General features: G+C 45.4%; 6 protein-coding genes, 1 long non-coding RNA gene and 1 pseudogene across 31 annotated transcripts; 5 read left to right on the forward strand and 3 right to left on the reverse strand.

Annotated features, from left to right (window-relative positions):
• Window positions 1-7,494: 7,494 nt before the first annotated feature.
• Window positions 7,495-31,659, reverse strand: IKBKE (inhibitor of nuclear factor kappa B kinase subunit epsilon). 10 transcript variants are annotated; one of them, XM_025277750.3, is made up of 22 exons: window positions 31,484-31,658; window positions 30,832-30,906; window positions 29,015-29,134; window positions 28,232-28,372; window positions 27,760-27,889; window positions 26,048-26,229; window positions 25,064-25,224; window positions 24,162-24,272; window positions 23,676-23,855; window positions 22,833-23,029; window positions 21,570-21,634; window positions 21,396-21,481; window positions 21,181-21,267; window positions 17,984-18,053; window positions 17,756-17,868; window positions 15,935-16,011; window positions 13,550-13,589; window positions 12,728-12,829; window positions 10,958-11,054; window positions 10,145-10,257; window positions 9,876-9,947; window positions 7,495-8,281 (listed from the first exon to the last, which is right to left on the reverse strand). In XM_025277750.3, exons 3-22 carry the CDS (start codon window positions 29,099-29,101, stop codon window positions 8,248-8,250), a joined length of 2,145 nt encoding a protein of 714 aa, XP_025133535.1. In that variant the 5' UTR covers window positions 29,102-29,134; window positions 30,832-30,906; window positions 31,484-31,658; the 3' UTR covers window positions 7,495-8,247. The 10 variants fall into 10 exon arrangements, 7 of the variants coding, with proteins under 7 accessions (XP_025133535.1, XP_006052860.1, XP_006052859.1 ...); XM_006052798.4 differs by having other exon boundaries at window positions 17,984-18,059; XM_006052797.4 differs by having other exon boundaries at window positions 21,390-21,481.
• Window positions 31,660-36,987: 5,328 nt separating this feature from the next.
• Window positions 36,988-291,053, reverse strand: SRGAP2 (SLIT-ROBO Rho GTPase activating protein 2). 12 transcript variants are annotated; one of them, XM_006052792.4, is made up of 24 exons: window positions 290,901-291,053; window positions 288,474-289,082; window positions 188,181-188,373; window positions 159,541-159,703; window positions 115,980-116,042; window positions 108,665-108,880; window positions 107,979-108,107; window positions 100,557-100,778; window positions 96,630-96,731; window positions 95,433-95,630; window positions 84,877-84,961; window positions 82,135-82,162; window positions 80,437-80,461; window positions 74,851-74,911; window positions 66,034-66,111; window positions 64,970-65,104; window positions 63,242-63,347; window positions 54,309-54,533; window positions 50,743-50,822; window positions 48,528-48,708; window positions 46,939-47,085; window positions 43,195-43,233; window positions 42,662-42,986; window positions 36,988-40,316 (listed from the first exon to the last, which is right to left on the reverse strand). In XM_006052792.4, exons 2-24 carry the CDS (start codon window positions 288,538-288,540, stop codon window positions 39,933-39,935), a joined length of 3,252 nt encoding a protein of 1,083 aa, XP_006052854.1. In that variant the 5' UTR covers window positions 288,541-289,082; window positions 290,901-291,053; the 3' UTR covers window positions 36,988-39,932. The 12 variants fall into 12 exon arrangements, 11 of the variants coding, with proteins under 11 accessions (XP_006052854.1, XP_006052853.1, XP_025133537.1 ...); XM_006052791.4 differs by having other exon boundaries at window positions 100,557-100,781; XM_025277752.3 differs by lacking the exon at window positions 290,901-291,053 and adding an exon at window positions 290,322-290,860 and having other exon boundaries at window positions 100,557-100,781.
• A 597-nt stretch (window positions 291,054-291,650) lies between these two features.
• Window positions 291,651-304,380, forward strand: FAM72A (family with sequence similarity 72 member A). Its single transcript, XM_006052795.3, has 4 exons — window positions 291,651-292,638; window positions 294,863-294,940; window positions 298,223-298,347; window positions 303,201-304,380. Exons 1-4 carry the CDS (start codon window positions 292,487-292,489, stop codon window positions 303,293-303,295), a joined length of 450 nt encoding a protein of 149 aa, XP_006052857.1. The 5' UTR covers window positions 291,651-292,486; the 3' UTR covers window positions 303,296-304,380.
• A 34,776-nt stretch (window positions 304,381-339,156) lies between these two features.
• Window positions 339,157-349,953, forward strand: LOC123465838 (annotated as a pseudogene).
• Window positions 349,954-370,804: 20,851 nt separating this feature from the next.
• LOC123333580 lies at window positions 370,805-375,676 on the forward strand. The gene is made up of 2 exons (XR_006550958.1): window positions 370,805-370,859; window positions 375,585-375,676. It is a non-coding gene; the product is annotated as an uncharacterized LOC123333580 (long non-coding RNA).
• A 22,838-nt stretch (window positions 375,677-398,514) lies between these two features.
• AVPR1B (arginine vasopressin receptor 1B) lies at window positions 398,515-404,733 on the forward strand. Its single transcript, XM_044943273.1, has 2 exons — window positions 398,515-399,966; window positions 404,365-404,733. Exons 1-2 carry the CDS (start codon window positions 399,027-399,029, stop codon window positions 404,691-404,693), a joined length of 1,269 nt encoding a protein of 422 aa, XP_044799208.1. The 5' UTR covers window positions 398,515-399,026; the 3' UTR covers window positions 404,694-404,733.
• A 25,754-nt stretch (window positions 404,734-430,487) lies between these two features.
• RHEX (regulator of hemoglobinization and erythroid cell expansion) lies at window positions 430,488-456,331 on the reverse strand. Of its 2 annotated transcripts, none has more exons than XM_006065669.4 (7): window positions 456,184-456,331; window positions 453,748-453,838; window positions 434,688-434,811; window positions 434,296-434,396; window positions 432,842-432,985; window positions 431,514-431,578; window positions 430,488-431,051 (listed from the first exon to the last, which is right to left on the reverse strand). In XM_006065669.4, the coding sequence occupies exons 4-7, from the start codon at window positions 434,390-434,392 to the stop codon at window positions 430,851-430,853; spliced, it is 507 nt and encodes a 168-aa protein (XP_006065731.1). In that variant the 5' UTR covers window positions 434,393-434,396; window positions 434,688-434,811; window positions 453,748-453,838; window positions 456,184-456,331; the 3' UTR covers window positions 430,488-430,850. The 2 variants fall into 2 exon arrangements, with proteins under 2 accessions (XP_006065731.1, XP_025133458.1); XM_025277673.3 differs by having other exon boundaries at window positions 434,618-434,811.
• A 70,222-nt stretch (window positions 456,332-526,553) lies between these two features.
• On the forward strand, window positions 526,554-553,291 carry RAB7B (RAB7B, member RAS oncogene family). 4 transcript variants are annotated; one of them, XM_044943274.2, is made up of 7 exons: window positions 526,554-526,851; window positions 535,514-535,582; window positions 536,081-536,207; window positions 536,935-537,150; window positions 540,095-540,163; window positions 544,736-544,861; window positions 547,304-547,579. In XM_044943274.2, the coding sequence occupies exons 2-7, from the start codon at window positions 535,530-535,532 to the stop codon at window positions 547,427-547,429; spliced, it is 717 nt and encodes a 238-aa protein (XP_044799209.1). In that variant the 5' UTR covers window positions 526,554-526,851; window positions 535,514-535,529; the 3' UTR covers window positions 547,430-547,579. The 4 variants fall into 4 exon arrangements, with proteins under 4 accessions (XP_044799209.1, XP_025133432.2, XP_044799210.1 ...); XM_025277647.3 differs by lacking the exon at window positions 547,304-547,579 and adding an exon at window positions 551,315-553,291 and having other exon boundaries at window positions 526,566-526,851; XM_044943275.2 differs by lacking the exon at window positions 540,095-540,163 and having other exon boundaries at window positions 526,566-526,851.
• Window positions 553,292-576,716: the final 23,425 nt, after the last annotated feature.

The following is a 576,716-nucleotide window of genomic DNA, read 5'->3' on the forward strand; positions in this document are numbered from 1 at the left end:
GGGTCCTTTGATCCCTGGGTGTCACCAAAGGTTCTCACCTCATGAGGCCGCTTCTGAGTGTGTGGCAAGAATGTGGCCAAGAGCACAGAGCTATGAAGCAGAAGGTGTGAGATGGGGGCCTGTGAGCCACAGCCACCCCGCTCTACTCCCCTCCTGCCCCTCTCCTCTCCCCTGTCTGAACCTCGCTTTCTCTACATCACTGGTTTTCAAATGCTGCCATGCATCACCATCACCTGGAGGGCTTGTTGAATTACAGATTACCGAGCTCCACCCCCTGAGTTTCTGAGTCAGTTTGGGCCTGGGGTTTGGGATTTTGTCTATTTTTTTCTTTTCCATTATGGTTTATCACAGGAGATTGACTGTAGTTCCCTGTGCTGCGCAGTAGAACCTTGTTGCTTACCCATCCTGTGTGTACCAGTTTGAGATTTTGCATTTTAAACAAGTTCCCAGGCCGTGTTGATGCTGCTGGTCTATTGCTTTAGATCGAAGGTGGCAAGAAGAAAATAGGATTCTCTGCTCTTTGCCCCGCAGAGCAGGTGAAGTTCAGTGGGAAGCGACTGAGAAAAACACAGTGGGGGCTAATTCTGCAATGTTTTCTGGCAGATGTTGACCCAGAAAAGACCAATTTGCCTCTGTGGGCTTTTTTCCCCATCTCTCTCACTTCTTCTGCAAGCAGTTCTCCAGAGGCCGTTGCAGAAGCCTATACGTTTGCTCGAATCCACCCTGTATTATCCACCTCTGGCCACAGGCATGAGACTTGTTTGAAGATCACTTCCTCCAACTTTGGGAGAGCAGAGGGCTGGGAGAGGCCCAGGGTGTGGGCCAAGCTCAAGCTCTGCTGATAGTCTGATGTGGCAAGGAGAAGGGACCTGGTGGAGAGTGCGTCACCAAGGAGCCAGTTTTGAAATGCCATTTGTGAAATTGCCAACAATGGCCATTTCTGTCCTTCATCACCCTTCCCTCAGCATGCGTTTGGGCAACCCAGCCCAGATTCCTGGGATGGAGAGGCTCACGGGATGAGTGTCTCCTCTGGTCCTGGGAAACTGAGGACTCTCTGGAATACTCAGGCATAAACCCCTTTGCCCAGGTTCCTGAGCTGGGCAGAAACGTGCTCTCGTTTAGTTGTCCTGCCTTAGCTCTGATCTGGAGGAGTGCAGGGAGACAGCGCTCCAGCAGGGCCAGAGCCCGGCATGTGGCTTCAGGGACGGAAGGGAGATAAAAGTGAAGATAACATAATTCCATGTGACCAACTCCAAAAGTGTATCAAGTTTATCTCCCAGTTCATCTCCCTGAGCTAGAGACTGAGGTCAGGCGAGGCTGCTGCCTCTCCTGAACCGCCAGCAGGAGGCTCTCTGCCGGGAACTTGCCTCTTCTGATGTCATCTTTCCCAGCCCAGTCTCCTTCTTCCCCAGAAGAGCATCCTCTCCCATCACACACACACACACACACACACACACACACATACACACACGCACACACGCAGCCCATTTTCCTTCATCAGGAAAGTACTAAGTAAACTCCAAGCTCATGGTAGGGTCAGGACCTGGGGTAATGTCTGATGCTTGAACTTCGGAACTGCTCGGGTTGGTCTTCGGTCATGCCAACCACAAGGGCAAGACCACAGCATCTGCTGAGATACCTCTGCTGAGAGTTTTCTCCCCTTGTTAGCAGATCCTCTTGGCTCGGAGCCACTGACTTTTTTCTGCTTGTGACTCACTCCCAGAAGAGTGGGTGTGCTGTTTTTCCCTTTGACCAAAGGGAAGGATGCTGACAGTGAGTTTGAGTGTGTGAGGTCACTTCAGAGGTGGTCTCTTGGTTCCCCCAGTGGGTTTCAAGGTTATCTCCTAACACCCCGACCCCACCCACCAGGGAGCTTCCTAGGAGGAAGGAAAAGAGGAGGAGAGAATGTGGCCTGACTTTCTGAAGGGGAAGTTTCTGGGTTTGTCTGGCTTGGAGGCATTCGAAGTCGCCTGAAACCCCCAAAGGGACTTAGGGACCTCCCAGTGATTGTGGCAGTACAGCTGTCTGCTTGGGGTCACTGGACCTGTCAGGACAGGTCAGGCTACGCGGCAGTAAACAACCCCCCACGCCCCAGTGCCTTGCACCCAGAGACTGCCTTCTCACTCACATCACATGCCCCCTTGCCTGTTGGTGGGGAGACTCTGTTCCTCAGAGTCAGGGATCCAGGCTGATGGAGGCGTCATGTAGCATGTTGCCCAGCAGCAAACCAGAGGGACGCAGAGATCCCCGAGGCTCCGATAGCAGCACACAAAAGCTCCAGCTACTTCTGCTCGCTCCTCGTTGGCTAGAATTAGTTCTAAAGCCCACCCTCCACAAGGAGGGCAGGAAGTGCATTCCTTCCTTGTGCTCAGGATGGCAAAAGAGCTGGAAGTACTTGGTCAACAGCACAAATGAGCCCTCCCTGCCGTCCTTAAGAGCACAGAGCAATTACTCATTTAACAAGGGATCACCTAATATCCGCTGTATCTCAGGTGCTGTTTTAGGCATTAAAGATGCAACAGTGAAATGGCCATGTTCCTAAAGCTAATAGAAGTTTAGGCGGAGAGTCAGCTACTAGACACCTCAACCCGAGTGTAACAGAGCCTCAGGTCATGCGCAGTTGATGGCAAACAAAGCCCAGTGAGGGACAGAGAGCAGCGGGGGCTGTCGGATTGGACTGGAGGCAAGAAGCACCTCTCTGAGGGGCAGATGTTTAAACACAGCCTTGAGTGGGGCCAGCCCTTTGTCTATCTGAGCAAGGAAGGTCCAGGCTGAAGGAGCGGCAGGCTTCCCCTAACCCTCCCAGACTTTGTGAGCATGAGTTTCTTCCAAATGTGGATTGCAGACCCTTCCCTGCAGAGATCAGTTCCCTAAGTCTGGACATTGGCTTGTATCTTATGTGAGTTTGGTGAATATGACTCAGAGACCACATTCAGTAGATGTCTGAGGAAAAGCGCTGTTACCTTGAGAAACTGCTGGAGGATGCCTCTTCCTCACGGCTTCCTTCCCCTCCCGGCTGCTTCTGCACACAGAGCTCAGCCTCCTCAGAGAGTGGGGAGCACCTTTCATTGCTAGACTGTGAGCAGGAGCCATGACAACACATTGTTGGGGAATTAAAGTGTTTGTGACGGTCCTTTGTAAAGTGCAGTGCGTTATACATATTTACGCTAGAAACATGCATTGAATACCTGCTCTATGGCAAGCACCCTTGGCTTGAATGACCTCTTCACAGCAACTCTGTGAAGTGGCTGGCATGCCTACTTTACAGATGAGAGAACTGAGGGTCAGAGAAGGCATGTGACTGGCCCCCAAAGGTGTCACCGGTTGGATTGAGATCTCTGATTTTGCCTTGGCACTGCCCAGCTGGTGTGGTACAAATGGCAGCGTTTAAAACCTCTGATCTCAGTTTGTAGGTGCTGTTTGAAGAAAATCTTTCCCCATTTTTCTCTCTCTGTTGCAATCTTGTTCAACTTGCAAAGTCTAGTCCAGATAGCAGGCCCTCCGCAGGGTCTTCCCAGAGTCCCCCAGCCCTAACTCATCATTTCTCCTGCAGCCACGTCATCCTAACATGGGTCACAATTAGGTTTGCACATTCTTGCCTCCCTCACTTGTCAGTCTTTCTGCCACTGTGCAGGGCAAAGAGGAGGTGCTCGTTAAATGTTTAGAGAAATGAACTCAGCTGTAGGCTCCCAACCTGTACCTAAGAGAGAGTTTATTTCTTAGTATCCCTTCAAGCCATTGCCCCTGCACCCAGGGAGGGGAAGATGAAGGAACTGTCTGGTCTAAGGAGACCAGAAGGCCCCCCAGGACCTGTGGGAGCCAGGAGAAAGTTGCTGGTCACGGGGTGGATTCTCTGCCTTCATGTGCTAGTAACTGACCAGGGGTTGGGGCTCAGGGCACCACCGCCCTTCTCAAGGGCTTGGGCTTTGTGTGTAACACCAGTGCTCCTGGGGGATCCTCTAGGTCCTTGACACTGCCTGGTGACCAGAGGGGCAAACTGGGCTGGCAGTGTGAGCAGGAACACGAGGGCTCCTGGGGCGGCGTCACTGTGTGGGATGCGAGGCGGTGGGGCTGGCTTTCCAGCAGCGTGGGGGCGCCTCCTCCATCTGTGCCTCAGTCACGGAACTCTCCCGTCCCCAGCCGCTCTGCCAGGCTCACGATAAGGCTGGTTTCCGTGTGGATGTTTCTTCTCTCCGTGTTGGAAAAAACTCAGATATTCCAGGCCCATTTGTCAGCAGCTTTTGCCCTCAGCCAGGGGGGTGGGGTGCCGAGTCACAGCCACTGATGTTCCAGGACTAAGCCATCGCCGTGGCCAGGGCAGGGGCAGAGGGGCCTGGGCCGCTTCCCACTGGAAGCGTGTGTGCGTGTGAGCACACGCACACACACACGCCTGTCCCTCCTCTGGTTCCTCTCATTTCTGCCCCCTCTCCCCTCTGTCTCTCCCTCTCCACCCCTCTCGCTCTCCTTCCTCCCCATCCTTCCCTCCCCATCCTTCCCTCCCCATCCTTCCCTCCTTCCCTCACTCCCACTCTTCTTCTTCCTCCTCTCTCGGCCTCACGAAGGCTCCAGGGGAAGGACGGGACTGCGTCAAGTGCCCGCAGTGATTCTGAGCTTCCAAGAATACACTCAAGCTACTTCAGGTCACGCTGGCTCCTTCCTCACCACCTCCCATTGGGGTTGCTGGATTACAGAGGTTTTTTTTTTTTTTTGCGTGTGCATGTGTGAGATGAAGCAAAAAGCAGCCAGGAATCCCATGCTTTGCAAAATCACTGAAGCAGTGTGGGAGTGAGCCCCACACGACCGGCTGTGGGAATCCTCCGGGGCTGTCCCTGCTGCAGGGAGGTGGCCTCAGAGAGCACGTGCTGGCCCAGGAGGAGGGAGGCCACACCGCTGTCCCTGAGACTGGCCTCGCCAGCCTCAGCCAGCAGGTTGTGGGCTGGGGCCTGGTCTGGTGTCCACTGCTGCCCACGGGCCCATACTGGGCGTCCATACAGCCTCTACTTGAGGCTGCAAACTGCCTCGGTGTCCTTGAACTTTAGAGCTTGTGGGAGAATCTCTGGGGAAATGTCCACAAGGCAGGCTCCAGGGCCACACCCTTACAGGTGGGAATCAGGAGGTGGGGAGGGTCCCAGAATCTGGGTTTTGAACCAGAATGCCTGTCTGTACAGAGGAAACTGCACAGATTCCGAGAGTTGCAAAAATTATCGCCCTGAGGCCCCAGGGCTCAGAAGGAGGCACCAGGGCCCCGGCCCATCTCTGCTGCTTCCTTCCAGGTGCCCCTTGAACCAAGTGGCCTGTTTTAACAGCATGTTCACCATCAATCCGAATGCTATGGGGCCTCTTCCCCAAGGTTTGTGATGAACCTGAGCCACTGATGGGCCAATCGGAGACAAGGGCTCCGGTTTTCTCACCCAGCCTGCGTGGTGGCCTCAGCCACGGGAGGTGGAGCTGGAAGGGTGTGCAGAGACCCCAGGGAGTGTTTCAGACCCCTTGTGGAAACACAGAATCTGTCCCTACCCACAGCTTTGAAAGATGCTGTCTCCATCTTACAAATGAGGACCATAGGCATGGAGTTTCAGTCCATCCTCCACACAGGCACAAGTGTCTTTAAAATACCAGTTGGGCTTGACCTAAAAAAACCTGTTTCCACGGCTCCCCGAGGTGAAGCCCGCGTTCCCTCATGTGGGCAAGGTGCAGCTTCTGGGTCTGGCTCCACCCGGTGCTCAACGCCCACTCCCCGCTTCAGCGTGCTCTGTAGCAACACTCATACCTGCCGTTCCTCCCACGCCGAGGTGGGTGTCGGTCCCCCTGCCAGGGATGCCTCCCATGCCTTCTCTGCCGGGCAACCCTGCTCACCTGCCAAGACCCCAATCTGGAGCCGCCTGCTCCCCGAGTCCTTTCCTGACCCCTGCCCTCTGGCGGTGGTGACACAGGCCGCCCCCTGAGCTGTGCCTTCCTGTCTGCCCGCTCCCGTGGTGCTGAAGGGCCCTTCCCCATCAGGGTGAGCTCCCCAAGGGCGGGCACAGCACCCAAGTCGCCATGTAGCCCTGGCTCCCCTCCCAGGGCCTGGCACCCAGCAGGTGACCAATTGACATCTCAGCAGCTGAATAGGCACTGCATTTGAAGTGTTGTGTTAGGAATCACTAGAGAGAAGAGGTCATCAGACACCTGGTAGGGGGCGGGGTGTCTTACCAGGTTCTGGAAGAACTGGACAAGGTCATGGGCCTGGGTCCAGTTCCGTGCTCCCCGCGGAGAGGGCATCAGAAACCTTGCTGGGCTGGGGGCTGTGGGCACCCATGTCAGGGGCTCTGCAGCATAGAATCACACTGAAGCTTTTGCAGGTTCCCTGCTGGCCTTTGCTCATGAGCTCATAGAGCCTGGATAGTATCATTCCCCCAAATCTGCACTTGGCTTTCAGGGATCCCGTGGCTCCACCCAGCATACAGGGTCTTAGAAGCAGGCACAGCTGCCAGGGAAAATCTGCCATGGGACGTACCCGGCAGGGCTGCTGAGGAGCCAGGAGTGTCGGCCTGCACTTCCCGTGGGCGGGGTGGACCAGAGGGGGCCTGGTGCCCAGGGTCATTGGGGTAACGGCTGGCTCCTGGGAACCCAGGACCTGAGCCCGCCCAGCCCGAGTGACCCAGGGCCTGAGGTCCGGATGGCACCCAGGAAGCCTGAGGCAAGCACACCCAGCAGCCCTCCCCGGGTCTTTACAGGGCACTGGTCTTCCCATGGAGGACCGGCCCAGACAACATCGGACTCCAGGACCCAGCCTTCCTCAGTGCCGCCCTGTGGGGCCGTCAGGCAGAACAGCCGCTGAGGACGCAGAAGCTCCCGAAAGACAGGCAGGAAGGATTCCCGCGTCTTCATGCTTCAAAGCGCCAAGTAGGGCTCCTCACTCTTTCCCGCCCCTGCTGGAGCCACTTTATTGCACACCCTTCCCCTCCCCTAGGCCAGCGGGGTAGTCAGCTCTGGTGAAGGGAAAGGGAGGTACCCTGCAAGGGAAAGACTAGACATGCACAAATCTGAATGCCACACCCTGGCACCATCCAGCTTCTGGGCAAAAAGAGGGGATGTACAAAACGGCCCATAGGACTGCTCTCAACCGATATTTAGGACCAGCTGAACAGTGGTAGGGGGTGCGTGGAAAGGAATAGGCACTTGGATGGAGATTTGGAGGTTAAAAAACCCAAACAGACCCTCCCTGCCAGTTCTAGGCCCTTACCCAGCTCCTCAAGTGACAGGGAGCCAGAAAAGAGAGACCCCAGCAGGAGGCCAGCCTCCCTGGGCGCCTCCCTGAAACCAGGCTCCCATTCAGGGAAAGGTAGTGAGCTGTCCTGCCTCCATCTCCTAGTCCTGCTCACAGATTCCCAGGCACACGCAGCCTAGAGCCCTCCCTGATCCCCGAGCACACGCAGCCTAGAGCCAAGCACACGCAGCCTAGAGCCAAGCACATGCAGCCTAGAGCCCTCCTTGCCTCCCGAAACAGCCCAGTGACAGCCACCCAGAAAAGGGTCCTGTTTATTTCATTTCTGAAAGCTGCAGGCCTTGACTTCCTCGGGGCTCCGGCCTCATGGGCCTGTGCTAACCGGCACAGCTCCTGTCGACGCCGCTGGCTGCGAACCCCCAAACTGGTGGGCCCCAGAGGGAGGGGGAAGGTCCCCGAGACACGGCCCCGGCCTTGACCACCCTGTTCTTCAGCTTTAGGCTCGGTCTGACTGGAGGGAATGGGAAATCGGGCGGTCATGCCTGATTCCTCGACGGGTGACCCTCAGCAGCCATGGGAGACGGGGGAGGTCTGTTTGTTCAACATCAATCACCTGAAGAGGAAGGAAGAGGGGGATGGAGTCGTCTGCCCCGGCCCCCTGGGGAGCCCCCGGGAGGCCCCCTCTTCTGTTCCCTGAGGAGTGAAGCCCTGCACACTGGGGCAGGCGGGGGGAGGGCGTTTGGGAGCCTTGGCCCCACCGTCCGGCAGGTTTGCTGCACGGCGAGGAAGACAGGGGGGCTGGCCCCGGGCTCGTGCAGGGGTGCAGGTCAGCCCGGGATCCGGCCGGTGCTCCCGGGCCTGCTGCGCTGCCCCCCAGAAAGGCAGCAGAAGGTAATGCTGGAGACTCCCGGCTGTCAGCCAGGAAGGAGGTAGGCTGGTGAGGTGAACCCGGCACCGTCCTTTTGGGTCCCTGGTGCCGGCAGCCGGGCAGTGCTTGAACAACTGTAATGCTTCAGGATGCCGCGGGCACATCCCCAAGCTCAGATGTCAGGAGCCAGTGGGATCCTGCTTAGCCTGTAAAGAAAGGCCGCGGTTAGTGTCTCCTGCCCAGGTGGAGAGGCCAGAACCCCGGCCAGGGACCCGCACCGTCAGCTTTCAGGGGCAGCGGGCTGGTCAGGCCCCCCACTCTCCTCCCGGAGCGCCTGTGTCTCCTGACAAGAACGCTATTCTCATCCCTGGCTACACCTTAGAATCATTGGGAAAGCTTATGAAAATCCCCAACTCCAAGCAGCAGTCAGAGCCTCTGAGGCCAAGACCCAGGCATCTGTTCCTTTTAAAAGCTCCCCTGGGGATTCCACTGCAGCCACAGGTTAAGAGGAGGGGAAACGGAATTCAGGTGGTTTCTTTAGGCTCTTTGGTTACAGCTCTGAATCAGGAAGTAAAAATCCACTAAAATAAAAATGTGAGCTCTCTGTAAATAGACTACATATCACAGCAAGGAAAATTTATGTCGGCACTAAAATTAGAACTTCCTGCCCCTAAGGGTTGTTTCGGGAAATCTTTCTAAGAAGCTGTCAAATTGTCTCCCTGTGGGTATTTAGGAGGATGGGTTCTCCTCTTGTCGGAATGCGACATGGGATACCTCCTCAACCCAGAGACCCTCTGAAACTCTAGGAATAGCCGTGAGCTCTGCTCCCAGCTTCCCTACCTCCTGCGGACCTCAGGGGACACCTGTCATTTAGTGAATCCCGGCTCTGTGCACCCTTCCCTCCCAGCAGAGTGGGTCTCTCATCCCATTTAATCCCTTCATTAGCACCAGGAGGTGGAATCTCTGGGAATGTGGTCGAGCTCAGAGCCAAAGAAACTTCCCAGGGCCGCACGGTGAGTGAGGAGCAGGCAGGGTCACACTCGGTAGGAATCTCTGCAGACTCTTTGGTTCCCAGATGGGGAAGTGACAGACATAAGGATGATGGGGAAGACGTGGGAGGTGCGTGCATGCACATGTGAGTGTGTATATGTGTAAACAGGACCACCCCTGCTTCTGAGATTCTGTCCTTCCTTCTCTTTGGTGTTCAAACGCACCTTCGAAAGTGAGACTTCTAGATGGCAGGGCTTTTTTCCCTTCCAATGGTGCTTACTTGGTAATATGAGAAGCCAGTCACTCTGTTATTCTCCAGCTTTCTTTTGTGAATTTTACACAAAATCCAAAGGCTGAGCCCCGCTGCATCTGCCAGTATCCCCCCGACTTCCACCCTCCCCGAGCCCAGGAGTGGACTCCCGTCCGACGATGACGCAGAGCCTCTAACAGGGGCCTGCAGGCCGGGCCAGTTCTCCCAGCTCTGCTCTGTGTTTCCTGGGTCATCGCCACTCTGAGGACGGTTGTATGGTTAAAGGAGCTGGTCTGGGCGTCAGGCAGAGGCCACGTTCATGCAGAGCTGGACACGGCCACAAATCCACGTGGCCGCCCTGAGGCCCACCCGCATCCTCCAGAGCACAGTGAAAGCCTCCACCTGGTCAGCACAGCGACTAACCTGGGGGCAAGGTCAAAGCCCTGGACTGTGGACCCCTGTCATCACACCTGCCTGGCCAGGCACGGGGCCTGTGCCCCTGGGGCAAGGACTGCTTGAGGACCCGGCCTCCCTACCCCTGCACAGCGGGCACTCCTCACCCTTCAATGATGCGGTTGTTGTCCTGGAGGTCAGACGCCAGCACCTTCATCTCCCCATGGAGCTCTTGCATGCTGTTCAAGGCCAAGCAAGAGAGGCAGTGGTGGCTAAGGACCAAGGCAAGCCTCCGCCTAGACCTTTCCTGGGAGCCCCCCTTCCCCCACAGCCCCACCGAGCCTCGTTCCTGCCTACCGGGCCTGGCAAGGGGCAAAGCCCCTAACACACACACACACACATGCTCACACGCTCACACCCCCTCTCTGGCACTTACTGGAGAACTAGGTCCTTCAGCACAGGGCTGGGATAAGGAGCTGTCGGGGGTGGGGAGGCCTGAGCCCCCTGTGTTCTCTCCTGCAGGAGCTGGTGAGATAGTCGGTCAAGGATCTGAAAGAGCCACGCTTTAGTCAGAAGGGATAAACCAGCTCAGGTGCTGGGCGCAGTGGAGGTGTGGGGAGGCATAAGAAATGCGTAACAAAATTATCCCCAGGCAACATCCCTGGAGTGTCAGGAATTTCCTGCAAGCCCCCCCTTCTTATCCTGGGAGCATGGGGCTCCCCTGTCAGGCTCCCCTCTGTGTCTGACCTGTACCTGTCAGGACACAGTTGAGTCAGAAGATGCAGAGAAGGTGTGGGGGCAGCCCAGCACCGTCTCTGAAAGAATGTGTCCAGTGCTGGGGAGAGGAGGAGCTGTGTGGACCTTACTCCTTGAAGAACAGCCCCTCTCTGTCCCTGCTGGCAAGGCAAGTGGCCTCTCAGAGTTGCTTGAGTTGGTCTTTTGAGCAGAACAGATCAGAAGACCAAGGAGTGTTCAGGTCACCTCCCTCGGGGAGCCTCCCAGGTTGCACAGGGCCCAGAAGATGCCCCAGGGTTTGGGAGCCTCTGCCCTGTTAGCGAGCATGCTTGTTCTGAGAACGCTGGGCACTGCCTTCTATCCTGGCGGGTCAGAGACCCTCCACGCCACACCAGAGTGCTCAGACGTGGTCAAGCACGGCTCTGCCCTGAGGCAGGGGAATGGCCTGGATGCCTCCCAGGCATCCGACTGGCGCGGCCATGCTTGGCACGGCTAGGGCCCCGAAGCGGCCCACCTTGCTGAGACTCTCCTGGGCTCCCTGGGCTTCCGTGTTGCAGGCGGCCACGGAGCAGCCCACCAGGCGCAGGTGGCTCCTGGTCTCGTGCACCAGCCTGGAGAGGGCAGAGAGGCGTCAGGGCCCGGCCCACCGCCGGCCAGCACAGACACAGAGAGGCTTCCTACGCAGAGGCTGGGGCGCTGGCCGCCCACCCTGCCCCTGCCTTTCCAGGAGCCCTCAGCCCACACCTGCCCCAGGTAAGGGTGCTGACGAGGGTCCTGGAGAACCAGCACTGTGGGGGCTGCACTCCCCTCCCGGGCTGGGGTGCACAAGCCAGTAAGCACAAGCCTCGCTTAGTAAGCGAGGGCCTGAGTCAGGCTCCGAAGAGGCCAGACGCCTGCTCTGGGGTGCTCAAACCGGGGCCTGCTGACGCCCCCATCTCCAGAGCAATATATATTATCATATGTGAGACAGATTGCCAGTCCAGGTTCGATGCATGAGACAGGGCGCTCAGGGCCAGTGCACTGGGATTACCCAGAGGGATGGGATAGGGTGGGAGGTGGGAGAGGGGTTCAGGATGGGGGACACGTGTATACCCGTGGCTGAGTCATTTCAATGTATGGCAAAAACCACCACAATACTATAAAGTAATTAGCCTCCAATTAAAATAAAATAATTAATTTTAAAAAGACTCTTAAGAATTCTCTCTCTAAGCAGAGGGAGTGAGCAAGGACACTGCCCCGCAACATTAAAAGGACGCCAGCTCCCAGAGGCTTCAGCCATTACTCGACTCTCAGCCCTGTGACGCATCAGAGTCTCTGCTGCTGCTGCTGCTGAGTCGCTTCAGTCGTGTCCAACTCTGTGCGACCCCATAGACGGCAGCCCACCAGGCTCCCCCGTCCCTGGGATTCTCCAGGCAAGAACACTGGAGTGGGTTGCCATTTCCTTCTCCAATGCATGAAAGTGAAAAGTGAAAGTGAACTCGCTCAGTCGTGTCTGACTCTTAGCGACCCCATGGACTGCAGCCTACCAGGCTCCTCCGTCCATGGGATTTTCCAGGCAAGAGTACTGGAGTGGGGTGCCATTGCCTTCTCTGTAGAATCACTGAGCAGCATTCAAAGGCCACTGGCCAAACCCAACTCCAGACCATTAGGTCAGAATGGGGGGTGGCCTCCGGCAGGGGAGGCGGAAGCAGTCTTCTAAGGTGAGTCTCCTCTCCATCCACAGAACCCGCCGCTCCTGGGAAGCGGCCCTCTCGTCTCAGGGAGGGGCTTGTCTGAGGGGCAGAGACCAAACACTCCCACAGGGGACAGCGTGGAGGGGGCTCCACATGGGGGCCCGCCTGCCCCTGCTTCCCAGGCCACGTGTCCCCATCTCAGTCCCCAGAGAGGGGGCTTCTGAACACAACCACCTGGGACGATGGAGAGAATCTAGATTTTAGACGCAGTCATACCCATATGCTAGTCCTGGGTCTGCTATTTACTAGTGGTGTGGTATTAAAGCAGCAGCTGTTGTGTGAGCCTCAGTTTCCTCATCTGTGAAATGGGGTGATAGTATCCACTGCAGAGGGCAGACCTTGTGAGATTAAGTGAGTTAACAGAAATCACCCAGCAGACTGCCTGGTCCACCCAGGGCCACAGAACCACCTTTCTTTGTTGTTGCTTTTGTTCCTCTAGTACCACCTCCCTCTCAGCTGGGGCTCTGCAAAGCCCAGGGCTGTCTGAGGCCAGGAAGGGCCAGGCCTGGAGGGCCCTGGGAACCGAGTTCAGAAGGGAGGGCCAGTGTTACCTCATTCGCTTGCCATGTGTGACCAGGGATGCCTGGTACTTCTGCACGCATTCCTCCTGGAACACCTGCAGGAGCCTTTTGGCTAAATGACTAAAATTCACCCTGAAAAGATAGAAACCGAGGCACAGAGATGAGCAGCCAGAGCCACCTGAGCACAAGCCTAGACTCCCGGCGCCTCCAGCGCCCAAGTGTCCATCCCCTTGGTCTAGAGCAGGGCCACCTCCCCAAAGGAGGTGACGGTGCTCGCTCACATGCATGGTGATGGTCAGAGTGGTCAGCACACAGCACACCCCAGCAGAGGGATGTGCGAGAAGGATCAGGGGTCTCAGGAAACACACACACACTTGAGCTCAGCCCCCAGAGAGAAGGAGAGATGGTCATGTGTGTGTGTGTGTGGTCAGGGGTGAGGGAATGTAACTGGCAGAGTGAGTCCTCAAATAAGTATGAAGTCAGGGAGGCTTCCTGGAAGAAGAGAGTGTCCAGGTGACAGAGAAGCAGAGGGACATCCAAAGGAGAGCCTGGGTTAGAGCAGAAAGAGCCCAGAGCAGAAAGTAGTACATGGTTAATCAGCGAGGGCAACAGGAAAGGAAAACCCTCACACAATTGTGTTCATACCAGGCGTCAATCCAGTCCCATCAAGACTGCTGCTGAGAAACGCGCCCCGTCCCCAGCCCCAGAGTTAGTGCCCCCCAGCTTTCCTCCTGCCCGGCTGGGGCCTGGGGCCAGGGCCCTTTACCACCTCGTGTCTGGCACAGAGACTCACAGTCCCCTGGCAACACCCACCCCCCGGCTCACCCGCCTGCTGGGGCACAGGCCACTCACTTATCCAGCTTGTGAATCTGCTCCTCGTTGTAGCCCAGCCCTGAAGGAGACAGACAGGGCCGAGGTCACGCATGCGATCGGTCAGCAGAGCAGACGGCGCGAGGGCCGGGCGAGCTGCAAGGGTGAAGGCAGAAGCCTGGGCCCTGCCCGATGCTCCCAGCCCTGCAGAGCCAGAAGGACAGGCCGAGGGAGACTAGCACCCAAGACCCTGCATTATGAGCAGGCAGAGGCCCACGTGGACCAGGCAAGCCCACGCATCAGGGGTGGCGGGACGGGCGCCCAGGGACCGCTCCAGGTAGGCACCGGCGGATGAGACGGGCCTTGAAGGATGTGACCTGACCCCTCATCCAGTCCTCCTCCCCGCAAGGTAGATGCTAACAGCTGGCGGACTCCATCCCTGAATATTCAGGCTGCAGACAGCTGGGCTCTGCAGCAAGGGGTTGCCCAAGCCAGGCCACCACCACTGACCTTCCCTTCTCAGCCCAGCACCGTTGCCAGCAGGGCTGAGCTTCTCACTGCCTTGGCTGCGGCCTAATGCTCTCTGCACTGGGGAGGTGCTGCCCTCTCCTGGACTCCAGGGGAATGGCCTCTGGTTAGCGGCAGAAACATGAGGTGATAAGGCGGTTCCTGCCGCTGGGGGTCGCCTCCCTCCCTGGCCTCTGTCCTGGGCCCTGCGCTCAGCTGACTGTGAGGTCCAGGTGATCCAGGACAAGGCCCGGGTCTGCCTCCTTCCTGTTATCATAGCAGGGTGCTGTAGGCAATTGATTTTTGCCTTATCCGTCCCTTGTAGCACATAGGATGGGAGTGAAGGGAAAGGGAGAAAGTGCCCTGAAAATGACGGGGCATTTTCCACAATGCCATCTTTCCCCAGGTGTTGGCAGTGAACTGTTATTTGTCCTGGTTCTTTATACACTTGAATAAAGGACTCTTACAGACTGATCCAAGTGAAATTCTTTTTTAGGCTGTAAAATGGGGTGGCTCAAAGCAGCTGGACCCAGGTTGCTCGGGCTACTTAACTTTCCTGTGTCTCAGTTTCCTTATCTATAAAATGGGGAGGTTAATAGTGTCTTACGATTTTTATGAGCATCACATAATTTTTAAAAATATACCCACTGTCCATAGAACAGTGCCCAGCACACAGGAGGTGCTCAGAGTGCAGTGGTCACAGGATGGCGGGATTCCAGTGCTGGAGGCAGAGAAACCTCCGGAAGTCTCCTAACGTCACAGCAAAGGTGGTCAGCTGGGTGTCAGGCCAGGCTTCTTGAGCCCATGGCCCCCTGGCCTCAGGGACCAGGGCAGTCTTGGTTTTCCCATCTCCTGAGCTGTGCTCCCTCCAAGGTCATCAGACCCAGAGGCAGGACTGAGGCTCCCAAGGAGAGACCACCATCTTTCAGAAACTGCATGTCCAACACGGCGGCCGTGTGGCTGCTTTGAACTTGGAGGGTGGCCAGTGCAGCTAATATGACAGAGAACCTGAATTTTTGTTTTAACGAATTCAATTATATTTAAAAACTAAAGCAGTGTGCAATGTTTTTTCCCTATCAAACACAGCTTTATTGTTTTGGTAAAAGTACATGTAATTCTGTTAAAGAAATCAGCTTCTGAATAGAGATGCCCAGTAAGTGTAAAATACACGTGGGTCTGCGAAGACTTAGCACAGAATAAGACTGGAAAATATCTCTTTAATAATTGTTTCTATTGATTACATGCTGAAATGACAATTTGAATATATTGGGTGAAATAAAATACATTATTAAAGTAAATTTCACCTGTTTCTACTTTTTACATTTTGGCTACTAGCTAACTTAAAATTACAAATGTGCCTGGCATTATATTTCTATGGGACAGTACTTTTTAGATAATCTTAGGGGTGGAAGAGAGCTTTGCAATCAAGTCCAAGCCCTCAAATGTCGATTTCCTGCACATGAGGAAATGCTAGGGGCACGTGGGCAAGAGGGTCAGTTCCTGGAATGTGTTACCTCCCGAACCCCCCGAGTCAGCTGGGGCCTCCCCAGGCTCCCCGTCCTGCACCAGCGACGCTAACTGGTGTTTCCCCCCATCCTCCCCTTTCTGGAAAGCTTGACGACCTTAGTGAGCCACAGACACACGGACAGGGAAGCACTTCTTAAACCATAAAGTGCTCTGAGAAGATGGGGGTCTCGGTCAGGCCACCTTTCCTATAGCACCCAGGTCTCAGCGGAGCCCCCAGGTGGCAATGGGTGCAGGAAAGGCTCAGGCCCCTCAGTGGTCTGCAGGGAGTCCCCCACCCCTCCCCACCTCCCGTACCCCAGGCCAGCTGCACCACCCGATGCTGCTGCGGTATTAGGAACAGCCAGCTAACTGGAGGGAAGGGGGGGGGGGCGGTTTGCTCTCCCTGCGGCTCACCTGGCCTCATTCTGGATTTCTTGAACTGTTTGTAGGTGAGGTACATCTTGTCCAAACAGCACTGAATCTGCTGGATGCTGTGGGCAGGAGACAGAAGAATCGAACCGCACGGGTCAAGGTGAGGGAGGCAGGGACGGCTGTGGGAGAAGGAGGCTGTCTCCCTGCAGGAGGAGCCTCGTTTTGGGGGGCCACAGTTCTAGGAGCCAGTCTGGGAGTGGGGTAACTCTTCTGTTTGAGGCATCTTCTGCTTAGCTAGTCATTTCTCATTCCTGTGTTTATTCTCTCTCTCTCTCACACACAGACACACAGACACACACACACACACACACACACACACACGAAAGAAGCCAGGCAGGACACGTGGCAGGAAGGTGGTCTTTGCTGCCCAACAGGGCTTGAGAAGAGGTTCTGGGAAGGAGCCCTGGGGCCTGGAACAGGAGAGGTGGTGGCATCTGCGTGCCAGAGCCCAGGAGGAACTTCTGTCCCCTGGCAAAAGCAAAAGTCGTGTTTTCTGCGCACGGAGAAAGAACTTAAAGAAGCAACAACCCTTGTTTGAAATGAGGATGACTCCAGGTCCTTGGTCCTGCCTGTAGACGGGGAGCTCAGGAGATGACCTCTCTACCCTCTCAGCCTGGGCTCTAAGGTCGTGACTGTTTCGTCCTTTTCTTTTCCAGGATACACCCTGTTTGAGATGTTGGGGTGTGTGAGGGCAGTTCTTCCCCACCCCCCGTCCTGTTTGGCTTCACTTCCTCCATGCAGCTCCCCCCAGGACCCCGTCTCTGCTATTTCTGGAGAGCCCACACTTGTTCCCAGGATCCTGCAGACCCCAGGACCCTCCCCAGCCTGGGATCTGGAGTAGACAAGATCCTAGGTTCAGTCTTTATCCAAAATAATGGAGCCAGAAGTGTTTCAAATTCAGAACCACCCTCTGATTTGAGAAAGATGGGTCAGCACGCACACACTGTATGATGGACGGCCCTGGGGAGTCTAGGCAGCACCCCGTCATCACACACCTTCAACCTTCAGGATCATAAGAACAGTCACGTAAGTGGGATAAAGAAAGACCAGGAAGAGCCTCGTGTCAGTTAGCGCCAAGTTCTGCAGCTAAGACAGTGAAGAATCAGCTCCGAGGTGTTCAGAGCTTTCTGAATTCAGAATTGGGGACAGGGGCGTGTGGCTCCATGCGGACACTGACTGTGGGGGCTGGAGGAGCGGCCACGCCCTGGTCAAGGCCCAGGAGGCAGGCAGGGGCTCCGCACACAGGCCGTGGGGGAAGCGGTGATGGGGATTTTCCTGTTTGTCTGAACGAAGTCTGGGGATTCAGAGGGGTAAATCCCTGGTGTAGGCCAACCACACAGGCTCTGGCAGCAGGCAGACCTGACCTAGGGCCCTATCCTTTGTCATTTCTTGGCTGTGTCTCGGGGCAGATGAAGCCCCGTTATCTATAAAAGGAGCACAAGAGTAGTAGCATCATTACTGATTTGAAGATGACCTGAGATGATAGAAGTAGGAGGACCCAGTCCAGGGTCTGACCAGAGCAAGGCTTCCGAAGAGGTGGGAACGCGATGTTTCTTCCATTAGAATTACTGCACCTCTAAGACTCGTAATTCACTAACTCCCAGCTGGGGCGGGACCCCAGATCCTTGCCTCCTCTGGGCAGTCTCACGGGAGGGCCTTGGGTTCCCCACCGTGATCCGCAGACCCCGGCATCCTTGCCAAGAGAAGAGGGGAGGCAGGCTGACTCCTAACGGGGCCACCCGGCCCTTTGCGGCCTCCACCCTTGCCCCACCTCCAGCCCGCCAAGAAGAAAATCCCACAGACCTTCTGTCCTCATGTACCTGATCCCGGTTCTTCACCAGCTCAGAACGCAGGTCGCTCAGGGTCTTCTGAGTTTCTGTGATATTGTGGGAGCATCTGGAGAGGACCTCAGCCAACTGGGGGACATGAAGGCAGACCCCGCGGGGTCCTCAGCGAGGCTCGGATGGGAGCCTGGCCAGACCCCTGCTCTCAGCTCTGCTCCTGGCCGCCCATCAGCCCAGCCTCACTCACATTCCGCAGCCTGGACCTCAGCTCTGCAGTCCTCTTCAGGTCCTGGAGCTCAGGCACCCCGGCCACACCGCTAAACCTCGAGGGAAGGGTGAAAACAGATGTAAGGATCGGGCTCAGTGGCAAAGAATCCGCCCGCCAAGCTAGAGACGCGGGTTCGATCCCTGGGTCAGAAAGTTCGCCCGGGGAAGGACATGGAACCCACTCCGGTGTTCTCACCTGGGAAATCCCAGGCACAGAGAAGCCTGGTGGCTGCAGTCCATGGGGTCACAAAGAGTCAGACACATCTTAGTGACTCAACAACAACAGTAAAAGAACACAACGACCAGACGCCAAGCGCGGTCTCGGATGGGATCCTGGTTTGGGGTGAAACCAGCCAGAAAAGAACACTTGGGGGATAACTAGGGAAATCTGAACATGGACACGCCCTATAGATGAAATGTACTGACCTGGAGGAGCATAAGCTTAGAAAAGCAGGTTATAAAATAGCAGGCACAGGGAAATGCCATGTTGGTTAACACACACAGGTAACAGAAAACCACAGATATAGGCAGACATCATGTCTCTTCCGTGGCAGGATATAGCATTTTAATTTCATTTTTGCTGGTCTGTATTTTCTAACTTAGTACAATTAGCATACCATATTATGCTGTTTTTATACCATAATAATTAAGGAAGGAGAACCCTGTGTGTTTTGGCATGGGAATGGGAGGGCGGGGGTGGGGAGGAAGGAGGATTGGAGAGAATCAGGCAGGAAGCGGTGGGGGCTCCCGGAAGGCAGGGCAGGTCTACTCACCACACCTGCAGTGTCTAAGACAGTGCTCGCACCAGCAGGCGCCCCACACAGAGTGCCGAATGGACTATTCAGCACAGGGACGGATTTCAGGGCATGGGATACTTGTGCAGAAGAGGATGAGGCTGCCCAGCCCAGCTGGACCAGGAGTCGGGAGGGGCAGGTCAGAGTCCTAGCCCCGGCTGCCACACCCCTGTCTGCAGGATCTGGGTAATCACTTTATCTTCCAAGCCTCAGGCTCTTCACCCATATAATGGGGACACAAACCTCCTTCCTGCCCCCATAAAAGGTGATTGTGGGATCAAAGAACACATTCACACAAACACAGTCTTTTTGGGGGTGGGGAAGCCCTGGGAGTCCCCATGTCAGTCAGTCCTGGGGCCTGAGTGGGGCCTGCGGATGGCAGGGGGGCTTCGGGACAAAGGCCAGGGTACCAGGGCATCTCGGGCGCCCACGCCTGGGGGTGAGGCGAGGCTCCAGGTCGGGAGGACAGCCCCTTAGTGCCACATGCCTGGGCTCTTCTGATGTGCGATTTGGTCATAATACTGTTTCGGGTTCTCTGTGGGAGGCAGCTAGTGTCATCAGACCTCAGAAGAGCCTGCCGGCCTGAGCATGTCCCGCAAAGAACAGGACTGGGAGGCTCTGGGGCTGGGAGGCCCTGAGGTCAGTCAGTCCTCTCAGTTTGAAAAGGAGGAAACAGGGGCCCAGGTAGGGAAGGCACCAGGTGGTGGACACCAGCTGCGGGTCAGTGATGAGCCTGGGCCAGCGCCCTCCTTCTTGGGGGGCCGAAACCGGCCCCAGAGCAGGCACTCTCCTGGCCCTGCACTCTCCTGGCCCTGAACTCTCCACGCCCACCACGCCTCAGGAGAGACCCTGGAGCCCAACAGGGAGAAACTGCACCAGCAGACCCTGCGACTCCAGCCCTGGGGCTACCTGGGGCCCCACACTCTCAGCCCAGGGAAGACGGGCAAACACCCAAGTGCTCTCTCTGCACGTTTCCTTCCCACTCCAGAACCTTACTGGTCATTTTACTGGGTCCTGGGGCTGCAAGCATTCTCCCCTCCCCTCTGTCCCTCTCCAGCTCCTCAGCAGGACATCTTCCATCATGACCATGGCTTCAGCAAACCTCACAGCACCTCCCCACCCCTCCAGTCACCGCCCCCTTCTCTCTCCCCGCACAGGGCCTTCAGCTATTCACTCACATTCTGGCCTTAAAAAGTCTCACTTCTTCCAGGAAGACCTCCCTGGTTTCTTCTACCCATCTCTAGTCTCCCTTCACCCAACCGTCCGGCCGCCTGCACGTGCCAGGGAAGGGCTGTCTCCTCCAGGAAAGTGGGGGCCCTCTGCAGGCCTGGGGCCACGTCACCCCTGGAGGCCTGCTCTGTGCCCTAGCAGAGCCCTGCTCAGAGGAGCTTCACCAGAGCACACCAGCCGACCCCGCCCTCTGCAGCCCTTTGTCTCTGCCACCATCTGGTGGGGGTTCGGCCATGCCGGGACTCATCTGGAGACCCCCGCCTCCCCCTCGGTGCATAGCCAGCGCCCTGTCTGTCCACTGTCAGAGCTGCCGCCGACCGGTGCCAGGAGGAAGGCAGGTCTGCAGTGCTGACCTGCTTCTGGGGAACTCCCAGGACTTCCTGAGGACAGGGGCTGTGGGGCGAGGGGCAGGGGGGCCAGGCCTGTCCGGCACAGCCTCTGCTCTCTGTCACCGCTCGTCACCAGGAACGGCTCCAGCTGCCCTCGGGTTCCCTGGGCCGCAGGGCCCCCTCTCCCAGCTGCACCGCAGCGCGGGCACCTGCCCAGCAGTGCGCTGGCCACCAGACTCTTCCTGCGGCTCGTTTCCTGCAGCTTGGTTTCTTCCTCCCCAGTCTCTCCCTTTTCCAAATCCATCACCCTGAACTGGCCCAAGTCAGAGGGTGGAGGGTGTGCAGCTCCCAGGACTGGGGCAGGGAGTCCTTGGAGGTGAGGACGCAGAGGCCCAGGGGAGGCGGGAGGAGTATACTGGGGATGAGCCTGCCTGCACCTCCGTCCTGCAGGCCCAGGGGCCCGTGTGGGTGTGGGTGTTTCTCCCAGAGCCCTGCCCCAGGGCCCGGGGCAGCTGAGGGTCTCACTTTTCAGAGAGCGGATGGGGAGGCCAGAAGCCCCTTCTCCTGGAGGCAGGGGGGCTGCCTCGGAGCCTGAGGGGCAGGGCCCTCACAGGCCCACAGCCCAGAGGGACTGGAAAGCGGGGGAGGTGAGTGCGGCCAGCTGGCGGTGGGGGGCATGCCCTCTCCGCTCAGCCTGCCAGGGAGGTCGGCAGCTCTGAACTGGAGGAGGCAAAGGGCACTGTTGGAAAGCCCGGGAGAGGAACACACAGAGAGGAGGGGCCGGCCCCACGCCCGCTGCGGCCCCGTCCCGGGAGGACACCCACCTCTCAGGACCAAGGCTGCTGCTGAGGAAGAGGAGAGCCATCCTCGCGAGCTCCAGCGTCCGCCTGCACGTGGCCTGGAGCATCTCCCTGCCGAAGGGAGCCCGATCAGAGCCGCCTCCTTCTGGAACCGAGGGCCCAGCCCCAGGGCGGTGCTGAAGGGGGCCTGGGCTGCCTCTCCTGCCCACCCACCCAGCCCTCAGGGCACTCACACGAACCAGTGCAGCCCCCGAACGGTCAGCTCCTGCCCCCCTAGCAGAGTCCGTGCCAGCCGCAGGGCCTGGTAGCCGGCACCCAAGATGCCCTGAAACACACAGCGGGGCAGGGTGACGTCCTGCTCCCTGACCCCTGCAGGAACCCTCCTCCCTGCCAGCCGGCGGCCGCCCCCTCACCTTAGCTGTGCTGTAATCTGCCTGCAGGTCCACTTTGGGGACAAACTTGGGAACGTCCAGAGCGGCTGCGGATGAAGACTGGGTCAGAGAGGGACGCCCGTCTGGCCCTGGGCGAGGTCTGAGCACATCTTCCCCAGCCCCAGCTCACAGTCGGCCCGCACCGCCTATCGGCCGCCTCCAGCTTCCCGGCTTGCCTGGAGCCCCACCTCCTAAGCCTTAAATGCCCTGAATGTGCTTCTTTATGTTTTCCCTGGTGGCTCAGCGGGTAAAGAATCTGCCCACAATGCAGGTAGACCTGGGTTCAATCCCTGGATTGGTTCAGTCCTCTGGTAGAAGGGAAAGGCTACCCACTCCAGTGTTCTGGCCTGGAGAATCCAAGGACTGTATAGTCCAGGGTTAGGGTTAGACACGACTGAGTCAAGGGCAATCACAGCGCTTCTTTTACAGTTGCAGTCCCTCACTGCCCCCTTGTGCCCACTTTGAAGAATGACAGCCAAGGCAGCAGAAAAGAGACTCAAACCACTCCTCCCAGCCCGGGGGGGTCACCGAGTTCCACAGGACTGAGCAAACTGGGGCTTCCCTCATGGCTCAGACGGTAAAGAATCCACCTGCAATGCAGGAGACCCCGGTTCACTCCCTGGGTGGGAAAGATCCCCTGGAGAAGGGAATGGCAACACATTCCAGTATTCTTGCCTGGAGAATTCCATGGGCAGAGGAGCCTGGAGGGCTACAGTCCACAGGGTCCCAAAGAGTGGGACACAATTGAGTGACTAACACTCCTCACACTCGGGGGTTTTAAGGTGAATTCCCCTCCCAGCCTTGGGGACCCTGAGAAGGAGGAAGAAATTGGCATCATTCAAACAAGGAGTGATTTTTTGCTAGAACTTGCAGAACAGAGTTCTGGGCCCCTGACCGCCTGCCCTTCTCTCCAGCAGCTTGGGCCCCTGCTTCCTCCAACACAAACTCAGAGGTTTCCCATCAGGCATGGACTGAAGGCAGCAGGTGAAATCCAGCCCTCCCTGTTTCCCTTGGAGTTTCTATCACAGATCTCTGGATGCCGTGACGCAGGTTGGTCCAGCCACCGGCCCGAGTCCCATGGCATTTCAGAGGCGTTTACGGAATTAGAACCCAGAGATGCCTCCACACCCCGGGGGCCCAAAGACATACCCACAAAGCAAATGAACCAATATCCTGGATTATAAGCCTCTGGCCCTTGGAAGAGAAAGTGAGGAGAAAAGGTCCAGCCTGGGTGGCCCTACTCACGGTCCCTGAAGGCCAGCCCCTTGGGGGGCTCGCTGGCTGTGCTGAACAGGGTCAGGGGGCTGCTCGCCGTGGTGTGGGCGATGTGCTGAGCAGAGAGGCCGGGCTCGAGGACACACAGGTGACCCTCAAAGAGGTACTCCTGGTGCTGGGGGGCCACGCCGGTCTGCTCGTACACGGCCTCCAGGAAGATGGCTATCCTAGAAAACCAGGAACAGAGGCAGGAGAGGAGGAGGCAAGGGGGCGTCAACAGGCAGGAATCGGCGTCAACAGGCAGGAATCAGCGTCAGGGTGACCTACACACAGCCAAGACTTGGGCTCCGCTTTTCAGCGGGAGGGACTGGGTGATTTTTCTCTCCAGGGTTGGGAGACAAAGGGTAGAGTTGGTGTCCTGTGGCGGAAGCAGACAAAGTCCAGTGTCCAGCCTCTGCCTTCACGGCCTCTCCTGCCACGCTCCCTAGAGGCACCTAGGGGGCCTCGTCCCCTTGGGTCACCCAGGACTAGGACTCACCTAGTCCCCAAGCAAGCTCCAGAAATAAAGGGTTCTACCAGCAATCCACTGGGGAGTGCACTGGCGGTGAGCATGTGCTTGCACACACACACCCCCCTCAAGAGGTTTCTGATGCACGTCAGCTTTGTAAAGGTTGCTGAATCTCTCAGGTTCCCAGCAAGGAACAGTGGTTAACTTGATGGAACTAGTACTTCCACAACCTGAGGTTGGACCCAGAAGCTTCTGTATCTGAGCGCCCCACAGAGCCCGGCAGGACAGGCCCCTGGGCCCGGGGCGGGGCTGGGGGGCGTGGGGGGCGGGACGGAGAGGAGGGGCCCCGCGCTTGCGCCGCTCACGTGTTGTGCGCGTGGACGTAGACACGGTGCAGGACGGCCTGGGGCAGGGAGAACACGTGGATCACGCCTCGCTGCAGGATGTCGCTGGTCTCCGCGAAGAACTGGTCGAAGCCCCAGCACTTGGCCTGCTCCACCTCCAGGATGTTGGCCAGGATGGGCACCAGCTGGCTCTGCAGACCCCTGCCCCCGGGACATGGAGACAGTCAGGGGCTGGGGGCCCAGACTTAACCTCCCGGAGGAGGTAATGGGGGCGTCGGGTGAGAAAGCCCTGGAGAGCAAGGATCGAGGGGGTGCGGCAGGGTGGGGTGGGGAGGAAAAGCCAGAAGGGTCTTCCAGCTCCAGGGGGAGAAACTGGGGCCGGGAAGGGAGGGGGGGAACCCAAGCCAGTGGCACAGTGGGGGCTCCCACTGGGCCAGGCCTCTGCGGAGAGGAGGACCCAGGGCTGGGCTGGGGTCCGCATCCCCCCTCCTGCGGGCTCTCACTCACATGGACAGCTGACAGGTGATGGGCAGGGTGTAGCTCCACTCCAGGGGCCCATTCTCCCGCCTCTGGGTGCCCGCAATGGCCCCGGCTGGCTTCTCCGTAGTGATGCGGTACCTGGGGGCGGGGAGTGGGCAGGACCAAGTCACCAGGAACCCCCGCCCTGCCCATGATGCTTCCAAGGGAGGACAGACTCGGCCTGGAGGCTCAGAGACTTGCTGGCTCCTCTGTCTGTTTCATTGGTCCCTCACCGCTCATCCGTGCCCTCCTGCCTCCCCCCACTTGCCCGTGCTGTGCTTGGTCCCTCCCCTCCCCTGCACCCCACAGTCCACCCTCCCCTCCTCTAAAGTCCAGCTACTCTGCCAGCCCCCACCCAAGGCAGACTTCTTCCCCTTTCCCTAACTTAACACGGGTTCCGCCCGGCTTGACCCCTGAGCTGAAGGAGAACCAACCTTCCTGCAAATCCACCTGAAACCTCTTTTCTCTGGTGGTGCCCTCAGTGGGAGCAGCCACAGCCTCTGGATGAGACAGCAGGAAACCCCGAGGGACCTGAGATCATGAGGCTGGATTCTTGCCCCTACCCCCGCCCCGTCCTTTGCCCTGGCAGGCTTTGTGACCTTGGGCGGATTGCTTTGGAAACCTCAGCTGAGATGTGGTCAGCCCAAACGGGGTTGGGGTGGGGCTCAAGGGAAGCACTGGACTGGGATGTGGTCTCCCATCATCCAGGGACAAGGCTTGGCTTCTTGTCTGATGGACCAACATCCAAGCATCTAAAGGGATTGTGCGGGCACCCCAGGTCCTCCGGGCCAGCTGTCCGAGGCCAAATGGGGGACCCAGCGGGGACCAGTGGGATGCCCAGGCCCGCCCCCTGCCCTGTGGTCCCCGTGGGTCCCCATGGGTCGCCGTACATGATCTCCTTGTTGCGCCGGGGCCCGCCAAACGGGACGAAGGGCAGGCTGCCGGTGGCTGCGTGGTACAGGGTCACCCCGATGCTCCAAAGATCCACGGTCACCCCAAAAGCTTTCTGCTGGGGCTTGCGAAGCACTGCCCGCTCGTACATGTCAGGGTGCTGCCGCCGGGGAACCAGAGAGCAGTCAGGGAGGGGGAGGGGGCAAGGGCCTGAGCACCCCTGGACCCCCGCCCGCCCCCCCATTCAGAGTCCCTTCTCCCACCTCCAGGAGGAAGGAGAACTGTCAAAATACATCTCCTGGGTCATCTCCAAAGTGAGTGTGCCACAGGCTTATCAGCCTCTGCTCTGGGGAAAGTGGTGAGCAGCAAGCTCCATCCTCCACAAGGATCTGATCAAGGGCTTGATTGAACAAGGGAGGCCTGGCCCGGGGCCTGGCAGGGGGTCTATGCAGGGGGCCTGGGCAGGGGGTCTCTGCAGGGGGCCTGGGCAGGAGGTCTATGCAGGGGGTCTGGCAAGGGGCCTTGGCAAGGGGTCTATGTGGGGGGGCCTGGGCAGGGGGTCTCTGCAGGGGGCCTGGCAGGGGGTCTCTGCAGGGGGCCTGGCAGGGCGTCTCTGCAGGGGGCCTTGGCAGGGCGTCTCTGCAGGGGGTCTGGGCAGAGGGTTTGGGCAGGGGACCTGGCAGGGGGTCTATGCAGGGGGCCTCTGCAGGGGGCCTGGGCAGGGGGTCTGGGTAGGGGGTCTATTCAGGGGGTTTGGGCAGGGATCTGGGCAGGGGGTCTGGGCAGGGGGCCTGGGCAGGGGGCCTGGAAAGGAGTCTGGGCAGGCCTCAGCACTGACCTTTTGGCCTTGGAGAAGAGAATGAATTATTCTGGGGTTAGGGTTAGGGGTGAGGGATGACCCTCCTGGACCCAGGGGGATTGGATGGGGCCCCCAGAGGGGCGCCAAGAGTCCCAGGGCGCGGGCCGGCCCCCACGCCGCTCACCAGGTACTCCTCGGTGCCGTAGACCGAGACGAACTTCTCGTCGTCGTCCAGCTCGCGGGCGGCCCCGAAGTCGGTCAGCTTGTAGATGCTCTGGCCCTCCTCGCCCAGCAGGCGCATGATGTTCCCGGGCTTGATGTCGCGGTGCACGATGCCGTTCTCCCGCAGGTGGTTCATGCCGGCCGCTGCCACGGACGCGGGGCTGCTAGTGGCTCCAGCTGGGGCCGGCCCAGCGGCGGGGCCCGTCCCGGGGAGGAGCCACGGACAGAGGGTGACACCCAGGGGTCCCCAGGGGCCTCGGGAACAGCAGGAGGACAGAGATGGACATGGGGCAAGGGACAGGGGTCTCGAGTGTGTGGAGCGTCAGGGTAGCCTGTGGTTCCCTGGAAACCCGAGAGGATGGTGGCCCTGCTTCCCAGCGGAGGGCGCTCAGCTACTCCCCATCTTTTTTTTTTTAAATTGTGGTAAACTGTACCTAACAATGGAGAAGGCAATGGCACCCCACTCCAGTATCCTTGCCTGGAAAATCCCATGGACAGAGGAGCCTGGTGGGCTGCAGTCCATGGGGTTGCAAAGAGTCGGGCGACTGAGCGACTAACATTAACTACCTAACAAAATTTACATTTTAACCATTTTTAAGTGTACGCATCAGTGGCATTAAATACATTGACATGGCTGTGCAGCATCACCGCGTGTCTCCAGACCTCTGTCAGTGTCCCAGACAGGAATTCCACCCGTTAAGCACTCACTCTCCACCCCGTCACCCTCAGGCGCTGGCAATCACATTCTACTTATTGCTGCCATGGACTGAATCTCTCTGCTGCTGCTGCTGCTAAGTCGCTTCAGTCGTGTCCGACTCTGTGCGACCCCATAGACGGAAGCTCACCAGGCTCCCCCGTCCCTGGGATTCTCCAGGCAAGAACACTGGAATGGGCTGCCCCAGCGGCAGTAGGTTGCCATTTCCTTCTCCAATGCATGGAAGTGAAAAGTGAAAGTGAAGTCGCTCAGTTGTGTCTGACCCTCAGCGACCCCATGGACTGCAGCCTACCAGGCTCCTCCCATGGGATTTTCCAGGCAAGAGTACTGGAGTGGGGTGCCTCTAGATTCCTCATATAATAAGGATCATATAGTAGTTGTCCTTGTGTGGCTGGCTTTTTTCACTCAGCACAGTGTCTTCCAGGTTCATCCAAGTGTCGGAATTTCCTTCTTTTTTAAGACTAACTAGTTAATCCATCACTTGCGTGTTGCACACTTTGTTTATCCGTTCACTTGTCTGACCTGTGGATTGTTTTTGCCCTTTGGCTATTACTGTTCCTCATAGCCAAGAGGCAAGAACAATAGCCAAGAGGAGATGGTGAGGCAGTCCATGGGGGTCACTGACAGTCGGACATGACTGAGCAGCTGAACAGCAACAGCATTATGAATCACAACAGCATCATGAATCGAGCCGTCATGAACAACGGTGTTTTTAATTGTACTCTGGAACTGGAGTTGTAAACTGCCAGTCTGCAGGAAGCAGACCCTGGGTTCTGTCCGCTCACTAGCGTCTGTCCCAGGTCTGTGCACGGGGCGCCTCTTAGGTGCCAGCGTTCTTGTGTCTGGATGCTTCTTCCAGAAACTGCACACCCCCTGGGACTCTGCCTGCCGCTGAGGGCGGGGTCTGAGGCTGGCCTGGGCAGGGGAGGGGACGCCCGGGGCGTCAGGGAGGGGCTCACCCACGCAGCGCAGCACCACCAGGAACTCATCCTCGGGCAGCCCGAAGGCGTTCTCGGGGCTCTCCAGCACGCTCAGCAGGCTCCCGCTCGAGCAGTACTCCATGACCAGCACCTTCTGCCGGCCGGCCCCCTGTGGGAGAGGGACGGGGTCTTGGGGAGGGCACTTCTCCCCTTTCCAGAGCCGCAGTGGCTCGGCCACGGGCCCAGAGCCCCCATTTTATAGGTTTCCACTTCTGGCTGGCCTTCCCTCCTCTGACCTCAAACTGAGCCCAAGGTCACCTTTTCCAGGAAGACTTCCTTGATTAGGCCCCACTCCACAGCCTGATTTTCCTATGCAGTGCCCCCAGCCCCTTGGCAGCCTTTCCTCCTCTCTAGGTGACCCACTTATGGGCGTGTGCCGGGTCTCTATTATTCCGTGACCTGACTGGGTCAAAGACAAGACCGCGCTCCTCTGACCGAGCACTGGACCCACCGTCTCCTCCACCGCGAAGAGCTTGATGATGTTCTGATGGTTCAGCTTCCGCAGGACCTCAAACTCCCTCACCTGCACCTCGCGGGGCCTCAGGTAGCTGGCCGTGTTGAAGACCTTCACAGCAACCAGCTCCCCGGATTTCTGCCGTGGGGGTAACAGAAGTGGCACCCCTGCCCTGGGAAGCACACCCCGACTCCCAGTTTCCGTTCAGACTCGGAAGAGCTAACCCCAGGGATGAGCCAGGGTAGCCTGGTTGGGGATGGGGGCTCCCACCCTGAGCTCCTTCCCCTCCCCAGGGGCCCCACGGCCGGGCCTGCCCGCAGCACGGGGAGATGGCAGGACCCTGGCACACCTGATAGCCGGGAGGGGACGGTTTGTGTTACTGCTGTTGTTGCTACTGGCAGTAACTACGGGGTGTTAGCAGCACCGTCCTGTCTGGCTTCAGCGCTTGAGTCCAAGACCGTGCGGCGCGTCTCGTGTATCCAGTACAGCCGTCAAGGCGATAAAGGCCGGATAAACCCAAACGGGTCCTGCTGCCCCCCTGCTGTTCCTAGATTTGCCGCCAGCTCCCCTGGACGTTGGCTCGCGTCTTTGTCCCTCTCTCTCCAGCCGCAAAGCGTGCCCAATGGGCATCACCCCAGAAGCCCTTTTCAGACCCCCGCGCCCCTGCCCTGCCTCAGACAATGCGGATCAGAGGAGCCTGCCCAGACACGCCCCAGCCCCAAGGCCCGCTGGGGACCGCCTTCCCGGGTGCGGGGCGGGGTGGGCCGGGTGGGCTCCCACCTTGTTGCGGGCCTTGTACACGCTGGCCGTGGCCCCCTGCCCCAGCAGGTCATCCGTGTGCCACAGGTAGTTGACAGTGCTCTGCATGTCCCGCTTCCGGCCGGCCGGCCGCCTTCCGCCCTAAAGAGCACACTCGTGTCCAGGGCGGCCCCTGACCCGGGATGGACACTGGGGACCCGGCCGGTAGCTATGCCTGAGACCACCCTGCTGAGGGGCTCCACACAGTCTCTCCGGAGGCCAGGGGGCAGGGGCAGAAATGGAAAGCACAGGAAGATTAAGTAACTTCCCCCAAAAGTAGCCCCGCCGCCAGGCCCTCAGCACACAGCCTGGCCCGGTCCCCTCGCAGGGCTTTGTCCTCTCCCGACCCCGCACGCCCTTGTCGTCCCCGCCCCAGGCAGGCCACTCTGCAGGGACAAGCCCGTTTCTCTGCCACCTCTCCTCGGCACTGGGAGTTCTGGGTTTTGGCATCCAGGCCTGGATTGTCCCAGAAAGCAGAAAGTGCTTGAAGGAACGGCTCCAGGTCAGACAGCGTCACCCACATCACCACAAATCTCCAGGATTGCAACACGAGCCGGGGCCTTCCCCAGTGCTCCCGGGGCCACCACTTCCTGCTGCTGTCAGCCACGGCCAGCAAGCCGGCCTGGCTAGGTCAGCGCTGCTCGGGGAGGTGTGTGTGAGCGAGCATGTGTGCATGAGTGTGTGTGTGTGTGTGAGAGTGAGCATGTATGCACGGGTGTGTGTGTGTGTGAGTGAGCATGTGTGCACGGGTGTGTGTATGAGCGAGCATGTGTGCACGGGTGTGTGTGTGTGTGAGTGAGCATGTATGCACAGGTGTGTGTGTGTGTGTGTGTGTGGAGGGTTAGGGGAGGCAGGAGACCATCACATCCAGAAGCTCTGGCGGCCTCTGGAGGATCTGAAACCCCTCTGCGGCTCTATTCCCCGTATTTGCCCCCACGCCCTTCTCCCCAAAAGCCAGTTCCTCTCAATCAACTGACTGCAGAGCAAGCAACCTCAGGAGTTACATTCAGGGCTGCTCTGAAGAGCGGGGCCAGGGCTGGTCTTCATGAGAGGGGCCCCCACCCACTAGATACTCTCGGATGAGGCCGGACTAGCCAGGGCTGCTTCCTGTTCTACCATCTCAAAGGTGGTCAACCCTATGGTCACCATGCCTGGAATCCCACGGCTCCTTAGCTTCGAGCCTTCTCTAAGTTTTTTTTTTTTTTTTTAAATGGGAATCTTAAGGTCAATCCCTTGAGCCAGAGGCCGCTTGGAGAGATCAGGGGTCAATTCCAGTTTCAGAAGACGGATTGGTGTTTGCATTTTATAGAAGCTGTGAAGGGATGAGTCTCTCTGAAGACAAGGTAATAGCTCAGCAGAAATGAGCTGGTGAGGTTTTCCCCTCCAAGGCTGTGGAGGAATCAGCCTGCGGGCCTGGGGCTGAGGAACCAGGTAAGATATCCTGAAATCAAGGCCAAAGGTCCAGCCAGGGGAGGCATCAGCTCGTCCAGAGTCCTCCCCAGGGTTGGTGCTGGGGCCTCGCGTAGCTGTAGGTGCAAGGGAAGGGCAGCTGGCGCAGAGAGCAGAGTCCCACAGGGCTGGTGTGCCTTGGGCTCTCCTGGTCCCGCCAGGGCTGTGCCCAGGGTCCGACAGCAACACATCTGATCAGGTGTGCGTGCTCCGCGGCCCCCAGCACAGCAGCTGGTGCCCAGAAGGGTGGTGCTGGGACGGATGAGGGTGGTGGGCGGCGGAGCCACGAACCAGCTGCTCCACCCCCTCCCCCTCCGTCTCCAGGTGCTACAACGGCCAGAAGCACTTACCCTGCGGATCAGGCAGAGACTCTCCCCGGCAAGAGTGTGCTATGCTTTCTGTCTGTGGCCAGTCCAGGAGCTGAGCTGCACCGGAAAGAGGAGGGCGGATGAGAGGCAGCCCTGGGCGCTGTTCACTCTCAGCCTCCATCAGAGGCCTCCTGGCCCCAGCCCTTTAACCCCTTCCTGTTTGTCAACCTCCCCCACAGAGCCGGGGGTTTCCAGCCTAGACCGATCCCGCTCCAGGAGACTGTCCTCGCCACTCCCACCCTCCAGGGGCTCGGGCCAGTGAGCGGGACCCTAGGAGAGGTAAGAGTCAGCCCCAGAAGCGAGGCAGAAAAGGAAATTACAGAGGCAGCGCTGGAGGCTGGCATCCGACGCTTGGACTGGAGTGTCTGAGTTCTCTGCGCCGTAAGAAACCCTCCCCGCCTCTCAGGGCTTCCAAGCCGTCCTTTGCAAGGGTGCCCATCTGAGATGGCGCACAGGGCACCTCGGGGTGGGGGGCAGCAGCCTCAGAGAGATACGCGGCAGGGGCAGGAGCCCGCAGAGCCAACCCTGGCCGGCCAGCACCCTGGCACTTCACTGATTGCTGTCCTGCAGCCGCCTGGCTCCCAGACACCCCCATTCAACCCTCCTCCCCCCAGCGTGGACTCTGCACACTCACCCCATCTCAGCTGTGGGACAGGCAGGCTGTGGGACTGCGAGGCACCCCCAGACTTTCAGGGCTTGCTGCCCTGCACGGGCCGCATCCGTAGCATCCTGGTGGCCATGGGTCTCGGAGACCTGAAGAAACTCAGCCCTCGGCTCTCCACTCTCCCACTTCCTGATTTCGTTCCTTCTCTCTCTTAAAGAGACAGAGGCAGCCGGCGGCTGCCACCAGCCTGGCAGGAAGGAGAAAGAGGATGCTCTGAGTTCCCAAGTGCAGGCGACAGAACCTGATCTGAGCCACGAAAGAGGCCGGGCACTGAGGCTGGGCGGCTGTGGTGGGCTGCGGGGTGCTATTTCTGTATCTCCCTGTGGTTCACCCAAGCAGGGAAGTTTGGAACTCAGCCCACAGTCTACAGAGCAGGTTGGGCCAGTTAACCAAGTGAAGAACTGCCTGGGAAAGCCAACTTCCCACACCCAGGAGCCCCAGGGAGGACCAGGACATCCAGCCAGCCACTTCTAGGAGTTTGGTCTGACTCATCTTTCCAGGGAGCCTGCAGAGGTCTTAGAGGAAGCGCCGGAGCCCAGGTTATGCCCTCCTGGATGACCTCGAGCACAGCACACGACCCCTGCCAGACGGTCTTCTCACCCAAGGCCCGAGGACGGTCACATTTACCCCACTGGGTGTGAGGGTGACATGGCAGAGCCCACTTGGGAACACCTGGGAAACTGCACAGTGCTTTACAGACAGGCACTGAGGTCAATGAGGTTCACACACTTTCAGGAATTTGCCCACAATCTTCAGAGGCCAGCTGAGGCTGGAACCCAGGGGTGCCAACTGCCCAGTCAGGACTCCAGATCTGCAGATCAAGTTCCTGAGAAGGCTGGAGAGGCCTGCCCAGCTCCGGTCAGCTCCCAGATGGCAGTGGATAAGAAACGGTTAAAGCCAGGAAATTCCATGTTTCAATAGAAAGCTGGAGGGACTTTCCCAAGGCCACACCTGGTGGTTTCCTCTGGCAGCCCCACCCCCAGCACAGTGGCACCAGAACAGGAGCCCATGCTCTCGGAGGTGCGCCCTGCCGCCACCCCCACAGGCGTGACCCAGAGGGGCTGCCCTGCCGGCTCCTGCAGCAGGACCAGGAGAAACGTCCCTCAGACCTTGTGTTCTGCACTCAGAATTCCCAGCTTTCCCCGTCTGCTATACGGTAGAATTGTACTTCCTTGAGACCTCTGATTTGGCAGGGCCATGTGATTTCTATTTTTTAAATTTACTTTATTTTTTCCTTTAAAAAAAATCCTTTTGCTGTCATTTCTTTTTCTTTTTTTTCTGCATTGGGTATTTGTTGCTTTGCATAGACTTTCTCTCGTTGCAGCAAACAGAGGCTACTCCTGGTTGCTGTGAGGTGGCTTCTTTTGTGGCAGAGCACAGGCGCTAGGTGCGCGGGCCTCAGCAGTTGCAGCCCGTAGAGCTCAGGTTCAGCAGTCGTGGCTCACAGGCTTAGTTGCTTCTGTAGCACATGGAATCTTCCTGGGCCAGGGATCTAACCTGTGTCTCCTGCATTGGAGATTCTTATGCACAGCGCTGCCAGGGAGGTCCCCACGTGTGTTTTCTTAACCAAAGCATTTAATTGCTGATGTAGAACACAACCCCCCCCCCCCCCCCCGCCCCCGGCCCCCGCCAGCCCCTGTGACAGTGTGACTCTGTTAGATGTGGTGATCAGTTTGGGTCCCTGAGTGACTATGGAACAGAGACCCCCACCCCCACCCCCCACTGGCCCACAAGGAAAGGATGTTTTAAGTCACTGAGATTTGTAACTTAGCCAGCTTATGGCTCAAGCTCGACTCATTTGCCCCCAGTGACCCTGTCTGGTCCTCACCAGCACCCTTGCTCTTGGGGGCAATGACTGTGTGTCTGGCATCTACCAGGAAGCTGGCCCTGTGGGTGCTGGGTGCTGAAGACAGAAGGGGAGACCTAGGCACCCCCAACCCCACTGCCAGGAGTGTGGTGAAGGCCGTGAGAAAGAGGCTTCAGCAGGGAGTGACTTTGTGAACTTGGCGGAGGGGGGCTGCAGGGAGGTGGGACGGCTAATGACCGAGAAGGGTTTGTGAGAAGAAAAGATACTGAACCAGACTCTGGAGGGAGGAGGCCTGGGCAGAGTGGAGGGGGTTGGAGGTTCGGCGGTGCAGGCTGCAGGAGAACATGCAGAGGCGCAGGGGTGTGCGGTGGGCGGCGCTGGGGACTCTGAGCCTTGCCGGCATCCTCTGGGAGGCCACACCCTCCCTGTGGACAGAATGAGCGGGTATCTGGCCTGTGGTTTGCAGCCGCTGGTCCCAGCTGGGCAGCCTGGCCCTTGTTTAATCTGAGGACACTGGGGAGCTTCTGAGGGGAAGAGGGAGCCTGTGAGAGGCCTCATCACATTCTCCTGAGTGGCTCTGAGGAGTTGTCAACGTAGAAGTGGCAATTCAGAGGAAGCAAAAGGACCCGGGGTGGGGTGTTGGGGGTCTCTGATAGCAGCTCTCCGGGAGAAAGCGCACGTCTGCTGCTCCAGAGGGAGGCCACGTGGGGTTGCAGGAAGGGCAGGGCTTTGCCGTCTGGGGTTTGAGTTGCGACCTCACTTGCCTTGAGCAGGTCCTTTGACCGTTCTCATCCATTCGGTGTGGAAACAAAACGAGGTTCAGGGCTCACTACTCGGGAGGGCCTGAATGGATGCTGGCTGCCTTTTCTGCCCCGAAGTGGCTCGAGCTGTTTGTCAGCTGCCTCACCTGCCTCGCGCCTTAGAGCAGAGGAGAGGCAGGCGAGGGCGGGGGTTTGTGGAAGGGCAGCAGGGTGTCTGTCCTCAGACATGCTGCAGGGCTGTGCGAGCAGGTCTCTGGGTGGAGGAAGGAAGGACAGACCTGCCGTCAGGGCCGGGCTGCTGGTGGCCGGAGAAGGTGTGGTGGGGGCTCACCAGGCCACCGTGCATGGTCATCCTTGGTGTGGAAAAGTGGGTGCTTCACTCATCCTCCTAACTGTGCAGACCTCCTCTTCGCCATCCCCTCCCACGCGCTCAGCTAGAGGCTTTGCCTCTAACTTTGCTGCAAATAAAGAAGTTATGGACAGGCAACGCCCTCCTCTTTCCAGCCCACCTGCCCTCCCCTGAGATGGACGAAGTGCCTCTTCTCTGGCCCGGGCGGCCCTTCCATCTGTGCTCTGTAATTTCACTCTCATGCTACTGAATCCTGCCCTTGAGCAAACCTGCCCCCATACTGTCCATTTTAAAAAGAAAAACCTGGGCCCTTGACCCCTTTTGATGCGCCCCCATTCAAAGCAACCTAGAGAAGGAAATGGCAAGCCACTCCTGGATTCTCTCCTGGAGAATCCCCATGGACAGGGGAGCCTGGCGGGCTACAGTCCCTGGGGGCGCAAAGAGTCGGACACGACTGAGTGGCTAGGCATTCAAAACAAAGCCTTGAATGAACTGCCAGGACCTTGACTCTCCCGTCCTGACCCTTCTCCTGTGCTGCCAGCTGACTCTGGTCAGCTTGTTTCCCCTCTAAGGCAGGTGCTATCGACAAGCATGACCTTTCTTCACTGGCCTCGTCTACAGCTGATCCTTGTTGCAGCACGTCTCCCCCCAGGATTTCTGTGACTCCCCAGCCACCTGCCTCTGTCACTCACCCCCACTGCCCTCTCTGCTGGCTCCTTCTTCTCCGCTGGATCTCTAATTATTGGGACCTTCTCTTTCCCCCCATTTGTGTGTTCTTCCCGGGAATCTCCTAGTTTGAATACGTCTATACCATAATAGCTTCTACATTTGTGTTCAGGTATGATCTGTATCTAAATCTCCATATCCAAGAGTTATGTGATCTTTCCACCTGGATGCCTAATAGTAATTTCAGTTTGACCAAGCCAAGCAGAATTCTTGAGTAATTTTCTACTTCTTTTCCCTAAAATAAGATAGGCACTCACTATCTTATTTTTAGAGTAACACTTATTTTGCTTATTTCTCTGTCCTCCCTGAAACCAGAAAGCTCTATTATCTATCTCTCCTGTTCAATACTGTATCACAGTGCTTAGTGCACTGTGAGGCTTAACTGACTAGCGAGTCTTTGGCATGTGTAATACACAGTGTTTCTGACTCCTGAGTGAAAGGGAGCTTCATATGCCTATGGGTATACACATTTAAGTTAGATCATCATAAAGACTATTTCCTCAATTTAGACCCACCTGGTCTTCTTTTTTGGTTTCTATTTAGATCAAAGGAGTGTTTTTTGACTGTGTTCATCGTCACCAGTTTCTATCATGCTCCTGTCAGAATATGGGAGATAAGGGGACCCCAAAAGGATTACCTGCCTATGCCTTGCTGCTGCTGCTGCTAAGTCGCGTCAGTCGTGTCTGACTCTGTGCGCCCCATAGGCGGCAGCCCGCCAGGCTCCTCCGTCCCTGGGATTCTCCAGGCAAGAGCACTGGAGTGGGTCGCCAGTGCCTTCTCCAGCCTATGCCTTAGGACTCCCTGAAAAGGCTTTTGGGGCCTCTGCTCACAGCTTAAGCGCGAGCTCCATCTCACAGCTTGTAACCTGCTATCAGGAGTGATAACTCATCCACAGCGCAGGGAGGCAGAACAGCTTCAACTCTGACTTAACCAAGACCAAGAACCCAGCAAGAGAGGGTCAAGCTGGAGCTTTACGATAAAACGAGGGAGAAGAGATGGCATGTTAGAACAGCACGAGAAAGCTGAACAGAAAATATACCAAAAGCAGGTGGCAGCGGCAAACCTGAGAGAGGATGGAGCGTGTCTGGGATAGGATACCTTGTGTGACCCTTGAACACGGTATGAGATCTGACCCGCCCCAGGGGCCTCTAGCATTAGAGTAAGCTCACTAAACACAAGTGTGGGCCCGAGGGGCCTCAGGATGCATTTCGAATGATTTCCTTTGAATAACGTCATCCTTGAATTTATGATCTGCTAGAGTCAGAATCTAAGGGAGGGAAAGCATTGCCTCCCATCCCTCGCCAGCAGCACAAACATGTGCGTCAGCCCTTCTTGCAGAGGCAGGGGGCTGCCAAGGGCAGAATGACCCAGGGCTTTGATTATGGAAGAAATAAAGCCTTCAGTCAACCTCGGTTGTGGCTGGTAAAGCTTCCAAGCAACTTTGCAGGCTCCACTCCTGCAAGTGGGGAAATCTGACTAGAGAAAGCAATGAGACCAGTCCTCACTGAAAACAGCAGAGGTGGATTCTGTGAAGGAACAGTTCTCATGGCAACAGACTGCCCAATGGAGAGGCTGGAAGACTTGCTACACAGTCTCTTAGCTTCCACTCATGGGCTAGATGAAAATGCTGGGGAAAAAAATCCACACTCCAGACGCACCTCTGCTGTGTCTTGCTGGGGAAGGGAGGAGACGGTTGGCTCCCGAGGTCACCCCATCTCTCCTGTTGCCAGGCAGAGCTCTATTAACCGCAGACGAATCAAAATCCCTCCCGGGCAGTGGGAGTCCTGGATTGGAGATGTCAAGGAGTGGAGAAGGGATAGAAACTGCAGCATCGAAACCTAAAAATGTATTTTATTTCGAAGTTGTGCTTTGGATTTTCCCCAATCCAACATCTGTTGAGTGACAGTCTTAGGTTCACACAAAGCATCTCCAAGCATACATACAATATTCCAGTTATCAACACTATTTTAAAGAATATACTGTTTTACACAAACGTGACATACAAGTCAGACGTCACAACATTGCAATTCCCTGGAAGATCTAACTTCTCTTCTGAACACGAAGTACATATACACCAGCCCTTCCAGTGGTCTGTTCATCCTGTTGCTGGCGTCATCTCTCCTCATCTCTTTGGGGAGAAACCAGGGCGCCCTGAGGAGGTTGGCTGAGACCAGTGTTTCCAGTTTACAGGCTGCTGGCTGCAAACTCCTCTCTTTTCCAAACTGGGATGCTGGTAGCTCTACCCCACCTCTGTGTCCCAAAGACTGACCCATCAGAGTCCACACCAGGAAAAGGATCCAGGCCTCCAGGGGCAGAGTGGGGCTCTTTGAAGCATCATGCTGGTTTAGGAAGCTAATCTGAGGAAGACTGGTCTCCCGAGACCCTGGGTGGCCAGCTCTGCTTGGCTTTTCGGTGTAAAAATCACAGTGTGTAACCTCGATTCCAGTTGATCGCCATGAGCTCTGCTGAGAAGGACTCTCCTCCTGGGGTTCCTAGTCCTCAGGGCAGGACCATCTCATCGGTGTCAGGAGCACCAGAGAGGGGAAGACAACTCAGTGCCCAGAGAGGGGGTAGCAGATGAGCACTCACACACCGTCCAGTCTGTGATGCAGATCAGCAGATGGACCCTGACCACGGGGATGGTGAACGCACGTCAGGTACAGGGCTGAAAGAGACCTAAGGCAGGAGCAACAGAACAGGTCCAAGGTGTTGTCATTAAGGAAGTTTTGCCTTTTCTTTCTTAAGAGAAGGACGTGCCAGGAAAAGAGGAAAAGGGCAGGTGTGGGCACCAATTTTGGCCAGTCAGATCAGAAGGAATGTCGAGTGAAGGGCGGGGTTTCACTTTCAGCAAGGAGACAGATCCTTGGCTATGAAAGCCCTCTGTTGGCTCAGGGCCTGCGTAAGTTCTGGTGACAGACAAGGACAGGCCACCACACAGAGCGAAGAAGCTGAGGATCCAGAAGACTGTGGGTTCCTCTCACAGGCCGACACACTCACTGAAGGAGCACTCTGTCTTCCCATCCTGGCCTGCGGGATGATTTTCCTGATGCCGCAGGCTACTTTTCTAACTGGCAACTTTCCATAGAGCTCCTCTTTTCCTTCACGCTGAAGGAGGAAAATCCTACCACTTTCCATAGAGATGACTACCAGCTTCCAAATGTTAATTTGAAAAGAATCTTTTAGGCCAAAGTTAAGACAATTTAGATTTTCCTATCTGAATGGCAACCCACTATCTTTCCCATACTGTGAAAAACAAGGCAAAAAGCGCAGTTTTAAACACCAGAAAACAGAGAAGAGGAATGGGTTTCAGCTTTAACTCAAGTAGTCGTCTGAGACCCGTGAGCCTGGGGTGTGCCCATCCCTAGCTCTGGTCTCCCTGGGACAGCATGATGCTGGGAAAGTTGGGGGAGCTGGGACTGTGGGCACCAGATCTGGAGAGTGATTAAAGCAGACAAGATTTTTGCTTTTTGGAGGAGAACCATAAAGGCCAAAGGGAGTCCAAGAGTCAGCATCCAATTTTTGATTTTCTTAGATTCAGGCCTTGGAAAGACTTTAAAGCCCTTGGGGCCAGAGTTCTCTTAGTTGTCCTTGTCCAGATAAACAGAGATCAGTTTTAAAGGGCTCTGTCTCTCTTTAATCTAACTAGGGCTCCCCAAGCCCCATTGGTCCCTGAAGAGAGACCTCGTAGAATGACCCAACTAGGGGGTAAACTTAGAATAAATTTTCATTTGGGAATGATTTTACGATTAGCAAAGCTGAATTTAATTTTTAATAGGATAATAAATCTTATGTCTTAAGTACCCAAAAAAGTGGGAGGAAGGACCCATTTCTTACCTTTTCCAAACCTGCCACAAATACAATAAAACTGTCTTAAGACTCTTTACCCTAAAAGGAACCAACTATAAAACTGTCTTATACAGGAAAATGTCTTAAATGGAAAATGGTCCATCAGAGACAAAGATAGGACCCCGAGAAATGTCTATACATTCAGAAAAACTTTAGAAGTTCCATAAGATTGGGTTGTAGTTCCAGAGAATGGAGGAGAGCAAAAGCAAACACCAATGACCAATTCACACCAATAGAAAGAAGACAGAGAGAAACTGCCAAGCCCAGACAGTTTACAGGATCGAGTCCCATCCTGCTCAATTTCGTATGATGGAGAGATTGCAAAGGCTAGATTCTCTGGCCCAAACAGAATGAGATTTGTAACGGAAACAGAGACCCCTGGTGGCTCCTGTGTGAACTGCCACAATAACTTACAAAGAGACGGTCTATCTAGAACCAGGGGAGGCTACACATGCCAGAGACTAGAAAAATCTACGTGTGTGTGTGTGTGTGTGTGTGTGTGTAAAACGGAGCATGGACTGTATATGATCCTCTATAACCAGTACCCAAAACAAGACGCCACTGAGAGCCGCTGTTGGCGGCCAGCCGTCTGGTTAGGCGCCCCGTGTGTCTGCGGGGGCTGAGCCGCTAGCCCAGGGCCCCTGACTTGCGTTACCGGACTTCACAGTGACCGACGGCGGACAGATCCATCTCCGGCTAACCTAAGGACTGCATGTACTGTAGCTGGCTGGGTTACCGCGACTGGGGGCAGCAGGGGGCCGGGGGCAGGGCGATAATGAGGGCTTCATTCTCAAGGTTTTGGGTGACGGGAAGGCAAGAACAACTTAGAACCTAAGTTTCAACTGAAGTCCCCAAGCTAGTTAAATAGGAAGGTTTTTAATAACAGTCAGTCCCTCTAGTCCCCTGTCTAGGATAATTAAATTACGCCCCTCAGACAGTACAAGACTTGTCAGTGGACTGTGCAGAGGCGGAGGAGTTGACGCCGGGGCTGGAGGCGTTCGTTTTGGGGAAGACGGCGGGCTTGGGCCGCGTGGCCGGAGGCTTGACGGGCGCCGCCATCTTGACAGACTTGACGGGCCGGAAGGCGCAGGCGATGTCCCCCGCCGTGCTGGCGCTGCGCTGGAAGGCGGGCTCGGGGTCCTTGAGGAGCTGGGTGTGCAGGGGGCTGGAGGGCTCCGAAGTGGGGGCCACCACGGGGGAGGTCTTGAGGGGCTCCAAGGTGTCCAGAACCACGTCCGGGGTGTGCTTGACGCTGCTCTGCCGCTCCAGCTCCCGCAGCTCATTCAGGGCAGAGTTCATGGTCGCCTCAATATCCTGCGGACGGGAAAGGAGGGCGTGAGGCTCACGGAGAGATAAGCACCCCCCCCCCCCGCCCCCACCCCGCCAAGGTCCTATTTCAACAACGTGGGCTGAATCGTGGAGAAACCACCTGCAAGGAGGTGTCCAGATGATTTTATCCAGCCCAAACCCTTTAACATGTGGTATTCAGATGGGAGGGAAGGACTTTCATTCTCATGAGGTTTTACCCCCTTTAGACAGAGTGGTTGAAATCCTTATTAAACACAGTCCTCAGGTTTTATACACATGCACTGATGTATCTCTGGATGTTTTGTTGTTGTTGTTGATTTGCTATCATGTCTGACTCTTTTGCAACCCCATGGACTAGAGCCCAGCAGGGCCCTCTGTCCCTGGAATTTCCCAGGCAAGAATATTGAAGTGGGCTGCCATTTCTTTCTCCAGGGGGTCTTCCCGACCCAAGGATCGAACCCACATCTCTTTCTTGGCAGGCAGATTCTTTGCCATTGAGCCACCTGGATGAGATGACATGTAATCCAGCAGGGAGAGGAAAGGTGGATGAATTAGGAGTGGCCACGAGTTTGGTCATGAGTACATGGGATTCACTATCCCTGGGGTGCATATTCTACTTGTGCTTGAAACTGTACATAATAAGAATTAAAAAAAAAAAAAAAAAAACAGTGGTAGAGATGAAGTATGATCTTTGTTATCTTGGACTTTAAAGGCCAAAGGTTGTGAGGGTTAGTCCCTCCTCCTCAAGGGCTGAGGAACAGTTCAAGAGCCCTGGCCCCGAGGATTCATCGGGACACTCCCCCACCCCTCCCTGCCCCACCCGACCCCATAAGAGTGTCCATCTTGATGAAGCCATTTCCTTCCACCCATCACCATGGGAGGGGACCAAGGAGTGACCAGGAGGGGGAGCCAGAGCCCGCACAGGCCAATCTCCATCAGGTCACTACTCCAGATAGTAGGAAATAGCAGCCCTAGCTCAGGGGCTCAAGGCAGAACCAAAGACCCTTTGTATGCAGCCAGCTGCCTCCCAGGAAGACCTCCCAGCTTCCTCCCCTCCTCTCCACACACTGTGTCTGGCACCCCCAAACAACCACACAACTCCTCCTTTGGGATTAAAGTCATATGCAAAAATTGCAAGTTTTAAGCAAAGACCTATAGGGTGATGCATGCTTTCTGTTGACAGTGGTTCAATTTCACTCATTCCTCCGATGCTCTCAAACCTTAAAATTGTTCAGAAAGAACTCTGTCTCCCTCCTTGGTCCTGTTCTGCAGCTAGAGTTATCTATGTAGCTATCCCAGATATGTAGCTATTCTGACATTCCTAACACCTGGCCAAAGAAGGAGCTGGGAGGATTCCTGGAGTGCAAGGCAGAGTGCAGCCAAGAGCTTAAGGGGGACACAGATACAGAAGGCTAGCCAAGCAAGACATCTCAGGCCCATAGCTTAATACTGTGCTTGCCAGGCATACCCTCCCTAAGCAGAGCACCACAATTAAGCCAATAGAGACCACGCCTGGTCTCTATTGCCCCCTGAAAGTTGGGGTGAGGGGACTCTCAACTCGGTTGAGGCAAAAAAGGGCAGCAGTGAGCCCTTAGTTCCTACCTGGTCTAATGAAAGTTAGAGAGTTGGGAGAGACGTCTGAGTGAACTGCTTGGAGTGGCCCCGAGAGACGGATTTTTAGAGGTGGGGCTGGATCTCTAATAATTTCATGGAAAACAGAGATTTGTCAGTGTGATGCATACATGGATGGAAGGCCCTGTAACCAGGGGGCTCATCTCCACTGTCTCTGGAAGCCTGGGCTGGAAACCTTTCTGGTACCCGAGTCCCCAGTGGCAGAGTAATCTGGGTCCTTCACAACCAGGAGCAGATTGTTGGTTGGTCATTGGTCTGTCACCAGGAACAAGAGATGAGCCTCAGGGATGACAAGGCTGGCACACTGATGCGGAAAGGTGGCCAGAACCACCTCTGAGTCCCACCACTCAGGCAATTTCACTGAAATCTACCAGGGTCTCAAGACTCGAAACTTGGGCTGAATGGGCTCCATCAGAAATTCTCCATCTGTAACTACTAGCTTTAAAAATTACAACAAGCTTGCAAATAGCTCATGTATGAGCAAGAAACATGCATTCTTTTATTCTGTCTTTGAGTTCTTTCTGGGGAGAGAGGGGTTGACGAATTTCTTGGAAAGTCCTGTTATCAGGTCTAGGTGTCCAACAGAGCCTGAACTCAGGGTATAATGTACAAGGCGCATTTCTGTCTCAAGTCTCGTCGTCATATGAGCGTGGACGACACTAAGCAGCAGTGGTGAGAGTAGACTCACAATACCCATTTGCCCAAGAGCCCCCAGTTACCTGTGCAATAACCTCAGGGTCCATGGGCCGGTGGTTATTGAAGCTTTTTGACCTTCCTGCTGTCACTGTCTTCCGGATCTGTGGACTGTCCAGCCTATTCTTCAGCGACGAGTGGCGGCTGATGGAGTTGAGGCTTCCATGCCCACTGATGGAACACTTATCCGGCCCTTCCTTGGGGAGGCTCTGGCTCAGGATGGGCTGGGAAGACGGGCGGCAGCTAGCCCCCACCCCCGGGGAGGCAGAATCAGTCAGGGAACTGCTCAGCCCGTGGCCATCGCTCCGAAATGTTTTCCGGATGCTCCCAGATTCTGGCCGCTTCCTTTGCCTTCAATAACAGACAGAGAGGGCAGTGTCATCAGGGAGCCCTGGCTCCGAGGAAGCCAGGATGAGCAACACAGAGGCAGGCGTGGGACCCAGAGACTCCGGGGAGGAGAGGATAAAAAGCGCACCTCTCTCGTTTCACCTTCCCTGGCTTTCTCTGGGTCCGTCCCCCTGCCACCCCCGGCCTGGGCAGAGGAGAGACAGATACTTACTTGGTGGTCATGGGCTTTGAGTTCTTGAGATGTAAGGTGCTGTCAGAAGAAACGTCTGATTAAGTGAAAGTTTCTAATGGGAGGCAGACTTATGAAAAGGCACCCTCTGTTAACTGCTTTGAGTGGAAACCAGGCCCCAGATAGGGGAAAAAAGTCTCATCATTACCAAGGAGACAGAGAACTGATGGCAAAAGGAGAGTTGACTTTCCCAAATTTCAGCATGTTTCTTAGTCCACTGACGAGACTGTAATTATTTGGGGCTTTGGCAAGAGATTGCTGTCACTTACTCTGTAGATATGGAACAGAGTATTTTTCAAGAGGCTGCAATGCTACAGAGCTTGGGCCACATTTGTGCATTTTCTAGGGTGGGAATACATCTATATGACCCTAAGTCATCCAGCACTGGGCTGAACCCAGGCTCTGAGTTAATTTGTTTCAGCCCACTAAGGCTCTCAGACGAAATGGTTTGGCAGAATCCTACTCATACAGGTGCTGCCTGCTGCTGCTAAGCTGCTTCAGTCGTGTCTGACTCTGTGCAGCCCCATAGACGGCAGCCCACTAGGCTCCTCCATCCCTGGGATTCTCCAGGCAAGAATGGAGTGGGTTGCCATTTCCTTCTCCAATGCATGAAAGTGAAAAGTGAAAGTGAAGTCGCTCAGTCGTGTCTGACTCTTAGCGACCCCATGGACTGCAGCCTTCCAGGGTCCTCCGTCCATGGGATTTTCCAGGCAAGAGTACTGGAGTGGGTTGCCATTGCCTTCTCCAAGGTGCTGCCTTGGAGATTACTGCTGAGTAATTTCATTATCTCTTGGAATCAGATTTAAAGGATCTAAAGTAAGAGGCTATGCGATTTTTGGTTTGGGATGGCCACTGGGCAGCTCTGATCTTGAATCTACTAAGGGCCACTGAGGCTGAGGTGGGAGTTGGGGATGGAAGAAGGGAAGGACCAGCATGGTAGGCCCTGAAGATAAGGAGCTAGTCCTTGGGGCAGGACCAGGATTCTAGCCAGTCCTGGTCCTATTCACTGGGGAGGTCTTCCTCGTCATAAATCCCTGGGCCTGGCTGGGATCTGGCACATTGTAGCCACTCGTGAAGCTGCCTGTCTCAGTAGCTTTAACCTTGGGGGTCAGCCACTCTTGAGTGGATAAAGGATGTCCTCAGAGCCTTATAAGGTCCAGTTGAAATGACTTTTCTTCCTCTGCAAAGTCTTCTCTGGCACCCACCCCCACTTATAGGCAGACTTGATCCCTCTCAATTCTGTTCCTTCAGGGCATCTATGGAACCACTTTTTAGTTACCTGTCTGTATGGTGTTCACCTTGCCAGATGGAGAGCTCCGAGGGCAGAAAGAAAGAAAAAGTTTGAAAGTGAAGTCACTTAGTCGTGTCCGACTCTTTGCGACCCCATGAACTGTAGCCTACCACACTCCTCCGTCCATGGGATTTTCCAGGCAAGAGTACTGGAGTGGGTTGCCATTTCCTTCTCCAACCCAGGGATCAAACCTGGGTCTCCCGCATTGTAGGCAGACCCTTTATCATCTGAATGAGGGCAGGGAACATCTTCCTCCTCTCTGAATAACTCAGCACAGCAGCAGGTGCTCAATAAATGTGTGGAGTTGAAATGAAAGGCCACGCCCGAGTAACTCTTTGCTGATTTCCTCTTCCCACTTGAGGAGGGCTGACTCACAAGGCCAAAACTGCTGAGAAGGCAGACATATGGAGCGGCTGGTGTGGGCCAGGCCCCCAGGATGTAAAGAGAGGGATACAGCGTTCCTGGTTTCAAGGGATCTGAGTCCAGCTTGAGTCCTGAGATTGCTTTGGGAATACAGAATAAGGGCACCTAACTCAGCCCTGAGGAATTCAGGGGTGTCAGAAAGGCTTCCCCAAAGAGCTCAATCATCAGACCGAGTCCTGAAGAGGGAGAAGAATCGACCAGGTGAGGAGACAGCAGATGGGAAGGCCCAGGGGTGAGAGAGAACCCAGGGCTCAGGAGAGAACCCAGGGCACTCAGGAGAGAAGGAGCTTGTGGGGAGAGCTGAGTGGGGCGGGAGGCATGGCTGAATCAGTCCGAAGGGCAAAATGCGCCGGGGAACCACTGCTTACCCCGACCAGCAGGTAGTCTGGGCAGACCATGTCCTCCAAGAGCCCATCCTGATACCCCAACCAAGGAGTTCACAGGAGCTCTACCAGATGTTCATTTGTTGACTATTCTGGCTACTACTCTCTACAATTCCTTTGTACAAATGGCAACAAATATATGATGACTTAAAAATATGTACCCGACTAATTAGCTAACTCTCCCTCCACCGACCTTGCCTTGGTTTCTGGGTTAATTATAGGCTTACAACCTTATGATTATAGGCTTATAATTAACACAGACTTGTAAATAAGGAAGAAAATGCGATCTGCCCACAGTTAACATTTTACTAGCTGGCCCTCCCAATGGGTATGAAGCTGGAGGGAAATGAATAAAATCCTCAGTCTTTTTTACCAGTCTGATTTAAATTAGAACTATATTGGCTAAGTGAGCTGAATCAGCTACTTTACTAAGAAGAGGGTGAAAGAGCCACGTGCCCCAAACACTCCCCCTGCTACCGTCTGGTTGGAATAAAGCCAAGAGATCTGGGCGACCTGGTGCAGTTTAAAAACAACAAGCATCTTTTATTCTCCTTCCAGTTTCAGTATCCAGAGGCTACGGTTAACAGGTTTCAATGTGCAAATCATTTCATTCCTCCAAAGCCAGAGGGGAATAAAAGCTGTACATCATCTCCAATCCATATTCATCGGGAGCGCCCTGGGGCTTGTCATCCTGCTGGCACTGGGCCAGGTTTCAGGGTCTGGCGGAAAGAGGTCTGCAGGCTTTGGGACTTGGTGTCTGGCCCCTTGAGATGAGATTAGTTCTCCAATAACCTGAATGTCTCTAGGGGAGGCAGCAGCACACGGGCGTGGAATCCCTCTAGATGGCCAGATCGGGCGCGAGCAGAGTGAAAACCCCAGGATGTTGCTAACAGCCACAATGAGAGCCGGGGGCCAGAGTTACGAGCCTGCTGGACGGAAGTGGGCGTCTGCACAAGGACTAGTAGGGCAGGATCATACACTGGCTGAAGCAGTAGGGGAAAATGGCAAATTGTTTCTTCTGGTGTGAAAGGGCATGAGGAAAGGGAGCTGGGGTTAGACAGTGAATGAAGACCTCAGGACGGAGCTTTCCGTGGGCGGTGGGGAGTGGTCTCCTTTCCTCCAGGGGAGTGAACACAGGATGAGGGAGAAACAGACACAGGGTAAAATAAACCATTGGGGGCAACGCGAACCTGGCTGGAGACACATGAGGCTTTGGATTTTTGAACAGACAGGGCCAAGGAAGACGTCCAAGACTATTATTTGAGTCAAAACTGAAAACGAGAAGGCACCTCTGAGAAACAGCACAAAACTAAGCCGCGTGAAGTGACTGCAGCTTTGGCCAGTTTTCGCAGTCAGACGGCCAGGAAGGTTTGAGCAGACAGCCGCTTCGGGGACAGCGGGGTGCACCTGGCCCTCAGGGTGACGGCCGCGTGCTGGGCCTGCGGATGGGGCCTGTGGACGTCTCCTCAGCCCTGTCTGCCCTGCAGCAGCCGCGGGCACATGCAAGCGGTCAGGTGGGCAGCGGGGGCCCTACGCACAGCACAGGGATGGAGGGGGCGGTTAGGCCAGAGGGTGAGGCTGGGTGTCGCAAGTCATTCAGGGGAGCAGAAAATGAAAAGCAGAGCTTACTTGTTGATGTTTGCAAGATAAATATCGGCTACATGACCCCCACTGGGACAGCTGGCCCCCGCTCTGGCTGTCACCTTTTCTTCAGGTGGCTCAGAAATGACCTCAATCTCAGACTTGGGGCTGGACCTCTCCACGACACCGTCCTCGCTGGGGCAGGAGGGGCAGGCAGGCAGGGAGGAGGGGAAAACAACAACAACACAAAAAGCAGTGTTAAATCGGCAAGATGGCCCCCCCAACACACACGCGACCCCGCAACGGCTCTGAGGCAGCAGCGACACCTGGCTGGGCTCGGGGAGCGGAGGCAAGGGGAGCTACGGGCCTCTGGAGGGTCACTTAAATACAAATAAATAATCCTGCCGAGTCCTGCGGGGTCCTCAGCTCCTCCGGAAAGCTTGGCTAGGGGACACCTGGATTCGCGGCATCTGCCTTCTACCCCTCGCTGCTCTCCTGGGGCCGCGGTGCTGGGGCCACCTCCTGCAGGTTGCGGTTTATGTGCTCAGGTCCCGAGCAGCGCTGGGGAGGGACAGTCAGCTCTGCCGCGGCTCTGGAGGTGCCGGCGTTGAGGCAGGACCCTGCCACACTCTGTCGTAGCGCATCCAGCCCCGCTTAGAGCGTCCAAGCCGGTCCCACTTCTTGCCACTGCTCTCCCGGGCCCTCTGGCTACTGATGACAAAGAAAGCCCCTTCTCCCCCACAATTCATCTTCTCTCAGTCCTGCGGTGAAGTCATAATGCTAAATTTGGGAGGGTCCTGTCCGCGCACAGATGGCCACCAGGTGTGCGATGTTATCAACAGGGAGAGGACTTCCCCGCAGAGCGAGCCGGGGAGAGGCTTGGGAGGGCGCAGACTCATTCAGGATATCAACCTTTAAAAAATAATATTAAGGGGAGGACTAAAAACATTGACAGCATCGCATACAAGGGGAGTCGGGGGCAGAGGTGGGGCGCTTGGCAGGGGGCAGGTCTAGGGGGCCACGGGGAAAAGCCTTCCTGACGGGGGGATACGGCTTCAGAGGGTGGGACTCCACAGACAGCCCACGCAAGGAAGTCTGTCTGCGATTGGCCCACTGCCCTCGGCTCCCTGGCGTTCCTCCCCTTCCTCTCCCCCGTCTTTCCCCACATCAACCTCATTAAATGAGCTGGGTTATTTCCACAAAGCTGCTTACGCTACATTTCTACTAGAAAATGAGCTCAGCATTTTCATTCGCAAGTGGACAAGTGCCATCAGTGACCCAACAGGTTGGGGTGAACACGATTGTTTTAAAAAACAGAAAGAGAAATCAAAACGTTTTCCCAACCTGATCGTTCCAGAAAGGAACTGTAAGTGGTCAAATAATTGGCCCTCATTATCACTCATCAGGTATAAATGTGGATGAGCATGGGGGCTGGGGGAGGCGGAGATGTGACTGGCGGAGGAGTAGAGTGCAGAGATTGAAAACAATTCTCCACTGTGTCTGACTCTGGGCACTCTCGCAGACCGTGTGGGCGCCCCCTAAGGGCTGGTCTCCCTCATCCTCCTGGGCTCCGGAAGTAAGGACTCACTCCCACAGGGCGGCCAGGGGCCCCTAAGGGTGCAGGGCGCCCAACGTACGTGTCTTGGACCACGATGTACTGATGGGGGATGAGACCGTCGATGCCGTTGTGCCGGCCTTCCCACCAGTCGTCGGAAGCCCGCTGGTAAAGCAGCAAAGATGCCCCCTTCTTGAAGGACAGCTCTCGGGCGGTGCGCCCCACGTAGTCAAACTTGGCAATGGCCTCGATGGGCTCACACTCTGAGAGGGGTGGAGAGAAGCAAACAGGCTGCTGGGACTCAGACTCGGCAACTGGGTGGAAGAGCCCAGTTAGCTGAACTCACAGTGGTGGGAAGATAAGCTAGTGTGAGAATAAGTCACGGATGATACACAATAGCCAGCAATTCCTGAGCAGATGGTGCAAACCCCTGAAAGCACTCACATGCCCTTCCTTGCCCTTGCTCCTGCTGTTCCCTCCACCTGGAATCCCTCTTTCTCTCTCACCTGCCTGATGAAACACACTGAATCACAACTCAAACATCACTTGCTTCCTCGAGTAACTTCCTTTGTGTTTCCATAGAGCTTTACGCCAACCCCTATCACTGAACCTGCCATACTGTAGTTGTGAGCATTATTTCCTTTTCCGCTGTAAAATAACTCCATTAATTTAGAACACTTATTATTGCATTTTAAATAATCTATTTAGGTTATCCATTCCCCCTACTAGAACATGAACTTTTAGTCTCTATAAAAAGAAAATAATTTACCCAACCAGCTTTCCAAAGAGCAAAATATGGAAATATATTTTGTGCCCAATACGTGGAAAAATGCACATGGAAGTGATTTGAAGAATTAACAGAGGTTTACGAAGGCAATGTACTTCTACTTTTGTATAAGCTTCAGCTTCCTCGTCTATAAAACGAGGAAAAGAATAGTGCCTTTTTCATGAAGTCGGCACGAGGAGTCAATAAATAACCATTTGTAATGGTGCTCAGAACAGTGAGGGCCCAGAGTAAGCTGCCTGTATCAGTCACGGTTATTACTGTATCATTTTCATGGTCTGCTCTGGGCTGCAGGTAGGGGTTGGACAGCAAAAAAGAGGGATCCCAGAAATCAGGAACTTAGGGTTAAAGTCAGATATTCTGAGTCGTGGAAAGAAACACTGCTCTCAAACAAGACCACACCTAGACAGTCAGGGCTGCTGCGTCTGCTGGAGAATTCGCTGCAGCAGGCCTGTCTAAATGTCCCAGGCTCAGTTCCGTACAGCCTTGGGTTTGTCTCTGGCCTCAGTTTTCTTAACTATTAAATAGCAGCTCTATTGATTTCACTAAGGAGTTAACAGATGAGACATATAAAGCCTCTAGCAGTGCCGGGGAACACTAGGCTCTAATCAAATACAAATTTCCCTAGTTCACTGACAGTCCTCCCATTGTGTGGCAAATTATCATATTGATCCATTTGACCTTAGGAGCCAAATAAGCAATCCTAATTTTTTTTTTCTCCTTTAAAAACTGGCTTAGGATTGCAGAATTCATGGCAAGGCAGGGAGCAGGGAACACTGAAGACTGTGCCATTTCGTTCTCATGCCCAGAAAATTCTGAGGCCCCCTGTCAGCTGCCGAGACTTCCAGAGCCCAGGCGATCCAGAAATGGAGGTGCAGAAGTGTTGGCAAGACAGGGAATGTGCTGGCCGGACAGACCCTAATAAATCATGGGCACCGCCAAGGCCCACGGACAACAGCTGTGCATTCCAGCTCTCGACGCGCACCCGCCAGGCCTCGCAGCGCATGTCTGCGCTTTGGAAAGGGTCAATTTTTCCAGTCGGCAGGCGTGAGAGCATGTGGTTTCTGCATCCTGATTCCCAGCCCCCTCTGGCTTGCTTCTGCTGGGTTCTTGGCATCCAGCTTCACTATTCCCCAGGCTCACTGGTTTTCAAACGAGCGCTCCTTCACTTTGGTCTCCAGCTACCTGGCAGGAGTCTGGGCTGTGACAAGGGACGGACAGTATGCTGGCGAGACAGCCAGATGAGATAGGAGCTGGGAGGTGGGCGAGGGGCAGGGAGCTGGGGCGAGAAGGGCGGAGGGCTGAGGTCCAGCCCTGCACCTCTGGTCTAACACAGAGACTACTCGATCTGAGGGGGTGGGCTGTCCCTCCAAGAAAGGGAAGGAGTGAGCATGGGAACCAGGAGAGCTGGGGGCAGCTCCCGGGAGACTGCAGGGTGGGAGTACAGGATGTGTAACCGCTCCTTTCTGCTTCACGCCCCAGCGGCCCGGTGACCCCACTTGGGGCCTCGTACCGTCATCGCTGGTGGGGTGCTCTGTGGTCACATCCTGGGTTGAGTCTTCAGCCGAGGTAGTCTCTCCATGAGGGCTGTCACTGCAACAGAAGCAAGAGGAACCAAAATTCTTATCTTCTCTTTCACACAGCTTCCTTGGGCATGGAATCTTACACTCTGATCACACACTACAGGCAGATGCTTATCATGAAACACAAGGCTCTGGGAAGTCTCTAGGCTAGCTCCTGCTACAAAAACTACTGGAGACTACATGGAACTTACAAACATCCTTGACACACAGGGAACATCATTTCAACTTGGAAATCTTTTCAAAAATACAGAATGACTCAGCTCCTCAAGGCTCATTTCTTTAGGTGAATTAGTTCCTGGAGGGAGCGAGGTGGAAGGGAAACACTGGGCTTTAGCATCGGATACAACTGCATCTGAAAACCAGCTCTGACACTCAGTAGCTGTGTGACGCTGGGCAATTACTTAATTTCTTAAAGCCTCAGGTACTTAGTCTATAAATTGGGGATAATGGTCTATGTACTTCTATATTTCTCACAGAGGTGTGCAAGGATTCAGTGAAATAAGAAGGGGTGATTAATAGGCAGCGCTCTCTTTCCTTCTTTCTCATTTTGCTTCATGTCTCTGGCTGCTCTGTGGTTTGGTACTGGTGAGAAAGCAGGAGGTGAGTCATAGGAGTGAGTGGGAAACAAAAGCAGGGGAAGAAAGCTGGCTGTGGGCTGGACTCTGCAAAGGGCAGGGCATGTGAGCTGGGTCAAGCTCTTGACAAAATTAGTGGAGCCTAAGGTCATGCGGGGCGGAGAATCGAGAATGAACAGGGAAGTTATTAGGAAAGTTCTTTCTATCCCTGATCTGGACTGCAGAGCACGTGGGGGAGCGGCACAAGGATGCTCTCGCTTCCCGAGAAGCAGAGAAAAGCCTGTTCATGTCCAAGGCTTCTTCCTCTGGTGGCAAAAAGTGAGTCTTCTCAGGCAGTTCCATGGAGACACCACCATCCCTCAACCCCACATCCTGGCTTCAGTGTTCACCTTTGAGCCTCCGTGAGCCTGTGTGCGGGCCAAGTTACAGCCCTCCCTCTTCATGAGATGGGACCCCACCCTGTGTGAAGCGAGCCAGTTTATGGAGGCTCTCCAGACCCCAGAGAGCACTGTGGGAGGACCGCAGAACTCTCTGGGCTTCTGAACAGCAGCCGGGACATCCCTGGTTCTCCAGAAGAGAGAGCACTGTGGGAAAACTTTCTCCTTATCAGAAAATGTGGGTACACTTTCTCACTGTTTGCTGGGCCTAAAGACCCTCTGAAGGAGTTGGGTGACATTTTGGAAACCCTCAGGATTCCTGGGGTGCTCAGGGCCAACAAAGGCTCACCTTCCCCCAGGCCTCTAAGTTCACTTGTGCGGCCACCCACTAAGGCACCAGCTCGATCTTGAGGGAGCCCTGGATGGTGTGTGGGCAACAGACTGCCTCACCCATCTCAGAGTTTCTGATTCACTCGTCTGGGCGCAGCTGGAGCCCTTGTGTTTCTGACCAGCCCACAAGAGGCAGGCGCTGTTGGTCTGTGGACCCCACTTGGAAAACCACTGCCCTGAGGTAGAGGCAAGCTGAGGCTTTATACGGTCCCTTCTAGCCCTAAATGCTATGCTTCTCCTGCCCCACGCGCACCCCAGCTTTGCCACCAGCTGCAGTCTCAAGAGCAGCCCAGCAGGCCACACTGCAGGCAGTCCCGGAAAGCCAGGCCCCCATTTCAGGGGTCCCCCCTGAAAGCCTGGCCCCTGCTTCCCTGGCTGCTCTGTCCCCCAGCCCAGCTCCAGGATCTTGGGTCCATTTCAGCTCACTTTATGGGCACGTCTTGCTCTTCAGATGCAGAGGCTGGAGCCTTCTGAGTGGCTGGGAAGCCAGCGGTCAGACAGCGGCTCCTTCCCAGCATCATCCACTCTTGAACCTGGGGTGCTTCTGGCCTGCCACCCAGTCTGTGGGCGTAACAGCCCCTGACGAATGCTGCGGTTTCCCCAGCGGCTGCCCACAAATGCCGGCTGCACAGCTGAGAGGGCCTGGGAGAAGACCTTGGGCAGACCCGGGAGGCAGGCGCCCTCCCATGTATGCCCGCTGTGCCACCCCTGCCGGGCTGGGCGGGAACTGGGGAGTGACGGAAGGCGGAAGGCTCTGTGCCCTGGAAGCGGTCCAGAGCCTGCTGCTGTGTGATACGCGAGCAGGGAGGTGAGGCAGGAGTTGGGAGCACCACTCCACAGTGTTTCAACACTCAGGTGAGGGAGACCAACTCTCCAAGTCACATACACACGACAGCTGCCCAGAGCCCACCAGCCAGAAGGCTGAGACCTGAACCGCCTCCCTGGTCCCCGCCAAGCCATCTGCAAGTGACCAGAAGCTCCCTCTCTGACCTGGCGAGCCCAGGTTTCTCCAGCTCAGACCCAGAGGCCAGGATCTGCAGGACAGTCAAGACCCGAGCCCGCGACAGTGGCATTTTTATGTTCGCAGACATACGGCTAGCACTCTCCTCACTCCTTAGGCTGGAGGCTCCTTCTGTGAGCGTCAGAGAGAAGCATGGACTGACTGGCCTCTAATGAAGTAAGCCGCCTCCTCTGTCCTCCCCGACCTCAGTCCACAGCAATGGGGCTGGTTGAATTGGTTCCAGATGTTGAATTCAGATGGAATCCGACCGGGGCTGGCCTATGCTTTCAGCCCAGGCTGAAACACTGTTTAGGGGAAGAAGCGAGGGGGAGGAGGAGGAGGTGGTGAGGGATACTGGGCAATTGTCTTCGTGTTTAGTCGGAAAATGACCCTGTAAGTGGCACACGGGGGGCACTGGGGGGCAGTGGGTGGCACTCTGTACTGAGTCAAGCAGTCAGGGCTAGGACCGCCCCCTGCTGGGGTGGCCTCTAGATTGCAGTGACTTAATCTATAAGATGGAAATGGTGATTTGTTATTTGTCTAATGGAAGGGTCTAGTAAAGATACACCCGAAAGATTCCTTTTATATCTCGGTTTCCAGGCAAACTCACAACAAATCTGCTTTAGGGGGAAAGCGGGCCTAACCTGCCGCAAAGGGACCTTACCCCTTTTCTCGTCTGAGATCATTATTAAACTACCACTGTATGAACTCACAGTCAGCAAAGTACGTCTCCTATCTGAACTCTCCCCAATCAGAGAGGAATTCCCTGGACGCAGGACTGTTCCTCCCACAACAGCCAGCCTAGAGCAGGAGCTTGAGACTGCTGCTTGATGAGCGGCAGTTCTGTGTACAACCGGATCAAATTTCCTTTCCTGGAGATTGTTAATGCTCCTGCTATTGTTATTGCATCTTTCAGAATGATCCCTTGCCACGCAGAACACGTGAAGAAGGGAGGCAGTCTAAAGTGGTATTTGCTCCGCGGTTTGGGTCAAGTGGGGCTTGGCCAACAGCACCCCGGGGCCCGGCGGCCTGCCACACCACAGAGGGGGAGGCGGGGAGGAGCGGGGTGCGTCTGTCGGCCTCGCTGGGCCATCTGGTCCCCAGGCCAGTGGGTGCGGGTGGCACCGCCCCTCTTCCAGCCCTGAGCCCCCTACCAGTAGTCCTCCGTGCTCCCTCCTCTGCTGTAGACGGGGCCCTCCAGCTCCCGGGGGCTGGGGAAGACGTTCTCGTGCTGGATGATGATGGTTTTGATCAGCTCGTTCACGTGGGCTTGGCAGGACACCTGGTCGTGGCCCTCAGGCACCGACATGAGCGAGGGCCCGAAGCAGATGGCGAGGTTGTAGGGGTCCATCATGTTCTCCTCGCTGAACTGAGATAAACTGCAGGAGAAGGAGAAGAGCGAAAGCTGAAGCGCACTCGCATGAATGCCCAGGAAACACAATCCCAGGAGGCGCTGCCGGGAGCAAGAACAGACGTGCCACACACAGCCACCTGCTTTTCTGGGTATCAGAGCCCTTCTAGGAAGTTAGTGGGGCGGGAAGGGAATAACCACCAGGACAGGCACTCAGGAGACAAGGAAAGCCCCTCTCTGCAGGTCTCACCCTTCCTGTTTCCCTAGCTCCTAGTTCAAATCCTACTTGCCCCCCAGTTCCTACTCCCACCCAGGACTTTACCCACCAAATCCACCCTGCCTCGAGGACACACTGCTCTGTGGAGTTGGATGCGCTCCCACAGACCAGCTCACTAAGCTGCCCAGAGCAGACGCAGCCCTTGGGCTGCCCTGGTAAAGACATGGTCAGGCGCTGTGCATCGTGTGCCTTCTTAAATAGCAAAACAATCAAATTATTAGGGATATTCCATTCTAAGCTCTAGATTTATTTTAATAAATAGCCAACCAATTAGCCCCTGTATTCCATCAAGCCCATGAATTTCTTTCTGGAACAGCTAATGCAATTGTTTTTCATTTTCAGAATATCCTCCTCTACTGTACATTCAGGATTTATTCAGGAAAAGGTCCGCATGTGGCTTAGCTTCTGCGCAGGCTTCCCCTGGATGCGTTATCATTATCAGGTACCGTCTTCTAGGAACTCCCTCTTTTCAACCAGCAGCTGCTCCAGCCACACCTCCAACCCTGGCCGGGGACCCAAGCCCTTCAGTGATGAGTCCCCACCGGTCTCTATGTGTCCAGACATTGAAGGCTGGGCTACTCTGGATGTACCCCCAACCCCAACAGTCTGCAAACATGTGAGTTCTGCTCAGGGGCTCTGCCTTCCTCATGGGCATCAGCACCAGCTTCTGGTTGATCTTGAGATGATACCAAAGTCCTGGTGTTGAACCAGAGGCCTGGCACTCAGCTGTCTTCATCTGAGTAGCTGCTCTTCAGAATTGGGCAGTTTATTTCTGATGTATCCAGCATTCAGACTCAAACTACCAAGCTGGTCTCTCTCTAACTCGATGCTCCTCTCCTTCACTGAAGATTCAGACATGGGCCCACCCTCTCAGAGTATCACTGCAGGACCTGGAGGTGGGAGAATGCAGCGGGGACAGCAACAAACAACGGCTGTGGCAGAGGACCACTGCTCTCGAGGACCCGGTCAAAGGCAGGGAGGCCTGGGATCTTGGCGGCTGGACTGTGTCACAGAAAGTTTTAAAAATTTAATTTTGTAACCCTTCCCTGGCTCCTAAGTTAAAAGAAAGCAGAGATTCAGAAAAGGCTGGCAGAAGGTTCCAAGTCTACTTCTTGGACAAATAAAAACTTGAGAGAGACAGGAGACATAATTAGCATGGGAACCTCAGCAGGGACAACAGAGGCTTGAGGTGCCGTGAGACTAGAACGGTGGCTCATCCCAGGCTGACTGGCTCCTGCCTCACAGAGGAACAAGGAGGAGGAAGGCCCTGCTTCTTTAGTGTGATCTGACAACGTTTTGAAAGAAAAAACAGTAGTTTCTGGGAAGCCTGGTGGCTAAAGTGAAATAAACGCTAGGCCTGAGCTTCCTAGTTTAAGCTCTGTGAGTGATGAGAAGTCTTTTCCTGTCTTCTAAGAAAACGGTGGCCCAGCTCCTAGGTGGCTATGATGACCAGGGCTGGAGTTCAGTTCAGTTCAGTCGCTCAGTCGTGTCCAACTCTTTGTGACCCCATGGACTGCAGCACGCCAGGCTTCCCTGTCCATCACCAACTCCTGGAGCCTACTCAAACTCATGTCTATCAAGTCGGTGATGCCATCCAATCATCTCATCCTCTGTCATCCCCTTCTCCTGCCTTCAATCTTCCCCAGCATCAGGATCTTTTCCAATGAGTCCGTTCCTCACATCAGGTGGCCAAAGTATTGGAGTTTCAGGTTCAACAACAGTCCTTCCAATGAATATTCAGGACTGATTTCTTTTAGGATTGATTGGTTGGATCTCCTTGTAGTCCAAGGGACTCTAAGGGTTGGAGAGGACATGTCTTTGTGGACTGGGGTCTACTTCTTATGGATCCAGGTCCATTTCTTACTCCCATTAAAATACAGACCAAGATCTTTCTTTCTTTTCCAATCTACAATTGGAACACCTAAGTTTTGGGGGTAAAGTCATAGTTCTTAACTACTCGAGAAACAGCGGCTTCTTGAAGAATTTGACAAAAACTAAGGATTCTTACCCAGAGAAATTCACACACAAGCACATAACAAATGCACACAATTTTGGATATAATACAACAGTTTTAGTAATCCTTGAAGACTATGAAGGTTGTACCTAGTATAAGACTTAAAACACTGGATTTTTATTTTTAAAAGAAATATCTAAAATGGATAATGATGGTAACAGCTCCTTCTTTCTTAAAATTTTTTTTTTTTTTGTATCAGGAAGATCCCCTGGAGAAGGAAACGGCAACCCACTCCAGTATCCTTGCCTGGAGAATGCCATGGACAGAGGAGCCTGGCGGGCTACAGTCCGTGGGGTCGCAAGAGTTGGACACGACTTAGTGACTAAACCACCACCATCGACTTCTATACATGCCATCTCCTCTAAGAGCTGTACTTATTTTCTTTAGTTTCTATCCATAATAGGAGTGAACTCTCCTAATTGATTTAAGCTCATCTTCTTTTGAGCACCTTCAAAAGGTCCACTGTAGTGATTAGGAACAGAAGCTTTTTGGGGGCAATGAGAAAATCAGGATTAGTGTGGGAAGCTTGTTTTTTATCATGCACTTCTCTGGACTTTTTACTTTTAAATGATGCAAATTTGTCTCTCTGATTACATTTATAAAGAAACACAAAACATCCCAGAACTTTAGAATCAAGCACATCTGGTTTTGAGTACTAGCTCCATTGCTTACCATAGTTTTTTCCTAGTTCCCTAATCTTTTCATCATAAAATGGGGCAATTACGTGCTTCCATGATGGGCTGTTGTGAAGATTAAGTGAAGTAATATGTGTAAAGCACTTAGCACTGTGCCTGGCACTGGACTGGAATTGCAGATCCTATGTCAACAAGCAAACTGGACTTGAAAATTACAGAAAATAGTTCTTAAACACCTCCTATTCCAGTCAGGGAAGGGAGAGCAAGGCTGCTAAAGTTTGGCAGTAATTGGTTTACAGGAGTCCACTGTCTTCTCCTCCTGACAGGCATTATCTAACAAGCTGAGGGCTCTGCATCCTCAAACCGAAACCTTAAATCCTCAGGGAGAGCAAGAAGCTTTGAACAGACTGTTTGAAACATATGATATTTCACTTAAAAACCTTCAACTTCACAGGCCCTGGGGGTTTGATTTGGCAACAACCAACAGACTCTGGGTAAGATATTATGCATCAGGATGGATTTCAGGTTTTGAAAGGGATGAAGAGAAACTGTATTCACCACAGCCCCAGGCAAAATGTGGGGCTAAGAAGCCATAAACCCGTGATTTAACAGACTTCCCCAACAGGCTCCTTAAGCGATGAGAAGGGGAAGGGAACATGGCTGACTTTTTCCGATGGCCCTTCAAAGGCAATCCCTCGCTGACCCCTCCTGTAAGGCCACCTGTCCCAGCTTCCATGCTCCCTTGTCTGGTGACTGGCCTGCTTTCTCCCTATGCAGTGAATCCCATCCTCTTTCCCCTCCTTAAGAATATCACTCCAGCAATTCCCTTGCTCTCTCCTCCACCATCATTTCTTCCCTATGGGGCCATCCCCACTAGCATACAAACGTGCATCTTAAAACAAAACTCTCTCTTAACCCCTTATGCACACCGAATTACTTCTCTTTCCTCTATCATACAGTTATTTGAGAGTTGTCTGTTTCTGTTGCCCCTGCTGTTATGGACTGAGTCCCCTCTCGCCCATCCATCTGTTGAAGCCCTAAGCCCCAGTATGACTGCATTTAGGGATGGGGCCTTGAAGGAGACACTACGGGTTAAATGAAGCCATAAGGGTGGGCCCAAACCCTACAGGACTGGTGTCCTCATGAGAAGAGGAAAAGAGACCCGAGTTCTCTCTCCCAGTGGGCTCAGAAGAAAGGCCACGTGAGGACACCGTGCCATGGCCGTGCACACGCCAAGGAGTGTGGCCTCCCCAGAAGCCAGCCTTGCTGGCGCCTTGACCTTGGACTGCTGGGCTCCAGACTGTGAGGAAACCAACTTCCGTGGTTTGAGCCTCTCAGCCTGTGGTACGCCGTCGTGGCGGTCCCAGCAGACTCACTCACCTGCTGTCCCCCTCCCCGTTTATTGTGGTCAAATACACACAACACAAGCGCCACCACTTTAACCTGCTCAAAATTACGTAGCATTTAGCTGAATCCCACCCCACTGCAGGATCCACCGCGTTTCATCCATAGTTAGCGTCCCTTCTCGCTTGAACTGATGCGTCAGAATTCTCCCCTATCCACGATAACACACGTCAAGGTCACCAGCAACAGCCACGCAGCTCAGTCAGTTCTCGGGCCTTTCCTCAGCTGGACTGTCTCGCATTATCTTAGCCTCCTTGAGACATGTGGTGTGTCTTCCGGGACCCCGTTCTCTCTTGGTCCTCCTCCTACAGCACTGCCCGCTGTCGCCTGCTCAGCGAGGCGGCCTGACCACTGCGCACTACAGGGCACACCCTCACACTTTCCAGTTCACTAACTTGCTTAGATTTTCTCCACAGCCCTTATCCCCTGACATACGACACGTGTTATTAGTTTTTCCTGTCTTCCTCCAATTCTATGTGCTACATAGGCTCCATGAGGGCAGAAACTTTGACGGTTTGATGCAATCTTAGATAGCCAGCAAGTGAAACAGGGCTTGGCACACAGTAAATGATTAATAAATACATGTTAAATAAATAAGTGAGTAAACACATGAGTATCTGTGAGCCTCCAAGACAGTCCAGTCACAATTCTACTTGTCCGTTTGCATACAGAGGTTAAAACACTTCCTGTGAAGGTCAGGAGAGCAGCACAGACAGAATCTTCCCAAACCGGGAGGCCCTAGAAATGCTGAAGTTTAGAGGAAGACTCAGCTTTTCTGGAGACCAGCTGAGGCGCCTTAACAATGAGAGAAGCACCATCAATTCCCTTTTCCAGATCATGGAGCAACATTTGAGGATGTAGAACAATGCTTCTCGGACTTTCATGTGCCTATGACTCACCAGGGGATTCTGTCAAAATACAGATTCTGATTCAGAGGCCATGGGGCTGGAGTGGAGGAGGGGCTGAGATTCTGCATTTCTCACAACCTCCCCCTCATAGCTCAGCTGGTAAAGAATGCACCCGCGATGCAGGAGACCCCAGTTCAATTCCTGGGTTGGGAAGATCCCCTGGAGAAGGGATAGGCTACCCACGCCAGTATTCTTGGGCTTCCCTAGTGGCTCAGCTGGTAAAGCATCAGTCTGCAATGTGGGGAGACCTGGGGTTTGATCCCTGGGTTGGGAAGATCCTCTGGAGAAGGCCTGGAGAATTCCATGGACTGTATAGTCCTTGGGGTCACAAAGAGTTGGACATGACTGAGAGACTTAAAAAAAAAAAATCTCCCGAGTGATGCTGCGGCTGCTGGTCTGTGGACCTCACTTGATTAGCAAGAGACTAAAAGAAAGAAGAAATCTGAAGAAATCAGGTTTCAAAAGGAAAGCAGCAGAATCAGCAGCTGAGAGGGGGAGTTACCTGCAGTTTGTTTTAGGGCAAAATCCCACCGGGTGGTACAGCTGCTGAGGCTGGAACCTCTAAAATGAACCCCACGGTCCCTGCTGCTGGCGCGCACAGCCTTGTGTGGTTCTCTCCCTGTGTGTGTGGGCTGGATTTAGTGACTCACTTCTAGTGAATGGAGCTGGCAGAAGGGATGGGCTGTCACTTCTGAGATTAGGTTACAAAGACTGGCTGCTGTCTTGGATGATCTCTCCCTTGCTTGGAGCGAAGCCAGCTGCCAGGTCATGCACAGCTCTGGAGGTGAGGCCATGTGACGAAGAACTGATAGAAGCCTCCGGCCAACAGCCAGCTGGAAAAGGAGGCCCTCAGTCCAACAACCTGCAAGGAACCGAGTCCTGCCAACACCGTGCAAGAGAACTTGGAAGTGGGTCCTTTCCCAGTCGAGCCTTCAGAAGAAACTGCAGCCCTGCCCCCTATACACTCACTGCAACCTCATGAAGCCTGCAGCCGGAGGCCCCAGCTAAGCTGCACCGAGACTCCTGACCCACAGAACCTGGGACTAAACAATAAAGGCCTCTTGTTTGAAGTTGTTAAATTTTAGGGCAATTTGTTACACAGTAATTGAGAGTCAATGCAGATGCTAAGAAAGTATAATGTTAATCATTAGCAAGGCCCACTGGACAGGCGTGTACTCAAGGTTCATGCAGTGGACTGGACACTAGCGACACAGAAACATGTGGAACCCGGTCAAGTCCACAGAGCATTGGTGTACTGTGCAAGGAGTTTCATACCTATCTGTCTGTCTGTCTATCTACCTATCTGTCTCAGTTCTGAGTTCCTTTGGCTAGAGGATTGTACAACCCCAAAAAAGACCATAGCCAGAAATAGAGTACACACACCCTCAGGACACATAACAGCAAAGGAGAGAGGTCCTAAAGTCGGGGCCCAGGCAGAGTCTCCATGGGAACTGTCTGCCAACTTTGGCCACTTGTCACCTGTCACCTTCTCATGCAGGCAGAAATGGCCTTTTCTATCAGCTGTGTCCATTTATCAGTTTTGGAAATATTGTGGCATTAATGTTGCATCTTTTCAATGAAATACTTGGATGAGAATCTTTTTTTAACCATAAAGAGAAGTTAAACACAACAAAAGTCATCAACTGAACTGGTACAATTTTCCACGTTTCCTTCAGCAGTGGCCATCTTCTGCTCTTACGATGCTTACTCTACTGTCTCCCCCGCCCCTCCACTTAGCAGGAAGAAAATGTGGGGAAGAGAGTGGGCGCATTGTGCTTACACACAGAGTCACCCCAAACCCTGCCCACTCCCCTGCCATCCTGCTTCTTGCTCTGGGGAGCAGACCGGGCTCTCTGAGGCCAGGTATCAGTCCACAAGGGGAGACGAGGGTGGCCTGGTGGTCCTGAGGAGACCGACGGGCTCGAGAGTCATTACCAGGGTTTCTATTTCTGTCTGCCTGAAATGGGCAGCCTGTGAAACCCTGCATGAGTCATGAGGGGTTCTCAACTAAAAGAAGTGGCGGCGCCGAGTCAGGGCTCGGCCAGTGAACGGTGCAGACACAGGCGTGGGGAGGCAGCGGGCTGCGGGCCGCAACAGGGCGGAGGCTGGGGCGGCGGCCCCTGACCCGGGTGCCTCTGCAGGCAGGCTGAGGCTCCTGAGATGGCCTGTGAACGTGTATTCCATCGAAGCAGAGACTAACCCACTAGGAAGATTCTTCATTTTCACAAAGAAATAACAGCTAAAACACCCTTAGTCTAAGTTTTATTCCCCCCACCTTTTAAAAAAAAATAGATTTAAAGACCTATAGAAATGTTTCCCCACTATATGAAAAGGCATAAAGCCAGAGAGATGATAATTTCAACTGAATTCAGCCTCAGCACTGGAGGGTATCGGGGAGAAATGGGACTGGTGAACTGGGGTCCCTGGACTACATCCGGGCAGCAGCCCTTACTCCACAGGACACTGCAGCCACATGGCTGTCAGATCCAGTACTGCCAGATCTAATGATTTTCTCAAGAGAAGCCAGAAATCCAGATTTTTTAAAAGTGTAAAATCTCCCAATATTTAAATGCTCCAATGCTTTCAAGACACAGTGGATTTAAAGGGAACACACCTGCGGGCCTTATCCAGCCCTCAAGTTGCTCACTAATACACTCTGGCCTAGCTGCGGGAGGTACTGCGGTGAAAGCAACGGGTAAAGACAGAGGTGCCTGGGGGAGGCAGCTGCCTACTTAGACTCTCTACCTAGAGGGCTAGTAGGTGTCTCAAGTTAACATATCCACATTAGCATATCCACGTCTTGTCTTCCCCAGCTCCACTGCTGCTCATGACAAAAATTCGGAATTTCTCTCTTTCCTCTTTCTACACCCTACCCATCAGCAGGTCCCGTACAGGGGGTGCTCCAAATAGATCCCAAACCTGACCCTTCCCCCACCCTCCACCCTTCCCTCACTGGTCTGAGTAACTTCACTTCACTGCACAGTAACTTCTCCACAAAGCAGCTTTTAAAAATAAATTAGAAAATGAGATCACAACACTCTTCTGCTTAAAACTTTCCAACGGCTTTTTCAAATCCAAACCCACTGTTGCCACGACTTTCGTGAGCCTGATGACCTTGACCCTTGCTCCTTCCTTCCCTTCACTGAGGCTGCTGCTCATACACTGTCTCCCCAGAGAGGCCTTTGCTGACGACCCCTCTGTGCCGGCTCCCCTCCGTCACCCCTGCCCTGACCCTTCACTTGCATTTCTTTATTCTTCTTCTAAGCACCTATCACTACCTCACGTGTCTGTTATTGTCTGTGTCCTCTGCTAGAACATGAGCCAAATGATATCTAGGCTTTTGTCTCTATTTCACAATGCATTTTTACATCTTAAAACCACGCCCAGCACGTGTTCGATAAGTATTTGTTGGTCTGGAGGGACCAACATAGGTCCCCACATAAACATTCACTGGCCGAAGCCAAGGCTGATCAGCTGCTCCCAGGGAAGTCTACTCACTGATTGAGGAAGGCAAAGAGGTATCTCATGATAATCAGAGTGGTTTTGGGGAGGACCAGGAGGACCTTCCGGATGTGCAGAGCTCGCTCCTGCAGGTTGTCCATTGCTGAAAGAAGAAAGCCACGTGTTACCCTCCACTGGGATCCCAGGGACTAGTGGTCAGAAGGCCCTGACTCGCAGCAGGTACAACAGAGAGCGGCTGGTTCCAGCCCACAAAGAACTGGGCCAGTGTGAGGGGCTCCCTGCGGTGGGGATTTGGCGGTGGGGCTCTAGACCCTTCACTGGGGCAGGACTGAAGATGTCTGCTCCTTGGGCACAGAAGGGTTGGGCAAGCTCCCCACAGCATCCGCCACCCCCTTATTACAACACCAAAACAAAGAGCTGCCCAGAAACGGCTGTGACTGTCCCCCAGCCTTGGAGGGCCTGTGTCGGGGGGCGCTGCCCAGGTCTCGTCCTGCCCGCTCCACACGCGCACCCCTCAGCCCCTGGACAAGTCTGGCTTCTCTTCCCCACTTTCTTATCTGCAGCAGGGATGGCAGAAGGTGGCCAGAGGCAAGAACTGGCAGGCCCCCGTGCAAGTAGTGATACTGGGGGAAAACCAGAGAGCTTTCCTGACTCCAGGTATGGCCCAAGGCCCAGACCTCCCCAGGACCCGCTTTCCCGCTTTCGCGCTGTGCCATGTGGATACTGTCATTTCCTATGAGAACCTTTCCGTGAAAACCAAGTGGGAGATACTGGATCAGGAGCACACCTCAAGGGGAGGACTGGGCAGCCTAGGTTCCCTGTACTATCCTGGCAACCCCCATTCTCTTAGGATGTTCCACCCAGGCGCCATCCTGGAAGGAGACATGAAGACGTGAGGGGTGCATCTACTCAGTCACCCACAGAACTCAGGTCCACTAGGACTCCAACAAACAGCGGGTAAGTCAACAAAGCAAGGAGCTGGCTTCCTGAGCTCTCCGGGGAGGTAGCAAATCAAACTGGAAACTGGGGGCGGGAGCGTTGGGGGTGGGGATGAAGACCTTCACTGATCTGGGGGGAGGGCTGTTCTTCATTTCAAAGGAACTGCCTCCTCCAGCCTCTGGAACCATGATCTCAATGGAGTCTGCTCTCAGAACGACCTAATATTAATCCAGGTTTCCATGGACAATAAATGAGAGGTTGTCCCAGTATAATAAATGGCCAGGAGCAGCTTTTCAAGCCCCAAATTTTAGAGTAAGAGGCAGAGAAATTCTAAGATATCTGTTTTATGTAAAGAAACGTAGGGACTCCCTCTCTCTGAGAAAATATCGTATCACTACTTTTAAATCTGCAGAGGGCTTGAATTCCTAGAAGAAAACATATTAACACATCTCACAGATAAGTCATGTCATACTTAAAGCAACAAGCAGGAAATATTTGTAACACATGTATTCTCCCTTTCTATCATGAAAAGCACAAGTACTAATGTACAAGCTTCTAATGGCTGAGAAGGACTGTATTTTCTATATGAACATATTAAGAGAGATAAAGCCCAGCAAAATAAAGCAGTTTAAAGTGAATCAGAAAGAAAAACCAGGAGTTCTGACTTGCGGTCCAGATCCTTCCTGAAAAGTCACTTTTTCCTCCCTTACAACAAGGAAGAGAAACTTCACAGAGGGAAATGAAAAAACTACTGTAAACCCGGAAATTTCCCTGTTGCTACAAGGTGCTCTGGCCCAGAAGTGAGCTTGCGGTTGGGGTACTTACTGACGCAGGCCATCAGGTCGTGGAAGATGTCCTTGGGGAAGAGCGGGTGCTCCAGCCCCCGGAAGTACAGCTTCAGGACGCCGGCTATGGAGTCCATGTCGTGGTCATTCTGGTCCCCAGCCAGGGGGTCCTCTCCTGAGGGTGAGAAACCCCCCAAAAAGGAGAGAGAGTGAGAGCGGTAAAAACACGCAGGATGAAGCAGAGCTGGTAGGGAAGCAGTGCCCTATTCAAGCTTTCACTGAAGTCCCTCAGCTCTCCGCTCAGCATGGTGGCCTTGAGCAGGGCAACCAGGGGCTAGAAAAAGCAAAGGCTGCTCAGGCTCAGGGGCCCTGGGGTCAGAGCAGGGGCACAGGCGACCATTAACGTGAATCTGCGTGTGCCAGACTAGCTCAGGGACGCTTCCTATGGGCCAGGGAAGGGACACGGCAACCGGCTCTCTCCTAAGCATCATGAAAGCGGGCCAGGCCGGGACTGAGCCCGGAGGGGAGGGAGACGAGGCCAGGGAGGCCAGCCCCTCTGACTAGCTCTCCTCCTTCTCGGCCTCCAACTAAGCACACCTCCTTGCAAGAGACCGATCATGCTGGCGCTCCCCATGGAAAATTTCCTATCAGACGTAATTAGATTTAATGGTAGGACCAACCTCAAATTGAAACTATATATTCCATTACAGGCATGGAAATTGCCAAAGCTTGCCCACTACCTTAAGAGCCCACAAGATAATAAATGGGCTACGTCAACAGGCGCGTCTGCTCTGCCACCAAGGTTCCAGGTAGAGCCGCAAACTGCCCAGATATCACGGTTAGCTTCTTGGGTTTGGGTGGACTGTCCGCAGGAGAGAGGAGGGAAGACAGGGGCTGGGAAAGGGGGAACTGGGACGTCCCCGGCATCTCCCTGCACATCTGGGAGGGTGGGTGGGGAGGATGTCTACAGAGGGAAGGGGCTGGGCTGAAGAGGGAGGCAGGCTGGCTTGTTGACTCTGGGTACCTCTCAGGGAAGAAAGGGTGGAGCCACTACCCCAGGGGACTGGCAAATGTCTGGCCTTATCTTTAAGGCTGTTTCCTCACCTCTCTCAAAGGCGTTTTTGATGTCATTCACTTCCACCTGGGATCCTGACACTCGGAAAATTCCTTCATGCTGTAGCCCTAGAAAGACAGGGAACAGTGATCAAGGAGACAAAAAAGCAAATTCACAACAACAGCACCAAGCTTAGCTGAGTGTCCATCTCCCCAGCCAGTGTGTATTTAAGCATCCTGTCTCTTTTCTTCAGGCCAGAGGAGAAAGCCTATACAGGGATGGTGGAGAGGTCACTGCAATGAATACGAGGTACTGGCCATAAGAAAGCACCGAGTCAGAGACTTCAAAGGAAGAGTAGTCTACGCCATTTCTGATTCTGACCAAGTCTGTGCAGCAGGTTCCTTTTCCAGCCTCTGCCTCTCTGTCCCTCCCACAAAGTAGAGAGGTGATTTCTGTCACCTCCTTATCCCCCAGGATCAGGGACGTGATCCAGGAGCATGGCAGGCAAGCCATGAGACACGATCAGAGCTTCCCGAGGTGTGGGACCATAATTAGTACCTCAGCTATCCTAACACTGTTCAGCTGTTCTAGGCCACAGTGCTCTCACTACTTATGAGAAAGGGAAGACATATTGGTACAGCCACAATGGAGAACAGTGCGGAGTTTCCTTAAAAAAACTAAAACTAGAACTACCATACAATCCAGCAATCCCACTCCTGGGCATATATCCCACTCCTGGGCATATATTCCCAAAAAACCATAATTCAAAAAGATACATGCATCTTAATGTTCACTGCAGCACTATGTATAATAGCCAAGACACTGAAGCAACTTAAATGCCCATCAACAGAGGAATGGATAAAGAAGATGTGGTATATATACACAATGGAATATTACTCAGCCATAAAAAGGATGAACTAATGCTATTTTGCAGCAACATGGATAGACCTAGAGGTTATCACACTAAGTTAACTCAGACAGAAAAAGACAATTATCATATGTTATCACTTACATGTGGAGTCTAAAAAACGGACACAAATGAACTTATATATAAAACAGAGACTCACAGACTTCAAAAACAAACTTATGGTTACCAAAGGGGAAGGTGGGGGGAGGGATAAATTAGGAGGTTGGGATTAACATATATACACTGTTAGAGACAGTCAACAAGGACCCACTGTGCAGCATAGGGAACTCTACTCAATATTGTGTAATAACCTACATGGGAAAAGAATCTGAAAAAGAACAGATATATGTGTATATATAACTGAATCACGTTGCTGTATACCTGAAAGCAATACACTGCTGTAAATCAGAGAAGTTAAAAAGACGAGCGATCAGTCCACAGCGAGTATCACAGGCGCTGTGCCAGCTACTGGTCCTTCACTGCAGCCTGACTCTAAAGGCAGCATTCCTGAATACCACACTAGAATAGCGTGCACGAAAACTGTGTCCTTTTGAAGTTTGTTGCAGTAAAACTAATCATGGAAAATTAACGTGTGTGGTGACTGCTCATGTGCTTATAGGCTCACAAGGCAGGGGTTACCAGGAAGCCCATTCTCTAGAATAGAGGACTGAGAAGTGATGACCTGCCTGACTATATAGATGATAAGAACCAGAGTCAGGACACAAAACTAGGCCTTCTGGCTGCAATCAGGTACTCACTCCTTAACACCAGGCTTGTGGGGCCTACTGGAGTGCAAGTGCGGGGGGGGATCTCATTTGTCAGTCTGACTATGGACATGGCTCATCGAGAGCCCCACACATGCAACTCAAAGCTAGAGGGGTGGATCCAGGAAGCATGAGCCCTGGGGCTGCACTGAACTAGCATCTTTCCTCATATCAGCTCTGTCTAGTTTTTCTCACGAGCCCTGTGGCTCAATTTTATTAAAGTCCTGCTCTTACTGCATGATCTACTGAAACTTTCAAATCTCAAACACATTTCTTTTTTGGAAAACAAAAGAGAATAATGTTACATTTTTCCCACTATTTTGGGACTCCCCTCTTGAGGGGAGGTGAATGAATTCTATCTACTTTGAAGTAAACTACACTGGCCAGGATTGAATTCTGAATCCAACTGAAGCAACAGTAAGAAGTAAGCACAGGGAATTTAATTATTTCGTGTGTAATAGGACTGAAGTTGTCTGTTACTGTAGGGGACTTTCCAGACTATCCCTCACAGAATCAGAATGGCAGGCAAAGTCAGGACCCCAAAGTAACAGTACTGTATTACAGTAGTTACCAATGGGGAGTAACAGCCAGATAATGCTGTGTAGACACAGAACATGAACAGTAAGTTTCTGACAGAAACAGTCACATACTCAGTGACTTGTCAAAACCACGGTAAAATATAAGGAACTGTCATCTCAGGGACCAGGCTCTTCAGTGTCACTGGAGGAGCCAACAGCTTGCTGACAGAGGATCGCCTCGGCACGCTTTGATAGATTAGACATCAAGGACAGGCCAGTGTGGTGCACAAGCCCAGGGCCAGAAGAAATCATGGGAGAGCTGAATGAAAACCAGGCAGGAGGCCTGAGACACACTGAGGTTCCTTTCAGTCTGGTTTCCACGTCCCCTTGAGAACCCGGCTTCAGAAGCGCCAATGTGTGTTCCTGCTCAACAGACAGAATCTTCAGATGATGATTCTGAAAGTAGGAACATTAATAAATGGTGGGTTTCCAGAAAGAGAAGGGGAAAAGCAGTTGGCTTTTTATGATAATGCAGGTAAGACCTCACATCCCTCAGCTGACACCTGCATGACCGTTCTCGTTTTTCCTTAGTGCTGACTAACATAAAAGCATAAAGCCAGTCAGACTTGGGTAAGTTACTTGGAAACAGCACAAAACCTTCCATTTTCAGCTGGATCTAGCTGTCGCCAAGAGTTGCTCTCCTAGAGAAGTCTCGAAATGATTGCTACACCAGCTTCTGCTCACGTGACTCTGCTCCCTTCCTCATGAAAACGGTGGGGTTTTCCCATCCTGAGTGAGTCTCAATTGTTCCTCACATCCCTTCCTTTCTTTTAAGTCTTCCTGGATCACCCCGACCTACCACTTACAGGCAAGCCTCAGTTTTCCCATCTATACAATGGGGACTAGAACGAATGTGGCCTTCCCAGGTGGCACTAGTGGTAAAGAACCCACCTGGCAATTGCAGGAGACATAAGAGACGCAGGTTCGATACCTGGGCTGGGAAGATCCCCTGGAGGAGGGCATGACAACCTACTCCCATATTCTTGCCTGGAGAATCCCATGGACAGAGGAACCTAGCGGGCTATGGTCCATAGGGTTACAAAGAGTTGGCATGACTGAAGCAACTTAGCATGCGTGCATGCAGAATATAGTTGATGTTGTTTAGTCACTAAGTTGTTCCGACCCTTTTCCAACCCCATGGACCATGGCCTGCCAGGCTCCTCTGCCCATGGGATTCTCCAGGCAAGAATACGGGAGCGGGTTGCCATGCCCTCCTCCAGGGGATCTTCCTGATCCAGGCACTGAACCCACGTCTCCTGCATTGGCAGGCAGATTCTTTATCACTGAGCCCCCAGGGAAGCTCACTAGCACCTCCCAGGGAACATGAAGATAGTAAGGATGTGCAAATTTTGGCAACTGGTAGACCACAGATGTTTTGGGGGCTAACAAAAATTATGGACCTTATCCCCATTAAATCACATGTACAAATATCACCCATCATGTTTAGGGAGTTCAGTAATACCATAAATCCCTATTTAGGGGGAAATAATTCAATTTTCTGAACAACAGTTATTTTTTGGCTACACCACAAGGCTTTTGGGATTTTAGTTTCTCAACCAGGGATTGAACCTGTGCCCCCTCAAGTGGAAGCGTGGAGTCCCAATCACTGGACCACCAGGGAACTTGTTCCATCTTATAAAATGGCTTCAGAATTGCTAGTTCTAGCTCACTACCCTGTGACAAAAAAAATTACCAACTACTGTGCATTATCTGTTTACAGTTCTTGTTATCAAAATACTGCTTTTCAAAGATACTTATATTATTTTCTTCCTCATCTCCTCAGTGTTATTCATTTGCAACACAGTTAGGTTTGTTTGTTACTGTTTGTATTCCATTTGGGGTTTTACCCACATCCTTGCTTTATATATTTATCTTTTGAGTATGGAAAACACCCATGTAGTTCTAAAAGTCAAAACTGCACAAAAAGCAACAGTCAGAGAAATGTCACTTCAACCCCATGTCCCATCCTCACCCTTTTCCACCCATCTGTGCAGATAATCAGTTAAATATTAGATTTTGGATTTGTCCTTCCTGTATTTCTTCTTGCGGAAGTGAGAAGACACGTTATATTCTTACATCCTCTTCCTTCTCACCTGAAAGGCAACATGCAAGAGATGCTCTTCTGCACTTTGCTTTTTTCGACTTGACAATATATCCTGGCAAGCTCTCCAGGTCATTTCACGGAATTCTTCCTCATTATTGTTATTATTTTTTGTAGCTGCATAGTTTCCCACTGTGTGGATATACCATCAGTTCAGTTCAGTTGCTCAGTCGTGTCCAGCTCTTTGTGGCCCCATGGACTGCAGCATGCCAGGCCTCCCTGCCCATCACCAGTTCATGGAGCCTAATCAAACTCACGTCCATCGCGTTGGTGATGCCATCCAACCATCTTATCCTCTGTTGTCCCCTCCTCCTCCCACCTTCCATCTTTCCCAGCATCAGGTCTTTTCCAATGAGTTGGTTCTTCACATCAGGTGGCCAAAGTATTGGAGTTTCAGCTTCAATATCAGTCCTTCCAATGAATATTCAGGACTGATTTCCTTTAGGATGGACTGGTTGGATTTCCTTGCAGTCCAAGGGACTCTCAAGAGTCTTGTCCAACACCACCAAAAGCATCAATTCTTCAGCACTCAGCTTTCTTTGTAGTCCAACTCTCACATCAATATATGACTACTGTAAAAACCATAGCTTTGACTAGATGGACCTTTGTTGGTAAAGTACTGTCTCTGCTTTTTAATATGCTGTCTAGGTTGGTCAGAGCTTTTCTTCCAAGGAGCATTCATCTTTTAATTTCATGGCTGCAGTCACCATCTGCAGTGATTTTGGAGCCAAGAAAATAAAGTCTTTCACTGTTTCCACTGTTTCCCTATCTATTTGCCATGAAGTGATGAGACCAGATGCCATGATCTTGGTTTTCTGAATATTGAACTTTAAGCCAACTTTTTCACTCTCCTCTTTCACTTTCATCAAGAGAATCTTTAGTTCTTCTTCATTTTCTGCCATAAGGGTGGTGTCATCTGCATATCTGAGGTTGTTGATGTTTCTCCTGGCAATCTTGATTCCAGCTTGTGCTTCATCCAGCCCAGCATTTCTCATGATATACTCTGCATATAAGTTAAATAAGCAGGGTGACAATATACAGCCTTGACGTACTCCTTTTCCTATTTGGAACCAGTCTGTTGTTCCATGTGCAGTTCTAACTATTGTTTCTTGACCTGCATACAGATTTCTCAGGAGGCAGGTCAGGTGGTCTGGTTCGTCTTCCTTTTCTAAATCCAGCTTGAACATTGGAATTCATGGTTCATGTACTGTTGAAGCCTGGCTTGGAGAATTTTGAACATTATTTTGCTAGCATCTGAGATGAGTGCAATTGTGCAGTAGTTTGAACATTCTTTGGCATTGCTTTTCTTTGGGATTGCAATGAAAACTGACCTTTTCCAGTCCTGTGGCCACTGCTGAATTTCCAGATTTGCTGGCCTATTGAGTGCAGCACTTTCACAGCATCATCTTTTAGGATTTGAAATAGCTCAACTGGAATTCCATCACCTCCACTAGCTTTGTTTGTAGTGACGCTTCCTAAGGATCACTTAACTTCTCATTCCAGGATGTCTGGCTCTAGGTGAATGATCACACCATCATGGTTATCTAGATCATGAAGATCTTTTTTGTACAGTTCTTCTGTGTATTCTCTTCTTAATATCATCTGCTTCTGTTAGGTCCATATGATTTCTGTCCTTTATTGTGCTCATCTTTGCATGAAAAGTTCCCTTGGTATCTCTAATTTTCTTGAAGAGATCTCTAGTCTTTCCCATTCTATTGTTTTCCTCTATTTCTTTGCATTGATTGCTGAGGAAGGCTTTCTTATCTCTCCTTGCTATTCTTTGGAACTCTGCATTCAGATGGGTTTATCTTTCCTTTTCTCCTTTGCCTTTAACTTCTCTTCTTTTCTCAGCTATTGGTAAGGCCTCATCAGACAACCATTTTGCCTTTTTGCATTTCTTTTTCTCGGGGATGGTCTTGATCCTTGCCTCCTGTGCAATGTCACGAACCTCCGTCCATGGTTCTTCAGGCACTCTGTCTATCAGATATACTATAGTTTATTCTTTATTCATCCAGTATGGTATTTAGGTTGTTTCTAATATTTTGCAATTACAAACGATACTGCAATAAATAACTTTGTGCCCATGTATTTCCGTATTTTGGAGATGTATCTTCATGGTAAATCCCTAGAAGGACTGTTGGCTCAGAAAACCAGCACACACGTCATTTTGTTTGATGCTGCTGAGTCTCCCCTATAGAAGGGTCGTACTGGTTCTCATTCCCATCAGCAGCATGGGAGCAGGCCTGGTTCTCCAGAGCCTCACCACAGAAATGTGCTAAGTTTTGGCCTCCACATGGACTGTGCCTGTATGGGGGCAGGGACAGTCAAGCCATGGCACCCAGAACCCATCACTTGTCAACAACTCCACAGCTGACGCCCAGGGCGGGTGACCGCCATGTCTTCCCGCTGCAGCAGCCTCCTGTTTCTTCCTATAGTCTTAGCTCCACACAGCCGCCTGTGACCCTTCAGAAAGATCATTCCCCGTTCCTAATTCTCCAACAGCTTCCCAGCTCACTTAGAACAAAACCCAGACAGCTACCTTAGCCGCTGAAACCCTAAGAGTCGGGGCTCTGGCTTCATCTCCTGCCACTCTCCTCTCCACTCACTGCCCCAGCCTCACTGGCATCCTGCGTGCTTGCTTGTATGTGCCAAGGACCTCTGCCTTTGGTGTTCTTTCTCCCCAGATACCCGCGCGGCCCCTCCCTCATTTCCTTCAGGACTGCTCACGTGTCACTCTAGGTGACCTACGGGTTTCCCTGAACAACCCGCCTAGAACAGTATCCCCGCTCCATTCTCCACCTCCTCCCCTTGTTTTACTTTTCTTCAGGACCCTCACCAACACCTGACATATATAAGGCTCAGGAGGACAGGATCTTTTTTTGGTATACAATGAGCAGTCAACAAGTATACAGATGGTCCTTGACATACAACAGTTTGACTCATGACTTTCTGGCTTTCTGATGGTATAAAAGTGATACACTCTCAGTAGAAAACTGACCGATCTTTTCTCGGCTGCTCCTCCGTGGTGCAGGACTCTGTCGTGATGCTGGGCGGTAGTCATGGGCCTCAGCTCCCAGCCATGCGGACACAAGCGTAAACAAGCAGCACACTTACAGTCACCCTGTACCCAGACAGCCATCCTGTTTTTCACTCTCAGTACAGTATTTGATAAATTACATGAGACACTCAACACTTAATTATAAAACTGGCTTGATAAATAGTTGCTGATTGTTCAATAGCTCTACATAATGATGTTGCTGCTGCTGCTGCTAAGTCACTTCAGTCATGTCCGACTCTGTGCAACCCCAGAGATGGCAGCCCACCAGGCTCCCCCGTCCCTGGGATTCTCCAGGCAAGAACACTGGAATGGGTTGCCAGTTCCTTCTCCAGTGCATGAAAGTGAAAAGTGAAGTCGCTCAGTCGTGTCCGACTCTTCGTGACCCTATGGACTGCAGCCTACCAGGCTCCTCTGTCCATGGGATTTTCAAGGCAAGAGTACTTCTAGTGAATGGAGATATGATGAAAAAACTGTAGTGATTAGAATAGGATAAGTCATAAGCATGCTAAAATAATTACTACTCTAAAAACAAACCCAGGCAAGGTCCCAGTTCATTGGGAAAGAGGAAGGGGAGGAAGGGAGAGAGAATGGTTGCTTCTGAATCAAGAGAAGTGATCATCTACATACTTCCTTAGTTCCAAGAAGGTCATTCTGTTAGTGTTCGTATAACTGTCAGCAGAGCATCTGAAAACAACTTCTGATAGCCAGTTCCTAGAAATCTTCATGGCGCTTGCTCAGATATCTGTGCTTTCTAAACACTCTTACACTTGGAAGACTGGTTCTCTGGTAATTCATTTCTTTCCCTAAATCCTGTCCAACCAGCCTAGGAGCTGGTGAGGAATGGAATTTATGAGCCTCAGCTTCGTCCAAGCAGAAGACAGTGTGATCTGACTTAGGCTGAGAAGGAGCCAGCCCCTGCAGACTCTAAATGTTGGCTACAACTTTAGGGGCAGCGACTCACTGAGCTCTGGAGATGTCGTAACCAATAAGACCAAACCAGAACAAAAACTGAATATTACCACGAGTCAATGCAATAGTATAAAAGGAGCTTATTTTCAAAGCAGTCTGCTGCAGAAAGCCAACGTGACATAATGGTCCAGGCAGTGCAGGGGAGATAAGAACACAGGCAAAGACGGTGAGTGATGGCGAAACGAACATGACCACTTCGGGCCAGCTAGACTTACCCACGTGATAGCTATAACTTAAAACTCACTCTCAAGCTGGAAAAGGGAGTGTGTTAGTAGCTAAGGCACCTGGGGGTTAAAAACATATGATACATTTCGCTCAGTGTTTAGGTGTGGCCATTCTGAGGTAGCAAACATTATGTGAACAAATAAGATTTTATTCCTTTTCTGAGAATGTCAGGATGGGAAGTCATTCTCTGTTCTCACTCTGCAAAGAATTCCTGGAAGTTCTTTCCAACTTTGCACAAATATGACAAGGCTGTAATCCTGCTTACCGTGTCTGCTGATAAACCGGATACAGCTTTCTACCACCAGAGGAATTGCCTGGCTGGAATCCTGAAAAGCCAGAGAAACACAGCATTAGAATCTTCAGAGATAGCCCAGGGTCAGGGAAAAAGGACCAAAACTGTGTGGAGCTTGTCTCAGCTGGATGAGAGGCCTGACCACAAGAAGCATCCAGCCTGTGCTCTGAGCCCCGAAGCACACACACAACCACTTGGAATGCTTCACACAGAAGTCTTACATTCAGCACGTCCTGTATGGAACTAGTCATCTTTTATTCCAAACCAGCTCCCTACACCTGGCCATACAATCAATCAATAGATAATATATTCTACTTCCTAAATATCCCTTAAGTCTATTTATTTCCCTCCATCTGTACTGCCACCAACCCAGCCCAGTCCATCAGTATGTCCATTCCTACCGCTGTCATACTACAAATCAGTGTTTCTTCCCTTATACATGGTTAGTGATCTTTAAAAGTGCTGTGTGCTTAGCTGCTCAGTCGTATCCGACTCTTTGTGACCCCATGGTCTGTAGCCCACCAGGCTCCTCTGTCCATGGGATTTCCCAGGCAAGAATCCTGGAGTGGGTTGCCGTGCCCTCCTCCAGTGGATCTTCCCGACCCAGGGATTGAACCTGGGTCTCCCGTATTGCAGGTGCTTTAAAAGTGCACATTTCATCAGTTACTCTCCAGGCTAAACTCTTTCAAAGCCCTCTCATTATTTTCTGTACGCAGCCTTGTGTGTCCAGGGGCGCATCTTATGCAGGTTTGCCCCCTTCTGCTCCTCCCCCAACTCTGTTTCGGCCACACTGGTCCCTCTTCTGCTCCTCAGTAAGTCCTCCTTTGCTCATAGATTTGAGGGAGTCATTCCTGCTGCTGGAAGCTCTCCTCACCCTGGACCCCCACCCACAGGGTCTCAGGGAAAGCATCACCTCCTTAGGAGTGCTTTTCTAGACTCCCCAGACGAGATGAGAGCCCGTCTCTATGGGGCTGTGCTTGGCCCTCTCGGTACCTGTACTTGGCCTTCACCCCTGATGATGACTTGACTGTGTGGGTATAAATGTTTGTTTGCATTTTGCCACCATTACAGTTCGCGCCCCACAGGGCAGCCCCCGTGTCAGTTGTTGGTGTCCAGTGCTGGCTAGGATGCTTTCACACAGCAGGTGTTCAGTTAATATCAGTGGAAGGTAGCAGGATGAATCCACAGGAGCATCAGGATGGGGTTTTGTTTGGAATAAAAGGCAAGAAAAAACCAACTCTTGGACACAGTAGAGACTAATTGGTACTAAACTAAGGCCTCCCAGATGTCCATCTTCGCTCTGCCATTATGCTGGACAACCCTGCCATATATTTAACTTCTCTGGGCCTTAACTTGATATCTACCAACTGGGGAGGGGTTGGTGGTGAGGAGAGTAGTATTTCCTATTGGCACATAAACATAGTACTTTGCATTTACAAAAGAATTTATAGAGGTGTTGGGTCATGTATTAAGTGATTTAGATGGGCGGTTCCTGGTAACAACCCTACTGGGTATGTATTAATATTATCCTCATTTGACAAATGAGGAAATGAAGGCTCAGCAAGGTGAAATAGCTGCTTATGGACACAGCTGGTAAGTACAGACGCCAGGATTCGAATCTGGGCAGTCTCCCCCTGAGACCATACATCTCACTACCACCCATACTGCATCCCGGGAGCTTGGCAAACATAGCCGGGTGTGAATACCAACTATTACTGAAAATCAGTAGGGTTTTCTACTGCCGCTAAATGCATTAATACCTCAGCTCTAAGGAAGAAAGGGATGAGGCAGAATGACTTTAAACCTAGCTATAAAGGGTTTTGGGCCTCCCTGGTGGCTCAGGGAGGCATTCCCCTGCAGGAGACCTGGGTTCGATCCCTGGTCGGGAAGATCCACTGGAGGAGGACACAGCACCCATTCCAGTGTTCTTGCCTGGGAAATCCCATGGACAGAGGAGCCTGGCGGGCTACAGTCCACGAGGTCGAAGGAATCAGACACGAATGAAGGACTAAACAACACAACAGAAAGGGCTTCAGATGTTCAGGACAGAGACTAAGTTCTCCATTGGGGTGGGTCCTGTGACTTCTGTCCATTTAACAGGTTTGTTTGTACCCCTCTTCTGGCTCTGAATTTTCTACTGTAGCCAGGAGTTTGGCTGCAATCAGGGAAGCAACTGGCCCTCATGAAGAAGCCAGGCTGACAGAAGAGCCGCTCCCAAGTGTGCTGGGAGCCCATGATGCTGTCACAGGGAGTGGAGTGAGGCACGCTGCGGCTGCAGTCACGAAGGCCTCAGCGACCCAAACGCTCATCTCACGACCCCAGCCCCGCCTGCTGCCTCCAGCCTTCCGCCTTCAGTAGCCAGCGTCTGCCTTCTTTTTGCCATCACTAATTATACCAGTCAGCCTAGGATGATCTCAGAGGAAGAATTTTCATCAGCTTTTCCATACACCAACGAAGAAAATGGGTTCCACTATAAAAAACTCCCAAACCCCATTTTTTGGAGGTCTTTTCTATCTTTACAAACATTATTATACTTGTCATTTACCAATAGTAGCAGTAGTGATGAGGACAACGATGTGAGCGTATATAAAGTTTTTCTGGCCTTAAGTTTAAACATAATAAAGATCCAGAGGGAGGGAGGTCAGGCAGCACAGGTTCTGGGCTTCAACGAGTTGTGTGAGTGCACAATCCTGCCTAGACTTGTGGGAGAAGGGACATCAATGGTAGTTAAAGGGAAGTGCTCAGGGTTGCAGAAAGCAGAGCACCAAAGATATTAAGCTGCGTGTCCGTGGCTACCAGTGGTACATCAGAAGCAGTTCAGAGGATAACCTCTTGCAGACAAGAGTGCACCAGAGGGGGCCTGTCCTACTGCAGAGGCATATTTCCCCCAGTCCCCACTGCTCCAGTGGAGCCTAAGAGTCCAGTGAAAACAAATACTGGACAAAGTCATGAAGGCTTCAGATGCTCTTCTTGTAATATTTCTGAAGTCTGAGTGAATTCACTCCCCAGGACATGCCCGGTGAGGACTCTCACTTGGCCATCGATCATGCTGCACACAGCTGACTGCGCAGGGTCTCTGTGTGTTCCTGTTCAGTGCCTGTCTCTCCCTTTCTTCCTCTCCGCTTCCCTCCTCCAGTGTTAGAATCCATGTCAGTTTAATTCTTCTGATTATAGTCTTTTTGGTCATATAAGCCCAGGATTGGAAGGGGTCTTGAAGGATAACTGGGTCAAATCTCCATTCAATCAGAAGAAAGGAACTTTAAACCAAAAGTGGAGGGAGAAATGTAGCAAACACAACTTGGGAAAGATGGTAAAGCAGGGGCCCAGTGATTTGCAGGGGAAAACAATCAAGAAGGTGGCCAGAAATTGTCTAAATGTGGCACCGTTTGGCATAACTCCTCGTGCGTGGATTTCTCCAGGTACTGATCTTTGATACACTTGTCAGATTTCCACTTTCACCATGGGAGAAAACACTTGATTAGATGTCGGTAATAAGGAAAAAAAGAGGCATCAGCGTTCACATGTGGGGCTTCAGGGATTGTGAGGAATGGAGGGTCCCCCGTAAGAGAAGGAGAGAAGTAAGGAGAGGCGCTAAGGAACCGAAGATGTGGCTGGAAAGCTGAGGAGACAGACACTGAGGGTCGGGGGGGGCCAACTCAACTCCCGAGCACCAATGTCCTGCCTATTAGTTAGGAGTTGGATACAAAGACTCTGAACAACAGCAATACCGGACAAGTGGACACCTTGGGAAGGAGAGAGGTAGATTCATCTAAGGCAACGCAAGTGACAAGGCAAAGAGTATGGAGGCAAGTCAAAAGAGGGCCAAACCATGGGGCAATGCCTACAACTCGAGAAACAGAGAGATGGGCTGGGAAAGAAGATATGGAAGTAACAGGAAAGAGAAAATTCTGGGCCTGATGGGAGGATGGAAAGCTTAGAAAAAAGCAGTTGAGGATTCTTTTTTTTTAAAGAAAAGTCAGATGGTGGACTTTTGGTGGAGTCAAAAATGACTGGAACCCATTGGGGACCCTCAAAAACAAAAGCTACTGGATTCTTCTTCTTGTTTGGCCGATTTGCCATCAACAACCAAACAAATTATATTTCCTGGTTACTTATATAAGATTATGTCTCTTCCAAGTTACTTACTATTTACCTTCCTGAGTATTTTAGAAAAACACTGACCCACCATTAGATTTGACCTGCTGGGAAAAAAGTGAATGAAACAAGGTCTTTACCTGACTGGGGTTCTGGGTGCACCTTGGAACCGAGTTCTTACACGAGTCTAGTACCAGATAAGTGCGCTAGGCACAGCAGGCTGAAAACCAGATGGGCGCCACTCCTCCCTGATTACAGTCCAACCAGGGACGCATACCGCCAAATTGTGGCCGCTGGCACTCCTCCCACCCAGGCTCCACCTCCTCATAGGAGGCTCAGTTTCAGTCCAGGAAATGAAAGGAACAAACTTCAAGTTCAATCCTATTCTTACTTTTGAAGAAGGGGGCAGCAGGGGGGGATGGGCAGGGCTTGCTCCCTCTTTAAGATATCCACCTATTAATTTTAAATGTAATAAATGGTCTCTGGGAGGCACTTCATTCCTCTCTAGTTTTAAATGAAATGATGAAAGAAAGGGGGAGAAGAAAGAAATAGAGGAACAAGAGGAAAGAGAACTGCAATGACATTTTTATAATTTAAAAAATGTGTAATTGCATCTGATGGTGTTCTCATTAAAAGGAGATACAAAATTGAGAAGGGAAAAAAACCATGACCACAAAGCAAAGTCAAGTGCGGCTGTGTTATCAACTTCCCCAGCTGGACCGCCCAGCCAGCTGAAGCAGTGAGATCGGCTGAAGATCCTGCAGGGGGCTGCCATGGCCACAGAGACCACTACATTCCATTATCTCCCTGTGGCTACAGCCACTGCGAATTACCCAAAATGATTTTTAAAGCCTGGATCAGCTTTCCCTTGAGTAGACACAGAGACATTTCTGAGCTCTCTCTACCCCCTCCCTCTTTCGTGGTCTCCTAGAGAAGGGGCGCAACTTCAAAGACAGTTCTGGCCCAATCTGCCACAGTCAAACCAGATCTCTAGTATATAAGAGAGAGTAAATGGCCAGAGAGGAGAGAACCAGGTCAGAAAGACACCCATCCCTGCCCTACTAAGTCAATGAAGTTGCCGCAACATTAAACAGACTATGTCTAAGGGGCTTCCCAGGTGGCGCTAGTGGTAAAGAACAGGCCTACCAATGTAGGAGACATAAGAGACGTGGGTTCAATCCCTGGGTCGGGAAGATCCCCCAAAGAAGGAAATGGCAACCCACTCCAGTACTCATGCCTGGAGAATTCAATGCAGAGAGGAGTGTGGTGGGCTCCAGTCCATACAGTTGCAAAGAGTTGGACACGACTGAAGCAACTTAGCGTGCATGCATTATGACTAAACTGTACAGTCCAAACGCTAGCATGAAGTCAGGAAAGTGTCTTCCCCATCCACCGTGGAGCTCCATAAATATCTGGGATGTCACCATTTTTACCAGACACACCTGGCTCTTGCAGGGTCCTTACCTGTTTCCTCACAGTTGAGCTACGCCTGTGGTCAATGGGGAGGAAAAAGAGAAAACGGGATTAAAAACAATCTGTGAGGTGGCTAATGAAATAAGTCACATTAATCAGCTCAGGTCCAGAAGTGGCTAAGAGACTTGGTAAGTTACCTTTCAAATAAAGCCCAATCAAGCGCTTTTCACGAAAGCTTAGCGGTTTCTGCTTTTAATGTCTGCCACCATTCAAAAGAAGACTCGGAGGGAACTGGCTCAATTCACAGTAAAATATGTATGGGTCAGACAACAGGAAGACCTCTGTGTGCAAGGAGACACTAATAAACACCAAAGGAAGCTATGGTTTTCTTTCTTTTGAAAATCCTTAGGGAAAAGTTAGGGAGTGATTTTCCTGGAATTTAGAGGGTAGAGGGTCCAGACTGGAAGGAATCTTGGTGATTCCATAGGTCAATGCTTTTCAGGCTGTGTTTAGCCTTGGAAGCCTTTTCTCCAAGGGAATTTGATTCAGACAGCAACATCCCAAGCAAGGAGAGCAGCTCTATCTCTCTGAGCAAAGGTAGGAGGTAGGGACCAGAGTTGGGCTGCTGGGCACCGTCTGCCCCTTCCACTAGGCTGCTCTTAAGGAACTCTCTGGAATCCTAGAGCTTCCTGGATCTAGGTGAATGCTCTCTCTTGTCTTATAGATGAGGAACTGGAGTTCAGAGAGGGGAAGAGAACAGCCCAAAGTCACACAGTGAATAAACACAGCATAAGGAAATTCAGCTCAGCTCTTTTCACTCCGCAGATATGGAACTTCAGGTGAACTCAGACTAAGACTCTATCACCAAGAAGATAGAATCCCATTATCCTGATTCCCTCCAGTCAATGAGACTAGTATATTAATGGGATCTTTATTGTAATCCACAATGACAAAACGATGAAAAGCAAATGAAGGCATTTTTGAATAATGAGCCTATAATTGTAAACAACCTCATGATTATTGTATGTGCTGGCAGATATAAGTGGTTTATATATAATGGGCTAACCCGGGGTCTCTAAGGAGTCCAGCTCATGAAAGCTCTTTCCCCCGTTAAATCGGCACATTTGTAGGCATCTGAGAACCACTGGCTGAATGAAAGCCTTGCTATCTGCCAACTCATGCGTTTTCTCATAGCAGCTCCATGACTGAGAGGGAAAATATTTGGCTGGGGTGGGGGAGGGCGGGGAAGGTGGGGAAAGACTGGGAGGGCTGCATACTTGTACATCAGGCGAGGATTTGTACCAATGCTGTGGGCGAGCAATGCAATGTAATATTTCATTATCCAGCGACACTCACTATTAGAGGCTGTCATCTTTTCCATGTATAAAAAAAATTTTCAGGTCAAAGGCTATCTTCTGATCTTCCTTCCCTGGATCAGAGACTTCCCAAAACCCACATGGTGAAGGCTAGACACTCAGGTGAGGTTTCCAGGGTCCTCCAGCATTGACCATTTCAGGTCACTGGGACTATTTCAGCAAATGGTAATTCCCTTCACTCAGTTCTGCTCAGCAAACCTCATTTCCATTTGAGGCCAGATGGGGTCAGCAAGGCAAAGGGATGGAAGCCACCCCAGCCCTAGGCCACTCCTAGGCCATCCAACGAACGCCCCTAGCTCAGCTCCTTGGCTCCTTACCCACCCAGGAAGGGTCTCTCTCCACCCATCCCAGGGCTGTCCCAGGCCACACCTACCTGGCCAGACTGCAGTCTGTCCGCTGACCTGTTGGAAAGACAGAGGCAAAAAGCACGTGTTGAAGCAAATGAGGTGAAAGGGGAGAGCTGCTCCCAGGAATGACAGTGTCTGCCCTTCTCCCCAGGGAGCCTCTAGCCTCACGCTGTGACTAGACTTCCAGGCGAAAAAGAAGCCAGCACCCAGGGCCTCTTTCTGGGCAAGTGCTGTTCCTGCTGCTTGTTCCCAGCCCAGGGCTGCTGGTGTCCTGAAACACTGGGCTTGCTGAGTCTGCTTCCCAGCGGGAAAACGGGTGGACACAAGGGAAAAATAGTAAGGCGGGTCATACCTCAGAGAACAAATTATTAGAAACCTTCCCAGAGATGAAATTTAGCTTTTCTTCTCTGTGTACTGGTGTGTGTATGGCGGGGAGGGAGGGACAAGCTTGCTTGCCCTTCAGTATATGAACACACACACACACACACACACACACACGTGTGTTTGAGGGTGGAGGGTGGAAGGCGAAGAAGGAAGGAATAGTTATTTGGGGAGAATATGCTCCATATGTGGAAGCTCTCCTTTTAGATACTAAACCCTCAGTATGGTTGGGCTGCATGAGATTTAAAATGCTGATACTGCTATTAGACTGGGGCTCTCGATCCAACAGTGGGCCCTAGTACTAAATTGAAAGGATCACAGCCAGCCTTAAAAAATGAGATTGAAGATCTTAACATTCATCTGAAATATTCTCATGCTTTTAAAAAACTTGGGCCATTATGTAATCTGTGTTGCTTTTTTTGGGTCCACAGTTAACTGAGCTTGGTCTGTATGAGACTGTATTAGATACACCAGGCAAAGTGTAAGCAAGAACTGAGCTGGAGGACAGACCAGCTCCCACGTTCCTGGAAAGGCAACTGCAAGGGCGGGGGGAGGGCAGGGCTCTATCTTGCCTTTAAAGGTTGCTAATTGTTGATTACAGTTCAGCTCATCTAGAACAACACCCTCCCCCACCCCAACAGTCTCTCTTACTAAAGGCTCAGCTTTCATCTGCAAAAATATTATTCCGAGCCATTATTTCCAACATCTGTCCCATTTCCATTCTGGAATATTCATACACATCAATTATCCCTCTGTGGCAAGTACAAGGGGCTCTTGCGTTTTGATGACAAATGCATACAGAAGGCAGGGACATGATGACTTGCACACAGGAAGATCTATTTTTTTCCTTATTGCCAGAACTTGTCATCTCTCGATGAAGGCAATGTGCAGCACTAATGAATGGTTGCCAACCTTCGCTCCCTGTAGTAGCACATTTGGTAATATGCACATGTGTTGCAAACCCATTCTCTCTCTCATACGCACACATACACACAGTCTCTCTCACACTCTGAGGCTGGTTCCCCATCTCACGTATGGGTCATGCTTAGACTATCTTGGCAAAAAGAAATCACAGTTGTAATTTGTTTCAAATAGTTCTGGGCATTCTTTCCTCTGATTCCCCACAGAGCAACCTGCTAACCCAAGAGTAAAGACTTCCTATAAGCAAAGTTTAGACCTGTTCAGCCTGAGTCCCTTGGGTGTGTATGTGGGGTGGGGGATGGGGGGTTGCGGGGAGAAGAAAACAGAAGTTACTTAACAGGCTTTCATCACATAAAAGAAAATGCATTAAAAATCACAAGATCAAAGACATTAGAGATAAAAGAATTAATCACCAGGGGAAATCGTTCAGGGCAGGAGAACAGGATAAGAAGGGTGGGTTAGGAGGCTCTGGAATGGAAAGTGGGGCTCTGATTCCTGGGGCCTTTGAGCCAATGAGCACGGTATACTTGTCTAGATTCTGCACTCAGTCTGAGGAGAGCTCAAGAATTGATTTGAGAACATCCGAGCTCTGTGAGAGCAGCTTTTGCCTTTCGCTGCTGGTACTACCTGTCCCGGCCCCCATCTTTAAGAGAGGAGATCAGTGGGGCAAGGAGGAGGGCGCAGGGCATTCAGAGGCATCCCCGACCTGGGAATCCCATTAATCAGAGGGTGCTGAGAGCTGGGCAGGAGAGCTGGGCAGGGTGCCAAAAATCCCAGGGAAGCTTCTCTTTCAACTTCTGCCTTCTGTTTGACAGCTGAGGATAAAGTCCAGAGTGCCAGTCCAGCCCTCTGCCTTGCTACTTTCCAGGGTCTGATTAAAATCATCTTATGAGACCAGACAGTCCGCTCAGCACCAGAGCCTCCACCTGGCTAAAGCAAGGAGAGGGCTGCTTCTGAGCCCCAGGACCCTTCAAAGCAAGAGAGAAGCACTGCCCACCCTGACGCTACTGAGAGCTGCAGGCTGCCCAGCACCCCACCCTTGGGACGCCTCTCCCCCGCTCAGAGCAGCTGTGTAGCTCACCGCACAGCTCCCCACCCTCTAGATCCAGCCTCCGTCCTGCCACAGAGGAGCTGAGAGTTTGACCAAAGGGCCTGGAGAGGAAAGGACCCATCAGCTCCTTGGCCCGGGTAGCAGCAGAGGAGGCACAGGAGGGGGTAGAGCGCAGGCACGCTCCATTGAAATGAGTAGCTGATGCACACTGGTGCTTCATTAAGCACGGGCCTTGCCCCATTACTCAGGCAGTCAGCTGGGGCGTGTGCTTCCACATCGAACAGGCGAGGAAAAGCAATGCGTTCACATAACCAGATCGGGGCCACTCTACTGAGGAGGGAGGCACGTGCTCAGCACTAGTGCCAGGACCCGGCCTGCCCCTTGCTGCCAAGTCTCCCACAGAGCCCACACTCACTCTCTCCCAGGGTTTTCTGGAGAAGGTCGTGCTTGGCTTGTAGCTTGGTGATGAGGTTCCTGCCCTCCAGGTATTCCTTCATTTTCTGTAAGGCAAGAGGAGGACAGAGAGCATTCAGACTCCAGAAGGGGAGGAAAAAAAAAAATCACAGACGCTCAGCTGTACAATTCCCTTTCTAAGAGGGCTTTTGGTTTCTGACCCAATTTCCACTGGGTTCCTTTTTTATTTTTTTTAAAGGCCCTGAGCATCTGAGCAGCTGCTGATTTTCCTGGTGGATTAGTGTCCTGCTTTATGTCTTCCTAGGAGCTCCACGTCGGCCACTGAAAGAAACTGTCTCCTTGAGTCCGAGCCCCGCATCCATCTTTTTCAGCTCCACTGAAGAGCTGAGGGTGGAGGGACTCATGGAGCCCCGCCTTCCTGGGGAGAGGACACACACCTGCGGCTGGTCAGCTTGTCCCCTCTCCCGGCACCCTCCCCTCCAGGCCCCTCCCAGGATGCATTCCTTCACACCAGCAGCAGTGTCAAGGCTCAGCCCAGCCCAGCACTCAGAGCATCTCTATCTGAGCTGTATTTTAATCGGCCTGCTCCTCTATTCTGCACGGAGTCTCTGCAGAAAGCTTGGGCTTTCTGAGCACACAGAAGGAGGGGCTGCCACACCCCACTTGCATAACACACACTGGAGGTTCCAAACACAGATGAGGTTTATGGAAATGCGATCCCATCTGCTCTGACAGTCGAAATATGAGTGCTGCACTGCGCTTTGTGGCTGACTTCTCTCAACCCTTGTCTGCTCAGTGAGAGACTGTATTTCCCTGGACAATTCAGCCAATCTTCAAAACAACCCTATGAACCATGATAACCATTATCCCCATTTTACGGATGAGGATGCTGAGATTTGGGGAGATTCAGTAAGTGGCTTTAGGTCAAACAATTAGTGAGTGGTGGAGCTAGTCTCCATATACGGAGTTAGGCAATACAATGTGTGCTTTTATTTTTTAATTTATTTTTTGGCCACGCTGCGTGGCATGTGGGATCTTCATTCCTGGACCAGGGATCGAACCTACACCCACTGTAATGGAAGTTTGGAGTCGTAACCAGTGGACTGCCAGGGAAGTCCCCAATGTGTGCTTTTAATCGTTATGATAAAGTGCTTGATTTGCTATGGTGCAGAGCAGAAGGAGAGAAGCAGAATAAAACCAGTTTTTAGAGTACTTTAGCATGCATTTGACTTCCAGGATAACTGCATACAGCCCACAGGGACGACATCATTGTTTCCTTACTGCAGATGAGGACAGACTGGGGTGCTGCTGACAGCTGCAAGCCCAAAAGTGGTTGTGCCAAGCCCGGATCCCAGGCCTCTGGACTCTCATCACGGTGTCTTTCCCACCCCACCCTACTGCTGTTCACGGGCATCTCAGTTTGCCTTGGATGTCTTATGCTGCAATGGTTCATCTGCTGGGTCGTGGTCATCTGCCCACCTCTAAACTCAGAGGCAAAACTGCAGTGTCTCCCCGAGGGTGATTTGTGAATCACTGTTGATCCATAAAGTAGTTGAAGAGGTAAGTGGATATAACACTTAAAATGATAATTGTTCTGCCTTTTTTTAAATGTACGAACCAAAAAGTATAGATCAAGCCTTTGGGGTGAAAGTAGAAAGAAAAGGTGCAAAAACTGTGAGTTACTTTTAATAATCTCTTTACCTTTCTGCGCAGTGTGAACTTTTAACTGAGTGCATATTTCTCTCTCTCCCTTATAAAAACAAAGAAAAATGCAGCTTTCTCTGGGATGCTCATCTTCACCCTCCCACGTTCACCCAGCTGCTCCTGCGTAGACGTTGGCAGATCTCTGACAGCACTTCTCACCCAGCCCTGTCATGGAGGCTTTGTCGCTCCTGTCTCTTTCCCTCCAGATGGTCCCCTCTCTGTGGTTGGAGACCATGGCATTCATTATTCTTCGTGTCCCTGATACTTAGCACTGTGCCCAGCGGACAGCAGACACTCAACAAATCCTTGAAAATTAGTAAATAAATGAACAGTCTCACTTTCCTCTGGCTAGAACCTTCCTCAGCAGTGACAAACCATGCCTTCAAGTATGCCCCTACTCTCTGAATTAAATAGAAGACAAACAAAAAACAAGCCCTACGCCACGTCATTTCTGCTGCTTTCCTCACGACCCATTCCCTCCGCTCCCTGGTGCTTCTGCACGAGAACACCTGCTTAAACACAGGTCTGTTGTCACCTTCCTCATCCCATCTGCTCCAGCTGCCAGCTCACCTGCTGCCAGTCTTCCCGGCGTGACCCCCTCATCCCCAGCCAATGCCAACTGTGAAGCCTGGAACAGTACTTCAGGGCTCAGAGGTGAAACACCTTCAGGAAACATCCACTGTGAACATCTGAACCGCCAGAGGCCCCTCTTTGGAAGTTCATCCCAAGGAGACTCTAAAGGCTTCCTAATGAGGGAAAATTCGCCCATGGTAACCCTTAAAATGAGACCAGAGAGCTCAGAAAACAGCCCGAATTCTGAAAGGAGATGCAAACTCCTTCCTGTCACTCATGTGTATACTTGTGATGTCAGAAACCATTTTTTTCATTCATGTTCACAGTTCGCTGCTTAACTCTGGCTGTCACTCAGTGAACCATTAAAATAAATAACAATCTGATAAAGAGGTATGATGAATTACCTTTTCGGGTTCCACTAAACCCTGAAGGATCAAAAGCTGTGTCAAGCTATGACCTGCATCCCTAATAGTGGAAACAGTGGTAGGAAGTTTTCCATCTGGGCAAGCTGGAGATGCGGAGGTAAAAGCATCCTATTTGCAGGCATATCATTTATCACTTTCCTGTCCCGCCCATAATGCGCTCATCTTTACAAGAGGTCGGCTGGGAGAGTAACCGGCCTTTCCTGGAGGAGTTTGCTTAGCAGCATCGGGTGCTGCTGTCCTGACACACAGCTGAAGACGAGGCAGGAAGGTGGCTTTTCAATGATTTCTGGAGAGCAGGGGCCAAAAGAACTGTTCACGGGTAATTTCAAAATCCTTCCTTGGGCAATGAGAGTCATTTCCTTATCTAAACCATGTCCCAATATTAGGTAATTAATTTTCTTTCATTCCACTTCCTATACCCTGCTCCTCTCTCCAAACCTCTAAAGGTAGAGTGATCACCTGGACCTTTCCTCAGTGGAGAAGAAAGAAAAGGATCACGGTCAATTCCAGATCACCAAAATGAAGTCAAATTCCTAAAACACAGCCTGACTGCCACACCCCGTTAGCTGCTCCCACCCGCCCCACTCCATCATTTAACCCTCAATATTACCCAAACTGAGAATTTCGTCCAAAAGGAGAAAGGGAAGCAAGAGTCTATTGAATGATTTTGGGTTTTGCCATTGTGAACCTTCAATTCAGTTTTTATGATCTCATTAATTTCTTTCTTAATAATTCTTAATTTAGTATTAACAGTCAGTGATGAGTTTTATTCACTGAAAAGGATTAGTATGATACTTTTTCTTTCTGAGCCCACCCTCCCTTACAGACATTTTAACTGTAGTAAGATGAAGAAGGCTAAGTTGGTATACTTGAGTCCTACCACTTGTAACTCTTCTGACCTTGGGCAAGTCACTTAACTCCCAGAACTTAAGTTTCCCCAACTGAAAAATGGGGATAATATCTTTTTTCACAAGGGTGTGCAAGATGAAATAAAGTAACAACCATGACTATGATTGACGCCAACCAGCAGATACTCAAAAGTGTTCCTTATACAGAATCACTTGGTCAACTAACTGAAAAACAGCCCTTCCCTCAATTTCTTTGCTCTATGCTAATACTTGAGAAAGCTTGGCAATTCCCTGGTGGTCCAGTGGTTAGGACTTTCACTGCCAAGGGCCTGGGGTTCAATCTCTGGTTGGGGAGGTGAGATCCTCAAGCCACGTGGTGCCACCAAAAACAAAAACAAAACAAACTCAAAGCAGGTTTCCATCCTTTAAAAAGAAAAAAAGGAGGCACAAGAATGGTTTTCAAATTTAATTTTAAAATGCCTCCTCCCTTTAAATACATTCTTACCATGGTGCTATACAACACATGGACCTTGCCTACCCATTAAATTTAATCTGTGAACCCAAGGTCACAAGTCTCCACCATGATGAGAAAAGGGTGGCTGGGAGGAGTGAGCTGTGCCTAGTCAGCCCTGCGCAGTGCACAGATACACACAGATGTCCTTACGGGGCCTTCTTCCCCACCAGCCAAGCACACTGACATTTCCCCTCCTACCCGTCAATTTTTAAAGCCGGAGACAGCTGTCAGACAGAATACATAATAGAGCAAGCCATTTCCCCTCCTGAATTGCATGGCAGGGGCAGTCATTCATTTATACCTACTTAGTACACATTTATCACCTATCTGTTTATTCTTGGAGAATACCAAGAGAAAAAAGATATTGGACCACACCAAGTCTAGCAGTCTTAGAGCACTGTCTGTTCAATGGCCAAGGAACAGGTTCCTCTACAACTTCTTACCTTACCCAAATCTGTCCCCCCAAATTCAGGCAGCCTAGCTTTGCTTATTTTATAAACAATTCATCCCCATTTCATCCCCCATTCAAGAATCCCATACTCCATTCCTCACACAAGGAAATACCTGTAGGGTTTGACAGTACTTAGCTGGTTACTGCGGAGAAGGCAATGGCACCCCACTCCAGTACTCTTGCCTGGAAAATCCCATGGATGGAGGAGCCTGGAAGGCTGCAGTCCATGGGGTCGCTGAGGGTCGGACATGACTGAGTGACTTCACTTTCACTTTTCACTTTCATGCATTGGAGAAGGAAATGGCAATCCACTCCAGTGTTCTTGCCTGGAGAATCCCAGGGACGGGGGAGCCTGGTGGGCTGCTGTCTATGGGGTCGCACAGAGTCGGACACGACTGAAGCGACTTAGCAGCAGCAGCAGCAGCAGCAGCTGGTTAGTGAGCAGACTAGAGATCTCTTCATAAAATTAGAGATATGGAGGGAACATGTCATGCAAGGATGGGCATGAAAAAGGACACAAACAGTAAGGACCTAACAGAAGCAGAAGAGATTAAGAAGAGGTGGCAAGAATACACAGATGAGCTATACAAAAAAAGTCTTAATGACCTGAATAACTATGATGGTGTGGTCACTCACCTAGAGACAGACATCCTGGAGTGCGAAGTCAGGTGGGCCTTAGGAAGTATTACAACAAACAAAGCTAGTGGAGGTGATGGAGTTCCAGCTGAGCTATTTAAGATCTTAAAAGATGATACTGTTAAAGTGCTGCACTTAATATGTCAGCAAATTTGGAAAACTCAGCAGTGGCTAAAGGACTAGAAAAGGTCAGTTTTCATTCCAATCCTAAAGAAGGGCAATGCCAAAGAATGTTCATACTACTGTACAATTGCGCTCATTCACATGTTAGTAAGGTTATGCTCAAAATCCTTTAAGCTAGACTTCAGCAGTTTGTGAACTGAGAACTTCCAAATGTATAAACGGGATTTAGAAAAGGCAGAGGAACCGGAGTTCAAATTGCCAACATCCATTGGATCATAGAGGAAGCAAGGGAATTCCAGAAAAACATCTATTCTTGCTTCATTGACTAGGCTAAAGCCTTTGACTGCATAGATCACAACAAACTGAAAATTCTTAAAGAGATGGGAATACCAGACCACCTTACCTGTCAAATCTGATGCGGGTCAAGAAGCAACAGTTAGAACCGGACATGGAACAACAGACTAGTTCAAAATTGGGAAAGGAATGTGACAAGGCTGTATATTGTCACCCTGCATATTTAACTTATGTGCAGAGTATACCATGTGAAATACCAGTCTGGATGAATCACAAATTGGAATCAAGCTTGCTGAGAGAAATATCAACAATCTCAGATACGCAGATGATATCCCTCTAATGGCAGAAAGCGAAGAGGAACAAAAGAGCCTCTTGATGATAGTCAAAGAGGGGAGTAAAGCTGGCTTAAAACTCAACATTCAAAAAACTAAGATCATAGTATCTGGTGCCATCACTTCATGGCAAATAGAAGGGGAAAAAGTAGAAGCAGTGACAGATTTTATTTTTGGGGGCTCCAAAATCATTGCTGATGGTGACTGCGGCCATGAAATTAAAAGACATTTGCTTTTTGGAAGAAAAGCTATGACAAATCTAGCTTTTTAAAAAGCTGAGACATCACTTTGTAGACAAAGGTCCATAAAGTCAAAGCTACGGCTTTTCCAGTAGTCATGTACAGACGTGAGAAATGGACCATAAAGAAGGCTGAGCACTGAAGAATTGATGCTTTTGAACTGTGGTGCTGGAGAAGACTCTTTGAAAGTCCCTGGGACTGCAAGGAGATCAAACCTGTCAATCCTAAAGGAAATCAACTCTGAATATTCATTGAAAGGACTGATACTGAAGCTGAAGCTCCAACACTTTGGCCACCTGATGCAAAGAGCTGACTCTTTGGAAAAGATCCTGATGCTGGGAAAGACTGAAGGCAGGAGGAGAAGGGGGCAGCAGAGGATGAGATGGTTAGACAGCATCACTGACTCAAGGGACATGAATCTGAGCAAACTCTGGGAGATAGTGAAGGACAGGGGAGCTTGGCATGCTGCAGTCATGGGGTCGCAAATAGTCAGACACAACTTACTGACTGAACAACAACAACAACAACAACAACAGCCTATGAGAAGGGAACTGGTTAAATGAATGATGTAGCATCTGTCTGTACAAATGAAATTCTGCTCAGCCATTAAAAAAAGAGTTAGATCTTTTTGGAATAAATTGAAGATAATATCCCAAATAAATTAAGTAAAAACAGCAAAGTGAAGAACAGTGTTGATGATACACTTCTATTTGTATTTCTATTTATTTTATTTCCTCATATTTCTAATGTAATAATATTATATTAAAGGGTACATCAGTGGTTGTGTCCATACAGAACACCTTTGGAAGGACACAGAAGAAACTGGTGTCAGTCACTGGCAGGAAGTGTGGGTTAGGAACAGGTAGAGGCTTGACTTCCTTGCTTTTTTGAAATCTTTGCATCTTTTAAAAAAATCTTTAATAGTTACAATAAAATAGGCAATGGGAAAAAAGGCAGACAGTGCAGGATTGCATGTTACAGAAGATAAGTGATGCAAAGCCAAGGAGATCAGAAAACCTCTGTCTTCTCACTTAGAGCAAAAGAGCAGAAAGCTGAGCAGTTCCCAAGCCTTCCCCTGACCTCAGCTTCCTCATCAGGGCAAAGAGGAAAAGCTCGTGTTTTGACACCAGGAGACCAGTACACTAGAGTTCTGGTTTCAGCTCTTGCTGAAGACCTTGAACAAGCTACCCATCCTTTTTGAATTTTTGTTGTTTTTTAGTTCTTGAAAGAAAAATCTTTCAAATGAGAAGATTTGGCTAGATGATTTTAAAAAAACACCTGAAGCTTTAAAATTTCATGATTATTTTCCCGGTACTCTTGCAAATGACCGACCTTTATAGATCATGCTTCAAGTTTCCAATTGCTGTCATCTGGGCAGATCAATCTGATGACAGCCAAGAGCGCTCAGAAAGTATCCCCAGCAGCCCTCTGGGTCACTAGGCACACTACCAGGAATCAAAGCCATGACCAGAGACCTCTTTCTAACTTTCCAAAAGAAGGGAACCCCCAAGAGGAGATACTCTGATGTCTTTGAAGGGCACTGGGAAACACGGGAAACAGAAGGGTAAATGTTTGTAAAGGCCAAGACTAAGGGAAGGACACCTGCAGTTGTCTTGGCTTTGTGGGGTTGGCAAGCACAGGCAGACATCCTGGCGAACATTCACACACCACCTTTTCTTTGCCACCCACCTCCCCAAAGTCCTTTTAACATGAACTGAATTATCTGACGCATTCCAAACACCAATCACAAAAATGGTGAACTCTTTTACAAATCTGTTACTAGAGAAGCCCGGACAAAAAAGCTTTCTGTTAGCCAAGGAAATTTACACACAATTTTGATAAGTAGCATTATGGTCACAAAAGACAGGAAATGAGTTAGTGGACATCAATGCATTCAGACAGAGGTGAAAGGGTGGGCAGGATTTGGGAGATTGCTGGTCTGAATATGGTCATTCCTGCTCTTACTAAAGGTCAATTCTAAATACAAATGTAGCGTCCCTTAAAGCTCAGAAGTAATTTCTGAAGTCTTCAATACAGATTTTTATGTTCAAAATTCTCATTTAATCAAAAAATGGAAATCTTCTGCAATGTAACAAGATTGGGTCATGTAAGTAATGTTATATCTAAGCAGTCCAGACAGAACAGTCAGAGAATCCTATTATTTAAAGCCTCTCGAATATTTAACAACCTCCAGAGATAAAGAAGCTTGGGGAGGTACACAGCCCTCGCTACAGACAAGAAGTTTCTCCCAAGTCTGTCCCAGATTTTTCATGCCTTTACTCTTTTGCACATGCTGCTCTGGTCTCAAAGAATTCTTTTCTCTTCTCGATTCTCTGCCTTATCAGCACAAAGTCACTTTCTGTGTGATGTTTCCCCAACTCCATTCATCATGGTTGCCATTCATACATGTGTGCAAGTATGCCCTTAATATTTTTTACATTTATTTTTTAAATTATCAAAATTAACCTATTGTAATTCTTTAGAAATATATGCAGTAAAAAAGAAGTTCTCCCTTCATAGGCCTAATTCCACCATTCTCTTCATTTGATATTCTTAGCATTCCCAGCTTATATAGCACAGTGTCAGAGTAGATCCTTAATAAATGATCAATGAATAATTTAATAATTTTCAGTGAATAAATTATAGTGATGATAGGGATAATAAATTTTGAGCATTTTTGAGTACTTACTACAAATAGGCAATATGCTATATATTTTACAAAAATGAATGAATGAGCCAAAATATCATTCTATTCTTTCTTTGTATTGATTTTAGCATTTTACTCATAAATATATTTAAAGCATGTTATAATTAAATGGCTTTCACTTAAATTAATCATTTAAGTGAAAACAGCAGATTATAAAACAATATGCACAGCAGTATGCCATTTTTATAATACAATTATAAATATATGTTCATATCCATGTGCATGCATAGAAAAAAGCTTGAAAGAGAATATATTCTAACACTATTATCTGTAGATATTTGGGATTATGGATATTTTTAGTTTCTTCTTTCTTACTTCTAAAGTTTATATAATAAGCATGTTTTATTTTGTATAACAAGAAAAAAAAGTTATTTAAAAAAACAATACTGTTAAATCACACCCTTTCAACAGTCTTCTCTAGGACTTAAAAAAACTTTTGAAGAACTCTTAGTTTAACTACTTGAAAAAACAGATTTCTTCTTTAAAAAAGATAGCAAATCAATAGTGTTCCTAATGGAGAAAGGGCAGTGTTCAAAGAAGAATTAAACAAATGGTTCCAGTTGCAGGAGAAATTCAATTTGCTACTTGCAGACTATGCTTCTTGACTGAGAAACAAGTTAATTCTGCTCATTCAGAATCAGTATGCATATTCACTGGCTATATTTCCTTTCACATCTGCAAACTTAATTTCTTCTTTCTTAGTTGTCAGAAGATTAGGAAATAAATTTTAGCTCAGGCAATAAATCCTACTTGGCAAGCTTGAAATAACTCAATTATTAAAAAGTAGCACCAAAGACTAACCAGCAACCTTCCAAAGGACTGTTAACACTACTTAAAAAAAATGGGTCCATCTGTCTAAAAGAGGACTGGGAGATGCATGAATAACAAAATATAAATATAATGTTTTAGAATTCTCTGCAAACCAACAATGTTGTATATTACCTGTTCCTTTGAGTTTTAGCCATTATTATGAAAAATAATTTTGTATTGCCACAAATTATAAAGTTATCACATCAACTAGAAGAGATAACAGATTTTAACCATAAGGTAACCCTTGGACTGCAAGGAGATCCAACCAGTCCATTCTGAAGGAGATCAGCCCTGGGATTTCTTTGGAAGGAATGATGCTAAAGCTGAAACTCCAGTACTTTGGCCACGTCATGCGAAGACTTGACTCATTGGAAAAGACTCTGATGCTGGGAGGGATTGGGGGCAAGAAGAGAAGGGGACAACAGAGGATGAGATGGCTGGATGGCATCACTGACTCGATGGACGTGAGTCTCAGTGAACTCTGGGAGTTGGTGATGGACAGGGAGGCCTGGCGTGCTGCGATTCATGGGGTCGCAAAGAGTCGGACACGACTGAGTGACTGATCTGATCTGATCTGATGGTGGTCAAAATATCTCAGTGTGGTTCTCAAGAACCAGGAGATGCAGCCCCCTTGGATGACCCCTAAGGATGAGAAGGAAAGTTGTGAACAAAGTCTACTGGCTGGTTAAAAACGTCTTTAAGAAGAAAATATTCTTGGTAGACACACAACTTGTAAATATCTGTGCCTTGAAGTGTATGGATGGTCTCCGAACATGCCCAGATCCCAGTGAAGATATTCAACAACTGCCCTGAAGATGCCTGACAAGGACCCTGGGATCTGAATGGCTCGTGTGTGCTGCAGAGCCTGAAACTGGTCTGTAACGGCCACTGAGCCCCTCACCGTGAAGTAGAACTGCTCTGTCTCCTGCTGGTTGGCTCTCCTCTTGGCGATGCTGGGTTTGCTCATGAAGGTTTCTGAGACCGTGGACTTGACGGATTCCATAGAGTTGCTGTACTGGAAGCAATCAGACACATCGAAATCCTCGACAGTCACAATGTCCTGGATGGTCTGCAGAGTGGCCTCCATTGTCTTCTTTACCTGTCATGATAAGGGCCAACATAATGCATGAGGGGTGGGCTGCAAAACGGTAGGTGATGGAGAAGCTTGGAGAAGTGAGCTGAGGCAGGAGGTGTTAGCGGGCTTGCAGCGCCGCTTCCCATTGAACAGTGCTAAGCGAGTTATAAACATCACAGGGACCCTCTTCTCTTCAGTAAGGACCTAAAACCCACTACCTCCCTCACACTACCTGCTTGGCCTGGCTATTTAATGTTTATTTTTTAAATTTAACATTAGCTCTTGGCTATACTGGACATGCTAAGGGAGAGAGAAGGAAACAAATCCAAACTAACCCCATCATATAAAAAGCAGGTTAAAAATGCGTGATGGGCCTAGTCCCACAGTGCCCCAGGTTCTGTTTCCTGACTTTCCACAAATAATGAACTTGTCTCCCCATTTGTAAACCAAGTGACCCATCCCCAGGCTTTCCTGATCTTACAGGGGAAAGTAAGACTTAGCTGAGATTCCAGGTAAGAAGTCACAAGAGCTCAAAAGAATAAGGAGCTGATAATCAATTGCACTGCCCTTTTGAACTAGTTGTTGAAAGCAAATACGCTGGGCCCAGAAGAAAGTCGCCCTTTTCTAAGAGGACGGAGATGTTTGAAGTGTCAAAGTCAAAGGCCTCTGTTTGTTTGAAAATGCTGGAAAAAGCCAGGCAGGAGGGGGTGGTTTCAGAGACACAATATTGTTCACACAGCTGCCAAGTGCCATTTTGATTAAATGTGTAAAGGCGGGGAAAAAAGCATTTTGCAGAAGGCTCAAAATAGAGCTCAACCTTTGGCAATGCAAGAGCCACTTCCTGGAGTTCAAGGGCAGGATGTAGCAGAAGGGGAAAATCCAAGCCTACATTTGGCTAGGAAATGTTTGCGGCAGCCCGGACATTCCCTGCATGCTCCTTCCACCTGCTCCCGTATGGGGAACAGCAAGAGGTTCGACAGGGAAACTCAGGGTGGCTGTGAATCTCCTGAACAGGAAACTCACCTCTTCATTCTCGATCTTCAGGGTGGATAAGCGAGACTGCAGTTGTTGGCATCTCTGTACCAGCTCACTCTGGACGGGCTGCTGGGCACAGAGCTGGGATGCCTGCCAGAAGAAAGCAACACCAAGTCAGGGAGAGGACACAGATCTTTTGTCAGAGGCCCGTTACTGTTAATAAAACGACTCATAGTCAAGCTGCAAAGCTCACAATTTCTACGTGAAAACAAAATCAAAAGCCAAAGTATGTAGACCTCTGCTAGGACCAAATAGCACAAGAAAAGAAGGAGGAATGGAACCTGTTTGAAAAGTTCTCTCTCTCTCTCTTTGGAGCCCACCTCCAGCCTGGTGCTTGGCAGGGGCAGGTCTATAAAGGGCTGGTGGCTCCCAGGAAGCCAGAGTCGGGGCAGAGAAGAGGGCTTCAGGCAGCGCTGGCTCCAAGCGCACAAGCTTTGGCACAGGGAGGGTTTCCTGCTAGAGGTCCAAGTGGCCACCTCTCTGGCCCCACCTTCGTTCCCTGCCGGGCACCAGAGTGAGAGCCGGAGAGAAGTGGGTCAGGAGGCTAACGTGCTGCTGCTGGAAGCCAGCGTGTGTTTATAAATCTGGGCCACACATGAGAGCTCTGACTCAATGAGAGAAAGTGTGAGGCCAGGAGCAAGTCCACGGGCGCTGCTAGAGGGCCCCAGAGGGCATGGAATCCTGTGGAACTTGGCATTTTCAAGAAGCCATCATTTCACTTCAGGTCGTCACCAGATCTCTGTGGGAGAAAAGTCTGTCTTTCCCCCAAGGACTGCTGTCAATAAGCTTCACCCCGAGTGAGGGGATGGCTGAGCCACTGTCTCCTGGTGAGGCCATGGTGATGGTGTGGGCCTGAGGTCACCCACCATCCCCAGGATGACAGATGAGGAACAGAAGGCTGGCAGACTGCGAGGCAGGACCACGTGCAGGCAGTTTCTGTCACCTTGCCTCCATGTGTCCTTCAGCCTCTCGTCTGAGGAGAGACATCTGGATAGAACCAGCCTCCTCCTTCCCCAGCAACGAGCGGGCACATTCCCAAGCCCACAGACCATTCTCTTGCTTGAAAAGACAAAACCTCTCTTCAGATGGAGGGGGCTGGGACCTGACCTTTTCCTCCATTGGCTTTTAAGCTCTCAACTGACTTGACCTCCTCCCCCAGCTGAGAGGCTGGCCTGAGCCAGCTCTCAGATCTGAAGAGAGCTGACTTCATCCTGGCTCTTGGATAAGCAGACACAATGGAGAAAGCTCGGTGGCCAGGATGGGACGGTGCCAATAGTGAAACTCTCTGGCTGCCTGATGTCACCGGTCAGGCATCCAGAGCCCCACGAGCCTCTGGGGGCACCAAGGGTAGAGCCAAGTGCCTCCTCCTAGTACATCGGAGAGCGCTTGGCGTCAGTCCATGTGCCGAGTGCCCCAGAATGCCAATCAGTGTGGGGCCTTGGCCAATTTCAGGGCTTCCGGTCCGAATGCCACCCGAACTTTGGCCCTAGTTCAAGGACTTCCAGGCAGCTCCCTCTCCTCGCCTCCACAGTCTACACATAGCCCTCACTGACTGGGGATAGATGGCTGCAGGGACCAAGACAGACTGGCCTCTCATCGCTTTTTCTTCTCCACTCACATGAAGGCGAGGCTGGAACGCAAAACCTTTGCATGATCTAGGATTCGCCCTGGCCCCTGCCTGGCTCAGCCACCGATCAGCTAGCATCACACAAAGGGAGGGCCTAGGCAGAAAACTGAACTATCGATTTTTAAAGTAACTTCAATCTAGCAGGCGGGAATCATGGAGGGAAAACCATCTCCACGCTTGTTTCTTTAAGAAGCAGCAGGGCTGCTGATGCATGCTTTGGCAGTGATCCTCTACCGGGGTGCAAGGTAATGCATTCCAGCTGTGCTCCGGAGTATGGGAATGAGGCTCTGACAGGGCGAGGAGGGAGCCTGAGCACCCAGCGTCTGGAATCCCCCTTTATGGAGACAAGCTGCTGGGCTTAGCAGGCAACGCAGTCGACACCAGAAAATAGTATTAATATCACTCCACTCAGCTGGTCCCCAAGTTCCACTGCTTCTTGGGAAGGAATCTCCGTGGCAGCTGGAGAAGGGGTTTGGAAGGCAAGTCTGACCAGAAGACAGAGCAGGTGAGGAATGGGGCTTCCTGGGGCTCGGTGACACCCCACCCCCGTATTCTAGCTGCACATGCTGCCATCTCCCTTCCCCATCTGTTCAACGCTGACATTTCCTGAGCCACAGCAATGGAGACAAAATGGAAACAGTTTGGTTTTCCCAAGAAGGAGAGGAGGGAAGAAATCATCCCCACACTTCTGTTCTTAGCACAGACACGTCCCGCTCTCCATGGTGGCCTACTGATGAGAGCAGATCCGCTGCTGGCGCTGCCACCGCTCTCATTCTGGAGCAGCGTTTGCGAGCATCTGCGTGTTCATCCTAACGGAAGCACTGCTCCCTTGTTGAGAGGACACGGCCGTTTTTCTGTCACCCAGCATTCCTTCTTCCTTCTTCTGGTAACTTCGGCCTGACTGTCCTCTGAGGGGGAAATTTTCACTCACAACTCAGGCTCTGTGCTTTGGACGGGACTTTCCCAGACTTGAGGATGCAGGGTATGGCCTCAGCTGACTGCAGATACCAACCACAGTGATTGGCTCAGGGGTAAGCACATCACCCAATCAGAGCCATGGAGACCAAGGGAGACTCGTGAGGGCTTCCGGGAGGGAAGAAGATACTCTGTTATTCTGGCGGCACCACACAGCTTGTGGTCTGCGGGATCTTAGTTCCGCTGAGCCGGGATCACACCTGGGCATGCAGCAGGGAAACCATGGCGTTCTAACCACTGAACCACCAGGAATTCCCAAGGAAACAGATGTTCTTTCTGTTGGATTTCAATCTACAGGGGGATAAGGCTGCAAATATAGGCTCCTTGCCCCCACAGGATAAAAGCCTATTTGAGAACAGAGCCAAAACACAGGATGTGAAGCAGAAAGAGAAAAACTGAGTCTTCTGATATAATTCCTAGTCCTCAGTTCACCCATGAAGATCTGTATTGAGCTTTTCTATTATGTAAGCTTATATATCCTCCTTCTGATTTAATCCAAAGGTCAAATGGTGGCTCCTAAGCCAGGAACAAGATTCACTTTGATCTATATGAACCACCACCAGAAGTGGAACCTCAACATTCAGAGGTTCTGAAACCAAAGAGCTTCTCTTTCCTCTCACTTCAGGTTATTTAGGCCCTTCTTGTTTTAGCCATCAGAGGTAAAAAGTCAGAAACAAGACCCCTACATTCATGCACTGCTACCTGGACAGCCATTCTTAGGGATGACATCTTAGCTCTTGTCCTTTCTGTAGTATCCATTCTTTTTTGTTCAGTACCTAAGTAAAACTACTCCCTTTATCACAAACTTCTGAACCCATGAGAATAAGCACCTTCAGAACTCTGACAAATGACAGAAGATCACACCATCAGCTTGCTGAGCTCCCGCCCCATCAGAAACCTTGAGTATCTGGCTCCATCTCAGCCCTCACTTCTTTCAGGCTCAGCAGCTGGAGGGCTCCACCTCCCTTTTCCTTTCATCATATGGAACTGTTAGTAGCTTTTAGAGCACACTGGCTGTTTCTCACCTCCCTGATCCTGCCAGTCCCTCTAGGTGCCCCTCTCTATGCATATTTCTGTCAACTCAGTCAACAATAAGCTCCCTGAGGGCTCTAACCCCCAGTGTCTACGGTCAAGCCTTGTGGACAGCAGGCACCCAGGAGCTGTTTGCTGAATGGGTGGAATGAGTTCCACCCACCACATGAAGCCAGCCCCAAGCCTTGCCCTCCCCAGAATACCATGGCCTGAGTGCAGAAACTCTAGACCCAAGTGAGCTCAAGCCCCCTGGGGGTGCGGGAGTGGGAAGAGGGGCTCACCATGTCCCCCATGTGGGGCTGGAACTCAAACTTCATAGGCGGACAGAAGACGTTGTTGTACATCTCCATGAGGCGCTGCTTGTCACTGGTGGCGTCCAGGTTTTCCACGGCATTCTCGATGGCGTCCAGACCCTCGTGCTTTGACTGTTCCAGGTTCAGCTCAGCAGAGAGGAAGGTGCGCAGTGCGCGGTTCAGGCTGGCGTGGTACCCTAAATCACAGCACTGCTGTGGAGCGGAGAAGGCACGTGAGCAAACCAAGGACAGCTGTGAGGCCTGGCAGAGGGGAGGGCGGCCCCCGGGGCAGGTCTGACCAACGAGATCTGTGCCACCGGAAGAAGGCTGGCCCTCCATGATCTAGGTATATTTCTCCATTCTTGACTCCTAGTTCAATATGTAGGATTCCTTAGAGGACTGTGAGGTAGTCAAAAGGAAGAGGACTCATTGGGACAAAATGAAATTATTTAATCATGCTGTTCAGTAAACATGAAAGAGTTGGGGAGAATTTTCTTCTATTTTCAGGTTCTTCTGGGGATACCATTGTAATAAAATTCAACAATGAAAATGTAGCCTGCCACTCCTTCAGGGTTACTGTGATTTCATTATAACATACCGACCAAGTCAGGCTGTTTCAGCATTCAGGACTTAGAAATCAGAGGTGTTGCAAGAGAATTCTACTGAGAGAAATAAAAATAGGGGAGAGGGGCTGACCCTGTCATTATCAACCCCCGCCCCTAGCAAACTCCCAACATTCTAGGACAGGCCATAGTTGTAGATTAGGATTTCTGCACTAAAGCTCTGGCCCAACAGCATTTCTGAGACCAAAAATTTCTAAATATAAGTGTTACTGGGAAAATTCACATCATTTAAGGGATTCTAATTTTTTGAAATAACGTGAAAAAAAAAATGGTATGAAAGATGCAATAGTATTAAAAAAAGCACTGGACAGGAAGTCAAGCAACCTTGGAAAAACTACTCCCCCTCCCTGAACCCATTTCCTCGACTGTGAAATGGAAAGATTTGGCTAGCAGTGGTTTTCAAGCCGTAGCACAGAGCTCTATGGTTCTGGACTCAGGCTGCCCTTAGGAGAGGGCAGCCCAGCTAGTAGGACTTAGAGCCTCCTATCCCCATTTCAACCAAACCAGCTCTGCCCTTTTTTCTATTCAATATATTAGGATTCTATGTAAAGTCTGATTTGAAGAAAGAATTCTTCTGTTAAAGAGTAAGACTGAAAATATCAGTACTTGAACTAAGCATAATCCCTGAGGCCCTCTTCAGCAATGGCAGTCTGTAACTCTATTCCTCATTCCTCCCAAAGGACCCAGAGATCCAAATTCCTCAGTCACCCATTATCCCCTCTGTTGCTCAAACAGTTTTGAGATCCAGAACTTGAGATGAAATATCAGAGAAGAATCCATGGATAGAGTGAGACCATCTGCCTGATTGCCATTTCATTCCATAAGCAGGCATCAAATTAACTCTTCCCCCAGTTTTCCCCCCTCTTCATGATCACACTGGGAACAGCCACTGCTGGGGAAGAAAAAGCACGTGATGCGCCTCTTCCTCGCAGCATTTAACAAGAAGCTCCACGACAGAGTGCTTGTCAGGCTGGGCTCTGGATTCAGTGCCAGCGGGCCCTGGCAGGTGCCTGGCTGTGCGGAAGAACAGCAGTTACAGCTTAACTAGAGGCAGAGGATGGAAAGACATTAAATTCAGTGGGGAGGGAAGCTAGACAAAAGCGACTGATTGGGAGGCTGCACACACAGGGGCCCTTTCTCCTCTGGGAGATGCTGCTGGTCTAGCCAAGCCTCCCTTGAACCTGTAAACCTTCCTGACTAGTTCTGCGTAGACTCCTGCTGATGAATTTCATGCCTGTAAGTCTGATGAACAGGAGTAACAATGCCCACAGGGCTGAGCAAGTGCGTGGTGGAGGTGGGGGGACCTTTTCAGTGCAGAAGAGAATTAGGGGAGGCAGGCTTCATAACCTTTACATATTTTTGGTAACTCCCCTCTCCTCTCCATTCTCACTACCTGTATCCTAATTCATACTCTTATCATCTTACAGTGCTGTCTGCTTCACTGTTCTAAAATACAGCTTTTGTTATACCTACTTCCCTGCTGAAGAACCTATAATAGCTCTCATTTTTTTTCCTAAAGTAACATCCACCTTCCTCAGTAGGGAAATTTAAAAATGCCTCCATTTATTAAGTGTGCTTACTATATGCCAGTGTGCTGAGTGCTTTCTGTATATTTTGCATTTTAATCTGCATAGTAACTCCAGTAAGGTGGGTATTATTTTAACTTTCTAGAGGAGAAAGCTGAGGCTCAGTGAAATTAAGCAAAGTTAATGGTCAGAGCAAAGTGTAATTTGTTTTCTGTCTCACCATCTAACATCATCTGCCTCTATTTTCTTCTTCAGACTCTTCTGTTCTAATCCAATGCCATACTCATTGTTTGGGGTCGAGTATTAGAAAACCACAGGCCTCAAATCAGCTGTATGACTGTTAGCAAGCTACTTAACCTCTCTGAGCCCCAGAGGGGTAGCATCCGCCTTGGAGGTTGTGGTGAAGCTAATACATGTTTACTTATATCTGGCACCATGCAGACCAAATGAACACTGATCACCTGTATCTCCAGATCAACTGACTTTCAGCTCCAGGCATTCTCTCTTCCTGAAATGGTTCTCACTCCTCTCACCTGCTGGAACTGGACCCAGTCTTCAAGATCCAAATCAAATTCTCAGCCTCCAGGAAGCCAGCCATCCCTACAACCCTGGCACATACCGACCCTCCCCTCAGAATGACATCCATTTGCAGCCCTTGGGTGACACAGGACACACTCCCTCATTCTGTAACTTGCCATTTCACATCAGCCTCCAAAGAGGGCTTGGCCAGCGTCTTACTCTTTCTTTGCATCCCTTACTATTAGGCCTTGCTCATAGCAGGCATTTAATAAGTACAGTTGATTGATTGATGCCAGGAGTACAGATTCTAGCCTCTGAGGAAACAATCTACTCAGGCTGAATACTGATCTTAGTCAAGTGGGCAGTTGTGGCCACTGAAGCCTTTTGTTTTGCTCACTCTGGATGGCCTACAGAAGACACAGAGCTTTCTCGGGGCCAGTCCAGTCTTTATTATAATAACTGCTCTGCAGCTTCTCCGTGCCAGTGCGTGGGGGTCTGACTCATGGAGTGCCCTCTGTCTCGTCCATGCCTTCAGCCAACCAGGGAGATTCAGAATAGGTTTTCCAGAGCCTTGGCTACCCACATATCTGAAAGGGCAAGAGCCAGAAACTGAGGCATCAGAAAAGAAGCAATTTCTCGCAAGGCTAGGTAAACAAGATTTGAATATTTCATCCCCGTCCCCTGTAGAATCCCAGTGAGCAGAGGCAGCACATTATTTTGCTCACAATGGGGACAAAGTATGTTTTCTATGGCTTCTGATGAGTTCTGTGGCCATGCTGGGCTCCCCTGGCCATTTCTGGGTTATATAAATGTTTGATGAAAACTCTCTCAGGGGAAATCAAATTTTTATAAGAATTTAATGATAGCCCTTCCAGATGTGTGATGACTTGAACTGACGGTTCATTAACCCTTCACCAGCTGACAGTCTCACCCAGAGACCTAGAGAAGGCCTAGAAAAGTAATACCCACTTCAAGCTCTCATAGAAGCGAGAAATAATTGCCCTTAATAAAATGTCCCATTGAGAAAGCTGGGTTCCCTCCTGTCCGACTTGGGTGCATATGGTGTCACAGATTCTCTGCCCACACACAGCACTCACCACACTCCATGAGGACAATGCCTGGTTCTTCATTCGTCCATCTGCCTCTGGGGGAGAAAAGTACATTCCAAGGAGCCTGCGGTTCTTAGACTATCTCAAGTCACTTCAGAATGTCTTTTTTGGCCTGAAGTCAAGGTTTTCCTGGTGTGTATCAGATGCTTCAAGTGGATTCCTACAATCTGAGATTAAATCTTATACTATACAATGAAAAGAAGTGAAGGGCTAGTCCTTGAATGGACTGGCATCCACAAAAATCACTTCTTTCACTTATCCTCGATGCCTGAGCCCACAATGAGCTTTGACATTGCCAAGAAGGAGGCAGAATGGTGTCCATAACACAGATGGCAACGGACTGGCACAAGATTCATCCCATGTCTCAAAGCAAGTTCTGGATACTGTCAAGATCTCAAAGCCAAGGGATAACCGGGCTCCCCACTTACTTCTGCTCTAACTGTTGGTTCCTGGCCATAGTATCTTTTTGGCCATTTTTATGGCAACAGATGAGCAAGAAAAAGCAGGAAACTACTGATACATATAATAACATGAATGGAGCTCAAAAACATCATGCTAGGCAATTGAAGCCAGATTTTTTAAAAAGTATATACTATATAAAAAGCCCACCTTTGTGAAGTTCTGAAACAGGCAAAACTAATTCATAGTCAAAGAAATCAGAACAGTGGTTGCCTCGGGGTGGAGGACTGACTGGGAAGAGAAAAGAGGAACTTTCTGAGGTGATGGAAACATTTTACATCTTGATAGAGACACAGGTTATAAGGGTATAAGATTCATTACAATTCTTGCAATTTAACACAAGTTCAATCATTGTATGCAAATTAGATCTCAAAACAGTATTGAAAGGCATAAAAAGGAAAAAAATCTTGGCTTAGGAAATCATCTTCTTCCTCCTTCTTCTGTTCTTTCAATGAACAGATTATGTACTCAGCTACTTAGTAAGCCCTGTACTTATTAAGGTAAAGAAGAAACTTGGTTCCTGCCCTCAGGGACTTTACAGAGACTAAAAGACCTTCCTCTGTTCTTTCTGCAGTGGTTCTCAAACTCTTTTTGGCCTCCAACTTACAGTAAGAAATACATCTTATATTATCACACACACACATACACACACACCCACTCACACATACCTCTAACATAATAGTTTTACCAAATAAAACTTAACCTTACTAATGTAATGCACCCTGATGTTTTCTTTCCCATTCTACTCTATCCTAGTCTAGTTTGTTCATTAAAATAAAATAAGCCAAACCTTCATGACTCCTCTAATGGATCATGACCTCGGTTTGAAAACCACAGTCCTACTTCCTGTGCTTAGCTCTGGTGCTGCAATTGGCCAGTTAGATAAAAGATGATCTCTCTGTATGTCTATGAATACCTCTAGGGTAAGAATTATTTTATTCTTTTTGTACCGTGATGCTGCAGGGCATATAGTCTCATCCCAAAGAAATACTTACTGAACATTTGTAGAGCATAATAATGTTATAAAGCTTTCTTTTTCTTTTTTAGAAGACTAATTAATTTCACTCCAGGAAAAACAAAAGCACAAACAAGAAACAAACGAAATAAAGCAAGAGCAGTTTCACACCCATGCGGCCTGGGGCACTGCCAGCCTGGACTCGCTCCTAGTGGCCTAGAGCCATGCCCCGGCTGAATGCTGGTGGCTCTCACTCAGCGTCCTGAGGACCGGCTCCGAACAAGCTTCTTCTTTTAAATGATAATAAGGAGCAAAATAGCCTGCTCCTTGGACTGATTTTAAAACACCGACTCACATCTGAGGGAGGGTCTGCGAACTGTGACTGACTTAGCAGTACCCCTCTCTTCCGCAGAGGTCAGGGTTTTGGTGAAAGGGGAGACAAAGCTACCCTGGGGGCAAAGGAAAGAGAGAAGGAGAGGTGTGGTGGACCGCCCAGGTAAGATTTCTGTTTTTTTTTTTAATCGAATGTGAGATAAACAGCAGAGATGGAACATTAGAAAGAAGTGATTCTCCTCCTCATGCTGAGAACAGGCCTCTTTCCCAACAGTGAGGAGCTGTTCCCGTGAGGAGGAGAAAGGATCCTGTCCAAGGCTCTGACCTCCGTTGAAGGACAGTGTTCAGATCAGCATCAACAAGTAGAGAGAACAAAGCAGGGCCTGAACAGGGATCAGGGCTCCACTTACCCAGTGAACGATGACACTTAGGGCATTAAGAGGCTGATACCTACTGACTCAAAGAGCCCTGGCTGAAGGGAGAGAGAAATCGCTATTTTAGAAACCTCCCCCAAGCAGCTCTGATGTGAGGCCAGATTTAAGTACTCAGTGATTTAGCCCAGTTCTTCAGTTTGCCAGGGGGGTGGACGGGAGACACAGCAGAGTTCCAAACCAGCTCTGTGATAAGCCTCTGGTCAACCAGCTAGTTACACAATGGCCAATCTTAGACCAGAACCACACACAACATGGCGAAATGTGGCAGGTCCATTTGCAGAGAAACCAAGGTAGACAGCCAAGTATGTGAGGTCTGGCCAGAGGCTCACAAAACTCAGTTGCTGCCTGCTGACAGCCAGAGGCACATATCAGACCTCTGCGAGGAAACTGCCAGGCTCCGCCTGAGGCCCTGGAGACTGGGAGGCTGAGGCTAGCTGGATGCTCCAGGCCCCTCACTCTGATACAGGAGGGAGAGGCAGGGGTACTTAAGCAGCTGCAGTCAGGGTTGGCTCAGAACTGGCCCAGACTGGTGTCTGCAGGTGAGAGCCATTGCAAGAGGTAACTATAAGGTGTAAAGAGAAGCAGTGAAGAAGTGAAGTTGCTCAGTCGTGGGCAACTCTATGATCCCATGGACTGCAGCCTACCAGGCTCCTCTGAAGGAGAAGCAGCAGCAGAAACCAAACCAAGGCCGACCCGTAAGGCCAGAGACAAAATCCTTATCCTTGTGTCTGCCCCATGCAATACACATGCACCTAAGATTCTGATCTCTCATCATCTGTGTGTTATGTCAGTGAGTATGAGCCAGAGGTCAGGGGCATCCGGGTGCCTTCCTGACCAGGACTCTGATTTGCAGTTTAACTTTGGGCAGGAACTCTTTCGACCCCCTACCTAGCTTTCCTTATCTACAAATTGGAGATTGTAATATTGACCCAAAAGAGTGACATGACAATCAAATGAGCTAATACTGAGAACCATTAAGAGCTACATAAACTAATAAGTAAGACACGCTAAGCCTTTAGCTCTTGGCACCCAGTTCTATGTCAAGTGGCTGATCTAAGGGAGTATTTCCTGGGACGCACAAGTGCACAGTGGTTTCGAGCCTGGGTTTACTAATCAGACCTAGGTACCAATTTTGCCTCTGTCATTTATTAGCTCACTCTGGGTAAAGTCATCGAAACTCTCTGAATTTAAATATGTAACAATGGAGGTGGTAATGCCTTCCTCCCAGGATTCTAGGGAGGACTGAATGAAAAGAAGTGTAAAGTGCTTCACCTGATACCTGGTACATGGCAAGCCCCAGAGGGGTCATGGCTACCATGTTCATAAGTGTTCTCAAAATGCTCTAAGATGCCCGAGCAACAGAACTGGGGCACTCCTGACCAGATCTTCAAAATCAGGAGAAGGGACCCTTGTGTCCCTCGTCGCCTTGCACCTCTGGCTTTAAGCACTTACATCAATAAGGTCAGACAGGTCGTGGATGTAGTACTTGAAGACAGATGCATTGGTGGCTTCCAAGGCCAGTAAGTACTCATTCCGGGCTTTAATGGCCTTCAGCTTATTCTCCGTATACTTGGCTTGGCGCTGAAAAGAGAACAGAAGTTCATTTTTACTTTTTAATTTTTTTAAGAGGGAAGACTGTTCCCTAAAAGATGAAAAGTACAGTACATTCAAGAGCCACAATTGTGCTGCTGCTCCCTATGCGCGTCTGCCTTAAATTGGGTTCTAATTCTGTGTAATGAGATTCAAGGGCATAATGTAGAACAGCCCAGGAAAGGTTAGTGAGGCTCCTACTTTAGACGTGTGTCCCACTTTGGTTCTGTCTGTGAATTCCGTCCTCCAGCCCCGCACCGCCACCCTGAGGGAGTGTCAGCATACCTGCCGCTGAACGCCGGACTCCTGAAGCCAAACCCTACGTCTACAGTTCCCCTCCCAGGCTTAGGAAAGGCGACTACTGTTTCTCGTTGGTCTGCTACAGATGCCCAGGTTCTTCCAATAACTAGGATTTCTTTCAGGGCAGACTGCAAGGTCACTAGGCGCTGAAGGAACCCAGAACTTCCTCGCTCTGCTCTCCGCAGGGCACACTGGAAATCTCCTTGCGGTCCTGACTTCCACAGTGTTCCTCCCCAGAGCCCACACACCTTCTCCTTCATCTTCTCGATCTTCTTCACCGAGCTCCTCCGGACATGCTTCTCCTCAATGCGGACGTTGGATGTGGAGTCAGGGGAGCGTGGGGCCTGCCGGTCCTCTTGCTTTACAGATTTTCCAATTTGCTTCTCCTCCTGCTTCTCCGCCTCCTTTAGCTTGCTCTGAGCACTGATGCTGTCGGCATTGTACATGTGATATGTCTTCATGACCTGCAAGACACCCCCACCCCCACCCCTAGAGGTCAAGCCAGTGGGGTCAACTCTTTGCTTTACAGGCTAAGAGACTCAGCTGGACCTCTCCTCCATGAGCAATATTCTCATACCCTTAAGGGCAAGATTCATACGTGTGTGGTTCAGCAAGCTTCCCATATTAAAGACCACTCCTAAGCACAGGAAAGCAGTATTTGAACTGAGCCAACGTGTCTTATTGTTTAAATGATTTTATGTCTTCCACCTTAGGATTGTGGAATCCATAGGATTCCATAGGAATCATTTACTCCTATTTATGAACACTCGTGAGCACTTTTACTTTACATGGGTAATTTCCACGACTAGTCATCTCACAAGACCAAGATGGGAAACATCAGCACTCAGACCCTGAGAGCAAAGCTGTCCTGGGCTGGCTGGGACCCTGAAGAGGGCAGTACAGCGCACAGAGCAGCCCACGCTTCGGGGACTTTCAGAAACGAAACGGGGACGCGGAACAGCTCCACACCTGCTTTCTACTGGCCTGTGTCCCAGGGATCTGCCTGGTTCGCTTTATCCAGGTCAAATGCCCTCTCTCACAGCAAGAACAGGGCAGCCACCACTTACTGAGCACTGAGTGTACTTCCCTGACTATGTGCCAAGTGCTACGCATGCATTTTTTCATTCTTGTAGCAATCCTGTGGTCTAGACAACAGCCCCAAGAAGACCGTAAACCTGCAGAAAAATTCAGGGAACAGCCTAAGAAGGAATCCATATCAGGTGAAACTGGAGTTGCCAAAGGAAGGACGTAATATCAAAGGAGAAGATACAACGTTCACATTTTTCATCACAGCAACAGTTTGGAAGTCTAGTCCTTTTTCCTAAAGAGGAGGCTGGGAAGCCTGGGACCTGCCTTCATTTCCTCCCAAACACACCACTTCCAGCCACCAGGTGTCTGTACCTCCCTGCTGGAGCTCTCTGTTTCCACAGAGCGAGCCTCTGCTTCTATCTGGAAATTCAAAACGCTTGATGACAAACCAAGTTCAAGAGTGCTGACATCCTGATGCCACGAGTGGGAGAATCAGAGAGTGTAGGAGCTGGGGTGTATGCGTGTGTGAGAGCAGGGACTGAACAACAGAGGCGGACCAGGCGTAATAATAATAATAATCTCGATCACCTGGTCAATGCTGTGTGTCAGAGGTCTGATGGATGTCACCTCATGTAACGTTCACAACAAGTCTACGAAGGACATGCTATTATTTCCACTTTTAAAGATGAGGAAACTGAGGCTCAAAGAGATTAACTCTCACATCCAAGGTCACACAGCTAGTAAATAAATCAGAATCAGGATTTAAACCCAGGTTTGTCAGGCCACAAATTTCATGTCCTTAGTCACTGAGCATCAGTGTCTCCCTTCTGTATGGGTCACGCTGGATTAGTTGGGAAGAAAGGCTAAACTGAGTCAAGAGAGGCTTAAAAAGAGAATCTGGTTTCCTTATCAATGTTGAGTTAGAGCTGTAGTCTCAAATGGGGGCTAACTTGGCCCCCAGGGCAACAATTCCCAGAGAGGTTTTTCATTGTCACAGTATTACCTGGCCCCAAATGTCCATGATTCCAAAGCTGAGAAATCCTGGGTTAGAGGAATTTTGTGGGTATGTATACTCCTCCCTTTGCTGGAGGTGGAGGAAGGAGGACAGAATATTGGGATACTGACAAAATCAAAGTGCTTCAGACATTAAATGATGTCTCACTTTTGATGGAGATTGTTTAAAATCAGCTCCACCTTATTCTGAACCTGACATTTCCCTTAAGTATAAGATCTACTCTGTATATTCTCTACATAGGGGAAGCAATATTTAGCATCTGACAGCATTAAAAACCTTCCTAAGTAATTTGTCTTCCAGGTTTCCAGATTGACTAAGAAGCAAGAAATAGGCATCTGCTATCCTAGCTGAAGAAGGGTAGATAGGAGGCTCCTTTTTCTCTTTTCATCTGAATGTGACTAAGGGATTCAAAAGTTTGAGTGAACCGTTATGAAAGTGAATTGATTTTAAGAAAGTGACTTTTTATTCCATGAAGATGTGTAATAAATAAAGAGGAAATTCTGTTAATGAACATGAAGGACCAAAACAAAGGGAGGCTGAAAGGAACAGTGCCAACAGGACAACAAATGAAATAATAAGAATTAACAACACATATTACTCCTTTCCCCTAGAGAGCTTAAAGAACTCACTTTACAAGACGAAAACACTACCTCATCTAAGAAACTATAAATTCCGAAGAGTAAGTACCACTTCTTCTTTTGTGTTTTTCTTTCTTTTCCACAGTTAAGAAATATGTTATGTACACAGTGGTAGATTTACAATCAATGTCGCTGCCCAAATGACTGAATCTCTCCTCTGTGCAAATACAGGAGAAGTATAACTAGGGCCCTTCAACTCAAGGGGAAACTAAGGATAAAACTTGAATAATTGATTGTAAAAAAAACCAAAACTGTTGGAGAAATAGGGAACTCAAGATAGGAGTTGGAGAAATATATACAGTGAAGCAAATACAAACTAGGCGGAAAATTCTGAAGTCTAAATTCTCAGTTCTACAAAGGAATTCACTTTACTTTGAAAAACGAAATATTGAATTCATGTCTTTAATTCTGCTCCCTCCCCAAGCCACACCAAAATAACAGAAAAGAGTTTTTATGTTATCTTTTAGTTATAAACTGAGAAAAAGAATGAAAGCAGAAGATGAAAAGTGGAGCGGCAAGAAGCAACCAGACTGAAATCACAGAATCCCTCAGAGGAATCAATGGAAGTGGGATGAAGGTGGGGCTAAGAACAAAAAGTACTGAGCGCCTGAGAACAATCAGACTTCCAGACCTCTCCTGCCCCTCTGCTGGGAAGACTAGAGGTTTATTTTCTTAGGGAGGGTCTATGTCTGGGGACAGCTGGCCCAGCTGAGGATAGGGCTACTGAAACTAAAACAGGAAAATTCTATACTGAATGTTGAGATGGCCAGGCCTCTTCACAGCTCAGACCCTAGATATAGGTAGGAGATCAGAAAAGCCTTATATGGGGAACTGCTCACCTGATACAAAAGACCTACAAATACTGACATCAGGGCTTTCCCAAGGACACAGTCCAATCAGGTCACCCTTCAGTAAAGACCACAGTTGACACAGAACTTTCAAGCACCATTTAGTGTCTCACTTTAAAATATGAGCAGGCAACTGAAGATTACCAGACATTTAAGGAAAATATCTAACGTGAAAGACCAAGACCAGAACAAGCAATTTGGGAGAAAACAGAAAGTATACAGAAAGAAGAAAACTTCAAAATTAATCCATCAATAATATCCTTAGAGAGATCATTAAGAAATGAAAAGACAATAATCACGAAACAAGAGCAGGATGCAACAAAAAAGGAACATTTAGAGAACAATAGAAGAGCCCTTGGCAATTAGAATTTAATTCAGACATCTCTCCAAAGAGCCTGACTTCATGCCCTTCTTCTGTGTATACACATGAAAGATTGATCACCTCACCTTTTTACTTTTTTTACTGCTTTACTTTTCTGTCTCTTATGTTAAAATTAATGCCTCGAGTTCAAGGACATCCCTTACATGTCTTTGTATCCCTAGTGCCAAGTGCTGGGGACTATTAACTGACATTGTTTCAAGGAAGCAGGTGCTAAATTCCGGTCTGAAGTGGCTCTGCAGACAGCTGCCGCACCAAATCAAGGGGATATATATTCATGGGTAGTACAGGAGCTTGAAACCTGTGGGGCGACAACAGCTTCAATGTCCCCACACCTCGTCTTTCTTTCTCAATCCTAGGGCTTTGCTGGCTCTTCCTGCTCAGCCAGTCCACGTGCCTTCCATGCCCCCACCTTCACCCCTTCCTGTGGGAGCTGGTTGGGCTTTTCCAGATACAGCCTCAGAGTATAACCGAGGCAGAGAATTCTGGAGTTCTTTGGGAAGCAGTGTGCTCTGACTTCAAAGGCATTCCTGATTCATCAGTCAGAAAATGAAAACCACTGATACCGTGGCCTACAAACCAGCCAGTCCGTTAGGGGGTAAAGAGCACATGGAGGAGAATGCGCCCTGGGATTGCTCTCTGAGAGCAGCTGTGGCAAGCGGCCTCTGGCACAGAGTGCCAAGTCAGGAAAATCAAAGGCCCTTCAGGCAGAAAAGAGGAAGGTGCAGAAAGGCAGCTGGCCACTGATGGTGAGCATCTGGGCCTGTTGCCCAGAGGTATCTTTATTTGGGAACACCTGGGTCCTGCCCCTTAGATTACCAAGATTCAAAAATATCTAAATTCTCAACCCAAAGGTAATCAGTCTCCCCAAAAGAGGTATTTGTGGGCATTAAGGACAGATACAAGGAAACAGGAGCACTGAATATGCTGGGTTCCTTTACATCCTTGCTTGCAAATAACTTGGACTGCTTTTCCGAAGATCAAACGAGGGCAAAGTTCCTTACAAAAAGTCCTTCCTGGTTTTCTTCTTAACTCCTCTGAGGGGGAGAGAGACAGGCAGAGAGAACGTGTACAACAAGTATCTCCTGGAGCCAGCATACAAAAGCCCCAAGCTCCTGCTTGAAGCCACTGTCATGTAGGTGACAATCACCCTGGCTTACTCAGGACTTGCCTAGGCTCAGCACTGAAAGTCTCATGTCCTGGGAAAGGCTTCAGTCCCAGGCAAACCGGGAGAGTTAGTCACCCTGATGCCATGGTACCTTACTCAGACCAGTCCTATACTTATTCTACGCTCCAGAAGAAAAAACTTATACTTCTATTCTCTGAACTTTCTAACGGCCAACAATCTGCAAACTCATCTGACCCTTAACTACAGTCTGATATTTCATGAAGCATGATTAATGGGAGACACCAGCACATGGACTATGTGGAGATCTGGCTCACAGAGGTCAGGAGTACCCCCTAGGATCATACAGCTGGTGGAGACCAGGTAGGATCTGGGCTGCCTAATTCAGGAGACTCTAGTCATTAGAGCATGGGTTTTCAATCTTGGTACTATTGACCATTTTAGGCCAGACAATTCTTGGTTGTGGGGAGCTGTCCTGCACATTATGAGATTTCAGTTGCATTCTGACTTGCAGCACCTCCTACTCCAGTTGTGGCAATCACAAATGTCTGCAGACATTTCCAAGTGTCCCCTTGCCTGAAAGATCCCCCTGATTGAGAATCACTGCACCAGACTGTTCTGCCTTCTCTGGAACTTTCCATCTCTGCTCATTTCTCTCTTCCTACTGTCTACTGGCCTTAAATAGATTATAAGAGTGTGTACCAACTCACCTAATGGAAGGAGACACCATGCCCAGCCAATTCTTGGTTTGCACACCAGTGGGAGGACCTTATGCTCTGTGTTGACTGTGGCCTCACGGTGGCCAGTGAACACTGGTCAATGTTGGACTGCCTGAAGGACAGCTGGAAGTGCCACCTTGGCCCTCCTCAGACCAGAGCAGTGAGTTCCAAGGTTTTCTTTCTTACACCGATATTATGTCTTTTCACTTATTTATTTAAAAAAAAAATCATGGTACATTAGGAGATCCAGGATGCAGAGTAAAGCTAACAGATCCCTACACACTGCTCCTCCTCTGCTGCCTCCAGGTCCCCTGCAGAAACAGCGTACTGGATTCAAATTGGTTTGGGGCTTGCTGATTATCCACCCTACTCCTCCCTAGAAAGGGCGACAGCAGAGACCCAAGATGCTTACAGGAAAATGAAAGGATTCATATAATGACTACACATGTCATTTTTTATCCTGGTGAATTATCTGCCAGAAGAAAGGAGTAATAGCTCTTCGTCGTGCCTAGAAGATGCTCTAAAAATAAAGAGCAGAAGTAAAGCATTAAAAAGACCAGGGGGTTCAGGAAACTCATCCAGTCTGAACATGGTTCATGAACATGCTTCTATTTTTAAAAAGGCTTAACTTCATTTGAAAGAAATGAAGACTTGGGAACTGAACCAAAGGGAACCATCTATCTACTTGGCTTCAGAGCAAAAGAGTCACAGAGCAGAAACTGCAAACAAACTGAGCGTCACTGGAGACAAAACCGATGACCACTCTATCCTATTTACTTGCTTAACAGTTGCCCTGGCAGCGTGGCCACACCTCGGCTTTTGGATCAAGAACATGGAATTCTCTGATCCCAAATGCCTGTGATACGTGTCGCCACTGCCTGTCTTCCTGTGAATTAAAAAAAGGAAAGAAAAAAAAAACTGTAGTGAATAAGCAAGTAAACACAGGAAATTAATTTTGCCTCCAAAACAGGATGGGGCAACCCTGGAGAAAGACACAAAGGCCTGGCACAGCCCAGCTGGAGAAGGGGCCCTGAAAGGCGTTAGCTGCACAATAGGAATAGTCCCTGTACGGCAGCAGGAATTTCCTTGGTGTGCATGTTTGTTTTAATTATGAAACATGACTAGGACAAAAACAGCCCCACCACCTCCCTGTGCCTGAAGAAACCCGCGTCAGTCACAGATACCATGTGCCTGCAGCACCGGGCACTTCAGAACAGACTGTGTTTTCGCCACCAAAGCCTGGCCCGTCACTGAGGTATGGCCTTTACAAAACCCCAGGGAGTCGATGCAAAGCTCTCTCTGCTTGAACTGGTCCCTTATATGAAGAGCATTGAGGACTCTGCTTCCCTCTAGAGCGCTCGCTCTGGTCTCAAACCAGGAGATAAATCCGAGAACTGACGCAAAACTTTGAACAACAGGTCCTTTCCAACAGGGTGTGTACTATTCAAAGAGCAATAGCAATGTAAACTAAGTTCCTTGCTATTAGCTTCGGGGTCCCTCGTTTGCTATTCATGCGGGTCAGATGTGCTGGTGACCTAGACCTTGGCTGGTCTCTGGTGATTAAGCCCCCAAAGAAGCCAGAGTTAGCCTGCATAACTAAAGAGGGATCCTATTTTGAGAAAGTGTTTTTGGGCTCAATCCAGTTTGAAAATAAGAGTGCAAGAAGAGATGGGTGAAGTCATCCCCAGTGGGGACCATGCACTGTCCTCAACCTCAGCTCAGCTCTGTTGCTGACGTGACTATGGCCACAAGCTGCCAAATGCTGCTTCCCTCTGCCTGTGAAAGGGCCAAGCAACCCAGCTGATTTACCGAGTAGAGCTCATTCAGGACCTTCATCAGATCGTCTTGGAGCTGCTGGCCGACTTCTTTACTCTGCAAAGAAAGAAGAATGAAGGTTAACTGGGAAACAGAAGGGAGGAGGAGACAACAAAGGCAAGAGCAGCACTGACTCCACAAATAACACAGACTCAATTAAGGCCCATTATTTAACCCAGCAAATCAGATAACCACTCCGATCAGGCCAAATTATGGTCGGATTACTCAAAGAGTTTTAATAAAATGAAATGCGCCCCCTTTGAGAGTCTAGCAAAGGCAATCGTGTGGAGGGAAAATGGGTTGTAGACTTTGATTTTTCAATTGGCTGTCAAAGAGAAGGTCTGAAAGCTACAACCTACTTAGCAATAGTTAGGCAGGACAAGCTTTTTTGAATCCTTGTAGTCAGGCATTCCTGACAATTGTGGAGCAAAGTAAGAAGTGAAATAGGATGAGACAGACATGTGTATATAAATAAAATATCCAAGGACTTCAAAGCACCTGACTAAATAGGAACCTCCAAGCAAAAAGAAGTTATACCTCTTAATTGCTTTATTGGTAGAAACACCAGACTCCCAGGGCAGTGGTATGTCAATCATGACTGGTTGCTAATGTTACTTGAGACTGATAATACACATTGAAAGTGAAAGTTGCTTAGTCGTGTCCGACTCTTTGCGACCCCATGGACTGTAGTCCATGGAATTCTCCATGCCAGAATATTGGAGTGGGTAGCCTTTCCCTTCTTCAGGGGATCTTCCCAACCCAGGGATCAAACCCAGGTCTCCTGTATTGCAGGAGGATTCTCTACCAGCTGAGGCACAAGGGAAGTTCATAATACACATTAAGAGTTTCCAACAGGTTAACCTTAAGCAGTGGTAACTCTCAGATTCTTTGCTGCTGCTGCCCAGGGCTGGCATCTAACTATATGGGGAGAAGGGCAGAAATAAAGAATAAGGAAGCAGGAAGGAAATAAGAGCCATGCCTTTGATACTGAATGTTTATGCAAAGCCCCGAGAGCAGAAACATAAAACTGACTGGCATCACCAGGTTATTGAGAGGGAAAGCCCTTGTTTAATCTTCTGCCAGCTCCTAGGTCTTTCCTACTAAAAATTAGATACCAACAACAACCTTCTAATAGGTGGTATAAGACTACTCCCTGGGACACCTCAGCTCCCACGCAAATAAATTCTTGACATCCTCCATGTCAGACACATAATTATTTAAGATTTTGCTTTTTTTCAAGATGTATGGCTTAAAAAAATTTTTTTTCTGATTATAAAAGGAATATATACGTTTATTGCAATAAATAAGAAAACTGTAGAAAATCTCAAAAAAGAAAATGCAACCCTTAATTCCTACTCCTAAGAAATCACCACTTCAGGTTTGTTATACATTTTTCTCTCTACAATGTTTATGGAATTTGGATTGCATTATACACACTGTTAGGGGGCTTCCCTGGTGGCACAGAGGGTGAAGTGTCTGCCTGCAATGCAGGAGACCTGGGTTTGATCCCTGGGTCAGAAAGATCCGATGGAGAAGGAAATGGCAATCCACTCCAGTACTCTTGCCTGGAAAATCCCATGGATGGAGAAGCCTGATAGGCTACAGTCCATGGTGTCGCAGAGTCGGACACGACTGAGCAACTTCACTTTCATACACACTGTAACTTATCCACTTAGACATAAGCTGTGAATATTCCCCTATATATTATTCTTCCATAGCATTATAATAAGATTATATTGATGTAGTTCCTATACTCTTGCACATTAACTTTGCATACAAATTTTTATAATAAAAGATGCTGCATTTAATTACTTTGTATATAATTTACATACACACCTTGATTATTTTCTCCTAGAAGTAACCTTGCTGAGTCAAAGACTGCTAACTTACACCATTAAATTGCCCTTGGGAAAAACTGTACCCATTTAAAATACCACCAGAAGCATATAAGAATGTTCTTTTACTTTTTTTTTGTCTTGAAAACTCTATATGGTATCCTCTTTTAATTTGTAGCCCTTTGATTCTAGTGAGCCTAAACTTTTTTCTTACATGCTTAGCAGTCATTTTCACTTTTCTTTTAGACTTTGCCACTTTTCTATTATGGAATTAATTATGGAATATAACACATGTGTGACCTTTGTTGTGAGCAGACATGAATTTTTACACTTGGTAGTGTGGAGAGGGATAGACGGAGTCCTGAATTAGCAATCATGAGACTCTTCTATTTCTAGCTCCTCCACCATCAAGAAGATAACCTGGACATCTTAGGACATGTCCAAAGACATCTTTGGACATATCCAAAGATAACCTTTGGACAACCTGGTCATCTCTCTCAACTTCTGTTTTTCTTTCCAAAGAATGAAAGTCTTTGGCTTAAACATTCCTAAGTTCTTTTCCAACTTCTGCCATTCTATAATTTTTCACCATCTCTTGCCTGGCTTCTTGAGTCCATATTAGATGCCAACACCAGCCACTTCAGTGGACAGTGGGTTGGCCTTCCTCCATAGAGTAGAAGATAATGAGCAGGTTCTCCTCAGGGACCAAGATGCTTTACAAAATGGATGGCTTCAGGAGTATCTTGCCAACCTTAAATTTACTATCCCCAAATGACTCTCGCTCAATGCCCTCAACCGCTGGAAGAAGCCACAAGAGGAAACGCCTTTCATCTAGGATTCCCATCACGAGCAGAGCTGAGCTCCATGGAAGTAGCAGGGCTCCAAGGAGGTGAAGTGAGGCGAAATGACTCAACCACTAGTCCCAGAGTCAGCAACAAGGCCAGGAAGTGACCACGAGTATCACTGGCAAAGGCCCTGCCCTCCGGCCTCCAGGCCAGCCCCCGCTGCCCACCTCCCAGCCTCCCCTACACCTCCTGGTGTTTCGATGGCAGACGTTCCAGGAGAAGGCTCCCATTCCTCTACCCTGCTGCCGACCCATGACTTAAATAACCTAGCCCTCCACAGGAGATAGGACGGGGAGGGGAGAAAAAGCATGACCAAGAGAACAGCAATTAAGCCCAGGCAGATGTTTCCTTTCCTGTACTGATTAGTTGGAAAAGGACCGACTCAACTGTTATCCCTGTTTATTTGAACAGGCTGCTGAAGTGATCCTGACTTACTCTCCTTCTGGCTGCAGGCTGGGGGGAGAACACATGTGTTGTCAGCCGGGTTACAGTTATGAGAGAGCCCCCCACCATCGGGAGCCACTCTGACTCGAGGGGAGAGGCAGGAAATAGCCTGTACCTCTCCTTTCACAGATGAGAAAAGGCCACCGTTCTCCATTTCCGAAACCTTAGCTGTGTGCCTCTGGGGGCCAGCGTGGCCCCGGCGACCTGAGAAGGGCTTCCGTGCTGGCGTCCGCGGCGGAGCGGTTGTCAGAACGGGGAAGCTCCAAGGGGGCCCCACCCAAAGACAAGGGGGACATTTATTCCTGGGAACAACAGGGCCTGGTGAGGCCGTGACAATGTAGGCTGTGGGGCCTTTCCGTTTCCTATGAAAAACAGCAAGGGGCTCCGAGGCAGGGAAGAGAGAGAGCCTACAGAGCAGGCTTTGTGAGTTATCACACAGCCTGAATCTCTTTTCTTTAAAATTTCTTGGAAGAGAATGAGTCATCTAAACATCGCAGGAAACCAAATAGAAGTCGAGGGAAAAAATGACTTTGGGCAAAGTTTTTCTCTTAAATGTTTGCATAGTAATCTTTGCCTGGAAAAAAAGAGAAGATGCCTAAATTTAGACTAGAGATGTGGCACAGTGAACAATGCTGGTTCTCTGGGGGGAGGGCCCTGGTGTGCCCAGGCGGGGGCTTTTATTTTGACACTCACCACAACTGTTTGGCCGCGTGTTTCCCAGGCCCCCCCATCAGCTGCCTGCCTGCTGCCGGGGCGGGGCTGATCGGAAGGCAGCGAGATTGCAACAGGGCCTGCCAGCTGTGTGCTTACAAAATGGGCAGGGAGTCCTCCAACAGATAACAGCTCTGGACAACAGAACCGAAACACACAGCCTCGTTTCCCCAAGACCAGCAAGTTCTGAAAGCTCCTCACCCACAGCAAGGATACAGCAGCAGAAATATAAGGAAACATGGGCTGGGCTGGTGGGACACTGGTCCCTTAGCTTTGGAGCAATATATGTCCCTTAGCTGGGATGGGCCTTGTGTGAGCACCTCCCAAAGAACACTGATTAGGAAAGGGTTTTCAAACCAGTCCTCATCAGGGAGGTTACCTGACTCTCTATGTACTTACTCAGCACCCACGTGGCTTGGCGAGCTGGGGAGGAGGGGCTGCGGCTTACTGGCTCTCAACCTATACTACAAAGCTCTATTATTTGACAGGCACCAAATTACCCCTTATTTGTATGAAAGAGAAAAAGAGGAAGGCATGTCTCTGCCATGTGGTGAGAGCTAATTTCAGCTCCGTCTCAAGGCTGAGCCTGTCAGCAGGTAGAAACAGTAGGGTCATTTAGTTCTTCGCCGATTAGCTTGTGTCAGCAGATTTCCAAGAAAGAATCGAATTTTCAAGAGCATATAGCTCCCTCCAACAGGGCTACCCTCCTCCCTACCCAAAAGATACTTCTGAGACTGACTGTTAAAAAAATGTGAAACTGAATTTCCATGAACAGATTTCAGAGGAAAGAGACATGAACCCTATACAAAGCTCTGGCAGCAAGAGAAGTGTCACCAGATGGACAGTGACGGTTTCAGGGGCACTGGGGCTCACTACTTCAAAGTGGCCAAATTTCAAGAGCTAGAGCTATGCCTGAAATGTTTTTTGGGGGAGGACCGGGCTAAAAGCAGCGGCAGGGCCAGCGCTGGGTGACAGTGGGCACTGTGTCCAGCCTCGCCCCAACCCGACTCAGCCCATCAAAATCGGTGGTGCAGGATGCAGCCGTGAGCGTGCAGGGTGGGGGGATCTGGTCAGAGCTCAGGAGTGACTTCTAGATTTCCCTGTGGCCACACTACTTGTGGCTGTGCGGCGGGACACTTTCTACCCAGCTTTCACTCGCTGACTAAGATACCACATGGTGGCTGTAGCAAGGCCGTGCTTTGACGATACTCTGGAGAGCCCATGATAGCATAAAAATACAAATAAACTGAATTGCAAGACATATAGAGAGGGAGGCTAGGAGCTGCCGTGAAAGAAACACCTTGAAGTTCTTCTACCTTCTGAAGACAGAGTAGAACAGGATTTCTAAAAATACATTTAAAAAACTGTAATCCAGTATAATATGTGTGTGTCTACAGTAAAAATAGCTTTTTATGTGCAGTGCATTCTGATATTTCCTATTCTTTTCTCTTTTCTTCAAGTTTTTAATGCTAGTCAGAATTTACTAAATTCATCTTACAATTAATCAATGAGTCATTATACACAGGTTTAAAAAGACTAGACCCACAAATTGTGGCATTGATAAAGAAAATAGTGGCAGAAGCCCACCAACCAAGATAAGTGCTATGTAACTTGGCCCTCAAGTTGGCTAGTTACATGCTTTGAAGAAGGTTCAATCACTAGCTGCTGGCAAGGTGGGAAACGTTGGATTTTAAGGAGTGAGCTCTAAGAATCCATTGGCAAATATTTATAGAACATCTATTATGTGTCAAGAACTTGTGGTTTAACTGGAAATATAGCAGTATACTGAGCTTCCCTGGTGGCTCGGTGATAAAAGAATCCGCCTGCCAACGCAGAAGACGCAGGAGACATGGATTTGATCCCTGGGTCAGGAAGATCTCCTGGAGGAGGAAATGGCAACCCACTTCAGTATTCTTGCCTGGAAAATCCCATGGACAGAGGAGCCTGGCATGCTGCAGTCCAGAGGGTCGCAAAGAGTTGGACACGAATGAGCATGCACGCACATAGCAGTATACAAAACACTGTAAAAGTTTACAGTCTATTGAGAAAGATGGACATGAAGCTGACGTCTCAGCCTATGAGAATGCTGCTCTTCCAGTCTCAAAAGCATTACTAGAGATGGAATTCTTATCTTAGTTTTCTAGTTCAAGATGAATTTTTTTTTTCTATCTTAGCCAAGAGGTTTCTACACTTGACCTAACTCCAGAGCAAGTTAGAACCTAGCTTGCTAGAAACAGAAATGTGATTTCAAAAAATCTTGCTACTACATAGCAAAACTTTTCTTTGAATTTGCCTTTCTAAGTTACTAATAGGTATTTCCAGTTGTAAAGATATTGCATCAGTATAAGTGACCCCCAAAGCAGTCACATTTCATTTTTAAAGAATCCCTTGAGTTTCTCAGCATCATACAAACTAAAAATTCACCAGGTTCTCCTTCACTCAGAAGTAGATGAGCATAGTTAAATTCCCTCTGTAACAAGAGTCATATTTTAAAAGAAAATGTCAGAAGCCTGACACAGTCTGAGCCACATTATCCATCTCAGAATTCGCCTTTTGAAATACACCTGGTTTCTCAATTAGATTCCTGTTTATCTAAAGAACTTAATCTTAAGAAAATCCCAAAGCTACTAAAATATGAAACCACCTAAAACTAATGAAAGAGACAGACTCTAACTTTAAACCTGATTTCTGTCTTCCATGGTGCCCAGCCCACTGCTTTGCACACAGTAGCCAGTAAGATAACCAGTTGCTGAATCAATTAGATAAAATTTTAGACTTACACATCATGCTTTCACAGAAGCTACTCCTCAGGCAGGACTGTAGCTAAATCCCTCCAATAGAGAGGCTCTATCAACCACAGGGAAGAAGAATTTTTGGTTTTTCTTATACTGCTGCTGCACAATCTATTCCCCTCCCCAGTTTCACTAATAACAAAAGTAATAATAACTCTGCAAGAAAGAAGCAATTTTCCTACAGGAGAGGAGTAGGTGTTCAGCAAAAAGGAAGAAATCGGTGGGGATGGGGGTCAGTGGCTGTAGAGGCAAAGTAAAAAGGATAGATTTATATTCTATCTCTGTAGGTAGATTACACAGAAAAGATCCTTCTCAGATGTACAACTGTGACTTAGTTCAGTCGGGGTGATAAATTAAATGTCTAAAGGTAGGACAATCCCTGCTGCCTAGGTCAGAGAAGACAAAGAATGCCCACTACTAAATTCTGGTTTAATGAAATCCAAGAGCATTCTCCTCTAGGGCACTTGTTTCTGAAAGCCATTTCCTTAAGGCTTTCCCAGAAGTTCTGGAATGTATGAGTAGTCAGACTTAATAATCCACAGTAACGCTAGTAGGCCCTGGGAGAAAATCCATTCTTTGCTATGACAGTGAACTCTATGGATTCAATTTCTACCTCCCATGGATACTTACTGTGCTCTGTTACAACAGACTGGAGCCTCCTGTCAGGGAAACATCTGATTCAGACAAGGCTGAGTCCCACTGGACTAAGGCAGGGGTAGGGTGGAGGCGGGGGACAGGAGGAGACTGAAGGCCCTCTGCTCTCCCAAGACCTTGGAATGATACAATGTATTCATAAAACACAACCCTATAGCAATCGGAAAGTCCTCCCATGGTTGTTTCAATCTCTTGGAATGGACTATTCTAATACTAAGAAATCAGAATAGTAAGTAAAAATTTAGAATAGTAAGTAATATTAAGCAGAGACATTACTTTGCCAACAAAGGTCCGTCTAGTCAAGGCTATGGTTCTTCCAGTGGTCATGTATGGATGTGAGAGTTGGACTGTGAAGAAAGCTGAGCACTGAAGAACTGATGCTTTTGAACTGTGGTGTTGGAGAAGACTCTTGAGAGTCCCTTGGACTGCAAGGAGATCCAACCAGTCAATCCTAAAGGAAATCAGTCCTAAATATCCATTGGAAGGACTGATGCTGAAGCTGAAGCTCCAATACTTTGGCCACCTGATGTGAAGAACTAACTCATTGGAAAAGACCCTGATGTGGGGAAAGAGTGAAGGCAGCAGGAGAGGGGGATGACAGAGGATGAAATGGTTGGATGGCATCACCAATTCGATGAGTTTGAGCAAGCTCCAGGAGTTGGTGATGGACAGGGAAGCCTGGCCTGCTGCAGTCCGTGGGGTTGCCGAGTTGGACACAACTGAGTGACTGAACTGCACTGAATACTAAGAAAATAAGCTGAAAGTAATATCCCTTAAAAGGAAAGAGACAAGTCTGAGGCTTTGTTTCTTAAACCACCACTGTGATCCTTCTCTTGGCAAATCCCCATCTTTAACTCTTCAGGATAATGATCTGTGGGAGTGGAATGGTGTCTTTAGGTCCTGATCTCCAGTGCTAAAGGACTCCTTGAGGTCATGTTGAAGATGAGTGATCACCCCACCCCCCAGGCAGGACACTAAAGGCATAGAAATGGTGTCTTGATGACCATGGCATCATTGTATAGATCGGTACACAGGGGACAAAACATGCAAAGGCAAACAAGCAACATGAGAACACAAATCTCTCAGCAGCTGTAAAATGAACTCTGGAGGAAAAACAATGGGTTGGAACTCAGCAAGAAGGGGGAGAAAAGCCAGACTGGTAAGTGGATGTAAGCACATGCCTACAATAAGGAATTCCAGGAGCTGGGGGATAGGAAGAATACCCCTGTGGCTCCCAGATGACTGGGAGGAGGTTGGGAGAATAGGGGTTAATAGAGCCCATCTGAAAGTTGGCAGCGTGAACATGGCATGCAGGGCAGCCTGGTAGGAAGCAAAACAGTCAGCAGCACCCTACAGGAAATGCCTGGGGCACTGGGACAATCGCTGATTAGACAATTTAAAGAGGAACCTGGCAGCAAAGTCAGTTCATTGAGGGATCTGTGTAGTTCCCATACTTCTGGAATGGCCTTAGAATCCCACTGTCCAGAGAGTAAAAGGGGAGCAGGGGGTTTCCTTATGAAGAGAGCATCTTCTTGACACTTCAGGTGCCAGAGTTAGACCTGACAGGAGCATAAAGCCAGCTCTGGGAGACAGAGTCCTCACTGGCAGAAGATCAGGAAGCATTTCCTTGGGGCTGGATGGAGCTCTGAGTGAGGACAGGTCTCCTCATTGACAGAAGCAGTCTGCACCCCTTAGTCTATGTCCACACTGTGTCCACACTCACAGCTACACCTGCCAGTTCACAGATAGTTAAAAACATCTACATCCTTGGAGGAAGGCACCCTGCCTCATCCCCAGTGAAAAATCAGTGAATTGTAAGAAAGAGGACGCACAGAGTTTGGAACTGATGATTTCCAATCTCCAGCTCTGATTTCTCACCTAAGCACGTCAGTTTTTCTCTTTACTTCAGGCTTTATAAATTTTCCAGATTTGTCAAAAAGAACATCTATCTGCCTGTGGGTGCTGGGCATAGGGCCCATACATGTCATTTAGGCCCGGTTCGTTCACTGTCTTTTCAAGTCTCCTATATCTTTACTGATTTTTTATGTTTGTTTTTGTCTAGTTACTTGATCTTTCACTAAGTCAGGTGTATTAAACCTCCCACTGGGGTTGATGATTTGTCTGTCTCTCTTTTTGATTCTGTCCATTTTTGATTTATATGTTTTAAGGTTGCCTTATTAAGTATATACTTCTTCCTGGTAACTTGAATCTTTAATTATTACAAAATGTCCTTTTTTATCTTTAATAATTCTTTTTTTGCATTAAAATCTACCTGATCTGATTTTATCACAGCTATCTTTTCCCATCATTTTGCTTTAACTCTTTCTATATCCTTATATCCTTTCTTTTATAAGCAATTATATACTTCAGTTTTGTTTATTTAAAATCTGATTTTTTATTTTGCATGAATCTATTTACACTCATTGTAATTACTGACACATTTAGGCTTAAATCCACCAACCACCTAGATGCTATTTGTTCTCTTTTTCTCATTTTTTTAATCTTCTTTTTTCCTTCCACTGGAAAAAAAAAAAATCAGTAAAAGTCACTCTTTTTGGTTTATCCTAAATTTTTTTACAAGCGTGCAAAATGAGTAACAACTGCCGCAATTAAGACACAGAACAGTTCTATCACTCACCAAAAAATTCATTCTTGCCTCCTCTTTGTGGTCCAGCTCTCCTCCACCCTTCACCCCTGGAGGCCATTGCTATGTTCTGTATGCCTACAGTTTTGCTCTTACCAGAATCTTTCCTATCAATTTTGGGGCTATTTTTTATTTATCTAGTTTTCCCCTCTCTTAGATTGGTAGAGATACTATTTCTTAAGTGATAACCCTAAATTATGACATATATCCTTGACTTGCCAAAGTCTAATATAAATTAATGGGCTTCCCTGGTGGCTCAGGGTAAAGAATCTACCTGCCAACACAGGAGACACACACCCCTGGTTGGGAAGGTCCCTGGAGAAGGCGATGTCACCCCATGAGACACACACCCCTGGTCGGGAAGGCCCCCTGGAGAAGGAAATGGCAACCCACTCCAGTGCTCTTGCCTGGGAAATTCCATGGACAGAGGAGCCTGGTGGGCTGCAGTTCATGGGATTGCAAAAAAGTTGGACACAACCTAGAGACTAAACAACAACAACAAAATAAATTAATACTCTTAACACTTTCTGGACAATTCCTTTAACTCTATCTCCCAATTTCTGCCTAGACACAGATTGCATTGTTTCCATTTACATTAATTTTACATATGTTTAAAACCCTGCAAGAAATTATTTTTTAAAGTCAATATTCATTTAGGTGTATACTCACTCATACATACTTTTTGTTTCTCCTCACTCTTTACTGCATCTCCACGCTTCTATCTGAGAGCATTTTATTTCTGCCTAAAAATATACCATTCAGTATTTCTTTTAGTGCAAGTTCTGCTGGTGAGAAGTTATATGAGGTTTTTGTCTGAAACTGTCTAGTTCCCCTTCCTTTTTGAAAGCTATCTCTTTCAGTATGTCATTCCGCTATCTCTTTTCTTCTATTGTTTCTGTTGAGAAGTCAGCTGCCAGAAGTTCCTTTGAAAGTAATGTTAGTTTTTTTTTCCTTTGCTGTTTTTAAGATTTCTCTATGTCATAGTTTTCAGCAATTTTAATATAATGCACCTAAGTGTAATTTTCTTTGATTTATCTTCCTTGGGGTTCATAATCCTTTATCATATCCCACAAGTCTCTTATGCTCTTTGTTTTGCGGGGGGTGGTGGGCATATTTTCCATCCTTTTCTCATTCTCAGCTTCAGTATGTATTTTTTTCTAACCTATCTTCCAATGCATTAATTCTTTAGTCAGCTTTGTCTAATCTGCTATTTAATTCACACTGAGCTCTTTATTTCAGTTACTGTATTTTTCAATACTCAAATTTCTGTTTGATTCTTTTTTTTTTTTTTAAACACTGAGATAAAACTCATATTCCAAACAATTCAAAGCACCATTATGCTTCCTGGACATGTGCATTCCTTCTTTAGAGAAATGTCTATGTAAGCCTTTTGCCTTTTTAAAGACTGGGCTGTTTCTCTCCTTATTGTTGAGTTGTAGAGTCCTTTATATATTCTGGATACTAGATCCTTATCAGAAATATGATTCAAAAATATTTCCTCCTATTCTATAGGTTGTCTTCATTTTTTTTTTTATTCTGTCCTTTGCAGTACAATAATTTAAAATTTGATGAACTTCAATTTCTGTACGTCTTCCTTTTGGTGCTTGTATTTGGTGCCATACCTAAAAAACTGTCACCTAATCCCAGGTCACAAAGCTTTATGCCTACATTTTCTTCTAAAAGTTTTAGGTCTTAAATTTGTATTTTTGATCCATTTTGAGTTGTTTGATTCTTTTTTATAATTTTCCCATTTTTTGTTATTATTTGACTTCATAAACAGAGTTAATTTAAAGTTGATAACCATTATATGGACCTCCTATAGATCTATTGCTTTTCTTACTAGTGCATATACAAAACAATGAGAGGTATTAGGGCTAGGATGATAGCATCTTCCACTAGAGAGGATTTAAATTTCTTATATAGTCACTAGATATCTTGGATCAACTTAATCCAATGAGAGATTAAGATAATTTGAAGCTAGGTTTCAGTCCCTGTGAGACTACTAAAGTCTATTTCTGGTTCACTGTTACTTCTAAATTGTATTCCTGTGGGGTCCCAAAGCCTGGGGAAGTTTACTAGGGCTCCCTCTTCCTTAGCCTGAATTCCAATTTTTGTCCTGTTAACCCTATAAGGGTATTATTACAAGCTATGCTTGGCTTCTCTTCTAGAATAGCAGGTGCCTCTTAGCAAAAGCAGCTCCAAAGAAGCAGAAGGGTTGGTCTGAATTACCACAATGGCAACCCACTCCAGTACTCTTGCCTGGAAAATCCCATGGACGGAGGAGCCTGGTAGACTGCAGTCCATGGGGTCACTAAGAGTTGGACACGACTGAGTGACTTCACTTTCACTTTTCACTTTCATGCATTGGAGAAGGAAATGGCAACCCACTCCAGTGTTCTTGCCTGGAGAATCCCAGGGACGGGGGAGCCTGGTGGGCTGCCGTCTATGGGGTCGCACAGAGTTGGACACGACTGAAGCGACTTAGCAGCAGCAGCTGTCCTAGTAGCAAATTCAAAGTCTAAACTTGGAAGACAGGCATTACTTCATGTTTATGCGTAGGCTTCATCAGGTCCAGTGCAATGGTGGATATCTAATAAGTATGCTTTGTATGAAAGAAAGAATGACACTGGTGAAAGTGAAGGCTTACCACATTTATGTTTTAAAGTTTTTCATTTCCCAGGACATGGTAACCGACATACTCTGGTAAAATAAGAGAGAAGCAAGCCTGAGGTTTAAAATATGGTCTTCATTACTTCCTTAGGGGCTTTTCAAAAACCACAATCCATCAAAGGATAGGAGAAGGATGAATCTACCTCATATAAAGGGCATAGTAATTAGTTGTAGTAATTGAGACTCCAGATTTAAATCTCAGGCATTCTCTGGTAACCCTAAGTCCACGAAAGGGAGGAACTACCCAAGAAATTCTAAAACTGAGTACATATCAAAGTCTTCTATGGGGCCATTTGGGGCTTGAAGGCTTGGCCATCTAATTCCTGGGCCATATGTGAAAATAGCTCCACCAATTATCCAGCACACTGGCCCTTCTTAACTGACACTAGTTATAAAAACGGAAAAAAGTCATCAGTGACTTCCGATTCTGTCTCCAGTAAGCGGCCACGCGCTGCTGACCCTTCCTTTAGGGTATACGTAACACCTGTCTCCTTTTCATTCCCTCTGCTACTGCTACCACGTAGTGAGAGTGAAAGGCGCTCAGCCATGTCCGACTCTTTGCGACCCCATGCTATATAGTCCATGGAATTCTCCAGGCCAGAATACTGGAGCGGGGAGCCTTTCCCTCCTCCAGGGGATCTTTCCAACCCAGGGATCGAACCCAGGTCTCCTGCATTGCAGGCGGATACTTTACCAGCTGAGCCACAAGGGAAGCCCAAGAATACTGGAGTGGGTAGCCTATCCCTTCTCCAGCGGATCTTCCTGACTCAGAAATCAAACTGGGGTCTCCCGCACTGTAGGCAGATTCTTTACCAACTGAGCTATCAGGGAAGCTACCACATGGGGGCCCTTATTACTCTGCCCCTGGATTAGAGGCTCAGTCTTTCTGAAACAAGAGCTCTGTTATATCATTTTCCTATGAATAAATCTCCCTTCACTCCCACAGACTCTCAGAATGAAGTTCAGATTCCTTGGTCTGGCATTCAGGGCCCTCTTCAGCCTTGTTTCAAGCTCTCTCCTCATAAATACTCTGGTTCAGCTAAACTCTTTCACTCACCACCCTCTGAAGGTGGTGAGCGTGTTTCTATTCTCTCTTTGGTCCTGAAATGTCTTCTTTCCTTTTGGACTGTCCTTCCACTCTAACTTCCCTTCCAAACTCATGAACTCCTTACTTTTCCTTTTCTAGTTAGGAAAGCATTTTCATTCACTAAACACCGAGCTCAAATGTCACCTGTCTACTTACTGTATGTAAAGCATTTACTATATCTGGTACAGGATAAAATCTTCAATATATATACTTTAAAATAAAGTAAGCGTGTGATACAATTTTCAATCAATGGTGAAATGTAAATTGCATGGCAACTTTTCAAAAAATCAAACTGTGTACCTCACATTATATATAAAAAGTGACAGTGGTCCAGTGGCTAATCTCTGTGCTCCCAATGCAGGGTGCCTGCATTTGACCCCTGGTCAGGGAACTAAAGAGTTCCCATGCTGCAACCAAAGATCCCACGTGGCACAACTAAGATCGAAGATCCTACATGCTGCACCCAAGACCTGGCACAGCCAAATAGATAAATGAATTTTAAAAAACTGATTTCGTGGAGATGGCTTAAAGGCTATAAAGTAAAAGATAAAACTGTAGACCATCAGAAGACAATACAATGGGATATCTTAAAGACTGTAGGGCATGAAAGGCTTTCTTAAATATGGCAGTAAAAGCACTAGCCATAGGAAAGCGAATGGAAGTACATTAAAATCGTGAACTTTTATTGGTCAATAGAAAATATGAACAGGAAAAAGTAAAACATAGTGTAGAAGAATATCTACCCATATAACCAATAAAAGGATTAATATTCCTAAAAGGCATTTCATTTAACAATATATCTAAATGGTCAATACAAACTAGAAAAGCCCTCAAACTCATAGTAATCAGATTGTTGCAAATTTGCTGATAATTAATAATCCTATCAGCAAATTAAAACTGATAAGACAATAACTAAAATTAAATGTAAAACTATAGCTCAAATTAAAAATCTGACCATACTAAACATTAGTAAGGTCGCAGAAAAATGAAACTCTTATACATTGCTGGTGGGGGTGAAAATTACTAATAACTACTTTAGTAAAGTCCTAAAGGAAATCAGTCCTGAATATTCATTGGAAGGACTGATGCTGAAGCTGAAGCTCCAATATTTTGGCCACCTGATGCAAAGAACTGACCCACTGGAAAAGACCCTGATGTTGGGAAAGATTGAGGGCAGAAGGAGAAGGGGACGACAGAGGATGAGATGATTGGATGGCATCACCATCCAACTGGATGGACATGAGTTTGAGCAAGTTCTGGGAGATGGTGATGGACAAAGAATCCTGGTGTGCTGCAGTCCATGGGGTCGCAAAGAGTTGGACATGACTGAGGTCCCATCACTTCATGGGAAATAGATGGGGAAACAGTGGAAACACTGTCAGACTTTATTTTTCTGGGCTCCAAAATCACTGCAGATGGTGACTGCAGCCATGAAATTAAAAGACACTTACTCCTTGGAAGGAAAGTTATGACCAACCTAGACAGCATATTCAAAAGCAGAGACACTACTTTGCCAACAAAGGTCCGTCTAGTCAAGGCTATGGTTTTTCCTGTGGTCATGTATGGATGTGAGAGTTGGACTGTGAAGAAGGCTGAGCGCTGAAGAATTGATGCTTTTGGACTGTGGTGTTGGAGAAGACTCTTGAGAGTCCCTTGGACTGCAAGGAGATCCAGCCAGTCCATTCTGAAGGAGATCAGCCCTGGGACTTCTTTGGAGGGAATGATGCTAAAGCTGAAACTCCAGTACTTTGGCCACTTCATGCTAAGAGCTGACTCATTGGAAAAGACTCTGATGCTGGGAGGGATTGGGGGCAGGAGGAGACGGGGACGACAGAGGATGAGATGGCTGGATGGCATCACTGACTCAATGGACATGAGTATGAGTGAACTCCGGGAGTTTGTGATGGACAGGGAGCCTGGCGTGCTGTGATTCATGGGGTTGCAAAGAATTGGACACGACTGAGCGACTGAACTGAACTGAAATGAACTGAGTGACTGAACTGAACTGAACTGACTTTGGGAAATAGTTTGAAAGTGAAAGTGAAGTTGCTCAGTCATGTCCGACTCTTCGCGACCCTGTGGACTGCAGCCTACCATGCTCCTCCAACCATGGGATTTTCCAGGCAAGAGTACTGGAGTGGGTGAGTTTAGCATTATATAAAAAGGAAGATACGCCAATTTTTAAACCAGAAGCTCCTCTATTAGGTACACACCCTAGTAGGCACAAACTTAATTGTTCACTAAATAAAAAAATGCTTACTCCTTGGAAGGAAAGCTATGTCCAACCTAGATAGCATATTCAAAAGCAGAGACATTACTTTGCCAACAAAGGTCCGTCTAGTCAAGGCTATGGTTTTTCCTGTGGTCATGTATGGATGTGAGAGTTGGACTGTGAAGAAGGCTGAGCGCCGAAGAATTGATGCTTTTGAACTGTGGTGTTGGAGAAGACTCTCGAGAGTCCCTTGGACTGCAAGGAGATCCAGCCAGTCCATTTGGAAGGAGATCAGCCCTGGGATTTCTTTGGAAGGAATGATGCTAAAGCTGAAACTCCAGTACTTTGGCCACCTCATGCGAAGACTTGACTCATTGGAAAAGACTCTGATGCTGGGAGGGATTGGGGGCAGGAGGAGAAGGGGACGACAGAGGATGAGATGGCTGAATGGCATCACTGACTCGATGGACGTGAGTCTCAGTGAACTCTGGGAGTTGGTGATGGACAGGGAGGCCTGGCGTGCTGTGATTCATGGAGTTGCAGAGTCGGACATGACTGAGCAACTGACCTGAACTGAACTGATAGTATTGTCTGCATTAGTCCCAACTGAAAACAACCTAAATGCCCAATGACAATGAAATGGATAAACAAATTGTGGTGAATTCATAAAGTGGAACCCTACAGCAGTGAAAATACACAAGGTACAGCTACATGCAACGGCACAGAAGAATCTCACCAACTGTGGCAAACAAAAGAAGCAAGACAGAAAAGGACGCATGTAGTATAGTTTCACTATGTAAAGTTCAGAAACAGGCAAAACGATGCTTTTTACGGTGAACACCTAGAGGCTACAGTTTAACAAAAGCAATGATAATAATTATCATTGTCACAAAGTTAGGATAGTGGGGAGGAATAGAAGGAGCTCTCACTGGGGAAGAGTACAAAGCAGGGACTTCTGAAATGCTGATAAGGTTCTATGTATTGACCTGGGTGGTTATTTACCTTGATGTTTGCTTATAATTACTCACCTATTATACATATATATTTTACCTACTTTTCTATATCAAAACAGCAAATTTTAAAAACTGAAAAACAGAAGAGCCCCAGGTTGATCGGTGATGTCTATCACAAATGCAGGAATGGAGTATGTGCTGATACATGTTGGTTCACAGGTCTTCCTTTAAGAATCAAGCTAAACATGAGCTCCTTCTTCACTGCCTGTCTCACATTCTCTAGCAATTATTATCTATGCCATTTACGGGACACCTCATATCTACAATGCCTTGATTACAGCTGTTTATGTAAATGTCTTCTTCCCTTTCAACTATAGCATAAGTTTCTGAAGGGTCTGGACTGTATCTTGCAATTAGTAGTTAATACAAACAGTTAACTGTAGCTTAATTTGCCCAGTGCTTAGTGTACACTAATCATTTATAGGCATAACCTTATTTAATCTTTGTAGTCATCTATGAGGGGGTATTAATCTATGAGGTATTTATCATTATCTCTATATTTTTGATACTAAATCTTGGAGAAGTTGTTATTTGTCCATGGAAACAGCTGTGAAATAGCAGACTTATAATCTGAACCCACAAACTCCTGTTCAATGCTCTTTTGTCAGATTTGTATTTTCCTCACCTCATACAATGCCTTGAATATAGTAAGTACCCAATAATTATTTATTAAGTGACAGTGAGAGGATGAAGCGCCATGAAATTTTATAGCAAGAAAGAGAGGGATAGTACAAAAGAATATCCCTGATGCATCAGTTTTAAAATCCTTGGGTATATATATAAAAGGTTATGATTCCATCTGTTAAAAAGAGAATCATGTATGTTAGCCATAAAAATAAGCTGCTAGGATATTCCAGTTATAAGGAGGGAATCCAAAACTTAATGTGCTTTAAGTCCACTTGCTGTATTTGGATGGCTGGCAGTTCAAAGGGCAAATGGCAAACGCACCTCTCGTGAAGCACCCTGGCCATTGTGCAGACGGAACCAAGCCAAGGGGTCACTGATTACTGCCTTCCCACCAAGGCAGTGGCTCTGTGAAAGCCCTGAATGGATCATCTGTTCTTCGTCCAGTCTTGGGAATTCAGGATGAACAGGATGAGGATGGGGGTAAATGATAAGGGTGACCACTGTCTTGGGGCACTGCTAAAGAGTTCAGGCAGCAGTCTTCCTGGGGAGCCCCAAGGAAGGGAGTGGAAAGAGGCTTAAGACAATGGGTGCTTTCAGGAGTTCCCTTAGTATCCAGAAGAGAAGAGAGGAGCAGAGGGAAGGTTCAAATATCTGGGGGAAAGGAAAGTACTTATTGATCCATTGCAGAAACAAGGGTTGTGATCAAAGAATCAATTTGCTGAAGTTATAGCAAAAAGAAAGCAACAACGGGCCTTCCCACATTCCTGCCTTTCCATGCCAGGCTGTCCTCTCCCCCCCAACTATCCCCACCCCCCAACTTCTGGGGACAATTGAGCTGTGTCTCTGGCATGTGTGGAGCTGCAGGTCAGAGCCATATTTAACGAGAACATTCATTCTCTACAGGCGCTACAGGGCTCCTCAAAACGCCCTTTGTGTCATTGTGCCTTTCTCTCCACCCGCCTTGACACTAATTTAATCAAGATGTCCTAGCTTGTAGATGCGTGGACTCGTCAGTTCCGCATTCTTCACATTAGGGTTTTGAAGCAAAGTATGTAGGTTAGTCGAGGAGATGGGGTCAGGGTCACCGAGCCAGAGCGTGGCAATCTTTTGTGTAAACCCTAGGCTTAAAGAGCGCACTGGGTTTGTGACACGCTCTTATAATTTTTCATTAACCCTAAATATTCTGGAGAGGTCAAGAAATATTTTCTAAAGTAAATACATGCCTGTATCAGACCCAAAAAAAAAAGAAAGAAAGAAAGAAAGAAAGCCAAACAAAAAACAAACGGGGGAAAAAAGATAGGATTTACTCATCAGTAATGTTTTTAGAACGTAGAACTAAAAAGGAGCAGCTTGTTGCCTGCTATTTCTCTCCTAGTCTCTACTCCACTCACCCATAATTTTGCAAAATCTGAAAACTTCAATTGTCTTACCTACAAATTAGATTTAAATTCAAACATTCCTTTCTTAGCTGCTTCTCTATCTAGACCACAGCCAGAAGTAAATCTCAAAACTGTGGTAGGGAATTAAACTAGTAAGAAAAATAAACAAGGAAACCATCTGGAGCCCTGGGTCCCTGCCCAGGTTACCTGGTTTCTATGCTGTGGTATCTCCTGAAAAGAGCCTCAGTGGTTATCACCACTTTCCTAAGTTGATTTGTGTGATGCCCAGCAGAGCCTCTGAAGCCTGAGTTTTGCAGGCCAGGAGTCAGATTCAAGGAAGCGTGAGGCAGAGCTGGGGAACTTTGATGACCTATCTTAGGAACTAATTTGGGTCTGTGTTGAAATTCCTCTCGTCAACCACAGATCCATTTCATCATGACCTCTTGCCGGGGACATCTAACCCATTCCCTCCATTATCTGCTTGCCAGTTTAATTAACTCACATCACCACGGACAGAAATATAGCCAAAGGAGTACTGTTTCACAACCCACGAAAGGATTTTCAGAAACCCAGTAAGCAGGACTCCAGACTAGAACAGGGTGTGTCCCCTACAGCTTTTGAAGGAAGAAGAATCTTGAGCTCAATTCCATTTCCTCTTGCCTAGATCAAGTCAACAACTGGTCTGGGGCCAGAAACTATCCTAAATGCCTAGGCTAATCCCCAAGTTCTCATGTAATTCTACAAACCCAATTAATCTCCCTGACATGAAAAACTAAAACGATTTTCAGCTCCCTTGCAAAGCTGTGCTAAAAAAACTCGCTGCCCTCAGTCATCTCGCTGCCCCTCTAGCTGCCATCTTCTCCACACTGCATCTTAAGGTAAGAACTGAGCCTTTGCCCTCCATCTCTTTTTTGCTGACTTGCATATTTTCTCTCTTTTTCTGGAAAACTGATAAGAAATGCTTCCTTGATGCTGTCAAATCATGACTATGGCCTATTGGTCTGGGTTTTTTGTTAGGGCAAAGAAAGGATGGGATATTGAGAAGATCACATTTTACCATATTCTGTAACCAAAAGATGACCACATCTGTGTTGGAGATTAGAAATGGCTCTGGGTTAAACAAAAGGTATTTGGTCCAAGAGTTGCCCAAGAGGAGAAACAACAACTTATAAAACTTCATTTAATGAGATCTACAATATATTTAATAAAATCAGCTACTCTAGTTCTTAAAAGAATAACCCAGTGGTTATACAGAGATAATCTAGAGAAAATTATTTTTTTTAATCTCATAATTTTTCTAGGATTTAAGTCTATAGCACAAAATATAAGCCCTGTGCATTCTGATTTCAAATATAGCTGGAATGTCTCCCCCATCTTCTCTTTGCCTCTTCCTACTATCTTAATTTAGGACCCTATCGTTTCTTACATGAACTATCAAGACAGTTTTATTTAACTGTGTTTGCTTTACTAAACTCTCTCACAACCAAAGATTTCAGAGTAATCTTTCCTAAAAGCAAATCTGTCCATGGTACTCCTTTGGTAAAACCCATTACTGTGACTGTTTCAGTTAAGAAGCAGGTATAGATGCTAAAAAGTAGTGGGCAAAGATGAGGAGAAATAGGATATTTGCATTGTCTCAAAAATGCTTTCCACAAGTTATCTGAAGTGCAAGAGAAAGAAAGTAACTTATAATAAAGCAATCTGGCAGACATCTATCTTACCCAGGCAATCAGAATGATCACCACTAGTAACGGGAAAAATCAACCAGAAGTGGCTCCTGATAAAATACACAGCATCACTTATGTGGTGCTCTTGCCAAAACCTGTTTAATCAGATCTAATCACGAGGAAACAGCAGACAAACCAAGACTGAGGGATATTCTACAAGGTAACTGGCCGGAACTATCCACAAGTGTCAGTCATGAAAGACAACGGAAGATAGAGGAAATGTCAGTGATTAGAGGGGATGAGTGGGATGGTGCCACAGGTAATCCTAAACTGGATTCTGAACCAGAAACTGGACATGAGTGGGGCAACTGGTAAAATTTGATTTAGACCAGTAGATTAGGTAATAGCATTGAATCAGTGTTAATTTCCTGATTTTGATCATTGTACTGTGGTCATATGAGATCTTAACATTAGCGGAATTTCAGTTCAGTTCAGTTCAGTCGCTCAGTCGTGTCCGACTCTTTGCGACCCCATGAATTGCAGCACTCCAGGCCTCCCTGTCCATCACCAACTCCTGGAGTTCACTCAGACTCACGTCCATCGAGTCAGTGATGCCATCCAGCCATCTCATCCTCTGTCGTCCCCGTCTCCTCCTGCCCCCAATCCCTCCCAGCATCAGAGTCTTTTCCAATGAGTCAACTCTTCGCATGAGGTGGCCAAAGTACTGGAGTTTCAGCTTTAACATCATTCCTTCCAAAGAAATCCCAGGGCTGATCTCCTTCAGAATGGACTGGTTGGATCTCCTTGCAGTCCAAGAGACTCTCAAGAGTCTTCCTCCAACACCACAGTTCAAAAGCATCAATTCTTCAGTGCTCAGCCTTCTTCACAGTCCAACTCTCACATCTATACATGACCACAGGAAAAACCATAGCCTTGACTAGACGGACCTTTGTTGGCAAAATAATGTCTCTGCTTTTGAATATGCTATCTAGGTTGGTCATAACTTTCCTTCCAAGGAATAAGCGTCTTTTGATTTCATGGCTGCAGTCACCATCTGCAGTGATTTTGGAGCCCAGAAAAATAAAGTCTGACACTGTTTCCACTGTTTCCCCATCTATTTCCCATGAAGTGATGGGACTGGATGCCATGATCTTCGTTTTCTGAATGTCGAGCTTTAAGCCAACTTTTTCACTCTCCTCTTTCACTTTCGTCAAGAGGCTTTTTAGTTCCTCTTCACTTTCTGCCATAAGGGTGGTGTCATCTGCATATCTGAGGTTATTGATATTTCCCTAGGCAATCTTGATTCCAGCTTGTGCTTCTTTCAGTCCAGCATTTCTCATGATATACTCTGCATATAAGTTAAAAAAGCAGGGTGACAATATACAGCCTTGACGTACTCCTTTTCCTATTTGGAACCAGTCTGTTGTTCCATGTCCAGTTCTAACTGTTTCTTCCTGACCTGCATCCACGTTTCTCAAGAGGCAGATCAGGTGGTCTGGTATTCCCATCTCTTTCAGAATTTTCCACAGTTTATTGTGATCCACACAGTCAAAGGCTTTGGCATAGTCAATAAAGCAGAGGTGAAGGGTATATAGGATTTTTTATACTGCTTTTGTAACTTTTTAAGTCTGAAGTCATTTTCCAAATGAAAAGTTAAAAAAAAAAAAAAAAAAAGGCAGAATAACATTACGAGCCTTTCCCTTTGCTGAATTCAGACTGTCAGCTCTGCAGTGAAGCATGTAGGCTCAGCTGCCTCTTCAGCCTCATCACTTGTTATCTTCCATGGGCGTGCTTGCTGTCCTCACCCAGAGCATCTACAGTTCCCGGACACGATTTGCTTGTCTTCTGCAGAGGCTGTTTCATCTCCCAGGAATTTCTGTTCACCACCCTACTCATTTCTCCTTCTCCCCCACTAAGACTCAAAGGACTTCACAAGGCAAACCTCAGCTCACGCTTTTCTCCACGGAAGAATCCATTATTATATCACACTATCATTGCATATCACTACCCATTTTGCCCACTAGACTCTGTGCTCTGAGGTCAGGGTCCTCGCCACGCCATCTTCTCAGTCTCTGGCAACAGGCTACACAGAGTCAGAACTCAAACACTGTCTTCAGTTAAAACCACGATAATACCAAACACTTTTCTAAAAATTCCTGCACTTCATTCCAGGATTTCAGGGAGCAGTCTTGGAAATATGACTCCAAACCTGTAGCTGAACAGATTAGAAAACCAAGTCTTAGATTAAAAAGTGAGGTCACATTGTGAGTCAGTGTTAAAGTGGGGAAGAGACTCTTACTCCCAAATCAGGGTCTTCTTTGATTCGTAAACTACAAAAAAGGCCTCTTTATTCCAAACCAACAAAATACTGCAGCACCTACGCAGGCAGAAATGTCTGGGCCGAGCGTGGCGCTTGGGGAAGCATTTAATAAACGCTTGCTAAAGCGACCTGAATCAGCAGGGAGCAGCAGCACATTGCCTTACTTCATTCAGGGGCACCTGAACAAGGTGTGACTGACTCTCAGGCCCGACCTGCCCAAGACATCTGACTGCTTCCTGCAGTCAGGAAGGTACAGGTGGAATAGGCTAGTCTTCAGTGAGAAGAATGGGTTTTCTACCTAAGAGACCTATCTGGAGAGAGCAGACGCCTGGCTTTCCTCCAGGGCTGGTGGGAGGCTGAGGCAGAGATTCCGCATAGCCCCGAGCTATGTGGTATCAGGCCAGAGGCGACAGGCTCGGATCACATCCTTACATCAACCTGCTGAGGAAGCCCATCCCTTGTGTCAGAAATCATCTGCTCTGATTACAACACCCTTTTTAATCTTCCTGGCCCAGGAGAGGATATGCACTGATAACTTTAATAATGCCAGCAGGTACAATTAATTTCCATTCCTGCTCTTCATAGACTGTTATGTGAAGGGGACTGGAAGGATAAAATTAAACTCCACTGGGGCTTTAGCCTGCAGCTCCAAAACAGACAGACTGTTCAGAACTCAGAACAGAAAAACCTCATCCTGTGTTAGACTGATGCTAGTCTATGAATGCTTGAAAGATCTGTGTGGCCTAGGGGGTAAAGGTCAGTGAAATTAAATCACATTCAAAAGCAGGATTTGATATGATTCTAATGGACCTAGGAATCTAGCAAGATTTAATCCAAATGATAACTGAAATATTTTACGTTGTTTCAAAGAGCAACATCAATTTTATCAATCAGTGTGCTCTGCATTTAATGTATCCCTAATGTAAAGTGTTCTTACACCTTTATCAAGTTTCTTTTTCAAATCAAAAACCTGTTAACATCAACTAGAAAAGGAATCTTGATTTATAGAACATTTCTCTTCCAAAGCAGTTTTAGATCCTTTCCCACTATTATCCTCACAAAGTGGGCAAGAAGGATGCTTGCTCATTCAGTTTACCAAAGGGCATGCAGAAGTCTGGGGTGGTCAAACTTTACGGTAAGATTCATAAGAATGTAACACTAGAGGTGGAACGGAGTTTTTTGAAAACAAATTTCCCTGTCTCCAGCTTATGCTGTTGTATTTCTCCTTACTATTAGTAAAGTGAGGCTAAGAAAAGTACTTAAAACATGAGTGGAGATTCTGTTGAGGACACCACAGTTCAGATCAATTCAGTCGCTCAGTCGTGTCCAACTCTTTGTGACCCCATGGACTGCAGCACACCAGGTTTCTCTGTCCATCACCAACTTCTGGAGCTTGCTCAAATTCATGTTCATCGAGTCGGTGATGCCATCCGGCCATCTCATCCCCTGTCGTCCCCTTCTCCTCCTGCCTTCAATCTTTCCCAGCTTCAGGGTCTTTTCCAGTGACTCACCACAGTCTCCCAAGATTTCAAAGTCCAAATCGAATGACAACTGCTCAGATGCCATTCTTTCCGACCCCTTCAGAGCAACACCACTGCATCCTGCTCTTCTTACTTAGGTTCTGTGAGCCATGCTCTTCTCATTTTCCTTTTACCCCTTTTAATTCACTCTTCTCTCCTCTTTGCTGGCTCCTTTAAATCCTCTCTCTGGGCCTCAACCTCTCCTTCCTCCACTCACTCACTTGCAAGCCTTCCACTGTCAGTTTTATGGGGTTAATTTGCAGATTTCCCGTCCAACCCTAACCCTCCCTGAACTTTCACATCCCCATGCCTAAAACTGAACTCAGGAAGCATGGCATTGGCCTGGTAGGTTGGTCCGACCTCTGCTACTACCTAAGTGGGTGACTTAAGGCAAGTCCCTTCCGCCTGACTCTCAGATTCTCCACTAATTAAAGGGCTGACCTAGAATCAGTGACTCTATCACATGTGTGAAATCAAAGTGTTAGTAGCTCAACTGAGTGTGTCAGACTCTGTGTGACACCATGGACTGTAGTTTGCCAGGCTCTTCTGTCCATGGGATTCTCTAGGCAAGAATACTGGAGTGGGTTGCCATTCCCTTCTCCAGGGCATCTTCCTGACCCAGGGATTGAACCCAGGTCTCCTGCACTGCAGGCAGATTCTTTACTGTCTGAACCACAAGGGAAGCTTCATTCTTTCACACACTTTCCCCCAGTAAATAGCAACTCTAGCTTCCAATTGCTTAGGCCAAAACGCTGGGAATCACATTTGACTCTTTTTTCCCCACACACCACATTTGATTTAGCTGCAAATGCTACTGGCTCCATCTTCAAAACATATCCAACTCTGACCGTATCTCACGATCTCCACATCTATGAACACTGCTGTGTCCCACCATCGCCTCCTGCCTGAACTGCTATAGGGGCCTCCTTAACTGGTCTTTTTGGTCTGCTCCTACCTTATCCCTCCTCCAGTCTTCTCTTAGGACAGCAGCCAGAACAATCCTATTTCAACAGAAGTCGAACTTTATCAATTCTCTGTTCCACCCCAGATCCTCAACCGTATCACCCACCACTCTCCATCTTGCCCACTGTGTGCAAGGCCATCAGGCTGTTGCTTTAATACGAAAAACAGATTCCCATCTCATGCCTTAGACATGTTTCCCCTGCCTGAAATAGTTTCCTCAGAGAGCTAAATAGCAAACTCCCTCATTTCCTCCAAGAATCAAGTCAAATGCCAATTTATCAATGAGGCCTTTCCTGAGCACGCTATATGAAAAAACACTGTCCTGGCACCTCCATCATCTCTACCCTATTTATTTTGACAAAACATTGAAAACTGTGCTTTCAGTGCAGGGGGCATGGGTTTGATCCCTTGTCGAGGAACTAAGATCCTGCATACCAAGAAGCATGGCGAAAAAAAAATCTTGTTCTTTCAGTGCCCATTGCCATTATCCAAAAACTGGTTTCTATTATCCCCTGAAGTACTATAGTGGGCTCTCAAATAGTTTCTCCCACTCTAAACCATACTGAGCCATCAATGCTGCTGGAGACAAAGGTTTTCAATATCTCATTGCCCTACCTAAAATGGCCAATGGCTTTCTTTGACCAGTAGCTTAAACTCCTTGGGTTGGCATTCAAAGCCCTGTACATTCAGGCTCCAAGCTCATCCCACACTGCTGGGGAAACCAAGCCCCTGCAGCTGTCAGCCTGCTCTCATGGGTGGCATCTCTCATGGGGACAAAGAGACAGGAGAGGAAGTTGGCACCAGGTAATATGGAGATAATCAAAAGATATTTCCAGAAGATAAGACATGGATGGTTAATTAAGAATCCTGGCAGATAATTAAAATAACATCAGCTGACTTTGTTTCCCTGTATGAAGCTTGCCTGACTCACCTCTCATAAATCTGTGCCTTTTCCAAACTTCTGTGGGAAGTGAAAGTGCAAGTCCAAGCTTATATAGACAACCATCTATCTGTACCATTCATTAAATTGATGTTTTAAGTTGTAACCTGCTTGTGGAGTCTATGGCCTGTCTATCCAACTGAGAGGTGAGAAATCTAAGATCTTGAACCATGTTTTAAGCTTGTTCTGCAGCTCTTTTATAGTGCCAATTTGATTACCAAGCAATTAAAGAAAATCTAATAGTATTTACTAAACTGAACTCAATGAACTAGTTGATAGCGGTACTCCTGGATTTAAATAAAGCAGTGTGCTCTCTCTCTCTCTTTTTAAAGTGTCCCTGAAAGAAGAATCAGGTGGGCTCTGCAGTTTTCCTGAGAACACAAGAACCCAGAAAAGCCACTGACTCATAAAGATGCAAAAAGAGAAAGCTTTTTTCTACTCTCCACCCTCAAAATGAACATCAAAAGGAAAACAAGGTCATGGGAAGAAGCAAGGCAGGAAAGGATGCGATGCTAATGTGGGCAGAAGGACTGGATTATCTTGGCTTTGGAGAAGAGACGATTAAAGCTAGAGACTGAATCGCCCAGTTTGCCTTCTGTATTTCCTCACTACCCTACATGATAGTGAAAGTGAAGTTGGTCAGTCGTGTCCGACTCTTTGCGACCCCATGGACTGTAGCCTATCAGGCTCCTCTGTCTATGGGATTTTCCAGGCAAGAGTGCTGGAGTGGATTGCCATTTCCTTCTCCAGGGGATCTTCCAGACCCAGGAATCGAACCTGGGTCTCCTGCATTGCAGGCAAACGCTTTACCGTCTGAACCACCAGGGAAGCCCACCCTATATGATAATACAGTGCTAAAAGAGATTAGCTTAGCGAGGCAAGGACTACCCTAGCAGGGAGAAGGCACAAGGGGCACACTCTTCTACATGAATATAACCAAAGCTCTGCAGAGTGCTTTCTTTCTTTCCTTTCTTAACTTTATTGAGGAATAATTAAAAACCAAAATTGTATTTATTTAAAGTCTATAACTTTTCAGTGATCAGTGCAAAGAAATAGAGGAAAACAATAGAATGGGAAGACTAGAGATCTCTTCGAGAAAATTAGAGATACCAAGGGAACATTTCATGCAAAGATGGGCTTGATAAAGGACAGAAATGTTATGGACCTAACAGAAACAGAAGATATTTAGAAGAGGTGGCAAGAATACACAGAAGAACTATAAAAAAGATATTCACGACCCAGATAACCACGATGGTGTGAGTACTCACCTAGAGCCAGACATCCTGGAATGCAAAGTCAAGTGGGCCTTAGGAAGCATCACTACAAACAGAGCTAGTGGAGGTGATGGAATTCCAGTTGAGCCATTTCAAATCCTGAAAGATAATGCTGTGAAAGTGCCACACTCAATATGCCAGCAAATTTGGAAAACACAGCAGTGGCCACAGGACTGGAAAAGGTCAGTTTCCAATCCCAAAGAAAGGCAATGTCAAAGAATGCTCAAACTACTGCACAATTGCACTCATCTTACACACTAGTAAAGTAATGCTCAAAATTCTCCAAGCCAGGCTTCAGCAATACGTGAACCGTGAACTTCCAGATGTTCAAGCTGGTTTTAGAAAAGGTAGAGGAACCAGAGATCAAATTGCCAACATCCGTTGGATCATAGAAAAAGCAAGAGTTCCAGAAAAACATCTATTTCTGCTTTATTGACTATGCCAAAGCCTTTGACTGTATGGATCACAATAAACTGTGGAAAATTCTGAAAGAGATGGGAATACCAGACCACCTGTCCTGCCTCTTGAGAAACCTGGATGCAGGTCAGGAAGCAACAGTTAGAACTGGACGTGGAGCAACAGACTGGTTCCAAATAGGAAAAGGAGTACGTCAAGGCTGTATATTGTCACCCTGCTTATTTAACTTAAATGCAGAGTGCATCATGAGAAATGCTGGGCTGCAGGAAGCACATGCTGGAATCAAGATTTCTGGCAGAAATATCAATAACCTCAGATACACAGATGACACCACCCTTATGGCAGAAAACGAAGAAGAATTAAAGAGCCTCTTGATGAAAGTGAAAGAGGAGAGTGAAAAAGTTGGCTTAAAGCTCAACATTCAGAAAACGAAGATCATGGCATCTGGTCCCATCACTTCATGGGAAATAGATGGGGAAACAGTGGAAACAGTGTCAGACTTTATTTTTTTGGGCTCCAAAATCACTGCAGATGGTGACTGCAGCCATGAAATTAAGATGCTTACCCCTTGGAAGAAAAGTTATGACCAACATAGACAGCATATTCAAAAGCAGAGACATTACTTTGCCAATAAAGGTCTATCTAGCCAAGGCTACAGTTTTTCCAGTAGTCATGTATGGATGTGAGTGTTGGACTATAAAGGAAGCTGAGCACCAAAGAACTGATGCTTTTGAACTGTGGTGTTGGAGAAGACTCTTGAGAGTCCCTTGAACAGCAAGGAGATCCAACCAGTCCATCCTGAAGGAAATCAGTCTTGGATGTTCATTGGAAGAACTGATGTTGAAGCTGAAACTCCAATACTTTGGCCACTTCATGTGAAGAACTGACTCATTAGAAAAGACTCTGGTGCTGGGAAAGATTGAAGGCAGGAGGAGAAGGAGACGACAGAGGATGAGATGGCTGGATGGCATTACCAACTCAATGGACATGAGTTTGAGTAAACTCTGGGAGTTGCTGATGGACAGGGAGGCCTGGCGTGCTGTAGTCCATGGGGTCGCAAACAGTTGGACACAACTGAGCGACTGAACTGAACTGAAAGTCTACAAAGTGATGATCTAATATACATATACATTGTAGAATGACTACCAAGATCAAGATAATTAGCACATCTACCACCTCACATAGTTAACTCTTTGTGTGTGTAATGAGAAGGCTTAAGATCTACTCTCAGCAACTTTCAAGTACACATGCTATATTATTAACTATATGCTTTACTATAGAGCCTCAGAACTTATAATTAAAAATTTGTGCCCTTCAAGCTACGTCACCCCATTTATCCCTCAACCCCTGGCAACCACCATTCTGTTCTCTATGTCTATGAAACTGGCTTTTTAAAAAAGGATTCCATATATAAATGATACCCTACAGCATTTACCTTTATCTGTCTGGCTTATTTCACTTAGCATAATTCCCTCCTCCTTTATCCATGTTGTCACAAATTGGAGGATTTTGTTTTTTTTTAATGGACAAATAATATTCGTGTGTGTGTGTGTGTGTGTGTGTGTGTGCGCACACACACGTGCATGCACCAAGTCGCTTCAGTCCTGTCCGACTCTTTTGCAACCCCATGTACTTTATAGCTCACCAGGCTCCTCTGTCTATGGACTTCTCCAGGCAAGAATACTGGGGTGGGCTGCTATGCCCTCTTCTAGGGGATCTTTCCAACCCAGTGATCAAACCCACATCTCCTGCATTGCGGGCAGATTGTTTACCTCTGAGCCACTGGGGAAGTCCGTGTGCGTGCGCGCATGCGTGTGTGGTGTGTAAACATTCTGGGAAGGAAAAGTGAGCATATGAGTAATATTCTCCAGTGCAAAGATGAGGAAATTGAAACCTAATGTAGTGAAAGAATTCCACTGAGCCAGCCAGCACCCAGGTCAGCCATAGGTCTGAGGTCTAGGCTCCGGGCTGAACTTGGAGATAGAGGAAGACAGAGGAAGAAAAGGGGAAAAAAGAAGAGGGGAAACCCTCTCTCCTTGCCTTATATTACGTGGAAGTAGGGTATTTTCAAATGAAAGTATTCATACAAACAAGTGACTTGCAGGAAGATACAAATAAGACTCTGGATTGCTTCTGGACATACCAGAACATGTTCGAGAAGATAGATAAAACAACATAGCCAAAGAACCATAAAGAATGTAGGAATGAACTGTGGGACAACCAGCAAATAGAATGCTGTCTAATCATTAAAAAACCACATTTTTAAAGAGGATGCAATGACACGGAAAAAATGTTCAGCTAAAATGGTAAATGAAAAAAATTATACAAAATAATATACAATATAATCTTAATTTTTTAAAGAAAAATACACATAGAAAAAAGACTGTAAAGAAATACACCTTACAATGTTAATACTAATTCTAAGTAATCATTATTTTCTTTTTATTATTTTTGTTTTCCCCTCAATGTACTGGAAGAATATGTATTACTTTAACAATTAGGATAAAAAGTAAACTAAGCTAAGGGATTTTTGCTTGCTTCCAAATCAAAGGTGACAGAAAATGCTGCTACTCAGTCTTGTCCCTGGGCTTTAACTATAACTACTTAGCTCAACACAGGATGATTCCAAGAGCTGGTAAGAAATAAGTTCCTATGGACTCTCAAAGACAAGAGTTAGTGCAGACAAAATTAGCCAGTAACTTAAACCTTCATGTTGGCTAAATACTAGGAAAAGCTGGATAGAGACCCTAATGATTTGTGGAGCACAGAGTCAAAGATGGAAAAAGAAAAAAAAGCAAAAAGGCGAAGGGGTGGGCATGATCAGGTAGAAAAACCATCAGATCTGAAAAGCTCAGTATCTTAAAGGAAAGAAGAAGAGAATGGAAAAACGGAAGATGCTATCTCAAAAGAAGGAGAATTTTTTTTTTTCACATTTTAATTAAAAATCATGTTCAGACAAGCAGGAAGAAACTCAAAGGAAAACTCCTGACAAAGACAAACAGGGGACTCAAAAGAAGTCAGTCCAGCAAGGAGGGAGGCTGAAATCAGATATCTATTTTCTCTCCGGACAAGCTGGGCAAGAAGCTGAGTCAGAAGAGCACAAGGGAAATTCTGGCCTGGCAAAAGTACCCAAAGGTATTACTGCAGAATGCCCAAGTCATTAATTCCTTTCACAAGCACCGGCCCTTGAACTTCCCAATATAATGACTGCCGCCTTTCTACATGCGGGGGAGCAGACCACAGTGATGTGAAGAGATGACACAGAGGAAGTGGGCCATGTAGCCACAAATCCCAATTCTGCCACCAATCAGCTGTACGGCCTTGAATAAATTGTTTAACCTCTGCCCATGTTCTTATCTATAAATGGAGATGACAGAACCACTACCCATCTTAAAGGGTTGTTGTGATGATTAAATAGGTTAATACATACAAAGTACTTAGCAGAGTTCTTAGGCATGGTTGCCACTCTTTTAGTATTCAGTAGGGCTTCCCTGGTGGCTCAGAGGGTAAAGTGTCTGCATGCAATGCGGGAGACCCAGGTTCGATCCCTGGGTTGGGAAGATCTTCTCGAGCAGGAACTGGCAGCCCACTCCAGTATTCTTGCCTGCAAAATCCTGTGGATGGAGAAGCCTGGTAGGCTACAGTCCATGGGGTCCCAAAGAGTTGGATATGACTGAGCGACTTCACTTTCTTTCTTTCTTTTCTTTCAGTTCAGTCACTCAGTGTCCGACTCTTTGTGACCCCATGGACTGCAGCACACCAGGCTTCCCTGTCCATCACCAACTCCCAGAGCTTGCTCAAACTCAAGTTCATCGAGTCAGTGATGCCATCCAACCATCTCATCCTCTGTCATCCCCTTCTCCTCCTGCCTTCAATCTTTCCCAGCACCAGGGTCTTTTCCAATGAGTCAGTTCTTCGCATCAGGTGGTCAAAGTATTGGAGCTTCAGCATCAGTCCTTTTAGTATTAGTTATAGTTTTAATTTTTATTATTGTTGTGAGTCTTATAATAAACAATTGATACCTAGCCAGCTTCTACACCATGAGTGTAGTTTCTCCTGGGAGTAATACATTTTTACAAACTGCTATCTATTTTCATGGTGCCTGATGAATTATATTAGTAATCTTTTCTCAGAGCAGCATTTTGTAATCAAATATAAGAAGTACAGAGATTATCAATTGATGTTAAAAAATATCAGATGAACAACTGAACTGGCACCCAAAATATGTATGATAGCACCATAAATAATACCATACAACAGGCTTTTGACTGTGTGAGAAAAAAGCAGCTGCAAAATAGAGGATTCAGACTATCATCGTAATTGGGGCGGGGGGGGGGGGTGGTCAATAGTGGCATCATTACTGGTGGGTTTATTTCCCGATGTGATGCAATATGAAGTATCCAACATCTCCTACTAAATATTCTAGTCGAAAATATATATCATGAATAGGTTTGGCCTATAGAGCCACCTTCCAATTTACAGGAAATACAGGATATGGGAAGAAGTTAAATAACAAAACAAGGAAGCAAGTAGGCAAATCTAGAAGGAGGGAGAATCTGTAGGACACTGGCCTGGTCTGTGCAACAAATCAGCGTCATGGCAAAGAAACAGTACTAGATTAAAGGAGACTTAGGGGACATAAAACCACCGTGCATTAGATACTAGCTTGGGAAAACCAGGTGTCAAGTACACTCGAGAACAATTAGGTAAATGTTTACGTGGTTTGCACGTTAGATGAAATGAAAATTTACTGAAATGGGTAAGTGGAGATTTTGACTAAAATAATAGATTATAAAATAGTATATACAATACAATCTGCTTTTTAGTTATCATATTTTTGCTTCTTGATATTTTCTAATTTCTGCAATGCACAGGTGCTATAAAAATTTAAAAGATTATTCAAAAGAACAGAAAGTAAGAAGGAAGAGAGAGGAAAACAGAGAAGGGGAAAAGGAGAGGCACAGAAGACAGGGACGAGGCCAGGGGAGAGGGAAGGGGAAACAGGGAGAGAGAAGCAGGTTTGATTTCACTGTCATCAAAGCTCAGATCGTGACCAGGCTCAACAATCTGATTTGGTAATAACTATGTTTTAAGGATGCCACCTATAAATCCTGAAACGTGAGTGGCAGGGTGATGCTGTAGAAAGAGCAAGGGATTTCAAATTCCAATGTCACCTCTCCTTGGTCTTACAAAAGAGCATTTTACCAATGTGAGCTTTAGTTTTTTCAACTATACAGTGGGAGGAAAAATAACTTTCCAAAATTATGTGCATAGAAGCATTATTCATAATAGCCTCAAAGTGGAAACTTATCTAAATGTCATCAACAGTAGAATGGAGAAAACTGAAAGTCTCATATCCCAGGAACTGCTTTCTCACCCCCAGGCACTGGGACTGCTGGCCATCCTAGCTGCTGCCACTGTAGGGGAGATGGACTTTGGAGTTCAAAGCCTGACAAGTTAGAGGGCTTGATAAACATCCTGGGCTTTTCATGGGAACCCCAGAAAGGTCATAACTTACATGTATAGAACATGTTTCAGAACTACAGGCAAAACCAAAATAGACCCATTTTAACAAACCTTAAAACCAGTTCCCTACAAGCTTAAGGTGATCAATTTAACTGCCTAGTAGATCAAAACTTAACACTCTGCAGAGGAAGATTAAACACAATTAGAGTCTCAATAATGACATCTACAATGTCCAATACGAAATAAAACGTTAGTAGATGTGAAAAAATAAATGTTATTCATGGTCAAGAGAAAAAAGTCAATAATAAATAGAAAAGAACCACAGATGATATAGATGCTGAAGACAGCAGACAAGAATTTTTTAAATAATTGCCAAATATGTTTTAAAAATAACTGATGAAGAGAAGGGTGCTTTCAGGAGTTCTATGAAAACTGTAAGAAAAAATGAAGACCCAAATGGAAATCATAAAACTAAAAAATATAACAGCTGAAAAAAATACATTGGATGGTATGAATAGCAGATTGGATACAGATTGGATACAACAAGAAAGGATCAGTAAACTTTAGAAATTACCTAAACTGAAGCACACAGGGAAAAAAGAGCTTGGCTCAGTGACCTATGGGCCTGCATCAAGCAGTCCAACAAGTGTGCAATTGGAGTCAAAGCAAGAAGAGAAAGCAGGACAGAAAAAATATTTCCCATATTTTTTCCCAAATTGAGGTAAAACCACTATCTATGGATCCAGGCTATTTAGATATGGTACTTATCCCAGTCAAATTAAAAAAAAAAAAATGAACACCACTCTTAGACTCATTATAGTCAAATTGCTAAAAACCAAAGATAAAAAATAGGATTGCCCTGGTAGTCCAGTGGCTAAGAATCACCTGCCAATGCAGAGTTCACGGGTTTGATCTCTGGTCCGGGAAGATTCCACGTGATGCAGGGACAACTAAGCCTTTGCCCCACAACTAGGGATGCCTGTGCAGCCCAGAGCCCATGCCCGGCAAAGAGAGAAGCCACTGCGGTAAGCCCGCACGCTGCGACTAGAGAGCAGCCTCTGCTCTCCGTAACTAGAGAAAGTCCACGCAGGGCAACAAAGACTCAGCACAGTCAAAAATAAATAAACGTTAAAAAAAGAAGAAATATTAAAAGCAGCCGCCCAATCCCCCAAAACATATCCAGGGGAACAACAATAAGAATCATAGCTGACTTCTCATAATAAACAATAGAAACAAGGGAAGAAAAAAATGCCATAGTTAAATAGCTGAAAAAAAAATAAAATTCCATTTATATAATTTTTTTTTCAAAAACAGCAAATACTTATATTGTGTTAGAAGTCAGGCTAGTGGCTTTCAGAGGATAATGAATGGAAAGGGGCAAAAGAGGGGGCTCATGGGATACTGGGAACATTCTTTTCTTTATCTGGGTAATAATTACACACTTGGTTCCATTTGTAAAAATTCATAGAGCTGTACATTTTACAATACAAGCACTTTCTCTAACAACTTTATACTTATGTAAAAAGCTAAGGGGAAAAAACCTTTCAAAATAGATGGAAAGACTAGAGAAAATATATTTAGGGCCTCCTACAGAGGAGCCTGGTGGGCTGCTGTCTATGGGGTTGCACAGGGTCAGACACGACTGAAGTGACTTAGCAGCAGCAGCACGGTATATAAAGGGCTTCCCTGAGGCTTAGCAGTAAAGAACCCGCCTGTCAATGCAGGAGACGAGGGTTTGATCCCTGGGTTGGGACGATCCCCTGAAGAAGGAAATAACAACCTATTCAGTATTCTTGCCTGGAGAATCCCATGGACAGAGGAGCTTGGTGGGCTACAGTACATGGGGTCGTAAAAGAGTTGGACACGACTGAGTGACTAAACAACAACAATAAAAGTATATAAGCATTTCAAGAAAGCTTGTTATTTATTAGTATTCTTATCATCCTCCTGTAGAAAGTTTTGGGAGCTTTAAATGGACTGAAAAGCCCTAACCCCCCTGGGGGCAAATCTTCCTCCTCAATTTGATTTTAAGTTCTCTTTAGCACTAGCATAATGGCGTGTATATAGTTTTCACTAAAATACTTTGTGACTACATGCTTTCCTAGTTTAGGGTAGTATTCCAATACATACAAGGTGGCACGGAGACATTTTTGTTTTCTGTCCACTGCATCTCTCTTTTCCATAATTTAAAACTGCTCTTCTGATACTCTTAACCACCCCTTGATTTACGAAGATGGAGTACCATTACACAGAGCATCCTGTGCTGTTTCAAAAAAGGCACATATATGCCTGAGGACTGAAGCACCAAAGAGGCAATGTATAAACTAACCTTAGTCAAAGCAGGCATCTTTGATGCGCACATTCCCTCTTAGCTGAATCTTCCTAAGGCCAAAAGAACCCTGGGACACCCAGAGAGAAGCCCCAAGGCGGAGGATGCAGATGCTTCTGACCCAGTGTCACAGAAACCAAAGCTACAATGCCACAAACAGCACTAAGGGCAAAGCTCCCCTCACTGCTGGCTTTGGCAGCAAACCCGACGCCCCCTATCATCGGAGATACCTTTGAAGTAGCTGGCAGCCTTCCATTCCCTACTCAAATAAGCGCAGCTTCACATCCTATTCCTTTTTCCAAAGGGGATCTCTTCATCAGATATGAGAGAATAAAGCTTTTTGCTACCAACAAGATAAATTGGGCAATGGGAACAGCTGTCTGTAAAGCACCACACACTGCTGTTAGTGACCTTGTTAGAACAGGGGGGAAATTTAATCAACAATCGATACTGAGTTCTGTGGAGGAGAAGCTGCAGGGTGGATTGGGGAAGAGAGGGAGGGGTAAGTCAATCATCTACTCCTTCCCCCAGAAATGTCTTTAGGTCAAATCTGTTCTCAAGAAGACAGAACAAAACCTTTGGAAATCTATTGCTCTCTTCATACATTCAATCTATGGTACTGATCAGGGACATTCAACTCTTGCCAGAATCATAGCTCCTTTCTTCTCCTCCCAGTTATGACACCACCACCACCACAGAACATGGTGGGGAATCACCATCCTCTCCCCTCATATATGCCAAACAGCTAGACTCAAAGACTCCATAGGAAGTCCTACCCAAAGGGGATAAACAGGTAGTAGTAGGTAACAAGTACTGCTTTTAGTTTCAAATCGCCTTTTAACTTGTTTTACTGCCAGAGCCATTTCTTTGGCCAGAGAGAATCTGACCGGTCATGGCAATTCTCTTCTGACTGATCTCACGGGAAAAGGACATGTCTAACACCTCAGGGTCCTGGAGAAAATTACTAATTGATCATCTTATGATTCTTCCTCAGCACCCTTCATGCATCTCCTATTTTCAGTGTGACCCCTAAAGCCAGATTCACCCTTTGTCATCCTCCAAGAATAAAGGTAAACTACAATGGGTAGCCTAGACAAACTGACCTAGATGCTTCAACACTCTCTGCAGCAGGGGAAAATATGGCTCCCAGACAGACGGACAGGATCTTACTGCTTCACATATACCTCTATGCTCTTGGGTTTCCCCAGGATGGAAACCAGGGTATCTACAGCAGTGATTCTCAACCCTGATTATATGCAAGGATCAGCTGGGCTTTTTCCTAGAGACCATGATTCAACTGTCCTGAAGCGGGGCCTTGGCATGGTATTCTTTTATTATCTTTTAAAGCAATTTTACTGAGGCATAATTTGAATACAATAAAATGTATACATTTTGAGTATATATGATGACACATTTTGACAAATGCACATGGCCATAATGAAGAGTGTAGGACATTTCCACAACCCCCAGTATTCCTTTGCAGTCGACCCCATCCCCACTCTGGCCCCAAGGCCATCACTGGTTTACTTTCTATCACTATATATTAGAGTTATCTTTTATAAGATTCCATATAAATGGAATCATACAGAATGTGTTCATAATGTCTGGCTTCTTTTTATGAATAGAATGTTTTGTGAGTTCATCTGCATTATTGTATCCAATAGCATTTCATTTCTTTCTATTGCCGACTAGTATTCATACATGGACATATCACAATATGATTTTCTACAATATGCTTATTCATCTCTTGATGGATATTTGAGTTGGTACCAGTTTTGGCTCTAATAAATAAAAGATTAGTTTCCTACAGTGGCCATAACAAATTACTGCAAACCTGGTGGCTTGAAACAGCACACATTTACTCTTGTATACTTTTGGAGATCAGATGTTCAAAACCAGTTTTACTGGGCCAAACGGTATCAGCAGCGAGGCTCTCAATTTCCTTTCCTAGCATCTAGAGCCGAGCTCCTCGGCTCCGTATTCAAAGCCAGTGACCTAGCATCTTCTCTGTGACTTTGCTTCCTTCCCTCCACTTCTCTCACATGGCCTTCCTCTTTTTTGCTTGTAATCTCCCTCCACCTCCCTTTTTTAAGAACACTTAGTGATTGCATTTAGGACCCACTTATGTAAACAAGAATTAAATCCACATCCTAAGATCTTCAAATTCATCATATGTGCAAAGACTTATGGATAAAGTTCAACATCCACAGGTCTAAGGATGAGAACAGGGGCATCTTTGGGGGTGGGATCATTATTCAGCCTACAACAAAAGCTGTTATGAATATTCAGGCACAAGTTTTTGTGTAGATATATACTTTTATTTCTCTTGGATGAACACATAGATATGGAATTGATGGGTCATATGGTTAAGTACATTATTAACTTCATAAGAAACTGCCAAACTATTTTCCAAAACAGTTGTACCTTTTTACATTTTTTACCAGCAACATATGAGAATTCCATCCATTCTAACGGTATTGTCAGTCTTCTTAATTTCAACCATTCTAGTGCATATGTAGCATATCTCTTTATAGTGGTTTTAATTTGCATTTCCCTGATGAGTAACGATATTGGGCACCTTTTCATGAGCTTACTAGCCATTTATATATATCTTCTTTGGTGAATTTGTCTATTAAAACCTTTTACCTGTTTAAAAAAAATTTGGGTATTCCATCTTCTTATTGAGTCTTGTGTATTGCAAATACAGTCTCCCAGTCCTATGGCTTATTTTGCATTTTCTTAACAAAATCTTTCCAAGAATGAAAGTCTAAGAATTGATGAAGTCCATTTTTTCTTTCATAGTTCATGCTTTTGATATCCTAAGAAATCTTTGTCTCTTCAAGGTCGCAAAGATTTTTTTTAAAAAAACTTCCCAAGTGACTCTCTCGAAAAGAAGAAGTTGAGAACTACTGGTCTATTGGGAATCTGACCTAGCTTTCTCAATTTAACCTGACTTTCTGCCATAGAACCTTAGGGTAATAAAGATAAAACAGTTACCTGAAATACCATTAACAGGCAGAATAAAATTCAGTCTTAGGACTGTCTGAACTGACTACCTTCCAAGCCTAAGAGTAAACAGCTGTTAAGGGCTAGAAAGTGTGCCTGGAAAAGCCAAGTTGGAGGTACGTTTAGAGAGTCCCAGCTAAGTGAGTGGGGGAGAGAGAACAGGGTGGTCTTCTCCCCGGTGGGAAAAAGCACATCCAAATTTATTTCAGTTTAAACTAAGACAGTGAGAGAAACGATTTCTCTTCTTGGTGGGATCCTTTAGTAGAACATGCCCCACAAAGAGACGAGATGGAACTGAGAGTCAGAGTTGGTAGAATTTGGCCCCCGTTTTTGAAACCACCGCATTAAACAAATGAAGGTGGCAGCAATAATATTTGCCCAGACCCTGGTTCCAACAGGGGTTAGACAGACCAAGCTTTCATAACATGAAAGGAGATGTCAGGAGCACCAAACGGGCTCAATTTCCCCTGGAGCCTTAGACAAAGTGCGCCTGTTTCTAAGTTGCGGACAGGAGGCTACTTTCTTTACATGTTATATTTAGCTAAAGGAATCTCTACCAGGACTTCAGGCAACATGTGAAATATGTCCCAGAAGACATAACCACAAACCAGAGGGCCAGCAGGGAGCATTCCTTAAGGGGGTTCAGTGCAAAGAGGGGCCAATTGTGCAGCCACCCTGACATGCCCAAATTAGCGGAGTTAGCTTCCAGTCAGGTTTTCGGCCGCTCTTATCTTTAATGAGTCTCTGTTTCCCTCTTACTAGAGATTCTGCCCCTAGGGAGAAAAACGTGCTGCCGTATTTCACTTTCAACATCAGGTGCTTGCCCAGACACCAGGTAGGAGAAACAACCGAATGATCCTTTGAAGGGTTGCATGCTAGAGAAAAGGTTAGTTTAATTCTGTAACTAAGTGAAATATCTGGATTCAATGAAAAAGAGCAAGAAAATCCAGAGTACCCTCTACTCTGCATACAATACCTAGAGAGGCTTAACAGAACACGTAGGTGGAAAACCTTGGGTTCTAGAGCCTGATGGCTGTATTTAAATACCAGCCTCATTTCTTTTCTTGCTTAATCTCTCAAAGCCTCAGTTTCTTCCCCCATAAAATAAGGGTAATAGTAATAACTACCTTATACAAGTGTTGTAAGGATTCAATAAGATAATGCATACAAAGTGCTTAATACTGTACCTAGCACACAAGGGTTCAAAAATTTTGGTTCTGATGATTTATAACCTTTGCCAGAGAATCATTAAGTTTTATAGATCAAAATAAATTTCTTTAAAGGAAGAAAAGCCCTGCTTTTCCCTGTGACAAGCAGAAGATTCAAATTTACGTATATTAAATACTGGTAAATTTTCAGGTGTCCACAGCTGAACCAGAAATAAATGTACATTTTCTTTGTATCTCCAGAGAATGTGGGTTTTTCCTTTTGCTACTGGAACCAAATTTACAGGTAAAATAAGAGGTGTATTTATTCTACATATTTGGATTTCAGTGTGGTATCTCTTGGTTGCTGGCCATTGTAGATAAAAGAATCTGAAACAATACTTCAGTCTTTTAAGAAATGTGGTCTTCCATTGCTTAAGCGAGCCCCTTCTCTATACCCACACGCACTTTTGTCCGTCTTTATCTCAGGGATTGCAGCTTATCTTATCACAGTGTAACAAAGGTCACCCAGCAACCAGAAGGAGCCCCAGTGTAGGGTGTCCCTGTTACCACACAGTTCCAGCGCATTAGATTTCAGAGGCAGAATGAAGGTCCTATGGCTCAGTCTCCTTTAAGCTTGAGAGAACTAAGGCAGAGGAAAAAGAAGGGATTGTCCAGAGTTTCAGAGTTACTGGCTAAGCTGAGCCCAAGAGAAAGAATCTCTTAGGGAAAGGCTCTGCTTTAAGAGCATAAAGCAAGCCCCGAGAAGCGTCACGAAACTGCCAGGGTGGCCAGGGACACTCCTCGGTTCTCTTATTACTATAGCTCAACCTGTGGGATCCTAATTCTTCATGTGCAACACACTCTAAACAAAGGAGACTGAAACTGTGAGGTATGGAGAGAAACTGCTTCTTCGCCCATTACTAGAAAGCAGAGGGGTTCTCATCCAAACGGAATTAATCTATTCTTAGGATCAGCCAAGCTAGCTTCTACCTTAGAGTTCTCTGCCTACATTGGACCCCAGCGGAGAGAGAAAAGAGGTTATTCACCCTGTGGGATGGTAAACATTGGTTATTTGACAATCCTATGGATATCTCTAATCCACTATAATTTAACTGATGAAAAGTTATAAAGATCAAGAGAAAGTCCTATGATCTACAACTACCTACAACAATATGAACAAATCTCACAAATACAATGTTGAATGAGAAAAACCAGACACAAAAGAGTACACACTGCAAGATTCTATTTACATAAAGTATGAAACTGAGCAAAACTAATCTCTGCTGTGAAAAGTCAGGAGTGATGCTATTCTGAGGGACTGGGGACAGCCCTCCCAATCCCTTAGTGACAGGAAAGGAGCATGAGAGGACTTCTGGGGGTACTGAAATATTCTGTTTCTTGAGCTGGAAGCTGGTTACCAGGTGTTTTCAGTTTATACAAATGCATTCAGCTTTAAGCCAAAAATATATTCACTTTTCTTCAATGAAATGTAATATATAAACAATCCAGTGATTAATTAGAAATTCTTCCTTACACCCTCAGCATAGAAATGCATTGCTTAAGGAGGCCAATGCTTAGACAAAGCTCGGAATATAATTCATGAGTGGATGGGGATACATGCCATGTTTTATATACATGCCATGCACTTAGGCCTTTGGTGAAACGTGAATGGCATTTGCGGAACCAGGGACACTTGTGGCTTTGATAACTGACTGCCTTTGGCATAAACATCTCTAAAATATGGAGGGGTTATAAGATTCTCTCAGCTTGGTTCTTCTCTAACCTTATGAAACTGGAGAAAAGGGAGCTGAGAGATGGGGTGAAGTCTAGATAGCTAAACATCTCATAAAAATTTCTTCTCAGATGAACAGAGGAAATAGAGGAGGACACTATCCATCAACCCCTTTTCTTCTCTAGATGCTCTAAGTGTCTGTCAAGATGGTAGAGAAGTGGTATCTGATCACTGGTTCCATCTAAGGTTTAAAAAAAATTTTAATAAAAATTCTATGTATTTCAGGCATATAAAATGATTTAGTATCACATACACAGTGAAATGATTACTACAATCAAGATAATATGTCATCTCATCACATAGTTACCTTTTTTGTGTGTAGGAAAAGAGCCCCTGAAATCTACTCTCTTAGCAGTGTTCCAGTATTGAATACAGTATTATTATTAACTGTAGTCATTAATTTCAGTCACATACAATGTCACCAAATGTTACAGAATAATTCAAGTTAATGACAAGCAAGCTGGAGCAGATGCTAGGAAGCATGAGGACATGGTGAAAAGTATCCTCGCCCCTAAATCAAGTAGGGCCCAACCACAGCACAGCCGGGCCACTAAAAATAGCCAATGAGCTCTGCAAGGAGTTATCTTTCTCTTCCTTCTTTCATTCTCAGATGATTGTACTCTTAATATCCTATCTGGACGACACAGGGAAAGCCCCTTCACAGATGCAATTATGTAGATGGACAATTCTAAAGCAGCTCTTTTTTCATGCTGGTAAAAAAAAGAAGAAATTGGGTTCTAATTCCAGACCTAATGAGATCTGTATACTTTCTAATGTTAAGAATCAGAAAACTGACCAAGAGCTAAGGCTACTATGGACCACAGTCTTATTTACCGAAGTCCATTCTCCCCCAGCCTCAAATTTTAACACTGATTTTGTCAACTGGAAACTGGTGAATTCCCTATGTATGAAACCAATGATACCCCTCTATATAAATATATCCTCTTTTTACATATCACTTGTGGGAAGGTTATTCACCTTATAAAAAATCTTTTGGAAATGTCAGAGCCTGAATGTTAGACATGGTATATAATGTACAATGGTTGGGGTGTTTGCCACCATTTGTAACCAAAAGTTATGAATAAATGATGCCATTAAGAGCTCGGGTTGAGAGCTTAGAAAAGAGCTTCCTGGGTTTCCAAAAGGCTAGTTCGACTATTGACAGGTGGATTTGGCACAAATTTCCTAAGACTATCACGATTAATTTTAAGTTTTTCCTTAGTCAAAATTTTTGACATATACCCAAGGAATTGTGACGAACAATTGAGTTTCAGAAAACATTCAGGGATGGGTTCAAGTTCCACCTGGGAGCACCAAAAACAAAACAAAACAAAAAAACACATTCAGGGACCAAAGACAAAGGTATGTCATGATAAGAATAACCAAATTCATGAGTTTACCTTGGCTAAGACGAGAAGTTGGAAATAGAACTAAACTAAAAACATAAACATACATGGATGTGCTAAATGAACTAGAAGAGGAAATCATAAAGCAACACAGAACATCTCTGAATCTCAATAGCTTCACAAATCACTTAGGAAATTAACCAAATATGGTCATTATTAATATTCACAAATTATGAATTATGCTGCCAGACCTGGGGCTGTACCTTGCAAATAGTTCCTTTCCCAGGGCTGCTATAAAACATCTGAGAAAGGAAGAAAAAGAGCCAATTCAATGTTTTCTCTCCATAAGTACGTTTTTAGGGCAAGACCCATGGAAAGCCTTTTAAGTGGGCCAATAAGATATTCTTTCTCTTATTTACGAGATGGTGTCTGTGGTTAGAAATAGCCTATTTACCTTTTTAAAGAGTCTTCCTGAGTCCTCGCTGACTTGGACAAATCGAGGAATGATATTATTCAGGTAGATGTCGCTCAGCGTGGTATGGTCCCTGCTCTCCCGCTTCACCTGGTTTAAGAGGAGATTCCAGCAGTTGACTGGAGAGAGAACATTCTGATCCTTCCTGCAGAGAAACGGCAAGAAAACAAGTCAGCACTGGTGAACAGGCAGGGTCAACATCTCTGACTACAGTCCATGTTGCAAAATCATAGCAATCAGAGCCAAACCAGAAATAAAGATGTCTTTCCTGAAGCTGCACCTCTAGTTTTTTCTTTTTCTGAAAGCTCAGTGGAGGAAATAGGGAGAAAATAAGAAGAAGGAGAAGGTGGTGATAGGAAGAAGGAAAGAAGAGAAGTAGGATTATCTGTGGAGCATCTGTTATGTTCTAGAAGAGGGCACTAGTGGTAAAGAACCCGCCTGCCAGTGCAGGAGACACAAGAGACACGGGTTCGATCCCTGGGTCGGGAAGATCCCCTGAAAGAGGAAATGGCAACCCACTGCAGTATTCTTGCCTGGAGAATCCCATGGACAGAGGAGCCTGGTGGGCTACAGTCCATGCGGTCGCAGAGTCTGGCACAACTGAAGCGACTTAGCATCCACACCTGTGTGTTCTAGAAACTTGGTAAAAGCTTTATATACGTTACCTCATCTAAGCTCCATCATCTTGTTGTCAGAAAAGAATTACCATTATCTTTATTTCACTGATTAAAAAAAAAACAAAACAACACATACTCAGAGAGTTGTCTCTTGCCCACAGCTAGTAAGGAGTCACAGAGACAGTAAAAGGGAGTCAGGGACCAGACCACAGTTCTGTACTGACCAGAATGATTCCAGGAGGTCTGACTCCAAATTCCATGACCTCAACCACTACAATATTTGGTTTGTGTCTAGGATTACAGGCAAAAGTTAGTCTCTAGACAAAACCTAAGCTATAGACTAAATCCCTCACATTTCTCTCCCACAGGATTCAATGAAGACAATTGTGGACGCATTTGCCATGAAATTAAAGCATCTACCTCAATGCGGGAGACCTGGGTTCGATCCCTGGGTTGGGAAGTTCCCCTGGAGAAGGAAATGGCAACCCACCCCAGTATTCTTGCCTGGAAAATCCCATGGACAGAGGAGCCTGGTGGGCTATAGTCCACGGGGTCGCAAGGAGTTGGGCATGACTGAGCGACCTTACTTTGCCATGAAAAAGTCACTGAAAATTCTTCAGTCCCATAGAACACATCCATGGAGGTTTGATTCTATTGACTGAGCCATTGTCTCATGTCCTGTACAACCAAGAGCATAAACCGTTATCTGAGCCGTGCATTGTGAAGATGTTAACAGCCTGAGCGGAGCAGTAAAGCACTAAACCTAGGTGCTCATTTCTACTGAAAAGGATGTGATCTAAAAAAGTTATTGATCAGATAATCAGCTCCCAGCACTAACTTAAGCAACAGAAAGTTTTGCGTCTGCAATGTGGATTTAAGGAAAGAAACAGAAAGTAGAGCTATTTATCAAGAGCTTACTGTATACTTGGCATATGGCTGGGCCCTATACTCATGTTGTTTAATTTGAACCCTACAAAACCTGACGAACTGGGGGTTATCAACTACATTCAGCAGATGAGGAAAAGTTGGACTAAGAAAGGTTACAATATCTTGTTCAAGTTCATACAGCTAAAAAGTGGCAATGCTGGAATTCAAGAGGAAGCCCTGTAATTGCAAAGAGAATGCTCTTAATCACTGCAAAGTATCGCACCTTGTTTGTTCCCATTTCCCCTCCTGTCTCCCTACAGCCAGACTCAATGCAAAGAAAGAAAGCTGTGAATGGCTTGGTTATCAAGTCTGCACCGCCTCCCTTCTTGCTCCAGGCACCTGTGACTTACTTGTAGGGCAGAATTCAACTTAGAAGAGCTCTTTCAATTCAGACGTAAGGTAACCATTAACAAATAATCACACTGCACCTACTCTGGCTTCTGAACTGCTGCTGCTGCTTCTGCTGCTAAGTTGCTTCAGTCGTGTCCGACTCTGTGCGACCCCATAGACAGCAGCCCACCAGGCTCCCCTATCCCTGGGATTCTCCAGGCAAGAATGGGTTGCCATTTCCTTCTCTAATGCGTGAAAGTGAAATCGCTCAGTCGTGTCCGACTCTTAGCGACCCCATGGACTACAGCCTACCAGGCTCCTCCATCCATGGGATTTTCCAAGCAAGAGTACTGGAGTGGGTTGCCATTGCCTTCTCTGGGCTTCTGAACACACCAGACCATTAAATCAAAATATCTGTCTAAACAGTACCAAGAGGCTGCTCCAAACCAATGAATATTAAGAGTCCAAACTGAAACTGCTTTATCAGTTCAGTCAGTTCAGTCACTCAGTTGCGTCTGACTCTTTGCAACCCCAGGGACTATAGCACACCAGGCTTCCCTGTCCATCACCAACTCCCGGAGCTTGCACTGGAGAAGGGAATGGCAAACCACTTCAGTATTCTTGCCTTGAGAACCCCATGAATGGTATGAAACTACTTTATACCTGCCCTCTACCCTCAGCCCCTGCCCCAGGCGCCATGCTTCTGTGGTCGAAGTCCCCAACACGCATGTGCTGATCACTGTGGTAATAACTGTATCCACTTTCTAGGAAGATTAAAAGATTTCTATGGAAATTAAAAATATATACTAGCTAAGAGAGAGATTACAACTGTGCAGCTTCACTTTCACTTTTCACTTTAATGCATTGGAGAAGGAAATGGCAACCCACTCCAGTGTTCTTGCCTGGAGAATTCCAGGGACGGGGGAGCCTGGTGGGCTGCCGTATATGGGATCGCACAGAGTCAGACACGACTGAAGCAACTTAGCAGCAGCAGCAGCAGCAGCAAGAGAGATACATGTAATTAGTTTACTCCTTTCAAAATTTCTAGCACCTGGGGACAAAAAAGAGGTAAATAGGAAACAATCCTAAATTCAAAACAGTGAGATCAGAGCACAGGCATTCAGCAACATTTGATGTTTCCACTGCAAGAGAACTTTCAAACTGATTCCAAATCAGCCCCCAGTTACAAAATCCTAAATAACCTAATTTTTACTGGGTGACAAGACATCCATGTCCTCAGTAAGCCTGGAATATACCACACAAATACACACACTTTTTAAAGGGGGAGATCTCACGTGACCTTAACTTTACAACTGGTTTCAGTCTGTTTCTGGTGGGTTGGTGGTCCCTCCTTGTTCTTCTCTATGGAAGTCTACACATATAAAAACAACGCTACATTTCAAATTTATGTGTATAAACACTTGCGTTTTAAATGGACAAAGCACAGTAGTAGGGGCTTTTGTGGTTATAAAAGTGATGTTATCACAATACAGCTGGGAGACAAAGACAGACCTATAATACCACAGAAGGTCAGAGGCACAAGGGGCCAGCTAGTTCGCCATGTACTGAATCCATCACAGGTCACAGGCGGAGGCAGGAGAGGCGAAACCCGCCCAGTACCATGGAAAAGGATGCACAGCCTGAGTAAACAAAGATGAATTAAAAAGGATGGGAAGAGGTGGGAATCTTTTAAAATGCCTTATCACTCACCACTCATAAATTTAAACTTATCAGAACTTCTAAGGTGCTGCAAGTATCAGTATCTTACCACATGCATTTATTTCCACTCTTCCAGCACGCGGTGGGACAGCCATTATTAGTTTCAGTGAGGAGGAGCTTTAATAATACGTTCTGAGAAACGTTGGAATTACAGAACATTACATTTCAATGTCAAACAACTGTAATATACCCATTCAAATGAGCAACCTCTATTGAAATACGTAAGGGGCCCAGGACCCAGTTTCCCTGCAGCAGATTCCACCAATGTCTCATGGGCTGCCCAGGCGAGCTTTGTTACATGCGTGTTTTGGAATAAAGAATCAATGTATGGGTCCAGACTGTTGAAAAATATGCTATCGATTAGAATGAATGTTGCTCTGTACAGGTTTAGTTTTTAATTCAACCTACGTGTCTCCGTGGGTAAAGCTGTTCAGATGAGCACACGATTTGACACACAGTGGCCAAGTTCAAGCGCATGCCACAGAAGGCTCGGGGGCCTCTGCGGGGCGCATGGTAGGCCGCGGCTGGGTAACAAGGGTAAACGCACTATCACCTTATTTCATTACCAATGCTGTCAAGGTTATTAAACATTCCCATTTATCCTCTAGGTAATGTCAGTGATTCAAATTTAAAACAAGAACCATCCTTCTTTTTCAAGCACTTAAATCAATTTAAAACTATCTCAAGATTATGACAACTCATCTGTGTGAGTCAGGATTTCTTGATGCCAAACAACACAAACCAGGACCTAAAATAACTATGATGCTGAAACTGATATAAACTTGTAACTCTGATTCATAATCAGGGTTCATAAACCCAGCCTCACTGTTTCCTCTGATTATAAACTGGTACTTCAAAAAAGTAGATTTACACCAATAAAACACTGCTTTAATCTGCTGCATATATGAGAGCTCTGTGTAAAATCTTTGTTTTAAAAAAGGAGTCTGGCCCTAAAACAAAATTATATTAGACTCCGCTGTCTGTTTCTCCCAGGATTTCCCACTCTCTTTTACTATTAATGTAGCTTTCATATAATATTTTTGGTTCTTTGAGTTTGGACTTATTTCTTATTTGAGTTTGGACTTATAAGTTCTTTGGACTTATTTCTCCTTCCAACAGAGGTGTTTTAATTAATTCATTTATTTATTTTGGGACAGTGATGTGGGAGAGGTGTGGGGCATGTGGAAGGAGGGGAACACAACTCTGCTGTAGAGATGATTTTCCCAGCCAACACGAACAAAGGCGGAACACACTTCAAGCTGGAAAACGAGCAAGTCAACGAGACGTGATTTCATAGGGAGCATATTAAGGTTCTGCTAGAGTGGTTTCCTGCTTCAACAGCTTTGCAGCTTGATTTTATTTGGGGCTGCTAGAGCCAAGGGAGCTTCGTTTGGTCAGGAGATTGAAATTTGTCTTTATATCTTTTCCATCTATCACTTGTTTGTACAGTTTCTTTACTTTCCCCGCCCCCGGAGTCTTAGGTTGTGCGATACTTGGGCCTTTAAAGAAAAGGGTCTGAATCCCTTAGGCATGTGCTGAACAGCTGCAAACCTCCTCAAACACTAATCCCTAAAAAGCAGACAAAATATCCAGAAGTATTTTTCTTACTTAAAATTTTTTTCAGGAGGAAGATCAAGAAAATGTAATATTGTAATTGAGAGGGAATGACTCTGGAGTCAAAAAAAAAGAGGGAAAAAAAAAAAAGGAGGCCCAGAAAGTCACAAGCCAACTAAGCATCCACAGACGAGATGATCATTATAAATGCACTGAAAGAGCTAAACCTGTACAGTTGAATCATTAACTTCAAATACATTAGCCCAGTTCTTCTCCTTCAACTTAAACTATTGATGGACATTCAACACATTAGCCACCAAATCCTTAAAGGGATTCCTCTAAAACACTAAGGTGAAGAGCTGACTCAGTCTCCGTCGACCTTGGGAGTACACGTCCCTTTTTTTCTCTATCCCCCTGTCCGGTTTCAGCTGTCTCACCTGTAAAATGGACACATGCCCCGTTGTTGAACATCTAGCTCCCCCAAGATCTCCAAAGCATGATCGCAAACCTGCAAGCTCTCCTGGCTTAAGGTACCATTTAATTAACGATTGCTACGTTCATAGATCTGCAGACAGGCTGCATGATGCAGGCCTGGCATTACTGGGATGGCTTGAGCTTCTGCGGTGCTGTACTGAGATTTGTTTCCCTTTGGGCCAGTGGTCTCTGCGTTGCCCATCTCACAAGGCTGTTGTGTGGCTAAAATGAGATGGAGGGTGCAAAAGAATTACATCAACACTAAAGCACTATCCAAATGTGAAGAAGTATGATTTTTATTTCCAAATACACTAGGATTCAGCATTCATCAATTTCCAACATGCTCCTCACCCGGCCCTGGGCCAGGGCCAAGAGTGCAGCCTGCTGCAAATGCACAGCCCTCGGCAAATAATGGCTGGGATCAGACAGCAGCAACAGGCAATTAACCAAGCAGCTGTAAGTCTCTGGGAAGACGTGAGGGAGATACCAACGGGAGAGCAGAATTTAATCTTCCACTGTCCTTCTCCCAAAGGGCAAGGTGGAGGAGCAGCCCCGCGATCCTCACAGGGAACTGTGCTGAGGGAGACAGGAAGGAAGCCACAGCGAGACCAGATTGCCAGACCCCTGGGTGCTTCTGCGCTTCCACTGGGCCCCCTTTCCCACCATTCCTCTCAAGCCTGCCAGTCTGTACATGAAGATGCAAATATCGATACATCTAAGAAGGTGGTTTCTCACTTTTAAAAACAGACATACATGTGCTGTTAGACAAAAATCCAAATGAGTTAAACAAATACATCTTCCAGTACAGATTATCGAGTACCTAGCTATGAGGAGGATTAAAAAAAAAAAATAATAATAATAATAAACATAATAAAAGGGACCATTTAGTGACAGTTGGACAGGAAACTGGTGGCAAGGAGGAGGCTAGATTTCTATACCTAAATTCCTTCCTGGTGCCTTGATTAAAATGAAATGAACTGAGGCAGCCGAAGAGATTATTTTATTCAGATGAGTGTTATTAGCCTTTTTGGCTTATTTTCTCTATTATGCATTTTGCTGATGCTGACAGAAGCAAACCTGCTGGATAGAGAGGCAAAGCCTCAGCGGATTTATGGCTTGACAGTGCCATGCATAAAATCAGACCCTTGCTGACCCAGATAAGCCAGAGGATGGATGGGATTTGCCGGGGAAGGTGTTAAAAGAAGAAGAAGAAGAAAAAATCACCAAGGTGGGAACTGACTTGAAAAAGATTCTGCCCATAATGGTTGCTGCTGGTTGTGTGACCCAGTAGTACAGCGGGAGCCTGGAGGCATCTTTCAAAGACAGGCAGGCGGGCAGACAGGGAGAGGGCAGGCACACTTCCCTGGGCTTATCACAGCGACAGCTTCAGCTTTGCCAGCAATGAGATCAGAGTAGGAGAGTTCAGAGACAGAAAGAAAAAAGGGCCAAAGGCAGAAAATGTATATTCTACATACGGAGAAATGAGCTCTCCAATTTTCAGGGATAAGTTAATACTACAAATTGTCTTCAGTGGCCTAGACAGATGATTAGAAAGGATTCATGCAGTGGTGTACCCAACTTACTCAAAATAGTCTAAACTGTCCCCTCTAATCACGTGTAGGGGAAGAGCTGTATGGAAATGGAATTCTTGTGGCTTTGGATCAGTTCCAAGGAGTCCAGCCACACCCTTGGGATAATAGCATATTCGAGAGCCGGGAGCTTAGCAATCTTTTTTGAAGTTGAGAACTGGACTAGCACGTGTATGACATCTTAATGACTATTTCCTGAATGACTATAGGACCAAGGTCCCCCTGAGTTAGGTCAGAGAACTGGGAGTGGTTCCCAAACCCGAGCCATTGTATTAATAGATGCTGAATGGAAATGTCTCCATCAATTCATGTGAGGTGAGAGATTTTGCCTTCCCTTCAACCACCCCTACCCCACCCATGTTCGTGGTGGGGAGGGGAGGTTAGAGCTTCACTCAAGACAGCTCTGGGGGTCACAAGAAGAGAACTGGTTGAAGGGTGGCTGACCTAAGATGTGAGTATTTCCCACCCTGGTTTCTTGAAAAGATTTCTTATTGTCCAGCCTCCTTCTCTGAGTCCTTGATCTTGAAAGTCTTCTTATTTCATTCATTGATGCAACAAATACTGATTGAGCGCCTACTATGTACCAGGCACTGTTCTGAGCGTTAAAGGGAGCAAAATTCTTACTTTCGACCAGGTTCTTCCATGTTTGCAGACCTCCTGGATCTAAGACATGACTTTTCTGCTCCTAAACTGTCCATCAGCTTTAGCCCACGTCTTACCCCAGTCTTGATACTTGGCTGACCCATTGTGAAACCCTGATTTGGCTGACTTAGAAGATCTACCTGCCCACCAGACCACACATGACTGCTGTAGACCTGGGTCCTTCCCTTTATTTACATCCCATGTCTTGCCACTAGCATTCTTAGAACTATAGGGAGGCATAATCAAAGAGATTACTAAACCCTCTTAATGCACTCTGGGTACAATCTAAATGCTGGAGAAGAAAAACTACCAATATGATCCAGAGAACTAAGGGCCTATACATTTACTTAAGTATTAACATTTCCCCCTGACAGCTCCCCAAAACAGAGTATAATCATTTAAAGTTCTGAGCTGATTAATTCACTTAATTAAAATAAAATATCATAGCAAAAGTAAAAGACATAACAAAGACATGACTGATAACCAAAGAACAAAAAAAGTCATATATGTTTCTCATTTAAAAAATTTTTATAACCATCTACATTAACAGTTGGACCCACATATTCCATAGAATAATCAGCGAACAACACTACAATTATTTCTTCAGTTTTTTTCTTGTCTGGTTAATCAAGATGTCACCAGAAACCCCATAAGTAATTATAGCACATGACAAACGTACAGAGAAAAAAATACTCGCAGATGTGTTAGCAGATTTTTTAAATGAATGAAATCTTGGGAGATGACTGAGACAGACAGTCTGGCTCACTCCTGGTAGGTCATTGTAGAAAAATAAATACCTGTCTGTGCCAAACTGGAATGATGTCACTCAGAAATCCACACACTTATTTTCAAAGCAGTAACCACTACCTTGGGAGAAGGCATCTCTCCGGCATCAGGCAGAAGTGGAGAAGCTTATCGACAGCCAATAACTCTTCCTGCCTGGCAAATGGTCCTTACACATATCAAGCACCAACAAGCCGCTTGGGAAGAAAGGGTATCCCTAAGATAACCTCCCCCTGCAGAATACCTGTTATTGAGACAATGTGTTTCCTTACTTGGCTCATGATAACAATGAGAAAGGAGAAATACAGCAATATGATTTGGTCCTGTGAAACTATACTTGTTGTCTAGTTTTTGAGTTGTGTCCGACTCTTTTGCAACCCATGGCCTGTAGCCCGCCGGGCTCCTCTAGCCATGGGATTTCTTTTTCAGGCAAGAATACTGGAGTGGGTTGCCATTTCCTTCTCCAAGGATCTTCCCAATCCAGGGATCTGTGAAACTATAGAACTACATATAATGAAGTCTAAATAGTCATCAGATCAGCTGCCTGCATGGTCATCAGTTCTCATGTGTTATTTTGAAATTTATGAAATCTTGCCTTACTGGAAGGAAGTCTCTTGAGGACAGGGGATAGTTTGGAATATTCAATGAATGTCTATCACCAAGAATGGGTGGGTAGTTAATCAGCACTGATTAATGACAGATGTCACAGCCACAGACCTCCACAGTAAGCATGGAGCACAGTAAGACAACTCATTTAAAGAACAGTTAACATCTTTAGCCTCCACCAACCCTGCCTAATCAACGACTGCAGTGTGAATCTGGGTGGCTGTTGAGTGACTGAGTTTGTGCACCCACAGGTTTGTGTGCTCTAAATTACAGCATATTATTAACCAGCCGATACTTTGCTGGCAAAAGTTTAAAGGGCTGGATGGAGTAAGAGATGCCCTGGTCAATTTCCAGATTAGTAGGTTATTGAGTTCTACAGGTCTTTAAGGCATCTGGGTAAACAATGATACCCCATCCCAGCAAGATGGTACTCTGTGGAAAGTACCCTGAAGCATGCTGATGACCTACAGTCTAGTCTTAATTCTGCCACTTGCTGACCAAGTAAACTTGGATACGTCACAGATGCAATCTAGGCCTCAACATTTCTTCATCTGCTTAATAAAATAAATGGGGACAGCAGACCTTCCCTGCCTAACTCACATGGCTATCAAAAAGGTCAAGTCAAAGGTGATGTCCATTAAAAAACTTCATAAACACTAAAGTGTTCTACACCTACAAATCAGTATCATCATGTGTTATTATTGCTGTAACTACTATTATTACATGATAGTTCATACAATGTATTTACATTCACAAAACAAAGTAGCCAGAGTCATGTCTGAAAAGACAAACATGTCCCCAAATTCCCAGGCCTTATTATACAAGTTTGCAATGAACTTGCTTTATAAATTCTGTACCTTGTCCGTGCACTAAATAGGAATACATTCTGTTGTTATTAACTCATCTGGTTCTCTGGCAATTCCCAACCTCAGTGAGTCTCCTGTGGACAGGAGACCTAGGGGAGGCTTTAAAGGGAAGACTTCTTCAGTGTAAAAGGAAGCAGCAGAGGGTACAAAAATAAGAAGAAAAACAAAACAGAATTGTGGAATTTCAGAGGTAGTAGGGACTTTCAAGATGGTCTAAAGTCTAACCAAACTTGTCATTTTATTTTCTAAGTGAGGAAATTGAGGCTCAGGGAGCCTGGGGTCACACATAGTGGCAGAGCAAGGGCAAGGATCCAGGTCTCCTGAGCAGCAATTGCTTTCTTATTTTATTGTGGTTGCTGCTCTGTTTCAACTAAGATGCCCTTAGCAACTATAAAGCACTGGTGCTGAAAGAGTTAATGGACAGTGTCCAGCTGCCCAAGTCCCCAGAGTGCAGAGCTATTCTAAGACAACACATAACAGGAATACCAAGGGTCCGTGAGCCCAGAGGGAGCAAAACTGCTGGTGCCTAACGGCGCCGAAAGCATGTTGACGCGCTGCATGTGGTTACACATGAAAGGCGAGCGAGTAGGAAAAGCAGTCTCCAGTCCCGCCCATTCTAATTTGGGGCTGACTCTGGGCACCTACTGGAGGCTGACCACACCCCGGCCACTCTGTACAATGACCCTTCAGTTCCTTCGCGCCCCGTTCCGTGGCCCCAGTTAACTCCTTTTCTGCCTTCACAGGGGCCATAACAGATCCTGGAAAAAGAGCAAGATCAAAGCACAGCAAGGTCCAGGAGTGAGCGTGGGCAACTGGGGCAACTGTAAAGGGAAGATTCTCAGTTTGGATTCAGAGGATTCCCACTAAGCTCTACCATCTCCAAGCAAGTGTGTGACCTGAAGCCTGGAGCAGCTAAGCTCCAAAGTCCGTTAGGGAGTAATTTCTCCAAGTGTGAGTGTTCAGGACCCCAAATCACCTTACATCAGGATCTCCTGCAGTGCTGGTTTAAAATACGGATTCCTGTGGCCCTCTCGCCAGAGATTCTGATTTGCTACAAGTGCAGAGCTGCTCAAGTCTGCATTTTAAATATTTACACCAGGTAACTTAATGCACGCCAAAATTTTAAGAACCAATGCTCTTAAAGCAATGTTTTTCAAACTGTGGGATACAGCCCATTAGTGGGGTTTAAAAAGTCAACTTAGCAGGTCACCAGTTAGCATTTCTCAGAGAATGAAACAGAAGACAGTGGGACAGAATAACACAGAAAAAGTAGGAAATGCCAGAGCGCATCACACAGAGCAAAGATATCTAGGTATTGCTTAAAAACATGCTGTTTTTGGTTATAACACTGGCATAAAGAACATATATATATGTCTGTGCATGCATTCCAGCTCACAGTATAAGATATTCTGGGGGGTGACTACATACCCCAGACCCTTTTATGAATCTGAGGATTTTCTTCCAAATATTCACCTTCAAAGAAGGGAGGAAAAAAAGAGGGGGGGAGAGCTTACAGGGAGGGAGCAGGGAGGGTCTCATCTGTACACACATCTTAATTTGCACGAGTCAAGAGTTCCTGACCTTCAGAAGCCCATCCCCTGAGGACTTCTCCTGGGACAACTGCGACAGCGTCTAGTACTCTGGCCACAGCAGACACCTAATAATTGCTGGACTATGTCCACAACTTTGTCCTGATGCTCTGTAAATGACTGCCAGTGTTGCAGTGTGCCCTGTAAGAGATGTGGCCCCACCACGCTGATTCCCTTCCTCTTGTGTTCAGGGTGACTAGAAATGTTGAAGTTAAACAATGCTCTCTGAACACTGGGAGAAAGCTGATGGCAAATTCCAAGCATAAGGTTTCTGAAAGCAATGGTGTGGGCCCAATGTCACAGCGATTCGAAGAGCACGCTCCCTGTCCAGAGTGCCCAGGGCAGCTTGCGGCACTGGCATCTTTGCGCACCCCTATGGATTAGTCACGAGAGGGGCATACACTTTAGTCCCGATGTAATGATTTCTCTGACCTACTGATACCCACATTTAAAGACACAGAGACCTAGCCTCACTTTCTCTACATGACTAGGAGGACAGAAATTCCTTAGTCCTTGATGCAAGATTCCAAAAGGGCGCAGCCTGTTAGGAAAAAAAGGAACAACCCAGAATGACTGTCAACACCATCTCATGCCACACCTATCTGTGTGTAGAAAGGATGAGTATGCGGGGTTAAGGTTTTGCCGAATGAGGCACACAGAGGAGAGATGGAAGGTATAACGTGAGAGGGGGCAAGGGGAGATGGGGGAGTGGGCAGGGAGGACCACTGAGAAGACAGAGAGTCAGACCTCAAAACTAATCTAAAATTCCCTGATGCTTTTCAGTAATTTGTTTTCATGTGGTGGATATTGGCACAGCATCTAGAATGCTTTGGGCCCATCTGTTTTTGAACTTAAGCTGCAGGCAAGATTCAGAACAGCTGGAATCAGTGGCACTGACCATGTTACATGCGTCTGGAGGAAGGAGAAAAATAAAATGAGTGTGTGGGAGACAGAGGAGGAGGGTTAAACAGAGCAGAGGAAGGGGAGTCTGGAAGCCATCCCCAGAGAGAGAGGAGAGAATGTCCAGGTCAGAACAGATGCAAAAGAACTACTGGAGAGGCCGGCGCATCTGAGTGAGGAGGCCACAGAGGAGAAGCAAGCGGGCCATCAGGACTGGAAGTCAGCAAACAGGGCCGAAACTTCTGCCAGTCCTGGTGTCCAGGAGCAGGGCCCCAAGGCTCCACCTCTGAGGGACCGGATCAAGCTCCTCCAGAGGCCCTACATCAGCACATTACATGAGCTACATGAGTGCTCACAGTCACAGCCGATAACTGAGACAAAAGCTGGATTCTTGGCTCCCTAAATGCGACGTTAAGTGATCATGAGAATGAGAATGGGACAGGAGTAGTCTTAGGAGAAAGTGGCAAGGGTCCCAGTCTCTAAGAGGGCTTTCCCAGAGTCATGGCAGGCGCAGGGAAGGGAGTGTGGGTCCACAGGATGGTCCTCAATTAATGCTTTCTGGCCCTTTGAACACTGTTTTGGTTCCCAAGGCTAAAAACAGACAAAAACAAGGACCTTCAAGCCAGTATTGAAATCTAATTAGTAGAAGTCAAGCTTTTTCAGAGCATGGGTTAGCGATTCTGAAACTACTTTGTATGTACTCTGCTGCTGCTAAGCCGCTTCAGTCATTTCCGACTCTGTGCAACCCCATAGACAGAAGCTCACCAGGCTCCCCCCTCCCTGGGATTCTCCAGGCAAGAACACTGGAGTGGGGTGCCATTTCCTTCTCCAATGCATGAAAGTGAAAAGTGAAAATGAAGTCGCTCAGTCGTGTCTGGCCCTCAGCGACCCCATGGACTGCAGCCTTCCAGGCTCCTCCGTCCATGGGAGTTTCCAGGCAAGAGTACTGGAGTGGGGTGCCATTGCCTTTTCTGTGTATGTACTCTGCTGCTGCTGCTAAGTCGCATCAGTCGTGTCCGACTCTGTGCGACCCCATAGACGGCAGCCCACCAGGCTTCCCCGTCCCTGGGATTCTCCAGGCAAGAACACTGGAGTGGGTTGCCATTGCCTTCTTCAATGCATGAAAGTGAAAGGTGAAAGTGAAGTCGCTCAGTCATGTCCGACTCTAGCGACCCTGGGCAATTAAATATATATATGGATAATGGGGATCAGGTCTCATGGTGTTCAGGTAACACAGTCACAAATATGGAAAGGGGAGAAAATAGAATAAAACATGCAGTGTTGGATTGAATTGAAGATACTGATGTTTATTCATAGGCTCCAATGTAGATAGATAGACAGAGATATAGAAGCATGTGGGTATGCGTATATGCATACATATAGCTATTCACTATTTCTATCTACTCAGGGGGACTATAAACAATTCTGTTCCAGTAGCAAAGAGCACATCTATCACCCATTGTTTCTAAAAACCATTTCCCACTAAAAGAAACCAAGGCTCTTTGAAGAAACGGCTCCAAAGCGGAAGCAAAGAAATACAAAATGTATCTAGAACCTGTTGCTGTACCAGGAAGTATAAAAAGTACTCAAAGAATGATGGGGGCATGTAAAAAGGACACAGAAGCCAGCCTGAAGGGACTCTATCAGCCAAATGTAGGATAATGTGAGCATTAAAATAAAGACATCAAAGATTTCAAATCTGTTGAATAAAATCAGAATCCATGAATTCACATTGATATAAACAAACAAACACACCACCAAACAAATATGACGGGGGAGAGAAACCTCTTCCTTACAGTAGAGTCCAAGTGATAAGATAAACATAGAAGGGATGATGGAAACTGGAAAAATTACCGCTTGGTAACCATCGTGATAGTAGGTTCAAATAAGAATCATCAATAGATGCTAAAACTAGTGAGTGTACGGTCTGAGGAATAACACACATGGCCTCAAATGGGACAACTCATGAATGATACACTGAAAACAAGAGGATATCCCTTCTATGGTTTTCCTGCCTGAAGCAGATAACCCAAATAAAGAAATGTTAGATATTAACGAAAGAATCAAATTGGAGAATATTCTACAAAATAGCTGGACTGAGTGCTCCCCTCAAATGTCAATGTCATAAAATACAAAGAAAGACCTGGAAATCTTCCCACTATTAAAGGAAACTAGATAAGACAGTTGAATGAAATGAATAATCTTGGACTCTTTTTTGCCAAAAAGGAAATATTTGAAACAAATTATAGATCTGAATATCTGTAGATTACACAATGTTACTGTGTTAATATGTACACTTTGATTTCAATAACTATATTACCATTAGGTCAGAGAACAACCTTATTTTTAGTAAATACACATTGAAGTATGTAGGATTAAAAAGGTATCATGTCCATAACCTATGCTCAGTGTTTCAGAAAAACAAAATATGTATGTACATGAGTTGTGTGTGGAAAGAAAGAGAAATATAAGGCAAGTGTTAATATGTTAATATTTTTGTACAATCTGGGAAATGGTATACAGAAATTCTCTGACTGATTCTTGAAACTTTTCTATAAGTCTAAAATAATGTCCAAAAAAATTTTAAAGATCTCATTCTGGATGAAAAGGAAATCAGTTCTTGCATCTTTCCTTTGGCAGTAAATACACGCTACTTTGTGTTCTCTTGTTCATAAGCCTTCAGTCTTCTGGGAGCAGAGGTTGGGTCCTATCCATCTTGGTGGCCCCGGCATCTGCCAGAAACTGTTGGTCACTGTTGATGATGATGAAGCCAAGTATCTATTACTGAGTCACAATAATACAGGAGCCCAAGAAGGTCACCCAACAATTCTGGCTCCTCAATCTTGAACTCTATACCTTGTCAGAACACACACATTCATAGATGCATATATATAAACCTTAAAATATTTCACCTTAAGTGGTAACCTCTATAAGCTAAAATACTGGCTTCTTCTGTGCATATTTAATTCCTAGAACTGCCCTAGAATAAGTGCTAAATAAATGTTTGCTGAAAGGATAAGTGAACCCCACATGCTAAGATTGGTGTTCACCAAAACTTCCTATGCTAACTCACACCAGGGCCAGGAGTGGGCATAGCATAATGCTATGCCCCCAAAATAATAAGTGAAAAATCTTATCCAAGATTTCCAAGCCAATTCTTTCTGGCTAGAATGGCTCAAAAATAGGTTGAGATCTGACAAATCACTTCTGTCATTTGATTAAAAGGTGAGAACTTTTCTATAGTCTCTTTAATTTGATATCAGGAATGCCTACTAAAAAGATGTATTATATGTATTTTTTCCATATGGCTTCCCCGAACTGTAAATTGTAAAGTGGCTTTCCTAATCAGTCATCATCTGTCTGGATACTCGGTATGTATATCTGGGGGCTGGGAGTTTAGTGAGCTGAGGATTAAAAAAAAAAAAGCAGCATAACTGAATTCTTTACAAGCCACTTTATCTTCATTCACTTCCAATTCCTGATGAAACTGAGACCTGGCAAAACCAACACTTAGAATGCACAAGAATCAGGTTAGCATCCGAGACAAAGCCCCTAACAATACCATTTAATCCACATATTAGAAGCACCAGGAAGTGCTAATGGAACGGTGTGTGGCATGCCTGCCTGAGCGTGCATGTGTGTGTGTGTGGCACTTGGTGGTAGGGAAGGGCACACATTTCTACCCAGGACCAGAGAAAACAGGATCAAGGAGGCGGCTGACAATCTATCCCATGTATAAGAAGGGAGGCAGGGAGAAAGGCAGAAAGTCAATAAACCTAAGAAACCGAACCTTTCTTAATTGTGCCTGCCTTCCTGGGCTTATCTGCCCTCTATTCAGAGTCCACTCAGTGCTTTGTCTTCCAAGGGAAACGTGTGAGGCATCGTTTCCACCTGTACGCTGCAGCATCAATTCTGTACAGCTTCCTCCTTTTGCTAAATCCTCGAGATGCTGCCTGTAAATTCAAAGAATTTCAAGCATCAACAGAAACCCCCACCCCCACCTCCAGAACTTAGTTATGAACATCTGTTGTTTACAAGGGTTCAGGCTGAGAGCTGCCAGACTTGTTCTGCAACCTCTACTTTAACACAGAGGCTGCCAGGGAGGGATGTCTGAATTTCATGCAAGGATGCCCTGTCCCAACTGCTTAAGCAGAAATCGGCAAACACAGCTCAGCATCCTCCCGCTGAAGATAATCCTAGTTTGTTCGATTCATTTTCTAATCCTGGCTCTTTAACCAGCTGCACCCAAAATATGCTAAGAAGCAGAGCTGTGTTCATTGATCTTCCCTGAATTAAAACCTAAGGGGCAATGATCCAACGACCGGTGGAGGTGTATAAAGGCAGGAGATAGTGGAAAGGATTTCAAATCTGAAAAACCAAACCCCTACTTTTTTCTCATTCTCCCTAAATCCTTCATTAACACTGAGCTCTTCCCATATGACTCTGTTTCTTTTCACAGCATGATACTTCAGTGCAGCACAGAAATTAGATATTAAAGTCTTTACTTCAATTAGCTTGGGACCAAATCTAATTGAGAACATAACTGCTATCCTGTACCTCTCCCTGGCTGAGCCAAGCACAGGTACCTCCCAAGCCCTTCACCTTCCCTCCCTCCCGGTGACGACTGAAACCTGCTTTACACAGGCTCCTATTTTTAGATTCGTGTGCCTGCGTGCACATGTGTGCTTATTATTCTCTTCCGACCTGTCTTATTTTTCCCCATTTCAATTATGAGTGTCCTTACAGTAGAGACTGTCTTTTCTTCTTATCTTGCAAACCCTCCCACTTAACACAGCCATCTCCCAATAAAGATGACATGGCTTTTGCCTTTAAAAGAGAACTGGATCAAAGTCAATTCATTTAATTGGCTACGAATTTCTGAGAATGAAAGAACCCACCGCACATTGCTTCCTGCGTCTGCTGTGGAATTGTGGGCTTACAAGAGCCAGGAAAATGAATACTACGAGTTCCTTGTGCCCAGCACTGTTGTTAAGGGACAAGATCACCAGGGTCTGTGCCTGGCAAGCTGAAAGACCAAGGTGTGTCCTGCTGACATCTCAACAGCAGAGCCCACGAGACACAGGAAGTCCCCAGCTTCCAACATCCTCCCAACTGTGCATAAAAGCATGTTTTGCTCCCAACCTGCCCTCTATCATTCCCTGCACTAAAAGAATGATATGAAGTCATTTATGCAGACGCTTGTAAGCTTCTGTTTGGCCTCATGAGACAGATGGCCCCGTAAACCACAGTTTGCTGTGCTCATGACTGAGATTTGGGCTGCCCTGGCCTGCCGGTCCTGCCAGTGGCTGCTGCAGGAGGCTGAACAGGCCTGACTGGTGTTCTTTTATTCACCTGCGGCACAGTTGGGACCTGTGGGCCTCAACACTACACCTTTAATGATTAGGCAATTAGTGCTAACTATTAACTCTGTGAGGGCAGGACATCAGAGGGTGGTTGTAAGACAAATTTCCTCCTCTTGATGATGGTGAGCCTGAATCTAAAAATAACAAGTCAGGGTTAACTACCTGGTTCAAGGCAGTTCATGACGCCTAACGAACAAGACACCTTATCGGACAAAACACACAACTGCTGAGTTCTTATAAGAACGGACGTATAATTACACAGAGTCACTTAATTACATATTTCATCCCAAGGCAGTCGTATCATAAAAATCAAGAAGCAGAAAGCCTGTCATTCGAGAGGGCCCATAGCGGTCACTGAAGTAAATGGAGACTGACATGCTATTACCTAGGGCTAGGCTTAAGAGTGCTTAACTCTGCTTAGGGAATAAATGGTGAATCTGATCTACTATTAGCTATGGTATAGCTATATTTGGTCCCAACTCCTCAGGAGTTGGACAAGAAAACACTGTCACTGATATTTACATTTACTTTGGGTCAAACACTGTCCTAAAGGCTTCACATTCATTTAATCAGCATAACAACTCCATGAGGTATATACTATTATTATCCACGATTTGCAGATGAAAAAAGTGAGCCAGCTAACAACCTTCATGTAAAATCACATAGCTAGTGAGCAGAAAATCCAAGATCAGAGCCTAGAAAATCTGGTTCCAGAACCTGTGATCTTGACAATCAGGCTACATTCCTTCTGTGGTGATGACAATTAGGTCAGCTACCATTTTTTGAGCAGCTAGTAAGTTACTCATTGGAAAAGGCCCTGATGCTGGGAAAGATTGAAGGCAAAAGGAGAAGGGGATGGCAGAGGATGAGATGGTTAGAAAACATCACCAACTCAACGGACATGAATTTGAGCAAACTCTGGGAGATAGTGGAGGACACAGAAGCCTGGCATGCTGCAGTCCATGGAGTTGCAAAGAGTCAGGCATGGCTTATCAACTGAACAACAAAAAGTAAGTTATAGGCACTTGGCTAGTGCTTTACAGATATTGTATCTAATCTTGAGAGCAACTCTTCAAGGTACGCTTTACTCTCCACATATCATGGATGAGAAAACTGAAGCGAAAAGGAGTTAAGTGACTTGGTCAAGGTCACACAGCTATAAGTGAAAGATCCAAATTTCTCTGGATTAAAGCTCTCAGCTTTTTCTGCTAAGTCTTAAAGCCTGCCACAGAGCTTTCAAATGAATTTTTTCTCTATTCAAAAGACAAACCACTACTCCATCTTGCTGATCCCCCACATTGCCTGTGTCTTTTCCATCGTCTTTTATCTACGTGTGAGGAGACCTCCCAACTCCTCCAAAAAGGACCCAATCATACTGAAGGTTCTATATGGACTAGGCTAGTGAAAAACTCACCAACAGATCTTTCATTAGTTTCTAAACCAAGCCAGCTTGAGCCATGGCAAAAGGAAACCAACCCTTGCTCAACACCAGATGCTAATTCTGGGCAAAGTTTCCCTGAAGGAACACACAGCTCCCAAATATGTCCACAGCAAACGAGCGACGCACCAGTCCCAAAGAATACAGGCTCTTCCTTCTGGCAGCTTCAGGCTTTGTCCTACTTCCCTCCTCAAAAGCACGCCGTACTCAAAGAGGAACTTGCTGGCCCTCCACTCTTCTGATTTGCAATCACAGCTATAATATTCTCCATGACCGACTGACTCTATTTCTCAACCCAATGCTGTCCAGGGAGGTTGATGGGCAATTTGGAACTCAGCTCCAGAGGAAAAATCCATTGGCAACAAGTGATATAACTGAAGAGACTGTGCACATTCAAATACTGGGCCCAAGCCCAAGAACATGGACACTACAAGAATTTTTCTTTAATTAATTGTGTGTCTAACCTCCCACTGAAAGGAGTACTGCAGGTAGAACGTCTACCAGATTCCGATCCCCAGTACCTAGCTCAATGCCTGTATATAATTAGTTCCCCAAATGTGAACTGAATGAATACCAAATAAATATATCTTTTTCACTCTTTGCAATCTGAGTACCACCGACAATACACGTTTCCCTTTTTAAACTCCGAACACCTTTACTGTTGTAAGTCAAACATTCCACAGCCTCAACCATCATCTCCCAATGAACACGCCCCAAATCTCTAACAACCCACACATTAGCTCTGAATATAGTCCAGATCTTCAGCCCTGACTAAAGCCATTCATTTTCTGTCAATTACAGAAATTTCAGCTTCAATATCTTTCCGAAGTCTTAAACTTAACAACCCAAAACCAAATTTTGCATATTTCAGCTCTTCAAAAACAGCTCCTTCTCCTAACTTTGGGATTTATATTAAAGGCACCATTAATCTACCAGTCACCCAAGTCCAAGAGAAACTTCACAGCCCTCTTTCTTTTGTACTGCCAAGATTGCCTGAAACCCAAATCCCACCAGTCAGCAGTTCCTGTAGTCTTACGGCACCAGGTGCTCCCTCTGCCTCCAGCCTGGGAGCTCCAGGAGGAGAGAAGAGGGCAGTATCTGTCTGCCTGGCATGCATGGGGCACACGGTAAGAGCACATGTGTGCTAAGTGGACTGAAGGATCAATTTCTATTCTTTTCATCCCTACCATCCCCCGCTAATTTAGATCCTTATTACTTACCATGAAAACCGGTTTCACTGTCTCAACTTCCTTGTCATTTGGCAAGCCATCACCATCAAGGTTAAGGTTAATCATCCTCCAATCCAGTTCACACCTCAGCCTGGACACATGCTGTGCAAACCTTCACTGGTTTCCAGTGTCCACTGTGTAAGGCCGAATCTCTTAGCCAAGAGTCAAGCTTCACCAAGATACGGTCCTATTTACTTTAGCCCAGGACCTCCATAAACACTCATTCCCCCAACCAAACCAGTCTACTTACTATACCCCAAAAGTGCTTTGTACTTTCCTCTTGGCTACATCTTTCCCCTCCCTCGATCTTCATCTGCCAAAATCCTAGCCGTTTTTAAGGCCTGGTTCAAATCCCATTCCCCTCTTGAAAGTTTGCTGACTGACCAACTGTGCACTGTGCCTTCTATAGCACACACTTGGTACTTACCCCATATTGCCCTACACTGAAGGTCTGTGTTATTACATCCAGGCATAATTTGCCCCTGATTAGATTAGAAGGCAATGGCACCCCACTCCAGCACTCTTGCCTGGAAAATCCCATGGACGGAGGAGCCTGGTGGGATGCAGTCCATGGGGTCGCTAAGAGTCAGACACGACTGAGCGACTTCACTTTCACTTTTCACTTTCATGCATTGGAGAAGGAAATGGCACCCCACTCCAGTGTTCTTGCCTGGAGAATCCCAGGGACGGGGGAGCCTGGTGGGCTGCCGTCTATAGGGTCGCACAGAGTTGGACACGACTGAAGAGACTCAGCAGCACCAGCAGCAGATTATAAAGTTAGTTGGCTTCCCCAATGATTCAGCAGGTAAAGAATCTACCTGCAATGCAGGAAACACAGGAGATGTGGGTCAGGAAGATTCCCTGAAGTAGGAAATGGAAACCCATGCCAGTATTCCTGCCTGGGAAATCCCATGGACAGAGGAGCCTGGTGGGCTACAGTTCATGGGGTCGCAGAGGTGGACACAATTGAGCACCGTTGACTTGACCTGAGAGTATAAAGTCATGTGGGAAAGAACCACTGCTTCTACTTTTTTGAATCTCTCTCCTCTAAGAGGCTAGACTAATAACCTTAAAAATGTTCAACAAATATTTGTTGCTGAGGAGAAGGAAAAGCTGGAAAAAGACAAGATATTGGCAGTGGGTTATAAAGAAGCATAAGGTCTCTGTAAGGAACACAGCGGGATAGCAATGTAGGAGTATTCCTCTAAAACTCAATAGAAAAAACAAAAACCCAAACCCATAACCCTACCTCAAAATAAAAGAAAAAACTGAGCTATTAAAAGCAGGAGATCAAAACCAAATGAGCTATAACTGAAAGGTAATTTACAGCAAGTCTATGAAAAAAATAAAAAAGCCAAACAAACAAACGCATTATCAATTAGAGTCCTGCTGGGTAATATTAACACAGATTCCACTTTAAAAAGACAATCAAAGGCTTAGCAACAAATAGGAATACATTTAGACTCTTCAAGGAGTCAAAGAAAATGCAAGAGCATCTTCCCTAGGAAGATTTTCTACCCTCACATAATATCTCCGCTCTTAAATCAGGCAGATAGAATTTTTAAACATTAATAGGGTCCTCCTACAATGCGAAGGGATGAAGGAAGCCACATGACTTATCTTAAACAAAGCAGAATAAGATAGAGGTAATCACTATAGTTCTATCTGTAGGGGGAGGAGAAGAAGAGGGGAACCACAGGGTCAGATTCGGCGATGGAGTCGCAGTCGCCTGAGCTTTAATGAGAGTGTCTGCACTGAGACAGTGTCGGAGAGGACAAAGGTGAGCAGGAGAAAAGCAGAAGAGGAAATCAAGCCAAAGAGAGACAGGGTAATGGCTTCCAAGTAAGAAGCTGTCCAAGAAAAGATGAAAACAGCAGTTCAGCAACATTGGTCCCTAAATGCGGTCACTTAAGACTGTAACAAAACACCTAACCTAACCCAGTATGAGGGGCTGAAATCTAGCCAGCTTGAGAACTGGCCTGGAAAAGGGTGGGACAAATCATGCAGACCAATGTCTGCGCTGGCCAGCCTACCCCATCCCAAGCTGAATAGTTTCCACGTCCCTGAGACGCGTCTGTCCAGGGCTCCCGCTGGCAGCCGCTCTCCTGGCAGCACAAGGAGACAAATTCATGGCATTGCTGGGCCAGCAGCTGCTACAGCTCCGGGGGAGGCGACGAGTGCCCGCTGAGATGCTTTGGGCAGAGAATGAACTATTCTAGGGACCAGTCCTAGAGTCAGCGGAACCGAAGCTACACTTCGCCGGCTGAATGAAAATACAGTACAATTGCCACTCCACAGACTAGGAAAGCCACAGCCCTTCCTCTGTCCCAGCTTCTTTGACTTTAATTGCTTCTTGCCCTCCTGTCTGACCCATTTTTTGTCGAGTTCCCAGGGCACGACTTCAGTATCAGCCCCCACTAACCTGAGGCTCACTGCCATTCCTTCCTAACGCGTTCCCCTCCAGTCTCTCTGCTCCAGCTGATCTTATGCATTGTTGCCATAGTTACCTTTCCAAAGCACAGCCATCTATAAATATGCTCCAGAACTATCAGTGGGTCCCCCATGCTTACAGAATAAAGCCCAACCTTTTGTCACCTGGCATTCACAGACCACTGTGATCTGTGATTCCTATCAACTTTTCAGGCTTATGTCCCTATCCCATTTCTCGCTTCTGTTCTTTCGAAAAACAGATGAGCTACCGACCAGCTCTGTGCCTCTATCAACACTGTTCTTGCTGCCTAAAATGCTTCCTTCTCAATTTTTTTATTCTACTTCTACAACTTCTGCATTGTTTCCATTGAATTAAGCTTATAAAACTAATAACTTGTATTGGCATTTTTATGTTTCCATTTCCCATCCACTGAAGCGCACCTCCATAAAGCCCCATCTTCTCTGTGCATTTACGGCACTTCTCAAAGTGGATGAGTGAAATGCTCTTTCATACGCCTGCCCTCTTGTGAATCACACACAGACAACGTGGCAGAGGCTGCTAACTGTCCCCCACTATGTTCCCCCTCCATTAATAGAGATTCTACTTTCTGGTCTTTAGATTAATAAGTACATTTCCCAGCCTTCCTTGCAGCTCAGTAGCCCCATGAGTCTATGTGAGCTGAAGAGATGTATGTGCCACTTCCAGACTGCACCTTTAAAAGGTAAGGATGTATCTGCCCCTGACCCTTATGCTTTTCTTTCTGGCTGGAATGGGGACATGATGGTCTGAGCCATCTTGGGTCGTGAAGAACCAGGGCAACACTCTAGGGATGGAATAAGGATCCCAACACTGCCCAGGATAGCTAACAACCAGATAATGACAGGAGAGAAAAATCAAGCTCTGCTTGTGAAAGATACTATTACTTGGGTCTATTAGAGCTGCAAAACTTACACCTTAACCAAAACAGATATACCTAAAAAGCCTTTCCTGAGTCCAAAATGCCAATTTTCAGTTGCTAACAAATGTTTCAAGCGTGGTCTGGTGGTGCTGCCTGCCAAGAGTGAGCTCAGTTTCAGCAGCGTGGTTTTCTTTCTACAGCAACGCCTGTACGTGCAAACATCTGAATACCTGGCTGCGTTTTACAAAGCAGAGATGAGTGGGAGGTGGACAAACGCAGGGCCTGCCACCAGCGTTACCCTGAGAAGTAGAGTCTCATCACTGTACGAACAAGACAAGGCTAGAAATCTCCAGCCACCAAGAATCCTCAAATACTCCCCAGATTTAAGCAGGTTCAACTGCTTCAAGCAGTTGCCACGGGTTCAACTGGGGCAAAAAGAAGAAAATGAGAAAAAAAAAAAAAAAGAAAATGAGAGACCCAGCACAAAAGGCTCAAGGTCGTCAGGTGAGGTGTAACTCAGGGTTTCACAGATAAACTTACAGTAACAGAAACCCTCTTCTCCATGGAAGGCCCTGTACGTTTTTAGGAATAATTGTGTAGGAAACGACGCTGCCTGGACCCCCTAACTGAGCTTCCGGCATCCTGCCTGTGTCACATGCCAGTGTGTGTGTCTCATCGCCTCTCCTATTAGGCTAGACCACATGGACTGGCCCCTTTGTGACCTTCTGTGTCTTCCAAAAACCAGCAATCTCATGTTTCAGTCTAATAGGCTGAAAGTTCTTGGGCTTGGGGCTCATTTTAGTCATTTTTGCCTCACAATGCTTATAATGGGAGAATATCAGTAAGAAATTGCTGGGATTGACTTTTACAGGTTTTCTACTTGAAAGCCTGCTAGTTTCATCAGACATACCTACATCCTTTCCATCCTTCTAAGTGCTTAAAAAAATCACCACCCTCTCTCCTTCCTTTGTTTCCTTCCTTCTTCCCTCCCGCATCCTCTCCTGGTAACTTTTACTTCTAATAATTAACACTTCTACTCCCTAAAATTGCGTGTGCCCAAGCCTGGGTCCTGGGTTTAGCTCTTTGTTCCTCTCTTTCTCTTCCCTGAGTTCACATAATTGCATATCTTCCATGATCACTTTTATACCTCAGAGTCTGCTCTCTATTCCTAGTCAAAACCTCTTACCTCAGTGGTACCTCTCCACCAGACAGGCTTCCTACTGCGCCAAACCCGACATGCTCAGAGTAGGCTCGCCATTCAAAACAGCTCTTCCGCCAACACCCCCACATCTAGGATAGATGCTTCAATTCTTCCAGGCCACCATATTAGAGAGCCTGGGTCTCCACGGTTATAGTTCTTTATCCAGTCAGTCACCCAGTCCTCTTAAGTTTCCCAAATACTTATTCCTTCTTCTCTAATCTTGCTTGCTCTCACACTGTACATGGATTATTCCCCCAAACCTCCATTTTGGCCTTCTCTGCCATAAAAATTCATTCATCCTTCTACCATTTTTTGTCATGTCTCCTTTCCCACAGAAGAACCCAGAGGGCTCACTACCATGCTCTGCATCAAATCTTAACTCCCCTGCTTGTCTGTTAAATTATTTGGTGTCTACTTACCTAAACTTAATTTTCCACTGCTTTGGGAAATATGTGTTCTCATAAAATTTTGCTCATACCTCTGTTAAAGCCCCTTTTACATTATATTGTTTACATGTCTCTTTTCCCTGTTAGCCAAGATTCCAGAGCTTATCTCGGTCTGCAAAGGAATCAGCACAGAACACAGTACCCAGCAGGCATTTCAAAGGGGTCTGTTGAATAAGTAGATGGCTCCTCAGGATAAGTTCCGACAGGAAGCTATTAAAGTAACCTACCCATAAAGTGACAGCAAAGGAGTGGCAAAGCCCCCTCGACAAGCGCTTGGAGCTCTTTGTCCTTTTGTTCCGCAACACCTGCCTCAACTCACCTAACTGTGTGATGTGTTCAGTGCCTGTTACCTTATTCTATTAAAAGTGCCAAGTGGAAGACGGTATTTGTTCATTGTTATATCCCAAGGTACAGCGTCTATTTTGAAGGAGCTCAAGGAATGCGCAACAGACATTTGTTGGATGAATGCATTCAAGCCTCCTTTTAGGGAAGCTCCGGGATCTATCCCTCACTCGCCCCTTTAGCCTCTCACCACCGAACACGCCTGCCTCTTCTTTCCTGAATGTGCTATTCTCTCCTACACAAATCTACCTCTAAAGACTAACCTAAATCCCACTCGTTTCATGAGTATGCTCCTGATTATTCCAGATCCTTTATCTGTCTCTGATGATTTATCACTGACCTCTTATCATATCCATATCCTACATATAGCAAGGATCTCTTAATTAGACCATTATTGCTTTATCTCTAATTGCTTCCTATATTAAAAATCTTTTCTCCCCAACCAGATATGGCCCCCTATGGAAACATACAATCAACCTGTTTTATATCTTCCAATACCTGTACAACACAGAGCACATAGCTGGCTCTCAAGAAATATTCACTGATTATTTGGGAAAAACGAAGCCTGGTACCAGCTTTATCAGAAGGGAAATCAATTCTCCCAGCCTTGGAGAAAAAAAACCCTATTTCTTGTATGTAATCTTAATCAGATCAGTTCAGCACATCTGTACCTTAATTTCTAGTAAATATGTCCTTAAGCTAAGAATATAATTTAGTACTAAAAATCAGGCTACTTTAAACTTAGGAGGAGTTATCAAGAGAATAAGTCCAACCTTGAATCATTTTTCTAAAGCAAACAATCCTTCTATCTTCATTTATCATATACTAAAATAACATTTTATTCTCTCAGGACTGCTTATCATAAAGAGATACGACCCTTGGAAGAGACCCTTGGAAAAGACAAGGGTCTCTGAAGATGAAACATCTGGAGGAAACTCTCACTCTGGCTTGTATTGAAAGGTCATATGTTCTCCTTATTCTCAGACTCCACAGTCATTGCTCAGAACTGGCTTGTAAAGAATAAATTATGTCCCAAATTGTCAGGGTGATAAACAAAAACAGAAAATAGAGGGAAATAAGATACATTTGGCATTAATTCTTAAATTCACTCATTCATTTATTCATCCAATAATATTTAGTAAGCATGGATCATATATTACATTAGGCACTGTGGGAGGCTGAATGATGAATCAGAAAAGCTTATACAAGTCCACGAAGGGAAGATAATATAATATAAGATAGATAGTTCTGAATGCCTTAAGGAAAGAACAATGAAAACAATGCTGTAAGAATTTAGAAGAGGGAGAATTCATTCTTCCTTCTGGGAGAATCCAGAAAGATTCTAGAAACAAGTCCCATTTGCATGAGGCCTTAAAACATGGGTATGGCTTTGACACGCAGAGATGTAATGAATGGACACGTAAGTTCAAATCACAGGATGCGCAAAGGCCCAGTGGAGTTAGTGTTCTGTTTGGCTGTGGAATAGCAGAGCAGAAACAGGAAATAAGGTTGGAAAGCTAGTTGGGCCAGATGTAGACAGGCCTGAACACTAGCCAAGGAGTGTACACCTTTGTGAATAGAGCAGGACTTCACAAACTTAACTGTGCATACCAATCACCTGGGGCTCTTGTTACAGCGGATCTGAGGGGGGCAGACCCAAGACTCTGTATTTCCAACCCTTAGGTAGTGCCGATCTTGAAAGACCACATCTTGAGCATCAAGAACACAGACCTCCAGGACCCACTGCACAGAGAAACTGCCTGACCCCCAGGGTATTCCAGGAAGACTAAATCTGTTAACAGTGGATCAGGCAGATTGGGATGGGGAGAAGCTGTTCGTTAGAATCATCTGGGAAGCTTTTACACCACACTGTTACCCAGGCCTTACTCCCAGAGATTCTGATTTAATTGATCTGGAATGTGGCCCAGTTTCAGCATTTTAAAAAAGTTCTCCAGGGAATTCTAATGTGCAGCCAGGATTAAGAACCTCTCCTAAAGATGATACAGTAAGTATTGCAATCAGTCAGGCAAAGATGAAGATGACCTAAACTAGGGCAATGGTAGGGAGAACAGAGTGAAAGGGCCAGTTGTATACAACACTGTAAATATAGAAGGAATAGACCTTAGTCTGTACAGCGACTTAGACTTATGGCTACCTCCATTTCTTCCAGTTAAGGACAGTTCAGTGAAATGGTTAAGAACACAGACTCTAGAGCCAGACTGCCTGGGTCTGGATTCCAGTTCTGCCATTTATTTATTAGGGGTGTGTGTGTGTGTGTGTGTGTGTGTGTGTGTGCCACACACATAGAGGCCATGGGTCATTATTCCTTGAACTCTTTATGACCCAGTTTCCTCATCTGTATGTTGGGGATACAACAAAACTAACATATGGAGTTGTGAAGGTTGAATTAAGCCCTTTGGCACTAAGCTTGGCACACAGGAAGGTGTTTGCTGTTACTATAAGCACGGTTCATGATCTATCCTGATCTCTCCACAATGTTGAACTGCATGCAAGACTGGTCTGGAAATGAAGTCCTGGAGGGCTCTCAGCCCTCAGGCAATTAGAAATCACTAGGCCACCTGCTTCATGAATACAATGGGATGGAGGTGGCATACCCTGCCTCCCTCTCACACCCCTCACTCCCAAGGTCTCTAGAAGTAACAGCGCAGCGTCCCTACTTGAACTGCTGGTCCTTGGTGCTCCTCGTCTTGGCCAGGAAGCGCTCTGCCAGCTTCTCCAGGTTGCGGGAGTAGTCCATCTCGATCTCAGCCTTCTTACGGAAGAAGTCCTGGAGGTCCTGCAACAGCTGTACCCGGAGCTCACACTGCTGGTCCAGGCATTTCATCTGCTCTGTGAGTTGAGCGCGGATCTCTGCAATGAAAGCAAGGTGAGGCAGTCAGACAGACACTTCCGGAAAAAACCATAAAGCCAACATTCACCCCTTCCATCTAGGTGTTCCCTGTGTTCTGGGGAACTTAAAGGCTTTACTTTTAAAAATGTGGTGTGAGGCACCACCACCAACTCACCAACTTTTCAAACCCTTAAAGAACACTGAAACCGAGAATCTGCTAAATCAGTTAAGAAAAACTGCTTATCAGATATATGATATTCAGGGCTGCCATTTAATAAGCAATTTACTGTATACCAGACACAGCATCAAAATGTGGGCTTCCTTCCAGCAGAGAGCTGAATGAATTATCTCCCAAGCAACCTATTAGGTCAGGACTACTTTTATCCCTATTTTAAAGATGGGAAAACTAACTCTTAAAGAAGTTAAGCTATTAAGTGGTGGAGCCAGGATTCAAACTCAAACAGCTCGACTTTAAAGCCCAAACGCCTACTTTTCATACTGTCTTTCCATGTCTTCATGAAGTAGGGGAGGGGTCAAGGTATTTTAAAGGAGATAGGAAGGGCCCTGCCCAAGAATAAATAGTGGCAATCACGAATGAAACAATTACCTAGATCTCTGGGCAAGCAAACCATTCACCGTCAGTCAGATTCCACAGTTTCCAATACCATAGAACGTAATCAATCTTTAAGAAGTTGGTATTTTCACTAAATATTACTCATATCTCTGATCCTTCACCCTCACCAATGCTCAGAGCCTCCGTTGTGTCAAAGCTAGAAATATTTCTGGTTAAGCTCTAGCTTGGCAGCTTTCTGGCTAGCCAGAATCCACATACAGGGCTAGCAAACACTCTCTGAAACTGCAGCAATGGCAGCTCCAGATACAACCAGTTCTGCCTCACATGCAATACTGCATTTGTCACGGACAAGACCTGGCACCCGCGGGAGGCAGCTTGCCAAAATCCGACTGCAAGGCCTGCCATGCACATCTTGCTGAGGTTATGCCCCCATCCCTACCTGAGTCACAGGAGTCACTTCTTTCATCCCCTTCCTCCCCAACGTCCCCCCGGCCCCCGACCCTGCAAGCCTGCTCAGCCCCAGCAGCTCAGGCTGTGACAGTGACTCCAAGCCCAGGGAGAAGAGCACCTGCACTGATAAGCCTTTCCTTCTGCGCGCTCCGAATTCATTCCCCAACAGTGGAGCTGTAACACTGCTTTCAGACTAGGCTCTGTAAAGCAGGGCGTGGGCATGCGGGATCCGAGTTTTCGTCTGAGCTGTAGACAAACGAGAGGCAAATCCAGGAACGAAGCTATGATGTTGAAAAGCCTGCCAACCACTCCTTTTATGAAGCAATAAGGGATGGGCAAATGGTGCATTTGGCTTCGCCTTGGAGTAGCTACAGGTCCACCATCCATCCCCATCTTCATTTTTGGTTGTTTTTACAGATATCAGATGTATCACAAGTATCTGGTCCTTTATGGGTGAGAACCGTAGTTCTCACCCTCTTTATCCCTCTGCCTCCCTCGTGCCAACCACCAATGCCAAACAGGCCTGCAGTAACCTCACCTGAACTGAAACTGAGCCCTGGAGGATTGTTTCAAGCAGACAGAAGGCTGCACAGAAAAGCTGCCTACCTCATCATTCATCAAAGCTCTCTTGTTCTGTGCTTTTTTTGGAGTCTGATTACAAGAATGTTGAGGGGGAAAGATCTGCAGAGGGCATGTCAGGCATTGGTTCTCGCCAGGGTTTTCTGGGTCTCTTAAAGGCAGCAGCCCTGGTTGAGACTATCCTTGAGGCTTCTGTCCCTTTTCCGTCTTTGACAAACAGAAGTAGCAGCTGGCAGTAGAAGCCACTGGGTGGGTAGACTGTGAGCAGAGAGGCTATTCACCACGCTCACTGATATTACTCACAACCCGTCCATTAAATAATAAGAATCAGAGCATCTTAGGGTAAAAAGGCTTTCCAGGTCCCCAGTCAGTAACAGTGCAAGAGGATGTGGCAGGACAGGGGCGCTGTCAGTCCTTCCTGAGCCACTTGGAATTCTTTACCACATTGCCTCAAAAAACTCCCTAACTAGGGGAGCAGAAAGGGGAGCATGGCAAGATGGATGCTGCCCACCTCTGCTGAAAGGAGATGGCTAAGCAAATTCCCACGAAACCCATGAAGTTCCAGAGGTAGACTGCTCCAGGGTTGTCCTGTCCGAGGAACAAGCAGTTCATAGGAAGCCTTTAAGATGTGTGAATTAATCTAGGAAACCCGCATGTGCATCCAGCCAGCATGGAATTCCACCCTGACTTCCTCAGGTGCTTCAACAAATGGGCAGCATTACCCAAAGTGCACCCCACCCTCTGGCATCCCCTCTGGGCCCCTGCAGGAAAAGAAGCACGTGTTTGCTGAACATCTTTGATGGGCCTCTACTCACATCATTTTATTTAATCTTTATTACTAGGCCATAATTGGTAACTCCAATTATCCTGATCACAAGATGAGAAAACTGAAGTATGACTTGTTAAGTAATTTACCAAAGGGTCATACAATTAGGGGCAAGTGGGGTTGAAGCCAAGTTAAGGTTTGCCTTGACTTGTCAAAGAGGTTGACAGTGGGGACGGGAAACGTGAGAAACCAACAAGCGTCTGAAGTCTCGGGGGCATTTTGGGGGGGACATGACAGTTTCTCTGGCTCCAAAACCTGGAACGTCCCCTTCTCTACCTTCCAGCTGCACTGGTGGGTGACTCAGGCCCGAGCCAAGTTTGGAGTAGCCCAGTGACTCACTATCTAGCCCATGTTTTGACTAGTCCACGACCAGGCTGGCTTCCTTCCTACTTCCTAGATCTACAGAGCAGCTTCCTACTCCTACAGAGCAGCTTTGAAGGAAGTGAGAATGGGATGTCCCCACCCCATCCAGCAAAAGAAGAGTCTCTGCTAAGAGATACCACCTGCCACCGTGGTCAACTAGTGATGCCACATTGCTGAGCATCACCCTGGCCCCCGGCCCCACAACCTGCCTGGAAGGAGGCGCTGCCCTGGCCCCCACCCCCAAGAGCCTCTGCACAGGCACTCAAGGAAGATTCCCATCACCCCCATCTCTAGGCCTGCCGCTCCAAGACAGAATGGCTGCTCTGTCCAGGGCAAAATGTGCTACTTCAGGCTTGTACTGCTGCTGCTGCTTCAAAGACAAACAATGGTCCCCAAGAAGGCAGCTGTGCCAGCCCCGGTCCTCTGTCCATGCATACGAGGGGCAGGAACAATGGGCCACTGAAAGCCAGCATGCCTGGCCATACGCCCAGGCTGGAGGCCCCTCTGCACCCTGGCCTACCAATACACTACAAGTGCAGAGAGAAGAAAGGGGCAATTTATAAAAACGTGGAGGAATTTCTCACAGTTCCACCATGTGCTTAGCCCAGTATGCACCTGCACACGTGTATACACACAAAGGCACACTCACACCACCCACACCGTGCTTCATCACACCAACTCAAGATGCCTTTGCCAATCCAGTTTATAGTTGGAGAAGCGTTCCTGGGAGCTGGGGATGATGGGGTCTTCGTAGGTTTTGTCCTTAGAACTACACTGAAGAAGTCAAGTTCTCACTTTCTAGAAGCAGCTGTATCTCAGGGCTATAAATGAAATCAATGGCCATCCAGAAAGCCAAAGTACAAAGGTCACCATGAATGACCTGAAGTGATACATGCCAAAAATGACCTCCCCTGGGCACCTCGCCAAGCCCATTTGTTCAGAAAACCTTTACTGAGCTGCTTCTGTAAGACAGACCCTGTGCTAGGTGATTATGACGGGACAAAACAGGCCCAAGTCCTACCCTACGGAAGTGTGACTTGACAAGAGGAAGGAAAAGACAGGAAAGATTGTCTCATTGCTTTTGCTTCAAATATTCTTTATTATAACATAGCCATGGTAAGAAGCCCCCACCTAAAGACCAAAGATTTAAAACTCATCAGTAGCTGGCAAAGATATTAGGCAACAAGACTAAGAAAATTTCAATGCCCTCTGACTGTTTTTCTATTTTGCTTTATAAAAATGATACTTGAATAAACTACAGCTTCCCTTGCAAAAGGGACCGAAGTTTTAGAGCAAATTTCCTGAAAATCAGAGTTAACCTTTGGTTAATATTTCATTCAAAGATTCCAGTCAAAATTTAACCTCACTATTCTGGGACTAGCCCTGGATGACAGTTGCACAATCTTGTGAATATACTAAAACAAAAACAAACAAAAAATCCCACCAAATAGTACATTTCAAGGGGTAAATTTTATGGTACTTGAACTATTTTTCATTTAAAAAGTTGAACCCCATCAAAACAGCATGTCCTGCTGAGTGCCATCCTGCCGACTAAGCGGAAAATGGCCCCACAAACAGGCACCAAAAGGAGGAAGGCCTTCTCGGTTTCCATTTCTCCACGTGTATGGGCTGAATTTCAGTTCTGCATTGAATATTCTTAAAGCAAATCTTAGAAGCTGTCCCTCCGGACAGCAAACTTGGCCAGGACAAGGAACTCCACTGGCAGATCACCATCCCATCATTTCCAAAGGGTGTCGGATCAAAGCCTGGAAGGGAACGTTTTCATGCATGAGCTCAAATCTAGGATCAGCGCACACATCCCGGAACGCTTCCCCAAAGACATGCTGACTCTTTGTTCAGGCTTGGCCACAGCTGAGGTCCTAACTACACCTGTCCTGGGAGTTAGAAGGAAGTTCATTTTCTTTTTAGGAAGATGCTGAAAGTCACAAAAATGGATGAAATTCATAGAAAAACTAGACCTAATAGGATATTGATTGCTTAACAAAAACAGGGCCCTGCCACAGTGACAATCGTGGAGACTCTAAATTATATAACACCTGCCAATGCAGGTGACACAGTCGTCTAAAAACTGTCCACACTTCAGAGAACCCCAGGAAATTCACCAGTCAGCAGAGTATTGGGGAATTCTGTTCAGCTCATCACTTCCAATCCAAAGATATTAGCCCCATTTGTTCCCTCTTTCTAAATTCATCTCCTTCTTCAGGAATTTTTTCTGATTACGTAATACAGAACCTCTTTCTATGACTCCCACATTTTTGAGGAGAAAATGAGGGTGGGGAGGCAGGCGGGAGGAAGATGTAACCTTCCAGGAGAGTAACCCAGGCATGTCCTTCCTTTCTCCTTGATACGCTGGCATCTGGGGGCAGGAGCTTCCACCCCCGCAGGTGGTGCTCAGAGCCTGCAGGACAGGAGCTCAGCCTGGGTTCCCCACGGGGGGCCAGGCCTGACGCCAGTCTTTTTACACAAAATCTGCCTCGCCTGCTTTTCAGCCCTTCACAAACACATGACGTCACCTCAGCCACCTCAGGAACACGAATTCCTACTACCTTTCAAGCAAGTGTTATGTAAGGAGACAATCGAGGCTTTCACCTCATTTGGAGGCTCTACCCTCCATATCTCTTACCAAGACCTCTTAACACAGCAGTCATCAGCTCCTCTCAAAGCTGTTCCCCGGGAAACAAAATGCTGGAACGCCTTGCCAAGTCTCACTTTTTACCTGCAGATTGCTTTTCTACAGACTCAGTAATGGGAGGCCTATCGAAAATTTTTTTTACGGGAGCCCAGAGAAGGGAAAGGAATTTCTGGGGATCACACAGTCATTTAGCTGCAGATCTAGGCCTGGAACCCAGGCCCCTGGGTTTCCTAAGCCAAAGTTCTTTTTTACTCTACTCTTGTTGCAAATATTTATTTGAGCGCCTTCCAGGTGCTCTGAAAGTACAAAGACAAAAGTCCTCCATCAAAGTTAGCAGAGTAGTCAGGAACTACTGAATTAGGAACTGTAGTCAGGAACTCTAACAAACACAGAGCAATAGTAATATAAATAAATGAGGTATGCACACAGTATTTTGAGAGCAGAGAGAAGTCACATTATCACCCTCAAACCACTTGCTATATATCACATCTTTCAGAGGCTGACTGAAAGTTATTACATATCTCTGAGTAGTTAGTATGCCAAAAAAAAAAAAAAAAAAAAAGCCATCAAGCTACTCTTAGTAAACTAGAAAACAGCAAATATTCTTCCTCACAGAGAGTGATTGATGGCCTTTTTTCTCTTTACTTGACTGAATATGACACAGAAACAAACCTCAGTTAATCCAAACCATCAACCAACAAATAGCTACTAAGCTTCCAGAATATGAGGATTTGACATATTTTTCTTCCTTGCGTCTACATCCTCCCTTAATAAAGTTGATTTCATCTCTGTCCTCTCCAAAGTTAGTGGATGTAACCTCCAGGCCCTGTTTAGGAGCTACAAAACCTGAGACAGCGTCAGTCTGAGAGAGTGCCACCATCTTGCCACCACAAGAGGAAAGCCCTTTTGAGAATGGAGCCGACCTAGCGGAAGCAGAGCTGAGTTATGCAAAAGGGGAACTTGGGCCCTTGAATCAATCATGGCCGGATGCCAGCCCCTATTCCTGTCAGTTTCCATAAGCCAACTCATTCAGTTTTTGCTTAAAATAGTTTGCACTGGGGTTCTGGTATCTTGCAACAAAGGATTCCTACTGAACAAAATAGGAAATTCTCAAGTATTCAGAAGCATGAAAGTCCTTGTCCTCAAGGAACTTGCAATCTAATTATGAAAACATGATTAAAACATATAATACTTTTCCAAAATATATGTGATTATTTACACATTATATAATTATGCAAGATATATAATTAAATATATAAATTTTATGTTATTGTATACTGAAAGAATGAAACTGTGAATAAATATTACAAATACAAATAAAGTACTTGTTTTATTTTCTTGGGCTACAGACTTTATTTTCTTGGGCTATAAAATCACTGCAGATGGTGACTGCAGCCATTAAATTAAAAGACATTTGCTCCTTGGAAGAAAAGCTATGACCAACCTAGACAGCATGTTAAAAAGCAGAAACATCACTTTACCGACAAAGGTCCGTCTAGTCAAAGCTATAATTTTTCCAGTAGTCGTGTATGGATGTGAGAGCTGGATCATAAAGAAAGCTGAGCAACAAATTGATGCTTTTGAACTGTGGTGTTGGAGAAGACTCTTGAGAGTCCCTTGGACTGCAAGGAGATCCCACTAGTCAATCCTAAAGGAAATCAGTCCTGAATATTCATAGGAAGGACTCATGCTGAAACTGAAGCTCCAATACTTTGGCTATCTAATATGAAAAACTGACTCATTGGAAAAGACTCTGATGCCGGGAAAGATTGAAGGTGGGAGGAGAAGGGGATGACAGAGGATGAGATGGTTTGATGGTATCACCGACTCAATGGAGATGAATTTGAGCATGCTCCTAGAGTTGGTGATGGACAGGGAGGCCTGGTGTGCTGCAGTCCATGGGGTTGCAGAGTCAGACACAATTGAGCAACTGAACTGAACAAATTTTAAGAACTCAGAGCAGTGGAAGTAACACTGTTAAAATAAGACTCCTTGAGAAAGACTAAACTCCTTGAGAGGGAGATACTGGACAGAGTAGGGCTCCAAATCTGTGGAAGAAAGGAGAGGCTAAAGAGAGAAAATGCGAACAAAGAGAAGTCTGAATTAGTATTCTGAGAAAAGGTGAAATTTCAACAAATGTAAGAAGACAAGAAGAGAAAGAAGAGAAAACATAAGCTAGGAGATGGGAATGTTTGAGTGCGGCTTCTTTGTAAGACAGGGAGGAGGCTGGCCTCGCCAGAACAAAGGGTAACGGGAGGGCCCAGTCAGAGATAAGGGTGCACAGAGAAGCAGCTCCATCGGCTAACAGGGAAGTTTGGATTTCAAGAGGCCAGAAATGCAGCTAGTGAAAGTTTGTGTCATGATGCAAAAGATCAAGAGTGGAGGAGGTCTTCTGGATGGGTTTCCAGATCTTTGATGGAGTGAGCATTAACTCACAATCCAGGCTGAATAGTACAGAGGTCAAACCAGTAGGAGAATCCCAGGAATGGAAAAGCCCTACACATACTGACACTAGTAATAGTCCATACTTAATAACTGCTGCTGCTGCTGCTGAGTCGCTGCAGTCATGTCCGACTCTGTGCGACCCCATAGACGGCAGCCCACCAGGCTCCCCCGTCCCTGGGATTCTCCAGGCAAGAACACTGGAGTGGGTTGCCATTTCCTTCTCCAATGCAGGAAAGTGAAAGTGAAGCCGCTCAGTCGTGTCCGACTCTTAGCAACCCCATGGACTGCAGCCTTCCAGGCTCTTCTGTCCATGGGATTTTCCAGGCAAGAGTGCTGGAGTAGGGTGCCATCGCCTTCTCCGAATCACACACCTGATCACTAGTAATAGGACACACTTTAGAGCCAGTGATCCTGAAGCTGGTGAGTTCCTACGCTGTAGCGAGCACACTGGACACACGAGAGAGATGCTTGTGTTCGATACGTGTGTGAGTGGCAGGAAGGAGAGGTGGTGTAAACCTGGAGTGCTGGCCTCTCTGGCTTTCCCTTCACTACAGTTCTCTGTGTCGAACTTCACATTTGGCCATCTTCAAAACTGTCTGCCCTGGGCAGTAAATCACCCAAAAGTTATGAAAAAAAGATGCTTTCCTCCCCTTGCATTAACCCCACACTACCTAAGAACAATGCATACAACTTTGGAGACAAAGAGAAACCAGCCAGGGGGAAGGAGGGGGAGAAAAATAGCCTTGAGAGTTTCCAGAGGACTTCGATTCATTAACTTTCGAGCCCCCAAGTGAAGACACAGAAAGCAACCTCATAAAGCCAATGAGATGGGAGGGTGTGAAGGGGAATATCTCAATGAACTTTAATCATCAGGATTGCTCTTGGCAGGCCGCCTTGGTTCTTTCAAGTGACTCAGTAGAAAGTCAAAGACAAAAAGCTCCTAAATGAACAAGCTGCCACACCAAACGCCAAAGTAGTAATTTCAGCTCCTAGGCCTTGCCTGAGATGTTTAAGAAACAGAATTCCTGAGGTCCAAAGTCTAGAATTAACTTGTACTACAAATTATAGATTTGGAATGAGATGACCCACAGCTCCTCTGGCAAATGTCACCTAGTCTGATGCCCCTGATTCATTGCTAGAGGTAAAGTGGAAGTCAATTCCCAAGGATCGTGAAAATTCACCAATAAGCCAGGCAAATATTTCCCTTATACCATCTCTGTGCAAATCTCTGAGTGACAGACAGCTCACTGAGGAAAATATAAAGCATGGTCTTGCTCAAGAAGCTTGTAACCCATTTGGAAAAATGACTAAATGTAAAAGCATTCAACTATATAGGGCTGTGCTAAGTGCCAAAATAATGGCCCCGAATCACACTCAGAGAGGAGATCAGTGTGAACCAGAGTCAGCCTGAGTTAGTATTCAGGCGTTGAATTGGGGAGGATTGGTAAAGAATCAGCCTGCAATGCAGGAGACCTGGGTTTGATCCCCCAATTTGGAAGATCCCCTGGAGAAGGAAATGGCAACCCACTCCAGTATTCTTGCCTGGAGAATTCCATGGACAGAGGAGCCTGCCGGGCTACAGTCTATGGGGTCGCAAAGAGTCAGACACAACTGAGCAACACGTTCAAGGGTGATGGAGGGCTTCCCTGGTGGCTCAGATGGTAAAGAATCTGCCTGCAGTGCAGGGGACCTGGATTTGATCCCTGGGTCAGGAAGATCCCCTGGAGAAGGGAATGGTAATCCACTACAGTATTCTTCCCTGGAGAATTCCATGGACAGAGGAGCCTGGAGGACTTGAGTCCATGGAGTTGCAAAGAGTTGGACAGGACTGAGCACAACACACACACTCACACACACGGGTGACAGAGGAAGGAGGGCTGTGATTACTAGAGCAAAGGTGAGGAGACAGAAATGGGCACATCAAGCCTAGGAGGTGGTGTGAGTATAGCACAGAGTCTTGAAGGTTTACTCACAAGAGTATGGAGAAAAAGAGCAGGGTGGAAAAGCAAGAAAGGGCCCACGTGCTCGACGAGCTGATCCACTGTTCCAAAGGGATCTTTAAACTGTGGACAAAGCAAGGTAGGGGTCTTCAAAAGCAGAAGGTCAGCACAAGGAGAGCCAAAAACCCAGGACTTTCCTACTAATTAACTTCTGAAAAGATGAAGTGTAAATTTCAAACTGTTCTCTACAGTAATGCACAACAGTAAACTATCTGCTGCTCCTGGTTCCAGTACAACTGAATGGAAAACCAACCAGGTCAGTATTAAAATCCAGACCCTAAATTCCTAGAGAGCTGCCTCTGGGGGATTTACTTCATTTTGTGCAAGACCCAGCTTGGCCTATGGTATTTGCACACTGTTTAAGATTTAGTTCCACCGTCAAGGACTAAGTCCCTATTAGCTGTTGGGAAAAGGGACAAAGATGACTACAGAGGATCAGGAGATTCACTTGGCTTTTAAAGTACCTACGGAACTTCCTATTGGAAAATGCAGTTTTGTTTTCCAATCTGGAGTTCTCAGCAGAGGTCAGGTCTGGAAGGAGACATTTGCAAGTCACCACCAGCAAGTAGATGGGAATGTGATGTTAACCATGAAAGCGAATGTGGCTGCCCATAGCAAGCATAGAGAACGAAAGATGCAGGTCTAAGCCTGGGGACATCTCATGGAGGGGGAAAGCAAAAGAAGAGGAGAGAGGAAAGTAGACTGAGAATGGAAACCGATGGATCAAGGTGTCAATAACTGCAAATCACTTAAAGAACACAGCGGGGCAAACAGTTTGTTAACCTGGCAATCATGACTGACAGCCTGCTATGCATCACCACGCAAGACCAAACAATCAGCTCTCACGAAGCTGTCCCAGCCTCTTAAAAGTCCCTTATACCCGCGCTCTCTCCTTCCCTTTCTCCTCATTCATGCTTCCCTGTGATGGCTCTCACAAATCAGGCCGAAGCTTTTGCCTCTATAGCTCTGTTTTCTGGGACAGGGGTCCCCGACCTCCGGGCTGTGGATCAGTACCTCCTGTCAGATCAGTGGTGGCATTAGATTAGAAATAAAGTACACAATAGATGTAATGTACTTGAATCATCCTGAAACCATTCCCTGCCCCTTTGTCCATGGAAAAATTGTCTTCCTGGTGCCAAAAGGCTGGGGACCCCCATTCTAGTGAAGCCAGACTAAGACACTGTTCTAGCCAGATGCTGGATGGATAATCTTTTTCTTGATGAAACTTATTCCCCAATGAAAGTATCTGCTTAGTGATCTTGAGAATAGCTAACATTCATGGACTCAGCATATTTGTGAAGTGATTGGATAAAAACTGATGTAATTGACTACAATTTGTTTTCTGTGCAAAGGTAAACTGACTCTACAAAAGTTACGGGAAGGTATACGATCAGTACTGATCAAAGATGCCATTTATTAAATACTTTCTATGTGACTCATAGAATGTTGAGTCACCATTTAAGTGTAAAAGTATGTTTTCTCATTTAATCCTCAAAACATCCCTGTGGGATAAGTTTGCAGTAAAGCAGAATGGTTAAGAGCCCAGATTTTACACTCAGAAAGACCTGGCTTTCTCTCTAGCTCTGTCACATGCTAGCTGTGTATCCCTGAATAAGACACTTAATCTCTCTAAGTCTGTTTCATTATCCATAAAATGGAGTTTGTAACAACAGCCACACGAGTGGATTATTATAAAGAGTAGAAGAGATAATGTAGACAAAGTGTTTACTATATGCCAAGTATCTAGTATATAGATGAGGAAAAAACAGAAACAGTGGCAGATTTTATTTTCTCGGGCTCCAAAATCACTGTGGCAGAGACTGTAACCATGAAATTAAAAGACGCTTGCTCCTTGGAAGAAAAGCTATGACAAACCTAGACAAGCTTATAAAAAAGCAGAGACATCACTTTTCCAACAAAGGTCCATATAGTCAAAGCTATGGTTTTTCCAGTAGTCATGTATGGATATGAGAATCGGACCATAAAGAAGGCTGAACAGCAACAAATTGATGCTTTTAAACTGTGGTGCTGGAAAAAACTCTTGAGACTCCCTTAGACAGCAAGGAGATCAAACCAGTCAACCCTAAAGGAAATCAACCCTGAATATTCATTGGAAGGATTGATGCTCAAGCTGAACATCTAAAACTTTGGCCACCCAACGTGAAGAGCTGACTCATTGGAAAAGACCTTGATGCTGGGAAAGATTGAAGACAAAAAGAGAAGAGAGAGGCAGAAGATGAAACAGTTAGATAGCTTCACCGACTCAATAGACATGAGTTTGAGCAAACTCCGGGAGATAGTGAAAGACAAAGAAGCCTGGCACGCATGCTCCAGCCCATGGGGTCACAAAGAGTTGGACACGACTGAACAACAAAGTATCTAGTAAGATTCCACTAAAAGTCACCCATGATTCCTCCCAATTCCCAGATGGGACCAGAGAGGCTCAGAGAGATTAGTTAACTGCCTGAGGTCACCAATATAGTTACAGATCAGGACAGGATTGGAACCTAGATGTGTTTTCTCATTTAATCCTCAAAACATCCCTGTGGGATAAGTTTGCAGTAAAGCAGAATGGTTAAGAGCCCAGACTTTACATTCAGAAAGACCTGGCTTTCTCTCTAGCTTTGTCACATGCTAGCTGTGTATCCCTGAATAAGGGATTCTAAAACTGGGGCTCTGGGAAGATCCCCTGGAGAAAGGAACAGACACCCACTCCAGTATTCTTGCTTGGAGAATTCCATAGACAGAGGACCCTGGCAGGCTACAGTCCAAGGGGTCGCAAAGAGTCAGACATGACTGAGTGACTTTCACTTCACTTCACTTCAACCACTCTTCTACATTTTTAAAATTAAAACTGAGATATGGACTCATTTTGTTCCCTTTCATACTGGAATCCTATCATTCTAGTTTGGTTAACAAAAGAGATACCTGAATTTCTTCAGCTTTTCATACAAAAGTCCTCATTCTTATTGCCTTAACTCTGAATGTTTAAGTATTTGGGGTGGAGTGGAAAACACCCTTATATCATTTCTTCTTGAAGGAAATAGTAGCAAAAAGTCCATGCCCACCTAGAGATACCATCAACTGGAGAGGCAGCAGAGTAAAATTTGGGTTACCATTCAACTTCCTATGAGCTTGCTTGGCACATAGAAAGTACTTACTAAGTGGCATCTATGATCACTATTGATTGTATATGACTGGCCTGCCTATAACTGGAAAACAGACAGCTTGTGCTCAAAATGCCAGCTCCATCACTTCATAGCTATGTGACCCTGGGCTAATTACACTTAACTTCTCTGTGCCTCAATGCCTCCATGTGTCAAAGTTCATTAATAACAGAACCTATCTCTTAGAGTTTTCATGAGTTAATATTTGTAAAGTAATTAGAATAGTTTCTGGTACATTTTAAGTACTATCTATGTTTTTGTTAAATATATAAATCAGATCTATCTCATGGGTTCTTTAGAAAGTATACAACGTGATAAGAATTAAATAGAATAAATTGGTGGCTTTCTAATTTTTACAAGCCAACACCTACACCATAACTAGATATCATGAAACAATAAATATGCCATAAAGTCTGATAATTTTTATATTTTAAACACTAGTTGTGGCCCACTAATTTGATCTCCTGACCTAGTACGTCTTGACCTGCAGGTTTAAAAAGCTCTGGAATAAACCACATGGCTACCAAAGGCAGAACTAGAACAGAGTCTTCAAACGACTCATCTCCTTCTTCATGGTTATTATTAAATCAGAAAGGACTCAAGTTTCACTTCTTGCTTGAAAAGAAACTGTAAATTCTGGGTCCTTCTCCTGTCCCTTCCACATTTCACATGAACACTGGAAACTCAGAGAACACCAAGGAACCAACAGATACTTCCTGTCTATACGCCTCCTGTCTCCGCCGTCCCACCCAGCATGTCACTGCTGTGCAGCAGAGAGAATTCCCTGGCCTGTCCTTTGAGTTTCACCTTCCTGATTTTGAGGTCCAGCAACTGTAAATCACTTTGCTGACAAAGGTCCGTCTAGTCAAAGCTATGGTTTTTCCAGTAGTCATGTATGGGTGTGAGAGTTGGACTATAAGGAAAGCTGAGCACTGAAGAATTGATGCTTTTGAACTGTGGTGTTGGAGAAGACTCTTGAGAGTCCCTTGGCCTGCAAGGAGATCCAACCAGTCCATCCTAAAGGAGATTAGTCCTGGGTGTTCATTGGAAGGACTGATGCTGAAGCTGAAACTCCAATACTTTGGCCACCTCATGCGAAGAGTTGACTCACTGGAAAAGACTCTGATGCTGGGAGGGATTGGGGGCAGGAGGAGAAGGGGACGACACAGGATGAGATGGTTGGATGGCATCACCGACTTGATGGGCATGAGTTTGAGTGAGCTCCGGGAGTTGGTGATGGACAGGGAAGCCTGGTGTGATGCTGTCCACGGGGTTGCAAAGAGTCAGACACGACTGAGCAACTGAACTGAACTGAACTGTAAATTGACCATCACACCTTCCAAGCAAAAGAGCTACTGATCTAACTCAACAAGGCAATGTCATGACAGATGGATTATAAACAGAACAGATGAAACTTACTAATGATTAAGTTGGGGAAAAAAGAGTTCTTATCTCCTAGAGATAAATACTGAAATATTCAAGGATGAATAATGTCTGGTATTTGCTTCAAAGTGATGGAGGGGTGGAGTGGTGGTGGCAGCAAGCATACAGATAAAGCAAGACTGGCCATGAACTGAGGATTTTCGAAGCAGGGTGATAGGGATATGAAGTTCATAACACTATTCTCTCTATTTTTGTGTATGTTTGATATGTTTCATAATTAAAGGTTTTTAAGAATCTAATTAATGGCATGTAAAAAAAAAGGCTTAAAAAGACTCATAATAGAGGCAAAAGAAGATCAGCAAAACAGAACAAATACCCAGGGATATTGTACACAGCAATTTCCTTAAAACAAAAGAACTAAATCTGTGAGAGAAAAGGGATATGACACAGCAGGAAATGTACATAAAATAATCAACATTAAGACAGATGCTGTTTAAATTTCTGAACTTCAAGGATAAAGAAAGGATAAATTTAAAAATCAATGGAGATAAGAAACAAATTGTCTAACAAAGTACAGGGGAAAATCAGAGTATCTCAGATTTTTTTCAGATTTTTTTTTCTGGAAAAATCTCAATTTTTCCAGATTGTTCCAGATAACCCTCAAGGCCAGAAGAAAATGGAGCTATGTTCTAAAAGGATTCTAAGGGAGAGCCACAGTGATCCAAGAATATTATGGCAAGCCAAGTCACCTCAAGTTCAGGTGGGAAAAAGGCTCAGACATTTGCCAACTTGAAAGATCTCAGCTTATACAGACCCATGAACCCTGCCTGAGACAGGAATCCTGCACGCAGTAGCTCAATCAAAACAAGACCACAGGAACAAAGAAGTGGCAAAAGAACAGACGGTAGATACGGCTCCAAGACCCTAAAAATGGGGGCACGCAGGTCAGGACATAGAAGGTAGAAACAGTGCCAAGGAAAAGATTCAGATAAGCTATAAAAACTGGGAGACGGGAAAGAGAGGTACAAGGAAGGGCAAGAATGTGAATCACCTAACCCTTCCAGATCAGCCAGTCTGTCAAGAAGTGAAGATTCAGCTTAAAATGTAGTTTAAAATATTAGCAATGACTTCAGCCTCCTAATGATTTTCACAATCATTTTCTTAACCTTAGAGAGAACTTAAGGACTGTGATCTTTTGTGGAAAAGAAACATTTAGCTGAAGTTTCTTTCCTTTCACTTCAGTTTCTTTTTCTTCTGTAAAATGAAATCCAATTGTTTTTATTTTTAAAGCACATATGGCATAATGCCACTCTTTTACAATTATTTCGCTCTTGCCAACCACCATGCTGTTTCTGTGTGTCGAATGTGTGCACTGGAAGGGAAAGTCCACGCGCCTGGCACCAATCTCCCACCCCCACCCTCCCTGTCTCAGCTCCTGGCCTAGGTTCATCTTCCCACCTGCACACTAGAACCCACCCCTCCTTGCTCACCCAAGTCCCTTGCTGCTAAAATTACACACATATTTGTATCATCATTTTCCCCCTCTCTGCTGGATTAAATCCATAAGCAAGCAAACATGCTATGTTCCCCCCATCTAATTGAAAAAACAAACTGTTACTTGATCTCCTCCTTCCTCCCCAGGTACTTTTTTTTATCTTGTCTTGTCTTTACAATAAAATCCAGAATGCTTGTCCATACAAGGGTTGTCTTTAGCTCACTGTAACCAGGCTTTTGCTTCTTTCACTCCCATAGATGATGATCAAAGTTGCTAAGTCGTGTCCAACTCTTTGCGACCCCATGGACTGTAGCCTGCCAGGCTCCTCTGTCCATGGGATTCTCCAGGCAGGAATACTGGAGTGGGTAGCCTTTCCCTTCTCCAGGGGATCTTCCCAACGCAGGGATCGAACCCAGGTCTCCCGCACTGCGGGTGGATTCTTTACCAGCTGAGCCACAAGGGAAGCCCGCCCCACTCGCATGGTGGCAGCGGTGACCTCCACGTTGCCAAATGCAGCCACTTCTCCGGACCCGCTTACTCTACCAGCCCCAGGCCTGGACACAGGGCATTACTCTCCAGCCCTGGGACACCGCCCTCTCTTGGTATGCCCCTGGACTCACATTCTCAATCTCCTCCCCTCCTTCCTCCTCTCTCCCAGCCTTCAACTGCTGACACCCCAGGTTTCAGTCGAGGGCGTCTCTTCCATCTCTACTTGTTTCCCAGCAGACCTCTCCTGGTTCTGCGCCTGATGATTGCCAAATCTGTGTCTCTAGTCTGGACCTCTCCCTGAGTGCCTACCTCCTATAATGGACTGAACATTTCTTCTTGGATGGCTGGCAGGTACTTAGAACTTAACATGCCCAAAGCTGAATTCCTGATACACACCCTGATCTCTGTGTTCCCCGTCTCAGTAATGACACCACCATTTACTTGCCAGGCCTAAAAACTAAAAATGTATTAGTGATTCTTTTCTCTCAAACTCCCAATCCAACTCAAGAGCAAATCCTGTTTGACCTATCTTCAAAACGCAACCAGAATCAAATCACTTCTAATGCCTTCTACCATTCCCAACTGAGTCCAACCCGGCATCACTTTGCCAGTTTCCTGAGTGTTCCTGCCGCCACCACCCTCATTGCCCTATAATCTATTCCCTGCTTATCATCCTCCAACACCTTCACACTGGAGAAAAAAAGCTGTGGGCTTTCTAAAACCTTACATGGCCCAGCCCCCTGCTGTCTCTCCAGTCTCTGTGTTATGTTCACCTTAGACACTAGTCTCCAGCAACACTGGCCTCTTATTCACAGAACGTGCCAAGCATACTCCGACCTTAGGGCCTTTACATACGCTTTCTCTTGGCCTGAAGCACACCCCCCCAACCCCACCCCCAGGCCACATTCACACGGTCAGCTCCCTCACCTCACTCTATTCTTTTTGACCAGGTGTTGGCTTCTTAGAGCAACCATGTGGCCACTCCATTTGCAAGAGCCTCTGACACTCTCTCTCTGTGCCTTTATCTCATTGTATTTTTCTTTATGACACTTATAAATCTATTCAGTTATTTATCATTTCATTCTCCACCAGAACATACACCCATGAGAGCATGGTCTTTGCTCAATACTGATCCCTGGTGCCGCAATGCCTCACACATAGTCAACATTCAATGTCTACTCACTGAATGAATGAATGTAGAACTCTTTTGGTGTAACGGTAGTTGGAACAATTTATTGCTAACTTCTTTGAAGTTTTCAGTTTAGTGTATTTTTAATAAGCATCTTTTATTTTATAAGGACGGCTTATTTTATAAGGAAGCAATATTCCTTTAAAAATTAAAGCAGAAAACCAATCAAAAATCATGCAAAGGAGAGATGCATTATCTAATCAGGTCTGCTATATTTGGATGCGTGTTTTTGCCCCATTATTTATGATAGCCACAGAAGAGTTTACAGTGTAATGCCCTCAGGGCATTTTTCATAATTAATGAAACTTTTTAGGAGGAAACTTTACTGGAACAAAAGTTTTAATTGCCCAGGGCTGACCAAAGAGTGTGAAGACAAGGCTCCTGGTTTTCCTAACTATCTCTTCTCACTATATCATATTGCTGCCATAATCTAGATGCCAGAGTCTGTTAGCACCCTGCAAACCAAAGTATGAGGTCTTCAGTAATACAGAGAAAATATAAGTATCACTTTCGAACAAGCTGACACATCTGAACATGTAATAACCAGGGTCACAGAGTCACAGGGGCCAGTGAGAAGATAAAAAAGGGCCTCTGTGAGCTCCAGTGACACACACACCACCAGGAAAAGTTCTTGTCCCTCCTACCAACCCACAGCAACACCAAGAAATGTCACTCAGCAAACGGAGTGACCTGCTTCTTCCACCTCCAAGAGGTCCCGGGGAAAGTGGACGGCACAAGCCCTCCTCCTTGTCTCTAACAAGTGAGGCCTGAGTGGCACATGAGCTAGGCTGTGTTTCAGTGTCTCTCCCTTACACCCCTCACCTCCAGTATTACCTGCCTCTTCTGCTCTTTCCATGATGAGGAAGGAAGCAGCAATAGCCTGTGGACTAGTGATTAAGCGTCATGGACATACGGTAGAAAGTAGGAGGTGGTGGTTGTTTAGTTGCTCACTGGTGTCTGACTCTTGTGACCCCAGGGACGGTAGCCCGCCAGGCTCCTCTGTCCATGGGATTTCCCAGGCAAGACTACCAGAGTGAGTTGCCCTTTCCTTCTCTAGGTGATCTTCCCAACTCAGAGATTGAACCTGGGTCTCCTGCATTGCAGGCAGTTTCTTTACCAACTGAGCCACCAGGGAAGCCCTACTGCAGAAGTTGAAAGTGAAAGTCGCTCAGTTGTGTCTGACTCTTTGCAACCCCATGGACTATACAGTCCATGGAATTATCCAGGCTAGAGTACTGGAGTGGGTAGCCTTTCCCTTCTCCAGGGAATCTTCCCAACCCAGGGATTGAACCCAGGTCTCCTGCATCGCAGGCAGATTCTTTACAAGCTGAGCCACCAGGGAAGCCCACTGCAGAAGGTACCCATCCCAAATAGGGTTCAAACCTTGGTCTCCTAACACATCCACCTACGTTTTCTAAGGCTGTTGACCAATCAGTAGACTGTGAATCCCAAGTAGTTGACAAATGGGTTCTAGGGTCTTCACATGACTAATGGCAGTCAGAGTAGTGACTTCATTATTTTATATCAATAATTTAATTGTTTTCCCAATTCTTCCTTTAAAATTGGACAGTTTAGAGCCTCCGTATATCACATGACTGTGCATAATGGCTAGTGGTGACAGGTCAGATATCATTAACTAGGTCAAGGTGATTTTTACTTCTATTTCTTTTCAAGGTGATCTTTTTATTGTGGTAAAATATACCACAATATCAAGTTTATCATTTTAGCCATTTTTAAGTGTCAAGTTCTGTGGCATTAAGTACATTCACATTGTGCAACCATCGCCACTGCCCATCTCCAGAACTTCCATCTTCCCAACCACAACTCTATACCCACTAAACACGGACTCCTCATTCTCCCTTCCCCCTAGCCCCTGGCAAGCTCCATTTAGGCCAAGGTGGTTTTGAACACTCTGAATTTTTCTCATTTTTTTAATTCTTCACCACAAAGAATAAAATTTATAAACATAGTGGGCTATGAGTTAAAGACAAGAAGCATAAGAACACTAATGATGAAATACAATTGTCAATTAGTAGAATAAGAACAGTATTAAGTCATCCAATTCACATTAAGATGATCTTCACAACTTACTCTGGAGCATTCATCTGATTCAATCTTATGAAGACAATACTAACAACAGAAGACCTTGGAATAACTATTACCAAACTGACTTTTCAATTGTCAGAAGAAAGGCGTTCCGTGCCTACGGTGTGTTATTTCCTGGAAGAGATGCAGTGGAAACCATCTGTGGTAGTTCACCATTTAGAAACTTTTAAAATTATGTTTAATAATGTCATTTTTTTAGAGTGCAAAATACAAAAATTCTATACATTAGGTCAAGAAATCAGGTTTTTCTTATCTTTAAAAAATAAATTAGTAAGTCAGTAAATTTCCAACTACATTTTAATGAAGTTGGCCCCAAATTAAGCACAATATTTTATCTTTAAATTTATTTTGGCACATTCTTTCTTTCATAATTTATTTAAATAAATATTGCATATCATCTGCTAAATGAGAAAATAAAAATTATTTATCGATATATATATAATGGAGGCTATTAAAACTTTGTCTCTGTTAAAATAAACTACACACTATAATTTTAATAATGTTGATATAAAAGAAAACATTTTATTTAAATTCATTTATTGTAGTTTGTAAAAGTGACAACAAAAAGGAACAAAATTGGGTCATTTGTAGAGATGTGGAATGATCTAAAGACTCATTCAGAGTGAAGAAAGTCAGAAAGAGAAAAACAAACATCACATGTTAATGCATATATGTGGAATCTAGAAAATGGTATAGATCTTATTTGCAAAGCAGAAATAAAGACAAAGACATAGAGATCAGACATATGGATATCAAGGGGAAATAGGCAGGGGGTAAGTTGAATTGGGAGGTTGGGACTGACATATACACACTCTTGATATATTATGTATAAAGTAGACAACTAATGAGAATCTACTGGCTAGCACGGGGAGCTCTACTCAACGCTCGGTGGTGACCTAAGTGGCAAGGAAATCTGAAAAAGAGGGGATATATGTTTATGTATAGATGATTCATTTTGCTGTACCAAAGAAACTAACAAAACATTATAAAGCAATCATACTCAAATAAAAATTAGTTTTAAAAAAGTGTCATTACCTTTTAAATACTTGAGGGGATTCACAAAATTATATTACTCTGAAAGGAGTTCATAAATTCTAAAATGTTACAAAACACGAGTTTAATATAAAAGTCTTTTTGATCACACTCCAGTAATTGTAACCAACTTCTTTCCTCTTGACCCTGGGCCTGCCTTCTCAAGGACACTAATCTATCGGAGAAAGACTATAAAAGTTATCACACTGTGATGAGCCCTGAGTCAGGGGAAAGAGGGTGCTATAGGAATACACAGGAGACAAGCCTAACCTGGTCTTGGGCTCAGCAAGTGGCTCCAGAGGTCTTGGAGAATCAGAGTTAGCCATGCAGGACCAGAAAGAACAGTTATGTTCAAAGGCCCAGAGGCCAGAGAAAAGAAGCCACATGCAAGGAACTGGAAAAAAAAAAAATCTGAGACATTCAGAGTAGCCGAAGCATGGAGTTTAAGTGAGAGAGTGAAATAAATAAATAAATAAATAAGACTGATTAAAAAGAGAGGCAGGGATCAAGCCCTGGAGAGTACTGCAAATAGTCTGAAGAAGAATGGAATTTTTCCTAAGAGCAATGGGAAGCCATTAACACATGGACTAGAAATTAGATAAGCAAACTACAGTGTTTTTAATGACACGAGTGTTCCACTCCAACAGAGAACCAAAGTAGAAGGGAAATGTGAGACTTTTTATTTTCGGAGGATTCAAGGTTTTTAAGACTCCTCTTATAATGTCTCCCTTAATCTGAATATTCCAAATAAAGCAAAATGCAAATACCCCACAAAACACAAAAAGCCTCGTGCTTTTAAATATTAGCTCCCAAATAACCATATGCTCTGATCTTATGAGTAGATCAGTGCCATCATTCAGATATTAGAGGCAGCAGAGGGTATCTACATGAATCAGATTTGGGTCTCTGGGTTTCACTTTACTCTTCTGAGAAATTGTGATAAAGAAGTATTTATCCTGTGCCTACCCACCTCACACTCTTTGAAGGCCACATCTCAAAACAATTAAGTGGAAAGGATTTTACCAGAAACAAGACGTAAATGCTTCAGAATGTACAGTTAAAAGGCTGCCCAATCATTTCACACGTCTGAAAAAACTCTCCACCATTCAAACCCATAGATGGGTGTACTCACAATTTGTCAACGGGAACAAAATTCAGAGCAAATGTCAGCTGATGATTTAAAAAACAGTAAGCTAAACACAATCAAAACTAAAGAAAAGACATTAAAACTCAGCTCTTGATTCAGTCTGGTTCCACAGACTGCCCTATGGGGCAGGCTTGGTCTAAATGCAGCTGAGTAAATTAGCCTGCATTTGGGAGACCTGGGTTCTAGATCTGTGACGTACATAAATTCAACTAATTTGTCAAATTAGTCATGATCTTATATGTCCCCAAAAGTTATTGCTGATTTTAGACATGAAAGAGAAAATAAAAGCAATGTGTTGTGGGTTCCATCAGAGAAAAGCACTCAAGTTCCCACTGTTTTATCAAGATTTTTAAAGGACATTCTAGAAAATAGTTTTAAATTACTTTATGCATCTCTAGACTTTCTGGGCAGAAAGTGAAATGTGAAAGTGAAAGTCGCTCAGTCATGTCTGACTCTTTGCGACCCCATGGACTACACAGTCCATGGAATTCTCCAGGCCAGAATACTGGAGTAGGCAGTATTCAGATCCTTCTCCAGGGGATCTTCCCAACCCAGGGAAGGGATCAATAAAAAAAATTTATTTTAAAAATATATTTTTAAGACATTAAAATATGTTTAGAGTAAATGACATAAAATAGCACAGTAGCCTGAACCCAATGTGCTTAAAAATTTCATTTTCCTTTCCAATAGAGTAACTTCCCCAAATTTTAAGAAAAAAACAAACCAAAAAACCCCTGTTTTAGTTCTTTATTATTAAATGGCACATTTCTCAGAATGAAAGGCTGAGAGCACGGTTCCTCTAATTCATAAGACCATTTCATGCACACTCTGTTATGACACTCGGCACAGTGTGCGGTAATTAGCAATTTACATCTGTCTTCCCTGCCAGGCTAGGAGCGCCACAAGTCCAAGACCATGTCTTATTCATTGTTACATCTTAGCACCTAGCGCACAACTGGCATAATGCTGAGCTGAAATAAATGTAAATGAGCTGCGCTTTCCCTGTCTTCTACCATGAATCTCTGGCAGATTCCAACAAAGCCTCGAGTTAACTCGGTGCAAATCCTGGGTCAGCCAGGCTCACAGTGAAGATTTCTGCCTAACTGCAGTCTTCCTTCCCTTCCCTCTTCACCTCCAGAGGGAGTTCCCGCTGGAAATTGCACAACTCTTGTGCAGAGAGAAACAACCAGCTTAGTTCCTGTTGACCTGAACAGCATCATTTCCTGACATAGTAACTTCTGTATCTTATAGAGGAGTAGCAAACCCAATCTGGGTTGTTTTTCTGGCTAAAAACTGTCATTTCAATTTCTACTTTTATCTCACAGAGCTAGAGCCTTCCTAGGCACTCACTTCTTTTCTGTCCTCACGAGATCCATAATAAGGAATACAACATTTGGACAGGCTAAGACAGTGTTTTACCTTTATCGACTGTGACCCATAATGAGCAGTCCATGTTACACTGTGCCCCAATACCCACACACGTGCAAACACACTTACACACATACATACACACACGTATACACACACATATACACATACACACACATGCATACACACTCCTAAAAATTGGTGCGTTATTTATTCTTTCTATATCCAATACACTTTCCTATTTCTCTACCCTATTTTTAATACTATTATTCTATTCACGTTTTCAAAAAGCTGGTGAGTGGTGGACAAAATGGGTTTCATGACCTGTTTGGCAAAGTCAACTTTTCTACCCGCAGAAAACACTAGTCTGTGTTCAGGGCCCTGGTCAGTGTTTTGAAAATCTGTTTGGCGACTTTAGGCAGTAACACAACAGCTCTTGAAATCAAAACAAATAGAAAATCAGGTCCACACAGTGAAATTCTCATCCTGTGGATCACAACAAACTGGAAAATTCTTAAAGAGATGGGAATGCCAGACCACCTGACCTGTCTTCTAAGAAACCTGGATGCAGGTCAAGAGGCAACAGTTAGAACCCTACACAGAACAACTGACTGGTTCCAAATTGGGAAAGGAGTACTGGTTCCAAATTAGGAAAGGCTGTATATTGTCGCCCTGCTTATGTAACTTATATGCAGACTACATCATGTGAAACGCTGGGCTGGAAGAAGCACAAGCTGGAATCAAGATTGCTGGGAGAAGTATCAACAACCGCAGATATGCAGATGACACCACCCTTATGGCAGAAAGCAAAGAGGAACTGAAGAGCCTCTTAATGAAAGTGAAAGAGGAGAGTGAAAATGCTGGCTTAAAATTCAACATCCAAAAAACAAAGATCACGGCATCTGGTCCCATCATTTCATGGCAAATAGATGGGGGGACAATGGAAACAGTGAGTGACTTTATTTTTGGGGCTCCAAAATCACTGCAAATGGTGACTGCAGCCATGAAATTAAAAGATGCTTACTCCTTGGAAGAAAAGCTATGACTATCCTAGACAGCATATTAAAAAGCAGAAACATTGCCAACAAAGGTCCATCTAGTCAAGGTTACAGTTTTTCCACTAATTATATATGGACATGAGAGTTGGACTATAAATAAAGCTGAATGCTGAAGAATTGATGCTTTTGAATGGTGGTGTTGGAGAAGACTCTTGAGAGCCCCTTGGACTGCAAGGAGATCCAACCAGTCAATCCTAAAGGAAATCAGTCCTGAATATTCATTGGAAGGACTGACACTAAAGCTGAACCTCCAATACTTTGGCCACCTGATGTGACGAACTGACTCACTGGAAAAGATCCTGATGCTGGTTAAAATTGAAGGCAGGAGGAGAAGGGGACAACAGAGGATGAGATGGTTGGATGACATCACTGACTTGATGGACATGAATTTAAGCAAGCTCCAGGAGTTGGTGCTGAACATGGAAGCCTGGCGTGCTGCAGTCCATGGGGTCGCTCAGAGTTGGACACAACTGAGTGACTGAACTGAACTGAATGGCCCCAAGGGTGACACGTGTGTACTTTGGGGGCTGGCTTATGAGACAACAGCTTAGATTTCCAATCGTGAAATTTAACAGGACTCAGCAGCAAATATCTAGCCTCCATGCAATAACAATTCCGGATACTGAGCCTGCTTCTCTGTGGGAAGGGATCACTCTACAAATAAAATAAGGAAAGTTTAAAAAAGCTTCCCCATTGGTCTTCTCCTCCATGTCACTGAGGAGGAGATATTTAGATATATTTCCCACCAGCAAGCTCAGTCCCCAGTCTAACGGAAACCTTCAGGCCACGAGGGGGCAATTTCAGAAGGTTGAGGCCTTAAAACAATTAAAGAGGGAACAGGTTAATCTGTCAGTCAGTCAGTTCAGTTACTCGGTCGTGTCCAACACTTTGTGAGCCCATGGACTGCAGCATGCCAGGCTTTCCTGTCCACCACCAATTCACGGAGCCTACTCAAACTCATGTTCATTGCATCAGTGATGCCAGCCAACCATCCCATCCTCTGTTGTCCCCTTCTCCTGCCTTCAATCTTTCTCAGTGTCAGGGTCTTTTCCAATGAGTCGGCTCTTCACATCAGGTGGCCAAAGTATTGGAGTTTCAGCTTCAGCATCAGTCCTTCCAATGAACATTCAGGACTGATTTCCTTTAGGATGGACTGGTTGGATCTCCTTGCAGTCCAAGGGACTCTCAAGAGTCTTCTCCAACATCACAGTTCAAAAGCATCAATTCTTTGGCACTCAGCTTTCTTTATAGCCCAACTTTCACATCCATACATGAATACTGGAAAAAGCATAGCTTTGACTAGACGGACCTTTGTTGGTAAAGATGTTCAAGCTGGATTTAGAAAAGTTAGCGGAACCAGAGATCAAATTGCCAACATCCGTTGAATCATTGAAAAAGCAAGAGAGTTCCAGAAAAACATCTACACTTGCTTTATTGACTATGCCAAAGCCTTTGATTGTATGGATCATAACAAACTGTGGAAAATTCTTAAAGAGATGGGAATGCCAGACCACCTTACCTGCCTCCTGAGAAATCTTTGTGCAGGTCGGGAAGCAACAGTTAGAACTGGACATGGAACTACAGACTGGTTCCAAATCAGGAAAGGAATACATCAAGGTTGTATATTGTCACCCTGCTTATTTAACCTATATGGAGATTACATCATGCAAAATGCTGGGCTGGATGAATCACAAGTTGGAATCAAGATTGCCGGGAGAAATATCAATAACCTCAGTTATGCAGATGACGTCGCCCTTATGGTAGAAATCGAAGAGGAACTGAAGAGCCTCTTGATGAAAGAGAAAGAGGAGAGTGAAAAAGTTGGCTTAAAATCCAACATTCAGAAAACTAAGATCAAGGCATCCGGTCCCATCACTTCATGGCAAATAGATGGGGAGACAATGGAAACAGTGAGAGACTTTATTTTGGGGGGGGCTCCAAAATCACTGCAGATGGTGACTGCAGCCATGAAATTAAAAGACTCTTGTTCCTTGGAAGCAAAGCTATGACCAACCTAGACAGCATATTAGAAAGCAGAGACATCACTTTACCAACAAAGGTTAATCTGTAGCTGGTCATAATCCATACGTCCAGAGCAGCATCACTGCATAAGGCAATCTCGTATCAGTCACTGGCTTCTCAACCCAGGCAATTTTCTTCACTCTCCCTTCCCGCCCCCACCCCCAACTCCTGAAAAACACATTTTATGAGGAAGGAGAAGTAGGAGGAAGGCTGAGGATTAGATTCCTTACATCTAAGCCCCTCAGGCAACCTGAATTTACTGAAGCCACTCTCCCGGGAGGGGGCATATTGTGACCAAGCTTCCTGCAGTACCTCCTGCCATCTGCAAAATTAAATTAAACGGTCCTTCGCTTCTGAAATCCTGCCACCAGTGTACCAAAGGGAACATCTGAGTACACCAGGCGGGGATGATGGCTTTTCCTCTTTACCAACATACACAAATCATTAGGAGATTAAGTCTCTGAATAGCTAATGTGCATTTTCATAAAGAAGGAGAAGTTAAATGCTCAGTCTAACACCCACATAGAAGGGGTTGAAAGGGGCTGGGACTGTACTTGCTGCTGCCATGGGAAAGTGATTAAAAGCAGGGCAGACAAAAAGCTAATGGCTTTTTAACCTCACTTTCGGCGGGGTGGGGTGGGGTGGTGCAGAGGCAGGGCAAGGGGAATGGACCTGGGAAACCCAGTGCCAAGAGCTAAAGGGCTGCTGTGGGTCTAGAAGGCCCAGCGAAGGCCCCTTAGAGGGGAAGCGTGCCCCCGACCCGAAGGGAGCTGTGCTCTGGACCAAGGACTCGAAGGCCCGCTGTCAACACACTGCAGGTGCGCGCTCAAAGGCCAACTGGGATCGAAGCAAGACCAGGTATTCTTGGCAACTGTGTCCTTTCTGCTCTACCACGGTTTCCACTTTCTGACCCTAAAACCCAGACAAAAGATTCTGACGGTTTTATCAATGAATCTCCCCTACCTTCCCCTGACTGAACAAAGGTATTTTCACACCCATCTAGTCTCAATTCCAGTATGCCTAAATTTGGAACAATGGAAGCAATTGGGTGAAAAGAAACAAAGAAAGAAAAATTCAGGAAATGAAAATATTCAGAGCAGCAACAGATAATCTGAAAAGTAACTCAGACTAAATATAAAATTACACACAACTCATATTTAATTCACAAGACTTCAATCTAACAAATCTTTATCCAGCACTTAGTACTACATTCTGTGGGCAAAGACAGAAAGTGACAGGCCAGAGTCCTGATCAGTGTACAACCCAGCAGGCTCCCGTTCAGACATCAAGAGGAGACTCTGGGGCAAACCTCGCAGAGGCCCTTGGTTAGAGACAGACAAGAAAGAGCTGACACCTGCCCCCAGGTCATTCTGAACAGCTTCTTTGTACCTACTCGCCACCCCACCCCCACAGCGGACAAAGAAAGTCAAGTGGGCAAGGCAGAAGCCGTGAGAATTCAGAGGGTTGCCAGTAACACTTAGGAACACATACATGTTTCTTGATGAGCCATCTGGCAGGAAGGATGGTGGAAAGAACTTTTACATCATACCCTTCTTTGAAAAATCACAATCTTAAAGGGCTGCTGCTGCTGCTGCTAAGTCGCTTCAGTCGTGTCCGACTCTTTGCGACCCCGTGGACGGCAGCCCACCAGGCTTCCCCGTCCCTGGGATTCTCCAGGCAAGAACACTGGAGTGGGTTGCCATTTCCTTCTCCAATGCATGAAAGTGCAGTCATTCATTAAGTAGCTTTTAAACTTCCAAAGTATAAGCCTGTTTCTCTCCCTTTTCCCCTATCCCGTTCTGAACGATACAGAATTTTCAGAGAGAAAATAAAGAAGAGCAGTACCTCTTCAAGGAGCAGTGAGCTGAGCGCCCTGGGCTCCACAGCAGGTTCCCACTGGCTGTCCGCGGTACACGGCGCCACAGGAGGGGGGCGCGGCGCGTGGTAGTGTACACGTGCCAATTGCAGTCTCCCAGTTCACCACTCCCTTCCCCCACTGGATACACACGTCTGTTCTCTACATCTGCTCTTGCCTCCTGCCCTAGAAACACGAACATCTGTCCCATTTTCCTAGATTCCACATCCTTGGATGGGCGGAAAGGTGGGGGTGGAGTGGGAGAGAGGTCCAAGACAGAAGGGATATATGGATACATATAGCTGATTCACGTCATTGTACACCAGAGACTAACACAACATTGTGAAGCACTTATATTCTAATAAAAAGAAAAATTAAAAAGTACTTCTTGATCTGGGATAGAGGAAAAGATACTAGGGTATCAGAATTGACTGGGTGAAAGAGTGAGGAAAAAACATCATAGAAACTGGGAGCAAGGGAATTCTTCAAAGCTCCCTGCTCCACTATGTCTGTCTTCCCAAGCCTGACATCTGGTTGTCGTCATAGAAACACAATATGATATAACACACACAAAATGGCACCAATTGGAACAGCTCATAAATTCCCATCTCTCAATTTCAGAAGGGTTTTTGGAAAATGAAAAGTCTCCCCAGAAGCCTGAACTCGGAGGGTCATTAAAACTAGGACAGTCTCTTTTGAGCCTCAGGAGGGGCTGCTCGAAGGTCTGGGTCAGTCTGCAACTGAAGCGATATCAGCCCTCTTTGCCAATTATGTCTTCTGGTGTTACCCACTAGGAACTGGCCAAAAGCACAAGTCCAAAGCCTTTAGGTAGAAGGATTCTCACTCCAGATGCCAATTACTCTCTGAAAAATTCAACAACATGAATAATCAGTGTTTCACAACAAAGAAGCTCTAAAAATACAAGGACACAGAGGAAGCCAAGGTGACAGAGCTGGAATTCTGGTGAAAACACACATCCCCAGCATCCTCTTCCCCAGTCCAACAGCAGAAGCTGACCATGCATCGGGAGGAAAACCCCTGTACAGTTTAGTACACACCACTCCTTCTGTTCTTCCCAGAAACTATCCTCCTTGGGTGTGTGTGTGTGTGTGTGTGTTACTTGCTCAGTCGTGTCCAACTCTTTGTGACGCCATGAACTATAGCCCTCCAGGCTTCTCTGTCCATGGGATTTTCCAGGGAAGAATACGGGAGTGGGTTGCCGTTCCCTTCTCCAGGGGATCATCCCGACCCAGGGATGAAACCCGGGTCTCCCGCATCGCAGGCAGATTCTTTACCATTTCAGTCACCAGGGAGGTAACCAGAGATAAAGGTCCTCCAAAGAATGTGGTGCCTTCTCCCATTCTGCAAGGCTTTAGAGCAGCCTGGGGCTGCCCGCTGCTTTCAGGAGCCCTTATAACAGACTTAGATAGCATATTAAAAAGCAGAGACATTACTTTATCAACAAAGGTCCGTCTAGTCAAGGCTATGGTTTTTCCAGGAGTCTTGTATGGATATGAGAGTTGGACTATAAAGAAAGCTGAGCGCCAAAGAATGGATGCTTTTGAACTGTGGTGTTGGAGAAGACTTTTGAAAGTCCCTTGGACTGCAAGGAGATCCAACCAGTCCATTCTAAAGGAGATCAGTCTTGGGTGTTCATTGGAAGGACTGATGATGAAGCTGAAACCCCAATACTTGGCCACCTCATGTGAAGAGTTGACTCATTGGAAAAGACGGTGATGCTGGGAAAGATTGAAGGCAGGAGGAGAAGGGGACGACAGAGGATGAGATAGTTGGATGGCATTACCGATTCAATGGACATGGGTTTGGTTGGACTCCAGGAGTTGGTGATGGACAGGGAGGCCTGGTGTGCTGCAATTCATGGGGTCGCAAAGAGTCGGACACGGCTGAGTGACTGAACTGAACTGAATATATAACACAGGGTTCCATATCTGTGACCCTCTGTGTTCCAAATCCCAGGTCCTCAGAGATGTAAAAACTGGAGTGAAGGAGTTTGTGGCTGCAAAGACAGAGAGAAAATGATAGTTTAAAGGAAAAGGTTAGGGCTTCCCTGGTGGCTCAGTGGGTAAAAGAAAAGGTGGGGGGTTTCCCTGGTGGCTCAGTGGTAAAGAATTCGCCAGCCAACGCAGGAGACCTGGGTTTGATCCTTGATCTAGGGAGACCCCGTATGCCTCACAGCAACTAAGCCGGTGCAGCACAACTGCTGAGCCTATGCCCTAGAGCCCGTGATCCGCGACGAGAGAAGACAGTGCAGTGAGAAGCCCGTGTGCCACAACCAGAGAAAAGCCTGGACAGCAACGGAGAGCCAGCACAAACAAGAATAGAGAAATAAAGAAATGTGTTAATAAAGAAAAGGTTAAAGTCTCTCTTGATAATTATTTCCTTCATTTTGCTCTCCTGTGTTTTCCAAATTGTCTATGATAAGCATGTTGCTTTTCTAATTAGAAAAGAGGAATAAAAGTCACTGAAAACGTTTTTGAAAATCAGCACAAGCACTATACAGAAAGTTCTGAGGCAGTCCCTAGGAATGACCCATGGTGGGGGTTGGTGGGGGTTGGCGGGAGCAGGGGATGGGATGTTGAAAGCGAAAGAAGGCCCAGTTTTTTAAAAAAAAAGAAAATCTAGAGGGTTGGGAAAGGGTGGAAATTTCCTATGATTTAGTGTGCACACTTAGAAAAAATTTAATTTATAACAGAAGGCACTTGGTTAGTGTGGTGCCAAAGAAGAGACTCAGCATAAAGGGTCACTATGGCTGGGTGTGTTCTGAGAAGACAGATGTCTACCGTGACCTTTCTACCCCAGGTGTGTCACGCTATAAGACCCTGCTTGACTAAAGACCCCTAAAGGGTTGGGGCTTCTCTAATGTCTCACAAGCTTGCCTTCTGTTTTCAGGAGGGTCAGAAACAGCTCTTGGCCACCGGCAAGCAAATCAGTCAGGAGGACGCTCCCCCTCTGGTGGAGACGGCCCTCGTCCACCACTGTTCTGCTCTCCTCGTGGCTCCAGAAACATTAGGACCTCATAGTTCTTCATCACCTTCTCCTGGGAGAGGTTTCCAATGTTAATTCAGTGCTACTTGGGCCCAGGCGAGGAAGCGCACACCACAGTGAGGGGGGAGAAAGATACCAACTTCCGACAGAAATACCTGTTCCATCTCAGAAAACTCTGTTGGCAGGGAACAGTACAGAAGGATTTTGTAGTTGTTGCAAAAAAGCTAAAAAGCACACTCCAGAAAAACGGCCAATCTTATTGGGATACATCCACTCCTCCATGTCTTTTAAGAGAAGGGAACCAAAGTCCTCCTTCCTGAACCCTTGGCCATTTTCACCAAGGCCTGAGGGCTATGTGAAAGTTGCTCAGTCGTGTCCGACTCTTGTGACCTCACGGACTATACAGCCCATGGAGTTCCCAAGGCCAGAATACTGGAATGGGTAGCCTTTCCCTCCTCCAGGGGATGTTCCCAACCCAGGGATCGAACCCAGGTCTTTACCAGCTGAGCGGGTTCTTTACCAGCTGAGCCACAAGGGAAGTTCAAGAATACTGGAGTGGGTAGCCTATCCCTTCTCCAGCAAATCTTCCTGATCCAGGAATTGACCTGGGGTCTCCTGCACTGCAAGTGGATTCTTTACCAGTTGAGCTATCAGGGAGCCCTCTCCCCGAAAAGATGTAATTCTTCCTAGTTGGAGCTCAATAGTCCAGGTCAACATCTACCGTTACTGGCTAAAAATCTGGAATCATAGAAGGGAAGTTTCCATAGGTTCCTCTCTAGATAAAAATTTACAGCTGCCTGTGACAAGACCCTGCTAGGCCAGCAGAACCTGAGAACTGAGAAACCCTGAAGAGAAGTTAAGACTCTCAACACGAACAGCACCACTAACCCACCCTGCACCCCGGGTGCTCACAGATCTACATGGGCATTTTTCGGTTGCCATGGTGACTGGAGCTGTGCTGCTCACATTCAGTCCAAAGGGACAGAACTATGCCCCAAGTGCCAACAACATCTCTGCTAAGAATTACTGTGGACAGTAGAAGTGGTCTTGTTTTGTTCTGTCTTGTGTTTCCCTAAAGGAGTATAACATTCACACTTCCCAGCGGTAGACACACTTACCCCTGACCCTGCCTTAAAGTTCTATACCTCTAAGGAAAACACTGTTAATATTTTCTTGTATATCTCGAGATATATCTTATGTGTATACAAACATTTGTGAATATGCCCCCCCAACCCCTCTCGAGTTTTTTTCATTTAACAGTATATCCTGGAGACTTTCCACAACAGCATTCCCTGGATGGCTGTGCTTGTGTTTATTCTACTAGTTCCTTTTTGATGGTCCTTGTTATTGCTTTCAAGCTTTGGCCACCATAAACAATGCCGATCTGAATACAGATATGGGAATAACTATAGAATAAAGTCTTAGAAGGGAACTGCTAAGTCAAAGGATAAGCACATTTTAAATTCTTTCGGAAACTGCCCAGTCAACAGGGTATAACTGCCTGCTTCCTTGTACCCAGAGAACACAACGTATTAGCTTATGTTCTTCTCTAATATGTGAAAAATGATTATAGGCTACAGTTATAATTTAATTTGTATTTCCCTATTATGAGTGAGATCTAGGTATCTTTTCCTGCATCATATGTTGCAATGTCTTTGTGGTTTTTTATTTGTTTGAATCAATGGTTCATGCTCTTTGCTCATTTTTTATTTTAGATTCTGAACTTTTTTCATATTTTGCTGACTGTGAGCACTTTATCTATAAAAGAAATTAGCCCTTTGTCATGAGCACCAAATATTTTTTCCAGTTTATTCTTTTGACTTTATATTTAACCATGTAGAACTTTCAAAATTTATCCATCTTTTCTCAAAAAGCTTCTGAATTTTCCGTATCATGCTTAGATTATAGTCCATGGTTTTAAAAAGCCATGTTTTTAGTATTTTTATGGTTTCATTTTTCACATGTATATTTTAATACATCTAAAATTTACTTTCATACAAAGAAGAAGATAGGGATCCAGTAAAATTTACTTTCTAAATGGCTACCGAGTTGCCTCAAAACCAGTTAATCAAAAATCCATTCCTCTCGTCCATCCTACCAATTTGAAAATGCACGTTTACTCTATGCTAAATTTCTGTGTCTATGTAGATCTGCTTCTGAATTCTCTATCCTGTTTTTCTAGACTCTGTTTTTAATCTGGAGATGGCAAAAACAAATATAAGGAGCAAACTTGACATATCATATGGAAAAGGAGATGGCTTCAATGGTCTAGAGACAGTGTGCACATAAGCTGGAATTTAAAATCACTCTCCCCAGTGACTAAGCTCAATATTTCATGAGACTTTACCCTACACTTTGTCTCTTGCTTGTAAACAGTTCATACTTTGAAATGTAGGGCTTTTATGAAAATGCGACATATACATAGAAAAGGATACAACTCTTAAATATCCAGCTTAAAGAGTTTCCAACAAAGGGAACCAAACCACACAAGTGGCACCCTGCTTTCCCACAAGCCCCCCACACTGCTTTCTGGCCATTGCCTTCCCGCAAGGGGACCGTGATCCTGATCACTATCACCATAGATTCCTTCTGCCTGCTTTTAAACTTCACATATCCATGTTACATATGGCACACACATATTGACATATATAAAAACTTCATGTCCCATGTATGAAGTTCATATTACACATGTAATATTATATGTTATGCTGCTGCTAAGTCACTTCAGTTGTGTCCGACTCTGTGCGACCCCATAGACGGCAGCTCACCAGGCTCCCCCGTCCCTGGGATTCTCCAGGCAAGAACACTGGAGTGGGCTGCCATTTCCTTCTCCAATTCATGAAAGTGAAAAGTGAAAGTGAAGTCGCTCAGTCGTGTCCGACTCTTCGCGAGCCCATGGACTGCAGCCCACCAGGCTCCTCCGCCCATGGGATTTTCATGAAAGTTAAAAACAGGCAGAACAAAACCTGTAGTGGTAATAACCATGTATGTCATTGTATTGTATAAATTTATAACTGAAATTTGCTAAGAGAGTAGAATTGAAACATTCTCATCCTCCCACAACACCCCAAAAGGATAAAGATGTGAGGTGATGAATGTGTTAATTAACTAAATAGGGGGGTGGAGGGTGGGTCACAACAGATACTTGTATCAAGCCACCATGATTTAAACCTTAAATATCTTATGAATTTACATGTCAATTATGCCTCAAATCTGAAACAAAAATGGAATGCAAATTTTTAAATGGGATCATATACCGTGTGCTCTTGTTTTGTGCATCTTCTGTTCAATAGCATGATTACAAGATTTATCCTTGTTCCATGTACTTTTATTTCATATATTCTAACTGACAACTGCAGCAGTATTCTGCTGTGTGAATACAACACAGTTTATACTTATCCTCTCTACTTCTGATAGGCATTTTATTGTTGTTTGAGTCTTACAAATAATACTGCTAAGAACATCCTTGTATGTGTCTTTCCGTCATACGTGTCTTTCCGTCATCTTGCTAATTTTAGTCTTTCTGAATCCTTTTGCTTTAAGTACGTCTCTCATATTTAGCAAAGAGTTGTACTTTGCTTAGGAGCCAAACTGAAAATACTTTCCTTTTATTTAGGTGCATTCTGACTCATCTATATCTTTATATCACTGATATTTTCAGTCTCAACCCTGTCATATTGTTTTACACTATTTTTACTGTTTCTACTATGCTACATTCATTTTACAGTCTTTTTTTTTCTGTTTGGGAGAGTAGGTATTTTTGTTCTAGTGATTATCTTTATACTAACCCTTTTTGTCCAGAGCCCCCTTTTCTCGCTTAGTCTCCTTTATTTGGCTTGTCAGTTTTCACCCTTTGTCAAGCTTGTCAACTTCTGAACTTCTACCTGTTAACTTTGTAACAATCATAATGTCTTCTACATCTATGCTTCCCTTCTCTTCATTTTTATTTGCTTTATTTCTATTTGTCAGAATGTATATATATATATATAATTTACATATATTATTCTATTACTACTCAGTTCTTATCTATACCTTTACTTGTCTCTATCTTTAATTATATTCCATGAACACTTTGAAGGTATCAATCCATTTTTTTTCTTTCTCCAATCGAAAATTCAGCGTTCCGTTATTTGGATCCTCTGTGGATGTTTCTATCATCTGTTATTTCTCTTGTTTTCATATCATATTTTCATTTCATTTTATGCATTTACCTATTTTTTTATTGTCTATTGAATATTTTACATGAAAAAATTCTAGAAATAATTTAAGACACAGCCATCTAATCAGGATCCTTAACCCAATTAGCCAGTTAGAGGGTTTGAAGCTGGGCCTCTGTCCTTGGGAGGGCTGGTCAATTTCTAGTTCAAGCTTAGTCCTAAAATTCAGCCATGCAGAGTACCAACCCAAAGCTTGGGGTATTTACTAGAGCCTACTCTCCTTGGCAAGTCCTGAATAGAGTTTTTTACCCCTAGTCCTATAAGTAAAAGTTCTAATGGGTTTCCAGACTCTCCGCTGCATCTTACAGATGCCCCTAGAAGGAAAGTTGCCCCAGGACCACTCTCTGAGTTTTCCTGTTCTCCAGAATCTTGACCCAGTAATGTCTTACTGATTTCAAACAGCTTTTGTAAATTTTGGTCCTATTTGTTGGCTGTTCTATATGGAATTGCCTTGTCCATGATACGCAGAAGTACTCCGGTGAAGAAGCCTGGAACCAAGAAGTGCATAGCTGGTGAAGTAAGCACCCTAATAATGACATCGGGGATGCCTGGCTCCATCTGTTACTCTTCACTGAATTAGCATGGCACTTTGTATCACAAAATGGCAACTAACCTTCTCGGCGTCACACCATATTCAAGCAATAAAAGGCATGGATCAAGAAAGAAACGCTCCACACCAGCCTGGTTTATTTCCCCTTCAATATACTCTTTCTTTTAAATTAATTGCTCAGTTTTGGCCGCGCTGGGTCTTCCTGACCGTGCAGGCCTTTTCTCCGGTTGCGGTGGCTTCCCCTGTGGTAGAGCACGGACTCCAGGGTGCTCGGCTTCGGTGCTGTGACCCCCGGCCTCAGCAGCTGCGCCCGCTGGTCTCTAGGGCTCCGGCTCAGCAGCTGTGCTACAGGGGCCTAGCTGCTCTGTGGCACGTGGGGCCTTCCTGGATCAGGAAGCAAACCTGTGTCTCCTGCACTGGAGGGGGTATTCTTACCACTGAGCCACCAGGGAAGCCCAATTTATTCTTTAATATGTAAGAATTTTTGTCCTTTGAGTTCATTTTGCCCTATTCATAATGTCACTTCTCTTTTGTAATAGGAGACTATGGACAAGTCATATAACCTCTAGAGGCCTTAGTTTCTGTCAAATGAGGGACCTGTATGAGATGATCTCTAAGTTCCTTTCAGCTTGAACATTCTTAGATTCTATTAACTCACTTGTCTTATTAAGAGAAAAGTATAAAAAACCACCAGAATTCACCTATTTAGGAGACAAGAACTAGAGTCTGAAGACACAGAATGTCCAGAGCTTTATCCCCTAGGTAGCAAAAGTCTCAATTTACATTAAAGCAACATACTGACTTCTAGATTTAAAAATTAGGTTGGAGAGAAGGAACTATTTTCACTTTATGAAAAATAATTCCAATCTCCTAGCAGGTCTTATTATAATGTTTTCCTAATACTTCTACATCATTATTTGATTTACAATAATTCAATTTGCTCACAACTTTCAAAAACATCTCTAAGCTCTTTTTGTTCATGCCCAAGGACTGTTATTTTATTATTATTTTCCTGAAACACACCAACACTCCTTGGCTTACGTATCACCAAGAATATCAGACATTCCTTCCTTTTTGGTATTTCTCTGACCACCCTTCTGTGACATTTGGAGCAATTTTTGGAGTGCTTCTCACACCCAACCCAAAACTCCAGCCATTAGTGAGCATTCAAAGGAAACACTTTTAAACTCCCAACTTGAATTTTTATATATTTACTTTTTTAGAGGTGGGCTATTGAGAGATTCTATATATTTGGTTAAAAGAAATATGAAAAGATTCCTTATTTTACCCCATCCTTCCTCACATTCCTTATAACAACCCCCCTGCCAAAAGGGGGTACAATTTGCCTACGTTATGCCAAATATTTCAGCTTTATTTTCACCATGGAAAAACCATTAAACTAGCTGAATTATTCATGAGACCCTAGGTAACATGATAGTTGTTTTTGGCCTTAGGCTTTAATACTTTCAGTCTTCCAACTCATTTTAGAGTTTCTGAATGGGGCTAACAAGGGACTTTGCTATACACATCATTAAATTGTTGGCATGTGTCCTGGCACAGAAATTTACACTGTATCAATGTACCCATATATTTGCAAGGATGCAGAGTAGTTCTTACTTTTACCCATTCTTCCTACTTCTCTGAAGTTTCACCCAGATGGGATTTTTGGAGCATGTGCCAACATGAAATGACTGATACACTCAAGATGGAAAAAAAAAAGTCTGGGCTCCAGCTTAGAGATTCTCAGTCTACCTCTGAGGACCAGCATAAGACTAGTTTGACTGAGGAAGCGCAAGCATCACCATGCCCAACCCTCTATACCCCTTTTCATTGAGATTGCAAGAGCATTTTTCTGAATTTGCTCATAGAATTCAGCAATCCATACTCTTCTAAAGCCCAGAGTTTTTCAATGAGTCGATTCTCCCATTAACTATCATTTAAACAGGCCTCCTCTCCTGACCTTCCTTCATTCTGATTGCTCTGGTTTACCCCAAACAAACCAGAGAAAAGAAAAGCAGACAAAGTTCTCCTTCCCCATTACAACTCCAAGCACCACTTTCCTGACTTCTTCACACCAAAGCAGAATTGGTGTTGCCGACTCTTGAACCAAGAGATTTCTTCCAGTCTTATGGTCACATGAAATAAATCACTGCCAGTTGGCAGAGGAACCAATGTCCCTCAGGACCCAGAACTGAGCTCTATCCCTATGCTTTTGTTCAGAAAAATTACAACCAGTCCTCAAACTTTCACTGGGGACATTTATGGAAATTTTAAATATTCCATCATCCTATTTTCTTTCAAAATTGTATTAGGAAAAATATAAGGATTATGCATCCATCTCTGTTCCACTTCTCCTCAGGATAAGAACCAGGTTAACTGGACCAGTGTCCACCAAGCACCAGATGTCATATGGGACAGTCTGATTGCTGAAGATGGGTGCTTGCCACAAGGGGCTCAACACAACATACAAACAAAACTCAGATTTCATCTCCCAGTAAACCCAGTGGGATATTCATGAATTTCCAAAGATGAAAAGCAAACTGATATCATTGGTTGTCATTTTATTTGGGAATATTCTAGCTATTTAACTTAGTACTATGACATGTTTCTCTCTTACCTTTAGAGTTATTTCTTTCCTAAAGCAAATGAAACTGCTCTGGAAGCACCCAGAGTCTAAAGAATATCAGGAACTAAAAAACACTAACAAGAGCTCTGAGGGGTTCCCATTTCTTTCTCGTGACCTCTCTGCTCTCTGGAGACTTGTCTATCCCATTATTTTGTTCATTTGCTTTCATAATACCTATCTCAATTTATAATTATCTTTATTCATTTGTTTACTTATTTATTATCTATTTCCCTCAGAGAATGTAAGCTCCACGAGGGAAGAGGTTTGTCTGTCTTGTTCACTTATATATCCTAACTTAATCATACCCAGCCTATAGCAAATACTCAAAAAATATGTTAAGTAAATGGTGAAGCAGTGATAATGGGCTGGGTTCTGCTGTGTAACAAACACTCCCCAAATCTCAGTGGCTGGACATGACAAAAGCTCATTTCTTGCTTCTATTGTGTGTCCAACACGAGTTAAAAGGGGGAGAATATGTCCATCGCTGTAGTTCAAGGAGCCAGACTGACAGAGCATCTACCTGGTCACAAATGTTCACATCACTGAGGCATGGAAAAAGAACATTGCTTTGTCTTATACTGACAAGTGTTCTTGCCTACAAGTACCATGCAGAGCCACATCTGCTGGCTGAGCAGGTCACATCTAACTTCGAAGGGATGAGCAGGCGTGAACGTGAGCGCTGGGAGCCTGTGCGCTCACACGGAGCACAGGACGCGTCGAGACCGCTCCCACCTTCGTGGGGACTGATAACTAACTGCAGGAAATGAGTGACGGTTTTTGACGTCATGTTTTCAGATGACCAAAAAACACCAGAAACAAAAACAGAAAAACCTCACGGAAATTCCATTCACAGATCTTCTTTTTTTAATCCAAGTAATACCTGTGAGTAAAAGCAATAAGCTGGCATCAGCATTTAGGGCCACAAAGATACAATTGCCCCTGATTATCACGGAAGGCAGGCACAACATTCTGACCCACATACAGAACTTTCTCTAGAGCCCAATCTCTTGGTATTTCCTGCTGATATAGAGCGTGATTTCATTCCTGCTAGACGGGCCTTTTTTTATCTCCACCAGTCAGGCTCTCACAGTGAGATAACCTCCAGTCACAACTCTGTCTCCAAATGAATTCCCAAGTTGCCATGGTAACTAACACCTTCCTCCCAACTGTCATTATGTTTCCCAATCTTAAAGGCAGCCCTCTTGATTTACTGCCAGAAGTACCAGTCTCCTCATGCAAGACTCCTTCCTTCCCTTCACGTCTATAAAGGAGCCCCTTCAGAAGACTCTCCACTAATAATAGTAGCAGGCCCCACCTAGAAGAGCCTACTTGTGTATATTATCTCATTTAATCATTAAAAAAAAAACTCTGTACATTAGATATCATTCTCTTATTTTATACATTAAAATGATTATAAATTTATTCTACACGTAAAATGATCATTTGGTCAAAGGGCAAACTATGATTTGAACACAAAATTCTCTGACCAGATGGTTTCTGAGGCATTCTCCCCAGGCACAGCCCTTCTCCAGCTCAGGGGAGCACCCTTGCCTGCCTGGTTCTCTCCGCTCTACCCCTGCGACTTTTTCCAAAAGGGCTTTCTAGAGTCCACGACAGCTCAGTTTGCTTTAATATGAACCCTACTCCAAGTCCAGGGGCAGTGTGAGGCTAGTGCTGGTGAACACTGAGAAGGAAAGGCCTCGTTCCTCTGCTCTGGTCTGCTCCAGGGCTTTGGCGGGCAGGAACAGGATAACGGGTGTAAGTGTTTTGTACAGAGAATGAAGGTGGAAGGCCACTACTCTGAAGATGTTAAGGCCTCCACAATGCGACCAGGTGCCAAAGAATGTCCGTAAGGTGCAACTGCAGCCAGGCCTCCTGGCCTTGCCTCCTCGGGTTCCTCTGCAAGCCCCTCTCCCCCATGTGACCCACAGCCCACGCCGCTCCCCTAAACCCAAACTGAAGGACGCACAAAGCAAGCACTGTACTTACTTCTTAACTGATCCATCCCCTCCCCCACGCCCAACACACAGGCGGACTATGTTAGTTTTGTAAATACGAGCGCAACAGTTACCTTCCCACAGTTATTTTTCCAGTCTGCCATTTTTAAACCACTCACCTGGCAGAAAACTCTGCTTCTCCTGGCCAGCAGCTATGTGTAAAATGGGTCTGCGTCCTTATTTTCACACCAAAGATAACTGATTCCTTAGCAGAAAGGGGAATGTTCTAAATAAGACAATTAGCAAGTTGCCTAAAATCTCCACCCACTCCACAGAGGCTCACAAACAAGAGAATTAACTCAATTTGTCGTCTATAATAAACAGGAGCTCTACCCACCACAGGGCCCCACAGGTTGGTACAGAATGACTCATCCCAAGTAGTAATGGCTACTACGATGGCCCAGTGCCCTAGTTTGTAAAGCCGAGCGCTGAAATTCTGAAGACGCTCCTCCCCGACCCCACCTTCCCTTGCATACTTCTGCATGTCAATCCATTAACAATCCGAAGTATAACTGATCTCATTCTCTACTATCCTGTCAAACTGCTCTACAGCTGCCACAGTGGTAATTGCAGTGAGTGATTCAGACTTCTTCAGTACAGGGCCTTAAAGAGGTTTCATTATTAACATTTCCTAAGGTTTCATTATTAAAATAAACCTGAGGTAAAGCAGTATGCTTCCATGGGGCAGTCATACTTCTGATTCTTGAGTTAGGAAGGGATGTTGGTCCCATTACCAATGTCTCACTCATGAATTCTAGTAACTGGGAATTTATCAACCAATAAAAAAAACTGGCATCCTAGGAATAAGGAATTTTAAGTTGCACACGCAGTGCTGTGCCCTCCTTTAAAAAGCTGTCTTTGTTCACTGAGATAGGGCTTGTGACAGCAAATACTGGAAACAATGCAAGTGTCCATACGGAACTAGGAGCGGCCAACCACCCAGGGGAGCTATGCAGCTCTGAGGAAAGAACACGGAAGCTCCCTCTGTACCAGCATGAAAAGATCCCCAAGACAGACTGTTTAGGACGGAAAGCAAGTTATAGAACAGATTATACAACACTTTTCCTTATCATGAAAAAACTCTACAAATAACAAATACTAGAGAGGGTGTGGAAAAAAGGGCACACTCCTACTGTTGGTAGGAATGTAAGCTGATGCAGCCACTATGGAATCAGTATGGAGGCTCTTCAGAAAACTAAAAATAGAATTGCCGAAGGATCCAGCAAGCCCACTTCTGGGCATATATCTAGACAAAACTATAATTCAAAAAGAGCAGCACTATTCACTATTCACAGTAATCAAGACATGGAAACAACCTAAATGTCTATGGACAGATGAATGAATAACGACGTGACACACACACACACACACACACGCGTACACACACACACATACACACACACATGCACACACATACACACACACACAGGAATGCTACTCAGCCACAAAAAAGAATGAAACCACGCCATTTGTAGTAACATGAACGGAACTACAGATTAGCATACTAAGTAAAGTAAGGCAGAAAGAGAAAGACGAATATTACATGATACCACGCATACGTGCAATCTAAAATATTGCACATTTTAGATTTTAGACACAAACCTATCGAAAAAGCAGAAGCAGACACATAGATATAGAGAACAGATTTGTGGTTGCCAAGGTTGGGGGCAGGGGACGGGGCCTGGGGTGAGGAGATGCAGACTATCACGCAGAGAATGGGTGGACACAGTCCTACCATAAAGCACAGGGAACTGTATTCAGTGCTCTGGGTGGGAGAAACCATAATGGCAAGGTATATACAAAATAATGTATATACATGTATAACTGAGTCACCTTCCTGTACAGCAGAAATTAATACAACACTGAAAATCAACTATACTTAAAAAAACACACACGGACACACACACTCAATGACAACAAAGAAAGAACAAAACAAAACAAAACAAAACAAAATAACATGCTGCCTTTTTACAAAAGAGTAATAGGGGAATAAGAATATATCTTCCTATTTGCTTGTGTTTACATAAAGAAATACTGCTGCTGCTAAGTCACTTCAGTCGTGTCCGACTCTTAGCGACCCCATGGACTGCAGCCTACCAGGCTCCTCCGTCCATGGATTTTCCAGGCAAGAGTACTGGAGTGGGGTGCCATTTCCTTCTCCGAAAGAAATACTAGACTGATATTTAAGTCACCACTGTGTGGCATATAATAAGAGGCAGGGGGTCTATTGAGCAGACCAAAGCTGAGATGGAAGTAATTTTTCTCAACATATACATTAAAAAATAATTTTCCATGTTTTTAATTTACCTTTACTACCTACTTCATTCGGTGGTAGTAAGGGTTAGGAGGAGATTCAATTTCCTCCACTTTGGGGTTGAGTGACCAGGTTTCAGACTTCTTATCTGGGATTGCTGGGCATCACTAACCTCAGGACAGTAATAATTTAGGTGAGAAGAACAGGACTATCACTTGACTGTTTCCCTAAGGAAGGAAAAGGTGATAAAACATGAGGGCCCATAAAATTTGAACATTATACTTAAGACTGGGTTACCTCCTCCTAAAATATGCAAACAGCAGAAATGTGATGCCACTAAGAACAGGCGTGAGGGGGGAACCGGGTAGAGGGCAGCCTCCGCATTTTTATAATTCTGATTTTATTCTTGGGTTTTCATAATGGACTTTTGTGAAGAAGGGAGATTTATATCCAAGTGTAGGACTACAACTATCTTAAGGCCACTTTCAATACAAATGCTCTTTTTATAAATCGCTTCTGTGGTTTCCCTTTCCTAGACGAGAAGAAAGAAGGGAGAAGCAGAGGAGCACGTAGGGGTTTATTTAGCTTTGTGGGTTAAGAGGACTGGCACCAAAGTGAATAAAATTAAGCCAACTGTCTAACCCTGGGGTCAGAGAGTTCCTGCTTTAACAAAACACCTAGGATAACTAGGACCTTCCTACCTACCCAGATCCTCAAGGAGATAAATGCAGGCACGATCAACTGCAGAGTTAAAAGGCCACAGATGTTCCATGTTAGCAGGGAGTCTGGGAAGGAAGAGCCCCAGAGCTGCCCCAGTCACCCCACTTAAGAGAAAGAGGTTGGCATCCAAGAGAGTGGGTAAGGCAGGCCCTCATGGGAGCCTGCCAGTCTCCACAGAAAAAATATCCTGTGATCACGAGACAACCAGACTAACGGATGCAAACTGTCCAGACAGCTAGTGTACTTCGCCTCTTCCCTAGATCCAAGTCTGTAGAGGAAATAAATGCCATGAGTTCTAGCCCCACCCTCTTCTCGGGAAAGCCTCTGTCTGCTGACGCTCCAATATGCCTGGCACCACCAGCCCAGGCTCATGCCACTGAGTTCCAGACCTCTTGCAACTCCCTTTTGGACGTCCCTACCTGGGTGTCCCAGGTTCCCCATGGCCTTCTCCCTGGCAACATACATCCTTTCTAGCTCCACTCTCTCTGCCTCAGTTAATGGCACAGCCAGGCACCAAAACACCTAACCCAGGGAGCTGAAGAGCGTCCTCCCGTCCTTCCTCCTTGTCCTGAGTTCTATCCGCCTCATCGATAAGGAGCTGTACTGATTTTTTAACCTCCTAAACATCTCTCAAAGCCTTGCTTCCTTTTCGTATCACTACAATCTCATCATTCATTCAACAAAATTTAAAGATGACAGATAAGAGCTAGGTGCTTTTAAACAGAATAAAAGTAGAATGACCCTGCTTTCTGGTGTTCAACATTTAGTAATTTCTTGTCTCAACTATTCTGATATACTCTTTCTCGAATGTCTTCTCAAACATAAATAGATCATTGAATTCAGAGGTCAGCAAACTTTTTCTATAAAGGGCCAGCCAGTAAATATTTAAGGCTTCTGAACCATATGTTTTCTGTCACAACTACTCAGCTCTGCTCTTGTAAGGTAAAACAGCCATGGGCAATCCGTAAACCAATGGGCACGATTGTGCTCCAACATGCTTTATGAACAAAAATGGGCAGCAGGCCAGCTTTGACCCACGGGCCACAGTTTGCCAATCTCGGACTTAATTAATTGCAGTGCTTTTCACCCCACTGGAATGAATCCAAATTCCTCCCCATGGCGCACAAGGCCCTCCAACCTCACCTCAGCACCACTTGCCCTTCCTCCTATGCTCCACCCAGATCTTCTTTATGGGCCTCAAACACTGCGCCAACACGGCCCGTCTCAGGGTCCCCGCCCTTGCTGCGCATCCCATCAGACCACTCTTCCCCACTTCTTCCTGCAGCTGCCTCAGCTCCAACGTTGATTTCTCAGAGAGGCCTGCGCTAACTACCCCAATAGGTCCGCACCTACCCCAATGCCCAGTCTAACTTCCATTTATTTATCTATTTTCTTCAAATTACTTATCACCATCTGAAAAATATCATTTGTTGCATATATATTGTCTGTCTATCCAATCTCACACCACCTCTAGCATGTGGGCTCCCTGAGGGCAGAGACCATTTGCTTTGTTCACCCCGAGGTTCCCAGTACCTAGAACTGTGCCTAGCACTAAGCAGGGACTTCATAAGCATCTACTGTCTGAACCTTACTGCCGCCAGCTTCCCCCTTCTAAATCACTGGTATCCTCACTGCCACCGTGATCTTTCTAAAATGTAAACTGAGTCACGTCACTTCCCTGCTTAAAATAATCCCATGGTTCCCCACTGGCTTTAGGATACAAATGTTAGGTATGTTTCAAGACTACTATAGCTCTTATCACAACTGATGCTCTCCCGTTAAGACTGCAAGCTCTAGGTGGCAAGGACCATGTCTTGTTCATCTTTTCATTTTAGGTGCCCAGCAGAGTGCCAGGAATTCTGTAGGCCCACCGTGAATGTAGAACAAAATCAATCAACCAAAAAGGGCATAGCAACTACTATAAGGCTAAATTAGAATTCGGTAACTCAATAAATACCACATTTAAAGCCAATAAAGGGGATTCCCTGGTGACTCAGTGGTAAAGAATCCACCAGCCAACGCAGGGTTCATGGGTCCAATCCGTGGTCCAGGAAGATCCAACATGCCCATGGGCCACAGCTACTGAGCCTGCGCTCTAGAGCCCGGGACCCGCAACTACTGAAACCTGAGTGTCCAAGAGCCCATACTCCTCAGTAAGAGAAGGCACCACAATGAGAAGCCACACATCACAACCAGAGAGAAAGTCAGAGCAGCAAGGAAGACCCAGCACAGTCAGATAAAAAATAAAAATCAAAGAAAAAATACACTTAAAGCCAATGAAGCAAAACTGTGTACAAGATTTCTCCTGGTTTTCCTTGGTAAGCAACCTGGGTGGGGGTCATGCTTACAATTCTGAATCTAGCTTTGGATTTTGTCATCCAGATTTTACCTGGCAGGCAGCCAGCCCCTCACCATTTTCTGAAAGAATGGTAGGAGGAGGCAGAGAGAAGCAAAGCCAATCTACCCAGGCTGTTTTCTTGCGAGCAGCTCTGGTAAAAGGGTTAGGAAAGGCAGAAAAACGCCTGAGCCAAAATGCAACTCAGGGAGTCTCCCTCCACGGATTTCAAATGTCCACATTCTCTCTGTCATCTATTAGCAAAGAAAATCCAATGCTGGCTATTTTGCTTTATAAAATAGCCCACGACATCTAGGGAATTTCTGCAGAACTGTCTTACCAATAGAATGGAAATTGTTACTTCTAGAAGAATTTCCATTAGCCCTTTGAAATCCTTCAACATTCATTAAGGCCAAGGAGTTTTCACCTAATTCAATCTGATGGGTGCAAGAACAGGGTCTTTCTAGGGAATACAGACTCCCAAATTGTTCAGCTGGGAAGTAAGGGGAGAATTTATTACTCGAAATCAAAGGGAAATGAAAAGAGGCCAACCCAGACTGTTATTACTCTCTTTCTCAGGTGGGGGATTGAGTTCCAAGTCTTTCTGCTCCCTTCACATGGCCTCCTTACTCAGCATCTAAAAGCTTTGAGTCTTGGGCACACCCAGCTAGGTTCTCTTCTAATGTAATACAATCTGCTTCAGCAAAGCCATCTCCAGACTCCAGAAATGATAGGCTATAAATTACTGAGTCTCCCACTGGATATAATGAAGTGCAAGTTAGTGCCGTCCTGAACGACCACTTCACGTGCTGCTGCTGCTGCTGCTAAGTCACTTCAGTCGTGTCTGACTCTGCGCAACCCCATAGACAGCAGCCCACCAGGCTCCCCCGTCCCTGGGATTTTCCAGGCAAGAGTACTGGAGTGGGGTGCCATTGCCTTCTCCAACTTCACATGCTACTCTGTAGTAAATCTGACCATGGGCTGAAGCAAGCACGAAGCAGAGCTAGATCCAGGCTGACTTTGTTTCGAGCCTAGCTCCTCTCTGTTCACCAACGCATCCAGCTGCAGAACCCAAGGAGGGGAGGAGAGGGAACAAGGCTCTTGGGTTTCTCAATCTTAATGGCTGCCTAAAGAAGCTAAACTAAAATAACAAAATGAGTAAATGTTCTCTTACACAGAGACCCTCCAGAGATCCACAAAACTGCATTCAAGACAGGTAGGTATACAGTCAATCTCGAGGATAACATTGACTTTCCTCTCAAGTTAAGTACAAGCGATCTGTTAGACTTGAGACCATTCAAAATTCCTGTTAAGGATCTGCCAGTATGGGAGCCGAGAACCAATCATTCACTCGGCCCGGCTGCCCAGTCTCTTTACAAGGCCATCTCCTCTTACTGTTCCATTTAACAAAATCGGAGTCCCTTGACTATTCTCAAATCCCTTTGCCAATGGTACAGGGTCAGAATATCCTACTTCCTGGCTGAAAATCAACAGGATAACCTACCAAACACCACTCTGAAGGTACTGAAATTCATGGATTACAAGAGGAAAGAAAAAGTTAAGAATAAGTCAGCCAAGTACATGCTGTACCAACAGCACCCTCTAACCCCCAGCCTACTCTGCCTAATCCTACCTGGGTTGGACTCACCTCATGAGACAGACCTATAGAGTCTCAAAGTAAAATAGGAACAGCTGAGCTGGTTCTTCAACACCCAAGAAGCAGCAGTACATCTTTAAGACAAGATTTTGATGAGAAAGGGAGAGTTTCAGATGAATGAAATGCTGGGAAGTGGTGGAACACAGGGCCCACAGCGGGTAGAAGTTAAGCTGAGTCCAGATAGAATCTTGCTTAACTGGGTATTAGGCATGGGCTCAGGTAACTATTCCATCTTGGGATGTTGGCACACAGAGGCCAGCCAAATTTAGGGTGACGGAAGCAAGAGTGTCAGAACCAGGGGGTAGAACACAAGATTCTCAGAGATGAATGTTACCAGAGGGAGGCAGAACTCCACAGTGGGTGACTATTGATCCACGTTTTCTCAACAAAAACCTCACACTGGCTACAAGCAGGGAGCAAGCTGTAATCCCCAAGGAGGAGGTTGACACATAACAAAAGTCATTCAGTTTTAGAGCTCAGACTGTGTACTCTACTAGAAGAAATCAAAGCCCCCTGAAGGGACAGCTCATTCCACATCTCGGGCAGAGCCTGGAACATCTTGTGCCAGAAACCAAGGAAGCTATCAAAGTTCAATGGGGTCATGTCAAAAGAACATGGGATGGGGCTTCTTTGGTGGCTCAGTAACTGTAAAGAATCTGTCTGCCAATGCAGAAGACACAGGTTTGATCCCTGATCCTGGAAGATCCCACACAGAGCAACTAAGCCGTGCACCCCATCTACTGAGCCTGTGCTTTAGAGCCTGGGAGCTGCAGCTACTTAGCCTACATGCCGCACCTACTGCTTCTGCCTAGAGCTGCCTGCTCAACAAGAGAAGCTATCTTAGTGAGAAGACCGCACACAGCAACAGAGAGCAGGCCCTGCTCGCTACTAGAGCATAGTCCGAATGGCAGTGAAGACCCAGAGCAGCTAGAAACAAATAAAGACAACGTTTTTTAAAAGTTTAAAAGAACATGGGATGAACTTGAAAGGATGTCCACTGACGTAAGACAATGTGAGCGTCCAAAACAACAAATAATGAAGTGATGGATTGAAGCACATCCGTTACATAATAAATCTGTGAGTTCATCATAATATTTTTGAAAAAATCAAAAAAATTGTTGGTCACCATCAGAAATTAATAGTCATTAAATCATTATTCTGAAAAATGATTATAGAAGGTAGACAAGGTGAGGAATTAAGTAATTATTTAGCATTTCCTATATAACGGCAAATGTTTAAGGGATCTGGGGAAGATTAAACCAATTTGGCAAAATGGGAATAACTGTTTTATCTGGGTGCTGGGTAAACAGAGATTCATCATATTTCTTGTGTGTATATTTAAACCCTCTCCCTGCTATGACCAGCACCACCAAAAAAAAGAGCAATTCAGAACTGGAGTCAAGCAGCTGATGGTTTAGGCAAGGCCTCTGCCTCTAAGAGAGACTAGAATTTGAGGGGCAAGTTTAGCCCTGATGGGCTGAGTCAACTTGCAGGATTTGTGCTAAGTTACAGGGGCTTTATGGGGTCCAGCCCTGGATCCAGAACCCCACACCCAGGTCTGGCTGGCAGCACAGTTTACCAGGTGGTAGATCTGAGGCTGCTTATAGAACTGACTTTTTAGTCATAATTGGCTCAGGAACGAAAAAGGAAACTGGTTTTGAAAATGGAGCCCTTAAATAAGTTCAACCAAGGGGAAATCGAGAAATTATAGGCTGAGAAAGGTTGCAACAGCTAGCAGAAAAGTATGCGTAGGATAAGGGTAAAAGTCACATTGACTCTTGTGGTCTGGACTCCTTCACCAACAAAAAAAAACAAAAAAAGACCTATCAGTGCCCAACTCACCCCTCTGCACATCTCAGGAGCCACTCAGCAGCAGCAGAGGCCGCTGACTAAAGATGACGTCCTCACACCCGTCCAGCTGTGAGTGTCCAGACAGGAGACTGGCCTCAGCGGCTCAGTACACCCCGCCCTAACCACCATTCAAGTAACCAGCTGGGAAAGCATTCAGAAAACCCGCATCCTGACACACCACTGCCAAACAACTTAAACAGCAGAGAACAAACCTTCTAAACATCAACGCTGGCTGCCAGGAAAAGTTTTGTGGGGACAATGAGGAGAGAGGAAAAGCAGACCCCTGGGAACCCCTACGACCTGGTCTCTGAGCTTCAGCACTTTCAGACGTGGAATCCGTCTGCCTCTGGGGCCCATGGAGCCCCTCCGGGCAGGTGGGCTCTTTACATCTCCTCCAAGATAAATGAGCAGGTGAGCTGGCCAGAAAGCCACTCAGGGGCATGCCTCTTTAAAGAATCTTTGTAAGGTCAAAGAGGAATGGGTCTACAGGCTGTGTGTATTCCCCACAGATGCTGGGGATGAGGTCAGACTCCCTTTCCAGATGTGTTGAACACCTTGTGGTCACTCGTATTCCTGACACTTGGAGTCAGTGCTGTGCTGGTTTAACTGATCCCAGCTCAGGCTGACCCCAGCCCCCCAGCTCTGGCTACCATCAGCTGAGACTGTCATCTGTACTCTACTCTTTCAGAGTCCTAAAACAGCTCTTCACCTGTTCCTTCAATTCCAGTAATAATGTCTGCCAAAAGAATGGGGGACAGCGGGTGGGGGCAAATGGAGCGGGGGGTGGTAAGTTTGCTAAGGAAAATACAATTAACATACTACCAACAGAGCAAAAAGAAAAGCTGGGAAAAGACCATGTGGGTTCACATTTATTTCCCAGGCTGGGTAAATATCCTTTTGCTTTTGTCTGAATGAGCAACCAATTCCAACTGCTACCGGAGAAACAAAAAGAGAAAGCAAGAAAGAGGCAGGTTCAAATCTCAAAGTATAACTTGTAGCATAGAAAACAAGAATGGATAAGAATTCCATTTCTTGGTTCCGGAACCCACAGGCTGAAGAGCTGTCTCTGCCCCTAAGAATCGGGGCATTCTGTATTTGATGTCAGAATCCAGGACAATCCCGGACAACCCAAGATATCAGAGTGAGTTCCACTAACGTCAAGATTGTTCCTCTAGCTCTCTGGTAAGAAAATGTACAGTAACCAAGATAAGAGACCCTCTCACCACCCCTGTTGTGTGAATTCAACTACTCAAGGTCCATCCTGTCCACATTGAGTGCTCCTGTGAATCACTGCGACCCAGATCTAAGAATCACCCAAGCCCCAGAGGGCTAAATGCAACCTTACAAAATCTGGAGATATAGAAGGGAGAATTCACTGGTGCTCAGAAATTCCATTAGCCCAGCCGGAAAAGAAATAATTTGTAAATAGAGTAATACTTCTGGTTCCTAATTCTAGGTCTTATTGTTTTGCTGAGTGTCTCAGGACACAGATCTAAACTTTCTGGCCTTTATTATTTTGCCCATCTCATGTAAGAAAACCAAGGTAAAATAAATTTTGCAACTGAACCAAACTAAAGCTTTTTAAGGTAATAAACAATAACATAAATAATAATATATTTGATAGGTACAGTCAACGAGGCCACCAAGAGTGGAATTAATATGCTACATTCTTCATATATGATCCAAGTGCTTTCTAAACACCAACCAGGGCACCTTATATCACAAAAACCGATGACAAGAAATTAATAAATTTAAGCTTTTTTTTCTGCCATCCCAATTACAGCTCGGTCAGCTCCCAAACATGCTCTAGCAAATGCTGGAGGAGTTTTTCTCTCTTTGAGGGTCCTCTCTCACTTCACCCTGCTTAACAAAAGACCACACACACACTTAAAAAGAAGATGGAGGCAGGCCAGCTTCAGGACACATGCTACATGGGGGGAACTGACTGTGGCAAAGAGAGGGCTCCACACCCCTCCGACAAGTCCACAATAGGCTGGCTAGACACAAACGCCCGAAATAAGGAAGTCCATCGAGAAAATGAACAGTTGGCGAGATCAAGGCTTATGGCCTAAAGGGCCTGCAGCTGGTCTGGCCATTCATCAAAAACTCTGAATTTAAATGGAAGACACGTTCTGCCTGTGACACGTAATAAAACAACTGGAGCGGCAAAGGATCTCGATTTTGGTTTCCTTTCCACGCTACGCGGCTCCTGCCAATGGAAGAGCGAGCCTGCCTGTGCTGCTCCTGGCACGTCTGGGGTAGTTCCCATTCACACTGGTCAGTGTTTGGGATTTTCCACACATCGCAGGGTCATCATCCATCTACACTAACCAGGAAATCCAGATAAAAGTTCCAGTTTGGAGTCTGGAGAGAAACTGTCAATCTGAAAGTCTGTGAACTCTGTGAGCCAGAGGAGACTAGATGTAGTCAAGACTATGAAATCAGATGTCAGAGGTTTTAGATTGACCCTAACAAGTTTTGACTCTGGGTAATTCACCTCCTCTCTCGAGACTTTTATTCTCACATCAGTAAGAGAGAAGTACACCTAATGGTCTTTCAGATCTCTTTCAATCTTAACATCCTCTGACTTTATATCTGCAAACTGATACTAATAAGGCTAAAGCTGTGGGCTTCCACCAAATAGGAGCCAGTTGGGATGATACTAAACTGAAACTCCCTTCCATATAGACAGAGCCAATCTGACCATGTCCTCCCCACACCAGCCATCAGAGAGATGTGCACCACTGGCCCAAGAGCCCCCTCTACACAGAAAATTCACTGCGTGATTCAGCAACAGGCTGATTCATTCATCCAACCAAATTCACCGAGCACCATCTAGGTATTAGGGCTACGGCCATGAACAAAACACGCAAAATCCCTTCCCTTGTAGAGCTCATATTCTAGTGAAGGGAAAGAGGAATCAGACACTAATTAAACAGGAAGTACAAGGTGAGGGTACATTTAATAGAGAGTGGTCAGGAAAGATCTGTTTTTGAACAGAGATCTAAGGCACTGAGCCATGCAGATCCCAGAGGAAGAATGTTCCAGGCAAAGGGAAAAGCAGAGCCTTAAGACAGGACTAGGTCCAGGATGGCCGACATGTTAAAGCAGACACCATGAACCCAGCACTGATGAGGAGAAGTCAGAGGGGGAGAACAGTAGAAGGCAAGGTCAAGTAGAGAGGGCCCAATCATGTATGGAATGGAAAAAGCACGGGTGGTTTAGAACCAAGGAGTAGCGTGATCTAAACTTCCTTTTTAAAAGATTGCTCTAGCTGTTGCGTTGACAGCAGACTGAAGAAGCAAGAGTGGCAAGCGAGAGGCGGGGAGGCCAGTTGGGGGGTTGCTGAGATCGTCCAGGTGAGAGGCAATAGCAGCTGAGCCCAGGGTAGCACCAACTGGGGGCAGAGGGAAGGGTGGAGGACAGAGGATGACATACTATGAAGTGCTCAGGATACTGGGGCCAGGACTTTGAGACATCTTGGAACTACTGAGAATCTAATGACGCTAAATGACACTACATTCCAACATCTACTGTAAGATCTTGACTTAGGGGTTTATTCATCTCTGTCATCCAGTGTCCCACATGGTACCCAACATAGAATGAGTATACAGAAAATGCTGAAGGAATAATGTGAACTAAATATTTTATGAGGCCAGAAGACCTGCACTTGGATAGGTCATCAGGAAACAAAAAGCATTTGGCATTAGACATATTTTACTAACTGATCCACTAACTAATGGATCCTTTCCCCTGCTTGAACCTATCTCTTTTTGTAAAAAGTTCCCCTTTATAACTTTGCAGTGCTAAGTAGGGAAGCTGACTGAAAACTTCATATAATGTAGCTGAGAATCTGAACAACATGGCTATTTTCCTAAGTGGCCCATATGTAATCACACCCCCTTAGCACCTCCCATCTAAAATATAGGGAGAAATGTTTCATGAGTAATCTCATATATTTTAATGAATACTGAGTCATGAGGGTAACTAGAAATGTATGATTATGAATAACAGCATTATTACAAGATAGAAGAAATCAGTTCAGTTCAGTCGTTCAGTCGTGTCCAATTCTTTGCAACCCCGTGAACTGCAACACGCCAGGCCTCCCTGTCCATCACCAACTCCCAGAACTTATGCAAACTGATGTCCACCAAGTCAGTGATGTCATCCAACCATCTCATCCTGTCGTCCCCTTTTCCTCCCACTTTCAATCTTTCCCAGCATTAGGGTCTTTTCAAATGAGTCAGTTCTTGGCACCAGGTGGCCAAAGTACTGGAGGTTCAGCTTCAGTATTAGTCCTTCCAAAGAATATTCACGACTGATTTCCTTTAGGATGAACTGGTTGGATCTCCTTGCAGTCTAAGGGACTCTCAAGAGTCTTCTCCAACACCACAGTTCAAAAGCATCAATGCTTCTGCACTCAGCTTTCTTTATAGTCCAACTCTCACACCCATACATGACTACTGGAAAAAACCATAGCTTCGACTAGACAGACCTTTGTTGGCAAAGTAATGTCTCTGCTTTTGAATATGCTGTCTAGGTTGGTCATAGCTTTTCTTCCAAGGAACCAGTGTCTTTTAATTTCATGGCTTCAGTCACCATCTGCAGTGATTTTGGAGCCCCTCAAAATAAAATCTCTCACTGTTTCCATTGTTTCCCCATCTATTTGCCATGAAGTGATGGGACCAGATGCCATGATCTTTGTTTTCTGAATGTTGAGTTTTAAGCCAACTTTTCCCCTCTCCTCTTTCACTTTCATCAAGAGGCTCTTTAGTTCTTCTTCACTTTCTGCCATAAGGGTGGTGTCATCTGCATATCTGAGGTTATTGATATTTCTCCTGGCAATCTTGATTCCAGCTTGTGCTTCATTCAGCCCAGCACTTCTCATGACGTACTCTGCATATAAGTTAAATAAGCAGGGTGACAATATACAGCTTTGATGTACTCCTTTCCTGATTTGGAACCAGTCTGTAGTTTCATGTCCAGTTCTAACTGTTGCTTCTTGACCTAAATACAGATTTCTTAGGAAGCAGGTTAGGTGGTCTGGTATTCGCATCTCTTGAAGAATTTTCCACAGTTTGTTGTGATCCACACAGTCAAAGGCTTTGGCATAGTCAATAAAGCAGAAGTAGATGTTTTTCTGGTATTCCCTTGCTTTCTCGATGATCCAACAGATGTTGGCAATTTGATCTCTGGTTCATCTGCCTTTTCTAAATCTGGCTTGAACATCTGGAAATTCATGGTTCACGTACTATTGAATGAAGCCTGGCTTGGAGAATTTTGAGCATTACTTTGCTAGCATGTGAGATGAGTGTAATTGTGTGGCAGTTTGAACATTCTTTGGCATTGCCTTTCTTTGAAACTAGAATGAAAACTGACCTTTTCCAGTCCTGTGGCCACTGCTGAATTTTCCAAATTTGCTGGCATATTGAGTGCAGCACTTTAACAGCATCATCTTTTAGGATCTAAAATAGCTCAACTGGAATTCCATCACCTCCACTAGCTTTGTTCATAGTGATTCTTCCTAAGGCCCACTTGACTTTGCATTCCAGGATGTCTGGCATGTGATCACACCAAAGTAGTTATCTGGGTCATGAAAATCTTTTTTGTATAGTTCTTCTGTTTATTCTTGCCACCTCTTATTATCTTCTGCTTCTGTTAGGTCCATACCATTTCTAACCTTTATTGCACCCATCTTTGCATGAAATGTTCCCTTGGTATCTCTAATTTTCTTGAAGAGATCTCTAGTCTTTCCCATTCTATTGTTTTCCTCTATTTCTTTGCAGTAATCAATGCTTTCTTATCTCTCCTTGCTATTCTTTGGAACTCTGCATTCAAATGGGTATATCTTCCCTTTTCTCCTTTGCCTTTAGCGTCTCTTCTTTTCTCAGCTATTTGTAAGGCCTCCTAAGACAACCATTTTGCTTTTTTGCATTTCTTTCTCTTGGGGATGGTCTTGATCACTGCCTCCTGTACAATATCACGAACCTCAGTCCATAGTTCTTCAGGCACTCTATCAGATCTAACCCCTTGAATCTATTTGTCACTTTCACTGTATAATAGTAACGGGTTTGATTTAGGTCATACCTGAATGGTCTTTGAAAAGACCCTGATGCTGGGAAAGATTGAAGGCAGGAGGAGAAGGGGACGACAGAGGATGAGATGGCTGGATGGCATCACCATAAGTTTGAGTAAACTCTGGGAATCGGTGATGGGCAGAGAGGTCTAGCATGCTGCAGTCCATGGGGTTGCAAAGAGTCGTACATGACTGAGCAACTGAACTGAACTAAACTCAACTGAATGGTCTAGTGGTTTTCCCTACTTTCTTTAATTTAAGTCTAAATTTGGCAATAAGGAGTTCATGATCTGAGCCACAGTCAGCTCCCAGTCTTGTTTTTGCTGACTGTATAGAGCTTCCCCATCTTTGGCTGCAAAGAATATAAACAATCTGATTTCAGAATTGAGTGATGTTCATGTGTAGAGTCTTCTCTTGTGTTGTTGGAAGAGAATGTTTGCTATGACCAGGGCATTCTCTTGCCAAAACCCTGTTAGCCTTTGACCTGCTTCATTTTGTGCTCCAGGGCCAAATTTGCCTGTTACTCCAGGTATCTCTATTACTTCCTACTTTTGCATTCCAGTCCTCTACAATGAAAAGGACATCTTTTTTGGGTGTTAGTTTAGAAGGTCTTATAGGTCTTGATAAAACCATTCAACTTCACCTTCTTCAGCATTACTGGTCGGGGCATAGACTTGTATTACTGTGATATTGAATGGTTTGCCTTGGAAACTAACAGAGATCATTCTGTTATTGAGCTTGCACCCAAGTACTATATTTCGGACTCTTTTTGTTGACTATGATGGCTACTCCATTTCTTCTAAGGGATTCTTGCCCACAGTAGTAGATATAATGGTCATCTGAGTTAAATTCACCCTTTCCAGTCCATTTTAGTTAGCTGATTCCTAAAATGTCACTGTTCACTCTTGCCATCTCCTATTTGACCACTTTCAATTTGCCTTGATTCATGGATCTAACATTCCAGGTTCCTATGCAATAATTGCTTTTTACAGCATTGGACTTTATTTCCATCACCAGTCACATCCACAACTGGGTGTTGTTTTTGCTTTGGCTCTGTCTCTTCATTCTTTCTGGGGTTATTTCTCCACTGATCTCCAGTAGCATAATGGGCACCTACCGACCTGGGGAGTTCATCTTTCAGTATCTTATCTTTTTGCCTTTTCATACTGTTCGTGGGGTTCTCAAGGCAAGAATACTGAAGTGGTTTGCTATTCCTTTCTCCAGTGGACCACATTTTGTCAGAACTCTCCACCATGACCCGTCCATCTTGGGTGGCCCCACACGGCATGGCTTAGTTTCATTGAGTTAGACAAGGCTGTGATCCATGTGGTCAGATTGGTTAGTTTTCTGTGATTGTGGTTTTCATTCTGTCTACCCTCTGATGGCAATGGCAACCCACTGCAGTACTCTTGCCTAGAGAATCCTGTGGATGGAGGAGCCTGGTAGTCTGCAATCCATGGGGTCGCAAAGAGTCGGACACGACTGAGCGATTAAACTTTAAACTTTCAACTTTCACCCCCTGATGGAGAAGGATAAGAGGCTTATGGAAGCTTCTTGATGGGAGAGACTGACTGAGGGGGAAACTGGGTCTTGTTCTGATGGGCGGGGCCATGCTCAGTAAATCTTCAATTTTCTGTTGAAAACACACAGGGCTGTGTTCCCTCCCTGTTGCTTGACGTGAGGCTAAACTATGGTGGCGGTAATGAGGGTAATGGCGACGTCCTTCAGAAGGCGCCATGCAGGCACTGCTGCACTCAGTGCCCCCACCTGCAGCAGGCCACCGCCGACCCTCACCTCGGCCAGAGACTCCTGGACACTCACGGGCAAGAACTTACACAAGCCAAATCTGTGCTAGTCCTTACAGGAAGCAGCCATCTTTGAATGTGCTTGATGCCCTTCCTCTGAGAAGCTGAGGACAGAAATCTCTAGGCCTCCCCCCACCCCGAGTAGCACTGCTGAAAAAGGCGACAATTCCCAACTAGAGAAACTTCTCTGTCAAGGTTACCCTTGAGAGTCCCAAGGTTCTTAACCCACAGAAACTGACAGTGTGAAAAATATAGGAGCAGAAAATTCAGCATCGGGAGAAATTACAATAAAGGTGTGTTTTTATAAACCACATTCTGGCAGCAGTTTTTTTGGTGAAGACATTGATCATCTTGAAGGGCTAAATTAAAATCCATCAGTAATCAGGAAGTAAGCATGAGAAACATCTTATTTACCAAATGAGAAAAAGGAGGAAGAAAGATAAGACAAGTAACGTGGCGGAGACCAAATTACACCGTAAGGGAAGCTGCAACATCCGGGAGACCAAGTCCTAGAAGGACTCATCAGCTCAGCCGAAAATCACCTGCTGTGACCTTGGGCTAATTATTTAACTTCTGTGCCTCTGTCTCCCATCTGTGCCTGAATCTCCCACTCACTATAAGGACAGCAAATGATTTCAGACTCTCCTGTTTTGACAGGGATGTTATAAAGCTGAGATCTTGTCTCTGGAAGCTCCAGGGTTCCTGGAGAAAGACACTCTACAGACAGAGCAATGTCTTTAGTAAGATAATTAAGGGCTTGGCTGCTCTTAGAAACACCCCCATATTATGAAGGATCTCAGCATCATGGCTCTAGAGTTGGAAAATCAACACACTGCATAAATGCCAAAGTCAGGGCCGGGGTCAGCCTCTCACATATGTAATAACTACATTCAGGTGTTTAATGAACATTTAGTGATACTTTTAAATCACCAGGATCTTCCTGACATGACCACACTGTTATCTATCTATCAGGAGAGACGGCGCACAAGGTATGAGATCAAGAACCATCATCAAGAACCCCTGGGCAAGTTCTGACCCTCAATTTCCACCTCTGTATTACGGGGCTAAAAGTAAAGAGGAAAAAAATGAAGAGATGAAATGCTGCTGGCACAGCCCTGGACTCAAAAGGAGCAAAATAAATGCCGAAGCCCTCCTCCCTCGTGGGGCTCTGCTCAATAAATAACAAGTGCTGCTAATCCTTTAATCACAGATCCAGAAAGAAAAAAAAAGAGAGAGAGAGAAACAGGAAAGGGTTCACCCATAAATATCTTATCTGCCTTTATTCTCCTGTGGCCCCTTGACTGGAGCAGAGTAAACAGAGTCAACTTTAATCAGGACCATAATGTGGGATGTCCCAGGTACGCTAGACTCCTAAACTCAGGACAATTAGGAGGAGACTGGTTTTTCATGGACTGCCCCCTACCTGGCCTACTCAACAACAGAAGCAGACCCAGTCCTTTGTTCTAGCTTCCCAAAGAAATCCATTACCAGGCACACGTGGCTCCAGTGGGATGTCGGGTCAGAGGCTTTCTATTCCGGCGATTGTGGTCTAAGAATAGAATTCCCAAGCACGAGGCAAATGGATTCACAAGGATTGTGTTCATCCACTATTCAAGTCACCATCTGAGGACTATTTAAAGCACAAGGCCAGTGAGCCACACTCTGAATGGGAGACAGAGAAGGGGAAATGAGAGGGCATGTTTTTAATACAGTTCTACAACTTGTAGAACCCCAACTTGGGACCCACAATCCATCCTCACCAGTTCAGATTGGTTCAGTTCACTTGGCTCCCCGTCAACCACTGAGTAGGAAATGTCAAGGTCATTTTACAAATGGAAAAGTGGGAAGCATGGAGGGACGGGCATGTGCATTGCTAAGTCCATTGCTAGTAACAGACACAGCTGAAGCTGACGTGTGCTTCCATATGCCAGGCCCTTCCTGGCCATCCACCTTTACTTGCTCTAATCTCACAACCTCCCCACAGGGTAGGCAGTTATTTTAATAGCTCACATTTTATAGTGAGACTACTGAGGTTCTAGGAGATCAAATGATGTGCTCAAAGTGACGCAGCTTATACATGGCACAGCCAGGATCCCAAGCCAGGTCTGTCTGGAGTTTTGTTTGTTTCTAGTTACACCATACTGCCTCTCTTGGTTTCTCTCTGCTAACTTATGAACCCAAGGAACCTATCGTCCAAAACCAAACTAATGTTTAGACACTAGATCTCATGCCTTATTCCTGATGTCATCAATTTGATGAGCAAAGAGAATTAGGCAGTATAAGGCCAATAGCAGCATCTTGAAGGACAGAAACCAGACTATAATTTCAACTAGCTAGACAAAACAGAGAAATTCCACATCAGAGGAACTTCTACCAGGAAACAACAGAAGATCTTCAGCCTCTGAAAAAACTTCATCTCATCATTTCTCCTATCCAGATACCTTTTCACTTCAGCTGGCTTTACATATTGTGATCCACATGGAGTTTATGAAACCAAAAACAAGTTCTTTGGGATGGCATCAATGTAAATATTTTATTTTATTTTGTGAAGCCATTTCCCTATCCAGCCTTCCTGGTACATAGCTCATGTCAGACTTCACATTTCTCAGAACACACCCCAAGTGACAACCTCGGGCCTGACCACGTTCAACAAAACTGATTGCAATTGTTGGATCAGGGGTAAGATCAATTCTCTAGCCTCGTGTTTCTACAGCTCTTAGAGAAAGTTACCTTCATTGGGATTTTTGGTGTCACATAAATCATCAACAGCAGCTAGGGGGAAGAAAGCATGCAAAAAAATTCAATAACAGACATAAGTCAGAAAAGGTAAATGTGACACAATCCAACCAAGTGGGGCGCATTCTCACGATCCCTTGGAAACGGCTTTACCTGAAGGTTTTACCTGACGTTTACTCCTCAAACTCAGCATCAAGATGGTGAGGTCTTGCATTCACAAGGACTCTTGGCAGTAACCTTCACATTTTTTCAAGCCAAGTCTGCAAGGTCTGGTGCTGATGTAGTCACCAACTTCCATGGAGAAGCTTATAATTCTGTTTTCTCCCCTCTTCTTCCCCATCATACAAGTATGCATACTCAGTCGTTCAGTTGTGTCCAACTCTTTGTGACCCCATGGACTGCAGCCTGCCAGGCTCCTCTGTCCAAGGGATTCTCCACGCAAGGATACTGGAGTGGGTAGCCATGCCCTCCTCCAGGGGATCCTCCCAACCCAGGGATCGAACCCAGGTCTCCCTCATTGCAGGCAGATTCTTTACCCAAAACAGTATACCCATACTCAACTTCTTCAGACCTGAATCTCCTGTGTCTCCTGCATTGGCCAGTGGGTTCTTCATCACTGAGACACTTGGGAAGCCCCTTCCTCCCCATCAGATGATGCTAATTGGCATTTGTCTTAACTAAGGAGGCTAATTTGTAGCAGTGATATAGCGTGACAACTGGCAAATATGGGGACCTCACATAGTCTAAGCACAGAGATACCACAAACAGGAACATGCTGTGAACCAGTTGTCAAGTCTATAACTGGTGTTTTCCCTATATTCATTTTGCACAATCTTAATCAGAGCAGGAAAGAGGTAAACGTTGATTCTGAGGTTCCCATGTACCACTCTAAAAGAAGAAAAATTTTTCTAAGAGGGGTGACCTTGCTATAATAACTCTGGGGCTGGCTGAATGGACTATGGGTTCTGAGTAAGAAAGAAAGAAAGAAAGGAAATGATATTTTTTTTTCATTTAGAGAAATGAGGAAGTAAAATAGTTTCTATACAGGCCCTACCCTTTTCAGAGAGTCTATAAATTGTAATGCCACAATTTCAGGCCCTCCTTGAAGAACGCCCATCTAATATTGGATTCTACCTAAAGACACGCTCTTGTAAATGTTGGTTTGGAGCTGTTGTCAGTGTTAGACAATAAGCAAAGATTTCCCTGGTGGTGCAATGGCTAAAGTCTCTGTACTCCTAATGCAGGGGGTCCAGGTTCAATCCCTGGTCAGGGAACTAGATCCCACAAGCTGCAATTAAGAGTTTGCATGCTGCAACTAAAGATCTCACATACCACGAAAATCAAAGATCCCGGCTGCCCCAGCCAAGACCTGGCGCAGCCAACATAAATATGTTTAAAAAATAGACAACAAGCATACAGGGAGGGGACTGAATACATTTACATCACCTCCCCTCGCCCAGTCTAAGTATGTTCATAATAAGGATCAGTAATGGTAATGACAGTGACGATACAGATCCTGGCTAACACTGCTGCTGCTGCTGCTGCTGCTGCTGAGTCGCTTCAGTCGTGTACGACTCTGGGGGACCCCAGAGACGGCAGCCCGCCAGGCTCCCCGTCCCTGGGATTTTCCAGGCAAGAACACTGGAGTGGGTTGCCATTTCCTTCTCCAATGCAGGAAAGTGAAAAGTGAAAGTGAAGTCGCTCAGTCGTGTCTGACTCTTTGTGACCCCATGGACTGCAGCCCACCAGGCTCCTCCATCCATGGGATTTTCCAGGCAGGAGTACTGGAGTGGGGTGCCACTGCCTTCTCCTGGCTAACACTATCACTATCCTAATCCAGGAAAATGCTACCTGGAAACATTCTCCCTATCAATCACACCCTCAGACTGGGAAGCTGGGTGACTGAGTCCAGCCTCCAGACCCTGATAGATTCAAATCAACTGGCAGTCACTGGGCAACTAGAAAGTAGCTGGCATCCACTGTGGCTATAATATACACCAGGCATTTCTAGTCCTGGTCTTACAAAGGAAAATCAGGTTCAATCCCAATGTGAGAGACTAAACAATGAACCAAAGAACACATGTTTCTGAAGAAGGTTGAATCCAGACAGCCAAGGCACCCCTCTCTGTCTCAGAGGCTAAACCACTCAAGAGCGAGAGGAGGAGCTCCACCACGCAAATGCAGATGGTTCCTGTGGAAGAAGCAGGACAGGTTGGAAGCCTACTTCCCAAGCCTTTCTCTTTCTCTCCAGACGCCTTAGCAGAGAAAGCCATCCCCTCCTCCATCTCAGTGTGAGACACACAAGTGTAAAATTTTCTACCAAAAGAGGAAGGTGTGGAGGACACTAGCAGTTACATGAGTTTCTCTGTGACTCAGAGCCCCTGGCTCTAGCCTGGGGCAGCCAGAGTCCACATTCAGAAACATCTTGTCTCCTGTTCTTCTCTAGGTTAAAGTCCCAGCTAAGAATAGCGCCCCATTCATGCCACTGTGTACACATCCTTTTCACTTGCTGTTTTCTCTTATATATGCATGAAACCCTGTTCTTGTATGCTCTCCAAGGTAAACAAAAATATTTTTAAATGGGCACAGAGCAGTGGTTTCATTCCCTGTCCAGTCTACAAAAAGGCACTGCGCTGAGCAGTTCCACTCCAGAGCTGAGTGTCACAGGAACAGCTGGGGCACAGGCTCCCTCTCTGAAGCTCAAATAGAGACCCACACTCAGAGATGGGAAGCTGGTGGCAGTGTCAGGAGGCACTACGCCTGCCCACAACCTCATTTCTATGCATGTCTTAAGCGTTAAGAAGACCAGAAGGCCATAAAACTGGCCTCTTTGTATTGGGTTGAGCCATGTGAAATTACCTACAAAATGATGATTTCATATCATTTAACCTAACAGAATCCTAAAAAGCAAACTGGACATTGCAATAGGCAAGAATGCAAAACCCATTGTTTCCCAGGTGGCTCTACCCAAGACTGTATCCTATTAGTCTTCAGGAGCTACAGCATTTTGCAGGTACATTAAACGCCATGGGGCCCCTTGGTAAATAGACCTGCCATTGGTAACAGACATCCTCTTACTCATCTGTTCCATATCTGAACCATATCCACATTCATATGGATAGCCATTCCTGGCCCTCAAGAACTCAGAGAAAAAAGCAAGTGAACGAGGAAACAGAACACGGGCTAGAACCTGCTATTCTACAGAAAAGCACTAAATCAGAGCTCTAAGTGTAGCTCAGCTGCAACCTCTCTCACACTGGATCTGTCTGGTTGTTTGTATGTGGGCTTCACAATCAGACACTGCATTCGAGGAGGGAAGCGTGTTCTGTCTGGGAACCCCTGGCATCCATCACAGTTCTTACACACAGTCTGTGCTCAATGACGTCTGTCAAGTGACTGAATGACTCGTAGGGGCTGAGTGGCCTCTCTGTAAAATGAGGTGAGTTAGTGTTTCTGTTAAGAACTTCAAGGCTCTTATATCTTAGACCAGACTACTAATTATAGCCCTAGAAGGGTAAGAGCAGACTCCTGATTATAGAACTAGAAAGAAAAGCAGAAGAAAAACGAAGAAGGGTCACTATACTTTGTAATCAAATAAGTCTAAAATTATGAATTAAAAAGCCTGCCTCTAGCTGAGAGTATGGTAGCATCATTTTCTCTCTCAATAATATGTTAATTTCAACTGATTTTCCTTACTTTTTAAGTTTAAGACCATCAACAACAATGGGAGTGAACAGTGTTTTATGAACTAAAGCAAAGGGACAAACCCAAACCACTTTCTATTTGTCTTTCGGAAAGGAGTATTCACTGGTGAGGGGGAGGGGAGTATTATTCCTTCTAGGGGCTAGAATACCTTTCATGAGTTCAGAAAAAGAAAAAGAAATCTAATTCATATTGTGTACCAAAATAGGTAATTAAATGCTGAACTAAAAGATCAAGATGAGGGAAGACATTAGACTGACTGCCAGGTGGTCAGAGCTAAAGGAGATAAAACATGCACATACACACACACACACACACACACAATGTTTGTAAAACTCCTCCCAGACTTAAAAAAGGCACTTGGGTCACCATTTAAACCTACAGAGCAATTATTTCTAAAAAAAACAGCAGGTAGCAAACTAGCCTCAAAAAAATTCATCTTTCAATGTTGAATATTTTGGTGTAGGATCAAGAAGTCTTTCTCTGTCTTCAAATAATCAAAGCTCTGGAAAAAGGGCAGCGCAGAGCTCTTCCCAATATGGAATCTTTCATCTATACATTTTACTTCTAAAGAGGAGAGACTGGTCCGAGCACCACACTGCTTTGGAAGTAAAGGAAGTCTTTATCCTAATGAATTGATCTCATCAATTTAACTGCACATTTGATCCCAAGCCCCTTTGTGGGCCTGATGACCCCAGAGAGGCCCTTAAGTGAAGCTGTCCCCAGGGTGGTGCAGTCCATCACGGCCACCAGCAGACAGGAAAGGGCCACTAGGGAGACTCTAATTTTATTATGTAAATCACAGGAAGCCACGTTCAGCTCCTCTCCTCGGAGCAGCCTCTTTATTTCTACCCAGTGGCCATCAGCCCAGGAAGAGAAAGAAGTCCGTCAGCATAAACGAAAATGACAGGGCTGGCTGCTCCCATCTGACGGCAGGCGTCCCCCACAAGCATCCAGCTGAACACTCACAGTTAGGTTTCTCTTTTCTCTCTCACACCCATTTTAGTTCATTTTTTTCCAAGGAATGTAAGAGGCAACGTAAATGGCAAAGAGGGTTGAGGTCAAGTTCAGAAGTCCTGTGGGAAAAGCATAGACTTTGAGTCAGACTTTGGAATCCTAGATCTCGGTTCCTAGGATTTATATGACCTTGGGCATATTACTTAATTTCTGTGAGCCTCAGCTTCCTGTCTGTAAAATGGGGAGAATGATCCCCAGCTCTCAAGGCCCTTGTAAGGGTCTGACTAGGGGAGCTTTTAAGGCCAGTGGTTTTGTGAGGACTATATGACTTCACTCTGTCTCAGGAAAGCAGAAACTGGATATGAAACTGAAGAAAAGTGATATACAGATATGGCTGAGGCATGAACACATTCTGCTTACATGTACGACCAGGATGCCAGCGTTTCAGGGAACCAGCTCTGCGGGTTTAAGGCCAAACTTGAGAACGCTTCCACGATGACAGGCGCAACACATTTCCACAAACAGGACCCACATTATGCAACATTCTCTCCCTACTCTCAAATTCCTGAGTTGGCCAAGTTTATCCAGTTCAGAAAACCCAAAGACTCCTAAGACCAGTCATCAATGTCTTTCTTGCCAAGGAACATAAAACAATCCAAGTAGGATCTAGAGAATTCATTCTAACATGAAATCAACCTTGCTAATAAATAAAATCACTCTCCTCAATCAAAATCTATACTCTTGTCAAGATAACTGTCAAAGTTTGTAATTGCTGCAGACAAGTAGGGGAAAAAATGGCCACACAGCAGCATAAAAGCTTTTTGGCTGAAAAGTACATCAAGAATCCTTTCTTTTAAGTTCCAGACCAAGGTGTCTTTATATTAAGTTAAAGGTAACCACGAAATCAGCTATAGCTTTTCCTTTGGGAGGGGGGACTAGAGAAAGTGGTCTCTGAATGCTGTCTCCTTCCAGCCTGCAAAAAAGGGACAAGTCTGACATTCAGATGTAGCCTTGACAAGAAATTCTGTTTGCCAGCTCATGGGCATTTGGTTTCTTTGCTGTTCCTGTCTCTGTTCTTCCCCTCCTGACCAACAGCACTTTTAAAGATTCACTTCTGTCTGTGAGTGAATTTGTGAAGACAAGCTTTGTTTTACCTGCATGTATGCTCAGTCGCTTCAGTCGTGTCTGACACTGTGCAACCTTATGGACTGTAACCCTCCAGGATCCTCTGTCCAGGGGATTCTGCAGGCAAGAACACTGGAGTGGGTTGCCATGCCCTCCTCCAGGGGATCTTCCCGACCCAGGGATCGAACCTGTGTCTCCTGCAATACTGGCAGATTCTTTTAACCACTGAGCCTCCGGGGAAGCTCTTGTATTATCTGCCGGGTCCCAAAAGTGCAGACAGACCAAGGAGACTACCTTTCTCTTAAATTCAGCTCAGAACCAATCTCATGCCAACAGCTACGAAAATTATTTCCATGGTCACCTTTCCAAAATGGAGCCCTGCCACCCTCTGCCCAGCTCCCAGCCCAGGCTTCCAGGACCCACACTGATGTTTGTGTTGGTGATTGCAAGCAGCCTGTTCATACACATCCAGACCAGTGAAGCAGGCATTCAGATGGGCCCTCCAAGCAGCGAAAGGCCTGGAGGGAAGTGACGGGCAGGACCCAGTGTTCCGCAGTAGCTTGCACTCACTGCCACCTTGGCCTTTCCTTACCATCTGCCAGGAGCTGTTCAAACACTCTGAGCGATGCGCAGTCACAAGGATGGTTTTCACTCTCCCGGGTCCAGAGAGTGCCCACCCTGGTGCCCGGAAAGCCAAAAGCAAGTACAGCTTCTCCCTCTAGGCCTTCTCTTTAGATTCAAAGACTCCTTTTACCCCACCTAGAGAGACCAAACCCCCCAAACAAGAAGCAGCACTCTGAAAACAAACTACACTCATCATTCAATTGTTCCAAGATGAGGCCTTCCAAAGGTTCCACATCTGTAAGAATAAATAACACAACATGCTTTGTTGTGTCTCCTTTCTAGGTTGTGATAATTAACTGAGATAATATACATTTAGTACAGTGCCTGCCACATAGTAAACAGTAAGTACTAATTATTATTGATATTATTTTTATTATTCTAAGAATGAAGTACAGCTATTATTAAGAAAGACCTTCCTAAAAGATATGTCATTCTAACCCAAGGGCAAACCCATGATAAATTTCAGTCTCTCATGCAAACAGAAGGAACAAGTACAACAAAAAAATCTAAACAATAGATATTCTGAAGGTTCTTATTGGGATTTTGAGTACATTGTGTGCAGTGATATACATATAGATCCATTTATTTAGAGAAAGCTGTCTGGCACCAACTAAGTGTACAGTTCAGTTCAGTTCAGTCACTCAGTGGTATTTGATTCTTAGGGACCTCATGGACCGCAGCACACCAGGCCTCCCTGTCCATCACCAACTCCCAGAGTTTACCCAAAGTCACGTCCATTGAGTTGGAGATGCCATCCAACCATCTTATCCTCTGTCGCCCCCTTCTCTTCCTGCCCTCAATCTTTCCCAGCATCAGGGTCTTTTCAAATGAGTCAGTTCTTTGCATCGGTGGCCAAAATATTGGAGTATCAGCTTCAATATCAGTCCTTCCAATGAATAAACAGAACTGATTTCCTTTAGGATGGGCTGTTTGAATCTCCTTGCAGTCCAAGACTCTTCTCCAACACCACGGTTCCAAAGCATCAATTCTTCAGTGCTCAGCTTTCTTTATACTCCAACTCTCACATCCATACATAACTACTGGAAAAACCATAGCCTTGACTAGAGGGACCTTTGTTGGCAAAGTAATGTCTCTGCTTTTGAATATGCGGTCTAGGTTGGTCATAGTTTTTCTTCCAAGGAACAAGCATCTTTTAATTTCATGGCTGCAGTCACCATCTGCAATAATTTTGGAGCCCAAGAAGTGTAAATTTTCTTATTGATTCTATGTGTGTGTGTATGTGTATATACACATGCATATTTAGTATAGTACCATACACAAAGCCCGAAACCTTTTGACTGTGTGGATCACAACAAACTGGAAAATTCTGAAAGAGATGGGAATACCAGACCACCTGACCTGCCTCTTGAGAAATCTGGATGCAGGTCAGGAAGCAACAGTTAGAACTGGACATGGAACAACAGACTGGTTCCAAATAGGAAAAGAAGTACTTCAAGGCTGTATATTGTCACCCTGCTTATTTAACTTATATGCAGAATACATCATGAGAAATGCTAGGCTGGATGAAGCACAAGCTGGGACCAAGATTGCTGAGAGAAATATCAATAACCTCAGATATGCATATGACACCATCCTTATGGCAGAAAGTGAAGAACTAAAGAGCATCTTGATGAAAGTGAAAGAGGAGAGTGAAAAAGTTGGCTTAAAGCTCAACATTCAGAAAACCGAGATCATGGCTTCTAGTCCCACTTCATGGCAAATAGATGGGGAAACAGTGGAAGACTTTGTTTTTGGGGGGCTCCAAAATCACTGCAGATGGTGAGTGCAGACATGAAATTAAAAGACGCTTACTTCTGGAAGAAAAGTTATGACCAACCTAGACAGCATATTCAAAAGCAGAGACATTACTTTGCCAACAAAAGTCCACCTAGTCAAAGATATGGTTCTTCCAGTAGTCATGTATGGATTTGAGAGTTTGACTATAAAGAAAGCTGAGCACCAAAGAACTGATGCTTTGGAACTGTGGTGTTGGAAAAGATTCTTGAGAGTCCCTTAGACTGGAAGGAGATTAAACCAGTCAATCCTAAAGGAAATCAGTCCTGAATATTCATTGGAAGGACTGATGCTAAAGCTGAAACTCCAATACTTTGGCCACCTGATGAGAAGAACTGACTCATTGGAAATGATCCTGATGCTGAGAAGGATTGAAGGCAGGAGGAGAAGGGGATGACAGAGTATGAGATGGTTGGATGGCATCACCGACTCGATGGACATGAATTTGAGCAAGCTCCAGGAGTTGGTGATGGACAGGAAAGCCTGGCAAGCTGCAGACCATGGGGTCGCAAAGAGCTGGACATGACTGAGCAACTGAACTGAGCTGATAGGTCAGGCACTATATTAGGCAACTCGAGATACAATGATAAATAAGACATGGGCCTTGTTCTCCCTAAACTTAGGGAGAGGAATTACAATTATAGCTGCTAAGGTAAAATTTCATATACAAGCACTGGATGCAAAAAGGAGAGATATACACAGATGATGCTGTCTTAATTAACTTGCCAGCTTATGCGACATACTTCAATTGCTCTCTACATTACACTAGCTGGGTTGTTAGTAGCGGCCTTTTTCTTTAGTATCTGCTCCGTTCTGTCCCATCCGCCAGGCTTCCTTAGGGTCAGTAGTCTGTTCACAATAGGTACACTTATTACTTTAGTTAAGTATTATATAAAGTGACTAAACATGAAAAAAAAAGGTGTTTCCATGAAAAATGAATTGAATGCTTTGGAAAGACTTAATGAAGGCAGACTGCTAAAAGAAATTGCTGATGAATTAGGTATGGGCAAGACAACAGTAAAAAACTGTTTTGGTGGGACTAAAAAATCTAGAAACATTATGCATTTTATAACATTATGCATTTATCTCAAGAGTATTAAAGAACTCATTTTACTTAAAGAGACAATTTGGAAATCACAGATGATGTGTTAAAGGTGCAGTTTATGAAAGAAAGTCAGCAGAACTCTACTCAGAAGACCATCACTAAGAAAAAGCCCTGGTCCACATCAAAAGATTTGTGAATGTATGTGTATTTATTTACAAATTTAAATAAGATGCTTAGGGATTGTGTCTTTTTTTCTTTTTTAAGAATCTCTGCTGTAACTGACTTCTGGGGCTGACTGACCAGCTACTGGTCCAATTACCACAGGTAAGAACGCGTCTCCACTATACTTGCCTGTTTCTCTTAGGCTGATGGCAAAATGGGTTTATATCCCCTTGGTCCAAACTAACCGGGTAGCAGAGAAGGCTGACCTGGGGTTTTATAAAATATGTCTCTCAAACAAAATGCAGGTGAAATTTTAGCCATACTTCCAGAGACGGAGATGCTAACCTTTGTAAGCATGAGCTGCACTCTGACTACTCATAGCCTGAAGCATGGGCCAAGAGATAAAGTATGCCCCAGAGGCCAGGCCAGCCTTGGTCACAGCTCTGGACACAGCTTGTTCGTTGACTCAAGTATCTCACGTTCCAGCCTGGCATGTGAGGTCATCTCTGCAAGGAGAAATGTCTCAGATGATGTTTTATTGAGAAAAGTCCTAAGTATCAAGGAGGAGCGAGATCCATTCCCAGAACCCCTTGATAGTCAGTCTAATACACTTCTGTTAATTTGCATAGAATGCTGGATTTCTGTCCCACATAACAAGATACCAGGCACTGAAACTGAACCAACATCATTAACTTCCCACCAGCGCTTTATGCCATCAAGATGCGATCTGTCAAGGGAGGCAGCACGGCGCCTCATGTCAAGAGAAGTCTGCGGGAACAGAAAACCGAGGGAAAAGGGAGGCTTCAGCAGAGTTTCAGCCTCCTGACAATATTTTTAAAAGACTTATTTAACATACAGAGGATCTCATTGATGGAGGAGAGAAAAGTATCAACCCTTTTTTTTTCCTTTAAAGACAAAGGAATGGTTCAAGAGGAGGGAAAAGAACTGGGAAAGCCTTTGTATATTGAGAGCTGAGTTTATTTTTATTTTCTTTGCCAACAGAGGCAAGGTAATTCTATAAGCATCATTTAACTTTCTCACTAGAAACAAAATAGAGTAAGGCAGTTAATGCCTTGTATTCTACATCTCCCATTCCCACTCCAGAATCACTGCTTTCCCCCAGAAAATTAAATTGATTCTCACACAACGGCACCCAAATGTGTGCTTTCAAAGGCATTTCCCAAAACTAATGGGATCATCAATGAGAGGATGAGTAGCTATTTCCCATTTCAATTTGGAGTCAGAAAATCTGTGGGTCTCTAATTTCCTTCATTAGGGGTGGGCCCTGATGACCTCAAGGATCCCTCTTTTTCCAAAGGAATAAAAGGAAATGAGTTTCAATGACAGCTGTTAAATTTTAAGCCAGGTATCAGCAAGAAATTCTTAATCTGAGGGCTGTCAATCAATGGAACAGGTTTCAAAATAGGTTGTGGAATCTTCTTCCCTGGAGACAGATAAAAATAGGCTAGGCTGCCGCCATCTGTCTTGGTAGGGTGCAGCCCTTCCAAGAGGCGGGTGAACAAACCCTGCTTCCCTCCGAGGGAGTCTACAAAGAAGCGATTGGGTTGTTGAGGGAAAAAGGAGAGAGGGTGCAGTCCGTCCGGGCCTAGTTGTAAAGCTGGGGGTTAGGTAGCTGAGAATCCCTATGGAAAGGGAAGATTTAAACTGAAAAGAGGAAGCTATGAGGGCAAAAAGACAGGAAATAACTGCACAGCTCTGAGCTCTTTGGGGAGAGCTGAACCAATCTGCTTCTCAGCCACAGCAGCTCCATTTGGTCCTGGGGATGGTGAGTTCAGCCGCAGATCCTTGGGGAGGGTATTATTCCCCTCTCTAGCTCCCAAACGAGCGTATACATGAAGCCTAAGAGAAGATGGGAACTGTCAAATAAATCCAACATCTCCCAGGTGACCAGCAGCACCCACAGAGCATTTCCAAAAAATTTTCCTTTAAAAGGCACTCTTTTCTTTGCCTGGCCACCTGAAATCCTACCCACTTCCTGCATTTCCTTCATTGCTATGGAAAGCTCTCTTGGGGCATGAAAAGGAATGAAACCTTCACAGACCTTTAGAAACCTAACTCCAGTGGGAAATGCAAGAAACAGCATCACTGTGGCCTGGAACCTCTGCAGAACTGGAGTTGTCCCTCTCTCTGCAGACGTGAGCCAACCTTTGACCCCATCTCTGTGCAACCACATCAAATACGCAGACTTGGGGCTCTCAACTAAGTCTTTGTTCTGACACTGTCTTCCCACAGCACACTGGAGTCAGCCACGTGGCGTTGTCACAGGGGCCTTTGGGTACCCCACTTTGCTGGTAGACACAACACAGGATGCCCACTGTTTTCTCAGCCCATATAGTACAAGAGGCCCCTGCAGGAGAGCAGTGAGGTCAACGAGTCAACACCAGGGACTCACTGAGCTGAGGTCCTCAGCAAACTAGCGATGGAGGTGAGGGATGGTCACCAGCTGTTGAGAGCTAGACAGTTAGGGGCGCGCAAGGTAAAACCAGTGCCCAAGGCTCAGTTCTTAAAAGAAGAATTTTTTCTGGTGGGGGTTGCCAGCTAAGGAGAAACCTGAAGCTCAAGCATGCAGCCTAGTGACTTTTTCCCCTTTCAGCAAAGCCAAAGAAATTTGCAAAGATAACTAGGAGAAAATCAATACTGCAGAGCCCCAGATTTAAGAGGAGCCTTTGCAGAGGAGAAATCTGAGTCTGTTCTGTCCTTCCCACTGTCCTAGTCAGATGAGATGGTGCTTTTACCCTCACAGAAGATAACTAGACTTACCGAGAAGAACGAGGAGACAATGGATAGAAAAGTGCCCTATAAACCCACGCATCCCAAAGCAAATGAAAGAATAAGACTGTCATCGTTGCTAACACACACGGGCTGTCCCCCAAATGGGTGGTGAAACGTCACCTCAGAAAAGCGAGACTGCGTTCTGAGTCACCTCTGCAGACCCTCTACGGGTTCTGCGAGGTAGGACATCACCTTCTATCTTGTTGGTCTGGGGGCAATGCCAGCTATGGAAAGGGGCAAGCACCTTCCCTTCCTTTGCTGGGCACCACACATCAGCCTGGCCAGACATCCGAACCCTCTGGAATGTGCCAGACACTCCGGTCAAAATCCAGGACTTAGGATCTGCATTTCTGCAAGTGTCTCTCCTCAGAACCCAGCTCAGGGGCAAAGGGAGAGTGCTCTCCCAGACCCGCCCTGCAGAACTATGAAAACTCAGGGCTTGCTCATTTTTCAGAGCTGGGATCGTCAACACGTTGGGGATTCATTCATGAGACATGGGGATTGCTGGAGGCCTTGGGGAACTGCAGCTAAGCAGCAGCGAGCTGGTTCCCATGGAGGAGACTGAGCAGGCAATGCAGGAGTCGGGCGTCCTCCAGAGGCAGTCTCCTCCACCACGCAGCACCTCCGGCTCCCCCCCGCAGGCTACAGGGAAACCAGTACAGATGGGTGAGTGACGTCCTGTTCTGCAAGCTCTACTAAGAAGGAGAACCTACTTGAACTTTCTGTAGACTGGAGCTGGAAAAAGAAGGGAAGGAGGCAACAACAATGGAGTAACCAATCCACCAGCTTCCCATTCACTCAACTCAACACGATAAGGCTGGCAGGCTGCCAGCCTGTATTCTCTGCAGCAGGATAAAGCTGAAAAGGCTGTGAAATCAGAGTGTGGGACAGTGGAGAGAGCACTGGATTAGACATCAAAAGATCTTAGAGGGGGGATTAGTTAATGCAAACGAGCCAGAGGGAATCTGGGGGGATATAGAAATCCTCAATATGTTGAGCATGATTGTGGTTACACAAGTGTGTACACTTGTCAAACCACCACACTCTAGGTTTTAAGCACGTGAATTTTCTAGTATATAAATCACACCTTAATAAAATCTTTTTTTTTTAATCTGCATTCTAAAATTCTGAAAGTGAAAGTGAAAGCCGCTCAATCGTGTCCAACTCTTTGCGACCCCTCTATCCATGGAATTTTCTAGACCAGAATACTGGTGTGGGTAGCTCTTCCCTTCTCCAGGGGATCTTCCCAACCCAGGGATCGAACCCAAGTCTCCCAAATTGCAGGTGGATTCTTTACTGTCTGAGCCACCAGGGAAGCCCAAAAATACTGGAGTGGGTAGCCTATCCCTTCTACAGGTAATCTGCCTGACCCAGCAATTGAACTGGGGTCTCTTGCATTGCAGGTGGATTCTTTACCAGCTGAGCTACCAGAAATTCTAGTTCACTCTTATTAATTGTGGGACCTTGGACAAGACACTTACCTACCTACTGCTTCTCTTTCCCCATCTATTAAATGGTTTTAATAATTTCTGCCCTGCTTACCTGACAGAATTTTAAGGTCACATGACATCATATATGTGACTCAGTTTCAAAAAGCACAAAATGCTCAGCTGTTATGAGGTAACTACAATCATGTTTGCTCCCTGACTCTTGGGATCTCCTTACGATATATTTCCTGACGATCTGCAGGTGTGGAGGGAAATTCTGTTCTATTTAATAGCTGATGGCTTCAAAAATCTTCCCTCTGGAAAACTGTGACCTGAGTATTCTTTCCATTTTCCCACCTCTTCACCATGTAAAGGTCATTTACTGCGAGAGTGGGGGCCCTCCTGGTTCCCACAGATAAGCGCCCAACATGGAGCACGGCCACCCAGCCAGAACGCAGACACCATGGCAGATACCATTCTGGAAGCACGCACCCTCCTCTTCCTGGGGAAACTAGTGCGCTGGCATCTTACACGTGCCCACAGGGCACTCTCAGGCAGGGGAAAAGGAAAGAAAATGCAAGATCTTCTCACAGAAGGACAAAAGGGGGAAAACTTGGAAGTCTGTGAGGTTAGGTACAAACCCACTCAGCTAAAATTAGCTAAAAGAGACTGAGATCATCAGATCCAACTCCATCATTATGAAAATTAGAAAACTAATTCTCTCAGAAGGCAAGAGTTCAAGGCTAAGCAAAACTGACACGTAGGCTCAGCCGCAGGCGCTTCCACCTCCTCACTCTGGCTGTATGTGCGTGGGACTTTTCCCTGAGATGCTCCGCTTCCCTACTTTGGCATCTAGCAGACCTGGGCCCTTATCAAAACCTCTTACAGGAAACAAACACAGTCTCACTTTCAAGTACAAACAAATTACATTTTCAAGTAAGGGAAGGACAGAGACCATAAACCTATTTTTGTGACAGGTAAAGCCAAGACTGGGAAGAGACACCTTCAGCCCACTCCCCCCCACAGCGGACCTTGACAACAGCCCCCAATCACACCCAGTAGCCAGTTTTATGCCCAGCCTCAGGCAAATGGAGAACTAAAGCTTGAAACCGCTCCAGATAAGTTCAAGTGGCTTTACAAAGAAGTTCAAGAGGGCCTGCAGAGATGTGGGTCTTATCTGCAGGCCTGCCATATCATCTTGCAGAGCGTGGGCTGTAAGTAGCAACACTGCCCCACAGAAAGGTGTATTATCCATCCTGAATTAATGGGACTCAGAGATCCACGTACAGTCCTCCCACTCATCCTTGCAAATGCTCCTTTTTAATCCATCTTGAGAATACCATTCATTCTGGGATAAAGAAGACGTGGTATATCTATCTATATAATGGAATATTACTCAGCCATAAAAAAGAATAAGAGAATGCCATCTGCAACAACATGGATTAACCTAGAGATTATTATACTAAGTAAAGTAAGTTAGAAAGAGAAAGACAAATACCATATGATTATCACTTATATGTGAAATCTAAAAAATAGTGCAAATGAACTTATTTACAAAACAGAGACAGACTCACAGACACAGAAAGCATGGAACCACCCGTTTTCCACCCAGCAAGTAGCATGAGCTTAAAAACAGATAAATAAATCAGACACGCCAGTCCCCTGAGATGCCCTCTATGGCCTCCCATTGCACCCACGGGAATCAATGCAGAGCCCTCTCTAGGCCAGCCACGTGGTCTGACTCTGCGTGCCTTGTCGGCCTACTCCATAGCCCTCTCCCACCTGCTCTCTACCTCTGGCTGCATAGACCCCGCCTCTGTTCCTCAAACATACACAGCTCTGTGGACCTTCAGATCCTGGCAGCCTTGCTCCCTCGCCCCCAGATCTGCCCTTACAAGGTCAGCTTGGGAGTCATATCCAAGAGGCCTTCCTTGACCACACATGGGTTAAGTAAGCTCCACCCACACCAGTCCCTGCCAGCCACTCGTGAACCTGTTACCTGATTTCTCTTATTTTTTGGTGGGGAGTGGGTGGGGAGAGCACACCACAGAGCTTGCAAGATCTGTTCCCCAACTAGGGATTGAACCTGGGACACAGCACTGAGAACCTGAAATCCCAACCACTAGACCACCAGGGAACCCCGACACCACCCGATTTTTATTTCCTTCAGAACACTTGACTACCTTTCATTATGCTACTAATAGATCCATTTATCTCCTTACTGTATATTTCTCCCACTAAGATTACAGCTCCATGAAAGCAGAGAGTTACTCTATCTCGTGGTATCTCCATTTCTAGCCCCAGACCAGAGCCCAGGGCGTAGTGGACATGCATCAAGGCATGTTGAGTGCATGAATGAATGGATGAATGAATGAACATTTTAAACAAATCAAGTTGAAGTCTCTTAAAAACAGGGTAAGGCCCTCTGGTGAGTCCCACAGAGACAGTGTCCTAGTTCACTCCAGTACTCACAAGAAATGCCAGCGCTGGCACACACTTCACCAACAGGGAAACACATCTATAAGATGCTGAGGTAAAATCAAGAGCCTCCGTCAGGCATTTCCATAATTAATCATCGGCGTTCACAGGCTGAGTTACCTCTAATACCAACTCTAGCATCGATCTGAAGGAAACCTATTCATTTAAACTGACAAAAACATGCTGTCGTTTTCATTTCCATTACAAAGCATGCCAATGTAGCAGAAACACTGTGATTGATTGGACATCTTTCTCTCAATCCAAGTGGCAACTGATCAGCTTACCAAGGGACAAATAAGTTCAACAACTCAAGACAAAAGCAGAAGTCTTTCCTCTCTTTCTTTTTCTTTCTTTCTTTCCTTATGAGGCATAAGTAAGATACTATATTTAAGATATAGAAAATTACTAATATGTAACTTAGACATTAAACTGTGACACCGTCGTCCATTTTGTTTGAAATAAGGTAAGATACATATACATGTATGGTATGAATGTGTTATGTGTATATATATATATATCGATACACATATATATATAGATATACTTATATCTATGCAACTAGAAGAACTAGAACAAGTAACCAGAACTCCTACTGTAATCGCCTGTGGAATACACAGACACCAGTCCAGTGAGCGAGGTACCACCTCATCTCCATCAACACCTAATTCCTGTTCCTACAGAGAATAAATGAGATGACAGAACTAAAAGTACTTTGAGTCTTTGAAAGAAAGAAGCCATTGAAATTCTGAAATTACAAAAAAAAAAAATAATAATAACCCAAATATGGTCCCTGAGGGAGGAAAAAAAAAAGACACTGCATAAAAAGAAAGGCTAGGTGTTAATTGCTGAAGAGTCCTTCAGGTTGAAGAGAGCCATCCTTCACTAGCATTCTGTCTTCCTTTTCAAGGATCCCCAGGGATCAGTTCTACCATCACAATTGGGTTGTTTATTCAGCGGCTTTTTGACAGCCAAGATGCTAGGAGTCGCTAGGCGTTCAGGTGCAATCCAGACAAGCAGGCCTGCACAGGTTTCCACCACACCCAGGTTTCAGCTTGGGAGAAAATGAAAATGACCAAAAGAGTTTTAATGAGTTGTTAATGATTTAAGCATTCATCAAGATATTCTTGCAAGATAAGACAAAGAAGACCTTCAACAGTAGTGAATGCCATTATACAACTTTGGCACAAATTTAGGAAGCTTCTAAAATAGAACTAAGACTACAAGATCCAGCCTTCTGCCCCCACTCAGAAGCAGCCCCCATTACATCCTACCTCATATACCCTTCCTTAAAAAAATATCCTATTCTCTTCTTTAAACGCCCTTGAACAGAGTATTCAATAGCCTTTCTTCGTAGTTTCATTCTGTTGCTTCACAAGCACCCGGCTTCTATCTAGTGTCAGCCCTACCTCGCGACGCCTAACATCTGGACTTCAGCAGCTGCTTGAGCTACAGCCCAGTCCAACTGTTTAGTCGTGTCTGACTCTGCGACTCCACGGACTGTAGCCCGCCAGGCTCCTCTGTCCATGGGATTTCCCAGGCAAGAATACTGGAGTGGGTTGCCATTTCCTTCTCCAGGAGATCTTCCCAATCCAAGAGATCGAATCTGAGTCTCCTACATTGGCAAGTGGATGCTTTACCGCTGAGCCAGCTGGGAAGCCCTAGTCCAACTGTACCATAGACTAAATCTCAGGAAGCCAAGACTAAACTTGAGTTGTTTCTATAGACAAAACTACAGTGGTTGACATTAAAGATTACCTAATTGAAGGAAGACTGGTTTTAAGCAGTTTAATAAACTGCTTTTGAACTGTGGTGTTGGAGAAGACTTATGGGTCCCTTGGACTGCAAGGAGATCAAACCAGTCAATCTTAAAGGAAATCAATCCTGAATACTCATTCGAAGGACTGACGCTGAAGCTGAAGTTCCCATACTTTGGCCACCTGATGCAAAGGATCTTAGAAAAGACCCTGGTGCTTGGAAAGATTGAAGGCAGGAGGAGAAGGGGATGACAGAGGGCAAGATGGTTGGATGGCATCACCGACTCTATAGACACGAGTTTGAGCCAGCTCTGGTGATGTTGAAGGACAGGGAAGCCTGGCGTGCTGCAGTCCATGGGGTCGCAAAGAGTCAGACACAACTGAGCGACTGAACAACAATAAAAATAAACTCCATGCTCACAGGGTCCCACACTTGATATATTCTTCAGAAACACCTCCAACAAGATAAGAGGTTGGGAAATGGTTCCCTTGGCTAGTTAAAAAAGAATATCATCTTAAAAAAAGAAAAGAAAAAGAATCACCTTGAGGAGCCTGCAGACATACATCATTCTTTTAGACAGCATTTTTGCAAGTAGATTTGATTTTCTTTTCCGAATGTATCCAGCTTTGGAGGTTTCAAGACCAAAATAGAGGAAGGTCTATTTTGCCCAAGAGGAAGATCCTTCAATTCCCCATTCCTGGCTCCAAAATAAATTAGTCAGTTTTACATTAAGTCAAGACACTGAGATTGCTGTTAAATAAGAATGATTCTAGGTCATAAGTAAGATTGCTTTTCAAACTATCAACAATAGTATATATTAAATGTCCAGCACTGTGCAAAACATCAAGGGCAGGTACAAAAGAAATATAAAACAGAGTTTCTGGTCACCCATACCTAACAATGCAGAGATATCCCTTAGTTAATCTACCAATAGAGTATGCTATATAATAAGATTCTCTGTAAATTTGTATTTGAAGTTCAAACACATTTCCCCATAAAAGACATGTTTCAGTTCTCAGGCTGGTAAGAAACTGACTTAGCCCACAGTGTAAGTGAAATATCCAGTATGTGCAAATGAAACATGATATAGAAAAGCCAGTGTAAGAATAGAAATACTGACACGTATATGGCGCTTTGTTAGCTACAAAGGGTTTTTCATAAACAGAAACTTCACCATGACTCTGTGTATCAACAGTTGAGGAGAGGGAGGCATAGACAGCCTAGAAACTTCTTCGAAGTCACAGAGCTACTGAGTGGCAATAGGGCTCTTCACTGGTGCAAAACTGAATAAGAAGCAGGTTGTAGAGGGCTTTGCTTTCTTTGTTGTTTAAGACTGATGCCTGAGAAAGAAAAAATGTCATTTGAGAAAAATGAGGACGTAAAGGGGAACTTTCGAGGACGCCACAGGAGGCTCAGGGGCACGTTCCCAAGCTTCCAACATTGACCACACTGGTGTGTTATGGCTTTCATCTCACTGTGAACCATGTGGAGGGGTTTTTCCCCTTTCAGGTTCATCACTAGTCCATCCATTATGATTAAGGTATGCTGGAGGAGGGCGTTCAGTTTGGGTTTTAACTCATGAAGCATACACCAACACCAATAAAGATTTGGAAAGATCTTTGAGAATGCATAAGCACTGGAAAAGAGAAGGGAAGGAAGACGTGTGATGAAGACAACCTTGTGCATGAGAAAGACTAAGGCAGAGGGAAGGCAAAGGGGATGAGGGCTGAGGGAAGCCATTATTCTATCAAGAGACCACGGGCTGGTGTAGAGGCCGGGCTCACCTCTGCACCATCCAGCCTAGGCAGCTTGGCTGGAGGCAGACAAAGGAGGGGGCAGCAGCTGCCACAAGCCAGCTTTGCATAAATCTCAGTCCCTGTTCCACAGTGAGGGTCTCCAGTTTGAGACATCTATGAAATTAGCAGATGACAATACAAATAATCACACATCTATACCTTTCACAAAAATCCCTTTAACTGAATAAAAGTGTGAAGAGTTTCATTCATCCATTCATCCAATAAACATTTACTGTGTGCCAAAACATCACACCAGATGCCAGAGAAGCAAACATACACAGAGACAGTCCCTGCCTTCAAGGAGCTCACAGTTTAGTATGTGAGAAAAGGACGCAAATAAATGAATGCAAAGTAATACAGCTGGTATGACTGTATTTGAACATGGACTGCAGCATCGGCATATTCGCTTTAAGTGTAGATGGAGGACAATAGGTTCCCTGATACGATTTACTCGGCAGACTTGCTGGTTACCATTTACCCATCTGTACAGAGGCATGCACTGATATTTAGGCCAAATCTACATTATTAATCACATACTTGCCTGCTAAGTCACTTTCTTGATGCCTACCCTGCCCAAGTTGCTGTTTTGTTCCTAAAGGGGAAGAATGGGTGTGCCCGTAAGTCTCGCCCAAATTGTGCAAGAGCAAACCTAGACTTGGGGCACTGCAAAAGAGGTTCGCCATTACATGGCATGCCATTTCAAGCGTGGCCCCGAAGGTCATTCACCTTAACAGACATCCGGAGTCAAGCCCCATAAAAACAAACTCCAGGAGGGTGTCCACCAGTTTCTGCCACAGCAAACAAAGTCTTAACACATACTTGTTTGCACCATGTAATTTCCAAAGCAGGTGCACAAACATTATATTATTTAATCAACAGAGCAATCCCTAGGTATGATTATTACACGATCATCTTATATTTGAAGAAACTGAGGTCAGGAGAGGTTACAGATTTACTCAGGGCCATGGAGTTAATGCAGGAACCCGCATGCCAATGGAGGAGATGCAAGAGACTCAGCTTCAGTCCCTGGGTCAAGAAGCTCCCCTAGAGTAGGAAATGGCAAACACACAAGTATTCTTGCCTGGGAGATTCCATGGACAGAGCAGTCTGGAGGGCTATGGTCCATGGGGTCATAAAGAGTCGGACACGACTGAGCGACTGAGCAAGCACACGTGTGGTTAACGCAAGGGTCAACTGGACTGGTGTGCAAGCCTTCTAAGCTCCATTTGGGTAGTTTTCCCCTACCAAACTGTTTAAAATCCAGTTGCTTAAAATTCCCAAGCCAGCTGTAGGTAATCCTGGTTACTCAGAAAGGAAAAAAAGAGGAGGATAATAATTCCTATAGTCTCCTTGGATCCAGCACATTGATGAGAAGCAATCATGGGCCATTCTGCTCAAAACAGAAATAACACTAAAAATTCAAAGCCTTTGGAGGTGATGTTGGAATCCACTTAGGGCAACTGCCAATATCACAAATATATTTTCCCATAAACAGCTTTAGCCTGATCTCTCTCAACAAATTCCACATCACAATCTCTAATCAAGCCCTCTATCTCATCATTCCAGAGTTACTCAAATTAAGACGATCAGCCACTTCTGCTTCCACACCTTGAAACAGCACGGGCACCACCCAGCCATGTAGTGCTGAGCTTGGCCTCTCCCACACTCCCTGGGATGCTTTTAAAATAACTTGTTCCTTTGCCAGCTCTTCATCAACAATGGGAGTTCAGGCTGTGGAGGGTGGTGGCCGGGTTTGACTTGACTTTTCTTTAACTCACAGGCTGACCCTCAGATGGGGCCTCTAACCGAATCTCGGGGCAGGAGAGAGGCTTATCAGGGAACAGGGGAGCTCAGAGCTCCAGTTTTTCCTTTCCTTGTTTAGCTGTATTCATTCCCTACCGGGAGTGGGTAAAGAAAATGCTGTTAATTCCTGAACACAAACAGTAAGTCCCCTTCAAGGGAGAGCATTTCTCAAACTGAAATGCAAAGAAGCTGCAAATGAGGTCAGGTGTTTGGCAAGTACGCGAGGTGTCATCTATGTCACGGTTTCTCTGCAACATTCCCAATTTAGAAGAAAGGAAAATGACAGATTTGATGAAAGTGGGGTGGAGGCAGTGGGGAAGGGATGGCACTGCCACTTGCCTGATGCAACGCCTGCTTGAATGGACTGTCACCTCCAACTCAGGATGTCTAGAATAGCGCTCCCTCTCGGCAAGCACAGCGGCCCTGACTCCCCTTGTCTATTCCTGCCACTGCCACCATCATCCTCTCTGCCTACCAAGCTGGAAGCCCCAGGCACTCCTGATTCTCACCTTGGCCCTGGCTCCCACACCCAGCTCTGCAGCCTATTCTCCCACCTGAGTAGTGTCTCCAACTATAATGCACACAAACATGGTACTGACGGGAAAGAACAAGCAGGCTTGGGAGTCTAACAGACCTGGGCCTCAGTTACCACCCGCCCCAGACACCGGTCACCTCGGATCACCTGTCTGAGCAGGGCTTGCTAGTGCAGTAAATGGAGAACCTGTCGGTGACATTAAGAATAGGTCACATTTAACAACTGTGGTGTTGCAAAAGGTTCTTGAGAGTCCCTTGGACTGCAAGGAGATCCAACCACTTCATCCTAAAGGAGATCAGTCCTGGGTGTTCATTGAACGACTGATGCTGAAGCTGAAGCTCCAATACTTTGGCCACCTGATGTGAAGAGCTGACTCATTTGAAAAGACCCTGATGTTGCGAAAGATTGAGGGCAGGAGGAGAAGGGGACGACAGAGGATGAGATGGCTGGATGGCATCACTGACTCTATGCACATGAGTTTGGATAGACTCTGGGAGTTGGTGATGGACAGGGAGGCCTGGCGTGCTGCGGTTCATGGGGTCGCAAAGAGTCGGACACAACTGAGCGACTGAACTGAACTGACATTTAACAACATACTCAGAGCACCAACCTCCGGGCTGGGCAGACTAGTAGCATGCAGCGTGTGGGCAGGAACGGGTCTCCCTTTCCAGCCCAGAGCAACTAAAGGGTCTCTCTGAAGCAGGCCTGCGTGGCCCTGTCCTTCAACCCAGACAGCCTCTATTGTTTTGACCGCTCCAGCGCACGACAGACTCTGGCTAATCTTCAAGATCATCAAAGTCCATGTAGCCCCACCTCACTCTCCTCTGCTCCAGCCAGAATCTACTCACTCACTCACTCAGCAAACATTTTTGGGTGCCCACCACATGCCAACACGCTGCTGGATGCTGGGAACGTGGAAATGAAAGGCTGCCCACCCTCGAGCAGCTCACAAGCGCCTTTCTGGTAGGGAGTGCGTGTCTCGGGAAGGGGCCTGGGGCGGGTGAGGCTGGATAGAACCATCATTGTATTTCGGTGTAGGAAGTGAAGCGGGGGGCGAGCACGGCGGGGCTGTGGGAACGCACTCAGGGAGGTGCACACACAGCCTCTGTTCTCGCCTCCTACTCCCCAGTGAGCCAGATCCTACTCCGAGAGTCAAGGTCCTATTCATTCTGGCCCACACCTCTCCCGTCTCTGAATTCCTCAAGTTCTTATCAATACTACTCATTTTCAGTCATCCACTGGCTGATGTCATTTCTCGTATTGCTGTTGGCTACATTAGTTTTTAAATCACTTTTTGCATACGCTGGCTGTTTTTCGCCACTGCTTTAAGCAACTGCAGAGGATACCCGCTAGATTCTAGATAGCTCTAAATCTCTTGTGGAACCAATACACTAATTATGGGTAACACAGGTGATATATTCAGGGTTACTGACAATCACAAAATCCTATATTTATTTGGCAAATCCATTCTCCCCTCACTGCTAGGTTCTAACTTCTGCATGGCTTACCCTTGGAATTCAACCCAAAACGAGAGAGGAGACCTCCAGCTATTTCTGAAACACTTTCCAACAAGAATTTGCTAAAACTATAGTTTTAAAACCTTCAAAAAAAGTTTTTAAATGTAAGAAGCTCTTCAAATAAAGTCTGAGGTGGACACTCAACATAGCAACCCTAAAAGCAGAGCTGATGGTTGGAGACCTGATGAGAGCCTGCAGCCGCCTACTCAGGGGGCAGGCATCCAGCTCTGCACTAACAGCCCCTGTCGCACGTCCCAGGATGAAACACCACTAAGCACGATGGCAAGCTCATTTTGCCCACAAATATGTGTAAAGTCAATACACGGTCAAACGTGACATTACAGATTAATGGAGGAAAAGATGGCTCCTTCCAACAAGCAGAACCAGAACAAATGGTTAGCCACACAGACCAGAAAAGAAAGTTAGATCCCAACCTCACACCACTCACAAAAAGAAATTCTGCATTTATGCAAGTCAGATTCATAAGAGGTGAAACTTAAAAAAACATTTAAAAGAACACAAAGGAGAATATCCTTATGATTTCAGGATAGGAAAGGTTATGTGTATATGCATTCTAAAATAAGCCTAAATGATAAAGGATAAGCTAGACAGATTTGAATATATTAAAATTTTAAATTTCTTATACATCAAAGAATCCAGTAAAGACTGAAAAGATAAGCCAACTCTGGGTGAAGGTATTTGCAAGCCATATCACCAACAGAAGATAAGTAACCAGAATATATAAGAAACACCCACATGTCAATAAGAAGTAAAAGCAAGACCACCTAAAAAAGCTGTTTCTAGACTTTAATTTAAGAACTACTCTGGGTATGTTTCCAGCTCAATTCTCCTAGAAAACACAGTGAGGTGGTAACTTGTCCCACTTAGAAACATTTATATTTTATTAGAGTTTATAGTGTCTGTTACCATATATTATCTGTTTATCTACACAACTCTAGGATGGAAGCAGAACATATATTATGCTACTTTATTAATGAGGAAATTAAGACTCAGAAAGTTAACAGTTTTAAGAACATATATCACTTCCTAAATAAAGTTGCTCAGTTGCATCCGACTCTTTGCGACCCCGTGGACTGGTAGCCCGTCAGGCTCCTCTGTTCGTGGGATTCTCCAGGCAAGAATACTGGAGTGGGTTGCCATTTCCTTCTCCAGGAGATCTTCCCAACCCAGGGATTGAACCAGGTCTCCCACATTGTAGGCAGATGCTTTACCGTCTGAGCCACCAGGGAAGTCACTTGCTAGTGAATAGCAAAATCTAGATTCTTCACCATCTAATCTATAAACTTTTCATTAAAAAATTTGCCTACACTTTTTAAAAAACATATCTTCACACAAACCTCTGTACATGAATATCCACAGCCACTTTATTCACAACAGGCAAAAACTGGAAACCACCCAGCTGTCCCTCGGTGGGTAAATGCGCATCAAACTGTGGCACATCCATACAGTGGAAAGCTAGGCAGCAATAAGGAGGAATCAACTGGCGATACACTCAGCAACCGAGGTGGATCACCAGAAACTTAAAGTGAAAGTGAAGTCGCTCAGTCGTGTCCGACTCTTTGCGACCCTGTGGACTGTAGCCCACCAGGCTCCTCCATCCATGGGATTCTCCAGGCAAGAATACTGGAGTGGGTTGCCATTTCCTTCTCCAGGGGATCTTATGCTGAGTGAAAAAAAAAAGCCAGCCTATAAGGCTGTATACTATATGATTCCATTTATATAATAATCTTGAAATGATAAGATCATATCACGGGGAACAGACTAATAGTGTTTCCAGGAGTTAAGGACTAAGGACTAAGGGAGGTAGGATGACACGAGGGGGAGACAGGACTGTAACAAGTCAGCTTGAGGTGATGAACATTAGTGATGAACTGTTCAGCACGGTGACTGTATCACTGTCAGTGTCCTGACTGTGATGCTACACTGTCATTCTGCACAGTGTTAACCACCGAGGGAAATTAAATTAAAGGTATATGCGATCTCTGCGTTATTTCTGATGACTGCATATGAATGTATAATCATCTCAAAATAAAGTATTTTATTTAAAGTATTTTAAATAAATCCCAGGAAAAAAAAAAAGCAAAAAGGCCTGAAATCACTCTGCCCTGCTATATGGTACCAGTTAAAGGTTAAATAAGATAAAGCGTGGAAAGGCATTTCTCAGACTGTCAAGTGCTCTATTAACACCAGGAGGTAATCACAATCCATTCCCTGCCCCTGGCCCCCACCAGCCTTATCAATGTTCAGTTCAGTTCAGTCGCTCAGTCGTGTCCAGCTCTTTGCGACCCCATGAATCGCAGCACGCCAGGCCTCCCTGTCCATCACCAACTCCCGGAGTTCACCCAGACTCACGTCCATCGAGTCAGTGATGCCATCCAGCCATCTCATCCTCTGTCGTCCCTTTCTCCTCCTGCCCCCTATCCCTCCCAGCATCAGAATCTTTTCCAATAAGTCAACTCTTCGCATGAAGTGACCAAAGTACTGGAGTTTCAGCTTTAGCATCAGTCCTTCCAAAGAAATCCCAGGGCTGATCTCCTTCAGAATGGACTGGTTGGATCTCCTTGCAGTCCAAGGGACTCTCAAGAGTCTTCTCCAACACCACAGTTCAAAAGTTACTCATCGTCAGACTATGCTCTCTCTTCTGGGCCTTCTATATCCTTCCACTGTGGTCCTACAACATATTTGTATGATCTGTCCATGCCTTTTAATAGGCTGGAGCTCCTTGAAAGCTAAAACCTTGTTATTTACCTCTCTATGCCCACAACCTGGCATATACAAAGCACACAGTAGGTGCTCAATAAATGGATGCCGGATTGAAATTGGCTCATGATTTCCTTGTTCAATACAAGGTGAACCCAAACTGGTGGCACTGAGGAGGGGAGGGGACTGGCTCACACCTTGGCAGCTGTGAGCCAACACCATGAAAGTTTTGTCAGTCACCTCCTCCTTCCCCCGAGTGAAGCAAAGGGCTGTCCACAGGGTGTGGCAGCGGAAGCAAAAGCATGAGTTCAGTTCATTGCCTCCTTTTTTTTTTTTTTTTATCTTGTTTCAAACTCTGCAAATGAAGGAATTGACCATTTGTAGTTTGGGTCACTGGAACAAGATGGAAAGGTAGGCTCTGGTGTACTCTTCTGGAAAAGATTTTAAAGGTTAGCTGACAGACCTTTTCCTGACATGATTAGACTGAGGAATTGCCCAGGGCCAGAAGAATGTACTAAATGATCTGTCAGGATCTCTCAGAGACCTCACACTCTCTGCCTAGGCAAACAGGTGTGGCTGGTGGGGTGGGGAGGGGGTTCCCGTGCCCTGAAAACAATGCTAGCTCCGTACTCCTCCAAATAGTTTCAAGCATTAAAAGAAAGAAAAGAACAAAGCGAGTGCTCTGTTGCTCCTAATGTTATCGGATAATTTTTCAAATTCTTACTCAATTACATATCACAGTCTTATCTTCAATCTCCACAGGCCAAACAGCCCTGCTTTTACATCATGCCCACTGAGCCTGCAGAACACAAGTACCCCTCCCAAGTAATTCCAGCTCTCATGAACATGAGATCATTTTACATTGAGTTTTGTTAAGAGAGAGAGAGAGAGTGTGTGTGTGTGTGTGTGTGCACACATTGTCTCCTGTGAGGAGCAAGAAGACTTGAGGCAACGGAAGGTTAAAAACTTGGGAGGTTTGTTTCCACCTGGATAATGATTAACCTTTTGCTGGTGAATCCAGAAGAGCCAGCATTTCTGGACCAGCAGTCCTGCTCCCTGGCCCAAGTGGGAGAAAGCTCATGGGCACGCATGCACCATCAGAAAGAACTAACTGATCGACCCACGTCAGACTGGCCGTGGGGGCACTATGGCCATTTTAAAGGCTAGGTTTAAAGACTAGGCGTTTTAAAATTGTGTTGTCACTGGTCTTAAAATATCCAGATCAAGAACCTCTTTAATCAAAGCAGCAGATATCATCTACCCAAAACGCTTCAGTGTTTGTTTAAAATTGCTGACCGCAAAAAGCTGAGATAACTTACATCACCACAAATCACTGAATAAATAAGAGCGATCAAGAGACACAGCACAACTGACTCCAAGGATGTCCAAAACACAAAGCTTATTAATGTCATTTGAAGATGAAACCTTACACTCATATGTGAAATCTAATTTTTTAAAATTATATAAATGACAAAACAGCAACAGACTCCCAGATTTTGAAATTAAACTTATCATTGCCAACAGAGAAACATGGTAGGAAGGGATAAATTAGGAATTGGGGATTAACCTATACATGCAATAGATAATCAACAAGGACCTACTATAGCACAGGGTCCTCTACTCAACATTCTGTAACAATCTATATGAGAAAAAACTGAAAAAGAATGCATATGTATATGTATACCGGAATCACTCTGCTGTTCACATGAAACTAACACATTATAAATCAACTATACTCCAATAAAAATTTTTTAAAACGATGAAACCGTAAACCAGAAGTAGGAGAAATAAGTAGGAAGAACTACGATATCTGGTCTCTGGTTTCTAGCCTTCTCTCAGGACAACTATCAACGCGAAACCTCTGTGTGTCAACTCATTTGAAGATAACCACTTTGGATCATATGTCCTAAAAATGACGAAGCAAGGAACCAGTAATCTATCTTTCTACTTTATAGCCGAGAATCCCAAAGGTAGAAGGGCTCATCCAATACGATGCAGCTCCATGGCCCCACAGCCCTCCCTCCCTGTGAATATTTTTTTAAACGCCATAATGATAAAAATATGAGCGGTCATCATTATTAATAGTACTCATTTTAAAGCAACAGATTGTTACTTAGCCTATTCATTAGGTGGGGAGAAAACAAACAATCGTGGAAACACTTCCATTCTGTGTCACAGCGTACCTCACCACACTTCTCAAAGGAACCCCTTTATTGACAAGGGCCTACCATATGGAGAGGAACAGAAGATGCAAGAGGCCATCCTATATCCTGGCAGAGCCTGGAGTCACTTACCCAAAGCCCAGATGTTTGCATCAAGCCTACTCAGTTCCACACCCACACCACCTCCCCTAGTTTGCCCCAGCCCAGATGTCAGGAATTAAAAACCTCTCACTTCCTTATTTCTTTCATTTTAATTAGAGACAATCACCCTACTTCCTTTTTCTTTTAAATTCAAGCTTTGCACACAACATAAGTGACTTTAATACCAAGAGTTATACAAGTTCCATCTCTGGCCCACCAACCTTGATGAGGAAAACTATTATCAGGAGAGGATTTTCTCAGTTTGTAAGTTTCTGAGCTTACTGGAATCCCTAGGTTTACTATATTTATCCTGATTAAGGCATTTATTGTCCCTAGTAATCCAATCACAAGCCCACCTCTGGGCCCATCAAGTCACTATCAAAGTGTTAGTCACTCAGTAGTGTCTGACTCTCTGTGGCCCCATGGAGTGTAGCCCGCCAGGATCCTCTGTCTGTGGGATTCTTCAGGCAAGAATACTGGAGTGGGTTGCCATTTCCTTCTCCAGGTGATCTTCCCCACCCAGGGATCGAACCCAGGTCTCCTGCATTGCAGATGGATCCTTTGCCATCTTAGCCACCAGGGAAGCCCTTCAAGTCACTACCCCTCTCCTCAATGTCACACCTGGGTGAGCCACCACAGGGGTCCACGCTGGGTGTATGCAGTAGCCACACAGACATGGCAAGCCCTGAGACTGGAGAGAGTGTCATTTAGAGAATGGGTTTTGTACTTACACATGTGCCTGCTTAATAGGGGCAAAATTGAAATCTTCAGTATCTTAAATAAGCAAAAATAATGAACCATGAAAGCTGGGGAGGACCTTAGAAATTTTCTAATTTCATTTTCTTTCTTTTTTTTTTTTTTAATTTCATTTTCTTAGATGAGAAATCAAATAGGTGTATACTAGGCAGAGACTTAGACCACTGCATTTAGGACTCCTTTTTTGCATTAAGATACTAGGAAATGAGAACAATCAACTAAATGTCTACAGCATTTCACAGTTTCAAAGGCATTTCAAATGAATTCTTTCATTGGCGCCACACAACAATGTTTAGGCGGCTTGGTTCCCCACTCCGCCTTTATCACTGACTAGCTACGTGCTCTGGAGTAAGTTGTCTAGCCTCCCCGTGTCTCATCTGTCAACTGGGGATAATAATAGTAGCTACCTCATAGGGCTGCTGGGAGATTCATGAGTTAAGACTGTACCTAAAGCACTTAAAGGGCTTACCCGGGGGCTCAGTGCTGAAGGATCCACCTGCCAGTGGAGGCGACGAGGATTTGATCCCTGGATCGGGAAGATCCCCTGGAAAAGGAAATGGCAACCCACTCCAGTATTCTGGCCCGGAGAATCCCATGGACAGAGGAGCCTGGCGGGCTACAGTCCATGGGGTCGCTAAAGAGTTGGACAGGAGTTAGCAACTAAACCACAACAAAAGCACTTAAAACACAATTGCCAGTCATCTTCAACAACATCATCAATCATCAGCCGGGCTGAGAACTGTTATCCTGATTTTAGAGATGAGGAAACTAGGAAGTTTGAGACCTGAAGTGAGTGACCCCCAAAATCACAGCAGTAAATGGCAAAGCCAATCGAGAACCAAGGCTTTCTAACTCCAAATCCAGCACTGTTTCCCAGGGAACTATGCAGTCCTGTAGTCCAATTTGTCATAAAAAGATACTGCTCCAAAACAGGTATCTCAGTCAAGATGCTTCCCCGAAGAACAGCTTACTCTGACAAGAACTGGTTCAACTATTCTCAACTCCCGGCCCAAATAAACAAATAAACACAAGAAAAACACCAGTGGGGAAAGGAGCACATCTCCAAGGGGGTTTGATATTTGGAGAAACTGTTGTCCACGCTTCAGAAACAGGATGTATTTCTCAAAGCTCTTGGCACATCCCCGGCTCCGAGGCAGCTCACGCTGCTGGCCCCCTTTGTTTTCTGGGCTGTGTCTTCCTGTGGAGCCCGTGGCTGGTGAGGTCACCTTCTCTAGGGAGAGCACTCAGACCCTATCCGTCACACTTGATTCGAAAGGCAGAGTCTGGGCTCAGGCAGCAAAGACATAGTCCCAATTTTCGCAGTGCCTTTCAGGTCACCTGCCTGCTGATTAGTACATTTTTAGAAGAAAGGTCAAAAAAAAAAAAAAAAAAGCTTTGCCTTCTTCCTAACAGATGGCATCCTAAAATACCCACAGAAATGGAGAAGGCGCACATCCCAGCTGCTTCTCCTTCCTCACGAATATATATTTCAAGTTCACAACCCTTCATTCACAATGTATAAATAAAGTCAAGGGTACTTAATACCAAATGGCTCGCAAAACCAGAGGGGAGTGTTTTTCTGTTTGTCCCTTTGGACCTGTCTTCCCCTTTTACCGTTGATCACGCAGCTGCTTCCAATGAGGCAGCAGCTCTCCAAACCCATGCATCAAAGAAGTATCCCAACAGTTCCTCTTCAGGTCAAGTCTGTTTTAACTCCTCGTCAAAACACACCAAAACTTTCTCAAATTTAGACTTGGAATATTGGTTTTGAATGATGAATAAATCCTGGAGAAATGGAGAATGTGTTTTGCTTCAATTACAGAAAATCTTACTTTTGTTTTCAACTCTTTGGAATTTCAGAGTTAATATTTTCCTAGATTTTTAAGGAAAGAGACATGATTAAAGAACTCAAGTATAGCTCTAGGGCCATGATTCTAAAGGGAGAGAGCAGGAAGTAAATAAGGAAAACTCACCCTCACTGGGGAGCCTCCATAGCACAATACAGTTTGTACCTGTCCCTGTCTAATGATATTATTCACAGTGCTTAAGCTACTTTGAATTTCAAATAATATTAACACAGGAGAAGGTTTGTTATTGGAGTAGGGAGAGAAATGCAGAAGCAAGGCATCCTGGCACTGCCACATCCAACCTCAACTCAGAAAAGGGTCACGTTCAATTTATAAGCATTTATTCATTTCCATGACTAGAAACATGGAAACAAATAAAAGACAATTCTGTCCACAAGGTACTCAGCTAGCTGTAAATAATGAGGTGTAAATGAAGGGATTTCAATATAATATGACGAGTGCAATATAAAAAGAAGCGCAAAGAAACTGCTGAGGAGATGCTGAGGGTGGGTTGATCAGCCCTGTGCAGAAACACTAAGGAATCCTGCTTGGAATCCTGCCCAGGGTTACTATGCAGAGAGTAGGGATAAGCAGGGAAGACTTCTTGGAGGTGGTGACATCTGAGCTGGGTTTTAAAGGATAAGTTTTCCAGGTTCAAGGAAAAGGACCCATTCCAAAAGAAGACAGAGCATGGATAAAGCATGAAGCATGAAATAACATAATGCAGTAAGGAAACGAGAGGCAGTTTAGCCTTCTAGTAGTATAAAATGTGAGAAAGGTAAGTGGGCAGTGATGGAGATAAACAGTCTTTCATGCTATGACCTCAACAGAACAATTAGTTTGTTTTCTTAAAAAATCACTTTGGTGGTATTATGCAAGATTTATTGTTAAGATCAAGTTAAGAAACTATTTTTTAAAAAATATTACCTGTAGTAGTCCAGGTCATTCATTTATGCATTCATCATTACAGCCAGTATGTATGTATGTATGTATGTGTGTGTGTGTATATATATATATATATATATATATATATATATATATATAAAAAGAGCCATCATTTAGGCTACAACCCTATTCCATCTGAAGAAGGGACTCTCCTCCCCCCACATAATAAGAGTTACTTATTTAGCACTTAATATTTGCCATACACGGAGCTAGGAATTTTACACACATTCAGAATAAACCAGCAAGGTAGGTCTTATTATCTTCATGTCACAGAAGAGGAGGCTTGAAAGAGAAGTTAAGTGAACAAGGATGTAGGGGAAGGCGGTGATGCTGACATGATTCCTGTTAAGGGCTACTTTCAAAGCCTATGCTCTTTGCATTGTACTCCCAAACCTCAAAACATTCCCACCAGAAGCCTAGGAGAGGAGAGAAGACTGAAAGACAAATACTGAAAACCTTAGGCAGTATAAACTATAGTCTTATGTGAGTGAGTGAATTAGAGAGAGGGGTCATTTCTCATCAGTGTGACCAAAGAAGGTATTCCAGAAAAGCCGGGCTTTGTTAGAAGGGTGAGGTTTCAGTAGGTGGAGATGTGGGGCTGGGCAGGGATACAGAAGTATTCTGAGAACAGCACTCAGCACTTGACTTGGGAGGACTTCACTGGTGGTCCAGTGGCTAAGACTCCGTACTTCCAAAGCAGGGGGCCAGGGGCCAGCCCTGGTCAGGAGACAAGATCCAGCATGCTGCAGTAAAGACTGAAGATCCCATGACTGCAAGCAAGACCCAGTGCAGTCACATAGATAAATTAAATAAATAAATATTTTTTAAAAAAGAAGAAAAGCTTGACTCCGGTGATGGCCAAGGCTCTAATTCCTGTTCCATCATTCACCAGCTACAAACCCTGGGTGAGTCACTAAATCTTCTACCTCATTTTCTGCATCAGCAAAAGAGGATAATAACAATATATTCCTCCTACAGTTGGTGTGCATTCCAGTATTGTTGCCTAAGAAATCCCATGGACAAGAAGAGCCTGGAGGCTACAATCACGGGGTTGCAAGAGCCGGACGTGACGTAGTGACTAAACCACTACCCACCACACTTGGTGTAAGAATTAAGTACATCAAACCCCAAACAAACAGCAAAATATTAGTTAATAATATATGCATCTGAAGAATGGCAAATAGTCCAGACAGGCCTCTAATTCATTTTAAATAAAATGGAAAAGTATGGTTGAAATGATAGGTTGCAGCCGTATTGAGGACCAAGTAATGTTCACCTTGGAAAGTTAGTCTCTATTCAACGGACAATAGGGCATCAGTCATTAGGGGAAAGAAGCCATATTCAGACAATTCTGAGCAGGTCTCCCCAGGGGGCTCCCGGGCCCTCCCCTTGGCATCTGGCTTATCTGTGACCCCTCAGAAGAGGCCTGGGCCCCGGGAACTAGTTAAGCAAGGACTATAGGAAAAGAGATACTGTCACGCTTCAACCTGTAACATATCCAAGATTTTTTTTCTTTCTTTCCTTATCCTGTGTCCTCCCTCCCAAACACACAGTAATGGCTACAACATAATGATTAACTCCACTTCCCTGTGAGACTGTTTTTATTTACTAAGGTTAAATAAAATTTCCAGGCACCAATCTAGGTGGCTCGGATCATCATTCATTCATTACCTTTTAAAACTTGGTAATATTCAGCTTTTACTTATTGATTTTTAGCCTAATGTCCTTTCTATAATATGGTATTACACTATTCATTTATTAACACAATATGATGAAGACATTTTCTGGTGGTTTCATTCATTTATCTTGATTGTAATAGTTTCATAGGGAAATAACATGTCAAAGTTTATCAAATGTATACCTTAAACATGTGTGGTTTATAATATGTCAATTAAACCTCAGTAAAGTTGTTAAAAATATAATTAAAATTTAGTCACTTATGTAGTTATTAAAAGGTATAAAATTTTTATTAATATACAATGCTTATATTATGAACATAAATATATATTCATAATATGGAACTATGAATATGTATTTTTTAATGTTAACTCTAAAAATTTAATTGAGACAAGTGATTAGTATGTAGAAATGTATATGCAGCCTGTAAAACTTCAGTGTAGATAAGATTTTTCAAAAATAAGAATATATGTTCATAGCAGCATTATTTGCAATAACCAAAAGGTAGAAGCAATCCAAGTGCCCATGGATGGATGATTGGATTTAAAAATGTATATTATACATATAATTTTAAAATGTGGATTATGTATATAAAAAGGAAGGAAATTCTGACACAAGGATGAACATGTGTCTACAACATGGATGAACCTTTAATACATTATGCTAAATGAAATAAGCCAGTCATAAAAGGATACATCCTATATATTCCACTTACACAGGTACCTAGAGTCACCAAATAGAGATGCGGAGGGGGACGGTTATTGTTTAATAGGTCCAGAGTTTCAACCTGCATTGAAGAGTTTTGTGGCTAGATGGCGGTGATGGCTACACAACAATGTGAACGTAATTAATTAATTAATTAATTAATGCCACTGAACTGTATACCTAAGAATCATTAAGATGGTAAATTTCATGATATGTGTATTTCACCACAATTAGACAGAGAGAAGAGAGTTCCTATACATTATTGTAAATTCAGTAAAGGTGTTATTTTGTAATTTTCAGAAACATTTTAAGTGCTCTCATTATTTATTTTTAAATCAAATAACTTTGAGGTAACTTTCCCAGATCCCCCCAAAGGCCAGTTCTGTAGCTCACACCAGTTAAAACGATTCACTTGAATTTTATTGCTAGTAGAAATCAAAATATCAACTTCTTTTTCCACACAACATGACATTATATTTTCCTAACAAAGACCTCGAAGGTCTAGGGTCTAAGGTAATCATGAGTCTCGTGAAGAAACCCTCTCTTCTGGAAGGAGTCCTCGCCAGGTGCCACTGGCAGCCCGCGTTGTCCAGTGAACAGTGGGCGTTTATGAGTCAGGGGCTGGGCACCTGTTGATTTTAAAAGGGTGTGGAACCTACATCGCAGGGTCAAGTCAGACTCTGTACATTTCATAACAGAGCAATGATTAGGGCTTGTCCAGGCTTTCAACCTATGTGGTACATAACTACCAGATGGGGTTCTCCAAAGGAAACTTCTGTTCCCATTCCTCAAGCGAGTGCCTGAAACTGGAAAAGTTAAGGACTCCTCACAAACCCCATTTCTAATCATTGCTGCTCTGCACAGCACACAGCAGGCCCAGCTCCCTGCCTACCACCTTCCTCCAGGGCCTTTTAACTTGGAGATACAGAGTACAGGACTAGACTTTCTGCAAGAGCTTCATTTTCTTCCAGGAGCTCACCTTACCACAGAGTCCTATCTTCCCTGAGCAGGGGAAGAGGTGCCTTCCATCATCTCTCAGGAAGATGAGGGCATCTGCTTGGGGATTCCAACGAGATGTTTTACTGCAGCTTTTCACAAACTGATTATATTTAAAGCTCCCTTGAGAGATGGGGGCTGGGAAGAAATAAGCTTCTGAAAAGACCTTTGTTGGCAGGAGTGAAGAACCGCTCACACCTCCCCAGAGAAAAAGCTTGTTTAAATACCAGCAATCCACATTCTCAAGTGTGTGTGCACACACAATATGTCTAGAGTTTTAAATTTCATCTGCTCTGAAAGGGTCCTGATAGGGTTAAACTGTTCCAGGCAAAGGCCTGAGGCTTTTCTATCAAAATGCTCCAGATGGAAATTACAAAATTTCACTTCTCAGCTCTGTGGTGCACACACACTGTCCTTCTAAGACATTAAAAAAAAAAAGACAAGACCCCTAATGTTCTCAAGAAAGAGAATTTGACGGCTCAGCACACAGTGCCACTCTGTTTCAGATGATTCCTCCTGGAATATCTGCATTAACTGTCGATCTCAAGCTTCCTGGGGAATGTAAAAAACTCAAGGTATGGAGAGGGTATAGGAAAGGAGCCTTGAACAAGGTCAGGACGATAGCTGGGAGGGTCTGTCATGAGGCGAGCTCGTCCAAACACCAGCCAGATTATCACCTCTCGTGAAGGTTATGCCCTGCACCTTACCACCTTTCGCTGCTCCAATCCCCAAAACTGACAGACCAGGGGCCGAAAGGCCTCGGGTTATAATCATGAATCTGTCAAGAATTTCCAGAGATTAATGTATACGAAGCGCTTTGTAAATTGAGCCATGTACAAGTACTAAGAATATTACTGCTTTCGAGTTAGAGATTGAAAGGCATGAACTTTCAAAGGAATCTGAACACCCACAAAGCAGAAACAATGATGGTTTTTAAGAAGGCAGCTCCAAGGCAGGCTGACTAAGGAGGCACGCCCCTCATAAAACCACATTGGGGTAGGGTTGGGGCCGCAGTCTCAGAAGTCCTTCAGGGCACATGCAAGCAGGTGGTTTAAAGGGAGCCAAAACCACAGACAGGCAGGGTTCCCCAAAGTCCATTAAGGGTCCTCTTGATTTAAACCATTCTGACTGAAAAGCAAGACTCAGGAGTCTGGCCAGAGATACACAGAACAACAGTGACCAACAGTTAGACGGTCTACCTGCTCACTGTTCAGAACGAGGAACAGTGCTCTTTAGGAGATCGGACCAAGATATTTTTCATTACTACTGGAGGAGCTTAAACTAGAACCCAGGTTGTATTCCTGGACTCCTTTCTTACCATTACAACTGGCACTTTGGGAGTGAAAAGGCAATGTGGACTGAATGTTCATCCCAATTAAGCAGACCGTACTGTTTCTGGTGGCTCAGGTGGTAAAGAATTTGCCTGTAACGCAGGAGACCCAGGTTCAATTCCTGGGTCGGGAAGATCCCCTGGAGAAGAGAATGGCAACCCACTCCAGCATTCTTGCCCGGGAAATCTCACGGACAGAGGAGCCTGGCGGGTTACAGTCCGTGGGGTCCCAAAGAGTTGGCTATGACCAAGCAACTGACACTTTCACTTGACTATTACTGAGCATTTACAACTGCCAGATACTGTGTTAAATGATTCTGATACACTATCTCACTGAATTCTCACAACCACCTAGGAAACATGTATTATGCTGCCTGTTTTTCAAGTCAGTATCCTGAGGCTTGGACGAGTCAGGTAACGTGCCCAAGGAGCGAGGCAAGCGAGCGGCAGCATTGAGATTTAAACCTGGATCCCTTTGACTCAAAAACTTGCGCTCTTAACCATCAGACCAAAAAACTAATTTTCTTTTTTATCCTGGCATCTGTAAGAGAAGTGAGACTGGCAGCACTATGAGTCCCACACAGCCCATAAAAAGCTGAAACATCATAAATCTGACCAAGGGCTTCCAGTTAGCAGGGGAGCAGAGCCAACCCAAAACCCAGGTCCTTTGTCTCCAAGTTCTACGGAGAACACAGATCTCCAAGATCTTCCACAGGGAACACAGACTCTAGTTGGAAAGCTTCAAGAGGGAGAGGACTTCGTCTTGTTCACAGCTACGTTACCAGTGCCCAGAACCCATTCAAGACACTCAATAACCAGCTGATGAATAAAGAAGTGGAGTCCCGCTGCTGTGGTTTGCCTAGGTGACCTTGGAAGGACTTCTTTATCCTCTCTGGACCTTGGTTTCTTCATGCAGTGAATAGAGAATGAAGTAAGATTCACCTCCAGGTTTTAAGTGAAGATTAAGTGAGACAATTCTTATAAAGCACTTGGGACAGCTTGGAACATGATGACCACACATAATATAATCTATTATTATCACTATTTCTACTATTATCCATTAACACATTTTGGCTTTTTAATTGACCCTACTCTGATATGATCAATGATACATTGACCCTACTCTGGTCAAATGACGTTTCATAGTAAATATGAATAGAATAGAACAGATAACTGGGAGTCGATAACCTGCTTCTAGTTTCAGATCTACTACCACCTAGCTGTGTGACCTTGGACAGGCCTCTTAATTTCTCTCCACTTGCCTCAGCTATAAATGAGGGACTAAACCATTCATATCAGTCTCATAAGCATTCATCAGGCACATTCTCTGAGTAAGACATCATGCTCAGCCACCTATAAAATTCTATGATGCTGAATAGTGTCAATGAAAAAATATCAGTGCAAAGCAAAGCAGTCCCCTGCCTGTGGCAAGGCTGAAGAGAATCCCCAAATAGTCAACTGCATTACATCATCTCAGAGAGCAATGTTTGTAAATATACAAAGTGTTTAATTTTGAGAAACTTGTGAGAAATCCTTCACCAATAGAGAATCAGCAGATACAATTCAACACCTATCGGTCCTGAACCTTCCAAAAAATAAACGTGTGAAATCACTTTGCACCTGAGTCAAATGGCATGCTTCTGGAGAGAAATCTGGGAAAGTCAAAGTTATTAACACTCCTCCCTATGGCAACAGTTAAGAATAGAAGGTATTAAAAAAAAAAAAAGAATGACATATCTGGTTAAAACTGGGATCCCAACAGCAAACTGCAGTACATCTGGACAGGACACTGAGGCCAGTAGCCTATTGTTTACAGAAATAGGCCGGGATTATGAACAGTGACAAGAGGCCAAGACCTCAATTATACCTCACAGCCACACCTCTCCCAGTCCCAGCTCAACTGAAGCTATCCATCAGTCAGCTCCCCCAGTTCTTTGCAGCCCAGTGGATAGAAGGTCCTTCAGGGTACCTCCAGCATGGACCAAGCTGATGACATTAAAAAATCCCACAGGCACAACGTGGACCTCAAACTACCGTCCAACCTTCCAAGAGATAAAGCAGCTGCCCATTTCAAACTCTTGCCCTACTCACACCCCCAGCAATACTAAGAGGGGAGGCATGGCCCTTCCCAAGTCCTCTAGGATAGGAAAAGGTCTCCTTGCATTGGCGCAGGGAAAGAAGGAGGGGCCCCTCCCTCTGCACTCTGAAACAAAGGAAAACCCAGAGCTCCAACCATGTGGTGTAACATTCAAGGCCACCCACCTCTCCCACTCCCCAGCTGAGGTCTCAATGGGCTAGAGCCACATGGCTCTTTCTAGTGACTGGCCAGGAAGGGACAGTGCCTTATACAACCATACGCTGTGGCTCTTTAACCGGCAGGAACCCCTTCTACGGGTATTGCTGGTTAAAAAGGGCGATCTGGGAAGGGGTTTTGATTCATGCACCGAGTCAGGCAGTGGAAAAGACGTGCCGACAGGTCCCTTGCTTTCTCTGGGCCCACATTTCGCTTTACCCCTCATAATTTTGCAGAGGTATGAGGGCCTTTAAACGCGTGTGTTCTGGAGCAGAAGACAACAGCACAGAAGGGTTAAACAATTATGTCTTCCCATTCTCCAGAATCAGCACCACCCAGCTGATCCCAACTCCATTCAGGTTTAGGTGAAGGTGGAACGGGGCGTGAGTGACCTTATTCTTTCTGTTCTTGGATCTCAGACAGAATGCAGGCAACCAGAGACCAGGCAGGTACAAGGTGCACCCAAGGTGGCTACAGACTTTCTGTGCCTGATGGCATAGCAAATACCATGTTTGGATATAGTGCATCAGAAAAAAAAAACCCAGTCTCTCCCAGGGCTCTCCAAATGGTACACCTTCTCAAGGTTGCCTTTCTCTGCCTGGACGCCTCTTCAACCTCTGAAATAAATTCCTAAACACCTGTCAGATTTCAGCTGTCCTTCAAGGAAACCTGACCCAGACACCCAGAGGCAAATTGCCGCCTTTTCTCTCCAAGAACCTCCTGCCCCTCCCCCCATCCTATTTAGCCTAGGGAAAAAGACTACCAAAATAATGACCAGCCCTACAGACAACTGTAAAGTCCACTCCGAAAATGCCTTTGCAGAGCCTATGGCCCCTGCCACGGACAATCCCTCGGAGGCACAGACCCACCTACGAAACCACTTCTAGGGTCAGCCTGCCCCCACCTGCTCCACCCAAAGAAATGAAAACCCTGCAAATCAGGGAAATGTATGTCTCCATGGTCTACAGAGAAGATGCATTATGCTATTTTTCAAAGCCCTTACCTTTGACCTGAGTATCGTACTCTGCTATGATCTCCTTATCCTTTTTGAATTTGGCTGGAGACGTCATGTTTTCCTTCTTTCTTCCAAATTCGAATTGTGAATTGATAGATCCACGGGAAAAATCCAACCGCCGAAATCAAAACCTCCACGACCGTTTCTCCAGAGGACAGAAGGGGCCCCCCGCGCTGGTCTCCAGCGCTCCGGGGAGCGCGGGCTGCGGGCTGGGCAGGCGGCTACGGCGGGCACATGCAGGCGGTGGGCGCTGGGGCCGGGCGCGGCGGCAGCTGGTTCCTGTGCTAGAGCCCGAGCCGCAGCCTCAGCATTAGCCGGGAGAACTGCAGCGCCCGGAGGCTGGCCTGGGGTCTGACATCAACGACACAGGCGGGGAGTGGAAGTCCTTCCGCACAACATGGTGTGAGGGTGCGGGGGTGTGGACTAGCCCAGCTGGGTCCCCGGGAGAGAGTGGGTGCGTATCGGGGTGCCGGGGGAGGGCTGGGCGTGTTTCGCGGGGTTTTGTTGCACAGGCTCGAAGATGCTGCAAATCAAATCCCAAACGGGAGTCGCAGCAGCGCAGACTGGATCGGAAGTCGTTTGCTCCGGTTCACTTGCCTGTAAATGCAGGGAAAAAGGGGAGGGGGCTATCAGCCCCAGTGCAGATCCTAATCGCTGCGGGGGTGGGGTAAGGGACGCCGCTCCCAGCCTGGCCTGGGCCCATTCATCTCAGCCAAACGCCGCCCGGCCCGCAGAGCCCTGCGAAACGAGGTGGGGAGGAAGGAAGCTCCCTCCGGATTTTGTTTTAAGGCTGAAAGAAAACACTTTGGAGCAACGGCCTTCGCGGGCCTGGGGTGGGGACTGCGGCGGGAACGCGGGGTTCGGGCGGGGACTGCGACACCTCGGTGGCCTCCCGAGCCTTGCCAGCCTTGGGCAGCGGCAGCCGGAGAGAACCCTCCCAGCCCTGCCTCCGACGCGGCCCCCGATCCCGGGCGGGGGCAACTGCCTGGACTTCAAAGGGGATCAAAGCCGGGAAGGGACAAGTCACCCGGGCACAACTTTTCTTCCCCTCCGCCCCTCCTGCCAGTTGTTTTGTTTTGGTTACTAGCTTCTCTTGGCAGCAAAATGTTGGGTTGGGGGGGGAGGGGGGAGTGTCGGGGGTGGGGGGAGTGATCTGCAGGGGAAAAAAAAGGCTGCTTGGTGTGGGACACATCCAGGAAAACAATGTGGTCGGCAGAAGCAGGAAACGGGTTAGAGGCGAGGGTCGGAGTCGGGAAAACCGGGAAGGCAGGGCGGGGGCGGGGGGTGCGGAAAGCAGCCACCGCCTCTCCCAAGTCAGGGACCACAGCGACTCTAAATGCCACCCCTAATTGATCACCCAAGCTTAGAGATCCCAGACACCGCACCCAATCCCAGGCTGGGGGGTGGGGGCGGGGGGAGGTCTTTGAGGTTCGCGGCCCCGACTCCTGGCACCAGGAGGTCCCCAAGGAGATTCCGCTCGGACCCAGGCCCAGGAGGCGGGAGAGACGAGGACGCGAGTGCAGAGTGGCGCGTCTCGCTCCGGGACGCGCCGCGGCGGCGACCCTCCCTCTTTGGCCTCCCCTTTCCCCTTCCGCGCCGGGAGTCTCCCACTTCCCGCGCCTGGAGAAAGGGCCGCAGTGAGGGAGGAGCAGGGAGCCGGAGCGGCGGCGTGGTGCTTCAGACGGGCAGGAAGCAGGGGGAGGAGGGGGTGTGAGAGGTGGGGTCCGAAGACTGCACGCGAACGGGGGATGAGTGGAGTTTCTGCACATGCTTGATAGGCGGGGAGCGGGCAGAGGAAGAGCTACCTTGGGGGTGAGAGGGGAGTTAAGAGACTACCGTGGGCCGCAGTGGTACGGGCGGCGCTACGATGTTAGCAACTCTGGGGACGCAGAGGCAGGTCCGAGAAGGCGAGTGCGTGAAGAGGGGCCCGTTCCGGGCGGGCCGGGGGGCTGAGGCCGGAGAAGAGCCCCGGAAACAGCGCGGAACACCCGTCTTTCTGGGTCCAGGGCTGTGACTGGGCTGTCCGCCAGGGCTTGGAGACAGAGGTAGAGGGCAGTCGTTGGTCACGGATGATGCCAACGACGCCTGCCCAAAGGTGCACCGAGGCTGCCCGTGTGCAGGGGTTTTGGAGGAGGGGCCTGGGAGCTCGCGCCTCGGCGCGAGAGCCAAGGCAGCGTCCCGGGCAGGACGGTGAAGGGCGGAGACGAAGCCCTAAAGAAGCACTGTGGGCTGCACCGGGAGACGGGGAGTGGGTCCGGAGGGAGGGGGCCTGAGGGGTTCCGAGAGGCAGCGCGAGGGCGATGCCGAGAGCCGCATCCGCGCCCTCTCCTTCCCGCCTCTGCCGCCCGGTCTGTCCACTCCGGGCTCCAGTCCCGCGGCGGGCGAGAAGAAAAGGGAGAGGGACGGAGCCTTTACCTGGCTCTGACGCGACGGGTCCTGCGCCCCCGGCTCCGCTTCCCACTAGGAGCTCTCCTCCCCTCTCGTCCCCGCCACCCGCTTCTACGCAGATCGGTCCCCTTAGTCCCCCGAGGAGCCTCTGCCAACTCCACAGGACCCCGCCGGGAAGCAGGGCCCACCCTCCTGCCAATCAGCGCCCGCTTTCTATCGACCGATGGGGCCCACAGCCAATAGGAACAGCCGATCCCGAGAGGCCAAGAATGAGGAGGAGGAGCTGGCCAAACCCTGGAGGTGTGACTAGCACCGTCGAGGCGTGGTCACAGAGTTAAACTCCTCCCCGGGCGGCCGAGCCCCACAGTAGAATGGAAGGGCGGGATTAAGAGAGAACCAACAGCCAAACACACACTTCTGAGGGGAGGCGCGGCCGATTGGACCGGGGGAAGAGAGGCGGGGCGTTGCGGAGAATTCTAGCCAATGCAGAGTAGAGCGCGGCGGGGCCTATGGAACGTCTGCCAATGAGAAGGGCGGTGGGCGTGCCTTGTTCTCTCACTCTGGCTAGCCGAATCCTCGCGAGCGGACCAATGAGATCAGAGGCGGAGCCAAGCTCTGCCAATCAGCAAGCCGAGTTTTATCTAGGCACCGTTACTGGGGCGGGGCGTCGGCGTTCCTGGCCACTGAGATCGCGGCCCCCGAGCCTTCCAATGCGGGACGTGGGCGAACTCTAGTTCTCCCAATCGGTGCACGGCGCCGGCCGATTCAAACTGACAGCGGGTTGGAAAGCCCGAGAGCGGAAGAGCGAGCAAAAAGCGACGTGTGCGGTGGCAGAGACCCCCCAACGCCGACCGAACCCGCAAAGAGACCTCTGCCCCGCCCTGCCGACAGCCCCCCGCACTCTGGAGCGGCCGCTCGGGAAAGACGAGGGATCGGCGGGAGCCGCGAGGGAAAGCTGAGGGGAGGGAGACGCAGGAGGAACGACGCGAGACCCCGCACGCTGAAGCCTGGGGGCTGTGCCAGGAAAGAAGTGAAGCCGGGGTCTCGCGAACTGGCAGAGAGGAGGAGGGTGGCGGGAGGGTTAAGGGATACCCACACTCGCCTGTGGGAAAAACTGAGGAGGTTTCTGAATCCTGAGGAGAGGAGAAAGATTTCCACAGAGGAGACGTGGGTAGGGAACCTTAGCCCCGTATCCGAGAGAGGAATCGGAGCGCTCCGAGCGAGGGGGCTTGAGTAGGAACCTGTAGATAAAAGCCTGTCGGCGAGAAGCTAAGGGAATTGCAAAAGGAACTAAAGAACAGACGATCCTTCAAATAGGACAGGAAAACTGTAGAGAAGTTCCCCGAGGCACCTTGCAGTTTGCCTGCTCCCCACTTCAAACTCCTCTCCCTTCCCCCCGAAAGTTAAAGAGAAAGGCAAAATTGTTGCTTCTCTGTTCCTACTCAATAAATATTACTTTTACCCTCGAAGGGGAAAACAGAAAAGAACTCATATCCTTCTCAATTTTCGGGCTTAGAAAAGCTCGAGGCCTCACAATTTGCTTTTTAGCCTGGGAGAATCAAACTAGGGAGGGTATTGCTCCAAAATCCCACACCTCATCCTTCCGAGACGCCATGTCTACCAGCAGCTGTAGTTTCAAGGACCGGCGCGTGTCCATCCTGTGTTGCAAATTCTGTAAACAAGTGCTCAGCTCTAGGGGAATGAAGGCTGTTTTGCTGGCTGACACTGAAATAGACCTTTTCTCTACAGACATCCCTCCTACCAAGTAAGTCATGCTAGTGGCGGGCAACGGTAGCCTTTAACTAAATGGGAAAAGTGTATGGCTTGAACCTCTCGGAGTCAACAAGGAGGTTATCATTTTGGTGTTCCAGCCACTCCCAACAGTCTGATGATCCCCCTTGGAGTTTAACTAAGGGGGCAGACTGTCTGGACAAAGTCTGTGGTTTAACCAGAGTGGTCAGTCCTGATGTAATGTTTCTAGTTCAATTATAGTCATGTGATCCCTTAAGTTGAATCCCTGGCCCTACCCAACCAACCTCTCACTGGATCAAGTCCATGACTTGAGAGGCTAGGTAATTTAAGCAAGATTCTCTGTACTGCTGGAGAAGAAAGATCATTTAAGTTTTTTGTTTTTATTCATAAACTTTTACTCCAAAAAACATTTCCTAGTTTTCTACCTTTTTTGGGGGGACAATGGGCATGCTGAATCAGATCCGTTGTCCACCTAATTCAATACTCTTTCCTTGTAATCTCCCTCACTCTGAATGAGCAAGTAATACAGATCTTTATGGGATGAAATAGAGACAGCCCTAAAATAATCTGTGTCTCCCATAAGGCCTACTTTAGATATTATGCATTTGTTTGCATACTTATATCCTTTTAAATTCTGTTTTCAGTCACTACCCACTTTTGGGTGTAGAATCTTTAAGAATTTGCGTCCTGTTTAGAAAAATAGCCACTTTATTTGATTTAAATATACTTTTTTCTAACTCAAAAAGGTACTTTCTATAGTCAACATGTATGTGCCTATACATGGTTTTCAAGATTTTACTCCTTATTGAAACTTTGTCACAAAAGCAAAAGAGAAATTATCCAAAATATACATGGACAGCTCTTCTTTAGACACAGAGCCAGATGAAGCACACCGATAAACAGAATACTTTAAAATGAATTTCATGATGATGATAGAAACTTTTTAAAAATTAAATATACTCAAAGCTGTGAACGTTCCTCCCTTGAAATCTTATCTGCATTGGTTTGAGTGTAGTCATGCATAATGGCAAAGCTAAAGGCCCTCATTTAGTATAGAGATAAATGGATTATTATAACTACCTCTGTCTGTGTGTGTATGTGTTGCAAAAAGAAAAAGCACTAGACAATAAATCTGGACCCTACATTGCAAAATTTCAGTGATTTTTTGCTTTTTCTTTTCAGTAACACATACAGAAACAACAGTTTTAAATATTAATCCATTTGTCTTTGCACTAGCTATGGTAAGTATAGAATAGTTATAAGGAGGGCTCACATATGTGAACTGTTAATATGACCAAGTCATTTCTCCTTACTACTCTTCCATGTAAGGCTTACAATGGTGTTGGATTAACGTACTAAGATGTGTGTGAACCAATGAATGCATAAGATTTTTTGAATGGAAGGTTGGTCATATTTATAGTGAGCTCACAAATATTTATTTACCCTTGCAACATATACTATAGTTCTCTTACAATTTCTCTTAGTGTCCCTTTCAGCTCCCGTCTATAAAATTCATGCCAAATCACAATCAAAAGTACATATTGTGGCAAGGGTGTGGAAAAATCGGAACCCTAGCGCACTGTTGGTCGGAATGTGAAGTGATGCCACTACTAGGGAAAATAACATGGCGATTCCTCAAAAACTTGAAAGTAGATTTACCATATGATCCAACGATCCCACTTCTGAGTATATATCCAAAAGAATTTAGTGCAAGATCTAGAAGAAATATCTGCACACTCAAGTTCTTATTGTTCGCAATAATCAAGAGGTTGAAGCAGCCCAAATGTACAGCAATGAATGAATAAACAAAATGTGGTATATGCATATAATGAAATATTATCCATCCTTTAAAAGGAAGGATATCCTGCCTCTTACATGTTACATGGATGGACCTTGAAGATGTTATGCTAAGAAAAATAAGTCAATCACAAAAAGACAAATACTGTATTATTCCACTTATCTGCGGTATCTAAAGTAGTCATATTCATAGAAACAGAAAGTAGAATGGTGGTGGCCAGGTTCTGGGGGAAGAGGGAAATGAAGAATTGTTATTTAATTGGTATAGACTTTCAGTTTTGCAAGATGAAAAAACTTGTAGATTTGTTGCACAAAAAAATGTGAATACACTTAACACGAACTATCCACTTAAAAATGGTTAAAATAGCAAATTTTACTTTATGTTTTTCACAACATTCTTTTAAAAGTACATTTGACTATCTCTAAACTTTTCCATCTAGTGCAGTGGACTTCATTGGAAGATGCTATTTCACTGAAATCTGCAAATGTAAACTGAAGGACATCGCATGTTTAAAATGGTAACGTGTGGCAATACTCCAAATAGCCCTGGGTTTGGGAGATGAATGTTGACACTGAAGTACAGAGAAAGGTTCAGTGGGCTGCATCAAGCAGTGGTTATCACCCATGCAGTGAACAGTTGAAAAACCATTTGTTACTTAGAACTGTCTTTTAAAAGAGTCTTAATTCACTTTATATTTGTATATGACTTTACAATTTTTCAAAGTGCATTAACAAATACCTGCTTTAACTTTCAGAAAATGGCAGTGTAGTTTGGGGGGTGGGGGAAACACTTAGATTTACAGTAATAAAAGTCAGGTTTGAGCCTTGGCCCTATCCTTATTACCTTGAGTAAATGTCTTAAACCTCTGAACCTCTGTTTCCTTATTTAATTTTTATCTCAAGAAGATATCTTGAGATAAAAATTAAAATATTTTTTGTATTTACCTATAGAGTTGTTGTGAATATCAAGTGAATTATGAATGTTAAAAGGCTTGGTAAACTATAAATTACAACTCAGATGAAAGCTATTACTGTAATTTTTTGAGAGGCAAACAGACTTGAGTATTATTAATCCTATGGGATTCAATCCTAGGGAAAAAACAGTTGAGATTTTCTCATTTAAATAGGATTTGGATTATAAATTTTGATCATTTGAATTAGCAAACTCTTTGTGTGGTCATGACTAATTTCTTTCATTCATTCATTTAAACTGTCTATTGAGGTCCTACCACGTGCTCATCATTGTTCTAGAGGCTGAAATCCAGCAATAAAGAAGACAAAATCAAAGACCTTTGAACATTTTATTCTGGTAGGAAGGCCATCAATCAATCTTTCAATAAGATATTTAAATAAATAAGATCTTGAATAGGGTGGGAAGTACTCCAAAGGAAATAATAATAATAAATGATAGAGAAGAATAAAGGTTGTGAGAGTAGGTAAGAGTTATTTTAGATAACATGGTCAGGGAAATTAACATTGGAATTGAATCCTAAAAACTGAGCAAAGATGGAGCCAAAGGAAGAATGTTCTAGGCAGAGGGAACAGCCAAGGCAAGAAGAACATATCAACTAATAGAAAGACAATGGCCAGTGTGGTTGAGACATTGTGAACATTAGGTGAGAGAGTTTGGGTAGATTAGAGATGTACTCAGAATCCAGATAGTCCAGAGCAACACCATCAAGTAGAGGTGTGCAAGCCACATATGTAATTTTAAAATTTCAAGTCACTTCTTTTTATTTTTTATAAAAACAAATGAAATCTATTTTTAAAACATTTTATTGTTTTTAATTTATGTTCGGCTGCACTGGGCCTTCACTGCTGCACACGGGCTTTCTTTAGCTACAGCGAGAGGGGCTACTCTCTAGATGTGGTGTGCAGGCTTCTCATTGTGGTGGCGTCTCTTGCTGTGGAGCACGGGCTCTGAGGCGCACTGACTTCAGTAGTGTTAGCGCTCAGGCTCAGCATCTGGGGCCCGTGAGCTCTAGAACGCAGGCTAGGAGCTGCGGCTTGTGAGCTCTAGAGCATGGCCTAGTACTTGCAGCACACAGCTTAGCTGCCCCACAGCATGTGGAATCTTCTAGACCAGGGATCAAACCCATGTCCCCTGCATTAGCAGGTGGATTCTTAACCACTAGACTACCAAGGAAGTCCTGAAATTAATTTTATTGGATATTTTACTTAACCTAAATATCCATTATCCAAGTATTATCATTTCAATATGTAACTAACATGAAAAATTATTAATGAAATATTTTTACAGTCTTATTTTTTATTCTTAGTCTTTGAAATCAAGTTTATTTTTTATACTTCCAGCACATTTCAATTCAGGCTAGCCAATTCAAGTGCTCAGTAGTCACATTTTGGATAGCACAGATCTACACTCTGGTTTGGAGAAGGGATAGGCTACCCACTCCAGTATTCTTGGGCTTCCCTTGTGGCTCAGCTGGTAAAGAATCCGCCTGCAATGAAGGAGACCTGGGTTCGATCCCTGGATTGGGAAGATCCCCTGGGGGAGGGAAAGGTTACCCACTCCAGTATTCTGGCCTGGAGAATTCCATGGACTATATAGTCCATGGGGTCCCAAAGAGTCGGCACAACTGAGCGATTTTCACTTTCACTTTCAAACTTTGGTAGGAAAGGTCTTTGGGTTTTCATTTTTGGCCAATGGAAAGCCATTGAAGGAGTTTTAATAAGGGAGCAAAATGATCTGAGGTGTACCTACAAGAATGTTAGCTCCATGAACACAAGGACTTTATTCCTAGCACCTAGAACAGTGCCTAACACATAGTAGATGTTCTGTAAATATTAGCGGTATGAGTGGATGAATGAATGAATATGGGTGGTAATTAAAGCTGTAGAATTTATTCTTGTAATATAGCCTTACAAATAACTGTCAGTCTAATGCAAGAACAACTTTTGCTTTCATTCGTTTGCCTTTCAAGAAGATTATGATTAGAATATGTTTTAGGTGGACTGGTACCTTTTACAGTAGTTTTTATAGGGCGTCACAAAAATGACTGACTCACATTTCATAGGGTGGGAACAAGCTGTAATAGGAATTTTTACAACTCAAGGTATAAGCAGTTCATGTTGTCATTTAAAAAACAAAACAGTGCTAGCTAAAATGTTCCCTGTATATTCAGTCTATTTAAAGTGATCAGATAGGGAAGAAAAACCTATGGAAGAGTGAGGTATTTCTAATAAGAAGGATAACCCTGGAGACAGTAAAAACTTTTGTGACTTTCTCTAGGAGCTGTGGATATGCTTTATTTCTGAATTCCTTCAAAAACACTGAGACTAAAATTAGAGCAGCCAGCTTGTGTTCAGTTTTCATGGGCTCATGCTGTCTTCCTACTCCTCCATCTGTTGAAACAGTTTTTAGGTGCTGGCATGGAGCTGAAACATATAAGAACCCAATTTACCATAGTCCTGGGCAGAGCAAAAACCTTTTATCCACACATCAAGGTTTATTTAATGTATTTTGTCTGTACAGCCCATCAATTTTGGACTAATCACAAGCTTAGGGCAACTAGAAACTAACTTCTGAAGGGACAATGCATAAAACAATACTAACAAAGAAATTGAGAATGTTACTATTATTTCATTAAAGACTCTTTTCCCACTTGACAGTAGAACTCTTAACTATTATCAGAGTAACTCCCATCCCAAAGATCCCAGAAAACGAGGTTGTTAGGAGGAAATGAGATCTTTATATGGTCTGTCTATTTACATTAGCACATTAAAAGGTTTGCATGGTCAGATATTACCTTGTATATAATAATATTTACTTTCCTTTTTAGTGGGAACATTGTAGGTTATCACGTGATTGTTCCATGTTGTTCCTGCCTTCTTTCCTGCAACAACGGACACTTCTGGATGTTTCACAGCCAGGCAGTTTATGGTATTAACAGACTAGACTCTACTGGTAAGAAACAATTTAATTCCTGTAACATTTGTCTATCAATATTTGAGTGAACCTCTCCATAGATCATTTCAGGATCCCATCTGAGACTTTCTCACCTGGGTTGTATCCACTAGAGTAGAACTTCGAAAATTTTATCCCAAACATTTACTTATAGAAACAAATACTAGCCAGAACTCATTGCATTTCTGTTTTAAAGATCATATTTCAGTTCAGTTCAGTTCAGTTGCTCAGTCGTGTCTGACTCTTTGCGACCCCTTGAACTGCAGCATGCCAGGCCTCCCTGTCCATCACCAACTCCCAGAGTGTACCCAAACCCATGTCCATTGAGTTGGTGATGCCATCCATCCATCTCATCCTCTGTCATCCCCTTCTCCTCCTGCTCTCAATCTTTCCGAGCATCAGGGTCTTTCCCAATGAGTCAGCTCTTCGCATCAGGTGGCTGAAGTATTGGAGTTTCAGTTTCAACATCAATCCTTCCAATGAACACCCAGGACTGATCTCCTTTAGGATGGACTGATTGGATCTCCTTGCAGTCCAAGGAACTCTCAAGAGTCTTCTCCAACACCACAGTTCAAAAGCATCAATTCTTCTGCACTCAGCTTTCTTTATAGTCCAACTCTCACATCCATACATGACCACAGGAAAAACCATAGCCTTGACTGGACAGACCTCTGTTGGCAAAGTAATGTCTCTGCTTTTGAATATGCTATCTAGGTTGGTCATAACTTTCCTTCCAAGGAGCAAGCGTCTTTTAATTTCATGGCTGCAGTCACCATCTGCAGTGATTTTGGAGCCCAGAAAAATAAAGTCAGCCACTGTTTTCACTGTTTCACCATCTATTTGCCATGAAGTGATGGGACCAGATGCCGTGATCTTAGTTTTCTGGATGTTGAGCTTAAAGCCAACTTTTTCACTCTCCTCTTTCACTTTCATCAAGAGACTCTTTAGTTCTTCTTCACTTTCTGCCATAAGGGTGGTGTCATCTGCATATCTGAGGTTATTGATATTTCTCCTGGCAATTTTGATCCCAGCTTGTGCTTCCTCCAGCCCAGTGTTTCTCATGATGTGCTCTGCATATAAGTTAAATAAGTAGAGTGACAATATACAGCCTTGATGTACTCCTTTTCCTATTTGGAACCAGTCTGTTGTTCCATGTCCAGTTCTAACCATTGCTTCCTGACCTGCATACAAATTTCTCAAGAGGCAGGTCAGGTGGTCTGGTATTCCCATCTCTTTCAGAATTTTCCACAGTTTATTGTGATCCACACAGTCGAAGGCTTTGGCATAGTCAATAAAGCAGAAATAGATGTTTTTCTGGAACTCTCTTGCTTTTTCGATGATCCAGCAGATGTTGGCAATTTGATCTCTGGTTCCTTTGCCTTTTCTAAAACCACCCTGAACATCTGGAAGTTCACATATTGCTAAAGCCTGGTTTGGAGAATTTTGAGCATTACTTTACTAGCGTGTGAGATGAGTGCAATTGTACGGTAGTTTGAGCATTCTTTGGCATTGCCTTTCTTTGCATTTCTGTTTTCAACATCATATTTAAGAACCTCAAACTTGGCTGGATTTCTTCGTCTTTTAAAATTAATATTTTAATTGCTCTAAATTGCTGCTTTGATATATAATATGGCTCCAGAAAATTTTGGAATAATTTAGATTTGTCAGCCAATTGTATGTATGGGTGTGTGTGTTTAAGTAAAGGAAAGAGGCTAGGGTCACTGGGAGCTGGGGGGAAGGATAACTAGGTGAACTGTGTTTGGTGATGTTGCTTCAGGATAAAAATAGACATTTTGACATCTATATTAATAAATTATGATGAAAGTTTAGTCAAGGAAAATATTTAATACCAATATGTTGAACTGATTAGTAGAAAAATATACAACAAATTCTTAAAGCATATCTACATAATACATTTTATATTGTCTGCAACCTGTCAGTTTTGCTATAGGACACATGTTCTCAGTGTCTAATACCTGCTTAATACACCAAGGTGACTTTTAGTGAGACTTTTTTTAGTGGGAACTAAAGTTTATAGAACTTTAGTTTACATAAAAAGTTCAAGTAATGTGACAATCTAATTTGGCACTAACATTCTCAGGTTTTTAAATGTATGTTTTAGTTTTCTTCAGAACTTAAAATATATTTTTTTTTTCTTTTTTTAAGTATGACTTGCCTTCACAGACTACGAGATCTTGAGTTGTTAGCTGGGTTGTTAGGGTCTTGAAACCTTTCAATTATGCTTGGGTTTTGATAGACCCTTTTTTAAAAAAAAAAATCACCTGACTTTCATTTGTGACTCTCAACCCATCATTTGGAGGCCTTAATTTAAGGCTCTAGAATGTTAAGAAGGCCATTTTTGAGCGAAGACTTCTCTGAACTCCCCTAAGTGAGATATAGGCTCCTAATTTAGGCCTCCAGTTTTACGTTTGTGTTGCTCATGGAACATATTAAAGGAAGTTTCTACTTTGATACTGTTTTTCCTGCTTCATAGAATTCAAAACATGGGGTGGAGGTTTTTCAGTTTTGATTTACTTTTTAATATTGGTCAATTTTTCAAAGAGAAAAGCCCAGCATTTTTCCATTTGCATTGAATCTAATCCATGAGAAACAGATGTATCACAGGATTTCCTTCCTCCTTCTTAACAGAGAAAGGAAGGTGCTGCTTCTGTGAGATCCAGTCTCTCAGTTTATTTTTTTCTCCTTTGAACTAATTGTGCCGAGCCATTCATGTCTCTGAGTATTGACTCCAAGAATATCAAACTTCTCCTCTGTAACCCTAATATTATGATTTGAAGGAAGATTTTTCTAGATGCTTCATATAAAACAATTGCTCATGGCATTGCAACTATCCTTGAATCACCTGAATCAGCAACATCACAGGAATCTGTACACAAGCTTTATAAGATTCTAGACTGTTTAGACTGAAAGGGCCCCAGGAAGTCTATGTTCTAGGTTAGCCTTCACATGTAGACCTGATTTCCTGAGACTCTCTTGAGGGGGCTTGGGAGACCTCAGTTCAGATTCCCTGGAATTGGCAAATGCCCTCAAACATAGGTTGTGTTCAGCTCTCCATTTACCTTTATGCATTCTAATTGTCCCTTAGATTTCAGCCTAGAGATTCCTTACTATCCTGTCATCTGTTCAAAAGCAAAACATCATTCATTCTTGGGGGAAAAGAAGTGCTTTTATTGTAAATGATTCAAACATACAAAAATTATATAAAATAATATGATAGACATCATTATGCATCAAGTAGATGCTAATTTCTTGCCTGGTTAAGTTCCAGTATCTCAACCAAGAGAGACAGTTAATTGTTTTCACTGTTTAACAATGTAGCTGTGCACATCTTTGTGCGTGTCTCCTTGGGCACCTGTGCAAAATGGACGGTTAGAGAAAAGGATGAATGATGGGCTAAATTTAAGATTGTATTTTTTTTTTAATTCATACAACAGAATGTCCAACAGAAATAAAAAGAAATGAGCTAAATAAGCTAAATCTACACATATGGACATAGGCAGATCTCAAAAACATAATATTGAAAGAAAAAAGCAAATTAGAAGAGATACATATAATACTATAATGTAAAAATTTAGATACACAAAATAATAATGTATATTGCCTATGGTTATATACATTTGTAGTTAAAGTAGTAAACACATCCATTATACTGTTAGTGGTGGAAACTGGATTGAAACCAAATCTCCAAACCCTGGCTCATTCCATTCCACCGTGTGGCCACTATCTCACGTCAGTGTCAAAGTGTTACTCACTAAGTCGTGTCTGACTCTGTCACCTCATGAACTGTATAGCCCACTAGGACTCTGTCCATGGGATTTCCTAGGCAAGAATACTGGAGTGGGTTGCCATTCCCTTCTCCAGGGTATTTTCCCACCCCAGGGATCAAACCTGGGTCTCCTGCTTTGCAGGCGTATTCTTTACCACCTGAGCCACCAGGGAAGCCCACTGTGTAGTGCGGATATCCAGAGTTGCTGAGTCCTCCCTGGGTCCATACTGGCAACTGGACAGTTGAGATTTGCTTTCTTATTGGCTCTCCAAGATGTCAGTTAATCATAGTATTTTTTTTCAACTTAGTGCTTTCAAGTTCTAATACAATGTGTGTGTGTGTGTGTGTGTGTTAGTCGCTTGATCGTATCTGACTCTTTGCGACCCCATGAACTGTAGCTCACCAGGCTCCTCTGGCCTTGCAATTCTCCAGGTAAGAATACTGAAGTGGGTAGCCATTCCCTTCTCCAGGGGATCTTCCCAACCTAGGGTTTGAACCCAAGTCTCAAGCATTACAGGTGGATTCTTTACCACCTAAGCCACCAGGGCAGCCTAGTTCATATTATAACTGGCTCCAAAACCCTACTTTTTTTAACCAGAAGAAAGGCACCAGCAGCTCCATCCTTGTTGAGGAGATGGGGAAACTTATTCAAGTCTTTCCATGCATCCTCCAAAGAGACATTTAATCTAAAAAGATCTTATGAGATTTCCATTCTTAAAAATCATTAAAATAGATTTGAAAATTATCAGTGTAGAGTGATTATGACATAATGTAGCTGGAGGCAAGGTTTGAGTAAATCAACTCCTGAGATCGTTTTGAGTTCCAAGATTCTAGAATTGAAGCCCTTAATTAAAAGGGTTTAAAGAATGGTTATGTTCTAGATGTTACATAGTTTTAATATCTAGGTATCAATCATGTTATTTGCAGTTCATTTTTTATTAGCTTTTCTCTTAACTGCTAACACTATGATTTCATATAAGAATGTTAACATAAAAGGTTTTATATATCTTGTTCTGAGTTGTGACAGTAGTCAGCACAAAATAATTTTGTGACCTTTTGTTTTCAGGTGTAAATTTCCTACTTTGGGGCAACTTGCCAGAGGTAGAAGAGAATACAGATGAAGACGTGTTAGATATCTCAGCGGAGGAGTGTATTAGATGACTACAATTATGATATATTCAATATGTAATATTATAACTTTTTCTTTTGTAAAAAATATATTAATGGACCAATTTAAAAATTGTTAGTAAGGATTTGTCAATGATTTCTTTTTTCAGAAGACAAAAATGGAGCATTTGTTGATTTATTTATTTGTTGTCTCAAATTAATTACCTGAGTTTATTGAACCAATGTAGTTCTTTTCTTCTACATTTGCTTCTACTTCTACCCTTTGTCTCTCCACCCCTCTTCCCAGTATAGATGTATTCTTAAATTCAAGTAGAAGAATCTTTTACATGTTGTTCCGCTATCTTCCAATCTGGGCGAGTTTTTCTTACAGTTAGATGTCAGATGCCATTAATTTTACATTCCTGAATAAGGGACATTAAATACCCACACGTTTACCACCATGCTTATATCCATGCATAGTCCATGCATATAAGCATGTATATATATTTGAAGCACAGCTGGGAAGTAAAGCTTAGCAGAGAATTTTTAAAAATAAAAATTTGGTTTCCATGGGTACTGGTTATCACGTGTTATATTGGCGATAACTATGTTAATATGGAGCAAGACTGTGAATCAGCAGATAAAACTCTAAAATGTATGGAGAAATCCTCTCGATTCCTCAGCATGATGCTGGATAAATGAATTTGTCAGATGATTTTCAATATGTACTGTTCACTAATATTATTTATTTACATTCTTATAAAGTCATGTGGATATTGTATTGTGAAAGCCTTTTAACCTCCATCTTTAAGTTATCCCATTCTCTAGAGCTTTCTCTGTAAATAGAAAATTTTAGATTAGTTGTCTCAGTCCCAACACTTAATTAGAAAACAAAATTAAAGAAGTGGTTTGCTGAAGCCATTGTACATTATAAAGGTTTTTTAAATTTTGTTTTGTTTAACTGTATTCAGAGGCACACAGGAATAGGAAAATGGGATAGTGCTGGTATCTTGTTTTATGAACTGCTAAAATCAGTCTGTCACCTTAACTTATATTTCAACCAAAGGCATTTTGTCAGTAGTAATACCGAAACAGACCAAGTTATGATTTTGTAAATAAAGTTTTGTTCTAAAAACGTCCAGCCTTGTTTTAATTTTTCAATTTTATCCATGTTTCTTAAATAAAAATATAGAGAAAAATATTTTTATTGTAGCCTAAAAACATAAAGTATATAATATGAGGTAACATTTATTGCATGCTGACGATGTAAGTGCTTTACACATTTAATTCACTTACCATTATTATTTCTTTTCTACTGATAAGACATGTGAGACATAGAGAAGTTAAGAAGCTTGTCTAAGGTCACATAACCAGCCAGAGGTGTGGCCAGATTCAAACGCAGACAGAAGACTGACTCCAGAGCTCCTGTTCTTAATCTTCATGCTGTTCCCTCTGAGCCCCTTCAGACGTGAATCAGCTATGATTTGATTTAGCTGGGACACATGCTGGGTAACATCTACCTTGTTCCGTGCCCTAGGTGAGGGCCTAGTGACTGATCAAGGCTGAAAAAACTCACTGAGTCTTAGGGTAAAACTGACCTGTGGGCATTGCATAATCATTTGCTATATAAAGAGAAAAGATGCTTCAAGAAATGCTGTTACTAGCACTGGAAAACTTTTCCAAAATTCTTCCACCCTGACCATCAGCATTGACAGAAGTTCACCAGAAGAACCAAAGAGATGAGTGTGGAACAGTTTGGTGTTTTGGTTTTTTTTTTTTTTTCGTTTAACCAAACGTCTCTTAAAGAATTTCAGGAACAAGGTGGCATAATGGATAAAATAAAAAAGTAAACTGATACTACGTTATATACTACTTTAGTTAATTTGTTTAATTAGAGAAGAAAAGTTTAATGCTAGAGCTGAAAATGTGGCAACTTTAGAATTCAACAGAGCTCATCTGGCTTCCCTTCTGCTCATGCCTTCAAAGGCTATGGTTGACTGAGAGGCTGTTTGAAAAGCAAAGCAAGACAGAGTTTCACTGATTGAAGCAAAACCCAAATGCACTTCCACTCCAGCTGGAGAGGATTTCAAATTAGTCAGCTACCTTTTGGCTAACTGGGTTATGGGAGGGCCAGTTCTAAGCCAAAAGTGAATTAATAATGTTTTATATAAAGAAATACATTCATGACACTTTTTAAAAATAAGAGTAAATTACATGCTCTCTGCTAAGACTGAAAAGCTGAATCTCATATGTAGATTTCACATACACTTTTCAGACCTAACATAATCTCCAGTCCTAGAAAATTTGTTTACGCTTTGGTCCTCTTCTGTTAATAATATTTGAATCAATTCAACAAACCTGTATTATACTCATATGGTGTGCCAAGAATTGCACAATGACAGGCTCACCTATACCCCTGTGGAGTATTCAGCAAGTTTGCGAGAGGGTAGGACCTTATGAATCTACTTAATGAATGGGATGCTTAAATTTCAATGACTCCATAAACAAAAGAATAATCATTCCGAGTAGTAGGAGAGAATAGAATTTAAGAAACGTACAGAGAAAAAACCACTTGAGCCAGGCTTTGAAGCCCATTAGAGGCTTGCCAGCTAGGATGAGAGTTCTGGGCAGAGAGCAGTATAAATCAATGGTCTGGAGTTTAAAAGTATCTGGTTTATTTGGTAAACTAGAAGTGGTTCCCTATGCCTTCCAAGAATTGTCAGTTCAGCTCAGTTCAGTCGTTCAGTCGTGTCTGACTCTGCGGCCCCGTAGACTGTAGCCAGGCTTCCCTGTCCATCACCAACTCCCGGAGTTTACTCAAACTCATGTCCATAGAGTCGGCGATGCCATCCAACCATCTCATCCTCTATCATCCCCTTCTCCTTCTACCTTCAATCTTGCCCAGCATCAGGGTCTTTTCCAATATGTCAATTCTTCTCATCCAGTGGCCAAAGTATTGGAGCTTCAGCATCAGTCCTTCCAATGAATATTCAGGACTGATTTTCTTTAGGATGGACTGGTTTGATCTCCTTGCAGTCCAAGGGACTCTTGAGAGTCTTCTCCAACACCACAGTTCAGAAGCATTAGTTCTTAGGCACTCAGCTTTCTTTATGGTCCAACTCTCACATCCATACATGACTACTGGAAAAACCGCCTTCCTGGGTCAGGAAGATCCCCTGGAGAAGGGCATGGCAATCCACTCTAGTATTCTTGCCTGGAGAATTCCATGAACCGAGGAGCCTGGCAGGCTACAGTCCATAGGGTAACACAGAGTCAGTTTCTAGTATCCTTTTTTTGATGCACTTAACAACTTGACCGTGGAAATTATATGTGTTGCCTTAGAATGTCTTAGAACATATATAAATCTTTAAGCCCTGAATTTCCTCTCTTTCTTGAAACATCTGGTCTGCAGTGGGACACTGCCTTTCTTCCCTCTTCCATCTTGTCATCCTTGGAAGCCTCACTACCCTATGCTCTCCTATCTTGTCATTCTTGAAGTTCAAGGAAGGGGCCGTGAGTCATCAGCTCACCCACTATGACTTTTTGTTGTTGTTGTTCCTTTATCTTTTTTCTCAAGTCAGTTTCTCAAACTCAAAACCAGGTTCTGGTGATGCATCTTGGGTGGGGCCTATCTTAAAGCCATAATGTTTTGAGTAATCCCTAATTCTAGAAACCGGGTCTTTATATACTGCTAATCTAAGAAACCTACCTTACAAAGAACTGCTCATTTGACCTCTGAGTCACATGTGGCTGATAAAGAATAGCCTATATTACTTTTCTTTGGTGAAGAGGAAGTGATCATAATACATAAATCATGATATACAAAACAACTATTATTTACAACAAAAATGGGGAGTGGGAAAACTTAGGAAAGCACATCGATCAAACAGTCTTGCTGTTTGAGGAAGGAATTGAGCGAGGAATTGCTCGATGAAGGCTTTTTCTATTCTAGCATTCATGCTTATAAAAGGAAATAGTTTCTTTTTCTGCCTTTTTTTTTTTTTTTTTTACTTTAAAAGCAGCCTAAACCATAGTTTCTTTCTTGCCTGGTATTGAGTGTATGCCAAATCTACCCTAAACTGCACAGATGGAAAAAATTAGTCTATGTCTGTGGTACCTCTGGGGTTGAATATTTTTAGTACTTAAATCTTAGCTAAAGATTCTTTCTTCCAAGATTCTCTCATAGAATCATTTGATTATCATCCAATGGACAAACTTACTGAGATAAAAATTAATAATATCTGTGTTGTATATCCCTTTATATTTTATTGTGAGCATTCACACACAGTTTAATTTAATCCTTAGGCTAATTGGGAGTTACATTTTAGAAATCAGGAAAGAAAACCTTGGTCTCAATACCCGGAGAGTTAGAAGAATTTAAATTAGAATCTTGATCTGCTCATCTTAGTTTCGGATTCTTTCCTACCTCCCTAACCTGCCTTAAACCTGAGGTCTGTTTTTCCCTCACTAGCTATGAAACTTAGGACAAATTCTTTTTCACTTTTAGCCTCAAAACCTAGCTACTTTCATTAGTTAGTCCATCCAACAAATATTTATTGAGCACCTACTGTGGGCAAAATAGAAACTGAGAATCCAGAATGAAATCAGGCAAAATCTCTGCTCTCATGTGGAGCTAACATTTTGTTGAGGAAAAGAGGAAACTGAATTAACATTTATTAAGGATTGCTGGGAGAAATATCAATAACCTCAGATATGCAGATGATACCACCCTTATGGCAGAAAGCAAAGAGGAACTAAAAAGCCTCTTGATGAAGGTGAAAGAGGAGAGTGAAAAAGTTGGCTTAAAGCTCAACATTCAGAAAACGAAGATCATGGCATTTGGTCCCATCACTTCATGGCAAATAGATGGGCAAACAGTGGAAACAGTGTCAGACTTTATTTTTGGGGGCTCCAAAATCACTGCAGATGGTGACTGCAGCCATGAAATTAAAAGACGCTTACTCCTTGGAAGGAAAGTTATGACCAACCTAGATAGCATATTCAAAAGTAGAGACATTACTTTGCCAACAAAGGCCCGTCTAGTCAAGGCTATGGTTTTTCCTGTGGTCATGTATGGATGTGAGAGTTGGACTGTGAAGAAGGCTGAGCGCTGAAGAATTGATGCTTTTGAACTATGGTGTTGGAGAAGACTCTTGAGAGTCCCTTGGACTGCAAGGAGATCCAACCAGTCCGAAGGAGATCAGCCCTGGGATTTCTTTGGAAGGAATGATGCTGAAGCTGAAACTCCAGTGCTTTGGCCACCTCATGTGAAGAGTTGACTCATTGGAAAAGACTCTGATGCTGGGAGGGATTGGGGACGGAGGAGAGAAGGGGACGACAGAGGATGAGATGGCTGGATGGCATCATGGACTCGATGGACGTGAGTCTGGGTGAACTCTGGGAGTTGGTGATGGACAGGGAGGCCTGGCGTGCTGCGATTCATGGGGTTGCAAAGAGTCGGACATGACTGAGCGACTGAACTGAAGGATTTACTGTACACCAAGCACCGTTCTAAGGGTTTGACACGTAGCAACCCTAAGAGGCAGAGGATCTTCACGATACAGTTCAGGAAACTGAGGTATGAAGACATTGAAGAACCTGCCCAATGTCACACAGATAGCAAATGACACCACTCTGAGTTTTGGAAAAAGCCAGAATAGGTTAGCTGAATGACTATGGCTCCTTTTTGTTTTTTAATGTGGTTGTCTTGCATCTGAGTAAAGTCAAGCTTTCCATCAGAAATCTTCTTTCCCTTAATAGGTTTTTGATTTAAGTTAGATGGGAGACTTGGTATGCCTGTAAATGATAAGAATGCTAATTTTACATATTAGAGAGAAAGAAAAAAAAAAAAAAAACCTAGGCAAAACTGTTAATTTCCAGCATTTCTAATCTGGAAACAAAGTCTTTTTCATTAATCCAGATTTTTATCTTACAAGCAACAAACTATCACTAGAGAGTAAATACTTGGTCTCTAAACTTTTTTATGTCTCAAATATTTCATAATAGAAAAGTGAATTAAATGACCATCTTTTGCATATTGTTCTGGTCTCACTGTTTCTTACATGTGTGCATTTAAAATCTTTTTATATGGAATTTCAGAAGCAGTCTTGCCTCAGATGAGCACTATTGGATCCTCATAACAAGATTAAGTATTTATTATGAGAGGAGCAAAAACAGGTATCAGATCCATAGTCAAAATTTGCCTTTTGAGACTTGTAGAAGAGTGGATTGACAAATATCTAAAGATTAATTGGATTTGCCAAATATGGGTACCTTTGAAGTTTGCCCACCAGAATGCATATCTACACCTCCATTCACACAACCTACTCTATTTGGAAAGGAGCCCATGGTAAGAGTAGGCATATGGGAATGATTCACTTGGAGAAAACTGTACCCAGAATATCAAAACAGTTTGCTTTCTATCTCTTATCCTTGCCATAATTTTTCGACCCAAAGGAACCACCTGCTATTATGGCTGTGACACCTGAAAAGCTTTCTGGAGATTGCTCATGTGGGGGTGGGTTTCCAGGCTGTTCAGTGGTATTTTAAAAAATGTTTTTTGGAGAAAAATATTCTCAGAGACTGGAACATTGCCTTGTCTTATCAAAATTGCTCTGTAGTCTTGTTCATAAATACGTTAAAACATTGAACTACAGATGGGATTCAGTAGAAGACATACTGAGCTAATTTCCTTTGCATGATGTTACCCAGAGAAATCAAGCTGTCGGTATCCTGAAGAACAAGCCCTCAAAGAGAGATGGTGGCCAAGGCCATGCGAAGCAGGAAAGATGGAAGAGCTTGCCCTTCCAAAACTTCTTTCCTTCCTCTCAAATTCATCTTTTTAATGAAAATTTATTACATAAGAAATCGAATGTGTTTGACTCAAGATAAATGCATAGTGATAGTCAAATTGGCAAGTACCAGAAAGAAAAAAATCTTGAAATATAAATCTTTCTTGGGACTTCTTTGGCAATCCAGTAGCTAAGACTTCTTCCAGTACCCAGGGTGTGGGTTCAATCCCTGGTCAGTGCCTAAGATCCCATATGTTCCATGGCCAAAAAACTAAAACATTAAACAGAAACAATATTGTAACAAATTAAATAAAGACTTTAAAATGGTCCACAAAAAAATCTTAAAAAGAAAATAAGTCTTTCTTTATACTCCAGCATATGTTCATGAAAAGGAATGACAGAAACAGGGTTTTAGACGTACAGAATGTCATACTCTAGGCTAACTAGGGACAATCATTTCTAAATGATGTGTTTCCTTTATCAAATTTTAGTTCAACTATTTAACAAATATTTATGACCCTCCCTTAAGTGCAGGTATTATATTAGGTGTTATAATAGGAAACAAAACATTTATAAAAATTCTTCCTTTTGTGCCTTTCAGCAGTACATAGGCTAAAAAGCTAAAAATTACATTTTGCAGACTCTCCTGCCTCTAGAAATTCAAATATAATTTACTTTTTGCTGCTGCTGCTGCTAAGTCGCTTCAGTCGTGTCCAACTCTGTGTGACCCCATAGACGGCAGCCCACCAGGCTCCCCTGTCCCTGGGATTCTCCAGGCAAGAATACTGGAGTGGGTTGCCATTTCCTTCTCCAATGCATGAAAGTGAAAAGTGAAAGTAAAGTTGCTCAGTCGTGCCCGACTCTTAGCGACCCCGTGGACTGCAGCCTACCAGGCTCCTTCATCCATGGGATTTTCCAGGTAAGAGTATTGGAGTGGGGTGCCATTTGCACAAGTCTTGAATTCAGAACTAACTTAAGTGGGGAAAAGGCAATGACAGCATATTAATTATTCATTTTGCTAATGTAAAATGACTGATTTAGCTCTGCAGCCAGCAGATCTTGTAGCAACATCCTGATGCCCAGATCATGGCTAAGGTGGTGTGTTTCTGGAATTAGAAAGCGGCTGATGACTTCGTGACTCTTAGATTACGGCAGAAGTAGCATTTCCCCTGGCAGGCCAATTCTGCAGAATTATTCTAGGAGTCGTTCCTAGAGGCCTAGTGTAGAGCATACCCCTACAGCCCCTCAAAGGTTTTACAAGTCTTACTTCACTGACAATTCAGTTATTTTTGCTGTGTAATGAATGCCCCCCAAACATAAGTTGGTTGGGCACTTCTACTATTTCACTTGAGCTCAAGTGGTTGCATGTAGCTGTCAGCTCTGCTAGGCTGGACGGTCCTACCTAGATGGCCTCCTTTATATGTCTGGGATTTTGGTAGGGATGATGAAAAGTCTGAGCCCTCTCACTTCGTGTGCATTTCCATCTTTCAGTTATTTAGCTTAAGCTGCTTTATGTGAAAGCTGCCTTCCATGATGGTAAAAATGAAAGCTGCAAAAAACTCTTATGGTTAGGTCTGGGAGTTATACAACATCACTGCTGCCTCATTCTATTGGTCAAAGTTAATCAGAGGGCTAGCCCCGATTTAAGGGAAAGGAAATATAGACTCCATTTCCTTTTGGGAGTTGTGACAAAGTTGCATTGCAAAAAGGTATATAGGATGGGAAGGATTTCTGTAGCGTGAATCTACCACAATTACATTAAATCCCTTTCTGCTTCAGGTAACTAGACTGGCTTCTGTTATCAGCAACTGAACTCTGATTGAGGCAGAAAACTGACACAGCAGAGAGACCAAAAGGAGGCTGCTCTAGTAACCCATGGAAGAGAGGAAGATCTGGAGCATATTTAAAAGGGCTCAAAGGATTGGAAGTGAGTATGAGAGAAAGCGAGGAAGATTGAAGGACAGAATCAAGAATTTGTGATCTCAGTTACTGAGATGAGAAAGAACAAATTCAGAGAGAAAATTCGAGTTTGGTTTTTAATATGACTATTAGACACCAATCAGGCAGTTCGATATTGGATTCTGGTGTTTGAGGGAAGAGGTGTGGGCCACAGATACAAATTTGAGAACTATTTGCCTATAAAAACTTCTAAAGGCATGAGGCTTGATGCAATTGAGGGAGTAGTAAGCGTAGACACAGAAGAGATCGAGCCTTGGAACAGCAATGTTGAGACAAAGGAAGGTGAGTAGAATCCATTTTTAGTGTGTATCGGAGTCCCTGGAGACGCTTGTTAACAATGTAGACTCCAGGGCCTACTGCCGTTGATTCTGATTCTGAACACGTAAGGAGGTCAGGCAGTCTATGTTGCTGACAAGTTTTTTAGGTCATTCTGAAGTGCGTAATTTGTGAGTATCCTTTGAAAAACACTGAAATAGACTACCATTGATCTAAGAAACCATATTAAAGGTCCTTAAAATTAAAAAATACTTCTTTCTCCCTCCCCACTTTCTCTTAAGGATCCTACAGGAAAGACTTGTGAGACTCTGAGAGGGAAAGTTGGGCTTTCTCTTTTTTCTAGTTGTCTTTTACAGGGTGGTTGAAAGTGAACTGAATTCCTGCTAGAAAAAGGAGAGAGGATATAGGCCTAAAAACAGTGTCTGCCCTTCAGGAGAAGCATATTCTCCTTTAAGTATTTAATTCGATGCCCAATGATAACCCTTGATGAAGCAAAACCAAAAGCAAAGTCAATAGTTATTAGTCCCCTAATTATAAGTAGCAAACACTCCTTTTGTATCTTGGGGAGAGACGAGCAGTCATATTCTTCCCCATGTTTCATTGAAGGCTTAGAGAAGATTAAATGAAAAGCAAATGCTTAGCAGCCTGTTACAGCTTTTACTCTTCTGTCTGTCAAAATTAATGCTAATCAGGCCTCTGTAAAGGGAAAATGCCCATCACTGTTTATACTATCATTGATACCAGACTGAATTCTTACTGACAGTGAACCTGTGTTTCTCAAATATAAAAATGTGTGAATGTATTTCCACTTGGACCTCATCCGGGACTGTAAATCAAATGTTGTTGCTGGTGAATTTAAATGGACATATTCTCCCTTTTGCAGTTCAGTGGTTATAAGAGGCCCTGAAGCTCCAGGAGCCATGTGCTAGGATAATGATTGCATTGATTAAATGCCAATTACTTCTGGACACTTTTCAAAGGCTTCTGCTGTGGAGCTGAAACTGGGCTCTCTGTCTCATATTAGATCAGATCTCCATAATCCTAGGTGATAACTGGTTTTGGATCTCTGGCAATTACCTGTGTCATGTACTCTAATAAACAGCGTACTATTATAACAAGTCTCCACACCCTCCACGAAGCATTACTCAGACTCCGTCCCCCCAGCCCCCACCCCTTCACATGAAACTGAGCCTCTGACCCATAGATGATTAAGTCACTCTGGTGAATCACCCTCAGTGGTATGGGGGCAGCCCTCCAGCCAGAGCTAGACCTTTACCACAACCAAGTACCTGTCTGGAGGGGTGATGGATCCTATCAGCCCAGCCAGAGGTCAAATTACCTGTCTCTCTGTTCCATGTGGGTATCAATCTTCTGGCTGGCATCTAGCCAACAGTTATTTCTCCTGTTTGGCACGTGCTTCCATTAGCAAATACTTTAAAAGGGTCCCTGATGGACAGGGAAGCCTCGAGTGCTGCAGTCCGTGGGGTCACGAAGAGTCGGACCCAACTGAGCGACTGAACTGAACTGAGAAAGGGTCTGTGTTCGCATATTGTCCTTAAGGAAATTCTTTCCAAAAAGTTCTGGATTTAATCACCATCAAAGGCTGATTTTGCCACCATCTTTGAAATATCCAGCAGACTATGAGAGAAATGGAAGGACTGAAGGCTGAGCTAAGACAGTGGCTAAATCATCAACTTGCTGTGTGACTTTAGATATCTTATTTCAAAACAAGGGGATTGAGCAATTTGTTAGAATTCTAAGATCCTTTCCAACTCTAGCATTCTACGGGTTAATTTCATTTCTTTAAAGCAAAATTATTTTTATTTAGCATTTACTTTTTAAAATTCTAAACTAAGTTGACTAGTCAGTTTTAATATTTTAGTGCTTTTCTTGATCACAGATTATTATATGATATCCTGCCTGTCTCACAGGTCTATGTTAACATTGAAATGACATCATGACTGAAAAGACATTTTTTAAAGCATTAGAGATAATATGACATGAGTTAGTATTACATTATGTGTTATTACATGTTATTATTCTACGGATTAATTTTGTTTTTTCAGAGGGATTCTTATTCATTTGCCAGAGGCAATTGTGCTTGTTTGCTCGGGCTGCTGGGACAAAGTACCACAATTGAGTGGCTTAAACAACATACATTTATTATCTCACAGTTCTGGAGGCTAGAAGTCGGAAATCAAGATTTTGGGAGGGTTGGCTGCTGCTGAGGGCTGTGAGAAGGGTTTGTTTCAGGCCTCTCCCCTTGGCTTGTCTTCATCTTCATGATGTTCTTCCTTGACGTTTGTCGGTCTCCACATTTTCGTTTTTTATAAGGACACCAATCATACTGGGTTAGGGCCCACACTAATGGCATCATTTTAACTTTATCACTCTGTGAAGGCCCTTTCTCCAAATAAGGTTATATTCTGAGATATGGGTTAGGACTTTAACATATAAATATTTTGGGAACACAATTCAATTCATAACAACAATTAAATATCAACCATTGGTAAGAGATAAAGAATAACTATTTGATTGATTTTAAGGCTGATGACCAACAAGGGCAAAATCAGCTAGCAAATAAGTATAGATTGTTGAGTTTATTTTTTATACTCTAATTGTGTAAACCTACGGAGAAGGCAATGGCACCCTACTCCAGTACTCTTGCCTGGAAAATCCCACTGATGGAGGAGCCTGGTGGGCTGCATGCAGTCCATGGGGTCGCTAAGAGTCGGACACGACTGAGCGACTTCACTTTCACTTTTCACTTTCATACATTGGAGAAGGAAATGGCAACCCATTCCAGTGTTCTTGCCTGGAGAATCCCAGGGACGGGGAAGCCTGGTGGGCTGCCGTCTATGGGGTTGCACAGAGTCGGACACGACTGAAGTGACTTAGCAGCAGCAGCACACCAATACTAATCTTTATCTCCACATATGGATTTTGCTTAAGAATCTGCTCTGAATCCCTTTGTACCTGAGATTCTTAGCTTTGCTGTATTTTATAATGTTTTAATCTGTTTTTATGATTGAACAAGAAACTTCCTGAAAAAGTTCTATGACTATTTAACCAATTATTTCTCAAAGAAGCCTCCTGGGAGTTAACAAGTAGGCAAGCCATTATTCAATTAAATGACTCTGTTGGGGTTTGGTGCTTCCCTGGTGGCTCAGGCGGTAAAGCGTCTGTCTACAATGCAGGAGACCTGGGTTCGATCCCTGGGTCGGGAAGATCCCCTGGAGAAGGAAATGGCAATCCACTCCAGTACTATTGCCTGGAAAATCCCATGGACAGAGGAGCCCATGTTGAGGTTTGACTGAGTTTGGCTCTCAGAGGATATAATTCTGAGTGGAATATGCTTTTCCATGCCTATATGTGACTCCTGATCATATAATGCATGTAATGCTATTTCTATATAAAGAAGAGAAAAAAGGGATGCATTAGATCCTGCTGACTCATAGCTGTACATTTGGCTTTAGTGGAAATAAAGGAAAGAGCTCACTTGATATGAACCAGGACAGAATGGGGTGGAACAAGAGCCTCTCCAGCAAGGAAATCCACTAGGTGGAGCAAAGGACCAGGAATTAGCTGACCAGGAGCACTCAAAGGCATGTTTGGCGCTATTCGTTTTCCTCTACAAAACTCAGACAAAGGCTGAGGGAAATGTGAGTTTCTGAAAGTTCTTCTAATCAAATGCTCCTTGCTTATTAAAATGGATAGTAGTCCAAAGAGGAAAGAAACTCAGCTCTGCTGAGCTGGATGCGATTACTGAACACACAGGAGGCACACCCTTCTTGGACTCTTCCCCCATGGCTTGGCTTGCTTTACACATTTCCTTTCTGCTTTCATTGGTGGCAGATGGAATTTGGGGCAGACCTCTTACCCAAGCTCCTGTAGTCCAAAGATTCTGCACTTAGATCATATATCTTCTTCCTGCCTGCGATAACCCTGCTAAAGCTTTGGTATCAAACTGGTTTCTATTTAAATATCTTCTCTTTGATTCCAGGCCTTTGGATTAACACTTCCTTCCTTAGATTCCAATCTTATCTTTTTTTCTGCGTTTATGATTTGTTGGTTAGCTGAGCAGGGGCCAGGAACTTGACTGATATTTATCTGAGAATGTTTAAGGTGTAAATGGAGACTGTCCTCAGCTTGCCATTAGAGTTTTGTCCCTTTTGGGAAGCAATGTCTTTGCATTCAAATCACAGGGGTTAAATGTGTCTCAGTCCACATCTACTATCAATGGAAGACATGGGTTTTTTTATATTAAAATCATCATTCCAGAACTACACAGGTCCAAACACTTGCAGGGGAAATGAAGAAGGATATAAATTCCAAATCCAAAATTACTCTGTTTTCCGTGTCTATGACTCTGTGGCAGGAGAGTTTATTGAAATATGAATTTCTCTGTCCTCTTCCTGTATTTTCTCTTCTCCTTTGATCTAAGCAAGTTAGAAAGGCCCTCAGTAATTACTCACCTTAGAGATTTTTTGCAGAATGATCTTCCTGTACTGAGATAAAACCTGAGTTCACTGAAGAGAGTATTCAGCATGCCTTTGAAGGTAGCAGGAAAAAGGAAGGAGAAAATCTCCCAGGAATGCGCAGAAGCCCAAAATGTAGAGGTGAGAGTGGGTAAGACTACCAACTGTGGCTGGAGAGTCTTGCACTGGGTCAGCGGACATCTCTCAGATGACCAGGGTTGGTTGACAACTGGCAGGGTCTCTACCATGCAAGAAAGGCCCCAGGACCTTGCACAATCCTTGCACAATTATTGGAGCCCCAGTAATGACTAAGACTATATTTTGTGCCAAGAAAGCTAGATGGGGACTTGGAATTAGATCTAAGTTGATTCAAAGAAAACACAGACATACTTGCGCCTCTGAGTTTGTTTCCTAAGCTTCATATTGGCTACACTATAATGAAGAGTTTGTCATGGAGGTCTGAAATCGCATAGGAGCTATGACCAACCTAGCAGCTTATTAAAAAGCAGAGACATTACTTTGCCAACAAAGGTCTGTCTAGTCAAAGCTTTCGTTTTTCCAGTAGTCATATATGGATGTGAGTGTTGGACTATAATGAAAGCTGAGCACCAAAGAACTGATAGTTTTGAACTGTGGTGTTGGAGAAGACTCTTGAGAGTCCCTAGGACTGCAAGGATATCCAACCAGTCTATCCTAAAGGAAATCAGTCCTGAATATTCATTGGAAGGACTGATGCTGAAGCTGAAACTCCAATACTTCGGCCAACTGATGGGAAGAATTGACTCATTTGAAAAGATCCTGATGCTGGGAAAGATTGAAAGCAGGAGGGGAAGGGGACAACAGAGGATGAGGTGATTGGATGGCATCACTGACTCGATGGACATGAGTTTGAGCAAGCTCTGGTAGTTGGTGATGGACAGGGAAGCGTGGTGTGTTGCAGTCCATGGGGTCGCAAAGAGTCTGACATGACTGAGTGGCTGAACTGAAGTATAACTTACCAGCTAAGACTCTGGTCTTAGAGCAAAGGTGTCTGGGCTCAAATCTCAGCTCTGTCACCGACTAGGTGTGAATTCTTGGGCAAGTTATTCAGTCTCTCTCTACCACAATTTTTTCTCTCTGTGAAATGGAGATAATAATAGTACCCATGCTACAAGGTCCTTGTTGAATTAAATTTAAAAGTACGTGCAAAGGGTTTAGAGAATCAGTGCCTGACATGCAGCAAAATTCAATACATGTAAGTTATTATTCCTGTAGAATTTTTGTGTCACTATTGTGAGTGTTGAAATTTTAATTAGTTTTTGAAGTATACATACAAATGGTACAGAAATCTAAATGTTAAAAAAAGTATACAATGAAAGATAAGGGTGTAAAAGAAAAGCTGGTTTCTAGTTTTTTTCCCCAGATGCCACCTGTGTCATTCATTTCTGAATATTAAACAAATGGGATTACCTACATATGCTTCTGTACCTTTTCTCCCTATAGCAGTACATCATGAAGATAATTCTTTAGTGGTATCTTATTATATGGATGTTCAGTTCAGTTCAGTCGCTCAGTCTTGTCCGACTCTGCGACCACATGAATCGCAGCACGCCAGGCCTCCCTGTCCATCACCAACTCCCGGAGTTCACTCAAACTCACGTCCATCGAGTCGGTGATGCCATCCAGCCATCTCATCCTCTGTGTCCTCTTCTCCTCCTGCCTCCAATCCTTCCCAACATCAGAGTCTTTTCCAATGAGTCAACTCTTCGCATGAGGTGGCCAAAGTACTAGAGTTTCAGCTTTACCATCAGTCCTTCCAATGAACACCCAGGACTGATTTCCTTTAGGATGAACTGGTTGGATCTCCTTGCAGTCCAAGGGACTCTCAAGAGTCTTCTCCAGCACCACAGTTCAAAAGCATCAATTCTTCGGCGCTCAGCCTTCTTCACAGTCCAACTCTCACATCCAGCTTATCAAATTATTTATCCAGTCTTCTTCATGGGCGTCTAAGTTTCTTTCTTTCTTTTCTGTTACAAATAATTCTGTAATAATTATCTTTATACTTACATCTTTGAGCACATGTCTGGAAGATTGTTGTTGTTTAATCGCTAAATCCTGTCTGACTCTTGTGACCCCATGGACTGTAGCCCACCAGACTCCTCTGTCCATGGGATTTCCCAGGCAACTGGAGTAGGTTGCCATTCCCTTCTCCCTTCCCTTCTCCATTCACATTAGGGATCAATTCACATCTCCTGCATTGGCAGGCAAACTCTATCGTTGAGCCACCAGGGAAGCCCACATCTGGAAGATCTGTGGGATAAATTCCTGGAAGTACAATTACTGTATCCAAGTAATTACTAATCCTTGTTCCCTACAAAATTTGATAGATACTGTAATTTGTCTTCCACTATGCAGATTAAACTCTTAATACCTTTACATGTAAATGCAAACGGAGGAAGTCATTTTAAAATTTGGCCAATCTGCTAAGCATCCTCTTGTAATTTTTATTTGTATTTATCTTGAGTGAGACTGAGCTTACTTTTTAATATTTCAAAAATCTCATTTTCTTCCATTGTGACAAATGATCTAAGATAGACTTTTGGAAGTGCACATGATACATTTTCTGGTTTTATGAAGATCCTTCTAGTCTCATCACTAGGAAAAAATATTTCTGCCATCACAAGCTGTCTGGCAGCTCCATTATAGGATTTCGTCTGAATTCTTTGTGGTTGCCCCTCAATTCCTCTGTATCGCAGCTAACAGGGAAGGCTCTTATTTCCTTTAACATACTTGGTAGTGGAAGGCGCCCAGGGATCAAAGGACGGAAGTGATAAGATGCTTCCTTAGATGCATTTCCAGAGGCTGTCACCTGCTCAGAGGATTGGAGGATCCAAGAGCAAAAGAACTTGAAAGAATCTTTTACATCTAAGACACCCCAGTGAAAGCATTCAGAGGTGAGGGAAGAAGAAAAATAAAATCGTACAAAATGTCTGAAAAATTTTAAAATTATTCTCTTGTGCTATTACACTCTCTACAGCTTTTCTGTGCAAGTATTTGGTGAAATGAGAATGAATCAATCATGTGTCAGCCATTTATCAAAAGAACCTTGGGGAGACCATGAGCTCTGTTGTCTCGGCTGTTATCTGGAAAGGAAGAGGCCCCAGGAGAGCTGCACAGTCAGAGCTCACAATAAGCCCAGGAAGAAAGAAAAAAATCAGCTGAAGGAGCTGCTCTGTTTGACACACACTATTTCTTTTCCAGGAAGGAAACACCGCTAACTAGGAAGGCAAATCCAAATTTAGGATTTAATTAATCTCTCATTTGAAAAGCACGATTGAGATAATCAGTGTCCACTCTAAGTCACCCTAAGTATTAGCACACTTACATCTGTAAATTACCCAGGTGAATTGCTATTCCAACCATAAAATGGGCAGAACCACACATTTCAGGGATCATCTAATTCACCATTTTATAGATGCAGGCATCTAAGATAAGAGTCATCAAGTGACTTATCCATGGCTACTCTGTGGAGAGTGGGTATCATTGCTAAAATATAGCGAAAGGAGGCTCCCCACCATAGTTTAGTACATGGCTCTTTCCATCAGTAAAACCAGGCACATGTGTATTCAAGGTTCTTATTTCAAACATGTATTTAACAAACAAATCTGTATTAGTCTGCCCAGGCTACTATAACAAAGTAATAGGGGTTGGGTTGTTGAACAGCAGACATTTCTTTGCCACAGTTCTGGAGACTTGACGTCCAAACTCCAGGTACTGGTGGATTTGGTTCCTGGTGAGGGCGCTCTTCTTGGCTTGCAGATGGCCACCATCTTGCTGTGTCCTTACATGGCAGAGAGTGAGCTCTGGTCTCTTCCTCTTCTCACGACAGCACTGATCCCTTCATGAAAGACCCACTTCCATGACCTCGTCTAGTCCTAATTACCTCCCACAGGCTCCGCCTCCAAATGTCATTGCACCGGGGGTTAGGGCTTCAACATAGGACTTGGGGGAGAGGAAGGGAGGGGGCCACAGTCCAGTCCATAGTGACATATATGTATGTGCTGTTGCTGCTTGCCTCTTCCCACCAGGAAGTAGGCTCCATGAAGGCAGGACTTGTTCTGTTTTTTTGACATTAGTATTCCCAACATAAAACAGTGTCACATATTAAGCCACAATTATATTCAATAAACACTTGTTTATTTGTAATGGATTTATTGAGTGCTTACTACATGTCAAGCACAGTTCTAAGTATATTACATCAACACACAGAATCCTTCTATAACCTGATAAAATGGATCCTGTTATTCCCTCAATTGATATGTGAGGAAACAAGTACCAGGAGGATAAGTAGTTACCCTGGTTTCACAAGCTTAGAAACAAGGCAGTCTGGCTCCTTAGCCCATTTTCTCATCCGTTACACTATGACCAGAGTATAATTTCCCCCAGGGCTACTGGGATGACTATGGAGTTGAAAATATGCATGGATTTTAAGTACAATATTGATTGAGGTGTTAACATTTTATCGTAATATTGTATACTTGCTAGACCTGCTTCTGATAATAACACCTCAAAGTCTCTAATACAAGCACTATTGTTCTGGAGCGGGCAGTGTTTCCATTGTAGCGTTGCCATCCAGGCTTAGATTATAGACGTGTGTCTTCGACTGATCTTGTGCTTTAGGTAGTCATGGACAGGGGTTCCCTTCTACTCAGATTCTTCGACTAATTTTCCATTCTCAGGGAGTTGCCATTGCTGCAAAAAGTGATAAATGAGGTTGTTTATGGAAAATGAACTGGGGGGGCATGACTGGGGCTCAGGAGAGAAGACCTTCAGAGTCCTAGAGCCATGAGAGCAACAGGGGAGCGTGACGCAGCCTAGCTGTAAGATAGTGTGTTCTGGCTGAGAAGGCCAGACATTCTAGGCAAATAACATAAGTTCCATGTTTATTAGGAGAAGGCAATGGCACCCCACTCCAGTACTTTTGCCTAGAAAATCCCATGGATAGAGGAGCCTGGTAGGCTGCAGTCCATGGGGTCGCTAGAGTCGGACAGGACTGAGCGATTTCACTTTCACTTTTCGCTTTCATGCATTGGAGAAGGAAATGGCAACCCACTCCAGTGTTCTTGCCTGGAGAATCCCAGGGACGGGGGAGCCTGGTGGGCTTCCATCTATGGGGTCGCACAGAGTCAGACACGACTGAAGCGACTTAGCAGCAGCAGCAGCAGCAGCCATGTTTATTACAGGCTAAGCATTTTCATATTTTGTGCTAAGTCATTCCTACTTAACCTCAAGATGTGGATATAAACAAGGAACGAATGCCTCAAAGCTAATAAGAGGAGGATCTAGGATTTGAAAACAGGCCTGTGTGACTTCAGAGAGTTGCTGTGTCTGCTGCTCTATTCTGTCTTCTCTGCAGGGAGATCTCCATCCTCTAAAACAGCGAGCTGGCCACCCCCAACATCCAGTCACTCTTTAAGGTAAGTATTTGTAGTCCTTAGGAACTGAAAGTGTTTTGCCCAAGCAGGAAGCATATTGTACCATCATTACACCAACATCTAAATGAAAAGTAAAATTCCCCAGTGAACCAGAGTCATATTTCTAACCAACTTCCAATTCTTTTCTGTGGCAGCTGCAGTCTCTTCTTTTCCCTGCCTGCATCTGTCTCTGTTTTTCTCCTTGAATAGTTATTTGAGATTTATTTTCACTTGAAATATCTTAGTGATCAAAGTATACTTTCCCTTTTCTCTCTTTTTTAAACAGCTTTCAGATAACTTTACATATCATAGAGTTCGCCCATTTAAAGTACACAATTCACTAGATTTTAGTGTATTTCTAGAGCTATGCAACTATCACCAGAATCTAATTTTAGAACATTTTCATCACCCCTAAAAGAAACCTTGTATTCTTTAGAAGCCACTCCACAATCACCACCTCCCCAGCCTTAGACAACCACTAATCTATTTTCTGACTGTTGATTTGCCTATTCTGTACATTTCCTATAAATGGTATCATACATTCGTGACTGCCTTCTTTCACTCACTTAGCATGATGTTTTGGAGGTTCATCTGTGTTACAGCACATAGCAGTACTGCATTTCTTTTTATTACATGCAATATTTCTTTAAAAAAAAAAAGAAAAACCAAAGAAACCCTTTTTCATGCATAAATTTGTTCTGAATTTAGATTGACCTCTTCAGGGAGCCTGAAGAGAGCCTGTTTCCTGGAGAACCAACAAGGGCACCATCAGGACACGAATCCTATTCAAGGAGAGACAGATTCCAGGTTCATATCCAGGCCATGGTCCACAGAAATCTCGGAATTCCTTGGAAGGATGAGGATGGCAGCGAAGGATGACATTTGGGGCTTTAGTAGCCCAGGCTGACGACACTGGCTTCACATTCTGCTTGTTTTTGTTCTCCTGCTGAGTTTAGATTTTTATTATTTATTTTAAAAATTAAAATGTGCTAAACATAGTTTAGTTTTAAAGTAATTTAGAATAAAATGTAAGCAATACATTAAAGAAATCGTGGCAATTCAGATAAGAGTTTAGATTTTTAGAGGGAAGGTTTTTGCTAAAAGCTGCTTCTCTCCTTTGAAAACCATGTGAAGCTCCAGAAGCTTCTTGCTATGAAAAAGCTTGATTCTGCTGCCACCTGCTGTCCTTAAAGCCAGAAACAACTATGGAAACGATGAGGTCTTTTTTCATCTGAATTTGCTGAGCTTGTTATATATTTAGGCCTCTTCTTTTTTTTGCAGAATTTTTATTTTAAAAAAAATTTACTTATTTTTTAATTGAGGGATAATTGCTTTACAGAATTTTGTTGTTTTCTGTCAAACCTCAACATGAATCTGCCATAGGTATACACACATTCCCCCACTCTTAAACCTCCCTCCCATCTCCCACCCCATCCCACCCCTCTAGGTTGATACAGAGCCCCTGTTTGAGTTTCCTGAGCCATACAGCAAATTCCTGTCAGCTATCTAATTTACATATGGTAATGTAAGTTTCCATGTTACGCTCTCCATACATCTCACCCTCTCCCACCTCCCCTCCCCACCTGCAGCGTCCATAGGTCTATCTTCTATGTCTGTTTCTCCATTGCTGCCCTGCAAATAAATTCATTGGTACCATCTTTCTAGATTCCATCTATATGTGTTGCTGCTGCTGCTGCCAAGTCGCTTCAGTTGCGTCCGACTCTGTGGGACCCCACAGATGGCAGCCCACCAGGCTCCCCCAACCCTGGGATTCTCCAGGCAAGAACACTGGAGTGGGTTGCCATTTCCTTCTCCAATGCATGAAAGTGAAAAGTGAAAGTGAAGTCGGTCAGTCGTGTCCGACTCTTAGCGACGACCCTATGGACTGCAGCCTACCAGGCTCCTCCGTCCATGGGATTTTCCAGGCAAGAGTACTGGAGTGGGGTGCCATTGTGTTAGTATACGATAATTATCTTTCTTTTTCTGACTTACTTCACTCTATATAATAGGCTCTAGGTTCATTCATCTCATTAGAACTGACTCAAATGCATTCTTATTATGGCTGAGTAATATTGCATTGCGCATATGTACCACAACTTCTTTATCCATCATCTGTCAGTGGACATCTAGGTTGCTTCCGTGTTCTAGCTATTGTAAATAGTGCTGCAATGAACAATGGGATACATGTGTCTTTTTCAATTTTGGTTTCCTCAGGGTAAGGAGTGAGATTGCTGGGTCATATGGTGGTTTTATTCCTAGTTTTATACGAAATCTCCATACTGTCTTCCAGAGTGGCTGTATCAATTACATTCCCACCAACAGTGCAAGAGAGTTCCATTTTCTCCACACCCTCTCCAGCATTTAATGTTTGTAGGCTTTTTGATGTTGGCCATTCTGACTGGTGTGAGGTGATATCTCATTGTAGTTTTGATTTGCATTTCTCTAGTAATGAGTGATGTTGAGCCTCTTTTCATGTGTTTGTTAGCCACCTGTATGTCTTCTTTGGAGAAACGTCTGTTTAGGTCTTTTCCCCACTTTTTGGTTGGGTTGTTTGCTTTTCTGGTATTGAGTTGTATGAGCTGCTTGTATATTTTGAAATTAATCCTCCGCCAGTTGTTTCCTTTGCTATTATTTTCTCCCATTCTGAGGGTTGTCTTTTTACCTTGTTAATAGTTTCCATTGCTGTGAAAAAGCTTTTAAGTTTAATCAGGTCCCACTTGTTTATTTTTATTTCTATTACTCTGGTAAGTGGATCATAGAGGATCTTGCTTTGATTTATGTCATCGAGTGTTCTATGTTTTCTTCTAAGAGATTTATAGTTTCTGGTCTTACATTTAGGTCTTTAATCCATTTTGAGTTTATCTTTGTGTATGGTGTTAGGAAGTGTTCTACTTTCATTCTTTTACATGTAGCTGTTGAGTTTTCCCAGCACCATTTATTGAAGAGGTTCTTTGTCCCATTGTATATTCTTGCCTCTTTGTCAAAAATAAGGTACCCATAGGTGCATGGGTTTATTTCTGGGCTTTCTATCTTGTTCCATTGGTCTACATTTCTGTTTTTGTGCCAGTACCATACTGTCTTGATGACTGTAGCTTTGTAGTATAAGCTGAAGTCAGAAAGGTTGATTCCTCCAGCTCCATTTTTCTTTCTCAAGACTGCTTTGGCTATTAGGGATCTTTTGTGTTTTCATATGAAATATGAAATTTTTAGTTCTAGTTCTGTAAAAAATGCCTTTGGTAGTTTGATAGGGATTGCATTGAATCTGGAGATTGCATTTGGTAGTATAGTCATTTTCACAATAATGATTCTTCCCACCCAGGAACATGGACTATCTCTCCATCTATTTATGTTGTCTTTGATTTCTTTCATCAGTGTCTTATAATTTTCTGTATGCAATTCTCTGGTCTTCTTAAGTAGGTTTATTCCTAGATATTTAATTCTTTTTGTTGCAATGGTGAATGGAATTGATTTATTAATTTCTCTTTCTGATTTTTCATTGTTAGTATATAGGAATGCAAGCAATTTCTGTGTATTGATTTTATATCCTGCAACTTTGCTAAATTCACTGATTAGTTCTAGTAATTTTCTGATAGTATCTTTAGGGTTTTCTATGTATAGTATCATGTCATCTGCAAAGAGTGAGAGCTTTACTTCTTTTCCGATCTGGATTCATTTTTCTTTTCTGATTGCCTTAGGTAGGGCTTCCAAAAATATGTTGAATAATAGTGGTGAGACTGGACACACTTGTCTTGTTCCTGATTGTAGAGGGAATGCTTTCAGTTTTTCACCATTGAAAATAGTGTTTGCTGTGGGCTTATCATATACAGTCTTTAGTATGTTGAGGTAGACTCCTTCTATGCCCATTTTTTGAAGAATTTTAATCATAAATGGGTACCAAATTTTGTCAAAGGCTTTTTCAGCATCTATTGAGATTATCATATGGTTTTTATCTTTCAATTTGTTAATATGGTGTATCACATTGATTGATTTGCATATATTGAAGAATCCTTGCATCCCTGGAATAAACTCAACTTGATCATGGTGTGTGAGCTTTTTGATGTGCTGCTGAATTCTGTTTGCTAGAATTTTGTTGAGGATTTTTGCATCTATGTTTATCAGTGATATTGGCCTGTAATTTTCTTTTCTGTGTGTTGTCTTGGTCTGGTTTTGACATCAGAGTGATGGTGGCTTCGTAGAATGAATTTGGAAGTGCTTCTTCCTCTGTAATTTTTTGAAAGAGTTTTAGGCGGATAGGCATTAGCTCTTCTCTAAATGTTTGATAGAATTCTCCTGTGATGCTATCTGATCCTGGGCTTTTGTTTTTTGGGAGATTTTGGGGTTTCAATTTCAGTGGTTGTAATTGGGTTGTTCTTAATTTCTGTTTATTCCTGGTTCAGTCTTGGAAGATTGAACTTTTCTAAAAATCTGTCCATTTCTTCCAGGTTATCCATTTTATTGACATATAGTTGCTCATAATAGTATCTTGTAATCCTTTGTATTCTGCGTTGTCTGTTGTAACCTCTCCTTTTTCATTTCTAATTTTGTTGATTTGATTCTTCTCTCTTTTTTCTTGATGATTCAGGCTAAAGGTGTGTCTATTTTGTTTATCTTCTCAGAGGACCAGCTTTTAGTTTTATTAATCTTTACTACTGTTTCTTTCATTTCTTTTGTGTTTATTTCTGCTCTGATCTTTATGATTTCTTTCCTTCTGCTAATTTTGGGGGTTTTGTTCTTCTTTTTCCAGTTGTTTTAGGTGTAAAGTTAGGTTGTCTGCGGGGAGCGAGCTCCGCCCGTGGCAAAGGTCATGAGGAAGGAGGCTTGGCATACGCAAAGGCGGGATCAAGCCTCAGGAGTCTCCCTGGAAATTCTTGAGCATCTACCCCCAAAACCAGAGTCTGCCTACTTTCTGCTTTGTGCTTTCACCTACACCTCTGACTTTACAGGGGGCTGTCCCCCACTACCTCTCTCTGAAAAAAGAGTTAACTTACAGCTCCAGTTAATAAAGTTCCTGGGTGTGATAGTGTTTCAACCTACAAATTCCTTTGGAAGTCCTCTAGCCTGCCTGAATAGGTTTTTCCGGCCACATGTGATTGCTCAGAGCCTCCCAACTGTGAGAGGCATGAGATGTTCTAAACTGTCTAAATACAGATTCCTTTGAGCAGTTAAAAGATTGATTAGAAATTGTATTGGTGAAGGGTTTTTCACTTGTTGGGCCAATGTTTGCTGCTAAGTTTCCATATCCCTTACCTGCTGTGTCCCTGGCAGTGTATTGATTAATATAATTGGTGTAAGTAGTAGCTTTAATGTTTGTAACCTGGGACCCCTGAGTTAATTCTTTTTCTTGTTATAGCCCACCACACCTTTGCTCTGTAGGAATGCAACTTTATCTAATGCTTTTGGAGGGTGGCTCCTGACCAATCACCTTTAGAGAAAAATAAGTTTTCTGAAGAAAGGGTCTTAAAATGTTAACAGGCCTCCGGGCCAGAAGATGATGCAAATCACCTAAGCTTTTGCATATGATAAGTTTGCAGGAAGAAAGCCTGGTTTGCTGCATGACTCTACCCCTTCCCCCATTATCCTCTATGCATAACTTAAGGTATAAAAACTACTTTGGAAAATAAAGTGCGGGCCTTGTTCACCGAAACTTGGTCTCCCCATGTCGCTCTCTCTCTCAAATTCTGGCTGAGTCTCCATCTGGAGCGCGGAACCCGCCATGCTTGCTAATTATGCCTGGGCTTCTAAGATCCGACCGGGGAGGCCTCAGTGTCTCCTCTCCTTTGGGAGAACAGAAGGACGCCTGCGGCCTATGTAAGTGGTGCAAACTTCTTGTCTTGAAGTTTTATTGGTCTCCCACGTAAACCAAGCTACTCAGCCTCTTTTCTCCACTGAATTTCCTCACTGAGCTATCCTCATTCTATTACTTTTTATATCCTTAATTAACGTTTAATTAAGCAGTTGTTTTCTCATCTCACCAACGCTGTCCCCACTTCGAATTCCCTGGATCCACTGGGGCTGGACCCCGGCAGTTGTCTATTCTATGTTTTTCTTGTTTATTGAGGAAGGATTGTATTGCTATAAACTTCCCTCTTAGAACTGCTTTTGCTGCATCCCATAGGCTTTGAATTGTATTTTCATTGTCATTTGTTTCTAGAAATTTTGTAATTTCCCTTTTGATTTCTTCAGTTACCTGTTCATTATTTAGAAAAGTAATGTTTAATCTCCATGCTTTTGTGTTTTCTACAGTTTTTTTTTCTTGTAATTGATATCTAGTCTCATAGTGTTACAGTCAGAAAAGATGCTTGACATGATTTCAATTTTGTTAAATTTACTGAGATTTGATTTGTGACCCAAGATGTGATCTATCCTTGAGAATGTTCTGTGTGTACTTGAGAAGGTGTATTCATCTGCAATTTGGATGGAATGTGCTGAAGATATCAATGAGATCCATCTGATCTAATGTGCCATTTAAGACTTGTGTTTCCTTATTAATTTTCTGTTTTGTGATCTGTCCATTGGTATAAATGGGGTTTAAAGTCTCCTACTATTATTGTGTTACTGTCAATTTCTCCTTCTGTTTTGTTATGTCTGTTAGTGTTTGTTTTATGTACTGAGGTGCTCCTATGTTGCATGCATGGATATTTACAATTGTTATGTCTTCCTCTTGGATTGATTCCTTGATCTTGACATAGTGTCCTTCCTTATCTCTTGTAATATTCTTTAAGGTCTATTTTGTCTGATATGAGGATTGCTACTCCAGCTTTCTTTTCATTTCCATTTGCATGAAATATATTTTTCCATCCTCTCACTTTCAGTCTATATGTGTTTTTAGGGTATGAAATGGGTTCCTTGTAGACAGCATCTATAAGGGTCCTGTTTTTGTATCTACTCAGCTAGCCTGTGTCTTTTAGTTGGAGCATTTAATCCATATACATTTAAAGTAATTATTGGTGTATATATGTATGTATATATATATATATATATATTCCTATTGCTGTTTATTTTTAATTGTTTGGGGTTTGTTTTTGTAGATCGTTTTCTTGTCTTGTATTTCTTGACTATGTCAGTCCGTTTAACATTTGTTGTAAAACTGGTTTGGTAGTACTAAATTCTCTTAACTTTTATTTGTCTGTAAAGCTTTTGATTTCTCCATCAGTTTTGAATGAGATTCTTGCTGGGTAGAGTAATCTTGGTTGAAGATTTTTCCCTTTCAGTACTTCAAATATATCCTGCCACTCCCTTCTGGCCTGCAGAATTTCTGCTGAAAGATCAGCTGTTAAACATATGGGGTTTCCCTTGTATGTTACCTGTTGCTTTTCCCTTGCTGCTTTTATTATTCTTTCTTTGGGTTTAATCCTTGTTAGTTTGATTAGCATCTGTCTTGGTGTGTTTTTCCTTGGGTTTATCCTCTATGGGACTCTTGGCACTTCTTGGACTTGATTGACTATTTCCTTTTCCATGTTGGGGATATTTTCAACTATAATCTCTTCAAAATTTTCTCATAACCTTTATTTTTCTCTTCTTTTCTGGGACCCCTATAATTTGAGTGCATTTAATACTTCCCAGAGGTCTCTGAGACTATCCTTAGTTCTTTTCATTCTTTTTACTTTATTCTTCTCTTCAGCAGTTATTTCCACCATTGTATCTTCCGGCTAGCTCACTGATCCATTCTTCTGCTTCAGATATCCTGTATTTAGCCTCTTCTTTATGTCTCAGTTTTTATGTTCTCTACCTAATAGTTCTGTTCTCTTGAAAATGCATCATAAGAGTGATACACTGAAGCTTTGTCAATAGAAAAGTAACGCATAAACGTTTTGCCAAATGAATCAGACCTCGGATATGGCAGCAGTGACAGTGGCCATGGATCCTCCCCAAATAGCTCGTCAACAGAGCATGAGCACATGTGAGTGGCGTTCAGTCAGCCTCAGAAATGACAGGGGAGATGAGACAGTCTAAGACCCTGTAGTTGTGTGGCTCAGGCCAGGTGGTCAACATGATCTAGCACTGATGTTAATGTGGCCTCACTGGTGCCCCTGGGCATGGGAGGCCCTGCAACATTTGGCTTACATGCACACGGGGACACTGAAGCCCAGAGAGTTCAGGGAACTTGCCCAAAGGCATCAGCAAATAAGTGGTAAATAAGCCAAATGTCCTACACCTCTGCAAACTTTCAAATTTGGCTTCTGAAAGGGATCCTGTTAAGTGAAACCTGAAGAAGTGACTTCTTGAATTGTTTTATGAAGCGTGACCTCAAAAAGAGACAGCACTGACAGATTCTGTGTTTGAGATCAGCTTCCCACAGCAGAGCATGCAAAGTCCCAGGAGGCCCATTAGGGGAAAGTACCCAGACCAGGATTTTACCAGCTGTTCTGTAAAAGAGGTCTGTGCTGCATACTAACCATGCAGACTAGGTCCTATCTCTGCAGGTCCCAGAGGCATGCAATCTACCTGGAATTTCCTCTTGGCTTCATTTGGGCCCAGATGTGATAAAGAGCCAAATATTGCCTGCCCCAGGCTCATCTCAGAAATCTCATACGTCGTTTGTTCAATCTGTCAACAAGTAATTGCTGCTGCTAAGTCGCTTCAGTCATGTCCGACTCTGTGCGACCCCATAGACGGCAGCCCACCAGGCTTCCCCATCCCTGGGATTCTCCAGGCAAGAACGCTGGAGTGGGTTGCCATTTCCTTCTCCAGTGCATGCAAGTGAAAAGTGAAAGTGAAGTCGCTAAGCCATGTCCAACTCTTAGCGACCCTATGGACTGCAGCCTACCAGGCTCTGAGTACTGGAGTGGGGTGCCATTGCCTTCTCCGAACAAATAATTACTCAGTTCCAATTTTTAGTCCCAGACAGTCCTAGGCTTGAGATGGATAAACAGAGAAAACCCACTGGCTCTGCCTCCAGAAGCTCTCAGTCCAATAAGGGAAGCAGATGGGCAGATGGGTAATCACAGCATGATCTGATAAGTGCTATGAATAGGGAATCTTGCGGTTAGGGGACCCAGGGGAAGGGCAGGTAACACAAATTGGGGAGAGGTTTTTACGGACATTTTCCTGAAAAAGGTGACAAGCTCTAACTTGAAGGACAGAGAAGACGTCATCCCAAGGAGGAGCGGCAGCATGTTTCAGCTGAGTCTCAGCTCAACAGGATGGGGCAGTCCACAGTTCCTGTGTGCTGGTTGGAGCTGCAGAGGATGAGATTTGAAAGGCATGCAGGACCTTTTATGCCATCTTCAGGCCTGGTTCCTCCCAAGAACAGAGCCTGGAGAAGGACTGGTGTTCAAAAAGTCCACCTGATGAAATTCCCGAGGAACTGGAGTGAAAAACCTAAAAGGTGAAACAAGGAAGGAGGGAGAACTAACCCAAGGGCATGTATGGAGCTGATCATCCCTGAGAGCCTTGATCCCACGAAAGATCAGAGTTGTCTGCTTGAGAGATGAAGGGGAGGATGTTTATGCACCAGCTCCTGGCCCTCACTGGACAAGAGTTGCTGTCTCAGGGGGTAATAATTCCTTCATGATTCCCCCCTCACATGCACAGTGTAGTTGGGCAGGTTCCCACAGAGGTCCACACAACATTTGGAGAAGGCCCAGGACAGAAGAAAGGAAGGGACAGCCGAGGAGGGCTGGGATCAGGTCACATTTGCACACAGCTAGTCGCTGCAGCAATGGCTGGAATAAAACAGCAGGTCAAGAGGATGTGAGAAGTGTGTGAAGGGGGTTAGCTTGGGAACTTGGAGTTTTTCCTGAACGTACTTAGAATTCCACATTTTTTTTTTTTTTTCGAGTTTACCCTGGCAGCAGTATGGAGAACAGTTTAGAAAGGATTTAGATGAGAACTGAGGTCTGTAGATGAGCTTCACAGGCTTGTAATCACACGTGAAAATGGTATGTGTATTGCATCCATGTGATTGTTTTAGCTGAGAGTGTTCAGAGTTTTCATGGAATCCTCAAAGGAGTCTGAGGCCTGAGTGGAGGAGGGCGACCATTAAAGCATGACTGGCATCTCTTCTGGCCTGGGAGTCCAGTCGAGTGCAAAATTTCAGAGGAACAAGTATTTGATGCCTTCCAATCTCCCCAACTACATCACTAGAAGGGGAAGAAGGACAGATATCCCTTGCATGTCTTGGAGTTGTTGATGGGCTCTGAATGCAGCAAACTTAGGGTGTAATGGGGACACAAGGGACCATGTCCCACCACAGGGCAGATGGCCACACTGGGCACAGGACCTAGTAGGTGGAACTAGTGATTCTCTCTCAGCCTCCCTAGGCACAATTCACATCGCAGGCACTGGCTGCCCCGGGCTGGGGTCTTTTTGAGAAGAGGTGATAGATACGGTAGGCTCCTTCATCACTCCAAACAGGTGTCTATTCAAAAGCAGGAGCCTTCACTTCTGACTTGTACAGGCCGCTAAGGGATTAGGTCCTGAGTTTAGCATTTAATCTATTCCCTCATCTCCATTTTATAGATTGGTTAAAAGCAAAAGCTGCTGTCATTTTTTAAACTAAAGTGTCACTGGTTACAACCGGAACACCATATGCATGTAAAGATAAGGTTCTGACTGTTTTGTTTCTAAATGAGATAAAAGGTTTCAGGCTGCTATTTGTAAGTGCTTTTCAGCAAACTCTGGGTATAGAGAGTCTTCATTCCCAGTAAATGAAAAGCCAAACAGAATAGGTTGCTATAGGGTCCACCTGAACCCACTCGCCCTTGACCCTGCATCACAGACATCTAGGGTCCCAGTTCCACACTGCGGGTGTTCTAGAGGCAGTATGGATTTCTTGCTCTGAAGAGTCCTCTGATTTCTTGGTTTGGGTCAGTTTTATGTTTTGTTTTGGAAGACTGGAAGGCAGTCACTTAAAATGGCCTTCACCTATAGTCATTGATCAGTTCAAACATGTAATATGATTTCAACAGCAAACAGGCTCAGACGAGGCAGCGGTGGCTGACCACCTGAACCGGCAGCAGGGCAAGTCTGTGTAGCCATTTTCAGTCCAGTTGTGATTGTATCAGAAGCTGACTCAGGAGGTCACAGGAAGTTGAGGTGCAAGTACTTCCCAGAGAAGAGTAAAGCAATGTTTCCTAAACTACTGTCTCGTGATGCCTGACAGCATGTTGTCACAAGGGCTTCCATCCTTAAACTGGGATTGGCATCTACTTCACCTTTTACAATTCTGTGAAAGTGGCTCAATGTCAGAAAACAAGCAACTCAGGACTTCCCTGGTGGTTCAGTGGTTAAGAATCTGCCTACCTAATGCAGGGGACATGGGTTCAGTCCTTGGTCCAGGAAGATTTCACATGCCACGGGACAACTACATCCATGCACCGTGACTACTGAAGTCCATGCTCTGGAGCCCGTGTTCCATAACAAGAGGAGCCACCGCAACGAGAGGCCCGTGCAGTGCAACAAAAAGCAGCCCCTGCTCGCTGCAAGTAGAGAAAGCCCATGCACAGCAGCAAAGGCCAACTGCAGCCAAAAATAAATAAGTAAATTAAAAAAAATTAAACAATTAAAAAATGGGGACCTATATAAGCATTTCTCCAAAGAAGACATATAGATGGCAAACAGGCATATGAAAATATGCTTAACATCACTAATTATTAGAGAAATGCAAATCGAAACTACACTGAGGTATCACTTCATACTGGTTAAGATGGCCATCATCAAAAACTCTACTGATGATAAACGTATAGAGAAAAGGGAACCCTCATACACTGTTGGTGGGAATTTAAATTGCTGTATGTACTATTCTCTGCTATGGAGAATAGTATGAAAGTTCCTTACGAAAATAAAAAGAGTTACCGTATAATCCAGCAATCCAACTCCTCAGCATATATCCAGAAAAGATGAAAATTCTAATATGAAAAGATACATGAATCCCAATGGTGATAGTACTCTTTACAACAGCCAAGACATGGAAGCAACCTTAATGTTCATCAACATATGAAAAGATAAAGAACATGTGACACATATGTACAATAGAATATTACTCAGCCATAAAAAAGAATGAACTAACACCATTTGCAGCAATATAGATGGACCTAGAGATTATCAGTAAGCCAAAGAAAGACAAGATATGATAAAACTTATATGTGGAATCTAAAAAATAATGCATATGACCTTATTTAAAAATATAGCATAGGGAACTAAATTAAATACATTATAATACCTATAATGGAAGATAATCTAAAAAATTATATATATATATATAATTGAATCACTTTTTTGTACACCTGAAATTAATACAACATTGTAAATCAACTGTACTTCATAAAAAGTTTTTTTTGAAAAGGAATTCTATTAAAGTAAATCCATTTCTCAGAAGCAAAATGAAAGGATAACACATCAAGCCTTGAAGTTCAATGTCCACTTTAGAATGTAAACCCCAGACCAACACACAGACATGTCTTTTAAAGACTTACTTGTTAACTAATCTTTCCTTTTCATTCAATTAATGTAAAGTAAATCAAGAAGCCTGCATTGTTCGTTAATGATTAACAAACAATAATGTTAAGATTATAGTGAAATGAACATTATAATGCAATCCTTGATCACAAGCTGATTTAAACAAAATATTTGTATTTAAAAATCATGTCATTACTACCTAACTTTGTGTAGTAGCACTTCTCACTCCTTTTAGCCATCTAGATGCTTTGAACACTCACTACATTTGGCAGCTCTTCCATCTAGTGAGATTGCCTTTTGAAAATGGCCACATTTTCCCAGCTTCCCTTGAAGCCAGAGGACGAGGCTATGGCTCAGGCTCCTCCCATCAGTGTCCTTACACATGATTTCAGTGTGGATGACACTGTCAGAAAGATGAGGCTGTGGTAAAATTCATTCAGATGGTGGCAGAGAGACATCTGGCTTCTAGACCAAGTAGAGACAGGGGCTTGGCACAGTGTTTCCACCCAGCTTTCAGCCTGTCCAGTGACAGGGACAGCTGGATTGGTGCTGGCTACCCTGATTCTTGACTAGACGGACCTTTGTTGGCAAAGTAATGTCTCTGCTTTTCAATATGCTATGTAGGTTGGTCATAAATTTTCTTCCAAGAAGTAAGCGTCTTTTAATTTCATGGCTGCAGTCACCATCAGTGGTGATCTTAGAGCCCTCCCAAAATTAAGTCTGACACTGTTTCCACTGTTTCCCCATCTATTTCCCATGAAGTGATGGGACCAGATGCCATGATCTTCGTTTTCTGAATGTTGCCCTTTCAGCCAACTTTTTCACTCTCCTCTTTCACTTTCATCAAGAGGCTTTTTAGTTCCTCTTCACTTTCTGCCATGAGGGTGGTGTCATCTGTGTATGTGAGGTTATTGATATTTCTCCCGGCAATCTTGATTCCAGCTTGTGCTTCTTCCAGCCCAGCGTTTCTCATGATGTACTCTGCATATAAGTTAAATAAACAGGGTGACAGTATACAGCCTTGACGCACTCCTTTTCCTATTTGCAACCAGTCTGTTGTTCCATGTTCAGTTCTAGCTGTTTCTTCCTGATCTGCATATAGGTTCTCAAGAGGCAGGTCAGGTGGTCTGCTATTCCCATCTCTTTCAGAATTTCCCACAGTTTATTGTGATCCACACAGTCAAAGGCTTTGGCATAGTCAATAAAGCAGAAATAGATGTTTTTCTGGAACTCTCTTGCTTTTTCCATGATCCAGCGGATGTTGGCAATTTGATCTCTGGGTCCTCTGCCTTTCCAAAACCAGCTTGAACATCTGGAAGTTCACAGTTTACGTATTGCTGAAGCCTGGCTTGGAGAATTTTGAGCATTACCTTACTAGCGTGTGAGATGAGTCTAGTCAAAGCTATGGTTTTTCCAGTGGTCATGTAGGAATGTGAGAGTTGGACTGTGAAAAAGCTGAGTGCCAAAGATTTGATGCTTTTGAACTGTGGTGCTAGAGAAGACTCTTGAGAGTCCCTTGGACTGCAAGAAGATCCAACCAGTCCATTCTAAAGGAGATCAGCCCTGGATGTTCTTTGGAAGGAATGATGCTAAAGCTGAAACTCCAGTACTTTGGCCATCTCATGTGAAGAGTTGACTCATTGGAAAAACTCCGATGCTGGGAGGATTGGGGGCAGGAGGAGAAGGGGATGACAGAGGATAAGATGGCTGGATGGCATCACCAACTCGATGGACATGAGTTTGGGTGAACTCCAGGAGTTGGTGATGGACAGGGAGGCCTGGCGTGCTGCGATTCATGGGGTTGCAAAGAGTCGGACATGACTGAGCGACTGAACTGAACTGAACCCTGATTCTAAACTTGGTTTTCTGCTTCTCTCTTCTTGAGGTTATGCAAATGTCCTAGTAATGTCCTGTAAATAATGATCTTTAAAGATTTTAATTTATGTACTTCCAAAATAAATTTTAAAAGCAGAGATGTTACTTTGCTGACCAAGGTCCGTCTAGTCAAAACTATGGTTTTTTCCAGTAGTCATGTATGGATGTGAGAGTTGGACTATGAAGAAAGCTGAACACTGAGGAATTGATGCTTTTGAACTGTGGTGTTGGAGAAGACTCTTGAGAGTCCCTTGGACTGCAGGGAGATCAAACCAGTCCATCCTAAAGGAAATCAGTCCTGAATATTCATCGGAAAAACTGATGCTGATGCTGAAGCTCCAATACTTTGGCCACCTGATGAGAAGAACTGACTCATTGGAAAAGACCCTGATGCTGGGAAAGATTGAAGGCAGGAGGAAAGGGGATGACAGAGGATGAGATGGTTGGATGGCAACACCAACTCAATGGACATGAGTTTGAGGAAGCTCTGGGGGATGGTGAAGGCTAGGGAAGCCTGGCATGCTACAGTCCATGGGGTCACAAAGAGTTGGACAGAACTGAACAACAGCAACAAAATTAATTTAATGAAGTTGGTTTTCTAAACTGTTCAGGTCATTACATATTAATTGCATTTTAGGAACATTTTGTTCTATGTAAGTAAATGTTCCATGCAGGTTAATCTACCTTGTGGGAATAAATAGCAAAAGGAAAAGAAGGGACTGAACTGCTAGTAAGTGTGAGGCTTACAAAAGACATAGTAATCATGATTTTAAGTGCATTATTTACAGTTGGGTTCACAATATATCTCCATTAAGTTAATATAAATCTAGAAAGTACATAATACAAATGACTAACTGGACTAGTGGTTAATGAGGAACAGCAGGAGATTACACCCCAGTAAAAACTAAATGTAAGTTTATGATATCAATAATCTTTTGGCCAAAATGAATGAAATGTTTGTTCTACAAGTTTGAATGAATGTTTAAGGAAATATGGAAGTGTCTCTACTTACTTTCAATATATTTTCCTAACGAAGGTATAATGTTGATTTGTTGGAAATAAACATGAGATTTCTCATCTTCTCTTTGAAATAATGCAAAATTCTCAACTGATATGTGGATAAATGCAAGTGAAATTTGGTAGTACACTGCTATTCTCCAACATAAATTTTACAAATCTTGAATAAACTGCATAAGAAGACAGAAGAAGGAAAGGAAGGAAGAGAAGAAGGGATGGAGGAAAGAAGGGAGAGGGGGAAGGAGGGTGGGTGAATAAGGCACAGTCTTGCTTCACCATGAGTTTGTTGCCTAGATGAAATGGCTCTGCTAAGCTCAATATTTTGATCCTTTCTGCTTTGATCTCACAGAACTCTTTTATAATAATAATACTTTCTTCAACAGTAACCAGGAGATGCAAGATATAAGATCATCGAACAAAATTTGTTTTCACACCCGGCACTTCACTCCACAATATACATGAATTTAGGACATCCCAACACACCTTATTTCTATACTATCAGTTCAGTTCAGTTGCTCAGTTGTGTCCAACTCTTTGCATGGACTGCAGCACTCCAGGCTTCCCTTTCCATCACCAGCTCCTGGAGCCTACTCAAACTCATGTCTATTGCGTCAGTGATGCCATCCAACCATCTCATCCTCTGTTGTCCCCTTCTCTTCCTACTTTAAATCTTTCCCAGCATCAGGGTTTTTTCCAATGAGTCAGCTCTTTGCATCAGGTGGCCAAAGTATTGGAGTTTCAGCTTCAGCATCAGTCCTTCCAATGAATATTCAGAACTGATTTCCTTTAGGATGGACTGGTTGGATCTCCTTGCAGTCCAAGGAACTCTCGAGTCTTCTGAAACACCACAGTTCCAAAGCATCAATTCTTTGGTGCTCAGCTTTCTTTATAGTCCAACACTCACATCCATACAAAAAACCATAGCTTTGACTAGACAGACCTTTGTTGGCAAAGTAATGTCTCTGCTTTTCAATATGCTGTCTAGGTTGGTCATAGCTTTTCTTCCAAGGAGCAAGTGTCTTTTAATTTCATGGCTGCAGTCACCATCTGCAGTGATTTTGGAGCTCAAGAAAATAAAATCTGTCACTGTTTCCATTGTTTCCCCATCTATTCATCATGAAGTGATGGGAACGGTTGCCATGATCTTAGTTTTTTGAATGTTCAGTTTTAAGCTAGGTTTTTCACTGTCCTCTTTCACTTTCATCAAGAGGCTCTTTAGTTCTTCTTCACTTTCTGCCATATGGGTGGTGCCATCTGTGTATCTGAGGTTATTGCTATTTCTCCTGGCAATCTTGATTCAAGCCTGTGCTTCATGCCTGGCATTTCTCATGATGTACTTATAATCTCATGATTATAAGTTAAATAAGCAGGTTGACAATATACAGCCTTGACGTACTCTTTTCCCAATTTGGAACCAGTCTGTTGTTCCATGTCCAGTTCTAACTGTTGCTTCTTGACTTGTATACAGATTTCTCAGGAGGCAGGTAAGGTGGTCTGGTATTCCCTCTCTTTAAGAATTTTCCACAGACTGTTGTGATCCACACCGTCTATAATTCGCCCTTATCAGAAATATGGATAAGACAGAAAAAGAAACACAAGCCCAATGTAGGTTTACATTATCTTGCCTGAAGAAAGCTTCCCTAACTACAAAATGTTGAATTGCCCATCACTGCCCTGGAGGTTATTTCACCCCAGGACAAGGCACTACAGTTAAGTTCAGTAAGAGTGTTCACCATTCATTTTTGCATTCATTCATTTTTAGTAAAATGGAGGATAGCAATTCTGAAAGAGAAAGTAGAAAAGTAAGCCACTATAACACCTTGAGTTCAGACATGCTACAAGGCAGACTAATTTTAAGAAAGAGTACTTTTAGAATTTAGGAAATGAGAAGTTGATTCTCTTAAAAATGTAAGACATGGAACCTGTTCTTCAAGTTTGGAAACAAAAAATCTATGTATGGAATCTCAATCTCCAAGCATAGAACCTGACACTCCTATATGAAATATGGACTTTCAAGCATTGGTTTAGGTTTTTTTAGGTCTAGTATTACCTCACCAAGCATATAATCTGATTTAGGTCCAATTTTACCGTTCCAAGCATATAACCTGATCTTCTACATGATAATCAACTGAACAGGCAACAGACTTAGATCTCCCCGAGTAGAACTTTGTTCTCTGAGCATGAAAACCTATAAAGCAGGTATAAATATGTCCCGTCAAAGTCCTGCCCATCTGCCGCCACCCACTTCGGACACAGAACATCCCATCACGGATAAAAATGAGCTGGCACAGAAGGCCAAACTGGCCGAGCAGGCTGAGCGATATGATCACATGGCAGCCTGCATGAAGTCTGCAACTGATTCTTTAAGCCAAATTAGCCGATGAGGAGAGGAGTCTTCTCTCAGTTGCTTGTAAAAATGTTGTAGGAGCCCATAGGTCATCTTGGAGGGTCCTCTCAAGTATTGAGCAAAAGACAGAAGGTGCTGAGAAAAAAACAGAAGATGACTCAAGAATACAGAGAGAAAATAGAGACCAAGCTAGGACATATCTGCAATGATGTACTGTCACTTTTGGAAAAGTTCTTTTTTAAATTAATTTATTTTAATTGGAGGATAATTATTTTACAATATTGTGATGGTTTTCCATATATCAATGTGAATGGGCCACAGGCACATATCTGTCCCCACCATCCTGAACTCCCCTCTCATCTCCCTTCCCACCCTGTCCCTCTGGTTTGTCCCAGAGCACTGACTTTGTGTGCCCTGCCTCACGCATCGAACTTGCATGGGTGATCTATTTTACTTGTGGTTCAATGCTTTTCTCTCAAATTATCCCACCCTCGCCTTCTCCCATGGAATCCAAGAGTCTGTTCTTTACATCTGTGTCTCCTTTGCTGCCCTGCATGTAGGATCATCGGTACCATCTTTCTAAATTCCCGAGTAGCTGCTGGTGCTAAGTCACTTCAGTCGTGTCCGACTCTGTGCGACCTCATAGATGCCAGCCCATTAGGCTCCTGTCCCTGGGATTCTCCAGGCAAGAACACTGGAGTGGGTTGCCATTTCCTTCTCCAATGCATGAAAGTGAAAAGTGAAAGTGAAGTTGCTCAGTCGTGCCCAAATCTTAGCGACCCCATGGATTGCAGCCCACCAGGCTCCTCCATCCATGGGATTTTCCAGGCAAGAGTACTGGAGTGGGTTGCCATTGCCTTCTCTGATATATATGCATGAATATACAGTATTTGTCTTTCTCTTTCTGACTTACTTCACTCTGTAATAGGCTCCAGGTTCATTCACCTCATTAGAACTGACTCAAATGTGTTTCTTTTTATAGCTGAGTAATCTTCCAGTGTGTATATGTGCCACAGCTTTCTTATCCATTCATCTGTGGATGGACACCTAGGTTGCTTCCATGTCCTAGCTGTTGTATATAGTGCTGCAGTGAACACTGGGATTCATGTATCTCTTTCAGTTCTGGTTTCCTTGGGGTGTACGCCCAGCAGTGTGACTGTTGCATTGTATGGCAGTTTATTCCCAGTTTTTAAAGAAATATCTACACTGTTCTCCATAGAAGCTGGACCAGTTTGCATCCCACCAACAGTGTAAGAGGGTTCCCTTTTCTCCACACCTTCCCTAGTATTTCTTATTTATAAATTTTTTTTGATGATGGCCATTCTGACCAATGTGGGATGATAACCACATTGTGGTTCTGATTTACATTTCTCTAATGAGTGATGCTGAGCATCTTTTCATCTGTTTATTAGCATCTATGTGTTCTCTTTGGATAAATGTCTGTTTAGGTCTTTTGCTTACTTTTTGATTGGGTTGTTGTTTTTTTAGTATTGAGCTGCGTGAGCTGCTTGTATATTTTGGAGATTAATTCTTTTTCAGTTGTTTTGTTTGCTATTATTTTCTCCCATTATAAGGACTGTTTTTTCACCTTGCTTATAGTTTCCTTTGTTGTACAAAAGCTCTTAAATTTAGTGAGGTTGCTCAGTCATGTCCAACTCTTTGCGACCGCATGGACTGTAGCCTACCAGGCTCCTGCGTCCTTGGGATTTTCCAGGCAAGAGTACTGGAGTGAGTTGCCATTTCATTAGGTCCCATTTGTTTACTTTTGTTTTTATTGGAAGAGTTCTTGATCCCCAATGTGTCACAAGCAGAGAGCAAAGTCTTTGTTTGAAAATGAAACAAGACGACTACCATTCGTTGGTTGAGGTTGCTGCTGGCGATGACAAGAAAGGGATTGTGGATCAGTCACAGCAAGCATACCAAGAAGCTTTTGGAATCAGCAAAAAGAAAATGTAACCAACACATCCTATCAGATTGGGTCTGGCCCTTAACTTTTCTGTTTTGTATGATGAGATTTTCAACTTCCTGAGAAAGTCTGCTTTCTTGCAAAGACAGCATTTGGTGAAGCCATTGCTGAACTTGACACATTAAGTGAAGAGTCATACAAATATGGCATGCTAATAGTGCAGTTACTGTTGAGTAACTTGGCATGGAGGACATCGGATACCCAAGGAGACAAGCTGAAGCAGGAGAAGGAGGGGAAAAGTAACCGGACTTCTAACGTTGCCTGCCTCATGCTGAAATTTACACAGTGGCCCATTTGTCATCTGTGCTGTCCCACAAACAGTTTTTTGTTTATGATTTATGACAGGTTCATGCTACTTCTATATGAATTTCCCATGTGATTTTTATGTTTAATATTAAGGGAATAGAGCCAGTTAACATTTAGGGAGTTATCTGTTTTCATCTTAAAGTGGTCAATATGGGGATGTGGAATTTTTATACAAGTTATAAATATTTGGCAGAGTACTTTTGGCACATTGTGGCTTCACAAGGGCCAGTGTTAAAACTGCTTCCATGTCTAAGCAAAGAAAACAGCCTATTTATTGGTTTGTCCTGGTGGAGAATAAAAGGGCTAGTTGGTTCCAGTCGCAGGTATAGTTGTGGGTACTTTTGGGTCTGGAGCGTTCACAAGGCTGTAGTGGAGTGGATATCCCAGGGATATTGCACGTTAAACTGTGTGTTACGAGTGGGATACTCAGTTTCCGTGTGCACACCGTTGACTACAGCTACAGAAGTGTTCCTTTGGTTGCGACCCAGTTTACTCTGGATAAGGGCAGGAACGGTTCATGTTCCATTATTCGTAGAGTTACCTGCTACTCGCTTTCATTATTTTTGCTACACTCTTTATTTGCATTTAAATATATTAGCAACCTAAGAACAAATGTACAAGCAAAGATGGAGTAAAAGTAAATTGCTTGATATCCACTACTTCATGGATATCAAGTGCAGCAGTAAAACAAACAAACAAACAAACAAACCCATGTATTTAACTATCTTTTCAAGATTTTTTTGTTTTGTTTTTGTGGGTTTTTTTTTCCCTGATACTTGCCTAACATGCATGTGCTATAAAAATAGTTAACAGGGAAATAACTTGAGATGATGGCCAGCATTTTTAATGTCTTGTGAGATTTTCATGAATAATCCAACCATAATTATTAAGAACATGTGTATTAAGTTCATCTAAGTGGAATAAAAGTTTTATGAATGGAAAAAATATGTCCCTTCAAACATGGAACAAGGCTTTCCAACTATGGGATTAAGCTCTCCAAATATGGAATATCTCTCCAGGTGTGAATCCTGCTTCTCCAGGCATAAAATCCAATGTATGTGGGTCCCGATATCCAAGCATGGAAGCTGGTGCTCCATGTGTGGAATATCACTTTCCAGGATGGATCCTGGCCCTGCAAACACGGATCCTGGTACCCCACATAGGACTCTATCCCTAAAACGTACAGAAGTGGAATAGCACACAATAGTGGAATCTCAATCTTCCAGTACAAACGTGGCTTTATCAGTGTGGAACCTGGCACTCCAGACATTAAGTCCAGTGTCTCAGTCATAGAAGTTGGCTGCCTAAGACGTGGAAGCTGGTCACCCAGGCATGGCATGGAAGTTGGCATTCTAAGTACAGAATCACAATATCCCAAAATGGAACCTGATGTTCCATGAAAGGAATCTCAATCTCTAAACATGGGATAGTCCCCAAAGCATGGAACATAACGGTCAGTGTATGGAATCTCGAATTGCAAGTATTAATTTACGTGTGGTGGTGGTCGTGGTTTAGTCACTAAGTCGTCTGACTCTTGTGATCCCATGGACTGTAGCCTGCCAGGCTCCTCTGTCTGTGGGATTCTCCAGGCAAGAATCCTGGAGTAGGTTGCCATTTCCTTCTCCAGGGGGTCTTCCTGACCAGGAATCAAACCCAAGTCTCCTGCACTGCAGGCAGACTCTTTACCAACTGAGAGGTTAAGTCTGCCTGTCTGGTCAAACACTGTGTTGGTCCACAAGACCCAAGCCTACTGACATGGAACTTGGGCCTCCAGGCATGAAACCTCAACATCTAAGCATGAACAATTGCCCTCCTGGTATAGAATGTGCCCTTCCAACATGGAACCTGGCCCTCCAATGTGGATTCCGAATTCCATCCCTGAAGACTCTCTGCAGGTGGGAGCCTGCCACTCTAGTTGTAAAATCCGGCACTCTGGGGGTTGGAACCTCTACTTTTATATATGGATCCTGACCCTTTAGGCATGGAATTAGGCCTGACAGTCATTTCACGGAAGCCTATGTGAAAGCACTCTCTCCAAGCTTGGAACCTGGCCTTCTAGGTTAGAACCTGAACCCCGAGGCAAGTCATCTGGCCCGCTGAGCATGGACCTTAGTCACCCTGGCTTGGAACCTTCCATGCCAAGTATGGAACCCAGAATTTTAGGTAGGTTACAAGGATACAAGGTCATATTCATAAGAACTGATCTGTAGAAGTAGAATTTGGTTCTCTAAATAAGTAAGTAGGCCTAAAATGTGAGAAAAAAAAAAAACAAAACCCTGAATTTCGGACTTTGGAAACATAAATCTCAAAGTAGTTATTTGACTCTCCATTCACAAAACTGGAACCTGGCATTCCATATGTGGAATCTCAACCTCCAAGCATGATACGGAACCTTGCACTCCATGTATGAATTTCAATGTCGAAACACGGAACATGGCCATACAAGTCTGGAGGCTGGAATTTCAGATATAGAATCTGGTATTTCAGTCATAAAGTTTGTTTCTCCATGCATAAAAACTGCCCTACTAGGCCTGTAAGCTGGCACACTAGATATAGAACCAAAGCTCCTATGTTTTACGTCAGGCCATGTAGACATGGAAGGAGGCCTGTCAAGCATGCCAAAAATCACTAAGGTGAAAAGTGAAAGTCACTCAGCCATGTCCAACTCTTTGTGACCCCATGGACTAACTATACGGTCCATGGAATTCTCCAGGCCAGAATACTGGAGTGGGTAGCCTATCCCTTCTCCAGAGGATCTTCCTGACCCAGGAATCAAACTGGGTCTCCTGCATTGCAGGTGGATTCTTTACCAACTGAGCCATCAGGGAAGCCCACCATAAATTACTAAACTGTGTGATATCATTCCCTCCCAGCTTATAACCTGGCTTTCTGTGGCATTCAGGTAGAACTTGAATGCCATCTAGCCTACCAGTGTTGAACCTGGTCATCTAGGCCTTGAATCTAAACTTTTCAAGTCTGGAATCTCAACCTCTGAGCATGGAGCCTGCACCACTAGCACTGAATTTGGCACTTTATGTATACAGAACACAGGATGCTTAACTTTTTGTGTCACCAGTCTGGCTGCAGAGTGCCCAGATCAAACATGACTTCCGGATATGTCTCTGAAGTTATCTTCAGAAGAATCCATGAATTTAGTTAAGCAGATTGCTCTCCCTAATGTGAGTGGCATCATCCAGTCTGTTGAGGGCCTGAATATAATAAAAGGTGAAGAAAGAGGAAGTCATCCCTTTCCCCTCAACTCACTGCTTGAAATGTGAATTCTTATCTCTTCTCCTGTCCTCAGATTGGGATTTACATCTTTGGCTCCTTGGTTCTTGGATCTTCAGACTCAGACTGAATTATACCACTTACTTTTCTGGATCTCTAAATTGCAGTTGGCCAATCATGGGAGAAGGCAATGGCACCCCACTCCAGTACTCTTGCCTGGAAAATCCCAGGGACGGAAGAGCCTGGTAGGCTGTGGTCCATGGGGTTGCTAAGAGTCGGACATGACTGAGTGACTTCACTTTCACTTTTCACCTTCATGCATTGGAGAAGGAAATGGCACCCAACTCCAGTGTCCTTTCCTGGAGAATCCCAGGGACAGGGGAGCCTGGTGGGCTGCCGTCTATGGGGTTGCACAGAGTCGGACACGACTGAAGCAACTTAGCAGCAGCAGCAGCAATCATGGGACTACTTAACTTCCATAATTGCATCAGCCAATTCCCTATAATAAATCTCATATACATCTATGTTATCTATGTATATCTGATAAAATTCCATTTTCTGGTTCTGTTTCTCTGGACAACCCTAATACAGATTTTAAAATCAAGTGTTTTCTAGAAAAACAGAATTTTAAGGATGAGTTTTCTGAACTGGTTCTGAGATTTCTAGAATTGACTTTCTGATAAGAATGAAGATGCTAAAGACACTAATAACTCTATTTCCTGTAGTAAACAGAGTACTGATAGTCCACAGTGTGAACAGCTTATAGACATATGCAAAATATCTGCATATCTAATTAACCATTTATAAGAAGCAAGGGACTGGTGATTCCATATATGATACTTATTCATTTTTGCTTTTTATTGACATATAACTTATGTACAATATTGTGTTAAGTTCAGCTGTACAGCCAAGTGATTCAGTTACACATATGTATATACTTTTTCAGATTCTTTTCCATTACAGGTTATTACAAGATATTGAATATAGTTCCCTCTACTTTATAGTAGGTCCTTGTTGGTTATCTATTTTACATACAATAGTGTATATTCGTTAATCCCAAATTCCTAATTTAGCCCTCTCCCTCCCCTTTCCCCTTCAGAAACCATAAGTTTGTTTTCTATGTCTGTGAGTCAATTTCTGTTTTGTAAATAAGTTCATTTGTATCATATTTTTAGATTCCACATATAAGTGATCTCATATATTTGTCTTTGTCTGATTTACTTCACTTAGTATGATAATCTCCAGGTCTATCTGTGTTGCTGCAAATGGCATTATTTTATTCTTTTTTTATGAGTGAGTAATATTCCCTTGTATATATGTATCACATGTTCTTTATTCATCTGTTGATGGACATTTAAATTGCTTCAATGTCTTGGCTATTGTAAACAGCACTGCTATGAACATTGGGCTGCATGGATCTTTTCAAATAAGAGTTTTTGTCTTTTCTGGATATATGCTGAGGAATGGGATTGGTGGATTGTATTGTAACATTTTTAATTTGTTAAGGAACTTCCATGCTGTTCTCCATAGTGTCTACCAATTTACATTCCCACCAACAGTATAGAAGGGTTCCCTTTTCTTCACACCCTATCCAGCATTTATTATTTGTAGACTTTTTGATGATGGCCATTCTGACCAGTATGAGGTGATACCTCTTGTAGTTTTGACTTGTATTTCTCTAGTAGTTAGCAACACTGAGCATCTTTAACATGGCAGTGATGTTGGCCATCTGTATGTCCTTTTGAGAAATGTCTATTTAGGTCTTCTCCCCACCACCCCCCTTTTTTTTAATATTGAGTTGTATAAGCTGTCTGTATAGATTGGTTCCATCATTTACAAATATTTCATCCCATTATGTAGGTTGTCTTTTCATTTTGTTTATGGTTTCCTTTGTTGTGCAAACACTTATAAGATTGATTAGCTCCCATTTATTTTTGCTTTTATTTCTTTTGCCTTGTGAGATTGACCTAAGAAAATGTTATTACAATTTATGTCAGAGACTGTTTTGCCTATGTTCTCTTTAAGGAATTTATGGTGTCATGTCTTATATTTGTTTCTTTGAGCCATTTTTAATTTACTTTTGTGTATGGTATGAGGGAGTGTTCTAATTTCATTGACTTACATGTGGCTGTTCGGGTTTCCAAACACCACTTGCTGAAGAGACTGCCTTTTTTTCTTTGTCAAAGATTAAATGACCATGTGTGGGTTTATTTCTGGGCTCTCCATTCTGTTCCATTCGTCTATATGTCTACTTTCGTGGCAGTACCATACTGTTTTGATTACTGTAGCTTTGTAGAAATTCTCTGAAGTCTCTAGCTTTGTTTTTTCCCTCAGGATTGCTTTGGCAATTCTGGGTCTTTTGTGGTTCCATATAAATTTTAGGATTATTTGTTCTAGTTCTGTGAAAAATGTTACGGGTAATTTGATAGGGATCACATTAAATTTGTGGATTGCTTTGGGTAGTATTGCCATCCTAGTATTAATTCTCCCAATTCAAGAGCATTGGCTATTTTTCCATCATCTTTAATTTCCTTTATCAATATTTTACAGTTCTCTTATATAAGTCTTCCACTTTCTTGATCAGGTTTATTCCTAGATATTTTATCTTTTTTGATGTGATTTTAAATAAGACTTAAAAAATTTCCTGTTTCTAATATTTCATTGTTAGTGTAAAGAAATGCAGCAAATTTCTGTATGTTAATTTTGTATCCTGCTACTGTGCTCAGAGAAGGCAATGGCACCCCACTCCAGTACTCTTGCCTGGAAAATCCCATGGACGGAGGAGCCTGGTAGGCTGCAGTCCATGGGGTCGCTGAGAGTCGGACACGACTGAGCGATTTCACTTTCACTTTTCACTTTTCACTTTCATGCATTGGAGAAGGAAATGGCAACCCACTCCAGTGTTCTTGCCTGGAGAATCCCAGGGACAGAGGAGCCTGGTGGGCTGCCGTCTATGGGGTCACATAGAGTCGGACACAACTGAAACGACTTAGCAGCAGCGGCAGCAGCTACTGTGCTGAATTCATTTATCAGTTCTAATAGTCTTTTGTGGAATCTTCAGGATTTTATTTATAGAGTATCATGTTATCTGCATATAATGACAATTTCACCACTTATCTTACTATTTGGATACTTTTATTTCTTTTTCTTGCCTGATTATTGTGGCTAGGACTTCCAATACTGTATTGAATAGAAGTGGTGAGAGTGGGCAGCCTTGTCTCATTCCAGAATTTACCTGAGAAGGCTTTAAACTTTTCACTGTGGAGCATTAGCTTGGCTGTGGGTTTGTCATAAATGGTTTTTGTTATGTTGAAATCTGTTTTCTATACCCACTTTGGTGGGAGGGTTTTTTTTTTTTATCATGAATGGATATTGAATTTTATCAAATGTTTTTTATGCACCTATTGAGATGATCATTTGATTTTTGTCTTTTCTTTTGTTGATGTGGCATATATGATACTTTTGAACATTTTTTGAAAACTAAAGAATTACATTGGTTGGTTGCTCTTAATGTTGCTGCACAGAGTAGTGAAAGAAAATCTGAGCTCAGGGATTCAAATTCCCAGCCCAAACATCATATAAATGACTGAAGAGCTCTACATGTGCGGTCAAAGAGATCCTTATCTCCTGTAGCCACAGGACTGTAACTGCTGAAAATCAAACATGGAACATCATCCTGAGACTGGCTGAACTATAGTGCCGGTCAAACTCCCAGTCCCAAAAGTGAAGGTTTTGGTTAGGAGGATATGGGATTGCATGAACTGTAATTGAAGTTTATGGAAAGATTCTTATGAAAGTGAGGACGTTGAGCCCCTAAAGAAAGTTGGTCCTACGTGCATGGGACCTGGTCTGCCAGGCACTCCATCCATAAAATCTGGACTTTGAGGCATTGGCTTACTTCTCATAGATGTGAATTTTCCCTTATGCATATAACCTGGTCCTTCAAGTGAAACCTGGGCCTATAGACATGGAACTTGGCCTTCTAGGTGTGGAATCTGACTTTAGGCTTGCAAAGTGTTTCCTGATATGGATCCCGCCTCTCTAGGCATAGAACCTGGTTCTCTGGTTGTGGAACCTGGAACTTTAGCCCTCTATATATGGAATTAGGCCTTCTGGGCATGACATGAAGATGAAACATCTCTTTCCAAGTTTGCTACTCAGCTTTCTGGGGGGTGAACCCAGAATGTCATGGAATGTCATCTAGCCCACAAATGAGACAATTCAGGCTCACAATTAAGTGATTTTTCCCAAGTGTAAACAATTGATTTTCACTAGCTTGGGGGCTGGAATCTAAGACTCCTACTTTCCAGCCAGTGTGCACTGTATAGAACAAGTTCTGCTTATCTCTCCTGTCTCCTAGAGAAGAAAGAGAGCTAGCAAGAGTCAGACTCTGCCCTGTCTGCCTCCATGAACTTCACCACCTGCATTTCAGGCAAAGACAGAATCAGACAAGATTGTCACAGAGATCAGGCCAGCCCTGGCATTCTGTTCTCTGCTTCTGTTTTGTGATTTCTCTTCTAGGGGCTTCTTCTCCTTGTCTTCAAGCTGTGTGAAGCCCAATCAGTGCGGGGCAAACTGGGCCGTCTGAGCAAGGAGCAACCAGAAGATTCGCTTTGACCTACCTTGACCCATCCTCCCTCCTATTGTTTCCTCCATTATTTCAGGAAGGAAGAAATTTTTTATTTGGTTGAAGTTTCCCAATCAACTCCGAAAATCAAATACCATTTTAAAAGATCTTGACTTTGGAAGTTAGCCTTGCAGCTGCCTGGGACGCCTCATAATCTGCCTCTGTTCAAAGGCCTGACTTTGTTCTCCGCTTTACACCTCTTGTCTGCACCCCTTCTTTCTGTTTGGATGGGGCTGGTTGCCCAGGGGTTCAGATCTGGTTGCTGCCTGGGTCTGAGCAGAGGAGAGAGTTAGAGCCAGTAGGCTAACCTCGGGGTGGAGGAAATCCATAGAGCATCTTCTGTCCTTTCGTTCAAGAGCCACCACTTTGAGCTCTTTGCCCTTCCTCTATCTGAAAAATAAATAAATAGAAGTTTGTCTTGATTTTTCAATCTTAGATATTATATACTTATTTCCAGCCATGGTAGATGAGTCTTTCACACATTTAGGGGTGCTGAGATCCTCTCTTCCCTCTACCCAATATAGTGTTTAGGCTTTTATGACCTTGAAATTCTGTTGACCCCAGAATATGTAGTATGTCTGATTACGTTGCTTTTCTTTTCTTGATTTTCTCCATAGAGTTTCCACATTTGTTTCTTTTCTCTTGTTCTATTTGCTTTGATTCTCACCTCACCTCTTTTTAAAAAAACTTTCATTTATTTAATAAACAGAATTGGCCTGGAGTCATAAATAGGTTCTTTGTATATGTGTGTGACTCATCAGTTTGATTGCTTTCTAAATTGCAGTATATTCCAATCCCAAAGAAAGGCAATGCCTAAGAATGCTCAAACTACTGCACAATTGCACTCATCTCACACACTAGTAAAATAATGCTCAAAATTCTCCAAGCCAGGCTTTAGCAATACATGAACCGTGAACTTCCAGATGTTCAGGGTAGTTTTAGAAAAGGCAGAGGAAGCAGAGATCAAATTGCCGACACCCACTGGATCATGGAAAAAGCAAGAGAGTTCCAGAAAAACATCTATTTCTGCTTTATTGACTATGCCAAAGCCTTTGACTGTGTGGATCACAATAAACTGTGGGAAATTCTGAAAGAGATGGGAATACCAGACCACCTGACCTGCCTCTTGAGAAACCTATATGCAAGTCAGGAAGCAACAGTTAGAACTGGACGTGGAACAACAGACTGGTTGCAAATAGGAAAAGGAGTACGTCAAGGCTGTATACTGTCACCCTGCTTTTTTAACTTCTATGCAGAGTACATCATGATAAACGCTGGGCTGGAAGAAGCACAAGCTGGAATCAAGATTGCTGGGAGAAATATCAATAACCTCAGATATGCAGATGACACCACCCTCATGGCAGAAAGTGAAGAGGAACTAAAAAGCCTCTTGATGAAAGTGAAAGAGGAGAGTGAAAAAGTTGGCTTAAAGCTCAACATTCAGAAAACTAAGGTCATGGCATCCGGTCCCATCACCTCATGGGAAATAGATGGGGCAACAGTGGAAACAGTGTCAGACTTTATTTTTCTGGGCTCCAAAATCACTGCAGATGGTGATTGCAGCCATGAACTTAAAAGATGCTTACTCCTTGGAAGGAAAGTTATGACCAACCTAGATAGCATATTCAAAAGCAGAGACATTACTTTGCCAACAAAGGTCCATGTAGTCAAGGCTATGGTTTTTCCAGTGGTCATGTATGGATGTGAGAGTTGGACTGTGAAGAAAGCTGAGCACTGAAGAATTGATGCTTTTGAACTGTGGTGTTGGAGAAGACTCTTGAGAGTTCCTTGGACTGCAAGGAGATCCAACCAGTCCATTCTAAAGGAGATCAGCCCTGGATGTTCTTTGGAAGGACTGATGCTAAAGCTGAAACTCCAGTACTTTGGCCACATCATGCGAAGACTTGACTCATTGGAAAAGACTCTGATGCTGGGAGGGATTGAGGGCAGGAGGAGAAGGGGATGACAGAGGATGAGACGGCTGGATGGCATCACTGACTCGATGGACGTGAGTCTGAGTGAACTCCAGGAGTTGGTGATGGACAGGGAGGCCTGGCATGCTGCGATTCATGGGGTCGCAAAGAGTCGGACACGACTGGGTGACTAAACTGAACTGAACTAAACTGATAGTTGATTTCAATGCTGTGTTAGTTTACAAAGTTCTGCTAGATTCAGATATTTGAATCATTTTGCAGTATACCTGAAACTAACACAACTATATATATTCTTTTTCAGATTCTTTTCTTTATAGGCTATTATTAAGACATTGAGTATAGTTCTCTTTGCTGTACAGTAGGTTCTTGTTGGTTATCTATTTTATATATAGTAGATGTATATTGGAGAAGGAAATGGCAACCCACTCCAGTATTCTTTCCTGGAGAATCCCATGGACAGAGGAGCCTGGCAGGCTGCAGTCCATGGAGTCACAAAAGTCAGACACAGCTTAGCGACTAAACCACCACCACCAGGGTGTATATATTAATTTCAAACTCTTAATTTATCCCCCCCACTTCCTCATTGGTAACCATAAGTTTGTTTTCTATGTCTTTGACCCTATTTTTGTTTTGTAAATACATTCATTTGTATCATTTTTTTAGATCCCACATATAAGCAGTATATGTGGGATCTCATTTTTTTTTTTTCTCTCCAAATCTTCATTTCCTTACCTATTCTCTCAGGCACCTTTCTTCTCATGGATCTTCCATGCAGAGTCCGCTGTCAAGGAAATACTTTACTGTGTTTGAAAAACAGTCCTGCCTACTGATAGCCAGGGCTACTTGAGTGAATTCAATAAATCTTTATCATTTCTTTCCATAGTCATGTGTTGAGGATTTACTATGTGACAGATGTTAATAATGCAGATAAAAGTAAAATATAGAGTCATAAATGGCAACCTGCTCCAGTATTCTTGCCTGGAAAATCCTGTGGACAGAGGACCTGGAGGGCTACAATCCATGGAGATACAAAGAGTTGGACACGACTCCTTGTGCCAAAGTAGTGACTTTAGCTCTTTCCCTTGCCTGGGGTAGGGTCTCTCTTATACTCAGTACCCTCAGTAAGTGTTTATTGAGTACATGATGGGGACCCATTTATCAGTCCCATTTCGCTCATTTCACCCCTATTCTGCTTTCCTTAGGTCCCAGACAAGCTGCACCCCTAGCAAAAGTCCTTTCTCCCAGAGCTATTTCCAAGGTTGTCAGAGTACTGGGAACTAGGAAAGGATGGTAAATGGAAGCCTGCACGTCCATCCCATCTCCCCATCCATGAAGCCTGAGACAGTCCTTCTCCTCTGAGCCTTTGTTTCACTGACTATAAAACTAGGAAGCAAAGTCTCCCTTGTCTTCTCCTTTGCATGCAGTTTAGGACAGGGTGAAAGTTCTTGGCCATGCAAAGCTGCACGAAGCATATTTGTTTACTCTTTAGAAGGATTTAGTTTCAGCTCACATGTACTCTGCAATTATTTTTCAGTGACAAAGGGTGTATGCATGCACCCCTTCTCTTGCCCTGAGGATGTCCGCACCTGCTCACTCAGGACAGGCTTTGCCCCTGCTGCCACCCTCCCTCCTCGGGTCTCTGGTTACCTGCCAGAACCATTTAATCTAACTCTCCATCTGGGCAATAGATTAAAAACCCCCACATAATGCAAAGGGCCACTGCAGATGGCCGTGCACCTGGGACTCCCAAGTCCTGAGCCACCGGGCCTGGCTTTGGACTTCCCTGCCTGGCTGGCAGTCCTGGAACCTCCAGCTCATCTAGCAGGGAACTGCAAAGTCGGCCCCTCCTTAGAACAACCTCCAGCCCAAGTCCGCTCAGAGAAGAGGTGGGAGGTGTTAAATCGATGTGTTACTTAATATCTGCTGAATTAGCTCACACAGGGCACAAAGGGGGCCTCAGCTCTGGTGATCGACATCCTCTCCCCTCACTCAGCATGGCTGGCTCCTAGTTTTTCAAGCTTTGGCTTCAACATCAGTAACTTTTCTGTCCAAGATCATTCCCCTTTGCATGCCCTTATTCTCTCTTACTCCTAAAAACTTGCTCTTAATCTCCAATTTATTTTTAATTGTACATTATTGGTGTGTGTGCTTGTGTTCAGTCACTAAGTCGTGTCTGCCTCTTGTGATCCCATGGACTGTAGCCTGACAAATTCCTCTGTCCATGGGATTCTCCAGGCAAGACTACTGGAGTGAGTTGCCATGCCCTCCTCCAGGGGATCTTCCTGACCCAGGGATTGAACCCTCATCTCTTATGTCTCCTTCATTGGCGGGCAGGTTCTTTACCACTAGCACCAGTACTCTTGCCTGGAAAATTCCATGGACGGAGGAGCCTGGTAGGCTGCAGTCCATGGGGTCGCTAAGAGTCGGACACGACTGAGCGACTTCACTTTCACTTTTCACTTTCATGCATTGGAGAAGGAAATGGCAACCCACTCCAGTGTTCTTGCCTGGAGAATCCCAGGGATGGGGCAGCCTGGTGGCTGCCGTCTATGGGGTCCCACAGAGTCGGACACGACTGAAGCGACTTAGCAGCAGCAGCACCACCTAGGAAGCCATGTTTACGCTATCAGCTAAGTTCAGTTCAGTTCAGTCGCTCAGTCATGTCCGACTCTTTGCGACCCCATGAATCGCAGCACACCAGGCCTCCCTGTCTATCACCAACTCCTGGAGTTCACTCAAACTCACGTCCATCGAGTCAGTGATGCCATCCGGCCACCTCATCCTCTGTCGTCCCCTTCTCCTCCTGCCCCCAACCCCTCCCAGCATCAGGGTCTTTTCCAATGAGTCAACTCTTCGCATGAGGTGGCCAAAGTATTGGAGTTCCAGCTTTAGCATCAGTCCTTCCAAAGAACGCCTAGGGCTGATCTCCTTTAGAATGGACTGGTTGTTTGTGCTATGTTTCCCCCTAAATAGTAGCTCCTGGAGGGAGGGATTATGTCTGTTTTTATCAACCAGCCTCTGGCACAATGCATGGTACACAGCAGTTGCTCTGCAAATATGTGCTGAATGTCATATGAACAAGTGTCAGAAAATGAGTTCAGGTCAGAGCACTTCAAGAGTAGCAGGGCCTTTTAGAGCAGAGATCTCAAATTTTGTTGCGTGTTACAATCCCCTGAGGGGTTTCTTGATAGCTCAGTGGTGAAGAATCTGTCTGCAATGTGGGAGATGCAGGAGAAGCAGGTTTGATCCCTGGGTGGGGAAGATCTCCTAGAAGAGGAAATGGCAACCCACTCCAGTATTCTTGCCTGGAGAATCCTACGGACAGTGGAGCCTGGTGGGCTATAGTCTATGGGGTCGCAGAGAGTCTGACATGACTGAAGTGACTGAACAAAATCACCTGAGAGGGGATTAGAAATCCCCATAGCAAACATCTGGGAGTGAGACCCACCCACCAATTCGGTTTATAAAATTTTCAGGTGTTTTCAACGTGTAGCCAAGACTCCAGTGCTTTAGAGCAGAGGCTCTTAAATGGAGTCTCGCACCAGCAGCAGCAGCACCACTTGGGGACTTGTTAGCAGTGCGAGTTCCCGGGTCCTCCCCAGATGCATCGAGTGGGGACTCTGATGGCAGGGCCCAGCAACCTGCTTTTAATGAGCCCTCCGGGTGATTCTGCTTCAGGCACTGCTTTAAAAAGTGTTGTGCTGTCTCTGCTTATCTCATCTGGTCTCCTTTTGTGGGCATCACCAGTAGGAAAATGGGATGATCTTTAGTAGGGGGGCCACCGTCCCAGTTTTGGGAGAATGTCCCAGATTTACTGGAAATGCTCAGTCCTGGCAACCAGGGCAGGTGGCCCCTTATCGCTTTAGAACTTTTTAAAACTCAGATCTCAGATCCACCAGACAACTTGAATACAGTGTGATGATTGCATTCATGACCTTTGATCCAACATCCATATAACAGCTCTCCTAAGTCTTGGGGACAGATACGAGGCCGTCAGATATCCTGGTCTCCATGGCTCCCACTTCAGATATCTGCAAAAGCAAACACTGCTGGGCCTTACTCAGAGCCACCTCACTGCGAGCTCTTCATGGATAATTGGCTTTGTTTTTTTTAAAGGGGTACATCAAGGCAGTTAAAATATTCTGAGAAACACACTATCACTTTCCTAGTCACATAAACAGTTTGGAAGAAAATGAAAACAGAACTTTCTGTCCAGTTCTTTTACAAGCAACAAAGCAATGACATTTGCAGGTTGCAAAAGCCTCATTACAGAGTATCAGGCACTTCTATATTTTTTTCTTTTCTCTTTAAAATGTATTTACTTTCAAATTTTCCAGTTAGCTTGGTATGCAATAAAAAGCCCAGAAATTTGGCTTTAGGTTAAAATCACAAAACTGGATCATCCAGACTTCCCAACAAACCAACATTTATGAATGAATTTACAACCTAAATTAATGAAATCAAAAGACGTTCCTTGGAAGGAAAGCTATGACAAACCTAGACAGCATATCGAAAAGCAGAGAGATCACTTTGCCAGCAAAGGTCCGTATAGTCAAAGCTATGGGTTTTTTTCAGTAGTCATGTGAGAGCTGAACCATAAATAAGACTGAATGCTGAAGAATTGATGTTTTCAAATTTTGGCACTGGAGAAAATTCTTAAGAGTCCCTTGGACAGCAAGGACATCAAACCAGTCAGTCTTAAAGGGAATCAACCCTGAATATTCATTGGAAGGACTGATGTTGAAGCTGAAGCACCAATACTTTGGCCACCTGATGCGAAGAGCTGACTCACTGCAAAAGATCCCAATTGGGAAAGATTGAGGGCAGGAGGAGAAGAGGGCAGCAGAAGATGAAACTGTTAGATAGCATCACTGACTCAATGGACATGAATCTGAGCAAACTCCGGGAAGTAAAGGACAGCGGAACTTGGTATACTGCAGTTCATGGGGTCACAAACAGTCAGACACGACTTAGCTCATCTAGCAGGGAACTGCAAAGCCGGTCCCTCATTAGAGCAACCTCCAGTCCAAGTCCGCTCCAAAAAGAGGCGGGAGGTGTTAAGCTGATGATGTGTTACTTAATATCTGCATAACAACAACAACATAAATGGCTGAGGAAGTCAAAGAAAGAACCACAAGCTCCTTTTAACTCAAAGCCTGGTTTCACAAGTGAGTTTAGGCTTTCTAATTGTCATGGCCAGGATCATTGGGAGGCAGTTTATGACCAAGGGGAAAATGCTGACCTGCCTACGTCTCTGCCGTGCCACCCACCCCAAAGCCACAGTCACTCAGCTGGGGCCACTTAAACACATCAGCAGGTGCTCCCAGACCTCATCCTGCCTCAGCAAGGAAAAGTGAACACATTCAATTCAGCCTCAGGTCAGGCTTGAAGAGTCCTGACCATCAGATTCAGGCCATGTTCATCTACTAATGTCCCTTAGGTGCGGGGCCGTGTTGTTGGTGGCAGATCCTGGGATGACATCATAGGAGCCCTGGGAGGAGGGCGCCACCAGCGCCAACACCTCCTTTTCACAACAGAGGAAACTGAGGCTCAGAAAGCTTGATTGACCGGAAGGTCACATATCTATCACTTTGCAAAACTAGGACTGGAATCTGGTGTTCTGACTTCAATGCCAATTCACAGCTTCCTCAAGTGCAGCAATCAGACCCTTAACTTTTGTTGTTCAGTTGCTAAGTCGTGTCTGACTATGCGTGACCCCCATGGACTGCAGTACACCAGGCTTCATTCTCCCTCACTGTTTCCCAGAGTTTGCTCAGATTTATGTCCGCTGAGTGATGCCATCTAAACATCTCACCCTCTGCTGTCCCCTTTTCTTTTTCTCTTCCATCTTTCCCAGCATCGAGGGCTTTTCCAATGAATCAGCTCCTTGCATCAGGTGGCCAAAGTACTGGAGCTTCAGCTTCAGCGTCAGTCCTTCTGATGAATATTCAGGGCTGATTTTCTTTAGGATTGCCTGGTTTGATTTTTTTGTACTTCAAGAGACTCTGAAGTTTTCTCTCGCACCACAGTTTGAAAACATCAATTCTTTGGCCCTCAGCTTTGTTTTTAAAAATTTTTTAATTGAAGGATAATTGCTTTACAAAATTTTGTGGTTTTCTGTCATACATCAACAAGAATCAGTCATAGTTATACCCATGTCCCCTCCCTCCCAGACCTCCCTCCCATCTCTCTTCCCACCCCACCCTTCAACCTGTCACAGAGCCCCTGTTTGAGTTACCCTGAGTCTTACAGTAAATTCCCATTGGCTATCTGTTGTACACATGGTATTGTAAATTTCTATGTTACTCTCCTCATACATCTCCCCTTCTCCCTCCTCTCCTCCCAGCTTGTCCATAGGTCTGTTCTCTATATCTGTTTCTGCATTGCCACCCTGAAAATAAATTCATCAGGGCCATCTCTTCAGATTCTATATATATGTGTCAGTATACAATATTTATATTTCTCTTTCTGACTTACTTCACTCTGTATAATGGGCTCTAGTTTCTTCCACCTCATTCAAAACAGATTACAGCCGTAATACTACGGCTGAGTAGTATTCCATTGTATATATGTACCGCGGCTTCTTTATCCATTCACCTGTCAATCGACAGCTATGTTGCTTCCATGTCCTAGCTGTTGTAAATAGTGCTGAAGTGAACATTGCGGTACATGTGTCTTTTTCAGTTTTTATTTCCTCAGGGTATATACCTAGGGGTGGGATTGCTAAGTCATATGGTGGTTTTAGCTGAAGTTGAACAGTTTTATGAAGACCTACAAGACTTTTTAGAACTAACACCCAAAAAAGATGTCCTTTTCATTATAGGGGACTGGAATGCAAAAGTAGGACGTCAAGAAACACCTGGAGTAACAGGCAAATTTGGCCTTGGAATACAGAATGAAGCAGGGCAAAGACTAATAGAGTTTTGCCAAGAAAATGCACTTGTCATAACAAACACCCTCTTCCAACAACACAAGAGAAGACTCTATACATGGACATCACCAGATGGTCAACACCGAAATCAGATTGATTATATTCTTTGCAGCCAAAGATGGAGAAGCTCTATACAGTCAACCAAAACAAGACCAGGAGCTGACTGTGGCTCAGATCATGAACTCCTTATTGCCAAATTCAGACTGAAATTGAAGAAAGTAGGGAAAACCACTAGACCATTCAGGTATGACCTAAATCAAATCCCTTATAATTATACAATGGAAGTGAGAAATAGATTTAACAGCCTAGATCTGATAGAGTGCCTGATGAACTATGGACTGAGGTTCGTGACATTGTACAGGAGACAGGGATCAAGACCATCCCCATGGAAAAGAAATGCAAAAAAGCAAAATGGCTGTCTGGGGAGGCCTCACAAATAGCTGTGAAAAGAAGAGAAGCAAAAGCAAAGGAGAAAAGGAAAGATATAAGCATCTGAATGCAGAGTTCCAAAGAATAGCAAGGAGAGATAAGAAAGCCTTCCTCAGTGATCAATGCAAAGAAATAGAGGAAAACAACAGAATGGAAAAGACTAGAGATCTCTTCAAGAAAATTAGAGATACCAAGGGAACATTTCATGCAAAGATGGGCTCGATAAAGGACAGAAAATGTATGGACCTAACAGAAGCAGAAGATATTAAGAAGAGGTGGCAAGAATACACAAAAGAACTGTACAAAAAAGATCTTCATGACCCAGATAATCACAATGGTGTGATCACTGACCTAGAGCCAGACATTCTGGAATGTGAAGTCAAGTGGGCCTTGGAAAGCATCACTACGAACAAAGCTAGTGGAGGTGATGGAATTCCAGTTGAGTTATTTCAAATCCTGAAAGATGATGCTGTGAAAGTGCTGCACTCCATATGCCAGCAAATTTGGAAAACTCAGCAGTGGCCACAGGACTGGAAAAGGTCAGTTTTCATTCCAATCCCAAAGAAAGGCAATGCCAAAGAATGCTCAAACTACCACAGAATCGCACTCATCTCACACACTAGTGAAGTAATGCTCAAAATTCTCCAAGCCAGGCTTCAGCAATATGTGAACTGTGAACTTCCAGATGTTCAAGCTGGTTTTAGAAAAGGCAGATGAACCAGAGACCAAATTGCCAACATCCACTAGATCATCATAAAAGCAAGAGAGTTCCAGAAAAACATCTATTTCTGCTTTATGGACTATGCCAAAGCCTTTGACTGTGTGGATCACAATAAGCTGTGGAAAATTCTGAAAGAGATGGGAATACCAGACCACTTGACCTGCTCTTGAGAAATCTGGATACAGGTCAAGAAGCAACAGTTAGAACTGGACATGGAACAACAGACTGGTTCCAAATAGGAAAAGGAGTACATCAAGGCTGTATATTGTCACCCTGCTTATTTAACTTATATGCAGAGTACATCGTGAGAAACGCTGGGCTGGAAGAAGCACAAGCTGGAATCAAGATTGCTGGGAGAAATATCAATAACCTCAGATATGCAGATGACACCACCCTTATGGCAGAAAGTGAAGAGGAACTAAAAAGCCTCTTGATGAAGGTGAAAGTGGAGAGTGAAAAAGTTGGCCTAAAACTGAACATTCAGAAAACAGAGATCATGGCATCTGGTCCCATCACTTCATGGGAAATAGATGGGGAAACAGTGGAAACAGTGTCAGACTTTATTTTCCTGGTCTCCAAAATCACTGCAGATGGTGACTGTAGACATGAAATTAAAAGACGCTTACTCCTTGAAAGAAAAGTTATGACCAACCTAGATAACATATTCAAAAGCAGAGACATTACTTTGCCAACAAAGGTCCATCTAGTCAAGGCTATGGTTTTTCTCGTGGTCAGGTATGGATGTGAGAGTTGGACTGTGAAGAAAGCTGAGCACTGAAGAATTGATGCTTTTGAACTGTGGTGTTGGAGAAGACTCTTGAGAGTTCCTTGGACTTCAAGGAGATCCAACCAGTCCATTCTGAAGGAGATCAGCCCTGGGATTTCTTTGGAAGGACTGATGCTAAAGCTGAAACTCCAGTACTTTGGCCACCTCATGCAAAGAGTTAACTCTTTGGAAAAGACTCTGATGCTGGGAGGGATTGGGGGCAGGAGGAGAAGGGAACGACGGAGGATGAGATGTCTTGATCGAATCACTGACTTGATGGACGTGAGTCTGAGTGAACTCTGGGAGTTGGTGATGGACAGGGAGGCCTGGTGTGCTGCGATTCCTGGGGTCACAAAGAGTTGGACACGACTGAGCAACTGAACTGAACTGATAGTGGTTTTATTCCTAGCTTTTCAAGCAGTCTCCATACCATCTTCCTAGTGGCTGTATCTGTTTACGTTCCCACCAGCAATGCAATAGTGTTCCTTTTTCTCCACACTCTCTCCCAGCATTTGTTTGTGGACTTTTTGATAATGGCCATTCTGACTGTTGTGAGGTGGTATTTCATTGTAGTGTTGATTTGCATTTCTCTGATAATGAGTGATGTTGAGCATCTTTTCATGTGCTTGTTAGCCATCTGTATGTCTTCTTTAGAGAAATATCTCTTCAGGTCCCGGTCCCACTTTTTGATTGGGTTGTTTGCTTTTCTAGTATTGAGTTGTATAAGCTGCTTGTATATTTTGGAAATTAATTCTTTATCAGTTGTTTCCCTTGTTATTATTTTCTCCCATTCTGAGGGTTGTCTTTTCACCTTGTTTGTAGTTTCCTTTGTTGTGCAAAAGCTTTTAAGTTTAATTAGGTCTCACTTTATTTTTGTTTTTATTTCCATTACTCTAGGAGGTGGGTCATAGAAGATCTTGCTTTGATTTATGTCATCAAGTGCTCTGTCTATGTTCTCCTCTAAGAGTTTAGTAGTTTCTGGTCTTATATTTAGGCCTTTAATCCATTTTCAGTTACCTTTGTGTATGGTGTTAGGTAGTGATCTAATTTCATTCTTTTGCACCTAGCTGTCTGATTTTCCCAGCAGCACTTACTGAAGAGGCTGTCTTTGCCCCATTGTATATTCTTGCCTCCTTTGTCAAAATAAAGTACCCATAGGTGAATGGGTTTATCTCTGGGTTTTCTATCTTGTTCCATTGGGCTATATTTCTGTTTTTGTTTCAGTACCATACTGTCTTGATGACTATAGCTTTGTAGGATAGTTTAAAGTCAGGAAGGTTGATTTCTCCAGCTCCATTCTTTTCAAGACTGCTTTGGCTCTTCAGGGTCTTTTGTGTTTCCATATGAAATGTGAAATTTTTTGTTCTGCTGCTAAGTCACTTCAGTCATGTCTGACTCTGTGCAACCCCATAGACGGCAGCCCAATAGGCTCCCCCGCCCATGGGATTCTCCAGGCAAGAACACTGGAGTGGGTTGCCATTTCCTTCTCCAATGCATGAAGGTGAGAAGTGAAAGTGAAGTTGCTCAGTCGTTTCTGACCCTCAGCAACCCCATGGGCTGCGGCCTTCCATGCTCCTCCATCCATGGGATTTTCTAGGCAAGAGTACTGGAAATTTGATACATATTGCATTGAATCTGTAGATTGCATTGGTAGCATAGTCATTTTCATAATATTGATTCTTCCCACCCAGGAACATGGAATATTTCTCCATCTGTTTATGTCGTCTTTGATTTCTTTCATCAGTATCTTAATAGTTTTTCTTATACAGGTTTTTTTGTTTCCTTAGGTAGGTTTATTCCTAGATATTTAATTCTTTTTGTTGCACTGGTGAATGGTATTGATTCCTTAATTTCTCTTCCTGATTTTTCATTGTTAGTATATAGGAGTGCAAGCGATTTCTCTGTATTGACCTTGTATCCCATGACTTTGCTGAATTCGCTGATTAGCTCTAGTAATTTTCTGATAGTTTCTTTTGGATTTTCTATGTATAGTATCATGTCATCTGCAAACAGTGAGAGTTTTACTTCTTTTTCAATCTAGATTGCTTTTATTTCTTTTTCTTCTCTAATTGCTGTAGCTAGGACTTCCAAAACTAAGTTGAATAATAGTGGGGAGAATGGACACCCTTGTCTTGTTCCTGATCATAGAGGGAAAGCTTTTAATTTTTCACCATTGAGAATAATGTTTGCTGTGGGCTTTTCATATATGGCCTTTACTATGTTGAGGTAGGTTCCTTCTATACCCATTTTTTGAAGCATTTTTATCATAAATGGATGCTGAATTTTGTCAAAGGCTTTTTTTGCATCTATTGAGAGGATCATATGGCTTTTACATTTCAGTTTGTTGATATGATGTATCACATTGATTCATTTGCATATATTGAAGAATCCTTAGATCCCTGGAATAAACCCAACTTGATCATGGTGTATAAGCTTTTTAATGTGTTGTTGAATTCAGTTTGCTAGAATTTTGTTGAGGATTTTTACATCTATGTTCATCAGTGATATTGGTCTATAATTTTCTTTTTTCGTGTTGTCTTTTCTTGATTTTGGTGTCAGGGTGATTGTAGCTTCATATAATGAGTTAGGAAGTGTTCCTTCCTCTGCAGTATTTTGGAAGAATTTCAGAAAAGTAGGCATTAGCTCTTCTCTGAATGTTTGATAGAATTCCCCTGTGAAGCCATCTGGCCCTGGGCATTTGTTTTTGGGGAGATTTTTGATCACCGCTTCAATTTCAGTGTTTGTAATTGGGTTGTTCATAATTTCTATTTCTTCCTGGTTCAGTCTTGGGAGGCTGATCTTTTCTAAGTATCTGTCCATTTCCTCTAGATTGTCCATTTTATTAGCATATCAGTTCAGTTCAGTTCAGTTGCTCAGTTGTGTCCAACTCTTTGCAACCCCATGAACTGTAGCACGCCAGGCCTCCCTGTCCATCACTAACTCCCGGAGTCCACCCAAACCATGTCCATTGAGTCGGTGATGCCATCCAACCATCTCATCCTCTGTCATCCCCTTCTTTTCCCACCCTCAATATTTCCCAGCATCAGGGTCTTTTCAAATGAGTCAGCTCTTTGCATCAGGTGGCCAAAGTATTGGAGTTTCAGCTTCAACATCAGTCCTTCCAATGAACACCCAAGACTGATTTCCTTTAGGATGGACTGGTTGGATCTCTTTGCAGCCTAAGGGACTCTCAAGAGTCTTCTCCAACACCACAGTTCAAAAGCATCAGTTCTTCGGCACTAAGCTTTCTTTACAGTGCAACTCTCACATCCATACATGACTATTGGAAAAACCATAGCCTTGACTAGATGGACCTTTGTTGGCAAAGTAATGTCTCTGCTTTTGAATATGTTATCTAGGTTGGTCATAACTTTTCTTTCAAGGAGTAAGCGTCTTTTAATTTCATGGCTGCAGTCACCATCTGCAGTGATTTTGGAGACCAGGAAAATAAAGTCAGCCACTGTTTCCACTGTTTCCCCATCTATTTGCCATGAAGTGATGGGACCAGATGACATGATCTTAGTTTTCTGAATGTTGAGCTTTAAGCCAATGTTTTTACTCTCCTCTTTCACTTTCATCAAGAGGCTTTTTAGTTCTTCTTTACCTTCTGCCATAAGGGTGGTGTCATCTGCATATCTGAGGTTATTGATATTTCTCCCAGCAATCTTGATTCCAGCTTGTGCTTCTTCCAGCCCAGCGTTTCTCATGATGTACTCTGCATATAAGTTAAATAAGCAGGGTGACAATATACAGCCTTGGCATACTCCTTTTCCTATTTGGAACCAGTCTGTTGTTCTACATCCAGTTCTAACTGTTGCTTCTTGACCTGTATCCAGATTTCTCAAGAGGCAGGTCAGGTGGTCTGGTATTCCCATCTCTTTCAGAATTTTCCACAGCTTATTGTGATCCACATTAAACACATTAGTATATAGTTGCTCATAATATTCTCTTGTGATCCTTTGTATTTCTGTGTTGTCTGTCATAACCTCTCCTTTTTCATTTCTACTTTAATTGATTTGATTTTTCCCCCTTTTTTCTTGATGAGTCTGGCTAGTAGTTTGTCAATTTTGTTAATCTTCTCAAAGAACCAGCTTTTAGTTGTATTATCTTTGCTATTGTTTCCTTCATTTCTTTTTCATTTATTTCTGCTCTGGTTTTTATGATCTCCTTCCTTCTGCTGACTTTGGGGTTTTTTTCTTCTTCTTTTTCCAGCTGCTTTAGATGTAGAGTTAGGCTGTCTATTCAATGCTTTTCTTGCTTCTTGAGGTATGGTTATATCACTATAAACTTCCCTCTTAGAACTGCTTTTGATGAGTCCCATTGGTTTTGGGTCATCATGTTTTCATTATCATTTGTTTCTAGGAATCTTTTGACTTCTCTTTTTATTTCTTCAGCAACCTCTTTGTTATTTAGTAATGTATTGTTTAATCTCCATGATTTTGTGTATTTTACTGTTTTATTCCTGCAGTTGATGTCTAGTCTTATAGTTTTGTGGGTCAGAGAAGATACTTGATGCAATTTCAATTTTCTTAAATTTACTGAGAGTTGATTTGTGGCCCAAGATGTGGTCTATCCTGGAGAATATTCCATATACACTTGAGAAGAAAGTGTATTCTTCTGCATTTGAATGGAAAGTCCTGAAGATATCAATTAGGTCTGTTTGGTCTAGTGTCTCATTTAAGGTTTGTGTTTCCTTGTTGATTCTCTGTTTTGATGATCTGTCCATTGATGACAGTGGGGTGTTAAAGTCTCCTACTACTATTGTGTTGCTGTCAGTTTCTCCTCTTATGCCTGTTAGTGTTCGCCTTATGTATTGAGGTGCCCCTATGTTGGGTGCATAGACATTTACAATTGTTATTTCTTCTTCTTGGATTGATCCCTTGATCATTATGCCGTGTCCTTCTTTATATCTTATGATATTCTTTATTTTAAAGTTTATTTTGCCTAAAATAAGATGGCCACTCCAACTTTTTTTGGTTTCCATTCTCATGGAATATTTTTTTCCATCCTTTTACTTTCCATCTGTATGTGTCTCTAGGTCTGAAGTAGGTCTCCTGTAGGCAGCATATATATGGGTCTTGTTTTTGTATCCATTCAGTCAGTCCGTATCTTTTGGTTGGTGCGTTTAATCCATTTACATTTAAGGTAATTATTGATATATATGTTCCTATTGGCATTTTCTTGATTGTTTTGAAATTGTTTTTGTAGGTCTTTCCTTTCTCTTGTGTTTACTGGCTATGTAAGTCCCTTTAGTATTTGTTGCAAGGCTGGTTTGGTGGTGCTGAATTCTCTTAATTTCTGCTTGTCCATAAAGCTTTTGATTTCTCCATCAGTTTTGAATGAGATCTTTGCTAGGTATAGTAATCATGGTTGTAGGATTTTCTCTTTCAGCACTTTAAATACATCCTGCCATTCTCTTCTGGCCTGTAGAGTTTCTGCTGAAAGATCTACTGTTAATTGTATGGGTTTTCCCTTGTATGTTACTTGTTGCTTTTCCCTTGCTGCTTTTAATATTCTTTCTTTGTGCTTAATCTCTGTTAGGTTGATTAATATGTGTCTTGATGCATTTTTCCTTGGATTTAACCTGTAGTGGACTCTCTGCACTTCTTAGACGTGATTGACTATTTCCTTTCCCATGTTGGGGAAGTTTTCAACTATAATTTCTTCAAAAATTTTCTTAGTGCTTTCTCTTTTTCTTCTTCCTCTGGGACCCCTATAACTCAAATACTGGTTGTTTAATATTGTCCCAAAGGTCTCTGAGGCTTTCCTCAATTCTTTTCATTCCTTTCCCTTTATTCTGCTCTTTAGCAGTTATTTCCACCATTCTATCCTCCAGCTCACTTATCCATTCCTCTGTCTCAGTTATTCTGCTATTGGTTCCTTCTAGAGTATTTTTAATTTTAGTACTTGTGTTATTCATCTCTGTTTTCTTAGTCTTTATTTTTGCTATGCCCTTGGTGATTCTATTAACTGTGTTAAATGCTTCTTGCATTTTCTCCATTCTATTTTCAAATCTTTGGAGTATCTTTACTATCATTATTCTGAATTCTCTTTCAGGGAGATTGCTTATTTCCTCTTCGTTTATTTGGTCTCGTGAGTTTCTGCCTTGCTCTTTCATTTGTGTTGTATTTCTCTGTCTTTTCATTGTTTTTTTTTTTTTTTTTCTTTCTTTCTTTCTTTTTCTTTTTTCTAAACTTCTCCACTTGAGGTCTCCTTTTCCCAGGCTTTAGGGTTGTATTACTTCTTCCTTTTGATTTTTGCCCTTGGAGGGGAACGTTGGTTGGGTGGTCTGTGTTGATTTCTTGTTGGGGGTGATGTGCCTGTGTTCTAGTGGGAGGAGATCAAGTAGGCAATTACAGAAATACTGGGACATAGACACACACTTCCACACATACAGTTATAACCAAAGTGTTCTAAAGAAAAGAGTACAGGAGATTGACTTGGTGAGCAAGGGAAACCAGAGGTGATATCAACCAATTGAAAGCAGAGTTAGCTAATGCTCAATCTGGAAATCTGAGCATGAGTGGAAGGCTGACTGGGGAATATAACATAGAGAGCTCAACCATTTAACTTACTTGGTGAAAGAAGAAAGAGTAAAAGAAAAAAGAGAGAATAAAAAAAGAGAGAGAACAAAGAAAGAGTAGATGGGAGGGAAAAGAGAAAAGGAAGGGGCAGAGAAGAGAATTAAAAAAAAAACAGAGAGAAAATTAAAAAATTGAAAAGCAAAGATGAATAGACATGTGTGGAAAAGATTTATATATATATTCAGGAATAGCTACAGCTGGTAAAGAACAGTAGGAAAAGCAGTTGACTATATCCAAAATAAATCCAAAAAACTCATCAAGAAAAAGAAAAAAAGTGAGAAGGAGAAAAAAAACCCTAAAATGAATTTTTTTTCTTGCTTTTTTTTGGACAAGAAACACAAAGAAAAAAACTCCACAGCACCACAAAAGGCTAATGTGATGGTGGAAATATGTTGGGGAATAAACAGTGTGATTTATAAGAAAGAATCTTAAAATGAATTTTATTTTATAACAACAACAAAAAACCGAAGAGAAAAACTCCACAACACCACTAAATGCTAGTGTGAAGGTGGAGCTATGTTGGGGGAATAAACAGTGTGATTTATAAAAGAAAAGGAAAAAGATGAAAAAGGAAAAAAAAATTTTTTAAGGATTTTCAAGGTCATAGTTCTTGGTTGTGGAGTCTGCCTCTGTGTATGGGGTTGGGTTAGTGTCCTGTGATGTTTGCCTGGTTGGCGGAGCGTGTACCTGTGTTCTGGTTGATGGAGCTAGATCTCAACTCTCTGAAGGGCAGCGCAGCACCCAGTAGTAGGTTTTGGAGTGTCCATGGGTTCAGTATGCCTTTGGGCAGTCATTCTAGCTTTCGCGGTGTTGCTGCTGCTGCTAAGTCGTGTCAGGCACGTCTATTTTTGCTGCTGCTTCAAAGTGGCTCTCTCAACATAACTTCAGTGCCGTCCATCACCTACTTGTCCCTGGGATCATTGCTGGTGTTTCTGTTCCCCTGTCTCGCTCTGTGCTGCTGGCTGAAACTTGCTATGTAGGTGCTTGTGTGGATCCTTCTGTGTCGCGGTGACTTGTGTGGGCTTCCCTCAGCCCCCAACACTCACCCTCTGTGTCGCAGGGCTGTGTGCATGTGACTCTCACTTCCCGAGGTCCACCCTCTGCGTCTCGGGGCTTTTTGTGCACGTGTTTCAGCTCCCCAGGCTGGCCTCTTTGTCGCTGGGCTAGTGTGGACTTGTTTCCGCTCCCCGCATCCACCCTCTGCATTGTGGGGTTTGTGTGCATTTGTTTTGTCTCTGCCTGAACTCTTTGTCACAGGGGCTATTTGTTCTTGGCCCTCAGCTTTCTTTTTGGTCCAACTCTCACATGCATACATGACTACTGGAAAAACCATAGCTTTGACTATATGGACCTTTATTGGCAAAGTGATGTCTCTGATTTTTAATATGCTGTCTAGGTTTGTCAGGGCTTCCTTGGTAGCTCAGCTGGTAAAGAATCCACCTGCAGTGCAGGAGACCCGGTTCAATTCCTGGGTTGGGAAGATCCCCTGGAGAAGGGATAGGCTACCCACTCCAATGTTCTTAGGCTTCCCTGGTAGCTCAGATGGTAATGAATCTGCCCACAATGCAGGAGACCTGGGTTCGATCCCTGGGTTGGGAAGATCCCCTGGAGGAGGGCATGACAACCCACTCCAATATTCTTGCCCGGAGACAGAGCAGCCTGGACGGCTACAGTGCAAGCAGTCGCAAAGAGCTGGACATGACTGAGCGACTAGCGCAGCACAGCTAGGTTTGTCATGACCTTCCTTCCAAGGAGCAAGCATCTTTTACTCTCATGATTGCAATCACTGTGCTCAGTGATTTTGGAGCCCAAGAAAATAAAATCTGTCACCACTTCCACTTTTTTCTGTTCTATTTGCCATGAAGTGATGGGCCTGGAGGCCATGATCTCTTAACTGTTGCTGTTAAGTCACTTCAGTCGTGTCTGACTCTGTGCGATCTCATAGACGGCAGCCCGCCAGGCTTCCCATCCCTGGGATTCTCCAGGCAAGAATACTGGAGTGGGTTGCCATTTCCTTCTCCAATGCATGAAAGTGAAAAGTGAAGCCGCCTAGTGACTCATTATTGTTACCAGTATCACCACTATTATTCTACTCCTACACTATGGACTCCTATTAACCTTCAGAATTACCATTACCATTGTAATTACTATTTTATCACCTGCTATGCTCTAGGCACTGTCCTATGCCCTGCTTGAGCATAATTGTGTTTATTCCTTTCAATAGCTTCATCTACTAGCCTCACCATATCAGATGTGGATTGGGACCTGGAATGGTTAAGTAACTTGTTGGGTCTCTGGGCAGAGGCTTGAGCCTTGTGCATGGGACTCTGAGGCTGCACACTCCAACCGCCATAACATAATTCCCTTCTCTCCTATTTCAGTGTCTGGAACCCTCCTTGTCCCTCCAGGTTGAATTCCTGCCTTGATTAATTGTCTGGTAATGAAGTTCCTGGAATCAGGGTCTTCCTTCATTTCTCCTGATCCTCTGGGTCACTGTCTGGTGGTCTCTGACTGCCAGCTCCTGAGATTAGATTCCTGCCACCCTCAGCTCACAGCCATAACCTCCTTCACTGGGGCCTGTCAGCTACACCTTCTGTGGCTGCCAGAGCCCTCTTTCTCAGTGCCCACACTCTCAGATGAAATTTTTCCTCGGTCTTACGAGTGGAGTCCTCTGAGATGTTGCCCCTTCTCACGGCCAGCGTTACCGGCTGCTCCTCTCGTCCCCATTTTGGACCGACATGGAGTGAACCCTCTCCAAGTCTCCTGGCTTCATTCTGGTGGACGAGTTCAACCTCTAAATCTTCAGTGTCTGGTTAGACCATTTTCCTCTCACAAAGGCCTAGAATTCTTTTTTTCTTAAATCACTTTGAGATACAATTGACATACAAAAAGCTGTACATATTTAAGAACACAACTTAATAAGCTTGCAGATAGCTGGTCAGTACACCCCATGTCATGTTCATCTCTTCAAATTTTCCTCCTGCACTTCTTACCTATTATTATTTGTTTGAGTGTGTTTCAAGAACACTTAAGGCAAAGTCTGCCCTCTTGGCAAAGGTAAGCCCGTCACTGTTCACTACAGGCTCTGTGCCACCCAGTGTGTCTCTAGGGCTCACTCATCTTGTCTTAACACAACCGAAGCTTAGGAACCTTTGACTACTGCCTTTCCCTTTCTCCTCCTCCCAGAACATTTCATTCTTACCTTCTTAGGAAAAAGAGAGTAGAGAGGACTACCATATATTTACATGGAGACGTAATCCTGCAAATGTTTCTGCGCATGCCTGCCATCTTATCAGAACAAAAGCCCACCAGGCATATGTGTCCTCTATTAACCCTCCATCCAAGACATAAGGAGGAGCTGTCTCCCTGGGCAGCCTAGGGGACCCCAACCCTCCCCTCAACACCTAGCAGCTTGTCTTGGGGGAAACTTAGGTAAACTAATCATTATAGTAACTGTGCTATATTTTCATCTACAGAGGTCTTCACCAAGCAGGTGGACTCAGAGAGAAGAGAGGGACTAAGCCTGCCTGGGTAAGTGAAGGAAGGCAGCCTGGAGGAGGTAACATTTGCGATGAGTTATAAAGGAGGGTGAGAATTCTTAGTGTGTTAATTTTACTATCAATTTATAGATTTTCATGTTTAGTGAAAATTCCACACAACCCAACTTTTTAGTCAGTAAGTTCCACATCCAAATTTGAACTAATGAGGGAATGGCAAAAGAATATAAGATGTGGTCACAATCTTTCAGGCGTTTACTGTTTTGTTAGCAGAGAGCATACTTTCACGTGTAACATCTACTTGTTATTTAAGTAATTAATAAAAATATTGGTGTTGGGAAAGGATGACTCAGTTCGTATATTCCCAGATTTTTCCTCTGCCCAAACTATTTGTGTATAATCTACGTATTTATGGATAAACATTTGCCTAGTTGCAGCAAGCAGGAGCTATTCTCTAGGTGTGTGCAGGCTTCTCGGTGCTGTGACTTTTCTTGTTGCGGAGCCTGGGTTCTAGATTTGGGAGCTTCAGAGGTTGCTGCACAAGGGCTCCGTAGTTGTGGTGTGGAGGTTTAGTTGCCCTGAAGCGCATGGGATCTTCCTGGACTGGGATTAAACCCATGTCCTGACCACTGGACCACCAGGGAAGTCTCTATATCACCATCTTTATGGAGCTTACAATTCTGCAGTTGAACAGACCTGGTAGGAAAATATCATCATTTGAAATATAATTTCAAGAATCTCAAAGCAAATTGAGTATTTTGACAGGTGAATCTGGGCATGTGTCCTGAGAAAGGAGAAAGGTCTTGAGTTGTTTGTTACTGAAAGCTGTCATTATTGAGATTCCCTGAAAAGATGACCATTTACTAGAATCTCTGACTACTCGTCATTACCCAGGCTTGTCTTTAGACGGCTACGATGACAGCTGCAGCCCCTTGCTGGGTCACATTGCTTGTGTGTTGCGTCTGTGACTCAATACCACTTGCTTTGCAATGGATGCGTGCGTGCGTGCTCAGCCACTTCAGTGTCTGACTCTTTGCAACTCTATGGACCATACGTAGCCTGCCAGGCCTCTGTCCGTGGGATTTCCCAGGCAAGAATACTAGAGTGGTGGCCATTCCCTTCTCCAGAAGATCTTCCCAACACAGCGATCTTCCCAACCCAGAGATCAAGTCTCTTATGTCTCCTGTTTTGGCAGAAGGGTTCTATTACACCAGTGCTACCTGGGAAGCCCTTGCAATGGCTAGGTCTATGTTATCGATGCTTTTCTATTAATCTGGCTTTGGTAATGCCAAACTGTAATGTAAATTTGGAAGACCATTCCTTTAGAGAGGACCTAAGAAAGTTAAAAGTAGAAACTGAGCAGGAAGGGTTTCAAAGTTCTTTGGCCTGAGTATGCCAAGTTGCCCTACAAGGGAGCAAGAACTAGGTGAGAGTCAGAGAATGGGATCTAGAAAGGGAAAGGGCAAAGTTTTAGATGCATTCGCACCCTGGGGAAAACTACCGTGTGGATCCAGAGTACTCTAGGCACCGGCTAGATCTGCTCTGTGAGTCCCGGGTCATGCCCAGAGCAACTAAAACTCTCGTGTTACAGCCACTGGACTCGGCCAAATCTCCCTGCCTGCACCCTGGGTCCCCACTACACCACCACTAGGAACGTATGCCCTTGATTTAAGGCAGTTACAGCACTAGAAGGAGAGTGAGTGGCTCAGTCACGACCGGCTCTCTGCAATGCCATAGACTGTAGCCATGAGCTCCTCTGTCCATGGGATTTCACAGGCAAGAATACTGGTGTGGGTAACCATTTCCTTCTCCAGAGAATCTTCCTGACCTAGGGATTGAAGCCGGGTCTCCTGCACCGCAAGCAGATTCTTTACCATCTGAGGCACAGGAATGCACTAGACATTTTCTTTAAAAATCTGAGAGAAGTAATGTTTTGTGGAAATGATTTTCAAATTTAATTTTTTTCTTAACAGAAAACTCTTTTGTTCCTAATAATAAACCTGCTCTGGCTGAAGCAGGGAGAAGGTCTCCTTCCCCCTCAGCTCACCCTTGCCGCTCCCTGAGACATTTGTGCAGAAGCCAGAGGCTGCCGGGAACACTGTTTTAAAAGCTTTGCTGCCAACAAACCAACCATACAAATTTATTCTTGAGACAGTTGGGGAAATTTGAATATGGACTGAGTATTCATTTTGTTAGGTATGATAATGGTATCACGGTTATGTGAGAACAATGTCCTTTAAATGTTTTTTATTGTGGTAAAAGTCGCATGATATAAAACACACTATTTTAACTATGTCCTTATTTTTTAAAGCCTCATATTCCAAGATGTCTGGAATTTTCATTAAAAAGAAGTAATTATGACAGAATGAAAAATAATGTTAAATCAAGGTGGTGGGCATAGGGGTTCATTATAACATCCTTTCTGGAAAACGAAGCAGCGCTTAGCACTGTAGGAGTCCCAGGCACCACTGTGGGAACTGGTCTATGGGTGCAGTTTTCCTTTGAGATCCAGGTGAGGAGGGGTCTGCTGCGTCCTCTCCATTTACTCACCACTTGTGGGGGGCTGGCAGGACACCCCGCTAGACTGAAAGGTAAGGGCACATAGCATTCTTCACCATATGGGCACATCCTCCCTGGTGTTGGCCCCCCACCACCTGTCTCCTCTGAGTAGGCAGGATGCCCTGCTCTAACCCGACACCTGCTGCCTCAGAGGAAAACCAAGCTGACGAACATGCTCCTTCCTTCTTTCCAGGCTCCTTTCCCTCTCCCAGGTATCCAGGGATCCCAGGAGGGTTTACTCATGACCAGGAAGCTGCGAGATGCCTGCTGGGGCAATGCAGCCCTTTCACTTCAGGGCCTTGCTTTAGACGGGCCCGGTGCCAGCTCTATTCTCACCTCTTCTCGCTCTGCCCTCTGCCACACTCAGTGCAGTAAGCTGAATCGTAGAACCCGAGAGAGAAGCATAGCCCCTCAAGCAGAGCAAGAATGCCCTCAGGCACCTCTGTTGCAGTGGTGGGGTCATTTGGCTTCTGCTAATATGTTTCTGTCTAAAATTCTTTCCATAAACGTTTACAGAATGCTCCTCTGTGTCAGGTACAGTGTGAGGAACTAATGGGCAGAGACCAGTAACATCTCCCGGGAACAGTGAAAGCTCAGGAGCAAGTGAAGCAAGAAATCTCCCGCAGCCCAGGAAATTTAGACCCGCTGGTCTCCAACTGCAGACTCTGGAGCCCCTGGAGCCCCTGGGACTGAACAGATCCCCCTCACCATAGCAGTGAAGGGTGGCTGACTGGCCAGGGAGCCCGTGGCTTCTTGAGATGCCATTTGTCAATATTCTGGTCCTGAGCTTTGCACAATGAGGAGCTCAGTTTTATTAATTCAGGTCCTGGGGGATTCAAGCCTGCGTTCCAGGAGACTGATCTACAAGTGAGCATTGCGTGAGCATGGCTGTCCTGTGACCAGAGTATTCACACCTGCTTCCCAAGACACACGTTTCCCTAATGGAGCTTATACCAGGAGGCTGATTGGTGAGAAAGAATCAGCCCAAAGGAAGGGAGTGACTCTGAGGAGACTTTACTCAGGGTATGTGAATAGAAGAGGTCATGGGCAAGCCTCCTTGGATGTTTTTACACCCAGAATACCCGTGAGTGGGCTCTTCTCAAGATGCACATCTTTGTAAACGCCTGTTCTTTTTTTTTTTTTTTTTGGTCAAGGTCCGTGGTATGCGGTATCTTACCTGCATGGAACGGGTAGAATCCTGCAGTGGAAGTTAGCCACTGGACCACCAGGGAAGTCCTGACTAAACAACTGTTTTTTTGTTAGCCACTTATAGCACCATTTCAAAAGATGACAGCTTTCTTTGTATTAGTTTCATTCCAGTTATGCTTTCTGGAGGTTGTCTTGAGGTTCTGGGGAAGGGGAGGAGACTTAATGGGAAATGTCCCAGCCCAAGGCTGTCTACAGTTCTGTAGGTTCTGGCATTTCTACACCAATGTATGGAGGTGGGAGCGGTTGTGGGGAGGTTTGCAGCCTGCAGGCTCTTTCTTTCATCTGGTTCTGTGCAACATGAATAGAGGTTATATCAGGGCTTGCCAGCTTATATGCAACAGGGACCAGGTGTGTAGCAGAGTGAATCAGGCTGAATAAAAGAATAATCTCAATAGCAGTTTGAGCATAAATATGCTTCTTAATAGTCTTCCCTATAAGAAAAAAATAGCACAGGTGTGAGGATAAATGGCAGCTGATGCTCAGTGGGGAGGGGACAAAGTAAGTCCTGGGGACAAGGTGAATCTTGGGGACTCTGGCAACCTGGAGAGAGTGCCTCCCTTCTCATGATGACCCAGCACTGTGGCCTTGTGGGAATGAGGTCCTGATGTTACCAGATGCAAGTGTTTTCAAGAAAAGTTAGTACTTTGGATTTTAGGTGAAATCACCTGATTTTTTTTAGAATATTGGCAACAAATTCAAAGTTTTAAAAAATGCTCCTCTAAACAAACAAAACACGTCAGGGCCAGATTCAGTCAGCGAGCTGGATGGCAACTTCTACTGCCTGCAGGATCTTAGCTCCTGGACCAGGGTTGGAACTCCCTCCACCACCCTCCCCCTCCGCAGTGGAAGCTGGGAGTCCTAACCACTGGACTCCCAGAAAAGTTCCTTCTTTATATTTTTTAAAGGATCCTATGATTTTAGAAAATGCTGGTTTTAAAAATTAAATAGGCAGAAAAAAGTTAAGCAGGTATTTGTTGTTTTCTAACTGTAGGTGTTATCATGGCCTTTTAGATCCTAATGTGTCTTTGGATCTCCAACTCGGGCTCTTGACTTCATGGATACAAGGCACCCCCCCAACCCCCCCAGTGTCTAAAGAGGCCAGGTGCATCCATTTCCAGTTGACATTTTGGCCAGGGGCATTTTCTGGCCCTTTCCCCTAAGTTAAGCGGTACTCTCTTCTGAGGTCTCAGACCCCTGTGCAGCCAGTGCTGACGGCAATGGAGCGGACAATGGAGTCAGCCTGTCCCCGCTCTGGAGGAATGCTCACAGTTCTCATCCGGCTCGCTTATCTAAAGCCTAGAGCCATGTGGACTGAGTTCATCTTCATCTAGAAACTGTGGTTCCTCTACACCTGTCAGTCTCGCCTCCTATAATCACTTTCCTTCTTACTTTTATTCTATGTTCATCATCCCATGTAAAACCTGGCTCAAAGCTCGTCACCTCGAACCCTCTCCCAAAGTACCCCCTGACTTATTTCTACCCACCTGGCCTCCATAGCTGGTTCTGACAACTTCACAGAAAGACTAAGCCCAAACTTAGGCCCCAGCGAAGCAGAGGAACCAAAAAGAAGCAAAAGCAGCTCTAGTGAATTTCTCCAGAATATTACAACTGGAGACTCAGAAAGCTTTTTACATTTCAGCACTTAGTGAGCTTCAATGTTGCTTTATTCTGAATTACACTCAGAAAGAGCATCCTCTTTCCAGGGCTTGGGGCCTCCATTAGCATGAATGGAATCAATTTTTTCATTTCATTACTATTACATACTTTTTATTAGTTTGTCATCTATAGCCTTCCAATTTTCAAAAGGAATTGGTGACTGCCTGAAATTAAAAAAAAAAAAACCTACATCTATGTGGGGTTGACATGTGGCATCTGTCCCTCCTTTTCAGCACCTCCAGCCCTTATCTCACTCTAGGCTTACTGCCAACACCTCTGAACAAATCTCCCGCGTCCATCTTCCCAATCAAGTCCATTCTGTGCATTGCTGCCGATTCTTTCTAAAATACACGGTGATTTTGTCACCGTCCTGCATTTTTATCAGCTCCACCTAGATTTTAAGTTGCCTAAAGACACAAACTATACACATTTATATTTCCTGTGTTGCTATGATTCTCAGATTTGATGGGGAACTTATTTAAAATGTGACTCCCTGTTCTTGCAATTAAATATGGATCTGGTAGGACTAGAGTGAGGTCAGGACCCTGCCTTTTGTTTCCAGACAAGTACTCGCAGGAGACTGTGGCGCTGGGGGCCCATGGACTAGAAACTGAGAATCATTCTCTTTTAAATCTGGCAGGGACCTAATAAATGGGTAAAAATTGAGTTTAGTTGCTTTTAAATCAATGCACCTCTATTTCATCTTCTCTGAAAAGATTTTAGTTCCCCATTTCCTTCACTCCAGCATCTGGTAAAATGTCATTGATTAGTTTCACACTGAAGTGATTTTTTAAAATATTCAGAAGAAAAAAGAGGAGGAAGGAGCTTATAAATGGCTTTCACTGCACACCTGGAGAATTATCAAGGTGATAAATGGTCCTGTCAGTGATGTCTGGGTATAACCCAGGTGCTTAGATCACTGAAAAAGGGTCTTTTGCATCTCTGCCTGCTCACACCATCATTTACCTCTCTATAGCAGACTGCCAAAAGAGGCTGCAGTTAACGGAAATATATTTTAAGCCCTAATTTCCAAACTTCGCTCTCACTCTCTAAACAGAGAAAGGGAATAAGAGAGAGCCAGGAAGAGCAGCAGAGAACAGCAGCAGGATTAAAAACTAATATGACATGTGTTTGATTGAACACCTACTGTGTGCTGAGCTGCCTTAGGCACCACACACAGGTAATCAATACCCTCACAGTAACCCGCAAGTAGGTATTGACTGTCCCATTTTGTAGAAAAGGAGACTGTTTCCTTCCTCCTGTGACATTGCCATGACTCAAGCAAAGGAGACTGCGAAAAAAAAATGCTTGAAAAGATAACCACACATTTCAGAGTCAACCCCTGGGCACGTATGTAATGACGATTTAGAAAGGGAAAGGGCCTAAGAGGGGAAGGAAAACTCAGTCTGAAGGCTCTTCCTAAAGGCATGGGAAATGACCCTTCAGATCCCAAGTGCTCACGGGCTGGCTTTACCTTACCCCCAGTCTTGAGGTGCTTGGGAATCTGTGATCTGTTCAGTTCATTACCAGCCATAGATGAGTTATTAAAAGTAATTGACCCTGTCTTGGGCACAAATTCCATTTAATAGATTAATATGACAAAACTCAAAACAAAAACAAACCAAAAACAGCTCTCTGGCTCAGACCAGCCATCAGCAACACTGTTGTAACCCCAGGCTTGGAATCTCTGCTCCTCCTGGGTGTCCTCTTCACCTGGCCTTCTGAGCCATGGTCCTGCTGGCCCCCAGGGAGAGCCCCTGTCTGTGGTTCCACATGCTCCTCAGGTGGTCCCCAGACTCCTGCACTCCCACCACCCTTCCCCTCCCCAGGCTCTCCTGTCCCAGGACTGACACACTGGCCTGTGTGGCAGGGATGTCACTCCACGTACACGTGCTGACCACTCTGTGGGCCTCCACAGCCAGCCTGCTGAACGCGGCCCCGGGGTCAGGATCTAATAGAAGAAGGTCACCAGCCATAGTGGCCTCCACTCTGTGTCCTCCGGCACGGCTGGTGGCAGGGCTCTTCCTGTTCGTAAAAACTCCTCTCCTGAGGCTCCCAGCCCAGCGGGCTTCCAGCCCTACCATGCTGTGCTGCTCTGAGTCTCTCATACACACACTGACTGTCATCCTTTCCTCCTTTGATGAGCGCCTTTCCCATCTGGGACAACGTCTGCGGTGTTGAGAGAGGTATCCATCCCCAGCATCTCAAGGTCTGAGCCTCGTGAACAGCTATCAGCCTCAGGGTTAGCCCCCTGCCAGCATCAGCCCCACACAGCATCTTTCAGCTGAAAGGAAAGACACAGCCAAGGTATGTGGACAGAGGCAGCAGTGTGGATGTAAGAGGGGACAGCCTGACAAGAGCAGAAAGTTCATGGATGAATGTGGGAAAGGCCAGGCTTAAGACACTGGATTTTATTTAATAAGCACAAAACCACGTGGCTACATGCACAGGGAGGAGTTGTGAACAGTGTTTCAGGGTAAATAATCAGGAGGTAGAAAAAGTGGGGTCATTTGAGGGGCTTTTGGAGGCAAGGAGCCCGACTTGGGGCGCTTGCTCTGGAGCAGAGCCACCTGCTCCTCGGGATCCAGGGAAGATCCTCTGAGCCCACCCCGCACACCACATGAGGTCTGATGCCCTTGTTTCCCCCGAGCCCCTTGGGCACCACCATCTAGCTCTGCTGAATGCTCATTCTACATCTTCCTCTCTACCCAAACCTTGACCAAAATGTAGCATGCAACCTTTTCTCCACCCTCTTCCCATCCTCTCAAATGTCCTCCTACCATGCAGGTTTGTGTAGCAGGATGAAGAGGACATGGGGAGGACAGGTGTACATCAGAGAACCCTGGAGCAGATAGCTAAAATGAGACTTCCCTGTTCGTAAAAGGCCCGTGTGCCATTTCTGCTGACTCAGCACTAGCCTTCACCTGCGATATCCATCCTTTCTCCCTCCTTTTCCCTTCTCTCTTCATCACTTTCCAAATCTTGGCTTGTTTTTTATGCTAGTGGCTCAACCATCTCTTCCTTGTTGCCTTTCAGATCATACCATCAGGGTCTTGCCTCTATCTCCCTGAAGTTTGCTAAGTCTTTTTCTAAGCCAAATCAGATTCTGTGTAAGAGAGACTCTGGTGCCAGTTTATGAATAACAATTTTTCTCGGAACTCCCACCCCCAATTTCACCCCTAAGACAGCCCCTGGAGCACCTTTGAGAAACTTTCAGGCTTCAACTTGATGTCGACTTGAGAGTCCTTCCATGTTTAAAGCTCCTGTGTCTATGGTTCCTGATTTTCAATTCTGTGTGACTGGTTAAAAAAAAAAAAGAAAGAAAGAAAGAAAGAGGCAGAAATACAAAGTTGAGAAGCAGGTTGGCTTACAGCAATGATTTTTACAAATTCTACTCTCGGAATCCCTTTATATTACTTTGAGGACTCCAAATAGCTTTTGTTTTTGTCCCTTGTCTCAATTTTAATGTCCTGGTGATCTTGGCATGGAATAACAGGCTGGTTCCAAATCAGGAAAGTGAAAGTGAAAGTCGCACAGTCCTGTCCGACTCTTTATGACCCCATGGACTGTCCATGGAATTCTCTAGGCCAGAATACTGGAGTGGGTAGCCTTTCCCTTCTCCAGGGCATCTTCCCAACCCAGGGATCGAACCCAGGTCTACCACATTGCAGGTGGCTTCTTTACCAGCTGAGCCACAAGGGAAACCCAGTCGGGAAAGGATCATCAAATCGGGAAAGGAGTATGTCAGAGCTGAATTGTCACCCTGCTTATTTAACTTCTATGCAGAGTACATCATGAGAAATGCCAGGCTGGATGAAGAATAAGCTGGAATCAAGATTGCCGGGAGAAATATCAATAACCTCACATATGCAGATGACACCACCCTTATGGCAGAAAGTGAAGAAGAACTAAAAAGCCTCTTGATGAAAGTGAAAGAGGAGAGTGACAAAACTGGCTTAAAACTCTACATTCAGAAAACTGAGATCATGTCATTTGGTCCCATCACTTCATGGCAAATAGATGGGGAAACAATGGTAACAGTGACAGACTTTATTTTGGGGGGGGGCTCCAAAATCACTACAGATGGTGACTGCAGCCATGAAATTAAAAGACACTTGCTCCTTGAGGAAAAGCTATGACCAAGCTAGACAGCATATTAAAAAGCAGAGACTTTGCCCACAAAGCTCTGTCGAGTCAAAGCCACGGTTTTTCCAGTAGTCATGTGTGGATGTGAGAGTTGAACAATAAAGAAAGCTGAACACTGAAGAATTGATGTTTTTGAACTGTGGTGTTGGAGAAGACTCTTGAGAGTTCCTTGGACTGCAAGGAGATCCAACCAGTCCATCCTAAAGGAAATCAGACCTGAATTTTCATTGGAAGGACTGATACTGAAGTTAAAACTCCAATACTTTGGCCACCTGATATGAAGAACTGACTCACTGGAAAAGACCCTGATGCTGGGAAAGATTGAAGGCGGGAAGAGAAGGGGACAATAGAGGATGAGATGGTTGGATGGCATCACTGACTCGATGGACATGAATTTGAGTAAACTCCAGGAGTTGGTGATGAATAGGTGCCGGGGTCCAGCCCCGGCTGATCCAGGGTCTTCGAAGGAGAGACGGCTAGGCGACCTATTCAAATGTTAATTAGATATAATAAAGAGGAATAGAATGAGGATAGCTCAGTAGGAAAATTCAGTGGAGAAAAGAAGCTGAGTGGCTTGGTTTACGCGGAAAATCAATATAACCCGTGACACCAGGTTAGCTCTGACCACGGAGGCCGCAGGCGCCCTCTCGAATAGCGGAAGGTGCCCCACCTTAGACACCTTCTCGAGTGGGTCTTAGAAGCCCAGGCAAATAAATGGTCGCAGAGGACATCCACGCTCCAGATGGACACTCAGCTAGAAGTTAAAGGGAAGAATGACATGGGGAGACCAAGCGTTGGTGAGCAAGGCCCATAGCTTTATTTTCAACAGGGGCTTTTATACCCTAAGTTACACATAGAGGACAATAGGGGATGCAAAATCAGCAGTCTTTGATGCTTATCAAAAACCAGGGTTTCTTTCCTGCAGATTTATCGTATACAAATGGTTTAGGTGATTTACATCATCTTCTGGCCAGAGGCCTATTAACATTTTATGACTCTTGACAAGGACTTATCAACAAAGACTTATTTTCTCTAAGAGTAATTATTTTAAGGTTTGGCGCCATCCTCCAAAGATAAGATTACGTTCCTATAGGGTGGATGTGTAATGGGTTTACAAAGGAAAGAATTTACTACCTTAAGGGTCTAAAGTTACTAACACCAGGCCACTACTTATTTTTTCTACATACCAACTATATTAATTAATGCACATTCAAGGATACAATTCAGGGAATGTGAAAACTTGGCAACAAACATTGGCTCATCAATGAAATCTTTTACTAGTTTTATTCTGACAGTTTCTAATTCTCTGAGAGGCTCTAAGCTATTTGAATATCTTAAGCTTCCCGTGCCTCTGGAGGCTGGGAGACTGTAAACAATCCTATGCATAGCTGTAGGTGTCCGGGTAAACTTGTCAGGCGAGTTAGAGAGCCATCTGAGGGGTTTGGATTTAAACACTCCTAATTGCCCAGGAACTTTATTAATTGGAGCTGTAAGTTAACTCTTTGACAGAGAGAGTGAGATGGTGGTGGGGGACAGCCCCCAGTAAAGTCAGAGGTGAGAGCACAAAGCAATAAAGTAGGCAGACTCTGGTTTTTTGGGGGGTAGATGCTCGAGAATATCCGGGGGCACTCCCGAGGCTCGATCCCGCCTTTGCGTATGCCGAGCCCCCTTCCTCATGACCTTTGTCACGAGTGGAATGTCTCTCGCCGGCTCCCGGCAAATAGGGAGGCCTGGAGTGCTGCAGTCCATGGAGTCACAAAGAGTTGGACACGACTGAGTGACTAGACTGAACTGAACTGATCTTGGCCTAGTAATTAGGTCTTCTGAACCTTATTACCCATTTCCTTAAAAATAGGACTGGTATAACCATCTGATAGAACTATGGTGAGAATTCAGTTCAGTTCAGTTGCTCAGTTGTGTCCAACTCTTTGCGACCCCACGAATCGCAGCACGCCAGGCCTCCCTGTCCATCACCAACTCCCAGAGTTCACTCAAACTCACGTCCATCGAGTCAGTGATGCCATCCAGCCATCTCATCCTCTGTCGTCCCCTTCTCCTCCTGCCCCCAATCCCTCCCAGCATTAGGGTCTTTTCCAATGAGTCAACTCTTCGCATGAGGTGGCCAAAGTACTGGAGTTTCAGCTTCAGTTTCAGTCCTTCCAATGAACACCCAGGACTGATCTCCCTTAGGATGGACTGGTTGGATCTCCTTGCAGTCCAAGGGACTCTCAAGAGTCTCCTCCAACACCACACAATTATTCGGGGCTCAGCTTTCTTCACAGTCCAACTCTCACATCCATACATGACCACAGGAAAAACCATAGCCTTGACTAGATGGACCTTTGTTGGCAAAGTAATGTCTCTGCTTTTGAATATGCTGTCTAGGTCGGTCATAACTTTCCTTCAAGGAGTAAGCGTCTTTTAATTTCATGGCTGCAGTCACCATCTGCAGTGATTTTGGAGCCCAGAAAAATAAAGTCTGACACTGTTTCCACTGTTTCCCCATCTATTTCCCATGAAGTGATGGGACCAGATGCCATGATCTTAGTTTTCTGAATGTTGAGCTTTAAACCAACTTTTTCACTCTCCTCTTTCACTTTCAACAAGAGGCTTTTTAGTTCCTCTTCACTTTCTGCCGTAAGGGTGGTGTCAGCTGCATATCTGAGGTTATTGATATTTCTCCCAGCAATCTTGATTCCAGCTTGTGCTTCTTCCAGCCCAGCGTTTCTCATGATGTACTCTGCATATAAGTTAAATAAGCAGGGTGACAATATACAGCCTTGATGTACTCCTTTTCCTATTTGGCCCAGTCTGTTGTTCCATGTCCAGTTCTAACTGTTGGTTCCTGACCTGCATATAGGTTTCTCAGGAGGCAGGTCAGGTGGTCCGGTATTCCCATCTCTTTCAGAATTTCCACAGTTTATTGTGATCCACACAGTCACTCAGATGGTAAAGCATCTTCCTACAATGTGGTAGACCTGGGTTCGATCCCTGGTTTGGGAAGATTCCCTGGAGAAGGAAATGGCAACTACTGTAGTACTCTTGCCTGGAAAATCCCGTGGACTGAGGAGCCTGGTAGGCTACAGTCCATGGGGTTGCAAAGAGTTGGACACAACTGAGCGACTTCACTTCCCTTCACTTCACACAGTCAAAGGCTTTGGCATAGACAATAAAGCAGAAATAGATGTTTATCTGGAACTCTCTTGCTTTTTCCATGATCCAGCGGATGTTGGCAATTTGATCTCTGGGTCCTCTGCTTTTTCTAAAACCAGCTTGAACATCTGGAAGTTCATGGTTCATGTATTGCTGAAGCCTGGCTTGGAGAATTTTGAGCATTACTTTACTAGCGTGTGAGATGAGTGCAATTCTGTGGTAGTTTGAGCATTCTTTGGCATTGCCTTTCTTTGGGATTGGAATGAAAACTGACCTTTTCCAGTCCTGTGGCCACTGCTGAGTTTTCCAAATTTGCTGGCATATTGAGTGCAGCACTTTCACAGCATCATCTTTTAGGGTTTGAAATAACTCCACTGGAATTCCATCACCTCCACTAGCTTTGTTCGTAGTGATGCTTTCCAAGGCCCACTTGACTTCACATTCCAGAATGTCTGGCTCTAGGTCAGTGATCACACCATCGTGATTATCTGGGTCATGAAGATCGTTTTTGTACAGTTCTTCTGTGTATTCTTGCCATCTCTTCTTAATATCTTCTGTTTCTGTTAGGTCCATACCATTTCTGTCCTTTATCAAACCCATCTTTGCATGGAATATTCCCTTGGTAGCTCTAATTTTCTTGAAGAGATCTCTAGTCTTTCCCATTCTGTTGTTTTCCTCTATTTCTTTGCATTGATCGCTGAGGAAGGCTTTCTTATCTCTCCTTGCTATTTATTCGAACTCTGCATTCAGATGCTTGTATCCCTCCTTCACTCCTTTGCTTTTCGCTTCCCTTCTTTTCACAGCTATTTGTAAGGCCTCCCCAGACAGCCATTTTGCTTTTTTGCATTTCTTTTTCATGGGGATGGTCTTGATCCCTGTCTCCTGTACAATGTCATGAACCTCCGTCCATAGTTCATCAGGCACTCTGTCTATCAGATCTAGGCCCTTAAATCCATTTCTCACTTCCACTGTATAATCATAAGGAATTTGAATTAGGTCACAACAGACTGGTTCCAAATAGGAAAAGGAGTACATCAAGGCTGTATATTGTCACCCTGCTTATTTAACTTATATGCAGAGTACATCATGAGAAACGCTGAACTGGAAGAAACACAAGCTGGAATCAAGATTGCTGGGAGAAATATCAATAACCTTACATATGCAGATGACACCACCCTTATGGCAGAAAGTAAAGAGGAACTAAAAAGCCCCTTGATGAAAGTGAAAGTGGAGAGTGAAAAAGTTGGCTTAATGCTCAATATGCAGAAAACAAAGATCATGGCATCTGGTCCCATCACTTCATGGGAAATAGATGGGCAAACAGTGAAAACAGTGTCGGATTTTATTTTTCTGGGCTCCAAAATCACTGCAGATGGTGACTGCAGCCATGAAATTAAAAGACACTTACTCCTTGGAAGGAAAATTATGACCAAACTAGATAGTATATTCAAAAGCAGAGACATTACTTTGCCAACAAAGGTCCGTCTAGTCAAGGCTATGGTTTTTCCTGTGGTCATGTATGGATGTGAGAGTTGGACTGTGAAGAAGGCTGAGTGCTGAAGAATTGATGCTTTTGAACTGTGGTGCTGGAGAAGACTCTTGAGAGTCCCTTGGACTGCAATGAGATCCAACCAGTCCATTCTGAAGGAGATCAGCCCTGGGATTTCTTTGGAAGGAATGATGCTACAGCTGAAACTCCAGTACTTTGGCCACCTCATGTGAAGAGTTGACTCACTGGAAAAGACTGATGCTGGGAGGGGTTGGGGGCAGGAGGAGAAGGGGACGACAGAGGATGAGATGGCTGGATGGCATCACTGACTCGATGGACATGAGTCTGAGTGAACTCCTGAGTTAGTGATGGACAGGGAGGCCTGGCGTGCTGCAAGAGTTGGACACGACTGAGCAACTGAACTGAACTGAACTGAACTGAATGGTCTAGTGGTTTTCCCTACTTTCTTCAATTTTAGTCTGAATTTGGCAATAAGGAGGTAAAACCATAATCACAGAAAACCAGCCAATCTGATTACACAGACAACAGCCTTGTCTAACTCAATGAAACTAAGCCATGCCCGTGGGGCCACCCAAGATGGTCAGGTCATGGTGGAGAGGTCTGACAGAATGTGGTCCAGTGGAGAAGGAAATGGCAAACCACTTCAGTATTCTTGCCTTGAGAACCCCATGAACAGTATGAAAAGGCAAAATGATAGGATACTGAAAGAGGAATTCCCCAGGTCAGTAGGTGCCCAATGTGCTACTAGAGATCAGTGGAGAAACAACTCCAGGAAGAATGAAGGGATGGAGCCAAAGCAAAAACAATACCCAGTCGTGAATGTGATTGGTGATAGAAGCAAGGTCTGATGCTGTAAAGAGCAATATTGCATAGGAACCTGGAATGTCAGGTCCATGAATCAAGGCAAATTGGAAGTGGTCAAACAGGAGATGGCAAGAGTGAACGTCAGCATTCTAGGAATCAGCTAACTAAAATGGACTGGAATGGGTGAATTTAACTCAGATGACCATTACATCTACTACTGCAGGCAGGAATCCCTTAGGAGAAATGGAGTAGCCATCATGGTCAACAAAAGAGTCTGAAATGCAGTACTTGGATGCAATCTCAAAAATGACAGAATGATCTCTGTTCATTTCCAAGGCAAACCATTCAATATCACAGTAATCCAAGCCTATGCCCCAACCAGTAACACTGAAGAAGCTGTAGTTGAACGGTTCTATGAAGACCTTCAAGATCTTTTAGAACTAACACCCAAAAAAGATGTCCTTTTCATTATAGGGGACTGGAATGCAAAAGTAGGAAGTCAAGAAACACCTGGAGTAACAGGCAAATTTGGCCTTGGAATACGGAATGAAACAGGGCAAAGGCTAATAGAGTTTTGCCGAGAGAACGCACTGGTCATAGCAAACACCCTCTTCCAACAACACAAGAGAAGACTCTACATGTGGACATCACCAGATGGTCAACACCGAAATCAGATTGATTATATTCTCTGCAGCCAAAGATGGAGAAGCTCTATACAGTCAGCAAAAACAAGACTAGAAGCTGACTGTGGCTCAGATTATGGTGAGAATTAAGTGAGATAATGTAAAATAAATTTTCAACTCCAAAGAGCATGTAAATGTTAGTTGTTATTAATATTGTTTTATTGAGTAGATAATGGGGATGCTTTGATCTTTTTCTGTTACCTCTTTGAAGTACCTAAGAACAGTGGAAAGACTGAGTTATGGAGTCTTTTCTGGAAAAGATTTGGAATCCTGGTCCCTCACTTACTGGCTCTGTGGGCAAGTCAGTTAACCTCTGTGAATCATTTCAATTTCCTCACCATTAAGAGAAAGAGAGACAGAAAGAATTATAACGCAGTGTTTATTTTCCAGGGTTGCAGTGAGAATTCACAATAATGTATGTCAAGTCTGTACATCACTCAAATCCACCCTCCTATGTAATCTTTGGTCCACAATATCTTCTCTATTTTCATTAAGCCTTCACTGTAGAGACTGGCAGTTCCTTTTTAAAAATTGAAGTATAGTTGATTTACAGTGTTTTATTTAGGTGTACAGCAAAATGATTTGGTTATCACACATACAAATATATATTCTTTTTCAGATTCTTTTCCATTATAGGTTATTTGATATTGAATGGGCTTCCCTGGTGGCTCAGATGGTAAAGAATCCACCTGCAATATGGGAGATCTGGGTTCGATCCCTGGGTTGGGAAGATCCCCTGGAGAAGGGAACAGCTACCCACTGCAGTATTCTGGCCTGGAGAATTCCACGGACTGTATAGCCCATGCGGTCGCAAAGAGGTGGACACAACTGAGTGATTTTCACTTTCACTTTGAGGCTTCCCTGATGGCTCAGACAGTAAAGAATCTGCCTGCAATGCTGGAAGATCTGGGTTCAATGTTGAATATAGCTCTCTATGCCATACAGTAGGTCCTTGTTGTTTATTCCGTTTTAAACTAGTCTTTGATGGCTCCACGGTGACATTCCTTGAACTGAGGCGATCAGGACACCTAATTCTTACGGTAGAAATACGTTAGAGATCAGATGTGAATTTAGGTCAACCCTGGGAAGGGCATGGGCATGGACCGGCGTGGGAGGCACCTCACAGAGATGAGCCTCTCACCCTGCACAGCCCCCTGCACAGCACCCCCTGCAGCCTGGTCCCGCTGCATGACCTTCAGGCATCCTCTGTGGGGCAGTTGCTGATAGCTGCTGCTGTCTGGGACACTGGGTCAGAATCAGGCCCCAGAAAACTAATCTGGCCCATGACTTTGACTTTCCTGGCTGCGTGGGCTGTGAATTTTCAGAATTAGAGCTTCTCCTTGGGTTAGATATTGTTTCTCAGGTCTGTTTTAAACATAAGTATTAATATCTCCTCAGCACAGATCAGGACTTGTATCAGCTTAGAACCATAAAAGAACTGCAGGAAATTTCATCCAACCACCTTGGTTTATGTAAGAGGAAACTGAGGCCAGAGTGATGAGGTGACATTATCAAAGACACACTGAGTTACAAACAGCACCAAGAGGAGAATGTGGGTCCGGCTTTAGGTCCAGTGATTTTTCCATTTCTTTCCATTTATCGGAAAGATGGATATCTTTCCATTTATCGGAAAGATGGATATCTTTCCATTTATCGGAAAGATGGATATCTTTCCATTTATCGGAAAGATGGATATCTTTCCATTTATCGGAAAGATGGATATCTTTCCATTTATCGGAAAGATGGATATCTTTCCAATAAACATTTATTGAGCACCCACTATGTACCAAGAATTGCCATATTCCAGGCAAATTTGGCCTTGGAATACAGAATGAAGCAGGGCAAAGACTAATAGAGTTTTGCCAAGAAAATGCACTGGTCATAACAAACATCCTCTTCCAACAACACAAGAGAAGACTCTATACATGGACATCACCAGATGGTCAACACCAAAATCAGATTGATTATATTCTTTGCAGCCAAAGATGGAGAAGCTCTATACAGTCAGCAAGAACAAGACCAGGAGCTGACTGTGGCTCAGACCATGAATTCCTTATTGCCAAATTCAGACTTAGATTAAACAAAGTAGAGAAAACCACTAGACCATTCAGGTATGACCTAAATCAAATCCCTTATGATTATACAGTGGAAGTGAGAAATAGATTTAAGGGCCTAGATCTGATAGATAGAGTGCCTGATGAGCTATGGAATGAGGTTCGTGACATTGTACAGGAGACAGGGATCAAGACCATCCCTATGGAAAAGAAATGCAAAAAAGCAAAATGGCTGTCTGAGGAGGCCTTACAAATAGCTGTGAAAAGAAGAGAAGTGAAAAGCAAAGGAGCAAAGGAAAGATATAAGCATCTGAATGCAGAGTTCCAAAGAATAGCAAGAAGAGATAAGAAAGCCTTCTTCAGCGATCAATGCAAAGAAATAGAGGAAAACAACAGAATGGGAAAGACTAGAGATCTCTTCAAGAAAATCAGAGATATCAAAGGAACATTTCATGCAAACATGAACTCGATAAAGGACAGAAATGGTATGGACCTAACAGAAACAGAAGATATTAAGAAGAGATGGCAAGAATACACAGAAGAACTGTACAAAAAAGATCTTCATGACCTAGATAATCATGATGGTGTGATCAAGGACCTAGAGCCAGACATTCTGGAATGTGAAGTCAAGTGGGCCTTGGAAAGCATCACTATGAACAAAGCTAGTGGAGGTGATGGCATTCCAGTTGAGCTATTCCAAAGCCTGGAAGATGATGCTGTGAAAGTGCTGCACTCAATATGCCAGCAAATTTGGAAAACTCAGCAGTGGCCACAGGACTGGAAAAGGTCAGTTTTCATTCCAATCCCAAAGAAAGGCAATGCCAAAGAATGCTCAAACTACCGCACAATTGCACTCATCTCACACGCTAGTAAAGTAATGCTCAAAATTCTCCAAGCCAGGCTTCAGCAATATGTGAACCATGAACTTCCTGATGTTCAAGCTGGTTTTAGAGAAGGCAGATGACCCAGAGATCAAATTGCCAACATCCGCTGGATCATGGAAAAAGCAAGAGAGTTCTAGAAAAACATCTATTTCTGCTTTATTGACTATGCCAAAGCCTTTGACTGTGTGGATCACAATAAGCTGTGGAAAATTCTGAAAGAGATGGGAATACCAGACCACCTGATCTGCCTCTTGAGAAATCTGTATGCAGGTCAGGAAGCAACAGTTAGAACTGGACATGGAACAACAGACTGGTTCCAAATAGGAAAAGGAGTTCGTCAAGGCTGTATATTGTCACCCTGTTTATTTAACTTCTATGCAGAGTACATCATGAGAAACACTGGACTGGAAGAAGCACAAGCTGGAATCAAGATTGCTGGGAGAAATATCAATAACCTCACATATGCAGATGACACCACCCTTATGGCAGAAAGTGAAGAGGAACTAAAAAGCCTCTTGTTGAAAGTGAAAGAGGAGAGTGAAAAAGTTGGTTTAAAGCTCAACATTCAGAAAACAAAGATCATGGTATCTGGTCCCATCACTTCATGGCAAATAGATGGGGAAACAGTGGAAACTGTCAGACTTTATTTTTCTGGGCTCCAAAATCACTGCAGATGGTGACTGCAGCCATGAAATTAAAAGACGCTTACTCCTTGGAAGGAAAGCTATGACCAACCTAGAAAGCGTATTCAAAAGCAGAGACATTACTTTGCCAACAAAGGTCCGTCTAGTCAAGGCTATGGTTTTTCCTGTGGTCATGTATGGATGTGAGAGTTGGACTGTGAAGAAGGCTGAGCGCCGAAGAATTGATGCTTTTGAACTGTGGTGTTGGAGAAGACTCTTGAGAGTCGCTTGGACTGCAAGGAGATCCAACCAGTCCATTCTGAAGGAGATCAGCCCTGGGATTTCTTTGGAAGGAATGATGCTAAAGCTGAAACTCTAGTACTTTGGCCACCTCATGCGAAGAGTTGACTCATTGGAAAAGACTCTGATGCTGGGAGGGATTGGGGGCAGGAGGAGAAGGGGATGACAGAGGATGAGATGGCTGGATGGCATCACTGACTTGATGGACGTGAGTCTGAGTGAACTCCGGAGTTAGTGATGGGCAGGGAGGCCTGGCATGCTGCGATTCATGGGGTCGCAAGGAGTCGGATACTACTGAATGACTGATCTGATCTACCAAGAACTATGGTAAGAACTGGGGATATTGTTTTCACCATGGATGAATAATAGATGCCCTGACCATTTCACGATACTTACTTGTATGCACTAACAGTATAGATTAATGAACTCCCTGCCACTGCCCTCCGTTAGTAGGTCACTGAATAGGTTTGTGTGGAGGAGAAGAGAAATAGGGAGGTATATCTCTAACATGGGCTGTCACTTACCCATCCGCCTACCCAACCTGGGCAGGAAAACTTGCCATGGGGATCCCTGGGCTGCCGGGCACAGCATGAGGGCTTGGAAATGTGAAGGGAGGATGGGGCAAGAAGTAAAGGAAAAGAAGCACAGAGATCCCGACAGCAGGCTTTAAAGGCGCTGAAAGCAAACCACCCTCCTCCTGCATAGCTGAACAGAGGTCGGGCAGGGGATGTACGTGGGCCTACTTAATGCCGAGACTCTACTTCCCTGGGGGTGTGGGGAGCACTAGAGGAAGAAGCAGGATTCAGCAGCTATCCCCCACCTTCCTGATCTCATGAGCTCAGCAGCTGTGCCCCACCCCAGGGTCTCCCTTTCCAGGGCTCCTAACCTCAAACAGCCAAGACCACTAAGTTGGCTGGGGACCAACTAGAAAGATATGCTGTGCATTTTATCCTCGGTGGGTCACTGCTTTCATTTCATTAAACTTCAAAGAAATTTATTTAAGAGTTCTGATAGCCACAATGAGCTTGTGACCAAAACCAAGACTTTCTCATGAACTGATGATAATTAATGGGGAAAGTTTCAACCGTCCCTTCATAGGTGTCAAAGGCAGTGTTAAGAATCACTTCCTGTTCTAAAAAGCCACCCCAGAGAGCTGAATACCTCTGGGAGACAGCCCTAGCCCCTGTGACAGTGTCTAGCCCTAATTCTGCTTCACCTGCTTGGAGCTGAGGACTGCTCTAGGGTCAGGCTTGCAAAATATGCGTATTGTATAAAAGGCCTCCCGATTTTAGCTGCTTGCTATGTTTCTAGTTGCCAGGATGCCTGGGCACTGGGTCTCCCCATTTGCATCTCTCACAGCTACATATTCAGGGGGTATGGTCTGAGAGGTTCCCAAACATACTGCTGCTGCTGCTGCTGCTGCTGCTAAGTTGCTTCAGTAGTGTCCGACTCTGTGCGACCCCAGAGACGGCAGCCCACCAGGCTCCCCCGTCCCTGGGATTCTCCAAGCAAGAACACTGGAGTGGGTTGCCATTTCCTTCTCCAATGCATGAAAGTGAAAAGTGAAAGTGAAGTCGCTCAGTCGTTTCCGACTCTTTGCGACCCCATGGACTACAGCCTACCAGGCTCCTCTGTCCATGGATTTTCCAGGCAAGAGTACTGGAGTGGGGTGCCATTGCCTTCTCCATCCCAAACATACCACATACAGGTAACTCAACCCTGGCCCCGTGGGGGTGTCTGAATTCTCTGCAGCATTAGTCACTTCTCCGATCTACTCTTCAGAAAACCTCTAAAGGTAAATTATATACTATAAAAATAATTACAGTAGTCTTTCTACTTCTGTGAATATTTTTAAATGTCTACAATGAAGTTGAGAAATAAAATAAAACCTTACCTGCTGAGGATAATCCATTTATTTGTTTGTGCTCATTAAATTCTGAATTAACATTCAACAAAAACTTACTGGCCTTCCAGTATGGGTCAAGCAGTGTGTTATCAGCTTGAGTGCTAAAGCATTTGCCCTTTAGCAGTGGATCCAAATAGAATTTCTGTGGGTGCTGCTGCTGCTGCTAAGTCGCTTCAGTCGTGTCTGACTCTGTGCGACTCCATAGACAGCAGCCCACCAGGCTCCCCTGTCCCTGGGATTCTCCAGGCAAGAACACTGGAGTGGGTTGCCATTGCATTCTCCGTCTGTGGGTGAGGCCTCGGCATTTTACAATTTGTCAGGAGGTCGCATGTACAGTCAAGGTGGAGAATCACTGTCCTGAGGGAGTGATGGGGCAAAGAGCACATGGACAGACTTGGCCAGGCTCTCACTTTTGATATCCGTGAGGTGTTGAGAACCTCACTCGTGTCTTTGGCTTTCAGGCTGGACTTACTTCTGGACAGGGAGAGAATGGGATTTGATGGTCTCTGAGTTCCTTTCCATCACTCCTAAGTGTCTTGGTCTGAACCAAGGTGTAAGTCCCTTTCAACTCCTACATTCTAGGACTTTTCAAGATGTTTTGTGGTGAGAGGAACTGGAATCTTTTGGAGAGTCCCTGAGTTCAACACCTGTTCAGATGCCTCTCCCATTCTCTATACCAACTTATTTTACCCACTGGGTGTCCATCAGTCTCAGGGTTAAACCAACTTAACAGAAGACAGTGGCTATAACAAGGCTATAAAAGGTCCATTAGTCCCCGTAATGCCCATCTTTCCCAGACTGCTTCTTCCATCTAGACACTTATGGGACAGTGAATCAAGGGTTACCCAGGGAAGAAGAAAGGCCAGTGCCTGGTGGATGACGAGTGTGAAGACAAGGAACCAAGCATCTTTCTGAAGTGCCAGCTCTGGCAAGTAACTCAACATGCTAAGGGTATTCTGAGTACCAACCAAGAAGATGCCTCTGCATGCTAGGCACCCAGAGGCTAAGGAGGAAAATACCCTTATCTACTTTCTTCCGCCCAGGTCTTGGTGTGATACAAGAGGAACACACATTCTCCATTCTTCACTGGCCAATAATAATGTGGGAAGAATTTGGAGTTCACCCTTCTGGACAAAATGGAAGATTATTAACAGAAGAGTTATTGATAAGTATACAAATAAATTTTATTTTCCATTGTAGATGTATTTCTGAAAATATTATGCTCAAGTTGAACATATGAAAACAGAACACTTCTTTCTTCTTTACTTGAAGTGGCACCTAAGAATTTCAATTGTGATTCTCTGCATCTTAGTCTACTAGTTATAATGCAGTAACCAACATTCAAATCCATGGAAGCAAATCCTTTTGTAAAGGATTAGATTAAATCATTTGAGGATGAACCAGGTCTTTCTTAAATTTTTAAATATTTTGAGTGAGAGACTTTATCAATCTTTATTACTCCTTACAGATTCAACTTTCAATTCATACAAAGTCAGCCTCAGATGAAGACTCACTATTCCCATTACTCTATTGGGAAGATTGCTGAGCTTAGTCGCTCAGTCATGTCTGACTCTTTGAGACCCTGTGGACTATAGCCTGGTGGAGGCTCCTCTGTCCATGGGGATTCTCCAGGCAAGAATACTGGAGTGGGTTGCCATGCCTTCCTCCATGGCATGGCAAAGAGCAATATATATATATATATATATACACACACACACACACACACACGTATATATATATAGCTGCTGTTGTCGGTTACTAAGTCACATCCTCCTCTTTGCAGCCCCATGAACTGCAGCAGTGCAGGCGCCTCTATCCTCCATTATCCCCCAGAGTTTGATCAAATTCATGTCCTTTGAGTCAGTAATGCTCTCTAACCATCTCATCCTCTGCTGCCCCCTTCTCTTTTTGCCTTCAATCTTTCCCAGAATCAGGGTATTTTCCAATGAGTCAGCTCTTCATATCAGGTGGCCAAAGTATTGGAGCTTCAGCTTCCGCATCAGCCCTTCCAATGAATATTCAGGACTGATCTCCTTTAGGATGGACTGGTTTGATCTCATTGCTGTCCAAGGGACTCTCAAGAGTCTTCTCTAACTCCACAGTTCAAAATCATCAGTTCTTCGGCGCTCAGCTTTCTTTATAGTCCAACTCTCACATCCATACATGACCACTGGAAAAACCATAGCTTTGACTAGACAGACCTCTGCTGGCAAAGTAATAATTCTGCTTTTTAATATGCTGTCTAGATTTGTCATTGGAGAAGGCAATGGCACCCCACTCCAGTACTCTTGCCTGGAAAATCCCATGGACGGAGGAGCCTGGTGGGCTGCAGTCCATGGGGTCGCTAAGAGTCAGACATGACTGAGCGACTTCACTTTAATTTTCAATTTCATGCATTGGAGAAGGAAAATGGCAACCCACTCCAGTGTTCTTGCCTGGAGAATCCCGGGGACGGGGGAGCCTGGTGGGCTGCCGTCTATGGGGTCGCACAGAGTCGGACACAACTGAATCGACTTAGCAGCAGCAGCAGCAGATTTGTCATAGCTTTCCTTCCAAGGAGCAAGCACCTTTTGGTATCTCATGGCTGTAGCCACTATCCTCAGTGATTTTGGAGCCCAAGAAAATAAAATCTTTAAACTATGTGCATGTAAAAAAATGAGGATATTTTTAAAATTACAAAGTGAAGAGGACCTACCATAAATATGATATTTAATGATGAAACTTTAGAAGCATTTTCACCAAAGTCAGAAATCAATGTTGTCTGCTATTCAACATTGTAGTGGAGTCTTAGCTATTATATTAAGACAAGGAAAAGAAATAAGAGTTAAACAGAATTGGAATGAAAGACAAAAAAAGATTCCTGTTTAAAGAGAATGTTATAAGCATAGATAGTCCAAAATGATTTACTAATATAAGGGTGTGCAGCAAATGGCTAAATTTAAAAGCAAGTTTAAAAAATCAATATTACTCCCAAATACTGGCAATAACTGACAAATAATAGTTATTAGAAAATATGATAGAACAAAATTCTATGTAGAGTGGCAACAGAAATTACTAGGTACATGGGAGTAAACCTATGAAAAAGTGCCTGCTGATCAGTTGCTTAGTCGTGTCTGACTCTTTGTGGTCCCATGGACTGTAACCTGCCAGGCTCCTCTGTGGGAAGCCATTTATGAAGACAATTATTAAATATTATTGGAGGACATAAAGTAGATCTGAATAAAATTACAAATATGTCAATTCTCCCCCAAAATAGTCTCCAAATTCCATGATTTCAAATGAAAACTCAACAGAAATTTTTGTGGTACTAGACAAACTGATACCTAACCTCATAATTTCCAAAATGGTTTGAAAATAAGAACAAGATGGAGGCTTGTTGGCTTTTTCCCTATACATTAAAGTTTATTATGTTCTAAAGATTTATTATAAAGCTTTAGAACATAAAACAGTGAAATAATAGAACAGGGATAAAAAATAAAACAATGGAACAGACCAGAGACCCCAGAAATAGCACCATATACAGATTTTGAAACTTAATATATTATTCAGGTGACAGCGGGAATGGAGTACTCAATAAACTGAGAACTGATTTGTCATGTGGGGAAAAAGTGAAGTTGATTCTTATCTCACACATACACAAAATAAAATCTAAATGGATTAAGACCTAGAAAATGAAAACCAAATGTTAAATGGGTTAGAAAAAAATACGGGACCTCTCTGTTCTTGAGATAGGGAACACAAGTTCCAAAAAGCAGAAATGATGAAAGAAAATACTGATTTCATTAAAATTTAAACTTTCTTTGTAACAGATGATCACATAAACAAAAGATAAGTGATAAATTAGAGAAGATATGCAATATATCAGAATACATAAAAGATTCATATAGAGATTTCCTACAAACTGATAAGGAAAACCATCTGATCAAAAATTGTGCAGAGGATATAAACAACTCACAAAAGTCCAAACAACAAATAAACACATGGCAAGATACTCAAAATAATTAAGAGTCAGAGAAATAGAAAATATAAGCAACATGAGATGCTATTTCATATCTATCAAATTGGTGAAAATTAAAAAGTCTGACTGTGATGATGGTGGAAAACTCAAATGCAACTGGTGGGAGACTAAATCGGCACAACACATTTAGAGACCAAATTTAAGATATGGATCTATCTAATTGAAAATTCACACACTGTATGGTCCAATAATACTTACATCAAGCATACACATCTGTATGTACACCTGAGAGAAATTCTCACACATGAACATAAGGACACATATATAAAGAATGTTCATTGTAGCATTAAAAATTAAATAGCTAAAAAAGCTGAAAATAACCTAAAATTATGAATAAACAAAATGCATTATATTCACATACTTCAATAGTCTGCATGGGAAACTGAATAAACTAGATCTATGTATTACCATGGGCAGATCTAAAAAACAGAGCAGAATTTAAAAAGCAAGTTCCAGAATGGTACATATAGTTTGATATCATATGTTTAACTATATATAATTTTAAATGAATACAGCGAGAAATGAATAGGAGTAAGAAGATGGAGACAAACAGCCCTTTTGAGTCTTGCTGTCAAGGGAAGAGATTGTAATAGCTGGAGGTGAGGGTCTACTGTCTGAGGTGGGTTATGTATATGTTTTGTAATGCAACCCACTCCAGTACTCTCGCCTGGAAAATCCCCATGGATGGAGGAGCCTGGTAGGCTACAGTCCATGGGGTCACTAAGAGTGGGACAAGACTGAGCGACTTCACTTTCACTTTTCACTTTCATGCCTTGGAGAAGGAAATGGCAACCCACTCCAGTGTTCTTGCCTGGAGAATCCCAGGGACAGGGGAGCCTGGTGGGCTGCTATCTATGGGGTCGCACAGAGTCAGACACGACTGAAGCGACTTAGCAGCAGCAGCAGCAGAGTTTGTTTACCTGAAAATGGGAATGATCCCGCAGAAAGATTTAAAAAAAGATTATTCACAAAGAACAAAATCTGTGCGAAGTTAGGGTTTGGGCTGCACAGCACAAAAGGAAGATGCTAATATATTTTAGGTGAGAAATGGTGAGTGTTTGAACCATGAAGGATGAGCTGGAGATGAATGTGCAGGCTGTGTAGGACGGAGGCGAGTCAAGAAAGGACCTTAATTGGATACATGGGTGGACGGATGACACTATAAAGGAGGGTCTGGTTTGATTAAAAGGCAAGACAAGAGGACCTCTGGTATGATGATGGGCCCTGCCTGGCCTTTCTGAGAGTAGCCGACGATGCTGTTGTCACTTCTAAGGAACTTCTGCTCTGGAGTCCCAGTAACCCACCTCCTTTATGTACTAAAAATAAAATGAATTCCACACCCAGTACCACCACACTGTAAGCTTCCTCTGGGCCCTGGTGGTTTATTTTTATTTGCACCCGTGCCTCTCACGGATGTTAGCAAAGGCCGCTCTGGGAAAAGCACTGGGTCTAGTCCTGCCTCCACTGCTTCACTAGTTCTGTGCTTTTCTAGAGCGAATCCTGTAACTTCCACCACCTCAGTTTTCTACCTCCCAGAGTGGTTAACTGCCTTGAGGTGACCGCTGGTGAAAGACTCTGGAAAGCCCTCCCCTGGACCCTGGTTCCCCAGGACAGACTCGTCCCACCGCGCTCTCTCCGCCGCTGCCTCCTCTCCACCCACAGCCTCGCCTTTATTTTCTTCCCGCCTTTACGGCTCCAAGTTTCCACACAAGCCTGCAGTCAGACGTCACCGCCGACGGCCCAGGGCTCCGTCTGGGGCGCTGCCTCGCCCACCTGGTCACCCTTGGGGGGCTACCTCGGGGACAGGGACCCCCCCTCCAGCGCCGCCGGCCTCGGGGTCCCCGGTAGGTGGGCGCCCACCACCCATCCGCTGGGCGCGCACCGGTCTCGGGAGACAGTCCGACGGTTCCAGGCGCGAGCCAAGGGGAGCTTGTCTGGCCGCGGGCCCCGCCGGCCGCTGAGGGCTCGTCACGCCGTCCGCTTCTCTGGCTCCCTGTCTGTCCGGGGTCCACCTGCCCCTCTGTCCCTCCTCCCGGGCCCTCCCTCAAGTCCCTCCCCCCGCCCCCACCTCCCAGCCAGCCTCTCTGGGCCCCGCGGTTGGTCGCTTATGGGTGTCACTCCGCCCTTCCCGGCAGGAGCCACGCGGCGCACAGGGGCCGCTGCTCTCCGATGCGAGCGCATAAAGCCTGCTCGCGCCGAGCCTCCAGCCGGGGCGTGTGGGCTCAGCGGCGTTTTCCAGCGACTCCTCTGGCCAGGAACACTCCTGCAAACAGGTTTAGGGGCACCCGCTTCCCGCTTCCAGGAAAGTTTTGAGAAAGTGGATTTGAGGTGCATTGGGGAGTGGTGCCAGCTCCCCCAGCCTTCTTACCCTTCCAGAAGGCTCGCCTTGCACAGCCTGGCCCATTCTACCCTTCCTGACTCCTTGGCTCCCTGACTCTTGCTTCCCTTCGCTCCCGGGTTCCCCCTCCCCTCTCTGGGCTCAGCATCTTCTTCCTTACCTCATCCTCTCCATCCCTGCCCTCTTAACTCCTGCCTCACAGTCTCAGCCTCCTTCTGGTCATCCCACCCTTCCCATTTCTTCCATCTTTAACCTCCTCCTGCCCACTCCGTCTCATTCCTCCGGCCTCTCTACTTGCGCTCCCTCTCTGCGTCCATCCCCGCCTCCCCGCCCGCTTCTCTCCCAGCAAACTTCCACCATGGATTCCAGGCCTCCGTGGACGGCTGCTCCTACCCCGGGGAGCACCCATTTTACCACCAACGCCACCACACCCTGGCTGGGCCGGGATGAGGAGCTGGCCAAGGTGGAGATCGGCGTCCTGGCCACTGTCCTGGCGCTGGCGACAGGGGGCAACCTGACGGTGCTCCTGACGGTGGGGCAGCCGGTCCGCAAGCGCTCCCGCATGCAGGTGTTCGTGCTGCACCTGGCCCTGACCGACCTGGGCGTGGCGCTCTTCCAGGTGCTGCCCCAGCTGCTGTGGGACATCACCTACCGCTTCCGGGGCCCCGACCCGCTCTGCAGGGCCGTCAAGTACCTGCAGGTGCTGAGCATGTTTGCCTCCACCTACATGCTGCTGGCCATGACGCTGGACCGCTACCTGGCCGTCTGTCACCCGCTGCGCAGCCTCCAGCAGCCCAGCCGGTCCACCTACCCGCTCATCGCAGCGCCCTGGCTTCTGGCGGCGGTCCTCAGCCTCCCTCAAGTCTTCATTTTTTCCATACGAGAGGTGATCCAGGGCTCTGGAGTGCTGGACTGCTGGGCAGACTTCCGCTTCCCTTGGGGGCCACGGGCCTACATCACCTGGACCACCCTGGCCATCTTCATCCTGCCAGTGGCCATGCTCACAGCCTGCTACGGCCTCATCTGCCACGAAATCTGCAAGAACCTCAAAGTCAAGACGGAGGCTGGGCAGGCCGAAGGAGGGAGCTGGGGCACCGGGAACAGGCCCTCTGCTCATGGCCGCGTGGCAGCCGCGCGGGGGCTGCCGTCCCGGGTTAGCAGTGTCAGCGCCATCTCACGGGCCAAGATCCGAACTGTGAAGATGACCTTCGTCATTGTGCTGGCCTATATCGCCTGCTGGGCGCCTTTCTTCAGTGTCCAGATGTGGTCTGTGTGGGATGAGAATGCCCCCGATGAAGGCAAGTGTGTGGTCTGGTTGGGAAAGTAGAGGCGGGAGCAGGAGGTGGAAAATGCAGAGAAGAGAGAAGGAGGGTATTAGGACAGGGCCACAGTGGCTCCCGGGGGCCAGGCAGGTAACAAATGGGTGAAGCAGTTAAAGACAGTGTCTGTTTCAGTGTGAAAAGGGACAGTTCTAGTATGCATTCATTTTGAATGGTTTCTATCAATCCCTTCAAAGCTGTTTGAAGATCTCATTTAGTGTTACGTGCGTGTTACTCACTCAGTCGTGTCTGACTTTTTGTGACCCCATGTACTGTAGCCTGCCAGGCTCCTCTGTCCTTGGGATTCTCCAGGCCAGGCTACTGGAGCAGGTTGCCATTTCCTTCTCCAGGGGGTCTTCCCGACCCAGGGATTGAACCCATGTCTCCCGCATTGCAGGCAGAGTCTTTACCATCTGAGGCTCCTTCCCAGGTGGCACTAGTGGTAAAGAACCCATCTGCCAATGCAGAAGACTTAAGGGACGCGGGTTCAATGCTTGGGTCCGGAAGATCCCCTGGAGAAGGGCATGGTAACTCACTCCAGTATTCTGGGTTGGAAAATCCCATGGACAGAGGAGCCTGGTGGGCTACAGTCCATAGGGTCGTACAGAGTCGGACACGACTGAAGCGACTTAGCACGGCAGCACAGCACAGAGGCTGCCAGGGTCAGGCAGGTAACAAATGCGTGCAGCGTTAAAGATGGTGCCTGTCCCGGTGTGAAAAGGGACAGCTGTAACTCCCATCCAGTCAAAACATGCCACGTGAGTACCTTTAATGTGAAATTTCCGTATTCTACAACTTTGCCAACTAATTTAAGCATTTTAAAATACTATTTGGCCCTAACGAAGATATGACCATGAGTAGATTTGGCCAAGCAACTGACAGTTTGCTAGACTGAAAGGGATTTTCAAATGATTTGGTCCAGATGGCAGTTTGTGGCCCATGAAGTGTGTCTCTCAGCATTCTTCCCCCCTGCACCTGAACAAGACTTTGAACTCCTTTTCAACAGCCATTTTCAATTAATTAGCCCAGGGGCACAACCCTGAAATTCCACGTTCAACCCTAGTGTCTTGTTAATGAGAAAGCAGAGGCTCAGAGAGGATACCTGACCTGCCCAAGGCCACACAGCTAGGAAGTGGCGAAGTGGCAAAGTGATGATAGAACCTAGGCCTGAACCTTGTTTCTTTCCTCAACTCCATGCCCCTGCTTTCCAAATTCTAGCTCTGGAAGTGATGAAGAGAAGGGCCTTCCTCCTATGTAAAAAACAAAAGGGGACCTTCTAAGAGGACTGTGTTCCAGTTGGGACGTGGGAGGCCTGTTTCTGGTCATTTTTTGGAGTGAGATAGATGGCAGCCTAAGTTTCAGATACTGCCAACTGGGGGTGAGGCCATTTGGGGGTGAGCTTGTCCTGAGAAAGGTAAGTGCTGTTTCTGGGCAGCCCAAATGCTGGTGAGTGGTATTCAAAGACATCTGTTCCTGCTCCCCTAGGAACATGAGGGTGGGGACAAGTGTGTGGTCACCTGCCAGGGTGACTGTGCTCTCTGGTACAGCAGACTCTTCATGCGCAGCTCGGGGTGTATGATGGGTGCAGCACGTGACTGCCCCAGAGACACGGGGAGAAGTGTGTGGTCACCTGCCAGGGTGACTGTGCTGTCTGGTACAGCAGACTCTCCATGAGCAGCTCGGGGTGTATGATGGGTGCAGCACGTGACTGCCCTGGGGACGCCCTGTGCAGTTTGCTCTGGAAGCTTCCTGAGGACTCACTGACCAGCAGACCCAGACTACCACTTCCTACCAGCTCTTAGAGTGATCCCCCTTCTCTGTGCTATTGTTTCTAACCTCAATCTGCTCGTCCTAGGGCATGCTCAAGCCACACAGGCTCAAGCCAAGCATCTTTTCTGGAAAGATGAAGTAAGGGGAAGGTTGCTCACGACATTAACACAACTCTGCAAGAGAGTTCAGCAAGATTCATGTTATGTATGGCAGAAACCAACACAATATTGTAAAGCAATTATCCTTCAATTAAAAATAATTTTTTTTTAAAGCTAAAAAAAAAAAGGGAGAGTTCAGCAATACTGAATTGTAACAGTCCCATTGTACCCCTTCTTAACCACTTTTCGGACACTAGTGTGGACCAGAGGCTATTTATAAAATTACCCTTTAAGCAATCTTACCCCTAACCTGCTCCAGGGACTGCCCCCACCTCTAGTCAAGCACAGAATAGAAGGAAGGAGGGCTTTCTATGTGCCAAGCACATTTAGGCCTTGTGCTCCTTAGGGGTGACCTTCTCCCCTTGACATCTAAGTCATCTGAGCTTCAGAGAGGTGAAATACCTGGTCCAAGGTGCCACTTCCAGTAAGAGATGGAGCCAAGAATTGAATCAAGGTCTTCTTAGGCCAAACTTTATCCAGACTTTTATTGTTGTCTTATTCCCAACCATCATAGCTGAGCTGATGGCACCAGGGATGAGAAGGCCGTTCGCCCTTTATCAAGGAACCTACGAGAAGCTTTCTTGCTTGCCTCCTGTAGTCACCACCATCATCAACCTGTCCCTCAGACCCATATATAAGTGACTTATCACTTACCAAGGGCCTCTCCGAGTAAGCAGTACAGGAACGAAGTGTCCCTCAGAAAACCCGAAGCCCTTTGGGGACTCTGAGTTGAGCAGACATTCACTACTTTAAACTTGCTTTCCAGTACACTCAGCTTCCCTCCATGGCTTGCTGGCCTCCTGCCCGCTCGTCCTGGAGTCTTTGGCAGGAAGCTGTCTCCTTGCGCTCACCCCTGCCCCCGACCATCACTGGAGCTTCTGCCCGGCCGCGCTGCAGCAGGTCTGCCCTCCAGGACTGAGCTGGAGCCTCCGAAGACACCAGGGCTCCAGGCACATCTCGAGCCCCTACCTGGGCCTGGTTCAGGGGCCCAATTCAAACAATGCTTCCCAAGTCAAGAAACCTGTGGAAACCCTCAGTCTCTGGCCTAGTCTAGGCACTATACATATACTGATGGAGCAGATGGGATGAATACACACTTTAGCCAAAGCAACTTCTCAATTGTCTGCAGCCCCCGGGTATTCAGTTAACTGGGGTGCAGGCCAGACGCCTTCATGCTGCAGGAGCCTGGGTTTGTTGCTGAGGCTGGTCCCCCCCTCTGCTTACAAGTGCTCCCTCCTTGCTCTCATTTCTGTGCTTCCCAACTCTGTGATTCATGCCTTCTCTCAAGTATCCTGACCCTGTATCTTCCCTTCTCTTGGGCTGCAGGTACCACACTGGAGAGCAGCCAAGGACCCAGCATATCGGAAGCTTTCATGATGCTTTACAGAGCAGGCACTTGAGCTTTGCCTTTGAGTTCATTGGTTGAAATGGTGGCAGGGTGCAGAATTGCTGCTTTAAAGAGGGAAGACCTAGGATCAGGTCTGGGCCATAACCCTTAATTCCTTCCAGCTCTGCCATGGCACTCAGTGATTCTACAGCCTCCACCAAAGAGCTGGGCAACTCAGTGTGCAGCCCGTGCCGTAGCTTAGCCATGGTGCATCTGGCAGGAAGCTGGGGCCCATCCCAGCAGCTTTCCTGTTGGCATGAGAAGTTTCATTTAGTTTTCCAAAAGAGTATTACATCTGTAAGGAATCTTATCAGAGTCTTTGAAGGCTCACATTTTGACTGTCCAGGAGAGAAATTAGTTTTCCCTGCAGAAGGGACATTCTCTGGATGTAATTTCTGACAACAGAGAACAGTACTGGCCAGGAACAAGATGCCTGGATGCCCTGTACCTAGAAGCTGCACAGTTGGAGATGGCTTCATGGGACCTCTAGGCTGTCAGGCTCCACTGATAGGCTACCAGGTCCCCAGTACGGTCGATACTCACACGGGCAATAACTGAATGACAGAATGACTGGGACAGACCCAAAGGGCTCAAGGAGCGCAGAACTCAGAGGGCAGTGTGTACCCATATCTATGACATAAGTGGGAATGCAGTATGCCCAAACTTGGCTAGAATCATGGTTATTTTTCCTGCAGGTTTTATAGAAATTGCCGCACCCGTGCTCAGCATTCATTAGGGGATTCATGATTCAGGATTTCAGAACAAAGATAGTGATCCAATTCAGGCTGCTCCTGTTGCTGACTATGTCTGTGTCTCTAAAGTCAGCTTAGAGCAAGCCTCAGCTCCTGTCATCACCCTGTGGCACAAAATGAATAAATAAATCAGTGAGGGGAAACCCTGGAGTCAGGAGTCCCAGGTTTGAGTCCCAGCTGTGATCCTTTCTGATTATAGAACCCCACGTGGTCCTCCTTGGGATTCAACTTCCTCCTCTGTTCTGTAGGGAGCGGGACTCTCTCCCAGGTCCCTTCCAGCTCTGAAATCCTTGTGCTTCTCCCTTGGCAGATTCTACCAACGTGGCTTTCACCATCTCCATGCTTTTGGGCAACCTCAGCAGCTGCTGCAACCCCTGGATCTACATGGGCTTCAACAGCCACCTGTGGCTGCATGCCCTGCGCCATCTGGCCTGCTGCCGAGGCGCTGGGCCCAGGATGCGCAGGCGGCTCTCCAATGGCAGTCTGTCCAGCCGCCATGCCACCCTGCTGACCCGCTCCAGTGGCCCGCTTGCCCGCGGCCTCAGCCCCGGAATCAGCAGGAGGCCAGGGCCCAAAGACTCCCTGCGGGGCGCAGAGCAGGTGGAGGGCGATGCTGCCACTGAGACCAGCATCTTTTAGAGAGCACTCCTCAGAGTCTGGCGGAGGATCTCTGCCCATCTCAGCACTGCCCAGCCTGATGCTCTCCAGGGTCTTCTACAGTTAGAACCTTTCACGACTTTGCAAGATTGGAGAAGCGTTCTCTAAGGACACCCTAACCAATAGGCCCTAGAAGAATTGTTGGATTTTCATGACAATGACATCTATGCCCTTTGACTCAGCTTGAGGCAGGGTGAGGAGGCCAGAAAGGCCGCTCCTGTCTTTGGTGTCATAGCTGCCCACCCAACTTCATGTGCTGGGAAACAGGGAGACTAAGACTGTCTGCTTCCCTGATCCTGCCATGTTCACAGCATGTCTGGGGACCAAGCATGTGATAGATGTGGTGCTGCAGATCTGGGCTCTCCTGCCTGAGGCTCCACAGGCAGCAGGGATTCAAAGGCTGGTATCTTATCTTGTTTGTCCCACCCTAATCTGACTAGTGCGTCCCAGTTCAGCCAGGAGAGGGAAGGAGTGAATAACTGCAAGGAGGACCGTATTTGAATCCTAAGATGGGTGTGTGTGGGAGGGGACTTTGAGAGAGGCGTGCTTAATGAAGAGAAGTGAACAGGTGTGGGGGCTTCGCCTGCTATACTCACCTGTCTACCGAAGGGAGATAAGGGGTAGCACAGCGCTTGGTAACTGGTAAAAACTCTGCAAATGCTGCTTATCTGCTCCCAAATACCCTCATTTATAGTTAGGATGGGTGACAAGACAAAGTACTGCATATTCTCAGTGGAATGGCCCACTGGGTTGAATGTGGGAAGAATGAGTGAGGAAAGATGGAGATGAAAATGGTCACCAAATTCTGAGTGGGGGGAAGTCTTGGAAGCAGCAGGGATTGGTCACACATCCCCCTCCCTTTACGGGGTCCACGTGGCTCCTGCCTCTTGGGCTGCATGGAGGGGACATCCTTTGAGAAAGTGCGACTTAGTCGTGGTTCTGGATTTGTTTGAGGCTCTTCAGAGCTTCCACACAAATCACATGCTTGCCACGATCAAGTCAGGAGACCAGGATGGGAAACCCGGCTCTGCCTGGTGGTATCTGTACGACCTTGGGAACTTACCTCCCTCTCTGGACCTCAGCTCCTTGCCTGCAGAATAGAGATGCTCTTCAAGGTCTTTCCCAGCTCAAACCTTTCATAACTTGCAAGACTGGAGAAGCACTAAGGACTTCCTAATCCATAAGCTCTAGAAGGATTGTTGGATTTTCATGATAGTGACATTTACGCTATTTGACTCAATTTTGGTGACTTTGGGTCCTGCCACGGCCATACTGTCCACCTTTGCCAGCAGTTCAGTTCAGTCACTCAGTTGTGTGCGACTTTTTGTGACCCCATGGACTGCAGCACGCCAGGCCTCCTTGTCCATCACCAATTCCTGGAGCTTGCTCAAACTCATGCCCATCAAGTTGGTGATGCCATCCAACCATCTTATCCTCTGTCATCCCCTTCTCTTCCTGCCCTCAATCTTTCCCAGCATCAGGGTCTTTTCCAATGAATCAGTTCTTCGCATCAGATGGCCAAAGTATTGGAGTTTCAGCTTCAGCATCAGTCCTTCCAATGAATATTCAGGACTGATTTCCTTTAGGATGGACTGGTTGGATCTCCTTGCAGTCCAAGGGACTCTCAAGAGTCTTTGCCAACACCACAGTTCAAAAGCATCAATTGCCAGCAGTTACATGATGCTAATGCCAAGAGAGCCTGGCCGGTGGAAGTTGGGACTTTGTCCTGCTCCTCATTATCTCCAGTGGCATTTATACCTTGGAATAACCTCCTCTCCATAATTCTGGTTCTAATCTAAGTGATGGTCTTGATGGTGGGAAAAGCATCAGCTGAAGTCAGGCCCTGGTTCTACCACCACAATGCCACCAGTGACCTTGCTCTCTTCACTGTGTGCTTAATCACTCAGTCCTGTCTGACTCTTTGTGACCCCATGGACTGTAGCCCGCCGTCCTCTGTCCATGGGCTTCTCCAGGCCAGAATACTGGAGCGGGTTGCTATGCCCTCCTCCAGGGGATCTTCTCAACCCAGGAGTTGAACCCAGGTCTCCTGCATTGCAGGCATATTCTTTACCATCTGAACCACCAGGGAAGCTCAAGAATACTGGAGTGGGTAGCCTATCCCTCTCCAGGGGAACTTCCTGACACAGGGATCGAACTGGGGTCTCCTGCATTGCAGGCAGATTCTTTACCAGCTGAGCTACCAAGGAAGCTCTCTTTGTTATGAGGGTCAAATAGGACTGTGGGTATGTAGGCAGTTTGTAAACCCATGAACTTCTAAACCCATGAAATTATACTACTGTGAGGATTGATTGCTAATCTAATTAAGGGCTCCTGAGAGTAGCACTAGGGAACAGAGTCACTCTCTGCCCTCCACTCCTAGGGGAGGTTTGAGGGGTGACTGTGGCTTTGGGAATACACTTCTTTAAGAAGCCACTTAGCTCTAAGAAGTCTCCTTAGGTCTCCTTAAGAGAAAAGAACTAAGCTGAGTGTCATGAGTGAGCAAAGCATCCCAGCCTTTCAACACTAGAGAGCTGGAAACTGGGATGCAGGCCCTAATGGGATTAAGGCTCTGGGCAGATGTGGGAACCCACTATCTCTCTTCACCGCAGCCATTGCTCGTGTCAGCCCTTGACATCCAACTGCTTCTTCCCAGTCCATCTGTCCTGATGGAGCTGGGCTTATGAACCTCACACGCCAGCCTGAGCTTTTGAAGTTGCTCCTTCCTCTGTTTACATTAGCCTCCCTCACCTCAGACCAGTTTCTGACCCTAGTGCCACAGTAGATAGTAAGTAAATCTTTGCTCATCATGATATCTGGGAGGTAGAAGGGATACTGGCCTTGTAACCCAAACCTGGTTTTGAGTCCCAGTCTCACCTCTTTTCTACCTGTATGAACTTGGGCAAGTTATCTAATGTCTCTGAGCAAGCGGCACCTCATTTGTTAAACACAAGTAACAACGTCTGCCTTGTGGGAGGCATTTGTGAGGCTGTAGACTGTACAACATTCTTCTGATGCTAGAGAGGATGGTGGCCTGGCTCTGGATCCCATCCAGTGGGTGGCTTCCAGGGCACTGGACCTGAGACTCTATAGTAGAGAGGAGAGAAGAGACCCGGAATCAAGGTTGGCCAGAGCCCCTCCCATGCCATGTGCTTTCTGTAGCTTGCTTGCTTGTGAAGTCACTCTGTTGTGTCAGGCTCTTTGCGACCCCATGGACTGTAGCCCACCAGGTTTCTCCATCCATGGGATTTTCCAGGCAAGAGTACTGGAGTAGGTTGCCATTTCCTTCTCCAGGGGATCTTCCTGACGCAGGGATCAAACTTGGGTCTCCCACATTGTAGGCAGACGCTTTACCATCTGAGCCACCAGGGAGGTCCTTCTATAGCAAGGAGTAGCAAATAATCCCACTATTATATTTCCAGATTTCCTTTACACAAGGGGGATTTCCCTGTGATGGTGGCTTTGGGACCCTCACTCTTTCTCCCATGGAAAGGCTGCACTTGATATTTTCCAGAAACCTGGTGCTATTCTGTGATGAGGCCAATGGGGAACAGCTGGACACCAGGCTGGGAGCCTCAGGAGTCTATTCCAGGAGGCTCCTGAAGGAAATGGCAGGATGATGTCTGGATCTATGGTTGATGTCTTTTGCAGTCTGTGTAGGAAGCTCTCCTAAGCATTTGGAGACAGCAGTAGGGTCTTGGGTAGGGTCGAGGAAGGTGGGTCACCATGGGAAGCAAGAAGGAGGTCCCATGCTCTCTGTTGTTCAGTCTCTAAGTCATGTCTGACTCTTTGTGACCCCATGGACTGCAGCACGCCAGGCCTCCCTGTCCCTCACCATCTCCCAGAGCTTGCTCAAACTAATGTCCATCGAGTCGGTGACGCCATCCAACCATCTCATCCTCTGTCGTCCCCTTCTCCTGCCCTCAATCCCTCCCAGCATCAGGGTCTTTTCCAATGAGTCAGCTCTTTGCATCAGGTGGCTAAAGTATTGGAGTTTCAGCTTCAGCATCAGTCCTTCCAATGAATATTCAGGACTGACTTTCTTTAGGATTTACAGGTTTGACCTCCTTGCAGCCCAAGAGACCCTCAAGAGTCTTCTCCAGCACCACAGTTCAAAAGCATCAATTCTTCGGCGCTCTCTGACAGCTCACCCCAGGAGAAATTGAGCTGTACTGTCCCTGGGCTGAGCACCTTTGTGAATTGTTTATGCCGTCCTGTGGACTCTGTGAATTACTGTGCTTCAGTCCTGTGAGCCCATGTGGAAGTAGAGGGCTTTGGTGGGGGAGCGGGGCAGGGTACTATGGGGTGGGCAGGGTTGAACATGGCAGGAGGAGGTTAATTGCTTGACTGTGGGCATTTCTCAGAATGGCTTTCTATGTTGTTTGGTCTATGTCAGTAATTTTCTAGATGACTTTGTGTTTTGTATGTAAATAAGCATTCCTATCTATTGAGGAGCTATAGCCTCCATCTAGGCCATAGCAACTCACTCTTGAGTCCAGAGCCCAAAGATGTGGTTGAAACTGGCCAATAAAACTGCTTGATAACCAGCAAATTTCTGGTCACCTTTGCTTCCTACGGGTAATGACAACGAGATATGTGAGCTAAAATAAAATTGTGATAGCTTTGAGCAGAGCAGGGGCAGGGGAAATGTCGAGGTGTGGTGAGCCACCTTCCCGGTGCCCCTCACCCACTTGAAAGGGAAAGAAGACAAGTGACCTGGGATTTGCCCTGGGACCACACGGTGGCAGTGTGGAGCTAAAAGTGAGTCTGACCCAGAAAATGACCCACAGGGGCCTGCAGGGAGTCTTCCCAGCTCTAATGCCATACTAAGTTTCCATAAGGTTCTAGAGTCTTGGTCTTGCATTTGACCCAGCTCTCCTGAGAGCTGACATGCTCTCAGGAGCTTACATGCACATCTTTCTCCCAGAGTTCACAGAGGATGTATTTAGCAAAGAGGGGCAAAGAGCAAGAGGTTTCTTCTGCAGGTTGAGGGTCTGAATATAGAAATTCTTGTCTGAAAGGGTGAGTGCATGAGGGAGCTAGTGGGACCACACACACACACACAAAGAAGCCAATAAGTTGGAGTCATTATGTGTTTGGTTTAGAGGCCAGGGTCTTGGGTTAGAAGGCCTCTTGAAGAGCCCCTGAGTCAGGGCGATAGTCCTGGTTCAGGAGCAAATACCCTACAGGTGTTGAGCATAAAATACCTCTTCACCCTGTGGATCTTGCTGGTGGATAAGACAGTTTACCTCACGGAATTCTGCTACAGGTCTATGGTGGGCAGTGGGTGCTTGCTCCTTTAGAATAAAGCTTCATGGAAGACAGGTCACATTTAGTCTGGTCCAGTGTGCATTCCCAGTTCATCACTGGCATGTAATCAGCCTTCTACTGGCTGCCAGTAGCAAATCAGTTTACCTTGTGGTAAGACAGTTTTAGAGAGATTTGTATCTAGTCCTTATTCACAGAGGAACCCAGAGTGGGGCAGCGTAATTCTTCCCTGGAGGTTCTGATGATATACAGTGAAAGTGTACATGTTACTGGAGAAAGTGACTTTATTGTACCAGAAACTGTACTCCTCAAAGGGTGATTCAGTTCAGTTCAGTTGCTCAGTCGTGTCCGACTCTTTGCGACCCCATGAATCGCAGCATGCCAGGCCTCCCTGTCCATCACCAACTCCCAGACTTTACTCAAACTCATGTCCATTGAGTCGGTGATGCCATCCAGCCATCTCATCCTCTGCCATCCCCTTCTCCTGCCCCCAGCCCCTCCCAGCTTCAGAGTCTTTTCCAATGAGTCAACTCTTCACATGAGGTGGCCAAAGTATTGGAGTTTCAGCTTTAGCAAAGGGTAATTACCTGTACATAAAACCATTTATGCAGATTTAGGCAGCTAAGCCTTTAAGCTCATAGAAGTATATATATATATATATATATATATTTTTTTTTTTTTTTAAAGGCCATTTTATTTCTAGCTGTGGCTAGCAATGTGGATCAGGTCAGATTATTAGCTGGCCCCAATCATTATCTTATTGGCCCAAACTCTCCTGTTTACTTTTCAGACCATCTAAGTCATCTGCATTGTTGATGGTCAATCAAATCTCTGTGAGTGACTTGGAGTCACATTTTCACCTCTATTCTTAAACAGCACTCTCAAAGAAGGCCTCCCCTTATAAGCAACTGGAGTGAGTGCTAATGTTAACCTCTATGATATATTTATTTGCCTTGAAAATCATGGAAAATTGCCTTGAAAACCAATCCTAGCACGGTTCATTACACCACTTAATCAGGTGGGCAGGGACATTCTTGTTTCTCTTTCCTCTGACATCAAATTCCTGCTCCCCAGTATCATCACTGCTTCTGAACTCAGGCATTTCTCCACGCAGTTCAGGTCAGTCCCTGGAGAATGTATCAAGTGCCTGCCTACACTGGGTCAGGCCTGCTGCCTGTCCTTCTGCCTCTTCCATCCATCCACCCTTTTTTCTAAAGTGAGGTCAGAAACCATCTCTCTCTAGTTACTTTTTCTGATTAGGTCCACCTGATCTTGACATTCTTGCTGCTGCTGCTAAGTCGCTTCAGTCGTGTCCGAGTCTGTGCGACCCCATAGACAGCAGCCCACCAGGCTCCCCCGTCCCTGGGATTCTCCAGGCAAGAACACTGGAGTGGGTTGCCATTTCCTTCTCCAAGGCATGAAAGTGAAAAGTGAAAGTGAAGTCACTCAGTCGTGTCCGACTCTTGGCGACCCCATGGAAATTCTCCTTTCTCATGTGTTGTTGTATACATGTTCTTGCTGTCTCCACATGGAGGTCACGCACCACCTAACCGCACCTAGATGCGAAAGCCTTATTTTTACGTATGGTCCCCGCCTGCAGGGCCCCCTCCGGGAGAAAGCAGAAGGCGGGCACCTGTCCCTGGAGAAAGCGGAAGGCGGGCACCTGTCCCTGGAGAAAGCGGAAGGCGGGCACCTGTCCCTGGAGAAAGCGGAAGGCGGGCACCTGTCCCGGGAGAAAGCGGAAGGCGGGCACCTGTCCCGGGAGAAAGCGGAAGGCGGGCACCTGTCCCTGGAGAAAGCGGAAGGCGGGCACCTGTCCCTGGAGAAAGCGGAAGGCGGGCACCTGTCCCTGGAGAAAGCGGAAGGCGGGCACCTGTCCCTGGAGAAAGCGGAAGGCGGGCACCTGTCCCTGCCGCCACAGCAGTCGTCTCTCCGGGTGTGGAAAGTGTTCGCAGTATCTCTGCCCAGTCTCTCTTGGGTGTGCTAGAACCTATCTGAATCTCTCGAGCGTATCTTGAATTTTCTTTTTTCCATTTTAAAAGAGATCAATAAGAAGTAGAATTTTGCTTCTGGATGCAAAGATAGTGTCACTGTTGTTGGCTTTGGCGGTGTTTACTCTTCATTCTGTTTCTCTAATCAGTAGAAACTCTTTCTCCCCATTTAGAAAAGCTCAAACAAAATTGACAGACCTTTGGCCAGAGTTGTCAAGAAAAAAAGAGAGAAGGGCCAAATAAATAAAATCAGAGGTGAAAAAGAAGTTCTAAGCAACACCACAGAAATCTAAACAATCATAAGAGATTACTGTGAACTATACTATATGTTGATAAAATGGGCAACCTAGAAGAAATGCACAAATTCTAGAAATGTGCAATCTCCTGTGATTGAATCAGGAAAAACTAGAAACTATGATCAAACCAATTACCAATAATGAAATTGAATCAGTAATTTTAAAAACTTCCAACAAACAAAAGTCCAAGACCAGACAGCTTCACAGGTGAGTTTTTCCAAACATTTAAAGAAAAGTTAATGTTTATCCTTCTAAAATTATTTGCAAAGAAAGTAATGCCTCCAAACTCATTCTACAAGGCCAGCCTCACTCTGGTACCAAAACCAGAAAAAGATATCACAAAAAAAGAAATTACAGGCAAATATCACTGATGAACATAGATTAAAAAAATCCTCCATAAAATACTAGCGAAACATCTAACAATACATTCAAAGGATCATATAGCATGATCAAGTGAAATTTATTTCAGAGTTGCAAGGATTTTTCAATATCCAAAAATCAATCAATGTGATACACCACATTAATGAATTGAAGACTAAAAATCATGGGATCACCTCAATAGATGTAGAAAAGGCTTTTGAGAAAATTCAGTATACCTTTATAATAAAAACTTTCAACAAAGTGAATATAGAAGAAACATATTTCAACATAATAAAGATCATATATGACAAGCCCATAGCTAACATCATACGCAGTGGTGAAGAGCTAAAAGCATCTAAGAAAGTTCTACGATTTAAAAAAAAAAGACAAGGTTGATCACTCACCACTTTCAACCAACATTGTATTGCAAGTCCTAGCCATAGCAATTAGACAAGAAAAAGAAATGAGGAATCCAAATTAAAAAGGAATAAGTAAAATTGTCACTGTTTACAGATGACATAATACTATACACAGAAAATCTTAAAAATTCCCCCAATAAACTACAAGAGCTCATCAATGAATTTAGTAAAGTTGAAGGATGCAAAATTAGTATGCAGAAATTTGTTGCATTTCTATACAATAACAACAATCAGAAAGTAAAATTAAGAAAATTATGCCATTTACAGTTGTATCAAAAATAATAAAATATTTAGAAATAAACATAACTAAGAAAGTAAAAAGCTGTAATTGGAAAGCTGTAAGACACTAAGGAAAGAAATTGAAGATGACACAAACAGAAAAGTATGCTGTGCTCATTGATTAAACGAAATAATCTTGTTAAAATGACAATACAACCTACATACTCAATACCATCTCTATCAAAATATAAATGGCATTTTTCACAGAACTATAACAAATAATTCTAAAATTTCTGGAAACACAAAAGACCCCAAATAGCCAAAACAATCTTGAGAAAGAAGAAGAAAGCTGGACGTATCACCATCTCTGATTTCAAACTATAATCCAAACCTACAGCTATCAAAACAGTGTGGTACTGGCACAAAAACAGACACGTAGATCAATGAAACAGAACAGAGAACCGGAAATGAATCCGCACTTATGTGGGCAATTAACCTACAACAAAGAAGGCAAAAATATAAAAGCGGGGAAGGACAGCCTCTCCAATAAATAGTGTTGGGAAAATTGGACAGCTACATGCACAAGAATCAAACTGGATGGCTTTCTCACACTATGCACAAAAGTAAATTCAAAGTGGATTAAAGACTTAAATGCAGAACCTGAAACCATAAAACTTTTAGGAAAAAACAGGCAGTACACACTATGGCATTGGTCTTAGTAACAGTGTTTTTTAAACACATCACTTCAAGCAAGGGAAACAAAAGCAAAAATAAACATATGAGACTACATACAACTAAAAGACTTTGTACCATAAAGGAAACTATTAACGAATAGTTTGAATTAACGAATAGAATGAAAAGACAATCTACTGAAAAGGAGAAGTTATTTTCAAATGATATATCCAGTAAGAGGTTTATACCCAAAACATACAAAGAACCCATACAACTCAACAAAAAATGATTGAAAATGGCAGAGGATATGAATAGACATTCTTCTAAAAGAGACATGCCAAAACATGAGCATATGAAAACATGCTCTACATCACTAATCTTCAAGGGAAATACAGATCAAAACCACAATGAGATGTCAACTTACATCTGTCAGAATGGTTGTTATCAAAAAGACAACAAATCCGTGTTGAGGAGCCCACGCATGTGCACTGTTGGTGGGAATATAAACTGGGACAGCTGCTATAGAAAACAGCACAGAGATTCCTCAAAAAATAAAAAGTAGAGATAACATGTGATCCAGCAATTCTACTCTTTAGTATTTATCCAAGAAAATGAAAACACTGAGAAAGATATATATACCCCTATGTTCATGGCAGCATTATTTGCAGTAGCCAAGATGTGGAAGAACATGAAAGCCCATCAGTAGATGAACAGATAAACAAGATATAAATATATATACGTGTGTGTGTGTGTGCTGTGTGTGTGAATATATATTCAGCCATAACAAGAATGAAATTTCGCCATTTGCAACAATACGAATGGACCTAGAAGGTATTAGGTTAAGTGAAATAAGTCAGACAAATACTGTATGATTTCACTTATACGTAGAATATAAAAAAACAAATGAACAAAAATAACAAAACATAAACAGAGTAATGGATACAGAGTACAAACATATGGTAGCCAGAGGGGGAAAGGTGAGGGGAGGGAGAAATACATGAGGAAGATTAAGAGGTACAGACTTCCTGTTGAAAAATAAATGAGTTGCAGATATGAAATACACAGTGTGGGGGATATGGTCAGTAATTATATAATATCCTTGTATGGTGACAGAGGGCGACTAGACTTATTGTGGTGATCATTTTGAAAGAATAGAAATATACCATTTCTCAAGGTGTCAGAGGAGTAAGGCTTGGAGATCACCTTCCCGCCTAGAAATACATCCAATTTATGTCTGCATGCATGGCCCAACTAAGCCCAGGTACCACAACTACTGAGCCAGCACTTCCACCAGCCACGACTACTGAGCCCACGTGTTGCAACTACTGAAGCCATGAGCCCATGCTCTGCAACAAGAGAAGCCAGCACAAAGAGAAGCTGCATACTACATGAAGAGTAGCCCCCTCTTGCCACAGCTAGAGAAAGCCCATGCACAGCAATGAAGACCCAGTGCAATAGATAAATTTATCTATTTATAAACAGATAAATCTTAAAAAAAAAATACACCTGCATGTGGAACAACTTCCACAGAACACCTACTGAATGCTGGCAGAAGACTTCAGATTTCCAAGAAAGGCAAGCTAATCTCCATACAACCAGATTGGGAGAAAGAAGGAAAGAAAAAGAAAATAGAGAGACAAGGGAATCGGGATGGGACCTGTGCCTCTGGGAGGAAGCTATGAAGGAGGGAAAGTTTTCACACGCTCAGAAACCCCCTCACTAGTGGGGATGGGGGAAGCTTCAGAACCTCAGAAGAGAGCGTGGCAGCAGGTGTACAGAGGGCAAAGTGGAGAGAATTTTGCATAGAGATCAGTGCCTACAGCATCCCCGCCCCCAGCCTGAGATGCTTGTCTACGTGCCCGCTGAGACGGGTGGGGGCTGGATGCTGAGACTCGGGTTCAGAGGCCAGACCCCAGGGAGAGGACTGCTCTGACGACAGTCTGAGGGCACAAATACAACACAGCTGCAGGAGTCCAGGGGAAAGCCTGGACTTGCCAGAGAGACGAGAGCACATTAGCGTGGGGTACACAAGCAGAAGGACAGGCCGGTCAGGGACGCTGTAATTCCGTGCACTCACAGAAGCTCCAGAGGAGGGGTGAGCTGCAGCTCTGACCCAGGAGGTGGACATGACAGCTGCCCCACTTCCACTAGGCTGAGAGTGGGCACAAGCCACTGTCCACTCCTTCCTGGGAGCCTGTGCCGTCTGGCATCACCGAGGGATCTGTGCCCTGGGGTTGATTCCCCTGGAGAGTGCAGGCCCTGCCCCAGGCTGTAGCACCTTCTCCGCGGCCTCTTCCGATGAAGGCATTCCCTGCACATCCCCAACGTGTCTGCTGCGTATGTCCCTCTCCCCAGCCTGAGTGGGCAAGTGAGCCCTAACCAGCTGCCACCTTCCCCTCTCTTGTCTGGGTGGAAAACCAGATGCTGGAGGGCAGCATGCAAACAGAGGTGGGCCAGAACCAAAGCTGAGCACCAGCTGTGTGACCAAAGGAAAAGAATGCAGGAGCAGTGAGTGGAATCTCCACAACTGGTATGGGAAGCCCTGCATCCGGAATATCTGAATAAATAATGCATTCCCACATTTGAGGCTGTGGGTATTGGGGACAATTGGAGTAAGGCCAGACCAGAATCTGAACTGGCCCCCACAAGTGCCCACTGCACATTCAGAGACCTTTCTAAGGAGTAGAAGCGCAGTAGTTGTAGGTCTATTACTACTCTTTCTTTTTTGTTTTGTTCTATCGTTGTTCTTTTTTATTAGTCATTTAATTTTTATTTATTTTTATGCTTTTATTTTTAAGTATATTTATTTTATTTTTTTCCAATTTCCACAGTATGTTTTCATTATATTGCTTTTCCCCCTTGGTTTTGATCTTCTTTTTAACTATATTTTACCTTGATCTATCTTTACCTCTTTGATGTTTTGTATTTTTTTCCTTCTGTCTTCATCTTGCTTTGGTTTTTACTTTTTTTCTTTTGATTGTATGGATGTGGTTGTTTTATGTTTTCTTTGCTTTTATTTTAGTTTGTTTTCTGCATTTGATTTAATCTTGCTTTTGTGTTTTTGCTAGTTTAGTTTTTACTGTTGGTTTTCATTTATTGGTTTGATCACTTTCTTCTTTTTGTTTCTTCTCTTTCTCCTTTTTTTTTTTTTCCCCTCTTCTTTTCTTTTAGTTAGTGTGAGTGTGTGAATTTCTTTTTGTGTTTTTTTCTGTTTATCTTGTTTTATTTTGTCCCTTAATTGGGGACATAACTTTCTGCTTTTTCAAGCTGATTAATTTTCTGTAATGATGCTCTTCTTGCTTCTTCTGTCTGCCTTCAGATGGAGGAGGCTAATAAACTTGTGTAAGCTTGATGGGAGGGACTGGTGGTGGGAAAAACTGGGTCTTGCTCTGGTATATAAGGCCTTACTCAGTAAATCTTTAATCCAATTATCTGCTGATGTGTGGAGTTGACTTGGTGTTTTGTCTGTCTTTTCTTTGTTTGATTGATTCTTTCATCTTTTTCTTTCTCTTATGTCTGTGCAGCTTGTGGAGTCTTGGTGCTCCAGCCAGGGGTTGGGCCTGAACCTCCAAGATAGGTGATCCGAGCTCCGGATGTTGAACACCAGAGAACTCCTGACCCGATTGAATATTAGGCAGTGAGGATTCTCGTAAAGGCCTCCATTTCAACATTAGGTCCTGGATCAACCCAATGGCAGACAGGCTGCCTAAAGCCATAATAAGCTCACAAATACCCTAAAACACACCACTGGGCATGGCAATGCCCACCAGAGGAACAAGATCCAGCTCCACTCACCAGGAAATCTTCACAAAGCACTAGTCCAACACCATCCACTGGGAACAGACTCTACAAGTAAGAGGACCTATGACCCTGCAGCCTGCAAAAAGGAGATCCCAAACACAGCCAGTTAAACAAAATGAGGAGACATGCAGCAGATGAAAGCAGCAAAGTGAAAACAGACAGGAACAATAAATGAAGAGGAATCGGTACTCTACCTAAAAAGGAATTCAGAGCAATGGTAGTAAAGATGATCCAAAATTTCAGAAATTGAATGGAAGCACAAATAAGCAGAATGGAGGCACAGACTGAGAAGATACAAGAAATGTTTAACAAGGACCTAGAAGAAATAAAGAACAGTCAGTGATGAGCAACACAATAACTGAGGAAAAAAAATACACGAGAGAACCAATAGCAGAATAACTGAGGCCGAAGAACAGATAAATGAACTGCAAGATAGAAAAGTGGAAATAACTGAAACAGAGTAGAGTAAAGAAAAAAGAATAAAAAGAAATGAGGATAGTAACAGAGAGCGCTGGGAAAACATTAGGCAGACCAACATGTGCATTATAACGGTCCCAGAAGAAGAGAAAAAGAAAGGGTATGAGAAAATATTTGAGGAGGTTATAGTTGAAAACTTTCCTAACATGGGAAAGGAAATTGCCAACCAAATCCAGGAAGCTCAGGGAGTCCCATACAGGATAAACTCGAAGAGAAACATGCCAAGACACATATTAATGAAATTAACAAAAATTAAACACAAAGAAAAAATATTAAAAGCAGAAAGGGAAAAGCAACAGATATCATGCAATGGCATCCCCATAAGGTTAACAGGTGGTCTTTCAGCAGAAACTCTGCAGGCCTGAAGGGAATGGCAGGATTTACTTAAAATGAAAGAAGGGAAAGAACCCACAACCAAGATTACTCTACCCAGCAAGAAGTTCATTCAGATTCACAGAAATAAAAGCTTTACAGGTAAGCAAAAGTTAAGAGAATTCAGTACCACCAAACCAGCTTCACAAAAAATGCTGAAGGAACTTCTTCAGATAGGAAATACATGATGAAGAAAGGCCTACAAAAACAAACTCAAAATAATAAAGTAAATGGCAATAGGATCAGACATATCAATAATTACCTTAAATATAAATGGATTAACTGCTCAAACCAAAAGACACAGACTGGCTAAATGAATACAAAAACAAGACCCATATATATGCTGTCTACAAGAGACCCACTTCAGATCTAGGGACACATACAGACCAGAAAGTGAGGGGCTAGAAAAAAATACTCCATGCAAATGGAAATCAAAATAAATCTGAAGAAGCAATACTCATATCAGATAAAATAAACTTTAAAATAAAGACTGTTACAAGAGACAAGGAAAGACAATACATAATGATCAAGGGATCAATCCAAGAAGAACATATAATAATTATAAATATATATGCACCCAACATAGGAGCACCTCAATATATAAGGCAATGCTACTGCTGCTAAGTCTCTTCAGTCGTGTCCGACTCTGTGCGACCCCATAGATGGCAGCCCACTAGGCTCCCCCATCTCTGGGATTCTCCAGGCAAGAACACTGGAGTGGGTTGCCATTTCCTTCTCCAATGCATGAAAGTGAAAAGTGAAAGTGGAGTTGCTCAGTTGTGTCTGACTCTTCACGACCCCATGGACTGCAGCCTACCAGGCTCCTCCGTCCATGGGATTTTCCAGGCAAGAGTACTGGAGTGGGGTGCCATTGCCTTCTCATAAGGCAATGCTAACAGCTATAAAAGGGGAAATTGACAGTAACACAATAATAGTGGGGGGCTTTAACATCCACTTTATTTTGCCCATCTTTGCATGAAATGTTCCCTTGTTATCTCTAATATTCCTGAAGAGAGCTCTAGTCTTTCCCATTCTGTTGTTTTCCTCTATTTCTTTGCATTGATCGCTGACAAAGACTTTCTTATCTCTTCTTGCTATTCTTTGGAACTCTGCATTCAGATGCTTATATCTTTCCTTTGCTCCTTTGCTTTTCACTTCTCTTCTTTTCACAGCTATTTGTAAGGCCTCCCCAGACAGCCATTTTGCTTTTTTGCATTTCTTTTCCATGGGGATGGTCTCGATCCCTGTCTCCTCTACAATGTCATGAACCTCATTCCATAGTTCATCAGGCACTCTATCTATCAGATCTAGGCCCTTAAATCTATTTCTGACTTCCACTGTATAATCATAAGGGATTTGATTTAGGTCATACCTGAATGGTCTAATGGTTTTCCCTACTTTCTTCAATTTCAGTCTGAATTTGGTAATAAGGAGTTCATGATCTAAGCCACAGTCAGCTCCTGATCTTGTTTTTGTTGACGGTATAGAGCTTCTCCATCTTTGGCTGCAGAGAATATAATCAATCTGATTTCGGTGTTGATCATCTGGTGATGTCCATGTGTAGAGTCTTCTCTTGTGTTGTTGGAAGAGGGTGTTTGCTATGACCAGTGCATTTTCTTGGCAAAACTCTATTAGTCTTTACCCTGCTTCATTCCATATTCCAAGGCCAAATTTGCCTGTTACTCCAGGTGTTTTCATGCAAAGATGGGCACAATAAAGGATAGAAATGGTATGGACCTAACAGAAGCAGAAGATATTTAGAAGAGGTGGGAAGAATACACAGAAGAACTATACAAAAAAGATCTTCACAACCCAGATAATCATGATGGTGTGATCACTGACCTAGAGCCAGACATCCTGGAATGTGAAGTCAAGTGGGCCTTGGAAAGCATCACTATGAACAAAGCTAGTGGAGGTGATGGCATTCCAGTTGAGCTATTTCAAATCCTGAAAGATGATGCTGTGAAAGTGCTGCATTCAATATGCCAGCAAATTTGGAAAACTCAGCAGTGGCCACAGGACTGGAAAAGGTCAGTTTTCATTCCAATCCCAAAGAAAGGCAATGCCAAAGAATGCTCAAACTACCACACAATTGCACTCATCTCACACACTAGTAAAGTAATGCTCAAAATTCTCCAAGCCAGGCTTCAGCAATATGTGAACCGTGAACTTCCTGATGTTCAAGCTGGTTTTAGAAAAGGCAAAGGAACCAGAGACCAAATTGCCAACATCTGTTGGATCATGGAAAAAGCAAGAGAGTTCCAGAAAAACATCTATTTCTGCTTTATGGACTATGCCAAAGCCTTTGACTGTGTGGATCACAATAAGCTGTGGAAAATTCTGAAAGAGATGGGAATACCAGACCACCTGATCTGCCTCTTGAGAAATTTGTATGCAGGCGAAGAAGCAACATTTAGAACTTGACATGGAACAACAGACTGGTTCCAAATAGGAAAAGGAGTATGTCAAGGCTGTATATTGTCACCCTGCTTATTTAAGTTATATGCAGAGTACATCATGAGAATTGCTGGGCTGGAAGAAACACAAGCTGGAATCAAGATTGCTGGGAGAAATATCAATAACCTCAGATATGCAGATGACACCACCCTTATGGCAGAAAGTGAAGAGGAACTAAAAAGCCTCTTGATGAAAGTGAAAGTGGAGAGTGAAAAAGTTGGCTTAAAGCTCAACATTCAGAAAACGAAGATCATGACATCTGGTCCCATCATTTCATGGGAAATGGATGGGGAAACAGTGGAAACAGTATCAGACTTTATTTTTTTGGGCCCCAAAATCACTGCAGATGGTGACTGCAGCCATGAAATTAAAAGATGCTTACTCCTTGGAAGGAAAGTTATGACCAACTTAGACAGCATATTGAAATGCAGAGACATTACTTTGCCTACAAAGGTCCATCTAGTCAAGGCTATGGTTTTTCCTGTGGTCATGTATGGATGTGAGAGATGGACTGTGAAGAAGACTGAGCACCAAAGAATTGATGCTTTTGAACTGTGGTGTTGGAGAAGACTCTTGAGAGTCCCTTGGACTGCAAGGAGATCCAACCAGTCCATTCTGAAGGAGATCAGCCCTGGGATATTTTTGGAAGGAATGATGCTGAAGCTGAAACTCCAGTACTTTGGCCACCTCATGTGAAGAGTTGACTCATTGGAAAAGACTGATGCTGGGAGGGGTTGGGCGCAGGATGAGAAGGGGATGACAGAGGATGAGATGGCTGGATGGCATCACTGACTCGATGGACATGAGTCTGGGTGAACTCCGGGAGTTGGTGATGGACAGGGAGGCCTGGCGTGCTGCGATTCATGGGGTTGCAAAGAGTCGGACACTACTGAGTGACTGAACTGAACTGAACTTAACATCCCACTCATACCGACAGTTCATCCAGACAGAAAATAAGAAAACACAAACCTTAAATACATTAGTTCCCTAATTGATATCTATAGGACATTCCATACAAATGCAGCAGAGTACACTTTTTTTCTCAAGTACACATAGAATGCTCTCCAGGATAGAGCCTAACTTGGGTCACAAATCAAGCCTTGGTAAATTGAAAAAAAAGAAAATTAAAATTATATCAAGCAGTTTTTTTCTGACTAGAATATTTTGAGATTAGATATTAATTACAGGAAAAAAATGTAAAAAAAGACAAATACATGGAGGTTAAACAATATGCTCCCAAATAACCAAGAGGTCACTGAGGAAGTCAAAGAGGAAATTTAAAAAATACCTAGAAACAAATGACAATGAAAACATGACAACCCAAAAGCTCTGGGGACCCTAAAAGCAGGGCTGAGAAAGGATTTTATAGCAGTACAAGCCAATGTCAAGAAATGAGAAAAACATCAAATAAACAGCCTAAACTTACATCTAGAGCAACTAGAAAAAAGACCAACAACAAATAAATCCAAAAGTTAGTAGAAGGAAAGAAATTATAAAGATCAGAGCAGAAACTAAATGAAAAGGAAATGAAGAAAGCAAAAAGACCAGTAAAACTACAAGCAGTTTCTTTGAAAAGATATATATAATTTACAAATCCTTGGCCAGACTCATCAGTAAAAAAGGGAGAATACTCAAATCAGTAAAATTAGAAATGAGAAAGAAGTTGCAACAGACAATGCAGAAATATGAAGGGTCATAAGAGACTACCATGAGCAACTGTATGCCAATAAAATGGACAACCCAGAAGAAATGGACAAATTCTTAGAGAAGTACCATCTTCCAAGACTGAATCATGAAGAATTAGAAAATAAGAACAGACCAATCGCAAGAACTGAAATTGAAACTATGATGTAAAATCTTCCAACAAACAAGAATCCAGTGCCAGATGGCTTCACTGGTGAATTCTATCAAACATTTAGAGAAGAGTTAACACCTATCCTGCTCAAACTCTTTCAAAGAAATTGCAGAGGAAGAAATGCTCCCAAATTTATTCTATGAGACCACCATCACCCTGATACTCAAACTAGACAAAGATATTACAAGAAAATAAAATTGTAGGCCAAATCACTAATGGACTTGACTCAAAAATCCTCAACAAAATTCTAGCAAAGAGAATTCAACAACACATTAAAAATATCATACACTATGATTTAGTAGGGTTTATCCCAGGGATTCATAGATTTTTCAATATAAGCAAATCAATAAATTTGATACACCATATTAACAAATTGAAAGAAAAAACATATGATAATCTCAATATATGCAGAGAAAGCATCCAACAAAATCCAACACCCGTCTATGATAAAAACTCTCCAGAAAATGGGCAGAAAAGAAATTTCAGTTCAGTTCAGTTCAATCGCTCAGTCGTGTACAACTCTTTGCGACCCCATGAACTGAAGCACGCCAGGCCTACCTGTCCATCACCAACACCCGGAGTTCACTCAGACTCACATCCATCGAGTCAGTGATACCATCCAACCATCTCATCCTCTGTTGTCCCCTTCTCCTCCCACCTCCAATCCCTCCCAGCATCAGAGTCTTTTCCAATGAGTCAAGTCTTCGCATTAGGTGGCCAAAGTACTGGAGTTTCAGCAGCACTCCTTCCAAAGAAATCCCAGGGCTGATCTCCTTCAGGATGGACTGGCTGGATCTCCTTGCAGTCCAAGGGACTCTCAAGAGTCTTCTCCAACACCACAGTTCTAAAGCATCAATTCTTTGGCGCTCAGCTTTCTTTATAGTCCATCTCTCACATCCATACATGACCACAGCAAAAACCATAGCCTTGACTAGACGGACCTTTGTTGACAAAGTAATGTCTCTGCTTTTCAATATGCTATCTAGGTTGGTCCCTCAACATAATAAAGACAATATATGACAAACTCAAAGCATACATTATTCTCAATGGTGAAAAACTGAAAGCATTTTCCCTAAGATCAGGAACAAGACAGGGGTGCCCATTCCCACAACTATTATGATATAGTTTTGGAAGTCAGAGAAGAAAAAGAAATAAAAGGAATCCAGATTAGAAAAGAAAATGTAAAACTCTTACTGTATGCAAAAAAAACATGATACTATGCATAAAATCCTTAAGATGCCACCAGAAAATTACTAGCCCTAATGGGTGAATTTAGTGAAGTCGCAGGACACAAAATTAATACACAGAAATCACTTATATTCCTATACACTAACAATGAAAGATCAAAAGAGAAATTAAGGAAACAATCACATTCACCATTGCAAAAAAAGAAAAAAAAATTACCTAGGAAGAAACCTGCCTAAAGAGACAAAAGACCTGTGTACAGAACACTGAGACACTGACCAAAGAAATCAAAGATGACACAAACAGATGGAGAGATACACCCTGTTCTTGGGTTGGAAGAATCAATAATGTGAAAAAGACTATACTACCAAAGCAATCTACAGATTCAATGCAACCCTTATCAAATTACCAAAGGCATTTTCACAGAACCAGAACAAAAAATTCTACAATTTGTATGGAAAACAAAAGACTAGCCAAAGTAATCTTGAGATAGAAAAATGGAGCTGGAGGAATTAACCTTCCTGACTTTGGACGAAACTGGAAAGCTATAGTCATCAAGACAGTATGGTACTGGCACAAAAACAGAAATATAGATCAATGGAACAATATAGAAAGCCTGGAGACAAATCCATGCACCAATGGGCATCTTATCTTTTGACAAAGGAAGCAAAAATATACGATGGAGAAAAAACAGCCTCTTCCCAATAAGTGGTGCTGGGAAAACTGGACAACTGCATGCAAAAGAATGAATTTAGAATAATTCCCTACACCATTCACAAAAATAAACTCAAAATGGATTAAAGACTTAAATGTAAGGCCAGAAACTATACAACTCTTAAAGGAAAACATAGGCAGAACAGTCAACATAAATTGTAGCAGATCCTCTTTGACCCACCTGCTATAGTAATGGAAATAGAAACAAAAAATAAATCAATGGGACCTAGTTAAACTTAAAAGCTTTGCATAGCAAAGGAAACTATAAACAAGATGACAGACAACTCTGAAATTGGGAGAAAATAATTGCAAATGAAACAACTGGCAAAGCATTAATCTCCAAAATATTTAACCAGTTTATGTAGCTCAGTATCAGAAAAACAAACAACCCCTCAAAAAATGAGCAGAAGACCTAAACAGATTATTTCTTCAAGGAAGACACACAGATGGCCAATAAACACATGAAAAGGTGCTCAATATCACTCATTGTAAGAGAAATGCAAATCAAAACTACAGTGCGGTATCTTCTCATACTGGTCAGAATGGCTATCATCAAAAAATCTACAAACAGTAAATGCTGGAGAGGACGTGGAGAAAAGTGAACCCTCTTGCACTGTTGGCGGGAATGTAGACTGATACAGACACTATAGAGAACAGTATGGAGATTCCTTAAAATACTAGGAATAAAACCACCATATGAAGCATAATTCAGAAGACACATGTACCCCAATGTTCATTGCAGCACTATTTACAAGAGCAAGAACATGGAAGCAACCTAGATATCCAACAACAGATGAATGGATGAAGCTGTGGTACGTACACACAATGGGATATTGCTAGGACATAGAAAAGAGCAAATGTGAATCAACTGAACTGAGGTAGATGAACCTAGAGCCCATTATACAGAGTGAAGTAAGTCAGAAAGAGAAAGACAAATATTGTATATTAACGCGTATATACGGAATCTAGAAAAATGATACTGATGAACCTATTTGCAGGGCAGGAATAGAGACACAGACATAGAGAATGGACTCATAGACACAGCAGGGAAAGGAGAGGGTGGGATAAATTGAGAAAGTAGCATGGATATATATACACTACCATGTGTGAAACAGAGAGCTAGTGGGAAGCTGTTATATAAAACAGGGTTACCAGCCTGGTGCTCTGTGACGACTTAGAGAGGCGGATGGTATGGGTAGGAGAGAGGCTGAAGAGGGAGGGGATAGATATAGATATAGATATAGATATAGATATAGATATAGATATAGATAAATAGCTATGACTATATATCTATATATATAGATAGTATATATATATATGAGTGCTCTCAATATAGATATAGATATCTATATATCTATAGATATAGATATATAGCTATGACTATATATCTATATATGACTATATATCTGTATATCTATAGATATATAGATATAGATATATAGCTATGACTATATATCTGTATATCTCTAGATATATAGATATAGATATATAGCTATGACTATATACCTATATATCTATAGATATATAGCTATGACTATATATAGTATATATATATATATAAGTGCTCTCAATATAGATATATAGTCATAGCTATATATCTATATCTATATCTATAGCTATGACTATATATCTATATTGAGAGCACTCATATATACCAGCAAATTTGGAAAACTCAGCAGTGGCCACAGGACTGGAAAAAGTCAGCTTTCATTCCAATCACAAAGAAAGGCAATGCCAAAGAATGGTCAAACTACCACACAATTGCACTCATCTCACACACTAGTAAAGTAATGCTTAACATTCTCCAAGCCAGGCTTCAACAATACACGAATGGTGAAATTTCAGATGTTCAAGCTGGATTTAGAAAAGCCAGAGGAACCAGAGATCAAATTGCCAACATCCACTGGATCACTGAAAAAGCAAGAGAGTTCCAGAAAAACAACTACTTCTGCTTTATTGACTACACCAAAGCCTTTGACTGTGTGGATCACAACAAACTGTGGAAAATTCTTCAAGAGATGGAAATACCAGATGACCTGACCTGCCTCCTGAGAAATCTGTATGCAGGTCAAGAAGCAACAGTTACAACTAGACATGGAGCAATGGACTAGTTCCAAATCAGGAAAGGATTACATCAAGGCTGTATATTGTCACCCTGCTTATTTAACTTATATGCAGAATCAGTCAGTCAGTCAGTCAGTTCAGTCGCTCAGTCGTGTCCGACTCTTTGTGACCCCATGAATCGCAGCACGCCAGGCCTCCCTGTCCCTCACCAACTCCCGGAGTTCACTCAGACTCACGTCCATCAAGTCAGTGATGCCATCCAGCCATCTCATCCTGTCATCCCCTTTTCCTCCTGCCCCCAATCCCTCCCAGCATCAGAGTCTTTTTCCAATGAGTCAACTCTTCGCATCAGGTGGCCAAAGTACTGGAGTTTCAGCTTTAGCATCATTCCTTCCAAAGAAATCCCAGGGCTGATCTCCTTCAGAATGGACTGGTTGGATCTCCTTGCAGTCCAAGGGACTCTCAAGAGTCTTCTCCAACACCACAGTTCAAAAGCATCAATGAATAGATCATATGAAATGCTGCCCTGGAAGAAGCACAAGCTGGAATCAAGATTGCTGGGAGAAATATCAATAACCTCAGATATATAGATGACACCACCCTTATGGCAGAAAGTGAAGAAGAACTAAAGAGCCTCTTGATGAAAATAAAAGAGGAGAGTGAAAAGGCTGGCTTAGAACTCAACATTCAGAAAGCTAAATCATGGCATCCGGTCCCATCACTTCATGGCAAATAGATGGGGAAACAATGGAAACAGTGACAGACTTTATTTTCTTGGCTCCAAAATCACTGCAGATGGTGATTGCAGCCATGAAATTAAAAAATGCTTGCTCCTGGGGAGAAAAGCTATGACCAAACTAGACAGCATATTAAAAAGCAGAGACATTACTTTGCCAACAAAGGTCTGTCTAGTCAAGGCTATGGTTTTTCCAGTGGTCATGTATGGATGTGAGAGTTGGACTATAAAGAAAGTTGAGCGCCGAAAAATTGATGCTTTTGAATTGTGGTGTTGGAAAAGACTCTTGAGAGTCCCTTGGACAGCAAGAAGATCCAACCAGTCCATCCTAAAGGAAATCAGTCTTGAATATTCATTGGAAGGACTGATGCTGAAGCTGAAACTCCAATACTTTGGCCACCTGATGTGAAGAACTGATTCATTGGAAAAGACCCTGATGCTAGGAAAGATTGAAGGCGGGAGGAGAAGCGGATGACAGAGGATGAGATGGTTGAATGGTATCACTGACTGAATGGACATGAGTTTGAGTAAGCTCTAGGAGTTGGTTATGGACAAGGAGGCCTGGTGTGCTGCAATCCATGGGATTGCAAAGATCTGGAGACGACTGAGCGACTGAACTGAACTGATGACTTATTCACATTGTTGTAGGGCAGAAAGCAATACGACATTGTAAAGCAATTATCCTCCAATCAGAAAAAAATAAATTTTTTAAAAGATGAGGGAAAAATGAGAAAAAAAAGAAACATCAAATCACTATATTGTGTGACAGGAACTAGCATAGTCTGTAGGTCAGTTATACTTCAGAAACAAATTCATAGGAAAATAGAGATCAAATTTTTGGTTATCAAAGGCAGAGGGTTATGGAAGGGGAATTGGTTAAAAGCAGTCAAAAGGTACAAACTTTCAGTTATAAAATAATAAGTATTAAGGGTGTAATGACAATATGATAAATGTGATTAACATTGATGAATGTTCTATGTGAAAGCTGAATAGTAAATCCTAAGAGTTCTCATCACAAGGAAAAAAATTTTCTATTTCTTTAATTTTGTATATACAAGATAATGGATGCTCACTAAACCTACTGTGATAATCATTTCATGATGTATGTAAATCAAATCATTGTGCTGTACACCTTAAACTTACACAGTGCTGTATGTCAATTATACCTCAATAAAACTGGGGAAAAAAGAAAGGAAAGCCTTCTAAGGAGATGTGATAGTCCCTCTAGGCTGCCATCAAAAAATATCATACAGTGGTTGCTTATAAACAGCAGATATTTATTATTCATAGTTTTGAAAAGTGTCAGAATAGTTGGTGAGTGTCTTTTTCTGGGTTGCAGGCTTCTCACTGTATCCTCATATGATGGAAGGCACTAGGGAGCTCTGGATTTCTAAGAGCACTAATCTCATTCAATGGAGAAGGCAATGGCACCCCACTCCAGTACTCTTGCCTGGAAAATCCCATGGACGGAGGAGCCTGGTAGGCTGCAGTCCATGGGGTCGCAAAGAGTCGGACATGACTGAGCGACTTCTCTTTCCCTAATCTCATTCAGGAGGGTGCCTTCCTTGTGATCTAATAACCTCCCAAAGGCTCCATCTCCCAGTACCATTATCTTGGGTTAGGATTTCAGCATATGAATTTAAGGGGAACACAAACCTTCAAGCTGTAGTGGGAGAGGAACAACAATGATAGTTAAATGTATCGGGACATGTAGACGGGCAAAAATTTCCAAAACTCAAACAGGAACAATGTCTTCAGATCATCTTGGGGAAGAGGAACCTGGAAAGATGAAAGCTGCCCCCACCCTCACAACACCCTACCCCCTTTCTCAGTACCGGGGCTAGAAAAGTCGTTTAGAGTCAGCAGATTTCAGAACACAGTTGATGAATAGTTTCTATGGTGTTTGAATTTGGCCAGGAGTATTTCTAAAGTTTCCATGTTTTGAGATGTTTGCTTAGCTATTGTGAGCATTTTTTTTTCATTTTGTGTCTTAATTAGCTGTTGGGAAAAGTAAGTTGTATATTTATCTAGTCACTGCTTACAGCATGTTATTAATTTAAAAACACTTAATTTTTTTGAGGTTTTCTAGGACGAGCATATTGCAAACAATGACAAACTTATCCTCCTCTCCCATAGGTACAGCCCTCGTTTGTGTTAACTGATTGACTGCACTGATTCGAGTTTCTAGAGCTATGCTGGAGAGTAAAGGAAATGGTAGGCTTTTGGACATTCCCACTTTGTTTATAATTTAGTGAGACTGAGTCTAAGGCCTTACAGTTAAACATCATGTCATCAGCTGGTTTCAGATAAGCTATACTTAATTAGGTTAAGAAAGTGTTCTTTTGCTACCAAAATTGGTAGTAAAAGTAAAAACAACAGCAACCACAAACCAAGAATAGGTATTAAATTTTATTGGATTGAATTTGGAAAGTTGTTTTTTTTTTTTTAATAACATTAAGATGGCTCTGTCATCTTTAATTCCTAGGAACTAGCAGATTCAATGGAGAAGGCGATGGCACCCCACACCAGTACTCTTGCCTGGAAAATCCCATGGATGGGGGAGCCTGGTAGGCTGCAGTCCATGGGGTCGCGAAGAGTCGGACATGACTGAGCGACTTCACTTTCACTTTTCACTTTCATGCATTGGAGAAGGAAATGGCAACCCACTCCAGTGTTCCTGCCTTGAGAATCCCAGGGACGGGGGAGCCTACTGGGCTGCCATCTATGGGGTCGCACAGAGTCGGACACGACTGAAGCGACTTAGCAACAGCAGCAGATTCCAGGGTGAAATGGTGAGCTTTTCAAGTGCACTATTTAAAGTTCTGAGGGCAGAGCAGGCTTACTCAGCAAAAGCCAACACTCAAAAAGGAACGGCATGCAAGGTTAGGCCAGAGGAAAAGAGGAACTGGTGGTTGCTATTTTATTTAAAATTTTTAAGGAAGTTGTTTATTCCCAATAATTGAAGAGATCAGAGAGGCATTTAATCATTAGACTGTCAAACAGAACTCTACTACAGCTGATTAAAATCTTTTAAAAAATTTTTATGGAGAAAGACTTCATCACTTTCTCTATTGATATACTCCAATGTGTTCATGCTTAACCTGGAATTTCTTCCTGATCTGAATGTTTCTTGCTGAGATACAGGCTTGTTTTTCCTCCTATGACTCATCTTAAAACAAAAACAAAAACAGTAATTTTGCTATAAAATAAGTGCAAGAATTCATAAGGAACTGCACCCCATTAAAAAGCCCAGGATTCACATGACCACTTGAGTGTATTCCACTGGCTCAGAGACAGCAGGGTTCACAAAAGTCCAGAAATCGGGCTTGTGGCTCTTTGGGTTGACATTGACATAATCTGTGGCTTCTTTTATGTTCTCATAGTCCAGGACAGAGTCATTTCTTCGATCTCCAGGGGCTGCAAAGACTACTTGTGTGTAGTTGACATCCTTGGTGACCTTGGGGGGAAAAGCAAAGAAATTTGGGTCAAAATTCCTACCACGTTTGGAGAAAGTATTCAACTCAAAGAGGCCCGCCCTGGGCCAGATGGGAAAGAACCTGGGTCCCAGGTAGCCATGTCTGAGAGCAGAGCCAAGGCAATGAGAGAGATTGCTCCTTGTGCCTGCGGCAACGAATGGCTTAAGGAAGAAAAATGTGGAGACTCTCCAAGTGAGGTCGGGACTCAGGGTGGACTTTGGCCAGTAACTGGGTCATGGGGAGAAGGGGATTTCCTGTGAGCACCTTCATTGTTAGAGCCCACTCAGACCCACCTTGTGTGGATGCTCTGTGTTGTTGGTACAAGCCTGTGAGTGAAAACCCGACCACCCTCACCAAAGGCTGCTATAATGACTCCGTGGCCCTCCTTCCTTGCTCCCGCATCTGTAGCCCAGGTGACCCCAGACTGCTGGAGTGTCCCTTACCTGGGAGGTGGTGGGAGGTGAGCTGTTTGAGCTGTCAGAGCTATCTGAGGACGTGTCACTGTCATCTAGGGAAAAAGAGAAATTGTTCTTCTAAAGGAAGCCAGAAGGTGTTTAGAGAGTATAGAGGCGATGGAAGGAAGCGTGAGACAAAGACAGAGGCAGAGCCAGCAACTCACAGTGGGGTGGGGAAGAGGGATCAGTGTGCCCCAGAGAGAACAGAGGAATGAAGCAGAGAAAGTGGAAACCTCTGGAAACAGCCAGGAACAGATCCAAGAGTCCTGGCCCTGCTGTATTTCCAGCTCCATCTAAAAGTAAATACCAAGCCCGCAAGGCTGCCCTGTGCTTGACAAAGACTGTCTGCTGGAAGGGGAGTAGGCCGGATGTGCTGAGCCGCTATGGCCCAAGGCAAACAGATCTGGCCCCAGAAATCACAGGCACGCTTCTAATCTAAGCCTGTCACTAACTCCAGGCAGATTACATTCCTCTTTGTGCCCTGGTCTTGTCCCCAGTGACAGAGAGGGTTGGACAAGGATCTCTGAAGTCCCTGCCCACCACCGCATCTCTGACTGCAGCCAGGCTTCAGGGAAGCTTTGGAATCAAGGGTCATGGTGAGGCCAGTGCCTTTCTGCTTCCCCTGAAACCCTGAGTTCATGCAAGTGGCATCTTCTGCGTCCCTCATGCATTGAGGCCTTATCTTGGTGCTGAGGAAGCCTGACAACCAGATTTCTCTAACGGAAAAGATAAAATTTAGAAGGATGGAGCAAACTTAAATCAACCAAAAGATAAAGCAGTGGAAAGGGTAGTCTCTGGTGAGTGAATGTCTTGCTGTGGAAGCGGCAGTTTCCACTGTGTGAAGAGAGCGGCCTGGCGGGTCTCTCAAGTGGGGAGAGAGGGAAAACAGCAAGAGTGTGGTGTTCCTGTTGGTCCCCTTGCCGGAGGCAGATATAGATGTGAACTGTCACCAATACTCAGGTTTATTAAAATGCCCAGATCCCATGGCTGGGAGCAGACAGAGGTGGTTGAAATCTGGGCTCTAACTAATGGCGGGCAGAAGATAAGACACCACAGTGTCACAAAGACAGGAGCAGAGAAAGCCCCCAGGCCTGAACTAAGACCTACACAAAGCCCACTGCCCTCTGCCACACCGCACAGGATGGGTGGCCTTCTGAAAGCAGGGGCCTGGCTTGGCCTGCACTGGGGAGGGTGTGAGGAATCCTCCGGCTCCTGGTTTGGGCAGGAAGACTGGGGCTGCTGCGAGGAGGCTCCCTGGGTAGTCCAGACAGAACAGAAGCAGCGTTATGACACGTTCTCCTCGCAGCAGTACTCACGCCGGTAGCGGGGCTCAGGCACCAGGACGTTCCTTTCTGCCCGAGTCTCCTTCCTCTCCTTGGCAGCAGGCGGGCAGCAGTGAGTTGGACTAAAGCTGGGGGCCTGGGACCTGGCCGCTTTCAGTATGCGCTCGATTTCCTTGGCTACCGGGGACAGGGCAAGAGTCAAAAGTGAATGTTCTCCTGGTCGTGCACATCCTGTATCTGTGAGCACAGCTCTCCTGAGGGAACACTAGTCCGACAGATCTCTTCAAACCTCAGCCCTCCTCTGCTCAGAACCCTGCAGTGCCCCTCGCCTCACTTGGAGTAAAAGCTACAGTCCAAGCCGAAGGCCTCACGCCCCTTCCCCTTCCTGCCGCACCGCAGCTCCATCAAGCCGGGGCCTCTCTGCTTCCGCCATGATGAGCAAATCTCCCCGCCTATCGACCTTGTAGGGGTGGCTCACTTCCTCGCTTCCCTCAGGTTTAGACTCAAACGTCAGCATCTCAGGGATGCTGGCTCCCATCCAGTTCATATCTCCCTGCCTTGCTTCATCATTTTCTCTATACTTACCGTGCCCTGACACACATTTTACTTGTTTGTTTGTTGTATTACCCACGGAATGCAAGGTCCATAGCTGCACGAATTTTTATTTTGTTTCCTCTTGCACTGGATAAATGAATGAATGACGAGAGAAGCTTAGACTTACATCATCCTGCTCAATCCCTTGTCTTAGCACAGCCCAAGCAGTGTTATTTTATTTCCCCTAATTATAATGTCTTCCTCAGACAGAGCGTCCTGCTTTTCACTGCGAATCAGCTCAGAAATTTAAGCTCATATCTTAGTCTAACCATACTCCTTTCTTTTGTAATTCAAGGCCATTTCTACAGGTCCCTTGACGGTGATGAAGGAAATTTACTATGCTCAGGTTAAGTGGGGAGAAGGCAATGGCATCCCACTCCAGTACTGTTGCCCAGAAAATCCCATGGATGGAGGAGCCTGGTAGGCTGCAGTCCATGGGGTCGCTAAGAGTTAGACACGACTAAGTGACTTCACTTTCACTTTCCACTTTCATGCATTGGAGAAGGAAATGGCAACCCACTCCAGTGTTCTTGCCTGGAGAACCCCATGGACGGAGAAGCCTGGTAGGCTGTAGTCCATGGGGTCGCACAGAGTCGGACACAACTGAAGCGACTTGGCAGCAGGTTAAGTGAGCCCAACCTCAAGAGCATCACAGAAGTTTGTCTCTAGGCAGGAGGTCTGGGTAGCAAAAGGACTCTCAGCCATCATTCCCAAGCACAGATGGGCTGGGTCAGAGTGCAGATTACCCACTTAGAGGTTGGTGGAGTGAGGGGTCACCTGGTTAGTGATTCCTCAAGTAGGATTTCAAGTGATATTTGGGGGCTCATCTTGCTGTGGGCTTGGGAATGGTCCCTGAGGGGGACCAGGAGGGAAGAGAACGCCGAGCCAGTTACCCATGTGCCTGCTGAGCAGGTAATTGATGACTGCGAGGAGACAGGCCTGCAGGATCAGCGACACTACCGCGATCACTACTCCATGCCAGACCTCCATGACCCTGTTGGGAAACAAGGAAATCAGGGGAGAGGTTCTGGAGGTGCTGAGACGGCTGCAAACCCATCCCTGCCCCAAGCCAGGGGCAGCCTGCAGGTACTGCTGTTGTGGCTTGAGTCCCTTTCCTCTTGAAAGGGAAGGCTTCAGGGCCCGGGGAGGGTGATGTGCACGGGAAGTGATGTTACTGACTCGGGAACCCGAGCTGGCTCTCCCCAGACCACTCACTGAGCCAGCATGACAAGCTCCTGGCAGGGCCGCTGCGGGTCGCGAGTGGGGCACGGGCTCTCTCCGGTACCTCGTCTCCACGCAGCACCCCCGGTAGGATGGCCCTGGAGACCTGCAGTGGGTCAGAACTCTTGGGCAGTCTCTGCTGCTGGGCAGTCCTTTCCTTTCCTCTCCCCAGATTCCAGTTTTTGAATCTACAAAACAGGCAGTAACAGTATTAGTGTCTGCCAGCCGGTAGGCACTGGCTTGCTGCCAGCCCCAGGGCTGAGCACCCCGCAGCCCAGCCTTCCAAACTGATCCACACAATCCTAGGACCTAGATGTCACTACTCTCCTCTTATAAGGAGCCACGTGAGGCCCAGAGGGCTGAGGGACATGTCTGAGGCCCTACAGTCAAGCCTGGTTTGAGCTCTACATTCAAGCCTACACCCCCAACATTCTGTCTCTTCTCCAGAGCCTTGCCTGCTGCTGGAAGCACAGAGGAATCCCATAGGAGCGAATACACTGGGAGAGATTCTGTGAAGCATACCAATGTCTCACACACACACACACACACGCACCCACACTGCTGAAAGGAAATAAATTAGGAGTTTGGGATTAGCAGATACAAACTACTATATATAAAACAGATTAAAAAAAAAAAAAACAAGGTCCTACTGAATAGTACAGGGAATTATATTTAATAACCTGTAATAAACCATGATGAAAAAGAATATATATATGTATATATATTCTGAATCATTTTGCCGTACTCCAGAAACTAACACGATTTTGTAAATCAACTATACTTCAATTAAAAAAATTTTTTTTTAGTGTCAAAAATAAAGACCACAGCACTGAATATGGAGTGTATTATAAAACAAAGCCAAGATGGTTTCAAAGCTTTTGAAATGATCTTTACTTAGCACAAGATGGGCCACACGATGGCCCATTGTCCTGCTGCAGACGATAAATGTTGAAAAGCCTTTTATTGCCAATAAAGCTTATTTTCTCAATCAGGGTTTCCGAGTGTTAGGAGTAGTGTGGAAAGTCCTGACTTTTTTACTTCTGTCTGTAGTTCTGCACTGGGTGGGCCTATCCAACATCCGACTTGGACTAAGTTTGGAGAGAGAGGAGGCAGTAGCTGAGGAGGGAGCCTGCAAGGTTTGCCTCCACCGCCTCGCCAGGGCTGGGTGTTGGCCAGCTGGAAGCTGCCAGAGAGAAAAAACTACCTTCTCCCCTACGTCCTTTACCAACCAACAAGCCACTATTTGGGAACAACCTTTCTTGTGTGAGGTCGAAAGTTGGGAGCAGACTTCCCTGGTGGTCAGGTGGTTAAAGAAGTCGCCTGCCAGTGCAGGAGACACAGAAGAGCCCACGTGTCACAGGGCGACTGAGCCCGTGGGCCTCAGCTCCCGAGCCCCAGAGCCCAGGGCCTGCGTGTCGCCGCTGAGCCCGCACACTGCAACCAGAGAGGTCGGCGCACCGAGCCCTGCTCCCGCAAGAGGAGCCACCACGGTGAGAAGCCCACACACGTAACCAGAGAGGAGCCCCTGCTCGCTGCAGCCAGAGAAAGCCTACATGCCGCAGCGAAGACCCAGAGCCGCCAAAAGCAAAGCAAGGAGAAAAATGCGAGCAACACGTGCCCAATTTAGTCATCATACTTAGCTTAGTCCCCTCTTTCTGACATAATAAGTTCTGATGTAATAAATTCTAGACACTTCCTCCAAAGGAATCTAACTCTATCCACTCTTTACTTTTCGAGTTAAATGAGCAAAGTATACCTAACATCATCACTCTTAAAGTTTGATTTATTAAGATGGATTCAGCATCCAGACATGAGTTCTTCATTACATATAGATTCGGCATGTGAGATGGGTCAGGAAGATGGAAAGTGGGAACGTTCTAAGTGGGGGAGTTCCCCTCACCCCACTTCATCCTAGCACCCACCACCCTGGTGCTGAGGAGCACCAGAAGGTCATCTCTGGAGAAGGAGTCTCCTGTGGTTCCTTCTGCAGGAGTGTTGCATTAACTCACTTTCGTCATGGCATGAGGGGGTCACTGGGAGCAGGAGGTGGAAACTGATCCAGATGGCAAGCCAAGCGAGAGGGGACCCCAGGAAACTACCTACCTCCCCCCTTTACACATGGCCATCACCAGACAGTTAGTATCAAAATCATATTGATTATGTTTTTTGCAGCCGAAGATGGAAAAGCTTTATACACTCAGCAAAAACAAGATCAGGAGCTGACTGTGGTTCAGATCATCAGCTCCTTATTGTAAAATTCAGGCTCAAACTGAATAAAGTGGGGAAAACCACTAGGCTATTTGCGGATAACCTTAAATCAAATCCCTTATGATTATACAGTGGAGATGATGAATAGATTCAAGGGATTCGATCTGGTAGACAGAGTGCCTGAAGAACTGTGGGCAGAGGTTCATAACATTGTACAGGAGGTGGTGACCAAAATCATCCCGAAGAAAAAGAAATGCAAGAAAGCAAAGTGATTGTCCAAGGAGGCCTTACAAGTAGCTGAGAAAAGAAGAGAGGTGAAAGGCAAAGGAGAAAGGGAAAGATACATCCAACTGAATGCAGATTTCCAGAGCATAGCAAGGAGACATAAGAAAGCCTTCTTAAGTGAACAATGTAAAGAAATAAATAAAAACAATAGAATGGATAAGACTAGAGATCTCTTCAAGAAAATTAGAGATACCAAGGGACCATTTCATGCAAAGATAAATAAAGGACAAAAATGGCAAGGACCTAACAGAAGCAAAAGAAATTAAGAAAAGGTGGCAAGAATACACAGAACTGTACAAAAAATCTCTTCAGTTCATTTCAGTCACTCAGTTGTGTCTGATTCTTTGTGATCCCATGGACTACAGCACACCAGGCCTCCCTGTCCATCACCAACTCCTGGAGTTTACTCAAACTCATGTCCTTTAGGTCAGTAATGCCATCCAACCATCTCATTCTCTGTCGTCCCCTTCTCCTCCCACCTTCAAATTTTCCCAGTATCAGGGTCTTTTCCAATGAGTCAGTTCTTTGCATCAGGTGGCCAAAGTATTGGAGTTTCAGCTTCAGCATCAGTCCTTCCAAAGAATAGTCAGGACTGATTTCCTTTAGGATGGACTGGTTGGATCTCCTTGCAGTCCAAGGGATTCAATAGTCTTCCCCAACACCACAGTTAAAAAGCATCAATTCTTCAGCACTCAACTTTCTTTATAGTCCATCTCTCACATCCATACATAGCTACTGGGAAAACCATAGCTTTGACTAGATGGACCTTTGTTGACAAAGTAATGTCTCTGCTTTTAATGTGCTATCTAGGTTGGCCAAAGGTTTTCTTTCAAGGAGCAAGCGTCTTTTAATTTCACGGCTGCAGTCACCATCTGCAGTGATTTTGGAGCCCCCCAAAATAAAGTCTGACACTGTTTCCACTGTTTCCCCATCTCTTTTTCATGAAGTGATGGGACCAGATGCCATGATCTTAGTTTTCTGAATGTTGAACTTTAAGCCAACTTTTTCACTCTCCTCTTTCCCTTTCATCAAAAGGCTCTTCAGTTCTTCACTTTCTGCCATAAGGGTGGTGTCATCTGCATATCTGAGGTTATTGATATTTCTCCTGGTAATCTGGATTCCAGCCTGTGCTTCATCCAGTCCAACATTTCTCATAATGTACTCTGCATATAAGTTAAATAAGCAGGGTGACAATATACAGCCTTGATGTAATCCTTTCCCAATTTGGAACCAGTCTGTTGTTCCATGTCCAGTTCTGACTGTTGCTTCTTGACCTGCATACAGATTTCTCAGAAGGCAGGTCAGGTGATCCGGTATTCCCATCTCTTGAAGAATTTTCCACAGTTTAATGACCCAGATAACCGGGATGGTATTGTCACTTACCTAGAACCAGACATCCTGGTGTGTGAAGTCAAGTGGGCCTTAGGAAGCATTGCTACAAACAAAAATAGTGGAGATGATGGAATTCCAAGTGAGAAATAGATTTAAGGGACTAGATCTGAATGACAGAGTGCCCGATGAACTATGGACCAAGGTTTGTGACATTGTACAGGAGACAGGGATCAAGACCATCCCCAAGAAAAAGAAATGCAGGAAAGCAAAATGGCTGTCTGAGGAGGCCTTACAAATAGCTGTGAAAAGAAGAGAAGCAAAAAGCAAAGGAGAAAAGGAAATATATACCTATTTGAATGCAGAGTTCCAAAGAATAGCAAGAAGAGATAAGAAAGCCTTCTTCAGCAATCAATGCAAAGAAAGAGAGGAAAACAACAGAATGGGAAAGACTAGAGATCTCTTCAAGAAAATTAGAGATACCAAGGGAACATTTCATGCAAAGATGGGCTCAGTAAAGGACAAAAATGGTATGGACCTAACAGAAGCAGAAGATATTAAGAAGACGTGGCAAGAATACACAGAAGAACTGTACAAAAAAGATCTTCACGACCCAGATAATCACGATGGTGTGATCAATCACCTAGAGCCAGACATCCTGGAATGTGAAGTCAAGTGGGCCTTAGAAAGCATCACTAAGAACAAAGCTAGTGGAGGTGATGGAATTCCGATTGAACTATTTCAAGTCATAAAAGATGATGCTGTGAAAGTGCTGGACTCAATATGTCAGCAAATTTGGAAAACTCAGCAGTGGCCACGGGACTGGAAAAGGTCAGTTTTCATCCCAATCCCAAAGAAAGGCAATGCCAAAGAATGCTCAAACTACCGCACAATTGCTCTCATCTCACATGCAAGTAAAGTAGTGCTCAAAATTCTCCAAGCCAGGCTTCAGCAATATGTGATCTGTGAACTTCCTGATGTTCAAGCTGGTTTTAGAAAAGGCAGAGGAACCAGAGATCAAATTGCCAACATATGCTGAATCATAGAAAAAGCAAGGGAATTCCAAAAAAATCATTGACTTCTGATTCATTGGCTATTCTAAAGCCTTTGACTGTGTGGATTGCAATAAACTATGGAATATTCTTAATGAGATGGGAATACCAGACTGCATTACCTGCCTCCTGAGAAACCTAAGGACAAGAAGCAACAGGTAGAACTAGGCATGGATTAATAGACTAGTTCAAAATTGGGAAAGGAGGACAAGGCAGTATATTGTCACCCTGCTTATTTAACTTATATGCAGAATACATCATGTGAAATGCTGGGCTGGATGAATCACAAGCTGGAATAAAGATTGCTGGGGAAAATATCAACAACCTCAGATATGCAGATAACGGCAGAAAGTGAAGAGGAACTAAAGAGCCTCTTGATGAAGGTGAAAGAGGAGAATGAAAAAGCTGGCTTAAAACTCAACATTCAAAAAATAAAGACCATGACATCAGTCCTATCACTTCATGGCAAATAGATGGGGAAAATATGGAAACAGTGTCAGATTTCAATTTTCTTGAGCTCCAAAATCAATGCAGATGGTGACTGCAACCACAAAGTTAAAAGACACTTGCTCCTTGTAAGAATAGCTATAACAAACCTAGACAGTGTATTAAAAGGCAGAGACATCACTTAGCTGACAAAGGTATGTAGAGTCAAAGCTACAATTTTTCCAGTAGTCATGTATGAATGTGAGAGTTGGACCATAAAGAAACCTGAGTGCCAAAATATTGATGTTTTTGAACTGTGGTGCTGGAGAAGACTCTTGAGTCCCTTGGCCTGCAAGGAGATCAAACCAGTCCATCCTAAAGGAAATCAGTCCTGAATATTCATTGGAAGGACTGATGCTGAAGCTCAGTCTCCAATACTTTGGCCACCTGATGTGAAGAACTGACTCACTGGAAAAGACGCTGATTCTGGGAAAGATTGAGGGCAGGAAGATAAGGGGGTGACAGAGGATGAAATGGTTGGATGACATCACTGACTTAATGGATATGAATCTGAGCAAACTCTGGGAGATAGTGATGGACAGGGAAGCCTGGTGTTCATGGGGTCGCAAACTGTTGGACATGACTTAGCAACTGAAGAACAACAAAACACAAACCCCTCCCCTAAGTCCCAGGACGGATTGATAGACAATCCGATACTCCCCAGTGATCAGCTAACTCTAGAAAGAAAGTTCAGTCCAAAGTTACATGCACAGGTTAAAATTTGCAGAGCCAGGAGGCTGGAAATAAAACACCAGAGTGATGAAGTGAGTAGGCGATTATTCATGAAAAACAATGATATTGAAAAATTAGTTGACTGGATTGAAGAAAGGGCATCAATATATTTTAAATACCTGATCTAGTCTTATTTTGGATAAGCCCTACTTAAATTTCTACAGATACCGATTTTTCAAGCAAATTTCTCAAGGAAGTATGTTAGTCACTCAGTTGTGTCTGACTCTTTGTGACCCCATGGACTGTAGCCCACCAGGCTCTTCTGTCCATGGAATTCTCCTGGAAAGAATACTGGAGTGGGTTGCCATTTCCTTCTCCTTCTCAGGGAAGTTTTGGTACTAATCCTGATTTCTGGGGCAGACGTAAAAAAAACCATTTGATGTTACCAGGAGAGCTTTATTGAATCAAAAAAAAGCATGAAAGTCACGGAAAAGGGCTGGAAGCAAAGCCAGTGTGCCAGGAAATCAACAGTTTCTTTTTAAAAGGCACTCTTATGCTTTAGGAATGCTGACTTCATATTAAATGCCTCATTTGTCCTTAATCGCAGAAGTTATTCCGCTTCTTCCACTGAAGGGGGTGGTAGGGATACCACTAGGGCTGTATTCTGAAACCATGCTCTAAGTTTTCATTTTTTTAAGGCTCTTCTCTATTTATTAAAAATCAAACAACTAAGAAGCATTTGTAATTAAAAAAATTAGAAGTGCAAATAAGCAAAGCATTTCATAAAATGAACCCAAATTTCATTCCATAAAATTATCTTTGTATTTTCATAAATATATGCACTTTGTATGTGTATGGAAATATTTGTATACACAATCTTTTTGAAACAAGGCACCATACTGAGTAGTTACTTTTCTGCTTTGCTTAATAGATCATAAACTTGTTTCCAGATCAGAAAAACCTCCGTTAAAAAACCCCAGTCTGGGTGCTCACCGGCCAAATTTGACACCTAGATGATTTTATTTGATAATGTACTTTAAAGATTTGTACGTGGATGCCCTGAGGAAAGTCATGTACTTTTCAGTCCCTGACTGATCCCTGAAGGCATTGGAGTTTGCCTTCAGTTTTATGGCATCACTGAAAATGATTAGTATTCTACTTTACCAGTATTTCTTACTACTCTGGACATTCAGAGGCACACAGCTCCTTGTCTAAAACTGCTTGTGCACTGCCTGGAGACCACTGATAACAGATGTAACAGGCCAAAATGACCCCTCACATTTCCAAATGTCTCCCTGAGGCAGTCATGTTTGCCCCCAGTTGAGAATCACTGCATTAGATAAATGTTACATTATGTTAAAAACATTATCTTATTTGGTCTTTTTATTCAAAACAGAATTGCCTATACTTCCTCCTTTCATTTTAATATATTATGAGCATCTTACTCGCTAAATGACACACTGTACCTGTGTCTTCAATATATAAGATAAAAGGCAACACGGATCCAAGTTCTGTTCCCTTCTAGGTGTGAATTATTGAACTTCTCAGTGTCTTAGTTTCTGTACCTGTTAAATGGGGTTAAGGATAGTATATACCTCACAGAGTTCTTGTGAGGGCTTGGGGAGTTATGTTTATAGAGACCTAAATACAGTGGCAGGCATGTGGAAAGCTCTCAATAGTTACCAGGTATTATTCAACCCTAAAACACTGCACCAAGATGGTGACTAGAGTGGAGCTATAAAAATTCGGTCTGGGTATTTTTGGAAACTTAGACATTCGGTTTTGAGTACAGTTTGAAGATAAAATCTTGGCAGGATGAGGTTTGAAAATGATGACAGATGCCATTATTTAAGTGGCTAATGGCCCCTAACCACAATGAGCAGGTTGTTCCTTGGGGGCTAATTGCAGATTGCTGATCAGACAGTCTGCAGAAACATCTGCTCGTTTGTGTACACACCCCAAACAACCGGGAAATGAGCAATTTAAAGTAATTAAGTTGTGAAAAAAATGCCCGGACCATGTGAGAGTTTGGTATGCCTCGTTCCATTATCAAGATGTGACAGTCCTGCCCTCTTTCAGGTTTGGCTACCCAGCCCCACGTCAATGCAGTGTCCTGCCAACTGCCTGCAAACCACAGGTCAGCAGAGGGCTGAGAGCATTTCTTCTGTTTTCTTCGAACCTGGTGGAAACCCTGAGGCTGGATTCCATTTTCTTATTTCCCCCCTCCTGCTAAAGGAGCTCTCTCATGGCCTTTCTAAAAGGTACAGCGTAACAAAAGAGGTAAAATAATAAAAACGCACCTTTTCCTGTCTGATGCCATGCTTTCTTTGGATAGATATATTCAGAAAGAACACAGCAGAAGATGATTTATGTAAACATCATGTGAATTAAAGTAATCATAATCAATATTGCTATGCAGACTTGATCAATCTTTTAAAATTAAGTAGCTTTTATGTTTAAAATGGATAAGCAATAAGGACCTCAGTTCAGTTCAGTTCAGTTCAGTCACTCAGTCGTGTCTGACTCTTTGCAACCCCATGAACTGCAGCACGCCAGGCCTCCCTGTCCATCACCAACTCCCGGAGTTCACTCAGACTCACGTCCATTGACTCAGTGATGCCATCCAGCCATCTCATCCTCTGTCGTCCCCTTCTTCTCCTGCCCCCAATCCCCTCCCAGCATCAGAGTCTTTTCCAATGAGTCAGCTTTTCGCATGAGGTGGCCAAAGTACTGGAGTTTCAGCTTTAGCATCATTCCTTCCAAAGAACACCCAGGGCTGATCTCCTTTAGAATGGACTGGTTGGATCTCCTTGCAGTCCAAGGGACTCTCAAGAGTCTTCTCCAACACCACAGTTCAAAGCATCAATTCTTCGGCAAAAAAATAAGTAGCTTTAAAGATTTTTTTTATAAAGTGTTTATAAAAAGATTTTTTGGAAATTTTCATTAATTTATTGCCTTTAAAATGAAGAATTTGAGCTCTAAGATAACAAGACAGGGAGATAAGAGCCAGGCTCCTCCTCCTGGCTCAGTCACTTGCTACCTGTGTGACCTGGGACAGGTAGAAATCCTTTCTAGGCCCAGCACTTGTAGTACTCCTAAGGCTCTTTCTAGCCCTTAACATTCTGTTCTTTAAAGATGGAATTACAGTAGGGGAAAGGAAAGTGTAGTTGGATGGAAATGGAATATTTTGAAAGAAAAAATATATATTTCTATTTTATATCATTCAGTCTCCTTCACTCTACTAGACTTTTGTCCTCTAATTGAATGTGCAGTTCCGAATATCAAGAAAAGGATGAAACATAAATAAACCAAACTAATAATAGCTATAATAACCACATAAACAGAGGAAGCCCAAAATTGTGAAATTCCTGAAAAAAAAATTTTGTGTGTGTGTGAAATATCAATAAAATTATCAATTTCCTAGAAAAATATAGATTAGTGAAATGGACTCCATAAGGCACAGAAAACTTAAACAGACTAAAAGCAAAGCAAAATAACAAGAAAGAAGCTTGGGATCTGAGTTTGGTACCTCTTGAGCAGCTAAAGGCAGAGAACTTGGAGTCAGACAGTCTGGCTTTACGTCCCAGCTCATCCTCTGCATGAGTTGGGTCTAATTATTTAACCTCTCAAAGTCTCTGCTTTCTTACTTGTAAGATAAAATCAATAACCACAAATTCTCAGGGTTTGATTAGATGAACATAAATGATACCCACTTCTGCAGATGAAGTAAGATGAGGTATGTAAGTTATTCTAGCTTTTATCACATAGTAATAAGCAACCAATAAATGACAGCTATTACTATTTGAAATTAAAAGCAGTATAAAAACTATCTACTCAAAATCTGCATCCAGATAGTGTTACAAATGAATTTTTGAAATTTTAAGGAACATAGGGCACAGAAAAAAATGGAAAGCTCTCCAGGATCATCTCATTTATGAATACAGAGGTAAATGCATGATTATATCAAAAGTTACTCCACCTTGCTTATAGTTTCCTTCGTTGTGCAAAAGCTTTTTAGATTAATTAGGTCCCATTTGTTTATTTTTGCTTTTATTTCCATTACTCTGGGAGGTGGGTCATAGAGGATCCTGCTGTGATTTATGTCAGAGAGTGCTTTGCATATGTTTTCCTCTAGGAGTTTTATAGTTTCTGGTCTTACATTTAAATCTTTAATCAATTTTGAGTTTATTTTTGTGTATGGTGTTAGAAAGTGTTCCAGTTTCATTCTTTTACAAGTGGTGGACCAGTTGTCCCAGCATCCTTGTTAAAAAGATTGTCTTCTCTCCTTTGTATATTTATTCTTGCCTCCTTTGTCAAAGATAAACTGTCCATAGGTGTGTGGATTTATCTCTGGGCTTTCTATTTTGTTCCACTGATCTATGTTTCTGTCTTTGTGCCAGTACCATATTGTATGATGACTGTGGCTTTGTAGTGGAGCCTGAAGTCAGGCAGCTTGTTTCCTCCAGTTCCATTCTTCTTTCTCAAGATTGCTTTGACTATTCAGGGTTTTTGTATTTCCATACAAATTTTTAAATTATTTGTTCTAGTTCTGTGAAAAATACCATTGGTAGATTGATTGAATCTATAGATTGCTTTGGGTAGTATACTCATTTTCACTACATTGATTCTTTCAATCCATGAACATGATATATTTCTCCATCTATTTGTGTTCTCTTTGATTTCTTTCATTAGTGTTTTATAGTTTTATATAAAAAATCTTTTCAGTGTCCTATAATTTATAGGTCTTTTCTTTCTTTAGTTATAGTTTATAGTCAAGGCTATGGTTTTTCCTGTGGTCATGTATGGATGTGAGAGTTGGACTGTGAAGAAGGCTGAGCACCAAGGAATTGATGCTTTTGAACTGTGGTGTTGGAGAAGACTCTTGAGAGTCCCTTGACTGCAAGGAGATCCAACCAGTCCATTCTGAAGGAGATCAGCCCTGGGATTTCTTTGGAAGGAATGATGCTAAAGCTGAAACTCCAGTACTTTGGCCACCTCATGCGAAGAGTTGACTCATTGGAAAAGACTCTGATGCTGGGAGGGATTGGGGGCAGGAGGAGAAGGTGATGACAGAGGATGAGATGGCTGGATGGCATCACTGACTTGATGGACGTGAGTCTGAGTGAACTCCGGGAGTTGGTGATGGACAGGGAGGCCTGGCGTGCTGCGATTCATGGGGTCGCAAAGAGTCAGACACGACTGAGCGACTGAACTGAACTGAACTGTGGTTTATAGTTTATAGTTTCTTTAAGTATAGTTTATAGGTTTTTTTGTTTCTTTAGGTCAATTTATTCCTAAGTATTTTATTCTTTTCATTGCAATGGTGAATGGAATTGATTCCTTAATTTTTCTTTCTGTTTTCTCATTGTTAGTGTATAGGAATGCAAGGGATTTCTGTGCATTATTAATTTTAAATCCTGTTACTTTATTCATTGATTAGCTCTGATAATTTTCTGGTGGTGTCTTTAAGGTTTTCTATGTAGAGGATCATGTTATCTGCAAACAGTGAGAGTTTTACTTCTTCTTTTTCAACCTGGATTCCTTTTATTTCTTTTTCTTCTCTGATTGCTGTGACTAAAACTTCCAAAACTATGTTGAATAGTAGTGGTGAGAGTGGGCACCCTTGTCTCGTTCCTGACTTTAGGGGAAATACTTTCCATTTTTCACCATTGGAGATGATGTTTGCTGTGGGTTTGTCATATATGGCTTTTATTATGTTGAGGTATGTTCCTTCTATGCCTGCTTTTGAACAACAAAGGAAACTATAAGCAAGGTGTAAAGACAGCCTTCAGAATGGGAGAAAATAATAGCAAACAAAGTGACTGACAAAGAATTAATCTCAAAAATATACAAGCAGCTCATACAGCTCAATTCCAGAAAAATAAATGACCCAGTAAAAAAATGGGCCAAAGAACTAAACAGACGTTTCTCCAAAGAAGACATACAGATGGCTAACAAACACATGAAAAGATGCTCAATATCACTCATTATCAGAGAAATGCAAATTAAAACCACAATGAGGTACCATCTCATGCAGGTCAGACTTGCTGCTATCAAAAAGTCTACAAACAATAAATGCAGAGAGAGTGTGGAGAAAAGGGAACCCTCTTACACTGTTGGTGGGAATGCAAACTAGTACAGCCACTGTAGAGAACAGTGTGGAGATTCATTAAAAAACTGGAAATAGAACTGCCATATGACCCAGCAATCCCACTGCTGGGTATACACACTGAGGAAACCAGAAGGGAAAGAGACACGTGTACCCCAATGTTCATTGCAGCACTGTTTACAATAGCCAGGACATGGAAATAACCTAGATGTCCATCAGCAGATGAATGGATAAGAAAGCTGTGGTACACATACAATGGAATATTACTCAGTGATCAAAAAGAATGCATTTGAATCAGTTCTAATGAGGTGGATGAAAGTGGAGCCTATTATACAGAGTGAAGTAAGCCAGAAATAAAAACACCAATACAGTACATATGGAATTTAGAAAGATGGTAAAGATGACCCTATATGCGAGACAGCAAAAGAGACACAGATATAAAGAACAGACTTTAGGACTCTGTGGGAGAAGGCGAGGGTGGGATGATTTGAGAGAAAAGCATTGAAACATGTATATTACCATATGTGAAATATATCACCAGTCCAAGTTTGATGCATGAAACAGGGCACTCAAAACCAATGCACTGGGAGAACCCTGAGGGATGGGATGGGGAGGGAAGTGAGAGGGGAGTTCAGGATGGGGGACACGTGTTCACCCATGGCTGAGTCATGTCAATGTATGGCAAAAAAACACTACAATATTGTAAAGTAGTTAGCCTCCAATCAAAATAAATTAATTAAATTATTTTTAAAAAAGTTACTACAGGGAAATCAGGCTCCCTAACTTCAGATTCTACTACAAATCTACAGTAATCAGGGGGCTTCTCTGATAGTTCAGTTGGTAAACAATCTGCCTGCCATGCAGGAGACCCCAGTTTGATTCCTGGTTCGGGAAGATCTGCTGGAGAAGGGATAGGCTACCCACTTCAGTATTCTTAGGCTTCCCTGGTGGCTCAGCTGGTAAAGAATCTGCATGCAATGCAGGAGACCTGGGTTTGATCCCTAGGTTGGGAAGATCCCCTAGAGAAGAGAAAGGCTACCCATTCCAATATTCTAGCCTAGAGAATTCCATGGGCTGTATAGTCCGTGGGGTCGCAAAGAGTCGGACAGGACTGAGCGACTTTCACAGTAATCAGGACAGTATGGTACTGTCACAAAAACAGACATAAAGATCAATGGAACAGGATAGGAAATGCAGAGATAAACCCACACACATATGGTCAACTAATCTATGATGGAGGAGATAAGAGTATATGATGAAAAAAGACAGTCTTCAATAAGCGGTGCTGGGAAAACTGGACAGCTACATGTAAAAGAATGAAATTAGAACACTTCCTAACAACATACCCAAAAATAAACTCAAAATGAATTAAAAACCTAATTGTAAGTTCTGATACTATAAAACTTTTAGAGAAAAACACAGGCATATGAAAATAAAAACAAAAATAAACAAGTGGGACCTAGTCAAACTTAGCTTTTGCACAGCAAAGGAAATCATAAAATGAGAAACCAACCCTCAGAATGGGAGAAAATGTTTGCAAATGAAGTGACCCACAACAGATATATCTCCAAAAATACACAAACAACTCATGCAACTCAATACCAAAAAAACAACCTCAATATAAAAAGTGAGCACAAGTTCTAAATAGACATTTCTCCAGAGAAGGCATCCAGATGGCCAACTGCTGCTGCTAAGTCGCTTCAGTCGTATCCGACTGTGCGACCCCATAGATGGCAGCCCACCAGGCTCCTTGTCCCTGGGATTCTCCTGGCAAGAACACTGGAGTGGGTTGCCTTTTCCTTCTCCAATGCATGAAAGTGAAAAGTGAAAATGGCCAAAGAGCTCATGAAAAGATGCTCAACATCTCTAAGAGAAATGCAGATCAAAACTATAATGAGCTGTCACCTCACACAAGTCAGAATGGCCATCATCAAAAAAATCTGCAAACAATACATGGTGGGAAAGTGTGGAGAAAAGGAAACCCTCCTACACTGTTAGTGGGAATGTAAATTGGTACAACCACTATGGAGAACAGTGTACAAGTTTCTTAAAACACTAAAAATAGAGCTACCACGTGATCCAGCATTCCCACTCCTGGGCATACATCCAGACAGGAGCATAATTTGAAAAGATACATACCCCCTAATGCTCACTGAAGCACTATTTACAATCGCCAAGCATGGAAGCAACCTAAGTGTCCGCAGATAGTCCACAGAGGAACACATAAAGAAAACGTGGTGCACGTATACAATGGAATATTGAAGTCACTCAGTCGTGTCCGACTCTCTGTGACCCCATGGACTATATATATAGCCCACCAGGCTCCTCCGTCCATGGGATTCCCCAGGCAGGAATACTGGAGTGGGGTTGCCATGTCCTTCTCCAGGGGATCTTCCCCACCCAGGGATTGAACACGGTCTCCTGCATTGCGGGCAGATGCTTTATCCTTTGAGCCACCAGGGAAGCCCTCGGCCATAAAAGAGAAGGAAACAATGCCATTTGCAGCAACATGGATGGACCTACAAATTATCATACTACAAAATATCATACAAAGTAAGTCAGACAGAGATATTGCTTATATGTGGAATCTAAAAAAAAATGGTACAAATGAACTTATTTACAAAACAGAAACAGTCACAGATATAGAAAACAACTTATGGTTATGAGAGGGAGCGGAGGGAGAGATAAACTGAGAGATTGGGATAGACATATGCCGCTTTGTGGTGTGTGCTCAGTCACCCAGTCATGTCCAACTCTTTGTGACCCTGTGGACTGTAACCCACCAGGTTCCTCCATCCATGGGATTCTCCAGGCAAGAATACTGGAGTGGGTTGCCCTCCTCCAGGGGATCTTCCTGACCCAGGGATTAAACCCACATCTCCTGCAGTTCCTGCATTGCAGGCAGTTTCTCTAACACTGAGCCACTGGGGAAGCCCCACACATATACACATATACACTCTTTTTTGTTTTCTTTTCCTATATAAGTCATTACAGTGTATTGAGAAGTGTTCCCTGTGCTATACAGTAGGTTCTTACTAGTTATCTCTTTTATATATAGTAGTGTGTGTAGCGAGAAGGCAATGGCACCCCACTCCAGCACTCTTGCCTGGAAAATCCCATGGACGGAGGAGCCTGGAAGGCTGCAGTCCATGGGGTCGGTAGGAGTCGGAAACGACTGAGCGACTTCACTTTCACTTTTCACTCTCATGCATTGGAGAAGGAAATGGCAACCCACTCCAGTGTTCTTGCCTGGAGAACCCCAGGGACAAGGAGCCTGGTGGGCTGCCATCTATGGGGTCGCACAAAGTCGGACACAACTGAAGCGACTCAGCAGCAGCAGCAGCAGTGTGTGTATGGGGCACCGTGGTAAAGAAACCATCTGCCAGTGCAGAAGCTGCAGGAGATGTGGGTTTGATCTCTGGGTCAGGACGATTCCTTAGAGAAGGGCATGGAAACCCACTCCAGTGTTCTTGCCTGGAGATTCCCACGGACAGAGGAGCCTGGTGGGAAACAGTCTATAGGGTCACAAAGAGTCGGACGGGACTGAAGCGACTTAGCATGCACACATGTGAATATGTGTGACTGATTCTCTTTGCTGTACACCTGAAACTAACACAACATTGTAAACAAACTATACTCCAATAAAAATTTTAAAAAAATTTTAAGTTACTCCAGGGATATCCAGGAGATTAATTATTACAATAATGAAAACTAAGGTTGAGTGTTTTCCATGTGGCTTTTATCTCCTTGCTCTACAAGAACAGACATCATCACCATTTCCTAGATGAGGACACTGAGGTTGTCCAAGAAGTGAACAATTTGCCTTGTGCCCCCACTGGAAGAGTCTTTTTAATTCAAGCTCATCTGACTCAAAAGTCTAAGCCTCGATCATTTAAGGAACTGCCATTTATATACTATAAATACATGGATAAATCAAAAAATTTAAACTATGATCGCAGTAAAATGCCAAAAAACATTTGATAAAGTTGAATACTCATTCATTATTACTATTTTTTAATTAAATGTTTTAAATTGTATTGGAGTATAGCCAATTAACAATATTATGATAGTTTCAGGTGGCCAGCAAAGGTACTCAGTCATACATATACATGTATCTATTGTCTCTCAAACTCCTTTCCATTCAGGCTGCCACATAACGCTAAGCAAAGTTCTCTGTGCTACACAGTAGGTCCTGTTTTTCATCCATTTAAAATATAGCACTGTGTACTTGCTCATCCCAAACTCCCTAACTATCCCTCATTTCTTTATTAAAGTTCAAATGTGAGGATTGCTTCTTACTCTAATAAAGAATATCCCTTCTATACCAGCAATCAACATCTTACCAAATGGTAAAATATTTTAGCCGTTATTTGAGAACAAAGATGTCTGCTGTAACCATTTTTAAAAATTAATCCTAGAAATTCTAATTCCTGGAAGTTCCTCCAATCTATAAAAATAATATTGAATATTTATTGAGCAGGCTGTCTGTGGCTGACATTTTTACATATGTTTACTCATCTGATTCTCACAACTACCTAGGAGGTAGGTATTATTATTATTACTTCCATTTTACAGAGGACAGAACTCAGACACAGAGAAGTTAAATAAGTTGGCCAAGATAATGAGAAGAGTTAATGAGGCTTTGTGCCCAGACAGGCTGGTGCTGGAGGCTCAGCTAATAACTTATGCACAAAAGAAATGGAGCAAGGAAAAGTCAAGTTTATCCTTATTTGCAAAAGATGTGATTTTATACCTAAGAATCCCAAAAGAATCAATTGAAAAACTAGTGAAATTAATGAGACTGCTCAGGAAAGTCCTAAGGGCATGACAAATATTCTAAAATTACCAGCCATTCTTTCTATTTTTCTATAATAGAAATAGAAGTGGGGGCAGGGGGAATGAGGAGCCTTATCAACCATCACAACAGATAGAGCTAAGAATAATTTTAATTATAAGAAAGTTATTTTATAGAAAATTCTAGAAATTTATTGAGAAACCTAAAAGACTTAAACTAATTGAAAGACATCTGATGTTTCAGATTGGGAAGTTGGAAGACTAAAAAAATTGCTTTGAAATTGATTTATTGGTCCAATATAATTCCAATAAAAATTAGAGAATTTTTTAAACCTCAAAACTATTCAAAAAATTATTAGGAAAAAATAATAACAATCTAGCAAGGTTGGAACATAATTTGAAAAGGAATTGTAATAAGGTGGGTTCGAGACAAACCATTTTTAAAAAGTAGTGTAGACTTGCAAAATTATGTTTAGAAAAAATTAATCTAGGGAAAGAGTCTTCAGTGAAAAATTACAAGACATTATATTTAGCTTGTACTTTATTGTATATATGTAGTATACAATATAGAATATGATCACAATTCTGTAAAAAAGTGAATATAAAAGAATAAATATTTTTAAAGAAAGAAAACTCTAGATCATTAAAAAAAAAAACTATATCTTTTAGTTTAGCAATAACCTCTACCCCTCAATTCACATGATTCTGTTTATCAAATCCAGAAAATTCATTGACAATAATTTTGCATATTAAATATAAATTTTCTCATGAACATATATTTATGGAAATTAAATTGGGGAGTCTGTTTAAATGTACTTTCTTCAAAATGGGGAAATGGAAGAAAAGATACCTAAATATTAAAAGTTAGGTACTGAAATGTTATTATGGATGATTTTTTCCAATCAGGAAAAAAAAGGTTAAAAATTTTAAGAGTAGAAAAACAAGTCCAGAAATTCTGAGTAGCTTAAATTAGCATGAAACCAAATTTCTCTACATAAATGTCTTATTTACATCTAAATTCTATCTCACCATGTTAATAGAACAGTAAGATAAATGTCTGAATTTCAATGAATCAAATATTTATTGAGTGGTCCGTGTGTGGTCCTGGATGAAATACCCTTGGCCATGAAAAGGGAGAATGCTATCTGAACTTCCAAGAGCTCATGTTGTACTTGGAAAATCAAGACATTAAGGTGTAAAAAAAAAATCAAAAAGCACAAGAAATGCCGTGATGAAGCATGATGAATTGTCAGAAGACGTGCATAAGGTGTAATGTTTTAGAAGAAAAAGAGATGCCCATGCAATAGAATCTTCGTAGAAGAGCCACTGAGATGGATGGATGGGTGGAGAATGGAGAGCACAGCCCTCCAGCTAAAGCTATCTGCCAGCTCTGGCTGTAGAGGACGGCTTTAATGGAATTGTTTGTCTGCAACAAAGTTCACTGTGTATTGGCCACATGGGAATAAGAGGATATGGGGGAAAGCTGGGTATGCTGCCCAGCAACCTCACAAGCAAGGGCAGGGAAATGGTCAGAAACAGGGACTCAGTGGTCAGGTGAACTGGGCTGGGGATCCTGGCTCTGGCCTTCCTAGCTATGACTTGCTTTCTGTCTTCTGGTCCCGGAATTTTATGGGGATAATGAGGATGTCATTTGTTTCATTTTAACTCAAGTTGTGTGCTTCCTATATGCCAGCATCATTCAAAACGTTTTGAATAAATTATCTTGTTTAACCCTCAAAATAAGAACATTATGAAGTAGACACTATGGCCGCCCCCCTTTTGCATAGGAGAGAACCAGGCTTTAATTGCCTGTGGAGGGGAAAGAATTCAAACCCAGGCTGTTTGAGGCCAGAGCCTTCACCACACTACACACAGTATTTAAGACACTTAAGTGCTTGGCATATAGAGGTACACACCAGGGGGTGATCCTTAGACCAGAAAGAGGGTTCAATCCCTATAAGTTGTCTTACCTATATAAATGCACCCATTTCCACAGGGCCTTCACTCATGATTTTCAGGTGGGAGGTATAAGCAATCCAATTAACAAAGCTATATGGTCCTGGGAGATCCTTGGTCCTACGAATGTCCCTATGTCCAGGCACCAGGGAACAGAGGTCAAAGCACTGTGAAAGGGAGGAAACAGGACCTGACAAACCCCACGGAGAAGACGACAACAGTTAGGGTGTTACCTCTGTCCTGCGTATCAGAGGAATCGTCCCTAGATTTGCTTCAGCTCTGGTCACCATGGTAGGGACCCCGCCCTAGGCAGCTGGGACACATCTGGAATATGAAATGAAAAACCAGGTCAACATTGTAGCTCAACTTTCTAGACTCAGCTACCTTGGACACCTTGCTTCCTCTCTCTGAGCCTCGGTTTCCCTGTCTAGAAACTAAAGGGGATGAGTTAAACAGATTTAGTTCTGACATTTCATTGTTTTAGAAGTCCCTTAAAGTGACATAGATGATAAGACTCAAATTCACAAGACATAGCAACTATGAGTCTCAATCAGCTAAGCCACATCTCCAGTCACGTGGCTTTATAGGTGCAGGCACTTCCAATTTTTAGGAAGAAAACAAATCATCCTAAATTTCTGATTAATAATTTGATGGAAAGCCTTTTTACAAACAATTACTTGAGATGATGGACAGGGAGGCCTGGAGTGCTGCGATTCATGGGGTCGCAAAGAGTCAGACATGACTGAAGAGGCGACTGAACTGAACTGAACTGACTGACTTGAGATGATTGCAACTTAGAGCCAAGACTAATTCAGCAAGACAATTGCAAGTAACTTAAGCAGTATTCAGAAGTCATTTTGTTAGTTCTGCAAAGCTCCAGGTAAATTGGAGGGGCCAGCCAACAAAATTTTATAGAATGGACCAACTAGATTTTAAAGAAACTGAACACCTTCTACAGGGTATGCTCAGTTTGTGAGCACTTTAGTGGCTGGAACCAGGTCTAGTCCATACTTAGCTCCAAGATTTCTGGCACAATATTTAGACTCTAAATTTTAGATGCGATGTATGGGGAAAAGCACTTTGTATTAATAACATTCTGTACACATTGCAATTCAATCTGTTTCCATTAATAAATACTGTTTAAGCTTGGTGGGGAGTGGGGCACTTAATGTCCCTGAGCCTAATTGCCCTCCTCCATTAATCAGAAAGCCAAAGGCCTCTCTCACAGGATTTGTCAAGAGGGATAAGTGAGACCATGGAAGCTTCCAGCCCTGTTCCTGCCTCACTGCTGGGTCTCAGGGCCACGGGCTTACCTCCTATTCGGTTCAGTAGGACCTCATGCTCAGAAGGGCCCCATGATGGGCCTAGAGCTCTGCTGTTGCCATCTTTAAATTCTTAATAATTTTTAAAAGAGGGACCCCAGATGTTTATTTGCACTGGGCTCTGCCGATCATGCAGCTGACCTTACTCAAGGCGTCGTACTGGGTACGGTTGTCGAAGCCCACACAACAAGGCCCATACAAGGAACAAGAGCAGGATCCCAATTACCACGTCTTCCTTGAGTGCCTAGTCTACGCTCCTGAGCTCCCCGGGCTGCAGAGACGATGGCGAGAGGCCTGCTCTAAAAACACTCTTCTGTGCTGAAGTTCTCCAGAAGAGCTTTCTGTCACCAACTTCAGTCAAATCACTCAACACCTTTGTGCCTCAGTTTTCTCAACCGTAAAGAGAAACTATGAATAGCACCTATATTTTCAGAGCTGTTGTGAAGATTGAATGAATTAATCTACATGATGCTCTTAAAGCAGTTCCTAGGACATAGGAAGCTCTATGTAAGGGTCAACTACTGTATTTTGCTGTCATTGTTGCTGGCTTTTCTTTGCCTGGATGTTTGCATGGCTTTTCCTGGTCTGGATGTTTGCATGGCTTTTTTCTTTGACAGCATACATTTTCTCATTCTCATTCATTACATTTTTAAACTGCCAGACTGGTTTGTTTCCCACAAAACCTCCCAGTTCTTTGTAGCTCAGAATGAGTCTTAAGGGAAAAACTCAGTAGCGGGGTATTCTCTGTGATCTGGTTCACAGATGACTTGAAAAGAGTCATTAATTTATGGCTACTATTGCTGGAGCACCGGACTGGGCGCTAAATGTCCATTGTCTGTGATCCTCATAGCAATACTGTACCATGGCTGGTTTTATACCCATTTTGTAGATGAGGAAATTGAGGCTTATAAACATTCTGCAAAGTTCTTTGGATCTGGTTCTGTCTGCCTCCACAGTCACCTTCCAGCTGGAGCCCTGAAGGCTGATGCTGCTATTGCCAACAGCTCTCAGGTCTCAGGAGCAAGAGGCTAAGTAACGTCCAGGCACTTCCCGGGCGATCCAGCGGTGAAGACTCCACGCTCCCAATGCACAGGTTCAATCCCTGGTTGGGGAACTAAGATCCCACACGCCTCTAGGTGCAGTCAAAAAGAGAGAGACACTGAGGTCTGTGAAGTGCACGGTGCCAAATCTTAAGCTCACTCCAAGAGGATGGCAACTGAATTCCACACCCTAGCATCCTAGCACGTAAACAAAGAATCCGCTCTGAAATTTGAGTACATTTATATTCACAAACAGACACACACCCCTTAAACTAATTTTAAATCCTACTGCCCAGATAATACTTACCCCCAGGACCATGAGAAAGGTCTGGGCCCAGCCTGTGTTTCAGCGGTGTCCTGATGGAAACATCTCCCTCACCACCCCCCAGCCCCACCCGGAAGCTTATCAGCCACTGGAGGTCAGTCACCAATGTTTCATCATTTCCAACGGGGCGGGGGCATGCTACTCAAAGATAATGATCTAGCTCGGTTGAGAAAAGCGGGGTGAAGCAACAGATAACACCTCCTATCTCTCTTGGCAGGGCTCTGCCCTTCTGCTCCGTGCAGTTTATGTCTGTGGAGAGTAGTAGTCTCTTTCCCTCCGTGTGAACACAAATTTAAATACCACGAGTACACGCGTGGCCTGGTGGAGTGGAAAGGGCACTGCGGGAGGAGGCAGGAGGCCTGGGTTCAAGGCCCAGCTCTGGCACTCATTTGCTTGCATGAACTCGGACGAATCACTTTCCCACCAGCAAGCTCATGTTCTTCCTTTATGAAATGAAGAAGTGGGTCTCTACAAATCGGCAAAGGTCCCTTCCCACTTGCTTCACCTCCGAAACTGTGTATGCTGTGGCCATAGCTTATTTAAGAGTGTGTGTATGGGATGTAGGCAACTGATAAGGATGATTTTAAGTGCTTTGCCGTTAAACGCTGAACGGGGCCAACCTGAGACGGCTGGGGCAGTTTGCAAGACAGACAGTGCCAGCAAGGGAAGGAAGGTTGACAGCAGGCTTTGGGTGTGGGGTCTCAGGCTAACCCTCTGAGACTAAACTGAGGACTGGAGAACAGGAGGAGGATAAAATGACCCTGATGTAAAACAAAGAAAGCAGAACTTTGCAGGCCTCTGTGATGTCGCCTCCCTGCTCTGGACAAGATAACCAGTGTGGAATAAGAGCTCCTGAATCAGATATATTCAGATTTGAAAACTGGCTCAGTTACCCGATAGCTGAGTGACTTGGGAAAAGTAACCTAACCTCTCTCAGTTTTTTCACAGGTTAATAATAAATGTTTAATTTTTTAAATTTCATAAGGTTTTTTAAAGTTAATACAAATACGTAGGCAAAGTATTTAACAGATGCTCTTTTCTCTGGTAAACAGCTCATCAGGCTCAGTTGTATCCGATTCTTTGTGACCCCAGGGACTGTAGCCTACCAGGCTCCTCTGTCCAGGGGATTCTCCAGGCAAGAACACTGGAGTGGGCTGCCGTTTCCTCCTCCAGAGGCTCTTCCCAACCCAGGGATCAACCCCACACCTCCTGTGTGTCCTGCATTGCAGGAGGATTCTTTACCTACTGAGCAATTGGGTAAGCCCCCTGGTAAACAGCATATAGCAGCTATTAATATTTACATTTTTATTCTTTAAAGTTAAAAGTCCACCTCTCGGGCTGAGCCCTGCTCCGTGTTTCCGCATCTGCAATGTGTTATCAGTTCACTGTGGAAATATATCTGTAGCTAGTTTTCTTTTCTCTCATAGCTATGTTAAGAATTATTTTTGTTTAATCACTAAGTTGTATCTGATTCTTTTGTGACTCCATGGACTGTAGCCACCAGGCTCCTCTGTCCATGAGATTTCTCAAGCAAGAACATTGGAGCGGGTTGCCATTTCCTTCTCTAGGGGATCTTCCCAACCCAGGCACCCAGCCACTGGGGAAGCAATAGGAAGCAACCTTCTTACTCAAAGTTTAGGAATGCATGGGCATGCTGGAAGCTTTACAGAATAACTTCCTAACTGGCTTTTCCACACCCTTCAGGTTCATCCTTACACTGTCAACAAACAGCTCTCTGCTCCTGAGTGTCAGGGTCTTCTGCTACTTAACTCAGCTACAGTTAACCTACGGGAATCAAGCCAAGATTTTTGACTCACTACGTTGTTTTCTCTTTTATCTGAACCCAGGATAGATATGTGAGCATCCAGGGCTGTGCAGGATTCACTCTGCTCTGCTCTTCTGTGTGGACCATTCTTGGACCAGAACCTTCCATGATGCCACTCCAAGGCTCACAGTTCCATGTAGCTGGGCATCCCTGGATGTGAATCCACCTGCCAGTGCAGGGGACGTGGCTTCCATCCTTGGTCCAGGAAGATGCCACGTGCTGTGCAGTAGCTAAGCCCATGTGTCACAACTACTGGGCCCGCGTGCAGCAGCTACAGAAGCCCACGCAGCTGGGGCCTGTGCTCCGGAGGAAGAGAGGCCACCACGACGAGAAGCATACCCCACTCGCCAGGGCTAGAGAAAGCCCGTGAGCAGCAATGAAGATCCAGCACAACCATAAGTACATAAATAAAAGGTAGTTTTAAAAATGTAGTTGTTAAGGGTCTTTGCTGTTGCCGCTGCTGCTGCTAAGTCACTTCAGTCGTGTCCGACTCTGTGCAACCCCATAGACGGCAGCCCACCAGGCTCCCCATCCCTGGGATTCTCCAGGCAAGAACATTGAAGTGGGTTGTCATTTCCTTCTCCAATGCATGAAAATGAAAAGTGAAAGTGAAGTCACTCAGTCGTGTCTGACTCCTATCGACCTCATGGACTGCAGCCTGCAAGGCTCCTCTATCCATAGGATTTTCCACGCAAGAATACTGGAGTGGAGTGCCATTGCCTTCTCCTAAGGGTCTTTGAACACGACATATTGTGATCTTTTGTGTGTGTGCTTTCACTGGGATAGTCTTGTAACACTAGAAGGTCTACTTGATTTGGACATCAGTGACTTGGAGATCAGAGGCCTTTGCCCTCTCTGGACTACATTTTCTTCATATACATTTGCAAGGAGTTTTGATTAGATCATCCATGACTCTGCTCTAAATCCAGGGTCTATGTATGACTCAGAGGCAGGAGATAGATGGGCCCCAGGCTGAACAGTTTCTCCCCTGTGGACAGAAATTCCATAAAGGCAGAAACTCCATAAAAGCAGGATGATGAAGGAGGCTGGACCCTGCCTAGATAAGAGACACAGATCACGTATTACTCATTCTCGAAGTTAAAAAGAACTCCCTGACTACACATGCACAGAAAGACTACTTGGAGGTCAAAAAGGGAGGGAGCATCACCTCATAGTAAGTGATGTTGTAAGTGATGTCAGGCCTCTTTGCTAGAATCCATCTTGGCTATGAGATGTGTGTGCACGCATGGGAGGACCTTGAGATAAACCAAATATGGACTCAGAATCAGCAAAGCAAGATGATTGGTTAAAAGAAACCCAGAAGAAATGTCCCCTGAACGTGATCCAATTGCCAAGATGGTGCGACTCTCCCTCTGAGCCCGCTCTTGAGTCTATCCACATGTACTATACCATTGTTTCTTCAAATAAACAATTTATTTGTTTCACTACTTGCTGTCTCTACATGGAAATTCGTTTCTACACAGCTGATGGGCCAGGGCCTTGCCTCTGGCCTCTGACTCTGGTGGACTAGTGGCTGAGATTCAGCACTCTCCCTGCTGTTGCCCGGCCTCAATCTCCGGCCAGAAATTGAAGCCATGCTTCAAGCAGGGGCCTCAGCTGCAGGCCGAGGCCACCCAGGATCAACTCTACCGTGTCCCCAGTCACCAGAACTCTGCTTGCTTCTAGGAGGTAGTCAAGCAGTGTTTGTGGCATATGTAAGTGAGTGAATGCATTTAAGCATTCTGTTCCTTATACATACCTAGAGTTTGCCCACACCTCACTGCCTAACTACATGCAAACACTTGCTGAAGATGAAATAATTTTCTCACAAAAGCCCTTAGCCTGTTCCTTCCCAGAGGTCATGGTCAGTGGATTTCTGCTGGAGCTCCTTGGGAGGTCCATACCCAAGCCCCTATCTGCTGAGCTCCAAGTGATATGGTCCTCCCCACTTTGCTTTGAGCTGACATCTTTTTTTTTTTTTAATTTTATTTTATTTTTAAACTTTACATAATTGTATTAGTTTTGCCAAATATCAAAATGAGCTGACATCTTTAAAGGCAGGACTCAAGAGGAGATCAGACAGTGATAAATGAAGCTATAACATCTGTAACATCAACAGGAAGCTATTTCTGATAGCTTATCACCTGGTGGAGAAGGAGCGGCTGATGGAGGTCGATAACTCACTTTCACCTCCCACCCCTTATACATTTTGTAAGACCACATCCCTCCCAGGCCTTGCACGCCCTTGCACGATGCCTCCAATATTCGTGGGCCACAGCGTCTCACAGCACATAGCTACTTTCTGCAGGAAAGTCAATGATCTCTCCCCATTTTTAAGGGAGAAAAAGTGATGGGTCAAGATTAAGGAATTTTTCTAAAATCTTTTTTTATTCTCATTTTATTTTTTGATTAAGGAGTTTTTTTAAAGAGGAAAAATGTTTGTTTCAATCATCCTCATACCATTTTGCAGGATGCTTTTCCGGCATACTTGTGGGTTTTTTGAAACAGTTTCCCAAATTGTTTTCCACATTATGACAAATGAGCTTTTAAAATCCGCAATTCCGGTTATGCCCCTCTCTGCTAACAACTCCTCAGTGGCTTCCCACTGAACTTAGACCCTGAACAAGATCCACCCTCTTAGCTGCACCTCGGGTATTTGTCTTTGTTTCTTCACACTCTTCCAGGCTCCCTCCCACCTCGGGGTGTCTGACCATGTGGATTCTTCTGTGCCCAAAAGGTTTTCATGGCCTTTTTAACGGTTGCCTAATACCCAGCCCTGCTGTGTGGGTGCATGCCAAGTCGCTTCAGTCGTGTCCGACTCGTTGCAGCCCTGTGGACTGTAGCCCTCCAGACTCCTCTGTCCATGGGATTCTCCAGGCAAGAATACTGGAAAGGTTGCCATGCCCTCCTCCAAGAGGTCTTCCTGACCCAGAGATTGAACCCACTTCTCTTATGTCTCCCACATTGGCAGGTGGGTTCTTTACCACTAGTACCAACTGGGAAGCCCCCCTGCCTGCTCACCCCCACTCCCCTCCCAACCCCCTGCCTTGCTTATATATCCCTAAATTCCAAAGCATCCTTTGGACGATCAATCAGTTGTTTCCAGTGTTTTTACTACTGAAGCAACACAGTGATGGGTAACTTTGTACATAGTGATTTTGCTGCTATTGTTGGTAATTTTAGATTACTTCTTTTGAATAAAGCTGCAGAAGTAGATGTCCAAGTCAAAGGAAAGTGACTTTCTGGCCTTTGTGTCACAGAGACCTTTGGCTTTCAGCATGTGTGTTCCTTTAGCTGTGCTTGAGTGTGTCTATTCCACTACAACCTGGATAGCAATTATATAGTGTTACTTCCATGCATGCTTTAGTTTATTTTTAAAAAATCTGTTCATCAAAAAACACTGGAAACAACTGATTGATTGTTCTACTATTCACTGAGCACGAATATATGAAGTTGCTTCACATACACTAGCTCCTTTAATCCTCACAACAACCATACAAGGAAGATACTATGGATACTGTTTTAAAGTAAAGAAGCTGAATATTGGGAAGGCTGGCTGCTGTTCAGTCACTAAGTCATGTCCAACTCTTTGTGACCTCATGGACTGCAGCATGCCAGACTTTCCTATCCTTCACTGCTCAAACTCATGTCCATTGAGTCAGTGATGCTATCCAACCGTCTCATCCTCTGTCATCCCCTTCTCCTCCTGCCCTCAATCTTTCCCAGCATCAGAGTCCTTTTCAATGAGTCGGCTCTTCTCATTAGGTGACTAAAGTATTATAAATGGGAAGGTTAACTTTCCCAAAGTCAGAGAGTTTGTAATAAGTAGAAGAATAAGTAATAAGTAGCAGAATCAGGATTCAGATTCAGATCTTGTAATATTATCTCAAAATCTATTTGCTTTGTGTATTCTTTCTCTACCATCTTCATCTTCCAACTACTAAACGTCCTCAACAGTGAGCTTTGCAGACCCTGAACCCCCCAGAGCGTCAGATGCAGTGCAGCACCCCAAGTTCACGTGACAGCACGTGTGGGCTCCCAAGTCCAGTCGCTCAGTTCCGACTCTTTGTGACCCCACGGACTGCAGCACGCCAGGCTGCCCTGTCCAACACCAACTCCCGGGGCTTGCTCAAGCTCATGTCCATTGAGTCAGTGATCCCGGCCAGTACCTATCCAGAATGAACAGTCTGCAAGCAGAAGACTCCAGCCTCCTGGGCACCTCCACCTCCACCACTTCTCCCCTTCCTTTTAGATAAAAATTTTTATTGATTAAAAGTCTTCCTCCATAAACTGAAGTTAAAACTCATTGACAGATGCCGTCCAATGCCCACCTCACAGAATTGTTCAAGATTCAATGAACCCACATGGGCTCTGTTTACCCATATGAAACACTCTGCAAATACCAGGCTTTATTATCTTTTTAAAATAACATAGGAAGAAGTGAAGAGTGACTGATAACGAGAAAAGGTTTCTTCTGGGGTGATGAAAATGCTCTAAAATTGTGGTGATGATTGCATACTTCTGTAGAATCATGAATTGTGTGGCATGTGAACTCTATCTCAATAAAGCTGATATTTTATCAAATAGCAAGGGCTTTGCTATTGTGGTCGGTGTGTTATTCACTCTGAACAGTCCTGCCACTCATTCATGCTACAGATATTTGTTGGTAGTTGAAGATGCACCTGGCTCTACATTTAGGACCCAGAGAGAAAGAAGACAGACACGATCCCTACCCTCAAGCAGTTGGGATCATAGACTTCAGATGAGAAATTACACTCAGATGTGGTGAATGCTATCTCCTGGAAAGTGAAAGGGAGCCGGGGAACAGCAGAAGGGCTTATCACAGTCTTCAGTCAGAGAAGGTCTCACTATGACCTAGGGAGTAGGGGAAGGGTTACAGGCAGAAGGAAGAGCGTGAGTAAAGTCTCAGTGGAGAGAGAGAACCAGAGCATCTGGAAAACTCAGAGCCAGCCGAAATGAAGCAGGGAGGGTTGAGGGGGGCAGCAATGAGGAGCGATGGGGCCAAGGTGGTGAGTACGGGTGGGGTCACAGAGGGCCTTGTAGACTTGGCTAAGGAGTTAGGATTTATCCAACGGGCAACTGGAAACCACTGAAGGGAAGCTGATTAGCTGAAGAAAGGTGAACTGATAAATGCCCCTGGCAGTTTGTTTTTGAAGAACCCCTGGTTGCAAAGTTAGACTAGAGAGAGAGAGAGAGAGAGAGGCAATTAAACAGATTTTTTAAACATGTAGGATGTAGAAGTGATAGGATTTGGTGGTTGAATTACTTGGAATGGAGGTGGAAGAAAGACAATTGCAAGGTGACTCGGATTTTTCCCTTCAGGCCGTGGGGGACTGGCGGGGAGGGAGAGAGCAGCGGGGGAGCGGCAGGCTCCTTTCCGCTGGTCGTGGCGAGGGTGCACACACAGGGGCCGGGACACACGGTGCATGAGCACCGGGCCCCGAAGCGAGGCCGACTCCGCCTGCTTAGCGTCGCTACGCAGCTTCTCTGTGACCCATTTCTTGAAGATAGGAATAATAGTAGCTTTCTCAAGCTTTCTCACAGCTTGCTGCTGTGAAGCTTATATGAGTTATTATATGTGAGGTACTTCAAATGTCTCTGTTAAGCCCGCATTAGTGTTTACACACAGCGAAGACTACGAAGCGAAGACTACGAAAGTATTTTTCATTTTTATTGCTGTCATTCTTCCAAGAGGTGAAGTCCAGTAAGCAGGTAGATGAGTGTCTACCGATGTCTACAGCTGGAGATGTAGATTTCAGGGGCATTGGCAAGCTGATGGCATTAACACCTTTGGGAGCAGAGATGTCTCCTGGCAAAGGGTCAGGAGAGGTCCCCGAGATGTTCTATCAGGGACAGGTGGAGCTTGCTAAGGACACTCCGAAGGCCTGGCAAAGACACAAGAGGAAAGGGGTGGGAGTGCCTGATGCCAAGCCTCAAGAACATCCTTCTAACTCTGTGGGGCCTCTGACTGTCCCCCCCACTTTCCGTACACAGTCAAGATGGCTCCAGCTAGGTATTTCCAGGGAATATTGGTGAATTCAGTAAATCTAGTTTTTAACATCTATGCCTAGAAACAGTAGCTTCCCCGATGGCTCAGTGGGTAAAGAATCCTGCAAAATAGGAGACATGGGTTTGATCCCTGAGTCGGGAAGATGCCTTGGAGGAGGAAATGGCAACCCACTCCAGTATTCTTGCCTGGAGAATCCCATGGACAGAGGAGCCTGGAGGGCTACCGTCCAAAGGGTTACAAAGGGTCCAACATGGCTGTGCACGAGCATGAGCTTGACTCCTCTTAGATCACTGGCTCTTAAGGAAGTGAAAAATTAGGGACGACGTGATTTATTTATTTGTTGAGTTCCCGTTTATGAGGAGATGTTGCTGAGTAGTACTTGAGGTGGGTTCTCGAAAACAAAAATGTGTAAATGCATAGTGGCCATGCTCTTTTAATGATGATAAAATTGTCCTGTTGATCTAGTCCATTGAACAGATCCATGAGAAATAACTCCTTGTAACATAATCAATTGTCATATAATCAGTGGAGAATCATCCTTTACCTTTTCTACAGCATCTTACAATTTACAGAACCTCTTCATAAGCACCATCAGATGATACCTATCTTCAAAGGAGTCACAGATTATTTCCATAATCTGTGAAATTATTTTCACCATCTAACAGATGAAAAAAATCATGGCTTAAAGAAATTAGTTAACTTGTCAAATGTTGTACAAGCTAAGTGAAGGATCGAGACTGATAGCTACCAAGAGAGTGGTGAACGTAGTGGGTAGGGGCAGGTGGCACTCAGAGCTGTCCATCCTGGAAGCAGGCACTAAAGGGGTGCCTTGTCTGCAGAGGATTTAGAAGATAATAAAACCGACTAAAGGCAGTCTGCTTTTGTTATCACTATGCACCACTAATTTCAAATACTGTCAGTAATAAAATATTCCTCTCTGCTGGGCACTGAGAAGCTGGTCTTTTCTATCCTCTGATGGAAACGTTAACAGAGCAAGTGAACCACATTTCCAGTCACAGAAAGAGATTTTTCTCAGTACTTTGCTAAGTGTTTCATACTGCAAATCCCTGTCCATGTTAAAGCAAACACATTTTCTTGGAGCGTGTTCAGAGTCTTGCAGAACTGTACTTCCCCAAGACAAAGATCAACCACCACATGACCAAACGTCTAGAAAGAAGTGTCTCAACCTACTTTACAGAATTTCTGAAGAATCTTCTAAAAGAGCAGCACCCATTCGCTGTCTCAGCAAAACGCACTGAGCAACTCCTCTGAGAGTGATGCAAGGCAGGAGCTGTGGGTGTGAGTGGGTTCGTCCACCAGGCCAAAGGGCTGTGGACAACTTGCTTTGCAGGTGAGCTGGAGGGACTCGTCTCAGTGCCCACGCCCTGGGCCTCCTTGGAGTGTGCATCTCACTTGCACTCTGGGCTTCAGCTGTAACTGTCCAGAATTCTCCTATCCTAACTGAGAAATGCAGCTGTTTGCTTATCATATGTGAAACAGATCGCCGGTCCAGGTTCGATGCATAAGGCAGGGTGCTCAGGGCTGGTGCACTGGGATGACCCTGGAGGATGGGATGGGGAGGGAGGTGGGAGGGGGGTTCAGGATGGGGGACACATCTACACCCATGGCTGATTCATGTCGATGTTTGGCAAAACCCACTACAATATTGTAACTAGCCTCCAATTAAAATAAATAAACTTAAAAAATAAAATAAGATCACAAAGGCTAATTCAGCAGTAGAGAGTTCTAGTTGCTAGCAGGCCAGACTTGAGGGGTTCCCCAAACTCTTCGATGCTAAAACTCAATGCTGTCAGTGCTAAAGCAGAAACAATCCAAGGCAAATCAAGATGGTTGCTCAGTTATCCTTCTAGTTGCTGAGACTTTTAAATCATTTGGGGTGGGGGGGGCTTGTTTTAATTTGTTGGAATCATCATGGGTCCCAAGGCTGGGACATGGAGAGGCTGGTCAGCATCTGCATCTTAGCTATGTATTGGAACCACACAACAGGCTCCAGAAAAACCTAGAGCAGGGTTTTTCAACAGCAGTGTGACTGACGTTTTAGGCAGGACAATTCTGTTTTGTAGGGGGCTTTCCAGAGCATTTTGACAACATCCCTAGCCTCTATCTATGCCAGTAGAACACACACACACACACACACACACCACTCCTCTGTGACAATAGAAAGTGTCTCCAGATATTTTCAGATGTCTGGGAGGGGGAGCAAAATTGTCCCAGCTGAGAGCTACTGCTCAGAGAGATGTCTCTGGCTGCCTCACTAAATCTGGGGCTCAGTCCCCTCAGTCATGTCCAACTCTTTGTGACCTCACGGCCTGCAGTTCCCCCCAGGCTCTTCAGTCCATGAGCTTCTCCAGGCAAGAATACTGGAGTGGATTGCCATTCCCTTGTCCAGGGGATCTTCCCGACCCAGGGGTGGAACCCGCGTCTCTTATGTCTCCTGCATTGGCAGGCAGGTTTTTTACCACTAGAACCACCTGGGAAGCTAAAAATGGGAACTGTTGGGTACAAATCAAGGCTGGAAAAGGGAAGTGTCCTGGCTTCACAGCCATTCTATTTGCCACATAGAAGACTAATAATGACCACTGTTCACTCTTGGGTAGAATCAGAAGCAGAGTTAGGCTGAGATCCCCCTTTTGAGGCAGGAGGTAGGTGCCCCCTCCCCCAGGGTAAAGCAATTGGAGATTCATCCCCTGCAAGCTGAAACTCCAAAATATCAATAGCAGGACAATTGAGAGAGGAAGCTGGGCCCTGCCCAGATAGAAGAGACCATGTGTTTCTCATTCTCGAAGTCAGGACAACTCCCCGACTACACACGCGCAGAAAGGCTCCCTGGAGGTCAAAAGGAGAGTGATCCTAAGTGAAGCTCCACCCATAGGCTCTTTGGGGGAATCCATCTCTGTTAAGAGATGCATGTGCACACACAGGAGGACACTGAGATATACCAAATACGGACTCTGAACCAGGCAAATCAGAATGACTGGCCAAAAGAAACCCAGAAGAAATGTCCCATACAAATGATTTAAACCACCACGACAGTGTGACTCTCTCTTTCTTGTGTCTATCCATAAGCACTGTACTTTTTCTTCCTAATAAATACTTTGTAACATTACTTTCCATCTTTGTGGAAATTCTGCCTCAAAGCTGAAGGGGCAGGGCCTTGTCACTGACCACTGGTCTAGTGGCCGGAATTTGGTGCTCTCACCGCCATGACCTGACCCCTACCTCTGGCTGGAAACGGAGGCTTCACTGCAAGCCGTTCCAGGCCCACACCACCCGAGATCCCTGTGATAGGGCCTCCTGGGCAGGTGGCCCCTTAAAGAAGCCTTCCCACAGGATGTTACAAGGATTACTTCCCGTCCTATGGGATGCTCCCTAGGAAAACAAAAGAGAGCTTTATTCATGAAGGACTTTATTCATGAAGTAGATTACATATTGAAGCCTCTGAGAAGTCTCACCATAAAGGAAGCTGTTTAAATTTTACAACCCAGATTCATGCTGAGGTCAAACTACCCATTAAATACCGTTGTTAACCTCCCAACTGTAGGTTCTTCCGAAACTCTGGTGCCCTCCCTGAGATTTCTGAGAATTTTCAGAGGGTTTGCGTTCTCGTGTTCTCTTCCGGCTCTGAGCCAGCCTTCCTCTGAACGGTCCAGCCCATTCATATTGCACCTCTTACCACTTCCCTTTATTTCTGCTCTATGCTGACCTAGATGTAGACTTTGGTTCCCTTTCCATGATGCCCCCTTCCCCTAAATACCCACACTAGGAATTGTTGTGTTCAGTGGGCTTTACCATGGTTTATGGTGGTGGAAATCTTTATGTGATTTTAGCTCCCTTTGGCCTCCAGACTGCCGTCTCACCTCCCCAAGGCACCGTACGTGCAGCCTCCTCCACTCCCACCCCGATTCCGTTCCCACTTTATTGTACAAAACAACTTTGCTTTCCCTTCCTTATTGGTCTTGGAATTGCTTTTGCACTTTCAAAATCTTGTGAACAGGTGACCACATAATCTATCATCCAAACCATGACAATTTAGAGAATGAAAGGGGACCTAATAATAATTTTGCTGACCACAGTTGTACACCAGGAAAATCCCCAGCAAATCAGGGTTCCTGGTCATCATACAGCTGTGCTAAAGACAAAGCGCTGCCTGCTCTTGAACTTTCCATTATCAATAGAAAAGAAGGCAGAGGCTTGGAAATCTTTGTGTTTCCTTCCTACTTTCATCTCCCCTCTCCACTCCCTATAGATGGAATGGATCCATAGAATAGGTGTTTTCTTAACGATGTGAACCACGTCATCCTCAAAGATGAAAGTGGCTTCCATAAGCTTTGTTTTTAAATGAAATTTTCTTTTCTCCATTGCATTTGTGTGCTAAGTTGCTTCAGTCGTGTCCAACCCTTTGAGACCCTATGGACTGTAGCCCACCAGGCTCCTCAGTCCATGGGATTTTCCAGGCAAGAATATTGGAGTGGGTTGCCATTCCCTTCTCCAGGAGATCAACCTGACCCAGGGATCAAACCCACATCTCTTGTCTCCTGCATTGACAGGCAGGTTCTTTACCACTAATGGATTTTTAACTTATTCATCAGTCCCAAACTTATTTGTTCATAGACCTCATCTACTCTCTTCATGTCAACACCCTTTAAAACCTCCCATAACTGAAAGAACTCACTTTGGGAAACTTTCAACTCAGCGGTAGTGCGGACCACCCACAAAATAGCCTTGGAGGATGACAGGATTAGGGTGGGGTAGAGACCAGGAGTACTCTGTGAATGAAGGGACTATCTGGAGATTAACAGATGTGAGCAACAGGAGTGTAGAGAGTGGTATAGCCAGAGGCATGCTCGCCAAAGGACCATTGTCTCTATACTTACACTGCATGGAGCATGCTGTGGGAAACACTGCCTTGGAACACTGATTCCCAAACTCAGGTGCTGATTCGTTGCACAAGCCTCAGGCCCCCAAACTGCCCCTCCTCACTCCAGACACACTAACATCCTTGCTATTCTTGGACCATGTAAAGTACGCTTCCACCTCAGGGCCTTCGCATTTGCTGTTCCTTCTCCCTAACGTGCTTTTCCCCATTTATCCTCAGGTCTCACTTTCTCACTTCCTTCAGGTCAAATGTCAGCAAGGTTGCACCTGACCCTCTAACACAAAACAGCCACCCACTCCCACCTGGTGTTCCCGACCTCCCAAGACTTGCTTTATTTTGGTCCACAGCACATGCTACCATGTGGCAGTCTGTATACTTGTTTGTTTATCTGTTCATTGCCTGGCCCCCCTCTTAGAAGGTAAGTGCCATGAGAATAAGGTTTTGTCTGTTGTATTGTTGAATACTGCTGTGTTCCCAGGGACTAGAACATGGTGGTGTTTAATGCATGTTTTTCAATGGAGGAAAGAAGGAGTGAATGGGTTGCAAAGTTTCAGACATCTTCCAAAACCTCAGGAGCAGACCCTGGTCAGCAGTAACATGTACCCACTTCCACTGACTGCTTCTTACCCAGCTCCGGTCCCAAGTGGCACTGCATTCTCTGTGGAAGCTTGGCAAGTCTCACTCCTCTAGGAAGAAGCGCTTCACACGGACCTGCAGCTCCCCCATGCCGCCTCCCTCCACACTTGCTGCATGGCCCTGGAAAGCTGCTGTGAAGATGTGCATGGTGATCAGCCACAGACCTGAGTGTAACGCATGTGTTAACCTCTACAGGGTGTCAGTTCCTTACAGGGCAGGACAGCAGAGACGAAATCCAGGATCTGGTCCCTGAGCAGGGTGAGCCCGCTCCTCAGCCCTGGCCTTATGAGGGGCAGGGGAGAGAGACAGCTCTTCTCTCGGCCAGTTTCTCTCAGGAACCTGCCTCTGGCTCAGAGTGGCTGAAATGACTATGTCCCTTGTCACTCAGATGTCACCCCTTTCCATTAGAACTGCACCTTGCTTCCAATAAATTAGAAGAAATACCAAGTCATTTACCTCCATCAGAATACATATTATGGTTTTTAAGCATGGCCATGCATGAACACACACATGCACGTGCAAAGACACACACACACACACACACATGTGCACATATACACACATATCTAGAGCAAAAGCCGCATCAGGATACAGATAGGCACAGGTCTGACTCTCCACTCTGAAGCATCTCACGAGCTTCTCATCAGTGAAATACAATGGAGGCATATTCCACGTGGTCTGGTGATGTCCTCCTGGGGTGGTTGAAAGGGGGCACGTTGGCATAGACAGCGAAGTCATCCTCTTTCCTGGGGGCCAGGTTGATCACGTTGGAATATATGGCATCGGCATGGCAGGAATGCTCCTTTAGAGACAGGATGCAGGTTAGAGACACCAGTGATCCCAAAGACAAAACAGGCTACCGGGGTCCCTACAGGACAGCAAGTGGAACCTCGGGTTCTTGCTGAGCAAGCTCTGATCTTCAAAAACATTTCTTTTAGGGCTGTTCTCTGCCTCATCACCACTATGCCTGTGTGGTGTCTGCCTAGGAACAGCATGAAATCCTAGCAGAGATAACCAGGAGACCCTCTAGGTATGACTCAGCCATTTCCTTACCAAGGATTTGTGGAGAAAGTTGGTCTGATGCTTCTGTTGTTTCTTAAATAGTCCTAGAAAAATTAATAAATTCAGAGTCAGTCTAAGTTGGGGTGGTAGCCATCTTTCTTTGATTGCTGGACTTAGGGTTGAACTTCAGAATGCAAAGCCACCACATTCAACCCATTGGCCCCCTGAGACTGGGCTAAGTGCCCAGGAAGAGACAGGGAGAGTGAGCACTGTTTTACCCTTTATGATTTTGGTTATTATTTAGATATTACTTGGTATCAAAATTTATTTTAGTTGATGCATTTGAACCATGTCTGTTCAGATTGCTCATGTGTGACTTTTAGCATAAAGAGTTTGTACCATAAACAAATCTTGTTGCTCTGTGCTGAGTCCCTGGCAACTCCAAAGAATAGAACTACAGCCTCCCCCTTCTCTCCTCCACCAAGGCTGCCCCAGAGGAAAGACACCCCGTTCCTGCCCTCAGTTTCCCCCCTGTCCTCATACTCAGCTCCAGGGCCAGCTGGTCAACTCACTCTCATGCCTCCATTTTTTCAGAGTCACGGACAAGAGTCCCACCAGGAGCAAGATGAGGGCCACGACACCAATGGAGCCAGAAACAGCTGTGGCTGCCGTGTCTAGGCTGAGGGAAGTGAACGAGAGAACGAGGACACTTCAGTGCCCTGGCCGGCTGTGGGGACCATCCACAAGGTGGCCCTGGGGCCTCCCCGCTGCTGGGCTTCCACCTCCCCAACAGCCAACCATCTCCTGCCTCCATGTCGACCCTCTTCCCTCTGCCCCGATCTCCATGCCAAGGTCCCACCCACACCAGTTCCCACACAGGGCCAAGCAGACCCCCTTCCAAGATCCCCGATACTCATCCAGGGACCAGCCCTTCTTTCACCCACCTGCTGGGTACTGTGGGGCCTGACGTTGAGGTGGTGATGTTCTCTGCAGAAAGGGAAAGGAAATTTGAGAGTAATTCTTTAACACATGCTATAGACTGAATCGGAGAAGGTGATGGCACCCCACTCCAGTACTCTTGCCTGGAGAATCCCATGGATGGAGGAGCCTGGTGGGCTGCAGTCCATGGGGTCACAAAGAGTCGGACACAACTGAGCGACTTCACTTTCACTTTTCACTTTCATGCATTGGAGAAGGAAATGGCAACCCACTCCAGTGTTTTTGCCTGGAGAATCCCAGGGACGGGGGAGCCTGGTGGGCTGGCGTCTATGGGGTCACACAGAGTCGGACATGACTGAAGCGACTTAGCAGCAGCAGCAGCAGAGACTGAATGCTTGTGTCCTGCCAGACTCATGTGTTAAAATCCTAACCCCCAAGGTGATGGTGTTTGAAGGTAGGGTCTTTGGGAGGTGAGTAGGTCAAGAGGGTGCAGCCCTCATGAATGGGATTAGTTCTTCTATAAAAGAGACTCCAGAGGGTCTCCTTGCCCCCTTCCAACCTGTGAGGACACCGCAAGCAGACAACCATCTAAGAACCAGAAGCGGGCTCTCACCAGACATTGAATGTGCCAGGGCCTTACCTTAGACCTTCTGGCCCCCAGAACTATGAGAAATGTCTTTTGTTTATAAACCACCCAAACAGTAATTTGTTATAGCAGCTGGAAATGACCAAGACAACACATACCCAAATGAACTCTATGGGACCCTAAACAGTAATATTAGCTACCTTACACTGGGGACTGGATATATACCCGGCACATTCATTATCTTATTCACTCTTCATAGACAGATAAGAAGCTGGAAGCAATCATTATACCCACCTCACAGTAAGGAAACCAGCCCGCAGAGATCAGACTTGCTCAAGGTCATAGAGCTAGACAGTGGCAGAGATCAGACTTGAACCCGTATCTCTCTGACCTGAGGTACACTGCAGCTTGCTATCAGGCTATTGTTGTACTCCTGAGTTCTGCCATTCTTACAAAGGGTCAACAGCCATGGCAGGATGTCCAGAAAAAAGACAATCAGGAGGATGCAGGCGAGCATCCCCAGGGAGGCACACATGTGAGGGATGGGGAATGGTCAGGACACCGGGCAGTTGGAATGGAACCAGGCAGAGGTGCCAGCTGTTACTGCCTGCCCATGTTTGGTGAGGAGGTGATGGTGTTATCATCCACACTTCAAAAATGTCTCCTGCATCAAGGGATGGAGACACTAAACTTATCCCCTCTCCATTCAGTCTGACCCTGGATTCTCAGAGTTAGAGGGAATCTTAAAACACATGTAACCCAACCTCCTACTGTATAGATCCTCAGGGTCAGTTACTTGCTGCTACTAAGTGCTGGAGTCCATGTTTTCAATTCTAAACTCAAAGCTTTCTTGCCTGTACTTAGGCCTCTTCCTATTCCTTCCCCCTTAAAGCAGAGCTGCATGGTTCAGCGCAGCTCTCAAGACATATCTTGGGAGCTGGATACTTGGATACCCAAATGCAGAGACTGCTGCTGGAGTGGGGAAGAGGGAACCTACTGGATCACTAGGGCAAGCTAATACCCACTGACAATACATAATATCTGAAGGCAGAAGTACTGCACCAAGAATTACAGCTCCTGGAGCACGGAGGCTGGGTGGATTTGGGTCAGGCACCTCCATGTTTCACTTCCTCTTGGCCTTCTTTCCTGTCCCCCTTCTAAGTATGACAGCTGGCTCACCAAGTTTCTCTTTAACAGACCCTGCCCACTGTCTGGGCAAAGGGTAGGGAGGGGACTTGGAAACCAGATCTTTCAGTGCCCACAGCGCCAGCAGGGAATTACTCAAGATGAGATACCGAGACACAGGACTTGAGTGTGTAGGCGGTGGTGAATGTCGTACAAAAGCCCAGAGTGATAAGACAGTAGCCTGGGGTACCAGCTGGAGGGTGCTGGCCAGGCAGGGCACATCTGTTCTCAGCAAGGAAGACAGACAACATGAGAGGGTCTATTTAGGGCCAGAAAAGGGCAAAGGCCTGTCCTGGGAAGGCCGAGGAAGGTCGGTGGGCATAACAGCATGAAGGATGACATCGTGAAGGAATCTGAGCTTGAGGGTCCCGTGGCCTGGTCTCAGGTACTGCTAACTGTGTGATCCTAGGACAGTCATGTCACCTCTCTGAGTCTCATTTTCCTCATCTGTGAGATGGTCATAGTGTTGTTCAAGAACTAAATGGTCAGACTATTATTTAATAGAAGCCAGTAGCCACTTTCCCAGAGCTGGCATTTTGCTCATCTTACCCAAGCTAAGCAACTGAGTGGTGGTGTCTAGGACTTACCGCTGGAGTCCTGGAACATATGGTTGGTCAAATTCATCTTGCCCAGGGGTCCACCCAGAGGTTTTTGTTCCATATACTGATCTTCCCAGAACAGGGGGTTCCTTTTAGCTCAAAGCAGAGTTTCTCAGAGGTACTTAGCAGCCGCTGGCAGACACAGGCCCCTGGAAATCAACAATTCTCTTCTCCTCCCTGTGTTTCATTCTTCCACAGGAACCTGTCTGATGCAGAGAACGTTAGACTCTCACCTCTGGAAAGGAGGGCCTCAGGGCCCTGAGATAATTTCTCTCTCTTGAAGAGGCCATCTTCAGACAGGCCTTCCCCAAGTACACGGTCCAAAGTCAGCATCCCAGCCTCTCTGCCCCATCGCCCTCTGATCTCTTAACTAGAATGTGAATTTACCACAACCACTGATTAGTTTGCTTGCTTACTGTCAGTCTCTTATCACAAGAACATAAGCTCCACAGGAACAGAAAGCTTCCCTTTTGTGGTCATCGCCATATACCCAGAGCCTAGAACAGTGCCTCTCCAAGTAATAGGTTCAACATACATTCATTGAGTGAATGAATGAATAAATGCCCAAGATTCTTCCGAGGAATGCAACCAGGGTCACTCAGCCTCTATCAGAACCTTGGCAAGTCTCCACCACAGACTTTCAATCCCTTCATTGATGGTAAATCTTTATCCTTTGAAGGAGAAGTTGATTTAAGACAGCCCAAAGACATCTGGGCTTCCCTTGTAGCTCAGTTGGCAAAGAATCTGCCTGCAGTGCAGGAAACCTGGGTTTGATCCCTGGGTTGGAAAGATCCCCTGGAGAAGGAAATGGCAACCCACTCCAGTATCCTTGCCTGGGAAATCTTATGGACAGAGGAGCCTGGTGGGCTGCAGTCCATGGGGTCGCAAAGAGTCAGGCACGACTGAATGACTAACACTCGTTTACTTACTTAAAGTCATCTGAACCAACCAAACTGGATGATAAAGTAAGTGATGATTGATCTGGGAAGTGCCGATTGTGGAAGTTGAGGCACTTTGTCTGCAGAACCAAGAGCAGTGTCCCAGCAGAGCCTGGAGGAGGCGGCCCCGCCTGGGTGCATGGAGAGCCGAAGGGGCCGGGGTGCAGAGGACACTGCCCAGGAGGTGCCATCACGACCCCTGCTGCGGGTGGGAAGTGGGGAGAGATGGTGTTTAGCACCAAATGAAAGAGGATCTGTCCCCCTCCACCCCCCACCCACGGCCACACCCCCACAAAGAGACCTGCGGGAGCCGTCAGGAAATCCCCTAACAAGGCAGGAGTCGGAGCCCAGAGCGCAAATGACATAGATGAGTCACTAAGCCCATCTGGACTCAGTTTCCCCCTTTGGGGAATGGGGCGAGGGTGAAAAGAATAAGGTAGGACTACAAAATGCATCACCGGCTCAGTGGACATGAGTTCGAGTAGACTCTGGGAGGTGGCGATGGACGGGGAGGCCTGGCGTGCTGCGGTCCATGGGGTCGCAAAGAGGTGGACACGACTGAGCGACTGAACTGGACTGAACAGAATGACTAGTTCCTCCCCTTCTAGTGTCTTCTTTGGATGTGCCTCCCGTGTACATTGTATTGTTTTTCTAATAATCATCCTAATTGCTCAAGTAATACTAAGAACTCCTCTGTGGCGAATAGCCTTTCTAAGTGTTAAGAATTGTTTTTATTTTTAATTTTGAAAGAAGGAGGGAACATCATAATTTTTTTAGTTTGGGGCTTCTGAAAGTTTTTATTTTATTAGGAACATTCATATGACTATAAACTTAAAAGGAACAGAAAGATAGTCCTTGAAAAGATGCTTTTCTACTCTTCACCCCAGGCAGCTAGTTCCTCTCTCTGGAGGTAACCAGTGTACATAAGGTGTTCATGTTTGCTCATGAACACCTTATGTATATGAGCAAACACACACACACACGACGTATAGATGCATACAAGCAATACAGTTTTTTTCCTGTGGATGATAGCATACTATATATATTAATCTGCCTCTTGCCTTTTCATGTGATACATTTTGGAGTTAATTCGTTATCAATATGTAAAGCGCTTTCTCATTCTTTTTTTCATCTGCCAAGTGTTCTAGTCCATGGATGTCCATGGTTTATTTAACTGGTCTCCTTGTGGACATTAAGGCTTTGTTTCCAATTTTTATTCTTCAAAGGATGGCGCAATTATTAAACATATTCAAACATCATCTGCACAGGTATGAATATATATGTAACATTAGCTTGTTAAGGCAGCTTTGAAATCCAAATATTAAGAAGTCAGTGTTACTTTTTAAAATCCAAAAATGTAATGTTACCCAACTGACTACCCAAGTAATTTGCCAGATTTCAGTTCATGTCGCCTTTGGCTATTTCCCGAAATCAAAATGCTTCTCAAAGAACAAAGATCTGGAAGCACTAAGGATATTCAACAGAGCTGCCTCATCTCAGGAGGCTGTCCTCTATAAGAACCCAAATGCCATCAGCAGAACAAGTGGGGTGTTTCCCCGGGTGACTATGAGGGTAGAATAACTCTCAATGGCACAGGTATTTCCAAATGCTTCAAACAAGAATTACTGAGACCCAATCCATACTCTAGAGTGCTGCAGTCCATGGGGTCCCAAAGAGGCGGACATGGCTCAGCGACTGAACAACCACAATCCATAGTCTGCTTAACATAAGGAGACCAATGGTCTAACGCAGCAGGCAGTTCCCAAAGTGTGGTCTGGGAATATCCTAGGGGTTATCCTGGGGGTTCCAGAGAGCCCTTCAGAGGTTTGGGAGCATAAAAACTCTGTCATCATAGTGCTAAGAGGTTAGTTGCTATTTTCACTCTCTGTGTTTCTCAAGGTCCAGTGGAGTTTTCCAAAGGCTACGTGACATGTGATATGGCAACAGACTGACTGCAGAAGCAGATCTGAGAATCTAGTTCTCTTTTACCAAGCTAGATATTAATCATGAGATTGGCAAAAATGTCAAGCAACACTTTTGTTCTCACTAAATTTTTCATGATTTTGAAAATATGGTTAATTTTTCATAGAAGTGTGTTAACTGTATTAATATGTAATGGTTATAGTACTTCTTTAAAAATTAGTTAAAACTTATTTTTAAATTGTCAGTTTTAATTCCTAATGTGGTAAATGCAGATAGATACAGCCTGCTGCTGCTGCTGCTAAGTCGCTTCAGTCGCGTCCGATTCTGTGTGACCCCATAGACGGCACCCTACCAGGCTCCGCCGTCCCTGGGATTCTCCAGGCAAGAACACTGGAGTGGGTTGCCATTTCCTTCTCCAAGACCAGCTGTTCTCAGATTTTTTGGTCTCAGTGCCCCTTTATACTCTTAAAAATTTGCTTTGTGAGGCTGTAAAGCAAATTTTTAAGAGTATAAAGGGGCACTGAGACCAAAAAATCTGAGAACAGCTGGTCTGAGCTTCTTCACCATAGGGTGGTGTGGGCACTTTACCAAGGGTGTGATCAAGGAGCACAAACCAAAAGATGCAGGAGAAACAGAAACGGGCTTCTTCAAAGAGCCATATGTGTCAAGGAGAATAGATAATCTCTTGGAAAAGAGAACTCTCTGCGGCCTCCTGGCTGGCACTATGGCAGCTGTGTAGACAGGCTCTGCCAGAGAGGACAGAGCCCTGGTGTGGGGGACAGGCTCTGAGGTGGGGTGACCGGAGAGAGGAAGCAGAGCTTTTGTGCCAGACTAAGCTGCTGACTGTGTACCCCTTGGATTCCGGGGGTCACCTGTCCTGCCCCAGACAAATTCACACTGCTGGCTAGGGCCTGAAATTCTAACGAAGTGTTTCATTCTCTTGGCCAAAAGCAAATTCAATCCCAAACAACGTCAAGTGTTCAAGCTTACGCACTTGAACACTTAGGTGTTATTTAGATGCATTAGAAGGTTGCATTTTATTAAAACAAAAATGTGTATCCATGCCTGGGTTAAGGTAGTTGAGTGAGGGATGGGGGAGGGGAGCGCAGGACAGAGGATAGGGAATAAGTCTGGAGACCAAAAGTTATTAAATAAATGGACCATAAGAGCTATGCCTGGACCCATGATGGCAGAGCACCACTAACAGAAGAGTTTGATCAAGCTATTTCTGGGAAACTAAAATCAAAGAAAAGAGTCCAATCCAGCCAAAATTTTAAAAAATTTTATGGTATGTACCCAGCAGAACAACGCAGGCTACAGGGGTAGAGAGGAATTAGACATGGGCCCTGGGCTCAGAGAGTGGTATCCCCTGTCCTCCCAGCCCAATCTGCCAGGAAAGGTCTCCACTGACCACCCACCCCAACAGCTGTAAGAAAAAGCAGGTGTGTGGTCAGTGCTCAAGTGATCTACCAACAAAGGGCTATTGGATCAGAGAGGAAGGACAAACCATTCCAAACTTGGGCAATGAGGGAAGGCTGCATGGAGGAGGTGCCATTTGTGCCGATTCTGAACAATAGGAAGGCTTTCTATAGGCAGTGCTGAGGCTCTGGACGTACCATGGTGCCAGGAACAAAGGAGTATGCAGTCATTTCTCCCTTGGTGAATATCTGAAATTATTCATAAGAGGAGGAATCCTGGACACCTGAGGCTGAAGGCAAGCGATCACCTAGGCTGCTGGAAGGAAAGAGGGCCAGAATCTGGGGAAACACGGTGTGGGAAAGACAGTCCACAGAGGAGAACTCAAGAGCCCTGTGTGGACCAAGATCAGGTCTGATGCCACTCAACCAGCCCATGGCCAGCGCCTGCAACATAGCAGGCCCACAGTAAATGCCTGCTGTGTGAGGGGAAAGATGGGACACACTCCTTTTCTCCAGTCTGGCCAGGCATACTGCTGTAATCAACGGGGGTCATCAGGAAAAGAGCGGGAGGATGTTCAACCAAACTTCCCCCTGGCTTCCTCTGATGTCACTATTCTCACCATTTCTGGGACTTTAACCGCTCTTCTGGTTGTTTTTGCAAATTTTCATTTCTCAAAATAGAAACCCTGTGTCCTCTTGAGGTTTATTATAGAGCCATTTATTGGACGGGGGTTGCTGTAAAGATCATCTTTAGGTGTTCAGTTTGCACAGTGGCTTATTTGCAAGCTGCAAACAGTTACCTTAACATTTGGCTTCCTAAGAAAATGAGAATGTTAACCCCTTAGGCTCCTACAGAAGTTCAGCACTGGACCTGTAAAATCAGCAACTGTCCACAGGTGACTTAACAGGAAATGATTTCAAATTCATTGGAATTACTGGCTTTTACTGGCTCTGCACATGTACTTCATTTGATTTTAAAACAATACAATTTTTAAGGAAAGCATATTTTATCAAGTAGAAAATGGAAACACATCTCTCATACACATCTCATGATTTCATTTACTATTCAGAACTGGGAACATCTCCCTGGCCTCCACGTAGCAGTTTGAGGGATTAGGCATACCACTTATCCCCATTTGTAGATGAATTGACGAGGATTCCCAGGGAATGAGGAGTGAATTGCCCAATGTCTCTGCGAACCTCAGGAGGAGCATCCAAACACATGTCTCAGGATCACTTAGCCTTTCCTTCATTTCCTACACAGGTTGTTTCTCTGTATATGGGAGTGCTTTATTAGCTGTATTGGCCATAAAAATGTTTAGAGTAGCCAAGAATGGTTGCTCAGGTTGTTTATTGCTCAAGGTCATGACATCTACGGAGACTACTCCCATCATAGATATCTTTGACTACTGATTCCAAAGGTAGGTGATTTATATCCTTACTACAATAATTTTCTGAAAAATAACTATAAATTATCTAACAAAAATCCATTTATTATGATAATTTTCTGACAGATGGAAATAAAAAGACTCTTGCTTCGTAAGTAAAGCAGAAAGAGGTTGATGAAGACCTCGTTAACTGAAAACATCTACAATGACTAGTGCTTCCAAACAAGGAGCTGCTTTTCCAACTGCTGTTTTGATTTTTATCTAAAAAATTTTTAATCCTATATAAGTATTTGTGTATTGGCTAAATTTAAAATTTTGCCTTATAATTCAAATTGTCCACCTGAACAGCAATTCAGAGTTGCTAATTTTAATCTACCAGATTTTAAATATGATATAACTCACTTTTGTAATAATGAATGTTCATTTCCATTACATATATACAAAATAATTGTGCTAGTGCTCAGTCATTCAGTCATATCTGATTCTTCAAGACCCCATGGACTAGAGCCTGTCAGGCTCCTCTGTCCACAGGATTTTCAAGTAAGAATACTGGAGTGGGTTACCATTTCCTCCTCCAGAAGATCTTCCCAATCCAGAGATCAAACCCTTGACTCTTGCTTGGGCAGGCAGATTCTTTACCACTGAGCTACCTGGGGAGTCCTACAAAGTAATTATGTATATTCATAAATTAGAGATTGCTGTATAATAATTACCCTGAAATGGTTACCGCAGTAAATTTAGTGAACATCTATATCTCATACAGATACAAAATTAAAGAAATATAAAAGAAATTTTCCCTGTGAAAATATCCTAAGTAAATCTTAGGATTTACTTACTCTCTTAACAACTTTCATATGTAACATACAGCAGTGTTAATTATATTTATCATGTTGTAGTATTATTTTATAACTGGACGTTTGTGCCTTTTGACTGCCTGCATCCAATTCCCCCTCCTCCACCTCCCATCTCTGGTTACTATAAATCTGATCTCTTTTTCTATGTTTGTTTCTGAAGTATAATTGATCTATAGCATTATGTTAGTTCCTGTTACACGGCATAGTGATTTGATATTTCTATACATTTCAAAATGATCACAATAAGTCCAGTCATCCTCTGTCACCATACAAAGATACTACATAATTGTTGACTATATTCTTTATACCATGCATTTCATACCCATGACTCATTTACTTTGCAAAGTCAAGGTACTTTGTACCTCTTAATCTCTCTCACCTATTTTTCTCCTCTCCTCTCCCTCTCCCCTCTGACAGCCTCTTTGTGTTTGTCCTCTATATCTATGACTCTATTTCTGTTTTGTTATCTTTGTTAATTTGTCTTGTTGTTTAGGTTCCATATGTAAGTGAAACCATACAGTATTTGTCTTTCTCTGTCTTACGTATCTTGCTTGGCATCATACCCTCTAGGTCCATTCATGTTGCTGCAAATGGCAGGAGTTCATTCTTTTTACAGCTGAGATAATAGAATAATAATATTCTATTACTTTCCTTCTGCCCTATATAGAAGACATTTCTTTAGGACAAAAATTAACTGCAGTTACATTTCATAGCTTGCTACATAATACTTTTTAAAGTTACACATTCTAAAATAAGAGACTAAGCTCATATATTATTTTCCCCATGATATTGGAAAGAAAAAAGATATCAAAAACAGAAATTGAAAACCTGCCTACAGAAGGAAAGAAATAAAATGGTTTGTGGACTTCCCTGGTGGCACAGTGGATGGGAATCTGCCTGACAACGTAGGGGACACATGTTCAATCGCTGGTCAGGGAAGATGCTGCATGCCACGGAGCAACTAAGCCCATGCACCATTGAGCCCACGAGCTGCAACTGCCAAGCTTACACGCTGCGACTACTGAAGCCCTCGCGCCTACTGCTCTGCAACAAGATAAGCCACCACACCTGGAGTCCCCTCCGTGCTGCAGCTAGAGAAAGCCCATGCAAAGCAACAAAGACTCAATGCAGCCAAAAAAAGGAGAAAATGGTATGCATTGTTGAAAAAAATTAGGGAGAGAAAAGGTAAAATAACAAAAGGATACAGACAAGAGTTCAGAGTCATAGATTTCAGGGAATGTGTCACAGAAACGTGAGCAGGATCTGGATTTACATTTTCATTCCATTGTCAACCACAACTGATAGATTTCAAGGAAAACTAGAAAAAAAAATGCAAAGAACCCAAATAAATAGCCTTGTAGTTTGAATGTGAAACAAAGGCTCACTCTTGTTGAAAACTATCCATCTCGGGTAGGAAATGTTTACTTTACATAAGATGATGCAGATTGGAAGGTTAGGGAAATATAATGGACAAAAATTCTTCTAAATGGTGACGAAAAAATACACTAGATTCTGTTTGCATACGTGTGTGCTCAGTCGCTTCAGACCTTTTGTGACCTCATGGACTGTAGACCTCTATTCATGGAATTTTTCAGCAAGAATACTGGAGTAGATTGCCATTTCCTTCTCCAGGGGATCATCTCAAAACCCAGGTTTCCTGCATCCTTCTGCATTGGCAGGCAGGTTCTTTGTCATTGCACCACGTGGGAAGCCCAGATTCTGGTTACTTTATTATATTTCAAAGGAGTTTGCATTTTGCCAACACTTTGAGAATGAAATAAATCAACTGGAAAATAAGAAAGAGCACAAAGATTGAGAGCATTTACCACTATTTTTTGTGTGTGAAGAATCTGAAATGAACATTAATAGTAGTATTGTATATTCAAATTTCAAATCTGATTGGAAAAAATATGTAATTATTAATGCTGGAAAACAGATTCTGTATGATAAAGAAAATATTGGCATTCTCTTGTTGAACACATAATAAACACAATTATGTCTTTAGCAAGACATTAGCATTCAGAGGATCACCCAAGAAAATATATGAGTGTTCAAATGAGATTCTTCATTTACAGAAATCATAAAAGAATAATAATAGCAATAGAGCAGAACATTTATCCAGGATACAAACACCAAATAGCATACACACTGTTTAGTGAATGAAAAAACAAAAGTCAAATAATTAAAAAATAGGAGATTTGTTGACCAAAAGAGTTTTGAATTCTTAAGAAATGTTAACAATGAATAATTCTTAACAAATGAATATTGTTAAGAAATGCCTCCTGTGAAAACCATATGCAGGTCAAGAAGCAACAGTTAGAACAGGACATGGAACAACAGACTGGTTCAAAAATTGGAAAAGAGTACATCAGTACATCAAGGTTGTATATTGTCACCCTGCTTATTTAACTTATATGCAGAGTACATCATGCAAAATGCTGGGCTAGATGAAGCATAAGCTGGAATCAAGATTGCTGGGAGAAATATCAACAACCTCACATACGTAGATGATACCACCTTGATGGCAGAAAGTGAAGAGGAACTAAAGAGCCTCTTGATGAAGGCGAAAGAGAAGAGTGAAAAAGCTGGCTTACAACCCAACATTCAAAAAACTAAGATCATGGCATCCAGTCCTATCAGTTCAGTTCAGTCACTCAGTTGTGTCTGACTCTTTGAGACCCCATGAATCGCAGCACGCCAGGCCTCCCTGTCCATCACCAACTCCCAGAGTTCACCCAAACTCACGTCCATCGAGTCGGTGATGCCATCCAGCCATCTCATCCTCTGTCGTCCCTTTCTCCTCCTGCCCCCAATCCCTCCCAGCATCAGAGTGTTTTCCAATGAGTCAACTCTTTGCATGAGGTGGCCGAAGTAGTGGAGTTTCAGCTTTAGCATCAGTCCTTCCAAAGAACACCCAGGACTGATCTCCTTTAAGATGGACTGGTTGGACCTCCTTGCAGTCCAAGGGACTCTCAAGAGTCTTCTCCAACACCAGTCCTATCACTTCATGGCAAATAGATGGGGAAATGCAGCAGTGTCATATTTCATTTTCTTGGGCTCCAAAATCAATGCCATGACTGCAGCCATGAAATTTAAAAATGCTCACTCCTTGGAAGAAAAGCTATGTCAAACCTAGACAGTGTTTTAAAAAGCAGAGACATAACTTTGCCAACAAAGGTCCATAAAATCAAAGCTATAGTCAAAGCTGCTGCTGCTGCTGCTGCCAAGTCACTTTAGTCGTGTCCAATTTTGTGCGACCCCATAGACGGCAGCCCACCAGGCTCCCCCGTCCCTGGGATTCTCCAGGCAAGAATACTGGAGTGGGTTGCCATTTTCTTCTCCAATGCATGAAAGTGAAAAGTGAAAGTGAAGTTACTCAGTCATGTCCAACTCTTCACGACCCCATGGACTGCAGCCTACCAGGCTCCTCCGTCCATGGGAGTTTCCAGGCAAGAGTACTCGAGTGGGGTGCCATTGCCTTCTCTGATAGTCAAAGCTACTACTGGTTTTTCCAGTAGTCATGTATGGATGTGAGAGTTGGACCATAAAGAAGGCTGTGTGCTAAAGAATTGCTGCTTTTGAACAGTAATATTGGAGAAGACTCTTGAGAGTTCCTTGGACTGCAAGGAGATCCAACCAGTCCATCCTAAGGGAAATCAGTCCTGAATATTCACTGGAAGGACTGATGCTGAAGCTGAAGCTCCAATACTTTGGCCACCTGATGCAAAGAACTGACTCATTGGAAAAGACACTGCACTGATGCTGGGAAAAACTGAGGGCAAAAGGAGAAGGGGGTGACAGGATGAGATGGGTGAATGGCATCACTAACTCAATGGACTCGAGTTTGAGCAAACACAGGGAGACAGTGATGGACAGAGAAGCCTGGCATGCGGCTGTTCATGGGGTTGCAAAGAGTCAGACACGACTGAGCAACTGAACAGCAACAGCAAGAAATGTTAAATATTACACAGTTAAACATCTAAGACATATCTCTTGATGTAAGCCATGTGAAACACTTATTTTTAGATTTGTAAATTTTCAGAATGCCAATATATCTATATGACATCAAAGAAATTTTTTTTCCACAGCAAATTATATAGCTAGAGGAAGATTTTTAGTAGACCGTCAACACCATAACAAAAAAACACTGAATCTAGGCCATAATCATAATTGAGGGGCAGATACAACAATGACAAAGAAGTTATGACAAACTTAATGGATTTCAACATAAAATCCCCTCAAAGTTCTAAGGCTGCCCATTATTTAAGCCTAGTACTAAGTAATATAGCAAAAGTTCTTTCAACATTGTCAAATGCTGTTATATTATCCAAGAACTGTGAGACTTCAGAGAAACATTGGAGAGCATTGAAAACAGTGTAATCAAACACAAACTTGAGACAACCATCAAATAAGTGATGAAAAAGTCAATTGAAAACATTGTGACTTGAAAAACTCAATTAGAGGCATTATGGGAAAGTCTTTCAGAAATCATTGATATTAATAAAAATATAAATTTTAAAACACAGGCCAAAGCTATGCTCTTGAAAATATATTTTTTAAAATACATTTGTTCAACACTAATTTGCCATAAAATTTATGACAACATAAATATGAAAAAAGCAAAATTTAATGTATACAATATATTTGAAAGCATCACAGGGATTTAAAAATACTTTTAAAAGACACAGTTTAACCAAATTCATAAAACAGTTAATGAAATATATGTTATTGATGCCAAACAAATTGTAGTCTTTTGACATTGATGCCAACTTCTCCAAAATAGAAAATATTAAATAAGGGAAAGAGAAGACTCATTTTATCTGTGAACCTAGGACAGGTCCTTTTACAATCCAAAGGTCAACATCAAAATAAAGAATTCTCTTCTATTAAAATAGTGGAAACAGCAATAGCTCTTTAAAAGATGCAATATTCTAGACAACATGTATAATTTGAAAAAAAAATTATGAAAAGTATGAGCTTCTACAACCATTAAAAATACATGATTAAGGGAATTCTCTGGCAGGCCAGCAGGTAGGACTCCGCGCTTCCACTGCGGGGGGCTTGGATTCTATCCCTGGCCAAGGAATACAATCCAACAAGCCACACAGCACAACCAAAGCAAAAAAAAAAAAAAAACAAAACAGGCCAAAATGGAGGACCACGGTAGCAAATGCACCAATGATGAGACATTGATGCTAGAAAAATCTAGTTGACTCACAGGAAATGCCTCAATGTATTTGCATCTATAATCTATTGGGCACACTTTACTAACACCATTGTAGCTCTCAGGATATAATAACCTTGGCAATATCAGTCACCAGTGGAAAACATAGTTTCTCACAATTAAAATTAGTAGAAAACTACTTAACATCTTTCACTACTTTTTCACTTAACACCCACAGTGTCACAAGGAACACTGCCAAATCTAGTGACCAAGATACTGGAACGAGCAAGGATTGACATATCACAGAAAGTGTTATTATTATTATCAGGATAAACCTGCTTGCTAACGGTCAGTGCCTCCCAGCGACGGCCGGCTGTCGTCCAAAGGCCTTACGCAGGCTGTGACGCCTGTCGCCACCTGGCTGCCCGCATCTCCAGCCTTGTCGCTTAGCAGTTTCTTTTACTCTCAATGCCACCACCAAACTGATCTTCGTTTCCCAGACCCTGGGCCATCCTTCCCTGTATGTAGGCCCCTTCTTTGTCTCCTATTTTTCCACCGGGACTAAAGTGATCTGTCCCTTCCTCCAGGAAGCCTTCTTTCTCACCAGTCTCTACCCCTCAAGGTCACTAGGCCAAGAGACTCTCCTACACAGCATCTCAGACCACAGCACTCGTCACACACAGCTGAAGTCTTCTGAAACCTTGTCCGGCCTCCCCACTAGACTGAGACCCCTTCCCAAAGGAGCCAGGACTCACCAATCACTGCACACTGCTGGAAACCCAGACTCGGGCACCTACCTGATGCTCAAGAAATGTTTAGACAAACATGCATGCAAATGGCCAGTTACATAAATAAGTACAGTTAAATAAGTACTATCTCACTAACAGATAGAGTAAGTTAAAACCATATTTTTTAAAAATGAAAATTCTCAGTCTTGGCTAGTGTTCTGGACACTCTCTGGCAGATGGGCAAATTGTTAAAATCTTTGTGAAGAACAATTTGGTGATGTGTATCAAAAAGTGCTGGAAATGACCACACTTCTTTGACCCAGCAACTCCACTTAGAGGAATTTATCCTGAGGAACTTGCCAGGGATGTGTGCAGAGATTCAGCCCTTAAGACAGGTGACTGCCAAACCATTTTTAAGGGCAGCAGCGAAGACACATCCTTGATACTCAGGGATGGTGGACTTCTGTGTCAACTGTGGGACATCCATAAAGTGGAATAAGATTTAACCATTGAAGTATTCTGTGAAAAGATGCTCACATCATATTGCTTAGTCAACCAAAGGCAGATCAACACAACAGAATATCAAACACTCTCCATCAAAATGAACACATCGTATGTGTGTGGGTCTGCATGTGTGCACTGCGTATTCTTCATTTCCCCACCTAGCAGTATATTACGGCCATCTCCGGGTCCACATCATGGAAAGACAAACACCCAAAGTGCTAGTGATTATTTTCTCTGGGTGATGAGCTTCCTCATGACTTCATAGGCTCCTTTCTTGCTCCTCTGTGCTCTCTAATTTTTCTGCAGTAAACGTACACTGTGTTAAGAGAGAAGAGCAGGAAAAATATAGAAGAGGAGAGAGCTTCCCCCATTCCCCAAGGCATCAGGCCCTCACAGGAGTGATGATACAAGGCAAGAGAGGTGGAATTGGGAGAGTTGGGTTGGGGGGCAGATGAGTGGAAAACTCTAAGGCCTCCAGTACCATGATAATGGAAACCTTGGGAAGTGAAGGTAGTTCTTTAAAAGAAGTGTTCAGAAGTGAATGGAATGGCCAAAGGCAGCCCGGGCATAATTGAAGTTGCCCATGAACCCAGCAGCTGGAGGAAAAAAAAAATTCTCCTGACAGTAGAACTTCTTTTCACAACCCCTAGCTTTCCCTTTCTATTTATGGAGCATCTCTCCTTGCATCTAACAAAGCTCTAATTTATCTTGCGGTTCTGACCTCTTTCTAGTAATGTCTGCTACTTCTAATGTAGGTCAGTGAAGCAGTTTGCAATGAACCTGTTTTCCTGCCAGGAATATATTTTGATATGTGATGAGCAAGGGTTAGACCATCTTCATTTTCCTGGGATCTATTTTAAAACACATTTCAGTAAATGTCACATTAATCTAGTGCACCCAGCGCCTGATCCTCACTGCAGTCACTTTATTTATCTCATTTTGAAATTCAAAGCCATATGCAGAGGAGATGTTAAGTAAATACCTGTTGTGAAGCAGGAGGGACCGCTGTGAAACAGGGAGCCAGGGAGGGAGCCAGGCAGAGCTTCATCAGTGGCTTGGGAAGACTCTGCTGCTGGAGCAAGGACTCAGGTTCTAGCCCCCTATCCTCCAGGCCTCCTCCTCCATCGTCCACCAGACACCCTGCCAGCTTTCCTGACTCTTCCATTTATGTGTGCATCCCAGAGGAAGGACTTGCCACATCATTGGTGCATTGTTGGGGAGGGGGCATGAGGATCCTACCAGGACCCCCTGATGGCCTCTTGGCACCTCCAGCATCACCCTTCTGGGTGATGCCTCTCACCATCACCCTTCTCACCACCTCCCTCATCTTTATCCCCACCCGCCACACCCAAGGGCACACTGCCAGGATTTCAAGCTGCGTTCAACTAGAGACGTGGCCGAGTCCTTAGAAAGGGGCGTTGACTTTTTCCCCATCGCTCTGTGGACCCCTGAACAGGCACATGCAGCCCTCACTCCTTTCTTCCCTGTCTTTGAGGATGGAGAGCTCTTCCATCAGCTTTAGGAGCAGGCGAGAGGGCTGAAAATGGCAAGTCAGCAAAGAGGTGCCGCCCTGCCACGTCTTGTTCATTCAGCACGAAATGAGCACCTACTATGTGCTCCCTGCCTTGAAAGACTCTCAACCCAGTTAAAAGCACACAGAATTTCCCTCCACATTTTCTCAAACTGCCAAGCTGCTCCCTGGAGGTAATGACATGCCCCTGTAGCCTTGCTAAGATTAAGCCTTATCACTTTTGCCTTTTTTTTTTTTTCATCCATTTTTCCCATTTCTGAAGGACGTAGTCTTTTAAGGGTGCCCTGGTGGTTCAGACGGTAAAGCGTCTGCCTACAATGCGGGAGACCAGGGTTCAAGCCCTGGGTCGGGAAGATGTCCTGGAGAAGAAAATGGCAACCCACTCCAGTACTCTTGCCTGGAAAATCCCATGGATGGAGGAGTCTGGTGGGCTACAGTCCATGGGGTTGCAAAGAGTCAGACACGACTGAGCAACTTCAAAAAAATAATAATAATAATTAGCTTCAGCAAAAGTGAAAAACATCTTTATCTTGTTCTTCCCATTGAAGCTGCTGCCTCACAAGTTTAGGTTACCCACCCATGGTCTTTTCTTATGGATTCTCACAGAAAAACTTAACTTGAAGATTACTTTGACCAACTCCATTGTCAACATGCTGAAAGATGTTTTTAAAAGCTAGTTTGTGGTTTGTTTTCCAGAAGTAACTTACTAAACTTTTGCTCAAATAAAATGTTTCCCTCCTTTTATTTACAGCCACACAATATTAGTAAAGGGTCCCGAACTATGGGTCCCTAAAATATGTTGTGGAGAAGGCAATGGCAACCCACTCCAGTACTCTTGCCTGGAAAATCCCATGGAGGAGCCTGGAAGGCTGCAGTCCATGAGGTCGATGAGGGTCGGACACGACTGAGCGACTTCACTTTCACTTTTCACTTTCATGCATTGGAGAAGGAAATGGCAACCCACTCCAGTGTTCTTGCCTGGAGAATCCCAGGGACGGGGGAGCCTGGTGGGCTGCCGTCTATGGGGTTGCACAGAGTCGGACACGACTGAAGTGACTTAGCAGCAGCAGAATATGTTGAGCAAGAGACAAATCACTTGCTGCTAATAATTGCACTTAAGAAAGAAATGGGTTTTATTATTTCAAAAAGACACACAGCACCCCAGTGTTCACAGTGACATAGTGACATTATTTGCACTTGCCAAGATAGGGAAGCAACCGGAGTGTCCATCAACAGATGAATGAGTAAAGAAGATATATATACTATATAATAAATACATATAATGGAGTATGACTCAGTCATACAAAAGAACAAAATTTTGCAATTTGCAGCAGCATGGATGGACTTAAAGGCATTATGCTAAGTGAAATAAGTCAGACAGAGAAAGACCAGTACTGTACAGTATCACTCACATGTGGAATCAAAAAAATACAACAAATGAGAGACTATAACAAAAAAGAAGCACTCGCAGATACAGAGAACAAACTAGAAGTTACCAGTGGGGAGAGGAGGGGGGTAACATGAGGTAGGAGAGTGGGAGGTACAAACTGTTGAGTGTAAGATACTCAACAAAGGCTCATGGTGCAACGTGTTGTACAATGCGGGGAGTATAGCCAATATTTTGTAATAGCTGTAAATGAAAAGTAACGCTTAAAAATCAAATAAGAATTTTTTAATTTAATTTAAAAATAAAAGAAAAAAGAAAGAAGTAGGTTTTGAAATCCTTCCTAACAGTTCTTTCTGTCACTTTTTCCCACCCCACCTTGGAACTCCAGAGCCAAGTTTCAAAGGGGTTTAAATAAAGGGTTTATTCCCTGGCTCATTTTTTTCAAATGTCAAGGCCTCAAAGACTGTCAATGAATTAATTTAAGACTCTGCCAAGTTGGAAAGATAGTCACCCTGAAATCCATTTAGAAGAACTACCTACTGCAGGACAATTCAATTCACCCTTCAGAGACTGGGAATAAGAAACGGTGACTCGTTTGGAAAATTGTCCTTCCTAGGTCTTCTTAGGAGAAGGCAATGGCACCCCACTCCAGTACTCTCGCCTGGAAAATCCCATGGATGGAGGAGCCTGGTGGGCTACAGTCCATGGGGTCGCTAAGAGTTGGACACGACTGAGCGACTTCACTTTCACTTTTCACTTTCATGCATTGGAGAAGGAAATGGCAACCCACTCCAGTATTCTTGCCTGGAGAATCCCAGGGACGGGGGAGCCTGGTGGGCTGCCATCTGTGGGGTCGCACAGAGTTGGACAGGACTGAAGTGACTTAGCAGCAGCAGCAGCAGGTCTTCTTAGCAGCAATCAGAGGGCATTGAATAAAGAGGTTTGAGTAAGTCCTGAGTTGGGAGTTGGGGGCTTAGGACGCTTAGCTGCCTAAGCTAAGCTTAGGGGAGCATGGGAGCTGCAGCTGGCCGAGGCCTGGGCCAGACCTGACTCACTCCTTAAGATCAGCTCTGACAGGAGAGACGCTGTTGTCAAGAGGCCTAAAGGGAGCCCTCCTTGGGGTGCCTGGCTTTGATGCCGCTCTCGTAAAACGGCTTTTCAGGGAGAATTAATAAGCAGGTTTTGGAGAGACTGGCATTCCTCTCTGATCTGCTAAACAGATAATGAGAATTTCTAGTCATTAGAGCAATGATACCAGATCAAAATTCCCCCATGACACGCACCAGCACGAAACCACTAGGAAAATGCCAGCCGTGTGGGAGGGCATCAAAAGCCCCCTGATCCTTGAAAATAATTTGAGGTTTCCTGCCCACCCACACAATGTGGATTCCCCTTCCAGGTTTTAATTTTCAGCATATTCAACAGAAATTTGCACATGAGGGAGAAAAAAGAAATTTGCACATGCGGAATTAAGAGTTTCTCAGACTGTTGGAAAAAAAAATTTATTTAGGAAAAAAGTCCTCTAATTTCAGGTGTAAACCATCAGTGATTAAGTGACAAAGGCAGCCTAATTCTATTTCCCTAGCGAGCAGACCTAGGATCACAGGTGTGAAGGTCCTCTCGTTTTACAGAGGCAAAAGCTACCTGTCCTAAGCCACTTACCACATGAGGAGCCGATGAACCCAGGTGTTCAGAAGCCCAGTCCTGGGCTGGTTCCTCGCACCACCTTGAAATCTATGATAATGCATCATCCGGGGTCTTGTTAGTGAGTCCCTTTCAAATTCAGGCAGGACCCACAGGTAGTGGGGAAACTCCTGTAGTTTCATTTCAAGTGAGGCCAAAAATGAAGCTTGTGCTGCTGGTCAGGGTGGAGGGGAAACTTGCACTTGAGCCAGACACACCAGCTTTCAACTTCTGACTCTTCCCGTCCTACTAGGTGGGTAATCTCGGGCAATTTACCAGAGCTCTCTAAGCCCCAGTTGCTTTATCTGAAAAAGTAAATATCCCCACCCCACAGAGCTGGCTGGAAAATAAGTTTAAAGGCGATAACATTAATGAAGCTGGTAGCCCTGCTGCTTAATAAAAGTTCATCCCCCTGCTACTTGCTGCCATCCGAATCCCTTTATCCTAGAACCAAGGGTCTGTTACAGAGCAAAGCATTGCTAAGTGTAATCAGTGACTTAACAACTGAAAATAGAAGATCCAAAAGCAGATTCTGAAGACTTGAGATTCCCAGGACAAAAGGCATCTCTAGTCTGATCAGAGAGTTGAGAGGAAAAGGGAAAGGTGGGAGAAGGGAGACCAGGGCAGTACAGAGCAGAGATGTCCAATAGAAATACAACGGCAGCCACATGTGTAATTCCAAATGTTCTCGTGGCCACATTAAAGAAAGTAAAATGAAACAGACGGCATTCATCTTAATAATACATTTACCTGCAGTTCAACCCTTGTCCTAAGAGACTTAGACATGCTCTAACCCCATGGATGGTGTTCCTTCCTGTTGTTCGCATAAACAGCTGTCAGATTATGCATCTGATTTGGAAGTTTGGGAATCTAAACAGCTGTCAGATTACGCACAGTACTCTAGGGAGCAGCGTAAGGGAAGCAGGAGGTGCCTTGCTCTCTAATCCCTTAAGGCCCATTTTATTCTTGTGGAGCCCAGATGCCAGACCAGCGGGAAACGGAAAGCAGTCCCGGCCCTCCGAGAGCGGGTTACCTGTGTCCTGGGCCAGCAGCAGCAGCGCGAGGGGCCGTCCATGTCACAGGGCAGCTGCGCTCACCACCCGCTCTCCCCGCTCTGCCCTGGCCTCTTGGCCTTGCCCCTCCCTGGAGCGCCTCTTCATTTCCTCCACCGCCTGGCTGGGCTCAGAGGGAGATACGCCAACGGCTGCTTGCAGCGCTATCTTCATGCTGTGCCGGGGTGGGCCTCAGCAAAACCACAAAGAGATTTGCTTTAGATTCCCTAGCATTCTTTTTTTTTTAAACTCTCCCTCTCTGTAACTCCATCCTTGCTCCCATTCTGAGGTCCTTCCTCAACTATTCCTGCTGAGAAACTAATTCATACCGAGGAGTTAATGGCTCCGTGAGCCATCTTTCCCAGCTATACTTGCTGAAGGACCACAAATTAATGAAAAGAATAGCTGAAATTGATCGAGTGCTTGCTAGCACCAGAGTGCTTAAAAGGATCTCTGGCTGGCTCAGCATCACTAATCATCACGAAAATGCAAATCAAAACCAAGACCCCACACCTGTCGGAATACTACATAAATATGAAATCTAGGAAAATGGTACTGTTGAATCTATCTGTGGGGCGGAACAGAGACACAGATGTAGAGAACGGATTTGTGGACACAGCAGGGAAGGAGAGGGTGGAACGGATGGAGAGTGTAGCACTGAAATGCACATACCACCATGTGTAAAACAGGTAGCTGGTGGGAAGCTAGTGTATAACACAAGGAGCTCAGCCTGGTGCTCTGTGAACTCAGAGGGGTGAGATGGTGGCAGGGGTGAGGGAAGCTCCAGAGGGAGGGAATATGTGTTTACTTATGGCTGATCCATGTTGTACAGCAGAAACCAGTACAACATTGTAAAGCAATTATCCTCCAATTAGATAATATTTTTTAAGTCAACAAATAAGAAGTATTGATGAGGATGTGGAGAAAAAGGAACTTTTGTGCACTGTTGGTGGGAATGCAAGCTGGGGGAGCCACCGTGGGAAACAGATTGGAGCTTACCCAACAAATAGAACGACTACACAACGCAGCAATGCCCATCCTGGACATGTGTCCAGAGAAAGTGAGAACACCGATCAGGAAAGGGATCAGTACAAAGTGTTCATTGCAGCACCATTGACAATCAGCAAGATATGGAAGCAGCCTAAGTGTCCATCATTAGACGAATGGATAAAAGAGATGTGGTATATGTACCTACAATGGAACACGTGTGCCTGCGTGCTAAGTCACTTTAGTCATGTCCAGCTCTTTGTGACCCTACAGACAGTAGCCCGCCCGGCTGCTCTGTCCATGGGATTCTCCAGAAAAGAATACTGGAGTGGGTTGCCATGCCCTCCTCCAGGGGATCTTCCTGAGCCAGGAATCGAACCCTTATCTCTTATGTCTCCTGCATTGACAGGCGGGTTCTTTACGACTGGCACCACCTGGGAAGCCCACAGCGGAATACACTCAGCCATAAAAAAGAATGAACTCCTGCCACATGCAACAACAGGAATAGACTTAGTGAAATAAGAAGTCAGACAGAGAAAGACAAATACTAACTATATGATTTTACTTATATGTGGAATGTAAAAAACAAATGAACAAACATGAAATAGAAGCAGAGTCATGGATACAGAGGACAAACAGGTGGTTGCCGGAGGAGAACAGACAAACGAGGGACATTGAGGTACAAATTTCCAGTTAAAAGTAAATGAATCACAAGTATGGAATGCAGTGTGGGGAATACGATTGTATATAGGATCTTCGTATAGTAACAGAGGGTAACTATATTTATTATGGTGATCATTTTGAAATGTATAGAAATATCAAATCACTATGCTATGTAATGGGCTTCCCTGGAGGCTCAGCTGTAAAAAAATCTGCCTGCAATGCAGGAGACCCCGGTTCTATTCTTGGGCTGAAAGGATCCCCAGGAGAAGGGATAGGCTACCCACTCCAGTATTCTTGGGCTTCCCTGGTGGCTCAGCTAGTAAAGAATCTGCCTGCAATGCGGGAGACCTGGGTTCGATCCCTGGGTTGGGATATCCCCCAGAGGAGGGTGGCAACCCACTCTAGCATTCTTGCCTGGAGGAGCCTGGTGGGCTACAATCCATGAAGTTGCCAAGAGTTGGACAGGACTGAGCGACTAAGTACACAGCATGTGCTATGTGACAGGAACTAACATAGTGCTGTGGGTCAGTTACATTTCAAAAACAAACTCAGAAAGAGATCAGATTTGTAGTTACCAGAGGCAGTGGGGGGTGGGGTGCGGAATGGATGAGGGCAGTCAAAAAATGCAAACTTTCAGTTATAAGAGACATAAATGCTAGGAAAGTAACGTACAAAATGATAAATATAATTAACACTGCTGTATGTTATAACTGGAGAAGGAAATGGCAACCTGCTGCAGTATTTGTGTCTGGAAAATTCCATGGACGGAGGAGCCTGGTGGGCTAAGTCCATGGGATTGCAAAGAGTTGGGCATGGCTGAACTCACACACACACACATATGTTATAATACATATGAAGGTTGTTACAAGAGTAAGTAATTCTGTTTTCATCACAAGTTTGTTTCTATTTCTTTCATTTTGTATCTATATGAGATGATGGCTATTCACCAAACTTACTATTGTAATAATTTCATGGTGTACATGGCAGATCATTATGCTGTACCCCTGAAAATTATACAGTGATGCTTGTCACCTCTGTCTTGATACAACTGGAAGGAGTAAAAAGGACCTCTGGCTGTGGTCAGAGGGAGGCAGGACCATAGAAGGATGTCAGAGACACGCACCTTTGCTGGCTTTGAAGAGGACGGAAGGGGCCCTGAGCCCAAGAATGTGGGCAGCCTCTGGAAGCTGGAAAAGCAGGCTAACAGATTCTCCTCTAGAGCCTCTAGAAAGGAACACAGCCCTTCTGACACCTGGCTTTTAACCCAGAGAAACCCAGATCAAACCTCAGGTACACAGAACTATAACTTATTTGGCTTGTTTTAAGCCATTGCATCTGTGGTCACTTGTTACAGCAGCGATTGAAAACTAATAAAGTAACATAGTCACATGATTCAAAATTCAACAAATACCAGAAGATGTGCAATGACAAGCCTCCTTCTCGCCCTGCCCCTACTCATCCAGCTCCCCTTCCGACTCCTTCTCTCCCTGCCCCTACTCATCCAGCTCCCCTTCCGCCTCCTTCTCGCCCTGCCCCTACTCATCCAGCTCCGCTTCCGAAAAGGGCCCAGGGCTGCTAGTCTCAGGTGCACTGGCCTGCAGGGCGTGAAGCAGGATTTCAATTTTCCTCCCAGAAGTTGAAGTCGTGATACGGCTCTGAGAGCGCTGGATCCTAACCACTAGAGCACCAGGGACCAGTGGCTATTGACAAGAAATAAGTTTCCACAAAGAGAAGGAAAATAGTGAAGTGTTTATCAGGAGGAAAAGGAGTGTGTGTGGCTAGAAACACGGGTAGGCGCAGAGAGAGAGTCGCGCCCTTGTGGTAGTTCGAGTCACTCATGCGGAGCATTTCTTCCAGGTTTCCTTCAGCCAATCATCTTGCTTTGCCTGGTTCTGAGTCCATATTTGGTTTATCTCAGGATTCTCTTATGTGTGTGCATGAATCTCTTAGCAAAGACGAATTCTAGCAAAGAGACCTACAGGTAGTTGACATCACTCCCTTTTTGACCTCCAAGGAGCCTTTCTGTGCATGCTAGTCAGGAAGGTCTCCTTGACCTCGAGAATGAGAAATACACGGCCTCTGTCTTTTATCTGTGCCGGGCTCAGCTCCTCTCTCACTCCTGCTGTTTGGGTGGATCTGTCCACAGGGGACAAACTCGGGCAGCTCAACCTGGGGCCCATCCATCTTCTGCGTCACCACCAACTTTCTGGTATATCCTTCCAGAGGTATTTTATGCATATATAAACAAATGGGACTATATGTACCTTCCCCTTTTTACTATATACCAATGGCAGTATACTGTTGGAGAAGGCGATGGCACCCCACTCCAGTACTCTTGCCTGGAAAATCCCATGGACGGAGGAGCCTGGTAGGCTGCAGTCCATGGGGTCACTAAGAGTCAGACACGAATGAGCGACTTCACTTTCACTTTTCACTTTCATGCATTGGAGAAGGAAATGGCAACCCACTCCAGTGTTCTTGCCTGGAGAATCCCAGGGACGGGGGAGCCTGATGGGCTGCCGTCTAGGGGGTCGCACAGAGTTGGACACGACTGAAGCGACTTAGCAGCAGTATACTGTGAGTACTGCTAAGGCATTTTTTTTTAACCCAAAAATATATACTAGAGATTTTCCTTTGGCGCTTTTTCATTGTTATTCTGGTTCCTCAGCATTCCATTGCATAGATATACCATAATTATTCAGACACTCTCTTTTTGATGCCTGCTCCCAAGCCTTCCAATCACAAACAATACTCGATGGAAAAAAAATAAAAAACAAAAACCTTGAGCTAGCAGCACTGTGCCCAGAACTGAGTACCTCTCCGCTACACATTCCAGGCGCCCTCCTAGACGCTCCCTTTCCTCCGTCCCCGTGGAGCTCAGTGGCGCAGCCTACGAGTGCTGTCTCCACTCCTTCCCTAGCGCTCCAGCTCCCTCTGCCCCACCGCCATCTGGGCCAGCACAGTGGGAGTTAGGCACGGAAGACCCTCCACTCCTCGGCTTGCGTCTTGCCCTCTAGGGGAACAGCTCTCTGAGGGCCCTGATTTCTTATCTCTGAAAGCGGGTCAGTAGGACTGGGTGTCCTGATTTTTGTGTGGATAAATGAACAGTGTTTGCCAAGACTTTCGTGATTGGGCTCCACTTGGAGGCTCTCAGATAAAAGAAGCTTGTTACACCTGAAAGGAAGATTAGACAAGCATCTTTCTTTATATATAAATTTATTTATTTTTGGCTGTGTTGGATCTTTGTTGCTGGGTGCAGGCTTTTCTCTAGTGGCAGTGAATGGGGGCTACTCTCTAGTTGCAATGCTCGGGCTTCTCATTGAAGTGGCTTCTGTTTATTTTTATTTTTTCTTAATATGTATATTTTATTGAAGTACAGTTGACTTACAATGTTTCAGGTGCACAGCAAGGAGATCCAGTTATATGTATACACATATATTATTTTTGAAATTATTTTCCATTATAGGTTATTATGGGACTTCCCTATAGCTCAGACGGTAAAGAATCTGCCTGCAGTATAGGAGACCCAGGTTCAATCCCTGGGTTGGGAAGATCCCTGGAGAAGGAAATGGCAATCCACTTCAGTATTATTTCCTGGAGAATCCCACGGACAGAAGAACCTGGCAGGCTACAGTCTATGTGGTCACAAAGAGTTGGACACGACTAAGTGACTAACATACATAAGTTATTACAAGATATTGACTGTAGTTCCCTGTGCTATACAGTAAAATTTGGTTTCTTGTTGCATATCTATTTTTTTAACTAGAAATCTAGCATTCTATTTAAACTAAGTAAAAAAAGTGGGATCAAAATGTCATAAATATTTTAGCTGGCCAAAAACTCTTAAGTTTTCTAAAATATATACATTAAACACACTATTATACAAAAGCTTTTCTGCTGAGCTTGATAAAGACTTGAGAAAGGACATTTAAAAAAGGGAAAGAAATTGGAAAACAAACTAAATGAAATGGGGATACTAAATGTGAAATAAAATAAGTGAACCAAACTATATAAAAGTAAAAGATCATCATATAATCCAGTTGTTTTTAGACATGGCTGCTCATTAGAAACACATTTGGAGATGTGGTGAAAAAAAGCAATACCTGGGTATTTGTATTTTTCAAAAAAGTCCAAGATAATTTTGATATGCATCTGAATTTTGAAAAGTGATTACAGGTTTTTCTATTAAACGTTAGCTTTAGTGACATAGAATTCTATCATTTTCTGTTGACCAATCACGATACAATGGTATTAACTGAATAAAAGTTATATAATCACGATAGTAAAAGATGTTTATCAGTTGATGGCGGACACATGTACATCCATGGCTGATTCATGTCAATGTATGGCATAAACCACTACAATATTGTAAGGTAATTAGACTCCAATTAAAATAAATTAATTAATTTTTTAAAAAGAAAGAAAGATAATTATAATTGTAGGCCATTATGGAAAGATGATTAACCTAACAATATAAAATAATTACATACAACTTGGGGGGTGAAGTATAGTGGTGTGGTAAGTGGCGGTGCATACACGCACATGTTTTCATCTACCCAGCCACTCTGTGTCTTTTGGTTGGTGCATTTAATCCACTTGCTGCTGCTAAGTCGCTTCAGTCGTGTCTGACTCTCTGCGACCCCATAGAAGGCAGCCCATCAGGCTCCCCTGTCTCTGGGATTCTCCAGGCAAGAACACTGGAGTGGGTTGCCATTTCCTTCTCCAATGCATGAAAGTGAAAAGTGAAAGTGAAGTCACTCAGTCGTATCCGACTCCCAGCAACCCCATGGACTGCAGCCCACCAGGCTCCTCCGTCCATGGCATTTTCCAGGCAAGAGTACTGGAGTAGGGTGCCATTGCCTTCTCCGCTAATCCACTTACATTTAGATAATTATTGATATGTATGGAGAAGGCAATGGCAACCCACTCCAGTACTCTTGCCTGGAAAATCCCATGGATGGAGAAGCCCAGCAACTTCACTTTCACTTTTCACTTTCATGCATTGGAGAAGGAAATGGCAACCCTCTCCGGTGTTCTTGCCTGAAGAATCCCAGGGAAGGGAGAGCCTGGTGGGCTGCCATCTGTGGGGTCTCACAGAGTCGCACACGACTGAAGCGACTTAGCAGCATGATCCTATTACCATTTTCTTAATTGTTCTGAGTTTATTTTGTGTAGGTCTTTTCCTTCCCTTGTATTTCCTGTCTAGAGAAGTTCCTTTAGCATTTGTAAAGTTGGCCTGGTGGTGCTGAATCCTCTCAACTTTTGCTTGTCTGGAAAGCTTTTGATTCCTCCATCAAATCTGAAATAGAGTCTTTCTGGGTAGAATATTCTTGGTTGTAGGTTCTTCCCTTTCATCACTTTAAATGTATGATGCCTTTCCTTTCTGGCTTGAAGAGTCTCTGTTGAAAAATCAGCTGATAGCCCGATGGGAGTTCCCTTGTATGTTATTTGTCATTTTACCCTTGTTGCTTTTAATATTTTATCTTCGCCTTTCATTTTCATCAGTTTGATTACTTTATGATTCAGTGTGTTCCTCCTTGGGTTTATCCTGCCTGGGACTCTCTGCTTCCCAGACTTAGTTGACCATTTTCTTTCCCATGTTTGGGAAGTTTTCAGCTATTATCCCTTCAAATATTTCCTCAGGTCCTTTCCCTCTCTTCTCCTTCTGAGACCCCTATAATGCAAATGTTGCTGCATTTGATGCTGTCCCAGAGGTCTCTTAGGCTGTTTTCATTTTTTTTTTTTTTTTCATTCTTTTTTCTATATTCTGTGCTATGGCAGTGATTTCCACCATTCCACCCTTCAGGTCACTTATCCTTTCTTCTACTTCAGTTATTCAGTTATTGATTCCTTCTAGTGTATTTTTCATCTCTGGCTGTTGGTCCTTTAGTTCTTGTAATTGTAATTGTAATTCTTTAGTTCTTGTAGTTCTTGTAATTCTTGTAAAATGTTCTTGGCAAGCGTTTCTTGCATCTTCTCCATTGTTTTCCCAAGATCCTGGATCATTTTACTATAAATACTCTGAATTCTTTTTCTAGAAGATTGCCTGTCTCCACTTCATTTAGTTTTTTCTGGGGGTTCATCTTGTCGCTGCATCTGGGACATAATTCTCTGCTTTTTCATCCTCATTGAATTTCTGTAATGTGGTTTTTGGTTTGGCCACTGTGGGATTGTGGTTCGTCTTGCTTCTTCTGTCTGTCCTCTGTTGGATGAAGCTAAGAGGCTTGTGTAAGCTTCCTAATGAGAGGGACTGGTTGGGGAAAACTGGGTCTTGCTCCAGTGGGCAGGACCTTGCTCAGTAGAGCTTTAATCTAACCATCTGCTGATGGGTGGGGTTGGGCTCCCTCCCTGTTAGTTGTTTGGCCTGAGGCGACCCAGCCCTGGGTCTTTAGGGCACTGTGGTAGGGTTAATGGCAACCTCTGAAAGGACTTAGGCCAAGAGGCGCCTTCCAGACTGGTGCTGCCAGTTCCTCTGTCGCTGTGGTGAGCCCCTGCCAACCCTCACCTCCACAGGAAACCCTCTAACACTAGCGGGTAGGTCTGATTCAGTCTCCTGTGGGGCCACTGTTTCTTTTCCCTGGATCTTGGTATGTGCAAGGTTTGCTTGTGCCCGCCAAGACTGGAGTCTCTGTTTCCCCCAGCCCTGTGGAAGTCCTGTAATCAAATCCCACTGGCCTTCAAGGTCAGATCCCCAGGCTTGGAGGCATATTGTGAGGCTCAGAACCTTCACAACAATGGGAGAACTTCTTCAGTAATTTGTTCTCCAGCTTTTGGGTTGCCCACCCAGAGGGTATGGGATTTGATTTTATTATGATTGCAACCCTTCTACCATCTCATTGTGACTTCTACTCTGTCTTTGGACAAGAAAGTGAAAGTAAAAATTGCTCAGTTGTGTCCAACTCTTTGTGACCCCAGGGACTATACAGTCTGTGGAATTCTCCAGGCCAGAATACTAGAGTGGGAAGCCTTTCCCTTCTCCAGGGGATCTTCCCAACCCAGGGATTGAACCCAGGTCTCCTGCGCTGAAGGTGGACTCTTTACCAGCTGAGTCGCGATCATGTATGTCTTTGGACACGGGCTATCCCTTTTTGGTGGACTCCAGTGTCCTCCTGTCGATGCTTGTTCAATAGCTAGTTTAGATTTTGGTGCTCTCGCAGGAGGAGAACAGTGCATGTTCTTCTACTCCATCTTCTTGAACCAGAAACCAAATTCTGCCTTTATTCTATTTAGCTACAGCCTAAGCCCTAGGCTGTTGAGAAAGGACAGTTGAGAAAATTGCAGGATGGGAACTGGTTCACAGGCTCTAGCAGTCCTGATAGAAAAAAATGAAAGCATTCAAGTAAGGAGTAGTGCTGAGGTGAGGGCCCTGTCACTAGGAAGATGAACATGAAGACCCAGGAAGATAACAAAGGAGGGCACAGATTTCATTGTTTACTGTGTGTTTTCACATTTTCACAAATGCTTTTATTTAATCTTCCTAACAACCCCATTTTCCCATTGTACAGATAAGGAAACTAAGGGTCAGGGAGCATTTTCATTTTCTAAACTTTAAATGGGCTTCCCAGTTGGCATTAGAGGTAAAGACCTGCCTGCCAGCGCAGGAGACATGAGAGACACATTTTCGATCCTTGCATCAGGAAGATGCCCTGGAGGAGGAAATGGCAAGCCACTCCAGTAGTCTTGCTTGGAGAATCCCATGAACAGAGGAGCCTGGAGGTCTACAGTCCATCGGGTCACAAAGAGTTGGACACAACTGAAGCAACTTAGCACAGCACAGACTGTAAATGGTTGATCCCCTGATCACATAGTAAAAACTAAGAACACGCAGAAACCTTGATAACACCCTTGAACAATTAAAATTGTGTGTGATCCCCACAATGAATTTGAGTCCATTAATATGTATAGCATTATGGTACATATATGCTCCAGACAGCAGCCTAATGTTGTGGAAGATCACAGGCTCTATAGTGAGACTTCCCAGGTTCAAGCCTGGTTCCATCATTATCAGCTGTTTGGCCTTGGACAAATGCCTTTACTTCTTTGAGACTGGGGTTTCCCTGGTGGCTTAGAGGGTAAAGCATCTGCCTGCAAAGTGGGAGACCCGGGTTTGATCCAAGGCCCGGGTTGGGAAGATCCCCTGGAGAAGGAAATGGCAACCCACTCCAGTATTCTTGCCTGAAAAAATCCCATGGACCGAGGAGCCTGGCAGGCTACAGTCCATGGGGTAGAAAAGAGTTGGACACGACTGAGTGACTTCCCTCTTCACTTTCACTTTTTTTGAGACTATTTACCTCGTGGGGTTGTTGAAGGATTACATTAGTAAAGTCATTGAGAGAATAGCATTGAAACATGTATATTACCACATGTGAAGTGGATCACCAATCCAGGTTCGATGCATGAGACAGGGTGCTCAGGGCTGGTGCACTGGGATGACCCTGAGGGATGGGATGGGGAGGGAGGTGGGAGGAGGGGTTCAGGATGGGGAACACATGTACACCCATGGCTGAGTCATGTCAATGTATGGCAAAAACCACTGCAATATTGTAAAGTAATTAGCCTCCAATTAAAACAAAAAAATTTTTTCAATAAATAAAAAAATGAAGCACTTAGAGCAGTATGTGGCATTAAATGGGCACTCAGTCAGTGCTGGGTGCCTGTCCTGATTCATGTGGTTTAGCCAGAGTATCAGTACTGAGTGCTTACTCAGGGTCAAGCACTGGACTGAACGACACATAGACAGTCCTCATCCTGAGGATGGTCTCTTGGAATCCTCATATCATCCAAGGAATTCTTCCCTTTCTGTTTCAGAGGAAACTGAAACTCCAAAACAGCTCCACTGTCATGCAGTGTCACACAAATGGCAGCACTGGAAGCCAAACGCTGTTTTATCTGCTTTAGAAATCTGGGCTCGGTGACAAGCACAGAAGCTGGTGGTGTTGACGTGTGTCCTGTTCTCTGGAAAATCTGAGACATGATCTGCTCTTCCTGCTTCAGGCACAGGGACCTGTGCACGTGCATCCGCACCCGCCTGCACACGCCTGCACACGCAGTATTCCAGTGAGAAGCTTCCCCAGCGCCTGTGCCCTTGGCTGACTCTTCACCCAACAATTTCTGGTCAGAAGGGCATTTTCCCAGAATAGAGTTGATAGTGATTTTTGAAATGACTTCAACTAATTGAATTCTTGACATGGTGAGATGTTAGTGACTTTGGATCCTTCTTATTTCCAGTTGTGCAAAAGCAGGAGGCTTTGCCAAATCAAAGCAGATCAAGCCATGGGGGAGAGTACCCATTCAGTGCCAGATGCTCTTCATAGCAGTAAACCAGTGGTCTGAATGCCTTAAAATTTTGGTTTTCATAATTCTGTGTCTGGGTTGGGGCAGGGGGCAGGTAAAAAGCAGAGGAGTGCATGGGGGGATTTTTTGCACCTGTCAGAAATACAATAATGATTCTTCCTGAGAGGCCCCTTGAAGCAAAACAGAAAATATTTGCAAAAAGTAAACAGTGACAAGATTTCTCATCATATAGCTCCTTACCACCATACTCCACCTTGCACACACCCTTCACTCTTCTTACAATTAGAAGGCCTCAAAATTTCCACCATGTAGGAAATTAGTCTCTCTCCCTCTCTCTTTATCTCTTCCTCCTTCCCATCCTCTCTCTGTTTTTCTCTTCCAGGAAGAAATTCTTGAATGCAAAACCCTAGGGAGTATCTAATACAGACTGTCAACTTTAAAATCAGGAAAATCTGGATTTGAAACCTGGGTTTAAATGGCACATTATGCATGACTTAAACCCTCTCTGCCTCAGTGATCTCATCTATAAAATGGGCTTTAAAATAATACCTGATACGCCTGTGAGTATTGAATGAGCTAAGACTTGTAAAGTCCTTAGGGCAAAGCCAGACACATAACCTAAATGTTAACACCAAAATGTTCCTTGTTATTATCACCCAATCCATGAGCTTCATTTTATAAACAAGGAAACTGGATTTAGAGGAAAGTGATCTATCCAAAGTCATGTGTAGAGAGAGTGGCAGAGCCCAGTCTTGATCCAGGCACCCCATCTGGGCCCTCTTCCTGCTATACCACAGCAGTGCAGCAGGTTCACCTTCAGTCATCAACTTCAGGAACATGAGGTAGGGATGTCTTCCAGCTGGTCATGTCCGTGCTCAGCTGATGAACTAGGGCCAAGAGCATCCTGGGTTGCTCCTCGCGTGGTGGTCAGGAGCCAACTGAGCAGGAAAGGAAGGGCAGCTTATATCTTACAATGGCATGTAGTCTCTGGGGTTATCAAGCCCCAGTAAAGCCAATTTCCTCAGAGCCCTGAGCAACTGTCCTCCTATTATTAATTTACTGTCTGGAAGCTGAAGCTCCAGAAAGAAGTTGGATAGAGTCACCAGCACTCTCAGCTTTCAAATGTTTTATTAACAGACAAAACCCCTGCCTCCAATCCCCATCCCCGAGGCCCGAGGGTTTCGCTCTCTGCCCTCTCCCAGTGCTGAGACCGCTGAGGTTGGATCACTGCCTATACTACAGCCTGGTTTTGCCCACATGGTACCATTTCACCCCAGTGCTCTGCCCACTCCCTTTTTGTAAAGAGCACACACACACATACACACACGCACGCACGCACCTCACCCACATGCCCAAGGGCTTTTGTTCCCTAGGGAAAGTGTTCAGATCTTCCACAACAGTATTTGGTTCCAGCCTAGGAGGATCGGAAACCTGCAGCAGGGGCAGGAGTGTTTCCAGAGATAACAGAATCCCAGGTTCTGACAAACAGTCCCACGCTCCTACCTCTAATCTCTGCCACACCTTCCAAATCCACCAGGGCCTGGAGCTCCTCTCACACCACCCAGGATGAGTTTGATCTGGTCAGTGGCCAGATGGTCCATGGCTTCACAGACCAACAAATTTCTTCTCACATCTGAGCCTACCAAACCTGCCACTCGCAACAGAGTTAAGGGGACTTGGGAACTAATTGGCCTGGAAGATGGGAGGGGAGGGAGGGATCATGGTGATCATGATGACAATTCTGCAGCAGAAAGATCAGGCTTGGCTTCTAATCCTGGCCACCAAGTGAAGTGCGTGCCCTTGGGTCAGTCACTTGACCTCTCTGTGCCTTGGTGTTCTCACCTGCTACAGAAGTGGGCTTGCCTGGGGCGTCTGGAGGGAGCGTTTCAGGGCTAGGTTTCTATAGTGACTGTCTTTAGTCCTGATGGCACGTATGGGTGATTAGGGGCAAACCACAGCAGATTCAGTGCTAAAACAAATTTTCCACATCCAGCCACTTCTAGCTCATGCTTTTTCCCTAATGTCAAAGGGAAGGACTCTTGGGAAGTTGGTAAAGGCCAAAGAGGCTTTGATCCCTTGAGGACAGGGGTCAAGGGTCCAGGCTGGTCCCCAAATCCCTTTCGTGTCCTTTTTTTTAAACATTTTTGGAGCCCAAGGCAGGGCCCAACTTGTCTCCAGGCTCCAAGTCCATCTGCCTCTTGGGCTTCAGAGATGGAAAGCAGAGCTCATAGCAGCACTGAAGAGACTTTCTAGATTTCTGGCTGATCAGGGCAGAGCTGACCTCGTCCCAGGCCCCCTGCTCCTACTCCAGAGCTAGGAAGTGTTGGCATGTGAGCCAGCGGTGGCTGCTGTGACCGACGGCGTGCCTTGAGCTGAGGGCCCCTCATTGTTGACTTAGAGGCAGTGAGAGAACGGGGTAGGTTCCTGTTCTCCTTCAACCTGGAGGACTGAACTCTCCCTTCTTTTCCCACTTGACCTCTGTCTTCCATTGCTGGCTGCCCAAACTGTAGACCTGAGGCTGTAGCACCAGGGCAGAAGCAACATCCCAGAGTCCTCTGTTAGTCAACACCTACAGCTGCATAGAGTCAAAAATCTGGAATGTAATCCTTTCTACATACAGCTCCTAATGACTCTGTTCCCTTATAAAACCTTGACTGATACAGATAATGAAGGTATGACAAAAATATGTCAAAATTTGTGGATGCGCCTAATGCAGTCCTTCAAGAAACAACTATAGCCTGAAATGTGTGTATTAGAAAAGCTGAAAATCAATGATCTCAGCATCTATTTCAAGCAACAAATAATTAAGAAAACAAGAGAACAGATAAAGAAGAGCAAATCAAACCCAAAGAAAGTAGAAGGAAGAAAATAATAATAGGAAGAGTGGAGCATTCATAAAATAGAAAAGTCACACAATAGAGAAAAATCAGCAAAGCCAAGAATGAACTCTTTACAAAGATTAATCAAACTGGTAGTCAAAGTCAAAGTATTAGTCGCTCTGTCGTATCCAACTCTTTGTGACCCCACGGACTGTAGCCCACCAAGCTCTTCTGTCCATGGGATTTCCCAGGCAAGAATATTGGAGTGGGTTGCTGTTTCCTTCTACCGGGTATCTTCCCAACCCAGGGGTCAGCAAAACTGTTCAAGAAAGAAAAAAGAAAAGAAAACACACTACACAATATTAGACATAAAAAGTAATACATTACTAAAGACCCTACAAACATTAAAATGATAATAAGAGGATATCAAGAATAATTTTATTTCTATAAATTTGACAATTTTAAAAATTGGCAAATGCCTTGAAAAATAGAGCCTATCAAAACTGACACAAGAAAAAAATTAGAAAATATGAATACTGCAATAGCTATTTAAACATTGAATGAACACTGCAATATCTACCTAAACGTTGAGTCTACTATTTAAAATATTTCCACAAAGAAAACTCCAGGTCCAGGTAGCCTCACTGGTAAATTCCTTCAAACATTTAAGGAAGAAATAGCACCAGTCTTACACAAACTCTTCCAGACAATTGATAAATAAAGAACATTTCAAGCTCATTTTATGAGGCCAGCAAAGGACATCATAAGAAATGATAATTACAGATCAGTCTCTTTCTCACAAATATAGATGAAAAGTTTTAAACAAAATATTAGCAAACAGAAACTGTATTTGTTTGTCAAAAATTGCTGAACTGTACACTTAAAAGGGTGAATTTTAATGTGTATGCATCATTTCTCAATAAATCTGACTTCTAAGAAAGGAAAAAATGAATCAACTCACCTATTATCAAACTTTCAATAGATTGTAGATATATATAAATGTGAAAGTAAAACAATAAAGATTTCAGAAAAAAACAGGACAATGTTTTGATGACCCTAAGGTAGGCAAAAATTTCTGTAACAAGTTTTAAAAACTTCTAATTATTAATATAAGGGGGGAAATTGATAAATTTGACTACATTGAAATTCATATATTCTGTTCATGAAAAAAAAAAAAAAAACATTAAGAGAGTGAAAATACCAGCCACAGTCTGGGAGAAGATGTTTATAATCCATATATCCAACAAAGCACTTGATTCAGAATAAAGACCTCCTACTAATCAATAAGATTCTTGGAGATAACCCACTTCACAAGAGAGAATATCCAAATGTCTAATTTATTAGTTATCTGGAAACACAAACTACAACCTCAATGCCTCCCACTGCATTTCACTAAAAGACTGAAGGGGGAAAGACAGGCAATGTCCAGTATTGGTGAGGATATGGATCAACTGAACCTTTCAAAACATTGCAATTGGAAACATCAACTGATACAATCACTATGGAAAACTCTGTCATATTCACTCAAGCAAAACACTTGCAAACCCTACCATCTAGCAGTTTTACTTCTAGCCATATATCTAACAGTAATATGTACACAGGCATGCGTGCTCGGCTGCTCAGCCATGTCCCACTCTTTGCGACTCTGTAGCCTGCCAGACTCCTCTGTCCATGGGATTTTCCCAGCAAGAATACTGGAGTGGGTTGTCATTTCCTCCTCTAGGGGAATCTTCCAGACCCAGGGATCAAACTGGCATCTTCTGCACTGGCAGGCAGTTTCTTTACCACTAAGTCACCTGGGAAGCATGTTCACCAAAAGACAAGCAGCACTGTTAGCCCTAGTCAAATACAGGAAACACCTCCAATATCCGTTGATGGTAGAATGGATAAATAATGACAATACATTCATACCATGGAATACTAAAGACAACGAAAATTCAACAGCATGCAATAACACCATGTTGAGTAACAAAAGCTAGATACAAAAGAATTCATACCATATGATTCCATTCATATGAAATTCAAAAATAGGCAAAGACAAGTATAAGCTGTTAGAAGCCAGGGGTTGATGGCTTCTAACAGCCAGTAATAACTGGTTGCTCTTAAGGAAAATCACAATTGAAGGGATGCGTGATGGGCCTTCTGGGGAGGGAGTTGTAATGTCTTATTTCTCAATTTAGGAGCTTGATTATGTGTGTGTATAGTTAATGAAAGTGTATATTTGTGATTTCTGTATTATACGTCAATAAAAAATGTTTACATAGAAAAGTGAATGGAAACATGGAGAAAACATTTAATCAAGGGAAGTTGAGTAGGGGAAGAATTCGCTTTAGCCACAGAGGGAGACTGCACTATTTACAAGAGATCCCCTGTATGATTCTCCTTCAGGCTTCACTATTACATAGGACTGGCTGCAGTCGGCCAGCAGTTTGAGAGAGTGTCATAGAGTAACCACGCATGCAGAGTCCGATGGGATTTGGGGCCTGGGATACCCCTGCTTGGCCACAGAAGGGGGGACCCTGGTGTTCAACATGGCAGCTGAGGAGCTGGTGAATCTATCCGTGTTCACTGTGTGCGTGAACAGGGAAGGCCTGTGAGGCTCACCAGATTAAGGTTACAACCACAGGGAAAACAGCATGTCTAGACTCAGCAGTCACAGCTCCTGGGTTAGAGCTCTGGCTTGGGCTAGTACCAGCTGTGTGATTTGGGGTGAAACATAGTCTCTCTGAGTATTGAGAAAATGGGGTTTGCCTCATAAAGTTGTTGAGGAAAAGACTTTGTAACCAGTACCACACTAGACTAATTGAAGAAATCCCTGGGATTAGACATTTATTTATGCAGTGAATAAATATTTATCAAGCCCCAGTTGTGTGCTGACCATGTTGCTAGGCACTGGGAACACAGTGAAACAAGAAAGACAGTCCCTGACCTCAAAAAGCTTAATTCCAATGGGAGAAGGTGGGGAAAAAATTCAAAAGCTAGCTGACAATAAAATAATGCACATTAATGGATGGAATAACAAAGAGTAATATACATACAATAGAATATTGGGCTTCCCTAGTGGCTCAGTGCTAAGGAATCCGCCTGCAATGCAAGGGACAAGGGAGTCGAGGGTTTGATTCCTGGGTCAGGAAGATCCCCTGGGAAAGGAAATGACAACCCACTCCAGTATTCTTGCCTGGAGCATCCCATGGCCAGGGGAGCCTGGTGGGCTACAGTCCATGGGGTTGCAAAGAGTCAAACATGAGTAAAGCAACTTAGCACACACAATAGAATATTATTCAACCCAAAAGAGGAAGAAAATTCTAACAGTATGAAACAAACTTCTCACCGAAAAAAAAAACAAAAAAACAAGGACTGTAGCGTTTCACTTATCACACCCCAAGTAGTGAAAGTAGAAATAGAAAGTAGAATGGTGGCCCCCAGAGACCAGGGAAGGGACAAGCGGGAAGTTATTGAATGGGTGTAGAGTTTCAGTTTTACAGGATGAAAAGCTTCTGGGGATTGGTTGCACAACCATGTGGTATGCTTAACACTATTGAACTATACTCTTAAAAATGGCTTGATTTTATATGTGCTTTGCCAATTTATACAATTTTTATTTTTTATTTATTTTTTAATTTTTTTATACAATTTTTAAATTGCATGTTGTAGCTGGAAAAGGTCATGAGACTCACCTGTCTCTGGGCACTCTTACCTGGGGTCCCAGGAAGGTCAGGGAGAGATTTCTTACCTCTGACTGCTTCCCACGGAGACTTGTCCTGAGCTTATCCTATTTCAGCAGAAACCCAGTTTCCCCCTCACCTCTCCCATTTGGAGAGCCTTGAAACTCCTTGCTGCTACTGCTAAGTCACTTCAGTTGTGTCTGACTCTGTGCGACCACACAGACGGGAGCCCACCAGGCTCCCCCGTCCCTGGGATTCTCCAGGCAAGAACACTGGAGTGGGTTGCCATTCCCTTCTCCAATGCATGAAAGTGAAAAGTGAAAGTGAAGTCGCTCAGTCGTGTCTGACCCTCAGTGACCCCATGAACTGCAGCCTTCCAGGCTCCTCCGTCCATGGGATTTTCCAAGCAAGAGTATTGGAGTGGGGTGCCATTGCCTTCTCCGTAAAACTCCTTACTCATTCCAATAAAACTCCTTACTCATTCCAATAATCACTGGAAGGACTGATGCTGAAGCTGAAATTCCAATACTTTGGCCACCTGATGCAAAGAGCTGACACATTGGAAAAGACCCTGATGCTGGGAAAGATTGAAGGCGGGAGGAGAAGGGGATGACAGAGGATGAGATGGTTGGATGGCATCACCGACTCAATGGACATGAGTTTGAGTAAACTCCGGGAGTTGGTGATGGACAGGGAGGCCTGGCGTGCTGCAGTCCATGGGGTTGCAAAGAATTGGACACGACTTAGTGACTGAACTGAATTGAAAACTCCTTAAAACAGCTTCCTCTCCAGCCTGGCTGCAGTGGGGACCATTCCTGAGCAGAACTGGGAGTAAGAGGGCAAGTTGTCTGGACACCTCCACTTTCTCCTTTCAGAGCTTTCTGCTCCCTTTCAGCCTAGAATGAAGTAAACTGTGATGGAAAATAAAGACTTTGCAATCAGACTGACCTGGACTCAAAGCCCCCAGCTTACATTACTTCATCTCCCTGAGCCTCATTTTCCTCAAATGGATACTAGGTTGACATGAGAATTAATAAGATCAGGCAGAGAACATTCCTAGCATGGCGCCTTGCGTAAAGGCCATCAACAAATGTCAGTTCTTCCACTCTCGCACCTCTAAAACCACTTTCCTTAGTTTTCCACAAATGCCCATTTCCCCTGCCCCTTTACTGCTCTGCATATAGGGCCCCAAGTTTTGTATTTCACTGATCCTTTTCCTCCTGAAAACAAATCAGTTTTAGGTCCTATTTCCCCAGGATCCTGCTAGGTGGTAGAACATATTCTAAAAAATAAACACAATATTAATAAATATTCAAGCTCCAGTGAGTCATGTTGCTTTCAAATAGCATTTTTGCCTAACACAGAGGAGTGGATAATGTGGAAATCCCAGGCACCACTACAAGAGTGGGGAAGATATTTGGAGCAAAGGGATATTGGGGGCACGCCACATGTCACATGGCGAATGTACATCCCAGGATGGTGCTGGCCTTGGTCCTACATGAGTTTGGCATGACCAGACCTGTGGTTTCCATTTTTCACCTCCCTACCCATCTATCGGAGAAGCAGGAGGATATTCACGAATCATTGAGCAGAGCTGTTTCTTTTTCTTTCCTTTTTTTTTTTCCTGTCAAAGGTTCAGGCTGATCAGCTTACAGCTGTCACTTGTAACTTGTCAACTTACAGCTGTCAGAAGCCCTCATCTCAGAGGGTAGGCTGACATTTCTGCCTGTCTCGGTACTTGCTGTGAGTGACCAAACCAAGAAGCAGAGGCCTGGCTGAGGCTCAGCTCTCAGGTTTTCCAGCGGCCCTTCCTTGACAATCTGCCCTTCTTTCCATGTGGTGACACGGAGGTGGTGCAGGGAGTGAGCTGATTTTCAGAGGCTATGACCATTCCTGTCTCTCTGGGGACCTAAGTTGGGTTCTAGTCACCAAGCAAGGGCTTCCTAGGTGGTTCAGTGGTAAAGAATCCACCTGCCAATGCAGGAGACTTGGGTTCGATCCCTAGGTCAGGAAGATACCCTGGAGAAGGAAATGGCAACCCACTCAAGTATTCTTGCCTGGGAAATCCCATGGACAGAGTTGCCTGGTGGGCTATAGCACATGGGGTTGCAAAGAGTCAGACACGACTTAGTGACTAAACGACAACACGACCAAGCAAGCCTCCTGGCAGATTGCAGTGGACACATAAGGATCCTCCACAGAGTGGTTACTAGGAGGGGAGAACACAGAGCAGGCAGAACTCAAATCTGATGAACGGAGTTGACTTGAATGAAACTACAGGTCACTGGGGAAGATTCCAGAAGCTGGTTGTGTGAGACTAGAGGTAAGATGTGAGCAGAGGTGCAGGGCAGGACGGCAGGCACACGGCACCAACTCTCAGCTCCTTTCCTACACGTGAGGTACATCTTCAATTCAGCAGACAGTAAATACTAACACTCAGCCAACCACTCATTCAACACAAATGAACATGTAGGACAGGGGCTAAGTGGCGTGGGGTGCAGAAATAAGCTGGACTCGGATTTTGTCTTCGTAAAGCACTGCAGAAGAGGAAACGTGTACAAACTACTACTGTGTAGAATGGAAGGTGGTCAGTGCTCCATAAGATGGGCCAGCAAAGCGACCCAAAGGAAAGGGCAAGTCTACTTCTCTCCGAAGAACTCCTCAAGGGCTTCATGGAGGCGGCAGCATTGACTGAACCTTCACACACACACACACACACACACACTCAGAGGCATGGAACAATCGAGAGAAGTGGGGATAGAGTCCTGCCACACACCTGGCACTGTTCCAGACAATGCAGGAATTCAAAGAAACATAATTTAAGCTTCAATTCAGCTGGGGGTAAATTCCTGCAAGAGAACAGGCATGTGCTTGGCAGAGACACAAAAACCAAAAAGGCGCCAATGTTTACTGTCTACTGAGGGCTTTTCAAACCGAAAGGATTTATCCATCGTGGGTCATGACACCATTTTAGGGGGTCATGACCTACATTTTTTAATGAAACAGGTACCTTCATTGAAGTGAAGATATCAGAGTGAACCTCACATACTAAGCATGTTTCATGAAATTTTTGATGTGTGTGCATGTGTGTGTGTGTGTACTGGGTTGAGAAGTAAATGTATTTCCAGAATGCCATAGATCTTACCACCCACACAAAAAAGAAAAATTGAGAAACCCTCATGTAGTGAGAGAGACCAAAATGGAAATTATTTCTGTGCTTCAGTGGATTAGAGAACCAGCAGGGAGTGAGAGTTGCTGGGGGCCAGGCAAAGGCACCCCACTCCAGTACTCTTGCCTGGCAAATCCCATGGATGGAGGAGCCTGGTAGGCTGCGGTCCATGGGGTCTCTAAGAGTCGGACACGACTGAGCGACTTCACTTTCACTTTTCACTTTCATGCATTGGAAAAGGAAATGGCAACCCACTCCAGTGTTCTTGCCTGGAGAATCCCAGGGACGGGGGAGCCTAGTGGGCTGCTGTCTATGGGGTCGCACAGAGTCAAAAATGACTGAAGCAACTTAGCAGCAGCAGCAGGGAAGCTTAGGAGGAGACAAGAGAAGGGAGGGGAGGGAGTGGCTGATGATGCTTCCTTTGCCCTCAGAATCCAGGCGGAAGGTACCAAGATGTTTGGCTCCGTGGGCCACCAGGTCACTGTGGACCCAGGGACCTCTATCATCACAGGCCCCTCGGACAGCAGCAAGCAGCCGCACAGGCCACTGGGGCAGCGCCCAGCATGGAGAAGCGAGTGCCCGCCTGTGGCGGGGAGGGGCCGGCAGTAGGCGAGTCAGGATGGAGGCGCACCGGGGCGGGTCCTCAGTGCTGTGTTGTCGTAACACTGTAGAGTACGTCAACATCCGTGCCTTACCGGAAGTGCCTTACCGGAAGTCACCTTTACCATCCCCGGAGTCCCCTACACCCTCCAACCAACTGTCTACACCCTGCTGGTGAGACAGCTTCCTTATTCTACAAGTCACAGGCCGTCCTCACCCGCCTGCCACTTCCCCTTTTCAAACAGTCGCCTGCCCTCAGGATGCCCCCTCCCGTCAGACCCAGTTTCAGGCATTCCGTCTGCCAGGGGCCCAGCTGCCTGGGGTGGGAAGGCCGCGGGGCTGCCTCTAATTTGCTGTTCTGCTGTGAAGCGGCAGGCAACCTTGCACAAGACATTTAATGAGGTTTCCTGACATTGTCAGCGGGGAGTGTGGGGGCACTTTTCAACTGACAAAGTTTAATCCCTCAACCACCAAGACAGACCACGATCCTTTCATCCCATTTTACAGCTAAGGGAACGGAGACTCGGAGAGTTAAGTGATTCAAGATATGAGCTGCTGGGGTGGGGGTGGGGATGCAGAATAAGGTTATATCTCTTCTAACATTCAAGCTAACATTCTCTTCAAACAAGAAAATGCTTGTTCCAGGGGACTGGTAGATTTGGAGAGTGAGGTAGAAAGGGAACTGCCAGGCGTTTTGGAAATCTGTGATCCCGAGTTTTCAACACGGCATTTCTTTGGGGACACACTCTAATACACTGGCTTTGCCCAGGAGTTTCACGTGGCATCGGGGTGGCTGCACCAGGTTGGAAGCAGTAAGGCGTGAATGGAGGGCTTTGCCTACCCCCACACCTTGACCTCCATTAACCTCTTCTCAAAGCCACCAAGTACAAATAGGCAAAGCAAATGAAAATGAACGTTTTGCTTTAAAACACAGCTCCATGTCAAGCCCGCTAAACTCCTCCAACAAAGGAATTCTGCAGCTGTCACTGTGAACACCATGCTGAGGGCAAATTAGACATTTCACCGCACTCAGCTCATGGGCCGACCCTCCCCCTCCAGTGCCCCACACTCTCTCGTGGCCACCCCGTATGAGTCCCCGCTCATCCACACACCTTCCCTAGACCCTGATGGTGCCGTTGTCCTTTTATGCCAGCAGTTTCCAATCACAGCCACCTCAACCCGTCAAGGATGCCGTCATAAATCTGCATCTTTATCTCCTTCCTCTCACGAAGACTCTTGAAGCCCTCAGTGAATTTTCCCAAACCCTCACTGGCAACTTCAAATTTCAAATGGTTGTTGAAACGACAACTCCTACTTGTTAGACCTCAAGTTTTCACCAAGTCGAAAAAGCAGGTTCGGGGAGGTCATACTCTTCTCATGGAAAAATGGATGCCTACTTGCCTTAAAGCAAGAAGAAGCCACTCAAATGATTCTTCCCAGAAAATCAACAAGAGAATAGCAGTGGTGAGTGACTTACAGAGCAGTGCCTCTACTTTAACGAATTAAGTTGAGCTGTGCTGGAAACTAAAGAAACCAGAATTTAAGCCAAGATCTTCCAACGCAAACCTTTTGCTGTTCCAGCCATGCAACAAGGTTTGCGTTTTCCCAGTTGTAAAATGGGGGTGTACAACAGATGAACGATTATCAAAACTGTAGAACTTAGAAGCCGAGACCTACATATACGAAACTGTACAAACACGTCATTGAGTGAACATGGATAGGTATATGAAAAGGGGAGAAAAACTGATCTCGGGTTGCCCCAGCCTGCAGCAGAGGAAGTGAGGTTTCAGTTCCCAGCCAGAGCCTGTGGTCAGGCCAAGGCTGTGAGAGCACCGAGTCCTGGCCACTGACCACCAGGGACCAGTCGCCAGTGGCTCGGCCCTGGCTCATCAGCTGTGTAGGAGCGAATTTCCACATAGAGATGGGAAGCAGTGAAGCGAGTAAAATGTTTATTAGGAGGAAAAAAGGTATGTGCGGATAGACACATGCACGGGCTCAGAGAGAGTCAAACTCTCATGGCAGTTCGAATCACTTTTATGGGACATTTCTTCTGGGTTTCCTTTGGCCAATCATCCTGCTCTGCCTGGTTCTGAGTCCGTATTCAGTGTAGTTCAGGGTCCTCCCATGTGTGCACACATATCTCTTGGCCAAGATGGATTCTAGTAAAGAGCTCCATGGGTGGCTGATATCACTTACTGTGGGGTGGTGCCTCCTCCCTTTCTGACCTCCAGAGAGCTTTTCTGCCTGTATGTAGTCTGGGAGGTCTCCTTAACTTCAAGAATAAGGAATCTGGAGTCTTTTATCTCTTGTCTGGGCAGGGCCCAGCCTGTTTCTCCCTCTAGTTTGCAGTATCTGAGCACCAGGCAGAACCTGCTCAGCTTGGGGCTTATCCATCTCCCGCCTCAGAGCCCACCAGCCACAGCTGTGAAGCAGCTTTCCAGCACCATTCAGCGCAGCTGCCCACCACACAGCAGAGCCTCTAGTCAGCCCTACTTCCTCCTTTCCCTGGATTTGCATTCTTCCTGCCAACTCCAGAAGATCACGGCTGGAATGAAGTTTTGAGCCAGTGGCTTTTGAGATTCTGACATCCAGCCTCCAGCGGGGTCCTTCTGGACACTAGGCAATACCTTCATTAGCTGCTTTTCCTCTGTCTTTGGCCAAGGGAATACCCGTGTGGTGCTGGCCCCAGCAGCCCCCTAGCAGGGGCCGTGTGTCTGTGCCTACCCCCTTGGAAATTCAGCCGGGTATTCTCCACAGCTGTCAAAAAGTTATTCTTGATAGAATGCAGTTGTTCCAGAGCTGCAACCAAATTAGAGTGAAACAGCATGAGAGCATACACACAAACACACTTCGCACACACCCACATGCACACCAACTCCACCTCCATGATGGAAGAACTAACTGTATGCCCATACTTTTTATTGTTTTTTTGCTAATGGTGGATGTCTGGCCTGGGAAGCCTTCTTACCGGAGCTGCTGGATAGTAGAGTAACTCTGAGGTCCTAGGGGATGTGGGAACCACAACCACAATCCTAAGGGATGTGGGAAACTTTTATGGCTTTACTGCTTTCTGTCTTACGACGGAAATCTCCAAACATGTGCCCAAGCAGAGATCACAATGCAGTAAATCCCTGTGCACCCCAGCTCAATTTTTACAACACAGCCACACACGGCCAGGCCTGTTTTACCTTGCACCACCAGCCACTCCCCACTCCAGCCCCACATACCTGGATTATTTTGAAGCAAATTCTTAGCATTATATTGTTAATCATCATATCAAAAATTTATCCATAAACCTTTCTAATACAGGTATCCCCTGCTTTTCAAACGTTCACTTTATACCACTTAGATTTTATGAAAGACATACATTAGTATCTGGGCTTCCCAGGTGGTGCTAATGGTAAAGAACCTGCCTGCCAATGCAAGAGATGTAAGAGACGAGGGTTCAGTCCTTGGGTCAGGTAGATCCCCTGGAGGAGGGCATGGCAACCCACTCCAGTACTCTTGCCTGGAGAATTCCATCAACAGAGGAGCCTGGCAGACTACAGTCCATACAGTTGCAGAGTCGGACATGACCGAAGTAACTTAGCATGTAGGTACGCACACACCAAAAAAGTTCATGACTATACATATATGCACACACTTTTTTTGGTTTTGTTCTTAGTCTTCTTTGCCTTTATATATATAATATATGTATAGTCTTTTTGCCTATATATATATATATTTAAAGAAATTATTGCTTTCAGAGTGAATTGAGAATAATCTGATCCAAATAAACCAAGAGCAGCGTAAGAAATTTCTTGCCTGGGAAATCCTGTGGACGGAGGAGCCTGGCGGGCTACAGTCCACGGGGTCACAAAGAGTCTGACACCACTGAGCGACTTCACTATAGGCTTCCCTGATAGCTCAGTTGGTAAAGAATCTGCCTGCAATGCAGGAGACCCAGTTCATTTCCTGGGTCAGGAAGATCTGCCGGATAAGGGATAGGCTACCCACTCCAGTATTCTTGAACTTCCCTTGTGGCTCAGCTGGTAAAGAATCCGCCTTCAATGTGGGAGATCTGGGTTCAATCCCTGGGTTGGGAAGATCCCCTGGAGAAGTGAAAGGTTACCCACTCCAGTATTCTGGCCTAGAGAATTCCATGGACTCTATAGTCCATGGGTTGCAAAGAGTGGGACACGACTGAGTGCCATTCACTTCACTTCACTGAGCGTAATAAAGGGGTTAACAACACAAGCTCTGTGGAGGTGGGGCCAACGTTTAGAAAACACCCCCACAGTGTTTCTCCTCGAGGATGATTTCTACGTGCAGCCGCCTGGTACCTGTGGTTACAGGAGCCTGAGTGGTAGAGCTGAGTGTGAAGGTGATGCTTCAGTCACGTCTTAGGAAGTGAAAGCGCACTCAGTCTCCAGGCTGCCCTCACCCGGTTCTGTTCTGAACACTCTGGGCCCTCAAAGCAGAAGTAACGCTTTCCATCAGTGTGGACTCGACTCCTGCTGCCTGTATAAACCTGCTTAGCCCGAATAGCTGCTTTGGGTTTTCCACAACTGACTTTGGCTCCTTGTGACCTTCATCTCTGAAATCCAGGACCCTGTTCCATGCCTGACACTAGGTCAGCACCTCTCAGGGACGGGCCGAGAGCTCTGGCCAAGCTTCACCGTGCCCTGGGAAGGATGCTGCACTCATTTCCTAGGGCTGCCACAGCCAGGCACCACAGAGTGAGTGGCCTAAGTCACAGGTATCTATTGCCTCACAGTTCTGGAGGCTAGAAACCAAGACGGATGGTGTCAGCAAGGCCACACTCCTCCTTGGAATCACGGGGAAGAATCCTTGCTCACCTGAGCCAGCCTCTGGTGGCAGCTGGAGTCCTCGCCATCCTGGGCTTGCAGCTGTGCCGTTCCAGGCTCTGCCTCCCTCATCCCCTGATGCCGTCCCCGTGTGTGTCTGTGTCTCTTGCTTCTTATAAGGACACCGGCCATATCAGATGAAGGGCCCACCCCACTCTAGAATGACCTCACCTCAATTTTAATTGTACTTTTAATGACCCTATTTCCAAATAGGGTCATTCTGAGGCATAGGGCTTCAGACTCCAACCTATCTTTCAGGAGAACAAAATTCAAGCCAAAGCAAATGCTCTGATAACTAACTGCTCTTAGAAGGACCCCTAAAGTCCTTTCAGGGGTTTTTGGTGTTTTGTTCTTCTTTTCTTTTCTTTTTCTTCTTTCCCTCACAAAAAAATCTATAAATCAGGCAGAGGAGGTTTTCTTACATTGCTTTGTTAACGGGGAAATTGGAGTATAAAACAATGACACGATTTGTCAAAAATAGAGATAAAAATAGGATGCATGTCTCACAGCTCCTCACCCACGGCTTCTGATTCATATTCCTCCCCCGCTCAGGTAACTGGCAGTTCAGGGTATGTCAAAGGTAAAGATGAAAGGTTGATTCCAGCCAGTCTCCCTAACAATGTTTTCTTGCTAAAATAAAAATGTATAAGCTGCTGAAAGATTAGTGGTTGCTGACCCCCCCAAAGAATCCAAACACCTTCCTCCTGCCTGCTCCTACATGGAGATAAGATCCTGCCAAGAGGATTCCAGGGAACCCGCTATTGTTTGTAGGGGTACAGGAGGCATCACTTCCTTGAGGCATCGTCCTCCTGTTCTAAGTCCTATAGCCTCTCCTGGGGGGCCTGGGGTTCCCATCATCACCACCGACATGACAGGAAGAATACAGGCCTCAAGTCACCCCTGTCTGAGGCTCTCGCCTGGGAATGGGAATCTTGAGTGGACCCCACAGGGTGGAGGGGTGCCTAGCACTGAGTCGTGCGTGGCCGGCACACAGAGGCAGCTCCAGAGGCCTCAGCGATGAGGTTGTCAGGGCTTCTCTGCTTCTGTCCTTCCTGCTGTGTCTACTGTTCTCAGCTAAAGAGCTCTGGCATGTGCATATCACTGCAGAAGGGAGGCTGGGATGACTGCCCCGTGTGGACATCAGTGGCCTCAGAAGCACAGCTCTGTGACTTTGGCTAGGGAGCTCTTAAAAAGAACTTGTGCTTATGAGACGAGGTGTGCAAGAACTCACCCAACGTCCACACAAACCTGGGGTGTGTGGAAGACATCAGGGTTTAGAGCCACAAGGCCAGGCCTCAGGGCCATAGTGTGTTCCACTCCTCAGCTTCAGCATCTGCCCTCATCTCTTCCACACTTGCTAGGTTATGACATAACACTAGCTTCTTTAACAGAGAACCCCACCTCCCGGCCAAATCGAGTGGCTTAACACAATCGAAGTGTATTCATCATTCATGGAGAGGCCAGTTGAAAAGACAATGCTTCCAAACCCTGAACTCCATGTGGCTGTGGTTCCCTCACCCCCTTGGACCTCAGAGTCATTCTACTATCCTGTGGACAGGGAGAGCGCAGCAGCTCTGCTAGGAAGTCTTCCCAGGCCAGATCTGAAAGAGGTCCAGGTACCAGCGGGACACTTTTCTGGATTTATTTGACTTGAGGTCTACAGGAGCAGGCGCTCTGTCTTGTTCATCATTCTGTCCATCAGCTAAAATGTGGTCCAAGGTCACACCTGTCTACAGGGGCTGGGAACGGGTGGCAAGTTGTGGCCTGGCGGTGTACGGGGGCTTGAATGAACACTGGTCGTCTCTGCCTCACCAGGCCTCTTGTGAGGGTCCCTTCTCTTCTCCTGCTTCTTAAATGTGAGTGTGTCTCGCGTCTGCCTCAGCCTCTTCTCTCTATCCCCTTCCCACCACTCTGGGATGGGGCGTCTCCGCTGGGTATGGCCTATGGAGACAGTTCCCGAGTTGACAGACAATCTCTAAACCTGTGACTTTTTCAAATTAGCTCCTGTATCTTTGTTTCTCATCCTGCACCAGTCTGGTCATACAATTCTTTCATTTGCCCAGCAAATATTTATGGAGCCCTGCCTTAGTCCTGTTTCCCTAAGGGGAAATTTTTTCGAAATGCCTGAGTCAGAAGCTTATATTTAACTTTTTATTGGGAAGTTCAAGTCCAAGGAAGCAAGAAAGTGGAAAAGGGAAGTGAGAAAGACAGAGAAGGGGAATAGATACAAAGAGGTGAACTCAGAATGGACCATTGGCAGGATGATGTGAGGGCCATGAGTGAGTTAGAACTCCTATCTGCGGGCATCTTTCTTCTCCTGGATCTGTTGCTCAGAGCCTTTCTTGGGGGATTTGGCCCCGCATATCTGACTTGTAATCGCGGCCTCTCCAGGAAACTCCTGGGAGCCAGGGTTCCTGCCATCCCCCAGCTTGGGAGGAGGCCCAGCACCCTGTCCTTGGTCAGCACCCTGCCCGCAGGCCCCTTGACCCAGGTGGTCGTGTTCACAGGTCTGAGACCAGGGAACGGCAGGAGCCCTCCCCAGTACTGCTCTGGCCAGAAACAAGATGGGGAGCGGGGAGGAGGCAGGCCTAGCCCAGAGCGAGTGCTGGGCACTGTCCCTGCGGCCTAGGCACAGAAGCATGCACCAGACAGGTAGAGTCTGCCCTCACGGAGCCTAACTGGGGTCGGGAAGACGTCCCACTGACAGGAGCCCCGTACCCCCTGCCAATTGCGTTGTCTCCCCCCAGGGTGAGTGGCATCACACTCTGACCCCCCAGGCTGTGGCCTTGTCTACAGAGCCGGCCGCTCCCCCACCCCTCACATCCCCTCCAACCCCCGAGGTTCAGTCAGCAATCGTAAGCACCCTCCAAGTGCCCAAAGTGAGGGCAGGCAGCGTCCAGTTCCCCACCGAGTACGGGGCTTGCAGCCACACCCGGCCGATAGGGCTGCCACGACATCTGCCCACAAGATCGCTTCCGCCACTTGTTCCCTTCAGCCCCGGTCACTGCCTTTCATCAGGACTATTTCCGGAGCACCCCAACCATCTGACCAGGTCTCTCCTCCTCCCAGACACATTTCGGAAGCCCGGCTCTAACCACATTTGCCCCTGCTCCAGCTTCCCAGCAGCTCCTCACGGCTCACCTCAAAGCCAGGCTCTGGGCTCTCGGGCTCTGGAGGGCCTGGCCTCCGTCTCACCTCCTCCCTCCACTCCCGTGTCTTCTACCCTGGGCCAAACAGGGTCACCTCCATTTCCTCAGCTTCATAGTTTTACCCCCAAGATTCTTTCTTTGCTGTTCACCAGAGGTGCACAGTCCCCAGAAGGACTCCTTTTCAACAGGTGTTGACATTGTAGCCATGAGATATTAGACCCAGTGCCACAAAAATCCAGGTTGGCGTCTCAGTGCTGTGGGGTGCGCCTGTGAAACGCTCAGCCCTGACAGGTGCCTTTTTTGTGCCATCTCTCTTCTGCCAAGCAGATCAGCCTCTCCTCTTGAAACCAAGGGGTCCCTGTGGGGCTCCCAGCACAGAGGCCCTTTCCCCCTCATTTCTTGTAGGCAAGACTCCAGCCTCCGTGACCTTTCCTGAGGTCCAAAGGGCAGATGTGAACAGTTGCTAATTAAGAGAGGAGCCACCAGGAACCACCTGAGGCAAAGATTAAAGGGCCCAGAGGATTAGGAGACTCTGCACACACCCTCTTCTCATCAGCAAGCCTACTCTTGGGAAGTATTGTTACAAAGCTTCTTATCGAGTCCTCTGGGGGGACACTTAGTTTTTCAAGGCAGGAGTCTTCTGTGTCACCCTTTGCCTGGCAAGGGAATAAAGCTGTCCTTTGCTATTTCACCCGAAACTCTGACTCTGAGACTCCATTCAGCACCAGTGTGCAGAGAAGCTGAGCCTGCATCACTCTCCCTGCCACCCAGGGCCCACGCCGTCCCCCACCAAGACCACTTCTCATAGTGAACCTCACTCCCTGGCCACATACCACGCATCTGCACATGTTCCCAAGGCATGCATCTTCCCATGAAAATCCTTCCTCTCCACAAAGCTTTCCTGTTTGAGATCCTTTAAATCACAACCCTTTAGCTGTGTTTCTTATACCATTATTTGCACCATGTCTTATTCCCACTGATAAAATGCCAAGTATCCATTTTGTGTCCCCACAAAGGGTCTGACTGTTGAATGAATGCGTGCAAGAGAAAGAAAGGAAGGAAATTCAATGAACACATAGTCAGGGCCTCCCCCACAGAGCAGAGGCCGGATGCCATTTTCCAGTGGAGCCTGCGTCAGAGGGAGAGAGGGGAAGCTGCTGACTTTTGATCCATGTGGACAGAGGAAGCAGAGACTAGAGCCCAGAGGTGCTTGGTGACTTGGCTTCCCAAGGCGTTAAGGGCAGTTCTGCAATCATCTCCTGAAAATTTAAGTTTCAGTCTCACGTTCAAAATCAGCTGAGGACAGCCCACTTCCCCTGCTCACAAGTGCCCACAGCAGCTAGGGACCCGTGATCACTTCTACATGCTCTCTAAAGAGGCTCAAATGTACTTCTATAACTTTACAGATACCTGTCTGTCCCCTCCCCCAGCACACACATGTCATTTAAAACCAGGTCTCAGAAAAGGAGAAGAATGGGGGGCAGGGGATTCCAAAGGGCACCCATTTAAAAGCAAATCGGCTGTCAGAAACCAGTGGTTGTCCTGAGGGTGAACTGATACACCCTTTCAGTTCAAGTAGACCAAGAGGAATTTGCGCTGGAATTTTTCCAACTTTAATGTATGCTGTCCAATTATCACACTTCATGGAGATCACTGCACCCTCCCTCCAGGCATGTTTGCCAGTGAAACGAAGAAACGAGTTTCAACTAGAGCTTTTGTTCCATCAAACACTCCTTTCCAGGCCCTGTATCTGTCACTACATGTGGCCAGGTGTGGGTTCGAGGATATTAAGTCCATCCTTAAGAAATGTGTAGTCTAGTTGACCAAACAGACCTAGACAGTAAGCAGCGATGAAGCGGTATTGGAGACTCAGACTGGACAAAGGAAGAACTTTCTAACAATGAGGACTGTTAAACAAAGGATGGACCTCATGAGGAGCGAAAAATCCCAGCTCAGGAGGAATGTGGGGATGGGGGGCAGGCACATCCCCAGTGTATAAACATATTATAAGTCTTAGAGGGGTTCCTTGGGATCTGGACTCACCTCATTTGCAAGTGGATCACAATAAACTGTGGAAAATTCTGAAAGAGATAGGAATACCAGACCACCTGATCTGCCTCTTGAGAAATTTGTATGCAGGTCAGGAAGCAACAGTTAGAACTGGACATGGAACAACAGACTGGTTCCAAATAGGAAAAGGAGTATGCCAAGGCTGTATATTGTCACCCTGCTTATTTAACTTATATGCAGAGTACATCATGAGAAATGCTGGGCTGGAAGAAGCACAAGCTGGAATCAAGATTGCCGGGAGAAATATCAATAACCTCAGATATGCAGATGACACCACCCTTTTGGCAGAAAGTGAAGAGGAACTAAAGAGCCTCTTGATGAAAGTGAAACAGGAGAGTGAAAAAGTTGGCTTAAAACTGAACATTCAGAAAAAGAAGATCGTGGCATCTGGTCCCATCACTTCATGGCAAATAGATGGGGAAACAGTGGAAACAGTGTCAGACTTTATTTTTCTGTGCTCCAAAATCACTGCAGATGGTGACTGCAGCCATGAAATTAAAAGACGCTTACTCTTTGGAAGAAAAGTTATGACTAACCTAGATAGCATATTCAAAAGCAGAGACATTGCTTTGCCAACAAGGGCCGTCTAGTCAAGGCTATGGTTTTTCCTGTGGTCGTGTATGGATGTGAGAGTTCGACTGTGAAGAAAGCTGAGCGCCGAAGAATTGATGCTTTTGGACTGTGGTGTTGGAGAAGACTCTTGAGAGTCCCTTGGACTGCAAGGAGATCCAATCAGTCCTTTCTGAAGGACATCAGCCCTGGGATTTCTTTGGAAGGAATGATGCTAAAGCTGAAACTCCAGTACTTTGGCCACCTGATGCAAAGAGTTGACTCATTGGAAGACTCTGATGCTGGGAGGGATTGGGGGCAGGAGGAGAAGGGGATGACAGAGGATGAGATGGCTGGATGGCATCACTGACTCGATGGACGTGAGTCTGAGTGAACTCCGGGAGTTGGTGATGGACAGGAAGGCCTGGCGTGCTGCAATTCATGGGGTCGCAAACAGTCGGACACGACTGAGTGACTGAGCTGAACTGAACTGAACTGAAACTCGCTTTATTCCCCTTTAATCTGCCAACCATAGTTACCCAAGGCATAGTTACAGGCAGCTCGAGTGAACCTCACACTAATGGTAGTGAGCAGGACCCTGTGGGACTCTAGGGTGATAGGGAATAAACAGACAAAGTAGGTGACTGAATAGTTAACCCCACTAGGGAGCTGTCAAAAAAAATATGGGAGACCCCTATTCATTAATGATTACTCAAGACAGTAGGTTTGCTTAACCACAAAACCAAGCAGGCTTGCTTAGCAACAAAACCATGCAACAGAAGCACATGACACCCCACCAAACAATGAAACAATGGTGGCAAGAGACCATGCAGTGCCCAGTGAGCTCAGTGCGTTAATGATCCCTAGGACATGCTCTCTGCACACATGGAAAAACAGTAACTGTGGACCTCGCTTGACCCCATAGGGATGAGAAAACTCCCCTGCTCACCCTGGAGGAGGAGCTGGTGATGGAAACATGATGTCTACTCAGAAAAGACAAAGCAGTTCTTCTCCCGCTCCTACTTTTCCTTTGATTATAAAACTGTAGCCCACCAAGTTCTCGGGTGCGGCATTTCTCAGCTGCCACCTGTAAGCCTCAGCAGCATCCTATTCTAACAAACCACTTCTCTGCTGTCACTGAACTCTTCTCTGCACTGGGACATAAGGATTATGGCACAGGCTCCTCGGAGGCCCTGGAAATGACACCTAATGGCTTCAAGGGCACAGAATCTTTCTGTGTCCTTCATTTCTTTGATTATAGGAAAAGCCTTCATTCAGCCTCTGTGACCTACCCTGAGCGCCAGTGGGCAGTTTCAAGGAGTTGTTAGTTAGGGAAGGGAGGGGATGCAGGACAAGGGAGAAGCAATGCAGACCAGCCTTGGGGCAAAGTCCTGTTTCCCCATCAACAGATACACACAGCACTATCTTTAAGCTATTTTGCAGGTACTGAAACCCCCTCCAGGTGAGAGAAGTTAAGGATTATCAATGGTATGCCGCCCACAGGCATGCAGACCCCAGACCCGTTGGACCTGAAGGATGAGGGTACTGACTTCTACTTACCTCATCCAAGAATGTCCATGAGCTGATCACACCTTCTTTGAACAATTACTATAAAACCTCTCACCATCTTCTTAGGTTGGGACACCCAATTTTGAGGACATTAGCCCGCTGTGTCCCCCCTTTACCTGGCCAAGTATTAAAGCTATCCTTTTCTGCTTCACCCCAAAGTCTGTCTCTGGGATTTGATTTGGCACTGGTGTACAGAGAAGTTGAGCTTCAGGGAACACTAACATTTTAACTCACTGTAGGTTCCTAAGAACTTCAGGTTGGGTCACACGCTCTTACCTGAGAAGCCTGGGGAGATGTCAGGACTTGCCTCCCATCTCACGAGTCTGGTTCTGTGTGTGTGTGTGTGTCGGGGGTGGGAGGTTGGTGGGGAGGGAGGTATTGATATGGTGTGCGTGTGCAGCGTAAGAGTGAGGGCAAGGTGTGAGGACCAGAACCTCTCCCTAGCAGGCTGACGGCAGGACACACATGAGTCTGATAATTCAACCAACAGAAGGGCAGCTTTACTGGCTGGCTTCCAGCAGCATTTGCAGAAGTTCCTAAAAACAGCCAGAGGTTTTTTATGGTAACAGACCCTCTGAGCCACAGACTCAGACCCTCACGCCTCTCCTGCCTCATCCCTGCTATCCGCCCCGCCCACCCTGCCCTGCCCCAGGGCCCAGAGTCTCTGTAAACTCAGTTCTCAGCGGGCCCCAGATCCAGTCTGCTAGGAAGCCCAGCTTTCCATCCTCCCCACCCACTCCACCCACACAGCTGAGGTCACACCGGCCCAGCCTCTTTTGCAACTTTCCCAAGTTTGTGCATAAAGAGAGAGGAGGAAAACTCAGAAGGAAGAGACTTGGCCTCAACAAGTTTGCTCCCAAAGCCTTTTTCCTTTGATCTAGCTGAGACTGCTGTTCTAAGGGGAGCCCTCCAGACTCAGAGAGAACCCCCCACCTGCCATTGGAGGCTGAAGACTGTGGAAGCTTTTCCTGGTTTTTGTCTGTTCCAGCAACCCCAGAGGTATTTGGGTTTGTGGGTGTGGGGAGGAGTGGAGGAAAGGGAGGCTTCAAATCTGGCAGCTGTGGAGCGTAGATCCAGCCCAGAGACCCTTCCACACCTGAGCAGCTCCCAGGGGTGGCAGCAAGCCAAGGCAGAAAGGACTGCTTGCCCAGCCCAGGGAGCCTGCCTGGTCAGGGCTCTGCATGGCTGCAGGCAGGGGGCAGGGCGGTGCGGCTGGCCACACAGTCAGAGGAGGGCAGAGAGGGAGCCGGCGGGGTTGGGTCCTTCAGCACCCCATCACACTAACAGGGCACCTTCCACGATGGAACCCGGTCGACCCAAGGGTCTCATGGGGAAACAGGAAATTCCTGGAGTAGGAAAGCGTCCCTCTTGTTCTAAATCGTGAATATTCCTCGGCGTAGCTCTGCAGGCTCAGGGAGTCAACGAACAGAGTTGAATAGACTCAGAGCTTAGTCTCGGCTCACCTCAAGCTAGTTGTTCCCAACTCTGGAGCCCGCTGGGCTATGATGGCGTTTTGTTAACTGCAAAGTGTCGTATAATTGCCAGGCATCATTGTATATTAACAAAAATAATTGCTTTGGAGTGGCTGATCCATTCCCCATCACACAAGTGCCTCGGAGATAGTGATTGATCTATATCTTCGACCTCCATAGTACTGATGTGTGGTAGGCATGCAGTACATATCCTGATGGATGGATGGATAGATGACTATTTATTGAAGACTCAATATTCCTGGCATGGGTCAGCCTCTTTAGAGGGATTGAAGGGTATGAGGCATTGTCCTGCCCTCTAGGCACTGACAGTCTACTTGGGGAGATAAGACTAATACCCCCAAAGAACTTAAAGAACGGGAGTGCTGAGCCTCCTGAAACCAAGACTTCGGTACACTTCTCCAAGGGAGCAGGTCTAAACCTGCTAGGTTTGGGGTGGGTGAGGTGGACTTGCAAGCCTTCCTGAGAGGCAATAAAGACTTGTGCTCTCTTGATAGCCTCTTTTCAAAGACAAACTTGCTCCCAAGATTGTAAACCCCATTTATGTGTTAGGGTGGATACCTCTGTGATTTGCCAAGGTGTGGGAGCAGAGACGGGAGGCACTGCCATGGGGTGGGAGGAGGGGGCAGGCTTCGTTGGCTGCCGTATGCTCGTCTGCCCCTGCTCACTGCCTCTCATCCCTCCTCCCTGTCCGCAGCAGTGACCCCTCACCCAACACCAAGGAGGCAGAAGCTTGTGTCTGGGTCCTGGTTGGGGCCAGAAGGGCAGAGAGAGGAGGAAAGTGGGCAGGTGAAAGCAGAGCAGGTCCAAGAGTCCTTAGGAGACTGGCTTGAAAACACTTGCGTGGAGGGGGTGGGGTGCGTGGGGAGGTACCAGCGCTGTCTTTCTTACTCTCCGGGCAATGAGTTATGCTGTAGCTTGAGCAGATGGGCAAGGTTAAGTCCTGCCAGGCAGGAGAATAGTTCCCGGCAGACTCTGTTCTGTGGGCCTGGGCTGGCTGAACAGGGGCCCTGCTTTCCAAATCTGCTTTTCTCTGTTATTTAACAGTGGAGGGTGATGACTCAGTCTGGCCTCCAGGAGGATGCACTGGTTTAAAGCATCTGAGTCAGCTGGGTTGGGAGGGAGGAATCTTAAAAGGACAGCCACTGCCAAAGCCCAGCCAAGGGTAGAACCCAGAGAATATGGGAAGAGCCTTTAGCACACGCTTCCCTGGTGAGCCCAGCCAGTGTCTACCCACAAGCCACCTTCTGTCACCACGGATGCAGTCTGGTCACACTCCTACTGCTAGTTATCCTGGGGCCAAGGACCAGGCTGTCTTATTTTTCAAGTAGAAGGACACACATTTACTATTAAACCACCCTACCAATGCATAAGCACAGAAACAAAGAGAAAAAACATTTTTTCCCCAGTAGAATGTGCCCAGCTGTCCAGATTAGCAGTGATTTATCCTATGTATACAATAAATGGCAGTGACCTTTATACCGGATCAACATGGGACCCTCTCACGTGGGATTCCTTACAGACCCAGCTGGGTTCTTCTCCAAGGTCTCTTCTTGGAGTTGTACCTGATCTTATTACCAGCTGTCATGTGAATCCATTGGGAGAATGGGGTATTTCTTCTGCTTTTGTTTCTTGGCCAGGAATTGCTTGATCCTGAAAGTCTTGTGAGAAGGCACGGTGAGGAACAGAGTCAACCACACACAGCGAGGGGTGGAGCAGGGGAGGGGGCGACACGCTGTTGTAAACAGCCCCCGCAGCAAATCCTTGCCGTTCAGGGGGGCGGGGGGTGGAGCTGCCTGGCAGCACACTTGGAGGGCACTTTAGGGGAAGGACCAGGTGGTGGTAGGCGAGGGAGCCCAGTAGAAGCTGAGGTGAGCTAGAATCTGGAGAAGAAAAGACTCAAGTAAAACTGCCACCCTATGAATCTCAGGAGGGCTGGCGTGGAGCAGAGGAGCTGGGCCTTCTTTCTGCGGCTTCTGGGGGAAATCCTCCTCTTGTGGAAGGAAGCTCTTTGGGGACACATCTGGCTCCATCTCTCCATGAATATGGGGAGGTGTGGGAGGTTGCACCAGGTGGACTCCGGGGTCCTTCTTCAGCGTACTGGAGCAGGATCCACACCGGTCGCTTGAAATCAGCCATGGTGGGAGTCTGCACCACAGAAAGCAGCGGGCACTGCGGATCCGGCCTGTGTCCCCCGCCACGCTTAGCCGTTTAACTGGGTCCTTTCAGTTTGCTGTAAGAACGTGACACACGGGCTACCCTGCAGAATCAGCCTCAGCCATGAAGGGTGTCCATTTTACCCACAAGGGAACAGACTCATCAAGATTAGGAAACTCTCCCGAGGCCACAAGCATACCGAGGTGGGATGAAAATCCTGACTCTGAAACTCATGATCATGCCATGGTCCCCAGAGGCCTCCCTCCTGCCCCAGACACAAATGTGACTATCCTGTCAGATGACTTTGGGCTGCCATCCATCCATCCACCTGCTCTTTTTAAAGGAATATTATCTTTATCGGATATTTTAAATTACAATAACTTAGACTAGTGTAACAAATTTTAACAGGATGTATATAAAATAAAACAATAGCTCCTAGCCTTTAATCTATCTTTCCCAACCTCCTGTTAATCATTCAGTATGTATCTATTCATAGCTTTCTGTGTGTTGCAAAGAAAGAAAGAGAGTGAAATAGCTCAGTTGTGTTCGACTCTTTGCATCCCCATGGACTGTAGCCTACCAGGCTTCTCCGTCCATGGAATTTTCCAGGCAAGAATACTGGAGTGGGTTGCCATTTCCTTCTTCAAGGGATCTTCCCGACCCGGGGATCAAACCCAGGTCTCCCACACTGTAGGCAGATGGTTTACCATCTGAAGCCCAAAACTGGACCCTGAGGGAAGTCCCCTCAAATGTCTTAAGAGCATGGTTGAGGGTAACACTGGAGCCATTATAATTCAGCATTTCTATGGAGAATTTCTCCAGACAAGAATACTGGAATGGGTTGCCATTTTCTTCTCCAGGAGATCTTCCCAACACAGGGATTGAACCTAGGTCTCCTGCATTGCACACAGATTCTTTACCGACTGAGCTATGAGGCAAGCCTCTGTGTACTGCAGGACAAGGCAGTTGTTTTTTTTTTAAGGAGTGAATTAATAAAGTGTTTGTGTATTGCAGGACAAGCATAAATATAATATTAAACATATGATCACATACGTAGGGCTGTTGTTCGTTTTTATACAATTGGGATCATACTATACAAAATGTTCAGTGATTTTATTTTACTTGAATCATCATCCTTTTCCACTTCATTAATTGACTTCTTTGAAAACTGCCTAGTATTCCAGAGTATGAATGACCATAATCTATGCCACAGTCTCTTACTGATGGACATTTAGTTTACAGTGTTCTTCAGCAATTACCTTTACAAAAATGTGTATTTGAGCATATGTGTATTTCTGTTGTATTTCTGTTGGATACACTTCTAGAATTAGAATCTAGGGTATGTTCCTATTAAATGTTGTTACTTGTCATATTGTCCTTCAAAAAGATGCTGCCAATTCATAGTCTTTCAGCAATAAATGAGAGTTTTTCCCCACCCATTTGTCAACACTAATTTTTTTTTTTTACTGTTAGTTTTTTTTAATTTGTTTATTTTTTAATTGAAGGATAATTGCTTTACAGAATTTTGTTGTTTTCTGTCAAACCTCAACATGAATCAGACATAGATATACATATATCCCCTCCCTTTGAACCTCCCTCCCATCTCCCTCCCCACCCCACCTCTCTAGGTTGGTTCAGAGCCCCTTTTTGAGTTTCCCGAGCCATACAGAAAATTCCCATTGGCTATCTATTTTACTTATGGTAATGTGAATTTCCATGTTACTCTTCCCATACATCTTACCCTCTGCTCCCCTCTCCCCATGTTATTATCAATCTTTTTTATTATTTACTTAGTTAGCTATTTGACTGTGCCAGGCGTTAGCTGAGGCACGCAGGATCTTCGCTGTGTGATGCAGGATCCTTCACTGCAGCATCGGACTCTCCAGTTTTGGTGTGCAGGTTCAGTAGTTGTGGTATACAGGCTTAGCAGTTCCATGGTGTGTGGGATCTTAGTTCCCTGACCAGGAGTCGAACCCACATCCCCTGCATTGCAAGGCAGATTCTTAACCACTGGACCACCAGGGAAGTGCCTATTATCAATCTTCTTAATTTTTGCTGTTCTGGTGGGTGGAAAAAGTAGTATTTTTTAACGTTGCATATCCCTAAAAAGTGAGTACCGCTCAAAACTTACTACTCATCATTTGTAAGATCTCTGCTGGTTACTTATTCTTGGCTCACTTTTATGTTCTGTGTTGTCTTTGATTATCGTCTGTAGAGTTCTTTACACAGAGTGGACATTGATCTTCTGTTATCCACATACGCCTTCTACCTCCCCTGCCCTCAACCCCAGCTCTGCCGCACCATGTCAATCCCAAGCCATCCAGCCCCCAAGACTCTGACAGAGGCACCAAGAGGGTGTGTGATCCTCACTGCAGATTCACAGAAGGCAGTAGACAGGACTTAGCAGTTAAGAGTGTGTTCTCTGGAGCTAGGCCTGGATTCAAATCCCAGCAACTATTAACGTAGGCTCTGCCACTCACAGACGGCTTCTAGAGGTGAACTACATACCTGGCTTCTCTAAACACCTGCTTCTTCAGTGGTAAAACAGAGATAATAGTAGCATCAATCCCCCAGGCTATTTTTGGGTATAAATAATAGCCATCAGATAGCTAACATTTCTTGAGCCCTTAATTTGTGTCATAAATGCATTATAATAATGTACTAATGTGTTATTAACCTCATGATGATATGCATATTATTTCCATATTCACATAGTGCTCTGCACAACACCAGGCAAGTAAACCTTAGCCTAGACTGAGTGCTGACGGCTGTGTGGTGACGTGTGTCACTCCTCTGCTTCAGGACGCTCACGGACCCCTGTGGTCAGTCTGCACGCGAGAGCTCCTGTCCAGCGGCCCATTCCCTCAGCTTCTGCTGTGCCTCTTACCATTTTGGCTGCCTTTCTCTCGGTCCCCTACAGCTCTACCAGGACTTGGTTGGGGTTTACCAGACCTGAGTCAAATACCCTAGATTCAGTGCACACGGATTCTACAGATTCGAACTCAGGAGGTCAGGGGGCAACACGCACAGAGCAGCCTCTCTGGCCTCCAGCTCACACATGAGCTCATCCATACACTGCGCGTGTGGCCTGAGATGAGTTATGAGTGACTTGGCTTCTCTGAGCCCCGTTGTACTCATTTTGAAGCTCAGGATTCTCCAAGTCCTACGGAGCAGCCCCTGTGGATGCTCAGCCAGGGCTGGCTCCCTTCCCACTCCCCTGCCCCGCTGTTTTCTGACTCCCCAGGGCTCTGTACTGGCTTCTGGGGCAAAGTTAGCAGGTTACACCAAAGCCTTTAGGTAGGAACCCACCCTCTCTCCCTTTCCTGAGTGGTGACTGATGCTTAGAGACACGTGCCCTTAGGAGCTTCTGAGTCACTTATCCTGCAGCTGGCTTCCTGGTGGGCAGTGACCTCGTTACAACATACCAGCCCTGCTTAATAGCCTGACTTCTCTTCCTCTGCCTGTCTGAAGTGTAGGAAACGTATGACAAATGAGTAAGCATTTGACAAGATTCTTGGCCTGATAGTCATGACCCTTAACCTTGATTCCTTCTTAGGCTTTTCTCTCCCCGCACTCTCACCTCACCCTTCCTGAGGCAAACCATCCACGTCCTCCACTCACCTATCCCCCGAGCTTGATTATTTCATTCTCTCCTCTGAAATATTCCCCCAACCTCATGAGTCATTTCTGCAGGGCCCAGGTTTGCCGGCTACCACAAACACATACACACACACTCACAACCCCTCACAGAACTTTCTCCAGGCTTCGGTCAGGACAGTTTCCACGTTCTCTCTGCTGTAATCGCTTATTTGCTTTGTCTTTTGCTCCTCCCAGTGTCCAGGGCAAGTCTCTCATGGCCCAGCGACTTACAACTCCAATAGATAAAGCATTTTTCAACTAGAAGGGGCCTTGGGTCACTGGGTCCCAGATGGCTCATTCTGTAGTCAGAAAGCCAAGACTCAAAGACAGGAAGTAACTGGCCCCAGCAGCAAAGTGAGAACTAGAACCAAACCCTCAGGACGTCCAAGGGAGAGCTTTTCCCAGTACCGGGGAAACTCAAGTTGATACCTCAACCAGGCAAAGTCGGAAGACCCAGGAGTTGGGAATAGTATATATGTGTGTGTACATAGGGGTAGAATGAAAGAGCAAATTAAGCACAATTCCCTGAAACAGTTTTGCTTTATCTTCTTAAAAATAATAATTATATATGCATAAATATATAATTTGTATGTATATATGTTTCACTTTTCACTTTCATGGCAACCCACTCCAGTGTTCTTGCCTGGAGAATCTCAGGGACGGGGGAGCCTGTTGGGCTGCCGGCTGTGGGGTCGCACAGAGTCGGACACGGCTGAAGCGACTTAGCAGCAGCAGCAGCAGCAGCGTGTATAAACATGAGGCTTCCCAGGTGGCACTAGTGGTCAAGAGCCCATCTGTCAGTGCAGGACATGTAAGAGATGCAGGTTTAACCCCTGGATCTGAAAGATCCCCTCGAGGAGAATATGGCAACCCACTCCAGTTTTCTTGCCTGGAGAAGCCCACGGACAGAAGAGGCTGGCGGGCTACAGTCCATAGAGGCACAAAGAGTTGGACCCAAATGAAGTGGTTTAGCATGCACTCATATATATATATAAACATACATATAAGCATTTTCCTCTTACAGGAACAATACACGTTTGACATGTTTGCTGTAAAAAAAAAAAAAAAAAAAAAAAAATGGAACATACTAAAAATAGAGAACAAAATTAAAATCATGTTGTTTTCTACCACCCAGAATTAATCACTTACATTTTTTATATATTTCCTTCTAGAACTTTTTCCATGCAGGTAGGAATTCATTTCAGGCTTCCCTGGTAGCTCAGCTGGTAAAGAATCTGCCTGCAATGCAGGAGACCCCGGTTCGATTCCTGGGTTGGGAAGATCCCTTGGAGAAGGGATAAGCTACCCACTCTAGTATTCTTGGGCTTCCCTGACGACTCAGATGGTAAAGAATCCGCCTGCAATGCGGGTGACCTGGGTTTGATCCCGGGGTTAGGAAGACCCCCCTGGAGGATAGCATGGCAACCCACTCCAGTATTCTTCCCATGGACAGAGGAGCCTGGTGGGCTACAGTCCATGGGGTTCCAAAGAATCAGACATGACCGACTGACTAAGCACACCACAGGAATTCATTTCAGTACTGGGGATGGGTATGGGGGTAGGGTTTCTACAGTTCAGTGTCTTTTGTTTTTCATTTAGATCCCATGGCATAAGCATTTTCCCGCATTATTATAACACGCTCACAAACTCCATTGTAATGACTGCTTAAGAGTTCACTCTGTGCCATAATTTTTTTTAACCATTTCTTAATTGTTGGATATTTATAAATGACACTGGGGAAGCACATTCTTGAACAAGATCCTTTGCCCGCATTTCAGATAATTTTTTTAGAACAAATTCCTAGAAGTGGAGGGTAGGGACATTTTTAAGGCTGTCCTTACTTGCTGCCAAGCAGCTTTCCAGAAACATGTACCAGTTACACCCCCACCAGCTGCATGAGAGAAGAGCCTTTTGATTCTGCCAAGGCAGCAGCACCTCGGGCTGGGGGAAGGCACCGCTTCACCAGAGGCCTCTCTGCATCCGAACAATGGGCCCCTTGTCCCGCCTCCATCTCCTCTTCCCGAACTGCCCTCCTTCCTGGCTCTGCGCTTGTCTGTCTGCAAGGCCTCTGTTCAGTCCAGTCCAGCCTTGGTGCTCCAGGCTGCTGCCTCCAAGAGCAGGGAGGGTAGAGCTAAAGGTGAGAGGAGAGCCTGTCCCATGGGGGCACCATCCTTCCAGCCCCAGGGAGACCCCCAGGAGAAGTGAGGGCAGGGAGTGTGTCAGGGTTGCTCAGTCATCTGCCTCCTTCGCAGAACAAGCCCACCCAAGTTCCTGGTAGTGATCTGCACATGGAAGGGGAGAGGAGAGGCCAGCCCCAGTGACAAAGGCCACAGGGGCCTCTGGCCAGCTTGAGGACTACTTCTGTTTCCCTGCAGATTCTGAAGCCCCTCCATGAATCCTCGGAAGAAGGTGGACCTCAAGCTCATCATCATTGGAGCCCTGGGGTAAGCCAAGTTCAGCTCGGGGTCTGGGGTCTGGGAAGCAGCCCCTTCCAAGGACAGTGAGACATCCAGGATGTGCTGCCCACTTCCACGGGTCCCTTTCTGATTCAAGTGGCACCAGGGAGGGTGTTCCACCCCAAGGAAGGGAGCCGAGGTGGGAAAAACAGGCCGGGAGCCAGACTACCTGGTTTCTGACCCCAGCTCCGCGGCAACGCCGCAGTAACCAGGTGTGTGACCTGGGCAAACCATTTAGCATGTCTGCCTTCCTCCATCTCGCCAAACACAGGAAAGGCCTGACCATTTTGCTGGGAGGTACTCAGCGCTCTACAAATTTCTCTGCTCACTTTGGTCCCTATTTCTAGAGTCCATTCCCTAGTCCCTTGCTCCTCAAACTGCAAATGTTAGAAATTCAAAATCTCAGAGAGAAACGGTGGTGAGACGGACAAGATGCTGAGAATGGTGTGGGGGTGTGTGTTCACGTGTCCTGGTTTTTCCTCTCAGTGTTGGAAAGACCTCCCTCCTCCACCGATATGTGCATAAGACGTTTTACGAAGACTATCAGACCACGCTGGGGGCCAGCATCCTCTCCAAGATTATCATACTGGAGGACACAACTTTGAAGCTGCAGGTGAGCAGCCCTCCCATCCCCTCCTCAACATACGTGCCTGAAAGTCACCCCACAGTTCCCGGACAGGCACTCACGCAGCAATGTGCACCCAGAAATAGAATCGTACAGAGCACAGGTCAGCAAACTTCAACTCATGGGCCAAATCTGGTCTTCCATCTGCTTTTGAAAATGAAGTTTTAACGGAGTACAGTCCTACCCATTTGTGACCTGGTGACCTTATGGCTGCTGTCACACTACATCAGCAGGATTGAGCAGCAGCAACAGACAGTGTCTGCAAAGCCTGTTATTCAGGAGTACTTTCACATCTGACCTGGGAGAAAATGAGGGCTCAGATGTGACAGTACTCTTAAAAGTGTTAGTTGCTCAGTCTTGTCTGACTCTTTGCAACCCCATGGACAGGAGCCCACCAGGCTCCTGTCCATTGGATTCTCCAGGCTGGAATACTAGAGTGGGTAGCCATTCCCTTCTCCAGGGGATCTTCCAGACCCAGGGATCAAACCTGGGTCTCCTGCATTACAGGTAGATTCTTTACTGTCTGAGCCATCAGGGAAGCTAAATATTAGTGCAGAGACTCTGTAGTGTACATGAATGACAGAGTCATGTCTGTGCATGAGAGGACCGCATGCGTCTTTACCCAGAAAGGAAGCTTTGACATGAGGTGGCCTGGTTGAACGTCCCTTCAGCCACTCATCACAGCCCCACGGGGCCACTGCTCTTTCCCTTCCAGATCTGGGACACAGGCGGCCAGGAGCGATTCCGCTCCATGGTGTCTACATTCTACAAAGGCTCTGATGGCTGTGTCCTGGCTTTTGATGTCACTGACCTGGAGTCCTTTGAAGCCCTGGAAACCTGGCGGGGTGATGTTCTGGCCAAAACCATTCCAATGGAGCAGTCCTACCCCATGGTGGTGCTGGGGAACAAGATCGATCTGGAAGACCGGCAGGTACCATCGGCTCATTCATCCATTTGCCAAACGTGTGAGGACCAGTTACATGCCAGGCGCTGAGCTAAGTCCCACACATACAGAGCTGAAGCAGGCATAGTCCTTCCCTTAAGAGTTTCAGAGTCTAGTAATGAATGCATTTTAAAGGTAATTATGATGCAACATGGTAAATCGTGAGCAATCATAGAGAACACCTTGGGGACCACAGGGAAAAGGCAACCATCTACTCAAATCCAGCGTATACAAAGGGCTTCCTAGAGGAAGTGGGTTCCAGGCTGAAGAAACAACATGAGCAAACATAAGAAATAGCATCAGCAAAGGTAAGAAATAGCATCATGATATGAGCTGAGAACCAAAGGCAATTCTGTCTAGAGACCGGGAATGGAAGAATGAAGGCCTAAGAAGTAGGCAGGTGGGATTTGAATTAATCTGTAGAATAGTATTTCTTTTTTTGGTAGAATATTAGTTCTACCCAAGGTCAGATATGGAGTCTGTAGTTATGCATCCTTGAATCTTCAAATATTCTGAGAAAGTAGTAATCTGTATTTTTATTAGCTTAAGCATATTCTACATCATCTGGCTAACCGCTTAACAAATGACCTGCTTGCCCCATGACTGCAGTGACCACATCTATGTAGGTATTTACTTATTGTGGGCATTGAGTCAAGCTCTGTTCATCATTGCCTACTAATAAGAAAAGAGTAAAAGTAAGTTTATTTATAAAAGATGTTCTTGTGCCAAACAAAACCCAAAAGACACCACAAAGAGTGTTTGAACAAGCTGTCATAGTGTTTCAAATAGAGACAATAAATGGGGAACTGAGTCATCATATTTGAACCACATTTTCAAAGGGGTTCAAGTAAAAAGTGATAGGAGAACCGAGGCATCATTTGGAAGGATGAAGGGTGGATGGTGATTGAGGGTGCTTCCAGCTAAGCCATTGTCTCCATAAGGAAGAGCCTCCTGTTTAGAGAGAAAGATGAGTTTGGATTTGACACGCTGAGTTTGAGGAGCTTGTAAAACAACTGATTGGGGATGACCAGTAGGCTTTAGAACACATAAGAATGAAACTTCAAAGGAGAAGCCTGTGCTGGAAATAGAAATACAGAAGTCATCGATTCTCTGGTTACTACAGGTTGCAAATTTAATGTCAATTCTCTAATTACAAATCCTCAATCTCAAATAAGAGTCTAAGTCCTAAGTTCATTCACAGCCAAGCAGTCTTGAATTTCCGCACTGGGGCCAGCAGCAGGTGAGAACACGGTGGCCTAGGAGGCAGGTCCCATTGCCAGCTTTACGCATCCACATGTGCTCCCCTTCTCAGGATGGTTCTGGTTTCAGGCTCTGTTAGGAGTGAAGCGGAAAGAGGAGAAGTGGTCAGAAGGGCAGGGAAATCCTTATTTGACTGGTACTGTCTCGTGCGCTCCAGCAGATATGTCATGCTGTCTCTTGGTGGGTGACTCCTTTGGGTCCTAAGAAGCCTCCAGTGGAACATTTAAATGTACCTCCCATGGCAAAGGTCTTGCATATTCTTCCTCTGTCTCCTCAGCTCCTAATTTAGGAGTTTAAGAGCCATCCTCCATCCCAGTTCAGCTTCTCCGGCAGATGCTCTCCTGACGGGGTTTATAACAGCCACAGGCTGGCGAGCTCCCCTTCCCAGGGCGCACCGGTGCGTGCTGGCCGCACTGATAGCCCAGGGTAATTCATTCTCAGGGCACCGTCCTCTCTCTGCCCTGATGCCTTTCGCCTTAAACCCCACGGGTGCAGTTAGACACCTGTCCACTGTAGCCACCAACTGTCACGTGGCCTCCCTGAAGCCCTCTTTTGGTCAGAGTTGAAGCTTTATACGGTCTTCCTCTTGTGTGAGTGTTCCCCCAACACAGTTCTCTGCAAAAAATATCCTTTCTAAACCTTCCTTTTCAATCTTTTTCTATCCATGCCGGAGGGCTTGGAGTCATTCAGCAGATTCTTGCTCATCAACCTTTGGAAATGTGCACGGTCCCATGGGTGGGCTCTCTCCCAACCAACTTGATATCCAGCATCTATCAGATGGTAGTGTCTCTGCCACAACTTCCATTTTAGCATCTTGCTTCTGTAGGTCGTGGGATGGGAGGTCAGGGGTGTTCAAGACTGAGAGTCTGACTTTCCCTCAGTGAGATAAGAGGCAGCATCTTCTGTTGAGAGGGAGGAGGAAGGGAGGCAAGAAGGAGTCTTGAGAATCATGGTGAGGCTGCGCCAGGCACTCTGGAGAGAAACAGGTGAAGGAGCTGGCCAAGGACGAAGCCCGGGACTGATGGTGCAGCAAGGGCTCCGCTACAGGAGGAGACCAGGAGACCAGCTGAGTGGAGTCCAGGTTGTGGTTTTCTTCAACAGCAGTGCAGGGGGTGAAGGCCAGGGACCTGAGGGAAGGTTTTTCCAGACAAGAGCAGCTGAAGAACAGAGGACCCAAAGGAGTCACCCACCAAGAGACAGCGTGACATATCTGCTGGAGCGCACGAAACAGTACCAGTCAAATAAGGAGGGCGCCGAGACCCATGGAGGGAAGAGGAGAGACCAGGAGAGGCTGAAGAACCAGGGGGCTGTCAGAGGTTGAAGAGCAGGCAAAAGGAGGAAGGGAAAAAGACACCACGTGTAAAGGTTCATGGAGGCCCTGGGCTGGGCCTGGAGGGGCAGGCGGAATGGGGAGGAGGTGGAGATGGTGGGAGGGGAAGGAAGTGCGAGGCTCGGGGCTGCGTGGAAAGGAAGCTTCACCAGATCACAAGCATCCAAGGAATGAGGGTACCGGATGGGAGGTGTAAGTGATGACTCAGAGGGGTAGAGGCATCCAATCCCAGCTGCGGGGGCATGAGCTTTTTTTCTGCAGAGAGAGGAAGAATAAAAGTTTGAAAGAAGCAGTGAAGCCCAAGGCAAGCCCAACTCCATCTCTGGGATCTGTGCTGAACAGGGTGTGGAAAGAGCCCCCCCACTGGAGAAGGCGACAGGATTTGGAGGGGGGCAAGCCAGAGGAAGAGAGGTGAGGAAGTGCTCACAGGCATGAAACGAGCACAGGGAAGTGCAGAGGAGGGGCTGGGAGTGGGGCGCACAGAGGGACTTTGATCCACAGTGAGGCTGGGAGGTGGTCGTCCTCCAAGGGCACAGACCGGGCAGAGGATGCTGCCAAGCCTGAGAGGTGAAGCCCGGGCTTGGAGCGCGGGCTGCAGATAGTCCTCACTCACACAGGGCTGAGTGGATAAGGACCCCGAAGGACCACCTTCTCTGAGCTCAGATTCATGTGTGTCTTTGGGCAGTTTCAGCTTCTTTATGAAATGGACACCAGACTCAGATTTCATGAGGTTATTTGAGGGTCATAGGCAATGATGCCTATAAAGCACATGGTAATCTTAATACATGAAAGAGATTGTTACCCACCTTCTTAATATCTCCAGTGTGGGGGCTGGAAATATAGGGAAGTTCTTCCTACTTAACAAAAAGAAAATGAGTATTTAAAACACATATGCTAGATGTGGCATGATGAAGTGTTAGTCGCTCAGTCGTGTCCAGCTCTTCGCGACCCCATGGACTGTATCCTGCCAATCCTCTGTCCATGGGATTCTCCAGGTGAGAATACTGGAGTGAGTTGAAATTCCTTTCTCCAGGGGATCTTCCCCACCCAGGGATTGAACCTGGGTCTCCTGCACTGCAGGCAGATTCTTTACTGACTGAGCTGGGGAAATGAGCATTGATGATGGTTGTACAAAGACGTGAATGTACTGATGCCACTGAACTGGATGCCTCAGTATAGTCCAAATGATACATTTTAGATTTATGTATAAATATACATTTTATATTTATATATACATATGAATATATAATATATAAAATTACATTAAATATATAATTATATAAAATATACTTATATAAAATTTACATTTTATATTTATATATTATATGTATGTTTATATTTTATATTTATGCATATTTTACCTCAATCAATCAATCAATATCTCACCAGGATAATTATAAAGAAATTGCTGACTTAGGTTTTTCTTAAAGTCTCTACCTGTTTTACAGAGGTAAAGGGGAAAAAAAATTGTTAAAAAAAACAGCTCTGCTAGCATCTATGCTATGAGGAATTTATTCACTAGGACGTAAATTCTTTGCTCTCAGGTAGGCAGTTTCTGATTTACTGCTGATCCATAACATTGGGATTATGTTTTCTGAAGATACTCTTTGTTATTTTTTATTGGTTTAAGATGTATCTGACCTATCTCAAGACACACAATGGATCATTTTAGATGCATATGAGATGGAAAAGCATCATAGATAAATGTCTGCAAGACGGACTAATTTTGTCAAACATTTGACTGCTGATGAAAAATAAAATGTTAATAGTATGTGCGCATGCTAAGTCACCTCAGTTATGTTCTACTCTTTGTGACCCTATGGACTGTAGCCCACCGGGCTCCTCTGTTCATGGGATTCTGCAGGCAAGAATACTAGAGTGGGTTACCATGCCCTCTTCAGGATCTTCAGACCCAGGGATCAAACCCACATCTCTCATGTTTCCTGTTTTGGCAGTTGGGTTCTTTACCACTAGCACCACCTGGGAAGCCCGTATATTGTTAAGGCCAGAGGAGCCTGGTGGGCTACAGCCCATAGGGCAGCAAAGAGTCAGACATGACTGAAGCAACTTAGCACACACACACATCAGCCAAAACAAAAATCAACAGAGTAACACTTCCAAAGTTTTTACCCTTCCCACATTTCCATGTACCACAACCTGAGTTTATGTCTACAGTCAGAGCCTAAGTGATATATAACTGTTATTTTATAAATAAAAGACAACAAGATTTTGAAAATCATGAAGCTGGTGCTAGAACTGGAAAGGAAAAGTGAAAAGTGCCATGTGGGTCGTTTTTTCCCGTGGCGACTTTGAGGTTGACTGGAAGACGTGAGGGGATTATAAAAAGAACGTTAATTCGCAATACAATCTCAACTGATATTCTGGAGTATGTATTTAACCACTCCGTAAAAACCAGACAGAGAAGGAGCGGGGAGAAATGAGATAAACGTCTGTCACGCCAGGCAGCGGGCAGGGTCGGTCATTGTCCACGGCAGAGAAGGGGCTGTGCCTGTGTATCACTGTACATGTGGGCTTATCTTCCTAGCTCTGTCTCTGGGTGAACTTGGGCACCAGTCTGGGCTTCTGCTTCTCACGCCATGAGATACGAAGAAGTTCCCTGCCTCCTGGAGAAGCAGAGGCACTTGAGCTCATTTCAGTTCACTTCCATGTTTACTGCAACCCCTAAGGACCAACAGTGTGCCCAGAAAGATGCTCGTCACTTGGTGGGGAGGGGCGGGGGGGGGGGGGTAGGATATAAAGAAGGAGGGAACAACAAGAAGAGGAAGTCCAGTCCTTGACCTAAAGTCTTTTTAAGGACTATAAAAGATACAAAGCCCCTTGCACTCCTAAGATGCCATCAACATATGGCAACATGTTAATTTCTAAGGGTCGATTATGTGTGTGTTACTGGTGAGGACAACGATAATCAGCAACCTGGCCATCCTTGACGCTTCATCCACATAGCTCAGGATTTTGCCCGAACTGTGAGGCGTCTTGGTTGTTCACCTGGTCAGGGATGCTTATGCTCCAGGGGAGGGGGGGCGACCATCCTGGCCAGCTGGGGAGCCACTCGCACCAAGAGGTGGGCGGACCTTAGGACCAGAGGCCAAGACCAGTGCTGGGGCTGCTCCCTGCTCTGCTCCAGCGCAGCAGCTCCCAGGAGGCTGGGGAAGGAAGGGGATGTGGGGATGCCGTCCAGACGCCCCAGAGGGCAGGCCGCTCAGCTGACCCCAGTGCCTGGACCTGCGGCCAGAATAGCAAGGACCAAAGAGACAGGCAACAGTGGAGCTCCTTTAACCCCAGGAAGACAGACTTTCCAGAACCTGCAGGAGACAAAGGATAGTCTCAGATCTCCCCCTGGCTGCCCTGTGTTCAGGAAAAGGAGCTGAGTCATTCTTTGTTATGACAAAAACCTTGGCTCCCTTAAACAAAGTGAAATAATGGTTATAAAGGCACAGCAAATATCAACATATGGTCATTCCCTATTCCCCCAAATAACTGATTAAACTCAGGGGAGCCAATGGTCTTTGGAGGTAACCCACAGAGCTGCCAGAGCCTTCTCCAAGCCAACATCCTCAAACTGTGATTGGCATTTGCATTTGGGTAGAGGTGTATTCATTCAGCCTGTGGAGAGAGGCTTGTGGGGCCAGGCCAAGAGCTACAAAGTCCTGACTCGGAGCTCACGGCTCAGACAGTAAAGAATCTGCCTGCAATGCAGGAGATCTGCGTTCAATCCCTGGGTCAGGAAGATCCCCTGGAGGAGGAAATGGCAACCCACTCCAGTATTCTTGCCTGGAGAATGCCTTGGACAGAGGAGCCTGGCAGCTACAGTCCATTGGGTTGCAAAGAGCTGGACATGACTGAGCGACTTCACTTTCACTTTCTTTGTTTCTTTCTGAGCTCAAGAAAGCTAGGGTCCAGTGGGAGACAACAGAAGCACAGTTCCTGCGCAGGGCCCGGCAGAGGGCAGTGCAGGTGGCGTGAGAGCGTGGGGCTGGGGCCGCCTCCGAGCTCTGCCTTTCTCAGCTGTGTGATCCGAGGCAAGCTGCTGAAACTCTGAGCCTCAGGGGTCTTACTTATAAGTGAGTGAAAGAAGCTCAGGCGTGTCCGACTCTTTGCAACCCCATGGACTATACAGTCCGTGGAATTCTCCAGGCAAGGATGTTGGAGGATAAGGCCTTTCCCTTCTCCAGGGGATCTTCCCAACCCAGCGATCGAACCCAGGTCTCTCACATTGCAGGCAGATTCTTTACCAGCTGAGCCACAAGGGAAGCCCAAGAATCTTTCCGACCCAGAGATTGAACTGGAGTCTCCTGCATTGCAGGCGGATTCTTTACCAACTGAGCTATCAGGGAAGCCCTCTTACCTATAAAGTGCAGCTAAAAAGACCCACTTCAGAAGGTTGTTAGAGGATTAAATGAGTTAGTATGATCAGACGTCTAATCCAGCATGTGGCCCAGAGTAGAAGCTTATCAGCTGCTCCCAGGACTTTCCCCTGGGAAAGAAAGGTTAGCAGGGACCTGGGTTTCTGCCCAGCAGCACGGGCCTAAAGAGCCAGCTCAGGAGAATGGGGTCCTCCCCCCAGGCCCTGGCTGGTGTCTGTTGCATCCACCTGCCTTTGCAGGCACTGAGGAAGGAGGTGGTGGCAAGAAGCCACTCCCAGTCCAGGCTGGGAAGATGCTGTAGTGAGGAGGGCTTTAGTTCTTCCAAGTCTGTGTTCAAATCCTGCTCTGTCCTACACATGCCAGTCTTCAGTCTTCCTCATGTGTGAAATGGAGCTAACAATAGCCACCTCATTGGCTTGTGTTAAAAAAAAATAGCACAGGTAAGCTTACAGCCACATGGAAGGTTCTCAGTATATGGGCATGGCGGTGGGGACGGTGGGGCTTGGATAGTGGTGGTGATCGTGGTGCGGACGTGATGACTGCAGGGACGATGGCGATGATGATACAGGAATGGTGGTCATTTCTTCCCCTCGTGCAGGTTCCACAAGAGGTAGCCCAAGGCTGGTGTAAAGAGAAGGACATTCCCTATTTTGAAGTCAGTGCCAAGAATGACATCAACGTGGTACAAGCCTTCGAGATGCTGGCCAGTCGGGCTCTGTCAAGGGTGAGTGGCACACTCCAGGGCTGCCCCCTAGGATGGGCGGGCTCAGAAGCATTTAGAAAAGTACACGGTGGGCACAGGGAGGGATGCGGCTGGGACAGGAGTGCTCATTATCTTGGTTAATTAGTTGCTGAATGAGCTCAACAGTACTCTAATTCTGGAACCACAGAATTCCAGAGGCATTAAGCTTCCTTAGCTTTATGGGGAGTTCATCATTGGTGGTCCCTCAATCTGACTGACTATCATTTGTGGAGTTTCCATAAAATACAGTCCTGTACCTCACCCCCGCAGATTTGAATTCAGTAAGAGTCTGAGAAGCAATGAGCTAGTTCAGTCCTCACTGATGGGAGAGCAGCCCCGTGGCGTTAAGTATTGGTCCAGGAGGAATAATCAAGCCTGGAGAATTTGCTGACATCCTCCAATCAAAACAATGGATAGATGTAGACCCCGTGGTGTGGTCTTGCAACAAGCAGGTCTTGAGTGCGTCATTTGCGCCGGGCCCCTCGCAGTGCCCCAGGGTCCCTCTCTCTCGTAAGAAGACAGGCCCACACAGGAGCGGCTGCAACACAGGCTTTGCACGGGGGGCAAGGACGGGTGAGGGGGACCCAGAGGAGGGGCTCACAGCCCGCACTGCAGAAGAGAGACAGGAGAGAGGACAGGAAGCTCAGGGCAGGCTGCCCAGCAGCATTAGCAGGGTTTCACTGCCATTCTGTGTGGAGTCTGGAAACTGTGAAGAGGGTCCATGAGAGACTGGCATTGGGAGGGGCTCAGCCCGTTTCACTGTTCTGCCACATCCAGCCAAGGTGAGCTTCTTAGAAGCAGGGAGAAGGGCATCACGGCAGTGATTTTTAATTTTTAATCTTTAAGGAAAAGCACACATGAGGACAGGCGATTGGAGGGTTGCCCTCTGCGGAGGAGCCCACTGCCTGGCACTGCCCACCATGGGGAGGGACAGCAGCCACCCCCAGAAGCTGCCCAAGGAAAGGGTTCAAGCTCGCCATCTTCATAGCCCATTGCCTTAACCTTAGGGTTTGTCCTCGTGGGCTATTCTTAATACATCCCCTCCAGGCCACCCGCGCTCACCGTCTCCTTTATGGGAAGCAGAGGCTATCTCCAGCATTTGGTCAAGTGCAGCTCCGTCACCCAGTCGGTAATACAGACATGCCTGCTCAGGCCACTCTCTGGAAGACGCGGGAAGCTGTTTGACCTTGTAGGGTGACGCGTGATCAACGATCCACCGCAAACACGGTGCTGTGATCACCGAATGCTTACTCTCGGGGAAGCTCCATCAGCTCTAGCAGCCCGTGTCTGTGTGGTTAGCGTCTGTCCTTTCTGGAGAAGGCATGTCCTTCGTTCCTGAAGCCATGCCCTTCCTGCTGTCACTGTCATGATGCAGCGGTGTTAGCAGATGGTAGCTTGTCTTGTTCTTGTTTTTGCTTTCTTCCCAATGGCCTTACTTGTCAAAAGAACGGATTGGCAACCCCGTGTCAGTCCCTCGTGATGATGGAGGAAATTTACGACGAGAAGTCTAGAGGTCACAGGTGTGACATCCACGGTCAGACTGAGCTTGGTTGGATCCTGGCCTTATGCTTTCAGGTGGACTCCTGGGCAAGACGTATGACTTCTCTGAGCCTCAGTTTCCTCATCTGTAAAATGGGAATAATTGCATCCCATAAAAATTATTGAGATGTCAGGCTAGGGCTGGAGATGTAGACCTCATGGCCCGTGGTCAGGTAGAGGATTAAGGCGTCCACAATGGATGGTCAGGGGGTGAGGAAAGTGCCATGGGGTGGGGGATGACCAAGGCATCAATGTGACTGAGAGGTGCTGGTGGCAAGGCCGGTAGGATGCTTACCCAGAGAAGGCGCCTGTCGGCTGGATGTTGAGGTGACAGCTTGCAGGTGGACGGCTAGGCCAGGGAGGGTGTGAGCAGCAGCTGCAGAGGGCAGAGAGAAGGGCGTGGCAGAGGCCCAGGTGTGAGTCCATGGGGCTCATGTGAGGGGCCACCACGGGCTCCATCTGTACGAGGGGGAAATGGGGCCTGGAGGGAGCCAGGGTCGCTGGGCCGAGGTGAGCAGCGAGGCTCTCAAGGTCAACAGCAGCAGACCATGGAGGCCTGCTGAGCCCCGACCAGACCTCAGGCTGCATACGATAGGCCCATCGTCTCTAGACCCGCTGCCAGACCCCTGGGCCACACAGGAGCCCTCCTGGGGCCTGGAAGCCAGCAGGGTGTGTCCCCCTGCAATGTCTCTGTTATGGAGAGATTTGGAGGAGAAACATTTTGCACTAAAGCAAACATGCATACTAGGACACAGAATGTAAAAACACATGTGGGCTTTTAAGGTGAAGCTGGAGTTTGCAAAACTATATTTTAAGGTCAAAGAAGAGTTTTCAAGGACATTTCCTCCAAGAACCTGTCTCTCCTTCTCATGTGCTCATTCACAGCAGCCCAGAATCCTTGGAGAGGAGGATGACGGAGGGACCCCAGCCTGGGGTGGGAAGAGCTGGGCTCTGAAGTCAGCGGATCTGGCTTTAAATCCTGCCTCTACCTCTTACTCACTGTGTCCTTGACAAGTCACGTGCCTCCTTAAGCCATCGCTTCCCTCCCTTTACAGTACAAGTAATGGTATCTTCCTCGTGGGGATGTTGCCAGGGCTAGATAAAATAATATGGCGGTACAGAGAAGGCTATAAATAAAAGGTAGCTGTTTCTATTCATTTATTTTGGCTGCACTGGGTCTTCGCTGGGGCACCTGGACTCAGTAGTTATAGCATGTGGGTTTCGCTGCCCCGAGGCATGTGACTCTGAGATCAAACCTGCATTCTTAATCACTAGACCACCAGAGAAGTCCCTAAAAGGTAGCTATTTTTAAATGAAAGTGCAGGGAAGTTTCATGCTGCAGGGAAGATGAGCTTGATGGGTGGTTCTGAAGGTACAGGCATGAGAGGACGGGGATGGCAAGGATGCGGCGGATTAAAGAGACTTTGGAGGGAGCACTGTTGACGGTTGATGATGATCAAATAGAGGAGAGAAGGAATCAGGAGCTGCTGAGGTTGATGGCGAGGTTTCTAGCTTGCCAAATGGAGGAATGATTGATTAGTGATGCTGTCGACCAAGATAGAAAAGAGAGGAGGGAAAGCAGAAGCCTCACAAGAGGAGGAACAATGTGGTCCACTGGGGCACACGGCATTTGAGCTTTTGGGCATTTGAGAATGTCTGAGTTCTGCAGTGAGCTCTGGATGGAAGGAGCAATTTACAGGTAGAATACAAGAAGAGGTGCTCAGTTTGCATTCTGAAAGGAGAGAAGGTAGGTAGTTACATTACTGTCCCCATCTGGCCACTTTGAAGGATCAGGTGTTTAGCTATTCATGGTTAAGAATGCCCTCACAGAATAGCATTGAAACATGTATATTACCATATGTGAAACAGATCGCCAGTCCAGGTTCAATGCATGAGACAGGGTGCTCAGGGCTGATGCACTGGGATGACCCTGAGGGATGGGATGGGGAGGGAAGTGGGAGAGGGGTTCCGGATGGGGGACACACGTACACCCATGGCTGATTCATGTCAATGTATGGCAAAAACCACTACAATATTGTAAAGTAATTAGCCTCCAATTAAAATTAATTTTTTAATTTAAAAAAAAGAATGCCCTCATAATCAAAGAAGGGAAACCCACCTGCTTTGGGGGATTTGGGCTGACAGGATTTTGCTCTTACCAAGTTGGCAATACCACCCCTGATGGGCTGGTCAGGCCTGGCGTGGGCCGCAGTGTGGAGGCCCAGTTCCTTTTGGGTTAATTAGAGAAAGACATAATTACCATGTCTGGGAGAAGGCAGGCTGACTAACAGCTAAGCCTAGTGAAATTACAGGACTTTTATAAGGTCCTTGGGGTGCAGGATGTAAAGGCAGGGTCATGAGGTGACCAGGCTCAGAGAGACAGACTCACAGCCACATCCTCACCGAAATGATGTCTTAGGATTCCAGGTGTTATGTTACTCGGCATGCACACACTTGCCAAGAGGACTGCGGTCCGAATTTCACCGGGAGCCTAATTATGGCCTGCCGGTGACTTGGAAGCTCTGTAGGAAACCCGAGGATTGAGACGATGCCCTTTTCGAGTGAAATGATGTCATAAATGGAAAGAGCTCAGGGCTGATGTGACCCTGGGGAGGATGTGACTATTACTGGGTGAAGAGAGCCGGCCTGAAGACCTCAGTCTTTACCTGTGTAACGGATGAGTAGGCTTCTCACATCCTCCGAAGCAGCATTCTGTTTGTTCCGCAAAGTGCAGAGCAGCTCAGAAAGTGCGCAGCTGCTCAGGCAGCTCAGACTCTCCTCCCACAGTCCGGCACTGAGGCTGAGGCCCAGGCTCTGCTCATGGTCTCAACCAGCCTGGATGTGAGGCTGGGGCACTCTCAGGGTGGTGAAACAGCAGGCCCAGCCTCCTGGCCCAACAAGAAATGTTCTGACTCCAGCCAAGGTATCTTTGTTGTTCCCGGTGAGAGGGGGACTGACAGAGTACCAAAATAAGAGGCTCCTTTCAAAAGCCTGTCTTTCTGGAAGCAGTGAATCGGTCAGCCTAAACAGTAATGCTCGGCTCCTCCTTGCCCTCCCTGAGAGGCTCAGAAGAGTCAGGCTTTTAACCACAGTCGGCTCAGTGGAGTGCGCATGCCCTGCAGAAGGGGCTGACTGCAGGACTCAGCGGTGTCCCGAGCCATGCAGAGCCCAGCCCGCACACCAGGCCTCGGCGGTGCTGGGAGAAGGAGCTTCTCTAGCCATTTTCTCTGCTTGGGCACCTCTGGGTAGGAGTCTGCTCTCTCGGGGTGAGGAGCTGGGGGAATCTGGGGTGTGCTGGGCTGGGTCTACAAGCAGTGGGCTAGGATCCTCCCCAGCAGAGGGGGATATGGGGCTGGCGTGGAGACATCCCTGGAGGGACAGGCTTTCATTGGGAGACACTGGCCCCCACTCCCCAAAACTAATACTTGCTCTTTATATGAGACAAGGCTTCCCAGGTGGCGCTAGTGCTAAAGAACCCACCTGCCAGTGCATGAGATGTAAGAGACGTGGGTTCCATCCCCGGGTGGGGAAGATTCTCTGGAGGAGGGCATGGCAACCCACTCCAGTATTCTTGCCCAGAGAATCCCATGGACAGAGGAGCCTAGAGGGCTACAGTCCACAGGGTCGCAAGAGGCGGACACAACTGAAGGGACTTAGCATGCACGCATGCATATATGACAAAGAAAATTCTAATTTCCCCAGAGAATTTGCTGAGGGCTACTCCAGGCCCATCATCCAGGCTGACTAAGGGTAGCTGTGCTCTGCTGGCTGGTAGAGCTGAGAGATGGGGGCTCTGCAAGAAGCAAACACATGAAGAAGGGCTGGGTCCCAGGCCCAGTGCCCTGAGTTCTGGGCTGTCAGGCTGAACTACTGCTCAGCCTGAGGGTGGCAGTGAGCAGCGGGGCATCAGAGGACCTTCTTGTGCATCTTGGGGGCCACCATCATGAGGGCAAAGCAGCCTCCTGGGATCCAGAGTCATGGGTACTAAGGATTTGGTTGACATTCCCCAGCTGGGACCCACAGAGGAAGTAAAGGAACAGACATCATTCTGGAAATCGTCCCCTCGGAGGGGCACTTGAGACAGACAGCCGCATGGAGGGGGCTGGTTCCCAGCTCAGGTCCACACCAGTATATCCACTGGTGTGGGTGGTGAGTGATCCACTCACCATCACACACACAACACCTGCCATGGGAGGAGTGTGAAGGCTGGGAGCTCAGAGACGGGGGAGCGTGAGCAGAGAAAGAGACAGGATCCGTCTAAGAAGAGGCCCATCTCCTGCGGAAGGACGGCCTGCCTGCCTCACCCCTGTGCCAAGAAGGGCGGCTCATGGCGAAGGGGTGGCCAGCCGGGTGGGCAGAGGCTTGTCAGGCTGACCGCAGGCTTTCTCTGGACCTTGCTGGGACAGGAGACTTTTGGAGGGTGGGCAGAGAAGCAAAAAGGCCCAGTAGAAACACTGAGTCTGTTTTTGGGAGGGCTCCCTGGACGTGGGAGGGACAGAGGATGGAGGGGAGGTTGGGAGCTGGACACAGAAAGCTGATGTGTGGGGACGTCCGCAGGGACGTCTTCTGCAGACACAAGCAGCGGTCTGTCACCTCTGTCACCTGAGGTCAGACGTCCCCCGGGTTGTCCTCTCTGGAGAATGGTGAGTGAGGGGACCCGGCTGGAGGTCAGGAGACCTGGGCCGCTCATGCAGCCGCCGGCCTGCTCTGGGCTCCAGGGAAGTAGCTGGAGAAGGAGGTGAGGCAGGAGCGGGCGGGGAAGACCTCCCCTGAGCCTCCCAGCTGCACAAGGCCAGCGAACAGAAAGCCCGACCACCAGCAGCCATTGAGAAATAGAGAGCAGGGGGAGCTCGGCCCGCTGGGAGGCGAACGCTGACGCCTCTTTTCCTTCCGCAGTATCGAAGCATCTTAGAGAGTTACCTCACAGACTCCATCAAGCTCTCACCGGAAGACCAGCCCAAGAGCAGATGCTGCTGACCCTCCGGACCCCGGCTCTGCGCGCCCAAGGACGGAGCGTGCGCCGAGCTGGCCCGCCGGCCGCCGGCGCTCAGACGGCAGCCAGGCTCCGAGGCCAGCCGCGGCCCTCGCCTCCGTGCGGGCTCCAGACCAGCCCCGCCTCAGGCTGAGCGCAGACAGTCAGGGCGGAACCCGGGACGTCCCAGCCGAGTCCCAGAGGAGTCACGGCCCCCTCGCTGGCCCCGGCTTTCCTGCCCTGCGCCCTCCCCGGACACCTCCTGCTCTGGAAGGTGCATCCCTGCATCCAGGCCGCTGTGTGTGGAGGCGATGGACCGGCCTTCCTCAGCGCGCCCACCGCACCCCACCCCCTTAGAGCCTCCGCACAGCTGTGGACCAGGGTCCCTGCAACCAGGGCTGGGGAGGAGGTCCCCCTCAACCCCTGGCAGCAGCTGTTCAGGCCTGGGACAGACTGTCTGTCTGTGCCCCCGGAGCACAGGACTGAGGGAGCACAGGAAGACCCCGCGGGACCGCGAGTGTCTCCTTGGCAGGCTGCGGCCTCAGCTGGTTCGTCTGTCACACGAGGGTAGCACGTGCCCTGCCCACATCCTGTGGCTCTTAAGGACCAGAAGCTCGGCTTCAATCCCAGGCACTCCTGTGGAGACACATTGGCCATTCCCTCAACAAGTCCTTTTGGGTATCTACTATGTATGATGCCTTGAGGTCCAGGGACGCGTGTAACAAAGACCTGCTCTCCTGGTCTGACGTTCTGGAGAAGGAGGGAGGCAGTAAACCCAGAATTTAACCAGATGTTTTCAATTAGCAGGTAAGCGCTTGAACCAAGCAAGGTAATGGGAGAGAGAAGGACGGAGGGTGGGGTTAGGTGCTGTTTCAGATGTTTCAGACAAAGTAGCCCAGGAGGTCTTCCCTGGGGAAGCGACATTGGCCCAAAGGCTGGAGAATGAGAAAACGGCTGCCATCTGAACTGGACGAAGAGCGTTCTGAGGACAAGTAGAAGCAAGGGCCAAGGCTCCAGGTCAAGGACAAGCTTGTTTTATTCCAGGGACAGTGAAAATACACTCATTAACCTGAGAACTCAAAGCTGCTATTCCAGAGACAAGGTGGACACCGCCCTCCCACCCCCAACCCCAGCCCCGGAAGACTTCTTGCCAGCTGGCCACCAGAGGGCAGCAGTGCGCCTCCCAGCAGAGCCGGAAAAGGCGGCTCCATGGACGCTGGGAGGGCCGCAGTTTTCCTCTGCTGAGATGCTCAGAGCTCGTTCTTTGGCTCCGGGCATTTTCAGTCCTTCGAGATTCGTGAGGCAGAAACATCCCAATTTCTTAATCCTACTGAGAGATGGGCAAAAACTGCTGCATCAGTGATTCAGGCAAGAAATCACCATCGGTGATAAATACTGGAAAGCCGGGGAGTCTGTTCCTGCAGATGCTACAGCCATAATCTTTTTTCTGCTGGTGACGAGCAGCATTTACAGAGCCCAACCTGAAGGGAGTTGGCGAGATGACCGACTGCCCCCCAGAGTTTCCGTGGCCACATCCATGCCCACCACAGAAGTCTCCTGTCTACACAGAAGTACCCTTCCCTGAATGTTAGCACAGGACTTCCAAGCATCACCTAACACTGAAGATTCGCCCAGAGGTAGAGGAAAGGGGAGGTGAGGGGTCAGTAAGAGTTTGGGGAACCCCTTCTCCCCACAGGAACAGGCGGCCCAGCGCACAGCTCTGTCTCTGCGTCCTTCGTGGGGGCGGCACTCTGCGTGTCATGCGGGCTCTCCTGGGGGGCAGTGGGACTGTGGGCTGGATGCGTGGTGCGTGGAATGTGTGCACAGCTCGTGCACTTCAATGGGTGTAGGGACCATTCTAAAAGTGCACAACAGATAATAAATGTCTTTCTTAATTTTAATCCTTTGTGGTATTTGGCTTTTAAAGTCTTTTTTTTTTTTTAATGTCTGCATAGTTCAAAATTCAAAAGATACTAAAAGGGAAGACAAAGACATCAAAAAGTAAAATAGGACCATAATGGTCAGTGCCCACTGCAAAATGAAAATGCCTCGTCCCTTGTCCAAAAATCATGACAAGTTCCAAGATGGTCACGCTGAGCTATTGAAACAAGCATGGGGTCCTTCTGAGCCCAGGTACCACCTGCCTAGGAAGTCATGACTGAGTAAGCATATTTTCTCAGGGCTCTCCAGAATGACAGACCCTTGCCAGGCCCACCTGAGCTGCTTGGAGATAAGAGGTTCTGTCTTTGCAAAAGTCACGTGGAGATCCAACCCCAGGCCCAAACCACACATTCCGAGTCTTGTCTGGAGTCAGGGGCCAGGACCGAATGTTCACGTGCAGGTAGAGAGTGGGGTCCGCGGCCCACAGCCTCGCTCCTGTCATGACTAAGGGACATGCTAGTGACCAGCCTCAAGATGGAACTGAGCTGAAACACTGTGGGCCGCTCCTCACCCCCAGCCCCACGCTTGAGTCAGGCTGGCCCTCAGTTCCCACCCCGCAGGGGCAGGTATTGGCAGAGAGAGGCAAGGTGTGGGGGCTCTAACTCCGGGCTCAGGAGAGCCCACTAGAGCCTGCGTGAGGGTGGGGCAGCAAGTCGCGGGGCCCTGCCCTCAGCAACCCTTCAGAGAGGGGACCCAGCCAGCAAGACTGGGTGACCAGGCCCTTCCTGGACCCATCACAGCCCTGCTTCGAGGGGCAGCTGCAGGCTGCTAGTGAATAATCGAGAGAATCCAGCCCAGGGCTCTGTGTGGCACACACCCATAACGTGAAAGTGAAAGTCACTCAGTCATGTCCCACTCTTAGCCACCCCATAGACTATACAGTCCATGGAATTCTCCAGGCCAGAATACTGGAGTGGGTAGCCTTTCCCTTCTCCAGGGGATCTTCCCAACCCAGGGATCCAACCCAGATCTGCATTGCAGGTGGATTCTTTACCAGCTGAGCCACAAGGGAAATTCAACAATACTGGAGTGGGTAGTCTATCCCTTCTCCAGAGGATCTTTCTGACCCAGGAATCGAACCGGGGTCTCCTGCTTTGCAGGCGGAGTCTTTACCAGCTGGGCCACAAGGGAAGCCTGCACATGCCCATGGGCCTTGGAAAAAAAAAATCTTATTGCCAAACAAACCTGGCTGGGCCCCACCACCCATGAGGATTGGGGGAAATGCTGTTTCTGTGTTTGCTCCTCCTCAGAGGCTCCCACTGCTCCCTCCACACCAGGGGCAGGTCCTGCTCTCAGGCACTAGCAGGCACCCACAATGTGGTCCTGTTCCCAGAAGCTCAGTCCAGGGGCAGCCACGCTGGCCGCAGCGACACCCAAGACCCACTGCCATGCTCAGCAGACCCAGCTGTGACAGTGGACCGGTGTGAGGCCAGACCTGCGGCGTGCACACCCGGAGGCTCCCCGCGAGGTGAAAGCTGGAAGCAGGGTCAGGCACGGCGGGAAGTTTAGTTCCATTAGAGGGCAGCGGCTTGCACCGCTGTACCAGGACCAGTGTGCGCCTGCATGTGTGTGTGTGTGTGTTGGGTGGAGGGGGTGGGGAGCAAGGGATTAGAAGATCAGACAGTGGATTTCCCTTGCTGAAGTACAGACAAAGTATAAGTAAGCTCGCAGACTTGGAGGAGAGCAAAAAACCATGTGAAGCGGTGTTGGCAGTGCAGGGACAGAAACGCTGCTGAGAGCCTTCCTCACACCAGTGAAGCCCCAGAACAGCCCATGGGGGGAGGCCTTGGCCTCACCTTTCAGAGGCGTCCCCTCCTCCCTTCACATCCCACCTCATCCTTCTCTTGGAATCATTCCCTTTTCCCCTCATCCTCTGCTCCAGCAGGTCCAGCCGACCGCATGCCTCTCCTGGACCACACTGCCCTCGCCTGGAGCCCGCCGCCTGCCCGCTGGCCCTTTCCTGGCCGCTCCATGCTGCAACCATTGCAGCAGCACTTGCCCTCTTGTCCCTCTGCTGGCTGCTCCTCACGGCAGCCATTGAGGCGGCATCCACAGGACAGTTCCTGGGATCTGCAAGGGGTGCCCCCACCAGCCAGGGCCTGCTCATCGGGGCTCAGCTCTGGCCACAGCCTCTCTCACAGCTGCAAACAATGGACCTTCTCTCAGTCCCCAGACATGCCTCTCACCTCCCTGCCACGTCTGGCATGGGGACCTCTGTTGGGAGCACTGGTTCCTCTCTGGCCCTTCACCATTCTAATTCCTCCTTAGCTACTAGTTATCAGCTAAATCATTATCTTCTTCAGTAAGGATTCCCTGATCCTGAGACCAAGTGAGGGGCCCCACTGTGTACATCCCCAAGCCCCCCGTGAACACAGTGCCAGAACTTCAGCTCCACTAGGATGGAAGTGCCACAGGGCAAGCATTTTCATTGGTTTTATTCACCATCTTCTCCCCCGTTCCCAGAGCAATGCCTGACAAGTGGTTGGGGCTGGAGAAATAGTTTTGGAAGGAACAGCTCCTCAAGTATTTTATCATAATTGTTTGTCCATTTGCCTAGACTGTAGTATCCCTGAAGGCAGGGCCTATTTTGATTAATCACTTTAACCCCAGCACTCAGCATGGAGACTGGTCCATAGTAGATAACAAATATTGTGAAATATAATAGAATACTACACAGGTTTTTTTTTAATGACAATTGAATGTTTTATGTAATGACCTGGAACAGATATCAGATGCACTGCTACATTAAAAAGCAATGCAGAATCATGGGAATAATATGCTATATCTTCTATAACAGGAGACTCAAATAAGACTTTATGTTCATTTTTGCTTGTACATAAAGAAAACTCTAGAAGAATGCATGAGAAGTGGATAAAAGTGATTACCTTTCAGAGAGGGACTGGGCAAACACAAGACAGGAGAGACAGCAAGACTCTTCTTTGTATAATTTTGCAATTCAAATTTTGAATTCTTTGAATGTATTATATAATCAATAATTTAAAAGAAGGAAAATGAGTATTGAAGAAAAAAAGAACAAACAGGGAGAGAAGCAAAACTCCAACCAGGATCTGCCTGCCTCCAATCAGTCACCTATGGCCTTGAATCCAAGGCTGACCAACGTAGATTCTGCCGCCAGAGAGTACACACTTAAGAAGCCCTCCCAGCCCACATGCTCCGGCCGAGATGCCGAGTCCTCTGGGATGTGGTGAGAGTCCCTCAGGTTCTCTTGGTTCTCCTGTGTCCTGGAGGAGGATCCTCTTTACTGGGATGTTAGCTAGTAACTGAGCAAGTGTTTCCAGTCTCAGAAACTCAGCTCTGGAGATAAACTATCAAGTCTGTGCACTGCTTTGTGAACTATCATGTAATGACTACACTCAGGAATTTCCCAAGGCTAATCTCAGGGCTTACCAGTTTGTCAACACCCTGGAACCCCCTTTCCTCACCAAAACATTGACCCCTGAAAAGATGCTTCTCTAGCTTATAAGCTTCAAAGTAAACTGATGCAATTATTTGGGGGCTACATTGAGTAAGGCACCACATACAGGCCCTCCAATCCTACAGTTCTGCCCCTGCACAGGCACAACCCTTCCTGGTGCACCAGAGGACATAATCAAGAATTTTCTCCCATAGCCGACATAATACTAGACAGTAAAAGTCTGAAAGCCTTCCCACTAAATTTTGGAACAAGACAAGGTTGCTCACTTTCACCACTTCTATTTGACATAGTATTGGAAGTCCTAGCCACAGTAATCAGACAAGAAAAAGAAATGAAAGGTATCCAAATCAGAAGGAAGAAGTAAAATTCTCATTATATGCAGATAACATGATATACTACATAAAAAACCCTAAAAACTCCACACCAAAACTATTAGAACTTATAAATGGGTTCAGCAGGGAGCAGAATATAAATTAATACATAGAAATCTGTGGCATTTCTTTATACTAACAATGAAATATCATAAAGTAAAAACAAAAATCCTGTTTAAATTTGCATCAAAAAAATAAAATTCCTAGGATTAAGTCTAACCAAGTGGTGAAAGACTTACACACTAAGAAATATAAAAATTAATAAAGGAAATCAAAGAAGACTCAAGGAAATGGGACATGAATATCCTGTGCTCTTGGGTTGGAAGAATCATTATAGTTAAAATGGTCATACTAACCAAAGCAATCTACAGATTTAAAGTGCTCCCTATCAAAGTAGCAATCGTATTTCCCCCAGAACTAGAACAAATAATCCTAAAATCTATATGGAACTGCAAAAGATCTAGAATTGCCAAAGAAATCCCAAAGAAAAAGAACAAAGCTAGAGGCATAACCCTCCCAGACTTCATACAATAGCTACAGTAATCAAAATAGTGTGGTATTGAACAAAAACAGACATACAGATCAATGGAGCAAAGTAGAGAGCCTAGAAATAAACCCACACACCTGGGTCAACTAATTTTTGGCAAAGGAGGCAAGACTATACAATGGAGAAAAGACAGTCTCTTCAACGAGTGGAAAGCTGGACAGCCACATGTAAATCAATGAAGTTAGAACACTCCTTCACACCATACATAAACAAAATGAAAAGGTTCCTACAGGATGGGAGAAAATATTTGCATAGGTAGCAACCAACAAGGGCTTTATTTCCAAAATATAGAAATAGCCTCATACAACTCAACAACAACAACAAAACAAACAACTCAATCAAAAAATGGGCAGAAGACCTAAATAGATATTTCTCCAAAAAGACATAACACAACAGATGGTCAACAGGCACATAAAATATCTTCAACATCACTACTTATTAAAGAAATACAAGTCAAAACTACAGCAAGGGATCCCCTCACTCCAGTCAGAATGGCCACCATCAAGAAGTCTACAAACCATACATGCTGAAGAGGGTGTAGAGAAAAGGGGACCCTCCTACGCTGTTTGTAGGCATGTAAGTTGGTGCAGCCATTATGGAGAACACTGTAAAGGATCCTTTAAAATATAGAAATAAAGTTACCATTGTTGTAGTTGTTCAGCCAAACCCCATGGATTGCAACATGCCAGGCCTCCCTGTCCCTCACCATCTCCTGGAGTTTGCCCAAGCTCATGTCCATTGCATTAGTGATGCCATCCAGCCATCTCATCCTCCAATGTCCTCTTCTTCTACCCTCAATCTTTCCCAGCATGAGGGACTTTTCCAGTGAGTCAGTTTTTCAAATCAGTTGACCAAAATACTGGAGTTGCAGCTTCAGCATCAGTTCTTCCAATGAATATCAGGGTTGATTTCCTTTAAGATTGACTGGTTTGATCTTCTTGCTGTCCTTGCCATCCAAGGGACTCAGGAGTTACCTGGGCATATGTTCAGAGAAGGCAATGGCAACCCACTCCAGTTCTCTTGCCTGGAAAATCCCATGGATGGAGGAGCCTGGTAGACTGCAGTCCATGGGGTCACTAAGAGTCGGGCACGACTAAGTGACTTCACTTTCACTTTTCACTTTCATGCATTGGAGAAGGAAATGGCAACCCACTCTAGTATTCTTGCCTGGAGAATCCCAGGGATGGAGGAGCCTAGTGGGCTGCCATCTATGGGGTTGTACAGAGTCGGACATGACTGAAGTGACTTAGCAGCAGTAGCAGCAGCAGCGTGTCTGGAGAAAACTATAACTCAAAAAGATACATGCTCCCCAATATTCATAACAGCACTATTTACAATAGACAAGACATAGAAGCAATCTAAGTGTCCATCAACAGATGAATGGATAAGGAGATATGGTGTATATATACATACATATATACATATATATATATATAAAATGGAAAATTCTCAGTCATTGAATAAGAATGAAATAAATGCCATTTGCAGCAACATGGATGGACCTAGAGGTTGTCATACCAAGTGAAGTAAGTCAGACAAAGACAAATATTATATGATATCACTTGTATGTGGAATCTAAAGAATAGTACAAAAGAACTTCATTACAAAACAGAAACAAATTCACCACAGACATAGAAAGCAAATTTATGGTTACCAAAGAGAGAAGAGGAGGGATGGGGAAAAATTAGGAATATGGGATTAACAGATACACATCACCATATACAAAATGGGGCTTCCCTAGTGGCTCAGATGGTAAAGAATCTGCCTACAATGTGGGAGACCTATGTTTGATCCCTGGATCAGGAAGATCCCCTGATAAACAATAAGAGTTTACTGTATAGCACAGGGAACTATATTCAGTATCTTGTAATAACCTATAATGCAAAAAGAATCTAAAAAAGAATATGTGTGTGTGTATATGTGTATGTGTGTATATATATATATATATATATATATATATATAAAACCAAATCATTTTGCTGTACACCTGAGCCTAACACAATATTGTGAATCAACTAAACTTCAATTTTATTTCCATTTTAAAAAGGAATTTAAAAAAAATTTGCTTATTTCTTGTGGCACACAGGATCTTTGATGCTCGTTGTGGCATGCAGGATCTTTGTTTTTGGTTGCAGCATATGGGGTCTTTAGTTGTGGGATCTGGGGTCTTTACTTGTGGCATCTGGGATCTTTAGTTGAAGCCTGTGAACTCTTAGTTGCAGCATGTGGGATGTAGTTTCCTGACCAGGGATTGAACCCAGAACCCCTGCATTGGGAACATGGAAACTTAGCCACCAGACCACCAGGAAAGTCTCCCCTGAAAGAATTTTTTGTTGTATTGTTTGTAATAGCAAAAAAAAAATTTTTTTTTAAGAAACTGAAAATGATCTAGACATCTGCCAGGAAATCAGATAAATAAAACGTGGTATATTCAAACAGTGGCACGTCCCAGCACTGGAAATAATAAAGCCACATACATCAACTGGGTGAAACTCAGAAGCTCTGGAAGATAGCAAGCCATAGAAGACATATGGTAAACCATTTATGTAAAGTTTAAAACTTAACAGCTTATCTTCATACATATTTATCATAAATGCATGTGGCAAAACAACAGAAAGCAATAAAAGGCAAGCAAACAAGGGAAACCTGGACCCCAAATTTAGACTGTGTTTACCTTTGACAGGGTCAAGGTCCGGGGAGGCAGAGCTGCAATAGGGGCCAGACACTCAAGGCACCAGGACAACGCTGGAAGACTTCTCTTTCTCCAGTTGGGTTGAGGCCACAGGCAGTCATGTTGTTATTCCACTTTGTATCTTCGGTGTATGCTACATATACTACATGTATTTTAACCACTCAGGGATTCAATTTTAAAAATTTTAGCCACAGACTGAGCCTTGGCATCAGGCCATTCTGGGTTTGAAGCCTGACTTTCTTTTCCATAGCTGTGTGAACTTGGACCTGTCCCCTGACCTCTCAGAGCGCCCATGGTCTCATCTGTACATAGGGATAATGATGTTTCCCTCTAAGGTTTATGTATGTGTTGTGCCTGCCTGCTTGTAGTAGATGCTCAACGCATGCTTCAGCCGTGTCCAACTCTTTGTGACCTCATGGACTGTAGCCTGCCAGGCTCTTCTATCCATGTGATTCCCTAGGCAAAAATACTAGAGTGGGTTGCAATGTCCTCCTCCAGGGGATCTTCCTGACCCAGGGATTGAACCCAAGTGTCCTTCGTCTCCTGCATTGCAAGCAGATTCTTTACCCAATGAGACACCTGGGAAGCCCATGATTACTGTGTCCCATAGTACGTTACGTATTCTCCATCATTTCTGTTCATTTGGTCCTTTCCTGTAATATTTTATTGACATGTCACAAAATGAACATTAAATGATCACTTTAGTCCCTGAAATAATACATCTTAACATGTTTCTGTCTTTGGTGACCAGGGTGATCAGGAAGGAAAACTAGGAGAAAGAATGGTGATCCCTAGAACATGGGCTTTGTTGGGGTTTCTGCAGGAAAGGCAAGGCAGGGCTGAGTAAAAAGTTTAGGATTGGCTGGCTTAAGTAATTTCCACAGGCTTTGGGGCAACTGGCTCTTTACCTAGTCGTCTGGTTCCTGGCCCTGGGTTGATTTAGGACAGGAGAATCATTTACATGGTGTGTGAGAGTTGGAGGTGGCAGAGGCCTAGGTCTACACTGGAAAGGTGTGCTCCAGGCAGGCTACTTGCAGGGGAGACACAAACAACTCTAGCTCTGAGGTTGGCCCTGTGATTAGTTGCTGCCAAACTGACAGATACAGAATCTAAGAAAGCACAGTTAGAGAAGTAGAGAAGGACCACAGGTCAAAATGAAAGGAGTTTTCACAGGACGGCCCGCAACTAGGTTTGCTGTTCTTTATGGCATTACCCAAGAAAACAGATCTGAAATTTGGGGGGATCTCTAATATTATCTTGGTAGAGTTGTAAAGTGTATTAAAAGTGTGAGACCTATAATAAATCTTGGTTTATGTCTCAGGAGAAGGTGGTAGGCCCAGCAATAAATGGTGGTTATTCTTGGGTCAGGAAGAGTTTCAGGAGGATTGGCTTAAATCTCTTTGTGAATAAAGGTAATCAGATTCCTAACTAACTTACCTTTGTTAAGTTAGTTCAGTTCAGTCGCTCAGTCGTGTCCAACTCTTTGCGACCCCATGAATCGCAGCATGCCAGGCCTCCCTGTCCATCACCAACTCCTGGAGTTCACTCAGACTCACGTCCATCGAGTCAGCGATGCCATCCAGTCATCTCATCCTCTGTCGTCCCCTTCTCCTCTTGCCCCCAATCCCTCCAAGCATCAGAGTCTTTTCCAATGAGTCAACTCTTTGCATGAGGTGGCCAAATACTGCAGTTTCAGCTTTAGCATCATTCCTTCCAAAGAAATCCCAGGGCTGATCTCCTTCAGAATGGACTGGTTAGATCTCCTTGCAGTCCAAGGGACTCTCAAGAGTCTTCTCCAACACCACAGATCAAAAGCATCAATTCTTTGGTGCTCAGCTTTCTTCACAGTCCAACTCTCACATCCATACATGACCACAGGAAAAACCATAGCCTTGACTAGACGGACCTTTGTTGGCATAGTAATGTCTCTGCTTTTGAATATGCTATCTAGGTTGGTCATAACTTTTCTTCCAAGGAGTAAGCGTCTTTTAATTTCATGGCTGCAGTCACCGTCTGCAGTGATTTGGGAGCCCAAAAAATAAAGTCTGACACTGTTTCCACTGTTTCCCCATCTATTTCCCATGAAGTGATGGGACCAGATGCCATGATCTTCGTTTTCTGCATGTTGAGCTTTAAGCCAACTTTTTCACTCTCCACTTTCACTTTCATCAAGAGGCTTTTGAGTTCCTCTTCACTTTCTGCCATAAGGGTGGTGTCATCTGCATATCTGAGGTTATTGATATTTCTCCAGGCAATCTTGATTCCAGCTTGTGCTTCTTCCAGCCCAGCATTTCTCATGATGTACTCTGCATATAAGTTAAATAAGCAGTTAAATAAACTTAACTTGTCAAGTTAAGGGTGCAATTAAATGAATGAATGAACTGAATGAATGAATGAGTGAGAGAACAAACAAAAGAAGCCATACATCCTGTTCACACCTCCTCATATCCTTCCCTCACTGACTTCTGGGACTCAAGCTGCCTGGTTAGCATTGTGGTCACTTGTAAAAGCAAAATCCAATTCGCACACCTATGCAGAGTGTCTGGAAGCAGGCAGCTGGCACGTTTAGCCCCAGGAAGACTCTGCCTGCACCCTCCAAACTGGAGGGACCAGGGAGAGGACCTCGTGGGCGGAACTCACTGCATCCTCCCTGCCACCATGCCCCAGCACGGTCCTAAGCCCATGGCCGCTGTTTTGGGAAGACAGGTCTTTGGTCAGCAAGGAGCTCCCCAGACATCTGTAGCCTTGGATCCATCACTCTTGAATTTCTGGGATATTTCCTTGCCCTTAAAATCTCAGAAACATCTGTTCTATATGCAATAACAGCCCATGATTGGAGAAAATTAAGTGCATTTCAAAACTCTGAAAATGGGAGAGAATGGTGTTTATAGGACTTCTGAGAATCTCTGCCAATCTCTGATTTTATTTTTTTCCTGTTTCAGGCTACATCTAGGGGAGAGAATTACCTGTGGAATCAGAGACAGGACCATAGATTTGAAGTAAGATGATTTTAACGAAGTTTTTGTGTGATATTAAGCTAGTATTCTTTCTAGTCTCAGTTTTCTCTTCTGTACAATGAGAACAATAATTGTTTCCTGGGGATTTCCCTGGCAGTCCAGTGGTTAGATTCTGTGCTTCCATAGCAGAGGGCACAGGTTCCACCAAAGGTTGGAGAACTAGGAGTCTGCATGCCATGAGGCACTGACAAAAAATAGTTATTATTATTATTTCTTGCTCATTTCATAGGGCAAGATAGAAAAATGATAGAAAGATAAAGTAAAATCATATATATTTTAGTCATTTGAAAACAATACAGCTCTGCATAACATGGTATAGGGTGAGAATGCTGAATTCAAAATATCTTGGTTGGTTGGTTGGTTGCTTATTTTTAACACAACACGTATTAATGCCACAGGTGTTAGTTTCTGCAAAAATCCCCTGGTCAATAATGTGTTAGATGATCAAACATATTGAGACTTAGTATGTATGAGGCACTGTTCTGAGCAGTTTATGAATGTTAACTCTTTTAGTCCTCACAACAGTCCTATGAACTAGATGTTATATTATCATCCACATTAGACATATGGGGAAACTGAGGCACAGTTCAGTTCAGTTCAGTCACTCAGTCGTGTCCAATTCTTTGCGACCCCATGGGCTGCAGCACGTCAGGCTTCCCTGTCCATCACCAACTTCCGGAGCTTGCTCAAACTCATGTCCATAAAGCCAATGATGCCATCCAACCGTCCCATCCTCTGTCGTCCCCTTCTCCTCCTGCCTTCAATCTTTCCCAGCATCAGGGTCTTTTCTAATGAGTCAGCTCTTCGCGTCAGGTCGCCAAAGTACTGAAGTTTCAGCTTCAGCCTCAGTCCTTCCAATGAATATTCAGGACTGATTTCCTTTAGGATTGACTGATTTGATCTCCTTGCTGTCCAAGGGACTCTCAAGAGTCTTCTCCAACACCACAGTTCAAAAGCATCAGTTCTTCGGTGCTCAGCTTTCTTTATAGTCCAACTTTCACATCCATACATGACCACTGGAAAAATCACAGCTTTGACTAGATGAACCTTTGTCAGCAAAGTAATATCTCTGCTTTTTATGTGCTGTCTAGTGTGGTCATAGCTTTTCTCTCAAGAAGAAAACATCTTTTAATTTCATGGTTGCAGTCACCATCTACAGTGATATTGGAGACCAAAAAAATAAAGTCTGCCACTGTTTATATTGTTTCCCCATCTATTTGCCATGAAGTGATGGGACTGGATGCCATGATCTTAGTTTTTGTAATGTTGAGTTTTAAGCCACCTTTTTCACTCTCCTCTTTCACCTTCATCAAGAGGCTTTTTAGTTCCTCTTCACTTTCTGCCATAAGGGTGGTGTCATCTGCATATCTGAGGTTATTGATATTTCTCCCAGCAATCTTGATTCCAGCTTGTGCATCATCCAGCCTGGCATTTCACATGATGTACTATTTAGCATATAAGCTAAATAAGCAGAGTGACAATATACAGCCTTGACATACTCCCAATTTGGAACCAGTCCATTGTTCCATGTCCAGTTCTAACTGTTGCTTCTTGAACTGCATGCAGATTTCTCACGAGGCAGGTAAGGTGGTCTGGTATTCCCATCTCTTGAAGAATTTTCCACAGTTTGTTGTGATCCACATGGTCAAAGTCTTTGGCGTAATTAACAAAGCTGAAGTAGATGTTTTTCAATCATTCTCTTGCTTTTTTGATGATCCGACAGATGTTGACAATTTGATCTCTGGTTTCTCTGCCTTTTCTAAATCCAGCTTAAACATCTGGAATTTCACAGTTCACATACTACTGAACCCTAGCTTGCAGAATTTTGAGCATTACTTTTCTAGTGTGTGAGATGAATTCAATTGTGTGGTAGTTTGAACATTCTTTGTCATACCTTTCTTTGGGATTGGAATGAAAACTGACCATTTCCAGTCCTGTGGCCACTGCTGAGTTTTCCAAAGTTGCTGGCATATTGAGTGCAGCTCTTTGATAGCATCATCTTTTAGGATTTGAAATGGCTCAACTGGAATTCTATCACCTCCACTAGCTTTGTTCGTAGTAATGCTTCCTAAGGCCCACTTGGCTTTGCATTCCAGGATGTCTGGCTCTAAGTGAGTCATCACACCTTCGTGGTTATCTGGGTCATGAGGATCCTTTTTGTATCATTTTTCTATGTATTCTAGCCACCGCTTCCTAATATCTTCTGCTTCTGTTGAGTCCATACCATTTCTGTCCTTTATTGTGCCCATCTTTGCATGAAATATTCCCTTGGCATCTCCAATTTTCTTGAAGAGATCTCTAGTCCTTCCCATTCTATTGTTTTCCTCTGTGTCTTTGCACTGATTGCTGAGGAAGGCTTTCTTATCTCTCCTTGCTATTCTTTGGAATGCTGCATTCAAATGGGTATATCTTTCCTTTTCTCCTTTGCCTTTAGCTTCTCTTCTTTTTTCAGCTATTTGTAAGGCCTCCTCAGATAACAATTCTTCCTTTTTGCATTTCTTTTCCTTGGGGATGGTCTTGATCACTGCCTGCTCTACAATGTCACAAAGCTCTATCCGTACTTCTTTGGGCACTCTATCAAATCTAATCCCTGATTCTATTTGTCATTTTGATTTAGGTCATACCTGAATGGTCTAGTGGTTTTCCCTACTTTCTTCAATTTAAGTCTGAGTTTGGCAATAAAGAGTTCATGATCTGAGCCACAGTCAGGTCCCAGTCTTGTTTTTGCTGACTGTATAGCGCTTCTCCATCTTTGGCTGCAAAGAATATAATCAATTTGATTTCGGTATTGACCATCTGATGATGTCCATGTATAGAGAAGTCTCTCGTGTTGTTGGAAAATGCACTATGAATGCACTATGACCAGGGCATTCTCTTGGCAAAACTCTTGTTAGCCTTTGCCCTGCTTCATTTTGTACTCCAAGGCCAAACTTGCCTATTACTCCAAGGTATCTCTTGACGTCCTACTTTTGCATTCCAGTCCGCTGTGATGAAAAGGACTTTTTTTGGTGGGGGTTGGGGGTGGGGTGCTTAGTTCTAGAGGGTCTTGTAGCTCTTCATAGAACCGTTCAAACTCATCTTCTTCAGCATTACTGGTTGGGGCATAGACATGGATTACTGTGATATTGAATGGCTTGTCTTGGCAATGAACAGAGATCATTCTCATTTTTGAGACTGCACCCAAGTACTGCATTTTGGACTCTTTTGTTGATTATGAAGGCTACTCCATTTCTTCTAAGGGATTCTTGCCCACAGTAGTAGATATAATGGTCATCTGAATTATATTTGCCCATTCTAGTCCATTTTAGTTCACTGATTCCCAAAATGTTGATATTCACTCTTGCCATCTCCTGTTTGACCACTTCTAATTCACTTTGATTCATGGACCTAACATTCCAGGTTCCTATGCAATGTTATTCTTTACAGCATCAAACTTGACTTCCATCACCAGTCACAGCCACAACTGGGCACTATTTTTGCTTTGGCTCTGTCTCTTCATTTTTTCTGGAAGTTATTTCTCCATTCTTCTCCAGTAGCATATTGGGCACCTACTGACCTAGAGAGTTCATCTTTCAGTGTCCTATCTTTCTGCCTTTTCATGCTGTTCATGGGGTTCTCAAGGCAAGAATACCGAAGTGGTTTGCCATTCTCTTCTCCAGTGGACCACATTTTTTCAGAACTCTCCACCATGGCCCGTCCATCTTCGGTGGGCCTACAGTGCATGGTTCATAGTTTCTTTGAGTTATACAAGGCTGTGGTCCATGTGATCAGTTTGGTTAGTTTTCTGTTATTGTGGTTTTCAATTGAGGCACAGAGAGGTTAAATTACTTGTCCATTTTGTACACTAGTATGTGACAAAGCTGAAACCCAGACCCAGGCTCTCAAGCTCTAGAAGCTGAGCTGTTAGTCAGCTATTCTGCCCCTCCTTGAGAGATCTGAAGCCCACACCTGCCTTTCACTAATTCTGCTTTCTAATTTCCATTCATTGATTCCATTCATATTTACTGAGTGACTACTGTGTGTTGGGCACTGTTCTAGGGATGGAGCAGTGAACAAAACATACTGTTACGGAGTTTGTATTCTAGCATGAAAAACGGACCATAGACAGATAATCACATAAGGTGTCCAGAAGAGTGAGTGCAATGGATGAAGAATAGGGTGGGTGTCTGAGTCTGTTCAGGCTACAGGAATAAAACACCAGGCTAAGCAGCTAATAAACACCATAAATTATGTCTCATGAGTCTAGAGGCTGAAAGCCCAAGACCAGTGCTGAGGACCCTCTTCTGGGTTTCAGTTGGCCAGATTCTTACTGTGTCCTCACAGGGTAGAAGGGACAAGCTTGTTCTCCAGAGTCTCTTTTATAAGGGCACTAATCCCATCCATGAAGGCTCCACCCTCATGACCCAACCACCTCCCAAAGACTCCACCTCCTAATACCATGAGTTTGGGGTATTAGGGAGGAATATGTATAAATAAGTGAGGAGTACAAATAGCATTGTATGAATTTGGGAGGAATACAAGTAGCAGTGTAAGGGAATATAATGTGAGTATGGGTTATATAGCACAAGTCCTCTTGGAGGAGGTCGCCATTAGCTCCACCATAAAGCCACCGAGCAGACGACCCACAAACTGCAGAACAATTATACCAAAGAAATTCTCAGACTGTTAAGAAAGTTCTAGGACCCACAACAGATTTCCCAACCTGGGGATCCAGTGAAGGGACTGAGAACCCCCAGGGAATTTGACTGTGAAGGCCAGTGGGGTTTGATTACAGAACTTCCACAGGACTGGGAAAACAGACGCTTGGAGGGCACAAAGAAAACCCTGTGTGCACCAGGAGCCAGGAAAAAGGAGTAGCGTCCCCACAAAAGACTGAAGCAGACTTGCCTGTGAGTGGCCAGGAGTCTCCAGCAGAGGCGTGAGTCTTCAGTGACCTGCGGCAGGGCTGGGGCACTGCAAACAATAGTTCAGGTTTAGGTCCTTGTGAAGAAGATCACCATTATTGTCATTACTCCTACCATAGTTTGGCCTCAGGCCAAACAACAGGGAAGGAAGACAGCCCCTCTAATCAACAGAAAATTTGATTAAAGATTTACTGAGCATGGCCCTGCCCATCAACACAAGACCCAGATTCCCCCACAGTCAGTCTCTCCCATCAGGAAGCTTCCACAAGCCTCTTATCAGAGGGCAAACAGAATGAAAACCACAATCACAGAAAACTAGCCAAACTGACCACATGGATCACAGCCTTGTCTAACTCAATAAAACTATGAGCCATGCCCTGTAGGGCCACCCAAGAGAGTTCTGACAAAACATGTTCCATTGGAGAAGAGAATGGCAAACCACTTCAGCATTCTTGCCTTGAGAACTCCATGAATAGTATGAAAAGGCAAAAAGATATGGCACTGAAAAATGAACTCCCCAGGATGGTAGGTGCCCAATATGCTACTGGAGAAGAGTGGAGAGATAGCTCCAGAAAGAAAGAAAAGACAGAGCCAAAGTTAAAACAGCACCCAGTTGGGAATGTGACTGGTGATGGAAGTAAAGTCCGATGCTGTAAAGAATAATATTGAATAAGAACGTGGTGTTGTAGCCACACGTTCCAGGAAACAAACTCACTCAGAAGGACAATGCAGATAGTGGAGTGCAGTTTATTACATCAGTGAGCCCAAGGCAGAGTCTCTTCTTAGCCAAGGACCCCGACCAGTTTTTGTGAAAACCTTATATACCCTAAGTGTACTTGCTCAAACCTGCCTCCCCAAATTCCCTGAAACTAATCTGAACAAGGTAAAAGAGAGATACGATCAAAGTTAACACATGATTCATGCGTCACAAGACTAGATAAACAGTGGATATTTATCAATAAGCCTGTGGTCATATCCCGATAAACATAATGGAATTTACAACTTTGTTCTGTTACAGAGATAATTAGCATATTCTTTTAGGCAACAGAGACTCCAAGTACAAGTCCTGAGGCTCTTTTATCTGTGTGTGTGTGTGTGGGGGGGGGGGGGGTCTGGTTTTCCATTGGTATGCCATATCTATAGACACCAGGCACAAAGTTCAGAGTCCATTGGGAGGGTGACCATGCGTGTAGCCTAATGTTTGCAGCCTGGCCTAAGATGGAGTCCAGCTCTGTCTGTTTCCTCTTTCATTCCCCACTCCTGATGCTCTTAACTCATATTATGAGCATCATTCATAAGGATAGATTGCACCCTGGCTCTCCAACCGCCAATTTGGGAGAACGACACAGACCTTTGGGTTACAAAGTTCATAATACATTGTAAAATGCAGGGTCCACAAAGCAGAACTATCAAGGCAACTACAACCATGGCAAATATAGGTTTCCGCCAATCACCCTTCACCCAAGAGAGGACCGAAGTCCAGAAAGGAATGTTTTCATTCGACATTGCTTTTACCTGGTTTTTCATGTCATCTAAAGCAGTTGAGTTCCAGAAAAACATCTATTTCTGCTTTATTGACTATGCCAAAGCCTTTGACTGTGTGGATCACAATAAACTGTGGAAAATTCTGAAAAAGATGGGAATACCAGAGCACTTGACCTGCCTCTTGAGAAACCTATATGCAGGTCAGGAACCAACAGTTAGAACTGGACATGGAACAACAGACTGGTTCCAAATAGGAAAAGGAGTACGTCAAGGCTGTATATTGTCACCCTGCTTATTTAACTTCTATGCAGAGTACATCATGAGAAACGCTGGGCTGGAAGAAGCACAAGCTGGAATCAAGATTGCTGGGAGAAATATCAATAACCTCAGATATGCAGATGACACCACCCTTATGGCAGAAAGTGAAGAGGAACTAAAAAGTCTCTTGATGAAAGTGAAAGTGGAGAGTGAAAATGTTGGCTCAACATTCAGAAAACAAAAATCATGGCATCTGGTCCCATCACTTCATGGCAAATAGATGGGGCAACAGTGGAAACAGTGTCAGACTTTATTTTTTTGGGAGCTCCCAAATCACTGCAGATGGTGACTGCAGCCATGAAATTAAAAGACACTTACTCCTTGGAAGGAAAGTTATGACCAACCTAGATAGCATATTCAAAAGCAGAGACATTGCTTTGCCAACAAAGGTCCGTGTAGTCAAGGCTATGGTTTTTCCTGTGGTCATGTATGGATGTGAGAGTTGGACTGTAAAGAAAGTTGAGCACCAAAGAATTGATGCTTTTGAACTGTGGTGTTGGAGGAAGACTCTTGAGAGTCCCTTGCACTGCAAGGAGATCCAACCAGTCCATTCTGAAGGAGATCAGCTCTGGGATTTCTTTGGAAGGAATGATGCTAAAGCTGAAACTCCAGTACTTTGGCCACCTCATGTGAAGAATTGACTCATTGGAAAACACTCTGATACTGGGAGGGATTGGGAGCAGGAGGAGAAGGGGATGACAGAGGATGAGATGGCTGGATGGCATCACTGAGTCGATGGACGTGAGTCTGAGTGAACTCCGGGAGTTGGTGATGGACAGGGAGGCCTGGCATGCTGCGATTCATGGGGTCGCAAGAGTCGGACACGACTGAGTGACTGAACTGAACTGAACTCAAAGCAGTTGATACATTGCCAGATAAGTCAGGAATCCATACACAACATTCAGCCTTAGTTATAGCACAGGTCCCTCCTTGAGCAGCTGTGAGTATGTCCAAAGCCATTCTATTTTGAATTACCACTTTGCTCACTTGGATCTGCTCTTCATTTAAGGCTTGGATGGCTTTTGTTCTATCTAGGAGGGCCTGTTTTGTGAAATTAGTCAAGGCCTCTACTTTAATCACAATATCTGTTTTCCCTATAGAGGGTACCAATAAGGCAACAATATACTCATACCATTGAAACACAGATCTTGTCCACCTAGCATGTAAATAAGGTAGATTTACTGGGGCTTGTTGTAGGTTAGGCTTTTGTTACACTGGCATTTATATCAAATGTAACCCTATGACCCGAGTCTATTGACTGTAGGTCTGGCTTATACCCAGAGAACAGGGAGAGATTATGATTGTGTCCTAGAAAAGAGCAGAGTGGTTTAAAAGCTCCTTGGCAGAGCGGTGACAGCCACCAGGGAAGTCCATCCATCACAGACAGAGGCATAGCCCCACACACCCAACCGTTGGAGGTATTGTGGAAGTTGGCGTAGGAATGTGCACGTTGATGAGACCAAGCAGCAGGAGTTGATTATGCAGCTTCATCCTCAAGGGGCTCATCTGGAATCTTCTTTTCCTTCTTCTTAAGGATGGTCTTAGTCTCTCAAAGGTCAGTGGGGTCCCTCTGTGCAGTCCACTCAGCGTTTTCTGGGTCTGTGTGGTATGTTCTCTTCACCCTCGTATGATGGATCCAAGGGGCAATACCTGCAACTTTAACTGCAGTAGGGGTAGTTAGAATAACATAAGGGCCCTTTCACCAAGGGGCTAGTAAATCAAGTTTCCAATCTTTGACCCATACTTGGCCACCAAGCGTAAACTCGTGAATCTGTTCCCCAAGGGGGAACAGCACCCTTTCTTGTACAAACTTAGCTACCCAATTTACTACCTTACCCAGTTCCATCTGCTGTGAAATCCTATCCCCCCTTACCTGAGGCAAATTTGTTGACACCTGTTTTATTATGGGAGGGGGCCTCCCATTCACAATTTTATATGGAGAATAGCCTTGGGACTGTGGGGTCATCCTGAGTCTGAGCAGAGCCGTCAGAAGCAAGTCCACCCAGGAGCAGTCAGTCTCTATGATCCACTTGGAGATCTATGATCCACCATCTCAGAACTCTGGGCCTATATGCAGTGTGCAGTTTCCATTTGATGTTTAAAGTTTTGCTTACTTGTACTAAATCAGCTATAAAATCCAGGCCATTGTCTCATCCGATGCTGGTAGGAAATCCAAGTCTGGGAACTATTTCCCTAAGCAGGCACTGGGCTACTTCTTATGCTTTCAGTCCAGGTAGGAAAAGCTTCTAGCATTCCCGAGAACGTACATACCATGACCAGCAGGTAACAGTAGTGTCGGTGAGGTTTCATTTCAGTGAAGTCCACTCCCAGGTGTTCAAGGGGCAGTGTGCCTTTCAGCTGAATACCCAGAGGTTTTCGTCTGAATACCCGAGAGGCAGCATTAACCTGTGAGCACGCAGCATGGCCTAGGTGGGTCGCTTGGTGTGTTTGGCTTACCAGAGTGTGTGCCAGCTCCTCCGGTACCAATAATTTGTCACTTGGCAATTCCCACCATCCCTTTTCAGTCTTGATGGCCCCTTTTGCTTTGGCTAACCTGACAGCCATTGTCCTTGTTTTATCAGGCTAGTGCCATCAGTATATAGGACCCAATTAGGGTCTGGAACCATGTGCCCTTCTTTAAATCAAACCTTACCTCATCTTTGTAGATCTGTCCCTTCTTCTTCGACACCCAGTAACCTGCTTCCATCAGCTGCTGGAGCAATGTTTTTGTCCCTTCCCAACATTTTTCCTTGGTCTCGGCAGCCAGCAGCAGGTCATCCATGTATTGTAGGAGCCAACATCCATACTCTTTTGGATGGAATGAGTCCAGGTCAGAAGCCAAGGCTTCCCCAAAGATGGTTGGGGAGTTCTTAAACCCTTGTTGGGGAGTCCAGATGAGCTATTGCTTGGTGCTCCTGACTGGATCTTCCCATTCAAAGCAAAGATGGGCTGTGATGCTGGGGCGAGGCAGAAGAAGGCATCCTTGAGATCTAGGCAAGTATAAACTTTAGTCCTCAGCAGAAGAGGCTAAGTAAGGTATAGGGGTTTGGAACAGTGGGGTGTAAAGTCACAGTAGCCTAGTTGACTAGCCTGAGATCTTGTACAGGCCTATAGTCCTGTCCTTCTTCCTTTTTGACTGGCAGGATCGGTGTATTTCAAGCCTACTGGCACTCTACTAGAATGCCTGCTTGTTTCAATCTATTGATGTGGGGCAGTATGCCGGCCCAGGCCTCTATAGATAGCAGGTACTGGCGCTTTCTAACCGGGATGGTGCCTGGTCTGAGTTCTACTGGGGCTTGATATTTAGCCAGCCTGGAGGGAGGGGAGTTTGTCTTCTGCAGAGACCTCAGGAAATAATTGAGTTAGCTCTCTCTCATGCTCTTCTGGCCCACCCGGTTCTTCCTTTGGAGGCTCATGCAACCTCCACTCATCTTGGGGTGGTATTGAGAGAGCAAATAAGTCATAGTGCCCATCTGGAAGGTTGGGTCTCTCCTCAGGGGAGAAAGTTACTTGTGCTCCTAGTTTGGAGAGCAAGTCTCTTCCCAACAGGGGTACTGGGCACTCAGGAATGTAGAGGAATTCATGAATCACTTGGTGCCCCCCCACCCCATCTGACATTTTCTGGGCTGGCAAAATGATTTAATCATCTCTTCTCCCAATACCCCAATTACAGCAGTAGTCTTTTTGGATAGTGGTGCACAGGTTTTGTTACTACCAAAAGTTCTGCTCTTGTATCCACCATGAAGTCAATGTTTTGGTCCCCCACTTTTAAGGTTATCATGGGCTCTCGGAGACCTGATATCTCTGAGCCCCAGCAGCCCTATTTAATTTCCAAGTCAGCAAGCCCCACAACTGCAGGAGCTTCCTCTTCCTTCCTTGCCTTAGGTCATTCATTTTTCCAGTGGCCAAAAGCTTGGCACCGGGCACACTGGTTTGGCTGTAATGGGGCCCGAGGCCTCCATTGGGACCGGTTGAAGGACTGTTCTGTCCCTGGGGTAGAGGAGGTTTTCCGGAGGGCCGGAGATAGACTTTCCCAGAGCAGCAGCTAGCATTGCAAATCTCTGGTCTGTTCTCTTTCGTTCCTTCTGGCTCTCTGGCAGAGCGCAGTCTCTGCTTAATTCCAACGTCTCCCTCCTCTTCCTGTCAGTACTCACTGGGAGAGGCGGCTATAGCTTGGGTGGTTCAGCTGGAGCGGGATCCTGGAAGTGTTAACCAGCGGTTTCTGCCACCGGGATCGGAGCCCGCCAAGTGGCAGCCCTATGATCTCAGGGAGAACTGGTGGAGGAGCAGCGGCTGCTGCAGGAACTTCACCTAGCCCTGGATCGGGCATTAAGGCGGCCTCCTGTCATGGTGGAGGACTGGGCCAGCGGGCGCATCATCATCCAGTACGGGGGAGGGGCAGGTCATCCTCACCCAAATCCTGTCAGATCCCAGATGGAGAAGGAGGATCTGCGTGTCTTCACCTACTGGTCAGCAAGGCCAACCCAGAACACAACGCAGTCCAAGACTGTTTCTTCCTTAAAGTCCGTTCTCCCTTGGTGGGCTTGATCAGGTGCAGATGAAAACATCAGATCAGATCAGATCAGTCGCTCAGTCGTGTCCAACTGTTTGCGACCCCATGAATCGCAGCACACCAGGCCTCCCTGTCCATCACCAACTCCCGGAGTTCACTCAGACTCACGTCCATCGACTCAGTGATGCCATCCAGCCATCTCATCCTCTGTCGTCCCCTTCTCCTCCTGCCCCCAATCCCTCCCAGCATCAGAGTCTTTTCCAATGAGTCAACTCTTTGCATGAGGTGGCCAAAGTACTGGAGTTCCAGCTTTAGCATCATTCCTTCCAAAGAAATCCCAGGGCTGATCTCCTTCAGAATGGACTGGTTGCATCTCCTTGCAGTCCAAGGGACTCTCAAGAGTCTTCTCCAACACCACAGTTCAAAAGCATCAATTCTTCGGCACTCAGCCTTCTTCACAGTCCAACACTCACATCCATACATGACCACAGGAAAAACCATAGCCTTGACTAGACGAACCTTTGTTGGCAAAGTAATGTCTCTGCTTTTGAATATGCTATCTAGGTTGGTCATAACTTTCCTTCCAAGGAGTAAGCGTCTTTTAATTTCATGGCTGCAGTCACCATCTACAGTGATTTGGAAGCCCAAAAAATAAAGTCTGACACTGTTTCCACTGTTTCCCCATCTATTTGCCATGAAGTGATGGGACCAGATGCCATGATCTTCATTTTCTGAATGTTGAGCTTTAAGCCAACTTTTTCACTCTCCACTTTCACTTTCATCAAGAGGCTTTTGAGTTCCTCTTTACTTTCTGCCATAAGGGTGGTGTCATCTGCATATCTGAGGTTATTGATATTTCTCCCAGCAATCTTGATTCCAGTTTGTGTTTCTTCCAGTCCAGCGTTTCTCATGATGTACTCTGCATATAAGTTAAATAAGCAGGGTGACAATATACAGCCTTGACATACTCCTTTTCCTATTTGGAACCAGTCTGTTGTTCCATGTCCAGTTCTAACTGTTGCTTCCTGACCTGCATACAAATTTCTCAAGAGGCAGATCAGGTAGTCTGGTATTCCCATCTCTTTCAGAATTTTCCAGTTTATTGTGATCCACACAGTCAAAGGCTTTGGCATAGTCAATAAAGCAGAAATAGATGTTTTTCTGGGACTCTCTTGCTTTTTCCATGATCCAGGGGATGTTGGCAATTTGATCTCTGGTGCCTCTGCCTTTTCTAAAACCAGCTTGAACATCAGGAATTTCACAGTTCACATATTGCTGAAGCCTGGCTTGGAGAATTTTGAGCATTACTTTACTAGCGTGTGAGATGAGTGCAATTGTGCGGTAGTTTGAGCATTCTTTGGCATTGCCTTTCTTTGGGATTGGAATGAAAACTGGCCTTTTCCAGTCCTGTGGCCACTGCTGAGTTTTCCAAATTTGCTGGCATATTGAGTGTAGCACTTTCACAGCATCATCTTTTAGGATTTGGAATAGCTCCACTGGAATTCCATCACCTCCACTAGCTTTGTTCATAGTGATGCTTTCTAAGGCCCACTTGACTTCACATTCCAGGGTGTCTGGCTCTAGGTCAGTGATCACACCATCGTGATTATCTGGGTTGTGAAGATCTTTTTTGTACAGTTCTTCTGTGTATTCTTGCCATCTCTTCTTAATATCTTCTGCTTCTGTTAGGTCCATACCATTTCTGTCCTTTATCCAGCTCATGTTTGCATGAAATGTTCCTTTGGTATCTCTGATTTTCTTGAAGAGATCTCTAGTCTTTCCCATTCTGTTGTTTTCCTCTATTTCTTTGCATTGATCGCTGAAGAAGGCTTTCTTATCTCTCCTCACTATTCTTTGGAACTCTGCATTCAGATGCTTATATCTTTCCTTTTCTCCTTTGCTTTTCACTTCTCTTCTTTTCACAGCTATTTGTAAGGCCTCCCCAGACAGTCATTTTGCTTTTTTGCATTTCTTTTCCATAGGGATGGTCTTGATCCCTGTCTCCTGTACAATGTCATGAACCTCAGTCCATAGTTCATCAGGCACTCGATCTATCAGATCTAGGCCCTTAAATCTATTTCTCACTTCCACTGTATAATCAT

This window comes from Bubalus bubalis, chromosome 5 (assembly GCF_019923935.1).
Source record: "Bubalus bubalis isolate 160015118507 breed Murrah chromosome 5, NDDB_SH_1, whole genome shotgun sequence".
In the NCBI taxonomy this organism is placed as follows: domain Eukaryota; kingdom Metazoa; phylum Chordata; class Mammalia; order Artiodactyla; family Bovidae; genus Bubalus; species Bubalus bubalis.

Excerpts from the sequence above, each read along its gene's own strand:
- SRGAP2 (XM_006052791.4), bottom strand. The coding sequence starts at position 288,540 with ATGACGTCTCCAGCCAAATTCAAAAAGGATAAGGAGATCATAGCAGAG. Across the intron at positions 95,631-96,629 it reads TGAAGATCGAGAATGAAGAG|GTAAAGAAGACAATGGAGGC; the intron begins GTGAGTTTCCTG and ends TTATCATGACAG. Across the intron at positions 63,348-64,969 it reads CGACCTGATGGCCTGCGTCA|CAATGGACAACCTGCAGGAG; the intron begins GTAAGTACCCCA and ends TTCTTCTTTCAG.
- FAM72A (XM_006052795.3), top strand. The coding sequence starts at position 292,487 with ATGTCTACCAGCAGCTGTAGTTTCAAGGACCGGCGCGTGTCCATCCTG. Across the intron at positions 294,941-298,222 it reads GACATCGCATGTTTAAAATG|TGGGAACATTGTAGGTTATC; the intron begins GTAACGTGTGGC and ends TTTCCTTTTTAG. Across the intron at positions 298,348-303,200 it reads TAACAGACTAGACTCTACTG|GTGTAAATTTCCTACTTTGG; the intron begins GTAAGAAACAAT and ends TTTTGTTTTCAG.
- RHEX (XM_025277673.3), bottom strand. Across the intron at positions 432,986-434,295 it reads CCTGCTCAGCAGGCACATGG|CCAAGGAAATCGAGCGCATA; the intron begins GTAACTGGCTCG and ends TGTCCCCGGTAG. Across the intron at positions 431,052-431,513 it reads CACCTCCCACCACCTCCCAG|GTCACCAAGGATGTCAACTA; the intron begins GTAAGGGACACT and ends TTTCCCCCCAAG.
- AVPR1B (XM_044943273.1), top strand. The coding sequence starts at position 399,027 with ATGGATTCCAGGCCTCCGTGGACGGCTGCTCCTACCCCGGGGAGCACC. Across the intron at positions 399,967-404,364 it reads TGAGAATGCCCCCGATGAAG|ATTCTACCAACGTGGCTTTC; the intron begins GCAAGTGTGTGG and ends CTCCCTTGGCAG.
- RAB7B (XM_044943274.2), top strand. The coding sequence starts at position 535,530 with ATGAATCCTCGGAAGAAGGTGGACCTCAAGCTCATCATCATTGGAGCC. Across the intron at positions 535,583-536,080 it reads ATCATCATTGGAGCCCTGGG|TGTTGGAAAGACCTCCCTCC; the intron begins GTAAGCCAAGTT and ends TTTTCCTCTCAG. Across the intron at positions 536,208-536,934 it reads ACACAACTTTGAAGCTGCAG|ATCTGGGACACAGGCGGCCA; the intron begins GTGAGCAGCCCT and ends TTTCCCTTCCAG.
- IKBKE (XM_006052796.4), bottom strand. The coding sequence starts at position 29,101 with ATGCAGAGCACTGTCAACTACCTGTGGCACACGGATGACCTGCTGGGG. Across the intron at positions 11,055-12,727 it reads ACACATGGCAAGCGAATGAG|GCTGGTGCACGAGACCAGGA; the intron begins GTAACACTGGCC and ends TGCCCTCTCCAG. Across the intron at positions 8,282-9,875 it reads AACAACCGCATCATTGAAGG|GCTAAGCAGGATCCCACTGG; the intron begins GTGAGGAGTGCC and ends CTTTCTTTACAG.